The following is a 554775-nucleotide window of genomic DNA, read 5'->3' on the forward strand; positions in this document are numbered from 1 at the left end:
TGTACTATTTTTCCCCCATACATACATACCTATGATAGTTTAATTTATAGATTAGGTACAGTAAGGTATTAACAACAATAACTAAGAGCAAAATAGAACAATTGTCACAATGCACTGTAATAGAAGTTATATGAATGTGATCTTTCTCTCAAAATAGCTTACTACACTGAACTCACCTTCTCACTTAAAAGAAGCACCTTATAGCTCTTCTTTGGTACATCTGAATTGCCAATATCACTACTCTTGTGCTTTTTGGCGCCATTATTAAGAATTACTTGACACAAGCACTGTGATACCACCACAGTCGATCCAATAACCCAGATGGCTACCAAGTGACTAGCAGACAAGTATTGCATACAACGTGGGTTCTCTAGACAAAGGGATGACTCACATCCCACGCGCGATGAAGAAAGATGACACAAGATTTCATTAGGATTCTCAGAATGGCGTGCATTTAAAAAACATGTGAATTTTCATTTCTGAAATTGTCCATCTAACATTTTCAGACCATGATTGACCTTGGGTAACTGAAACTACGGAAAGTGAAGGCGCAGATAGGAGGAACTACCATACCATGTTGTAAACAACAGTGTAGGGACTACATGACAAGGAACTGAGGTTTTCCTCGACCTATAGCCACCAAGACAACAAGCACTTCAATACTACCACCACAAGGGATGAATTTTCCCACCAATCAGTGAGCTTGATGCTCCTGACTCTCAAGTAAGATCACAGCCCAGACCAACACCTTGATTTCATCCTGGTGAGACCCTGAACAGAGGACTCACCAAATCCATACCCAGACTCCAGGCACATGGAATCTGTAAGATAATTCATTTGTATTGTTCTAAGCTGCTAAGTTTGTGAAAATTTCTGTATAGCAACTGAAAACAAATCAATTACTGCTATACATCCCCTAAGCCTTCTTTTTTTTTTTTTTTTAAGGAAGCATGCATCGTATTTATCTAGTCCCTGTCCCACCATTCTGTGATGGGTTCCGGGAGTGGGGCATATTACTCACGGTTTTAGTATATACATCTCCGTATCAAGAGGAGTCACATCCAAGGAGAACCATCGTAGCCTGACATAGATCATAAAATTCTGCACTTTGTAAGCTGTTGCCATGTTTGGATGTGAATTTGGAGTCCCGAAAAGGCTTTAGTGTATTTTGCCTGTGGAAGGAACATAAATAATCAGGGCTAGTGTGCAGACTGTGGTAGATTGATTGCATCAATGGTCTCCGTGAATAGCCACCCCATATTCACAGTCAACCCTGTAATCTTATATTCTTCTACTGCTCAGATTTAGGGCTCAGCCAGGTTTGACCAGTGGGATATTAGCAAATGCATCACAAAGAGTGGCTTGAAAGAAGATGTGCATCTGCTGCTAATCCTTTGTATGATTGAGTTACTCTTGTCTGTGTTTCTGCCATGCTATGAGATCATCTCCATGCCAGCCCAATTAAATGCGATAAATTGGGAAGAATGCAATTTATCTCCCATCCTGGCTGAAGCCATCCCAGATGAGCCAGTAGTCAGTCAACTCAGGACATATGAGGAAATCCAACTTAGACTTGAAGAAACTTCCAATCAAACCTAGCCTAAATAGTTAACCCACAGTGACCTAAAAAAAAAAATGCTTATTATTTTGTTGGAGTGATTTGTTACCCAGCAGAATTGTAACAGTAAATGACACACCAAAAAATAATATACATAGCATAATCTAGTTGAAGGCTACATCTCCTGTCCCATTTTTTATTTTTAGGCCCTTGGCATTGCTCACAAAATTGACTTTGTAGGCTTGTGAGTCACTCTGATGCAGAGTTGGTGGACATGATAGCTCGAAACTCTTTTAAGATAGACCTTAAGCTTCTAATCCATGATTACCATCTATCAAAAAGTGGCATTAATGTACATTGCTGAGTATCACTAGGAATTCCATGGACAGTCAATACAGAATTCTTTTGTCTAAATGACTCTGACTACTTGGTTTGGCCTAGGACAGTGGTCGGCAAACTGCGACTTGCGAGCCACATGCGGCTCTTTGGCCCCTTGAGTGTGGCTCTTCCACAAAATACCAACTTCTGCGCATGGGCCACGAAGTTTCAATTGCACTGTATGTGTGAGCCCGCACGTGGTATTTTGTGGAAGAGCCACACTCAAGGGGCCAAAGAGCCGCATGTGGCTCGCAAGTCGCAGTTTGCTGACCACTGGCCTAGGAGCATATGATCTCACGTTCAGATCCCCAAACACGTTGAGCGAGTTTAAGTATTCATTTCAATTTTTCAATAATGTTCTCACAGGAGGAATCACCACAGATACATTAGGCCATTACCCCTACTATTTACTTTTGCAATGTGTTTGCTCTCCTTGAGGTTTGTCTAAGATAGCCCCTTGTTACACATTCACCTAAAACAAGACCCCTGGACTCCATTATCTTTAAACGTGACAGAACCTTTGAACACGTTGCACAGATATAGATATTACCAACCATTTGTATACATACCTAGTTAACGTTTTACTAAGACTATCTGTTGTAGCCAATTATATTTGTCTCAGAGACTTACCACAAACTTATATACACAAACATTTGGCAGATGGCATTGACATTTCTGAGATGGCACATCTACCTTGCTCTTCAGTCTAGTGGGAATGGGCCTTTTAACCAGAAAAAAAAAAATGTTCATAATGAAACTCTTGATTTTGTCCTTGATAATTATTCTTTACTCAGCCTTCTCAAGCTCAGAAAATGCATCAAAAATTCACCCAGGAACTAAGGCCATAACTCTGGAAGTCAGCTTTTTTCCTCCTTCCCCACATTTCTACTCTATCAGCAAATACTATTAATTCTATGTACAAAAAGGGTCCTCAAACACAAACACTTCTACCCGTTTTTTTATTTTCCATTCTCCTGGACGGTTACTTTTTCTTCCTCTACATTACCTTTTTGCCCTTTTAGCCATTCTTTATATTTTAGTTAGATGCTATTTCTAAGAACTTTTATTTTCAGATAATTTTATTTTGAGCTAATTTCAGAGTTGTAAAAAGTTACTGTTCCCCCGCCCCCATGTAATTGCCAAAATATATTGATAAAATAGGATCTCAGAGAGGTATTTGCACACCCATGCTCACTACACCATTATTTACAATAACCAAGATGTGGGAGCAACACGAATGCACATCAGCAGATGAATTGTAAAAAATATGTTATATAGATACGCAATGAAATATCAGCCACCTTTGAAAAGAAGGAACCTCTGTCACATGCTTCAGTATAGATGAAACTCAAGGACGTTACGCTAAGTGAAATAAAACCAGACAAATACTACATGATCTCACTTATATTTGGAATCTTAAAAAGTTGAACTTATAAAAGCACAGAGTAGGATGATGAGTGCCAAGGGGAACAATGTAAGGGGAGATGTTGAGACCATGTAAATATCCTACTATACTATGGACATAGAAGATGTGTGTATACATGTATACATCCATATATTTTCTATCTTTGTCCATTGGGAGTCTAGTGCCCAGATCTTGGTTTCCATATGATATATTTATGGTTCTGCTGTTAAACGGGTATTTCTATGGTGCTTACAAAAATCATGATTTTATAGTTCCATTATATCTTCCACATTAGTTGGCATAAGTAATGTGGAAGATAGAAGAAAGAATTCATTATTACTATAAGAAAGCATTCATTCATTCATTAATATCAGTATAGATTCAGGGACTCTTATAATGCACTATTTATAATACGGTACTACATTTATTTTGTTAACCAAATTGTCTCAGTTTTGGCCAGTGTGAGCCCCTTCTAGCCATCTCCTCAATTATTTTAGTAAACTTCCATTACTATTTGAGCTTTTTCTTATCTTTTTTGGCACAAGAAGATGTCCTGAGTTGCTGTAGTATTTTCCCTGCCCCAGCGCTGAAATCAGCCATTCCCTCAGAGCCCTGGCTCCCAGAAACCAAGATCTGGCTGCCAGGTGATGTGAGGCATTGCTGCTCTTGGGCTCTCTCAGTAGACCGAACTAGAAAATATGCAGTTGTATGTACACACACACACACACACACACACACACTTTCTATCGTCTGTTTATTAAAAAGAAGGGCTCATATCGATCCCTCTGATTCCATTCCCACACTAAAGAGTTCATTTGTGCCTTTCCCCTCTCCAGTTTGTAAGTCCCTTCTCCAAAGGTGACAAGCATAACTTCCATTATCCACAAAATCTTTCCTTATTTGCACCTAAAAGACAAACTGGTTTTCAGAACTGTGAACGATACCACAGTAAAAAACAAAACAAACAAGAAACCTAACTTACTGGCGTATACTATTTATTTATAGTTCCTGTTGTTTTTACCTTCAAACAGATAGTCAAAACACTAAATTCCAATTACATGAGTTCTACCTGCACCACTTGAGTATGTATTCATTTTGCACACAGCTGGATTCATTTTTTAAGTTCTTTTTAATTTTTCATTGCAGTTGACATTCAATATACAGGGTGTCCCCCAAAACATGCGTACACACTTTAACAGCTGATAGCTCAACTTTGAAAATAAAATTTAATTTAATAAACACTGTCTTTATAATTAATCAAAGTGTGTGTATACATTTTTGGGGTATTAGTTTATATACTCTATGTTGGTTTCAGGCATACAGCATAGTGGTTAGACATGAATATGGTTCTAAGAGTTAGAATCATACCAAAAATACTCAGAGCAGAATCACTTTTCTGCTCCCATCCCTCCTCCCAACTGTTATCCAGCACCTCAGACAGCTGGGAAGATCATAATTTGCCTCTAATTGTTTTCACCAAATGCCCCAGGTTTTTCTTACTGGGTGAGCTCTGAGTCAGGTACGCAAAGACAGCCTTGCAAGTGGTCATCCAGGGAACCACCAGGCAGGGAACATAATGACAGTTGCCCTGGAAAGAGATTTTGAAGGCACTCCAACCTCATTCTGTTTCTTTTGTTGGCTCTCAGACTGCGGGTTTTAACATTACTGTGGCTGTTTTCAAAGCTACCTTGGAGCAGGAGAGGGGAGGATGAGGTGAGTTTAAAATGCCAGGAAGCTTGCTGTTGTTACTAGACTCAGCTGTAGGTAAACTATCCCCAGGTGCTCTAGGCCTTTGGTTAACTATCAGAGTTTTGAAAATGTTACTTTTGGCCATTTTAGACAGTTTTCTCATTTATGGAGGAGATAATTTTCGGCTGTATTTACTTTACCATTTTTGCTGACCCTGAATGATTTAAAAAATATAAAAATAAAAATAGACACTGCCCAGGCAGCACAGTTGGTTAGAGCATTTTACCAATACGCCAAGGTTGCAGGTTTGATCCCTGATCAGGGTACATGCAAGAATCAACCAATGAATGCACAAATAAGTGGAACAACAAATCTTTGTCTCCAAAATCAATAAATAAAAAATAAAAGTGTAAAAATATATATATAAATGGGATCATGTTAGTTTTCTACTTCAAATGTTTAATTTCCAATGCTCTTAGAATAAAATCCAAACTCGTTGATAAAAGTCTGTAAGACTAAAAGGAATCTGTTTACATCTCCAGAATTATCTTTTCTTTTCTTTTTTTTAATATATTTTATTGATTTTTTACAGACAGGAAGGGAGAGAGAGATAGAGTTAGAAACATCGATGAGAGAGAAACATCGATCAGCTGCCTCCTGCACATCTCCCACTAGGGATGTGCCCGCAACCCAGGTACATGCCCTTGACCAGAATCGAACCTGGGACCTTTCAGTCCGCAGGCTGACGCTCTATCCACTGAGCCAAACCGGTTTCGGCAGAATTATCTTTTCTAAAACAATTTTTTAAAAACCTATTGGGGTTTTTTTTGCAATTTCAATACAACTTAATTTTTCTTAATTGCTATTTTTATTGAGGTATAATTGGCATTTAACGTTGTGGAAGTTTAAGGTGTACACTGTGTTGGTTTGATACATTTGTAGCTGAATTATCCTTAATCCTACTTCCCTCTCACTCAGAACGCTCCAGCTATGCAGAGCCCCTTCCCACTGTTGAGAGTTGAGTGTCAGAAAACATACCTCAACCGCCTACAGCACAAAAAAGAACTGGTTTCTGATCATTCTGTTGGATCCCTCTTTTGTGCTCTGTTGGCCTTGATTCAAGTACATCAGGAAAGAGCACATTCCTCTCTCTCAGCAGCCTTGGTAGCATTGACATATCTCACAGGCTCTCCTGAGTCAGAAGTCTGAACTTTGCAAGGGATTCGGTGTTCTGATTCGCCAGACCTGATCAGGTCTTGCGATGGGTATGCAGCCAATTCAAGTGGAAGCACCTGGATTGAGAGCACTGCAGGGAATGGTTGCCTAGGGAAACATGGAAGGTTGCCAGGAAAAAGACAAATAGAGGGGGGCAGAGGCTACAACCACTGTGTTCCTTTCCATTGCTTTTGGGTCCATCCACACTCTTGCTTTTTCATCTGACCAGATTGCTAAGCCTGACTGTCTCAGGATCATTCTCTCAATTTTATCTTAAATGTTTTCTCTTAAAATAGACCTATTTCAACCCTTTAATAAGTAGCTGCTTTCCCCACTCTCTATTACAACACTTCTTTAACCTTCCCAACCTTTAGTAACTGACATGAGATTGATTTTTCTCAGCAAATATTTATTTAGCACCAACTAGTGCTAGACAGTGCACTAAGCCTTGCTTATTCTTTCATAACATATTATTTCTCTTTTACTTCCTAAGCATAATTCAATGCCTAGAATATAAGTCCTAAATAATATTCAATGAATAAATGAATAAAATGACCTTGATACTTAATTCAATAAGGTTATTTTTATATGTTTTGGGGGAGGGAAAGAAAGAGAGATATATTATTTTGTTAGACAAGTTTATCTCAGTCTTTCCTCATTGTTTGACCACTTAATTTAGGCACACACACAGACTCAAAATTCGGTGATAAAAAGAAGCTTATCATATAAAATCTTATATAAATTAAACATAATATTTATAAAATTAGTAACAGAAGTCCACAATACATTACTGGAAACTCTAGGGACCAGGTATATTTCAGTATTCAATTGTGTTCAGATTTTATAAATGTAACTAATGTAAGTTACGTTCCTTACACTATATAACATATTCAAGTAGGGTAAGGAAAATATGTTAAAATTTCCATAGCGAAACATCACACCAAGAAGAATTAAGAAAGACAAAATAAGTATCTTCATTTTTGTTTAGGTCAGGTTCTACCATTAAGTGGATTTGTTATGAACTTATAAAAAAATTAAGATCTTTGGATTTGGGAATTGCAGATAAAGGATTGTGAACTTGTAATCACATATTTTTCTACAAGAAGTCAGTGCAATATTGTTCCAAAATTGGTTTCTGTACCTTGATTATTATATCTAGGCAGTTTCTTTGCTGTTGTTGCTTTTATTTCCACTGAATTAAAAGTTCTAACTTACAATTTAGGTCACTGGGGATAATAGAACTACTTATTCATGTAATTATGTTTTTCATTATTATATACAGGGTGGGGCAAAGGAGGTTTATACTTATGAATATACAAAACACAGAGTTTACTTATTAATTATTGTATTATTTTCTATATGAACAACTCTAAACCTACTTTTGCCCCACCCTGTACAGCTGTTAGTCCATAAGCACTTATCACACGTTTTGCCCAGTCCACATGGTCATGTTTATCACACTATTTCCTGAGTGCACAGGAAGATTACATTTCATAGTGTCAGTAGCAGTTATGTTTGGGGAACATGACTTTAAGTCAACGGAGTATGGACGAAAGTGATAGAAGCCATTTGAAGCCCAGCTCTTATAAACATTCAACATGACCCTTCTTTCAGCTCTCACTTGGTTTCCCATAGAAATCTTGGATATTATGTGTGTCAGATGTATAGCAAACACGATAGAAGAAGACTGACGTAATTGCTCAGGGCTATGAGTGACCAGTAAACTTTTACTGTGTTAAGCCACTATGAATTCAGGGGTATATTTGTCATATGCACACAGCTTACAAATAATTTTTCCCCAAACGAAAAATCAATCCTCTCCTGGTATAAGTTTTCAGTGATAGAGCAAAAAACTCATCAAGAGATTCTTCTTTAGTAATCTCATGTATATCACAAGTTGTCTTCATCCCATTGCAAAGTGAAATGACAACTAAGAAGTACTAGTAATATAGGGAACTGCCTTTTTAACATTGGCTGTCAATGATACTATGCAAAATCTATGAAGGGATCAAGACATTTTGCTAATAACTTCTTCAGTTTTCTTTCTGAGATTTTCAACTCAAGTTTCCACAGCACCTCCCAACTTCTCCAGAACACTGGATCTTGCTCAGCCCGCTCATAACCAAAGCCCCAAAGTGCAAGGGAATTCATGCTTCCTGGAGCAACTCTCAACTCTGGGATGGTGAGTCAGTGGATGAAAGTAATTCTCCTGTTACTTGGAAGGGAAATTCTGAGCTGCATTCTACACAATTAGAGGACCCCTAGTAGGACCGAGTTCTGCTTTCTAGAATAAGAGCCTGGTGAATGACATCCTTTTTGTTGGCTTTCCTTCAGAACCTCCTAACCTCCTCACTCTGTTTCCACACTCTGGCTTCCTGGGATCACCTCCCAAATGAACAACGTGAGTGTGTGTTTTGGGGGGACAACCAAACTAATTCCATATGTCCGTTGTATTGTGCATTTTGTGAATTTACCTATAAAAGCAATCAATTTCATTCCCAATTGGTTGTTAGAAAGCCCTAGCTGCTTTGCTCAGTGGATAGAGCATTGGCCTGCGGACCAAATGGTCCCTGGTTCAGTTCTGGTCAAGGGCACATATCTCGGTTGCAGGCTCCTCTACAGCCTGGCCCCTGGTCGGAGCTTGTGCAGGAGGCAATCAATCAATATGTTTCTCTCACATCAATATTTCTATCTTTCCCTCTCTCTTCCACTCTCTCTAAAAATCAATGGGAAAATATCCTCAGGTGATGATTTAAAAATCATACAAAAAAGACAACAGATTAGTTACTAGGGTGGCACTAAAAAAACAGATTTCTTGACCCAATACAACCTACTTTTAAGATGGCCACGTCTCTTTCACAGCTACATTCCCAATGTCTATAGCAATCTTTGGCATATCTAAGTGCTCCATAAGTAGTTTGAATTAGATATTGGAATTCTATTCAGCCATAAAGTAGGAAATTCTGCCATTTGCAACAATGTAGATGGACTGTTAGGGCATTATACTAAGTGAAATAAGTCAAACAGAGAAAGACAAATACTGTAAGATCTTACTTATATGTGGAATCTAAAAACATCAAACTCTTAGAAACAGATCAGATTTGTGGTTGGCAGATCCAAGGGATAGGGGGTGGAGGAAATGGGTGAAGGTTGTCAAAAGGTAGAAATTTCTAGTTATAAATCAGTTCTGGGATGTTAAATACAGCATGGTGACTATAGTTAACAATACTGTATTGTATATTTGAACATTGCTAAGAGAGTAGAGCTTAAATGTTCTCACCACAAGAAAAAAATCTGGTAACTATGTGAGGTGATGGATATTATCTAAATTTGTGATAATCCTACAATATATAAATATATCAAATCATTATTTTGTACATGTTAAACTTATACAATATTTTTTTTTAAAAAAACATATTTTATTGATTTTTTTACAGAGAGGGAGGGAGAAGGATAGAGAGCCAGAAACATTGATGAGAGAGAAACATCGATCAGCTGCCTCCTGCACACTCCCCACTGGGGATGTGCCCGCAACCAAGGTACATGCCCTTGACCGGAATCGAACCCGGGACTCCTCAGTCCACAGGCCGACGCTCTATCCACTGAGCCAAACCGGTTTGGCACTTATACAATATTATATGCAAATTATATATCAATGAAAGGGAAATATTTTTTAAAAGATCGGCACTTTTCTGTTTTGGCTTCTACTATGTAAAATCCTCACATAAAATCATGTATTCTAGTATCTTCTATCTCAATGGATTGCGCCATTTGACCACCCCCTCCCCATCAGAATTAGCCCCTTTCTTTACTTTAACAACATTTCTTTTTTAAAAACAATTTTTAAATATATTTTGTTTTTTTACAGAGAGGAAGGGAGGAGGATAGAGAGTGAGAAACATCGATGAGAGAGAAACATTGATCAGCTGCCTCCTGCTCACCCCCTACTGGGGATGTGCCCACAACCAAGGTACATGCCCTTGACCGGAATCGAACCTGGGACCCTTCAGTCCACAGGCCAACACTCTATCGACTGAGCCAAACTGGTTAGGGCACTTTAACAACATTTCTAAGTATGAGTGTACCAACTGTTTTTTTCTTTATCTCAGTAGTTGCTCTTGAATCTGTCCGTTCTCTCCCTCTCTTCCACCACCATTCTAATAAAAATTTATTATTTCTCCAAATTGTATACACCTTCCTTCTCCACACTCCAAGCATCCCCTCCCTCTAACTCATACTCTGGCTGCACTGGACTTTCTAAGAGAAACCTGTATTCACTAGGATTTCTTCTCCCAAAAGGACTCAAGATATGTTCTCTCTGCCTCAAACATTCTTCTTTACTTCACTTGATCTTATGAATTCATACTCATCCTTTTGATATCAGCACAAACTGTCTTAGGAAATCTCAGACCTTGCTGACTAGGTCAAATCCCATTGTGATCAGGTTTTATAGCACCAATCACAATTGCAATTGGACATTTATTTGTATGACCACTTGATTAACATCTGTCTTTCCCACTAGAATGTAAACTCCTTGAGGGCAGAGCCTGATTTTGTTTGGCTCACCACAGTATTCTCAGAACATGACCTGAGTCCTATTAACATACTGGGCATGCAATACATAAGCAGCTAGTAGGGTATTCCATGGGAAATTTCAAAATGCAAATTTGTGAAGCAGTTTCATCTTCAAATGGCTTGCTTGAAAGTTTTTATCCATCCCCTCAATTGGGTATGGTCAGGACATAGGAATAATAGCTCAAATCTTAGACCACTGATCCCAGAGATCAGACCCCATCTATTTGCTATATCTGTACTAGGAGGTTCTGACTTTGGCATTGTTTTCTACTTAATTATCTTTTAAGTATTCTCTTTGCCTCAAATTTAGCCTTAATGTTTTTATCTAATGCTGTTTTCTATAATCTCAGTGTGAACTTACAGACGTGAATGCCCCCAAAGAGAAGTCATAATTTATCGGGTGACTGTACCTTGGAGGAAGGAAAAGCCACAAGCTTTTCAGGGATATTTTGAATCTAGATCTGAGTTTCTTGAATTCCTGAAAGTGCAGAAAAGCACCACAGTTGGTTTTTTAGAGCAAAACCTTACTGTAGCCAATTGAAAAAAAAAGTATTCTAACTTAAGTTCACCACGGGGACCCCAAACTCACCATGCACTCATTTGCCCACTAGGAGGATGTTTCGTTGGGATAGAAATGCTCAGCGTGTGGCAGGGCCTCCACAATCTTTTTGACCCATAAAGTGAGGACCATTTGGGTAGCAACACCAAGTGAGAAACTATTTGGACTTGTCCTATCAAAATATAAAGTCAGAGGTAAGATAGCCTTTTCAGAGGAAATTGCAGAGATTAAGGCACTGATCAAAGATTTGTGAGATGCTGGCCAATGATTCTTCTTATCCCCATGTAATTCCTCAGTAGGGTCAGTGCAAAAACTGGTGCTATTTCCACATGCAGTTTCTAGTCCTACAGCGGCCTCTTTCCCAGTACAGGTGAAGAGACTTCCTGATCCCTGACCTGCAGTTCTTGACTTATGGATCATGCATTCTTTGCTCCTGCTCACTTGGACTACCAGAAACAGTTTGCGATCACTTGGCAGGAGCAACAGTTCACAAATTCTCTTCTGCTGTGCCAACATCTAGTCATCTATACTCATGGCGACCTCCCCTTCCTTCTAGGGCAGTGATGGCGAACCTTTTGAGCTCAGCGTGTCAGCATTTTGAAAAACCCTAACTTAACTCTGGTGCTGTATCACATATAGAAATTTTTTGATATTTGCAACCATAGTAAAACAAAGATTTATATTTTTGATATTTATTTTATATACTTAAATGCCATTTAACAAAGAAAAATCAACCAAAAAAAATGATTTCACGTGTCACCTCTGACACGCGTGTCATAGGTTCACCATCACTGTCTAGGACATGAACCTGACCCAATATATTTACAGCCTTAAGATGATCGGTCCTGAAGAACAGCAAGTAGCAGTGTCCTAGTTGTCTTGGAAAGGAATTAAGAATAGGAGATACAGTTTTTAAGAAATCAACATATATCCTCTGTTAAATCCCAGGAAGTGGAGTGTGGGCAGGGTTTCCAATGTCAAGGACATGATGGAGTATTCTTCCTAAGTGGAGGGCAAGTACCTGCATGCATTACTCACATGGAGTCTTTTCAGATTTTGGAATCAGATTTAGGTAGCATCTGGGTGTCCTCTGAGCAGTTAACAGGTAACACAGAAACCTCCCCAGAGCAGAGTAGGAGAGGTATTCTGACTGGCCCAGTCTGCTTACTGCAGCCCTGCGAGATGGCCTGCCGGCCACATTGACCCAATGTGCATGAAGTGGACTGACACAGTGTGAGGAACTCTGCTAAGCCTGGAAAGTACTGTTATCACAGGGGAGCCTGGGGGTTTGGAGCTAATTCATGTCACCATCAACAGGTAACTAGTCTCTTTGAGCAAGAGGCTAAAGATATACTTTATTTAGTATTTAGGATGTTAATTTACATAATGTTATTTAAAAAATTTTAACTCACTTATGTAGCCAGGTAAATAGTGGCTCTCAGCAGAATGATGGTCTTTCTCTCTTGATAGTAACTACCAGCAGAGCTGAGCTCCAGCCATATCACAGGGGACCCTGGGGTTTTGGAGCTAATTCATGTCACCATCAACAGGTAACTATTCTCTTTGAGCAACAGCTCCTCAGATTATCGAGTCAGGTAACTGTGTACCCTGGGCTGCCTTCCACGAACTGGGTGCCTTCAGGTCCACAACCCATAAAACCATGCCTACCCTATAAAACACTCCAAGAAATGATGTATAAGACAGCAGGCTTTATGGGCCACAAGGATAAGAGTGTTATTTAAATGGGTTGCTCACTTAGGACACAGAGTATGGACATTTTATATATGTACAGGAAATGCTTAATAAAATCTTGTTGAATGAAGAATGAACACATGAGCCTATTCCTTAGCAACAAAAGCTTCCTACTATATAGGAGGCAATCGACTACTTTCTGAAGTAAATTTCACCAGACGTTAGGTAGGCTTCATTAATAATATTTATTTTAAAGATCACTTTTTATTGTAACAAATATAAAGTCATTGATGTTTTACAAATTGTCAAAAATGCTTTAAGTACAAAAGAAATACATTAGTAAAATGAAAGCTATATTGAATTATTTGGTATATACTTAATACTGTCAACATGCATACCATATGCCAGAAAAGCTCATGCATTAAGGAAGAGAGAAGAAATAATCTATAACGGCTATATTGTCTGATTACAAATTCATTGCTTCGGTCAGTTTTCTTTCTTCAGGGATACCATTTACCTGCAATGTGTAAGAGTGGATATGGGCATGCGTTAGTCAGGGCATGGACACTCGTAGATTTTGAGCAAAATATATTATGGCAAGGAGTGATTTTCTATCCTCTTAACATAATTTAAAATAATTTCTCTGCATTTGGTTTAAAAAAATTTAAAGAGGAAAAATTCTAATTTAGTCCTCTCCTTCTTGGGCCAAAGCTATAATGTTCTGCGTTTGCCAAAAGGCACAAGCCTGAAAATTCCTCCCACAATGAACAAACAGAGTGCGGGTCCACTGTGGGGTGTGTGACTGTACCTTTTAATCATGGCTTTTTAGAAAATGTCAGGTGGGTTGGAAAGGCTGAGAAAATGAGAAACACGGGAAGGGCACCAATCCTAATGGCCTGGGCCTGGTTCAAAAGCAAGGGTTGTTTCCTGTTAGCTTCTAACTGCTCTATTATCCTAGCTAGCGCTTAAGTCTAGGATTATGCCACCACGGCTAGTTCATTTCTTCAACGTCCGATGGTCGTTTAAAAGAAAACAACTAAATAAAACAAACTTCAAAATATACTCTTCCCTCACAAATTCCATATAGGCAGTTACAAATAAAATTTCTTGGGATCCAAGAGACATTCTTTGAGCTTACATTACCTTCACCAAGAAAACTGTATACTGTTATTCACCACTGTCACCCCAATACATTTAATTAAAAAAAAAAAAAACCACAAGAAAAGAAAACCGACACATCACATAGTGCGATGAGGTGCTGGAGAAAAGCAGTGATTACTTCCTGATGCTCTTGCACAAACCTTGTTGCCTCTCTGTGGTACTATGATCACCAGGAGGAAGGAAGAGAAAAGGGGTTGCACCCATGAAAGTGCACTAACAGGACCGGACCCATGCACGTGCAGACAAAACAGAACAAACTTAGAAACTGAGTAACAAACTTTTTCATTCAAATGAACAGAATGGGAATAAAGAATATAACCTGCCCACTTAGCCCTTCTCTCCAGGAGACATGACTCTATTTGACTTCACATTTACCAGAGGCAGAAACACAACAATCTATCACAATTATCTTTTTAAAACTGCTAGGGTAGTCTCTCTCTCTCTCTTAGTATTGACACACTTTAGAGACTCACTGAAAACAAGATGAAGAAAGAAAACTACCATGAGAAAATAGTGCACTTTTGTCAATAATATGCTTGAAATTACAGAAAAATATAAGCAAACAAGAAGGCAACAGGCTATAGTATTAACTGGAAAGGGAATCAAAGCTTTCCTGATTCAAGCAAAATGTCTGCTCCCCAAAACCTGCTTTTGAAAAATAATTTTAAAAAAATAGATTGAACAACTAAAATCCCCCTAGGGAAATTCTTTGGCTCTTGTCACATTTACTGAGGCACAAATTGTTCTTGTATTTGGAAATGCTGCCTATTACTAAAACGAAACATGCTAACAGGTCTACTTGCTAGAAATCTATATAAATATGAAGTAAATCTTCCTAATATCATCTATTTAGGTTTCCTTATTTCCCCCAGTGGGGGAATAAGTAAAATGTGAATTTAAAAAATACTCAATATTTCTATTTTGCCAGAAATTATCTCCCTTCTATTCATTCTTTGCCTGAAATAATTAAGGATCAGAGTAAAGTCCATGAGGTGAAAGAAAAAGAAGTTTTAGCATTTCCATTGTAGAAGTATTCTTTAAAATTTTTCCTCTTTAAAAAAAAGCCATGTAATTAGATGTAGTGGAAATTCATTTATTTCTTTGCTCTTTAGATAACCTATTTATAACAAAGTTTGTTCCTTCATCAATCTCCTGAATGCTTACATCGATATATTGAACAGTCTTGTTGAAACATGTTAGCATTTAATTAAAACAAGTAACCAAAATTGTAGGGGGAAATTCTGATAAATGTTATCTCATAATTAGAATCTGATGAACAAACTGCATTATACTTGCCTCAAATCTTTGAAAAGTTGTCAAACGAAAATCTCCTTAAATTCCCGAAAGCAGTAATAGAGAAGATAATTTTTGAATGAAAATATCCAATACATTCCTATATGGGCCTAAAGTTTTCAAGAGACATACTTCATAGCTCCCCTAACCACAATACCACTATTCATACTCAGAATTCCACATCCAACTTACATTTTTAAAACTTCTCTTGGTTTTCCAAAAGAGCTAAAAAGGCATTACTGGTTGCCTGGCAATTAGAACTAGAGATTCAACCACTAATTAGAAGACAATCCTGAATAAGTTATCTACTCAGTACAGAGATGAAAGAAATAATTGGTTGTGGACATTTTTTTTAGGGACACTTGAAAGAAATAAAGGTAAAGAAAGCAAGTCTTAGGGACATAGAATAGTCCCAGAAGAATTGCCCGCCATCTTGTTGTCATGGGTCATGTTATCACAGCTTTAAAAAGTGTCATCAGAACAGGCCAGCCATTTCTCCTTTATCCCCCTGAAGCCTCAGTGATTAGTCAGGATGGTTTCCTTTTGTAAGAGTCAGTTTCAAGCTGCTCACTTACTGAGACAAAACCTGGATGCATCTAAGCTAAGAATCTTACACACCAAGGGGAAGAATAGGGTGCTTTGCTGGAGGAAGGGGGTTTCACTCAGTCTTCCTTAATTAGACCGGACCTCCATGGATGCTGTTGCTCTAAGATCACTGACTCTGTGTTTCTCACTCTGATGCCAATCTATGTAATAATCTAAGCTATTATTCTGAAGTTCTAACTCTGATTAAGGAAAGACACAATTATTTTGCCCTACTTGGTAAAGAAAGCTCAAGTTTTGTAAATTATATTATGTAGTATAATTATCTTTTAATCTATTAACTTCACCCATAAACATCAACTTATTAGCACATCCATTCATTTAGCACTCACCTGTAGTCTGCTGTTGGGGAATCTGAGTCTGGTGTGGCAAGTTCCTAGAAATGATGAACATTTTTTTAGTAAAACTGTTTGCTTACACACATGTAAACAAAGGGCAGACATTAGAATGAAAACCTTTATAGCAAGAAAGAAGAACCTCAGAAATAATCTAGTCCAGTATTCCCCCACCCCCTGGCCATGAGTTTATGGATGAGGAAACTGAGGTCTGAGGAAGATAAATAATAACAATACTAGGAATATTCATGGAGTTGCTACTGCATGCTACATTCAATCTCACAACAAACCTTAGAAGGTAGGTATTATTTTCCCATTTACAGATGAAAAAACAAAAACAAAAACAGGCTTAGAGGTCCAAGACTTCATAAGTAGGAAGTGGTGGGTGAAGATGTGCACACACAGGCTCCAGGGCTTATGTTTGTAACCTATACACTTTCAGATCCAGGTCTAGAACACTTTTAATTACACACTCATACTCTCACAGAGCAACATATGATAACCATCTTCATTCACTGTGCTAAACCTGTGCTCCTTGATCCCCACCTAGGAAGTGCTAGCTGCCATCCACCCACTGCACCAGTCAAAACGTTAAGTCACCCCTGACCTTTCCTTCTTCTTCAGTCCTCACAGCTTGTCGCTTGGGAACTCTTGATGATTCTCCTCGATTTTTTTGAACCCATCCCCTTCTTTCCCAGCTCCATTGCTACTTGGTTGAAGCTATCACCACTGCTCACTGGATCTTTGCAACTGATCTGATTTGTTTCCTCATGCCCACTGTTGCTCCCTTATAACCCACTGTGCACATTGCTGTCAGACGGTTTTCTAAGACACAAATCTGCGTATGTCATTCAAATCTCATACACTTCATTGTTTTCTTACGCCTACCTGCAAACTAAGTTTTGGGTTTTTTAGTGAGCCCTAGATGGCCACTAGTATATCTGGACCCTACATGGAGGCCTCTCTGACTGCCTGAAACAGAGCCATCAGCACCACGGCCCACTCCCATTTCTTGCACCCTTCCAGCTCATTTGTCCTTGCAAAGTCAACTCAAAATTTGTTAGAGTGAATACGTGTTACTCTTAGAATTTTAAAATATCCCACAGGAATGCTAACAAAATTTTAACTAATTCTTATTTTTAATTAAAAAAAATAGCCTCTCAATATTCCCTCCTCTATGCCTCCCCACTCTCTAAGCACCACCCCAAATAGGCTACCATTTCGCCTGCTTTACATGCTGACTGTCATTGTATTTCCCTCACATGTTTAATTGCCCCAAAGTGCTTTAATAGTAAGAACCACCCTGTTCTGTTTAGTATCCTCAGCAATAGCATGAAATAAATACAGTCTGAATGAATACATGCAAAAGTAAAGATACAGAGATTCACATAATATACATTTGTTTATTAACGCTCACAAATACCCATTTCAAATTTTGATATTAAAACACGTTTACAAAAATGTACAATTTAGATTTGGGGTGGAATAAATTCTAGGAGTTAGCCCTTTGCAACAGAGTCTTATCCAAGTTAGGGATTTTCAATGTATTTTTTTGTTTGTTTCTCTTCAGCAATGGAATTCCTTTCACTGAAATCCTAAGCAGAACTCTTGATGTACAAAAGAGAGAAACATGAGGTCGCCCCAGTTGAAACAAGGGAGCTGGGAATCCCTCCTGCTTCGTTTCCTATGCCCCACATGCTGGCCCCTCAGGCATTTCTAAGAAACCTCCAAGAAGCAAAGTTTGAAAACCATTGATCTAAAATCATTTCAGCCAGGCAGATATTATATTCCAAAAAACAGTACATGCTGGTTAAATAGTGTTCAAACTCTTAATCGATAGGAATGTTAATGACTCTGAGTGATTTAAAAAAAAAATCAGTTCCATTTTAATATATTGTTAAGGAAATAACAAAATCAATTCTAATTCAATTTGAGGAAGTTACTTAATAATGCATCTCAATAATTACATTCCTTTTTGCTATTACCTATCAGCCCTACTTATCCTTGTGTGGTCTCAGGGAGGTATTTTTTTCTTTTCTTTTGGTTTGTTTATTCTTTCCATTTCACACAATGTACTAGTGTTTATAGTGGTTTGGATGATGAAAGTAAGAAGATTAATTTATAAAGCACAAGAGGAAATAAGTTCTAGATTTAAGGTTGAGAAAACAAACATCTTTACTACAAAAGTAGAAATGCAATTTCATTGGCATTTGGCGGGGAGGGAAACATGAGTTTTGTTTTCACTTCTCAGGTAAAACTAATTTGGGCTTTTTCTACAATAGAAACTAACACAGCAATCCCTTTCTCCCCCCAACCCCCCCCCCCCCCCCGCAAACACATACACTCTTCCTCATTTCCTACCATCAGTAACTCTATCTAACCTATTCATTAAATCAATACATTTGGACAAAATAAAAATACCAAAGAAGATAGAGAAAGCCCTTCAGAATCTGTAGATCAAGAATACCAAAATTCAAAATCAATATTTAAATGAAGTCTTTGGAACCCATTCTCTCATTGGTCAGCCCAATTTACCCTTCTGTGGAAAGAACATCATTTGAAAAACACTGATCAAAATCAATCTAGACCCTGTCATTTCTTCTCTAGCCTCCATGTTTTCCTCTTGTTACACTACTAAACTTTCTGCATAGCAATGGACTTCGAGGTTTGAAGAGAAATGGTTGACTAAGAAAGTGCCATTCATACACAAACTAGCAAGAAATCTTGAGATGTATGAGAAAGCAACTGTGTGTATTACACTGGCTTGGGAATTTAAAAGTATCTGCAGTGTGAGTCCTATGTGGTTAAGTTTCAACAATGTACATGCACTCCTTGCAACTTCTACTGAAACTCAGATGAGTTATCTGAAAGTGCTTATGAGTGCAAGACGGTGCTCAACAAAAAATATGTGGGGATTCAACTTCCCCTGGGTATGCACACAAGAGCTCTGTTTTTGTGGTCACCCAACTTGAGACTACATGTGAACCTGTGAGTGTTAAGTGTTAATATATCTCTGATGGGCATATTTGAAGGCTGTATTCCATCTGAGACTTGAAGAGAGGTAAGAGCTCTGCTCCGGGAATACTGGGGAAATGCCTATGACAAACTCTGCTATAGTTAAGGAGCAGAGAACTCAGTAAGAAAATGGAACCATTTCCGTCTTTGGTGAAAGCAGGCTGCTGAAGGCAATTATACAGGAGAGTGGGGTTGGACTTCAAAGAGAATTCCTATAATCCTTCAAAGAAAGGACTTTTATTTTATAAAGGCATAAAACTATTTAAAGTAATTAAGTTATTAATGGGCTAACTGAACGATTATTATGTGTAAACTGCATTATGTAGAAAAACTTAAGGAAACTGTAATTCTCTAAATTACTACTATTAATTATTTTTTAATTTTGCTGCCATTAATTACATGCATTTAAATAGAAAATTATGTAAATTAGCCATTGCACATACTTCATTCTTTAAGAAGGTAAAGGTAGTAACTTGCAAATTAATAAATAAGTGATTTGGGGTAGTATGCAATTATTTGTTATTTGCACAACCGTTTTAAGGTAATTTGACATTCTTGGATATCCTGCAGAGTAATTCTATGAGTAAGGTTGATGATTATCAACCCATTATATTCCTATTTGCTTGAAGACTCAAAAGCAAAGAAAGGTTAGGTGATTTGTATAAAAGCCATATAATCTGTGCCAGAGTTGAAAGTAAATGATAATTTAGTTATGTAGGATACAAAACATTTCTCTTTTGAGTTAGCATGGAGTCATTTAACAATAAGACCTAGTAATATAGTTTTGAAATTTCCCAATTGTTTCAGCAAAATTGGCATTGCCCAAACCTTGCTGATTTGGACCCTATATATTTTACAAAGGGACCAGGCCATTATGTGGATTAAAAAAAGGACACAAGGAAATTGGAATCACCACAAAGGTTAACTTTCAAAACCTAATTTTAACTCAAATCAATGCATAAAGGAGAAAGGAGACATTCAATGATTTAATTTTCCCCCTACCTGTAGAAAGCCAAAAGTAAGAATACCGTAGCTTTAAAATGATGCAGTACAAACCTATAGAAGCAAAACCCATCAAAGAGATAATCCATTTATAGCTTTCAGTACTCATTGACTAAAAAAAAAAAAAAAAAATAGCTAATGGCTCCAAAATATCCTTGGCTGGTTAGCACTTCTTGTCAACAGGAAATCATTATTTTGGTGCCATGAAGATTCTCTTCAACTGATATTAACTTTTATTGAAACCTAATTTTTTATTTATGGAATTTCATCATAAAGTTAGCTTTTACTTTTACCCAAGGAAAGACAATGGAAAAAATATTCAGATAAAAGCTAAAATAATTTGTTTCAAAATATATTTAATTAGACTTAGTTCTACTTTTATACTTGTTAATTTGCAGAAGATTAAGCATAACCTACCTCCTGTTATGAGTGGGATCCAATTACCCTGGATTAGGTATGTTTTGTGTAATGAATAAGGAAAATTTTTGTATAGCCAATTAAAAATCTTCCTAGAAAATGTCGGGCAATTCCCCCTAGTGTGCATTGCATTCAATCCTGTGTAAAGATGCCTCCCACTCAGGAAAAATTGATGGACATTGATGTTGGTTTAAGAAAAGAATAATGAGGAGGCAGATTTATCCCCTGAAAGACAATGTAATAAAACATTACAACTATAAGAATAAGTTCTTTTTCAGAAAATTGATTATCTGGCATCCTCCAATCAATGCCTGCCATAAAATTGCAAAAGGAGTACAATTTCCCAGTGGTTTTCAGTTTTTCAAGGCTTAGCATTTCTCTGCCGCATTCAGGCATTGTTTTCTAATCAGCTCTCACCTCTCACCTCTCCACACCATTCTGCTCAGGCAGCTTAAGGAGGTGTGAAAAGTCTAGAGGCTGATTAGCACAAACCCACAAACAGCCCAGCACTCTAGATAAAGGTGCGGGACTGCCCCTTTCACACTTTTCTTTTGCACGTGCACCTCAGGAAGAATTAGGAGAAACTTATTCCTCTTTAAAAACTCCTCCTGGTGGAAGACCCCTTCCCCACCTCCACCCCCACCAGGAGCACCAATCTTAGCTTTCCGAATCCCAAAACCTAGGTCCTTGAAGTACTCAAATCAAGGATTTTCAACTGTTTTTCCTGCTCCATCATAACACATGTCCACAAGATTCCAAATCCCCACAAGGAGGGCCCTGAGCTAATAAGAGCTCCACATATGAATTTGACCTTCAACTTGGTTTGGGACAACCAGGCTAGACTATCTCTCATCATTCCTTGTAGGACTTGGAATCTGATTTTATTATTTTAAATCATTACAAAGCTTTATCTTTGAGGTTTGGCCGTCAAATCTATAATATATTTCTCATGTTGTTAAATCTTTGGTCAAAACCATAACCCTTAACCACAACAGTGATTTTTGGGGGGCAAAGCAAAATTTACTTTTTAAAGAATGACTTTATAATGTGACTTCCAGCAATGAATTGTAATAAGGGGACTACCTATAGAGGAAAAAAATTCTTTTTACTCCTAATGGTAACATTTATTCACTGAACTACAAAGATAACTGATGAAGCATAGATGCAGAAGCCCTGATTATACTAGGGGATGAGGGACATTCTACAGAATATGTGGCTAGTGCGCCTCAAGACTGTCATGATCAATGGAAACAAGGAAGGAGTAAGACATTCTCCAGGCCAGAGAAAACTAAGAACATGCCAATTATTGTGTCCTAGACAGAATCCTAGAACAGAAAAAGAACTTTAGAGAAAAAAACTAGTGAAATATGGGGGTGGAGGGGAGTATGTGGGGGAGGGAAAGGAAGGGGGAGTACACCAGTGTTGATTTCTTAGTTGTAACAAATACAATAAAATACTGTAAATGGGACATCTTTGCAACTTTTCTAGTACCTTGAAAACCATTCCAAAATAATGTTATTAAATAATAACTACATTAGCAAAGATCATATTAAATTTACCTTACATATTCTCTATTCTGTGATATTTTAACCAGCTGTTTGCCTCCTATAATCTGAGAAGGACAGGACCTCTGCACAAATAAGATCCCTCCTTTCTGAGCACATGTTCCATCTCCAGTTGCTTTCCACTGTCTGGTCAGTCACCTTGCCGGCAACCCGGATCAGAGAAAGTAACCTTCTGATCTTCTCAAGGACCACATATCTATCCCTGACTTGACCAAGATAGGTACATAATCCAATTTCAATGTCATCTGCAAATAATGAAACACTTGTCACTGTCTAATTTGTGGAGAAAGAAAGGAAAGGAAGGAAGGAAGGAAGGAAGGAAGGAAGGAAGGAAGGAAGGAAGGAAGGAAGGAAGGAAGGAAGGAAGGGGAAAGAAAGAAAGAAAGAGAGAGAGAGAGAGAGAGAGAGAGAGAGAGAGAGAGAGAGAGAGAGAGAGAGAAAGAATGAAAGAAAGAAAGAAAGGAAGAAAGAAAGAATCTACACACACCAAACAATAAAACATAACTGTATAATTGATAAGAAACTGTGTCAGCTCCACATTGCACACTATGATAGCGTTCTCTATACCTCATGGACTAACTTGTTTAAAAGACCCAAATAAGTTTTTATGCAGCATTTAAATGTTCTTGAGTCTTGCCTAGAAGTCACACCCTATGCTTGAATATTTCTGGTAGTGAGTCTGAAGAATAAACACAAAATCCAGCAGCTAGCCAACTTATTTATGAGGGATAGATACAGTTAATATGAATATGCAAAGATGAAATGCATGCTCTTTTAGGAAGGATTAATTTAATAAATACCAGGCAGCATAATCCACGCATATACTCAATTATCAAGTACTATAATTCCTTATCAAATATCTCACTTTAATGTTTAGAATTCAGTTAGATTCAAATGACTAAAATATTTATATATGCGTGTACTTGGTACCAAAACAGAACTTTAGAGACAGGGCTATGCTTTTAAGGCAAGGGGTAAAAGATGAATTTGCATAAAGGACAGCTGTGATGGACCTGATACAATAAATTTCTTATTATCTGGCTTGGTTGGAAAATGAGGTTAATCACATATTCTAGCTTATAGGGAGTTACCATAGAGACCATGCACATTTTATCCATTTCCAAGAATAAAAGAAAGATAATATACATTCAATACTGAAACTACACGGACTGTAATTTAATTTCCCTCTGATGAGTCAGATGCACTTGATGACCTCGCAGTGTCTCAGAGTAATCATTGTGAACATCATCAATTACCTATGTACCGTACTTATACAGAAGTACTAGTTAATGGAGTGCTGCCATTAACAGAACCCTGAATAATATGAATATTTTCTGGACTTAAAAATACATATAGGTTCAAATTGCTGCAAGTTCAATAAAATAACCTATTGCATTTACAGATAAAGAGATCTGATCAACATAATGACAGTCTTCATGGAGTTATAGAGAGACCAGGAAGATCCATTTAGTTGTAAACTAGATAGAAAATTTTATTTTGCTTGTATATAAGTAGAAACATTGCAAAATCCTAATTAAAAGAAATCAAAATCATTTTTAAGGAACTATTCTTATTCTCTGGTTAGAAAGGATATCTAAAAAAAAATAGTACAACCCTTCCCCTCCCTTAAATTTCACCAGCTTTTTACAAACATATTCAAGTTCCCCTATTCATCCCCAATAGTTCTCTATTCTAAAATTTGATAATATTGTTATATTGTCAATAGAAGCATCTCCCAAACTGTCTTCTTTAAAGAGTCCCATCTTCTGACCTTTCCCCATGGAGTCTTAAGCATATCAAGACATTAAAGGCTCTGAGAACTCTTCTGATTTAAGAAACTGAACACAAATCTCTCCCTCAGGTGTATTTGATCATTTCGGTTTTTAGAATATATATAAACAAACACTAGAGGCCCGTTGCACAAAAATTTGTGCACTCAGGGGGGTGGGGTCCCTCAGCCCAGCCTGTGCACTCTCGTAGTCTGGGACCCCTCAGGCTGCTGGCTTATCCATGGGAGGCATAGATGGCGGCGGGGCGGGTGGCGGCTCACACTGTCCCACCCCGCCTTCAGTATGCAAATTTAATGGCCATCTTTGTTGGGTTAATTTACATATTCTTCTGATTGGCTGATGGGCATAGTGAAGGTATAGTCAATTAGCATCTTTGTCTTTTATTAGTATAGATTTTACTAGCACTCTTGGGTAAAGAATATACGAAATGGTAGCCTTAAAGAATTCTTTTCATTTTGAAAATGAGTGATAAGGCTGTTCATAATTTTCACCTAAAAAAATGCAGGAGAGGTTGTTAAATTGTACACAATATTATTAAAATTTTCTCATTAGTATCTAATCCTAGTAAAGTGGGTTCTGTGATGACTCACCAACCTACAGAGAACACAGAAATCCATCCCCTCCATTCAGTACAACCCAACTTTGAAAGACTCTACTATTTACATTCCTGATAAAATATTAATGTTTCCAAAACTCAAACTTTTAAATCACACGATTTTCCCCACTGTTAACAGGACGTGAGTCAGCTGTTCATGCACACATGCAGATACACACCTTGGCCCATTCAACACTAAGTAAATGATCATAGAAGAATTCAGAAAAATACAATATTTTTAGATTTATAAAGTATTTTTGGACAAATGTATTCAGTCTGACTGTCTATACCATTCATAGTAATTACTATTTAATCGTCAAGTTATCCAATGCAGTTTATGTGGTTACAAAATAACCATCACAATGGGAAAATGTCTGCATGCAGCACCGTTCCCAGATAAATCTTTAAGTATTAAGAAGTTACTTTCATATCATATCCTAAGGTTTATGTATATGCATGGAAGGAGAACTTTTCTGTATATCCATTCTATTTACAAAAAAAAAAAAGAAGAAGAAGAAGAAGAAGAAGAAGAAGAAGACCTCAAAATCAAACTTGTTACTTCCTTGGGGAAATTGAATTTAACCCTTTTTAACATATGGTTAAAAAAAGAAAAAAAAAAGCCACGTTCTTAAAAATAAATGACAGTTTTACCTACAATTCACTTATATCAAAATTTATCTAGGCATGTCACACAGTGCTCTAAGAGCAACGGGGTAATTTCCTCACTCATTCTACGCCATACTCATCTGTCCAGGCTTTCTGACCATAGTTCCAACACAACAGAGAAGGTTTGCACTAATACGCTGTGTTTTTAGCCATTATTGGAACTACTTGTTCCGATATACAAGCAGATCACAAAAAAACAATTTAGATTAAATCAGTCTGTGACAATAACATTAAAGCAATAGGTTAACAGAACCAAATAATTCTAACAATAGCGCTAAAAAATAATTTGTCATGCTTTAGGATATGCCTCGCTTTTCACAATTAACTCATCTCTGAACAAACTTACGTTCGTTTATTAGCCGTGCCAATTTCTTAAATATTAAGGTAAATGTCACCTTGTTTGGATTATTCCTCTTGAAGAAAAAAGACAGCATTCCCTGAAAGTAATTCTATTAATTTGGGTCAGCACAGTGGGGCTGGGATCTACACTATGACCTTTGGTATTTTCTCTTTGTTACAAACAAACAAACGAACAAATGCTCCAATAATGAAAAGCTCTGGTCTTCACAGACATTAACTAGACACATTCATGCATATGAATAATCACTGTGCCAAGTGGATACTTACTGCTGTGTTTGCATCAATGGCATGTTAGTGCTCTCATAGCTGTCTGCGTGGAGAGGAGGTATGATTTCCCCTGTCACAGGGTGGAACACAGGAAGCGTTGACAGGGGCCAGGCTATCTCTCTATTCTTGGACATGTCACGAAGTTCTTTGGTAGATTTCTGAATAGCACTATGATGGACCAGTTGGATGCTAGGTCAAAAAGAAATAAAACAACATATATTTAACATCAGATATTATCTCAATGGGTCATCAATTTGAAAAAATTTTTTGAATTTTTTTTTTTTTTTTTTTACTTTTAAAAGAGGAGGACATTATTGCACTTTGGGCTTTCTACAAATTATCTCTAAAAAAGATACATTTCATATATTTTTAACATAGCAAAATTGAAAATTATATATTAATTTTTAATTAAATGTGTCTTTCATTAAACTAAGCTATAAAGCACTGTGTTAATGTTACAGCCCTAAGTAACAAGCTAGCAGTCTATTTAAGGTTAAACTATCTACAGTTAAGATTAAACTACTAGAGCTTTTATACTGCTGCTTCTGATGGGGCATTTATAAATACTCACAGAAATTTCATTTTATGGTAGGTTATTACTGTAGATTCAGGAAAACGTGTATGAAAGGTCTTTTCATCTGTTGTCTGCTTTATAGGAATGCAGATTGGGAAATCACATAATATCAATGGCAAGTTAATATTCTGAATCTGAAATATTTTAGGTTTAGTTTTTATCTAAATAATCTTAGTTTTCAAAACCTTTTTTAAAATTTTTAGTTTCTACCCCTCCTAAATATCTCTATTTAGAAAGCAGCTTTCACATTTATGAAATAAACTATGAAAGATGATGAATGGGGGAAGAAAGCATGACACACATGTAAGAAGCATGATGAGCAACTGAGAAGTGAAAAAAATGATACAGAAAATAACAGGAAAGAAGACACTTACTCTGGTGTTTGCATGTTTCTCTTTTCCCTAGAAACAAAACAAAATTTATGAATTAAATAATAGCATTGATATTTGGAACATTAAGACTATACGCTTATGGGATCTTGCATGACGTGGAAATGCTGACACTGTTACTATTAAATGCCACCAGGCAGCATTTGCCACCAGGGTCATGACGTTACTTGGATGAGTACACACACAAAGATGGAATACTGATGAGAAACATACAGAAACATGAAAAAAAAAAAGGAGATTAGAATCAAGCTCTTGGAAATAAATTGTATGACATGATGAAATCAGGCTACATGTGAAAATGGAAGTTTGTTACTTGCTGCTTTGTTAATGTTTCTGTCCTTGGCTTTGTTACCCTGACTTCCCAATAATCTTGGGAGATTATTTTAATTGGCACAGATGTTCTGAAACTACTAACTATTCATGAACTGAATACTCATTACTCAAATTATAGCCTTATTTTTCATTAATTTACTCTTTACTTTTATATATATATGGGTATACATATTTAAACATTTAGATTGTCACCCTGTTTAATAATAGAACAATTTCAAGAAGAATGTTGACCATCATTCCTGATCAAACTAAGACAATTTAGTTAAAGTGCAATTACCATGGCAATAGATTCCTAAGTCTCTGATTATACAAAGGTGGTTTCTATAACCAAAATATGCAGCCTCCATTATTGTTGGGACTGTTTTTGCCAGCATGAATTTACATCTAGCCTTAATAATTTGTGAATAAAGTAATTATATCCCCTAATTTGATTTATTGGACTCCAAACTATTTTAATTCATTTTTAAAGGGGTAAAGCACTAGAGTTTGACTTGAACATAACTTCAATTCATTTATAAAGTGTTTTATGAATTAAATGAAACTTGGCTTTTAATGGAATCTTATCTGTCGTTACCCTAGTGAGCTCTATAATTTTTTATTAGTCTTTAAAGTACTCACACGCCTTCCCGTCGGCAGCACATGATATACGCAAGTATTAGAAAAAGGACCAATGCTACTGCCGAGGGCACAGCCAATGTAATTAGGAAGTCCGTGTGGTAGTCTCTGCTTTTCAAGGAATCGGAAGGGGGTTTGTACTCTCCACCATCAGGTAAAATCCCCTCTCCGCGAATCACTTCCCGAAAGGTAGACACTTGCTTTGTTTTATCAACCTGATACAAAAGAAGACAATTACAAATCAAATTAATAACTGCGAACATTATGAGATTTTAAGATCTAGACATACCATTCTTTTGACAAATATCTACAAAGCAGCCTTTTGTAAGCGCATTATCACCTTGAACTTGCAATTTTTTAGGGGAGCTGGGAAGAAGTAATGAATAAAAGTAATACATTGAAGGCTTTATGTTGGCCTACTTTCCATGTCCTTCTCATTATCTATACATACATACATACATACATACATACATACATACATACATATGCGTGTATGTACTTGTGTCCTTCACACTACTATGTAATTTTCTAATTTCCTAATGACAAACCTCTAGTGCAGATGTTAACAAACCATAAGCTTGCTGATAACCAGGTATGTGGGTATGGTTTCCATGGTTAGCAAAAGAGAAAAGAAACAAAATGAGAGGCAGTTTCTCAATGATTACAACCTTGATCTTTCTGGCATCCAGTTGACAGAAGTAGCTTTTTGCAAAGGTAGTCTAAGGTACATGTGACCCACCCAACGCAATCGTTTTACTAAATTCTATCCCAGAATCAAAAAGTGCACATTGGTGCTCTGTTCATTTACCTCCACATTAATGGACCTGCTTTCACTGAGTCGCATTTAATTATGTCAAGGGCTTCTTTAAACCACTGCAAACTAGCCATGTGAAATTTGTTACTACATTTGCTCCCCGCCCTGCCACAAAAAGGTTGGGAAGAATTATTTGTGGCATTTTTCAATATCCTCTTCCAAAAAACTCCCCTTGAAGAATTTTGTTAACAATACAGTGCTTGTAAAAACTTTATTTCCTGCCAAGGAATTCATGCTTTGCCTCCTTTCAGAGTGAGAATTAAATAACATGAATTTCCTTTTTCAATCCTAGACAGTAGCAGGCTCGTTGTCAAACTTGACCTTAGGCTTACTTTTAAAACAAAAATGGGTTTTTTAATTGATTTTAGAGAGAGAGGAAGGGAGAGGGATAGAGAGATAGAAATATCTATGAGAAAGAGACATGGATCGACTGCCTCTTACACGCCCTTTACTGGAGGTCAACCCCGCAACCTGGGCATGTGCCCTTACCGGGAACGGAACCAGGGACCTCTTGGTTCATGGGTTGACACTCAACCATGCCAGACTGGCCGAGCGAGGCTTACTTTTTTGGGGGTAAAATTTAGGCTAATTTTTCATTTCTTTTACATTTCATTTATTCTGCTTATTCATTGATTCTTTCAATTAAACTCCCTGAAGTCTTCTGTGGTAAGATGTAACACAACCTTTGTATTTAAAAAGTCTTACCACAAACATTAAAAGCTTCAAAGCACGTCACTTTTAAACCTTTAGAAATTAATGTTCTTAAACATAAACATTTTGCAGCATAGCACAAGAATTATGGCCCTGTTAGAGCCCGCTTTTTGTCTACTGATTCTGATTGGAGGCATGTACTTAAATTATGAACGCAACCACTCCGTCTTCCGTACCCTTGTATGATGAGCACCATGATTGAAATACGGGGCTTTGTAAATTCAACACTTATCTATAACACACAAACCATACCATCTTAATAATTTTCCTTGATTTAAGCAGGCAGAGAAAGAACGTTACTTTCCTAAGACACAAGCGACATAAAAAGAAGAGGCCCTGGCCAAGGGCCACAGGTGTAAGTGCTACAACGTAAGCTGTTCTCCCCTCCTGGATCCAGGAAAGTTGCCTGTATTTGGTTCTCTAAGGCACGCAGTGACAGTTGTGTTTATGTGCCAATAACTTTGTTCAGATGTCAACTTCAAAGTCAGTCACCACTGAGCACCAAGAGTTGACAGAAGTTAAATCTAAAGGTCACTAAAGAAGCCAAACAACTTTTCCTTTTCCAAAGAAGCAGGATCAAAAAATACAAATTTTATATAAGACATTCTATATATGTATCTTACATTTATATGAAACCATACCCACATTTTCCTAACTCTTTTAGTGTGCTCACTTAAGTTGTTTAGAAAGAAATATTTTCTATTTCTGGGGCTGTGGGTAAAATTCTAACTTTCCTCACTTGGAATTGTTTTCCTTATCCCTTGAACTTCCCCTATAATGTGAGTTTCTAGGACACTGGATTAGAGCACAATATTGCTTTCTTTTTAGACTTATTCTTGTACTCTGATCTCTCCTTCCAGACGGGGGTCGTGGCGGCATAGTTGAGACTTTCTACACATGTCACACTGACTCCATAATTTATCCTGATGTAGCAGCCACCTGCATGTCCAGGGTGAGCATTTAGACCACCTGCCAAGCTAATCCAGCCCAGCAACTAATCAAGGGTAGACTGAGAACAAAAGTGGAGATACTTTCCGAAATGGATACGTTGTCAATGAGCTTGCCAACTACTTCAAGGCAGGAGAAGGCAATTTTGGTTAACAAAGTAAACCCAGGATTTGTTCCTAAAAGCAATTCAGGTTTTAGTCAAATGTTATCTTCCTGGCGAATCACTTCTAATTACATTTACAAAACCCAAAACAGCATTAAAACTCACCAGCGAAATTTTGCACCAGTCAATGTAAAATTGAGAACGAAATTTTTTATCACAGGTGATTACGGGCTCCATTTCTTGACTGCATCTCAATTGATTCTGTGGGTTTTCCACTTCTCGTAAACAAGAAGAGAACGGGACATCTGCACCAACCATGACATATACGCTGCAAAAATGTGAAACTCTCAGGTTATCCTTTAAGAAAATTGAAAACACTGGGGGGGGGGGGGGGAACAATCTACCCTGAAAGCAGGATTTACCCCTTTGAATTGAGGGATTATCGAGAGCCATCCCAAGGTAGGGACCTGGGTTTTAAAGGCAGTGATTCATTTAGGGGTTTCCTTTCATCCTTCTCTTTATTCAACCCATATTTACAGAGTACTTTGGTGCACCAGACACTCTTTCAATTCTATTTTAATTTCTTTAAAAGTTTTTCATCCTGCTTATTTTAATTCAAAATAATGATGTGTCCCTACTCTGGTTACTATGGTTAGTAGATTACTTACATTTAAAAACTATTCTTAAATAAATTGTTTAGAAAATAATGGAATTGCTAAAATAATAAATAATTATTAGTAATATATCTTCCCTTGAAGGATTTTAATAAGATTGTGAAATTACACCCCTGGAGGTAATGGAGTTTTAGGAAGTATTAGCTATTTACCCAAGAGTCCAGTCAGCCTTTCCACTTCATGGAGCCCTACTGTTAGATCTCTCATTACATGATCTCTCAAAGTTTTATCTAAGAGGGTAATATAAGATAAAACTATTGTTTGTTAAACACAAACTAGGCATGTGAAATTTATTTTCTTGCTGTGTATCTTGGCAATTAGGGAAAACAATTCTACTTAACTGACCAATAGGTGACTCACAATAAAAGAGATATTAACATTTAAATAATCCTAGAGCAGCTTGAGAACACAGAAATATCATCTAGGTCTTTCAAAAGAAAAGAGAAAAATAGGAAATTACTCTAAATTAAATATTAATTATTTTCCTAGTGACAATATTATAGGTACTTACGAAGTAAACCCAGTAAAATTCAGCTGACTTCCTTGCAGAAATTGACAACTGATCCTAAAATCCATACGGAAATTCAAGGGACCCAAAATAACCACCCACAGAAGAAAAATCTTGAAAGAAAAAGTTGAAAGACTCACAATTACCAATTTCAAAGCAACAATTATCAAGACCATGTGGTACTAGCATAGGATAGACATGTAGATCAATGGAACAGAATTAAAGTCCAGAAATAAATCTTACATTTAGTAAACTAAAATTTGTCACAGGTGCCATGACAATTCAATGGGGGAAATAATAGTCTTTACAACATATGATGCTGGGACAATCGGATTTCCACATGTAAAATAATGAAGTCGGACCCCTACCTCACACCATATAAAAAGTAACTCAAAATAGATTAAAGACATAAATGCAGGAACTAAAACTATTAAATTCTGGAAAGAAACAGGCATAATAAATTGTCATGACCTTGGATTAGGCAATGGTTTCTTACATATGACACTGAAAGTTCCAGCAATAATTGAAAAAATTGATAAATTGGACTTATCAAAATTAAAAACTTTGTGCTTCAAAGGACACATTTTAAGAAAATGAAAAGGAAACCCATGAAATGGGAGAAACAATTTGCAAATCATAGATCTAATAAGGGAACTTGCACTCCCAACACATAAAGGACTTACAACTCAAATCCAATTTAAAATGGCAAAGAATCTAAATAGAAATTTTCTCAAAGAAAATGTGCAAATGTCCAATAAGAGCATGAAAAGGTGCTCAACATCATTAGCCATTAGAAAAAGAAAAACCAAAACCACAGGGAGACTCCACTTCACACCCATTCTAATAAAAAAGACAGATAATACGAAGTGTTGGTGAAGATATAAAGAAACTGAACTCTCCTAGTCTGCTGATGGGAATGTAAAACAGTGCAACTGGTTTTGAAAACAGCCTAGCAATAACTCAAAAGTTTAAATACAGAGTTACTGTGTGACCAGCAATTCCACTCCTAAGTGAAATGAAAATATGTGTCTACACAAATTTGTACACGGGTGTTTACAGAGCATTGTTCCTAATAGTCAAAAACTGAAAACAATACAAATGCTCATCAACTGAATGGATAAAAGATAGAATATTTATACATTAGAATATTAGCCAAAAAGAAGAATGAAGTGCTGATACATGCTACATCGTGGATAAACCTTTAAAACAGTATGCTAAGCAAAAAAAAAAAAAAAAAAAAAAAAAAACCAGTCACAAATTCCATCCATATGAAATGTCCAGAATGTCCAGCATAGGGAAAATTAGAGAGATAGCAAGTGAGTAGTGGTTGCCTGGGGCTGGAGGGTGTGGTGGTAAGTGACTGCTAAATGGATGTGGGAGGGGGTTGTTGGAATGATGAAAATGTTCTAAAATGGACTCTGGTAATGATTGTACAACTTTGGAAATAAACTAAAAACGATTGAGTTATATACTTTAAATAGGTGAATTGTATGATATGTGAATTATATCTCAATAAAGCTTTTATTTTAAAAAATTAAAGCGCAGCACAAAAATTCAAAGCTATGTCAATGTAAGTATGAAGTCACACCCTGAGTTGATGACTGTGCCCAGAGTATGATTACATAAGCTCATTTGGTTGTTCTTATGTGAATTGTACATTTGAACTGAAAATTCTTTTAAAAGAACATTAAACAAAAACCATGATGCCTTTGGGAAGCAAATAGTATATACTATACAGAAACTGAAGATAAAATTAAAAACTGAGAATAAACGTAGATGTGAGAAACCATTGGTAAAGTATGTAGGTGATCAGTGAATCTTAACACAGCTCACAGAAGCATGGAACAGACTGTTGAATCTCAGAGGGAAGGCGGGGGCGAGTGGATGGGTGGGAAGAGATCAACCAAAGAACAGGTATACATACATGCATAACCCATGGACACAGACAATGGTTTGGGGAAGGCCTGGGGTGGGGGCTGGCCAGAAGGGGTCAATGGGGAAAAGAAGGGGACGTATGTAAGACTTTCACAATAAAGATTTAAACATAGTTCATTTAAAACAAATTACTTGTAAGCTCCCTTATTAACTGCCTAGCAAAGACCATATTTTCCCTTGATATTGTGAAATAGATTTGTACATACAGAACTAAAATGAATATTTCTTACAACGGTCCTCTTGCTTTAACATGACACTGATTTGCATTTATAATTAATAATTTTTAAATTAATTCACTTCAAGATAATATAAGTGGGCATAAACATATGTTTTTGGTGCTGTGAAAAGTTTATTTTTTTCTCAAATTAAAAAGCAACACAAAACATTGCATAAAACTTGGGATATAAGGACAGAATGAATATTACCAAGATAGCTATTTTCATTTTCCAACCTACTATGCAGCATATTTTTCAAAAGCATATATTTAACCTAATTACAATTGTCTCTAAAATATAATTTTGTATCTTTTTTCACTTAATGCCTCATAAACATTCTCCCTATTGTACAGTCTTTGTAATTACAGATGTAAGGCAATATAATTTTTAAGTGCACATGATTTATTCAGCAATTATTTCAGAGTTGGACATGTAAGTTGCTTCCAATTTTTTGATGTTATAAATAATATGGCAAAGACTATCTCTGTGCATACTCTTTAATGTTACTATCTTGGAAGAGATGCCTAGAAGTGGAAACACTTTTATGACAGTTGATACATACTGCCAAATTACTTTCATCTGTACTGGGATGATCCATAAGCTTCACAAACTTAATACGTTCCGAACTGAGCTCATCATCACCCCACCCCACCCCACCTCCACCTGTTCCTCCTTCTCTCTTCTTCTCTCTCAGTGATTGGCATGGCCAGATGCTCAAGCACCCTCATCTTTGAGTCCTGTCCTTCTTCCCACATATTCAACCCATCATCAGGCTCTGACATTCACCCTGAAAGAACTCTCATACACGCCTGTCCACTCTGTGCCTTCTCACTGCTACAGCTCTAGTTCTAGTCACCATCACTTCCTACAGGGGATGGAGCAACAGTCCCTTAATAGTTCTCCTTGAACCCAGACTTTTTCGCTGTCCTCAGGGAGCCTATTTGCAGAATAAATACCTGAATGAAAAGCATCTTGCCAGTTTAAAAACACAAGCAGTAGAATATTTGACAGTTGCTAAGAGAGTAAATCTTTAAAATTCTTATTGCAAGAAAAAAGTGTGTAGCTATGTGTGGTGATGGATAGTAACTAAACCTACTGTGGTGATCATTTCGCTTTATCAGTATATATACATAAAGTCATTATGTTGTACACCTTAACTTATACAACATGTTAATTATATCTCAATAAAGCTGGGAAATCAGTTAATAAATAAAATACAAATAGGCTATAAATAATATGTTCAAGAAAAGTAGATATTGGAATTGCCTTGTAGGTAAAAAATAATGTGTGTATATATGTGTGTGTGTGTGTGTGTATATATATTGTTTCTTTTGTAGAACCAGTAAGTTTCAACATGTTGGTTTTAAAAAGTAATGTTGCATGAGACTATGTATAACAATAACTCTATATTATGCATGCTAAAATTACATTTTCATAAGCTCTGGTTTTCCTTTCAGCTGGCTTTTCGATATATAGAAATTAAAATTTTTTATGAGGATGATTTTTACCTTTATGATTTTAGCAATCTATTTCCAAACATTCATATGTGTGTAAAGATATGACATTATCAAGGACAAGGCTCTCAAGCAGTGTTATCAAAACATGGTTCCTCAGATCTGATCTCAGGAATTGGTAAACACAAGATAGAACTTGTTCCTTATGAAGGTTTTTCTTCTTCCAATTTGAGCAACTCAATTTCCCTTGAGGGAAAACGCATTTGCTGAGGCATTTACACAGACAATGTGAAGAAATGAGAAACGGGTAAAAAATGTAAGTTAAAAGTCTGCCTTTTTCAGCAATAGCCAGATAAATGGGCCCAATGACTGTACTTTCTACCTAACTGTCCAAGGACTGAACGTATTTTATACTTTATTTTGTGTAGATGGGAGATAAGGACAGTTTAGAGTAGAATGTGTCTACATAAATAACGCATCGCCCGGGTACTCCTGAGCTCTTCCATGCGCCTCGATTCCTTCCTCTGTCCCCTACCCACTTCTTTGTTCTGCCCATATCTGCAATCAATCAATCACCATAAAACTAAATAAATGATCTAATACAGAAGAGAAACAAAACAAAGGACACTTCTAGAGTCTACTAGTCCCGCTGCTTGCTCAGTCCTCTCCCTGGAGAAGGAATGGATTCTCAGAAGAGGCAACGGGCACGCAGGCCCAGGCCTTTCTGGCTTCCTGGGCCTCCTGTTGGCAGAAAGGAGACATGTGGGTCTGCTCTGTTCTTTCATGTGGTAGGCTTAGCACGCCCACCTGCTAGAACGAAAACTTTAATATCAGCCATTTTCTGCAAAGGTCCCTAATGCTTCAGGATAAAAGCCGCACACCTTTTCCTGGTGCACAAGGCCTTAGGGGGCCTGGACTTGCCTCCTTGGTAACTATCACTTTTGGACCCCTACCCTCCATTTCCAAATCCACCACGCGTTCTTCTCCCTAAGGGCCCAAGCCGTTCCCTCGCCTAGAATCCCCCTTCCTCGTTTTTTGAGCAGGCTGATTTGTACTCACATTTTAAACTCGGGCCTGGCTCCAGTTCACCTCCTCTATGGACCCTTTTTAGGCATCCGCCCGACGTGGGAGGAGCACTCTTCGTTATGACAGCCTCAACGGTAGCATGGACCACACTTTGGTTTCATGTTCTGACTACTGTCTGCACCCTAATGGACTGTGAACATAGACTGTAATTTTAAAAAATGTTTTTATTTTTTATTTTTTTTGAAAGAGAGAGAGAGAGAGAGAGAGAGAGAGAGAGAGAGAGAGAGAGAGAGAGAGAAAGGGAGACGAAGAGAGAGAAAGAAACATCGGCTGCCTCCTCCATGCCCCCCACTGGAGACTGAGCCAGCAACCTGGGCATGTGCCCCGACTGGGAATTGAACCGATGCCTCTCGGTTCCTGGGTCAACGCTCAACTGCTGAGCTACACCAGTTGGGCCATAGACTGTAATTTTAAAGACACTGTACCCCCAGACTTACACACTATTCCCCCATAAAAAAACTCACAGAATACTAAACTATGAAAGAAAAGCATGAATGTATGCGTAGAACTTAGAAGACTAGTTATTAGACATCTAGCTGCATTGACTTCATTTATTTGTTTTTCAACTTACAAAAACAGATTCATATGGGTCTTCAATATTTTTTTATATTTAAACACTGCTTTTAAAAATTATTTCTGCTATCACCATCATTCCCTAAATGAAAGGATATCAAAGGCACATTATTTAAAAATAATGCACCCAAAATATTGAAGGTTCATTACTTAAGAATAAAGGACAATCTTGTAAATCACCAAACATGGGGACAATTCAGCAGAGCACCAGGGACTGGCCCAGGATCATGACCTTGCATCACAGCGGTATTTGGCAGCCACTGACTTACATTCTCTTCCTCAAGTGTTACTTCTCTCTGAGGCCTTGGTAGGGTGGAGGGCAAACCATTAATTAAAGGGAGTACTCTGCGAGATTGTCTAGGAGAATAAACCAGGATTCTCTGTTGCTGATTGGGGCTAGATCCACATGCTTTGGGAACCAGAGGAAATAGTGGTAGGTTTGACAATCTCTTATGAAAAGTGAGTATATTCTTTAATCCTCACACCCCATCATTCCCTTCATAGCCACCATTTACACCACATCACTCACCCCAGGTTGGCAGCTCTGCCATGCCTAGAATGAAATATGAACCTGCTCCTCTTGCCACCAGCTTTATCCCAGGCTAAATGCATCCACAGAGTCCTTAGCCTCTGGCTCCACGTCAGGAGCGAAAGCAGCACCAAGACCACACACTGGGAGAGAGCACAGTTGCCCTGGGGTTACAGGTCTGGTGAGTGAAAGGGAATCTTTCCAGGAGGCTCAGCGTTCCTTCGCAGGAGCTCACTCGCTTTGACATAAATCTTTATAATTGTTTTCTGTTAGATTGAGGAGAAGTTTGAAAGCTGTCAGTGAGTTCTGCAGGGATGAAAAATACACATCAAGAAGAAAGAGGAGCTGGGATGCTGTTCAATGGGTTCTTGATGATTGACATTTAGTGGTGCTTGGGCTGTGCAGGGACTGGCTGTAAGCTTACTCTGAGGGTCTACCATGTGAGTTTCTCTTCCTCATCGACCATATATAGCAAATATGGAAACATCTGCAATTAGTGGATTATGGCTGCCATGAGAAATAGAAAAATATTTCATGAATTTTTTTTTAAAAAAGATCAGAGATTGAGGCTTATACTACATATAAAGTAGAACACATTTAGGTACTTAATTAGTACTTCTGAAGTGTATATTTTTTAAACAAAATTTTATAAAAGGAAGGGATGGTTTGTTTGTTTTTTTGCTATCTCTGGCCCTATCTCTTGATCTTTTCACTATTTCATTTTTAAAAGGGATTTGAAGCCCATGTTATTTTCAAAAGAAAGTACAGAGGCAAAAAGTTTATTAAGTAAATTAGTAATTATGATATACACCATTAAAAAAGAAAGGAAGGCACAAGAGATGAGTTAAGCATTGGACTTATTTCTTAATTTAAGGCAACAGGGGTTTAAAAAAAAAATTTGTCACCACAACATTAGATAACAACTGAAGAAAATATGCAAAATCATTCCCAGGGACAAGTTTTCTTCTGGAATTATACTCAAGGAGGATTTTAATTAATTAATGCTTGTAGAGGGATATTGTAGTAATAGAGTTGGCTTTGGGTATAATTTATAGAAATGCTATTTTGAAAGACTTTTTGAATACTTTGTAAAGGTTATGGCTTAACATTAAATTAAAACTCGCGGAAAGCATTTCAAGTTGGGAAGGGATCTGAGACCAGGTCCAAATACATGCCATGGACTGACTCTCTCAAATGTCTGATAGCACATGCCACCCTCTAGCAGGTGTTGGGGGTCAGTCAGCTAATGACCGAATTCTCCAACAAGTACTTGAGGGACAAAAATTCCGTTCTTAATTTAGAGTCACATGCTCAGACCCAGCCCTAGACTCAAAGATTCAGAATCCCTAGGGGGAATCAGCGGTTGGAACCTAGCTGTATTTTTATTAAGGTGCCTACTGACAAGTCTCAGGCTAGACATAGCTGGGAAGCACTGTTTTAGGTCAGAGTTTGGTTCAGAGAGTTATTTAGTTCAATGTAGTTGAGTTGTTTCCAAAAGTGCCTCAGTGGGTGGGGCCTGCACTAGTGAGTGGAAAAGAGCTGCGCCCAGGTGGGAGCACCACTGTGGGAACCTCTACCAATGCCTGGCTTTCATGGTGCTCCCTCCAACATCTTCGCTCACTGTCTGGACAATCATCATAGAACACATGACTTTAACAAATGTTGAAAAGATTCCCCATTTGGAGAAGGTGTTCTGGGGAGATACCTCTGTTCATTTCTTCCCACAGTTCTCTCTTAATTACTCAGAGAATCAGGTTGTAACTCTGATGTAAACATTTGAATTCTAGAATTACGTTTTCACGGAAAAAGCCGCCCAAAAAACGAGATTAAAGCAACACTTCTAAGTGTGCTTGGCTGGCTTCAGAACACATTACTGTAACATAGCAGGTACAGTTTCATTCTGAAATTTGTGAGCTGGACTTGACAGCTCACTGCTCAGCCCTTACCCTGCTTCTGCCTACTCCCTCATACTTTAGTTACGTCTACTTGTGATATCTTCCCTTATTTCCAACAACGTCCTCCTTTATAGCTGTCCTTAAATTTAATACTTATTAATTCAGGCATTCTAGGTAATTCCAGATATCATCTGTGTAAAAATGTTATCAGGAATATAAATGAAGGAGTTGGAAAGGGAATATGCTACCCAAAATATAACTCATTCCATATCTCATGTGTTTATAGGATCTGCTTCAACCTACAGATTAAAAATTAAAGATCAAAGTCTAGCTGACACTGACTTTTCAGTTTGCCCAGGCATAGGAGTGCTTCTGAACCTCTGTAAGGCTTGGAAACAGATAAATCTCTTTCAAAAGCACTGTTGCACTTCACCATTGTGACAAACTAGAGGGAGAGTAAACTCCCCATGGGAGCAAATGAGGAGGTTGAGGCACAGAGGAATGCAGCATTTCGCCCAATGTCACCCAGCTTGAAAATGACAAGGCCGGGCTTTAGGAATAGGTCTCAAATCCGCTTCAGCCACCAGTCACTGACACATGGTGGAAAGAATGTTAAAGGCAAAGAAATAGTTTCCTAGAATAAAGTTACAGCATTCTGCATGTCCTGTCTCAGCTGATAACTGGGGCATCAATGTCCTTTGAAATTCCGGGTCCTAAATAATCAGTTTCTCTACAGAAGGTACAAAAGACTCAGCACTGTAATTTATGATTGCTGATCCTGATCTACAATTAGATTTCACAGGACCTGGAACATCAGATATAAAGAACCGTTAACATAACCTCTTTATCAATACAGAAAATTGCTAGTATTTTCATATATTTACAATACCCACATCTTATTTTTTTTTAAAAAAATGCAATAGACCATCTTCCATCTATAATAAGTATGATAAGATCACCACATTTAAAAATTCATATTGAAGGCAACAAGATAAAGGTCTGCTTACCCCTCCTTCATGTCATTGATAGGGAGCGGAACCCGGCCGCCCCTGTCCAGGGCCGACGTGATGTTTATGGCATTCAGACGCTCCGGCTGCCACACATTTTTCACCGCCCCAAGGAAGTCTCCGAGAACCTCGCTGGCCAGCATTTCTTCTACGTTCATATTTTTAATGAAGAATTCCGCTTGGTATGGTAACGGGAAATCTAATTTTGGTGGATAAGGGTATGCACAGCTTTAGTGAAGTGGTTTTTGGAAAGGGAAACAAAAGAACAATTCTGGACTTGTTTATTTCTGTCACAGTCCTGCCTTTGGAAAATGATATTAATCCTGACTTTAAAGGCTTTCTGTATAACAGGGATGTATCTAAAAATATACATTTGACACAGAATTTTATCTACCATGCATTACAATTCAAGGGCAGAGAATAATTATAGGATTTGGTAAAAAGAAAGAAGAAAAGGCCAAATCAGCCTCCAACTTGCCAATGACCTGCTGGCCTCCTTTCTTGCCTCACCCAGGCAGAAGGGGCACTTCCGGAACACAACATGGGCAGGAATAATATTTTTGTATTAATAGTGTTTTTAAATTAACAGATCTTTTTCAAATATATTGTCTCATTGAATCATTACAACCCTAAGTAGTGCTATTCCTTAGGCACAGAGCAACATTCTTTCCAAATAGAGAGAATATCATAAAATATCAGTACTTGCTTGTGGCTTACTGGTATATGATTTGAAATAACACATTTTTAATGTGCAGTATAGTCATGCATTGCTTAACAACAGGAATACACACTGCATTTCGCATTCTGATAAATGAGTTGTGCAAACATCCTAGAGTGCACTTACACAAACCTGGATGGTACAGCCTGCTTACACACCTAGGCTGAACGGGTGGCCCACTGCTCTTAGACTACAAGCTTGTACAGCAAGTCACTGCACTAGACACTGTAGGTAATTATAACACAATGGAAAGTATTTGTGTGTCAAAACATATAGTAAAACTATAGTATATTGTACCTGAGACTAGTATAAAATAATATTGAATGTAAAGCAAAGTTGACAAATAAAATAAAAAATTATGGTATACAAGATAAAAATTGTTGTACCTGCATAATACCCTTACCATGAACGGACCTGGCAGGACTGGAAGTTGCTCTGGGTGGATCAGTGAGAGGTGAGCGAATGTGAAGGCCTAGGATATTAACTGTCCACGACTGTAGTCTTTATACAACTTTACCCTTAGGCTACTCAATTTATTTAAAACAAGAGCTTAGCATTGTGCTACAATGTCACAATGGCTACAGTATTACTAGGTGATAGAAATTTTTCAGCTCCATTACAGTCTTATGGGACCATGTCCTCTCTGCAGTCCAAAATGTTGTTATGTGATGCATGGCTGTATTTTGGAGCATGCTAAAACATTACAGAGTACTTTTTACTAAAATAAATATTGATTATATTTTCAATAAAAATTCTGAAATTATAACAATATTACTATTTTGTTCACTCCGTAATTAAGTATTCTAGAAAAGTTATATTTTAAAGTTCTCATTAAATTCCTTATCTCATACAGATTTAGCTTTCCTCTTCCCTAATATCTCGTAAATATTTCTCTCCAAAGATTTCAAAATTAATATTTTAAAACAATCAAATGTCCAATTCATACTCTCAATAAAGAGTAAATATAATTTATTTCATTTTCTCAAATGTTATTCTTGAACTGTAAGTCATCATCTCCCTTGTTCTAATTGTTATATTAAGATAAAAATAGCTTTCTTTTTGCTTAATACTATTTCTGTAATAATAAAGGCTTCTTTTTTATTAATACTTACAAATTAATGGATTGAGGTGAATTGTCACATTTATTACTCATAACCTGAGCGTGAGTAGGTCTTTGTGTTGTTCTCCATTCTTTCAGAAGGGGAATCTGATCCTTGAGGTCCAGAAATTTACCATCATTTGAATTTATATGACTTTTATCTAAGCTAAGTGCTCCTCTTTAGCAATTACTATCATAATATAAACAGGTTGGTTATCTAAATTCTTCCTTTAAAAGGAAAATGTTTCTGGACTATACACAGAGTAATTTAATCTATGTATACACCCTCTGACTTATTTCATTAAAACTCATATCTATAAAGTATTCCACTCTTACTTAATAATAAAAACAAAAAATAAAAACTACACAATAAACAACTGAAACCGTGATGACCTCATTCCCTATGAAGCCACTTTAATATGAAAGGGTACATGCCTGTGGTGATGTCAGGGTAGACAGTCTGGCTTTAAAGTTTTCAAGAGAGTTTCTAGAGTGTGGCATCTCTTCCTAAAGAATGAGTTCTCCAAGGCCCTAAGCACAGAAGGTTCTTTACTCATTTCTGACACTGTCATTTATGCTGCTTATGGTTTTGTTAGATTTGCTTGATGTACAGGCCATCTGCAATCTTCTAAAATGTGAGATATATATTCTCTTTTATGTAGACAAGTTTCCTGTTTCATATAGAAACATTTCCTGTTTCTTACAGATAAACAGTAGCTTAATCATACTACATTTTCCCCCATACCAAGAAATGGTTGTGCAGAAACATGTCATGAAGAACAGTGTCTTGGCAATAAATGACATTTATAAATAATGCCAAAGACAGTTTGTGAGCATGCGAGAAGTCTACCCTCTATTAATTTCATTCAGTGTTTTTACATCCACTGTGCAAAACTTGTTTCTTATGACCCATGTTACTTTTTGGAGAACTGTTTCTTGGCTTTTCCTAATCCACGTGACCCCACTTTGTCGTTCCTTTATGAGACCGGCTGCCGCCACGCCTCTCAGCGGCTCCGGGCTGTGCAGCTGCCTGCTGTCTACCCGGCCAAGCGTGGCTGCCAGGACTCCCAGAGATGAGTCACTCAAGCTTTCTAACTTTGGGGAAATCCCAGGCCTGCTATATTTGGACATCACAGAGGCCAAGGGAGCAGCAGGCCAAGAGATTGGTGGCAGGCCTCCGAGGTACTGAACCCAATATAAAGAATCACTCTGTGTTCTCTCCTTCAATAGCTCCAGGCTGTGTGAGTCTCCAGGACTAATTTCCCATTAGGCCTCTCCAAGCAGGAGACAGCTGGGCAAGGAGTCAGGCGGAGCGTGATTATCCTGATAGGCAACTCTTATTTCTTTTCCTAACTTTCTCTGGAAGAAATGGCATATACGGAGGTCAGGCTCCAAGATGCACATCCGAGAGCCCATATCAACTCCATCTATATCAGCAAGGACAAATGCATGCCACTTGGTTCCCTGGTTTTCAGAGCTTGGGGCCCCAGAACCCTCTGTGAAAAGCAGTAGAGCAGCTCTGTCAGGAGTAAAAACCCAAAATCCATCTACTCTTCCTCCCTCGTCAACACATTTCAAAACCCCTATTTTTAGATAAATAGCCCCTAAAGCCACCTTTTAATTCTATAGCTGTGTAGCGGTTTTCCACTAGTGTCTGCTTAGACATGGGTCCCCACACACCAATAACACCTATTAGGATGCCTGTGGACTCTATATCCACAGGACCGAGAGAAGACTTGAGAAAGAAGAGGTTCAAACTACAGACTAATAGGGACTCCCATACCTGACAAAGGGCTTTGAGTCACTCTGAGAGCGTAAGGGTGAGGTGAGTGGCCCACGCTCGCTGTCAGGTAACTATATAACTAACTGTACTGTTGAAGTCCTTAGGAAAAGGAAACTTTGCAATTATTCTGTTCATTAAGGGCATTCTAATTCTACAGGGACCGATTCGACTGGATGCAAGCATCCACATACAACTGGAGTCAAGTACAAGTCTCACTGACCCCAAATGTCAATACCTACCAAAGCCCTCGGGAAGTGAAAACGTGGACAGGGAATTTTCTGTCCAAGCCTACAGAACCGGCACTGGGACTTGCTTTGCATATATGAAGGTCATTCACAATTTCAAACTAGCAGATTTGTTGTCTGCAACTGATATTGCTATAACCCCTGGGAAAAACTCATGTAAAGGTGTTCAAAGTCTTCAGGCAATATCCTCAATTTTTTTTTGAATTTCCTCAATTTTGGATTGCATTATCAAATCTATAGAAATTGTTTTCTTTTGTATAGTATAAAAGCAACTTTTAACCTAGCCTTTGCTGAATTATCACACAATCCAAATTAGTAGGTTCTGATAAAGTTTTTTGTGTTTGCTCATTTGTTTTTAATTGTACTGGTACATAGGAGAATCCCCCTACCCAGGGTACACACTGTTTTCCTGCTTTCAGGAGGGAAAATGCCATGTCCATTCTCCTCCTGTTACCCTCATTCATAAATAATATCTGGTACAGAGAGGAGTACCCCATGATATATACATTTTAACAGCAAAGTTTTTAGTTGGTATGTATTTTTCCCAATCAAGTGCCAAAATAGGGTCAAATATTTGAAAGTGTAATTCTTGGAGTAGTCCGTGGGTCCTTCCAAATCCTCGGGAATCACTTATAATTTGAGCATATGTAACTCTAAATTGCTGATGGACTCTGGCAATTACTGATGCATGATTAGCTATTAGGAAGTAGTGTGTGACCCAAATTACAGTTTACTTCTGTCCATCAATAACTCCTTATCTTCACAAAAAAAACTATGATAAGTTTTAAAGTAAAATAATGAAACTAGCTAATAATTACTGATTGTGTACTCTGTGCTCAGTCCTAAGTGAAGCACATTTCATGCCTAATTCATGGAATCTGCATCCCAGACTGATAAGAGCAATTTTATTCTTAGTTTTATTTTACAGATAAGGAAAACAAGGCCCGAAGAAATAAGTGTCAACCTAACACAGTGGTCGGCAAACTCATCAGTCAACAGAGCCAAATATCCACAGTACAACGATTGAAATTTCTTTTGAGAGCCAAATTTTTTAAACTTAAACTATATAGGTAGGTACATTGTTATTAATTTAATTAGGGTACTCCTAAGGCTTAGGAAGAGCCAGACTCAAGGGGCCAAAGAGCCGCATGTGGCTAGTGAGCCGCAGTTTGCCGACCACGTCCCTAACACATCATGGTATTTATAACAAATTAAATATTGCTTAGTTTTCTTTTCTACATTTTACTATTTCATTAGTTATATTAGATATCTGGTACTTTAAAATCTTTAACTATATTTTACACAGACATAAAATATAATGAAATATTCTTGTAAACAAAGAAGCAATCAGCAACACATTTTTTCATACCTACCTTCTGCTGACATTATATTAATTATCAAATTATGCCTTGCAGTCTCAAAGGTACGCCTATTGTAGGCAGTTATCTATCGGAAAATGAAAATCATATTAAAAAAGTGAAATGTTATTTGGAAAATAAAATTCATTAAGGACAAAATGAAAACATACTGTCCTTTCCATTTTCATGATTTGTTTATATACTTACAAAATATTCCTTCTCTGTGCAATAAGAACTCAGAGCTTTTAGCAATATTATGGGAAGAGAAATCATTAGTCAGGTCTATTTAACATGCCAAAACAAGTTAAAATCAGAGAGACTCTTTCACGGAAGACCGTTAAGTGCTCATCACAATGCAGAGGTACCATTAGTAAATGGATTAACCATTATGAATTACTTACCAGTGCCATTGTAAAATTTCAAAAACACCAAAACAACTTTTATTTTTGTACTTTTAAATGAAGCTTAAGGATTGTCCTGGAAAGGACACATTAAAACAAGCACATCTCTGTGTTGTTTGCACACCAACCAGTCAAAAAAAATGTCATGAATAACCCTTGGGAAATCACATCTCCACTTATGATGGGAGTAAAACAGTAAGGGTCATGGTCTATAAAGCTTATGGCACATGCTCAAAAACACAGATCAATCCCTTTGTACAGTCAAATATTAGTGAACATTTGAAGAGCCAATGACCTCACATCAAAGTCAACTCAGAAATAGCCACTGCAAACAGCAAACAAAGCGAAGGCCAAAACCAGAATAATAGTTCAAAAATCAAGGAATAATTAACTTTATGACAGATAGGAAATCGTTCAGACAGGTCTGCAGTACCTCAAAAACCCCAAAAACTAATAGATTGTGCAAAGTCTTAGCATCCCGGCACCAGCCTTCTGACAGTGATTACAGCTGTGGTTGACACTGAGAAAAAAAAGTAGAACAAACTGACTCATAAAAGAAATATCTTGCTCATTTAAAAATGAATACCAAAGAACTTGTATGCATATATGCATAACCCATGGACAGAGACAATAGTGCAGTGAAGGCCTGAGGAGGGGACGGGAGTGGGATGGAGAAGGTCAATGTGGGGGAAAGGGGGGACATCTGTAATACTTTCAACAATAAAGATAAATTTAAAAAAATAAAAACAATTATTAAAGATTTTCATAGCATCATAGAGCTTTAAATAAAATAAATTACACTCAGAAATATTTATGAATACAGTAAAAATCAAAATTTTGGAGTAATTCCAAACCTTTAATAATATTTAAAACTATATATTTTGAAAAGCAGACTATTACACAAAGTTAAAAGAACTCTCCCCACAATCTGTCGGATTTCTGTTGGATTTAATGACTTCCTACCTATATTTTTTGGACACATGATTAATTAGATTAACAATGAAATAAAGACTAAAGACTAGTCATTAAAATGAAGTAGGAACTCTGTTCACAAAGAAGCAAATGAAAATAATGTAATAAAGATTTCATTTAGGAATTTTCATGCTTTTAAAAGTTCACCCTGCAAAAAACTTAATCATTCTCACTGAGGAAAAAAGCATCAATCTTCTACTATTTGTTGTAATATCTCAAAGTTAAAGCTCAGAAAGAAATATTAGACATTTGCAAATGAACGGCAATATTTTTATGGGTAGCCTTTCCTAATTATCACAAATCTCAATATTGTAAATTTCATGAATTCTAATGTGATTGTTTTTAAAAATTCACAGCTACTAAAGGGAGTGAAAACCATTTCATGAATTAGGAAGAATAATTTTATTATCTGAATTTATATTTAATGTTTAATGCTAACAGTTATAACAGAATACAGTCCTCCTATCACTTCTAATGAGATATTTAAATACTGTAATAATCTCAATCAAATTTTACTGAGGTATATGTGTGTGCATGCTTTTGTGGGTTGTTGTTTTGTTTTGTTTTTTCGTGCCTGCTTTTTTGCTTCCCTATGTTTAGAAGAGTGGCTCATCTAATTTAGATGCTTAATAAATATCTACAGAATAAACTAAGCAGAGTTATATGACTATATATTAGTTTAAGGTATGTAAAACTTTTTTGACTATACTACTAATAGAATATTTTAAAATTGTAAATATGTTACTATATATGGATATAGAAATGAGTTTTTTACTACTTGTGCTAGATGAAAAATGTGCTATATTTTCATCATTATATTTCTGGCATATTATTTGATACATATTGATAACATTATCTCTTAGTTATAAGGTATAAGAACATAATGAACCCCTGTGAATCCTCGCACAACACATGTATTTCTCTATCTTAGCCCCTTGCCTCTCTCTAACCATAAATGCCATTTTGAATTTTGTATTTATCATCCCCTTCATTTTAAATATAGCTTTATTATAAATGCATGTATGCTTAAAATATTTAATTTGCTTGTTTTTTGAGCTTTGTAAAAAATGGTAAGCTGTATGTAATCTTCTGGGACTGGTGTTTTCTTATTCAACATTATGTTTAAAACATTTATCCATGAGACTGGGCAAGATTAAGTTCAGTGTTGCTATAAACATTCACTGTGTGACTAATTACTCCACAATTTAGTTATCTATTCTGTTGCTGATGAACTTTTGGGTCACCATTGCTTTGTGGGATATATATGTGTGTGTATATATATATACACATATATATATATCCTTCCTGTTTGTGTGTTGTCTTTTTTTAATGGCTTCTTTGGTGAACAGAAGTTCACAAGTTTAATATAGCAAAAATTTATCAACCTTTTATCTTAAATAAAAATGGTTAGTTATTATTTAAGAACTCCTTCCCTACCCCAAACTCAGAAAATTCTTTTACACTATCATATAATAGCTTAAAATTTTGCTTTTCACATTTAAATCCTCAATCTAGACTTGAGTTTTATATTTCCTATGAAGTAAGAATCTAATTTTATGCTTGCCATATGGCTAACCAATTGTCTGAGTCCCATTCAATAAATAGATATCCTTTTTCCAATGACCTGATGATATGTGGCACCATCTCTTCAGATATATACCATTGTTCCATACGAGACAGCTGTGGTTGTCAATACCTTCAATACTTTGATGCACTGTTTCTTCTGCCTAAGACAGCCTTCCTTCTATTTTGTGAAGTGAATTCCTATTTACCCTCTTACAACTCTTCATCAAACAGCACCTTTTTATTATAATAGTTATGTTGTGTTGGCTAAATAGGTGTTTCCACTTCAGTGCTCCAACTCCTGGACTCACCTGTTATTCATCCTTCTATATCACTAGCACCTATCCTAATGCTCAGTACATAAGAGAGGTTCATAAAATATCTGCATAATGACTGTATTTCAGTGAACATGAAATTTGAAATTAAAATAAGGAGCAGATAAGTTTGCACTTATTTTCTTAAATATAATTCATATTATAGTAATCTATTTCTTTTAAATATCTTAATTTTTTCCACTAATTTGGACTGCCCTTTTTTTATATAAAAGCTGAAAGAAAAAAACCGTGAAATGACACACACCAATGGAACCGGATTAAGAACTCCCAAACCACATGTGTATGGGCAAATAATTTTTGACAAAGGAGCCAAAAACATACCATGAAGAAAATAAAGCCTTTTCAATAAATGGTCCTGGGAAAATTGGAAAGCCAAATGCAAAAGAATGAAACTGGACTATAATCTGTTACCATGTACAAAAATTATTTCAAATATATTTAGGATCAAAGACCTAAATATAAAATCTGAAACAGTAAATTACATTGAAGAAACATTGGTACTAAACTTATGGACCTGGGTCTTAGAGAAGACTTTATTAATTTCACCCCAAAGACAAGGGAAGTAAAGGCAAAAATAAATGAATGAGACTATATCAAACTAAAACGCTTGTGCACATCCAAAGAAACCACCAACAAAACAAAACGGCAGGCAACCTAAAGGGAGAAGATACCTGTAAACAGCTCTGACAAGGGATTAATAACCAAAATATATAACAAACTCATACAATTCAACACCAAACATTCCCACTTAAAAATGAGCAGAGGACCTGAACAGACACTTCTCCCACAAAAATATACAAATGGCAAACAGATATATGAAAAGATGTTCAGCTTCACTAGCTATTAGGGAAATGCAAATCAAAACTATAATGAGATACCACCTCACACCTGTTAGAATTGCTATTATCAACAAGACAGGTAATAATAAGTGTTGAAGAGATTGAGAAGAAAAAGGAACCCTCATTCACTGTTGGTGGGAATGTAAACTGGTATAGCGACTATGGAAAACGAGTATGGAAGTTCCTTAAGAAAATTAAAAAGAGAGTTTTCATATGACCAAGCAATCCCTCTTCTCTGCACCCACTCCCAAAATTTGAAAACACTTATTCAAAAAGATATATGCACCCCTTTTGTTCAATGTAGCATTATTCCCGGTGGCCAAGACATGGAAACAACCAAAATGTCCTTTGATAGATGATTGAATAAAGAAGATGTAGTAGATATATACAATGGAATACTACTGAGTCATAAGAAAAGATGAAATACTGCCATCTGCAACAACACAGATGGACCTTGAAACTGTCATGCTAAGCAAAATAAGTCAGTCAAAAAAAGCTAAGAACCATATGATTTCACTCACATATGGGATATAAAACTGAAACTCATAGACACAGACAACAGAGGGAAGGGGTATTGGGGGCCAAATATATGGTGGGTACACAATGCAATATACTGATCCTGTATCACAGAAATATACACTTGAAACCAATCTAATCTTATTAACCAATGTCACCCCAATAAATTTAATATAAAAGACTTTGGAAATTCACAGAAAGGAATGGTACATTTCCAAATGCAATCTACAGTGTTTCCATGCATAAAATACTGGAAACTATTGCCTTGTAATTTTAATTCCAAAATTTGAAACTCAAATTACCAAAATATATATATATATACAATTTTGCTCATTCTAAGACATTACCTCAATGATTGTTGGTTTCCCCACATTTTCAGCTGTTGGAGACCCATACAGGACTCCATCACTATACGGTGTCCTTTGGATATATCGAAGCCATCCAGGTCGGTCTGGATAACCCATTAAATTTGTGTTAAATGTTATGGGATCATTACTAATCTCTCCTAGATAAGAAACACAGAATTAAAATACAAGTTAGTTATTTTCACACATGTTGCTTTGGTAGTTTCAATCAAAATATTTCTGTCTTAAAATTTTTTTTTTACATTTGTAGCAAACTAAATACACACACACAAAGCCAAATCCATCTGGGAATTCAGATTAGGGCCTCATGTAAAGAAAAAATCCTTTTGGTTGTTCCGTTTGTCTAGAAATCTAATGTAACAAAGAAAGCAAATTCATACAACTTCAGAGGAATTTTTCTTTTCTTTTTCTTTTTTCTTATTTTGGTCACTTAGGAGTGGGAAATTTTTACCAATAAGATAACTGTCTTTCAGAAAAATCTCCCAATCATGTTGAGGTGTTCATTTTCTTGTGAAGCCTTTCTTTCATGAAACTCTGGACACTATCAAACTAATCTTAAGGAATATCTCAAAATTATAAAAATATTATTTTAAAACAAAAATGATGTAATTTTAAAACAATGGAGGATGAGTTGAAAAAAAGTGTTACAAATCCAAAAGAATTGTAATAATGACAACATTTACTAATGATAAATAATAATAATGGCATCATTTATTAGCATGTACCTGGCCCTGTTACTGTACCTAGATTTTACAGGCACTACAGTATTTCATCTGATTTTGAAACATACCTATAAAAGTAGTACTATCATTAGCCCTAATCTTGTTGATGAAATCTGTAATTTTCCATGTTATGTAACTTCTCTGTGGTCATGTTATGTGGTAAAACTAGAATTTAATCTTAGCTGACTCCAGAAACTATGCTTTTAACTACATGTTTGCTTCTCAAATATTAGAGTTTGCTCAAAAGGTTTAGCTAAATAGTTTTGCAACATAGAATACCACATTAAAAAACATTTTTAAGTAACTGATAAAAATACTACCTTTTATTCTAGAATGCTGTTGATAACATGGTTAACTATATTTTATGACTGTTTTCAGGTATGCTTTTCATTATATAATATACAAAAATAATGTTCATACTAATTGTAATGCTCTAATTTTCAGAAAATTCATTTTTATTTGTTACTTAAGAATTATAATAATTTAACACATTTTTTCTTGCCAGTCTTTCTATGTCTTCATTGATTTCATAGCATTTGTCACAAAAATGTAAGCCAATAGTGAGTCAAATAAGACTTTGCAATTGGTATTACTTTAAAGGAAAAATTAATCTTTTATATAAAATTATTTCATATTATAAAAGCTTTTTTAAGAACTTTCTTAATACCATAGTTCATTTTCTTCTATAACATATGTATAGGTTTCTAAAAATCAATGTACTATGTAAGATTCGAAGTTTTAACATGAAAATCATAATTATATAACTATAATTATTTCTATGCAAATACAGGTACATCATTTGTCAGAAGCACAAAGCTCAAGATTGGGAAACCAAAAATATGCTTTCTTCAAAATCAAAAATGAATTATTTCCTTCTGCAATTAAATTTATAACCTTAGGATGGAAAATAGCCTTCAATGACCAATTTATCATGCACCCAAACCATTTCAAATGTCAACAATGTTTTATCATATGTCACCTAGATTATACATACTGAACAGAAAGGAAAATGTAGTAAATCAATCACTTTCCACCCCCCCCCCATTGAAGACATACCAGGTTTGGGGTAAGGTGGAAATTCTCCCTTAAAAGACTCTCTTTCCAAAACATGAACAAAGAGGACACCAGCAGATGGGTACACATCGCGATCAGAGTGCACCTTCGAGAAGATGGTGTACACTGAAAACGAAGAGGGAAGAAAGGAGATTGACAAATAATGAGATATGCTCTTGACAATTCACTTACCCTGTAAGGAAGGGAAAACTAAAGCAACATGCAACATATTGTTAAGAAATTTGTTTTAAAGGGAAGTGATTTTAGAACAAAACATCAAACAACTAACTCTTCCGACTTGACATGTTTAGAGACTTTTAAAATACCGTGTAAACAAAATTAGGCACATTTTAATGTTTTAAATTGTTATTAAATAGTGAAAACATTCATAACATCTTTTTGGTGATTTCATTGCAATTATTACCAGCAAAATGCATCATAAGAACTGACCGACTACATAATTGCTACAGTTTTTTTTTCCCAAAGCAAAATATGAAGTGTAAGTTTTAAATGGTCAGAATCTATGCTGTATTGTTTGCTAGACAAAGCACATCAGAGTGTATAATACCATCGATCTATGTAAGGCAACTTTCATATACACTGATTAAAAAATGCGTTGATACTTTTTCTATACGTGTTATTTCTCATCTCTCTCCTAGAAGTGATTTATTCCATTTTACCTGATCTTGACATTTTATAACTCACTCAATATAAACCTACATCCTAAATAAGTGGTATCAATTACATAATAAAATTCAGTGCCAATAATTGCTTTAAGTGAAATGGGGTAGATTTCCTGATTCACTGGTTACTTAAGATATATGATGGGAGTGCATTAAAATGGCCAAATTGGTTTGACTAGTTTTCCACCTATTGTTTTTCCTCCGATATCAGCATCTCCACCAACACATTACTGCCATTACCCTGTCACCTCTACAATCTCTTTTGGTTTTCTATCTTCCTGACTGGCTAGTGGCTGCAATTTTTAAACAGATAAACTCTATCAGGCCAGTTCTTTCTCTTACTCACTGATGGATTTGTAAATGGAGTAATTAACCTTAGGAACCCCAACGCTGCTTACTTCAGGCTCACAACTAACTAAAAGCCCTGGATAGCGAGATCGCTGACAGTAGATTTTTCAGCATCAAAATAGGAACTCCCACAAAAATGTTTCTTTATCTGTGAAAACTTGCCCCTGCGGTTCTGTGGATGGCTGCCAAAAATGTAAAACTAAACTAAAATATTTGGCTTGTAGCTTCACGTAGATCCATAGCTTTACTACGAAGCACACAACTTCAAAGGCCATGTCACCGAGGGAAGGAAGCAGCAGGCTGGGCTCAAACTAGGTCTTCAGGGAGACTCGTCCCTTCCTGCCTTGTTTGGTGTGAGTATTCATAACTAGTCTTCCCATGGCCTTCAGAATACCAAACTTCTCCCCAAGAACAACTTCCTCACCAGTGGAAATGGTCCCATTCTCAAAAAACGTTAGCGTAAGAGTCCTAGAACTGTGAGGATAGAATTTGAGGTTTTTCAGCAGCTGAATTCCACCACACCCCCTGGAATACAAGGTGCTATGGAGAATGCAACAATGAAGGAGACCTGGTCCCTGCCTTCCACTGGTTCACCATCTGGTTTGGGGGACCAATGTCTACCTAACTTGGTATGATCCAGAGGAGTATGCTGCTCTGGCAATACCTGGGAACATGATTACCAGCAACAAAGCCAGAAAGAATTGGAAAAGATTTATGGGAAAAGTAGAATTCAGTATGGCTTCTAAAGTACTAGCAAGGTTCTGAAACTCAGAGACGGGGAATTGGGGCACTGCAGCATCGAACACACATACACGATATAATTGCGGAGTTGCGTGGGGTTCTTTCAAGGAAGGGAATTAAACCAGGGGTGCTAGATCTTGGGGTATATTTACGGTAGGGGGAGAAAAACTGGGAAGACGGACAAATTATGCAGAGTTATGAACTCCTGCTGAGCAGTTATTTCATTCTATATGTAAAGAGGAGTTTATATCCAAAGCACAGACATATTTCGAATAATCTAAAGGGATCTCTTCAGAGCTAATCTAATTTATTCTTTCTAGAGATTAAAAACACCTTGAAGTTCAGCTCTGAATTTTATTTACCTTCATTATTTTCTCGGCACCTAGACGGTATCTGGCATATTTGAATAACGTTACCAGTGCCTAGTGAACAGATGAATATATTCTAATACAAAACACTGTTGAGGTAAACATAGGTCTCATGTTTATGGATTAAATATATATAATATTCCATTTAAATTTCAATGGTGTAACAAATTCTCATGGGTGTGTAGCAGCTTACATGTTACCCTCCTCCATTTACATTACTAATTACTAACCGTTTCCCTTAGTGTCGGCTGTCATAAGGTGGCAAAAGCAAGCTTACAAGCAAAAGGGAAGGTTATTAATTAAATAATACTGAAATGATTCTATTTTCTATATAGCTCTTGGCAGGTCCTGAAGTGGAACCATGAAAAGGTCCCTGCTACTGCAATAACGCCTCAGTTCAAGGACAAGTATAGCACATCTACCTCAGTCTGTTTCCATGAAAGGCATTTCTGCAATCTACAGAACCAAGCTACCATCTAGCATGGGCCTCCTGGGCTTTACGACGACACACGCTTTTCTTTATTCATGTGTCCTCTAATGCCTGTCTGCAATCTGCTGAACTGCTTGCTGGCCAGTTACCTTGGCAACTCCACAGTAAAGCCTCTTCACTTCAAACCTATAGTATGCCATTTACTTTGAGAAAAACATATACAGATGTGTGACACGTTCATCATTCAGAAGCGGAAAATGATTAAGCCAGTGTGTTTTGTTCGTGAAAGTAATACTTCCTTTCTGTAGCAACAGTTGAAATGATGAGCGCCCTCACAACATTTTAGAGAGGTACCCTGTCCCTTCCCCTTTCTGGTTTGTTAACTCGCAAAACAAACAGCTCTTCAGCAGCGGCTATTTGGGCAGTGGTTACACCTCACTTCCTTTTGAAAACAACAAGTGACAGAGAATTCGAAGTTATAGGCTCTTATTCTAAACACGAACGCCGTAGGGTCTGCACCAGCACCCACAAAAGCTGTTACTAACTGCTGCACCCTCATCAGTCCAGGTACTACTCACAAGCAGTAAGCTCAAAGCACACTGTTTTCCTTAAAAGCTAGTCTTGGAAATCAAATATAAACACTCAAAGAATCCACAGGCTAAAATGAAATAATCTCGGGGATAGATGTGTACAGGACCAAGTTAATCAAGCTGAGGTCGCAGGCCGTGGACTCTGTGTAGCACATGGCTTTGCAACGGTCTCAGCTGCAAATCCATTACCTTTGCAAACACATGCCACTGGATACAAATGGAACTGGAAACCACCGTGTGGCTAAATCCGTGCAAATCCATCACCATTAACGGGAAAAACAATTAAACCAAAATTCCAGCTCACAGGGGGTCCAAAACATCATCTTCAGACGGCAAGAGTAGCTAGGTTTGCCAAGATTAAAAACTGAACACGAAAGTCATAAATAACAGATTTTTTTTCCAAAGGAAAAATGATATATCTGAGTTGAGAAGAGCAAAAGGGTATTCGGGCATGGCCGGAGTAATTGTTTCACCCTCCAATGTAGCTCCAATGTCCCTTGCTACCATGCTAGCAACATCTTTTCACAAAACTGTTTTCACCATATTCATCCTAAGGTGCAGAAACTGTGGACCATATCAACAATATATATTACATTACAACAGAGAGCCAAGAACCAAATAACAGATGATAATGGCAATCACAATAAAGTGGGACTGCATCCTAGCTCAGTAGCATCCTGTCTTCTTTCATTAGTCCATTTGACATTTTTTTCCTTATGGGAGCAATATCCTAATGAAAATATGAAAGTGTGCTTATTTATAATGACTTAAAAACAAAAGCAAATGTGGATGTATTTAGTACACATTAACTTTTGAAGGGATTATGGTAGTTCATTGCTAAGGAATCTATACAGCACATAACTTCACAATTATTACATGATTACTTTTAATGGCATACAGGCATGTACAGAGTCCCTTCTCTACAAAGTCCATAGAACACTTGCCCCCTTTTTTTTTCTGTATCACAAGTACAAGTACACGGCTATAAAGATAAACAGACTGATGAGTATAAGACCCGACAAGCCCCAGTTAAATTTAAATCTGAAAGCCATCTCTCCTCTGAAATCTTTGGGAAGAAAGTCATAAAGTCATGTTCATATTCATGTGCAGGTGATCTTTATTAGTAACCTATTATGTGTATCTCTCATTGAGACTTTATCAACAAATTAATCACTTCAAAGGGTCCACTTATATAATCAATTACTAATTTGTGTGGTTTAAGAGAATATTTTACAATCTTAATTACCAGGAACTCCAGGAAAGAAACTTGTCAGAGGGCTGAGTTTTCTAACGCACTCAGCAGTCGATCCTCTTTCCTAGTGGGTGAAGATGGTCCTCTGGCACATCTATTATTGCACTCTGTTCTATGATACAGCGACGCCCTTATGGACTGTTTGGTTGCTTTGTCATTTACTGATCACACTAGCACTAGCGGGTCCCAGCCCAGCTAATGCTTTTGAAAGGCTGTGTGTTTTATAGATTTTCTGTTTTCTCATGTGAGGACACATTGTCAGCTGTCATTTCTCATTGCATCAGTATGTTTCCTATATCAGCTTCTCTAGCCCCTCTAATTTGCCACTATTTATCTGCTGCAGTTTAGAAAGCAGACTTCCAAATGAGATGGGCTTACGTGTTCAGGTAGGAATACATCGGCAACTGCCTCAGCACACGTTCTGCTAGATGTGAAAAACAGGAGCCTGCATTTGCAGCATTTATTGTGGCATATATCCCGGCTCTTAGTGGATGCAGTAGACTTCTGAATAGATGATCTTACTGCCATCGGGATATAGGCATTACTTGCGGAGATGGCAGCGTAAACTCCATGTATTAAATGCATTCAGAAGTAAGCATACCTAGAAAGTCTTAATTCAATCCATCTGTTCTGTAAACACGAACTGTCAAATCAGAGTGAATGAATTTAATGCATTGCATATGTAATAATTTCCTACATATTTGATGTGTGGGAAACATACTGCATAGCTGAAATAAAAGAGATCTATTGATTAAGTGATTTATTACCCTTAGCAATAGCTAAATCAGCCTGCAAATATTATCACATATTCTAATTAATAAGTAATGTATTAATAAGAAATTAAAGTCTGTTTATAAAAGCATTTCAATTGTGTTACTTTGTCTCTCATGTTCATAGAGTTTTAAGATATAAGCTAATCATTGGAAAACATGACAAGGGTGCTTTATGAGAACAAATTACTTACATAATATAGTGGAAATGTCCCAATTGTTTATAGTATTGCCTGAATAGGAAGTATTATACTTACTATTTGGGTAAGAAAAATGAAGAATATTTTTTAATATGTTTAAGATATAAGGATAATACTGAAAAGCCACTTACCTGATGAGGCGTTAAAAATTAACTTTTGCCTAAGCAACCAAGACATCTCAATTCCTCAAAATCCTTTTCACAGAAGAGCGCAAACGTTAAGAATCAGAATACTTCTTAAAAAGGAAGTTACACCTAAAATACAATTGCTAAACTTATTTAACTATACGATCATCTCTGATAATTAAAAATTGTAAGTACCGGCAGGAAAAATAAGGCTTGTCTTATATTTTATAGTTTTAACAGCGAAAAGCTCTGTATGAGTCCCCGAGCCCCTGTATCCACGAGCACTCCAAGAAGCTGCTAGCAATTCATCAGAATTGATTATAAGAGATGAATCCATTTGCTATCTCTGCATCAACAACTCATTTCAGGGTTTACAGAAGCTGATGTTTATGGTTTCCTCCCTAATTTATTTTTTAATGTGTAATTTCTATAGTCAAATTGAAATATAATTACTAAATCAAATAATTGCTGTAGAAAAGTATTTTGAGGCACATCAATACCCAGCCAGGTACACAACCTGTTTCGCTTTTTTTCTCTCTAAGATTTACCTTGTGTTTTATCATTCCAGCTTTAAATATCGTGGCTTTGAAAGAAGCTTTTCTCAGCAGTCTGCTTTTCACCTATGAGTTTACTCAACATTAGAGTGCTGCAGGCCACTCATTTGCAGGGGGGGGGGGGGTGTTCAGCTAATGTTTTCTTTTTTATTGTTGACACTATTACAGATGTCTCCCACTTCCCCCCTTTACTGACCTCCATCCAGCCCCCCTCCCTTAGTCACAGATAGCCCATGCCTCGGCTGTAAAATTAATCACAGGGAAGGCATTAAACTGCCTTTTTAAATTTCATTCTTCTAAGAGATATGGCCATTTTTCTTTACATGAGGCAGAAGAGAAACCACTACTTTTTCTACAAAAACCAGAGTGTTTCTTCATGACACACACACCCCCACTCTCACCTCTAACTGAAGCCACTTACTGAAACCATTTTTCTAAACTAGAGTTATATATCTTGATTTTTCACGTAATAACAACGTGTTTTGCTGGTGTTTTTTTTTTTCTTAAATGTCATTTGGAAAGTGGCTGCAAATCATTATGAGTTGGTGATCAATAAACTTAGTCTCATAGAACGCTGCAGTTGAAAAGGCTTTAGATGTCATCCTACCTGACTATGCTAACTACCTTCCCCTACAAAGAGACAGATCATAGCGTTACTTACTATTGGGATATGGCCGCAGCCTTCTACTTAACTGAGAACCCCTGACAGATACCACCAATTGGAGTTGGCATGACTTTTCTTAAAAAAATTTTTTTTAATATATATTTTATTGAGTTTTTACAGAGAGGAAGGGAGAAAGATAGGGAGTTAGAAACATCGATGAGAGAGAAACATCGATCAGCCGCCTCCTGCACATCTCCCACTAGGGATGTGCCCGCAACCCAGGTACATGCCCTTGACCGGAACCGAACCTGGGACCCTTCAGTCCGCAGGCCGACGCTCTATCCACTGAGCCAAACCGGTTTCGGCTGGAGTTGTCATGCCTTTGCTCTCCTGGAGAGTTCAGTCTTCCATTTTATACATAACAAAATTGAAGCCAGCAAGGCAAACAAATTCAAGGCTATTGAACTAGTAAGAGGAAGAGCCAGGACTTGATTCAAGGAATCAGGTATTTTGTTTGAAAACATAAAGTAATACATTTAGTGGCTGTATATTATATTATTAAATCTACCACAGTAGGCTAATTATGTTCCATAACACCTTAACTTTCTTAATTATCTCTCTTTTTTTTCTGACGAGTCAGAATTTGTCCAATCAAAGATCATTCTATTATTTCATGAAGTTATCATAATTACACTGCACCATTGGAAAAAGTGAGTTGACAATAACAATTTCATTATGCACCCCTATGTTCATAGCAGCACAATTCACCATAGCTAAGATCTGGAAACAGCCTAAGTGCCCATCTGTAGATGAATGGATTAGAAAACTGTGGTACATCTACATGATGGAATACTATGCTGCTCTAAAAAGGAAGGAACTCTTACCATTTGCAACAGCATGGATGGAACTGGAGAGCATTATGCTAAGTGAAATAAGCCAGTCAATGAAGGAAAAATACCACATGATCTCACTCATTTCTGGATAATAAAGACCATTATAAACTTATGAACAAAAATAGATACAGAGGCAGAGCTGCCTCGAACAGACTATCAAACTACAGCAGGAAGGCCGGGGAGGGTGGGAGGGCAGGAGGGGGTGGGTAAGAGATCAACCAAAGGACTTGTATGCATGCATATAAGCATAACCAATGGACATAAGACACTGGGGGGTAGGGGAGGCCAGGGGATTGTCAAGGGCGGGCGGGGGGGGGGGGGAGACATATGTAATACTCTTTGTAATACTTTAAGCTATAAAAAAAAAAATAATAACAATTTCAAGATACAAACCAGAAGTTTCTTTTGTTTAAAGAAAGAAAAAAGTTTGAGACATTTCAGCCCTCATAGCTAAGAGTCTTAGAAGGAGAAACTCACATCTCTGGCTGATGGTCTTTTGAAGTCCTAATGTGGTGATCCTTCCTCCTGGCTTTGCCACCTTTCTGAGGCAAAGAAGAATACATCTTAAGTCCTAAGAGCACTTCCTGCTCCTCTCCAATGAAAGAGGGGTAGAAGGTCACCCAGAGAGACTTTTCTGTCTTTGAGCCATGCATCCCTTGACTGTCAATAGCTAAGAAGGAGCCTCCTTTAAGATGGCAAAAGAGAATCCTACCCAATTATTCGACTCACATATTACTTCATTCCCATGAATGTCTAATTACAGTTTAACATTTAAGTTGAAAATAATTAGAAAATCAGCACAAGACCATTTTGGTTTTCTTTGTTTCTTAGGGAAGCAAGCAATAGAAGTTTATCAGTAAACCTAAGACTCACCCATTTTAGAACATGAGTTGCCAATTAAGAAAGTAGAATTTGAAAATGTTTATCTAAGTGAAGCATATAAATGAGTAATGCAAAGGCTTATTTCTTTTTATTTAAATTGTTCCAGGGGTAAATTTTAAGTTCCTCTACCCTCACCCCAGGAAAAAGAAAAAAAAACACCATATTTAGAGTGTTCATTCTGGTTTTTTCAACCACTTCATGTGTATCAAGGTAGAATGATGCCAAAAGTATTGGTTTGAGACATTTAAATTCCTCAAAATCCTATTTACTGATAAGGCACCACCCATTGCTAAAATTAAAAATTAGAACACTATTTAAAAAGAAAGTTATACAAAAAATATAATTGCTAAGCTTATTTCTCTATTTAAATTCTCTTGTAATCTTTTGTGCTCTCTTGAAATTGTAAAAAACATTTCACAGAACATTTGATAGATCTGAGATACCATTTAAAATACCCTTGCTATATAAGATACTACAAACAATTCTGTTCACATGGTTGATGAACCTTATTATTCTCTGTATAAGATATTTGATAATCAGAACCACAATAATAAAATTTAAATTGGACAAAGAGACCAGAAAGGAAGAAGAAGCTAAAGGATGAGTTCAAGAGAAAATGAAGAAATAAACATAATGTGGTAATCTGGACTGGTTACCTCAATAGTTCAAGATGTATTGCTCATTTCTATTTTGAAAAGTACAGTAATCTTTCAAGTCCCAAGGAGAAAATCAGTTTGAGGTCAAATGGCAGCATAAAGTTTGAAAGAGGAAGAGATAATACCTCTATTAAACGTCCTGGAATAGTTTATTTCCCCAAGAAGAGCACCATAGTAGACAACTCAACTGGGTTTAACAGCTGGTTAGAGAGTACCCTTTTGGCAAATGAAATAGGAAATGAAGGGACATGCTCAAAGAGGACGGAAATTCTAGGGATCAAAATTAAAGAGAAGAAACTGAAGAAAAAGGAAATGATAACTGCAATTAGGACAAAATAGTGTCAAGTCCAGGTGAAGAGTCTTTGGGAATCGTAAGTGGGTCACCAGAATCAGGCAAGTCCCAAGTCTTTGGGAGATGGCAGAGGAGAGCAGCACCTTGCAGATGGCAACATTGAGGGCCATCTGATGAGCAGGACTAGAAAATGTAGAAAACAGGAGGAGTGGATGTGCCAGAGAAGCTGAGGGCCCTCAGCTTTATTAAGGAACCAGCCAGATAAGGGTAGTCAGGGTTGATTTCCTTAAAGAAGCCAGGGAGAATTCCATGAGAATATCTAAGGAGGGTCTGGGGAACAGACTATGACATGATGGGCTTAGATCCTGGAACAAGTACATCGAGTGTTTTATAAAACAAATTTGTGTGATCTTTTCATGGAAAGTTCTTATAATAAAACTGTATTTTCTTATCGATATTAGCAATGGAAATTACTTAAAAATGCAAAAAAAATATACTTGTTGGTTTTGTTTCAAAGAAGCAGGGTAGGAGAACAATGGGATCTTTTGTCTTACTCTGAAATAAATCTTGGAATAGAAGATTCCAGCTGTGGAATAATTTGGTGCTAGCAGGAGAAAAGTTAGTCACCCCCAACTTGAAGGATGTATGAATAAAATGAGGTAAGCCAGGAATCGCTCCTACAAGGTACCCTGGTTTTATTTGGCAGTAAGGCCATTTGAGTGCATAAAATTGCTATTCTTTTCAAAATATTTTAAAATCGTTATTTTTATAGACACTTTAGTTGCCCCAAAGTTATGAAAACCAGGCTACTATTCTACTAATGTTCATGACCACATATAATCAAAGTTGTGTGTATGTGTATGTGTATGTGTATGTGTGGTGGTAGTGGTGAGGAATGAGGTGTAAGAGGGATCAGAAAGGTAAATAACCAGGAAATACAATATTAACTGAAAACTTATACTTGATATTTTGAAAACCACTAATATTTGGTTATTAATATTTTTCTCCATGATGAAATGCAGTATTTCAAAGGTCTTGGCATATTGCTAATGGACACATCCATATAAAAGAAAAAATGAGAAGGAACAATAAATCATTCAAGGGTCGGGTCATCTTTCAAAACAAAACAATTGGCATCAAATTATTTAATTGCAAAACATATCAATATGGTTTTGCACAAAAATCATTCAAAAAATCATCCACAATTAGCCAAAACATTTTATGACTATTTTTCTAAGGTTATATAAATACTGTCTTAAAGTGATTTATGTTAAATGTACTTCTTAATGTTTTTCAATGTTAATTGTTATAATAACCACACTGGGACAATTTTTATAAGTGGCAAGCCAGTGACTGGATAAGGGGCAACAATAGGTTAAAAACATAATTATTTTTAGTTTTTTTTAAAAAGCATAACTATCGCAAAGGAAAAACACTTGGGAAATAATGGATTAAGAACACAGAGAATCAGAAGTTTTAGAAGATTAGGAAAACAAATTTTAATTTTTTTTTCAGATTGACTTAAAAAAAATCCACACAAGACTAAAACGAGGAGAAGGGGTATTGGAAGCAGACATTTAACTGACTCCCCAAAAGGGATTCAGATTTACAACCTAAACTCACCATGTTTCTTCCCAGCAGCCATTTTTCTGCTGATAATAAAATTGTTGGCCTGTTTGGTCTTCCAGTTAACTGTTCCACTTATGCCATCAGCAGAGCTTAATAAAAAAGCTTTTCAGATAAAACAAATGCACAAAAAATGAAATTAATGTTAAATTAAAATGACTCTCATAGATTACCTACTATTCATTGGGATCAGAGTCCTTCCAGCCCAGCCAGTTGTTTAATTCCATTCAATGCACATTTGTTGCAAGTCAATGCAAGGAATATATGGTGGTAGCAGGTAAATAAGAGACAGTTCCTGCCCACCAGGGAGCTTACAATCTATAGGGATATATAATTCATGTATAGAAATATGTACATAACATGTAATATAGTATATATATGTAATAATCACACAAATACACAATGGTAGAAAGCATAAGTGCTCCCAAAACACTGAGGGGGAAGCAAGTATCTCTGGCTAGGAATGTCGAGATAAGTTTAAAGTGTCTTCTAGCCCAGCCGGTGTGACTCGGTGGTTGAGCATCAACTCAAGAACCAGGAGGTCACAGTTCCATTCCATGTCAGGGCACATGCCCAGGTTGCCACCTCCATCTCCAGTAGGGGGCATGCAGGAGGCAGCTGATTGATAATTATCTCTCATCATTGATGTTTCTATCTCTCTCTCCCTCTCTCTTCCTCTCTGAAATCAATAACAAATTTTTTTTAAGTGTCTTCTAAATTCATGGTTGAGTTTTGGAAACATTAGTCTGGCAGCAATGAAAAGAATAGGGGTAAGAGGATACTAAATAGGTGACTATCTCTGGAGTGTTGAGTAGCAGCCAGCCCCTAAATCAGCAGCTGAAACAAAAGGAAGTAAAGGTAGGGACAATTATAAGACATCATGGAGATAATTCTGATAATACTTTTCAAATAGCTAGATGTGGGCTACTTGAAAAAGGAGAGTCAAGGATGGCTATGGATTTTTATCCAGAATGACAGAACAGTGATATATTAGGAACCCCTCCCCCCAAAAAAGTTGGTTTCAGGATAAAGAAAATAAATTTAATTTGGAATGTTAAACTTGGGGTACCAGTTAAATATCCTGGGGAAACCATCTAAGACAGGGGTCCTCAAACTACGGCCCGCGGGCCACATGCAAATACAAATATTGTATTTGTTCCCGTTTTGTTTTTTTACTTCAAAATAAGATATGTGCAGTGTGCATAGGAATTTGTTCATAGTTGTTTTTTTTTAAAACTATAGTCCGGCCCTCCAACGGTCTGAGGGACAGTGAACTGGCCCCCTGTTTAAAAAGTTTAAGGACCCCTGATCTAAGAGGAAGATTGAAATACTAGTAGAACTCTGGTTCATAGGAGAATTTAATGCGGATTCAGATGCAGATTTGAGGTTCTCACCTGAGAAGTGATTGTTGAAGCCAAAGCCCCAGCAATTCCTTTAAGAGATCATGCTCCCAGGTAATATGCAGTGGGCTCTCAGGTACAAAGTGATTGGAGAAGATAGACATTCATGCTCTTGTCTCATCTGTCTATTTGCCATCATACAAACTACTACTCTTACTGCTTAATTTCCCATTTTTCATCCTTACCTTTCAGACTTAATATTTGGGCACCATTTCCTAACCACAACATTGGATCTCCCTTCCGGCATCTCAGATATGTTTCCTCCGGATTCAGTCTAAGAGTCCCTCAGGGTGTACCCCATAGTTTTGTCCTAGCTCCTGGAGCTAAAATCCAGCAAAAAGGAATGCACAAAAGTGGGAGGAACAGCAAAGGCAGAAGAACATGTTAACAAATACATTTACATAGCAAATACAGAGAACGATTCAGAAAAGAAGTAAGAGACAGGCAGTCACAGAGGTTGGACAACTGAGGCTGAAGTGTCATGTATGTCCATGGAAGAGCTGTCAAGAAGAAAAGTGTGATCCGCATCCTCAAATACTGCAAAAGGTCAGAGGATGAGAGCTTAGAAAAGACTGTTAGATGTGGGAGGTAGGAAGTTATTAGTGACTCCGTTAAAATGGAGTTCCAATAAAGTGGTAAGCATAGAAGCCAAACTGCTAAAGGTCAAGATGTAGAGGCAGCAAATAAAGTTAATCTTTCAAGAATTGGCCGGAATAGAGAAGCAAAGAGATAAAATGACATGGTAGGTTGAAGCACAGCAAGGTGGAGAGAAGGATTGGTTATTTTCATGTGGGGAAACAGATTTTGTGCATAAGCAGGGGAAAAGACAGAAAGAGAGGATAAAGAAAAGGAACATAACTGAAGAGAAACAATCTAAGAGACACTGGAATAGGTGGGACTAAGCATATACACAAATAAAATATACTTCATGAATCAAACAGTAAGGATGAGTGGAGACAGAAACATTTGCTGGGATAGAGGAAACTTAATGTTGAATCAGAGACGAAACATACATTTCCTTTTCAAACTGAGCTTCAAGTAAAATTCTGAACTTACACTAAATTATGAGAAATACCAAGTTACCTTCCAAAATGAAAAAGAAAATGCAATTCAAAACCTAAGCTGTTAAAAACAAACAAGCAAACAAAACCTCAGGTGATCATTTCAGCGATACCTGGGAGTAGAAATCAAAGGCCGTAGCACCCCAAGCAAATAAACGACTTGGTTAGTATTCAATTTTTAAAATATGTAAACCTAAGTGTGCCAATTTTACATCTGCTAAAAGGTCAGTCTTATGGTTTATTCGGCTAATAAGTGGTTGATTCACTTCATAACTGAAATTATGTCCTTTTAAACCTTCATAAAAATACAGCAGTTATTTCCTAAATAATTTATGCTAAATTAGGGTCATAAATGTTCAAAGACCCTGTGGCAAAATATATTACTCCCCAGGGTTATGCTGGTTACATAAGAATTACCTGGGCAGTTCTCTAAAAATACAAATTCGAACATACCCCCAAAAACACATAATAAAAAAACATTTAAACACACATAGTTATGACTTCGCCATGGAAAGTCTAGGTAGGCGGTTTACACAATTTCATCAGGTGATTCTCACATAGGAAATCTGAACTCTAGAAGACCAAGAGAAGACCTACAGATCCCAAGGGTAATGTAGGATATTCAACTGAGTCACGTCATATCCACCAAATGTAGGGCCTGACCTTAGAACTGAAAACCTCACCCACTCCTACCTCCAACTGGCCCATAGAGGCAGCCAATGAGCAAGAACGTGTAAGTCACTGCTAGGCAGTGGGAAGTCCCAACCTAGAAAAACAGGAGGCAGCTGGCCAAATTCTCCTCTATAACTTTCCAAAGAACAATGACAAGCAGCACTTCGATTTAAACCTATCACATCAACCTGGTCCTGAGCAAGGTGCTTTCATGCTTACTGTCTAACCTAATCCTTACATTACCAACCCAATCTATTAACATGTCTGAAGATTACAGAGGCTTGATCTCAAAGGAGAACGCGGTAAATCCTGCAGGCAAGCAGGATTCTTTTGCATTCTCCACTTTTCCATGGATGTAGGGAGCTACCACAGAGAAACAATAGTTTGAGTGTCTAGACAGCACCCCTTTTGTTCCTTCCTTTATTCTAGCCCAGTGGTTCTCAGACTACGTTGTGCATAAAAATTACGCTTCAGAGTTATATACACTAACCTGCACATATTGTAGTTTAAGGGCGATTTAAAGAAATTACTAGAATAACTCTATAGGATGTTTTGTTTTGCACCCTGGCTTTTAGAGCCTGACTAAGCCAGTACATGATTGAACACTACTCCGGGTCCCTGCCAGGTGAAGCTATCATTGCTTGTACTCTCCAGGTCCTACATAAGGGCGGTCCAGTTGCCTTATACAGGATTAAAAATACAAACCTGATTGGGGCCTCAATTGTTATCAAACAGAGGCAGGGTAAATAGTTTAAACACATCTCAGAGATACTGCTCTATTTGAAGGCCAGCACTGCTTTGAGCGTATTCATTTTTTTAAAGTTCATATTGATTCATCTAAATTTCTACTTTAACCACAGAAGGCCACAGCCCAATAAATCTCAATAAAAAGACAACTTTTTGTGGCTCTACTCACAAGACAATGTCACAAAAGGCAAGACAGATTGCCACAAATGGGATGTCTACTTAAATATTCAAGACTCACAGCTTGAGGGAAAAATCTCAATCACATGAAAATAACCATTTGTTTTTAATGGTGTGGATCCACTTGACTAACTTCTTGTATAAAAAAGTTACTGCAATCTGCACATTGACAAATGCAGATTACTCACTGAAAAAGGCTAGTACTTTAAAATTTGATTTTCATTAGAAAAGGCCCAACATTTTTTTTTTTCTGTGAGCACAAATTTCCTTACTTAAGATGGGAAAATATGACTTAATTTTTTAAATATTCCACATATAACTTTCAAGATTAATTCTAATGAGAGAGGGGAAAAAAAGCCAGCGCGTACAGATTGGTGGACTCTTTTCAAAGATAATTGACCATCCTCAGAAATATTGAAAGGAACTCCACTGTGCTCACGAGTTCAGGATAATATATGCTATAATTGTACCTGGATGTGTTTTTGCTCTAATTCAGAAACACAAAAGCAAAGAATTACATGCACACTGCGCTTACACAGCCCCAACTAAAAAGACATTCACAAAATTAGCTAGCATATCAAGTTATACAATTTATTCAATTCCTCAGCGCTCCCTCTGAAAAATCATCGGAGTCAGAATGAATCCAAAGGTGACTGGCATACCCTTATATTCCCTAGAAACCATAATACTTAAAGTTTGTCTTAAAATTCCATGATTCATTCGAGTCTTGTAGCAGCACGACTACATTTCATCTGGCCTGGAGCAAGCACTCTCTCAAGAGAGAGGACTCTTTCCCAAACGTGAATAATTTGCTGATGGGGGTGGGGAGTGGGGGGAGGAGTTGGCTACTTCATAAAAGCAATTGAAGAGTGAATAGTGACTGATTGCTGATGAGCTAATCAGAATGTCAAGAGATAGAAATAATAAAAAATAACTCACTCCAACATCACTGTCCAAGTAAACAGCAGGATATGCCAAGTGAAATTTAATCTGATGAACACACTCACCTTACAACCAAGGTGAGGCCACTGTTTCATCTCTATTCGTATTTTACTGGAAGGGGACACAGACTTTGTTTTCATGAATTGGATGTATAGCTTACATTCCCTACATTGCTTCCCTTCTCTCACCGTTCCCTATGTCACTGTGCTGCACCCTTACTCTCTACATTTTCTCTTCATTTCCTTTATGCAACTGTCCATACTACTTTTTAAATGGTCTCATATTGTTCTTACATTTTTCTCTCCCACAAAATGTTAGCTGACATTATTATTAGCTGCCATGTTTTGAATGCTAAGTGTGAGGCAGTCCTCTAAGGGACATATACATATTAACTAATGTAATCCTTAGGTTAACGGCTTTGTGAAGTACTTATTAGTTCCATTTTGCAATAAGAAATCTTAGGAAATTATGCAGCTTACCCCGGGTCATACCTTTAATGAGTGGCAGAGTTGGATTTTGAACTCATTTCTCGACTGACTCCAAAGTTCGTATCATCTTATTCATCAATACAACACCCCCCACCCCCACCCAGGTTAAATGCAAAAGCAAGTTAAAACTACATATTTTAATGTAATCTGAGATATGACTATTATTATTATTATTATTATTATTATTATTAGCAAGTCATCTTCAATTTATTTTTCTTTCCAGAAAAAACAAAGGCTTTACCTGACTGCTGGATTAGAAATAGCTAGCAAGGAGGCAATGGCCATGGAAATTAATCCCATGTTACACACACACACACACACACACACACACACACCTCTTTAAGAGATGGTTAAAATGTTATTAGGAACCTACGGAGAAAAAGATATTTGCTGATGAGAACTATCCACCCCAACCTCTGAAGGGAGTGAGGAAAAGATGCCCCTCAGAGAAGTGCAATAGCAAGAATGCCAGAGTAAGAAGCCTGCAAACTTTGTTAAAACAGAAGAGCGTGGCAAGGCATGACATAAGCAATTATTTAATAAAATTAAAAGTTATTAGATATTAATTGTAGCACAGGCTAGGTAAGACATTAAGCTTCAGAGTGAAATAAGATTGGAGTACAGAAAAGTAGTGTTTAATATCAGAGTCTCTGGAGACAGAGAGCCTGGGTTCAATCCCAATTTTTGTCCATTGGGCAAGTTATTCCATTTTTTCATCTGGTAGGAAGCTGGGGTACAGTGCCCCCTTCATAGAGGTGTTGTGAGTATTAAATGAGATAATGCATTTAAAACCCTCAGAAGAATGCTTAGCACATAACTCAAAAACTAAGTTATTATTACCTTTAATCTTCAACTAATATTAAGAATACTTTAGATTTCTTTATGTGATTTAAAAAAAATAGATGCTCAAATAAAAAATCTTATTGTTACTATAGCTGGTATTATAAAATATAACACTCTTTTTTTTTTCCTCATAGACATAAGGCACATGAAAAATGATTATATTTCTAAGGCAGCCTGGAATAAATGCTCCGAGCATTTACCTTCGCTCAGAGCAAAGCAACAGCCCATGGGCTCCAACCCTCCCAAACTCCACATGGCCTCTTGCAAGGCTAAGAAGATGGCATTTTAGCAAGTCTTAATTCAGCGCTGGCCAAGGCGTACCTGTTGAGAGCCGCAGTTTAACCCTTCTGAGGAAAGCCAGATGCAAAAAGAAGCGAGTTACATTCTGATATTCGTCCCCTCTGACTCTCATAAACTCAGGTTTATTCTGAGAAAATAATGCAACAAATCAAAACTGTATGAGCACAAGACTGAACTTTGCTTTACACATGAAAATTGAAGGGGGGAATTAGTCAATAAAAGAAGGGCTGGCTTAATAGAAGAGTTAATGGCAAGGGAAGGGTTATCCACTTCTTGGTAGTTTTACTCTTTTGCTCATGTAGCCCGACTCCGACCCGACCAAGGCATATACAGTATTATTGGGTTTCTGCTGCCCGGAAATAGAACTATCTGTATTTTATCTCAGAAACGTTAGATGAGTAAGGGGCACCAGTGGGACCCATAACGAAAGGGATACACAGTACATGCGGTCATTATATGAACCATTATTATTTAATATCCCTCTGCAAAATGTTGGACTGTTTTGAAATGAATAAAATTAGTGAAAGGCAGACTACAAAGCAGTATCTTAGACTATCTAATAGTGCAGTCTAGTGGAAGATTAAAAGGTAAAGTGTAAGAGCTACTGGGTTAGGGAAGTAAAACTGTAGGGGGAAAATCTCTTCAAAATAAAATATAATCACGCTTACAAGGTTTTCCAATTAAGAAAACCCTGAAAGAAAAACACTCATCTTAGCTATTTACTTGAAACTGTCATTAATTTTCTTTTTCTATAAAAGCCATACGTTCTCATTGTAATTCATTCATTTCAAATAGTACAACCAGGGGGTGGGGATATAAAATATGAAAGTTCCCTTTCATGTATCTATCGCCATCGCTCCAATGTCACTCACTCTTAATAGTCTTTGAACCGTTCCATATTCTGTGTAAACATGTTTGCATACATATAAATATAAACACGTGTACTTTTTTACATTATGTGAACCCACTTTTTCACTTAGCCTAACTCTTGAACATGTTTGCATGATATTACACTGTAAGGTTGCATAACTTTATGTTGCGTGGCTCAGTCATATTTTTTCAACCAGCACCTCAAATTCAGCCTCTCCAACGAGGACTCCTGATCGTTTCCTTACAGTCTGGTCCTCCGGCAATCCTCATCCTCACAAATAGGAACAGAAATCTAGAAATCAGCCTTGACATCTCTTCCTGCCCAAATTCAATCCATGACCCACTCCTGTTGCTATTTACTCTTCAAAATATCCCTCCTATCTTCATCACCCCCTCACCCCGGAGCCCAGGAGGCCAGCACTTGTAGCCTGGATTGCGAAAAGTAGCCTTGGAGCTGATCTGCTGCAATCTACTCTGACCCTTTCAACCCTCCCTGCACAAAGCAGCCGAAGCACTCTTTTTGAAATGTGCATCTGATCACGTCCTGTTTCAACCCTCCAAATATTTTCTATAGGTTTTAGGGGGAAGAGGTTACACTCTTTGAAGTGGTCCAACGGGTTCTGCAAAGTTTGCTCCCTCACCTCCTCTCGCCCCTCCTTTCTTGCTCCCCTTTCCCTCCGGCTCCAACCTCACTGGACTTCGTCCAGCACCTTCTATCTGCCACGCCAACTTGCCCCCGGGGCCTCCAGAGCCCTTTCTTTTATGTCAAATATACCTTTTCTCTTCATCTCAAAAACATGTACTCATCCTTGAGCTCTGAGTGCTTCCTCAGAGAAGCCTTCTTTAATCCCCCTGTCTGTCTAAATCCACGACTTAAAAATCCTAGTATGTTTGTAGCATGTATCACAGGTCTAAGGGCACATTTATATGGGTGATTATTTAATTAATCTTTGTCAACCCCAACAGTGTAAAAGTTCCATAATGGCTGGGAACGCGTATTCCCTGGGAACTCACCCGGGGTCGCAAAACCAGTCGACATCAAAAACATAAATGAATAAAAGGACAATCACTTAGTAAAGATGACCACTATTTTTCTAGTTTTTTCATTATTACTATCAATGCTACAATAAACATCCTTATACTTTTATCTTTGAGCACTTTCACAAATATATCCATGAGCTAAACGCTCAGAAGTAAACCGGCCAGAAAAAAATAACATACGTTTGGAATTTTGATGAGCACATGTAGCAACCTGCCGTTTCCACTTCTGCAGTACTGGTCTGCGATGAGAATCCACTCTATTAACTACAGAAAATGAAAGATGCTAAAGATGCTACTATAATGATGAACTATTTCATAGGGGAGAAAAGCCAATGTCATTTTACCGCTAAGTGAAAAACACCAATTTCTTGAGGGAAAAATAAAAAACAGCCTTGGGTTATTTTTTTTCTTTTCTTCCTCATTCTGAGGTAAAAGAGCAACTTCACTTCTATTGCCTAGTACCGAAGACATGGGGAACTAAAATTTAGCTACTATAGGAAAATTAACTGTGATCTTTTCTTTCAAATTTGCAGTGAACCCCAAATCTCCATAATAATCAAAAGGGTGACCAGATGAATGAGTGTAAAGCTAAAGAATAGGAAAGAATGTATACCAGCGCTGCCTAACTCCTAAACATTTTTGAAATGAGCGGCTTCGTCTGTCAGAAGAGAAAAAGTCTGCCTTCTATGTCACAACAGATGCCGTGGCGATTCCCGGGGTACAGAATGCCGAAGATCTATTCTAAAAGTCTGATTAGTCCGAGGCAATTAAGCAGAAAGTGAGACATGCTAAAGAATAGTGCTTTTTAAGTAGCAAAACACACTGAAACCTCCATTGCATCAATACTGCAGAAAAATCCTTAGATGAAGATACAAAAAAATTCTACCAAAGTGACTCAAGAAAAGAACACTTGATCTTTTTACTAACAGATTGTTTTTTCGAGAATGCAGCATTGATAATCATGCCAGCAACTCATGTTTTGAGGCTTCCTATTCGTTTCTGAAATAAGTTCTCTAAATTGCAGAATTTAAACATTGGGGCTCATACACTTCCCAAACCCAAGAGCAGGAGCAAACGGTGCATTCGAGGACCATCTCTGGCAGCCGCCTGCGGGGCAGGTGAGCCAGCGGTGCCAAGCCAGAAGCTCATCTTTGAGCCTTTCTCTCCCGGAAATAGGAGCTCAGCTCAGGACCGCCTGTGGCATCTTCCACAACCAGGAAGCCAGCCATCAGAAGTGGCCCTGTGCACTGTCGCAGTCCCACAAAAGCACACGGCTCTTTTATAAAAGATAAAATAAGGAGAGACTTGTTCAACATGAAAAAGACACTTCACACAGTGGCTGCGTTTCTGACCTAACAATCTGGGTAAAGGATGAAAGTTCTGGGTGTGGAGGGAAGAGGCAGGAGTAGAAAAGACAGGGAAAAGCAAGTTAAGTGAGATAACTGAAGAATGTTCTTGCTTCATATCTCTCACTGGCGGTCCTTTTAGTTTTCAGGGCTCTGGTGCCTCAAAATTGTTTCTGTGGGGCCAGATGCTTTACAGGTTATCACTCCTCCGAAGTGGAGTCCTGTGTGCATACCCCTCACATTTTCAAAGTTAGATATGGTAATCAAGACAAGCGATCAATAGGCAGATGGACAGAAGAGCCTGCCCCAAGATATGTTTGAGACACTAAGAATGTACCCCTGAGGCACTCAGAAACCAGGCTAAACTGAAAGAGAGACAAGTTCAAAGAGCACCGTGCCAGAAACTACTTTTGATGGAAAGGTTTTGTTTTCTACTGAAAATAAAGCAAACATGTTAAATATTGCAAGGAGGGGGGGTTGGGGGCTGCAGAAGAAAGAATTGCCCCACGTGTCCCCGGGGTAAGAGGCTCCAGCAGCCGAGGGCTGAACTGCCCTGGACCAGCAGCCAGCAGCAACCTGCTCCCCTTAACCCTGAGTGCCCCCAGCATCTGCGATCACACTGCCCAAGAAGTCTGCTCCCAGGGAGCTAGAAACCCGAGGGAAGGAGTAACTCTAGGAAGCAAGTAATGCTAGGACACTTTGGGGAGGGGAGGGAAGAAAAATTTAATTCTCTCATCAGGTTTTCATGTTTGAAATGGAATGAGAGTGGGGGAAGGAATGTATTCAATTGCCTTGTTGCAGCAATTTTCAAGTTATAAGAGATCAACTTGCAGCGCGGAGGACTATTCCTTTTAGACAGTTTATCGGAAAGAATAAAATGTTTCCATCACAAGTATCTTTGCTGTCCTACACTAAAATGTTATCATGGCCTTCAAACGGAATGTTCATTGCAAGAAAGGTGAATATTTCTGATATTTTAAAAGAATAGACGGAGTAAAGGTGTTAAGTTGATTCTCTTGCTGAGCTGCACTATTAGGAAGGTCTCAAGTGGAAATCCTGTCACCCACTGATACTAATTCAGCTTTCTGAAACAAACAGAAGAGTTTATGTCTACTTTTAGTCATCAAGCTAAACATTTCCAGACTCTTTGAAGATAGCTCCTATGACAGGATTGCCAGACCTCTCACCATCCCCACAGACTGCTCTGGAAGTTGTCTAATTTGTCAACATCTCTCTTTAAATGTGACAGCCAGAAATGGACACAATACTACAGATGTGGTTAATTAGAGCAGGGTACTATTAATTTTTGTGACATATGAGCACTATTCTATTATCAGAATTTAAATGTGATTTTTTTTTTTTTGCAGCCACATCATGCTGCTGGCTCATATTAACCTTTTTCCTCAAAAAATCACCACCATGTTAAGTCACCTCCTTCCTCACACTTAGTGAATTATGATGCATTTACTAGTATAAAATATCTTTTTGCAAAGCATTGCAACCTATTTAAACCATGTTAACTCTAAGTTCTGTTATCTAATTCTAACAGTGATCCCTCTGCAAGTCATCTATGGATTTTAAAGCAAGTGCCCTAGGTCTTCATCAAAGTCATTCATAAAAATTTTGAAGAAGAGAAGAACTGAGGCAAAGGCGTGTGATTCTTCAGCGGGGACCACTGCCGGACCCGCGCTCCGTAACCCACACACCTGGCAGGTGCTGGTTCAGCCGGAGTCACGCTTACAAAGCAATCCTGCTAGTAGTCTACACACCATGTCACACACAAGAGCATCCTAAAGCCCTGACAAAGGCTCTGTTGAAAGCAAAATTCACTTATCTTTCAAAACAAAGTGTAAAAAATCTACACATATTAAAACAACAGTCACGTAAAAATATATACGCACATGCATCTAACTAGAAAACCAGCAGCATCCATGCAAATGTTCTCATAGCAGACTGCAGGGGTTGTTTTCACTCAATCCTGTCTTTGCTATAGTTACAATGTTTTAAAAATTGAAGACCCCGGGAATTTTGCTTCCAGAGCCTTTGGCTTGGAGGCAGTTCATGTGAAACTGCTTTAAGAGCATTGAGGCTCCATCTGATCCTACCAACCTGAAAACCCCAGTCAGAAAAAAAATAGTCTTTGAAAAGACTTGTTGATCCTTAGAAACACCAATTTCTTCTTTTTTTATTTTTAATTTTGCATTGCTGCTTTTGGTTTAATATTTCTGGAAACCAGGGAGATAACAGCAGATCCTGAAGTTTAGAAAAAGACTGGATGTTTTTTGCATCTGTGTGTCTGTCATGCCTGTCTCTTTGTCTTTGCTCATTGGAAAGAATGGAAATAAAAACAAGATCACCATGTTACTATTTCTGTGAAGCCCCTGACTGAAACAGAGCTCCAGCCCAAGAATCTCTCACGGACACGTACACCCATATCATCTATTCACCGGGAGTCCCTTTTAACACTAAGAGTAGAATCAGCAATAGAATTTGCACTGGTATTTAGAATGGATGTAAGGGTGAGTTTCAAGAAAAGGGGGCTGATAGAGTAAGTGTGGTCAATTAATAAAAAAGAAAAAGGAACAAGATAACTAGTTGTTTTGGAGAAAATGTGATCTATAAATACGGCACAAATTATAATCCCACCCAATTTGAATATTTGATTGAGAAATTTTAAGATGTCAGGGTTTCTTCACTGTTGCGGCATTTTGGTTTGAACATGGTTTCCATCCATGGAAAGCCAGTGTTAGAGAAACTGGATACATATTATCTTTATCTCTTTGAGGTTGTCTCTTACCAGTATTTTTTCATTACAGTAAGTGAAAATTCCACTTTGTTTAGAAATACAATTTGTCAACCATACTAGATTAAAGCTAAATATATGAGGTAAATCAACAGCTTTTAAATTTATGGCAAACTCTTATAATAAATGGATAAAATTATCAAATACCAAGTCCAGTTAATATATGACCACTGAAAATTTTACTTTGCTTAGAAATAAATTTCCCCACCATACTAAAAGGTAAGCCAAATGTATATGGTAAATCAGCAGGTTCACAGATCCATAGCAAATTGTCATTTAAAAATAGATAAAATGTCCAACTAGAAAGTCCACTTATATTTTGACAAATGAAAATTCCACTTTGTTTTTGAAATACAATTTTCTCACCATCAGAGAAATTAAAGCTAAATACATGAAGTAAATCAATAGCTTCACAAATAAATGGCAAATTGTCATTAAATAGGTAAGATGTCCAAATAGAAGTCTAGTTATTATTTGACAAGTGAATATTCCACTTGGTTTTGAAATACAATTTCCCCACTAAACAAGCAGTTAAATGTTGGTGGTAAATCAACAGCTTCATAGATTCAGAGAAAATTTTCATTAAGATGGATTAAAATGTCCAAATACAATGCCCAGTTCTTATCTGGTAAAACAGATAATGCACATTAGCTATGAAATGTAATCTGGCATTACATTTTGCTTTACATGTAATCTTGTGCAAAATAGATAAGAAATAGTCAACATTAGGAACAAATACCTGAGAAAATCTAAAATTCACTTATGATTCTAAATGTCAAAAAGGTATTAAATTCTTTGTTAATTTTGGGGGGTAGTTTTTAATGTTGTTTTGTTGTTTTAGGTAACACAAAAATGTTATGTAAAGTATTGTCTATTAACCCTGTGTTTTGTTTTTATTTTTAACATTTTGCTGTTTTAGATAAGAAAGGTTAATCAAAACTAGTTATCTACCGATATTTTCTCTTGAAAAATTGTATTTCTAAGGCAAAGCAAAAATTATTTCATATGTAGAAGAATAAACAACATAAGGAAATACACCAAAATGGTCAGTATGTGTATGTTAGAATAGTGAAAATTCTCAGTTCTCTAGGTATAGATCTTTATGTACTAATGTTCATTTAAAATTCTAATTAGAAAAAGTAATTAACATTTCCTTTTTTAAAAAGTCTCTGAAAATGTAATGTTATTTGACAGTTAAGTATCCTTGAAAAGAATATAATGGAGAAAATTCATTTGATCACATTTTTAATTTTAGAAATTATATATAGACAACTCTCACCAAAATATGTATTAATTCGATTAAGTCTAAAAAAACAAATTCCATAATGCTTACCGGGGTTATCTAAGAAAGAAGAGGTTACAGGTGATCTTGATTGTCTTCATTTGTTTTTTTCAATTTTCTAAAATATTTTTCCCTTACTTTTTGTACAATGAATAGAAATTACTTTTTTGTGCAATGAATGGAAATTATGATAAATATAATACTAAAGCTTTTTTTAACAACAACAAAAATCCTGGTTAATATTTTGAAATAAAAAAAAAATCAATTGATTCAAACTTGTTCAAACTTTAAAAATCTTGGGATAATTTATAAACTTGAATTTCCTCTGCCATCTATACTGATTTTTAATCTGACTTTTTGGAAAAGAATATCTATTAGTTAACAATTAGATGAAGTAAATTTTCTGGATTAAAATAAAGCTAAGAATTTGACAGTTCCGTGGTCACCACAACAGTAAACTCTAGCAAACATAAGAAGTCCTGATATTATTCTCTCTTGCAGAAAAGGGTGCATATCCTAAAGATTAAAAGGCACTTCTAAAAAGAAAATTGTGTTCCCCCCAAGTTCCTAGATAAATATCTTTCATTGTTGGAAATCTGCACTTCATTCATTCATCTATCTAATGGTCAATATTTTATTTCTGATCAAAAAAAGTCAACTCTCAGCAAATATGCTACAATTTTGTTTATTTCTAAGCAGCCTCACTTTAAATAGGAGTCTGCCACCCGGCTATCTCTAATGGGTCAAATTCTTATTTATCCTCTCCGTATAAAACAATCTGTAGCAGTGTTACTAAACTATGCTGAATTTTAGCCTTCATATACAAATGTGTCTCATCTGTTTGAGGAAACTTATTCAGCTGTAGACAATTTGTTTTCCCATTTTAACTTAAACTTATTTTGCTCAGATTATCAACAGATTGTCCGTTTTCTTGGCGCCTAACACTTTGGGGCGCTTACATGGAAACCCGCGCTAAGGCTTTTTTGAAAAAAGCATCCTTCCTCATCATGGAATGAGTCTTGTAACTCACTGCAATTTCCCCTAACGTAAAACACATATGTTTATGTGTGGAGATGAATCTCGGCATCGCACTTGCAAGGATTAACATGAGGCTGCTGTGACTAAAGGCAGTCACTCTCCCTACAAGATTTACAAAAATGTAACGTTGCGGGGAGAAGAAATCTCAGCGAAAACCTCGTAATCGCCACAAAAAGGCCGCGGCTGCGAGCCTCTGAAGCCCGCCAAGCACATCGGAGGCATCCACAGCTGTTTTTAATTGTTCCTGCTTCCTTGAAATAGTGCGCTTGGTGGGGCAAATAGTGCTGTTCTCAGCGTCTCGAGCCCCCAGCCGGGGCGAACCCTGACCTGAATGCCGGCTTAGATCCAGTACTTCATGATTCTGCGTCCCTACTCAGGAAAGACGAAGAAAAAAACAAGAGATCCGCCGCCGCCGAGAAATGCGCTCAGGAAGAGGGGTAATCAGATGTTTCAAATGCACATTTTTTTTCTGTTCTCTCCCGATCAGATTCAAGAAAAGGAAAAAAATGTGTTTTTGTAGAGAAGGAAGCAGCTTGATACCCCTTTCCTATGACTCGCCTCTGGGACGCAGAACCCCATTTGTGGGGTAACGAGCCCCCCATAAAAATGGGCAACGACCCCCAGCCCTTTGTTGCAGGGATCAGAGAGGTCCACCACCAGGGTTGGAGATGGGGGGGGGGGGGTGGACAGCGTTGGGAATGAAAATTGGAGATAAAATTTCGGCGCTTTCTGGGCAGGGAGGGGCCCGTGGGGGTGCCAAGAAAAAGAGGCCAAGGGTCAAGCCTGGGAAACGACGCCCAAGCCCCGGAAGTGGGGTGGGGGGCGTCCTGGAAGAGGGGTGCAGTTGGGGACCCAGGGAACAAGAGGGGCTGACGCCCCAGAAAATGACCACGAGCACCCAAAACCTCGGTGGGGGGATGGGAGGGCGGAGGCCAGTTGGCCTTGGTACCTCCTGTCGCGCGCGGGTCACTAACCTGTCAGCAAGAAGGTGCCAGTGGTCCAGGGGCTCATCCTGCGTGTCCCCCGACCCTGTCCTGTCCAAGCACAAGGGTCTCCCAGCTCCCACCACGGGGGAAATTGCATTCTTGGCCTGCCTAGGCCGGCCGTCCTCGATCTCCCCTCCCCTCCCTTTCTTCTTTCTTCCCAGCTGGGCCCGTTCAGCATCAGCATCCTGCACCCCCTCCGTAATCTCCTACTCCCCCTAGCGGCGAGCCCGCGAAGCGGGGCCGCGCTCCCACCCCCATCCCGCCCGCCCCCGCACCCCTTCCGCCCCCCTCACTCGCGGAGCACGCTGGGAATTGGCGCCCCCTCCTCTGTTCAGCCTATAAAAGGCTGCCAGTCGGCGCTCCGGGTACACGCGCTTCAACTTCGGTTGGTGTGTGTCGAAGAAACCTGACTGCGACCTGGGAAGAACCGCGGAGAACATCGGAACATCGGAACATCGGAGAGGGTCCACCGAGCCTCGCGAAAGGTCCGCTGAGCGGGCTTCGCAACCGGAGCCACTCCGGGCTGCGGAGCACCCAGCGGATCCCACGCCTGGCACAGGTGTGGGACCCCGTCCTTCCTGTCTTCGCAGAGGAGTCCTCGCGTGGTGAGTATGCGGTGAGAACGTTTTTTGTTCTTTTTTTCTTTCTTTTTTTTTTTTAGATCCCATTCAATCTCCGTTCTTATCGGGAGATGGAGTAGCGCCTCGGAATATCTATCTCCACGCAAATCTTGTCACGCCTTCACTGGCTGAACCCCAAAACGGAGTGGAGAAACGAAGCCTTCAGGGCTTTGATTTCCAGAATCGATAAGTCCAGATATGGGCTGTAGACAGACATGAGCTGCGGACAGACATGAGCTGCAGACGGACATGAGCTACAGACCTATTTGGAATTTGCTCTTCAAATGCGCTACTAAGTGATACGCGCTACAAACTAATTGGCGCTTCATGCGCTGCAGAATGATAAGCGCTTCAATTGCGCTAAAGGCTGATAAGCGCTTCATTTGCGCTACAAGCCAGTAGGAATTGCAGCGATATATGAGCTGCAGATTGATTTGCGCTTTAAATGCGCTACAAAATCTGAGCTGCAGAAGATTAGCGCTACAAAAATGATGATTGCGCTACAACAGCGCTTCATCGAGCTACGAGCTACAAGCTACAATGCACAGGAACTGCAGAGGTACATGAGCTGCAGAACAATTTATGCCCTCAAATGCGCTACAAACTAATAACAGCTGCAGAGATATGCAAGCTGCATTGGCGCTACAAAGAAACCAGCTGTAGAGGGATATAAACTGCAGAGTAAAATTACTCTGGCTTCTTAGAGGGGGAAACCCCACCCTTTGTCTCTAACATACCTTTTGGAATGGTTCCCACTACGTTTTTCTGCAGGTCGGCTCTCTGCGTGCTGGTGGTGGTAGACAAAATGGAGCCCCAGGCAAAAAATTAACGTTTAACATTCTGCCACACCATTCCTGCTATATGGCAGTGGAGTGGAGGGGCCCTGACTTGAGTGTAAAGGGGAATATTTTGGTGGTGGCAGAGCGGGCTGCCTTGCCTAGTTGCGCTTGCTTGAAGCGGCGGTATAGTTGTAGTGATGGCGCGAATCCGCGTCCAGCAACAGTTTGTGGAAAGTGTTGGTTTGCTTAGTATTGGGGAGGGATTGGACCTGGAGGGGATTGCTCTTGTTGCATGAAATGAATCTGGCTGTTGGAGACGGGTGGGAGGGGTGTTGGGAGGGGGGGATCCTGGGAGAGGCTTGCAGCCAGTCTCAGACCTGCCCCGCCCATTCTAGCGCGCCTTCTCTGCAGTATCGGCTCTGAGCCGGCTTAGCGCCTCCTAGCGCCTACTGCGAGCGCGCCTCCTCTGCAACGCGCCTCCTCCGCAGCGCGCCTCTTCTGCAGCGCGCCTCTTCTGCAGCGCGCCTCTTCTGCAGCGCGCCTCCCTGGAGCGCGCCTCCCCGGGCGCGCCTCCCCTGAGCGCGCCTCCCAGAGCGCGCCTACCCCCCCCCCCCAACACCTCACTCTGAGCCCGCCTCCTCTGAGGCGGCTCACAAGACCCCGCCTCTCTCAGAGCCCCCCTCCTTTGAGGTGGCTCCCCCAAACCCCGCCTCTCTAAGCCCGCCTCCTCTGAGATGGCCCCCCCCTAACCCCGCCCAGGCCCTGCCTATCCAAAGCTCGGCCCCTCCTCTGAGTTGGCCTAGGGCCCCGCCTCCCCAGAGCCGCCTGCGCCTGCGCAGTGTGAGCTACCCCCCCCCAAATCAGGCCCATCTCTGCGCATGCGCGCTTTCACTACCTGAGCCTGGCTGCACAGCCCCGCCCTCCTGCGGTTTCTCTGCTGCGCCGGTTTTGCTTTTTATCTACAAGTGTCTAATAAATATGAGAATAATAAGGAACAGTTAATAATAATTATACCTGAAATTCATAAGCACTTTTTGTAAGTGCTTTGCATATTAAGTAACATAATCCCACAATTTAAATTCTTGATAGTGGGTTTTAAAGGATGCTTCTAGGCTCACATGGCTGGCGCCTCTAAAGGCAATCCAGCTAAATGTTATTACTACAAATAACAAATAAAATGTTTTAAATACGTCAACATTTAAGATTGTTGGGTTTGTTTTTTGTTTTTCTTTTTGCGACATTACTGGATTTTTGTGGCGGTACCTGCTGGAACCCCATGCCTTGGTGGATACAAAATAAGAAACAACTTGAACTGTTTCATAGGAGGTTAAAGTGGCTTATTGGTGTTTGGCCTCTGGGCGAGGATGAGGTGTTTATTTGTGTGCTCATGAAGCTGGATTTTTTTTTTTTTCTTGAAACTCTAGGGAATTAGCTCTGGCTAACTTGTCTACATATTTATTAATTATGCCTGGCATATGATAGGCACTCATTAAATATGTGTTAAGTGACCAAAGTAAATTGTTTTTTTCGGTGTTTTCCTTGGAATCTGCAGGATTTTTCTGGTGTCTTGCTCCTGGCTCTTTCCTGTGGTATATTGCTTGCCTTATCTCCCTTACATTTAACAGGGTCTTTAAAAAAGTATGCATCTTAAAACTCCAATGTAAGCTGTAATTATAATACAACACAAATAAATTAATTTAAAATACTCAAAATAATTAGCTATTTTTAAAGTAAAAAGCAAAAGCTAATTATTTAGATTCAGGGTGGATGGATTACTTAATGGTACATAATTGTCATTTAAAATTTAAAATTTGTGTCTTGTAACAGTGGTTACATTACAAAACATAGACTGAGGATTTTAACTGGCATTATTAAACAAACCATACTTTATTGCCAGTCAGATGTACCATGTTTATGTTTCTAACTAAAGGAAGAAATTTTAAAACCTGGTTCTCGATATTATAAACCATGAACCAGGACTTTGTCATGGGAGGGATTTGGGGGCTTTGGCGTCCCAAAATCTGTCACATCCCACCCACCCCCAACAAGTATACAAACATGTACTTATCATAATTACAGCTTTCAGTAAGTCCCCTTTTACCCACATTGGCACCCTGACCCGCCCCCCCTCATTGGAAACTTTGTATCTGCATTTTTAAAGAGGTTCAAAGCAGTGGTAAAAACATGTGCATATTAATGAACTTGCATTTCACAAAAGTACACATAGTACTCAAAAAGAAATTTGGACATTTGAAAATGTAAAGCAATTAAGAGTTGCTTAATGAAGTGTCATTTCCTAACAGAATGTTTAATGTACAGTGGTTTTTGGTGTGTTTGGGGAATAAACATTTTTAGAGGTCATCCTGAAGAGGCAAAGATTAAACAAACGTACGTATTTCTAAAAAGACTAACACGAAACTCTTTTTCGTATGTAAAAATGTCACCTGTCCCAGGTGGCTTGGCTTTATGCTGGGTGTCCTTTCAGGTTTTAGCAATGGGGCCTCTTGACCCCCGTCTCCCCCATCTGGCCCCCATATTAAGGGGGCATTTAAGGAGCTATCGATCTGTAATTCAAATCCAGTCACAATGCTCCTGTTCCCTTATTAATCTGTGCTCCAGTTGCTGTTAAAATGTTTTAAAACTTTCCTTACACTGAAAGTTAACCTACCTGCCCACTACCCTATCATCTTTTTTAAGACTTCGAGTCCCACTCCAAAATTACAGTTCCTGAGAGTGGGGGCTGAGGCCTGATATTAGTAAAGGTCAGGGGTCACAAGCTGGTGACCAAATAAGGCCCTGAATTTGTTTGACCAGCACTGGATTTAAATTTTTTTAAAGAATTGAAGGTATTTGGGAGGGGAGGCATGTATCCCCCAGTTACATAGCTGCAGCCCCTCCCTATTGTCTGAACTTCAGGTCTCTTCTCGCTTTTCTCTTATCTTCCTGTCTACTAAAAACATTTGAATTTTAAACCCTTATTGATCTTGTTTCCCTAAACAATTCAGTGATTATTTGCTAATTTCCTAATGTGTTATTTCTGACCTACCATTGTGTTTTGCAGATGTTAAAACCATCAGACCTGGGCCTCACTCAATAAAGCCAACTCACTCCAGTGACTGTGATTGACATGTAGGTTAACCTCTCTGACCTGGGTCAGTCTGCACCAGGCCTTTTCAGAAGTCTGTATTTTCACACTCTTAATATCTAGATGACAGAAATGGCACCTGTGTCACCTGACCTGTGCTTATTGGTTTTTTAATGGGACAATAAAGCTCTTTATTCCTTAAATTTAATAAACAAACATTACATTATTTGGTGACCTTATATTCTGAGTGTCACCAATACAATTGTCTTTAAGGTGTTGGAAATGAAACTAAATATCAAACTAAGGTGTGTTAATTGCATCTTCTACTTTTTTAAAACTTAAATATTTTATCTTGAAGGTCATTTATTCATTATTTTTATAGCCTAAGTTATTAAGGTAATTAAATAGAAAGTTAAAACTATTAAAATGGCACAGTAAATCTGTCCCTTAAGGACTCTGCTTGCTGTATAGCCACTCCTTGGAGAGGCCACACCCACAGCAAAGGGCACAGGGCATATAGGGTGGCAGTTTTCCAAAAATGAGAATTTAATGATCATTAAAAAAATAATTGAAAAGTTAAAATAATTTAATTACTCTACATACATTTACCCCTGTATTCAGGAAGAATATAGGCACTGTGTGATGATTTATTGTATGTGTGATTTATTGTCACTGTACACATAATTAGTACATTTAGTCTCTTCTCTCTCATACCCCTAGCCCCACACCAGTGAACTTGAGGAATTCAGCCCTATCCCACTCTCAATTACAAACTTTCGAGTAGGGCTGCACTGATAACTCATTTTTAAAAAGCAGGGGTTGCAAACTGGTGACCCGCAAATCAAATGAGATCCTGGATTTGTTTGACCAATACAATATTTTAAAAAATATTATCTTTAGGTGGGAAATGCATGCCCAGATCATCATAGTTGCAGACCCTCTCTGTTTTAAGTCCAACCTCTTTACATAGAAAGTAAACGTTTCTGCTTTATTAGTAACTTTATTAATATCAGCTAACAGTTATTGAAAACTCACTATGTGCTTTACCTGCATTATTTAATTCAATCATTATTCTAAGTTTGAGGTGTACTATTATTGGGCTATATGTATATATATATATGCCCCAGCTCCTCCTAGGAGGTAGCAACTGATATTTGTTAATTGCCTACATAATAAGGAGGAAAACTGATATACACATGTTGCTGCTCAGTGCCATTTCTGTCCCATACAAACTTCTCTTTGGGAAATCAAATTATGGCCAGAAAACTAATTTAGACAATCCTATGGGTTTTCTGGTGGGGTTTTTTGTTTGTTTATTTGCTATATTATCTGTAACTTCTTTAATAACTGTTTTAAAAACAGTTAATCATTTTGGCTTTCTTTTGTGTAATTTATTTGGTAGCCATCTTACCTTGAACGTTTCTTGCTCTGCTCTCTGGATTCAAAACAACTTGTTTGGAGTGTCTTGGCATTCTTTTTATAGTCATAAAGTTAAGCAGTGTACTGTTGATATAGTTATGCATTATTGAATCATAATGAATAGGTGATTTTTGAGGAGAAAAACATCACTTGAACATCAAAAAGGTGTTTTTCCCATTATCTATTGTTTCTTTGTAGGGGTTTTGTTTATTAACTATTAATGTAAGCAAGTAAAGAGATACTTTAAATACTCATGTATTTAAAGTACTTTAGTAGACACTTTAAATGCTAAATTCTTCTTTTTCTTGTGCTTCTTTGACTGTATGTGTTGAATTATGCTTTTATCCTCATTTACAGAAACAAAAAGCTTTTGAAAACAAGAAGAAGAAAGGGTGGACGAGGAGGCCAGGATCCAGGCCTTCATCCCCACAGAAGTGAAGCGACAGCTGGGAGGTCTCCTCCCACCCCAACCTTCACCCTGGGGCCCGCCGACTGCCCCCCACCACCTCCTCCTCCCCCTCCCAACGACCCCTCCTCCCCCTCCAACAACTGCCAAAGGGATCAGGGCAACCCCAACCAGGAACGCCGGCGGCGGGAGAACCTCTCCCAAGAGATCAACGACCTTAGAGAGAAGGTCATGAGGCAGTCCGAGGAGAACAACAAGCTGCAGGACCAGGTGCAGAGGCTCACCGAGGAGAACTCGAACCTTCGCGAGCAAGTGGAGCCTGCCCCCCAGGAAGAGGAAGAAGAGGAGGAGGAAGAGGACGAGCTGGAGCTCCGTGGCGCCGCAGCGGCTGCTGCCCCACCCCCTCCCGCCGAGGAGGAGGGCTCCGAAGACCTCCCCGAGAAGTTTGACGGCAACCCAGACATGCTGGTGCCTTTCATGTCCCAGTGCCAGATCTTCATGGAGAAGAGCACCCGCGATTTCTCCATCGATCGCGTCCGCGTCTGCTTCGTGACCAGCATGATGACCGGCCGCGCCGCCCGCTGGGCCTCCGCGAAGCTGGAGCGAGCCCACTACCTGATGCACAACTACCCAGCCTTCATGACCGAGATGAAGCACGTCTTCGAAGACCCCCAGCGGCGAGAGGCCGCCAAGCGCAAGATCAGACGCCTGCGCCAGGGCATGGGGTCCGTGGTCGACTACTCCAATGCGTTCCAGATGATCGCCCAGGACCTGGACTGGAACGAGCCCGCGCTCATTGACCAGTACCACGAGGGCCTCAGCGACCACATCCAGGCCGAGCTGGCGCACCTCGAGGTCGCCAGGTCGCTGCCCGCGCTCATCAGCCAGTGCATCCTCATCGAGCGCAGGCTGGCCCGGGCGGCCGCCGCCCGCAAGCCGCCGCCGCGCGTGCTGATCCTGGCGCGCAGCCACCACCAGGTGGACCCCACCGAGCCCGTGGGCGGGGCGCGCATGCGCCTGACCCAGGAAGAGAAAGAAAGACGCCGCAAGCTGAACCTGTGCCTCTACTGTGGGAATGGAGGCCACTACGCTGACAACTGTCCTGCCAAGGCCTCGAAGGCTTCGCCGGCGGGAAACTCCCCGGCCCCGCTGTAGAGGGACCTTCAGCGACCGGGCCGGAACTCATAAGGTCCCCACCAGATGATGCTTCATCTCACCTGCAAGTGATGCTCCAGATTCACATCCCGGGCAGACACACCCTGATCGTCCGAGCCATGATCGACTCTGGCGCCTCTGGCAACTTCATCGATCACGAGTACGTCGCGCGACATGCCATTCCTCTGAGGATCAAGGACTGGCCAATCCTTGTGGAAGCGATCGATGGACGCCCCATAGCATCGGGCCCCGTTGTCCATGAGACGCACGAGCTGATCGTCGACCTGGGGAATCACCGGGAAGTGCTGTCCCTGGATGTGACTCAGTCTCCGTTCTTCCCCATCGTCCTGGGGGTGCGCTGGCTGAGCACACACGACCCCAACATCACCTGGAGCACCCGATCGATCATCTTCGACTCCGAATACTGCCGATACCACTGCCGGGTGTACACCCCCATCCCAGCCTTCCTCCCACCAGCACAGCCGCCCTTCTTCTACGCGATCGAGGGATTCAGAGTTTACCAGCCTGTGAGGTACTACTACGTGCAGAACGTGTACACTCCAGTGGATGAGAACGTCTACCCGGATCACCGCCTGGTGGACCCCAACATCGAGATGATCCCTGGAGCTCACAGCATTCCCAGCGGGCACGTGTACTCGCTCTCCGAGTCCGAGATGGCCGCTCTGCGGGAGTTCATCGCCAGGCACGTGAAGGATGGCCTGATCACTCCGACCATCGCCCCCAACGGAGCCCAAGTCCTCCAGGTGAAAAGGGGATGGAAGCTGCAGGTCTCCTACGACTGCCGTGCTCCCAACAGTTTCACCATCCAGAATCAGTACCCTCAGCTCTCTGTTCCAAATTTGGATGACCAGGCGCACCTGGCCACCTACGCTGAGTACGTTCCTCAGATTCCTGGATACCCCACGTACCCGGCCTACGGCACCTACCCGACCTACCCAGTCGGATTCGCCTGGTACCCAGTAGGAAGAGATGGACATGGACGCCCGCTCTATGTCCCCGTGATGATCACTTGGAATCCTCACTGGTACCGCCAGCCTCCGGTACCCCAGTATCCGCCGCCGCAGCCGCCGCCGCCTCCGCCGCCGCCGCCGCCGCCGCCCTCCTACAGCAGCCTGTGAATCTGTCAGATCCTTCAGGATCTCTGCCCTCAACGTGTGTTCCTGGGCAGCTTCTCAGTCAGTGACTGTGTGCTCACCTGGGCCCCTGGATCTTCAGGCCAACCTGTCACCTCTGAAGAGCCACGGAAGGTCAGGGCCACCCTGGACTGGCGCACAGCCTGAAACCACCCAAAGATCTCTGGGAGCCACTGAATATTGACCAACAAATTATCTTCCTTAACTGCCAATTCTAAGTAAAATTCGTAAGCTGACCTCCCAGTACATCTCGGAAATATTTACGGAGAAGCTGATGCCAACACACGAAATGCTGTTTTCTCTACAGAGGGGGAGACAAAGAGGAGGATAGAACTTTTCTTGCAGTTCCGGTTCTCTCTTTACATTATGGGAGGACCGCCGCCTTATGAAGGAAGCCACAATGAACTGGTGCGGTATGAAACGGCTTCCGTGATCTTTCTGCTGCACCCTGAGACACTTCACCATCTTTGAACTTCTCTTTCGTGTTTCTGTGATTCTGTTAATTCTCAAGGAGCAGCAACTTGACCAGTTAATTCTCCCGGGAGCAGGACAAATCCCTGCAACAGGAGCACCTCGGGCTGGAGAAGGAAGTGCCCTTTCAGATGGACTCGTGCGTGTTGAGTGTGCCTTCACATGTGTACCCACACTCATGCCTGGGGGGAATGTCTTTGAGGAGGAGAAATTGGGGCACAGGAGACTGTCTTGGGGATATGGACTTCTGTAGTGAGCTTCAAATCCGGTTGCCAATGAATAAAAGGCCTCAGAAAACAAGTCAAATGACTCAAAGCAACAGACAACCCAAACGTTGTCTTCAGTCCAGTGACATCATCTGGGGTCTCCTGGGGACTGCCTGACTCCCTTTAGCCTGGTCCCTTGCTACTACTACCTTGAACTGTTTGTCTAACCTCTCTTTCTGTTTAATTCCTTACTACTGCCATTAACCCTGCTGCAGGATTTGTGTCATCCTTCCTGCCTGGTTGCTGAGGCTCCATTTTGCTGCCACGCGTGGAGAAGAAAGAAGCAGGATTCAAGGAGTGTGTTTCTACACAGTCTCCAATTGCCAAAACACCCCTTAAGCAGTAGAAAACAATGTGATATGTATATATTTCTAATTGCCTATCAGGAAGAGGAGTTTAATGGTGAAGTTTCATTGTTTCATCAACATCATCTTTCACTATTCATTATCATTCACCCTTATTCTTGCATGTTTAAATACTTAAATGTTTTAGCTGTAGATTAGTGGTATCCTTTTTAACAACTTTAGAGTGGGACTGCTCATATTATTTCCATTGAATTATAAAGTACTATCCAATTCTTACTATGTTAGAGTTAAGCTAATTAAAATCGAGTAAGTAATGTAATGTAAAATACTGTGAACTTCTCTTAACAAACACTGTGAATTAGAGGCTCCTCAGAACTGGAGTTTTGTATAATAGTTCATCTTGTTCATCTTCAACCTTTTATTTTAACATCATATGTAATTTTAGTTTTATCAATTAGGCCTCTAAAAAACGCACACACACAAATATGCAAATCCAAAGAAGATACCTAATTGGCTATTTACTCCAAAACAACTTTCTTTTTCTTTTTCAGTGGAATCAGACAACTTGTCAGTCACTCATGTGTTTTTAAAGTACGTCATTATTTTTTAAATGGTGCATTTGTGCTTCTGGACTATTTTGAAGCGTCACTCCGTTTACCTCAGATATCAATCCATCCTCCATATCTTTGAATTCAAGTTGTGTTGTGTCAAATTTACAGTTGTCAATTGATCTTCAAGCTGCAGGGGGGCCTAGAAATGGCTCATTGTCTGCAGCCCCAACATGTGCACACGGACATTTGCCATCACTGCAAGCAAAAGTTTGGAGACGTTGGCCTGTGACAACAACGGTCAGGGAGAGCACGGATGAAGTCCCTGACACACATATGGCTGTTTAGTAAAGCTTGTGAAAAACTTTCGGCAGTGTGCACTATGTTGTATTGCTATATATGCTGTCTGTAAATGTAGGTGTTAAAGATAAGTGATCTCAAATTTATTGTTAGCATCAGAATTGTAATAAGTTTCCTTTCAATCAATTGATTTAATTTGTTGCTGTTGATCAAACTTATGTTAATTGGATACTTTAAATTTTTGGGGCATTTTCCAACAGATGCCTTTATTCTTAAAGAAAAGAGCAAAGTAATTAAATTTCTAAAGAAATTAGGGAGCAAAATAAAAACAAAGTAGATAAATAAAGCAATATCAATTATTAAACAAAGCCAATAGTCGACCCTTTGAAACAAATTGGCAAAATTGATTGACTTTTGGCCCAAATTCAGAGAGTTAATTAAAAAATCAAGGAAGAAGAAGGTATGAGCTCCCATTTTTAGGCAAACTTGGAAAACTAGCTAAGGTCATCTTGCTAGAATATTGAAGAAGTTTACATACGTTTCTGAAGGGTCAATTCAGTTGGAGCAACGAGGTATTTGTAATAGATGCTGGAAAATGAAGAATTAGTTTGATTAAATCATGTGAGGTAGCACAGTGAACTAACAGGTGCACAATAAGGGCAGTCTGAATTTCTGTTTAAGTTTGCAGGTACCTCTTAGACTCCTGAATTGATCCAGTTGTCATCTGCCACAGACATCTAACATCAGATTGAATTTCAAGATTGGCAACAGAGAACACTGCTGGGAAAGACCTGAGCGGAAATGAAAGACCACCTGCATAGATGAAAAGCCAGTGGGAACCAAGCTACATTTTCATCTAAGGAAGAGCAAATCTTGTGGGAAAGTTCTTTGTTGTTTCAGATTGTAGAATGCTATCGAATTGGTCTGTGGAAAATTGCATTGTTACTATTTCTTTGTGTAATCACTTTAATGAATAGGGGGTATATATAATCATAAGTAATTTTAGGGTGGGAGGGATTAATAAGTAATCTTAAGTGGGTGGGATTAGTTAAACAGCATGATTATATATTAGATATCTCTATAAGTAGACATGTGTACTTGTGATCCTTTATCCTGTGATTGCTACCTTTAATAATTTCAAATAAACTCGGAGGGAACTGCAGGGAGATTAGCCTATTTAGGGTGACTGGAACATGGAAAAAAACCCTAGTGGGATAAAGTTCAAAGGTGATCAAATAGATCATTTAATAGAGGCTCTTTGCCTTGGGTATTAACTCCAGGGATTAAGATCATGAGCAAAGTCTTTAGTGAGCTACAGGGTGGATAGATACCCTTAGAGAAATTGTTGCTGAAATGACATTGATATGATGTATGGTGAATAGTCATGAAAGTTATACAAAAATGGTGCATAAGAAATGGAAGTGATGAGTAAGAAAAGTTGCTCCCATCAGTCGCCCTCCTCTTTACCTCTTCTCCCTACCCCTGTCCCACATCCCTATCCTCCCCCATTATTATTGCTGTATTCTCTTTACTCTATTTCTCTCAAATTACTAATGTTGATGTTATAATAAATTCAATTAATAAAGATTTAGTGGTTAAGTGCAAATTGTGTCCTGATCATTTCAGCGTCCAACACCATCAAGGGAACAGGGTAGGGAAGTGGAGGGGTGAGGGAGTGGACACGATGGGGGAAATGGGGGTGGAGAGTGTGAGGTGAGGGAGTGGATGGGGTGGGAAATTGGGTGGGGGAGAAATGAACAAGGTGGGGGAGTGGATGGGGTGGGAAATTGGGTGGGGGAGAAATGAACAAGGTGGGGGAGTGGAGGGGTGAGGGAGTAGACAGGATGGGAGAGTTGGAGGTGGAGAATGTGAGGTGAAGTAGGGAGTGGATGGGGTGGGAAATTGGGTGAGGGGATGGACAGGATAGGGGAAATGATCGGGGGGGGGGGGAGTGGACAGGGTTGGGAGTGGTGGGGGAAGGAAATGGAGGAATTAGGAGGGTGGGGCAGTAGGGTTGGGGGATCTGGGAAGAAGGGGTGTTGAGTTGAGGGTAAGTTTCCAAGTTGGGGAGGCTGGTGAGAAAGTGGGATAAAGAATCCATTGAGCCCAGCTGGCGTGGCTCAGTAGTTGAGCAGCTACCTATGAGCCAGGAGGTCAAGTTTCGATTCCCGGTTGGGGCACATACCCAGGCTGCGGGCTTGATCCCCAGTGAGGCATGCAGGAGGCAGCCAATCAATGATTCTCTCTAATCATTGATTCTATCTCTCCTCTCCCTCCCTCTCTGAAATCAATAAAAATATATATTAGGAAAGAAAAAAAAGAATACATTCATTAAGCAAACCAGTAGCAATTATCCACAATACTCCAGGGAATCAACTAAATTATTACACAGCTGCAAAACTTGTATAAAATTAAGTCACAATTAATAGCAACTATTGACATAATATAAAGAATTAAAGCTGCAAAGCTTTAACACATTAAAAAGCCACACAATATTCTATTGACAATATATAAAATTATTTTTAATATCAATTTTACATGGAATACTTGAGATTTATTAATTGAAAATTATAAAAACATAAGAGGACAAAAAGGAAGACATACCAAATGAAGTCAGGTAGTGATGTGCAGGAAATTAACACAAATTAACACATAATATTGTACAATTAGTACAATATTAGAGTGACTGTAAAAGTCATCTAAAGAAAAGTGACAAATGAGGTTTTTGAAGTATTTAGCCTATCAGATTTTCAAAACATAATGACATTACTCAAAGTTGTAGAATAAGTTGCACATAGAAACCTAAACTAATAGTAATCATTTCAATGCATATAAGTTGAACCACCATTATGCTGCACACCATAAACTTACACAGTCATGTATGTCAATTAGGTCTTAATAAAACTGGAAAAAGCACACACAATAGATTGCCATCTCATCCCACCCTCACCCCCATCAAAATAAAACAAACAAAAAACTGAAAAGGAGACTCTTAATGAGATATTGGTTTTGAAGAGTTGCTGGATTCATATGACATGGTGGTCACAAAAGCACGGGTTTATTGAGAAGGATACATGGAATACAGTAATTAAATGGGAAGATCTGGGGTAATATAAAAACATAACTAAAAACTCTCCTGGGAAGCAAGGTACCCTGAATAGTTGTCCATCTAGCCCAGAGTTCACAGACTTTCATGGAGTATAGTGTGGTGGACAGAAATGGAGAAATTGGGAGGGGCGCACAATCAAATGACTATCAAATGCCTGCCTGAGGGGTTATTTGTTTAAACTATATATATAAAAGCCTATATATAAAAGCCTAAGCGTCCATTATGACCAAATGACCTGAACGATCGGTCGACCAGTAACTATGACGTCACCAGGGGTCAGACGCACAATGCAAGAGCTGCCACTTGGTGGTCAGTGCCCTCCCACAGACAACCTCCTGCGGCCCCTCCCCCTCCTCATCGTGGCCCATCAGGGGGCCTGGACAGGTGGGGGTGGAGGGGCCACAGAAGGTTGGCTAGCTGGTGGGGGGGGGAGGAGCCACAGGAGTATGGCCAGTGGGGAGGAGGGCCCATGGGAAGTTGACTGGCTGAAGGGAGGGGCCACGGGAGTTTGGCCAGTGGTGGGGGGTGGGGAGAGCCAAAGGGCCATGGGAGGTTGGCCAGCCAGGGGGAGGGGCTGCAGGAGGTTGGCCAGCTGGTGGGGAGAGGGGCCATGGGAGTGTGGCCAGTAAGGAAGAGGGTCCGTGTGAGGTTGGCTGGCCGGGGCAGTGGGAAATTGGCTGACTGGCGGGGGGGAGGGGACACAGGAGTTTGGCTGACAGTGGTGAGAGACACAGGAGGTTGGCCAGCTGAGGGTAGGTGCTGCAGGAGGCTGGCCAGCTGTTGGGGGGAGGGGCCACAGAACTGTGGCCAGTGGGGAGGAGGGACCATGAGAGGTTGACTGGCCAAGGGGAGGGGCCACAGGAGGTTGGCCAGCTGGTGGGGGAGGAGAGGCCATGGGAAGTTGGCCCCTCCCCGCAGCCGACCCTCCCATCAGTCCCGATCAGGGGGAGGGGGCCAGCTGGCCAACCTCCCGTGGTCCCTCTCCCTGGCTGACTGGTCCCCCATAGACCTCAATAGCCAGCCAAGCCGAGGGACCCCACCTGTGCACAAATTCATGCACCAGGCCTCTAGTGTGGTATCAAATCACTCTGAAACAGTGGTTCTCAACCTGTGGGTCGCGACCCCTTTGGCGGTCAAACTACCCTTTCACAGGGGTCGCCTAAGACCATCCTGCATATCAGATATTTACATTACAATTCATAACAGTAGCAACATTACAGTTATGAAGTAGCAATGAAAATAATTTTATGGTTGGGTCACAACATGAGGAACTGTATTTAAAGGGCCAGAGGTTGAGAACCACTGCTCTGAAAGGAAACTGAAATGTCCTATTCATCCCTGTTTTTTTATACCTAGACTCCTCCCCATCCTGACCCCACCCCTCCCCATAAATCACATGATTAAACAAAACTTAAATGAAACAATAAAAGTTGCTGAGCCTCAAGATTGCATTACCTTTGATTATACAGCTGGATGACAAGGCTAGTCCAAAAAATTAAACTCACTGTACTCATCAATGGTAATATTTGTTGAAAGTCATGCCTGTTCTACCAAAAAAACAAAACACAAGTGGCTTCCCAAAGTGATATCAACAAATCTATTTATAGCTGCAGAAATTGCTTAAAGAAACCCTCTGATGCAGTGTAGTCTATGCCAGTTATTAATCAAAAACAATTGTTTAAAATGAGGACCACACTCTATAACGTAAAACATAAATTTACATTTATTGGTCAATCTTGATAGAGGCCTATTTCACTTTATTGGAGCTCTGAGTTACCATTCTTGAATAAATTATATCAGTAACACAAAATAAGTAACACTGGGAAAGTGCAGAACTCTAAAAAACGTATAAAGCAATTAAATATTAGTGTGGAGGAGAATCAGTTTTGATCCTTACCTCAAAAAATACACTAATGAATTCCAGATAAATCAGGAATTACAGAAAGAAAGATGTGCTTAATGGTGGAGGTGGTAAACAAATTATTTAGGGATTAATAATAACAATCACAATTTAGCCAAATGGTTTTGAATTCATAAAGAACATGCACAGCAAGAATGAGGAAATATTTGGTGCATATCTATAAAGTATGTGATAACTAACTTATTACCCAAACACCTAATGCTTTGCTTAGAGAAAGTAAATACCCAACTCCTACCCTTTACAAATTTTCTGGCTTCTTTGAATATATGTAGAGAGAAATCTGGATGGATAAATAATAATTAAATAAATAGGTGGATGAATAGATAAATGAATAAATGTAAGTGTTCAATAATTGGATTTTTTTTAATGTGCCGGAGATTAAGTAAATACCCAAACCCCTACCCTTTACTCTTTTTTTCTGGCTTCTCTGAGTACATGTAGTGAAAAATCTGGATGGATAATTAATTAAATGAATAAATGAGTAAATGGATAGATGGGTGGATGAATGGATCAGTAAATGAATAAGTGAATAAATGTGTTGAGTGATCAATAATTATTGATTTCTTTTAATGTGCCAGACACTGGGTTAGGTGTTGGGGGACACAATGCTAGGAACTGACCTTATACTGAGATACCTAATGCAGTTGAAGGATGAACACCTAATGATTCTCCAGGCAAGTACCCCAACTTTCTTAGGCACCATGGTTGCCCAAAACATTTGGGGACAGGCACTATTATATCATCATTTAGTGCAGACAAAGAATTTGTCTTTCCTAATTTTTGTCATTTGAGTTTTTTTTCTAGAATATACTCAATTTCTTAAATGTTTATTTTTATTAGTGTTTGAGAATTCAAAAAGAGGAAGAGAGACTAGATGGTTTTTTCCTCCCTAATTAACCTCCCAAAAAACCCTTTTAGCACAAAATAAAGCTCCCTAATTCTATTCCCAGATAATCCCTAGAGATAGTTGACACATTACATTAGGAATCTTGCTTCCTGGTAATTCAAAATAATTTGTAGAATGACATTTAACCCAAGACAAAACTTTTAAGAGAGAGAAAGTGATCCCCTGGAAGATCTTTAATTACTATTTTATATCTGGCTTTAGAGTCCTTACATAAGAAAACCCATTGAATTAAAATTTATTAACACACCTGGCCAGCGTGGCTCAGTGGTTGACCGTTGACCTATGAACCAGGAGGTCACAATTCGATTCCTAGTCAGGGCACATGCTCGGATTGCAGTGCAGGAGGCAGCCAATCAATGATTCTCTCTCATCACTGATGTTTCTATCTCTCTCTCCCTCTCCCTTCCTCTCTGAAATCAATAAAAGTATTTTTTAAAATAATAAAAAAATAAAAATAATTAATTATCACATACATAATTTGTATCATTGGCTAGTTCTTCTCAAGGAGTCCATGTCATAAACCAAGAAAGAAATAGGTAGATGCTGTATCCTGACACAGCCCCTCATGAAAATTTATTATAGATTTAAAAAATTAAATAATAAAAACATATTCTTTCTATTCTATTTCTAAGAGTTTTCATTATTTTTATATCTCATTTACATCAACCTGATGGTAGAATATGTCTAATAAAATACCACAGCATCCTATCTTCTAGCCCTAAATTGATTTCAAGATTATGTATTGCTCATTTTTATAACCTGAGTATCACACAGATTTTAACACTGACTGGAGTTCTTAAGAATAAAAGGTGATGGTACTTTACTAACATTAGGGCCACAAAATTGGCATATCAAATTATCCTGTCAGTCCAACACTGACATAATGCCTAGTTCTGAAAACTAGATGTAAACCTTGTTACTAGTGTTAAAATCCAATGTTCACTAATCACGTCCCTTTTGAACCTAGTTGAGAATGAACACAGGAAGTTAGTTGTGAATTAAAGTGTGTGTTCTTTCCTTTTTTAAAATTAGTTTTAATTGACATATAGCATTATATTAGTTTCAGGTATTCAGCATGATTCAATATATATAAATGATCACAATAAGTCTAGTGAACATCCATCATCATATCTACTTACAAATTATTTTCTTGTGATGACTACTGTTAATTTAGAAACTTTTAAATATAAAAGACAGTGCTATTATCTATAGATGCCATGCTATACATTATACCTGAAGGACTTATTTTATAACTGAAAGTCTGTAACTTTTGACCACATCCACCCATTTTGCCCAGTCCCCCATGCCTTCATTTCTAGTAACCACCAAAAATTAATAAATTTAATATGGCTGGATAATATTCCATTGCATATACAGGGTGTCCCAAAAAATGTATATACACTTTAACAGCTGATAGTTCAATTGATGTTTTTTTTCTTTTCAAATTTAACCCTTTGGAATTAGTAGATTATTCAAAGTGTATATCCATTTTTTGGGACACCCTGTATATACCACATTTTCTTTATTCATTCATCCATTAATGGGCACTTAGGTTGTTTCCATGTATTAGCTATTATAAATAATGCTACAATGAACATGGGGGTGCAGATATATTTTCCAATTAATGTTGCTGTTTCTTTTGGATAAATATCCAGAAGTGGAATTGCTGGATCATATGGTGATCCTACTTTTAGCTTTTGAGGAACCTTTATACTGTTTTCCATAATGACTGCACCAATTTATATCCTCACCAACAGTGTAAAGAGTTCCCTTTTCTCCACATCTTTGACAACATTTGTTATCTCTAAGTTATTTGATAGTAGCCATTCTCACAGGTATGAGGTAGTCACTCATCATGGTTCTGATTTGCATTTCCCTTGTGATTGTTGATGTTGAGCATCTTTTCATGTACTGTTGGCCATCTATCCGCATGTCTTCTGAGAAAAGAAGTCTTCAGATTCTCTGTGCATTTTAAAATCATATTGTTATTTACTATTGAATTGTATGAATCTTACATATTTTGGGTATTAACACCTTATCAGATATATGATTTGCAAATACTTTCTCCCATTTGGTAGCCTGCCTTTTTATATTGTTGATTGTTTCCTGAACTGTACAGAAGCATTTTAGTTTGATATAGTCTCACTTGTATATTTATGTCTTTGTTGCTTGTGCTTTTGATGTCATATCCAAAAATTCATTGCCATGACCATTGTCACAAAGCTTTCTCCCTATATTTTATTCTAGGCCTTTTATAGATAACCTTTATCAAGTTGACTTGAGCAAGTTCCCTTCTAATTCTAGGTTGCTGAAAGTTTTTGTTATAAACGCATGTTGGAGTATATTAATGCATTTTCTGTGACTATTGAAAAGATCATGTGATTTCTCTTTTTTAGTCTATTGCTGTGATGGATTTGGTTAATAGATTTTAAAATGTTGAACAAGCCTTGCATACCTGGGATATGATATTATGATGCATAATTCTTTTTATACCTTTTTGTTGACCAATATTCTAGCACATAGGCCTATATTACCTTATTACTGTAAAAAAAAAATTTTATTGATTTCAGAGAGAAGCGAGAGCCAGAGAGAGATTAAACATCAATGAGAAAGAATTATCAATCAGCTGCCTCCTGCACACCCCACACTGGGGAATCAGGCCCATAACCGGGGCATGTGACCTGACCAGGAATCAAACCCATGACCTCCTGGTGCATGGGACGACACAACCAACTGAGCCACACCAGCCGGGCTACTATATTATTTTTAAAATGCAAAGTGTTATTTGATGTTTGTACAATTCATTTCAGTACTTCTGAGAAATATTTTCTTAGTTATATGAAACATATATGTGTTCATTAACATAAAAACATGTTCACATACACATGTTTTTAATATGAAAATGAAAATATTTGTATGCCCATTCTGGAAGGTGAAATTTTGAGTGATAGTTTTGCTTTTGATTTTATTGTCTAGGTTTTCTACACTAACTGTGTGTAATTACAAAGGGGGCATTTTTCTTGGCTGGCGTCGCTCAGTGGTTGAGTGTAGACCTATGAACCAGGAGGTCACTGTTCGATTTCCAGTCAGGGCACATCCCTGGGGTTGTGAGCTTGATCCCCAGAGGCATCTGATCAATGATTCTCATCAGTGATGTTTCCAGCTCTCTCTCTCTCTCTCTCTCTCTCTCTCTCTCTCTCTCTCTCTCTCTCTTCCTCTCTGAAATCAATAAGAATATTTCTTTTGAAAAAGGGAGCGTTTTTTAAAAGTGTATTTAGTTGGTTTTCTTTTAGTATGCTATATAAATATTACACCATGGCCATAGTTCCATAGAGAAGTAATCATGTTTTTGAGCAGTAACTTCACAGTGTGGCAAATCTAAAAGCAAAAGCAGTCTTATGTTACTAGTTACATAGAGATTTTTTTGTGTGTAGTATGCACTTTAAAACTTCATGCATTACTTCTCTGCTTTTTCTTGCCAGCTGCTGACCTTCAAAAACAGCATATTATTGAGCTGACTCACAAGAATCAGTGTGAAACATAACGTGTTACTGCTGGAAGTTTTCCCTCCTCAGACTGCTTGGTTCTATTTGGCAGTATTGTATAAAGGAAGAACAAGTTATAAAAACCAAGATTAGAAATTAGTCCTGTCAGCACTCCTTAAAAGCACTATAATTTTGTTAGGAATGTGCAACAAAAGAATCAATGTTAATGATTCATTAAACAATAACATTTATTATGCAGAAGAAATAATGCATTACCAGCAGTATAAGATGAGATCTCTCCCTAAGGTCTAACATGGCAAATACAAAGCTTTGTCGGCTCCATTGTAAGTTGGCTAACAACAGTTCACGTCTCTCAAATTTCTCAATAAATTACATAAAATTATAGGCACAAAGATTATTTCATTAAAATGTTATAGCATTAGCATTTTTTAAATTTATTATTTGGGACTCATCTTATAAAAGTACTTAAGGAATAAGAGACAAAAGGTGGCCCTAAATATGAAAGCAATGTTAGGAGGCATTTTCAAAATCTGGGAAAAATAAAAGAGTTCGGTGTTAACATTTTTATTTGCTGTGAAAAAATAGGCAAAATTTGAAAGTGAGGGGAAAAGTTGGGTACCATGTTTCTGCAATATCGTATTGGGCGATAGCCACACAGGGATTATCTGGGAACATGGCTCTCAAAATTCGCTGTGCATTGGGATCACCTGAAGGACTTACTAACTCACGGGCTGAATGTAAATCCCATCCGGGGTTTCTGCTTCTCTGGACCTGAGAATTTTTATTTCTAACCAATTCCAGGACATGCAGATGCTCCTGATCCAGGGACTACAGGTTCAGAAGTGCCTACTTAGACCTACTGTACACTATCAATTAAAGTTTTCAGACGTTAATTTATAGACTGTTAAATTAATTAAACAAGGAGGCCATTAGACTGATGTGGCTCTAATCCCTGGCAGCCTATCCAAGCAAACCAAAATCTAAGCCTGCAAATGCTTCAAGGTTACAGAATCAAAACCTGAGGACAACCAATCACAAACACCCTACTAGGTTTAAACTCTAGCCAAGGAAATAATTTCCTTTCTTGGCTGCTGTTAGCTGAGTCCTACTAACCACTTCCTATTTGGTGCTTTCTGATATGAATATATATATATATTTGTTCAAATAAACTTTTAAAATTTCTCATATGCCTCGGTTTATCATTTTTTTATTTTAAAAATATATTATATTGATTTTGTACAGAGAGGAAGGGAGAGGAATAGAGAATTAGAAATATCGATTAGTTGCCTCCTGCACACTCCCCACTGGGTATGTGCCCGCAACCAAGGTACATGCCCTTGACCGGAATCGAACCTGGGGCCCTTGAATCCGAGGGCCGATGCTCCATCCACTGAGCCAAACTGGTTAGGGATCAGTTTGTCAAGAGTTTTGTTCAATATAAGTGGAAATAGTCTCTGTCCAGTGAGACAAATAACACTAATTATTATTGCCCTTCAAGACATTATCTTTTTTGTATCTTAGCTAAGCATCTTATCTAAATGCTCCTTGAATTGGTTTGAACAGCTTACTGGTTTCCTCATGAATGAGTTCAATAACATTTTGACACAGGTTAATATAGTTGTATGAAAATCATGATTTTAATTTTATAAAATTATACTTTAATACATACAAATGAGTCAATTGTAACTTAATTTTGTGCTTTTCTGGACTTTAGTATATAATTTTAACTAAGTACTATACATAAACCATTGAAGTAAAATGTTTAAATTAAAAATTACATTTTTTACATTAAATTATTTCAAAATTTCTTAATGTTATTTTCACAGGCTTCCTTTTCTTGCCTCAGATTCATGTGACTTTACATTTTCTTTTTTTAAATGTTTTTTTTTTAATTTATCTTTACTGTTGAAAGTTACACAGATTTGCCCTTTTTCTTCCCACTGACCTCTTCCAGCCCACTCCCACCACCCGACCCAGGCCTTCAAGAAACTATTATTGTCTGTGTCCATGGGTTATGCATATATGCATATAAATTCTTTGGTTAATCTCTTCCCACCCACCCACCCCCACCTTTCCTCTGAGATTGATCAGTGTTTTCCATGTTTTTGTCTCTGGATCTATTTTATTAAAGTTTATTTTGTTTTTTAGATCCCACATATTAGCAAGAACATGTGATACTTGTCTTTCTCTGACTGGGTTATTTTGCTTAGCATAGTACCCTCCAGGTCCCTCCATGCTGTCTCAAAGGGTAAGTGATCCTTCTTTTTTCATTGCTGCATAGTATTCCATGGTATAAACGGAATACTTTTTTATTCACTCATCTACTGATGGGCACTTGAGCTATTTATAGATCTTAGCTATGGTAAATTGTGCTGCTATTTTTAGTCTCTATGTCACTTATTTTTGCTCTGATCTTTATTATTTCATTCCTTTTACTTACTCTGGGCTTTTCTTGTTGTTCTCTTTCTAATTCTTTAAGTTGTAGGGTTTGATAGTTTATTAACAATTTTTCTTGTTTTTTGAGGTAGTGCAATAAACTTCCCTCTCAGGACTGCTTTCACTGTGTCCCATAGATTTTGGGTTGTTGTGTGTTCATTTTCATTTGTTTCCAGGAAGTTTTTTTGTTTCTTTCTTGATCTCATTGGTAGCCCATTCATTGTTTAATAGCATGTTGGTAAGCCTCCATGTATTTGAATGTTTTTGAGTGTTTTTACTGTAGTTGATTTCTAATTTCATGCCATTGTGATCTGAGAAGATACTTGATATGATTTCAATCTTCTTGAACTTATAGAGATTTGTTTTGTGTCCTAACATGTGGTCTATCTTTGAGAATGTCCCATGTGCACATGAGAAGAACGTATATTTTGCAACTTTGGGGTGAAATGCTCTGTAAATGTCAATTAAATCCATCTGATCCAATGTGTCATTTAGAATCACTGTTTCCTTATTGATTTTTTCTCTGGAAGAGCTATCCAGTGAAGTCAGTGGGATGTTAAAGTCCCCTACTATGACTGTATTGCTGTCAATCTCTCCCTAAAAGTCCTCTAGAATTTTTTTTTACATATTTAGGTGCTCCTATATTGGGTGCATATATGTTTACCAGAGTTATATCCTCTTGTTGGATCTATCCCTTTGGTATCATGTAGTGACCTTTACTGTTTTTTGTGATAGCCTTTATTTTGAAGTCTAGTTTATCAGATATGATTATTGTTACCTCTGCTTTTTTTAAATTCCTATTTGCATGGAAAAAAATTTTTCCATCCCTTTATTCTCATTTTGTGTGAGTCTTTTGTTCTGAGGTGGGGCTCTTGTAGACAACATATAATTGGGTCATGTTTTTTTATACATTCAGCTACCCTATGTCTTTTGAGTGGAGCATTTAACCCATTTACATTTAAGGTTATTATTGATAGGTACAGTATTTATTGCCATTTTAACTCTTTATGCCTATGTTTTTTTCTCTCTCTATTCTTATTATTACAGCAGTTCCTTTAGCATTTCTTGTAATGTTGGTTTGGTGGTGATAAACTCATTTACTTGTAGCATTTTTTGTGGGTTTTTTGTTTGTTTGTTTGTTTGCTTTTTGTCTGGGAAGATTTTTATTTCATCATCTATTTTGAATGATAGCCTTGCAGGATATAATAGTCTTGGTTTCAGATCCTTGCTTTTCATTACTTTAATACTTCATGCCATTCCCTTCTGGCCTGTAGAGTTTCTGATGAAAAATCAGTTGATAGTCTTAGAGGAGCTCTTTTGAAGGTAACAAATAGTTTTTTCTTTTACCTTTAAGATTCTCTCTTTGTCTTTAATTTTTGGCATTTTTCATTATGACGTGTCTGGGTATGGGCCTGTTTGGCTTCTTCTTGCTTGGGACTCTCTGTGTCTCTTGAACTTGTGTGACTTTGTCCTCCATCAGGTTACGTAGGTTTTCTGTCATTATTTCTTCAAACATGTTCTCTATCCCTTGCTCACTTTTTTCCCTTTCTGGTACTACTATAATGTGAATATTGTTATGTTTCATGTTGTCCCACAGCTCCTTAAGCTGTACTCCTGCCTTTTAATTGTTGGGGTTTTTTTGGTCTTTGATTGAATTATTTTTTCCACCTTGTCTTCTAATTCACTGATCCCAATCCTTGGCTTCCCCTAATCTGTTGTGTATTCCTGTCAATGTGTTCTTTATTCATGCTATGTCATTTTTAATTTCTGACTGGCCATTTTTCATAGTTTATATAATGTTTCTCATGCTGTTGAGCATACTTGAATTCATCATTCTGAACTCTATATGTGATACATTTCCAATCTCCATTCAATTCAGCTCCTCTTCTGGAGAATTCTTTTTCATTTGGAGCTTTTTTTTTGTCTCCCCATTTTGGCTGCCTGTTGGGGTAGATCTGCAACAATTCCCAGTTTCTGGTGCTGGACAATTTCATATGCTGTTTGTGACTGGCCCTGAGTACCCTTAGAAGCTATCAGCAATCCACAGCATGTGGCTCGCTCTGCTGAGGATGGGTGCCTTTGGAAAGGAACAAGATGTGCACCAAGGTCTGCTTTTCCTAGTTCTGGGTACAAAAGGATATCAGGCAAAGACTCAGAGCCTCCAGAAATCCTTCTCTGCCTGCAGTCTGTTATTCTCAGTCTTAATGAGCCTCAGGCTATAGCCCACTGCAAGGTGTATACTCTACAGGGTGGGGCAAGAGATTTTCCAAGAGGGTGGGGCACTTGCTCCCCGTCCCGTGGCAGAAGCTGCCTGGATGGTGGAGGTCTGCCTGAGAAAGATGTCCTTCCTCTACAGTGTGAGGGAATGACTCAGCACAGGAAACCAAGGGTGTCTGCCTTGAGATATCTAATTCCAGAGCCCCTAACCCTGGTTTCTGCTCACACAGCTCCAGTCCACTCTGCCCTCCCTCTGCTGGAGCCCAAGGTGAGTAGCTGCACATGAAATTTTGTGTGTTGGCCCCTTCAGAGGGTGCTTGCATTTCCAGCCATCTCTCCCTGGCAGACAACAACCCCACTGCTTTTCACAACCAGATGTTATGTGGGCACCTTTCTCCGGTGCCCTGGGCTGGGGAGCCCAGCTTGGCGTTTAGACCCCAGAGTTCTCAATGGGAAACCCACAGCTGAGATATCCTGCCAGAACTTCAGCTGCTGTCTGTGGGAGCCTGGCCACCCCTTTCCTGCCTCTGTACTTCCCACCAGTCTCTATGAGGTCTCCACTTTCTGTCCTTGGTTATCAAGGTTCTCTCTAGTTAGTCTTCAGTTGATTATTCAGGACTGTTTTTCTATATTTTAGTTGTAATTCCAGTTTAGTCCTGGGAGAATGTCAGTGTAGTTTCTACTTAATCTGCCACCATTTTGAAAAAGTCATTTTTACATTGTCTTAAAGCTATAGCAGAAATTTGTATTGAATAATGAGTATCAATCAGAAACCTTTTCCTTTCCATTTTTATGTAAGTAGCTTATAGTTTTAAAAATATTAACATGGCTCTATGTATGTTTTTCATAAAAAGTTGGTGGCATCCATATTAGATGGTAAAAAAATATATATTTTGGCATAGAAAAATAATAATAGAACATTGATGCCAGATGTTTATGTGTGCTTCTGGGAGTTAAGTAAATAGCTGGGAGCTTCATAACTATAAATTCAACTGCCAATTTATCATTAATTTCCTGTTAGTCATGGGAAATCACTAAGTTTTTAAAATTCTTTTGTGTAATTATTGGCCAAGTATTATAATGTTTGCAGGTATATGATATGGTAATTAATGAAGTTGTAGGCAATGTTTATAATGTGGATGGTCGAGTGCCAAAAAAAATTTGTATCCAAAAATATAAATCTTCAAAACCACCATAAGATAGTATTTCACATTCATTAAAATGGCTACTATTAAAAAAACACAACAAAAAATAACAAATGTTGACAAGGATGTGCAGAAATTGGAGGCCCTGTGCTCTGTTGGTGGAAATGCAAAACAGTGTACTTGCTATGGAAAACAGTATGGAGGTTCCCCAAAATATTAAACATAAAATTAACATATAGTCCAGCTATCCCAATGTTGGGCATATATGCAAAAGAATTAAAAGCAAGATGTTGTAGAGATATTTGCACACCCATGTTCATAGTAACATTATTCAAAATAGCCGGGAGATGGATGCAACCCAAATGTATATGGTATATACATACAATGGAAATCATGTCACATGCTATAACATGGATGAGCCTTGAGGACATTATGCTGAGTGAAATGAGCCCAAGCCAATCACAAAAGGACAAACACTGACCTGAGGTTATCTAAAGTAGTCAATTAATAGGATCATAGAAAAGTGATTGCCAGAGGCTATGGTAAAGGAGAAATGGGGAGTTGTTTAATGATTATAGAGTTTCAGTTTTGCAACATGCAAAGACTCTGAAGGTGGATTACACAACAATGTGAATATACTTAACCCTCCAGAACTGTACACTTTAAAAAGCTTAAAGTGGTAAACTTTATGTTTTTCTTTAAACCATATTTTCAAATAAATATAGAAAAAATTTAAATCTTTCTGGATTGAACTAACTTAATGGTTTTATAAGAAGGCAGTTTACAAGAGTGTAATATAAGGCTTACCAAAGGATTCTCTTTCCTCTAATCTGTCTTTATGTCTTAAATGTCATTCGTGGAGCATCATACTTTGTGGTTATGAGCACATTGCCTATTGTGAGTAAATACCTAACATAATGACCTATAGTCAGTATTCACATTGTAAGAACATTATGTCAGATTCTTAAGAGTAAGCTTTGATGGAATAAAGGAAGGAAAAGAGCAGCAGGGCAAGGGGTCCTTGGTGAAGGGAAAGTCAGAGCCTGGGGAAGCCTGATTGTTTACCCAGAAATTCACCTATTTAACCCCACCTCCCACCTGCAGAAATATTTTTCCTTCCTACTTCCTGTTGCCCTGGGGAAAGTTGCCGTTACCATAGAAAAGGGATTCTATGTGTGTAACTTATGCATTCCTTTCTAGGGGCAGACAAAAGAAACATTGTGAGGGAATTACTTTCACAGCTCCTCACCTCTAGTCCATTAAGTTAGCATGCTCAGTTTTAAGCAGTATTTTTCCTGATTTTGAAGTTAAATTACTTATTCATTGTTTCTTCTCCTTGTCACATATTCCTTAAGTTCAATTGAGGAACATTATTTTATGATGCTTACAAAGGAACCAAAAGTGTTGATCCATTTTAAGGTCAATTTAAACACAGACCACTTACCTCTCAGCCTTGTGCGATGGAACTTCTGGAAAAAACTCCATTTTTAATTTTGTGATTTTTATCAGTGTGGTAAAGGCCAGGGGTGAGGCGTAGGGGTTGGGTGGATGTGGGCAAAGCAGGGGATGGGGAGAATAGGGGACATCTGTAATAGTGTCAACAATAAAAAAAAGAAAAAGAAAAGAAAAGTGGTTACCATGGTCTCTGGGGAATAAGTGACTTGGTAACTTTAACAGAAGTGCATACTGCTATTGCCAAAGCTGGAATAACAATCGTGTGTTTACCACGAATACAGACAGACCTTTCTGTCATAAAGTTGGCTACAGTTTTTGCCAGGTGTTCCATAACTCTTCAGGTATATTCCCAATTAGAAACATTATTTTCTGTATTAAAGACAAAAAGAAAATTTTGACATAGCAGTATGGTGGTTAGTGAAAAATATTAAATGCAGACTTGATTTATATTACCTTATGTGTCTACATCTTTCCCTTCTGTCTGAGGATTTAAAAGAGCATTCATGAAGGTTTTGCAGGTTTGGGTTCTCTTTATTTTTAATTAAACATTGAAGTGATTCATTGTAAGAAATTTGGATAGCAGAGTAAAATGTAAAGAAGCTGAAAAAAAGCCATAAACTCATCATCCTGACTCAATTTTACTTAATAAGTTGATCTGCGTTCTTCCAGAATTTTTTCTTAAGCATATTTTTTAGCAAAGCTGACATTAAAGACTTTAATTGCAATTGTAAAAGGAATTGCAGACTCCTTGCTTAAGTGGCTGGAGTATATGTATAAAACTGCTTTGTTCAGTATTTCTTTACCTTTATTCTTCAGCAATAGGATTATCCAAGCCATCTATTATTCAGCATTTCTTAATAATGTGCACTCGATTTTGCTATAAATTTTTTTTCTACTTTGTGAGTGAGGTTTATGTAATTTTAAATTTTTATTTGGTTAAATAATTCTTATTTGATTGATAAATACTTGCTATAGGGAAGAAGAAACCAAGCAATACTTTTGCTGCCAGAGTGTCAAAGTCTGGATTTACCTGGAAAATACTCACTGCTGATAGGGAGTGTTTTGGGATTTATGATGCCAAAGGGCTTAAGCGATGATGAGAAGAGACCTCCATGGCTGATGTTGGCACTTCTATCGCTTAAGAAAATGCCCCGAGCTGTGTCTCATGGAGTTGGCTTTTGGGGTTGTTTCTTATGAGGTAATGGACCTGAGAACATGTGCAGTCGAAAATGGCAAGGAACTAGAAAATGCTATAATTTAAAGGGTTTTGGACTTTTATAGGCTTCCATGAAAATGTACTCTTTATAAGAAGACTAGCAATGGTAATAGCCTCTCTCTCAGAATACTGATAGAGAGCATGTACTGAGTGCTCACAATATGTTGGATACATACATTTATTACCTCATGAAATCCTCTCAACAGTCCTATAAATTAAATAGTATTATTTTCCCCATTCCAGCAATGAAGAAATTGAGCTATAGAGAAAGTAAATAACTTCCCAAAGTCAATAGCTAGTTGGTAATGAAGTCAGATTTTGAATGTTGGCCATCTAATTGAGAACTGACTTTGTTAACAGTGTTTTATTGAGCCCCATCTGAAATATTCAGATTTAAAAAAACCTTAAGACTCTATGAGCCTTGTTATCAGTCTTTCCTGAAAAAGTAACACCAATGGCCAAATGTCAAATATAGGGAGCTTTTGTCAATATCTATATTTAAATCTCGGACAAAATGTAAACTCAAAAATTTTTAAATTAAACTCATTACATTCTTTCTTTTAAAATGAACCAAAAAGATTACTGGATTATTTCAATAGAAGCACTCCATAACTGCTATCTGATTTTATAGGTTCTCTGTGCTTTTTTTTATGTTTTTGAACTATTTTATAATTCTTATAAATTGTAGATAACTGATAGCAATGCAGATGATCGCTGTCCAGAATCATGCAAATGGATTTTCTCTAGCATAAATGCAATTGATTTCTCTTTACCGCTCATAAGATAAGCCAGTTTTGCAACTATTTGTAAATTAATTTCAGCATACTTAATCTTCATATATGTGTGATTCTCTAACTCTCACTTTAATCAACTTTAACATCTATGACTCCTTCAATAATTAATGAGTTAAATAAAATCTTTGGCAGGTGTCCATTTTATGGTTGTATGGGAGTCATGAATATCTTTCCTTTTGAAACCTCAAACTTCCTTTTGTTCTTTTACTCCATTCAGTCTCCATATCCTATGCAGCCCACCTCAAATACGTTTTAAACCTGCCTTTTCTAATGAGTCAGCCCTATCTGGGCCATCATCATCTCATCAATACACTGTATTAGAAGTCTAATTGATATATAAATGTTTGTTGAATAAATGCAAGAGCGCCCAGGTTTGAGATTGGGAGTGTGTAGTCGTTCTTGTCAATAATGGGAACAGCTGGATTGCAAATAACAACATACCAGGACACTTTCAAAAACGTTTCTGAAGTATGGTTTCATTGATAGTTCTTTTTCTGATAAAACGTTCTGGTGCAATATTCACATTCCTTACTTCAGCAATCATATAATTGTTCTTGCACACAATATTCAACTGGCTTTGCAGTGGCTTGATGCTTGGTTACATTTCTTCTTCCCTCTCTTCCATATCTTCAGGCATTGCTGGGTGACACCAAATAGTTTGTTCATCACCATCCTAGAGCATATACTGTTGGGATATTCAAATTAACAGTAATTTATTCAGCCGTTTCTTTCTTTTTTATTTTGCTTTTAGGCTTGAACATTACCAACATATATAAATTTCCTTTGCTATTCAGAGTATTCAATGCTTTATGCTTCTCTTCCTCTAAGAATACTCCTCAAAATGTCCTTTGTCCAAAGTTTTTTGTTGTTGTTTTTCTTGTTGCTGTTTTCCAAGTATTTGCACTCGTAGGTGTCAACTTCAATGTTCATTCTTGTATATTCTTGTGGTAACATAAGCAGCATAAACCGGAGCCCAGAAGTCACACACGTAATATGAATATACAAATTAAGGAGTGAAAAAATATCCTATGTCACGCCTCAAGCCTCAGGATAACATCTAAAACCACTGTTTGGAATCTAGAAGTTACATGCAGGGGCAGGTAGATAAAGAGGTTTCCACAAATAAGTTCTGAAGCTTGAAGAATGCCCAACAATTTCCTGAGTTTTGTTGACTGCACACACAAATGATTAAAAATAATACTCTTTGAAAGGCTCAGAAGTCATCCCAGTACTTGCCTAAGTGTCATAAAGAAAAGGAGGCTTTAACATTCTTAAATGCCTCAGGTACATTGAATTTGCCATTAGCAGAATATTTGAGTTTATGAGGACTAGAGGCAGGAGAAAAGGAAAGGCGCTCATCCTGTCCCCATTTCAGTTGAAACTACAAATGCGGTATATGTGCCTGAATTATCTGTCACATTGTTATTATATAAACATTGTGAAGAGTGTTCATTTTATCTAGATGCCTTATAAAATGGATAAGATGTCAAAATACTCTTCTGAAACGAAGAATTTTAAAATTCAGTAAAAGTTTAAAATTGAGCTGCAATGTTTTCTAAAACATGGCACTTTCCACAGATATGGATCTTATGAATGTCAAGACAAAGTTATAATGGATGTATATATATCTATTAGGAAATGTTCCCTTTTTACTAAGAATTATTTTCTTATAAAATTATGGGTTATTTTTTCACTAATATAAACCTATTATTAATTTTAATTAATAACATTACTTATAAACTAGTATATAATTATACAACCCAACGTTTTCTTTTTTAAAAATAAACTTTTTATTGTTGACAGTATTATAGGTATCTCCCATTCCCCCCCACTCCCCCCACCCCTTTACCTTCATCCTCCCAGCCCCTACCCACCCCCTCATGTCTTCACTACTCTATTGCCTGTGTCCATGGGCTATGCCTATTAGTATATAAACTCTTTGTTTTATCTTTTCTCATCCCTCCAACCTCACATCGAGGTATGTCAGTCTGTTCCATGCCTCCATGCTTCTTAGTTGTTGGTCAATTCATTCTGATTATTAGATTCCACAAATAAGTGAGATCATGGGATATTTGCCTTTCTCAGATTGACTTATTTCACTTAGCATAATATTTTCCAGGTCCATCCATGCTGTCCCAAAGGGTAAGAGATCCGTCTTTTTTACAGCTGCATAGTATTCCATTGTGTAAATGTCCCACAGCTTTCTTATCTAATCATCTACTGATGGGCACTTGGGCTGTTTCCAAATCTTAGTTATTGTAAATAGTTCTAACTGTTCTAAATGTTTATTTATAATAATAAAAGGATAATATGCTAAGTAGACCAGGTATCCTTCCAGACGAAGCTGGGGCTGTGAGGGAAGCGCAGGTCCCGGGTGCCAGAGGGAAGCCGGTGCTGACAGCTGAGGGAAGGAAGACCTACTCTTGCATGAACTTCGTGCATCGGGCCTCTAGTATTAGACATAAAGAAATATTTAACAATATTAATCTAAGGATTCTACCATAGGAACCTACAAGCAAAAACTAAGTTCAAAGAAAGAAACAATAAAGATTAGAGGATAAATTAATAAAATTGAAAATGACCAACTAATAGAGAAAACTAACAAAGCAAAAATTTTTTCTTTGAAAATATTAATACAATTGATAAATCTTGGAATAGAAGACATGCTGTTTGTTTTTTTCTGGGACATGAGCACACTTACCAAAGAAATTTAGATATCTCTGTGTTCTAGATAATAGTATTTTTTTACGCTGAATAGAACTGAGACAACTACGGATATTAGTCTTTACTAAAAGCATTAGGTAAGATTTTGAAGTGTAAACAGTTCAGGGGAGGGAAGGACATTCTTGGTTATCCGTGCAAAGACATCAAATTATGAACAAGCATCTTATGGTCACAGTTTATGGAAAAATATCCAAAACTTGGAAATAAAGCCAAGAGAGTACAGTATATATTTTCAATGTGATACTGGATGATTATTTCAGACAAACCTCTGAGGATTACATAATTCTTTCAGAAAATTAAACTGGCATGTTTACCTGTGTTTTACTATTCTCTTCAGTATTTGATTAGAGCCCAGACACTGTGAAACTCATATTAGCTTCTGCGATAGCAAATGAACTCCTAGAATTATTATTATTATTATTATTTTTTATTGCTTAAAGTATTACAAAGAGTATTACACATGTCTCCTTCCCCGCCCCCCCCCCCCGCCCTTGACAATCCCCTGGCCTCCCCTACCCCCCAGTGTCTTATGTCCATTGGTTATGCTTATATGCATGCATACAAGTTAATTATGTTGGAGGATTTTGTTTGTTTTTTTACTGTAAAGTAACCAGTTTTGTATCTAATCTAACAATCTTATTCTAACATTATTTTCCTTAAGTGCCTGTAAACAGAGAGTTCCTCAAAATGGGTTTTTGCATTAGCTTTATCTTACTTGCTAACGTTAGGAGACTCTTTCCATGGATATTTCACATTTATGTGGGTCTTATGAACAAAGGTTCTAATTGCTTTTGTTCTGAATTATCTTGTCAGGAATGCTTGTGTAACAAACAGCCTTGGAGGATACAGTATTTGCTTCCATAGCAAAGTTCAGGTCTGCGAAGAGCCTTGGAGGATAAAGATGGGGCTCCCGCCTGAGGGTGGGAGGATGGTGGTCAGGCATGCTTAGACTATATTACCTAAGCTCAGTTCCTCTCCCAGAATACAACCCACTGCATGTGCAGGCGCCACCGCTCCTCCTTTACGGCAGTGTGTGCAAATTGTCGTATGGAGAACTGGCATGAAATGTGCTTGTGCTCTTGCTGCTTGCTGTGCCATGAGTGGTACGTTTCTTTTTGTCTCTGACCCAGGCATCTTATCTGCCAGCAACCATCAATCCATGGCAGGTAGCTTCTGAGCTTGCAAGTAGGGTAAAATCTTAAATCCTTCACAGTTCTTGACAGACACTTCATTATTTTTTTTTTAAAAAAATGGACAAAACGTTTCAGTTGTGTGAATATATATATATATATATATATATATATATATATATATATATATATATACTGTTTCAATTCTTTGAAAACTGCACTTTAACATGTTGATAGGTCATTCCCTGAGATACATGAGTGGACTTATCTGCTGTATTCAATAGAATAGCATTGTACAATAAGTGAAATTTAATGAGCTGTTGAGCTAAGCATGTCTTCTCTTGGTTCATGTAGTGATTTCCAATCAACCATGCTAAGTTACTTTTACTAATTGTTTCTCCAGTTTTCTCCCTTTTTTTTCCTCCCTCCTGATTTTTATTTTCTTTCTTGGTTCTTGGTCAAGTCTTTCAGTTGGTTTATGTTTTCTCTGAAGTGTTTGGACTAAGTCGCTTTCTACACCCAAAGTAGGGACAATGGTCTAGGAGGGTGGTCTTGACAGCATAATCAGTTGAGCACCTTGTGTGATTTGTGTGTGGCTAATTGATTGCAATAATGACTGGTAATCTGTTTGTATGGTCTTGCCATTTAGTAATCTCTGCAAGGGTGATGGGGATCTGTTCTTTATCAGATAAGACACAACAGAGAATCTGGATTGCTTTTCCTGTTTGACTATTTGTGAACACCTATCAATTAAGAAAATATTTGCCCATGGGAGAGGAGAATAGCCCTTTGATATCTGAACTGTGGAGTTTTGTGCTCCATGTTTACGTTTACTTGTGGCTGAGGTTGTAGAACTAAAGCTGCAAGCTCTCTGTGGTTTTCTGTGATTGAGAAAAGTTTTTAGCTCCTTTTGGGTGATTTCAAATATTTTCCGTCTCTAGAGAGTATTACTAAACTAGATTGTAAAGTCTTACAAAAGAAAAGAGTTCTGTTCTGATTGGTTTATGCAACTTAGATTATTACACAAACTAAAATTCCCAGAATTTCTAAAAATTAAAGAAATAAATTTGAACTAAGTTTTTAGAATCTTAGTTCAGAATCATTTTAATTCAAGAACCCAAATTCACATTATCAAGATGAAAATCTTGGACAAGTCAAACTGGAATCATAATTTTGGTTTAAAATGGGGTTTCGCTACTTTAACACTGTTGACTTTTTGGGCCAGAAAATAAGAATTTAAAAGATTAAACTTTTTCAAAAGTCATCTCTAATTCATTTTTATTTAAACACATTATTATTATTTTTTATTTTAAATTTTGGTGGAACAGAAATAACTTACTGGATCCATGGAACTAAGGTAGGATATCTTAAACATTTAAAATATAAAAATATTAAACTCATTTGTACTAACAAAGTTATTTTGCTAAAAATTTTTACATGTTAAAAAATTAGTAAAAAGACAGTGTTGATTTTAAGCTACAATTAAATTATTCTAGTTTGTCCAGAGTATTATCTATTTAAGAATAACATCTTTTCTTGATTTTCAAACATAAACAAATCTCTGTAATAAAATATCAAACATTTTAAAGACTTCGGAATTTTGCCCAAAGTTCTCAGTATTGAGATCTCCTTTCAAGTAGGAACCAAGTCCATTATTTAAACTCACAGTTAGCTTTGCTTCTTCCAAGTTTCACTCTTGGCAAGAGAAAAATAAACAAAAGAAGCAGGAACAATGTAATATTTCCTCTGTCCCTTTTTTATCTTTGAAATTATTGACATTATATATGCACTAGATACTCCTGGCATTTACACGTAACGACAGAGCAATGTTCATGAAGAAATTAATTTCCAAATTTCCAAAGAGAAGGAAACATAAAAGGAAAGGGGAAAGAGACAGCAAGAGGAAGCCAGCTTAACACAGATATAAAATTATCACTACAGCCAAAACTGGTTTGGCTCAGTGGATAGAGCGTCGGCCTGCGGACTGAAAGGTCCCAGGTTCGATTCCGGTCAAGGGCATGTACCTGGGTTGCGGGCATATCCCCAGTGGGAGATGTGCAGGAGGCAGCTGATCGATGTTTCTCTCTCATCAATGTTTCTAACTATCTCTCTCCTTTCCTCTCTGTAAAAAATCAATAAAATATATTAAAAAAAAATTATCACTGTAAAAGGCTACTTGCCTAGATCCTGAAGGAAGAGATGAGTTAGGTGAAAGAAACACTATTTTTACACGTATTCGTACACATACTGGAAGGAAAACATTACAGTTCATTTAAGCAATGTAGCAGGGGTGGGCAAACTTTTTGACTCGAGGGCCACAGTGGGTTCTTAAACTGGACCGGAGGGCCGGAACAAAAGCATGGATGGAGTGTTTGTGTGAACTAATATAAATTCAAAGTAAACATCATTACATAAAAGGGTACGGTCTTTTTTTTTCAATAGTTTTATTCATTTCAAACGGTTTGCCCACGGCTGGTATAGGGTCTTTAACATTTCTACCAAACCTTACGATTAAAAAATTAGTACTTTTTGGGTGTGGAGAGAGCAGAGCGCCTGAAGAATGGCTTCTCTGTGTATAACACATCCAACAGCGACTTGGGCTTACTCCTCATGGGTGGCAGAATACTATGGCCTTCCTGTGACATTACGCGCTATAAAAAAAAAAAAAATCAGTACTTAGTACTCACCAAAGTAAGAAAATTTGAGGGGTCAGCTCATGTTAAAAAGTAATCTCTCATTTGGAAACACAAGTCTGAGAATCTCCTCCCAAGGTTTTCTTCTCATTTGTTCTAATTTGTCCCTCAAATGATTCATCTTGTTCATTTCAGAAATAGCGCACAGTGGCCACCTTCATTCGAAATTCTCCTCGGTGAAATGAGGTCAGTTAGAGAAGTAGGTACATGAATGAAAGCATGAAGGCACACACGTGTGGCCCAGAGTGTCAGAGAAGACCCCGGGAGAACTGAAACACTTGGTAAAAATTGGCTCAATCAGCAAGTCTCACAGCCTCGAGACGTCCAGCTCCAAGCAAAAGAAAGTAAATGAAGCAACTATCAAAGAAACAAAGCAAGACTGAGGAAAGGTGTTACTAGGTTTGGATAGGGGGCTGAAGGCAGAATTCCTAAGATAAGGATGCTGGTCTGATGAGACCTAAATTTGTCAGTCCTTGCGGATGGACTGAGGAATAAACGATTGAACCTATGCTAATCCTTTCCCTCTGAATTTTCTCTCTTGGACTCACGACAAAAAAGTGATATTGTGTTATTAGTACCAAGCCAGGTTTCCTTCCAACTATAACAGTTTTCACATCTGACCAGATAACCAAAGGATTCCTAAGAGGATTCCTCATTCCCAATACGCAAAATAAACTCAGTTTCAAAGGACTTCACATGAGTCTATTGGACCTGAGCACCAGTGCAGGACCTATCTCCCTGCTGCAGTGGGAGAGACCCCTGAACATGAGGTTCTAGAAGCCTCGAGGGTATATGTGATTTCAAAGCTGAGGGCCTTGAGCCCTGTCAACCTGGGGGTCTCGATCAGATCTTATGGCCTATAGTATTGTCATTGTCAATTTACCAAAAAAATAAAAAATTTGTTGATTAAGCAAAGCTAAGTTTACTAGACTTACTCTGATAAGGGAGAGCATCAGCTCGAAAGTCTTAGTAGTGTCTTCAAAGGGAGATTTGAAGAATTCCTATATGCAGGGTTTGGAGGGCTGGGCTTATGAGGTTTAAAGCAAGCCTCTCATGGCAGGTAAATGATTGTGATAGGATTTATGGACACAGCCAAGTGTTTTGAAGAGTAAACTGTTGAAGGATAAGCAAGCTGTTTGCACAAGCCATCTATCTATTGTCCCAATAAGAGAGATGGTTATCCAAATGAGCAAAGTATTTGCCTGGAAAAAAATTGGTTTTCAGAAATTCCCTGAATAAATGGTAAAACTTACTGATTTATAGTCTCATCTTCTTAGGCCAAAATTCTCTGGAATAACCAGTTGTGTCAGGGCGGCATAGGTGGTCCAAGTTCTCAGAACCTTTCTATTCTATGACCTCTACCACAGCTTGTCTAGGGGTGTGCCAGGAAGGTATGGTTGTCTTAAGATAATGTCCCAGGTAAAAATCAGCTAATATTTTTTAGAGGAAAATTTTTCTTAGACTATAATATACTCTTTCTTTAGAGTGATATTATCCTTTTATTGATTTGGTGATATTTCTGTTTTTACTTTCTTGCAAATAATAAAGTTAAGAGAGGTTTTACCAGGGTTTGACTTGCAGATTCTTTTAGGCTTTTGGGTGCACTTCCTTAACTTGTTCCCACTCTTATCTAGCAAGACTTCATCAAACCTCTGAGGCTAATAGCAATCTCTTTTGACTTTAATAATTTACAGTTATTTCCATTTCGACCCTTTTGTAAAGCACACAGGATGGATATTTTCCTTCTTACATGACTGGTCAAATAAAAATAAGATTACTCATGACAAAATCACTTGATAATTTGAGCTATATCATTATTTTAGACTAGAGCAAAAATGTCCTTGTCAATGGTAATGCAACAAAGCAGTTGGAATAGAAGCCCGAAATGCATATTTTACAGTACACATTTATTGAAACAGAGAAACTAAAACCTAAATTTGACTCAGTAAATGTTAGAAACATTTCTATAACCAACCCCAAAGAGCTTTTTAATTTGGCAAGCTGGCTTAGGAGGCAGACTTACAGGCAATATAGATACATAAAGAAAATGATCATACTGTGTGTATAAGTGTCAACAGAAAGATCTTAAAAGTCAAGAGTGCAAAAACCAGACAAAGCCATGGGGATGCCTGGAACTTAATTAGGTATCTTCTAGTATCTATAAAAATTATAGTTCTAGAAGATAGAAAGAAAGAACATTAATCAAATGCAAGATATGGACAAGTCCAAAGACTTTTGAAGGTAGACAAAAAGATATTCAAATATCTTAGTAAACAAAGAAGTGAAAATCCAACGGAAATGACAGTGGAAGTGGCAATGATCCTGGTATGGGCTGCACACTTCTTTCAGAAGACAAAGGCAGGGATTTCCTGATTAATGTCAATAAACTGTTCCTGACATCAGCACTTACGCAAACAATTGTTAACAGAAGCCTGTGTCAATTATTTTAAGTGACAAAACTTTTAATAGTTAACCACTGTGGGGGCTAAAAAATGTGCTTTTACTCCCACTTCCTAAATTCTTCTAGCTGGGCTAATAATGGAATTAACAGAGAAAGATTAACAAGAGAGAAAAAAAGTCACATTTTAATATATGCCCATGGGGAATTTACATAAGCGCGAAAAGTTCCCAAGATGGTGAGGTAAAATTTGATGTATGTGTCATCTTGGACAAAGGAGAAAAGGGGGAAAGGGGTCTGAGACTTCAAAGGAAGTAGGCAATTTACAGGCTGTTGAGGAAGAGCGGAACATGAAGTTTTGCTGGGCAACCCATAAACCCATGAGACACAGGGGTAATGTGTAAACAGGCCTGCTCGACCCCCTCCCATCCACCATACTCAATTCAAAGACCAACATCCTAAGATTTCCTTTCTGGAGGAGGTCTTTCCTCTGAATCTCTTAGGCAGGAAAGGGGGGAGGATCAAAGATTCTTTCTGAGTGTTTTGTTTCTTAATAAACAGCTTAAAGTCAATACTCTGAAAGGCAGCTTTAGGGTGGCAAAACTTTGGTTCCCTTTGCCATCAATTCAATGCCTCCAACCAATTTCTTAAAATAGAGAAAACACTTGGATATGAGTAACAGACTTTAATGTTGGGATGTGACATTATTATAACTAAGTGTTGTATTGTTTGCAGTAATGCTGCATTGCCTCTCTGTACACTATGGACATCATAAAAGTCACATCTCTTTCTCAAAACAATATTTTTTTAATTCATTTTTGAGAGGAAGGGAGAGAGAGATAGGAACATCAATGATGAGACAGAATCATTGATTGGCTGCCTGCTGCACACCCCCTACTGAGGATGGAGTCTGCAACCCTGGCATGTGTCCTGACTGAAATCAAACTGTGACCTCCTGGTTCGTGGGTCGACATTCAACTACTGAGCCACACCAGCCAGGCCACATTTCTTTTATCGAAGTTATATTATACTTGCCAAGGCTTCTGCATTGATTCTGTCATTCTGTCAATTATATTTGGATCACAACTCAAGGAAATTACCTTTTCATCATTCTGGTAAAAAATATTGCATTGAGCTTTTGGGAAATAAATATACATTTCCTCCCATATAAACACCAACCTAAAATATTGTTTTGAGAAATAAATATGTTTTATGAAGTTAGGTGTATTAAAATCCAAGAGGCATCCTCGTGGGAAAATCTTAACTGAGGAGTGGATTGGCAGTTTATGCCCATATTAGAAAATGTGTAACTTATTTGTGACTTGAATTCATGAACGTGAACTATGTGAAACTCTTCTCCATTCCCTCTTTAAAAATATAGTGATTATAGCAATGACTTTGTTTGAGACCCTCACTGTTGTCGTTAAGAGTCATTCCAGAATCCTGTCTTTTTTTTTTTTTTTTTTTTTTTACACCAAGCAACTTACAGGGCTACTGCTTCTAGAATCCTGTCTTAATAAGGAACAAAATTCTGACACACTACAACATTAGGACATTATGCTTAGTGAAATAAACAACCACATAAAGACAAACCCTGTGTGATGCTACTTACACGAGGAATCTAGAGAAGTCAAATCCATGGAAGGAAAAAATAGATGGCTGTTGCCAAGACTTGATGGGGAGGGAAAAATAAGGGATTGTTATTTAACGAACATTAGAGTTTCAACTTTTTATGATGAAAAAGCTCTGGAGAGTAGCTGCACAGCCATATGACTGTGCTTCACACCACTAAAATGTTCTCTCAGAAATGGTTAAGTGGTAAATTTTATATGATGATTTTTTACTACAATGAAAAAGGACAAAGAGGGCAAAAATCTAGAACTTCACCTTACTCAGAAGGTGTTTTCAAAACAGGTTTTGGTATGACATAATTATTTCTTTAGTGATTAAGCATCTTTTCACCCAGAAAATATTAGGAGTATATGTAAAAACCTTAAGAAAATGAAGTACATAACGTTAATAGTTTGCATTAAGAAATCTTACGTATTTGCTACTATATTTTCTTATAATGCTTATTTGTCTCATTAGCCTTGCAGTTCCATTTTCTGAAGCATACTTGTGTGAATGCTTTAGGTTTGTGATGTTATATTCAAGTCTAACTAAATTTTTGTACATTCCTGAAAACTTTAAGATAATTTGAGATATTTATAAGTTTTGTTTCTAAGATTAGTAAGAGTACTCAGGAAGGCTAAGTTAGATAATTGTACTGCTGGAAAGAAAAGTAAATATTTTTAACATAAAATGTTAAATGGAACAGGAAATTTAATAAGCTGAGATTTTTGAGGGAATTTAATAAGGTTCTAAACTCCCCCTTAAAAGCAACTGTAAAAATTTGCTAGACTTTTTAAAAAGAATTCAAAAACTATAAGGTAAGTTAAAAGCTTAAGAAAGTATCAAATAAATAAAATTTTCATTTAAAAAGCAAGCTAGGTAAATCTCTAAATGTTCTTTCCTACACATAAAAGCTGTCCTTGAGGGAATCAAAAATTATTGCACACTGACAGTAATACTGAGTGTAAAGAAGAGAATCAGAGTTGGGTGGCAGCAAGCTCAAATGTTCTCTTAGAAATGGTTAAGTGGTAAATTTAGAGATGGTGTGAGCACGTCAGGTATCTGACAGAATAGAAACAGAACTAAATTCGAGGACTGTAGAGAACCACCGCTAAAAACACAGATGTGAGTTATTTGCCTTCCTATTTAAATGATCGAACCCTTCTTGGTAATTTTTAACCTGAGAGTCTTTCCTCAGTTCTTTTATTCATTAACTGCCTCACCAGCAGGCAATTTGTGAGTTCTAGGGTTGGTCTGAACCTGTGGGGCCAAGTCTACCAAGAGCCTTGGTAATGAGCAGCCTAATTCTCTCTTCCTCTCCGGGACAGAGTAACTTCTAATTCTGCTCAGGTGCAAAAGCAGTTTGAAACTGACGATGCCTCCAGTTCTCAAAGATTTTCCCCCCACAATCAAAAATATATTTTCTTCTCTTTATAAGTAATCGGCAAAGCACCCTGCTTGGTAACATGTACATTGAATAATTTGGGGGGAAGATAATAAGGATGACCTGTGTGATACCATTTTAATGAGCCAGGAAGCTCTGGGCTGCGTGAACCTAAGGTACATTTTAAATGAGTCAGAATCACTTATTGATCACCCTCTGTGTGTAAATGACTGTGTTAGAATTACTGACAAGTTAAAAGAATAACAAAAGGAAAAGCTTTGGACTTCAAAGTGTTTCTGACAGCCTTTTGGGAAAATGGAACTCTGGCAGGCAAGGCCACGGCAACCTGCTGCAGACATATGTCAGCTTCAGGGCACCGGGTCACACAGCAGGAGACCAGGAAAGGAAATGAAAACTAGAAGTAGGTTATAAAAATGAAATTGCCTCCAAAGAAATCCTCAGGCCCTGGTCCAATGGAACATGTCTAGCAGAGACTAGAGAAACCCATCCAAAATTATATGCCTTACTAACCAAAAGACTCGGTCCAACTATCAGTTCAATGAAGACTTTCAAATTTTTTTAAAAAATCACTGCTCTCCTAGAAAGATTGAAAATACAAACAAACAACACCAGAACATTTAGGATGATACACTCCAGTCTCACAACTTCTGCAGCCGCGAACCATCAGGACTTGGTCAATGATTGCCAGCTTCTTCTAATCTTTACCCCAGATTCGAGTTCAGGACTAACCAGAGAAAGGCGAACATCTATTAACTAGCCAATGTCCAGCCTCCCCATGCCAACAACCTCCAATCAGAAAATAGGAGAGACCTACCTCCAGACCCCCACCCCCACCCATGCTATAAGCTTCCATGGCAGTCTTGAAGTCTCTGCTAAAAGCAATTGATAGTGGCTGCCTTTGAAAACTCTCATTTGGGTGATATTCATTTATTTCCACAGTTTTACTGGAGGTCCTGCCTAGATATGGTCTGAGCTGCCTGTTGTCATGGACGCCAGGCTTCAACCAATTGCAGTAGCCGCGGAGGCCCTGTACCTAGCTAGCACTTGTGGCCTGTGGAGTGCTCTCCAATGAGGTAAGTCAGCCCTGGGTCTGCACTCTGCTGTCTGTATTGAGTTCCTCACCTCTTTATCTGCAGTTTGATAAGCAGAATTTGTTACTGATTCCCTTTGGGTTTGGCATTGGTGGAATCAGTTCATTCCCTTGATGGAAGCAGTTCATCCATTTTAACCTCTGTTGCTGAGTTTTGTGCTTCTGTTTTGGGTTGCACTGTCTGAAAGTGTTCTTTGTTATAAAGAGAATCACAGGTGAAGACCCTATAAGCCCGTTGTTTCAGCCAACCTCATACACTCCCAAATTTGTTGTTCTTACCAGAAAGGCAAACCATTTGGACAAACTCTACTGAGAGTCACCAAAAACCATATGAGTTTCTTCTTCTGTCTTGACTTTTTGTCTTGAGAGCTTGGCTTTGATCTAGAAAGAGTGTCTGCACTGGTTTTCTGCCTGCCAAGTAGGAATTTGGGGGGCAAGGGGACAGATTACTGGGTCTGTATTAAAATGTGAGGAACACAGTCATCATATTTCTACTGACCAGTGCCAGCTGTCATGGAATCATCTAAGCCTAAATACCCTCCTCCCTAGGAAAAGTTCCTTCTTATATATACTCTCATCACAATTCTAATTCTTGCACTTATCTTTCTAAATGGCATCACTTCACGAAGGATGATTTGGGCCGTCAGAGGCCACTCTGGGGAACAATTTACTTGACAAAAGTGTCCATTTGAGGGGCACCTCAGAAAAGAAAGGGAATAAGATTTTTTGGTCCTAATGAATAGCACATTTTGTTTAGTGTGCAGAGACCTCTAAATGAAATTCTGAATAAAATGTTGTTTTACTGAAAGAGTCTTCAACCAGCCCTGGTCCAGTGGCTCAGTTGGTTGGAGTGTAGGCCCATACACCAAAAGGTTGTAGGTTCAATTTGTACTCAGGACACATACCTAGGTTTCCAGTTCCATTCCCAGTCTGGGTGAGTATGAGAGGCAACTGATCAACGTTTCTCTCACATTGATGTCTGTCTCTCTCTCTCTCTCTCTCTCTCTCTCTCTCCCTTCTTCTCTAAAAAAAAAAAATCAATCAATAAAGACATTCTTGACTGAGGATTTTTTAAAAAAGTCTTCAACCAATAACAAACTGAAGCAAAAACAAACAAGGCTCATTTCTGTAGTAAGTCCTCCCCATCTTTTTCCTTCACTTGCCTCCTTATTTCTAGCTCCTTCTTCTTCCCTGATCCTCCAGTTTCACTCCTTCTGCACCTCTATGGACTCCTCCCTCTTCTTTCCCTGGTCCAGATACTCTTCCTTTTGCCAATGACCCTCCAAAGACCTGGAAATACCACTTTCCTTCAAAGATCCAGTCCTCTCATTAGTCAATTATGCATGCAACTGTAAAATTTAAACCTTTGTCTCTAGGTTAATTAAAAACTGTAATTAAGGATTTCCCTAAACACAGACAAGACCAGCAACTATTCATGGATGAACTTAGAATTCTTCTGGGTGCATATGACCCAGGGTTACTTGGCCTCTATCAACTTGTACACAGGTTGGTCAGAACCTCAGATGCTAAATCCTGGATGGCAACAGTTGATTGGATCAACTCAGGAAGAAACCTACAATATCCCCATGTTGACAGTAAATCTGGAAAAGGCTCAAAAAAGAGGTCAAAGTCTCCTAAAAGCCATGCTTGAAACATTTTCAATAAAAATTGATTGGACCATAATTGAATTAGAGAAACAGAGAAAAGATGAAACTATAGGAATAGGTCCTCAATCAAGATTTAAAACATCTAATTTCTCTTGTGATTCAGTTCTGATATAATATGTAGAGATTCCAGACTTTGTTCGGAGAACAAGGAAGTCTGTGGAAAAGATTACATTTATTTGTTCTCAGCCATAGCGAAAAGAGACATAAAGTTTCAAAAGATGTTACAATTTTGCCAAAATACCACCCATTATTCAGTGCATGACCTAATTAGGAAGAGAAAAACTCTTTCCTACTAGGCTAAGGACTATCCAAACTTATCCTATACCAGTGGCAAAATGACAATTGAGAGGATTCTTGAGTTTAACTGGATATTGCTGACATTTGATGCCAAGTCTTTATGAGCTTATGAATTATAAATTAAATTGAAAATCTTATAGTCATCTCTGCAGTTGACAGTAGAGATGACTGAACAATCCTCAATCACTGGAGATCTGGATCCCTAGCCTTCCCTGAATTGGTCAACCTCTCACAAGTGAGAGAATGACCGAAGGGGTGGAAGTGGGGGACAAGAGACTACATATATAAATTGTCAAGGGTCAGACCATATGTGTAATCCAACTCTGACATATAACCTCTACCCCAATTAGCCCAGAACTTGATCAATGACTGTGTTTCCATAATTTTTTTCCCTGGCTTCCAACTCAGGACGAACCAGAAAAAGTTGAGTAATCTCCCCCAAACCAATCACAGAGGATGCACTCTTTCTAGTTAGCCCTTTTCCCCCCACTGTAGAGCCTTTGCATTTCCTGTCTGCCTTTGAGTCTCTGCCAAAGGCTAGTGATGGAGGCTGACTGGCTTGCTATAGCAAACTCTGAATAAATGAGCCCTGTCTGGTCTCATTTAGGTTGTCTTTGTTTATTTCCACATCTTCCACTTAGCCTTTTCCCATTTGAAAATTTTTGATTTCTAGTTATAAGTTCCTGAGCACCATTAATCATACCCAGAGCCAGTGTAAAGGTTATGCTACTTAATCCTGAATTCCAGAGTCAACATTCCTGAGTAAAAGCACAATTTTATCTTATTCTAGAGAAATATATAGACATATCATTTATCTGTGCTCATAGCTGCATGGTAACTGTCTGTTTATCAAAAAAAGATGGTGGTCTCCATTCAAAGGTTGTTGGAGTCGAGCTGACTCATCCATGCTTGACTATCTCTTTAATAAAATCAGGTTATGGTCATCTTACTCCCCAAATCAACCTCTGAAAATTAACCCTATAACCATACATATGGATCCTGAGTAGTAAATTTCCAGTGACATCAGTCATCTCCACTCGCAGGGATTTGGAGGGCTACTGGTCAAAAGATAAGTTTGGGGAACACATTTTTTACTCATGTAGTTTTATAGAAGTGTCAAAATTATACTCAGTAAAATACCAGCCAGCCCTGCACAAAGCTAACATATTATCTCCACTGATGTGGTAGAAAAATTATCTGAAAATCAGAAATAGACAAAAGTGAGTACTCGGTATTCATTAAGCACAATTCTGGGCTTGGAGCTTTGATTAATCTTCTGTTGCCTGCATTGTTTTACAACTCTGTAGGGACAGAAGTCAATATGCAGATTTTTGTGAACCAGAGAGGCAAGTAACTTCTTTGTCCTGTGAGATATCAACCTGTTTAGTATCTACCCCCAGAAATCTAATACTAAGATTCTTTTATAAAATTACCTACAGATTCCTGGCTCTTCAAATGCTCTCTGGACTAGTTTGAACATTTTACTGATCATTAATGAGTTGAATAAAATCTTTGACACATGTTCACTTGAATTTTCATGAGAGACATGATTTTACCTTTTTGAAAATTATACTTTAACCATTAAAAATTTAATCTCTTATCCCAGCTGGTGTGGCCCAGTTGGTTGAGTGTCATCCCATGTACCAAGAGGTTGCTGGTTTGATTCCCAGTCAGGGCACAAGCCTGAGTTGCAACTAGATCGATGTTCTCTCTCATCGATGTTTCTCTCTCTCTAAAATCAGTTTAAAAAACATTAAAAAAATGGATGATGGTTTTCTTCTTAAATACTGTAATATGATAATACTTACTAATAGCTACCCTAATATTGAATCAGCCTTGCATTCCTGGGCTATGATATATATGATACTGTGGTACTATATTTGATTTGCTAATATTTGTATTTAGGATATTTGCATTTATAATTGCTATCAAATAATTGTCAGCAAAAGGGAGAATCATGCCATTTATATAAATATAAAAATAAACACGTTAAAGAATTTATTTTATCCCTATCATAAGAGGGAATCAAACAGATATTATAAACAGTTCACAGGAAAAGTTAAAACAGAGAAAATTATATGGAGTAAGGGAATGTTGTGAGGAATGCAAATGGGGACAAAACTGCTTTTTCCAAAGAGGGAAGGAAATCAGTTAAAATCATTACCAGACAAGACAGCATTTACATAGTCATCAGTTCCCTAAATATAAAAAGAGATGCAAAATAGCTCAAAGACAATGAACTGGACTAGAATCTGATACAGATGATACATAGTTTCTATTGAAGCACAAAGTTTGTTTTTGATGATATTGGTCTGCAATTCAAATTATTAATACAATCTTTATTGTATTTTGGTAAAGAATATATGACTCCAACCCTTCCATCAAAGAAGAATTTCAAGACACAGGAACATCAGTGGAAATGGTGGAGTATGAACATCCAGGGGCCTGCCTCTCCCAAGAAACATAAAAAACAATCAATCTTGCAAAAACTTTCAGAATTGACCTTATAGAAGGAAGTCTGGAAAACAGGCAAAGGTTTACAGCAGCCAGGAGAAAGGCCACCGATGGAGAGTAACAGAATTTTGACAGTTACCTTAGCCTTGCCCTCCCCTCTCCCCTGTACAACAGCAGACTTGAAGAGAGTAACCTGTGTTCCTTGGAATTGTGTTTTCTCTTTTGACCTGTCCATGGACTCCCTGAGGGACTGATGCAAGGGGCCTGCCTTTGTTTCTCCCAACTTGGAACTGTCTCAGGATGGAGAAGCAGCTACCTGGAGGATGTTCCCCCAAAACATCAAATGTCAAAAGGATGAACTTTTGCCAACTGGAGCAAAAATAACTGTTGGGACACAGGATACACACACAGAAAGCCGAGAATAAAAATTTGGAGAGTGAGAAATTTTAGAGAATAAGAGCTTTGAAAAGTTCCTGCCTACAATGGGGAACGTGGGAAGCCACGCATGCCCAGGGCATGACGCCTGCTCAGAAAAGACCCAAGAAGAGCATAACCTTTTACTTCTGGCTGATCTTTAGGTTCAATGAAAGCGGGAAGTAAAGGCTAAGTGAAAGTTGTGAAGAAACTGGCTAAGCAATAAAGGAGTGTCAATCTCTCTTTTCTTTCCTCTTCTTTTACTATTATTTTTTTTTTGGCGGGGGGAGTTGATGGAGGGGTGAGGCAGAAGGGGGTTCCAGGAGTTTAAGGAAATTTCTGTTAAGCATTTAACTAACAACTAAACTAAAGGAACAGAGAGCTCATAGACACACATGACAAAGAATATAGTCTTTACAAAAATAGTTTAGAAAAATCATTAAAACCACTACAACCCACAGCAAGCAAAAACAAAAAATCCCGGAGAGATGGGAGAATTTAAAATTATGAGTTACCACATCATAATTTTCAAAATGTACAGGTTTTTTATATTTTTTATATATTTTTATTAATTTCAGAGAAGAAGGGAGAGGGAGAGAGAGATAGAAACATCAGTGATGAGAGAGAACTAATGATCGACTGCTTCCTACATGCCCCACACTGGGGATCGAACCTGCAACCCAGGCATGTGTCCTGAACGGGAATCAAACCATGACCTCCTATTCATCTTGTTCATTTTTCTAATATTTTTGTATATATATGGTGATTTCTAAAATAAACACTGTTAAGTTTTATATATTATCTATAATAGTTTTCAAAGTTGAGTCTTTTGGGTTTTCTAGGTACAGATTCATGGTAACTATAATAATTTTCTAATTTTAATAATTGTGCTTATTCCTTGTACTTATTGTATTAGCTAGAATGTTTAAAAAAATGAATAATGGCAATGATATTCATGATCTTCCTGTTTTTTTTTTCCTCTGGTTTTGATGGCAATGCCTTTAGTGTTTTTCGATTTTGTATGACTTTTGTTTTTAGTGGTGTTTTCTTATAAAACCTTTTTTCATCTTTAGGGAATTTCTTTCCGTTCCTATATGCTTAGAGCTGTAATCAAGAAAGACTGGTGAATTTTACCAAAATCTCTAAAAGTTACCACTTGATATCATCACATAGTTTTGCTTTTTGTAATTATAAATATTACATTGATAGATCACCTAACTGTAATTGCCTTTCTAGTGTAAATCTTGCTGCTCTCTGAGCAGAATCCACACTTCCTCCCAGGCTCTGCAGGATCTGGTTCTTAGCTGCCTCCAACATCTTTTCAAACCAGTTTCCCTCTTGGCCCTTGCTTACTACTATTTCTCCCCACTGTCTTACCTTTTACTCCCCAAGTTCATTGAGCCTTTCCTTCTTACCTATTATCTTTGTCAGGAATGCTCTCTCCCTGGCTCCTCACATGTCAGACTAGAGACCTCTGTATCTCCTCAGACAAGCTCTCCCGGACCAGTCAGTCTAAAGATGATTCTCTTTCAGGTAGTCTCCTTCTCATAAATCAGTTTATTTTCTTCCATCAACTTTTAAAACTATAATTATTGTTATAACTTTATGGTATATTTCAAGGTCAATGAATCTTTCCCACAAAGAGCGAGGTAGTGTCTATTTTAGACTTCATGGTCCTTGTGATCTCTGTCACAACTACTCAATTCTGCCACAGTTGTGTAACAGCAGTTATAGACAATACATAAGTAGATGTGGTTGTGTCTCAAATGAATCTATGTTTCATTTTTAAATTCATATTTCTTCTTTGCACCATATTAAAGTGTTTTCAATTATGAAGCAACTAAGTTTATATTTTTTTGTTACTGATTTTAATTTTCCATATTTTCATGAAAGAATATTACTAACTCAATTTATATTTTTTCAAGTTTATTTGCCCAATTTCGGATTATTTTTTATAATTGTTCATGAGTGTAATAAAATAAGAAACACATATAGTGATAGAGGTAGATACAAAATATTGAACAGTTGGTGACTGTCCTATTCAAAATCTCTATATTCTTAGTTATTTGATAAGTAAATATTAGTGATTATCATCTCATTTTTATTGTATTTTTAATCATTATAAATATCCTTTTTTTGTTAAATTCTTTTAAATCCTACTATATCTGATATCAATAATATCAACCACTAATTTTTTGTGTTTGTATTTGAGTAATATATCTTTTCTCTATCCCTTTATTTTCATCCTTTATGTATATGGCTAGATTTTATTTTGTAAACCAATCTGAAAGTTTATCTTTTCATAGGGTAATTTAACCAAATCAATTATTCAGTTTAATTTTATTTTATTTGATATCTATTATATTTGCTCTTTAGTATATTTTGTTATAGTCTTGTTTTCTCTTCCCATATGTTGTTTGCATTGATCTTTTAAAAAAATCTTTTTCTTCTGTTAGTAATTTAATGTTACATAGCTCTATTTTAATCAATTGTATTTAAGACTCTAAGTTTCTCTACTGATATGCCCAAATGAAGTAATAATTATTGTATTGTTCTGCCCCAACTCTGCTGTCATTCTCTGCTTTTTCTGATTTGGCAGGATGGCTGGTCTCTGAGCTACAAAGCAAAGCTGTGGAGGCACAATATCCACTCAGATAATTCTCAAGGTCTCTTAGATATTCTAAATGACTGTAGAAAGAATGAGCTAATGAGGAGGGGAGTTCAGGGAGAAGAATTTCCTCCCTTAGAAAGTATCCGCAATGAGAAGGTGGTGTCCCCAGCCAATTTCCGTGTTGTTGACCCTCTTCCTGTCAGAGGGCTGGGCCCCTTCCCTGCTGCATTGTTCCAGGGCAAAAGGTCAAATGTTCATTGGCTATGATTTAGACTTCCTTAAACCTTAACATCTGCTTGTAATTAGTATGAATCCTTCCAAGATTGTGATATATGATGAACTCTAATCCTTTGTTTCCAGAGCCGTTGCACATGTTTTTCTAATGTGTGCTTTCATATAGATTACATGAAAATTTTAAGGATTTTTTGGTAGCTATTGCAAAAGTAACACATAGTCTTGCTTTACATTTGGAAGATGCAAAAAAGTTCCCGAAAAGAAAATACCCATAATCTATTTATATAGATATAATATGTTATCAGAATGTTTTATATATACTAATCCTGGTCTTGTATCTATTTTTCTAATGTAAGAGTCTATATACTTGCAAACTGTTTTATATTTGTATTTAGGTATCATGAATATTTTTTTTATTTCATGTAGTGTTCTTTAGCATTTTGTTGTTACTAAGTATTCCATCTATAGTTTCCAGAGAATTATTTTCAAATTTATTAGTAAAATTGTCTAGTATTTTCTTTTCACCTTTTAGTATCCTCTAGAAATTCTACATATATCCACTTTCTCATTCTTAAAGGTATTTATTTGTGTTTACCTGCTATTATTGTTATTAGATACTAGAGATGTTATTAAATTTATCTCTCTCCTCTTAAAAGCAACATTTTAAAAAATCTTTGCTAAAATTTTATTTTAATATTTTAATATTTCAATATTTTAAACTTGAATGAATAGGATAGGAAAGTCCCATATACCCATTATTTACATTTTGTCCATTTGCTGAATTATTTTATATGAATATGTATGTTTTATAACAAATGTATATCACATATGTATTTCTACTACTATTCTTCATTATACTATTTCTTCTGAACCCTTTGGGTATAAGTAGAAGACAGCCCTTTTCTCCCCTGAATACTTCCATATGTATTTCCTAAGAACAAGAATTTATTTTTTTAAGACTAAGATTATAATTGATGTTCAAATAGCTAGGTACTATAAGTGCAGAATTTTTCACATGAATTGTCAATATAATGGCGTCAATTCTTCTATTTTATTTTTTTAAATAATTCTTTTTTGTTGAAAGTATTACATATGCCCCCTTTTTTCTCCATTGATCCCTTCTAGCCTGCCCCTACCACCACCCTCCCCCCACCCCCCAGGCCTTCAGCACCCTATTGTCTGTGTCCATGGGTTATGCATATATGCATACAAGGTCTTTGGTTGATTACCTCCCACCCACCCTCCCTCACCTTCCCTCTAAGATTCCACAGTCTAGAATAAGGATTTTTCTTACTTAAGCACAGTATAGCTGCCAAAATTAGGAAATAAGATATTGATACACTGTTGTTGAATCCATACTCCATATGCAAATTTATCTATGACTCACTAATGTCCTTTATGGCATTGCCTTAGTTATCACATCTCTTTAGTTTTTCTTTAGTCTGGAAGAATCCCTCAGTCTGTATCTTTCCTGACCTTGATGTTTTGAAGCAGGTAGGGCAGTGATTTTGTAGAATGTTCTTCAATGTGACTTTTATATTTCTTCATAAGATTTAGGTTATACATTTTGGTGAAAACATCACAGAAGTGATGTTGTGTCATTCTCAGTGTATCATATGAGGAAAATATCATAAAAGTGATATTAGTTTTGGTCACTTAGTTACGGTGGTAACTCTCTACTTTAGAGTAATTATTTATCTTTGTCATTAAAGGAAAGGGTAGGTATGGGAGTGTAGAAATGGGTAAAGGCAGGGGACGACTCCTGCAATAATGTCAACACTAAAAATTTTTAATAAGAAAGTGAGATATGAGGAGATAATTTGAGGCTATGAAAATGTCCTGATATTTTTAACATCTAACTTTAACATCTCTTGATGATTTTAACTTAATCATTGCTTTTGTATTCATTGACATTCTACGGTAAGATTATTTAACCTCTCCTTTTTACTTATATCTGTATGGGTTTATGGATTCTTAGGTTATTAAATTTGTTATAATCCATTGCTATATTTATTTTGATTGACAACTAATCCTAAGGTTACCAGGTATATGAGTCCCTTGAACTTGTCTTCTTCATTCTTTTCTTTAACCTTCAAATTGCATTGCTTTTTCATTAACTCTATCAACTATTTCCATGTGTACTCATTAATTCATACATTGACTTGTGATGTGTAGGAGATGTAAGAAACTTCAGACTTCACACAAAGATCTCCAATCCTAAATAATCTTGACTTGGTAAGAGATTTCCTGAATTGGGTAAAACAGAACCTGTCATCAGATATCAAATACACTAACCTTCTCTCTTTTGTTTTATATCATTTTAGTTTTTCATATGGTAGCTCATGGAAAAGCATCTGTTGTTTTTGAGTGTGGATAACTGTCTTCTTGATATGACATGGTAGGAGGGCCTCATTGGATTTATTCGTGTTTTAATATAACTTGTTCAGTGTTTGGACCATGAATCTGTATAATCCATGATAAACTTTTGGTTTTCAGGAATCATTTTGCTCTCGCTAATTTTAAGTAAGAGCTTGTGGGTTTTCACTCTCAATGCATTCCAGGCTTTCATTTTTTAAATGTTAACAACATGTATAAATATGGTATAATTTCCTCTGAGATTTTCGACCTAGGTATATGAGAAAGGATAGAAATGAGTCCAGGCCTGCTTTTATAAATTTGTGGAGAGAAATCTCTGTTATTTATCATTCTCTTTGTCCTAAAGTTATAAACCCTCTTCGCATGCATATTAGAATTCTTTCTTCCTTGGCCTCTGGTCTTGACTTGTCATGGTGGGCTTTTTATTTTTGTTACTTAAATGTCATTCTCAATGAGGCTGTTGAAGATGCTAAAAGCCAGTAGGCATTTGTTAGAGACTTTGCTACCTATGGTGTCGTTCCTAGCCAATGCCCCTGCCTGTCCTCCTCTCTACTCAGCAGTAGGGCCCACTGGTTACAGTTCATGCTTCCACCAAGGCTCTTGTTTAATTTTCTGACATATCTCTATAAGTCTTTTTATATTTATTTAAAAATTTTAAGGACTTTTCAGTCAAGAATGGCATCTAGATAGTAAGACCTACATGCTCAAGTCTGATTATTACTACTAATGTGTCATTGACCCTGGTCTCTCTCAGCAAAGAGAACTAGGAAATATCTTTAACTGTCTATTCATATCCATACACTATGTCTACATTTTTTTCTATGCCTATGTTTTTATTTCTATATCTAAATAAAAACTATGAGTTTCATTTCCAATTCATTACCACAGGGCACACATTGGTTCTCCCCTTTCATATTTTTATTCCTGTTGCACTCTTCCTGAACTATTCACTGATCCATTGGAATCTGGATCCCATTATTCTCAACATTTTTTACTCATTTGCACAAGTCTGAACTACACAGAAGTTCATTCCAGAATTATCAACTCATACCACTGAGAAAAGTAAGCTTACTAATAAGAACTTTGTTTACAGATTTGATTTTAGGCAAAATTTATATACAGTTAGCCACACAAAGTCTAAGACTGCAATTGATGAGTCTTGAAAAGTGTATACATGTATATAAAATCCACATCTTATCAAAACAATTCTCTATCTAAAAATGTAGAACATTTGTATGCATTCAAAGGAAAGTTGTTATTAGTTTAAAATAGACTGTTATAAATATGTTTTATGCAAGTCTCACGGTAGTCATAAAGCAAAACCTATACTAAAAACATAAAAGGTAAAAAGAAACAAGTCAAAGCATGCCACTACAAAAAAAAGAAATCATCAAATCACAAGATGAGAGTAAAGAGAATCAAAGGAATAACAAAACAACCAGAAAAATAATGAAATGGCAATTGTGAATTCATACCTCTCAATAATTACTTTAAATGAAAAAGCATAAATTCTCTAATCAAAAAACATGGATTGGCTGAGTGGGTTAAAAAACAAGCAAACAGTCCAGCCTGCGTCCTGGCTCAGTGGTTGAGCGTCGACCTATGAACCAGGAGGTCACAGTTCAATTCCCGGTCAGGGCATGTGCCCGGGTTGCAGGCTCGATCCCCAGTGTGGGGTGTGTAGGGGGCAGCTGATCAATGATTCTCTTATCATTGATGTTTCTATCTCTCTTTCCCTCTCTGAAATCAATAAAAATATTTTTTAAAAGCAAACATAAAACCCAGACCCATCTATTGCTGCCTATAAGAAGCTAACTTCAGCTTTAAAAACACAAATAGACTGAAAGTGAAAGGATGGATACAGACATTCCATGCAAATGGAAACCAAAAGACAGTAGGGGTGGCTACACGTATGTCAGATAAAACAAATTTTGATCCAAAAACTGTAACAAGAGACAAAGGAAGTCATTAAACAATGAAAAAGGAGTCAAATACTCCAGAATAGATAACATTTGTAAATATGTATGCATTCCAAACAGGAGTACCTAAATATATAAAGCAAATACTAACTGATCTGAAGGAAGAAATAGACAACAATACAATAATGGTAGGAGATGTTAAAATTCCACCTTCGACGACGGATAGATCATCCAGACAGAAAATCAATAATGAAACATTAAGCTTAAAGTACATGTTAGATCAGATGAAACTAACAGACATTTACAGAACATTTCATCCATTTGCAACAGAATATACATTCTTCTCAAATGCACATGGAACATTCTCTAGGGTAGTTCCTATGTTCAGCTGTAAAACAATCTTTAAAAATTCAAGAAAATTGAAATCATATCAAGCATCCTTTCTGACCACAATGATATGGAACTAGAAATCAATTATAAAAATAAAACTGAAAAATTCACAAATATATGAAGATTATACAACATGCAATTAAATAACCAGTGTGTCAAAGAAGAAACCAATAGAGAAATCAAAAAATATCTTGAGACAAATGAACATGGAAACACAGCATAGCAAACTTATGGGATGCAGCAAAAGCAACTCTAGCAATTCTAAGAGGAATATTGATAACTCCTACATTAAGAAATAAGAAAGACTCCAAATAACCAACCTAAGTTTACATATATATAGACATACTAGTATATTCCCTAAAGGTGATACCAAAAAGCTGTTAGGATTAATAAATTAATTCAGTAAAGTTGCAGAATAGAAAATCACCATACAAAAGTCAGTTGTATTTCTATACACTAACAGCAAACTACCAAAAAGAGAAATTAAGGAAATAATCCCATTTACAATAGCATAAAAAAGAATAAAATGCTTAGGAATAAATTTAACTAAGGAGGTGAAAAATCTGTACGCAGAAAACTGATAAAAGAAATTGAAGAAGACACAAATACAAAGATTTTCCATATCTATCGATTGGAAAAATCAATATAGTTAAATATAGTTATCTTTTTTCATAATATATTTATTTGAATTAGAATTGTCATGCATTAATTTATTTAAAATATATTTATTTGAATTAGAATTAGATAGTAGAAGTACCTACTTTTACAAAATCTCAGATTCTCTAAGGTGAGCTCTTATCTAAGTCTAATGTTACTTTTCATCTGATACTTGAATCCCTTGAACCAAATCACTTATTGGTGATCTTCAATACTGGTAAAAATCCAGCCAAAAATATATATATATTGTAAATATGACCTATTCTAGTTTTGCATATTACTGATGTTCTCATTAACCATTGACTATGTGGTTTCTTTAGTTTGCTATGATTTTCCCCACATTTATTTTTAACTAACCCCTTCCTAAAATTTTAAATATCTCATTGAGAAAATGGCCTTTTCATCAGGTCAAATGGCCTCTTTGGAACTGCTCTTTCTCCTTAGCAATCAAACTAAAAGAAACAAGTTGATGATTGCATATAGATATTGCAACTAATAAAATTGTATACATAGAAAAATAAAAGTTTTCCAACTTGAATCAACCTAGTACATGTTTAAATTGTTCTATTTTAGTAATTTTGTTTAAAAAAAGCAAAACAAAGGATCATCTATATCAGCGGTTCTCAACCTGTGGGTCGCGACCCCTTGGGGGCCGAATGACCCTTTCACAGGGGTCGCCTAAGACATCGGAAAACACATATATAATTACATATTGTTTTTGTGATTAATCACTATACTTTAATTATGTTCAATTTGTAACAATGAAAATACATCCTGCATATTAGATATTTACATTACGATTCATAACAGTAGCAAAATTACAGTTATGAAGTAGCAACAAAAATAATTTTATGGTTGGGGTTACCACAACATGAGGAACTGTATTAAAGGGTCGTGGCATTAGGAAGGTTGAGAACCACTGACCTATACATACATAAAAGCCTAAGCGGCCATTACGACCAAACCAACAGAACAACAGGAATGACCAGTTGACCAGTCACTATGATTTACACTTACCACCAGGGGGCAGACACTCAATGCAGGAGCTGCCTCCTGGTAGTCAGTGCGCTTCCACAGGGGGAGCACGCTCAGCCAGAAGGTAGGCTCACGGCTGGCAAGTGCAGCTGCGGTGGCAGGAGCCTCTCCCAAGTCCGTGGCAGCGCTATGGAGCAGTGGTGGCAAGTACAGTGGGCTGGGATCGGGCTTCTCCCTGGCCGCCTGCCACTTGGTGCACTGCTACATACCCTGAGAGGTCCCAGATTGCCAGGTCACAGGCCAGGCTGAGCCCCCCCCCCCCACCCTCCTCCCCGCCACCACACACACACACACACACACACACACACACACACACACACACATACACACCATACATGAATCCATGCACCGGGCCTCTAGTATCAAAATAAACTCAAAATTATAACAAAGGGGGTTTGAATTAAGTAACTCTTTATGTGAAAAGTAAAATTTCTTTTCTTCACAAAAAATATATGTTGTGGCAATGGATTAAAGTTAAAAGATATCAGTATAAACTAATGTTTAGCTTAATTTAAATACAGATGGTTATATATGAAAATATTTATAATATATATTTATGAGTAATTAGTAAACACATATATATGTCCTTGCTCTATCCTATGAGAGTACTTGAAACAATGACACTCTAGGAGCAATGAGGATGCCTAATGCCTAGATCTTGGTTTCCAATATCATTCTCAAAAAATAAAATAAAAAAGGAAAAAGGGAACCAGGGTTTCATAAATAAATGACTTATTTCAAGCCTAGGGCAGGAAGTAGACAAGATTAGCCAGAAGTATAAACATGCAAAAAAGAGAAGAAAAAAACAAAACAAAACAAACAAAACATGGTGGGTGCATAACAAAGGAACACGTTAGCAAACTAAAAGATTTACCAGTGGCCCAAGATACAACAACTTGTGCAATTAAAAAAAAACAAAATAGTATTATGTTTTAACACAAAGTGTAAAACAAATATCCATGAGTCCATACTGATAGAACTAAATTATTGAATAAATAAATAAAGCCGAAGAGACAAATTTCCCATGCAGAGTTCCAAATAATTTGTGTACTTTGCTGTCATAAAATCAAGTAAGATTTTCCCCACTCTGTGCATCGCGACTTGCTTCCAAAGGATACAGTATGGGGAGGAGGGGAAGAAGTAATTTTACAATGGAGAAACCTGGCAAACTACCCCAACCAGTTGACCAAGGTTAACATCAATGGTGTAAGTCATATTAATAGTAGGTGCCCTTGATAGAAAGTGATGGAAATGCCACTTTACCCCTGCAGTCTTCCTTCCAAAAATTCATAACCCCAGTCTAATGATGAGAAAAATATCAGACAAATTCCAATAGAAGTAAACTTCTACGAAGTATTTGGGGAGTGCTCCTCAAAACTGACAAGATCATCAAAAACAAGGGAAGTCTGAGAAATTTGCACAGCAAAGAGGAGACATGATAATAAATGGAACATAGTATCCTGGATGAAATCCTGCAACAGGAAAAAGACATCAAGTTCAACCCAAGGAAATGTGAAATATATATATAGATTTTAGGTAATAAGAATGTATCAATATTAGTTCATTGTGACAAATGTCACAACTATAAAGCTCAAATACTGATATGAGATGTCGATAAGGGAAACTGGGTGTGTGGTATAAAGAAACTTCATATTATCATTTCAATTTTCTGTAAAATCTACAACTATTTTGAAAAATAAAATTCGTATTTTTTAAAGTATATATTGAAATATAAAAAGCCCACACAGTTTGAGATTGTATGTATAAACTCTTAGCTGTCTAAAGGTCAATTGAATCGGGTTATTATTTATTATTCTTTCCTTGGTTTGCAATGTTAACTGCATTCTTTTCATAAGATGATTCAAAGTTATTTACTTTCACTCCCTCAGGCAAAAACTTCCACAGATGCTATTCAATATGCTGTTCTGTAACCTCATATTGCAATACTTTTTTAATAAAAATTCTTTTCAGAAACAATACATTATGGAGCTGGGTTTTCAATTTTATTGAGTGAAGGACATTAGTTCTTTCTGTTATAAGTTCAAATAAACTTTGCATTCAAGATCCAGATTTCACATATATTACTTTTTCTTTGAAAAGGAAAATGTGCCTTGTGAGATAAACATAACACAGTGCAATCGTGGCACTCGAGGGCTGAAAGTGACCCTGAAACAAGGAACTCCAAGTACAGCATTGTACAAATTATTCCAACAATGACTAAGTGATGGCAGCCAGGGCAAAAAGTAAAGTGAATAAACAAAACCAACTATAAAGCTCAAAGCACATCATAAGTTGAAATAATTATAAATGTTAGAAACAATATTCATATAATAATGGTTATTTTTTCCCCAGGATTTCTCAGTGTGGCATAGGAATATATTTGGGTGTCTGTTTGCCATAGTTATATTAATATGCAGTCAATTCCTATGTTCCTATTTTTGGAATATTAAAATCAAAGATCCTTCCCTGATATTAAAATTCTGTACAACCCTGGGAAAATTCCAGAAGGAAAGTTATTTTTTCCTTTGTGCAAGAATGCATAATCTGCCCTGGCTGATTTGGCTCAATGGACAGAGTGTCGGCCTGAGGACTGAAGGGTCCCGGGTTTGATTCCCGTCAAGGGCACATGCCCAGGTTGCAGGCTCGGTCCCCTGTAGGGGGCATGCAGGAGGCAGCCAATCAATGATTCTCTCTCTCATCATTGATGTTTCTATCTCTCTCTTCTCCCTTCCTCTCTCTGAAATCAATAAAAATATTTTTTTTAAAAAGAATGCATAATCTATGATGCTAAAGGGGAGAATTCAGTTCAGAATAGGGGGCTTTCTCTAGGATCTGATAATGTTAAAACTACAGAAAGCAGCCTTTAGGTATTGGGGAAAGAAATTGGTACCACCAAAGAAAATTACACCAATTCAAAATAGGACAAAAGCATGACTGTATGTCCTTTTAATATCACAAGGAACATTGTCTAACACCGAAGGATTATCTGGTACTCTAGGGGTGTACCTTTATTTGACTTACTAGTTACCTTTGATTAAGGCCAAGGTTCTATGGATTACGTATCAATGGGATGGACTTTCTTTTTCTAGTAGAGGTACAAATGATTTCTCTCTGGTAGAAAAGATAACCCAAAGGGTTATAGTTTTATTGCCCTGTAAGATATTAATCAGTTTTGTCTCTCACTGAGTAAACTTATTTCAGCAAGTCTTTTATTTTTCCTGAGTGACAAAGTCAATTTTTGTGTGTGCATATGTTATGTGCGTACATATACATACAAGCATACATACACATACATACAAACATATATACATAATATATCAATGTGTAATATATATTATGTGTATATATGTATCTCAGATGTTCTTTGAGCCAGCTTAACCATTCTACTGTCACCCTTATTAATAAATCAAATACATCTTTGACATACATTAACTTTATTAAAGTCATGTTCTAATGAAATGATTCAAAGTGTTTACTTTTACTTCCCCAGGTGAGACCTTCCACATATGCTCTTTAACCTTCTAAAACAGGTCACTGAAGAAAAGGTTTACCTATAAATGTGTTGATTTAGAACCTCATTGCTACCCCTAGAATTTATCTCTTCCTTGCTGCTACATATGTTCCCATACATTTACAAATATGAGCTGCCTCATACAGCCTTTGTGAGCTATCATCAGTGGTGTTAGGATATGCAAAGTTGAACAGTTTGACCTTGTGATAGATGAACAACTTGATGTGCCATAAGCTCTCAGAGCTTTTAAGCAGATATCAATTGGAGAAAATGCTTTTAACATTTACACTTTAAAAGAAAACTACTTCATTAATGAAAATCAATATTTACTCATCTTTTATCAAATATTATCCTCAAGGGTATGAAGTGAAATAGATTTCAGTCTGTGGGTTATATGAGGGATGAGATAACATAATTAATTAACATTATTTATCAAGCAAGTAGTCAATTCTAAAAATTGTCTCTTTTGTAATACAATCACCACAGGATCAAAGTCCATTACATAAATAATTTAAATACATAAAGCAAGGGTAAAATAACTATTATGTAAAACTTCATGAAATAACCATGTAGAGAAATTAATGAACAACAAGTCATTTGGCAACTCTGTCAGCCTAGGAATAAAGTTCCACAAAATGACAGTCATCCTTCACAAGTTGCTCATCCATCACAAGGTCAAACTGTTCAACTTTGCATATCCTAACACCACTGATGATAGCTCACAAAGGCTGTATGAGGCAGCTCATATTTGTATGTAGCTTCTGGGACAAAATAAATGTTAGCAAAGGTATCTGTGTGGTGTGACCAGTATTAAAGATGAGAGGGACTTAAATATTAGACTTTTCCATAACACAGTCAGCATTTTACAAATAAATGGTCTGGAAGTACAAATTCTGTCCCAGGGAGAAACCCTTGCTTTTCCTGCTTATGTTCACTTGTTAGGGTTCTTACTGAATCTGTAATTTACAAGTCACCTTCAAGAAACAGCAAATAGCATGGCTGGGATTTGAATGCAAGACTTTTAACTGTTTTTCTAGTGCCTTCTCTGAAGGATGATAGTATCTATATGTTCTGAATATCTTGACTTTACATAATTTCAGATCATGGTTTATTAAAACCTTTTTTCATGCCCAGCCAGCGTGGCTTAGTGTTTGAGCATCAACCTACGAACCAGGGGGTCACGGTTCCATTCCTGGTCAGGGCACATGCCCGGGTTGTGGGCTCGATCCCCAGTGTGGGGCATGCAGGAAGCAGCCGATCAGTGATTCTCTCTCATCATTGATGTTTCTATTTCTCTCTCCCTCTCCTTCCTCTCTGAAATCAATAAAAAAATATTTAAAACACACACACACACACACACACACACACAACACTTTATTTCATGTTTCAGCAAGGGAAACAATATTTTCAAGGTTTTACCCCATCGAAATATGATATATGCATATACAGTAAATTTGTAATTACCTATGCCAGAAAAAATCTTTAGCTTAACAAATGAAAACACCATAACCAGCATACCACTTGAAATAAAGGTCCCAATTGCAAAGAAGTGAATGTTCCTTCAGATTTATATGTTACATGAAAAACACCATATAGTCAACTCCTAATTGTTTCCCACAGATTTTCAGTCCAAAATATTTGGTGCCACCCACATTGAGGTTTCCCAAAACACACAGACTCAGAAAACTTGGAGAGTTTAATCATTCTTTTACTGAAGTACTATCTTTATTACAGAGGCAAATTATACTTTTGACCAAGAGGTCAACAAATCTAGCAAGCCTTGGTTTTTTTCAACTACTTTAACAGACATACATTTGGACAGTCTTCAAACATAAAGGTGACTTATAAGTAAGTCGAGTGGAAAGGCCAACCACACTGAATTGGGGTCTAAGAACCTCGGGTTCCAATAGAGCTCACACTACAGTGGGAGTCACCTAGGACTGTTCTCCAGTGGAAAATCAGGGGCCCGGGCTAACTGCTAGAAAATGTCTAAGTTCTTTCTCTTCCACATCATAATTTATTGGCTTCTCTACATCTTTTTCATTAGGCAAAATAAATTCCAAATAAAATTCTTACGTTTTTGAAAGAATAAATAAGCATCTAAAATTTCAATAGATATTTCTAGTAGGGGAAAGAAAGAAAATAGTTGTTATAACTATATCTAACTTTTACACTTACTCAAAAAATACCTTTCTAATATAACTCTGAATTTTTGCTACTGAAAAATGTATAATTTGTTGTAATAAATCCTGTAACTTTACCAAATAAATCAAAATTGTGAATATCTCCTAAACTTGGACATCCTGCAGTATATTTGATATACTGATTAAAAATGTAACTAGCCCTGACCGGTGGCGCTCAGTTGGTTGGATGATGTTCCATGCACCAAAAGATTGCTAGCTGGATGCTTAGTCAGGTTACATGCCTGGGTTGCGGGCTCCATTCCTGGTAGGGGGTATGCAGAAGTTTGCCAATCCATGTTTCTCTCCCTCCTCTTCCTCTCTCTCTCTCAGAAATCAATTAAAAATATTTTTTAAATGTTTATTAAGTGCTAAGGATTATAAAATAACTTTTAAAAATAAGCATTTTACAGATTGTCACTTATTTATCACTTATTTACAAATTCTCTTGAATAATTATAACATTCCCTTTTCAATATTACTGATTAAATCAATAGGAAAGCCTACATAGCTGAAATGCCCAACTTTGAAGACAAAAAAAATTTGTAAGTGTGAATTCTGTTAGCTTTTGTTTTCTAACCCTCAAATTCTTCTTTCCCTATCAAAACTTCTTTTCTCTCATTTAAGTATTATCTTTAGAATCTTTAATAGCCAAGTCAATGTCGTCTTAACTGAATAATTTGACACCTTAGATATGGCCAAAAAATAAAAAATAAAACATGGAGTTTTCTATTAGTGTTGGAATTTAAGTTCTGTTCAGAGACCCTCTCAAATTTAGCTGGAGATAGTTTCCATGGTAACTGAAGAATGTGCTCTTATGAGTCTTACAACAGATAAATAAGAATGTTTGCTTCTTACAAGTGGGCAACAATTCAATTCCTTAATACTTTTTGAAAAATATTTTATTGATTTTTTACAGAGAGGAAGGGAGAGGGACAGTGAACTAGAAACATCAATGAAAGAGAAACACCAATCAGCTGCCTCCTGCACACCCCGCAATGGGGATGCGCCCGCAAGCAAGGTACATGCCCCTGACCAGAATTGAACCCGGGACCCTTCAGTCCGCAGGCCGACGCTCCAGCCACCAAACCCAACCAGTCAGGGCTCCTTAATTCTTAATGGAAGACATTTGAATCTACTTTGGTTTTAGACAAAAGTTGGAAAAAAGCCTGTTCTATCAAGTATACAAAGTCTGAAAGGTAGGTATTAGTAAAGTTGGGGTTAGTACAGAATATTGGTATACATCCCAGCTGTTTTAGCCTTTCCAAGATATATTTTCCTAAAAGATGAATGTATTATTTTCTGATATTAAATATCTTATACTAACATGAAGAACTTTAAAAACGAATTTTCTTAGTTCAAGCAAATCTATCACTTTCCATTGTCATCGTTGGTTTTTAATGAATTACTTTTTCTGGAATATATAATGCAGAGTTGTAACACTGCAAAAAAACAAAATGGTGTTTAATTTTTTTCATGGTTCCTTATGGGGTAGAGGAAAAGTTAGAATGGATTAGTGGGAATGTACAAGTCAGTACGTGAGGGAATGAAACACTTGCAAACTAATTGGAAAGCAGGTACAGCTTTTCAGTTTTAAACACACACACACACACACACACACACACACAAAACAATGAACATAAAAAACAAAATTGGTATTACTCAAGAATACATCATGACCCTACTTGAAAGTCTCTCTACATAACCTTGTATAGCAAAGATAATAAAGGATAAATCTATCCTTACCCAAAGACAAAATCAACAAAAAGACATTCAACTCCCTGGAGAGGAATCTGTGTTTCCCTTGGTTGTGACACTGGTTACCTAGGTAGTGATTATATTGAGAGGCCCCTGGCTAATAAATCCATTCTCTTGGAGACCTCAGGGGACTCTAAATCAAACAGCCCTTTATAATGGATTAACTTGTGCTCCCTCATGCTCAAACACCTGAAGCATAGCAAATGAAACCTCTTGTTGCAAAGCAAAGGCAAAAAATCAAAGCAATTAATGAAAAGTTTGTTTTATAACTGCTTTTACTTCAACTTCCTGAACAAAAAGTTAGGACATCTGGCAGCGTTTGGAAACCTGTGACCCAGGCATTTTGATTGACAGGATAGCTACTAGCCAACATGATGTCTTTGTGTGACTGAGAGGATGTGAGTGCTGGTGTTGGTTGGGGTCAGAGCAAGTAAAGCACAAGCTGGATTTCAGCTCCTTCATCCAGACATACTTGTGCAGTACGCAACCTGGTGGCTCTAGGACTGGGTCTTGCTATGCAGTGATAATAGAACAGTCTAGTAAATTTCAATATAGGACAATGACTCCTATCTGGTCATTAAAGGACTATTATGATTTAAGTAAATTTGATCAAAATTAATTGAGAACTTACTATGTGCCAGGAATACTGTGTAAGGACTACAGAGATGGAATCTAAGAGGTTCTAAGATAGCACCGTGGTTCCCCAGTCTCTGTGGAAGGATGTAATCCTAACTTCAATAACTACAACATAATTCTCAGCACGTTAGGACTCCTCCAAACTTCTGCACTTCTGGGCTGAGGCAGAGGCGGTTAGGGGCAATCAGGCAGGCAGGCGAGTGGTTAGGGGCGATCAGGCAGGCAGGCAAGCAGTTAGGAGCCAGCAGTCCTGGATTGCAAGAGGGATGAATGACTGCCAGTTTAGGCCTGATCCCACCCAGCAGTAGGACATCCCCCAAGGGGTTCTGGATTGTGAGAGGTTGCAGGTCAGGCTGAGGGACTCCCCCCCCCCCCATGCACGAATTTTGTGCACCGGGCCTCTAGTTTATGTATATATTTCCTAAGACCAATAAGTATCTTTCTCAAGGACCTGAAAGACATTCCTTCAAAATGTAAACTTTAAGGATAGAACCCCTGTCTCCCGGTTTCTATGGGAGGACATAATCCTAACTAATCATTGCTAACTAGCAGACACAGCTGGCCTACTTGCTTTTACACTGCTTGATCCTTTTACCCACTTTTTGTAACTTGTCACGCCCTGACGCTGCTGAGCACTCCCCTTTCTTCCTCCCTCATTCTGCCTATAAAACAGTCAGTCACCTCTGCACAAATTGGAATGGAGCTCAGTTCTTTCCCCTACTGTCAGCAGTTACTGAATAAAATCTGTTTTCACCACTTTAACTAAAGTTTGGCTTATTATCTTTGACAGATCTAAAGAAAATATGCTAGGGTGAAAATTTGTTTAAAAATGACCATAAAATACAGAATAACAATACTATGATAGTATATTTGATTACTTAAATTGAAAGTAGGTAATATAAGGTCTAAACATTGGTACAGATTATCTATATATAAAAGCCTAAGCGACTGGCCGACCGGCTGACCAGCAGTAGCTATGACACACACTGACCACCAGGGGGAGATGCTCAATGCAGGAGCTGCCGAGTGACAGCAACTTTGCAGAGTGCCCTCTCATTCTCCAGGACCCCTCAGGGGATGTCGAACTGCCCGATGCCCACAGGCCAGGCCAAAGGACCTCACTGGTGCATGAATCCATGCACTAGGCCTCTAGTAATATAATAATATCTAAGGAGAAGAGAAACATCCATTGGGCAGAAGAGGAAGGCATTTGGAAGGAATAGAACTTTGGGCTTTAAGAGTTTGCATTTAGCCAAAACCGGTTTGGCTCAGTGGATAGAGCGTCGGCCTGCGGACTGAAGGGTCCCAGGTTCGATTCCGGTCAAGGGCATGTACCTTGGTTGCGGGCACATCCCCAGTAGGAGATGTGCAGGAGGCAGCTGATCAATGTTTCTCTCTCATCGATGTTTCTGACTATCTATCTCTCTCCCTTCCTCTCTGTAAAAAATCAATAAAATATATTTAAAAAAAAGTTTGCATTTGAACAAGGGAAATGGTGAATTTAATTTAACATTGACATAGGTTCACATTATTCCAGAAGACATAAGAATTGTCATAACCATACCAATAAACTCTAAGACCAATAAGGGGAGAGATGTTTTCAAACATGTTTTCATGTCTATGTCATCAATGTGTAAAATATAAGAGTCTCAACAAAAATTTGCTAAGTTAACAAATAAATGAGGCATTATTTAAATTAAAAGTCTAAATATGTGAGTTAAAAAATCAGTTTATGTAAATTTTATCAGAAAAAAGGAGACATTACAATTGATGTCACAGTAATAAAAAGGGGTTATAAGAGACATGTCAATAAAGAGGAACCTAGGAGAAATGGATAAATTCCTAGAACAATTACAACCTATCAAGACTGAATCATAAGAAAAATAGAAACCTATAACTAGTATAGAGATGGAATCAATAATCAGAAATTTCCCAGCAAAGAAAAGTCCAGTACTAGATGGCTTTACTGGTAAATTCTACCAAACAGTTAAAGAAGAATTAATGCCAATCCTTACCAAATTCTCCTAAAAAATTTGATAGATAACTCTTCCAAACTCATTTTATGAGGCCAGCATTGGTCTGATACCAAAGCCAGACAAAGACACCACAAGGAATGAAAACTATAGATCAATATACCTTATGAATATAGTTGCCAAAAAGCTCAACCAAATGCTAACAAACCAAATCCCATAGCACATTAGAAAGGATCATATGCCAGTCAAATGGGATTTATTCCTGGGATGTAAAGGTGGCTCAACATGTGAAAATCAGTTAACATCATACACTACATTAACAAAATAAAGTGTAAAATCTCATCATCTCAATAAACACAAAAAAGTATTTGACAAAATTTTAGATCCTTTTATGATAAAAAGTAAAACACCTCTCAACAAACATGGAAAGTAAACCAACATAACAAAGGCATGCATGAAAACCTACAGCTGACATCATAATCAATGGTGAAAAGTGTAAAGCTCTCCCTCTAAGATTAGGAATAATGCAAGGGTACTCATTATTGCCATTTCTATTCAACATAGCAGAAGGCCTAATCAGAATAATAAGCAAAAACACTTGGTAATACATTTTCAGAGGAATCATAGATTCCTCTACTTGAACCTGAGGATCCTGGTTAATAAATAGAATGTGTCAGGAAAGATGCTAGGTGACTTCTGGGTCTTTGTTAGCAAGTCTGTGCTTTAAAAAAAAAGTGCCTCAATACTTCAGAATTATTATTATTGTGCTAAGTGAATATGTTCATTTGCATAATGTGTTAGTATATATGTTTTGGTCAGATCGACGAACCTGTATCCAAAAAAAACCAACCACCTACAATTGTGCTTACCTTTACATTTAAAACAATTCCGTTAACAAATTGAAAAATAGAAATAGACTCAGCTTTGCGTATAGCACTCAGCTTTCAAACCACATGAATCACAATCATTAAGAATAAAAAGAGCCCAGCTGGTGCAGCTCAGTTGGTTGAGCATCATTCCATGTACGAAGAGGCTGCTGGTTCTGTTCCTGGTCAGGGCATACATCCCGGGTTGCTGGCTTGATCCCCAGTAGGGAGTGTGTAGGAGGCAACCAACTGATGTTTCTCCCTCATCGATGTTTCTATCTCTCTCCCCCTCTCCCATTCTCTCTCTCTAAAAAATCAATAAAAACATATCTTTTAAAAAAGAATAAAAGAAAACAATTGTATAAGACCAATTTTTCCTGGTTATTCTACAAAGAAGTTGTGAGAGGCTGGCTAGTGGCTACACAGTTGGTATAAAGGCAAAGTTTTAGGAGTAAAGGAAATTAAGAAGTCCAAGTCCAGGTCAACGGACTAAGTTCACTAAATCAGAGTGCATAAGATAAAGTCAGTGTGGTACCATGGAACTGAAGTTGCCCTATCCTAGACCAAACTCCTTTCTCTTCACCGCCTTAAGTAAAAGCTGTGTAGAGGTCCTGAAATGCAGCTAATCCACTCACACTGAAAAGCTGAATTCACAGCACCACAGGTCAGCTGGCCAGAACATGTGTGAGAACAAATGAGAGGGGTGTTGCTAAATGGTGTTTGTATGTGTGCAGAATGAGGGCAGCTGCAAGCAGAGCATCCAAACCCAAATTCATGGAGAACACATAAACAAAGCTTGCAGTAAAACTGCTTAGCAACAGAATGTGGGTGGGCAGACGTTGACAACAGCAATTAAATTTGCAGGAATCAGATTAAATGGATTGTTGTGTGTGTTTTTCCAGCAGGACTAAGACATGCTGTCCACGACATGGAGATCATGGATGCACAAGGGTTGAGTGCAGAGACTATAGCTTCCCAGGAGAACAGCATGAACGTTCTACATCTGCCTGTTCCTCTAAAACAAAACATGAGACTATATTTACTGCCTGTTCTCTCCCTCTGTTGAAGTTCTTCTCTCAATTTGAAATAATTTATTTATTCCTGCTACCACTACAAAGACTTTCTCTACTTTCAGTCTGCAGGCCGACGCTCTATCCACTGAGCCAAACCAGTCAGGGCTGACTTTCTCTACTTTAATATCTGGCCCAAATCTCCTTGATGGACCTCTGCTTAATTTAATACATTTCTCATATGCTTCAACATTTTTCACCAATTTAATGTTGCTTTGTAAGTATGCCTGAGAGTTATTAAGTGGGTTCTATAATGTTGACTAGATTGTAAACTCCTAGAGGTAAGTTTCCAATTTTTCCCAGTTTTATTGAAATATAATTGACATAACGTTGTGTAAGTTTCAAGTGTACATGTGTTGACTTGATACACATATTGCGTTATGATTATTACTATAGCATTAGCTAATACCATCACTTCACATACTTACCATTTCTTTTCTTGTGTTGAGACAATTTCCGATCTACTTCCTTAGCAATTTTTTAACTATACAATACAGCACTGTCAACTATAACCACAATAATGTGTATTAGATTCCCCAGAACTTACTTCTAACTGGAAGTCTGTACTTTTTGACCAACATCCCCCTAATTCCTCCACCCCGCAGCCCCTGGCAACCACTTCTCTATTCTCTGTTTCTATGAGTTTGACTTTTTTAGATTTCACATGTAAGTGAGATGACACAGTACTTGTCTTTATCAGATTTACTTAAAATAACGCCCTCAAGTTGCATCCATGTTGTCACAAATGGCAGGATTTCCTTTTTTCTCATGGCTGAATAATATTACATTGTATATATACACCTTCTTCTTTAGTCATTCATTCATTCATTCATTCATTCATTCATTCATTGATGGGTGCTTAGGTTGTTACTGTCCTTTGGCTATTGTGAATAATGCTGCAAGAAACATAACAGTGCAGATATTATTTCGATATTCTGTTTTCATTTCCTTTGGATATATACCCGGAAGTAGAATTTCTGGATCATATGGTAGTTCTACTTTTAATTTTTTAACCTCTATACTGTTTCCATCATGGCTGCGTCAATTTACATTCTCACCAACAGGGCACCAAGGTTCTCTTTTCCCCACATCCTCGTCAACACTTATCTCTTGTATTTTTTATGCTAGCCATTGTAACAGTGTAACAACCACATTATCTCATTGTGGTTGTGATTTGCATTTACCTGATGACCAGTGATATTGAATATTTTTCATATAACTGTTGCCCATATCTAGGTCTTCTTTGGAAAAAAATTTAGCAAATCAAATTCAGTAGCACATTAAAAGGATCATACACCATAATCAAGTGGGATTTATCCTTGGGATAAAAGGATGATTCAACATACACAAAGTAATAAATGTGATACATTAGATTAATAGAATGAAAGATAAAAATCATATGAGCATCTCAATAGATGCAGAAAAAGTATTTGACAAGATACAACATTCTTTTATGATAATACCCTCAACAAATTGGGTGTAGAAGGAACATACCTCAACATAAAAAAAAAACACCACTTTATATTACAAGTCACAGCTAATATCATAGTCAATGGTAAAAACTGTAAGTTTCCCTCTAAGATCAGGAATAAGAGAAGGATCCCACTCTTACCATTCTTATTCAACAGAGTTCTGGAAGTCTTAGCTAGAGAAATCAGGTAAGATAAAAAATAATCATCCAAATTGAAAAGAAAAAAGTAAATTTGTCTTTATTTGCAGATGATCTGAATATATATATATCCTACAGACTTAACCGAAAACTATTAGAAATAATCAATGACTTCAATAAAGTTGCAGGATAGGAAATCAACACACAGAAATCAATTGGATTTCTAATACACTAACAATGACAAATCTGAAAAAGAAATAGAGAATTGAATGAAGAAGGACTCAAAAGTTTATTGTAAGTGTAAATGGGAACCAGATGGGCAAGAGAGGGAGAAGGAAAATGAGGCAGAAACAAGATTGGAAATGACACCCAGGAATTTTCCTAAACTAATGAAATATATAAATAGTTTCAAGAGCCTCAGGAAATTCCAAGCAGGATAAAGACAACCACACCTTAGGCCCATTACTACTGAAAACAAACAAGCAAAAAAAGAGAATCTCATAAAAGCAGCCACAGAAAAAGACCCACTACATTCCAGTACAGTAGTCCTTGAATAACATCATTTCATTCAACATCATTAGTTATAATGTTGATCAGAAAAAGGAAAATTGATTCCCAGCCAGGGTCACTCTGTGTAGAGTTTGCTGTTCTCTGTCTGCTTGGGTCTTGTCTGAGTGCTCTGGTTTCCTCCCACATCCCAAAGATGTGCGCATGAGGTGAACTGTCACATCTGAATTGTCCCAGCCTGAGAGTGTGTGTGTGTGTGTGTGTGTGTGTGTGTGTGTAAGTGACTCTGCGATGGAAAGCCTTCCTGCTGGGGTAGATCGTGCCTGGTGCCCTGAGCTGCCAGGACAAACTCCAGCCACCCGAGGCTGAATTGGAATAACTGGGTTGGAAAAGAATGATCTGCCTTGTTTTTATTATATGTGTGGCTCACATGTATTAGGAGTGTTCAGGTCTTTATTTAGAAGTTTGGTGATGTGTTTGTGACCAGAAATATGCCCTAGGAACTTAACTCTTGTTTATATCAATTAGCCTGTTGCAAAATTGGTTTTGTTATACGTCCTTTCACTTAAAGTCACAGTTTCCAAGAACCTATGGGGGATGATAAGTGAGCACTGATTGTAATAGAAATAAAACTGCCAGATGAACTTTTCAAAAGAAACAGTGGAAGCAGAACACAAGTGAATGACATCTTTAAAATGCTGAAAAAAATACCAGCAAAGCCCAGCATGCATATGCATGGCTCAGTGGTTGAGTGTCGACCTATGAACTTCCTGATTAGGAGGTCCAGGTTTGATTCCCCGTCAGGGCACATGCTGGGGTTGCGGGCTCAATCCCCAGTGCAGAAGGCAGCCAATCAATGATTCTCTCTCATCATTGTTTCTCTCTCTCTCTCTCTCTCTCTCTCTCTCTCTCTCTCTCTCTCTCCTTTCATCTCTGAAATTAATAAAAATATTTTTTTAAAAAATACCAGCATAACTGTATACTCAGCAAAAATATTCAAAATGAAAATGGAATAAAGATGCTTATAGACAGACAAAAGCTGAAATAATTGTCAGCACAGCCACAGTACAAAAAATACTAAAACAAATAATTTGAGCTGAAATAGACTGATGCCAGATAAAAGCATAGAACTGCAGGAAGGAAAGAAGAGTTTCTGAAAAGGTAAAGATGTAAGTACACAAAAAACATTACCTGTTTAAATCAGAATGACATCAATATCTTATTGAATTTATATGTAGAAGCAAAATATATATTGGTAATATCACTAAGGCAGGAGATTGGTAAATGTAGTAAAACTGTCAAAAGTTTTCTAAATTGCCGAAACCGGTTTGGCTCAGTGGGTAGAGCGTCGGCCTGCGGACTGAAGGGTCCCAGGTTCGATTCCGGTCAAGGGCATGTACCTGGGTTGCGGTCACATCCCCAGTGGGAAATGTGCAGGAGGCAGCTGATCGATGTTTCTCTCTCATCGATGTTTCTAACTCTCTCTCTCTCCCTTCCTCTCTGTAAAAAATCAATAAAATATATTTTAAAAAAAAGTTTTCTAAATTATTTATAAAATGGTAAAATTACTAATATGATGTAATCTGAAATAACCACTTAAAATTAATACAAAGGGTACATCTAAGAATTTAGAAGAGATAAAATGAAATAATTTTTAAAACACTTGTTTAATACAGCAAAAAACAGTGAAGAAAATTGGAGTAAAATAAAAAACAAATAAGATGGTAAACTTAGAGCCAAGTGTATCTTTATTACATTGAGTGTAATAGTAATAAAATACTAAAATTAAGAGATGATAGCGAGACACATTTTTAAAAATTGACCAAAGTATTCTATTCACAACAGGCAGACTTAAAAATAATGAAAAACTATACTATGCAACATTAACCAAGAGAAAGCTGATGTGGCTGTATCATTATAAGACAAAAATAAACTTTGATCCAAGTAGTATTACCTGAGTTAAAGATGGACATCTGATTATAAAAGATTCAGTTCACCAGAAAGCATAACATTATTAATTCTTTCCACCTAATTATAGTTACAAGATATATAAAGTTAGATGGAACTAAAAGATAGAAACAGATAAATCCATAATCACAGAAGAAGATATAAACACAAGTCTCTCAGCAAATATTGGAACAAGCTGACAAAACCAGCAGTAAGGATATAAAAGAAATGAATAATTCTATTAACCAATGCGGCCTCAATGCCATGTTTGGATCACTACTTATATAATTGCAGATACATCCTTTTAAGTGCCCAAGAAACTTTACCGAAAAATAGACCACACACTGCACCCCAAGGCATGTTCCAAAAAATTACAAAGGGTTGAAATAGTGGAGTCATACATTGAAAATCTACTGCAGATATAGAAGCAGAAAATCCCTCAAATGTGAGTATTAATACCTTTCTAAATATTTCACTAGGTAAGAAAAATAAATAAATGAAAATTAGAAAACACTTTGGATGGAATGTAATGTAAACATGACAAAATTTGAGAAATATAGTTAAATGCATAGAAATTGCTTGCTTTAAATTCATATACCAGAAAAAAAAATGTAAAAACAAAGTTTCCATCTCAAGTTAGTAGAAAAAGAATAAATTGAACAACAAAAAAAACAACCATAAAAAATAAGGAAATAATAAAAGGAAGAATGTAAAAAAAATTAAATAAAAAGTAGACATACTATAGAGATAAGTGATAGAGCATAAAGTTAATATTTTAAAGATTTATAATCCCTAGAAAAACTGATTCAGAAATTATTAAAAAATGAGAAAACTCAAATTACAATATCAAGAATGGAAAGGTAGGGAGATATTCTATACCCATTTTTAAAAATCAACATACATTGCAAATTTAATAGATTGGATAAAACATAAAACTTATTATAAATATAAAAACAAAACTAATACAAAACAAAATAGAAAATCAGAAAACCTTTTTTTCTGCTACTGTAATTGAAACCTTCCCACACTGAAAATTCCAGGCCAGGAGGACTTCAAAGGCATATTATTTCAAACATATAAGAAAGAAATAATATAAAGTTTATTGCCACAGTAGAGAAAAAGAAAAAACTCCCCAATCTGTTCTATAACTCTAGCATAACCCTGACACTAAATTACCAAATTCATATAAAACCATTGCAAGAAAATAATATTACAGACAATAAAATGTAAATTTTATAAAACCTGATCAAAATATTACCAAATAAATCTAGCAATAAAAATGCTATATATGAATACATGTAAATTATATTACATATATATTGTTGTCTTACATTAGAAACAACTTATGTTTATTTCAGGCATGCAAGATTAGTTTAATATTTGAAAAGTAAACAATGTAATTGGCCACTTTAACAAAACAAATTAAAATAACCACATGATCATTTCAATAGTTTTTTTTTAAAAGCAGCATTTAAAAAATTAAAATTCTATTTATGTTATGAAAATTATTATTTTCAGGGAACTAGAAATGGAATGGAATAGAATTTCTTTAATCTGGAAAATAAAATATTTAGAAAAACTCATTTCTACCATCATACTTAATAAGGATATATTGAATATTTTTCTCTTTAAAATTCAGAACGAGACAAACTGAATATAAGCGCAATTCTATCCAATATTGTGCTAGAAGTCTTAATCAATTCAGCAAGACCTACATAAATAAAAATAATATAAAGGATGAGAGAAGAAAGAAAAAAAGTTTTAACCATGTAATTTCATACATAGAAAGCCCCAAATAATCTCCAAAGAAACCATTAAATTAATAAATGAATTTAGCAAGATTGACAGGTTCAGGTTAAATATACAAAAATCACTTGGATTTCTATATACTAGCAACAAACTTTTAAATTTTTTTTTTAAATACTTTATTGATTTTTTTTTTTTACAGAGAGGAAGAGAGGAGATAGAGAGTCAGAAACATCAATGAGAGAGAAACATCGATCAGGGGCCTCCAGCACACCCCCTGCCGGGGATGTGCCCGCAACCAAGGTACATGCCCTTGACCGGAATCGAACCTGGGACCCCTCAGTCCGCAGGCCGACACTCTATCCACTGAGCCAAACCAGTCAGGGCAGTTTTAAATTTTTATTTACTCACAATAAATTACTGCAAGAAGAAATTTACCATTCATATTAGAATTTTTAAAATATCAAATACTCAGATATAATCTATTGAAGGTGTTAAATCTTCTTCACTAAAAAAGTATGAAATACGGATACATTTTTAGTATTTATATTTATTTGTATTGCCTGAAAGTGTTACGGATCAGAAGGATATTGTCTACCTGGCACTAGCAGAGCCAAACACTAAACACGGAGAATGGCAGTGGCTATTTTGTTACGAATGGAACCACCTAGAACAGGACGCTAATGCTCAAAAGTCAAAACTCCTGGATGGCGTGTAGGTTACAGATTACAAAGGGCAAAATCACAAGATCCTGTGGGTTAGAGGGTTTGAGGTGCTGGGAACTGATTGCTTGGATTTGAGATAAGTGAATGACTCATTTCTTCAGGTTTTGGAATAGTTCTGAGGTCAGTTCAGGTGGCCCTCTGCCTGGTTCATGGGAAAGTAGCCAGGGGGGTGTCCCACCTTGGGGCTCAGGAGTTGCACCACTACAGTGTGGTGATTGTGGGGGGGCAGCGGGGAAAGGGCATAATGGGGGGGATAAATGGCGATGGACGGAAACTTGACTAGGATTAGTGAACACACAATACAGTGTACAGATGATGTGTTGTGGAATTGTGCGCCTGAAACCTGTATAATTTTGTTAACCAGTGTCACCCTAATAAATTCAATAAAAATAAAAATAATAAAGAAAATCATACTACAAACAAAAGTGATTTTACTTTCTGTTACTTGTAATTTGTTTTATGTTTTTGAAGGTATGATGTCATTAGGTAAATGTAAGTTCATAAATTTTATCTTTTTAATGATTAGGTAGTGGGGTTTTTTTTTATTTGAAATACTGTTTGATGCCTATGTTGCCTGATTATAATACAAATAAACCATCTTTCTCTTAAAAAAAAAGATGTTATTTTAACCTGCCCAGTTTCAGACCTTGTGATCATTGGTCAGGTCCAGGCTACTGTTTGCAGCTGCCTCAGGATGGGGGTGCTTATAATTGGGGGAAAGGCTAGGACTTTGGGGGAGAAAAAGATGATTTCTAGAGCTAGGATTTAAAGCTACAATTAATCAAAGTCATAAGGACCCTTGGTGTCAAAAGTAGGCATGAATCTTCTAGAGCAGGTGCAATTTATGTACTTAAATCAATAACCATATCAATTCCCATTTGCCCCAATTCTTTTCTCTTCTGGGAATATATGAAAAGAGTCAAATTAGATATCACCCTACAAGTATGAGGGTCTGTACTGCAGGCTCGGAACTGTGACAGTGTGAGTCTGGAAGTTTAAGTAGGAGAGGGAGAGCTGTGCGCCTTTACCTTCTGGGAGGAGAAGACTTCGCTCCCTAATGTAAACATTCCTTGAGAAGATAAAGGGAATGACCCAGTTCTCTTACCTTTGAGAGTGTAAATAATGTCTTTAGGGAAGATAAGCAAAGCATCTTTGAGTTTTACAACTGAGGTTTTATCTCCATAGCTTTAGAACTTATCCCCTTGAAGTGAAAACTCCTTTATTGAGTAAGTTCTCACTGTCTATTTGGTTAACATTTAATTTCCAAGGCTTCAGCTTTCTTTGCTTTAGAAAGCCTTAGTCATGCAAAATCATTAAAAATAAAACCCTCTATGGCCCCATCAGTACTACGCAAATAATTTAAAATTATATCTTAATATATATCCATATATAATATTTTTAACATCTTTGTTGTTAGCAAAATTGTCTAGTCAATAGAATTCCAATCCAAATCTCAAAAGAAAATTTCCAAAGGAAGTTGGGAAGCTGATTTAAAAATGTATAGGAAACCACAAAGATCTGTAAGACTCAAGACAGTTCTGAAAAAGACAAAGATGTAGAGCAGACAGTACTAGATTTTAATACTAGAAAACTGTAAAAGTTAAGGCCCTATGGATATTAGTGCAAGGGATAGACAATCCAATAGAATATAAAAGTACACAGACAACGGGGGGGTGAGGGCATGAGCGGGGGGTAGGGAATAATGTGGGGATAAGGACACATATATATTATCTTAATCAATAAAAATATATTAAAAAAAGAAAAGTGTATGAAAATATAGGCCATTTATACATGACCAATCGATTTAAGATAAACAGATTAGTTTCATTTAAATTTCAAAAACAAATGGGTTGTTTTTTCAATATTAACAGTCCTGATCCTATGGGTTATCCATAGCCACGTCTATATTCGGAAAGCCATTAATTAAAAGGTAAAGCTTCTGGAATAAGAGAATACTTTTATGACATTGGAATAAGCAAAAGTGCTTAAACAGAACACAAAATCCAACAAATTAATTTAATTATTAAATATTAACTATTATTATCAGGCTGCAGGAAAGTGCAAATTAAAACCATAATGAGAGAGCATTTCATATTTATTGGAATGGCTAAAATAAAAATTTTAAAACTGTATAGCAAAATTGGTGAATATGGAGCAAGTAGAACTCTCATACATTGCTGATGGGAGGAAAACTAACCATTTAAGAAAACTGGCTAGATGAATGGATTAGAAAACTGTGGTACATCTACATGATGGAATACTATGCTGCTCTAAAAAGGAAGGAACTCTTACCATTTGCAACGTCATGGATGGAACTGGAGAGCATTATGCTAAGTGAAATAAGCCAGTCAATGAAGGAAACATACCACATGATCTCACTCATTCATGGATAATAGAGACCATTATAAACTTTTGAACAATAATAGATACAGAGGCAGAGCTGCCTCAAACAGATTGTCAAACTGCAGCGGGAAGGCCGGGGAGGGTTGGGGGGCAGGAGGTAGGGGGGTAAGAGATCAACTAAAGGACTTGTATGCATGCATATAAGCATAACCAATGGACATAAGACACTGGGGGATAGGGGAGGCTGGGGGACTGTTTAGGGCGGGGGGATAAAATGGACACATATGTAATACCCTTTGTAATACTTTAAGCAATAAAAAAAAAAAATAACTGCTAAATCTATAAAAAAAAAAAAAAAAAAAAAAAAAAACTGGCAATGCCTAGTTAAGCTAAACTTACATCTATTCTATAATGTAGGAAGATCCATCAGTTTCAACCCCAGATTTATATTCATGAAAAATAAGTTCATATGTTCACCAAAATACGTACACAAGAATGTTCAAAGCAATTTTGTTCATCATAACCTAAAACTAGAAGAAATCCAAATGTCTATCAACTGGGGAATGGATGAAGATATTTTGATATCTAGCCTCATAAAATGAATTGATACAAGTTTCTATTTTCTGAAAGAGATGTCTAATATTGAAATTATTTCATTCCTAAGTATTTATTAAATTTACCACTGAAGCCATCTGAGCCTGGAGTTTTCCTTATACCTAAAAGGGATATGATTTTCTATTTTTTCTCAAGTTAGATTTGACATGTTATGTCTTTTGAGGAACTTGTCCTTTTAATATAAGTAGTTGAATTTATTGGCATAAAGTTGTTCATAATATTCTTTTGAAAATTTCTGTAATCTGCAGGATATATAAGTGGCATTTCCTCTTTCATTCCTGATATTGGTAATTTTTATCTTATTTTTTTCAGAATACTATGAATAAAATTTTATAAATTGTACTGTTTTCAAAAAAAGCTTTAGGTTTTACATTTTCTGTTACATGTTCATCATTCTAAGATTTAGAATGAGGAAGAGATAGGAGGTGTTTGGAGTTACAGTGAACCCCGCCTCCAACCCAGGTTCTGAGCCCAGTGTTTTCAGATGGGGTTGGATTAAAAAACAAGGAGTTAGTACATGCACTGGCCTCTTTTCCCTTAGATTGTCAAATTTAAAAATATCACAACAGCCAACACAACAATAGCTGTCCGGTGGGAAGGAATCAAAATTATACCCTTTTTTTTTTTTGGTCAGATCAGCAAAACATATAATCTATTCATTGGTGTGCTGCAGAAGTTTTGTAATTAGTTTATGTTTGCCTTTAGATGGAAAAGGTTGAAAATTGCTGGTATGGGTCATGTCAGTTGACTACATTTGTGAAATTAAAGGAGAAACTAAGCAAATGCTGCAGGGGAGGTATTTAATCAATACAGTCACAAAAATCAACATTGTAATAAAACTGTACAAATATTTAGCTAAATTGCAAAACTGTTATGAGTGTTCGCAGCATGTAATTTGGCATTATAACAAATCACAAGACAAACCTTTCCTATTGCCTTTGTGCAATAGCAAACGTGAAATCAGTAGATGAGTAAAACTATACAAGTTGTTCGCTGGCTCTAAAACAATTGTTTACTTGAATTTTTTATGAAGGCTTTTAATTAAATATGCTTGATATCTTCGGTAGCATGTCATGTTCTATTTCTTAGTGCTGTGAATGTTTCATATTTGAGAGCTATGTATTACGTATTCTGAAAATAAAGCTGGGGAGATCATTTCGACGGTTTATAAATGATTACTTTTATTGTCAAGTGCTCTTTTACTATTTATCAAATATTCTTCTGTCCAGTCACCTCTATTCTTCTAACCCATTTTAAAGCAGGAAATGGAACCTCCATGAACTTTTTCAAATGAAGATTGCAAAAACCTGTTAATTGAATAATGTACCTTGAATATATAATACTACTTATATTGATACAGAGCTTAGAAGGATGGAGGGGGGGTTAAATTAGAATATATAGTTCTAATAGCAATATGATGATATTGAAAGTCAAGAAATAATTAGTTCTGCTGTCCATTTTTTTATTTTTTTTTAGCTTTTCCTTTACTGTAGGTAGCCACAGCAAACAGGAAGGAAATCTTCTACTCTCAATGTGATCAGTTCTTAATTTGGAACCCTGGATGCATCTCTCAGCATCTGTCCTTCTGAACCAAATTTTCCAGTCTTAATTTAAGTTCCCACTTTCTTTTATTTGTTCTCTCCACTTTTAATGAATATGTGCTTCATCACTGTAGGTGCTTATAAGTCTTTTGTTGTTATCCTTTACATCTTAAACTATTCTTCAAACATATAGACTTGCAGGTGTATGGAACATGTAAATCTTACTATTTCTCTCTTCCAGTTCCCTACCAGTCAATTCTAGTTCTACATTGTTAAGAATTGTCTAAAACTTACTGTGTAAAAAACCAATTTGGACATACTGGCTTTGCGCCAATTAATGTATTACATATCTATCAGGCATCCTCATTTTGCATCCCACAGGAAGCAAATGAGAGTGGTATTCTAAGACCTGGTTAGGGTGAGAGATTGCACACAGAAAAAGTCATTAATACTTATTAAATATATAGTGAAGGCCACATACAAAGGATATTGAATCACTCGTTGACAAATTGGTCAGAGAATATTTTATTTTTGAAATTCAGAGTAGTATCATTTTGATGGCCATATTTATAGAATCCAATAAATTTATGAAACATTTGCATAGTGTCTAGGTATAATTTTCAAAAAATTTAAAAGTGACTCTCATGCAAATATACAATGAATACTTGTCATAGAAGAGTTAAATTATTAATGAGGAATCAGTAAGATGGTAAAAGCTTGTTCAAGGACCATTTCAAGGCACTGGTTACTTAAAGGCATTTTGGGACTGGTGAGGGGAGAATGTTAAATACAAGTTAGTATCCTACAGAACAATTCAATTATAACCTTTGTAGTTTCCATTTCTAACAAATAGAAATCCATAAGTTAACGTCATTCGCAGTACTACTTGTACTGTAATCAAATAGAAAAATAGCAAAGTCAAGCATAGGCACATTCTCTTATAGAATGCAATAGTCCTGGGATAGGCCTTTTATACAATGGTCTATATTACACTGAAAAGTCATACTGCTCCACCTCCAACCCCTTTTTAAATTTTGGATAAATGTTTTCAACACTTATCCAAAATTGGTTGCTATAAATAAATTACATAATTTCTTGGCCTCATTTTTTCTTTGCTGATTGTTAAAAAAATTGATCAATTTTGTCCTGACAAGATTAACATATTCAATGTTAATAGGTCTTCTTTTTCATACTTTCTCATTTTCCATTTTTCTTTTTTATATTTACTCATATTTTCTCTGGGACACTAAAATAAAAAAGAAAAATTCAAGATTTATTTTTCTCACAGTGTGGTTAATAAGCTACTGTGCAAAGGGTCTTGAAAAGGTAACATACGTCATAGTTACTAATTATTAGTAATGCCCAACTCAATATTACTTTTTAAAAAATGTTTTTTATTGATTTCAGAGGGAGAGAGGAAGGGAGAGGAGATAGAGAGAAACATTCATCAGCTGCCTCCTGCATGCTCCCTACTGGGGATCGAATCTGCAACCCAGGCATGTAACCTAACCAGTAATTGAATCAGCGACATTTCTGTGCACACAGGATTATGCTCAACCAACTGAGCCACATGGGCCAGGGCTCCAATTCAATATTCTTTAAGAAACACATACATGAGATTCTAGTTTATCTTTTTTTAGGCATTTTTAGAGGTTAGGAACCTGTCTCTTTCCTTTCTGAATTTCAGGTTGCTCTCGTACATTTTCACTCATGGTAGACACCCAACAATGTTTGCTGAATGAATACCTAGTTTTTGTGGATTTCACTTTTTGTTAATAAGGGTTGCATGGTGTTCAAATACCCCTATCAATGACTTTATTTTTTATTATGGCCATTAATGCAATGGTTTTCCTCCTTAAGTAAGCACCGGGTTCTTTATTCCAACAGATCTTGGTTTTCTTTATAAAAATATTAACTTAGCCTGGAGAAGTATTTTCAATTTTGATGTCACTCTATTTATCTTTGACAGTGGAATGGGGGTGCTATTCTTTTTTATTAATAGCCTTTTGATATATTTTATTAGCCCAAAGTAAATAATTCATCCACTTATGTTTTTGTTAGCCTTTTAAAGCAACCAACATGGCAACACTTTTCATGACCAAGCATCAGATTGTTAATCTTTTCTTTTTTTATCTGTAAAATAAGGATGTCATATTTTACTATTTTTAAGAATCTTTCTAGTCTGTAATTCTCTATTGAAACATTGAAACAAATCTTTTTATCATTTATCCACTTGACTAAAAGCAACAACCTAATGGACCCTCATAGTTGTAGTTGTTCTTAATTCAAGTACCATAACAGCCATCTTTATTTGGCATAAATTTTGTAATATCTTCACTATTGTTAGAGACAGCATCATATAATGAAAAGGAAAAAGTGTTGAGCTGGGACTGAGTGTAAATTCTGGCTGTCCCCCTTGCCAGGTTTAAAAGATCACAGGTGATTAATTTTCAGGAATATGTTTGAATACCATAAAACTTAAAACGAGACAGGTACAGACAGGCCTTACAAATCCTAAATGCCAATATGTCTTATTTCTACAAAATATTTACATTCTCTCACTGATAAGAGATAGAAATAGGTATAACAAAAATTCATTTTATGATAATCATTTTATGGATACCAGACATAAGACTAAAGACAAAAACATGTCCTAGTTATAGCAAATCTCACAGAAGCAAGAACAAGGTGAGTGTCTTAGCTTGGACTGCTATAACATACCATAGACTGGGTGATTTAAACAACAGACATTTAGTTTTACAGTTCTGGAAGTTGGGAAATCTAAGATCACTCTGCCAGCATATTCGATTCTTGGTAAAGGCTATCTTCCTGACTTGCAGACAGCCACCTTCTTGCTGCATCTGCATGCATGGGGCAGAGAGAAAGCTCTGGTCTTTTCTTCTTCTGATAAGGGTGCCAATCCCATCATGGTGACTCTACCCTGATGACCTCATCTAAACCGAATTATCTACCAAAGGCCTCAGTTCCTAATACCATCACATTGGGGGGTATGGCTTCAAAATATAAATTCAGTGGGTGGCAAGGGGGGTGGGGAGGGGGGGAGGGAAGTCCCAAACATTCAATACACAACTGTGGATATTTAAACTAAATCCTCTGAATGTGGGGAAAAGATGGAAGAAGGCAAGACATGTGTATTCCTCTGTTGAGTCTTCCTTAATGTCTGTGAATAAAGAAGACATTGTATACCCTCCAGGTTAGTAAGTTGCTGTAACTCATCTTTATGAGATATTTTTTAAAAATAATTGATTTGATGATTGATTTTTTTTTAGAGAGAGAGAGAGAGAGAGAGAGAGAGAGACATTGATTTGTGGTTCCATTTATTTATGCATTCATTGGTTGGTTCTTGTATGAGCCCTGACCAAGAATTGAACCCACAACCTTAGCAAATTGAGACGACGTTCTAATAAGCTGAACTACCTGGCCAAAGCCTCTGTGAGAGCTTTTGATTTAGTATGTTTGGTGCAATTTCTGGGAATATGCATTTTTACTAATCATTCTAACTGATTTTGACTGTAGACTCTTACTAAACACTGGATTAGATGATCTGAGAGGTCATTTAAATATCTAAAATGCTGATTAGAAAAGACTAATTTATTAGAATTCCCTCTGAATTTTCTCTGTGCTAGTACAGATTGTAAAAGGAAAAAAAATACTACCTGTGAGTTATCATGATAATCACCTAAGGAAGATTAATACATCATCTTTGAGATTATTTTCTAAACTTAACTAAAAGAAATAATTAAGAGTTCTTTTTGTCCTCTGCTTGACATAATAAATTTTGCCCTGGTGAGATTAGATATTCAATGTTAATAGGTCTTCCTTTTCATTTTCTCACTTTCCATATTTCTTTTTTTATATTTATTCATATTTTCTCTGGGACAGTAAAAATGTAACTATGCATAATTTTAACATAACCGATATCATTGGTAAGTATTCATGTGTTCCTATACATACTAGTCATTATCTTCCCTTTCATTTTGTATTCACTTTTATGAAGAGTTCTAGGCCACAGTGTACTTTGTTTAGTTCAAATTGTTTCTAATTAGAATATCAGCCTCAATTGCTCTTTTATGATGCCCTTGAGCTATTCATTTCCATTAGTGTTTAAAAAAAGAGGTGGTGAGTAATATAGGGGAAGAAGTCAGAGCATCTGACTTCTATAATCTTGCACAGTCTGTAAACTACTTTGCTTCTCAAATAAGAACCTTTTCTGTGTGTGTGTTGTTTTCCATTTTCACGGTCATATGTGCCCATCATTAATAATTGAGAGGAGACATTAACTGGACCAAAAGAGCAATATGTTCTCAGCGATAGTCTTCCTTTTGCTCTGCCTCTTAATAGTACAAGAAATAAGGTTTCTTGGTGTAGTGGCCACCTCTATTGTCAAGAGCTTTTGGTCAATTTCCAGGGCAATGAAGCTTCTGAGAAGCCAAATAATTTAAATGCCCTGGAGTTAAATTAAGGAGCTCTATTCAAGTAGACATTAGCAAAGGTAATAATACTTCCACAATTCCATTAACAAATCATGAATTCGCAGCAAATGTTGATGAGTTCATTTAATCACTATGGTAAAAACAAATGGAGCTTAGATTCTGCTAGTTTTTCTTCTTCATCCACAAAACTTTAATTTGACTTTTTCTTTTTAATGAAAGATATTAAGGAGGAAAAATGCTTTGGAATTGTAGTAGGCTGCTTCATATTCTAGACCTACTCCTTATTAATAGTTTTAGGGAGATTATGTAATCCCTCTGAGTTTTAAAGAGGTTACATAATCTCCCAACAAAGTAGGAACATAACCTGCCTCATAGAGGTATTCAGGACTCTATATAAAAACCAACCTAACATGCTTCGTACAGTACCTAGCATATGTATTAGACTTAATAAATGGTAGCTATTTTTTAGCAAGAGGCCAATATTGATGTTCATGAATGTGCATGCCTTCTTTCCTCACTCTCTTCTAATCCTTTTATTTTCCCCCAAGCTACAAGAAATGCTTCCCTACCTGCTCAGCCTCCTACCCCCATGACTTCCATGTCCATCCCCCAGGTGTCTGATGGAGCCCAGTGTTTCCCACCCTGGCCTTGCTCTTCCTGTTGCTGTGCTGTTTTAAAGAATGTCCTGACTCTATTGTTATCAAAATATAACTTATCTTCTACATGGTTTCCATTCCTTTATTTCCATACCCCATATATTTTACAGGGAATGCACCAACCAAGTTAGTGGTGGATAATAGTGAAAATGACTTGCAACCAGGTAACATACTGGCATTTTCACTTATATTTGGAAAAAAGATCCCTTATCTTAGGAGTGATTCCTGAGTGGACATTATAATCACCATAGCCAATCCAGTAAATGAGGTATAAGTGGACAGGGGGATCCTCACACGTGAACCTTGTCAGGGAGGAAAACCTTTTTCTCTACTCTCTTAGGTTCAGTACTGGGGGCCTGTGACTTAAACAAATGGAAGACGGATTACCGGGAGAAAAGGCATACAATTTTTCTTAAGCTTTACATGCATGGGAGTTCACAGAAAAGATTTGAAACTCAAATCAAAAGTGGTTAGACTTGGGGTCTTATATACCATTTTAACAAAGGCAAGGGAGTTTGAGAGATGATAAACCATAGGGAAGTGACGAGGCAACATACTGGCTAATTTATGGAAGATAAGGGTTATTTTAGTAAGGTTCATTTATACAAACTCATCTAGGTGGTTGTAGATTCCCCTCGTAGGGGTAGGAAAGGGCAAGAAACACCTTCACAGACAGAAATGTATGCCTGCTTTCAGGCACATGATAGGGAGGGTATCTGTTGGTTGTCAACTGCCCTCAGCTCAAAATAATCCTCATGTCCAAGTGGCATATTTGGGATTGACAGATCCTGGTGTTCTTCGACTTCACACACCACCTTATAACAGTTAGATGACTACCCAACACTCACTTACTCAGACAGCTCTATCTTCATGATGTGCTCACCATAATCTCACAGATGCTGTCAGGATCAGCTGCGTGATTCCTTAAAAATGTGGATGAATAGCTCCTCTTTCCAACCTATCTCTGGAGATTCTGTTCTGCATTGTCAACAACCAGCCCAGGTGATTGTTCTACAATTTAAAATTTGAAAACTTCACTAGTGTATCCTTAAGTACATACCTATACTAACACAGCAATAATGTCCTTACAAATAGCATTCACCAGGTTTTCAGGAAGGCCTGAATAATGAATTGTAAGTTATGTCCTGCAAGTCAATGGAATCCTTTTCCCGAAAGTAAGAGACTGCCTGGCATCCTGCTGATTTGCTTTGACCAATCCTGGAAGTTGGGGTTATAAACAGAACCAAGCTGAGTTCTATTTTGAGACACATTAGCATCCCCTGGAGAGCTCTTAAAAATCCCAATGCCCAGGTCACACCCCAGAACAATGAAGTCAGGGCCTTTTGGGATGGGACCCATGCATTTTTTTTTAAAGCCCCTGAAGGCACTACAACACGTAGCCACCCTTAAGAATCAGTGTCCTTAGATTCATGATTCTCAACACTGACTGCAAATGAGAATAACCTAGGGAGGGCTTCCTGAAGACAGCTACTTGGAGATCCACTCCCAGAGGTGCTCATAATAACTGTTCTGCAGTTACCTAAGTTGTACAACGGATAGCCAGGTTGAGAGCAAGGACACTACAGCCACAATTCAAAGAGTGAGGGAGGGAAACTTACTTTTAGATTTGCAACAGAAAGAGGAAAGCGGGAAAGGGAGAATCAAGTTCAGAGTTTCACAGTAGGAAAAAGCCAGTTGACATCAAACGATCCGGCACAGGCACTGTAATATAAACGTGAGCTAATAGCCCTGACCGGTTTGGCTCCGTGGATAGAGCGTAGGCCTGCGGACTGAAGGGTCCCAGGTTCGATTCTGGTCAAGGGCATGTACCTTGGTTGTGGGCACATCCCCAGTAGGGAGTGTGCAGGAGGCAGCTGATCAATGTTTCTCTCTCATCGATGATTCTAACTCTCTATCCCTCTCCCTTCCTCTCTCTAAATATATAAAATCAATAATATATAAATCAATAATATATAAATTCAATATATAAAATCAATAAAATATAAAATCAATAAAATATATTTAAAAAATAAAAATAAAAGTGAGCTAATATTTCAGGCATCGTAATCCTGAATGCACAGTCCAGGGGTAAGCTGTTTCTATGTGGAAGACTAAGCAGTACCATGGGCTTTAGGGAGGCAGCTAGTCTCACTATCATCAACACCAGGTGTGTCTTGAACTAGCCTAACACGTTAGAGTTCTTTCATTGGTGTTCAAGATCTGTGATAACCTTTCATGAACAGGCTATCAGAATTTACTAAGGCTGATGGTCCTTTATACCCTTGATACTCAAAGTGTGGTCTAGACTAGCAAAGGGATTTTGTTAGAAATGTAGGGCCTCAGGCCCCACTCCAGATTTCTGAATCAGATTTGTGTTTTAACAAGATCTGCATTGAACAAGATTTGTGTGGACTTTAAAGTTGGGAATCCACTGAATGGCACCCTAGACTTAATATTTTGTACCAGCCCTGTATTCCACCATATAGCTTAAAAGTTGGTCCTATAATTACTGCTATGCTATTATATAGTATCCCACCAAAGAAACTTTTGTACAAGAAGCCTGCTAGAGGGCCTGGAAAAATAGAACAGAGAATTGGGCCTTCTTTGAACTTATGAAACAGCTTGTGTCTGCTTGCTAATAATAAGCGTGTGCATGTGTGGTGGAGTGTGGTCCAAAATTTCCTTCATTGTAATACATTTCAACTAGGAGTGAGGTTGTGCTAGCCTTTATCTCTAAATATTGGTGGCTACTCATAGCTACCCTAAAGAACCTAATTATAAATTTAAAAAATAGATTTAATTCAGTCACAAGGTTAGAACATTGGGGTCCAAGGAGGCTAGAGATTTACCCAGGTCCCATTGATTAATGAAAACTAGGACTAGAACTCAAAACTTCTGACTTTCAATTTAGTCTTTTTGTTTATACCACCCTATTTCTTTAGAAAACCACTAAGTCCCTTCTAATTTGCTTTGAAGTAGAGGAATGAAAATAAAGGTGAAGTCATGAAATTCAAGCTCATTAAGCTTAAAAAGAGAAACCTCAGTATTGCTTACTCAGGCATCTCTCTTATGATGCACAGGGAGACCAGAGGCCACTTACAAGAGATGCTTTCAGAGAAATCAAGGGCTTCCTGCCTAAAGCATAGTTTTATTAATATCACAGCTCAAGAATCATTTCAATTTATGTATGGCATTTTTTCGAATGCAAATTTCTAAAGTATACATATTTCTCACATATATGTATATATTTAAAAGTGCCATACATAAATTGAAATGAGGAAGGGAAAGGAAGAGAGAGAGATAGAAACGTCAATGATGAGAGAAAAGCATTGATTGGCTGCCTTCTGCACACTCCCCATTGGGGAGTCTGCAACCCAGGCATGTGCCCTGCCTGGGAATGGAACAGTGACCTTCTGGTTCAATCCCTGAGCCACACCAGCTGGTCTATGTATGGCAATTTTAAAATTCTGGTGGGAAATTGTTAGCAAGTTAACATATCATGAGTAATCATTTTAACTAGATTAAAAGATAATGCTCAGGAGAAAGTAAGATAATTATTCTAATATAGATCTTAACAATGACTCTCATATAGTGTTAAATATTTTATTTTACTGGTTAATCAATGAGATTAATTGGTTGAGGAATTTGGTAATCGCTAAACCCTGTTCATGCAGGGGCAGAGTCTTCCTAACCAACCACATGTCTTGAACACCAATGAAAGTTCTTTTAACATTTCTTATGCTGCTTCAAAACACACCTGGTGTTGATAATAGTTACAATAGTTGCCCCTCTAAAGCCTAGAAGAATATAGTGTTGCTTTTTCTTTCAAAGAGAAACCACCTATCCTTGGACTGTGCATTCAGGACTATGGTGCTTGAAATGAGGGAACCAGATAGATGTCAACACTGGCTCAAAAGAAAATTCAAAAAGCACACACTTATATAGAATAAAGGATCTGGGTCACAGAAAGAGGCAAACTTTTTTCTCCACAGGAGTTAGAGAAGTCAAAGAAAACTCTATTGGAAAACAGAGTTTTTAATATCCATCACTTACTAGATATATGCAGTTTAAAAAGAGGTGCAAAGTAGCTCAAAGACTATTTTAATAGAGTTATTACTATACAGCTTGGAAGGATGCTATAGACAATGCATAATTTTTCATGAAAGCACAAAATATTTATTAGTAACTGATTAAAGAACTCATTATTTCTTACTTTTCCTTAGCTATTACAATGTCTATGTGTTAATTTCCCTTAAACATAATTTAGAATAAAACACGATCACTACCTAATACTACGAAAAAGGCAGATTCCAAATAGATGAAAGACCTGATTGTGAAAAGAATACCTGTCATCTTAAAAAAAAAGATATTATAAGAAAATACCTTTGTGATACAGAGATAAGGGTTTCTTTTTTAAAAATATATTTTATTGATTTTTTACAGAGAGGAAGGGAGAGGGATAGAGAACTAGAAACATTGATGAGAGAGAAACATCGATCAGCTGCCTCCTGCACACTTCCTACTGGAGATGTGCCCACAACCAAGGTACATGCCCTTGACCAGAATCGAACCTGCGGACTGAGTCTGCAGGCCGATGCTCTATCCACTGAGCCAAACTGGTTAGGATGGAAGGGTTTCTTAAAGAAAATCTAAAAAGCAAAAATTACAGGGCAAAATAAAGAAGATGAATATGAGTACACCAAAATAAAGATCAACACAGGCAAAGTTAGAGACATGACAAATTGGGACATGTGATATTTGCAATGTCTAGAACCAAAAAGGGTCTAATATGAAATATATGGGGACCTCAACAAGGAACATGAACCCCAATAAAATAATGGACTGAGAAGTTTATCTAAGACTTTCTTTCATTGTAACATATTACTGGATCAGAAAGTCCAATCATTTGCCTTTAATTGGTAAGGCCTACTAATACTTTTTAAAAAGAATTCAATAATCGTTGAATGGCCAAATTCACTTAGCAACATCAGCCAAAAGTTTCTGTGATGGAAACACTAGACTGGAAAGTTTGGATGATGCACAAGAGGAAGTAAAGAACATGAAACACCGAATTGAGAGATTCTCCCGGAGAAAGGAAATGTTTGTGGCAGGAGAAAACAAGGTGACGGTCACCTTGGGAATTGAACAGCACTAACGGAACCAGTGAGATGTCTACAGAGATGAACGCAGGACACACTTTGCCATCTGGGCTGGTCTTTATTGCCTCTTACCCCTCTACTTACCACCCTGCAACCTGAGAAGCTGCTGTGCATACACATACAGTATATGTATTTATACAGCATGTCCCCCAAAAATACATATGCATTTTAACAGCTGATAGTTCAATTTTGAAAATGAAATATAATTTAATAAACACTGCTTGTATAATTATTCAAAGTGTGTATACACTTTTTGGGACACCCTATATTTGTGGATTTGATCATTTACTGAAGTTTAATACACTCTTAATGATATACTATGCTTTATGCAATCAGCATAAATCCTTAGTAGAGTTAAATTTAAATTTGTACTTTGATGAGTATCATTGTGTATATATATCTAAGAAATTATGTTACAAAGAACAGAGGAAGTATATAAATAAATACTTGCCTGGTGAGAAGAGAGAGAGAGAGAGAGAGAGAGAGAGAGAGAGAGAGAGAGAGAGAGAGAGAGACTATGAACTTCAAAATAGGAAACAAGGGTATAGTCCAATGACATGGGAATTCCAGAGTTCAAACAGGAATTGGAGTCTTCTCTGGCTCAAGTTCAGGGGATTAACTTCATGGCAGAAGTAGCAGAGAACTGAGAGAATCTAATTCATCAGAGCAAAGAAGAGCCCCAGTTAGGCTGGACCAGCTAAAATTATTCCTTGTCAGAGTGGAACATATCCCCACCTAATCCCAAAGGCGAGTCAGAATCAAAATGGCATCTGGATTAATGATGAAATAGTTTGAGTTTTTGTTCTGCATAAGTAAAATAAGAAGTCAGACCTGCAATTACAAATACAAAAGTCAAGGTTAAAAGAACTTTTACATCTATGTATACTTTCAAAGTATATGGCAATTAGATTTTATAATACAGCTAAGTAATAAAATGCCTAAAAAATAAGGAAGCAATTTTCATTCCTTTTGAGGCATTTGTAAAGCTAGAAATGTGAAACTTGGCAAAGCACACTTGTGTATGAATTATCTTCTCCTACCAATTAACCTTGATTTTGATAATTCTCCAGGAACTATTATACATGCAAAATTGTTTTTCTTTGTAATGTGAATTATTCCTGAGCTTATATAACTAGTACTTTAAGAGAACCATTCAGTGATAGACAACAGTGTTAGTCAATAAAATTAAGTTGATTTAAAATATCATACTAGACATGGTATGGGGCTGTAGGCTTCATTATAGATTAACCAAAGATATTTTTTACAGCTTTTTTGAGATATAATTCACATACCATACACATGACTCATTTAAACTGTACAATTCAGTGTGTTTTAGTATAATCACAGAGTTGTACAACCACCACCCAATCTAATTCTAGAACATTTTATAGTCCCTGAAAGAAACTCCATACCTCTTAGCGGCACTCCTCAGCATCAACCCCTATGGCCTAGCCTTAAGCAACAGTAATCTACTTCCAGGCTCTATAGATTTGCCCATTCTGGACATTTTGTGTAAAGGGAATCATACCATATGTGGCCTTTTGTGACTGACTTCTTTCGTGTCGCATGTTTTGTTTTTTACTGCCAACTATATTCCAATTTATAGCTACATTACATTTTATTTATTCATTCATGATTTGATGGACTTTTGTGTTGGTTCCCATTCTTTGGCCATTATTAATAATGCTGCTATGAACATTCCTATGTTATCCCAAGTGTTTGGAAATAAAGAAGGGAAACCTCATGGAGGGTCTGATGTCTGACATTATAAGGAAAATATTATGGTTCAATAGAAAACTATGCATTCTTCCAGGCATCTGATTTTAGTCTTTCTTTGTCTTTGGGTTGTTTTACAACTCTCTGCAAGTTCACTTGCCTTCTCCCCCTTGCTGGGGAAGAAGTTATTTTTGCTTTCATTTACACATTAATTTCAATATTTCTGATCTACAAATGTGTGTTTTAAATGATCTCCCTTGAACTGGTTGTAATATCTTGCCAGTTTTCTCATTAATGAATTACACAAAATCATAACATGTTTTCATTTTTAAATCTGTTTGCGAGTCATGATTTTACCTTTTTTGAAAATGATCTTTTAACAACATGCTCGATGTTTGGCTGCTTCCCAAATGCCTCCATTTTCTGGTGGAATTAGAATTTCAGTGGCTCTGAGAAGTACCCTCCAGCTGGTTGAAAAATGTCTGAAATCTCAATAAAGGTGGCTAAATATCACGGTACTCTCAAATTTAAATACATTCTAAGAGACTAACATTTTTCTGGGTAGTCTTGAAGTTAGAGGGAAGTTTTGAGCAGAGAGACTCAAAGAGACTTCTCAATTCTTGGAAATGTGAGTACCACATTTATAATTTTTTCTAGGATTAATGTAGAGAGCCAATCAGCCTGTAACTATAAAGCAATGGATGTCACTATCGTCTAAACCACCAAGCCAGGATTAGGCCCCCATCACAAAAAACATAGCAGGGAAGCAGGAGTGGCAGCATGATTTCTGATCTCTCCTATTCATGGTCCCAGAAGCTTTTTCACATAAATGACAACCCTACAACACAGGGTCTGCCAAATAGTGATTCAGAAGTGAGAACTTCAGGGATAAACTAGACATTATAAACTTACTAGATTCTAATATCAGTTACATCATCTAGCTGGTGTTTCCCAAATATCCATCTCAAGTCCAGCTGCACAACAGAATCCCCTTTGGAACATTTTGGAGTTTCCTAGACTCCACCCAGAGATTCTGACCCAGGAGGGCTGGCCTGGGACCCAGGAGTTGAAATCCGATCAGCTCTCCAGGTGACTCTGACTTTCACATGAGGTTTGGAGTCAGTGGATATGATACTACTAACATAGAGAAATATTTTCTAAATTTTGCAATATAATCTGTGTTTTCTTACATTTATTTCCAAGCATGCTTTACAAAGACAAGGATAGCTATTCTTCACCTTTTGTGTCTAGCACCATGCCAGGGAATTAAATCCAAATCACCAAACTTTCTATGAGCAAAGAATATCACAGAGTTTTATTAACTTATTCAATACAAATTCCATAGGCCATATAATTGATGTCTTGTGAACCTAATGTACAAGGAAGTTTACTTTTTAAAAAAAAATCTAAATTCTACCAAGAACTATACAAAATCAATGGCACATTTGATTTCTACAGGGTGAACCTACAAGATAGTAAGTTATTAGAAACATTTAGTGTGATTTTATTGATCCCTTGGTCAGTTCTGAATTGTGTGTTCCTTAATATTTATTAGGTTTTACATAACCAAACATATGGTTAGAATCTTGCAGAGAAGTCATATCTTCCATAGTTGGAGACAATTTTATTTCAAGCAAAATGAAAGTCATTATAGTATGCAATGACCTTGCAATTCGAAAATCCCACAGAAACTATCAGAATGGTGCTAATGAGGTGATGATGATGTACATTTTGGAAGCTATTCCTCTACATAAATATGTAAGTTTCTGGGTCAGCACTCATCCGAGAGCAGCTCAGTGTCAACTTGAAGCTTAGTGTTAGATTTTTGAAGGTGCATTTGCTTTTCAGAAAATAAAACTACATCACATAATAAATGACTATTTATTCGTGAATCTAAATGCCTTATTTGGCCTTGGCTCAACTTTCTGTGAGCATATGGTAGTCTATCATTTGATTGTTTGTGGCAGGCCTTGCTTAATTTCTGAGGCTCTTCGGGTGAGCTCAACTTACGAATTTGCAAAATATGTATACTTTGCACACGTTATACACATTATATTACGGTACAGTATATTCAAATACATGTAATTTATTATAATAAAATTATTCAGGCTTCAAAAAAAACCAGATTAGATTGTTAGATTCTCAATCAAAGCAAAAGTTAAAAAAAATTCAGCTTCCCTGCCCTTTAAAGTTACAACAGGTCAAATTTACATTCCCAGCGAAGATATCTTGTTTTTGAGACGATGCTATTTAACCACCTTCTAAAATTTTAATTAATATCAGCTCAATTTCATTTCACATTAATATGTTTGTTTCTATTCTCAGTATCATAAAATATGAATTTAATTTCTTTTGAGGACCCAGCTAGTTATTAAGCTGTTTTCAACTATTAACTGTGTTGCTTCTATTTTCACAAAATAAAATAGGTGTTTAGTTTATTGTTTATGTTTTTGTCTCAATTCGGTATGGAGAATAAATAGCTTATTTTCTATTTGTATAGATATATACTACCATGGTGCCCATGTTTTAAAAGTAAATTGATATAAGGGAACAAATACTTGGCATGTAGGTCAAATAATTTTAATGTAGAATTTAATAGTGTTTTGTTCAACTACACAAAATCAAGAGTGGAATTAAGACACAAGATTTGTAGACTAACTGGTCTTTTTATTTTAACTTATATAAATATGCTTTTAGAAAACTAAAATCTTATAATTTCAGTTGGAAAGTGTTTTTCTTCTAACAACAATACAAAAAAAGCCCAGAAAGTATGTGATTCATCAATATATTTAGAGTCTAATCAAAAATCCTAGTTGAGTAAAGAACTTTGTAGTGTCTTATTCAAGAAGAAACTAAGTCCAGCAACATTTCCAAATATAGTCACAGTGCTGGGTGACAAAACTAGGACCAGAGCAAGAGGGCTGGTTGCTCAGTCTCTGCCCACTGATTAGGACAAGCACTTGTGCATTATTTATTCAATTCAAAAATGTAATGGTGTAAAAACACTTAAGGCCTTATAATATATTTTTAAACTTTTTTTGAAACTGTGTTAAAATAGTGGTTATTAATAAGGATCTATTCTGGACATCAGGATTATGGCTAAGAACCTATGGAAAAGGTACTAACAACTTCATAGCAAATTTGTTATTATGTCTAGAAGCAGATAATTGCACCTACAAATTAAATACTAGAATTTTCTTAAAAGGCAGTTTGTTATAATTTGAATTTTATAATGGACCTCAAGGAGGTATTATTACTAGAACTAGACTGTAAGTGGAAATAAAACCACAGAACTCTCCTGTTTAACTGTAGGCAAATGGGGTGTTCATTTATTTACTTTAATAATTAATCCACCAAGGCTAATGCCATGGAATTGAGATGCTATTGAGAAACTTTTGTTATTCTTTGACTCTGTCTGCCATATTTTCACAAGGAAGAGTGTTTTGGACAACTATTTCCCCCAGCAGTTGTATGCTAAGAAGAGCTGTGCTATCATATAGCTCAAGAGCTAAGCTTAGCATCTCCAAGGTAAAAGGTACTGAATATGAATTCCAGGACAATGTTTTCAGTTTGAACCTCAATTTGACACTTTGCTAACTGCTCTCTTTGTGAAGGGTCACTGTGTCTCTCTCATTTATTTTTGTTTTGAGATAATAAATTATTCTAAAGCAGAATAGACAACAGGCCAATCCCAAGGATGCCAGAGTTCAGGTGCACCCTGTAGGTAGAGGACTGGCAGATAGAGTCCCACTGCTAGAATCCTTCAGCCAGAGGGCGAATCTGCTGAAAGTAAAACGGGATTCTATAAAAGCAAATAAACACCTCACACTTCTTTTTTATTTAAACGTGCAATTTACACCACTATAAAATGGAAAACTGAAAAGAATGGGTATAGCCGCTATTGTTTCAACCTTAGGTAGTGACAGTAATGAAAACATCATACCAATGTCTAGTCCAATAAAACTCTTGGTTTTCTGTATTTTGTGTGGGCAACCAAATAAACTAAAATAAGGGAACAAAGAGAAGATGAATAACTTCAGCCTAAACACTGTAAATCTATGTGGTTTATTTGTAAAGCTATTAATAATAACTGAAAAAAAGTGACCTTAAGAAACCCCAAGAAGTTCTGTAGTTTATTACTTGCAGAAAATAAAAGTAAATACTCAAACCTATCATGAGCCTCCTTTTAGGCTATAAAGCCAAGATGCTGGATGTGTTGCAGAACAAGAAAATAGACTAAGATGACTGTATACATTTTTAATGGCACGGCCAAGCTATGAATGCAGGTAGAAAGTCATGCTGGCTCATTATCAATTTATTTGGGCAGAAATGATACCTTCTAGATTACAAAATCCATTTATTGACTTAAGCTTAATTTTATAGCTGTATCACAAAACTAGGCTGATCTGAGGGCAACAAAGCTCTCTGATATTGACAAATGTAAAATAAGCAGTTATAACTAAACTTTTGGAGAAAATGCCTTATTACTATCAACAAGTTTTTCTTATTAATATTGGTAAAAATAAAAAAGTAGTATGAGTAAAATATACTTTCATGCTGAATTTTTGTGTAAAATTACCTGTAGGGATTGCTCTTTCATTGCTTTGCCTACTCCATAAAGAAATTATTCTAGAGTCCTTAAGTTTGTTTATTCTTTTTTTTAAAAAATGTAATTCTATTAATACAAAATCAGCCAGGTGCCTCCTGCTATAAATTTAGGAGTGGATAGGCAGTCTGCTGACTCAGCTTAATCAATTTCCCTTACTGTTAAAATTTGATTCAGGCTTGATTTAAGCTTTCACAGCTGCAGCCAATATTTCACTTACGCGCAAAAATTTAATTATTTGAATAGTTACTTAGAATACCGACTATGAAAAACTTAAAAAATATATTTAGAACCCCCCTAAAACAGAATAGGATACATTTTGCACGTTTTATCAAGTAATCTTATGGTCTATTCTTACGAATCATGATATTATTGGCTAGGAAGGAAATCAGAATAACAGTCCAAAATATTTTACATAATTTATGAAAGAAAATATATATAAACATCAACATCCTCCCCCAAGTACATTGCAGCTGGATGCCTTGCATGTCAGTACAAAACTTCACTTTACATGCCTTAACACTGCCCCACTCCTTTCCATTGGAACATGCAAAATGTCTGACCTTGAGTCTTACATACATTAATGACTTATCATAGAACTGATTTTTAACTCGTATTAAGTCACTATACCTTTTCTAATTTATAGAAGTGCAAATGCTGTCTAGGACAGTCCAATAGAAATATGTCTGTGATGGGAATATTCTGTATCCACAGTTCTAATAGGGTAGTAGCCATTAGCCACATGTAGCTAATGAGTCCTTCAAACATGGCTAATGGGAACTAGAAACTGTCTTTACTTGTATCTAAATTTAATTAATTTAAAGGTAAACAGTGTCACGTATTGGATTACTACTGGCCTAGAAGAGCTTTCAAACATTCAGATAAATGTTAGAAGTGGAAAGTAGATTTTTGCCAATCCATGAATTTTAATTATCGGCATTATATTTTTAAAACTCCATCATGGATTCCTTCAGTATGACTTTGTCTAGAAGGTTCGCATTTCAAAAAAAAAGAAACACAAAGCAGTCACATTCTTTAGTCTGCTTTTCTGTATGAATAATATTTTTTTTGCAAAGAGGTATAGGGCTGATTCTATTGCCAACTCTGCCCCCTCTCCTACTGACAGAATTCAGTGATTAGGTTCCTGCATTTATTTAGGTTATTTTTCCTAAAAACCATGGTTTCCATACTGCAAATAAATGACAAGAAGTTTTCCATTAAATTACCCAGACAGCACAAGTGTTCTTTCCAAAAGTGGAGGCTAGAACCACAGCCCCCTCACGCTGCCTGTTACATCTGTTTATACTTACAGAAGTCACATCTACTTTGTAGGCAGAGAATGCCAGTTTCTCAGGAAAGCACCCAGAATCTGGTGAGACTTGAAGAAAAAAAATTTCACTGTTCAAAATAAAGGATACGTAGATTAGCTACAAAGCCCCTTTTCAAATTAAGTATGGGAGAAACGATTTTGCTCCCAGAGTGTAGATGTGGCGTAGTTGATGGAGTTCCTAATCAGCCATAATCCCTTACTAGCCGATGAAGCTGTGGGTAAGTTACAAAACCTAACATCAGTTTTCCTACCTGAAACATACACTCAGAGAACAATTCTGTTGGGAAAACCTGTGTAAGACTTTGAAATGGGCAAAAGATTACTGGGTGTCCTTTCAATGGAATGCTGGATGGTATCTGCAGGAATGTAGGGATTGCGTGGTTTTTCAGTGGGCGTGCTCCTTCAACTGCCTTTGGCTGGGGCTAGGCTATAATCCATAAACTTCAGAAATTTATGGTCATGTAAACAGTTCTTATCTATAGATAAGGCGAATTCTTTTGTTCCTTAGAAACAGTTGATTACTGCCTGTGGAACAGATCATTCAAAACCTTACATTTTAGTATCTTAGACCATATTAACCGGTTTTGCCTTTTCCCTGATTGTCCATAAAGGCCTGTTCCTCCCATTCTCATTTGAATGTGTTGCAATATTTTTCTGGTTCCCTCCCTCATTAATGAGTCAAATAACATTTTTTGACACATCTTGATTTTCTATTTCTGTGAGTCATGCTTTTACTTGCTTGCAACATTATCTTTTAAGAACTTCTAGTGCATAAAGTTCTTCAGAAGATTGGTTTAAAGGTCTATGTTGATGGTCATGATCAGTTTTATAGTTTGCAGGAAGGCTCTAACACTTCCACTATTATTATTATTTTTTGGGTGGGGGATGGGGGGGTGATGTAGGAAGGAAGGGATACTGAGCTTTCATTATAAACGGGTGAAGACCTGAAAAACAATCTCCTGCCTAGTGTCAGAAGACCTCCTCCTCCTGGTCCCTAGCAGCGGAGGCTGAAGGTCAAGGTGGCCGTCGGTGGAGCGCGGTGGCCCAGGTGAGCCCAGCACCTGGCTGCGGCCAGGCCAGGTGGAGGCCTTCCAGCCAGCCCACGGCCTGGGGGTCCGGCCGCCCGGGGGTCACGAGTGAACTGCTGGGGCTCCAGCCGCGGGCAGCCCCGGACCCCCGTTCCCGCCGCACGGAGACCCGGGCGGGACAGGCCGTGCCCCCGGCCCGCGGGCCCTCGCCCACCGCCGGGGGTGGGGCGGCCGCGCGGCGGGCCGGGCTCGGCGCCCTCGGTCGGCCGCCAGAGGCTCCCTCTCGCTCCCTCTCCTGGGATTTGGCTGCCGGGCTCCCGCTCTCTGCGGCCCTGGAGTTAATCCCAGCGGCCGAGGTGAGGCACCTGTTACCCCAGGTCTCCCTCCGCCCCGCGGCCTCTGCCCGTGACCCCCCGACTCCCCCGCGGCCAAACGGCCGGCGCGGGGACGGCACGTGGGCGCAGCCCCCTCCCGGCGGGCCGCCCGGGCCCGGGGGTGCGAGCGCGTCGGGGCGGCCCCGCCATGGCGTTGGGCAGCGCCGCGCGCCGCCGGGGGTCGCCCGCCGCGGGCAGGGCGCGCGTGGGGGCCGCGGCGCGAGGGGAAGCGGCCGCCTCCGCCGCCCCCCGCGCGGCGCCGTGAGGAGCGGGTGGAGGGCACGGAGCGGGCGGCGCGGAGCCGAGCGGCGGCCACCGGGGGGCGGGGGCGCCGGGGAGGAGGGGGGAGCGCGGCCGCCCGACCCTCCCCGCCGGCGGCGGCTCCGGCTCGGGTAAGGGGGAGGCTGCTCGCGGGGCGAGGAGTTGGGGCGGGCGGAGAGGGCGAGGGACGGATCGGGGCGCACAAAGGCTGAGTTGCAGGCGGGGGGTGGGGTGGGCTGTGGCTGGGAGCGGTAGGTGGAGGAGCGGAGGCATGATCAGTGGGATCTATTGTTTCCTGGCACGTTGGGCGGAAAAACAAAGGGATTTGTGATCCTTACCCTGTCATTTTTTTTTTTTTTTGGTCCTTTCCCTTTTTAAATGTGGCTGGGGAGCCCGGCTCTCCCCGCGCCACGCCGGGAGCCGCCTGGCAGCCGCCGGGAGCCGCAGCCAGTGTGCTAGGACTCCAGGTGCTCCTTGGCACCGAGCGAGACTGCGACCTCCTCCCGTCGCGCTCGGCGTCACCTGCTCTCCCGGCCCTGCCCCGGGGCCGAGGGACGGCGTCCCGAACCTGGCAGGGGAATCGGCCGCCTCTCAAGTTGGTGTTATTTATGTTTGTCTTTGGTGAGGGCAGGTTTTGAATCCCCCGGCTGCCCCAGCTCCCCCGCCCCCGCCCCCTCGGGCCGGAGTAGGCGGGGGAGGGAGTGGGGGGAGGAGGAGCGGGGGAGGGGAGGGTGTGTGAGGCTGAAGCCGAGGTCCGGGTGGAAGGAGATGATGATCCGATGCCTTACCCCAAACCAGGCACCACACTCCCGAGCCTTTCTTGTTTGTCTGCATGGGCCGTGCATGCGTGCTGGGCCAGGAGCCGAGTTTGGCGACGATTTAAGTGAAAGTGTGCGTCTTCCTCAGCTGACGGTGCGTGGGGGCTGGTGGAGCTCGGCCTAATATGAAAATCCCAAACCAAAATCAAATGAAAAAAACCTTTAGAAGATCTTGGAAGTATTTATGGCCGCCCTGATGGGTATGAAATCCAGCTGTGGGCTCCAGGAGAGCAGCAAGCCTGCATTGCGTTGCATGTTGAGCTTGTAGTAAGTTAGAGGCAAGCAGGAATAAACACATCAGGGCTGTTAAAGAGAGGTTTCATGGTACATTTGCTTTCTGATCATCACATTCTCATGCTTTTATTCCCATGACATTCTACATCCCTTTCCGTAATTAACAATATCCACTCTGAGGAAACTTCCAAATATTTGCTGTAACTGGACTGAGAGGGAAACGTATTGCCATTTTAAGAACTTGGTTCTGCTTGTTTTGGTCTGATAGTGCACGAGTGTTGCTCTGGGGATGCTGTAAACGAGAACCCTGGACCAGAAGGAGGGAAGGAAACCTCCGTAGGCATGTTTTGGAGTTTGTAAACATAGTTCCCAAACTTTTAATTGTATTTAAACAGAAAGAAGAACTTTTGTCTGATGTGAAGAGTCCCAAATGAAATTCATGTTTCTGGGCAGTTTGAAGATTTCTTAAAGATGTACAAACTGCTGATTTCTTTTAAGGTGATTCACAAAAGCAATCAGAACTTGGGCTAAAGTATTGCTTCCAAGTGTGCTTGTATGACTTGTATGTGTGCATGTGTGTGATTTGGGTAGAGATCTCCAAATTGTGTTTGAAACATTTTGTTACCAGAGACCAGAGTTATAACTTTTAAAGTCTTGGCTTTTAAATTCCAGCTCTGATAGGTAATTTCCTCTGTTTGAAGCCACTTTGAAAGGAAAAGTGTATGTTAGTTGAGTAAACATAAATTCAAATAAGTAAATGAATTCAGAAATTCATTCTTTTCTATTACAGATGAACCTCTAGTCTTGCTTTGAAAAAGCCATTTTGTGTAACTCTTGACTGAATAATTTCCTAATACACCTGTTGCGTGGATCCCTGACACAGTATGCTATTTGAGAGGTACTTTTGCTTGATCAAATACTGGTGATTAGAGAAGAGAGGTATTTTTTTTTCCTGATCATTATGAACATTGGCTTTTCACCCTGAAATAAAAATGTTGAAAACCGAGTCTTCAGGCGAACGAACCACTCTCAGAAGTGCCTCTCCTCACAGGAATGCGTACAGAACTGAGTTCCAGGCACTGAAAAGTACCTTTGACAAACCCAAGTCAGATGGGGAACAAAAAACAAAAGAAGGTGAGGGCTCCCAGCAGAGCAGGGGGAGGAAATATGGCTCCAATGTCAACAGAATTAAAAACCTATTTATGCAGATGGGCATGGAACCCAATGAGAATGCTGCAGTCATTGCCAAAACAAGGGGGAAAGGTGGCCCGTCATCCCCTCAGAGAAGAATGAGGCCCAAAGAATTTCTGGAGAAAACAGATGGCTCAGTTGTTAAGTTGGAGTCCTCTGTTTCAGAGCGAATTAGTAGATTTGACACAATGCACGATGGCCCTTCATATTCTAAGTTCACAGAAACCCGGAAGTTGTTTGAGCGAAGTGTGCATGAATCAGGGCAAAACAACCGTTACTCCCCAAAGAAAGAGAAAGCTGGAGGGAATGAACCTCAGGATGAATGGGGTGGTTCGAAGTCCAACAGAGGCAGTACTGACTCCTTGGACAGCCTTAGCTCCCGGACAGAGGCTGTCTCCCCAACTGTGAGTCAACTGAGTGCAGTATTTGAGAACACCGATTCCCCCAATTCCATCATTTCTGAGAAGGCTGAAAATGAGTACTCAGTGACTGGACATTATCCCCTCAATTTACCAGCTGTGACTGTTACAAATCTCGACACCTTTAGTCGTCTTAAGGATTCTGACTCTTGCACTCCTCCAAGCAAACACGGTGATGATGCAGAGGATGCTCAGAAGAGCGACACATCCCCTGTACCAGAAGTGGCTTCGAAAAGTACCTCTCTCGCTTTGATACCTAGTGAAGAGGCAGAGCTGAGCAAGGAAGCTGAGGACTCCACATCTAACCAAGAGACTCCTGACAGAGTTGACAAAGACATTCCCGGAGAACCTTGTGCTGAGAACAAGGCAATGCCAGAGTCTGACATCCTCTCCCCCCAGAGTGAGCCTTTAGAAGATGCCAAAGCTAATTTGGTTGGGAATGAGGCAGCAATGACACAGAAGAAAGAGCTTGCAGGTGGTGATTTTATCTCTGCTGATGCTTCTGGATCCAGCTGTGGGAAGGAAGTACCTGAAGATTCAAGTAATATTGAGAGTCCCCATGTTTACATGCACAGTGACTATAATGTATATAGGGTAAGATCCAGGTATAATTCCGACTGGCGAGAGACAGGCACTGAACAGGATGAGCAGGAGGATAGTGATGAAAACAATTACTATCAACCTGACATGGAATACTCGGAAATCGTTGGATTGCCAGAAGAAGAAGAAATCCCCACAAATAGGAAAATTAAATTTAGTAGTGCTCCAATTAAGGTAAGTAGGTTTTCTCAGTTTGTTTTGCAAGTTTTTTCCCCCTAAGTTTTCTTAGTAGTATTTGGGCCTAACTGTATGCAGAACAGATTTTGACAACTAGAAGGAATTCAGGGTTGTTGATATACACATGTTGTTGGTGATTTTAAAAGTATGGGAGATATCCATCATGTTTCCTGATGTGCTTTAGAGTTGCATAAGCCAGTATTGAGTAATATTAAAGTTGGAGAAGTTTGGGGATTGTGAGATACTTTTCAGTGGACCAGAGTGTGAATATAATATTATGAACACTAAAAACCAGGGGTGTTAGTCTGAAATAGAGTGACTTCTATAACTAATTTTACCTAAAGTTACCCATAAATAATAACATTTTCTGAATCTAAACACTAGGATATCAAGTATAACACACCAAAGGGAGTCTTATGGTAAGCTTGAAATAATACTCTATTTCCTAGCTTCAAAAAATCTGAGTTATCCCTTCCTTAAGTGTAAGTGGATTGTGAGGAATGTTGGATTTTTTTTTTTTTTTTTTTTTTTTTTTTTTTTTTTGGTACTGCTACTTGGTAGTGAAAGCTTGATTCATGGAAATATATTAGCGGACTTAAATACTTTAATTGGAAAGCTATTACTGTAAATAGCTTTGCGTTCAGAATTTGATCTGTAGCTTTAAAGTGAAACTTTGTGAAAGGAAGTTAAGTTGATTTGCCACTCATGGATTTATTTTTACCCCTTGAAAACTGGATAAATGCCAGCTGAAGTCGGATGCTCTATTCTAACGACTTCACTTAGTTCACATTTGGTAGAGGAACAGCGCAGAGTACATCAGCAGCGGGTGGTGATGGTAATGGCAACAGGGTTAAGGAGCTGAGTGTCAGTCAGTATCTCCTGGAGTGCTGTTTCAGAGTGTCCTTGCCCCAGCCCCGTCCCAGGATCCTGGCATGCCCTCCTAGGGGAATCTGGAGGCAGCATGTGTAGTTTCAAACCACTTTCTAGGGGCTTCTATCTTACACACTGTATATATGATAGATTTGGAATTTGAAATGGTTTCTTACTAAATTTTCTCCTCAAAATCTCTAATCACTGTCTACTGTCATTTCCATCTTAGGAAACTCCGATATAAGGCTGTAAGATGTGTAGTTTACAAAGCAAAGAGAAATCTGACCTTGCTTTAATGATGCAATACTGTTTTGAAATAAAGTTATAACCTGTGAAGTTGCCTACAGGTGTTAGACGGGAAACTTTCATTTCACTAATGTAAGGCAGAAATTCTGGATCAGACTGGGCCAGGTCAAGGTCAACTGTGTGTAAACTAGAGATGTGAGTCTAGTTCCTGAGCAAGCTAAGTTTTCTTGCAGTGCTTTGCCCCCTTCCTTTGTTATTCTCCCCGATACCCCCCAAATCCAGGCACTGGCTTTAGTGAGCCTGTTCCGGCTTGTTCAATGAGCTCCTGAATTTGACAGTTCATGTCCCCTTTGCAAGTGCTCCCATTTGAACATCATTGTTCTACCCCTTAGGAAGAAAGCAATAAGATTAAATTGTTTCACATTGAACAAAGCAAGAATAACTGAAATGAACTCTTCAAGGAGTTTGTTAAAACCAGTGACTGACTCCCTTTTGGGCGGGGGGCGGGGGGGGGGGCGTTGCAGCTTATGAAAGTTGATCAAGTAGAATGCTACCCATTCAGCCAAATGGGGCACCTGCTATGTATCTGGGTTCTGTGCTGCCCAAAATATAACTGCATAGTAATAGATTTAATGAACTATAAAGGATTTATCATTGAAATATGGCTGTTCATATATGATCAAACCAGTTTTGGGATATGAAACTTCGAATATCAAGTGATTTTTTCCCCTAGTATTGCTTATATCAGTAAGCATTTTGCCTTTTAATTTTTATACAATAAAGATACTGTATATTTCATATAACAAAGAATGAAATAGATTACATATATTTAAGTTTAGCACATTTCACCAAGAACATAGATCAAGCAAAATATTTGTAAAGCAGAGAGATAAATGCCCTGTGTTTTATCAGGCAGGTAACAGTACTAGTTGGAGTGGATTAACTTTACAAACAGAAGATTTTCATTCTTTGCCCTTTGTAATGAATAAGACAATTACTCTTTCTTGTTGTTCCCATTGTTTAACATGTAAGTGTGGTTTCACTTGGAAATTTTGAGAGCTACTTTTCTACTGGGTGATGTTCGTGATGGTAATATCTAGATTAATTTGCAATTAAGACTTTGCCTTAGAGAGTAGTAACACTTACTAAATTCAGTGTGTATTTATTGAAGGCTTGTGTGTGTATTCTGATGCTGTTTGCTGCAGGAGAACAAAAACTTATTGGGTTATGTCTTTCCTCTGTAAGCTTGTAGAGTCAAGACTTAAACACAAGGTATTTAAACCCATGTAATAGTGTAAAAACTTGTTCCTAAGTGTCTAATGAGTACTGTAAATGTCCTTGGCTGTACTAGGTGCATGGAGTGATCAGGACCTGGTCAATCATTTGGAAGAGAATACACTCAGCTATTTCATATGTGTATTTCTTTATTCTTTTTATAAAGCATTATTTATAGAATGAGAAGTTATGATTTCCAACCAAAATCTTTTCCTTTGAAATTTAAACATATACCTTTTTTCAGAAGCAATGGGAAGCATATTCCTTACAGAAATGATCTTTAGAACTTTTACATACTTTTTCTGATACTCTCATCTTATTCTTCACAAGGGTAAGCATTCTCAACACCTTTAGCCTCTTGTTTTAGATCTTGTTTATGATCTCAGTGTATGTGATGGCCTCAGTTTCTATTTCAATTCTCCTATAGATATTTTAGATAGATACTTCCCTCGATCATAAATCTAATTTTCAGTCTGGACTTAGAAAGTCATTTGAATCATACCTGATCTTTCTTGTGTAGCCTATTCCTTATATATAATTGCTGGTGACTTTTAGAAATAGTTGGATTGTTTCTTAATGGATAGGTTAATGTGTTTCATAGTGTCCTGGAAAACTATAATGAGATTAATAATAGAAAACATAAAATCCAACTTCGAGATACGGAGTGAAGGAGTGTTATGAACCATGCTAATTTGAGACATGGAATTATGCCTTTATTCTCAGGAATTTCTCAAAACCAAGAGGTTGAATGAATTAAATTTGTCTTATATAAATCAAGATAGAAAGGGCGACACTTTTTCATTCTTTATGTTAATTCAAAACATTTACTGAGTCCTTACTATATGTTTAAGAACAATGCAAATGTGATAAATATATAAAATGATTGGAGCCTATCAAGTTAGAAACTGCTGGTAGGTGGGAAGTGTACAGCCCATTAGGGATGCCTCTAAGGCTATTTTCAATCCTCTGCTTGGATGATGTTTCTAAGGCCACTGAGACTTTATTAAGGAAGCCATACCCCGTTCTCTGTTTCTGGTAGCCTTATGCCTTTCGGATTGGTGCTCTTGAAACATAGTGTATCTGAAAAGGGATATTTTCTAATTCTCAGCAAGAAGGAGATTGCAGGGTTAATGCTGAGGTGCAGTGCACTATACTTTTCTGAGTGTTTCCTCAGACTGTATAGAGTTTTACAGACCTGGGTTCAAAGGAGAATCACCCAGGGCAGCTGTGTTGCTCTAAACCCTACATCAGTGATGGCGAACCTTTTGAGCTCGGCATGTCAGCATTTTGAAAAACCCTAACTTAACTCTGGTGCTGTGTCACATAAAGAAATGTTTTGATATTTACAACCATAGTAAGGATTTATATTTTTGATATTTATTTTATATATTTAAATGCCATTTAACAAAGAAAAATCAACCAAAAAAATGAGTTCGCGTGTCACCTCTGACATGTGTGTCATAGGTTCGTCATCACTGCCCTACATGCTAGTTGTTGAAAACAGTTTCATTAGCGTTTTCTTCTTCACTTGGGGCTCTGCATTGTCAGGGGGTACACAAGGCTTTTTGTTCAGGATAGTGCTCTGAGCATAGTTCTGAGATCCCAGTTTCTGTCTTTGTGGAGCTTTTTCTATCTAAAAGTCTCGCTCAGTGCTTCTTAAACTTAATATGCGTATGAATCAACCGGGGATCTTTTAAAATGTGGATTTGTGATTCAGTAGGTGTTTTGTGGGCAGTTACCTTGATGCGATGGTTAGCCTCCAAGTATGCTACCAGCTATCAGAGGTTATGGCATACAGGCTCAGCAGCCAAATTAAGATGCTGGAGTCACACGATTTATCAACTCGGTTTAAAACCCACAGCCGGAAGCAAGAGGAAAGCCATAGAGTAAGTTCATATACCTACAGTGCTAACGAGTTTGGAAGGGCCCACTGCCTGAGTCCTGGGTACACAGTATTCATATGTCCCATTCCTTTTTCACCTCAACCTTCCCCATTGATGGTGTGGTTATGAGGACTACAGTTGATGTGTGAGCAAGGACTCCACCGACTAATGATGCAGACTTGCTCCAGCACAGAGTGAGGACAGGTGCACTTAGATAGAGCGGTGGTGTTGCCAGTTTGCCTGCTGATGAGCCATGGGTTTTATTTGCATTTCTTGGGTAGAGCACCCAGGATAGGACCATGTTGAGTGTCCTAATGGGTGGCTGAAATGGAGAAGACATAGCTGTCAGTCCACATATGGCATGATGATAATTTGATCTTTCCATCCCTTTCTATTTGCAAGTAAACCTCTGTTTTTTTCCATCATGTTTTCTATTTTAGCATGTCTTACAGGTTACTAACTTACTTATTTAACACATATTATGAATTGTGCTCTCTTCTTACAAGCTTTTTTAAAAAATATATATATATTTTTATTGATTTCAGAGAGGAAGAGGGAGAGAGAGATAGAAACATCAGTGATGAGAAAGAATCACCGATCGGCTACCTCCTGCATGTCCCCCAATGGGGACTGAGCCCGCAACCCAGGCATATGCCCTTGACCCGAATCGAACCTGGAACCCTTCAGTCCCCAGGCCCATGTTCTATCCATTGAGTCAAACCAGCCAGGGCTCCTCTTACAAGCTTTTATCACCTATACTTAATCAAGCCTCTGAGTGTTGCCTCTTTCATAAGCTGCTAGCTTATGAAATAATCAAACATTATCACTTCTTATGAGTTTCTTTACCTTTATAACAGAATTTAATATTCTCAAGTAAATCAGCAAACTCAGAAAACTGGAGGTCTGGGGTGAGATTTTGCATTTCTAACAAGTGCTCAAGTTAGTGCTGGGCTTCTTTCTGGTCAAGAGACTCCTCTTTGGGATCTGATTTTGAATTACAGTCTCTTGTCTTCTGAAAGGGGCTAGTCCTAAAATACTGGGGAAGCTCATTTAACAAATCTGCTTTCCAGATGGGCCCGCTGTATGTAGCTGGTTGTGTGGAATAATATTCTTTGAAGATGAAACAGGTGTAAAGTTGTAAAGTGCATGAAGCACTCTGTCTCTGGATACCAAAGTGAATTATGACCCCTAAATTCATTAGGAGTTTGGATCATTAAAAATTCTGAACCCTTTGTGTGGTCGAAGTTTTTAAGTCTAAAAAGACAGGAGGAGGAAGTTCCCGATAGATTCAGAAATTCCATTTCTGTCATTATTTTGGACTCTAAATTAATATATTCCTAGAGAGAGTATAAGAATTGCCCTCTTAGTTAGTTTGCTGTTATTTGGATAACTTTGATGTCATGACATCTAAATTGGACATCCTTTGAAGTTTTGATGTTTTGTAGCTTATAGTTCATAACCAGGTAAACGTCAAATATTTGAATATGCTGCGTAAAGCCTAATACTGAATATTTATTGAATGAAACCCTTTTCTAATATTGAGTACATATACTAACACCTTCCCTCCCCCCCACCCTCACTGAACTTTGGTCATTTGACATGTAAAAAAGAATTATTCTATACAGCAAAATATTACAGATATTTGCTGTCATTTATTTATAATACAAAGATTTAAAATTTCTTGCTTTTTGTGTCATCCATTTATTTTATCTTCCTCTCAAAGGACACTAGGACTTTAAAGATAAGAGGCTGAATTTGGGGGAAAATAACTTTATTATATTATTCATCTACTGTTTTCTTTATTAACCCAGTTATATGCCCCTCAGCAGTAATTTGACTTAAATCTCGTCTGCATTAGCTTTTCTCTAACATCCTCTTCACCACTCAAAAAGAAAAAGATTTCAGAATTTCTGTAGAAATATACAGTTAGATATAGGATAACTTCTGTATAAACACAACAAACATTGCTGTATTAAACTCTGAATATTATTTCTTGGGTGCTCGCTTTACAACAATATACTGAATATTATTTCTCAGTTTTTGTTTTGTTATCCAACTTATTTAATACTTTTTCATAATTTTCTGTGCTCTTCCTTTTTGGCTCTATTTCAATTCTGTTCTTTTGCCTCCTTATAGTCTACAGTTTCTCATTTTGAATAGGAAGACAACATTTCAAATGCTGCTTTATACTTTTATTCCTAGTCACTTAAAAAAATTTCCCCTTGTTCTAATCTCTTCATTTTGGTTTGTGACACAGCAACTTAAAGATGAAAAGTACTTAAGTGTAATCTAGTGTAATTTCCCACTCACTTTAGTTAGCCCTTCAAGTAGCATATTGTTGACAGATGATCCTTCAGCTTCTGCTTGAATAATTCCGCTATGGGGAGTTTATTATTTTGCAAGGTCAAAGGAAAGTTATAAGAAGGGACATGCTGTGTGTGTGAGTGCTCACGCGCATGCACATATATGTGCTTATTTTCATTTACTCTTAACTTGCAATTTTCTATTGAGATAAAATTCAAATAATACAAAATTCCTATTTTAAAGCATACAATTTAGCAGTTGGCCGTATATTTACAGTGTTGTGCAGCCGTCACTGTTTTCTCATTCTAGAAAATTTCCACCACCCTAGAAAGAACCCCTGTGCCTGTTAGCAGTCACTCCCAATTTTCCTTCTTCCCGCATCCTCTGGCAAACACTAATCTACTTTCTGTCTCTATGGATTTGCCTCTTCTGGACATTTCTTATAAATGGAACCAGGAGCAGGCTTTTAAAAGGAATACAGGAGACACAAAGAGTATGACTTGGGATATGTTAAAGTTTAAGATTGCGGGAGGACATCAGACTACAGGAAAGTCAAAGAGCAAAGGCAAAATAATTTTCTGGACGGTGACATGGTCTAAAGATTAAGTGGCAAGATGTGGGAGCAACAAATTCTGTCTGCACTTTTATGCAATGTCTTGGAGAGGAAGAAGACAAGAAACTGAGGGGACAGCAGGATACAGGAAGGGATGAGGGTACGTATTTGTCAACCGAGGAAGACTAGTGTATGCAGCAAAGAGGATGGCTGCAACAGCTCCCTGGTTCGGGGCACTGCACCTCTGTTCATGTGCTCTGAAACTGCTGTTGATGAAGCGTAAGTCTCTGCTTCAGCAGAGCGTGTCTTTAAAGGCACAAATAGTGCTAGCGCCGATTTTCATCTTTACACTGGCCTTTTCTAGCACGTCGGGACCCTTACGCTTTTCTAATGATCTGATGCTTATTTGCCTCCTACCGCTCCTATGTTGTTGCTTTCATGATTCTTTTATGTTGACTGGAATTGTTCATGGACCAACTTCACTGTTTGTTTTAAAAATTTTTCTCATCTTTCATTATTTCAATATAGAGTTCAAATGCCATACTTAATATTCTCTGTAATATAACCATCTGTGAAGTGAGTAATTATGGGTGGGCGTTTATTTAGTTTATTGCACATTGTCTACTGAAGCGTCTTATATATATTACTATTAAGTATTATTAACTGGTAATGAAAGTAACCAAGAGTGACTTGATATTCTGTAAACTTGGGAAAATTTGCCTCTTAAGGTCTTCATTTTCTTATTTGTAATTGAGGCTATCTTACCTGTAATTTATCACTAAGACACCTTTATCAGCTTTAACATCTTGTGATTTTTCTGTAAAACGTATTTGTACAATACCATTATTATACCTAGTAAATATCTGCGCTATCATTTCAAAGGGAAAATTTCAGACATCTTTTGTTAAAATGTCAAAATGAAGAATTTATAGTTAAGTGCTCTTGCGAATGTTATTTATGCTATACATTATAAGTAAACATTTTTAAGTGATTAAAATATTAAATCTAAGAGAGTGCATTTTTATAGAGTGTACATCTAGAGTACATCTTCAGAACGGCTTGATTATTGAAATTAGTGTTGAACTATATGTTAATACACCCTGCTGGGAACCTAAGAATAAAGAGAGAAATGCTTTGTAATACAGCTGCTGACATATTAATTGCTTCACTCACTTTTGTTCTGGAAATAGCTTTACCGCATAGTTCAGCATAATTGAGATACTGGTAATTTTTTGCACAGTTCCTAAATTTTCAGCCTAATTTGCTTCTCTTTTTCACGCACTCATCTTTACAAAAAAGGACAATGAAATAGGCAGAGTATAAAAATATCTGAAAATACAATATTTTAGGAGAAAAGTTTTCTTCTTTGCTCACCTAATCTATTTCAAGAGGGATTTTTGAAAAGCATTTGTAAAGTTAAATCTGTTCCTTATATATTTATGTATGAAGAAAAGTGGTTTTATATGAGATGCTCATCTTGCAAATTATTTTCTACACACAGTGGGCTAGATTGGGACACAGAGTGATTGGTGCGGGTCAAACGGATAAACAGAGTCCTGACCGTGGAGGCTTCTTTCCAGGAGTGACCAGTTGAGTCAGTATTTGGTGTTGTCCCCTTGGTGCGTTTGGACCAGCGTGGCCTTGAGAAGCCGCGTGACTGTGCCCGAGTCTGCCACTCTGCAGTGAGGTGCGCCTTTCTCTGTCATCCACTTCACATCTCTCCTTCAAAAATTACTTTTACTCTTCATTTTCTTTCAAAAATTTATCAGGACAGAGTTTCACGGAGAGTACGTTTATCCTGGAAAATTTATCTAGAATACAGGGATTATAGAGTCCTAAACCAGGAGTGTCTGTTCAGGCTCCTGAACGGTTTTTCTTCCTCTGTAAGGGACCTCAGTGCACGAGAGAGCTGGACAGCTTTATTGGTCGGTGTTTGAGATCCACCTGTGAGTCAGTGCCGTGCTGATGGGTTCTTTTACTAAGCACTTGTTTCAGATAAAATAGATGTACCAAGTTGTTACATAAAGGAAGAAAAAGACAAATTCGCCTTTTTTGTTATTAATCAACTGGTGTAAGTCTTTTTTTTTTTTTTTTTAAGAAACCATTCCTCAAGGGGAGAGGCAAAACTTTGCTGAAGGGTGTTTGAATACTGTCTTGTGCACCATTGCATAAAACGTGTTTACTTTTAGAAGTTTATTCTGTAGGTAGAATAATAAAGGACAGTAATTTAAATGGTGCATCAGTTACTACGGACTGTACCCAGAGCACCGATTTCCTCTTAGAAATTTTAAGGTTGAGCATGGAACATTAAAATAAATACTTAAACAAAATAAAAGCTGATCCAGAAATGAAAAATCCATGGTAAAACAGGGAAAGTAGAATACAGTAATGATGATAATGTAGGTCTTCATTGACTTTTGGTATCTGTGCATAACACTAAATTAACAATGAAAGGGAATTAACCCTATATACAGTGTTTTGTTCAGCATCTACAGTTATTTAGATTATTTAGCTAGAAACCTAAAAGTAAAATTATTGGCTAAAATACGTGTAAGCCATTTATACATACTGCCTGAATTATTACAATTAGCACTCCATTGGAATGACTTTCTCACAATCCCTGCACGAGCACTGGTATTATTTATATGCTTTACAGTTTTCAGTTTGGTAGATGAAAAATGTCTTTCATAATTTATATGTATTATATTGATCTATTGGTGAGTTTGAATGATTTCATATATTTACAGGCCTTTTTAAGATATGAATTCTGAATGTTTATTGCCTTTTTTTGGTCAATGATTGTTAGTAAGGAGTTTATCAAAGTGTTATTTGTCTTGGTAGACAGCTAAAAGAACTCATGTATCCAATAATAGGGAAATGGTTAAATTAATTATGACATATATACATGGTGTAATAGGATAAAACTGTTTTAAATCATGTTTTCTAGAATTTTTAAAGATGAGAAATATTTTACAATATTGTGTAGGGTAAAAAGACTGGTAAAATATTTAATTGCATTTTCATCATTATTTTATTTTTAAAGTATATGTATTTACATCTAGAACAAAGATTGAAAGCTCACATATCAAAATGTTAATTCTCGTTATTTCTGGATGGAGAGAGTAAAGGTGATGTTTAAAAAAATTACTTTTATTTTTCTAAATTTACTAAATTTTGTATAATGAACATGTTATTGCTTTAATTATATAAATATAAAAAAGGTGATGGGGGTCACAATTGGAATGATCAGCAATAACAACTTAGGAAGTTGAAAACAAATTTTTAATACCTTCTAAGATTGTAGTAATATTTAATATAATTTTATTTGGCAGTCATTGTATCATAGGAAAAACATTTTGTTTGAGAAGTGTAAATTTATGGATTACTGAAGAAGGGTTTGGTGAACTTTTGACAGTTGAATTCATTAAGTGCATACTTTTTTACTTCTTGCTAAAATTGATCCCACATTTGTGGCAAGCTTCTAAGTATCATGGGGGGAAGACTTTTCAATGTATTTTAAATTATGGTGTAACATTTGTATATCTGTTAGATATTTTCCTTGAGTTGCTGTTGTGTTACTTAAAATATGCCTTAAAAACTGGGCATGTATTCTAGATTTGAAGTGAAAAATACTTGAAAAGGCAGTCTTACTAAAATTAATACATATTTGTTTAAAGAAAGCCTAACAATGGTCTCAGGTGAGATTATGTCTTTCTTTTTGATCTGTTAAATCATTAAGCCACAACAGGCTTTCTCTCTCCAAAGATGAGACAGTAGAGAAATCAAATTTAGTATCTGGTCTATATGTAATCCTATGAAAACACTCCGTTAAAAACAGGATTTTGAGTTCTAGACCTCCACAGTGTCCTTTTGAATATGTTTCCTGTTCCAAAACACCAACCAGTATGTAGTTTCCTGTTGTTCTCTTTAACAAAACTTTTAGCTGAAAAGAGAATCATTTGATGTAGGATTAGATTATATGGTAGTGTATAATATTTTTAGTTAGAGTCAAAGGGTCAGTTCCTCTCATACATTGGGTTGTGTTCTATCTTTGAAAAGCTTTTGTAGATAATGCTGGAGTTTATAAAGGAGAAAAATATTTTTGTTGGGTGGTAGAGTTTTCCGAAATTAGAAATTTAAAGTATTGCTTCTGGCCTAATTAGATCAACTGATAACTCATATCTTAACAGTTGCAAGCAGTTTGGCATTTTATAAGCTCTTGTGAAGTCCTAATTAAATTGCCTTATTATTTAATCTGATGCTACATTATAATTTTTCTTTATGTATAGTTAAAGCTTAATATGGCTAATAAATTCTATTTGTATTTCATTGAATACTGAGTTTATAGTGGTAATATTTAGATGGTTGTATATTATTATAGGGATTATTTAAAGAAAAAAGGCAACATTATTATGCATCCAACCAAGTTTGAGATGAGACTTGTGTTTTTCCATTGGAGACCATGATTCCTGTAGAATTGTTATGTTGCTCGTTTCTTTTTTGAATAATGAGGTCTGTGATTTATATGTTTAAGGAACTGGAGAGCTATCAGGAGGTTGCCCCATTTGCAGATATAGCAGTCGGAAGTTTTAGTTTAAAGTTACTTGGTTTTGATTCAGTGAATTTCTCACCCTTAATTAGAGAAGAACCATTGACTAAGTAGAATTGATCTATCTCACTCTATCTCACTGGAGGGTGATGGAAATAAACTCTAAATATTGATATGAAATAATTTTAATGTTTAGGCAATATATTAGGGTTCTATTTAATGTTTATGTAATATATTAGGATTCTCCAGAGAAACAGGACCAATAGTGTGTGTATGTGTGTGTGTGTGTGTGATACACATGCCTATGTATGTATGTATATGGAGAGAGAGATTTAAGGAATTAGTTATGGAGGCAGTGCTGCTAGGCTAGAGACCCAGGGAAGAACTGAGGTTGCAGTTCAAGTCCAAAAAGTGTCAATTAGAAGACCCAGGGCAGAACCCAGGTTAGGCACTCTGGGTTCAAGTCTGAAGGCTATCTACTTGAGAGTTCCTTCTTGCTCAGGGCGAAGTCAGTCCTTTGTGCTATTTAGGCCTTCTACTGATTGGATGAGGTCTTAATACCCAGACAGGTATTCACTCAAAGTTAACCAATTTAAATGTGAATCTTATTTAAAAAACAATCTCATAGAAGCATCCAGAATAATGTTTGACCAAGTGTCTGGATCCCATGACTCAGTGAAGATTACACAAAATTAACCAGGAGAGTCTGGGACTCTTATTTGGTTGTACCCCCTGAAGATGTTTCAGGGAATTAAAAACCTAAATTTTCCCACATATTTTCGTGGAGGAGTTGTTAGGAAATCTGCTAAAGGGGTTCTCCCTTTTGGGGCAGTATGTAGTAGGAGGAGGTAGTAGATCACATGGTTTGGAATATCAGACCTAGATTCAGATCCTACTGACGCATAATCTTTTTAAGAAAACATGTTTATGAGTTTGTGTGGGGGGGGGAGGTTGGGGGTTAATGGGGGGATGTGGACACATTTGTAATACCTTAACTAATAATAAAAAAAAAAGAAAAAAAAAAGAAAACATGTTTAAACTTTACAGGCAGGGACTTTGTGTCTGTGTTTGTTTTATGCTGTGTCTCTAGTCCTGTCACATGACTAGAGAGACACATAGTAGGCATACAATTAGTGTTGGTAACCTTTAATGTCTATCCCTCATATTCCTTCAATTTTCCTATGCCCTATTCCCACAAAGGTCCAAAGTGGGATGATGGAGATAATATTTGTACATGTATAATGATTGTATAATTTATTTATAGGTAAAATCCTTCAAGTTAGCAGTTATAAATGAAAACGGAGTGATCCCATTACAGATTGTCATCTTTTCTGGCTCCTGCTCTGGTTTGCTCTTTCATTTGGGGAATCTCAGTCTATCCCCCTGTAGTGACAGTTTATAAGTAACCAGAAGCAGTCATTTAAGTATGGCTGCATGAGATATGGCTGTGAGGGTAGAAGGGCGAGAGTATTCATTTTGCCGTAACTTTATTTCGGCTTTGAGTGATTGCCCAAGCTTGTAATTAGTTGCAAAGAATATAAAAATTGAGGCTCTATATGAAAGATGTAATGCTCCTTATTTGAAATTGCAATAATTTGCTACAACTTCGGTAGCTTGAATCTATGAGTCTATCTATATTCTTACATGAAAATTTAAAGAAGGCAATGAAATTATTTCTTACCATTTAGTCTTTTCTCACCTTTTATTTCCTGACCTGTTTATTAAAATGTGTTTTTGTTGTTCTCGTCAGCCATTAGAAAGGAATTACCCTTTTGGATAACTTCTGCCTCCGTTTTTCTCAGTGACTCAAAAGTTAGTAATAAACTTCATGGAAACAAATAATCTAAGGTCTTGAAATCATATTTTTGGTTTTTATGTTTCCTCCATAAATTACATTATCTGGAAGATGTCTGACAGTTGTTATTAGGCTGAAATATGAAATGGCTTTGCTTGTTCATGTAAGTTTGTTTATGTACATAATGTATATCATTTTCCCCTGGCAGAAATAGCTTTTAATGGCACTTTACGGAAGAAAATTGCTAAGCTGTTTTCTTTTTAAATAAAAACACAATAACTTTTCATGAGTTTATATACATTTCTGGAGACACAAAAAAAGTATTTCATAAAAATAAAAATAAAAATCACCTTTTAGTGCTAGTGATGTTGGGGAGAGCATATGATAATATGGAAGTTCATTGTGTTATTTGAATAAATTGAGCCAGTATGTTAAATGTTATGTTATTACTGCTGATATTTTTTGTTTTGAGATTAATATGATTATAACATTTTGTAATTACTGTGTGGGCAGTAGTCAAGAATGATAAATCACTTATTATTTGGGTGTTTATAAATAACTGGTTTGCTACAGCCACTTAGAGAAGCATTGTCTTCTGAATTGATAGCAGTCAACAAACATTATTAAATACTAGAGGCCTGGTGCATGAATTCATGCATGGGTGGGGTCCAGCTGGAGAAGGGGCCAGCCCCTGGTTGAACTCCCAGTTGAACTGCTGGTTGAGGGGACAATTTGCATATTTGCCTTTTATTATATAGGATATTTATGTGTTGAGCTTTCTGTCTGCTGTGTAGATATTAATATACATATGACAAGTCATTGCTCCTCAAGAAATTTATAGTCTTATGAAGGAGACAGGCAGAGAAGAAACATTTATAGGATACTGTGATAAGTGCTGTGATATAGGTATATGCAGAAGGTGACCATGTATAATTTATTGTCCAAACTGACTCGTTTCAGAAGAAAGGGTAAATAATAATTATACATATTTGAGAAGTTAGCTAGTCTGAGTCTGTGTTTGTTTGTTTATTTATTTATTAAATAAGAGAATAGACTGTTGCCTAGTTGTCTTTGTATCACTCAGTGTTAGGGTAACCATGTAGTTTATTGCCGAACTGGGACATTTTTGGAGATTGAGAGAAATGCTATAAATACTTCTGTTGGGACAATGGGCATAACCTAGGACTAACCCAGGGCAGCCAGTACACATGGTCACCTACATATAACAGAGGTGCTCCTGAGTAGGAATGTCTACCTTCAGTAGGAGGAGGGAAATCAGCAGGGAGGGCTTCCTCAGAGAGGTGGTACTGGAATCTTTAAAGATGAATAAGAATGAGGTAGATATGTGGGACATGCTAAGTTGAAGGAAAAGCATGTTTGAGGTACCTACAAATAAATCAGAACAGCTGGAGGAACAGGAGGTGTGTGTGTGTGTGTGTGTGTGTGTGTGTGTGGTGTGAGACTGTAGGCAGGTAGTATTTCAAGGAGGGATTGTATTCTAAGGGGTTGGAAATTAAATGCAAAGTCTGGGGAGTCATTGAAGAACTTTAAGGGCCAGATGAGCTTATCATTTTGCTGTAGTGCCTCCCTCCTGTATATTGGTGGTTATGGAAGGTTGGAGGAAATCCATTGGTTCTCGTTCATTTTCTCAGTCTTTCAGCAAACACTTATCTTAGAAGCTTTCAACCAACTTCTGTTTAATCAACTTGCTGGATTAACTGATGTTTTCCTTTTGCCAGAAAAGACTTACTGACTGATGCCCATCTGAATGATTTAGGCTTGCAGACTGTTCTTATGCCCTCACTACTCATCCTGCCAAGTTGAGTTGTAGGCTGTCTATGGGTTGGTTATTTATTTCTTTTAAACCTGTTTTTGCTCATGTTTCTTACCTAAGTGTGTATTTAATTGAATATTATGTAAATTGGTGAAATATGATTGTGAGAAGAAATACCCTTTCTATAAATATGTAAATTGAATTTTTGTAAAGCTCTGATAAAGAGGTCACTTAAAAATCTTGCTGTTGAATTAAGTGAGGGTGATATGGGTGAATAAAACTGTTTGAACAAATATCTAGGAAGATTATTTTGTGAGTATTTTTAAGTTTTTGCTCCACTTTAAGAAGGCCAAACTGGCCATCATAGCCAGTGCAAGAATGATAATTCCTATCATTAATGGCCCGATGATTGGTGAATGAATGTACCTTTAGGTGTCTTATATTATTATAGACCTAATAAAATATATATCAGTTTTTATGAATCCAAATTTTAACTGCCTCTTTCAATTAGCTGACACATTCTTAGTCTAAAATGCATTTGCTAAGATCACATCTTCTTGTAAAGAGTGTCTGTTTTAAACTAGGCACTATGCTACCTAAATAGCAGAACAATCCTCTCTCAAAGAGCCTACGTTCCAGTGGGATGGATGGACACATAGGTCAACAGTTATAATGTAGTGAGAGAAGCACTGTGGTAGAGGTGTGCACAGGACACTGTGAGTGCAGAAGACAAGGCACCTGGGTTCTGGAGGCAAGTTAGGGGAAGCCTCTGGGAGGAAATAAAACTCTAGCTGAGTTTTGAAGGTTTAGTGTTTGCAGAGAAAGGGGCAGGTGTGTAAGGTAGCCGGGAGGCACATAAGGGAGAAAAATCTGGAATCTTTTGCAGATCTTTTGGTGTGGCTCAGTGGTTTAGCATTGACCCATGAACCAAGAGGACACGGGTTAGACTCCAGGTCAGGCAGGGTACATGCCCCGGTTGCGGGCTTGATACCCAGTAGGGGGCGTGCTGGAGGCAGCTGATAGATGTGTCTCTCTCATCGATGTTTCTCTCTGTTCCTCTCCCTTCCTCTGTCTCTAAATTAATACAAAAAAAATTTTTTAAAGTAGTTTAATATTGTTGGGACATAGTAAGGCACAGACAGATCAGGAAGGTTTCATTGCAGATGTTCTGAAACTTACCAGTCATTGGAAGGGATATTGAAAAATGAAAGTCATGGTTGGATTTGTGTATGAGAAAGACCACTCTGATGGAGAGTGGAAGATGGACTGAAGGGATAGGGGTGGGGTGGGCGTCCAGGTGAAAAGGAAGGGATATGCCTGATGAATGTAAGAATGAGTATCAAGACAGGCAAAGGGCAAACTGGGGCAAGATGGATTAGGCAGAAGATGATGAGAGGTGCTGATTTTTTATAAAATTAACATTTCAGTGCAAAAATTATATGCAGCTGTTTCTTGCTCATCTATGTATTTCTCTTTCCCTGCAAAGGACCTTTTCTGGTGCTTATTTTATTACTGGTATATACCTCAGCAAATGAGAGATAGTGAAGGAATTAGCCAGATACAAAGAGGGAGTTTGTTGTCTTTGGTCCAATATTTGCAAAATAGGATGAACTAATGGGTTCCTTGGAGCGAAGGCTGTGGATCTGATAGTTGGATCCAGGTATCAATGCCATTTGGGTACTGTGAGAAGAGAAAAGACTGGACTAAGGGATTAAGACCTGATGAGAGTATGTGGAGACAGCATGGTGGTGCAGGCCTACATTTTGGAGGAGCAGACTTTGAGAGAAATACTCTTTGGAGAAAGTTTGAAAGAAAGATTTAATAAGTACAAAGGTTTAATGAAAGACCTTGCTGGTAGGTTGGTAGAAAAAGTAAAGAACTCTTAAACTGGCAGATTTGGAATCAGTTCAGGGCCTCAAAGAACCAGAGCTGTGCTTAGCTGTCAGAGCCTTACGTTTAAGACTGGATGGCTAAAGGGTCTACCCACAAAGTCAGCTGTGCAGATTGATGGTACCTTCTGTAGAATTACTCTGCATGATCAGCTAGAAGTTTTTCTTTTTTTCCGTTGAAGATGTTTTTCAGCTGTATTTTGCCCTCTGATATGATGGATCTGTAATGATTCTAAACAAAGTAACATACATGAATATTACTCTAAATCAGCAGTAGACCGAAACAGGATGCCTTTCTATCTTAATTTACTTTGAAAAACTAAGTACTCATCAGTCAGATACTGTGCCTGTTTTCTTTTCTGAAGGTACTGGGAGCTTCAGATGGTATTCTAGTTATTCCTTATTTATGACCCAGTTGATTTCAAGCAATAGCTGTTTGACAGGTCATTGTAAATTAAAATCATTTTCCTATTGGCTGAATGTCGTACAGTGAGATTTCATTCCTGGAAGTAGATGCCACCTTATAAAAAAATACTAAAATTAGTCATGAAAATAAAAGAAGAGAACATACAATGAAAGTTTATGCAAATATTAGGTATACTAACCAACACAGTAATAATGCTAATGTTCCTTTTAGGGTATTTTTTTGCATGAATTAGACTGACTGTGGCTTCTTAAAATACCACTTCTATGTGTAAGAATGTGTGCCGCTGAAAGTATTTGGCTGGGAGTGGCTGTTTCCATGGCTATTTCTTCTTCAGTGAATTTTTGCTGCTGAGTCTACGCTGACCTGCTTTTGGCACTTACTTCACTTGAGGTAGGTGTTGGCCTGGGCATTAGCCAGTTTTAAAGATAAGTTTAGTTTTATTTGCTGTTTATAAGATAAGCTGGCAAATACTTGGGCCTGAGCCTTTCTGTCTCAGGGGTGGAGAGAAATAGTATTGGCCCTCTTTAGAAAGAATGACTTATGATGGTTTTTATTTTAAAACAAATTCGTATTTTCTACCTGAAAGATGTGTTGGATTTTTTGCTATTACATTTTGCTTTATGATTTTGTAAATTGTGTCAAAAAGATTGAATTGCTACCAACTCCCTGCTTGAATTCCCTAAAATGAAGGTACTGGATTAGGTGATCTTCATATCTAGAAGTCCCTTGTAGATATAAAATTTTGAGCCTTTATTATATAAGTAGAGGCCCAGTACACAAAAATTTGTGCACTCGGGGGGAAGGGGGGGTCCCTCAGCCCAGCCTGTGCCCTCTCGCAGTCTGGGACCCCTCGGGAGATAACGACCTGCTGGCTTAGGCCTGCTCCCGGGTGGCAGAGGGCAGGCCCAATCCCTAGGTGCAGCCCCTGGTCGGGCTCAGAGCAGGGCCGATTGGGGAGTTGGGGCGCCACCCCCTGCCATGCACAGAGCAGGGCGGATTGGGAGGTTGTGATGCCACCCTCAGTCACGCTCAGGGTAGGGCCGATTGGGGGGTTGGGGCACTGCCCCCTGTCACACTCAAGGCAGGGTCCATGGGGAGGTTGCGGCACCACCCCCTGTCACGCACAGAGCAGGGCCAATCTGGGGGTTGGGGAGCTCCCCCCTGTCACGCACAGAGCAGGGCCCATCAGGGGGTTGGGGAGCTCCCCCCTGTCACTCACAGAGCAGGGCCCATCAGGGGGTTGAGGAGCTCCCCCCTGTCACTCACAGAGTAGGGCCGATAGGGGAGTTGGGGCACCGCCCCCTGTCACACACACACAGCAGGGCCGATCAGGGGGTTGGGGTGCCGCCCTCTATCACCCACAGAGCATGGCCGATCAAGGGGTTCGGGCACTGCCACTCTCACACTCAAGGCAGGGCCAATGGGGAGGTTATGGCTCTACCCCATCACACACAGAGCAGGGCCCGTGGGGGGGGGGGGGCGGGTGGGGGGGCGCCGCACCCCGTCACACACAGAGCAGGGCCCGTGGGGTGGGGGGGTTGGGGCGCCGCACCCTGTCACACACAGAGCCACAGGGCGATCAGGGGGTTGGGGCGCCGTCCCCTGTCAGGAACAGAGCAGGGCTGATAGGGAGGTTGGGGCCCCGCCCCCTGTCACACACAGAGCCACGGGGCGATCAGGGGGTTTGGGCGCTGCCCCCTGTCATGCTGATCCCAGTGCCTGGAGGCCTCCCGGCTCCGCTGATCCCGGTGCTGGGAGGCATATTACCCTTTTACTGTATAGAATAGAGTCCTGGTGCATGGGTGGGGGCTGGCTGGTTTGCCCTGAAGGGTGTCCTGGATCAGGGTGGGGGTCCCCACTGGGGTGCCTGGCCAGCTTGGATGAGGGGATGATGGCTGTTTGCAGTTGGTCACACACCCTTCAGGGTGGGGGTCCCCACTGGGGTGCCTGGCCAGCCTGGATGAGGGGATGATGGCTGTTTGCAGCTGGTCACACACCCTTCAGGGAGGGGGTCCCCCTGGGGTGCCTGGCCAGTCTGGGTGAGGGGCTGAGGTCTGCTTTCAGGCTGGGACTGAAGCTCCCAACTGCTCCTTTTTTTCTTTCTTTTTTTTTATTCTGGGCCAGCTTTAGCTCTGGCTCCAGCTCTGAGGCCTCTGCTGCTGAAAGCAGGTATCTGGTTTGTTTAGGTTCTATAATCGAAACAATGTATAACTCCAGCTCTGAGATCCCAGCTCGCTGAAAGCTGGTTTCTGGGGTTTTGTTTAGCTTCTATATTTGTTACAATGTTTCTTAAACTGCAGGCTCAGAGGCCAGCAAGGCAGGTGGGGGACGTTGCAGTCCTCCATCACTGAAGCAAGCAAGCCTCATGTTAGTTTCAAGCTGCCTGGCTGCCGGCCGCCATCTTGGCTGGCAGTTAATTTGCATATCTCTCTGATTAGCCAATGGGAAGGGTAGCGGTCGTATGCCAATTACCATGTTTCTCTTTTATTAGATAGGACTAGAGGCCTGGTGCACAAAAATTTGTGCACTGCGCCGGCGGGGGGGCTGGGAGGGGTGTCCCTCAGCCCCACTTGTGCCCTCTCACAGTCTGGGACCCCTCAGGAGATAACGACCTGCTGGCTTAGGCCCATTCTGGGTGGCAGAGGGCAGGCCCAAGCCCTAGGTGCCTGCCCCGCAGCCCCTGGTTGGGCTCAGAGCATGGCCGATTGGGGAATTGGGGCGACGCCCCCTGTCATGCACAGAGCAAGGAGGATCAGGAGGTTGCGATGCCACCCTCAGTCACGCTCAGGGTAGGGCCAATTGGGGGGTTGGGGCGCCGCCACCTGTCAGACTCAAGGCTTGGTCGATGGGGAGGTTGAGACACCGCCCCGTCACCCACAGAGCAGGGCCGATCAGGGGGTTGGGGCACTCCCCCCTGTCACACTCAGGGCAGGGCCGATGGGGAGGTTGCGGCTCCACCCTGTTACACACAGAGCAGGGCCCATGGGGGGGTTGGGGGGCCACACCCTGTCACACACACAGCAGGGCCCGTGGGGGGTGGGGGTTGGGGCACCGCACCCTGTCGCACACAGAGCAGGGTCGATCAGGGGATTGGGGCACCGCAGCCTGTCACACACAGAGCCGCAGGGCGATCAGTGGGTTGGGGAGCTCCCCCCTATCAGGCACAGAGCAAGGCCGTTCAGAGGGTTGGGGCGCCTTCCCCTGTCATGAACAGAGCAGGGTGGATAGGGAGGTAGTGGCCCCACCCCCTGTCACACACAGAGCCGCAGGGTGATCAGGGGATTTGGGTGCTGCCCTCTGTCACGCTGCTCCAGGGGCCAGGAGGCCTCGGGGCTCCGCTGATCCCGGTGCTGGGAGGCATATTACCCTTTTACTATATAGGATAGAGGCCTGGTACACGGGTGGAGGCCGGCTGGTTTGCCCTGAAGGGTGTCCTGGATCAGGGTGGGGGTTCCGCTTGGGTGCCTGGCCAGCCTGGATGAGGTGATGATGGCTGTTTGCATCTGGTCACACCCCCTTCAGGGTGGGGGTCCCCACTGGGGTGCCTGGCCAGTCTGGGCGAGGGCTGAGGGCCGTTTTCAGGCTGGCGGGTGACTGAAGCTCCCAACTGCTCCTTTTTTCCTTTTTTTTTTTTTTTTTAAATTCTTGGATTTATGGCTGTCACTGGAGCTGAGAGCCAGCTTTACCTCAGACCTCGGCTGCTGAAAGCAGGTTTATGGCTTTGTTTACTTTCTGTATTTGAAACTTTGTTGCGACTCCAGCTCTGAGATCCCGGCTGACTGAAAACAGGTTTCTGGGGTTTTGTTTAGCTTCTATATTTGTAACAATGTTTCTTAGCAGCTCAGAGCCCAGCAGTGGCAGGCGGGGAACGTTGGAGTCCTCCATCACTGAAGCAAGCAAGCCTCCTGTTCGTGTCAGTAGCCTGGCTGCCGGCCGCCATCTTGGCTGGTAGTTAATTTGCATATCGCCCTGATTAGCCAGTGGGAAGGGTAGTGGATGTACGGCTAATTACCATGTTTCTCTTTTATTAGATAGGATTCTTAATTCGCTACATGAATAGTTAGACCCCTGCCTTTTGTGAACGTTGCTTTGAAGTGTGAGTTTAGTGTTTGCTGAGTTTATTAGAACTGAAGCAAAGTTTCAGAGAACTAATTCTGGAAGTTATTTAAATTTGGGCCTATGTTAAAATGGGGAGAATATGTATTCACAGCATTTGACCTTGGAATTCTAAGCAGGAGTGGTTGAGAAGAAAAGGGGATGGTGGAACTCATTGTGACAGCTTGTGAATTAAATTAACCACCCACTCTGTCTATAATAATTATGATTCATTTTTTATACTGCTCTTCATTTACTAAGATGGAGACAGGGATTCCAGTCTACCTGGGCCTATGCTTTGTTTGTCAGGAAGGGTGATAGAGTTTTGATTCACTCTACTGTCTGATTTCCTGCGTGACTGGTATCGCATAACTATGAAACAGATGGTTGGGAGTGTAGCACACACCTATAGAACAGCACAGTGTGATAAAACATGTACCTATATGATTAAAAGTCAGGAAAGAATTGACTTTGACTATAACATTCACATATCATATGAATGTTATAGTCAAACCTTATAGTGGTTCTCACCCTTCCTAATGCCGCGACCCTTTAATACAATTCCTCATGTTGTAGTGACCCCCAACCATAAAATTATTTTCCTTGCTACTTCATAACTGTAATTTTGCTACTATTATGAATCATAATGTAAATATCTGATATGCAGGATGTATTTTCAGGGGTCGTGACAATTATTGCCTTTGGCTGTATATGTAGACCCACATCACTGTGTACATGTATGTATATAGCATATATAGTGTCCTGCTGTCATTTAGGAAAATTTCAGTGCTCTACTTATTAAGAACAGTTACATTATCAAACTACAAAGCTGAAAGAAATCCTCTGGGAACATAGTTTGCCGTGATTCCATTGGAAATGTGCACATTTACATGGCAATTAAGAGACAAATTTCCTCTCTGAAAAGTCAAATACAAGTTGAAGTTAAAATATTCCGAACTATTTGAATAAATGCCAGTGTAGCATGTGAAGTATTAAAATGCTTCTTAAGTAATCACTGAATTTAGATAGGCAGAGAGATCATAATAGAATTGAAGTGGGAGTCATTCTCCTCCCTTTTCTCAACTATATTGGAGACAGGTTTCAGTATGGTTAATGCTGTGTGCTTATATTTGAAAATCAGTGTGGTCAGATCTCCAACCTGTAGAACTATGAGCTGAAGAGTGGCATCATAGGGCAAAGCAGTGAGGTACAGTGAGATTAGGATATTTACAGTCCCCAGGTAAAGTCACCTGAGTAAATTTTAGTTTAATCACTTTGTCTCTATTTTGTAGCCACCTAGAATTTCTTTATAATAGAAGAAAGTTTTCTAACCACTTGAACACTTCACAATAATAGAATAACAAGAAACAGCTTTGATTTTGGAGGTAAAAAAATATGCATTACCAGTGTATCAGCAGTCAAGTGAGGTTTGAGTGCCTACTCATCCTAGCTGCTGCAGTCTTCAGGAAATTCATTTGCATTCCACCTCACAAACTTTTATTTTTTTTCAATATAAAAGTTTTTGGGGTGATATTTTGTATTCTTTTTCATTTTATTTTTATTTATTTAAGAAAAGGTTTAATTTATTGAGGTGATATTGGTTAATAAATTCTACAGGTTTCAGGTAAACAATTTTACAGTATATCATCTGTATAGTGTATTGTGTGTTCAACCCAAGTCAAGTCTCCTTCCATCACCTGACCATTCGTCTCCCCCTTTACAACTTCTTCTCCCTCCCCCAACCGCCCTTCCCTTTGGCAATCACCACACTGTCTTCAGTGTCCAGGAGTCCTTTTTTCTTTGTTTAAGTCCTAAAATAAACTTCTCTTTTAAAGATCCTTTTGTTATTCTGCTTCAGTCAAGTAATCTACATGACAGTGAGCTCCTTCTGGGAAAGGGAGCTCCATGACTTTGTAATTTTTATGTCCCCACTGCCTGTGGCACCAATTAAGTGCTCATTAATTAATTGTGAATGAATGCAACTTTGCAGCCATCTACCCATAATTTAGTTATATGAGCTCAGTCCTGATTTCCAGAGCTCTTAGGCATTAATTAGACTAACGAAGCCTATGAATTACAAGTCTGTGCCAATAAGTGGTTTGGTTCCATACAGGAACTATATGAATCTCATATAAACTGATTTAAGAGAAAAATTGGAGAAATAAAGAACATTTTTTCTATCTGAAATTAAAAAAAAAACCCACATTTTTATCTATCTGAAGAACCAGGTCATTGTATAGGTGGCCCTGATGATGGGTATTGGCCTTTTGTACAATAGAGCATTTTGGATAGGTTGCCAACAATCTCATTTTTTAGTTTAATTCAGAATAATAACTTTGACAATTTTTTTAAAATATATTTTATTGATTTTTTACAGAGAGGACTTAAGAGGGATAGAGAGTTAGAATCATCGATGAGAGAGAAACATTGATCAGCTGCCTCCTGCACACCCCCTACTGGGGATGTGCCTGCAACCAAGGTACATGCCCTTGACTGGAATCCAACCTGGGACCTTTCAGTCCACAGGCCGTCCACTTAGGTTTGTGATATTGTTCACGGAGGGATTTGTTATTCCCTTGCCATTATTCCAGAAAATATATGACATTTCTTATGGGAGGGGAGCTGATATTTGAGATGTTATTTATTTAAATGACATGCTTATCTCCTTTTGCCAGTGGAGGGAGGTGCTTTAGGAATTTCAAGCATCTTCTTACTATTACCCTTGTAGAAGTCTGGAGGTATACAGAAGTGGTGTTTGAATTTCTTATTTGTTTTTGGATTTTCTTTTTCATTTAAAATGCTATGAAATATATTTCTGAGGTTTTTTTTATATCATGATTACTTTATGTATAACTTTTATTGTTTACCCCTCATTGGTTTTCTGTTTTCAATGTTTTTCTTTTTATATGGTTTAACTTCTTCCCCTGTGAGAAAGTAATTGGATGGAGCCCTTGCTGCTGTCTTTGTCTTTTGTAGCTTGTTATACACAAACATCATATGGTTGGAGTTGATATGATAAAAAATTTATTTTTTAGGTAAAACTTATCTGTTTCAAAAACAGAAATTTAAATTGGGTTTTATTTCAGTTGTAATTTGTTTATTATTCCCATAAGGTCCAGAGTCCCTAGTTAAGTTGATATGTATAATTTTGTAACAAAATTGCCAGTTTAAAGGCTGCCATTTTCACCCATAAACATCTTCATAGAATTCCCCTCTTTGCCATCAACTTAATCAAATTTTTGTTCTCACTTTTAGAGTTTTCCCTTTATACTCTTTTTCTACTAACATTTCCTGCTGTTTTCCATTTCATTTTATTTTGCCTACATAAACATATTTTTTTCTCACTGGGAAAACTCAGTTTTAGAAGTGTTGGTTTTTCTTTTTGAAATTTTGCACAAGGCATTTCATGGAGAATTTCAAGTGATTTACATAAAAAACCCACAATAAAAAACAAAAATAAATAGAGAATCAGGATAAAGCAAAGAAGAGCCCAAAATGCAGACTGTAAATCAGCAGAATTAGTTACTCTGCTTGTGTTTCCCATGTGATCTTCAACATCCTTCAGACCAGAATGGAAAGGAGGTTCATTCAGTTTACTTGCTCCTAACACCAAAGGACAAGCAGCATTTTTAACCTCAGGAGCCACAAAACTTTATGATAATAAAAATAGCTAAAATTTACCCTGCTAGGCACTACTTAAACTTTAAGTCTTAAAGGGTTTCATTTGTGTTAATTCATTTAGTCTTTAGGATAGCCAGTCACTCTACAGCAGCAACATTCTAGAGAGAGCACTTGAACATGGAGCCCACAGTTTATGGGTGGACCCGAGCCTGTTGTAATACTCAGTCTCCTGACTAGGCCCTTCTATAGTTTTAGCCCATTTGGAAAATAGTTTTCCTATAAATACTTTTAACTGAGTTTAGAACTGGTTACCATTGTATAGCATGGCCAAATACATTTCAAATTCTCGATTTAAGACAAATAAAACTAACATTTTTAGTTTTCCTTTGTTAATGTTATTTTATTGACTAGTCTTTAAAAACTCCTATGAAATAGTTTGTATTTTAATAAATGGGGAACCAGAACCAGAGTGTTAAACCCAGAAGATCAGGGTAATTAGGAGATGGCCCAGGAGTAATTTGAAAGTAGTGTTCTGTTTGGGCAACATTTTGGCCTTTTACAGGATGTACTTTTTACATCCAGAGTATAGCATTGGACCATCGATCAGTTAATGTGTTTTTCCTGTATCAGACTCCCTGACAGCTCAGTGAGTATAATTGAGTTGCAACAGCACACCCTTTACAATTTAGACATCAAACACTTGCTTTGAACGTATTGTCCTTTGTTTAATCTTCTCTAATGTGACCTTTGAAAATCCCTAACATGTGGTATGAATTTGAGAGCTCAGTCTTAACTGCTAAGATTCATCCTGAGTTTTAGCATCCAAATATTACTCTTGTGTTTATAAATTAGTATTTTTTGTCACAAAGATCTGGCCTTTGAATTCAGAACAGATTCGTTGCAGAGTTGAGAAAATACTTCAAAGCAAATATAGTCAGCAATTCACAGTACCTGTTTAGTCTGTTATCTGAACCTTTGTGTTTTCTTTTGGCCCTTTTACTTTGTTTTGTAGGTTATCCCTTTAAAGTACATGTTTCTGGAGTATTGAATATAATGCTTTGATTAGCAACGATTCTAACAGAATATTATTTAATAAAGTATGAAGATAATAGAGGCAGACATTGGGCTTTAAGATATATAGATTGTTATACTTATTATATAGAGTGTATGCTCATAAATTGTGTACCTCGTGTTTTCATACATTATCTACGGAGAGGTAATTTTCACTGCCTGGAATTGATAACCTTCAGTTCTTTTCTCTCTGCCAAGGACAGAAAGGATGCTAGGAGCTGTTCTACTACCTAAACATTATTCCTTTCCATAGTCCTTCTTACAGCACCAATAAACAAGGGCTTTGTACAGTCTACTCTAGAGCAGTGATGGCGAACCTTTTGAGCTCGGCGTGTCAGCATTTTAACTTTGGTGCCGTGTCACATATAGAAATTTTTTGATATTTGCAACCATAGTAAAACACTTATATTTTCTATATTTATTTTATATATTTAAATGCCATTTAACAAAGAAAAATCAACCAAAAAAATGAGTTCACGTGTCACCTCTGACACGCGTGTCATAGGTTCGCCATCACTGGTCTAGAGCAAGCATGTTAAACTCGCGGCCCACAATGAATATTTTTGTGGCCCAGCCAATATAACGGTATGTAAGAAACATTTTAATAAAAATTTCATAACTTAATTTATACAATATCATGTTTTACATAATAATTAATAACGAACTACAACATTCGCTGATGACTGATTACTATAGTTGTGTTGCATTCATTTCCCTTACGCGCCCCTACGCGCCCCTACATGCAGGCGCACCATTTCTCTCCACTAATATGAGCAGTGAATATTTAGCAGCTGATTGCCACGTCATTAGTCTTAGACTGATTTGTTTGGTGTGTACAACAGGACATATTTCACTTTCGGAGAACAAGAGACATAGGTTTATTTGTGTTATGCTTATTAATTTGTGCAGTTATTCAGTGTCTGGAAAGTTAATGTTCAAGAAAAAAATATTAATTTTGATTAAAATGTTCTATTATTTTATGTTAACGATTACTCATTTATTACATCCCTTTGTGTTCAGCATGTCTCTATCTAAATATACCTACATTTCTATGAAAATTGAAGCTTTTGTTTTTTTGTGGCCCACATGAACTTAAACCTTGCTTATTTGTTCTGTGTTAGCCTTTAGGTTTGACATGCTTGGTCTAGACTCTAGAGTCAAATGACAAGATATGGTGGCATGTCCCAAAGATGTGTTTTACTGAATATTAGTTGTTTAAGAAGTACTGTGAAAAAATGATTCTGTGGTTAAATATGTTTGGGAAACGTTGTACCATAGCCCTTCTTAGAGAATCACAGGACAATTAGCCTTCTCATGGCTCAAGGAGACCACACTGGTACATTTCAAAAAATATTCTCTTCCTGCCTTACTCGTTTTCATTTAGCATTCCATGATGTTATGTAGCATTCCTTGCCTAATGGAACACACTTTGGGAAAAATTGTTGTACAGTTTTTAAAACTGAATTTTTCCCTTTAGATTACATTTCAAAAGTTCAGTTACTCTTATTGCCTTCTCCCTTCTGCCCTCACTGATTATGCCATAAAAATGAAATTTTAAAATGAATCTTGGGTTATGATAAAGTGATTTCAATTAATGAAAGTATTGCTATAATAAAATAGTTTCAACTTTCAGTAATGCTTGTTGATTGAATAAGTGGTCCATTTTTGCTGTTTCACTTTAGAAACCAGAGATTCTGCATTTTAAATTTTCTTTTAATCTGAATCAGCCTGGATTATAGCATACTATATTTTCTGTCTCTTGATAACCATATTGAAACAAAATCCAAGAACATTTAAAAAAAATATGTTTTCTTACTGTTTAATTGGTAAGAGTGAAGTAAATATTTTAGGCTATATTATGTTTGGAAAGGAGGTTTGAACAGTATTCTCACCTCTTAGAGGGAGATAGCCTGTTTGGATAATTAAGCCTAAATTAGTTTTCTTCAATCACTAGGTCTAAGTGTTGCTTTGTGGGTACCAGAGAAGGCATTGGCCTTGGAGTGAGGATTCTTTTAGACGTTCCTAGCTGTATTCGTCTATTGGTAATCATTAGCTATAAGTGATCCTTTTATAAAGGGCCTCAATTTCCTCTTCTGTAAAGTAAGAGTCCTATTAGATGATCTTTGTGGGATCTCTTCTAGCTCCTAAAGTCAGTTTTCCTTAATTCTATATGTTAAACAAAATTTTTAGTTTTATTTTGGCCTAGAAATGATTTTAACACCAAATCAGGCTTAGGCCAGTAGCATTGTTCTTTGATAATACTAGAGGTCCGGGAAAAGAGCTTCTCTGTTTCATCCTACTATTTTCTGTCTCATTTCTTGCATGGTCTTCTTTATTCTCTGGATTTGAGTAGAGCTGTCTTATTTGTGGAGGATCCATTTATTGTTGATGTTTAAATAGAGAAACCTGAGCAAACATCATATGAGAAAATCTTTTGAAAGTACTTTACCCTGAAATAATAAAGTTGCTTAAATCAAGATATTAATAAAATTTTCTATTAAGTTCAGGGAGAAGAAAACAATATGTACAGGGTGAACAAAAATAGGTTTACAATTATTCATATGGAAATAATACAATAAATAATAATACAAGAATAAACTCTGTGTTTCATGTAGAATTACTGAGGGGAACTAATACCAAATGGTAAAACATTAATTCTGTAATATATTCAGATTAATGAATGACCAGCCCATGGTCATTAATTGCTTCTTTGACTTTGAAAAAATTATTTCTCTAGTTCTCAGACTCCTCAGTGTGTGTGTGTGTGTGTGTATATTATATACCTGAAGACTTGGATGGACAGCGCCCACCTGGCCAGGCCGCGCTTGCAGGGACGGTGCGCGCCACCGTGCGCCACGCTGACCCCACGGGACGGGCGGCAGGCAGAAGCCCATCCTCCCAGCGCGGCCCTGACCCCCACCCGCGCCACCGTGCGCCACGCTGACCCCATGGGCAGGGCCGTGGCGAGTGGTCACCGTGGGGACGCCAGGGCTCCGGCCGGGAGAGAAAGCCTCGCCCGCTGGTGTTCGCTTTTGCTTCCGTGATGTTCATGCTGGGCAGCGCCGCAGCCGGGACAGCGAAAGCCGGTGACTTTGGCCGGGAAGTCACTGGACGCGGGGAGTCCGGCTCGGCCCGATCAGCGCCGGCCTCGCAGGCTGTGGGCCGGCTCCTGCCCCCTCCCTGACCACGGACTCCAGGAAAAGCTGGGGAAGGTGGTTGGTCACCAGCTGGGCTCCTAGTCAAGGTTCGCGTGTGTGGTTTTTTTTTTTTTTAAAGAAGCCGTATTATATACACACACACACACACACACACACACACACACACACACACATATACACACACACGCACTTAGAATTATCTAAATACATTTACATATATAAAAGTAAAAATAGGACCATGTTTTTTGTGGGGGGTTTTTTTCTTCATTATTCTTCCTTTTTTCAATTAATAGTATTGAAAACTGTTATATAGTCATTTCATGTCTCTGTATCATCATTTTTAATAGTTCCTTAGTATAGATATTATAATTTATTATTTATCTTTTTTCTATTGATAAATATTTGATTATTTCCAAAAATTTTTATGGTTTCAAGAAATGCTGCAGATAACATTTTGGTATATTTTGTGCATGCATGTGTGTTGTTGTGGGATAGATTCCTATTCAGAGTCTTCTCATGTAAACTGGGTTGCATCTCTGTCCTCTAAGCATCCAAAGCTTCCCGGGCATCCCTCTATCACAGAACCAAACCGTGTTTTATTGGAAGTCTGAGGCTGTCCCTTTCGCTGGATGTTCTTAGGGGATGCAGATTGTGATTCATTTATTGTTGTATCCCTAGCACCTAGCACATAGTCATTAAAAATAAATTTGGACTGAACTTGAAAATCATTATCCAACTTTTCCATTTTAATGTCTTGGCTTATATCTCACAGACTTCTTTAACACTCCAGTATTTTTCTCCAGTGCATTTGGATCATGACAATATAGATCTCCTCATGTCCATAGCCATCAACATATAGAGTAGCTCCTCTTCTTTGTAACTTGAGTTTCAGAAGCTTGGCATGACCCAGTTTCACAGATGTGGTTTCTTACAGAATGAAATGTTTTACAAGTCTCTTGAGATAATTCTCCTCATTAGAAATCAGGGGATGAGAACTTTTATGTAATCAGCCTGTGGTAGAGTGAAAAGGATACATACAGGTTTTGGAGTCAGATGTTTGAATGCACCTTCTCTGTGGTAACGAGAGTCATTTACACAGGGTAAGTTTATTGATCTCTGTGAGACCCAGTTTCCTCATCTGTGAAATGAAGATAGTATTATATATGAAGATGGGTTATTGGAAGGATTAAAGAAGGTCTTAAATGCGAAATGCCTAACGTGGGACTTAGTTCAAGGTAGGCACTTGGGAAATGTTAGTTCCCTTTCCCAGTTACCTTCAGAGTTTTCCAGCCTTAAGGGGAACTGGCCTGCCAACGCACCCGCTGTCATTTTCTATGGCACTGGGACTCTCTGGTAGAGTAGAGGGGTATTATACTTGACAGGCACTTCCAACATTTTAGAAATTTACTGTTCATTTTTTTTTTGTCATTCAGACATGTCTTCTGTCTCCAAAAATGTTTCTCCTTGGGATGAATATGTTGACTGTGACCAGGAGAAAAGTGCTCCTACTTTACCACTGTTAATGATTTCATATTTGTATTGCAAGTTCTTCTTTCTCTGTCATCCTCTTTAATGAGCTTTATTTGAAAAATTTCCTTGATTTGTCCTCTTTCAAAGTGAGGCAAATTATACTTGTCAGAAGGTCAGAAATGGTCCTAGTTCTCATCTGTCTTGATCAAACCCATTTTAAAACTAATCTGTAAATTTCATCAGACCAATTTGTGAACAAATAGAAAAACTACTTTCAAGAGCATGTACTGGCAGAGATAGAATTAGTTGGTTCTTTTCTAAGTAAGCTCGTTTTAGGGTACAAAACTGAAATATGTTAGCTTTGGGAATTGAGTGACTTGTGGCAATATTTTCTCATATAATCTTTGACAAGTATGATGTGGATATACTATTTCTGTGTATTTAAAGGAGAAATAGTGATTTTTCTTCCTCCAAACTGTGGGGGAAAAGCATATGGATTGTATAAGAAAATGTGTTATTATTTGTTTACTGGTATAGTTATGCTAAGCCAGGACTTCACTGATGTGTGATGTAGGTGAATCACTGTAGCAGGGGTCCTCAAACTTTTTAAACAGGGGGCCAGTTCACTGCCCCTCAGACCGTTGGAGGGCTGGACTATAGTTTAAAAAAAAAAAAACAACTAGTTGGCTGCTAAGCAACAGGCAGCGGCAGCAAAAACAGCAGGCGGGCCGGATAAAGGTTTTCGGCGGGCTGCATGTGACCCGTGGCCATAGTTTGAGGACCCCTGCAGAGGCTAGGTTTGGAGGGAGAAGATTCAGGTGTGGGACTCAGCTCCAGAGATTACTAGTCTTGTACTGGTGTGCATGCAGCTCTTACCAGTCTCAATTTCTTCATCTAGGAAAAGACATAAAATACTTCTCCACAATGTTGTTTTGGGAATTAAAGAAACGAGTATGTGAAACCAAACCAGTTGCTAAACTTGAAAGTGTTGCCTACGTGCTGTTACTATGCCAGCACATAGTGTAGTGCTGGTCAGTGGTAGGTAGACAATAAGTACTTGGTCAATAAATGGACCAGAGACTTAAGCTGAAACAATTTGCTTCTTAACAAACATTCAGGTTACCACTTTTTATTTTCTTCGTTCTGTGTGTTCCAAGTGAAGAAAAAATATTAATATTTAATACATAAATTTTTAGCAGAGACAAGATTTTGATAATAATGGATTGCTCAGTATTCAGTTGGACTGTTGAGCACTTCAGTCAACAAAAGACTAAGGATACAAATTATTTATACTGTTGAACAGTTTACATAATACATATTTGTTGAACATATACTACGTACTTAGTTTTTAATCAGTTAGGTAAACTTTGATTGGGAGCACACCATGTGTTCAAACCCAAGGGACTATATAGTGTTGTGCAAACTCACCCAACCCTGTAACCTGCCAAATATACTCTATCTCTTTGCTTCCTCCCTTACCTTGACCTGTCCTGATTGCTGATTGCAAGTTCCACAAGTGCAGGGTTATATCTCGCCCACTCCTGTACTACCAGCATTTGGTGTGGTGCCTAGGGCAAAATAATTGCTCAATAAATATTTGTCGAATCATGAATAGATAAAGGTCCTGATTAACAGTGTTTGTACAGAAAAGAACTTGAGCCATAACAATCATAATGGCTAACCTTAATCAAACTCTTACTACGAGTCATGTCCTATGCTAAGTGATTTACAGGCAATAACTCATATAATTATCTCATAATACCTTGAGTTGGCTACTGTTACTATTCACACTTTTACACAGGAAGGCTTGGCATCTCAGAGAGGTTAGGCAATTTGCCTGATGTCTTATCTCCCATTTCTTCTTTTCATCCATTCGGGGATCAAATATAGCATGAGCTCTACTTTTTGTTTTTCTTTTGCTAAAACTTAGTTAACTTGAGCCTAGTCTATTTCATCCAGATATACAACATCCTCCTTAATACTGTTTCCCTTCCCTCCCAACTCACTCCTAATTACTCTGAAGAATCTCTCTTCCCTTGATTTGTGAGCCGGAGATAATGCTTGCTAATCATAGTTCATTCATAAACATGACATCGGTATTATATTTGTAATAAAGGAGAAGAAAAGCTTCAAGCTTTAAAGTAAGATAAACCTCTAGAATCCTTGAAAATAATTAAAAGTCAGTTCTGGATCCCTGCATATGTTTATCTGAAACCTGCTCCACTGAAGTCTACTTTTCTTCAAGACCAGAATGTAAGATCAAAAAATAAAGTAACAGATATAATATGTTTTGGTAGATTCATTGAATTTGAAAATTGGAAACAAGCTTATTTTATTTTTTAAATTGTGAAGACTCTTTTATAAATTAGAAAACATCAAAAAATAAGTAAGGAAACTAGAATTCTTGGTGTTAACTCTGCCAAAAAGCACCTTGCCAAGCTCCCATCTTTGTGTAAGCCACAAAAGTCTTTCATAAGCAAGAAATAGACCTCTTCGAGCAACAGTAAAATCAAAGAAGATCTGAAGATTTCCATTATGCAAACTCTCATTGTGATTCTTCATTTTGCCACGAAGAATGAAAGATAAGTATCTTCTACTTGGGTTGATGTTATCTATCAAAGACCAACCTTTTTAAAAATTGAGAAATAGCGGGACAGAGTAGCATACAAGGACTGAGATAAAAAAAAAGTAGAGAGAAGAAAAGGTTTTTTAAAAAGTAGTGGAAGTTAGAAGCTTTCACAAGATCAGATGTAACAAATGGTAATAAAGACACAAAGGAGAGGTCAATTTTGCTATGAACAGGTGCTTGTGATGAGTTATGTAGGTGAGGAAATTGTGTGTAGTGTGTGTGTGTGTGTGTGTGTGTGTGTGTGCTTGTGACCTAAACACCAGTGAAGATATGGACATTGGAATTGTATCTTTAGCCTTCTTGACTGGCATCTGTACACTGGCATATGTGACAGTGGTTCATTGAGAATTTGTACCTCTTCCATGTGCTGTTTTTAAGAAGACATGAAAGTATGTTTGCATAGTTCACAAAGGAGTTTATCTAAAGGCTTCTAAAATACAAGTTTACACTAAAATGGTCAAGCCTCAATCGCTAACTTTTTTCCTTTTTTGCCCTCAGTTGACCCATTTCCCAAACATAAAAGCCACTCGTATTTGGGATCTGAGACGCTTCTGTGGGCTGGCAAGTGGGGAAACCTAGTTTCTATCTAAATCTTGATTTTTGTACAATTAACTTTTCATTTCTATATATCTTAAAAAATCTTTAAAAACTCATCTTGATGATAAAAGTTGGAGTGCTTTCTTTGTTTTTAAAGCAGTCAAGGAAATGAGGAAAAATGATTGAACTTTCAGTGAGGCAATATAGTTTATCGGAAAGAGCATGGACTCGGTTATGTAAGTTTCAGTTGTCACGTCCTTTATGTGACTTGGGGCAGAAGTGACTTTCTTTGACCCTGTTTCCTCACCTGAAAATGGGAGCTCTTGCCTTACAAGGTTTTGCAGGTTACATGAAATGTATTCAAACGGTTTAGTTTGTGTCTGATATGTAGACTCACACAATAAATATTATTTTCCCCACTGCTTTCTTATTCTAAGTCAGATAGAATATTTCTCTTTGATTCTTACCCTGGGACGAGCACTCAGAAGCCACAACAGCACTACAGTCATTTTCCCTAAGCTATCGAATTCACTAAGAGTTAAACATGAGCTTCAAATTAGCTCTCCTGTGTTCTGCAGCAGGAAACAGCCACTTCCTAGACTTGGATGGGGGTATAAAAAGAGTATGAATCCATCTAGGAATGAGTCGACCATCTCATTAAAAGGCTTTCACCATAATTGAGTAATTTAGAACAGAGGCAAACTATGACCCCTGGGGCAAATCTGGATCTCTGTTTTTGTGAATAAAGTTTTATAGAAGACAGTCATGCCTATTCTATTAAATGTTGTCTGTGGCCACTTTCAAACCCTATAGGCAAAGTGAGTAGCTGCAACAGAGATTATATGGTCAGCAGAATCTAAAATATTTATTGTCTTCCCTTTACAGAATAAGTTTGCCAACTTTATTTAGAAAGCTGTAATAGTATGTTAGGTGACTATTTCCTGACAAACTTTGGCTTAAATGTTCATGCTTGAAGAACTGTGTTAATTTTCTTTCTTAAAAATTCATCTTGCACCTTTTGAGAGTTTGCTACACTAAGTCTCGGTTAAAATGTGATCTGGAATTCATAGATCTCAATATTTTTCCATTTTGGGCTAATTAGGGGTTTTAGGTAGAAGATATAGTCGTTATTATTAATGTTTCATGTGTTTTACCAAAATTTCAGGAAACCTTTTACAAGGTTACTGAAACTTAGTGAACTGCAGATTAAATAATTTAAGTGCTTATATTATTTGACACCTGTTTTTAGAAGTAAAGCTTTTGTCTGCATCTGCTTTATCTGCTAATGCATTTTGAACTATCATGGTGCAGGGTGGTGTGTAGACCCTGGGAGATGGCAGTGGATGGAGACAATATTTATTGAGTGCGTTTCACATGTAGTGGTAGGCCCTTGTCCATATCAACATTTTAATAGACAGGCCTATAAATTATCAGTACTAGTATTTCTATGCATGGTACATAGTGATAGCTTATAAATAGATTGAAATGTGTTATGGATTCAGATCTCTTGCAGTTGGGTGTGATTATGAGAGAATCAGTGAAGGACCAGTTGTGGCCTCCATTTTAGCAAAACTGGAATATATATTCTTTTTAAAAACTTTTCAATGACAGTTTACTTTCAGGATTATTTTGTATTGGTTTCAGGTGTAGAACATAGATAAGCATAGAGTTTACAAAGTGTTACCCCTAGTCAGTACCCTATAGTCAGTAATATTGGAATACGTATTTCTTAAATGTTGTCAGTTTGCTCATTTCTGAATCTCCCCCCCTTTGTTTGTAAAATACTTCCCTCCATCCATCTATATGAGTTCCTGCCCTAATTCCAAATCTATTTCCAGTAACACCTCCTCCTTGCGCCTGTCCTCCCTTCCCAACAGGCATACCCCCTTTGATCACCTGCCCCTTTGGAACTATGATACTTAAATGAAATAATGTCGGATGTTATCACCAATAGGGTTCAGGATTGTGTCCTCTACACACTTATTAAACATTTAACATGTAACTAGTAAAGTAGTTTGTGACTATAGTAGAAATGTGCTTCACTTTTTAAAAAGAGGTCATTGCTACTGTTCCTTAGAGTTGACTCATGGTTCTTTAGATCAGCTAGCTTTTACTTAATGGGGAGAGGGCCCATTGTTTCCTAAATGTGCACTTAAAAGTTAAATTTGGCCCGGCCAGCGTGGCTCAGTGGTTGAGCGTCGACCTAAGAACCAGGAGTTTGGTTTGATTACAGATCAGTGATTCTCTTTCATCATTGATGTTTCTATCTCTCTCTCCCTCTCCTTTCTTTTCTGAAATTAAAAAAAAAAATATTTTTTTAAGTTAAACTTTGACTAAAAAGTATTTATGTTTTGACAGTCCTAATCCAATTTTAGAAGTCCTAATCCTTCTTCAGGGCAGTTTCTGTAGCCACTTTTGTATACTTTGTTGGACTCTCCAAATCTTTTTTTTTTTCAAAATAGTAGATTGCCTGGAGTTGTATTCCATTCACCTCAGGAGAGAGTTTTGAAAGGTACTGCAGAATTTTAATTGAATTCCATTATTTAAGGGCATTGGGGGGTAATGCTTTTCAGATGTGCATGGATAGCTAGATTCCAAGGATTCAAAGAAATTGAAATTCTTAATCAAATTTTCGATCCTAAGTCCATATTCTCCACACAGATCCAGTGGGTTTTGGGGTGTTGGCCTATGATGTCTGTGTTATCAAATTTGCATGAGAGAATATATTTTAAACTGCACGGTAGCTATGAGGCAGACATTTGTTTTTAAAGATCTGTTGATTGCCTTTCTTTTATATGTACTTTTACTTAATTTTCTTAAGATGTACATGTATATAAAAAAATCAGAGCAGGATAGTAAGAAACACCTTTACAACCACATGTAGGTTATTTAACCTCTGGTACTTTTCTTTCCTCTTACAAAATGAGAATGATTATACCTTCTTAAATGGAGATTGTGAAGCTTATTCTCATGACATATACAAAAAACAGGGATTCCTAAGGTCAAATGAACATAGCAGGGGTCATCCGGATAATTAAGGCTGATACCTTGAGAAAACCAATTTATGGGGTGGAGTGACATATTTTAGGGAGGGTATCTAAATAATTTAAATTGATTCATTATACTTGTCCCAGTTCACTGAAAAATGGCCAATCTTTTATTTTGTTTTGTATGAAATTGGCATAAAAGTGCCATCTTCATGATTTCATATCAAACATCCCCTTGCTGTTTAGTCACAGCAAGAAGACAATAACATCCTATTAAAGTGCATCAGTTGAATGGGATAAAATATTTATGAACATATGTTTTGAAACTTGGAAATGTTGTAGGAAAATAATCAATAAAGATGTAGTAAATTTGTTTTGTTAAAACAGATGAAATCTGTTAAATATTTTCTTAGTAATCTGTTTGACTTGCACAAAGCACTAGGAAGAAAAATAAAAGAACTTGTTAACAAAGACGTTTGCATAAATACAGAATTTACATTTTGGATTTGTTTCATTATTCTAGTAGTAATTTTAGTTTATTTTACTAGATCAGTGGCTCACATAGCATTAATTCTGGGAACTTAAAGTCATCAGAAAGCTAATATGATGCTAAGAATGTACAGAGGTTCATAATCAAGTTTAAAATTACACAGGGAAAAGAAGTATTAAGACTCTTCTAAAATTTAAGTGGCACTTGTTCGTCTTGCAGCAGAGATTCTGAAAGCTATATTCCCTCTAGAACTAGCATGTTAAAGCTCTCTGGCAATACCTTAGGTGACTTACACCTAATGCTCCTTAGAAAGCTCTGTCCTTAAGAGTGTGGTCCAACTAGAGTCCAGTGATTTTTGCTTTACTTCCTTAATAAGCACAGCTGAGATAGGTTAGCATTTTCATAGAGAAATTCTTCATTACTGAGGGAGAATGTGTGCCCATCATTTCCTGTGTTTTAGAAGATTTATATATATTGCTTTATTTAATTTGCAGCAGCATCATAGGAGTTGATTCCCCACTTTTATTGAGATATAATTGACATACATTGCTGTATTTGTTTGTGTTCAGCATAATGGTTTGACTTCATTTATATTGTGAAATGGTTATCACAGTATGTTTAACTAGCACCCATCATTTCATATAGATACAATAAAAAGCTAAGAAAGAAACAAATTTTTTTTTGTGATGAGCACTCTTAGATTTACCCTCTTAACAACTTTCATATATAGCTGATGTTTGAATAATGTGGTTAAGGATGCTGAGTCAAAAATCTGCATACAACTTTTGACTCCCCCAAAACTTAACTAGCAACCAGCTTATTGTTGACTGGAAGCCTTACTGATAACACAGAGTACACTAACACATATTTTGTATGTTGGTTGTATTATCTAGTATACTGTATTCTTACAGTATAAGTGAGCCTGCACAGTTCAAATGGGTGTTGATCAAGGGTAAACTATATATCATACAGCACTGTTAACTATAGATTCATTTTGTACATTACATCCCCAGTACTTATCTATATACTAGAGGCCCGTTGCATGAAGAGATTCGTGCAATAGGCCTTCCCTTCCCCTGGCTGCCGGCACCGGTTTTCCTCTGGCACCCAGGACCCAGGCCTTTGCTCTGGCTGAAGCCTTCAGTCTTTGCAGCTCCAATGGAGCAATCAGTCTTCGCGGCTCTGGACAGAGCCTTCAGTCTGTGCTCCTCCTCTTCGCCTCTTTGTATGCAAATTAACCATCATCTTTGTTGGACTAATTTGCATACTCTCCTGATTGGCTGGTGAGTGTAGCAGAAGGACGGTTAATTTACATGTTTGTCTGTTACTAGTTGGGAGGATATAAAAAGCCAGTGACTAGAACACTGTAACCACCAGAACAACTGGTTTCTATGACATCCTCTGCGGCCAGCGAACTGGCAGGATCTGGGGGTGGGGCCAGCTGGCAACCCCCTGTGGCCCCTCCCCCCAGCTGGCCCCACCCCCAATGGGCCCCCCACCACCCCGATCGGCCCGCAGCCCCTCCCCCAAGCTGGCCTCACCCCTGACCACCCTCCTACTATTAGGGGGGGGGGGCGCTGGCTGGCCAATCCCCTGCAGTCCCTCCCCCTGGCTGGTCCCGCCCCCGATGGGCCCCCACCACCCTGATCAGCCCACAGTCCCTCCCCCCAGTCAGCTCTGCCCCTGATCAGCCCCCCCACTCCAATCAGGGGCAGGGCTGGCCAGCCAACCACCCATGGCCCCTTCCCCAGACTGCTGGCCTCCGATCAGCCCCCCGCACCCCATTTGGGGGCGGGGCTGGCTGGCCCACTGCCTACAGCCCCTCCCCATGGCCAGCCCCACCCCCGGTCAGCCCCCACCACCCCGATTGACCCATGGCCCCTCCCCCCAGCCAGCTCTGCCCCTGATCGCCCCCCCCACAACAATTGGTGGGGCCCGCCAACCAACCTCCCACCATCTTCTCCTCCTGACAGGCCCGGCCCTGATCCTCCCCGATTGTGGCTGGGCCAGCCAGACCCCACCCGTGCACGAATTCGTGCACTGGGCCTCTAGTTTATCTTATAACTGGAAGTTTGTAGTTTCTGACCACTTTCCTCCTTTACCTTTCCCCTCCCCCCTTTCTCTGGTAACCACAAATGTGATCCCTTTTTCTATGAGTTTGGTTTTGAGTAGAGTGAGAGGAGCCAAGGTAAAGGAATTGTGTTATCCATACTACTGTATTCTTCCTGTGGCAGTGATAATCAAGAATAACCTCGCCCTGACCGGTTTGGCTCAGTGGATACAGCTTCAGCCTGCGGACTCAAGGGTCCCAGGTTTGATTCCAGTCAAGGGCATGTACCTTGGTTGCGGGCACATCCCCAGTAGGGGGTGTGCAGGAGGCAACTGAACAGTGTTTCTCTCTCATTGATGTTTCTAACTCTTGATTCCTCTCCCTTCCTCTCTGTAAAAAATCAATAAAATATATTTAAAAAAAAAGAAAAAAAGAATAACCTGTAGGAAGTTCAGAGTCTTTTTTTCCTATCACAAAATTGGCCCAAAATAGTTCTCCTATTTCTTTTGATTCCCACTGGATGGTACTTCCTTTCTTGCTCTAATTGCTGTCCTATAAAAATATCCAAACATGACTTGTGATAATTTTCTTTAGTTCCCTTAACTGTCTGGGCACTGAACTTCCTCCTTAACAGGGGAATAGCTATACTCAGTACATTCTCATTTGTTGTGCATTGGTTGCTTCTCATGGTTTTAAAATTCAGTGCTTATTTGAGGGAGCGATAGGACTTAGCATTTCTTTACTTGTATACGTATTCATTTGTAGTTTTGACATTGTAATAACCTGCATGACTAGGTGTCTCCAAATTCTACCAGTTTCCCATGAGTTTGTCCACTTTCTGAGTCAGTCCCAACATTGGCTTTTGGGCTAATATTGTTTGGAGTTGAGGAAATTAGTGTCCTATGTTCCTGTTGTGTAGGATGGGAGTCTCTGGCTTCCTGTGTGTGCCTATCTGTCTTCATGCACCTTGGCTGGGACCCCCCTCTCTGCTGCCAGGTGTGCCTGCCTACCTGCCAGCCTGTCCCGGTCGCAGTGTTGCTCAGTCTTTCCTGTTGCCTGAGGCTGTGCTCTGCAGTTACGACTGGCCCCCAGCTTGGTTGGAATCCTTCTATCAGGAATGCTGCTGGGTAAACGTGCGGGCCGGTCATCTCAGTAGGTCTGTCTGCTTTCCCAGGGCAGCCCATTCTGTTGGTAGCTGAACCCCTATTCTAAAGTACCTGCGGGCATTTCAAAAGGGGCAAAGTTGTTTGTTACACAAGCTTTCAAGAGGAAATTAGCTGCAAGTAAGACACCTTTCTTTATTAAAAATATATCAAGTATTAATATTCTTTGTTTGGTTATAGTTTATTGTAAACAAAAATATAACCACCAATTGTGTGCCTAAAGAGTAGAATTTTAAGTCATTTATTTGTGTATAAAAATGGATTTCTTAATTTTATTCATTTTGCGTTTCATATTATTTTGTCATATTTAATGTGACTGAGCAAATGGATTATTTTGTACAGGACTGAAACACTACCTCGTTAATGGCTTTCATTATTTTTAGTTCCTACCTGGTGATTAAGTTTTGGAACTCAGCAGTAGTTGCACTGTAGTATGACTAGCTAAAATTGAGCAGTAGGAAACTTTATAAATTGATGCAGCAGTGGTGAAAAATGTTTTCACAGTAGCATTTTTGTCTCTATCAGCTATACTTTCAAGTATAAAGGGAAATGAGAGCAGTAAATGCATTCAATTTCTCTTCTCAAATAGTTCTGCCATTACACTGGTATCTCCAAGTAGTTCTTCTTCCTTTTAAATTCCCATGCCTTCCGGCTTTTGTTAACTTTCTTGTGTGAATACTCACTTTTTACTTAAAGTAAAAAAAAGTAGCATGTATATGGATGGCTAGCCCTCTGAAGGCAAATCTTACCTTTTGTTATTCCGCGGTTCCTGGCGCAGTGATTGTCCACAGTGCCTAGTATGGCTTCAATTGATGTTTGAAGGGAAATAAAATCAGATGAACTAGCATTGACAGATTCAGAACTTCCATTTGTCAGAATTTGCAAATATGTAGTGTAGGTAATTTTAAGGTAACTACTTTCTTACAGTTGTTTATATCCAGATATCAGCATACACGATCATGTTTCCTTTTCACAAATAAAGTATTAAATATCAAAGTGGTTTCTATCATATTTAAATACATCTTTTGAAATGTAATGCTCATTATACATTTTATTTTTCTAGCATATATGAGACTTATAGGTCGCAGAGTTCTCAGGTTTTGTGTTTTTTTTTGTCTTTGGAATAGTAGGAACTTTGGTTCTTTATATCCTTTGTTTTAAAACTATACTGCAGTATGTTACCTGTTAGGAGGGAACTTTTTCTTGGCACTTCTTCGGGTGTTGAGGGGGAAGACAGTTTCTGCCTCAGTCATTCATAGCATAAAAGGTTAGGACAGTGCCAACTCCATGCTATTACTCAAATGTCATACCAGATAAGGGCTGAATCTCAGAGCTCCTTATCTCTTACACATTTTTGTGTTACTGAGTACAATCCTGTCAACATTTCTGAAAAAATTCTTGTAAGACTATGTCTTAGAGAAGGAGGAATTTTGAGAAGAAGTGATTCTGTTGGGTAGAAAAGGAGAAAAGAATGTTCTTGGGCGTCGCGGAGGCGGCAGGGAGAGGGGGGTTCTGCTGGAAGAGTGAAAGCCAGAAATTTAGGAAAAGAGGATGAAGGGGCAGATGGAAGCATAACTAACTGGTTATTGTCAAGTGTGGGTGGAGCTGGATCCGAAAAATTAGGTAAAGGGAAGGGGGATTGTTCTGTTCTGCTATGGATATTTATTTAGGCTTTACGTTTATTGTATTATTGTTGATATGCACCTCATTTTTAACTTTTTCCCCACATAAATTTGGTATATTAATAAAACTACATGTTTTTAATTCCTTTTCTGTATATTATATGTTACCTTTTAAATTAACTGTGTCAAATTTGGTAGCAAACTTGTATCTTTTAACAAATGGAGGAATATGGACTATTATTATTTCTGCTACTTTCCAAGGGACCGGTATATTTTCATCCAGTTAAAAACCAATACCTGAAATATCATACTTAGCCGTCTTTGCTGAAACCCCTCTTATCACACCTCTTTTTGTAGGAGCAACAGTAACAGTAGGAAATAAGCCATACCAAGTAAAGCAATTACAAGTTTTTCTTTCTACCTTTGGCAAAGTAGTTATGAGAAGGCACATGTAGATGTGATGGGCCTATCATCATGATTCCTGGGTAAACATTTTACAAGCAGCTAATATTCCCTTTTAGATTAGAATTTGGCTCAGTAGGTGAGGTATTGGTGTTAGACCCTTATTTTTTATTAATCATTAATCAGCCACAAGTGTGAATTTTAAGTGTTGCTCGAAGGCAAAACATAATGTGTATTTTGTATGTCAAAAAGCCCAAGATTCAACGCTTGCCTAAAACATGGTAGACACTTAAATTTTGTGAATAATGTGCTGAAAAAAAGTTGTAAATTTGCCTTCAGATTATCATAACCTTCATGCTTGAACTAGGCTCCTGTCTGGTCTGACCTCCCTGCCTCCAGATATTTGCGTGGTTGGTCTCTGATACCATGCTTCTGTGCCTACATGTCATCCCCTTAGAGGCCTTCCCTGTTCTCCAGTTTAAATTAGCCTCTCAGGCCCTATCATATCTCACTTTTTGTTTCCAGAATATAACTTATCCATATATGATCTTTCTTTCTTCGGTTATTTCTCTCCTATTAGAATTTTATGCTCCAGGAAGCAGAGACCTTGTCTCTCGAATGCACCTCTTTATCCCAGGGCCTACTGTCTGGCACAAGACACATGCTCAAAAATATTCATGAAAGGAATGCATATGTTTTCTCATTCAAACCCTTCCTTTGGTTTTTATTTGTTATGATGGTACTGTGGAAGTTCTCATGGAAATAAATGATAGTTGAACTCTAAAATATAACGAATGACCATATCAAATTAGGGCTCTGTGCTCAATACAGTTTCATTACATCGTCAGCAATGTTAAATTAAGCTTTACTATTGTTTTCGCTTTCTTGTTACATTGATTATACGTTTATTTACATTCATAAAATTGAAACCTGGTTGTAATTGAAAAATTAAAAAATGATGAAAAATATTGAAACTTGGCTAAAATCTCAGATTATATAAACAATTTCTTTTTTTAAATCGACTTGGACATTTTCTCTATTGCTGCTCAAATTTCCTTCAGGGCTTTTACAACAGTATGGCTTCAAATACCAATGACGGATATAGTTATATATTTTACAGATTACATTGTTGGGAAACTAGTTAATGAACAACTACTATAAAATTAATGAAAACAGTTAATGAACAACTACTAAAAAGTAGAATAAAAGTTTTAATTTATATCCAAACCAAATCTAGAGTGTGATGATCAAAGGACATTCTAGTTTAGGTTGAATATAAATGAAAAAGTACAAAGTGTGTTAAGATTAGAAAGTATTTCATTTTACCATTGGAAAGAGTCATTTAGTTATACCTTCAGTACTTAGTAACCACATATAGTTGAAGGGAAATTCGCATATTATGGAATTTTAATCCTGTCATTGTTTTTGAATTTGCTTAATATGATGTCTTTGGTACTCCTGTGCATACTGGTTGTGTGCAGAAAAAAGTATCCAGGAATTATATTGATTTTAAACATTATTATTTGAAGTAACAAAATCAAATTCCTTGTTTTACATTTGTATTATAAATTCAGTTTATATATCATATTATTCTTGTTATACATCTCTTAAATTTTAGTAGTTTAAAGGTTTTGAATCATATTTGTCACATTTACAAACTTAAAAACTTTAAGCCATTTAAAAATCTATATAAAATTTATTATATTTGATTGGAATATTTTTCTGAAAACCAACATAATGCTTGTACATCTCAAAATTAAACTTGCAAATATGGTGACTCTGAAGTTCCCAGTGTATGTTAACACTATGTGTACAGCTAGTGGGGTTTCTATTTATAATCATTGGCCTAAATCAGTTATTCTAGTTTGTATTTTATTTGGAATTACAAGGCTATCCTATCACTCTAATAGGTCAGATTCTCTTAAAAGTTTCAAATACTTAAAATATAATTGAACTTATTATCCTAAACTAGTATTAATATGAGTTTGTTTTACTAGTAAAATTAAATCTCCTCAGGCTTATATGCATTAGTTTTCTCAATTATTTGAGACTGCAAGGAATTTGAGTAGGATGCTTATCAGACTTTTTCTTTCATTGTTCAGATGTATTAACCTTTATTCATAGACTAGAGGCCCGGTGCACGAAATTTGTGCACGGGTAGGGCCCCTAGGCCTGCTGCTGATTGGGGCCTTCCTTTTCCTGGCTGCCAGCTGCTGGCTGGGGCCTGCCTTCATTCTGCACTGCCCCCTGGTTGTCAGCGCACTTTATAGCGAGTGGTTGAACTCCCGGTCGAACTCCCGGTTGGTCGAACTCCCAAGGGGACAATTTGCATATTAGCCTTTTATTAGATAGGATAACAGGGACATATTGTCAGTCCCTTCTTAACTATATATATAGCCCACATCCCTATTCTACTTATATGTAGAATATAGAATATTGTCTATAATACTTGCTTGGATTTTGTATTTCTTTGGCTCATAAGATAATTCAATACCTTTTCACCAAACTTTAAAGACCTTTGAAATTTTTCTTTCCATCTGGCTGGAGCATAGAAATCTTACTGATAGTAAATATATCTGATGAATGTTGGCATTGTGTCAAGACTTTAGTCACAACTTGCAAGGTCATTTTGCTGATATTAAGTATCAGTGAACTGTGTTAGTCTCTTGACCCCTTCTTCAAGGGTTTGTGTATGTTCTGTGTGGTAGGGGGAGAATAAGAAAGTGCTCGGAAAAGGTGCACTGATGCTAATTGTTTGACACTTTATATTATAATAAGCTCTGTCCTTTTGGTTTAGGTCAAAATAAAACGAGGAGAGAACTCTGAAATCCTTTTAGAAAGTAGGAGAGGGTGAAGGAAATAACACTAAACACTTTGCCAGGTGTTTTACACATATTATCCAATTTAAATTCATTTCATTCTTACCACATACCTGTCAGATAGTCTTGTAGTTTCTCATAAAATGTCTTGATTTATAGATAATGAGATAATGGTTCAATGGGGTTAATAACTTCCCAGAGGTCATAACACTGTTAAGTTATGAAGCCAGAATTTGAATCTAGATCTTCGGTGTCCAGATCTCTTTGCCTGTGTTGCCAGTAGATAAATGAAAATAAATGGAGATTGTGTTTATTTTAAAAATATGCTTCCTTATATTTGCTTTCCCCCCTGCTGGTGCATTTAGCAGAAAAGCAGTCAATGTATTTCTAAAATCACCCCTCGAGGCTTTGTAGACTCACCTTTTGGCAGGGGAGATGCAGGTTCCACAGAGATGACATTCACTTACAAGTTTCTATGGCCTTTTCTCTATGTAAATTGAGTAGATAAAAGGGGAGTTGAGTAATGTTATGAAGCTTCTAGTCGGGAAGAAAAACTCCTAAGTTCGATACCTTCCTGACTCTGGTTTATTCTCTTCTCTTTCCTCTGCTTCATACGAAGGAAACAAAGTTGACCAATAAAATGACAGATTTGCCCGTGAAGGGTGATTAGGATATGCTTCCTCAACACATGCCACTTTGGCATAAAGATTATTTTGAGCTGAAGGAAATTAAGCCAAAATAAGAAAATGAATAACCTGAGTCACATACCTCAGGTGAATTCAGAGTAGAAAATCTATAATCCTTTAAACAAGAGGAAGACTGTGAGGTTTTTAATAAATATGAAAATATATAGATTTAGGAGTTCTAGCTGGTTATTTTTATAGGGAGTTGGAGCACCTAAGGAATTAAGGTTAATTTTAGAAATGACTGGTGCCCCCTTTGCAAAAACTATTTTTGAAATATTTATGCCCACTGTGGTAGCAAATAGTGCCAAATGGCCCCTTAGGCAGCCAATTACTATATAAAGTTTGAGTTAAAGTATTTGGAAAATGTATGCCTTAGCGTTTTAACACACTCTTGTTTTACTGGTGATTTGAGCACATATCTTGGAGCAGATTTTTCCTGGTATAGCCAATGTGTCTGGGCAGCGCCTGAGGGTCGCTGTCAGAGGATGCTCACTTTCCTTAATTTATGAATATTGTTGATGGTAACAATATCCGAATGCTTCGTATGTGCCTAATATGTGTCTTTTGAGTGATACGTTGAATCTACTTTTTGAATCTTCAGTGGGCTTTAGAATGGAAACTTACTTTTCACTCAAGTGAATTTCCTGAGATTCACTGAAGATCAACTAACCTCCTAGTTTTTATTCAGATCTCATTCTTCTAGAATTAGGGGTTTTTTGTTTGTTTGTTTGTTTTTTTGAGGGAAAGGAGGGTACAATCCACCTGAGTTTCCATCCTTTACATAGAAATATTGGTTTATGTTCAATTCATTCTCAAATTACCTGCTGCTGTATTTCCATGTGGCTTACTGTTCCTAAAATTTGTAAATCACAAAAATGTACTATTGCTCAGATATCTGTTAATAACTTCACCAAGTATATACTATCAACTCTAATGGCTTAGCTGTTCTTAGTTTTTTTCTTTTCCAATCCTTACCCAAGGATGTGCTTCCATTGATTTTAGAGAGAGAAGGGGGAGAGAGAGCAGGACAGAAACATCAATGTAAGAAAGAAACATTGATTGGTTGCCTCCCATATGCTCCCCAACCAGGAATTGAACCTGCAATCTAGTTATGTGCCCTGACCAGGAATGGAACCAGCAACCTTTTTGGTGTAAGGGATGAAGCTTCAACCAATGGAGCCACCCAGCCAGGGCTGTTATTAGATTTTTAAAGAACTTCCTGATAAAGCAAGATTGTTAGGTATTATTATGTTGGGTTGTCAGTTGAAACTAGTGGGTTTAAAAAAATCTTCCACTTAATAGTTTAAAACTATTCAAAGGAGATTTTCCCCTTCTATGTTGAGGATATATGACATATGACCCTAAATTGGATCTTCCTCTAAGATAACCTCACTTTTCTGTTTAAGGAAACGTAGAACTTAGTCCTTCTGTGGAGAACATCTAAAGTTTTATTTGTACGCATATAGTATTCAGTTAGAAAACCCCCAAACCCTCATGTTGAAAATTCAGATACATAGCTAGGAAAATCACCTTACATTAAAAAATACATTGAAATGATACATGTGGGATCTAAAAAATAAATATAACTTAACAGCAATGAAAACCACCTTAATTTCAGACTTGTTCTTGGGAATCTGAGTGACTACAGCATCATCAATGTGAACATAAAAGGTCTAAGTATATCCCCGCTGGAGTTAAGCTAGCACATTAACACAGCTCCCTTTCAATTTCTCTATCTGTGGGTTTCAGTGTAGGCAGAAGACTTGCCACAGAATAGCAGGATAATACATAGAGCTCTTAGAGAAAGACATTTCTTTTTCTGGATTTGTTTCTTTTTCAGATATGCTTTATCAGTGAAATGGTTTACTTTTGAATATATAAATTCACAGCTTTTAACATTTCAAGTGGAAATCAGTTAAATGCAGCAAATAGCTTTCTATTCAAGATGCTTGAGAAATCAAGCATTTAGGTTTATAGAACCACATAGCCTTTTTACATGGACAACCAATTCTCAGAATATTAAAATAAAAAATATTTTTTAAAACATTTTTTAATGATTTTGGAGAGAGGGGGGGGGGAGAGAGAGAGAGAGAGAGAGAGAGAGAGAGAGAGAGAGAAGGAAGACAGAAAGAAAGGCAGACAGACAGACTGATGAGAGATAGAAACACTGATCAGCTGCCTCCTGCAAGCCCCCAACTGAGGATTGAGCCCACAACCTGGGTATGTGGCCCTGACTGGGAATTGAACCCGCAACTTCTTTTTTTTTTTTAAATATATATTTTATTGATTTTAGAGAGGAAAGGAGAGGGGGAGAGAGAAACATCAATGATGAGAGAGAATCATTGATTGGCTGCCTTCTGCACGCCCCACACTGGGGATCAAGCCCGCAACCCAGGCATGGGCCCTTGGCCAGAATCGAACCTGGGACCCTTCAGTCCGCAGGCTGATGCTCTATCCATCCAGCTAGGGCATGAACCCGCGACTTCTTTCTTGGTGCATGGGATAATGCTCAATCCACGAGCCACACCAGCAGGGCTAAAATAAAATAGTTTTAATGTCAAAACTTTTTGAATATAAGTATTGGTGTGGTTTTTTTTAATGATGTAAAAATGGCTTTTTAGACATTTGGAATGAATTTTGGGTTTACCAATTAAGCAGAACTTAACCTTTATTGGTGAAGCATGGGATGAAAGTTTGTGACTGATGATTTCCAAGTTCTAATATGCCAGATAAATCTAATTTCAACTAGAGTTACTAATTTTTATAACAGCTTTTTGAGATTAAATTCTCATACCCTAAAATTGTTTTTAGTATATTCACAGAGTTACACAACCATCACCACAATCAATTTTAGAAATTTTTATCACCCCTAAAAGGAACCCTATCCTATACCAAGCTACTCTTCTTGCCCCTCATACCCCAAATCTAGGCAAATGCTAACCTGCTTTCTGTGTCTTGCTCTTCATGTTCTGTACATTTTATATAAACGGACTCATACAATATATGGTCTTTTGTGTCTGGCTTCTTTCACTTAGCAAAATGTTGCAGTATGCAACAATACTTTCTGGCTTTTTATGGCCAAATAATCCATTACAGTGTGTGTTACATACCATATTTGTTTATCCATTTATCAGTTGATGGACATTTGGGATTCTTTCCCCTTCTTGGCTATTATGAATAATGCTGCTATGGACATTAATGTATAAGTTTTTGTAGGGACATAATTTTTGTTTTCTTTTGGCCATACACCTAGAAATGTATAGTGTGTATTTGAAAACATTAATTTTACATTGTTAAATAAATCATGTTCTGTATATAATAAAATAAAGTAAGGAAACATCTTTGAGTAGTGGAAATGTTTTTTTTTTTTTAAATCCTCACTCTAGTATTTAAACCATTTGTATCTCTAATTTCTTACATGGCAAGTGAGAGTGGAACTGGAAGATCTCTGTGGACCACTTAAACTCAAACCCTCTCTCTCTCTATCTACTCTGTGGCTGGTTTGTGCAAGGACTTTGGGATAGTGAGTTTTCAGAGTAGCTTGCAGGCTAGTAGGAAGGTGGAGAGTGGGAACTCATAAGTCAACAGTTAGAAACCAGTGTGTATGGTCAGAGGAGGGTGGCAGTCACCAAACACTAGTGGACCATTGAAGTGTGGTACCTCCCCCTTTGTGGGTCAGGGTATGGGTGGGGGAGGTCTGGGAAAATCTCTTGGTGGAAATGACACTTAAACAATCCTTAGGAGTCAGCCAAGTGAATTAAGGAGTTAATGGCATTTTATAGTAAAAGCTACTTGGTAATCTTTCATGCTGAAAATTTTGAGTAAATGAATCATTAAAGTTGACCAAGAAAGAAAAGACTGTAACATTTTTTTTATTTATTTAGTACTCATTGCCAGACTTCCTAGTCATTTTTTTTCTCATTGCAAAAGAATGTAAAACAAGCTGATTAAGCTTAAAATAACTTTTAACTCTACTTGACCTCTTACTTGAACTATTCTAGTCACCTTCAAAGCTTACTTGAACTCTTACATGCGCTTTTCTAGTCCCCTGCAAAACTATTTGGGATCAACATGAGAGAATTCAGCGTTTTGTTTTGTTTGTTTTTTCCAGGAAGAAATGAAACTTCATTTGTTTAATCATTTAATTTTTTAGTAGTTAAATATCTCCTCCCAAGGAAGTGCTTGGGAAATGGTCTTGGCTGAGTGTCTCTGGGTGAGAAAGCCTCAGAGTGGAGTTGTCTGGGCCTGGTGAGACGATGGTTGAGCCTGAGTTTTGATGACTGCAACATCTAATGTGTGCAGGGCCACTTTTCTCCATGAGACCTGTCAGGTAAAGCCCTTTTTGTTGTTGTTGTTATTTGTGAGGTTCTTGGGCCCGCCCTCCCTCCCTCCCTCCCTTCCTTCCTCCCTCCCTCCCTCCCTCCCTCCCTCCCTCCCTCCCTCCCTCCCTCCCTCCCTCTTTTCCTTTCTTCCTTTTTGAGATATAATTGACTTATAACATTGTGTAAGTTTAAGGTGTACAGACTGTTGATTTGATACACTTATATATTGCACTATGATGACCACTGTGGTGTTAGCTAACACTGCCATCACCCCATAATTATAATTTCTTTTCTGTTGTGAGAAATTTAATAAGTAGCCTCTTAGCAACTTTGAGGAATATAATACTGTATGGTTAACTGTAATCACAATGCTGTGCATTAGATCTCCAGAACTTATGCATCTTCTAACTGGAGGTTTGTACCCTTTGACCTCTCCCTTTTTGCCCCACTCCCAGGCCCCTGGTAACTACCATTCTGCTTCTTGTTTCTAGGAGTTCAACTTTTTTAGATTCCACATATACAGTTTTTATCTTTCTCTGATATATATATATATATATATATATATATATATATATATATACACAGTTTTTGTCTTTCTCTGTCTGATTATATATATACACATATATATGTACATTATATTTATCTATCATCTATCTATCTATCTATCAACTATCACCTTTAAAATAAAAGGCGATTATGATGACTGAGGTGCACAGAGAAGATGACTGCAGGACATGAATGACGACTCAATTTTAATTCATAAATGCAGTTTTCTGTAGGTTTTTTTTTCATATATCCTTGGTTTTGTACATATTATTTCAGAGTCTTGTTATTTTAATTAGGCAGTTTGTCTCTTCTGAGTGTTAGCTCCATGTCTATAAGTGGGTAAAATACTGACCTCAGCTTTCATGATTTGTTTCTTTGAGGCAAATCAAACATAGAACAGAGAGAAGGGAAACAAACTTTCTTAGATGAAGAAATACATTCTTAACTTACTCTGTTAAGATTTTTTTTTGTTGTTGCTACAAATGTGATGGGCTGCTCATTCTCAGGCAGTGACCTCTACCTTGGCCCTGACTGAGCTGGTATGATGGCTCTTTGTGCAAATATTTTCTCAACCTTCAATTTGTCACAAGTAGCTAAGCATTATCCCATGAATAATAGATTTATGATTTTTTGTAGCCTTAGCAGAACGGCTAGGATTCTAACTTGTTCCAGCTGTGTTTCCTGGATTTGGTTTTTCTTTCTGGAACTGGCCTTTCTGAGCAAGAAGAAAATGAATGGCCAGTTAAATAGATTTGCAATAGGTGTGTACTGTTGTGGCCCTGAGGAAGATTACTCTGAAGTTAGGTTTAGACTACCTGTAATACCTTAGGCTTTTGATAATCTGAATGTGAAGTGTCACTAAGTCTTGGGGTCAGGTAGCTACTAAAGGTAGATTGAATCTTAGAGAGACAGAGGGACTTCCCCCAAAGTGGTTTCATTCTTAATGTAATACTTTCTGACTCCCAAGTTCCCCATTCTTTCTATTCTATTCTAATAATAGAAAGACCAATGAAATGAATAGATTTTTAATGGTGAGCAAATAGCTACTTCCTGGACAGAGTAATAAAAAGCAAACAAACAACCAACCAGAAGTAGCAGTTATTTACTACATTTTCTGAATGTTTGTTATTTAAAATAATGGAGAGATTTTACTTCCTTCACTTTCTTGCCTTATGAAATTTTTGTCTCTTTTTATTAAATACTGTGAAAACAAGGAACTGTCACAAAACATAAAGTAAAAAAATCTAAGGTATTTTCTGCCTTAGATGATAAATTCCTACAGTTAAAAGGGCCAAACTATTTTTCAACCTAGTAATGCTGAGTCTTATACTGTTTATTGAAGGAATTATAGGATTTTTGTACTGGTAGAATGAAAAGAGATTCTTCTAGATAAGAGTACCTTAAATAAAATCTTGTTTTGGGGACAACTGGGATTAACTGATTTATTGGAATTGACGGGGCCTTATAACTGATTCCTGGGATTTGGACATAATTAAGGGGTAATAAAGAACAGCATTGGCTATTGTTGAGTAAGAGGGATTTTTTAAAAAAATGCTTCAGTAAGATTGTTGTGTAGGAGATATGGAGTGAACAGAAGGCTAAAAAGAATATCTGACAGCAATTGCAATAATGTGATGTGTTGAGAGCCAAGAAGGGGGTTGGGATTTAAGCTTTCCCATGAAGAAGACATAGACAAGAGAGGAGTGGACATTAGAGATTTGGGGGACTTGAGTTGGTGGTGGTGGAGTATGTCAGACTAAAATGAATAAAGTCATTTGATTGTATTTCGAATGAGGGTTTATGACTAGAGTAGAGGGTTCATGGGGACTAGAGAGAGATAACTTGAGATCGGGTAAAAGATTCTCAAAAATTAGAAAGCTGAGTTTTAATTATGGTGTGTAAGTCAAGAAAAGTTATAGGACATTGAAAATAAAAATGGTGTTTTAGAAATCTCAGTTTGAGAAATTGTTGACACCATTTAGAAAATGGTTGTGGTTTTAGGATCTTGGATTCTTGTAGCAACAGGATTTGAGAGAGGAAGTATATGATATTGGATGAACTGAGTGAGTCAAGTTTGAATATAAGGTAGAAGTTCTCAAACTTGAATGTGCATTAGAATCACCTGAGGAGCTTGTTAAAACTTCTAGATAGCACTCTTTGAGGTTCTGATTTTGGAAGGTTCTGATTTACTCACAGTTCTGATGTTAGCGATTAACCAAAATTCCCAGGCAAAGATACTGGGATAATCACAGATGAAAAAATGGAAATGAAGGGAGTAATTTTGTAAGGCACATTGTGAGTCTGATTTTGGACAAATTGAATGTGATCTTTATATGAGTTTGATGGCAGGACATCCAAGTGGAAAGAGGTATCTTGTAAAAATAGGTCTTTGCATTGGATAGAGTGCATCTGTCTGGCTGAGAGAGTGGATGACGTATCAAGAGGAAGGGTGTTGGAAAAAGAGCAAGAATATGACCTTTTCTTCTGATTAATTTACCTCAGAAACACCAGGGCACTGATGAATCTCTTTGGCTAGGTCAGCCCAACAGAGGTTCACTCTTGGTTTTTTTTTTCTAAAGAACATTGATATTTCTTGTTTTGTTTTCTCAGCTCCTGGGAAATATACATAAATATCTCTGGCAGAGTCAAGCTGGTCTTGACATAGCTAACAGTGTTTTTAACCACTGTAGACAGCTATTTGAGCTATTCAGTTGGGACACATTAAAATGATTCATAAATAAGTAAAGCACTGTTAATTATTATAGCACTAATCTGTGACAATATGTCAGTGACTTATTTGGGTCTATCTATGCCTTATATTCCTTACCTATTTCAATGTAGGCATTGAATTGTTATTATATTAATGGATCTGAAATATTCCCATATATATGTGACTCTCAATTCATATTTTTGGAAACCCCAGAAAATTTTTCTGATAATTTTAGCTCTTATTCTTAAATTCTCAAAAATTTATTCTAAGTTTTCTTAATTTGGAAAACAAATACTGTATTGTACTATTTAGAAGAGTTTGGGTATATAAATTGCTCTGTCTCTGAATCAAATAAGTAGTGACATTGTACTTCAACTTCCCAATTGATATGAATCACTGTGATAAAGGAAGTTTAGTGTGGTCCATTCACAGAGGAAAAAAAGTAGCTTGGTAGCTTGAAGCCCTTCTTTTAGCTTTGCTGTATATTTTATAAAATGGTAAGCGAGTTCATTCACCTCTGGACAAGCTGGAGTCTTTGAAACTGCGCCATCTGAGTGGAAGACGCCTAATACAAAGTGACTTATTCTTAAACATATTCAGAAATGCCGTGGGCCAAATGGAATCTCATGAAACCTAACCTATGTACAGATTGTTTCCAGCATACGAGCCAGTTGTGTTTCAGAAATGTATGTGTAAGGCAGCTGTTTGGAACTCAGACACATTTTTTCTCCATCTTACTGAAGTAGTATAAAAAAAATTGGCAACATTCCCAGGCCAGCTCACAAGTCTTTTCAACTCAAAATGTACCTTAAGTTTTAACAACAGTTCTACTTTATTAAGTGGATATTTTTGTTTCTATGGGAAAATACATTCCAAGTCAGTTTGAAAGAAATAGGTTATCTTTGATAGCTGGGTTAGGGTCTTCTCTGAAGATGTCGCTGGTCAAGCTTGGAACCAGTAATTTATTAACTATACATTCATAAACAGCTATCCTCTCCCCATAAAAAGGCATATTTTTAGGTCACTCATTCGCCCCAGGGATTACTGTTTTAGAAAGATGGCCTCAGTTTTTCACTCCTTTTCTATTTTTCCTTCAAATGTGGGTGCATGTTCATAAATCAGGGGTTGTCTATAACAGATTTTGCTATAAAATGTCTAGCTCTCCTCTATTTCATAACCAGCACTAATTAATAGGGTTGATCACTTTCTGTCTTAAATGAGGCTGGTGAGGGCTTATGATGTAAAGCTTGTTTGGGAAATTACCGATTACCTGGCAAGAATGTTGATTATTGGTGCTATCAGGGCAAAAAAGTGAAATACCTTCTAAATTATCAATGACATAAAATTATATGAACTATTATAGCATTGTTTGTTATATTGGAGTTGAATGCTGTGAAACTTGGTGAGCCATCCATAATAAATTATCTCTATTATAATTAGCACTAGAGGCCCGGTGTATGAAATTTGTGCACGGGGGGGGGGGGGGGAGGGGGGTAAGAGGTGTTTCCCTCAGCCCAGCCTGCACCCTCTCCAATCTGGGACCCCTAACTGCCCTCCCTGCTGCCCTGGTTCCCCCCAACTGCCCTCCCTTGCAGGCCTGGTCCCTCCCATCTGCCCTCCCCTGCTGGCCTGATTGCCCACAACTGCCCTCCCCTGCTGGCCATCTTGTGGTGGCCACCTTGTGTCCACATGGGGCGGCCATCATGTGTATTGGAGTGATGGTCAATTCGCATATTACCTCTTTATTATATAGGATGTTTTATTCTTAATCCATATTTTGTTTTGACTGGTCATGATTGGTGAGTATGTATTCATTAGATGAAAGGAGCTCTGTAAAAGAATGATTAAAGCTGTTTCAGGTTCAATCTTGAGGAATGTTTTACCTTCATGGGATTGCTATTGTTTTGAGTGGAATTGAGGATCTGGAACTTCTCATTCATTCATTTAATTTTTCTCTCCACATATATTTTTGAGGGTCTACTGTGTGTTGGGCTCTATTCTAGTTACTAGGGATACTGCAGTGACCAAAATAGATATGGCCCCTTCCCATATGTAGCTTATTATATTCTTGCTGGGATACAGAGAATAAACAATAACTGAATAAGTAAACATAAAGTGTGTCGATGTATTGTGAAGTTAGATCCCACTCTGCTAACAGATTAGCTGTGGTGTATAAGAGTCAAGGATATAGGCAGATTGTGGCCTAAGTAACTAGAAGCATGTTATTGCTTTTCCTTACCATGAGGAAGACAGTAGGAGATGGGGGCCTGGAAGCACTGGGGTAGATCAAGAATATAATTTTAGCATACTAAGTTTGAGCTACCTATTAGGCATTTAAATTGAGATATTCAATAGGCAATTCAGGGGGAAGTCTGGGTTGAAGATAGAAATTTGGCAGTTGTCACTAAAGAGTGGATATAAAAGTGCAGAGGTCTTTTGGAGTGTCCTGGAGCAATCCCAAATTGAGGAAATATGGAATCAACAAAGGAGGCGAGAATAGTCAGTGAACAAGAAGAACCAAGATAATTGGTGCCAACTTAAATGCTTCAAGAGAAAGGGAATGATCAGTTGTTAAAAGTTGCTTATAGTGCAACTAATATGAAAATTGACCATTGATTGAGCAACATTGAAGACATCAGTGACTTCTGACAAGTAATTTTCATGGGAAGTAGAGACAAAAGCCTGCATGGGGTGGGTTCAGGAGAGAATTTAAAGGGAATAAATGAAACATACCTACAGACAGTTGAAGGGGAGTGAGCTCCAGAGGGCATAATGGCATTGTTTCAGGCTCTGAGGAAGGATGGGAGATGGGACCAGATCAAGGAATAGAGAGAGCATTATGGGGATGAGAGAGCAGGTAGGTGGTGAAGTATGATTTGGGCTCCTTGAGCTTCTTGTGTTGGCTGATGTGATGTGGAACAAAGAACATAATGCATTTAGCCCCAATAGTTTGCAAAGTAGATTGTGATGCAAAGCTGATGAATGTGGAGCTACAGGAAAGTGTGGGTGTCTGGCCAACATCACCTAGAACACTAGGTTGTAGCCTTGATCTTGGCCAATAAAATGGTTTCTTTTAGAACATTTTGCTAAGGGATAGTCTAGGAAAATAAGTTGCTCCAGTTTATCTGAGATTAACTGTATCAAAAAAGCAAACTAGTAAAGACAGAGCCAGCATGTTTTTAATCAAGTTATAGTTATAAACTAGACTAAATTATAAATGGCTTTTGAAAGGATAAATGCTTGAAAGTATGAATAAATATTATAGGCTCATTCTCCTTTTAGTAATTTCTGAAGGCCTGATAAATAATTTTAGATGTGAACAATATTTTTCCTACATATTTATTCCTTTTCTCAGGTTGTGTAAAAATTCTGCATTGCCACTTCATTTCTCAATATTTTATCTGTCTTGGTCTTTTATTATGGGACTGCACTCATTTTCATTCAGCGAATTTTTGCTGAGTTCTTTTCTCCTAAATAAATGCCAGTCATATTTAGAATAAAGTCATAACCCAGTGTAAGTATTCTAAACACTGTTTCAACTTTTTAGTGTTCATACAAATTCTAGACTAATCCATTTTCATTATCCATTTGATTTGGGTGTTCAGAGTAATATTCCTTTCCAAAACATCAAAAATTTTAATGACAAAATTTGAGTTTTTAAAGAAAATTTATGGAGCTTTCTGGGCACATTTTGAAGGAAGAAATTATCTTTTACTATTAGAAATTACTTATTTAAACAAACACTTTAACTTAACTTTAACTTAAACATTTTTTAAGTTAAATCTGTCATATTTGTAACCCAGATCAAATGTTTAGTTCCTTAGCTATAAATTGCTTTAATTTCAGTTTAATAATGATTAGGCATATTCCATATGTCGCTGTTAGCAAGTCTTTGTAGGACAGTATAGTTGTTAATCAGTGCCATCTGTTAGATTGGTGTGAATTTTGTTGGAGGTCTCAATGGGATGTGTGGTGAGAGTGTATTACCCTTATATTTTTACAGAAGATAAGCGCCGATGTTAAATGCTATTTAGCAAATGTTTGCAAAGGGTTGGCAGTAATTTGAGGTTATGGCTAGATAATGTGAACTTAAATTCTTTTTAGAAAGACTTTTCAGTTGACTTGGCAGTTGCTTATAATTTGCCATTATTAAGGTCACCCCATGAAAAATCTCTGAATACTCATTGAGCCATGTACAGGTATCACCTCTTTATTTTCCACTGGCAAACTGTAAAGTGTCTGTGGTGGCTTAGGTGGGAGAGTAAGGCTCATTATCTAGTTTGTTTTGAATGGTAACTGTACAGTTCTCTTCTATAATCTATGGCCATTTAACACAGTGGAAGCCAAATTCTAGCTTGATGTTATATAGGTATAAATCATAATTACCTAATAAGAGGAAGATAAAAGTTGTATATAATTCATACTGGTTTACAAAGCAAAAAATTATCCTATCTAATAATAGACAAAGATTGAAATTGACCGTACCTTCGCTATGCCTCCCATTGGCTAATCAGCAAAATATGCAGATTAACTGCCAACAAAGATGGCGGTTAATTTGCATACGTAGGCACGAAGCGGCAGAGCGAAGACTGAAGGCGCCTCTGACCGCCAGAGCTGCGAGAGGCTTGAAGTTGCCTCCGGCCACTGGAGCCATGAGAGGCTTGAAGGCGCCTCCAGCCGCAGGAGCAGTGAGAGGCTTGGAGGCGCCTCCAGCCGCAGGAGCAGTGAGAGGCTTGGAGGCGGCTCCGACTGGAGCGAAGGCCTGGGCCCCAGGTGCCAGAGGAAAACTGGTAAGGGAAGGGAAGCCAAGGGAAGGGAAGGCCTATTGCACGAATCTTTTCGTGCAACAGGCCTCTAGTTATATATAATTGTTAGAGCAACACGTGTCATGTAAAATTGTTTAACACAAGTTTTTACCATTTATGTATGAGCCCATTTTTTAAATTCTCAAAAAAAAAATGCTTGCTTTCTTTTGACTTATTTGCTAACTTACTTTTATACCAATTGCTCCTTATCCCATACAGTGAACATCAAGGATAAACCCCAAAGTAAACTATGGACTTTGGGAGATTATTACGTGTCATCATAGGTTCATCCTTGGTAAAATTGTACTATTCTGGTGAGTGGTATTGATAATAGGGGAGGCCTTGAATGTGTAGGGATGGGAATATATGTGAAATCTCTGCACTTTCTTGATTTTGTTGAAACCTAAAACTCTCTTAAAAACAATAGCTTAAAGTCAACAGAAGACTAGAATCAACTAACAAGGGAGGATGTGCATTAGAGTCCTTTTAACTTTTTTCCATTGGAGAACTGCCGGGGTCCAACCCCAGCAGGTCCAGGGGTCCCCAAAGGTGTGGATGGAGTCGGCGAAGAAGGAATGACACGAAGACAGCGTTCAGTTGATCAGCAGCCTATCCAGGATCTCTAGCCAGGATCTCCAGCCAAGTTCTGGTCTGGATCTCCAGCGAAGTTCTGGTTTGGATCTCCAGGCAGGTTCTGTGTCCATGTTCTCTTGCTAGGTTCTCCAGGTTCTCCAGCCAGGTTCTGTAGCCATGTTCCCTCGCTAGGTTCTTCAGCCAGGTTCTGTCCAGGTTCTCCAGCCAGGTTCAGTCACCAGGTTCTAGTCAGGTTCTCTTGCCAATTTCTGTAGTCAGGTTCAGTCCAGGATCTTTTGCCATGTTCTCTCCAGCGAAGTTCTTCTGTCTGTAGGTCCTGTGTAGGTTCTGTCTTCTAAGTTCTGTGTGTAGGTTCTGTCTTCTAAGTTCTGTGTTGTTACATCTGTATTTATACCAGTTGATTCCAATCCTATCAATCTCTATTCCAAAGTTTAGGGCGTTTCTTATCTCCATTCCAGGGAGTAAAGATTATGTAGCTTAAGCATGATTGTTCGTAGTTAAAGTGATTAATTACCCGCCTGGCACTTAGTTAAGAGGTTTTATTCCCTCCCTAACTTCAGGGGAAAATCCCTACCTGGGGAAACAACCTTTCTCAGAGACCTTGGTTAAAACACATAGTGCCAAGAAGGTGAGCAAACATATTAACAACAGTATGCCATATATGCCAGGTCCCTTGAAACAGCAAGGATGGACTGGCTCCCGGCAGAGAACACGGTAATAGTTTTTCTCATTCTAAGGCCAAGTGGTGTAATTTAAAGAGCGCTGAATTTAGATCAGGCCTGGTCTGTTCCCCTTTTGTAGCAAGTATATTATAGAATTTGTCATTCACGGTGGTGGTGAGAAGACAAAGGAAAATGCAGTAAGGCTCTTGTGATGATGGAAGTTGCTTTTGGTATCTGTTTTCTCAAGTATAAAATCTGGATGATAGAGCCAAGTGAGATTCAAGGTCTTGTTAAGCATTAACATTAGATGATACTTTGTATTGCACAGTGGAAATCATTAAGTGTGTGCTAAATTGTAGTTGCTCACCATTTCTCTTTCTTCATTTTTCTCTTTGGTTTTCACAAGGGGAAAAAGTTATTCTTTTAAAAATAACTATTAAGGTACAGTCAACATCTAATAAACTGTACATGTTTAATGTATACTCTTTGGTAAGTTTGAACATAATGTATATACCTATCAGGTTATCACAGCAATGGAGATAATGAACATAGCATCAATCTAAAAGTTTCTTTGAACCCCTCTGTAACTTTCTCCCTTTCATTCCAGACAACACCTGAGGTGCCTTCTGCTATTCTAGACTATTTGTATTTTCTAGAATTTATATAAATGGAATTATAGGGCATGTACTCTATGTTGTCTGGCTTTTTTGAATAGCGTAATTATCTATCTTGTCATATTAATTCTTCATTCCTTTTTTATTGTTGAGTAGGATTCTATTTTATGTTATACCATAATTTTTTTTATACATTTACCTGATGACACTGTAGGGATTGTTACCAGTTTTGGGTATTACAAATAGGTTTGCTATGAAATGTGCATATACAAGTTTTTGTATAAGCATACACCTTTTTTGGAGGGTAAACACCTGGGAGTGGGTTGATTTGATCAGATGGTAGGTGTGTTTCAACTTTTTAAGAAACTTCCAAACTGTTCTGAAGTGGTTGTACCACTTTACGTCCCCACTTACAGTGCATGAGAATCTCAGTTCCTGTCGCTCTGCATCAACACTTGATATGGTCGGTCTTTTTAGTTTTGGTCATTCTAATAGGTGTGTAGTAGAATGTCATGGTTTTAAATTTGTTTTTAAAGGATATTTTTTCCATTTATTTTTTTATTTTTTTAGAGTGCAGGCGGGGGGGGGGGGGGGAAGAGGGAGAGAGAGAGAGAGAGAGAGAGAGAGAGAGAGAGAGAGAGAGAGAGAACATTTATGTGAGAGAGCCACATTAATTGGTTCCCACCCCTGCAACCCAGGTATATGCCCTTGACTGGGAATCTAACCCTTCAGTGCTCAGGGCCCATGCTCCAACCACTGAGGAACACTGGCCAGGACTGTTGTACTTTTACTTTGAGTTTCCCTAATGATGTATAATATTGAACATCTTTTGTTGTTGTTGTTGTTAATCCTCACCTGAGGATATTTTTCCATTGATTTTTAGAGAGAGTGAAAGGAAGGAGGACAGAGAGAGAAACCAATTGATAGGCCATCTGGTGCTCTATCCACTGATCCAAAACAGCTAGGGCAGTGGTCGGCAAACTCATTAGTCAACAGAGCCAAATATCAACAGTACAACGATTGTAATTTCTTTCGAGAGCCAAATTTTTTAAACTTAAACTATATAAGTAGGTACATTGTTATTAACTTAATTAGGGTACTCCTAAGGCTTAGGAAGAGCCACGCTCAAGGGGCCAAAGAGCCGAATGTGGCTCGCGAGCCACAGTTTGCGGACCACCGACTAGGGTAATATTGAGCATCTTTTAATGAGCCTTTTGTTTTTCATCTATATATCTCACTGTGTGAATGTCTGATGAAATATTTTCCAATTTTTAAAATTAAGTTGTTTTCTTATTGTTGAGTTTTAAAAGTTCTTTATGTACTCTGGATACAAGCCTTTATCAGATACATGCTTTTTCAAATACTTTTCCCCAGTCTAGCTTGTCTTTTTATTCTCTTAACAGTGTCTTTTGGATAGAAGAAGCTTTTTAATTTTGAAGTCCAGTTTATTAATTTTTTTCTTTTATGAATCATCTACTCAACTTTTTTGACCATATGGTACAGTTATAATGATGGTTTCATGTCCTTATCTACCATTTCTAAAATTTGTGTCAGTTCTAGGTTGGTTTCAAATGATTTTTTTCTCAGCATCATGGTTCAAATTTTCCTGCTTCTTTGCATTTCTTATCATCTTTGCTGGATGCCAGCCATTTGTGGGTGCTAGATATTTTTATATTTCTATAATATTTTTGAGCTTTTTCCCTAGGGTGAAATTAAATTACTTGAAAACAATCTGATATTTTTCGATCTTGCTTTTAAATATTTGTTGGGCAGGACAAGACAGCATTTAACTCTGTGACTCATTATTCTTCACTAGTGAGACAAGCCCCTTCTGAGTACGCTACACAATGCCCCATAAATTATAGTGTTTTCCAGTCTGGCTGGAACAACTGGATCTATCTTTGGGAAAAAATGTACCTTGACCTCTAGCTCATGATATATACAAATATTAATTTGTGATAAATCATAGGAGATCATAGTAAAATATTTTCCTGGCCTGAAGATAGAAAATGATTTATTATAGAAGGCATAGAAAGCATTAAACATACAAGAAAAATTGATAAGTTGGATTTGATAATTATTAAAATCTTACCATCAAAAGCACTGTTACAAATGAGTAGGAATACTAGAGAGTAGGAGGAAATATTTACCGTACATAAATCTGACAAAGACTCCTAGGTAAATAATTTAAAGGACTCCAAAAGCTGCTTTAATATTTTCTCTTTATCACTGGGTTTCAGTAATGTACTGTGGTGTGGTTTTCATTGTGCATTTCCCACTTGAGATTCGTCTATCTGCATGTATAAAAATCTGGAAAATTACTAGTCATTATTTCCTCAAATGCTTTTGCTGATCTTCACTTTTTCTCTTCTTGACTCTAATTTCACATATCAGACTGCTTAATATTGTCCCACAGGTTACTTAGGCTCTATTCATTTTTTGTAGTCCTTCCTTTTTCTCTTTTATTATTGTTAGTTTCTATTGCTATTTTTTTAAATGATCTTTTCATTTCAGATATTGTGTTTTTCATCTCCATAAGTTCCATCTTATGCCTTCCATTTTCCTTTTATCATATTTGTTTTAACTACTTGAATCTATTTAGATAAATTGTTTTAAAGTTTTCATATTTGATTTGTTTATTAATTTTTGCATTTTGGGGTCTGTTCTGTTCTTCTTTTTACTCATGCCAGAATTTTTTTGATTGCATGTCAGATATTACTGTTGGGCTGTTAGGTGACTAGATTTTATTGTGTTCCTTTAAATGTCTTGAAATTTGTTTCAAGGGGATGCTAAGTTACAGTGCTTTAACTTAAAGTTTTTGAGGCCTTTTTTGCAAAGCTCTGTTAGGATGGGTCTAGTGACATCTCCATGTAGGCTGGTTTAGCGCTGCTACTACAGTGTAACCTTTCTGGGGTATCTGCTTCAAGTCTGGGGTGTTCAACAAGTCTGTCTACTCACATCCATCAGAACTTGAAGGTCTCCCAGCCCAGTGAAATCACCTGGAATTATTTAGCTTACAGTAGTTCCGCCTCGGCGTTTTCTCCCAACATGTGGATAGTCTATGGCTTCATAGTCAGCCAGAGACTCAAGGGACCTCTGTGCAGATTCCTGGACCTGTTTCTCTGCCAAGCTCCCAGCTCCCCAGTATTCTGCCCCACAAACTCCAGTCTTTTTAGTGCCCCCCAGCTCTTCTGTCTCCTCAGCTAAGTGAGACTGTCATGATCCACTTTCAGGAGGTTCCCCTCCCTGCACTCAGCTATGGAAAGTGCCTCCTGGAAGAGAAGTTGCACTCATTGGTCTGGTGTTCCTCACTCGTGGATCACAGTCCTGGGCTTCCTATTGTCCCAGTGTCGGAAAAAATAATATTTTACATTCTTCTAGCTGTTTATGGTGAAAGGGTATGATCAGTTCTATTGTATTGTGGCGGAAGCGGAACCGTTTCTGTTTTTAATAGAAGTATTTATTATTGCAGTCCTGACTTTGAATGGAGGTGATCTGAGGTTATTTATTTGTGCTGTATTCTGAGTAATTCTTTTTAGCAACAGAGCTCTTCCCCCTGTTTTTCAAATGAAATTCCACACGGGACTGCACTATAGAAAGTAGTTAAAACCTCATCTGCTCTCATTTAAGTGAGGGTTGGAGCTGGCTTGGTTCCCACCTCACCCTGGAGCAGTCTGGGACTCCTGAAAATAAAATTGGAAGAACAGTGAACTATTTACCCCTCTCATTTTACATGTGAGGAAACTAACTTCTAAAAGGGTCAAATGTTTAGTCCTAAAGTAATGAATCTTAAGCTCTCTTGCTCATATGGGTTTTTCTAGCATTTGAAATAAAACCTCTTATATCCAAACCCAGTGTCTTATTCTCCTTAAGTCAGCTTGATTGGGGGGCGGGGGAGGAAAGGTCTCTTTGATTTTGAGCTGTTTCAGCATGAGATTCTTAGAGAACTCCGTTTCCCATTAACCTTTGTGTAGCGCATTGCACGTGCATGGTCTCTATTGTAGCTTTTACATGTTTAAACAATCTTAGAATAGTTTATTTTAAAACCAGCCCAGCACCTTAGTTTATTCTGCTTTCTCAGTACTCTCTATATTAGATTTCTGCTTACCCATTTTACGAGAAATCTGTATGATGATGGCAACATACAGTTGTTTTATTCCTCCCTCCTCTAGTTATTGTGGTTATGTTACTTAATCTAGAAACTACTTGGACTGCATTCTAAAGAATGTTGTACTTTGAACTCTAAATAGTAGATCATAGGTTGTGACTTTGAATTATTGGGGAAGTTTTTATGAAGGAAACAGAGTGTCAACAGCTTGCATTGTATTTCTTGGCAAAAATCTGCTCTGTGTACACCTGGGGCCCTCTGCAACCAGAATCTAAGAGCTTACACTTTCATTATTTCATCCTAAAAGGCATCCTGTGTTCCTCACTGCTTTATTAGTGTGTTTCAAAAGTGAGAAAAACACCATGGGTGGATGAGGGGTAGGCAGGCAGGGTGCATGTAACATTAGTTCGCACCTTCAGTAGGCTAGTTACAGCTAGACTTTAATATTGAAGAATTATGGTGCTGCTATTCTATTTTGTCTTCTTACTGAAAAGGGAAATGAAAACAACTAATTTAATTATGTATTATGTCCTTGTTATATATTCTTAAAATTAACATTTCCTTTGAGACACATCTGTGGTGACTATTAAGGGATCAAAGAATACTTATCCAGTGAACAAACGAACCAATCCCAATAAAACTAAGAAACATCCTAAAAGAAATTGTTGATGATGTAACTACCGAGTTGCATTACTTTATAGAACAAAAAGAATATGATCACTCTTTGGTAAAACCAGTTGAGTTACCTTGTTATTGTATTAAGGTTAATATTGCAGTATTGGTAGCGCTCTTCTTTGTGTGGTGTAGGAGGGATGACCTCTTACATATCTTTATGTCCTTAGCATTCAGCAAAGTGCTTTCACACCATGGGTTCTCTGAGAGTGTTTGTGGATTGAGACAGTAAATCTGTTCTATCACAGCCCAGTGTGCTCATGTACAGGCCTAGCAGATCTTACGAAAGCTATTTTTTTCTGGCTGTAATGATCGTATATGTGGATTTTTATGTGTGTACTTTACATACTTATACATTTACTCTCTAATTGTAAGTTAGTAGCCATTTCCTTTCCTAACATTCATTGACTAGAAATTTTTATTTTTAAAAAATCTTTTATTTTTAATGTAGTATTTGATACCTTTTTGTATACTCACCTATAGTCTAAATAACTTGAGTTTATTTTCCTTTTCCAGGTGAAAACTTCCCACTTATTGGTAATTTAATTTGTAAATTTTTTTATTGATTTTCCCTTATATATATTTATATAGTTATAAAAGATAGGAGTTTAGGAGGGGTTATCATGCCTATTGTTTGCTCTTTCAACTTCTTTGTCAGGTAGGTAGGCAGGTAAAGTAAGTGATGCAGATAGATTGTCTGTCGAAGAGTTACACAGCAAGTTAAGTTTCAGGGTTAGGATTCCAAAATCAGTATTATTTTTGCTGATCCTAAACTGTCTATGGATATTATGTATCAAGAAGTAACATAATCTATTTGCTTTAATTTTTATTAGAATGACTTGCAATTTTGAGTAAAGAGAATAATAAAGAAATGACACTGTACTTAGTGGAGGTAATATAATTTCAGGGGTTGATTCACATATATGCCATATATACATATATATTTAATATATATTTTAAATCTTAAAATTTTGATTTTCTTGTATTTTCATGTCTTAACATCCTCAACTCAACAATTTGTTTCTGATATAAGCAGATGGTCTGAAAAAATAATTCTGAGATTTGTTATTACTGTAGTACTAATTTGATCTTCTACAGCAGGGGTCCTCAAACTTTTTAGACAGGGGGCCAGTTCACTGTCCCTCAGACCATTGGAGGGCCAGACTATAGTTAAAAAAAAAACAAAAAACTATGGCTGAAACCGGTTTGGCTCAGTGGATGGAGCGTCAGCCTGCGGACTGAAGGGTCCCGGGTTTGATTCCGGTCAAGAGCATGTACCTGGGTTGCGGGCACATCCCCAGTCGGAGATGTGCAGGAGGCAGCTGATCGATGTTTCTCTCTCTCATCGATGTTTCTAACTCTCTATCTCTCTCCCTTCCTCTCTGTAAAAATCAATAAAATATATTAAAAAAACAAACAAAAAACCCCCAAAAAACTATGAACAAATTCCTATGCACACTGCACATATCTTATTTTGAAGTAAAAAACCAAAACGGGAACAAATACAATATTTGTATTTGCATGTGGCCCACGGGCCGTAGTTTGAGGACCCCTGTTCTATAGCATTTTGACTAAAGGGAGACTAGTCTGGAATTCATGTGTCAGGGGACCCATGTTGTTTAGATTTTGAAATGTACTTCACTAGAATTCAGGAAGATTGTTGTAAACAACGGCTTGGCCTGCATTATAATTAAAATTTGAATCTTTCTGTAGCTAGTTCTTTGAGCTATTAAAAGTAAAAGAAAAAAAGTTACCTTAATTTTGAGATAGAAAATTTGAAGCTTTTCAAAATCATCTTTTTTATCTCACATACAAAATAACCATTATAGTAGTAGGCATTCATCCTATATAACAAAAGCCTAATATGCAAATTGACCAAACAGTGGAACGACCGGTGGAACAACTGGTCACTATGATGCGCACTGACCACCAGGAGGCAGACGCTCAGTGCAGGAGCTGCTCCCAACCCACTGGCCCCAGGCCAGCCAAGGCAGGTGCCAACAGGCCTTCTCTCCCACACCCAATCGCCCCGTCAGTCATCCTGCAGAGGGAGGCGACCAGCGGCAGTGGGGCACAGGACTGGCCAGCAAGCAGGCAGTGCCAGGCCGACCAAGGCAAGTGCCAGTGGGGGCCCCCGGATCACCCTGCCAGTTGCCCCACAGATCAGCCCTGTTTGCTGGCCAGGCCTAGGGACCCTACCTGTGCATGAATTTCATGGACTGGACCTCTAGTTTGTATATAAAGGCAGAAAAATTGAAAGTCAGAGGTATAAATCTTTGCAATGAATAAAGAACCTTTATATGATATAATACATTGAAAAGAAGTAAGTTCTGAGATTCTTAACAGATCTCATTGCCATGTGACTCCTGCATGGACTCTTGTATGAGGAAAAGAAAATCCTTTAAGAGACTTTGGAACACAAATTTTAATATAATAATAATATTTGAAACACAAATATTATTTTGATTTGTTAGCCTATTTATTTACAATTATCTTTCTTTTTCCATATTACTTGTCTTTTTGATTAGTGTTTTTTGTTCATCAATTCAAGAGGAGTTATTTTTACTGCCTTCTGAAAGTTGAATCTATCTATTTTAGAAGTTTTCTAAATGTATTGAAGACAAAGAAATTCATTAAAATCTGATATTAAGCTCTTATTTTCCAGAGGCATATTTAAAAATAAAACAAAGGGAACTTTAATGTTCTTTCTAAGTGGCATTAATTCAGGTATGTCTACTCTAAAAGTTAATCATTGACAAACTAATTTGAAATGCTGTGGTGTTCATATGAATATTACCAGCCATGCTTTTTAGACAAGAGAACTTTGTAATGAGTGCCCTCTCTGTGGAGATTGAAAAGTAGCCTCATCTCTGGTAAACACTAGTGTTGATCCATCAACGGGGAAGCAGCTAGCCCTTCAGAATACTTTGTGGGAGTGAAAATTGCCTTTTATACCAAAGCTTGTTAACTCCTAGAGTGGTTAAGGGGAGGCTCCAAACTGTCCAAAACAATGTGGTTAGAAATACATGAGTGTGGCATTTTAAGTATATGAATTACTACAAAAATTATGATATTACAGATTAGGATCTCTTCATACATTGAAGTTCTAATATGTTGACATGAATAATCTTCCCTGTTATTTTTGAAGCAGAAGTCAGGATTATGAGCAATCTGGCAGTTTATCCAAGTCCTGTAAGTTCCAGCAAGAAAGGAAGAGTTAGAAGGCAGCTGGGTGGGTGTCCAGATAGGAGAAGTGGTGATGGGAGTGGGCTTGTGCTAGGGGCCTAAAGTAGAAGGAAAGTCTAGTTGGGGATTCCTGTCAGGCGAACCCATGGATCTTCACAGAAATGAACATTTACTCAGGTGAAAGCAAGTCAAATCCATGGATGGATTTGTGGGCTTGGAACCCAGAGTTAATAGAAAATATACAGAATTGAAAGCTATTATGTGGCCTAACATCAGAAATGGAATGATCTAACAGGAAAGGAAAGTTTAAAAGGAAATATAATTACCTAGGAAAAACAGAACAGTGTAGGGTCAGAAAGAAATGCTGGTATGTTTTTAACCTGAGCTTAGCTCATTGAATGGCTTTATGGGTGTTTAACTCTCCTATGTCTACTCTGTGCACTTCTGATGTCCTTACCCTATAATGAAAGTGTCTGTTTGAATTTACTCTGTATTTATATTCTATCAGTGAAAGCTATAATAGCTATGCCTACAAATGGCAGGGCCAGCCTCATAACTCTTGCAGTAGTAATCTAGTGAATATGTCTTTTGGGAACCTGCTCATGAAGCCTGCTGAATGGGGAGTTGCCAGTGTCATTGTAGCATATGAAAAGCCCTATCTATATATATAAAAGCCTAAGTGACTGTTATGACCTAACGATTGGAAAGACCGAAATGACCAGCTGCTATAACATGCACTGACCATCAATGGGCAGACGCTCAATGCAGGAGCTGCCCCCTGGTGGTGAGTGCACTCCCACAGCCAACCTCCCACGGCCAGCCAACCTCCCCAGTCCCCCCTCCCCCTCCCCCCCCCCCTCCCCCGCCTTCCTCCGACCCCTCCCTCTGTCTGGCAGGCCTTGTCTGGAACTCAGTGAGACAGCCCTGATAGGCCCTGATCACCGCCTAAGCCTAGGGACCCCACCCATGCACAAATTTCATGCACCAGGCCTCTAATCAGATACATAAAAAGGATGTGTGTTTTAAAAAGTGTGTAAATCAGCAGAAAATTGCCTTTTAAAAATAGTCATGTTTTCTCCTTAGGATTCATTACTACTTATATTAGTAAGGTGGTATTCTTTTTTTTTTTTTTAAATATATTTTATTGATTTTTTTACAGAGAGGAAGGGAGAGGGATAGAGAGTTAGAAACATCGATGAGAGAGAAACATCGATCAGCTGCCTCCTGCACACTCACTACTGGGTATGTGCACACAACCAAGGTACATGCCCTTGACCGGAATCAAACCTGGGACCCTTCAGTCCACAGGCCGACGCTCTATCCACTGAACCAAACCGGTTAGGGCAGTAAGGTGGTATTCTTAATGACTAAAGAAAACAATTGTTTTTGATAGAGTCAAGTCTCTTATGAAAAACTGATGAGTAATTATTTTTGTCTTAATATCAAGAATCATGTATACAATGTAGATCCATGCTTGTCTCTAAAATAAACAAGAAAATACAGTTTCCAGGTTCTATTAGTTGTTATGAAACATGGTTACTCAGCTGTTATTCTGTACTTGGGGGGTGGGGGGGGGGGGCGGAGGGGAAGTTTTCTTATTGTTTCCAAGTGGAATCATTTGGAAATTCTATCATGTGAGTGTAGAAACATGATATTTTTAAGGGAATATTCCTTCAATCTGAAAACTCTTTGATAAGGAAACAAAAATATAACAATTTTTGGTCTCTCAATATACAAATAAAAATCTTCTATTTTGATGAGAAACCCTGGTTTTAATCTTTATATAAATTTTTACAGACATGTTTTTGGCCTGTGCAGCTCTCAATCCCAAACACAGGCCAAATACCTTCTGATTTGTTCGACCTATGACATGGGTTCTCAACTTGGGGAGCTTCTTAAAATATCAGTGTGGTCTCATCCTCAGGGATTCTCATTTTTTATTGGTCTGGAGTGGGGCTTGGAATGGTTGGGTCCCATAGGTTATTCTAGTATATAGTCAGAATGAAGAACCCCTGCCTTGGAAACATTCCGTTAAACTTTATTTTGTCTTCATATGAAGTCAGTAGGGGAAGAGGAAGAAAAGAGTGACTGGTAGCATTAGCTACCATCTGTGCTTATTCTAGGGGATCAAGGTCAGGGAGCAGGCAAAGACCTGGATTTTTGCATCCTGTGCACAGGGCACGTGGCCTAGTATGCACTGTTGGATATGTTCTTGAATGTTGCAGTGTGGTCTCATTTCTTGCCAAAAGTGAATTGAATGCTAGATTATTTTTGCTTCTCCAGTTCTGCTGGTAAAAAGCTGACCATCTCATGCTCGTAGCATTTTAGGAAAAAAAATTATGGTACCAAGAGCATCAGGTAACATGTCAAAAAAATATATGAATGGAAGAGATGTGTGCATCACCTCAAACCAAAGTTTCAGAGCATTCCTTTCTGCTTTCTGGCTAAGCTGTGGGAGTGTAGCCACTGAGAATTTTGTAAAGAAGTTTATTTTTAAAACAGCATGAGAACCAAAAAAAAAAAAAAAAAGAAGCTTTGGAGGAAGAGGGAGAGAAAACACACCTGTGTTATATTGTGTCTCCTTTAAAACTCTTGAGAAGGGTTTAAGTCTTTAAAGAAAGCTCATTTTGTCATTATCCCATTTCTGCTACACTTTTTGTATAAACCTAATTGTACATCTCTAAATTAACTAATTTATGCATACATATTTATTGAATGGGTTCCTGTATATGGATGAAATTATTTGAGTCTCTGAAAAGAAGAACAGGGATCTGTCTGGTTAATAGCAATTTTGGACACTATATGCCTAAATCAATGTTTTGTCCCTCCAATCTGGAGTAGTACATAGTAAGACTGGTGTCCTGCTAAGTATTGCTCCCCTGTAGTTATTGGTTAAGGATGCATTTTATCCAACATTTGCTGCTGCACACTACCATGTTTAAGGGAAGGACACACTAGAAGTGATGATTCCTTCCCATTACCCTGTCAAAGATCTGATGGGTGTTTCCTGCAGAAAAAAAGGAATACATTTTCCCCCTCAATCATTTGGGTAAAGGTTTTTCAAAATATGTTTTATTGATTTCAGAGAGAGGAAGGGAGAGGGAGAGAGAGATATAAACTTCAACGAGGAGGGAGAGAATCACGGATTGGCTGCCTCCTGCACACACTTGATCCTAGTAGAGGGCGTGCAGGAGGCAGCCAATCTGTGATGCTCCCCTCCTACACGCCTTCTACTGGGATCAAACCTGCAACCCTGGCATGTGCCCTGACCAGGAATTGAACTAGCGACCTCCTGGTTCCTGGGTTGATGTTCACATGAGCCACACCGGCCGGACTAGGTAAAGATCTTTTATTATCCCAGAACAGAAGTGATGGAAGTAATTTTTATGGCCACAGACCCTCTTTTGTTAAAGGGGGTTTGCATTCTTTTGGGTTCCAGGCCACTAGACTCTAAGTTCCATCTGGGCAGGGATTTTGTCTGTTTTGCTCACTATTGTATCTTCAGTGAAAGTTGAACTGTTTTAAATTTTGATTATGTCATTTATGTACTTTTATCTTTTTCCTTCTTGTTATTTCATTTTATAATTATATAATCCATTTATAGTTTTCTCCACAGGGCTAAATATAGTAACATTTTACAATTTACTAAAGACAGTAAAACTAATGATTTGTGAATAATTTATGAATTAATTTAATAGAGAATAACAGTTTAAAAACTAATGACTTGAACGTTAGTGTTGAGCCTTTCTCTTATAATGAACTTTTTTAAAAAAGAGTTTAAATAAGATTTTAGAGTGTTCCAAGGCATGTAAAATTCTATTCAGAATCATACTGGTTTATTTACATTTTAAAACACTTAACTATGTAAAAAATTTTCTACAGGATGGTTTTAAATTACTAACCTAGTCATTTTAAACCTAATTTTATTTTCTAAAACTCAAATTTCAGATAATTCAGGACCATATATATTATAAACACTAGCATCTGGTTATAGTCAACATCTACCAGAAAAGTTAATGTAGAATTTCTTTAGGATGTCTGGTTCAGAAAAATGTCATGCTGTATTTATAGTAGTCTGTATAAATAAGTGCTGTAAACTTGAATTCTTTCCTCCCATGAACCAGTGCTAGTAGAAAAGGCAATTAGCTTTTTTTCTATATTTGGCATAAATTATTCTCACCTAAAGGTATGCAAAAAATGAATGATGTGCAGAATCATACAATTTTAGAGATGGAGCCCCTATAATCTAGACTTATTTTTAGAATCTTGATTATATTCTGTAAAAATGTGATTGTATTTTTATGGAGGGACATTATTATTAAGTTTTAGGTGCCTTACTATTCCTGCAGTAGCCTTATTTGTTAATTTTTGCCATGCATCCCACTGAGAGATCTAACTCCTTACTCCAATTTGCTACATAAGAATGAAAATAAATTGAGATCTTAAGAATATTTTTTGATGCATTTGATTTTTGAAAAGAAGGCTTTAAATAAGATGCACAACCTGTTACAACTAATATTTTTACAACATGAGAAATTCACTTTTCATTCAGTAGGCTAATGCCTTCTGGTAACATTTTGAGAAAAATATCAAACTGACTACATTTTAATTTTAAAGATTAGTTTGTCAACCCTCCTTTCTCAGTTCTGCTACGGTCTGCCTGAGGACAGACAGAGTTTGCTTCTGCAGCAATTCAGTTATCTTACCACTGTTCCTTTCTCCCATCCTTTGAGAAACACATTTCAAGGTGTGTATTTAAATACATGGTCAATCATTTGGGAGCAATCATTTTTCTTTGAATGGTTACTTTAACTTTTAGGTACTTAATTGGAGTATAGTTTTGCCCTGGGTTGTAAATTACTCTAGGGACAGGTTTCTCAACCTATGTTCTATGATTTTTAAAAGTCTTTGTTTTGGGGAGCTGTCTTGTGCATTGCAGGATGCTTAGCAGTGTTCTGGGCCTCTACCCACTAGATGCCAGTGGCACCTTCTCCCCCCATTTTTGACAACTAAAAATATCTCTGGACATTGCCAGATGTGCTCTGGGGGCCAAAATTCTAGTTGAGAACCACACACGTGTCTCTCCTAATTGAATATTATGTTAAAAAACACGCCACCCCAATAATTTTTTACTGAATTGAAATAGTAACTTTATTTCAAGGCCTTATTGTACGGTGTTGAAATGGTAACTTTTATTTTCCAGCTTTTGTGTATAACAAATACGTGAAGATATGAAGAGGACAGCTTGTGTAATCCAAGCATACCTAAGAGTTGGTTTTGTTTATCTATTAAATCAGTTTTTGATCCCATGCTTATTTTTCCATTTGTGTCTGTTACAGAGTTATAGGTCCTAAGTTTCAGTTCTTTTCTTCTGTAAAATGGAGATGATATCTATTTCATAGTTTTGTTGTGAGGATCAAATTTCTTGGTTAGTATATAATAGGCTAAGCCCAGCTGAAAATCACATGCCTTTGGTGGATTTACTTTGGTGGTACCCTTCCCACACTTGAACATTTGCTTTGGTGGCTTACCAGTGCTGCCAGCATCTAGCTCAGTGGTTCTCAACCTTCCTAATGCTGCAGCCCTTTAATACAGTTCCTCATGTTGTGGTGACCCCCAATTTCATTGTTACAAATTGAACATAATTAAAGCATAGTGATTAATCATAAAACTATATGTAATTATATATGTGTTTTCCAATGGTCTTAGGCGACCCCTGTGAAAGGGTCATTCGACCCCTAAAGGGGTCGCGACCCACAGGTTGAGAACTGCTGATCTAGGTATTAGGGAATTATGGGTTCCCCTTTGATTAGCACATTTTTAGACCCATCAGGGCTGCATCTGGATGACCTGTGATAGGAAGTAGAAATCAGGAGTAATCCATGGACTCTTGCAAGTGCTCTGATGGGCTCCTGACAATCAAGTAGATAGGGCTCAGAGTCATTGGCCAAGCAACTAGGAGTTTAGAATCATTAAGAGCCATTCGAAATGAGGGAAATAAATATATATATTCATGGCTAGTGAAGTTTGAAGAATCTGGTTAGATATAAGGTGGCTAGAAGAGTGTGCATGACATAGGGCTCCCTCCTTCAGTAGGCCATGTTGCCCAGCTAGCTAGAGGGGAGGATAGGAGGCAGAATGACTTAGCAGAAAAGCGGTGCTCCTAGCCACATAGGGCACATGGCCCTTCAGGTTTTATGGATACATCAGGCGGGTAGCAAATTATTTGATTATAAGACAAACAGAAGACCCTTATAATTAAATCACTCATTTAATGAATGATATATCCTATTAACCTTTGTATGCTAGAGACATCATATTTAGCATTTAGTTACTAAATGTACTATTCAGAGGGTACAAAATTTTAACAGTTCCACAAATGTTAATATCAAAGACTATTTTCAGATATTAAATTCCATACTTTCTTCTAAAGACAATCTAACTTCTAAAGTTACTCTGTTTTTCTTTGTAAGTTTGATAATTATCTCTACTTTTAAATGAAAGGTGTTTTTTCCTTTAATTTTACTTTCTTTTTTGTTTCTGTTGCTAAATTCCACTCATAATGAATATTTGTAGCAAGCAACAGGGGGTGAAGTTATATATCATTTAAGTTGAGTCTTCTGGTGTAGCTACTCAATATTGACGGTGTATTGTGAGCAACACTTACGAATATCTTCTGTACTTAGTAGGTCTTTGAAGTTGAAGTTTTTCTACTTGTCTTATCCATTGGTTTACCTTAAAATATATAATCATAGTACACAAGGTTTTTTTAAAATTCTATATGCTATTCTTTAAACGATTGTAACTATTTTAATCAGGAAGAAATTAATCAAACTCCAGAGTAATTATATTTTAAATAACTCATTGGTAGAAATAACACATGTTTCAGAGACTTTGGGGGAAATTAAAATAAATTATTCTGAGTTTCTGCCTTCTGTTGATATAACAGATAACATTTCAAAATTTGAAGATAAACAGTAATATTTGTTAAGAGAGCAATATTCTTGTATTGTTCTGAGTTTAGTTGTATGTAATGTTATTATTCATAAAAATACACAAGTTTCACTGATGTCGTCAGTGTTGCACGTAGCAGGTGGACAAAAATTGTGAATTGGTGAATTAGAAATGCAGCATGAGAAGAGAATTTTTCTTTTTGAACAGAACTCTCTTTACCCTTGGCCTGAATTTCTTTAAGATAACAATACTGCCTTTCAGAATTCAGCCTTTTTCTGACGACTAAATGCAAATTAAAATCATATCAGCATATTACATACCAAATACCTCATGCTAAATTTTATGTTAAATTTAAAATGGGAATCATCCATATGTTAATATCTGAATTAAGCACATCAAGACTAATTTTATACTTTTAAATGTGGGAATTACAATAGAGCATTCTTTTACAAGGTTAAGTTTTAGATTATCTTACAAGTCAAAGTATCTGAAAAATTTTGGCAAGTGTGGTCTTGTTCAGAGTGAGTATGAATTTCTTTTTATATGAAAGTCCTGACAGATTGTGGTCTGTCTGTGAACTACTGATTGTAGGGGGAAATACATATGGTATTTATTTATTTTATTTTCTTTAAACTGAGCAATCAAGTTAAATCCTATGGTAATGTTTCAGAAGTAATCACAATATATGTGTTTGTATCCTTACATCTTTATTTTCTATGTAACTAACAAGCTGATTATAACATTTATATGGAAGCTCAAAAAACCTAGGATAACCACAGCTGTTTTAATTACCTATTGCTTATGAACCCAAATAGTTGCTACTCTTTGTAAAACACAGTATTCTTCATTAAAACTTTAGAAGAAATATAGGATATATTCTGTGTCACAAAACTAGAACTTTAACTCTGCAACACAGCAGGTCATAAAAGAAAATATGGATTTTATAAAATTAATAAACTTTTTCTCTTAAAAAATCCATTAGGGAACACAAAGACAAGATTGGTGGAAAACATTTACAAAACATTTGTCAGACAAAGGACTTGTGTCCAGAACATATGTAGTAAATACTCTTTCAATTTAATAATAAGAAGACAACCCAATTAAAAAAGAAAGAGTAGACAACTGTTGGACACTTCACAAAAGAAAATAAATGAATGATTAGCACATAAAAATATTGCCAGCATAATTTGTTATCAGAGAAATGCAAATTAAAATCACATTTTCATTGTAGAATGGGGAGCATATGGAGCAACTGGAAATTGTATGCATTGCTGTACGGTATAACTACTTTGGTAGACATTTTGGCAATTGCTTAAAAAGTTAAACATACATGTACCCTATAAGCCAGCCACTGCATTCCTAGTTATTTATAGAAGAGAAATGATAACATATGGCCATACAACGAGTTGTACATGAATGTTTATACCTATTGAATTTGTATTAGTCAAATCTGGAAACAACCCAAATGTCAACAACAGGTGAAAGGATAAACAAACAGCGTCTACCCATATAGTGGACTTACTATTCAGCAGTGAAAAGGTGCCCACTGCTGATAAATGCAATGTTATGGGTGGGAGTCTTAAAATAATTACACTTAAAGCAACCAGACAAAGAGTACTTATTATATAATCCTATTTATATAGCGTTCCAGAAAGCCCAAATGAATCTGTAATGACAGAGGTAGATTAGTGTTAGCTTGGCAACAGTGGTAGATTGAGGGATGGATTAAAAAGAGTTGCAGCCTTAGCCAGTTTGGCTCAGTGGATAGAGCTTTGGCCTGCGGACTGAAGGGTCCCAGGATCGATTCCGGCCAAGGGCACATGCCTGGGTTGTGGGCTCGATCCCCAGTCGGGGGCGTACAGGAGGCAGCCAATCATTGTTTCTCTCTCATCATTGATGTTTCTATCTCTCTCCCTCTTTCTTCCTCTCTGAAATCAATAAAGAAATATTTTTTTTAAAAAAGAGTTGCAGGGTGGTTCTTGGGGTGGTAGAAATGTTTGTTATATTGATTGTAATAATGATTTCATGGGTGTATATAGGTCAGAACTCACCAAATTGTGCATTTTACATATATGTGGGTCAATTAAATCTCAATAAACTTGGAAAAGGAAGACAATTTTCAATTAAATACTTCATTATTTTTTAGGATATTCAATTTCTAAGTTTGACTTTATCATACAAAAAGCACTATTTTTATTTGCTTCATGTATTTATGATTGTAGCCTCAAGAATGATTTGCCTATATGTTTACTTTTAGGCCCATCTAGTCCCATATATTTAGATTTGGGGATAACATAAAAGTAATTTAATTTCAATTGGCCTCACTTCCCTCCACTATAAATTTAGGGTTGTATCAGATCACTAAAGATTCTTCTATTGAAATTCTATAATTGTGATTGTGAATAAATCAGTCTTTGGGATGCAGAATCACCTCATCAGAGAACACTGTAGAGAGATCAGGAACGACTAATCATAGAGGTCATGTTAATTTTTTCAGATAGTATTTGAATAATTTTAGACCAATCTGCTAACGCAGAGTTGAACAACCAAAAAACTGCCCAAAGCTAAAACCTAGTCTTTGTCTGGATGAGCTAGTACTTATAATCAGGAGTATAAATGAAATATAAGAAAAAATAATTGATTATATAAAAATGAATTCATATTGCTTACTATGTATTTGGAATGATTTAGAAGAGCAATCTCCTGGTTTGCTCAAGGAAATTTTGAAATTAATGCAGAAATTTTATGACTATACTAGAGGCCCAGCGCACGATTAAATCGTGCACAGTTAGGATCCCTAGGCCTAGCTGCCATCACGGCCACGTCCACCGCCCAGCGTCGCTCCTCCACCTCCATGGCCCCTGCCCCGTGAACCTCCACGCTCACAGCCCCTGCCCCGCCTCCACCGCCCCGCGACATCCACCCTTGCTGCCCCCGCCCCGCCACGTTCCTCCACCGCAGCCACCCCACAAAGCTCTCGGCTGACAGCCCCCAACCCACGAGGCTCCTCGGCCTCAAGCCCTGCAAAGCTCCATACTCACAGCCCGCCCCGCGCCGCTGCCTCACGCCCACCGCCCCTGCCCCGCGCGCCTCTGCTTCAGCCGCCCTGGAAGCTCCAGGCTCACAGCCCGCTGCCCCGCGAGGCTCCTCAGCCTCCGCAGGCCGCCGTGAGAGCCGGACCGGTCCGGTCCTTCGGTCATTTGGGCTCACAGCTCCCTCCTCCGCCGCCGCACCGTGGGTGGACGGGGCCCACAGCTCCCACTCCCTCAGCTCCCTAGCCTGCTGTTCGGTCGTCTGTCCGGTCGTGACGGCACCTGGCTTTTTATATATATTAGGATATTCAGTGTCATTGCACATCTCACTATGCAGTAATCTAGATAAGTTTTTCTTAGCATTCATGTGACGGGACAAGTACTAGATCACCGTAGAGATGGGGAAAGAAGAGAGTCCACCTGGCTAAGACTATGGAGCATGGGCGACGAGAATCAAGGAAAGGGGTCTTTTGCTAATGTTGAGAAAAATAATGCTTTCCACTGCCCTTAGAATAAGCTTATACGTTTTACTCTAATATACTTGTCACATAAAGAACATCCTGTTTAATACCTACAAATGCCATAGACAGACGTTCCCGGGACAGAAATGAAACACCTATAGAAGTCGTTTGTATCAGGCCTGCACTGATCTGACAGCCCTCTTTGAGCGGAGCCTGCAGCAGGAAGATGGCTTTACTGACCAAACGTTGTGGCTTCACTCTTGAGGCCGTGCTTGGACAAACAACCAGGTCAGTGTGAACAGTCTATTTGCGGGTTGGCCTCAGAAGAAATTCTCAGAGGTTATTTTTTAAAAAGCCAAGGAAAACAGAGCTCCTGTTTTTGGTGTGTGTGTCACAACTGAGCCTCTCTGTTTGAAGAGCTTCGTTTCATATTTTTGCCTCTTGGAGTGTAAGCTATAGACTATAACCTAGACACTGTAGCATTGATAAAATGTTAATGTACAGAGGCCCTGTGTGTTCTCTGCACCACAGACTTTCCTCGCTTACACTGCTTTGCCACACATCTTTTTCACAGGGTGAGGAAGTGTTTCACAGATGGCCAAGCCAGATTTTAAAAGACGGTGTGAAAACATCAGTTGAAATTTATTATTGTTATTATTATATTTGTTGTTAGTAACTCCTACATGAATGGAACTTTCTAGTATTCTGGAAATGTAAGCAGGTTTTGAGTCCATTGGAACTAGGCCAGATTTTGACTTAGAAAATATAAATCATGAAAAAAATTAGGAAAATTATGATTGAGATAATCGGTATCAGGCAATAGCTTATGTTAAAATTCTAAGCAATTTGATAGAATGCATACTAAAATGATAATCAACTGTTCAATTATCAGTGAATAAACGGAGCCCAAAGGCCTGTTTAGTCGTAAGAAATTACAGAAGTTATGTGTGTAAAGTGAAATAGGTTGTTTTCCTCTTAATAAGTTCAGTAAAGTACAATTAGGTATAGCAGACTTTTTAACACTCTACTGCTGAAATTATTATAATTAATTTTTAAGTGAGAGTTTTCTTAACAAGTCTCAGGGAAGAAAAACATATTTGGAAGCATGACATTTTTATCCTACTTATTAGTTATTTGCTTTTGGGAAAGTTATTTAGACATGTGTTTGATTTCTTATTTCTGGTGAATATTTTACTGAATCAGAGCTAACATAATTACCATAGTAGTTGTTTATTTGCTGTATTGTGATTGTTACATGTCCTATAATTTTTGTTACAGTTTTAAGGTGACAGTCGGCCTATCCTAAGCATCGTGGCTGGTATAGGAACTGGGGAGACTATGGTCATGATAGTGCAGGAGTGGCGTCACAGTCATATGTCCCTTCTCAGACTCTTCTTTATTTCCTATCTCTGACTCTGTCCTTTAGTTAGAATTTTAAGTTTCTTTAGGGAGCACTTTAGGTTTCTTCTATGCTGTACACAGTGTCTAGCCCTGTGCTGGAGCTCTTTTTCCAAGTGTCATGCTTTAGTGTTCAAATCCAACGGAGTATTGGGCAGATGTTTGAGAGCACCAATTTCCTCATCTGTGAAATAGAGATAATAGCATATGTCTCAAGACAAGTGGTCAGATCCAAGTGAGATAATATTTAGAAAATGTGTTTTCCAAATAAAAGCGTTATTCAGATGTTATTTACCTTAACTCAGTGTTGAGTCAGTAAATTGAATTGAACTGTTAACCTTTTTGCAACTAGTAGTACTCTAGATAGCCGGTAGGTGCTATTCCACTTAAGTTCCCCTACCGTAGTCGGAGGAAAAACTGTATATTTTAATATGTTTCATTGAAAACATTTGTTTTTAATTTCACAGATTGAGATTAGGGAATGAGGCTGGCATATACTTCTAGATACTCAATTTCCTAGAGGCAAATACTTTGTACTCAGACTAGCAGAGTTCTCTTGTCCAAGTGTCAGGTCTGAACTTCTTATTACTGTAATGACAACAAAAGAGAGAAGGTGGCAACCCAAAGGACAAAGAATAATTCTGGATGTCTACCTACGTTGTTGGCCGATCCAACAACGAAATAGTAAACTTTGGTAAGTCAGACCCACTTAAACTCTCGTCTTTCCTTTAGAATGTAAAAAATATGTGTTTTATTTACTTCCAGTTTATCCAGGAGTGGTTTTCCAGATATTTAACAATAAGTATGGCATAGGCACCAAATTGTTAGGGTTGGAACAGTGTACTGGGGGACACACTGTTCTACTAGCGATTTAGGTCTTTAGTTGTGGAATTGTGGGAATTTAGGGTAGGTTCAGGCCAAGGGGACTGGGCTTGTGTGGGAGGGTGGCAGCGCTGCTGGCCAAGTAGGACAGAAATCTGTATGTAACTATTGAATATTTTCCTGAATATGTATATCCAAACGGGATTCATTATACCTAATTTTAAATTCAATTGTACAGTACTTGTTCTTTTCTTCTTTAATCAGCTGTGGATGATAGTTGCAGGTATTACTTAATATGACATTAGTTGCCTTTTAAAGAAGGTATATGTAAAATGTTAGTTTTCTCAGAACTTATATTGTTATTTATTAAAGCTATTTAAAGAAACCTTATTTTGAATTCCTTCATAAAATGATTTTAATTTAACTTATATAATATTGAACTTTTATTTGTTACGTTGGTCATAAAAGCGGTTCTAAGAAAGCATAGATAATATAGTTTTAGAAGGTATAATTTACATGTATTCAAAGATTTGGGAAAAGAACCAGGATGGTCCAATTCATGTGTGGCCAGTCACCCAGCTGGTAAATGTCAGAGCCAGAACGTCTGATGCGTTTCCTGTTATTCTACTGTACCTTGTTTGTATTAGAAGCAGTGACACTCTCTCCTCTGTCTTCTTCAGATCAGTTTGGCAGCAATTATGATATATGGCCTTTCAGATATGTAGCATGAAAGATACTGTTTCCATTTGAAATATGGGGTAACTGAGGTCCAGTATTCCTCGGTTCCTGATCTGTTTAATTTCTCTGTTCACACTTGTCACTTTCCCTGCATAGCCAGCCAAAGGTATCCTCTATATTCTCTTGGTTGGTTAAAGTCACAGTGAGAGTTAATAGACGGCGCAGACCTATGGACTCCTCAAATATGCATGTTGTGGGCTGTATGACTAGGAAGAGAAAATTTGTTACTTGCATTTTTGCTAAGGCATACTCATTTTTGTTTGTTTTGTTGGTAATGGAATGAAAAAAAAAAAAAAGTGATTCAGGGACACAAGCTCACTCAGAAGATTTACTCCTCAAACTCACTTTAGGATTAGCAGAACAGCTTGAATCCCTTCCCCATTCTACCCATACCTAAATCTTATCCCTTAAGACACAAACCAAGTGATACCTCTTTCTCTTGAGAGTATATATGACCTAAAATGGGAAATTGGGCTGAAGAACAACAAAATGGGGAAAATCTGAACCTAGAAGTTCTGTTTTTAAGGAGAATCTTTATTTTTAAGTGTATAGCCTGCATTACCTGGAAAATTGTCATGATCTAATCAGACTGAGTTCTTTTAGTACTCTTAAGAAAAATCTGCTTTTATTGCAAAATATAGCATACACAAAAGTGTATAAAAATTGTGCATTATGTAAAATTATGAATAATTATAAAATTAACACCCATGTACCCACCTCCCACATGACTCAATCGAATATTTTCATTACCTCAGAAGTCGTTCTAGTTTTAGGTAACCACTGTCTCTGACTTTAATGGTAATAAGCACTTCATTGTTTTTCAAATGAAATTATTTTTTAACTTTTATATGTATTTCTAAAAGTTCACTTTACTCTTTACTTTTTTCCTATTTTTAAGTACATATTCAAGTCCTTTGTTTACTTTTTTATTCTGCGGGCTATATTTTTTTTATCAGTTTGTGGAATTTCTGCATAGCTTTTGACTGGAAACCTATTGTTACTTACATGGTTACAGTGCCTTGTTTCACTCTCTACCATGTCTTTTTTTTTTTTTTATTCCAAAGATTCATTCTTTATTTTGATACAAAAAAATAAACCCTTCAACCTCTAAAGAATGTCACTTTTTTTCATATTGTTATAGAGCAAACTTACAGAATATCTTCTAACAGCTCCAAGGATATCACATATGCTTTTGGAAAAAGTCATTACTATTTGGATTCAAACACACATCAGTGTGGAGGAAGGAATAATTATCTCCCTCTTCTGATTTTTCCATAATTTTTTCTAAATCATCACAGGAAAGCTAGTGGTTAGGATGTCACATAATTATGCCTGACTCTGCTAAGGGAGGTGAAACCAGACATCTGAATCCAGCTAAATATAAAAACGTGACCTTTTATTGCTCTTCTCTCCTGCTTCTGGAGTAGGAAGGTTCTACTTTATATCCCCATGGGCCAACAGTAGGCTTGAGTTATGTGTAGGTGCCTTTTGGTTATAGTTGCAAAAGAAGCTATTAAATTCTTGAGGGATTGACATCTCCTGGAAAGAAGTAAGCTAGAGGCAGACTGCTACTCTGGATTTGCTTAGATGGAAAACATTTACACTAGTAGTCCAGTGGATGTGCTGTAAACATTGAAATAACTAGGCCTGTACTAGTCAGCAAGCTCAGTCAGTGAATCAGGATACCATCCCCAGAACTTTAAGTGGCACATCTGAAGTTCTCACTGTAGAGTTGTGGCTTCTGCTCCATCAACTATGGTTGGCTTCTCTGATTTTATTGCCTATCAGTCTTTACCAGCTGTAGCAGCCACTGCTTGGTAAAACTTTGCCATGAAGTCTGGCTCACTGACCTCCAGCTGCCTGACAAATTCATTGCGCTCCTCCTCAGCCCAACCTCGAAACCACTGATCCCAAAGACGTAGTTGGCACTCAAAGATACAAGGTGGTCGGTTGGCTCCAGACACACTAAGCTGCTCCAGACCTTCTAGCAATGGCTGTAATTTTCCTGGCACTGCTTTAGTTACCAGGTCTTGTAGGAAACATTCACGCTGGGGACCTGGCCAACTGGCAAACCAGTGAAGAATACACTTCATTTCCTGGGAAGTGATGTGAGACATTGGGGGAAGGGAAGAGTTAATAGAATTGCCTGGCACTGAGGGTAAGAGAGAAGGGAAGGATAGCTGCATCGAAGATGATGATTCCAGTGGCATCCCCCCCTTTCCTCTCACAGGGCACCGAGAGACCATCAGAGTACTTAGGCTCCAACTATTGCCACCGCTTCCATGTTTCCTGAAAACCCTACGCAAGGCCCTCTACCATGTCTTTTCACTCTTTATTATGTTTTTGGTTGAACAACCATTTATTATTTTTAATTTAGTCATGTTTATCAATTATTTCCTTTATGGTTAAAGCTTTTAGCATACTGTTTTTTTAAAAAAATATTTGTATTGATTTCAGAGAGGAAGGGAGAAGGGGAGAGAGAGAGAAACATCAATGATGAGAGAGAATCATTGATCGGCTGCCTCCCTCATGCCCCACACTGGGGATTGAGCCCGCAACCCAGGCATGTGCCCTTGACCAGAATCGAACCCGGGACCTTTCAGTCCGCAGGTCAACGCTCTATCCACTGAGCCAAGCCGGCTAGGGCAGCATACTGTTTAAGAAATATTTTCCTCTCCCAAGATTATGGACCCATTCTCCTATATTTAAAAAGCTTTATAGTTTGTCTTTTACACTAAGGCCTGAAAATTTACTTGAAGTTTTTTTTTTAAGTTCTTTTTTTTGGGGGGGGGGTGGTATGAGGGAAGGATTCAATTTAATTGCCCCCCCCCATCCCTCATGGATATGTAATTGTCCCAACATTGTTTATTGAAAAGACTTTCCTTTCTGGACTTTCATGAAGTGCTACTTTTGTCCTAAATCAACTCTTTGTATATTATGGATCTGTTTCTAAGTTCTTTAGTGTGTCCTAGTTGTCTTTTGTGTTTGTGTTGTTGTACCAGTACTGTGCTATCTTTTATTTATTTTAATTTAGAGAGGGAGAGGGATGGGAAGGAATGGAGGGGGAGAGAGACATTGATTTGTTGTCTCACTTATTTATGCATTCATTGGTTGCTTTGTCTATGTGCCCTGACCGGGGATTGAACCTTCAACCTTGGTGTATCCAAACGATGCTCTAGCCAACTGAACTGCCCAGTTAATAATAATTCATATCCAATAGAATTTTTCATTTTATTCTTCTGCAAGATTGCCTTGTTTTTTCTTGTCCTTTTGCATTTTACATTTTACAATTAGCTAGTCAATTTCCACACAGACTGTTGTAATTTTAGGCTGTGATTACATTGACTTTATAGAACAATCTGAGGAAAAGTTGACCCTTTAATCCATATAAATGGTGTATCTCTTTACTTATCTGTCTTAAATGTCTCAATAAAATTTTATAAAACTTAGATGTTTATGTCTCTTCTTAGATGGATTTCTATTTAGCAATGTTTCTGATGTACAAAATTAAAATAAAAACTAGTATATATAGCAGCAACAAACAAAATAAATATTTAAAAGATAAAATTTACAAAAACATTTGTTCTAAATAGAGGCAGTCCTCGGATGACGTTGGACTCGACTTACGTTGTTTCGTGGTTACGTCGCCATCTCCCACTTATTTATAAAAAATCAAAAAGTTCCGCCATTTTGACGTATGTACATATGTGCTTTATGTTTTTTATTACTTATTTACCACAAGTAAAGGTCAGGAATTGTTATCTTTCTTTTAAATGTTTTTTACTGTTTCACTTCATTACCGCTGTGTATGTGCTCCATGTGAGTGACGTAGGTGCTTATGTAGGTGGGTTCCGACTTATGGTGATAATTGTGTTACGTCGCCGTAGGAACGGATCTCCCACGTAACCCGAGGACCTACTGTATATTTCAACTTAAGGTATAAATTTACCACCTTATTTTGTGCTTTCAACTCCTAAAGTTTGTGCTATTTGATTCTACCAAGATAGTAGTGTACCACTTACCCACCAGTTTTGTACAGTTGTATCAATTAATCAGAATTATGATATATTCTAACTTGAGAAGTAAGAGGTATTTTATTTTACAGTGTTAATGGCATTACTATATATTCTTACAAATAATCACTTACTCCTTCTAACAGTCTACAAGTGCAGCATTTTGGTTCCTGTTGTATAGCAGATGAAACTTAAATGTAGGGATGTTAATTAGTTTGCCCATTGTCACAGGGCTAGAGAGTTGTGAGCACCTTGATCTGAACCAGGTTGTGTCTAGCACCAATGTCCATGATGTTTTCACTTTTAAAAAATGTTTTTATTGATCTGAGAAAAAGAGGAAGGGAGAGAAAGATAGAAACACCCATGAGAGAGAAACATGTATGGGCTGCCTCCTGCACACAGCCCACTGGGGATTGCAACTGGGGCATGTGCCCTAACCGGGATTCAAACCAATGACGTCTTAGTGCGTAGGTTGGCACTCAACCATTGAGTCACACCGGCTGGGCGATGTTTTCACTTTTAACATTTTATCACATAGCAGTGACTCCAGAAGAGCACAGCATTTCAGAATAGGATGGTAATTGATTATGATAATTAGAAAGCTGAAGCATCAAAACACTAATTAATATTCATTTTATGTTGTTTCACTAAGCAAGAGAGAAGATAATGCATTTTGGGAAGATTTCCATTCAATACATTAACATAAAAGTTTAAATAAGCTTGTTGAGCTTTATGATTCAAATTAATTCAAATTTTTTTTTCCTGTAGAAGGTAAGACGTATAAAGCATAAATATAGTACTCATTAATGTTATCTGTTAATGTAGAAACATGTTTTATAGTTAAGAACTCCACTTTTTACATAAAGCTCAATTCTTTAGGATAGAAAAATGTGAAATGTTAGCTTATATTTATATATCTTTTCTCCTTCTGTCAGTGGCTGCCACCTTGCCAAATCCGTGGGAGTTTTATGATCTGTTATCCTCTGAGATCTGTGGATTCATTTAACATTTTGCTGTGATTTTATTGGTTTTGGAATGAAGAACTAAAATCTGACTATAGTTCACTATTCATATAACAAGATTTAAGGATGCTTAGTTTTTAAAAGTTCCTTTGGTCCCATTAGATTTATTTCTGTTTGACTAATGAGTAGATGGAGGGAAAACATTCAAACAGTGCATATGGTTTCTAGAGGTTGTTTTAATAAAATAAAAAAAAATCAGGTCTAGTCAATGAAAGCTTTCAGAAAATGATTTTATGAAAAACTCACATTCTTTTAAATCAAGAGCAGTTTCCCCTCTCCCCCCACCAAACCTAAAAGTCAGTCGGACCGCTTTTTTTCCCTTATTCTCTGTCTTCATTTTTGTCAGTTTCTTTAAAATATGTCTTAGCTGTGTGGAGACTTGCCTGAGAGCTGTTTCCTGCTGAGGTAGAGGTCAGTAAAATGATAGCTGGAAAAACTCCATATTGTCTACCATGAGGGCTAGGATAGAATAAAAGAAAATTTAGTAAATGCTGTTGTCATTTACAAGGGGTCACGATATAGATTTAAACCATTGCAATCAACTATTTATTTAATTATTAGAATAGTCTGGAAGTTTAAGTTTAAAAGTGTGTATAAACTTAAGGGAATTTTAAATGGAACAAGTAGAATAGAAAATTTAGTGTTTTGCATAATAAAACCAAGTATTAGCTCATGAAAATTTAGTATCGGTTCCACAGACACTTTGTTACGTCAAATAGTGTATATCAAGGTTAATTCAGGAAACAGAAACATTGTCTTAAGCTGGAAGATATTTAATGCAGGTAATATAGGTGCTTATAAAATGGATTGAAGATGTAAAAATGGGTTTTAGGCTGTTCCTTGTAGAATGACTTCCAGAGAAACTAGAACTGACCACCCCCTAAGAGCTGCTTACCCCTGAGGCTGTTGCTGGAGCTCTGAATTTACTAACACATTCCCGGGGCTGGTAACCCACTGATCAGCAAGCCAGAATTAAACTGCTGCTGCTGTGGTCACAATTGCCTCTTGACACCCAGAAAATTGGAAAGTGCCACTATAAGCACCGCTGTACAAAACCTCACATTTCTTTGTCTTGGTTTGCAGTTGAAACATCCAAAATTGCACAGGAAAATGGCCTTTGCTTGACTTTTGTTTTTATCATCTTAGATAAGTTGCTTCCATCTGCAGAACTAATTCTCACCCAGAATTTTAAGTATAAGAGAAATGTTCTTAGTTTATTGACCTGTCCAACTGTCTAGATGGAGGGAAGAAGGACAGATGAGAATCAGTGAAAATTCTCCAAGTCAGTTCACCCTTTCATTTCTCAGCACTCACACATACTCTCCCACTCATGCTCAGGTTTCCAAGCAACACTAGTGGCAGAACCATGCAGCTGTCACTCTTATACAGGAAATGAGCTCACTTCTCCCCCAGAGGGGTTAGAACAAAGTAACTTTACCCAGTGAATGGACTTTCTTATCCAGTAGAGATTCATACTGAAGTATTTGTGTGTTATATGGGGTTTGCTTTACAGTATTTGGGTGTGTGTGGGGGGGGGGGGGATTGGGAGGGAGAGAGATGAGGTAAAATTAGCAAAAATGTTGATAATTATTGAGACTAGATTATGGGTACATAGTGATCTATTACTTTTCTCTATTTTTGTATACGTTTGAAAATTCCAATAACTACAAAAATTAAGAATATATAGCCCTGGCCAGGTGGCTCAGTCAGATGGAGAATCATCCCGTACCCCCAAAGGTTGTGGGTAGTATAAATACCAAAACAATCTATCTATATAAAAGCCTAAGTGACTGTCGCAACAGAAACAACTGAACCGACGACCGAACAGGCTGCGTGGGGCGACCAGGCCAGCAGGGGGGTTAGTGTGGGGCGACCAAATGACTGAGCAGCAGGTTGTGTGGGGCAACCAGGCCGGCAGGGGAGGGCAGTTAGGGGTGATCAGGTCAGCAGGCAGAGGCAGTTAGGGGTGATCAGGCTGGCAGGAGGGCTAGTTAGGGGCGATCAGGCAGGCAGGCAGATGAGCAGTTAGGAGCCAGTGGTCCTGGATTGTGAGAAGAATGTCCAGCAGTCGGGCATCCCTGAGAGGTCCCAGATTGGAGAGGGTTCAGGCTGGGCTGAGGGGACCCCTCCCCATGCATGAATTTCATGCACTGGGCCTCTAGTCAAACATAAAACAAAGACATTACAACAATCCATGCCTAGGCACATCATATTCAAACTGCTAAAAACCAAAGGCAAAGAGAAAGTCTTGAAGTAAACCAGAGGGGAAAATTACCTTAGCAATGGAGGAATAATGGTTCCTTGGTGGATGTAGAAGCAAAGTTACATATATTTAATGACATGTGTTTAGCAATTTAACAAGGATGTTTTAAATGCTTGCTAAATGTAATGTGTTATAAAAGGTAATGCAGGCTAAAATAAGGTCTAATATCCTCTCTCTTCCCTAATCAAGTAGTTAAAATAGGAGAAAGTAAGAAAATAATAATAATAATACACATATTTTAAAGTTATCACAAGTGAGGTACCAAAGCAGTGTTACAGGGGACTTAGGGAAGGAAAACAGTGTGGCTGGGTGGGTCAGGACCCAATAGTTAATAGTCAACTTCCTTTTCTTTGCCCTTAGGAGTTGACCCCAAACTTGACCTTCAGACATTGCTTTAAATTTTCATTTGCCTTTCACTTCCATTTCACTGTGAAAATAGTGACAATAAGAACTTCGACCTCTAAGTTCATCCCCACCCTTCTCCTCATGCCACATCCAGTTTTCAGGAGGCACTTCTCATTTTCTGCGGAAAGTGTTAACATACGCTTCTCCTCTGTTTCTGTGGTTACCACCTCAACCCTGGCCTGTCTTGTATGACTTTTTTTCTCCCAATACTGTCTTTCCGGCGTCCTCCACATTCTCCATGAAACGGACTAGCCCTGTCTCTCCCATGCTTAAACCCTTCTGTGCTTCCCACATCGCCTACAGAATGAAATCTGCCTCTTTAGCCCATCCTTCCAGGGCCTGCACATTCTGCCCCACTCTGTACTTTGTGATTTCTGAGAGGAGGTACTCCATGAAATAGTTTCCAAACTTACTTGACAGAAATATCCATTGAGAGTCTCCTGGGCCTCTAATGTTTAGCAGAGTGCAGCTTGGGAAGTGCTGGGACTGCATGAAGAATGTGCACTTAGGGGGATGGGGACAGGAGGGAGAGCATGACTAAAGTCATCTCATAGTAACGAGCACGGAGCGGGGCCAGCTGTGCATGAGGTCATGACATGTATTCGTACACGATTCTCAAAAGGCGGATTTCTTCTCCAAGATTTTTAGGAGTGATCCTCTGTGTCTGTTTATAATCTGAAAGACTCTGTCATGCAGAAAAACTAGGAGGGAAAACCTTTCCGCTCTTACTCTCCAGGGAAAGGAGATTTTAGCCATGTTTTTGGAAACTTGCATCGGCAGGATTTAAAGCTTTCCAGAGAGCTCAGTTTTATTTCACCTGCAGTTATATTTCATTTTAACAATATGAGTGTAGGATTATTTGGCAAATTTGAGAAGAAGAGTGTGTTTTCATTTCTCAGAAATATTTGCGCTACTTTTTATAGCCTCTCTAAAACAGTATTTACACTTTTCCAGTTGTCATCCTAAAATATGTATGTGTAGTTGATGATGTTTCTATCACTAAAGCTGTGTTCATTGAGTATTCATTTATTGAAATTTCTTGTTACTGGAAATATTTTGCTTTACTGGAATAGGGGTAATTGAGTACTAATTGTCCTGTCCTTACAGATTAGTAATCACTCTGAAGTGACTTGTGACACATCAAAAATATCAATTACAGTTTATTATATAATATATTGTTTTAGTTATTATATATGGTGATTTAAAAGTTCATTGTTCCTTTAAACTGTTTTCAGGACCTGGGCTGGAGGGCCCGTTTGAGGGACTGACCATTGACACTGGGTTTTGCAAATGAAAATGTTAACTTTCCATAGGATCTGCATGTAGTTAGAAGGCAAAATGCATGGCAAGTCATGTGGTACATCCTTGGGAACAGAAGACTATTTGTAGGCGTCACCTATAGGTGGGGAGAGGGTCCTCATATCCTCATACCATTCTGTGCCCGACCTCATCTGGGTACTGGCCTGGGTGTGGCAGGGCTGGTGGGTAGGGTCCCCTGGGCTTGTAGGGAAGGCAGGTAGCCAGGAGCTCCTGGTCTAGTTGTACATGAAATATACCTATTTAAACTAAAGTTAAAGCATCTAACTTTAGTTTTATGCCATCTTAAGTATTGACTTTTCAGAAGAGGTAGAATTAGGAGTGGAGAAGGGGAAAAAAGTTTAGCAATGCCATGATACAAACACATCATGACAGTGAAAAAGGTCTCTTTATGAAAATTTGGCTTAAAACCCTGAAATTCCTGCTGTCCTACTGCTTTTTGAAACTGATATTTTTTATTAGAAGAGTCAAAAGGCATGTCTCTTTAGGTAGAGAACTTTGCTACATGAAATGAATTTAAGAATGCTATTTTATAGTCCATTTTTAGTCTCATCAAATGAAAATATCCAATGTTGTTACAGCCATGCTTTATTTATGGTGCCTTGAAAAATAAACCATTCACTGTGATTCACTTAAGTTTTAGATCATTGGCAGTGTGTCGTTTTATTATGTGATCTCTAAATATCTCTGCCTGTGCAACCTCCATATTTTTCACAAGTGTATAATAATGGGAACCTCATGATGTTCTGACATAAAGCAAAACTTCTTATTGATGTTGAATTTAGTCAGTAAATTGGCTAATGTTATTTTCATGATCATGACAGAGAGAAAGCTATCAAGCTACGAAAATAGAACGCTTCTAAAAGCATTATTCACATGTTGAAATAAATTCCAAGCAGTCCTAGACTTTTAGCTGACAACTCTCCATTTGGAATTATTATGTTTCTGATATATATATAAAAGTATATTTTTGCTGAAAAATATTCCATTAAGACAGATTTTAGATATTCTGTCTGCTATACAATTTCGCTAACTTAGAACCAATTTTTCAAATGTTCTCCCTTCAAAGCTGGAGACATGGGAATGTTGCTACTGTGCGGTCACAGGAACACGTTATAAAAAATGAGACTGCTAAATTAAATCTTCTTCACTTTTTAAAACTACATAATCATATTCCTATGTGATATTTCCATCACTTAAGGGAATGAGATTTCAAATTACATTCTAGGGAGACCTAAGTTCCCCTCGAGTTCTCCTTCACTGGAGGTGTGTGCATGCTATCAGGTAATTAATGCTGCCTCATTAGGATAATACAGGAAGAGCAGCAAGACTTACTTCTGCCTTCAGTAATTGCGCTGAGTAGAAACAGGCACGTTCCACGAAATAAATACCTTTGCTGTCTATATGGTTACAACACTTCGGACAGTAATAGATAACATACAGCACAAATGAGTGGGAAACTGGGAAGTGATGTACTCCTCTGATAATAAACTGTTCACACGTCATTTCCAGACGTGGGCTGCACTTTCTACATTCCACAGGCCGCCCCAGTCATTTGCTCTCTACTCCTAATTCTGCCTTTTGTCTTAATAACTCTCCCCAGTTCTGTCCTGAAATACTAAGCCTCCTAGTCACTAATTTGCAAAGGTTTTGAAGTAGATCAGAGGTAAGATTTAAGTGGATCATTCTTTAGCTTGACCGAGATATAAATTCCACTTATCTCAGAAGAAAAATAACACATTACATGAATTTGACCGGAAAGGAGAAACACCCAAAGAAGCCCTAGAGTTGAGTGAGGGAGAGGAAATGAGGCCATTACTGTTTTCTTAGTTGTTTGTAGTTAATTTCTGGTCACTGTCCCCCAGGGCCTGTTGTAAACTGCTTCCTCTCTCCTTAAATCCTGAAAGCCACACTTTATCCATCATTCTCACCTCCTGTTTACTGAAAAGATTGAGGCCACCTGAGTGACTTTCCTCTCCTTCCTTCTCTTCTACCTTAGCTGTCGCCCTTCATCAGCACTCCTGTTCTGTTTTATTGTCTTTCCTACTGAGTGAAAGCGAAGTTTAGAAGAAACTGTGTGAGCATTTTGCCCCTGCATTTTGAAAGATAAGGAATGCAATGCCCATTTTCTGTTTTTAACTTACAGGGTTTTAATGAGTCTAAAAGAGGAAAATGAATATGAGAGTGGCTTAAATTATACAGGGTGGTACAATAAGTAAGCTGTTGTTGTTAACAATCTTTTCCATTATTTGAGCTGGATATAGTTTGATTCAGTTTTTGTTAATGGCATAGATTTGGTTTAAAAGCCTGCAGCAAAACTTGAGTGGGTTCCGTAAAGAGCAAGAATGATAAAAAGAGAAAATTAGTTCTAAAGTAAAATTGAAAATGCTTGGGACTTTATTTTGTCCTTATAAAATTAGGTAAGTTGACTAACTCCTTAAACTATTATTACATTGACACATACTATACTTTCTCTTCAATAATTAAATGGAGAAAATGGTCTTAAATTGCAGCTACAGAGAATAGTTAATTACTAGTATAATTTCGGAATAAAAGTGTTATAAATTAACAGGCTACTAAAAGAAGCTGTAGAGTTCTTAGCATGGTGTATCATTAAGATTGGGTAACATTTCTATTAAATCTTTCAGATATGTTTTCTAAAAGCTGGTAACCTAATAACCTCTTGCCTCACCTGTAGCCATTTGTACTCTACTTTTTTATAACATCAGAGTTTGGAGCAGCATATGAAGCACTTTTTGTCCCTCTTTTGTTCTATTTAACATTTTTCCAACTACGCACGTTTTTCTAAAATCTAAGATGCCTCCACAGATGAGGATTCTCTGCTGTGGATTCCAGATTATGGGGACATCAGCTATTGTTTATTTGCGACTGACTTTTCACCTTCTTTTGCATACCAATTTGAAATGGCTTTTTTCTAAAGAATCTATCATCTTTGACTAAATTAGATAGAAATAAAAGACCAGGGATCCTCAAATTAAAAAAAAAAAGCAAACAAACATTCAGATCTGTTGACCCTGCAATTCCAAAATTATTTCTAAATGCTTATTACCAACTTGGTTGATCAAGTCTTCTTTCCTTCCTTCGCAGATAAACAGTGACCTGCAGCCATCTATGGCCGCTGAGCTAAATGTACTGTGATATTTGTAATGGAAAGCTTTGTGTCTACCTTGGTTTTAGTACGGCCTCTCTCCTGGAGTTGTTGATTTCAACAATGGAGTATTCAGGAGAGCAGAGCTGGACTAGTTAGAGCCCTCCAGGTGGTGTGTAACACACCATTGCTGGCAGCCACTGAGAGGTTTTCCACATTTACCTCTACTGGAGTTAGAGTCCTTCCAGCCTCAAGATTAAAGTCAGCCTGTCATCTTTGTGTATTATTTTTAATGGCCTTTCCCTTCTATAGTACAACTTATAGTAGGGACTATTAAGTCAATGTTTTGAACAAATGCTTTAAAGTACATTTTTTAGTTGTTGTATACCAAATCAGTCACAGAGAGCCATCAACATAGTTCCAGTCCTTAATGACACAATCTTTAACTCTCGTTTCCAACTCACTGTAAACCTTTCCTTTTTCAGAAATCCCCTTCTTGAGCCATAATCGCTTTAGTTCTCCAGGATCTTTTTGTGCCTGTTGTGAATGAGCTCATTGTTCTTTCACAGTAAAGAATGTTTCTGATACTGCTTTGTGGTAAATATAGTTGAGTGCCCTAGTGGACATTCTTGTTGAGCCCCAAAAGTCTATTCTGAGTACACTGTCTCTCAGACTCTACGTTTGCTGAAATGCAAGGAGGAGAGTTTGAAGAATTTACCCAACCTGACTAGGCTATTTTAGATGTCTTCAGTTTTCCTGTTGGATTTGCACTAACTGTTGCCAGCTATGGAAATCAGTTCATTGGGGAACACTTCATCTCTTTTGCATTGTATGAGGCATATATTTAAGGGGACAGACACATTGTTGAGGCAGTTTTATTCTTTTAGGCTTTGGCAGTTAGAAGTTATCCATATAGAAGATATTTGTAGGTTTTTTAAAAAAAATGTATGCTGAAGGCTAAACAGATGCAACAAAATATAAGTAGAAAGGCATGCTGGTTAATAATTATTTCCTATTTTTCCTTAGAATAGAGTTTTATTTTATGATCAAATTAAAATAAGACTTTAGTTATATTTTCCCAGATTTAATTTTTTTAAAAGGTACAGCTGTTAATAGAATAAGAAAGACTTCATTATGTTTTTAATTCCTCATTTAGCTTTACATAAAACAAAATGTATATTCAATCATAGTACAAAAAGTTTAACATAAAAACAGCTGTAGTGCAAATGTTGACCTTTGTTTTTCTTAGACCAAGATGATAAAAATTCAGGAGCATTTTCCTACTTAGTAGTTAGCATCCATTAGATCTGTCTTATGACTACTTGTATTATAACCCCTTCATTTATCAATTTTAAAGCACTCATTCAAATAAATTATGTGACTGGCAGGATTTTAAGATAAATAACTAACTTGAGAAACTTGGATGTGAAAGATTAAAAAAAATATTATGCAAGAAATACAATAATAGAAATTATTAGAGCAGTTTATTCTACATAATCGTTTCTCTACTTTTTAAAAAAAAAAAAAACCAAAACCTCTGGAACAAACTTTATCCATGATTTCCAACTTGTATGTGTGTGGTGGGTGAATGTAAGAGTTTTGCAAATCCCAGCCTTCACTATACGTTGAATTAATAATTGGTGACTTACATATGTACTGCTGTTTTCCATATGTATTTAGAAGAAATCCTATTCAATGAGATGTGAATTTATTTATATGGTTATCAAATTCATAGTAGCTCTTTGGTCATTCTATGCCTTTTTCAGTCAGTTGATGCTAAAATTGCATCTACTATCATGTGATGAATCTGTGAAAATGATTTTGAAAATGAATGACCAGACTCTTGCTGTTGTATCTCTGGCTTTAGAGGGCATATGTAGGCACTCGTGGGACTGTCATAGTTTGGTAGAGAATTTTGAGCCTTTGCTGAGAATGGCTCTTTGGTTTGGCCTCCTAACTGATGATCACACCTTTATTTGGGTGATATTGTCGACTTGTGTGCATAATGCTTTCATTTTGTGTTTCTATTAAGCTCCTCCTAGAAAACTGCTTATAGAGTTTATCCTGTCTGTTCTCACCTCATGATCAGATGTCACCTTTCCTAGAAGCCCTGAGCACTGACACTCCTTTCAGAACAAAAATTTTTCAAGCATTACTATAGTGACCCCTTGCTTTTAACATGGGCCCTGTTTGCCTTTTCATTTTCATCAATGAATTTTTGTTTTGCTCAGAGTAGTTTAAGTATATATCAGCCTATGTCATCTTACTGACTCTTAATTCTTTTTGCTTTTAGTATGTCTAATCCCTTGTGAATGATTGCAAATTAAACAAAGCAATAGCAGTTCAAAAAACTTTAACAAAACTTTTTTTTTCTAAAAATGGTGGTGTTTAATGTCTCTGAAAATTCTGCACTGAGCATTTTCTATAGGTATCAGCATTCAAAAAACTTTGCAGTAGGTTTTAATTTTCTTAATTGTTTTCCTGTACCTGAGTTGACATTTGGAGATTTAGCAGTACTCATTGGAAACATTTGTCAGAATACGTTATTTGGTGATGATGGGTAATTAGAGTATCCCCTTTTGATTAAAGTAACCTATTTGACTGCTGCACTGCTCTTTGTATAAATATGGTGAGCTTTTAGTTCTTTCTTTGCTTAAGACCATAGAAGATAGGTTTGTGGTTTTTTAAATTAAATTTATTGGGGTAACAATAGCTAATGACATGATATAAATTTCAGGTGTATAACCTTATAATACATCTGTGTACTCCATTGTGCGCTCACCACCCAAAGTCTAGTCTCCTTACATCACCATATTTTGAGCCTCTTTAGCGTCTTTGTTCTCCCCTCCTGCCCCCTTCCCCTCTGGCAGTCATTCTGTTTTCTGTGTCTATGAGTTTGCTTGTTTTGTTTGTTTCTTTCTGTTTTATATCCCACAGATGAGTGAAGTCATATGGTTCTTGTTCTTTTCCCTCTTACTTATTTCATTTAGCATGATACTCTATAGATCCATCCATAATGTCACAAATGGCATTATTTCATTTTTTTATGAATGAGTAGTATTCCATTGTATATGTATAACACATCTTCTTTATCCAGTAATTTGTTAAAGGACACATAGGTTGTTTCCATGTCTTGGCTATTGTGAATAGTACTGCAGTGAACATAGGGGTGCATATATCTTTATGAATAAGTCTTTTCAATCCCAGAGGAGGGATTGCTGGGTCATATAGTAGCTCTATTAATTTTTGTGTGGAACCTCTATCTGTTTTCCAGACTTAGTGGCTGTATTAATTTACATTCTCTCCAGCAGTGTATGAGGGTTCCTTTTTCTCTACAACCTCTTCAATACTAGTTATTTCTTGTCTTATTGATAATAACTATTCTGACAGATATGAGGTGATATCTCATTGAGGTTTTGATTTGTATTTCCCTTATAACTAGTGATTTTGAACAACTTTTCATATATCTGTTGATCATCTGTATATCTTCCTCAGGCCCTCTTGTCCATTTTTTAAAAACTGGATTATGTGTTTTTGTTGGTTGAATTGCTTGAGTTCTTTATATATTTTGGTTATTAGTCCGTTATTAGATGTATCATTTATAAATTCTTCTCTCATTCAGTTTGTTTTGTTGATGGTTCCTTTTGTTGTACAGTTAATTATTACAACTTAAATAATCCACTCCTAATGAAATATGTGTCACGGTGTTAAAACAAGTTATTTTTGGGAAAAGAACCTTGGTATAAGAGGCAGAAAATACTATTTCCTTGGATTACCTTAAGCTTACACTGATTGTCTTTCCCTCCCTGAACCTCAACTTTCAAATTTGATAAGAAGGATAACACTTTCATTGACCATCTCACATTAGTAGTATGAAACATGTTTGGGAAAGGACTATACAAACTCTCAGTAGAGTCCCAGCTGGAGTGGCTCAGTGGATGAGCGTGACCTCACGGTTTGATTCCTGGTTAGGGCATACTATATGTTTGGGTTGTGGCTCCATCCCTGGTAGACGGCGTGCAGGAGGCAGCCAATTAATTATTCTCTCCCTCTCCCCTCCTCACTGAAATCAATAATAATAATAAAAAGACCGCAAAAAAACTATCAGGGGGTTTATAATTAGAAGGTGTTATCATACCTTTTGCACTTCTCTCCCACTTAAAATATTGCTATTTTCCAACTTCCCCATTTCTATTAAGACCTCCAGGCTAAAACCTTAGGAAGCTTAACTCTACCCACTCTTTTGTACTTGACATGGAATTAAGTCTATAAGCTCTGTTAATTCTTCCTTTGAAACATCTCCAATATCGGTTTTTATGACCACTGTTTAACTCCCAACTCTACTGTCTCATCATTTTTTCCTAGATTACTCTGATAACATTTATCACATTTGCTTTCTCTTCCCCTCACCAAAGGCAGCTTATCCTATCTTAAAAGAGATGTTTGCCAACAACTGTCAGTGACCCCCACACAGCCTGTCTGAAAACATCCACATTTCTAGCCTGGTCAGTGGGATCTTCTGAAGTCATACTCTGCATGTTAATTTCTGCCTCACGTCCATCTCCTCAGTTTCTTATTAATACAACCATTTCTGCATTGCCCCCAGCCCCTACTTGTTTCTCATGGTAACCTAGAATGTTCTTCTACAGAATACCTTTCTTCCAGGAAGCCTTTTCTGACAGCACCTCTCATATTTAACTCAACTTACTTTAAAAACTTCTTCCACTTATTTTCTGTTACATAGATATTGTATACCTTTTCTAGCTTCCATCTATTGAGTACCAACCATAGGCCCAGAATAATATTCTAAATATTCTATTTAATAATTACAAAAGTCAATCTAAAGCATCCCAAGGAAGGCGTTAAAGCAATAATTTACTCACTTGTGTTATTATTTAACTGTTGTATATAAATGTGCTTTCAATCTAAAAAATGTAAAAGCTTTCAGAAGGCAAGACCTGTGTCTCACACTTTTCACTTGCACATGCTATTAGCAATATTAAGTTCTCACTTATACTTGTTAAAATTGCATATGCGTGATGTTTCTTATCATCCAGCACACTTAATACCTATGAATTTGTGTGTTAAAGAACTTTAATGGCACAAGAACTTCTTATCTAAACAATTAAATTGGACTGACAAAAGTTCAGTGAATTTGCTAAATGCCTTGTAATCATTCATTATCTAGGAACAATTTTATGACCATGGGATCTATGTGGTATTCACCCTTTCCCCCCAAGAAATCAACACACTGGTTTTATAGTCATAAGAAGATAATTTCAGTGTAACAGTGGAATACTTTGAGCAGCATAGCAGATTCTTTTCCCCTTTCTTTTAATACTGGTTACTTCAAACCCTGGAGCTCACAGCGGTTTGAGGTTAATGAAGTGTTGCATTCTTATTAGCCATGGTGAGTTTATGGTGTTACAGAATACCAGGTTTTTCTTGCCATTTGATTCCCCCCCTGCCATATCATTTTGCTGCATTTTTCAGTTTGCAAATTCTACATGCATTATGTTACCATATTCCCAGAAGTCACTTGGTGATAGCCAAGTTTGCCTGAGGTAATACCAATGGCATTTACAGCTGTATATAATATCAGTTCACATCATGAAGCTTATCACTGATCTATTTAAACCAGCTCTTAAGAAAAACTGAATTTAAAAAACTGAATTTATACACCACTGAATCTTAAAAAGGCCAAAATCTAAAATGAAATATTTATATTTGGACATTTGCTGTGTACTTCAGCCAGGACAATTCTAAAAATAATCAGACATATCAGCACTAAAATTTGTGAGACAACTTCAAGTTACATCTAAATGTTGATTGACTAAATTATCAATGCAATTTACTGCTTTTAAACATATTGTTGAATTTTTGTCTCTCTCTGTCCCTCCCCCTCTCTCTCTCTCTCTCTCCCCTTCCCCCCTGCTCCCTCTGTGACACATATATTGTTTGGAGACTTAGGGGAAAAAGGGGAATTTATGACTTCATCAGAAGCCTCATTAGGGAATATGTTTGGCTTTCATGCTGAGTTTCTCCTTTTTTCTGCTGCTGCTGTTCCCAAGAATTTCAGTCTTTGCACTCACATAATTCGGGGGATTTCAAATACGACATCGTTTAGCCACAGCTGTTTTAGATACGCCACAAATTGTAGTTGTATGAAATGGATTTTTTTTCCTGAATGTGGAGAAAAGCAAAGACTACAGAAAAGAAAACAAAACAGGGAAAACTTAAACTGTCTCCATAGTAATTGAATAATTCATGCAGCCAAAACGCTATAGTTGAGTAGTAACTACCTAGCTTTTAATACAATGTCAAATGCTAGTGGTTTCTTTCTCATTGAGTGCAGATGTGGTTTATTCTGCATCTCTAGGGTGGTTTATAAGAAATTATGGTCATGGAAGAGAGGTTTAATTTGGGTTCGCTCCATGAACTTGAGGCATTTTTCCCAACAAGGAACTGGCGGGTGAGTTTTATGTACATTAAAGAAAGAAATGCAGAAAGCTTGCACAACCTCTATAACTTGGAAAACCACCCCTGTATTTTATTTTTCTTTCTAATTCCCTCTGAATTCATTTGTTAATAACCCTCTTCTTTACTTACTCATTTTTATCCCTTCTACCTACCCAATTTTCTACTTGGAATAACTTTTTGTGTAACAGAATCAGATTCCTTCTTTCTATACCCTTTCAGTATACTAATGAAGAGAAATTAGTTATATTGAACAATTGTTCTTAAATTTGTCTCAATTACCTCCTCCCCAATCATCCATTTTTCTTCTCATCCATTAGTACATCAGGAATTGGAAAGACTTTTATTCTGAAAAACTGGAATAACCAATATTTGCCAATCAGAGAGTTACATAGAGCAAAGGTGAGAAACCTGAGTATTAGAAATGCATGGAGAACATTTGGAAACATATATTCAAGTGTGTACCTACAGGTTCTGACTTAGTACTCCTAAAGTGGCCCTGTGAATAAGGACTGGAATGAATAGATAACAGCATTATTCTTAGGTCACCTTCATTAATTTTCCAAGGCAGCGATTTTTAAAACAAGCAATACCTGACTATTTAGTCAGGGGCACTGATCTCTTTTCCCTTGGATTGTCCAATAAAAAAATGACAACAGTCAACATAACAATAGCCATTCGATGTCAATTCATCAAAATCATACCTCTTATTGTCTGGCGATTGTGGCTCAGTGGTTGAGCATCACTGACCTAGGAGGTCATGGTCTGATTCCCCTTCAAGACTCATGCCTGGTTTGTGACCTCGATCCCCAGTAGTAGAGGGTGTGCAGGAGGCAGCTGATCAATGATTCTTTCTCATTGATGTTTCTATCTCTCTCCCTCCTCCTCCTTCTCTCTGAAATCAATAAAAAAAGTTAAATCTATTTTTTTTGTCAGATCAGCAAAAAAATGTATTTTTTTGTGTGTACCACAGAATTTTAGTAATTTGTTTTTGTGTGCCATGAGATGAAAAAAATGTTAAAAATCACTGCAGTAAGGATTGGTTTAAAAAGGGAAAGAAAAACACTTTTGTTCTTTTATAGATTTACCTCTCAAAGTCCTATCATTAGCTAGACTGTTTTAGTTGGCTCATAAGTAAAAAAGGATGATTTGGGCTAACCTAAAATAACTAACTGGATTACTGATGGATCTACTAGTAGTATGAGATGTATTATTAGTAATGTTAGATGGGTACAGTGGAAAATAAAAAGAATTGTAAGATGCTTTTCCTGAAAAAAAGAAAAATATATCAGAAGGTATATGTGTTTGTGATAGAGACGGCGCCAACCTAGTAAATGAGAACATGGAGTTTGCAGGAATAGAGTCTTTAGTCTTGTGTTAAAGGGGAAATATCTAAAAGGGAGATTGTGAGGCAGTTACTAGAGAAGTGGGAAGAAGACAGGAAAGATGTGTCTAAATAGTCAGGGCAAAAGAATGTTTCAAGGAGGGACTAGTCAAATGTCTGAAGCTGCCATAGAAGTCAAGTAAAATGAGGTCTAGAAAGTTGGCTTTACCAAAGGAAGGGAGGGGGGAGGAAGATGGGTGGGGTGGAAGATTCTTGTATCAAAGACATATTTTTTAAACTTTAGTTATCCATATATTTTTTTCCATTTCTAATTATCATCCCATCTATTGTTCACTGGGTTTCTTCTTTACTTCTATAGGTGATATTGCATGGCTAAAAATAATCAAAATTTTATAAGAAGGTACATTTAAGATTTACTTCACAATCATTCCAGGCCTCTTCTACCCCCTTCACCTAGCTACTTATAAACAACCATTCTTATTGTCCTTTCATGTTTCTTTCCACAAAGTTCCAGAGAAATCTATCGCATAGCTTTTTGATACTTATGAAAATCACACTTTCTCTAAAGTACAAGTGAAAAGCAACATAGTAATGAGCTCTCAGCCCAGGACTCAGAAAGCCTTGAGCCAGTCTGCCATGTGACTGTGTGATTAAACTGCCCAAGCACATGTCCCCAAATAGGCTGTGGCCTGAGCACTAAAGGTAGACCTAAAGTTCATGTTCTGTTACTTCCTCTGTCTATGTCTGTTAACCCTGGAACCTAAGCAGTTGGCATTTTATGTGAGGTTGAATATGACAGAATTTATTTACATTAAGTGTAGGTTTTAAGGATAAAAGAGTCTCTGATGTATTAGCCCCTACACAATAAATGTGTACCATAATACTCCACAACCAGACTAGAATTTTAATTTTATTTAGTTTCCTCCATTCCCAATACACTAAGTCCTTCCAAGATTATGGAGACATTGGATCCCCATCCAGACCCCCCTTCAGCCCTTTTGTTTTGGTCTCCAAGAGTTGGAAGAATGCAGCAATGTCAAAGAGTTGCTAAAAAAATGTGTGACTGAGAGTTTTGCCTTTGATGGTGGGAGGGATTAAGGTGAAGGAGAAGCTAACAGTCTCAAGAGACCTAGCAGACAACTTGGAAATGGTCCTGGAAACGGAACAAACCCAAGAGGTAGACTAGTTCTCTAAGCCAGTCATCTACAGTGCCTTCTGACCCATCAGGGTTAAAGCCTTTATGTGTCCAGGCTTAAGAAACTGAAATCCTGTATTTGAGTTCTTGTCACACAGTAACATGAGGCTGACAAGTAAGTGTCTGAATAAGCCGGCATCCCACACTAGACACCTCTAGGAGTTCCAGGCAGACCATGCAGTTTGGCAAGGAGATGGGTCAGAGTTGAGGATTTACAGAAATTACTTTATGGAGCAGGGATTAAAGTACATGCCAGGAATTCAACTTGGACACTAACTAGTAAAGAGCAGACACATAAAAGAAAAGGTGAAAGACAAATACCACATTATTTCACTTATATGTGGAATCTTATGAACAAAATCAACTAACAAACACAATAGATTCACAGATACAGAGAACAGACTGACAGTTGTCAGAGGGGAGTGGTGTTGAGGGGCTGGGTGAAACAGGTGAGGGACTAAGCAAAAAAGCAAATAAACAAAAAACTCATGGACACCGACAACGGTATGGTGATTGCCAGAGGGAAAAGGGGGTGGGAAGGCTGAAAGAGTAAAAGGGGGGATACATGGTGACGGAAGGAGAACTGACTTTGGGTGGTGAACACAAGACATATATGATATATTACAGAATTGTACACTTGAAACCTATATAATTTTATCTACCAACTAGAGGCCCATTGCATGAAGAGATTTGTGCAATAGGCCTTCCCTTCCCCTCGCTGCTGGCACCAGCGCAATCCTATTTAAGAGTCCATATCGACAATTAGGGTTCCTCCGGCACCTGGGACCCAGGCCTTCACTCTGGCCACAGTGGAGAAGCCAAGCCTCTTCAGCCTTCAGTCTTCGCTCCACCAGAGCCTTCAGTCTTCGCTCCTCCCCTGGGTATGCAAATTAACCACCATCTTTATTGGGTTAATTTGCATACTCATCCGATTGGCTGGTGGGCATAGTGGCGTGACACCAATTTGCATGTTTCTCTTTTATTAGTGTAGATGTCACCCCAATAAATTAAATGTTTTTTAAAAAGAAAAAAGGAAGGTAAAGAGGTCATATCCTTTTCATCAGTGCCCATCAAGGTCTTTCTTAAGTAGTCCTGTAACGGATCAGGTGTTTACATAAATTAGATAAAGGAAACACAGAATTTTGGCTTGCTATACACTACAGTTAAAGAAATAAGGTCAGAAGCTCCCAAACTTTCCCCACAAGTTAAAATTAAATTTATGCACATCATCTAAATGTGGTTTTGCAACCTCATGGCTTAGACTCCACCCAATTTCACTGGGTCAGGTAGCCTGATTCGCTGTAGGAGATTCATATTCCAATTTAGATATGACTTTAACATAAGAATCTGGTAGCATGTAACAGCAAGCTCATTTATGTATCACTCAACTATACACTCTTCAAATGAGTGTATGTGAATGTGAATATTCCATTAATCACAGCGTAATTCCGACTATGAATGTACATAGACTAGGAGATATTCCTAGTTCATGGGGTAGATGACCCAGGAAATTGGGAGGCAATAGTAGTGGCTGGGATATGGAGTGATATGGTGTGCACACACAGAAACTACCTTCCACTTTAAATATGTATATTGAGATACAAATTTATTACAACAGAATCCTATAATAACGTGGGATTTTTAAAGTCATTTGCATTGTAAGGAGAGTCCTATGTTCAGACAATGAAAACACCTGGGTAAGAAAGACACCTGGACTTTCTGGCCTCCTGCCTTTCTAAGCTTGTGCTTGTGCTAGGCTCAATGCAATGCTACCAGTAGGAAAGTCTCTCTGGAAATCTATAGGAAGTTTTAAATATGTATGACCTAATATCTATAAAAATATTAAGTGAATAGGAAAAATTCTGTAGGTGATATTCTAATAAATGAAGTTTAGAATATTATCACTTAGTCATAAAGTAATTTTAAAAAGGTACAATAGGCCTTTTAAATGAGTTGCCATCATTCTTTTTGTGTCTTTGTCTCTGCTAGTAACATAATACAGAGTAATTCACTATTACACACGATACTATAAAACTTTATTAATACAGAACAGTGTACCTGAAAATGACTTGTAAATTAATGGTTTTAAAAATAAAAACAGTGACCTACTAGGCTAGTGAATAGAGAATTTGCTTAAAATACCTTCCTGATTTGAACAAACCTGGATTACCATGAAAAGATGCTAGCCTAAGGCTCAAATTCTTTTTAAATTAAACCACCAATGCAATTTAATTGAAAATAGTCCCATTAGCTTGTATCCTCTTGGTAATTGTTTTGGTTCTCATTTTCCCTTGACAGGGGCAATTGTGTATATCATGAAGATAGAAGAGTCTACTCCTTTGCAGGGCTGACGCGATGGGTGGAGTCGGGGGAATGAATTAGGTGACCTTTCAGGGTGAGCGGAGCATTCTGCCCAAGACTTCGTTATTGTGCAGATTGAGAAATCAGTGTTCAGGCTCAAACTTTCACCCTGGTTTTCATGAAAAGCACATGACAATTAACATTTGAGAGGGCTTAAGAAGGGAATTGCAAACACCAGCTTCCCAGTCCCGTATGTGCTGGTGTGCAAAAGAGAACCAAAGATGTGCTTTGCTGGTCCTTCTTGCTTCTTCAAATAATTCAGCTGATAGATGAGTGATGTGTTTTTCCCTTTTAGTTGTGATTGTTGTAGTATGATTATGAAATTATACATTTTTCTTTATATCACTCCTCCGCCCCCCCCCCCTTTTTTTTTTTTTGCTTCTAGGAGAGCCACTAAATGTTTTAAAGAAAGATATCCACAACAGGCTCTGCTGTCAGAGTCCTTGTGTTTCTCCTTTTATGAAAGGAGTGTTGCTTAGTAGCAGTAGGGCTGTGGGTGTTTGGTGGCAGATGGGGGACTGCAGGGCTGCAGCTACAGTCTTGCAAATATTGTTAAAATAAACTTCCATTGCAAATTGACTGGTCAAATAGGGTGTCATTGTGATGAAGCAGAGTCAAAAGTCTAATGTAAAAAAGAGTAAAAGCATTTATCTGATTCATGGAAACTTTTATGGTGAGCAGTGTTGATGAGATTTTTGGGCAGAAAATCGGTGGGCTGTGACCCTAAGAGGCCCCTAGGGAATGATTGGAAAAGTGTACTAATGGAGTGTTTTGATGAAAGAAAAAGCAATTACATTATTTATGCTCAGAAGTTTTCATTTCACAAACTAATCTTGCATAACCTTGCAGTATGGGTTCTTATATGTGCATACGATAAAGTTTGGATGTGGTAAGTTTGCATACTAACTAGCTGTTACTTGGCCTGTACTGGATGGCACGGAGTGTTGCAAGAATAGTCATTGCAGTTCACAGCTCAGTATCTGGAGCTCTACTGCCTGGGATTGAACCCCAATTTTAGCATTTACGGTTTGTGACTCCTGGGGCAATTATTAACATCTCAGTGTCTCAAACTTTCCTTATGTTTGAAATGGTGGGTAATATTAATATCTATCTCATAGGGTTGATGTGAACACTTAATAATTATGAAAAGGTACATAGAATAGTTCCTGACAACACAGTTATAGTATATAAACTGTTATTTTTTCAAGAATTTATTCTAGGAGGGGGGAAGATGGGGAACATCTGTAATACTGTCAGCAATAAAAATATTAAAAATAATTTTATAATTTCTAATATTTGTAAATTATGCCATTTTAATGTTACTATAATTTATTGATCTGTCCCCCATTATGGACTGTTTAGCTGTTTGCCCATTTCAGATTTAAACAATGCTGCAAAGATAGTCTTTGTTCTTATAATTTTGTACACTTATAGTATCTATAGGTACTATAGTAATAAGAGCATAATATGCTAATTAGACTGCACAGCCAAATGACCTTCTAGACGTCATTCTAGACGAAGCCGCCGGCGGTGGCTGAGGCCGAGGCAGAGGCGGTTAGGGGCGATCAGGCAGGCAGGCAGACTGGTTAGGGACAATCAGGAAGGAAGGCAGAGTGGTTAGGGGCAATCGAGTAGGCAGGCAGAGAGGTTAGGGGCGATCAGGCAGGCAGACAGGTGAGCAGTTAGGAGTCAGCAGTCCTGGATTGCGAGATGGATGGCCCGATTCCCTATACTGGCAGTCGGACATTCCCTGAGGGGTCCCGATTGCGAGGGGGTGCAGGCCAGGCTAAGGGAACCCCTTCCCGTACACAAATTTTGTGCACAAGGCCTCTAGTAAATATATAAAGTCCTTAAAGCATAATTCCTGTGTCAAAAACTACATATTTTAAATTTCCTTGGATGTTGCTAAATTGCACTACACAATGTGTGAGGCTACTTTTCTCCTCTGGCCTTCTTCAGTACCAAACATTACTGACTTTTCTGTTTTTGTTAATGTGAGTAGTGACTGATGATGATAATTTTTGTTTTAATTTACATTTAATTATAACTAGACTCAAATATGAATAATTTCAAAGTAGTAAAGATGGATTATTCAATAAATGACATTGATAAAACAATGCTAACCATTTTGTGATTTTGTGGCAGAAAGATAGATCCTAACTACTAGAGGCCCAGTGTATGAGATTCGTGCATGGAGGGGGGAAGGTGGGAGTCCCTCAGCCCGGCCTGCACCCTCTTGCAGTCCAGGACCCCTTGGGGGATGTCTGCCTGCCGGCTTAGGCCCAATCCCCAGGTTGGCAGATAGACATACCTCTCGCAGTCTGGGGCTCTCACAGTCCCAGACCCCTTGCCCCTTACCGCCTGCCTGCAGCAGAGGCGGGAGAGGCTCCTGCCACCGCTGCTGCGCTCGCCAGCTGTGAGCCCGGCTTCTGGCTGAGCGGCGCTCCCTCTGTGGGACTAAATTCCTGAGGTCATCATAAATGGGATATTTTCTTCCATAGATTTTTCTGTCATTCTTGTTTATATAAGAGAAAGCTTTCATTTTATATGTATACTAGTTTTATATATAAAATGAATTAATTATAATGTTGCCAATATTATCTATTTGATTTTTTGTTTTAGTTATATTACTTGCAAATTATAGCTCTGTTTCTTTTCTTCCAATATTTATGCCACTATTTCATAGGTATATGATACCTTTTATTTCGTTTTCTTCTGTAATTTCATTGGATGATTCTTTCAAACAAGTGTCATTTTTCAACTTTTTTGCTTTAGTCTAAAAGATCCTTTTGTTTAAATATAGGTGACTTTTAGTTTTTAATCTAGTCTGGAATTCTTTTTCATGCAAATAACTGACTGTTCAGTAAGCAATTATTATTTCAGCAAAATGTTTGTGATTTTACCAGCTGTGTTAAAGTTTTTGTTTCTACTGCATCCTTTGTTTTCCAGTTTGTGCTATTTGGCCCATATTTTTAAAAAAATATATTTTATTGATTTTTTACAGAGAGGAAGGGAGAGAGATAGAGAATTAGAAACATTGATGAGAGAGAAACATCGATCAGCTGCCTCCTGCACACTCCCTACTGGGGATGTGCCCACAACCAAGGCACATGCTCTTGACTGGAATCGAACCTGGGACCCTTGAGTCCCCAGGCCGACGCTCTATCCGCTGAGCCAAACCGGTCAGGCTCATATTTTTATTTACACTTAGTAGTGGATCCTTACAAATTCAAATGAGATAATCTGTGATTATTTTTAGCTAAGGGATTATCTACTACCTACCTACCTGTTAAGTGAATATAAGGATATTAGTGTACTTTGACGGGAACCAGAATATACCACCACAAATATGCCAGTTTGGCATAAGGATTATTTTGAACTGAAGGCGAATGAGAAACAGCAAATATAGGAGGAACTATATGCCTGCCCCCTTTCTTCCTAAAAGCAGGGAATACATTTTCCTTTGTAAAGGTGAAATAAAATTTTATTTGTAAAGGTGCCAAGAAGAGAAGAATGATTCTTATTACAGGAGGTGACTTTAGCCTGTATAGCAAACCTTGCTAAATAATCCTTCTCTATCATCCATTTCCTAGTCACCTTCCCACAATTTATCACCCCTTGGGGCCCAAATCCCCTTTTTCTTTCATTAATCACCTCTCCACAGTTTATTCCCCTTTGGTAAAATGGTTAACAAGCCCAGTCCCCAGGCCTGATCACCTTTTTGGGTTTTCACATTTTTTTCTGTGAAGCCCCCATGCATTTAAAGACATCAATAAAATTTGTATGCCTTTTCTCCTGTTAATACATCTTCTCTCCATTTAAATTGTAGTCCTCAATCACAGAACCTAAGAGGGTAGAGAAAAATATGTTCCTCTTCTACAACTTCTTTCATCTTCCTTGACTTCTTGCTCATGTTTTTGACTTTTATTTACTTTGGTAAAAGATAATTTTCAGAAAAAGTTGAAGTCATGTCTTTTATACAGATTTAATAATGAACATGCAGTAAATAATTTATTTAACTTACATAATGTGAGGGATCAAAGTAGATGTTGTAACAGGTTCAGAGAAAGTCAGAACAGCCCAGATTTATAAGAGGTAAAGAAATGTTGAGATGACTTACAAATGGAAGCAAAATTGGTTTTTCTGCAGAGGAAGTCAGTTAAAACACTAAAACATGCAGGTCAGCACGCATGTATCTACCAGCTAACTATTATTGACAAAGAGTTACAAAATACCGCAAATATAATAGTAGGACCAGAATTCGTAACCCAGAAGGATATGCTATGTTAAATGCATAGTTTCCATTGGAACACAAGTTATTTTTCTTTGATTTTATTTTTACATAGGAAATGTTTATACTGATTTTAAATATTATTATGTAATTAACAGAGTTGTTTAGACTTCATTCTCTATATTGGGGATTAGGAAATTTTTTTTCTTTAAAAGTCCAGATAGCAAATATTCTAGGTTTTGTGGAACACATATGGTTTTAGTCATATATCTTTTGTTTTATTATTTTTATTTTCTCCCTACAACTCTACAAATGTAAAAACTACTGTTAACATGTGAGCTGTACAAAACCAGGCTGTAGGCTCTATTTTGCTGACTCTGCTCTATGCAAATGATTTGAAGTTCAGCAACAATCTTTCGGTAAAATCAATTTCCAATTCTTGAGATCTTTGTTTTGGCAAATCACATATGCACAAACACAAACTCATTCTCCCGAGAAAGCTCATTAATGCAGTGTAGTTTTTTATTTGTCTCTGATGTTTCTCAGTGCTTTTCTGGGGATCAGTGACACATGAGGGACAGGGCAGTGAGAGTGATGAACCTTGAGTAGAGGCTATAACAGGTGTGCAGGGTGGAAGCTTTTCTTCTACCCTTCTAGGGTTTTTTGCTGTTGTTTTTGATGAGTCTAATAATTAAGTCAACATAATAGATTAACAGGAATAAAAGCAAATTTAATATTTACTGTACGGGACCCCCAAAGATATGAGACTTACGGGTAAGTTGGACAGCTGAGGCTTATATGCTGTCCGGAGCTAAGGAATGGGAGTACGGGCCTGAGGCTTCAGAGGGGATGAGGGTAAGTCATGGTTGATAAAAAGAACAGGTATTTGGTAATTAGATGTTTGCCCTGCCATGCAGATAGGTCTTTCAGATAAAAAGTTATTTCTGGCAACCGGCAGGCCCCGTATCTAAATTCTTTTAAGTAGTTAAGGGAGAGGTAAAAGTTTTTCTTGAGACAGCTGAGTCTTAATTGACTTTAGTCATAGTGGTGCATTTTGGGGTGGCATATTCAGCTTCCCTTCAGGTGCATTGCCTGCAGAAAAATTTAAACTACAATAAAGTTGAATACAAGTTGGTCTATCTAAGTTCATTTCAAGAGTAAATTCAACTTTTATTTCCACCCACCATGTGCTAACAAATAGTGAACTTACTGTCTTCCTTGAAACAGCAACAAAAATATGTACTGTGTGAAACAAAATAAAGACATTGGATACCAAGCAGTAAAGATCAGTAATCCATGAGAAATAGGAAAAAACAAGACAAGCCCTGCAATCACCCAGCTTCACCTGAAGGAAGTTACTGGAACAGGGTGCAGTTAAGTGGAACCCAGGCAGAGCTTGGCACTGAAACTGAGATGAACTGACAGAGCTGGGAGTCTGGGGAAGCCAAAACTGCTAGAGCACTCCTGGTAGAGTACTGATGAGGAGACAGCTGCTCAGAGAGAACTCTGGAGAACTCCAGAGGGTCCTCCTCAAGACTGAGTTGAATACTGATTGGTGCATGCATGTGAGAAAACCACCAAAGGCAGGAGAAAAACACCAGAAAGGATTTCAGGGATCCATGCCCAAATTTTACATCTGTTGTTGAATATTGCTAATCTTCAGCAGCTAGAGTGGAAAAACCTCATAATTCTGTAGGCATTGGTTAGAGCAGTGGTTCTCAACTTTCCTAATGCCACGACCCTTTAATACAGTTCCTCGTGTTGTGGTGACCCCCAACCATAAAATTATTTTCGTTGCTACTTCATAACTGTAATTTTGCTACTGTTATGAATCGTAATGTAAATACCTGATATGCAGGATGTATTTAGGCGACCCCTGTGAAAGGGTCGTTCGACCCCCAAAGGGGTCGCGACCCACAGGTTGAGAACCGCTGGGTTAGAGTATTCCAAGAAGGGTCTCACCTCTTTAGAGGATTAAAAATAAATAAATTTAAACCGAGGCTAAGTACCTCCGTTCCTTCTTCAGGATGCTTAAAATCGAGACTTGAATGTATCAGTTTCCAGGTAAATTGACCATATCCCAGAAAAAAATTCAACTCAAGATTATTTGTGACACTACAAAAATTTCTTAGCATCCAAGAACCGAAGATTGACAATACCTGGCATTCAATTAGAAATTTGCAAGCATTCAAAGAAGAGGGGAAACAAAAAGCATAGTTAGGTAGAAACATAAGTATGAGGTAGAGATGAAAGATTTAAAAAAAGAACCAAATTAAACTTCTAAAAATAAGCTACGGAATCTCTGAGATGAAAAATACAATGGTTGGGTAAAACTGCACATTAGACGGTCGGTAAAGTTTAGTGAAACTGAAGATAGAGCAATAGAAACTCTCCAGAATGAAACTGAGAGAAAAAAGACTGGGTGGAGGGGCCGGGGGCTGAAGGTGCATCAGTAAACAGAGAAAACTTCAGTGGCCAGACATACATGCAGTGACGTGAGTGGGAATTTTCTTCTCCTGAAAAGCAAGACTGGCAAAAATGGTCAGAATTTCCTTTTTCTGCAATGAATGAAAGGAAATTAAGAAAAGGCTTCCAGCAGTGATGAAGCCTTTATTCAGGGGTCCTCAAACTTTTAAAACAGGGGGCCAGTTCACTGTCCCTCAGACCGTTGGAGGGCCGGACAATAGTTAAAAAAACAAACAAACTATGAACAAATTCCTATGCACACTGCACATATCGTATTTTGAAGTAAAAAAACAAAACGGGAACAGATACAATATTTGTATTTGCATGTGGCCCGCGGGCCGTAGTTTGAGGACCTCTGCAGTTTATTCAAGGAAAACAACGGAATCTCAGTAAGAACAGCAGCTTTGTGTTTTCACTGGCCACCCTCCAGCTCCTTGGTAGCCTTGAAAACCACCCTTTGGCAAGCACTGGAGGGGCCATTTGGTGCTGGAGCTCTTTTGAAACCCTATTTCCATAGAATGGTCATTATTTGATCTGTCCAGTGATCCCCTGGAAGACCCTGCTCACAAAGCTTGTCTTTATTTGACCCGACCCAGAGTTATTCCAGTGCAAATAGTCCTTTATGGGAGAGTAGGTTTTTGCCACAATTGTCTAACATTCCTGCTGACTTAGGTAGTAGATATCATCGGAACAGACAATAGGCTAAGCAAAAGCTGAAAGGGAAAGCTGGGGAATAAGATGTTCATAGGGGGCTTTGTAGAAGCCCATAATTACCTATGAATGCAGTGCTTGATTGTTTTCCCCTGGTGTATGTAGCCAGGAAATCCTTGTGTAGGCAACACCCGTGAACATCTAGAGCTGAACTGAGGTTACTAGAAAGGATGGTAGAACTTGAGTGGAAGAAACTTCTAACTTTGTCATTTGAGAAGGGCTCATCAATATAGCTATGTCTACATGGGATCTTTTGGGCTTTTTTACTGTAAATGAATGTACTGAAGGGTAAACCATTTGTAAGATGGGTAAGAGGAACATGAAGGAGAATTCTGGCCCTTTTAAGTAGTTTGAGATCTTGAGATTGCTGGAGATACTGATTAAGAGTGTGTCAGGGAGAGGATGAGAAGAATGTTAAATGAGGGAATATTAAATTAAATCTTTCAAGATATGGTGTATTGTTGGAACTTTATCTGGTAGTTTACAAGTAGCCATTTGAGGTTTTAACAATTGAAGCATACAATTTTATTTTTATTTTTTGCTCTTTAAGCAAAGTCCTGATGAAATTAGTGCTTTTAGAAGAGCACTTCAGTGACAACGTGAGCTGGTTAGAGTGGTACCTGCGTAGTAGCTGGGGATCTCTGTATAATAATCAATGCAGTTTGTCAGCGAGAAGAACGTTTGCCACTGATGGGGAGAGGAAGGAAACTCAGGCTGTTTTAGGGGGAGGAATATACTGGACCCGATCCTCCGATTTCTACTTTAAGAGACTTAAATTGGATGGAGGTGCCCTGATGAAAGCCTCCATTTTTCTTTTTCTTTAAGAGCATGGTATTTTATATTACATGCTTTCTAACTTTAAATTAGAAAACACTGCAATTAGGGAACCTTAATAATAAAAGTAGATGAACTACGCCCATAATTACCTGTTTTCTTGAACAAAATGTGTGTTGTTTTTTTGAGCTTAAAGTTTGCCCGATATCCCTCCTCTCTGATAAATTTGGCACCACTTGGGAGATAATGTAATAAAAGGTATAACTGTAGAGATGAACGTATCCCCTCTGAGAGACCGAATATGAGGATGTAGTTTGGGTTTGTAGGAAGAGCTTCCTAAATTCTGAACTCCCAACTTAGACTTACCTACCCAGTCCCTGCTGGCACTGGAACACCACAGCCCAAATGAAAGCCCTAAAAAGCACAGCATCAAAGAGCAGACCAAAACATAGGCTCTTACAGACATCCTATTTTCAAAAGGGAAGGACAGGACAGAGGCCTAGTTTCTTACAGGTCAGGGTGGACTGGCCAGTTTGGTGTGAATGAGTGAGGGGCCTGGAGGCTTACAATAACTGCTGCCCCTTCCCATGGAAAATAAAGCCAGGGGAAAGGTGTTTTGCTCCCAGTCAGTGGCACTGATACAACTGGAAATCATTCATGGATGCTATGCTACTTTCAAATAGCAGGTCTATTGCAGGTATAGTTTTGGAATTTCAGAGCAGAAAGTAATCTTGGAGACCATTTAGTTCACTCCTCTCATTTTTACAAATGGGGAAAATGTGGGCCTAAAAAGGTCAACTTGCTTAAGATAACACAGTGGAAGAGCAGATCTCTGAGTCACCATGCCGACATCTATTTATAAGTAGGAATGCGAATGTATTGCTTTTTCTATAGAAAAGTAAGTGAATTTTCTCATTTCCATCTTTTTGTGCAGAAAACAAAAATGTGAAACTATTAAAGACAATGAAGCAAGTTCATAATTCAGCAACCTTAAAACAACTATTATCATTTTTATATATTTTCTTTCAAGTGCTTTTGAACACATAAACCTTATATGTGAAGTATAACTGATACCCGAATTGGAGTTGTTTTCTGAGAGGGGCTCAATTCGGTTCATGGGAAAGGACTTATTTTGCTACTTGTCTTTGTTATAGAGAACCATTCTGAAGGAATACGCTATACACTCAAACACATCTGGAAATTATTGTTCCAGCATCAGCTTTGATTAACTGTGCAATCTTGGATGGCCTCCCCTGAAACTAAAATTAGAGAATAGACCAGATACGGCAAATATGTTTGTTTTCTCCTTCCTCTAACTTGATCAATTAGCAGTGGCTGCATTGAAGATGCTGGGAAGATGCTAATCAATTAGCCAGCATGATTCACCTGGTTCTTCCACCACAAGGAAGGGAATGGCATGGGTGGTGATTATTTGCATCCCCGTTTGGGCAATTGCCAAGATCCCATCTGGTTGTAAAAGTCTGTAATTGTATACTTTTAGAAGCTCCCCCACGCCCTGAATTAAACTAATTTATCATTTTAGTGGGTATTAAATAAAATTATTCTTCAGACTAATCAGGATGGCATACTTATCTATAGATGTTACTCGGGGGACCAGTCTTCTATTTTCATATGATGGAAAAAATTATTCCATAGGAACACACAAAGCCATTGTTGAACTAAGCCCAGAAAACTTCAGCTGAAGCATATGTTAGTTCTTGCTCAGCATGAGCAGTGATTTTCCACTGAGCAGACCCTCAGCCAGATGTCTGAAAGAAGAGAATGTAAGTTGACTTCTCTATAGCATATTCTCAGAATTAAACCATAGTGTTCCTGTAACTAAGCTCCCTTGAGTAGGAAGTGGGATGTAGATCTTTGTTATCGAGGATCAAGGCTTTGGTAGTGTTTTAGTATTTGAGGTCAAAACTCACAAATGTTTTGTTTTGGGTTTTTATTTTGTCAGTGGTAACTGTAAAGAATAGTTTCTGAACTGCTTAGCACAGTTATGCTTATTACATTAAAATTACAATTTTATTTTACATTTACGTTTTATAAAACTCAAGGTCTTTTTGTTCCTTAGTCTCATCATTGTGAACATTAGTCATTGCTGTATAAGTTAATGCTGGAAGTGCTATTAAAATATATTTTAAATTAATATAAAACCAGACAAACTTGCTTTTATAATATGTGGAAAGACTTAAGCTATCGATCATTCAAGATTTGGTAATGAGTGCTTTAAAATAACATTTATTATTTTTTCATTTATTTACTAAAGCTCTATATTTTAGAAAATCCAGAAAAATATAAAGGAAATAAAATCATTTATAATCCTAGTATGCGGAAATTATTATAACTGTATGTATATACATAATTGGGACCATTCATATATGTATATACATACATACATGGTGTTACCATTTTTTCATATACCATATATTTGAACATTTTTTGTGTCATTAAATAATCTTAAAGAGTATGATTGCTATGCTACATCTGTAAGCATCAGTGTTACATCTTATGGATATGCCATTATTTAGTCACTATAGACCCAGTGCACGGATTTGTGCACCAGTGGGGTCACTCGGACTGCCTGCAGGGATCAGGCCAAAACCGGCTCTCTGACATACCCCAAGGGGTCCCAGATTCTGAGAAAGTGGCGCTCAGTACCCCAAAATCAGGCTCCCTCCTCTCTGTTTCCTGGTGCATCACCTGAGAACTGCAGCTGCCAAGTCACCGCAGCTCAGCAGCTCCTGCATTGAGCATCTGCCCCCTGGTGGTCATTGTGCATCATAGCTACTGGTCGGGCAGCCACTTAGGCTTTTTTATATGTACTAAGGGCCTGGTGCACAAAAATTCGTGCACGGGGTGGGGGGTCCCTCAGCCCGACCTTCACCCTCTCCAATCTGGGAGCCTTCAGGGGATGTCCTACTGACAGCTTAGGCCTGCTTCCCATGGTTCTCTGATCTCTGTGGACCTGCCTGCTTGATGCCACCACAGGCCCTGGTATCTGCTCTTTGTGGGGGACTGCTTGCCCCTTGCTGTCATGGCCAGGGGCAAGCAGGGCCCTGCTGTCTGCTTGCTTGCTGCAGTGGACATTCCCACGCACCCCCCCCCCCCCCGGCCACTTGCGCGTGCGCCAACTCAGAGCACCTGGGTCCCGGGGATGTACCCGCCCCACTCCTGGCCACTCAGCGCCTGTGCACGTAGGTCCGGAGTGTCCGGGGGTTGTTCTGGGACCCCGGCCATTCCGGGCCTACGCGCAGGCCTATAGGTTCAGAGCAGCCTTTCTCCCAAAGATGCCTGTCCCCAGACGCAGGCCGCTTGGCGCGCGCACAAGCAACCACCCCTCCCCCAGCTGCTTGGCGCCTGCCTATGCAAATTAACTCGCCATCTTTGTCAGGTTAGTTTGCATACTCACTCCTGATTGGCTGGTGGGTGTCGTGAAGTGATGGTCAATTTGCATCTTTCTTTTATTAGTGTAGATTCTTCCCTTTTTTGGACATTTAGATTTCTTTGAAATTTTTCCCTGTCATAAGCAACACTGTGATTAATGTCAGTATACATGAATATTTCTGTGTATCTATGACTTCATTAGATTAAATCCTTAGAATCCATTAGGTCCGCCGTGGTCAGCAAACCATGGCTCACAAGCCACATGCGGCTCTTTGGCCCCTTCAGTGTGGCCATGAAGTTTCAATCGCACTGTACTTGCGCACCCACACATGGTATTTTGTGGAAGAGCCACACTCAAGGGGCCGCAGTTTGACAACCACTGTATTAGGTCAATTGATACTAAAGTTTTAATATCTTTAACACATTGCCCTCTAGAAAGTGATGCCAGTATATTAGAGTGACTGCTCATTTATCCTTTTGCCTGGTTTTAAATCTTCGTAGTTGAAAAATGAAGTATGTAATCTGCATTTCTTTAGTTACTAGTAAGTTTGAATTCCCCCTATTTATTGGCCCTTTGCAGTTGGGGGAGGGGGGCGTGTGTGTTTGTGTGTTTATTCTATATAGGGGTAATTGTTTTATATTTTGGTGTTTTACTAATGCTTCCTCTTCTAAAGCCATATGGATGGGTTAAAGAACATGAACTTTTTGTTGTTGTTAATCCTCACCTGAGGATATTTTTCCCATTGATTTTTTTAAAAGAGAGAATGGAAGGGAGAGGGAGAAACAGAGACAGAGAGAGAAATATCCATGTGAGAGAGACACAGAGACAGAGAGAGAAATATCAATGTGAGAGAGACACATCAACTGGTTGCCTCCCACATGCTCCCTGACCAGGGTCTGGGATTGAGCCTGCAACCGAGGTAGGTACCCTTGGCTGGAATTGAACCCATGACCATTCAGTCTGCAGGCTGATGTTCTAAAACACTGAGAAAAACCAGTTAGGGCAAGAACATGAACTTTTAATTTAGCCAGACCTGGGCTTGGACTTCAGTTGTCCCTTAGATATTTTCCATATGTCATTGAGCAAACCTACCTGTCATCTGTGAGCCTGAAGTTCACTGATATGCAAAATAGGACCATTATGAGATTTAAATGAGACCCTTATCTCAGAAGAGTCACTAAATGGTAGCTTCAGTTATCCTCCTCTTTTTTTAATCTCCTCATTATCACCTCCCTTTCATTTCTCTGTTTAGATCTTTTTGAATGAAATTGAAGGAAAGGTTCATCCAAGTCTGATATTTGCTTGTATACTGAGTGGGAAGTGCTCCTTATGGTTCACCTAATGGTCACTGTTGGAACCTTTTTTTCACTACTTATTGATTTGGGCTGATTAATAATATACTATTTACATCAGATAGAGCGAGAAAGGAGTACAAAGAGCCAGCAATGGAACAGGCCCAACTACCAGAGAACCAGCCTTTTCTGTGTTGTGTCTAATACTACCTTTTGTTAAGGGCTGGCTCCCTGTGTTGTATTTTTTGTGCTTCCTGTATCAGCTGCCAGAATCTCGGTGCCCTAAATGCCAAAGCTTTAGTGGAAGCGAGTAGGGTAGACCAGATAGTGAGGAAGATTCCTTGCCAGCTTATCTAGAAAACTTGAACAACTGTCTAAGTGAATGAACGGAGCACCTGTTCAAGGGAGTTTAGTTACGGAATTTCCAAAAGAACTGTATTTATCAGACAGTCACCCTTGTAAGGCACTTCCATCAACAGGCATCTGTTGAGGAGGTACTCTGTGTCAAGCACAGTGCCAAGTGTTGGAGACGTAATGAGGAACAAGATGCTAGTCTTGTGTTGAGGATGCCAGATAGTGATAAGATTTAAACACATATTATTTACAAATAAAAGTCCAGATATACCATAAGTATTTGCTAGAAGACTCAGGGGTTTTGGAGAAGAAGGAAAGTGATCGAATATTGGAGATATTGTCATAATGAACCTCCAAAATATTGAAAAAATTGAGCCCTGTATTTTGAAACTTTTTTATTTCTTCCAAAATGAAAGGGTGAGGCAGAATTTTCCTTTGTAGTAAACTTTGCTTCTAGGTGCAAAGTTCGGCTCCATCAGGTGGAGCCCCAAGAGGCAAATGGGCATCTGAGAACATCACATTTAGGATCCTGGGCACACACATTTACCCTCCCCATGTCAGCATGGCAGGTGGAGATGACACAGGAACAGGTTGTGGTAGACTTGAGTTCCCACACCTGGATGGCTTGTCGGTTTTTTTGGCTTGAGAGCCACCATCAAATAAAGCTTCTCATGGATAGACCACCATGACCAGAATGCAAAACTGTAAAGCAAGCATGTTGAACTCAAAGGCTAATACTGGCCAGATAAACAAGATTTAAGTTTATGTGGGTCACAAAAAAACAAAAGCTTCAATTTTCATAGAAATGTAGGTTTATTTCGATAGAGACATGCTGAATACAAAGGGCTGAAATAAATGAGTAATCATTAACATAAAATGGTAGGACATTTTAATAAACATTAATATTTTTTCTTGAACATTAACTTACCAGACACTGAATAACTGCACAAATTAATAAACATAATGCAAATAAACCTATTTTTCTTGTTCTCCGAAAGCGAAATATTTCCTGTTGCGCACACCAAACAAGTCAGTCAAAAACTAATGACATGGCAATCGGCTGCTAAAATATTCGCTGCTGGTATTAGTGGAGAGAAATGGGGTGCCTGCGCATAAGGCGCGTAAGGGAAATGAATGCAACATGACTATAGTAATCAGTCATTGGTGAACATTGTAGTTAGTTATTAATTATGCATAACAGGATATTGTAAAAAATAAGTTATGAAATTTTTATTGAAAAGTTTCTTACATACTGTTATATTGTCTGGGCCCCAAAAATATGCATGTGGACTGCACGCAGCCCGTGGGCCGCGAGTTTGACATGCTTGCTGCAAAGTGACTGCAGAATTTTAATCAGCAAATCCGCCAGAGTTGTGGTACATTGGGTCTTTAACTGACCCCAAATTAATTACAGGCAGATGCTGGACTCAAGGCTACAAAGGGAGCCAACCACTCTTCTGTATTTGCACATGTAATTCAGTGTCTCGCCACAATTGAAATACTTTTAAATTCCTTCTGCCAACTCCTCATTTCAACCAGAAAAACCAATATTCGATATTATTATATCTCTCAAATGATAAATTTTCATAACCAATAAAGCTAATTGACCTCGACTGTCCTATTCCTATCAATACACTTTTTATATTAGTATTTCGAAATACATTAAAAAAATGATCAGTCCTACCAAAGTGTTTTCTCGTGTTAGTCATATTAAAGTGATCAAAAAGGGAGCATTATAAGATTTCTTGGTAGGCGCTAACAGGCCTTTAATAAAGGAAGTTGGTGGTCTTTTTTCATATTATCTACAATAGAATATAAAATTAATTTTAGTAAAATATTTATCCTTTGGCAATACTTGATTCCTGACATAAATAATTATTAAGACCATGTCTTAAGTCATCTCTTCTAAAATATAGCCTTGTAAAAGATTATGCTTAATGGGTATATAACAGGTTTATTTGGCTAATTGATGATCACTGAAGATGATCCCCAGCTTTGTATATGTGAAGACTTTTTGAAGTTGTAAGTTTTATTTTAAAGCTTTTCTGATTGGGGCTCCCTTTTGTCTTTTAAAGGTGCCTTTTCTTTTGTTCAAAAGCAGTTCTGATGTGAGATGCCATGCTTGTGTAGACCACTGATGATAATAAAAGACCCATTGCTTCTAAGACATTGTACTGTTAACAGCTGGTGATACTGAGTGCGGTAAACATTTCACAGTGTTACGTACATTAAAACATCATAATGCTAAATAATTGCATCATATTGTTAAGTAGATGCAATTTTTGTTAATTATACTTCAATAAAGCTAGGAAAAAACAAACAAACAAAAAACCAGTAGATGACAGAAAGATGAATAAGACTATCCCACACAAAGGAACTGACAGTTTATTTGAATAGAAAATGTGGTCACAGATAAATACAGTATGTAGCAGAATGTTATAAATTCTATGGGCAAGATGCAAAAAAGATGAAAGAAAGCTTTCTAAACATATAACAAAGCAGTAATAGTTTTCGCAAGATAGGGTGAGTGAAAGGAAGTAGTGTTAGGTAAAGGCTAGTGATATAGGCAGGGGTCAGGTCTTAGAGAGAATTGATGTCTTTCTCAACTATCTGAGCTTTATTTTCTAGGGAAAGGAGAATGTCAGGAGGCTTTTCAGAGTATCCTCTCCCATTAGAAAGTAATAGTCACTATACAAAATTACAACATACAGAAAAAGTGTGCAGAAGAAATGTAGTATTTCTAAATTCACTCTCATCTCCCAGTCTCATCTCCCAATTCAGTTCCTGAACCCCCAGTGCCAGGATTAGAGCCACACTGTGGGACTAGTACTCAGAGATGGTGTATAATAAATTGTAGGAGAGCAGAACACGGTGAATATGTCACAGGATAATTTAATTATTAGGGATCTGAGCAGTTAGGAAGGAATGAGAACAAGAATCATTTTAAAGATCAAATCAACAGATTTGGACTAATTTTAAGTGAATGTATCAGGGGAAATGAAGAGGAAGATTGGTTGTATGACCGACTGCATTTTCAAGCCCACATGACCAAAAAGGACCCAGTTGACATCAGATGGGAGAGACCCTGCCGGAGGCAGAGGATGGGAGACACACGTCAGGCACTAGGAGTTTGAGGTCCTTGTAAGAAGGCCTCAAACTGGCCCAGAGTGTGGACTGTCTCTATGGAATCAGGGATCCAGGCAGCAGTGACAGTTGCATCCTCTTCTCCGTGTGCAGCGCACTCACCTGCTGTTATCATATCACCACTAAGCTTTGCTGGCATCTTTTTTATAGACAGTTTCTGAGGTTGTGGAGACAACTGACTTAAGAAGCACAGCAGTTCACATGGTATTTACAAAGCCATCATTTCTTTTACAAGATTTATGTATGAGGTCAACGTTAGTGTGATGCAAGGGTCAGTGATCCCCAGATTTGACCATTAATCCTCTGGTAATGGAAGCGATGGCAGCTTTCACCTCAAACACACCAAGAGTAATGTGACAGCACTGTCCTCCATGTGTTTTGAAAAAGATTGCTGATTATTGTGTCTTCCTGTGAAGCACTCCTGCCCTTTAGGTTTTGCCTATAAATAAGGGGAGCCTGAGACAGATCCCATTTGTAGATTTCACATATGTTTACATTCTCAAGGATGACCAGGATCGGTCAATTACATTTGACTCTAGTTCTTGGAGGAGTCTAAATGGAAGGGACAGTTTGTTTATAAGAAAGCAGTCTTTCCTGCTTTGTAGAGCAGCATGATTGATTTAACACTGGATCACAGCTGGCCAGAGCAGCCCTGCGTCTAGTCTTGGGTTTCCAAGCTCAGCCTTGTACCATAGCATCAGTGTCCTCATGTGCATATGCATCCCCGAACAATTGGTTATTTGTGTTCCAGTTTTGTTTTTCAGTTTTCTCCACCATGTGATGTCTGGCCTCAGCCTTGCAGGGTTTAAAAATTAGGCATATTTCACTCATGACCTTTTACAAAAATTAAAATTTTTAGTTGACTAAGTAGGTCTCAGCTGGTGCTAGAAATGCTTGCTAAAACATTTTTTTTCCAAAGCTCTTTCAGCATCTGAGCCTGTTTGAGATTTTTAGAAAATTGTACGACTTTTGTTTTTATTATTTGACCCCTGGTAGATGGTGATAAACTTCTTGAATGGAGTATCTCTCTTCCAGAGACCAGCACAAAACTTAGGTGCAGGATTTCATGATTTCTATGTAATTTCACCCTAAAAACGTTACAGATACATTTTGGTTGCTGTTTTCACTCACATGCCTCTGTTGTCCTGGCTGACCTTGGAAGGGGAACTTGAGTTCTCCATACCTTGGTTTACTCATGTTCCTCTGAGATTGATGATGCTCGTGTTTTTGCCTCCCTGTCATTAGCAAGAGCAATGTGCTCATCTTCCTGCCTTCCTCCTGCTGTTGTGTGAACACCTGTGTGGACATACCACAAGGCACACTTTAGGGAAAGTCATTTAGAACCTTCAAGGGCCTACGTTTCCACTAAGTCCTCCAAAAAAGGTGAAGATAGAGGGTTCCCAGAGCTTCTAGCTCAGCTCTCTTCTTCCAGTCCTGGTCCCTTCTAATCTTCATAAACTCCCATTCTCTTTCCGTGTTTGAGCATGTGAATGTTGTTCACAGAACAGATCATGCATCATAAAGCTCTTCCTACATACTTTCCTCCCCATCTCCTGTCATTCACTCACCACTCCAATTTTGGCCATATTGAATTACTTCCTGTGCTATAATTCTGTTCTCTCTTATTCCTATTTTGTACATGATACTTTTTCTTCCAGTATGTCTTCCAGATACCTTCCCTTGCTCACTTATTATTTGCTGGTACTAACCATAGCTGGCTGAAGTCTGTGCTTTTAGGTCTCTCTGGGAATCCTTTCTTGCTTAACTCTCCTCCCCTCCTTCCCAGTTAGGATTACCTATCTCCACTGTATGGCCCATAGCATCACCCTCATCCCTGTATTACTGCTCCTTTGTTGGTTACAGTCACAGGCCTGAGATGAATTAAGTATTTCCAGTAGTGACCACAGTCTACCTACTGAGCTGGTGCTCAATAAGAATTTGAAGTAAGAATCAATGGCTCAAGAAACAGAGGAAATGTGAAGGGTAATTATTTTTGCATCTGCTGACATCATTAATAGGTTCTGTAGTTTAAGAAGTTTGCACTGTCTGTTTTAACTTTTAGAATAGAATGTAAATTAAGTGGAATTCTCTATGTGGATTAAATTTTTTAAAAGATTGTTTCTTATCTTTACTGTTTACATTGACACATGATACATACATGTGTGTGTTTACTTGAAACTGAAAGTTTTAAAGTATAATGCATACTCTAACTACTTATAGTAAACACTGATGTTTTCTATTCTGTTCTTTTCTATTTAACTTTTCTCACTGCTGTTCATGACCCATTAGATTAATTTCATAAATCCCTATAGGTCATAGCCAGCATTTCGGAAGCCACTGATCTAAATAACTGTGCTTTGTTCTGTGGTGAAGACTTGAAGTGCAGGTGTATCAATCAGAATTCAGCTAGAGAAACTAAACCAGTAGGAGATATATACTAAGAGATTCATTGCAAGGAATTGGCTTATGCACATATAAGGGTTGGGTATGCAAGTCTGCAATCTCTAGGGCAGACTATTTAGGTGTGGGGGGAAGGTGGGCCTCCCCAACAAACTGAAGCTCCTGTCCACAGGCAAAATTTCTTCTTCCTCCTGGAAGTCAACTCTGCTATTACGGCCTTTGAATCAGGCCCACCCAGATTATTTAGAGTAATCCCCATCCCCCCAAAATGGTGTCAATAGGTGTTAATTAGTTCAATTTTTTCTGTGCTGATGACACCTGTCCTGTGGGAACTGGACCAGGGCCACCTATTGATTTCAAGCTGGCCACCAGTTGTCAGTTTATAAAGCATATGTCTCCAATTTAAACCTAAAGTCTGGTTGAGCTGAAAGAGAACATTGCTAATTTTTCATGGGTATGTTTAATTGTTTATAATAATTTGAAAAATGCTGTGAACAATAAGAGCATCAGTGGAATTGTCCAGTTTTTTATTAAGCTGTCTTCTGGAAAAACTCACCCAATTTGGGCTTCACTGTCTTAGAATTTGTCCAAATTTATAATTAGCTAACTTTATATTTATTTATGATGGAATTTCTTCCTGGTTACTTCAGTGCCTGTAAACTGTCTTTGCAATTAGATATTAAACCCACTTTAAAAAAATTTAAATACTTTAACAACACATATTTGCAGAAAAATGATCTACACTAATAAAAGACAAACATGCAAATGAACCATACCTTTGCTACACCTTAAGCCACGCCTACCAGCCAATCAGTGTGACTATATGCAAATTAACCCAACCTAGATGGCAGCCGGCAGCCATGAAGCTGGAGCAAGCAGGAGGCTTGGTTGCCCCAATAATGGAGGAAGCCAAGCTTCCCGCCTGCCGCGGCCAGCTCTGAGCTCCACTCAAAGCAACAAAGTTTCAATTATAGAAGGTAAATAAACCCCAGATACCTGCTTTCACCCGGCCGTGGCCATTTAGCTAGAGCCTTGGGTTGCCCCTGGTGATGGAGGAAGCCAAGCTTCCCTCCTGCCTGCCCTGGACAGCTCTGAGCTCCACTCTAGGCTACAAAGTTTCAATTATATAAGGTAAATAAATCCCAGAATATAAAAAAAGAAGAAAAAAAGGAGAGGCTGGGAACTTCCATCGCCAGGGGGGCTTGGCCAGCCTGAAAATGGCCCTCAGCCCCTCATCCAGACTGGCCAGGCACCCCAGTGGGGACCCCCCCAGCCTAAAGGGGGTGTGGCCAGCCTGAAAACAGCCATCAGCCCCTCACCCAGGCTGGCCAAACCTCCATGGGGTGAGGGTCCCCACTCGGGGGGGGGCTTGACCAGCCTGAAAACAGCCCCCAGCCCCTCACCCAGGCTGACCAGGCACCCCAGTTGGGACCCCCACCCTGAAGGGGGTGTGATCAGCTGCAAACAGCCATCAGCCCCTCACCCAGGCTGACCAGCTACCCCAGTGGGGACCCTAACCCTGAAGGGGTTGTGACCAGCTGTAAACAGCCATCAGCCCCTCACCCAGGTTGGCCAGGCACCCCAGCGGGATGCCCACCCTGATCCAGGACACCCTTCAGGGCAAACCAGCCGGCCCCCACCCGTGCACCAGGCCTCTATCCTATATAATAAAAGGGTAATATGCAAACTGACCCTAACAGCAGAAAGACTGGTAATGACTGGTCACTATGACACACACTGACCACCAGGGGCCAGACGCTCAATGCAGGAGCTGCCCTCTGGTGGTCAGTGCGCTCCCACAGGGGGAGCTCTGCTCAGCCACAAGCCAGGCTGATGGCTGCCAGTACAGTGGTGGTGGTGGGAGCCTCTCCTGCCTCCTCAGCAGTGCTAAGGATGTCTGACTGCAGCTTAGGCCTGCTCCCCACTGTCAAGTGGACATCCCCCAAGGTCTCCCAGGCTACCAGAGGGATGTCTGACTGCCAGCTTAGGCCCAATACCCCGGGGAGCGGGCCTAAGCCAGCAGGTGGTCATCCCCTGAGGAGTCCCAGACTGCGAGACAGCACAGGCCGGGCTGAGGGGCACCCCCGAGTGCACAAATTTTTGTGCACCGGGCCTCTAGTACTAATTATAATTGAATTCAATTTTTTCAAAAGGAAGAGATATAGGACCTTCTAATCTTTTTGTTTCATTGATAATTTCTGTATATTTGACCTTAATAAAATTCCACTCATCTTGAAATACTCTTTTTTGAAATATTGTTTTATTAAATTTCTCTCTCTCTCTCTCTCTCTCTCTCTCTCTCTCTCTCTCTCTATATATATATATATATATATATGTGTGTGTGTGTGTGTGTGTGTGTGTGTGTGTGTGTGTGTATAACCTATCTTTCCACATAGTCAACCATAGTTATTCTAAATTTAAAGAATTACATCCTCCACTTGTTTTTTTATTACCTATATATATGAATTGGTTGGTACCAATGATAATATAAAAATGTATATTTTATCATGGGTTTTGTATACATTCTACAAATATATCTGTGGATATGGAAATTTATAACACTCCAAATGATATGAGGAAAACACTATCAAGGTATGATTATCTTTGTCAGGTGTCAAAAGATTAGTTTTTGGAACCAGAGAATATTTTATTTTAAGGGATTTGTGATGGATAATTTTATATGTCAACTTAGCTGGACCATGGTGCCCAGATACTTGGTCAAACATTATTTTAGATGTCTTTGTGAGGGTGTTTTTGAATAAGATTAACATTTAAGTTGGTGGATTTTGAGTATAGCAAATTGCCCTTTATCATGAAAGTGGGCCTCATGGAACCAATTGCAGACTTTAATAGAAAAAAGCTGTCTTCCCAGGAGGAGCAGGGAGCTCTGTCAGCAGACTGCCTTGGACTTGAACTGCAACATCAGCTTTTCTGGGTATCCAGCCTGCTGGCCTACCCTGCAGATTTTGGATTTGTCAGCCCCCCTCTATAACCTCATGAGCCAATTTCTTAAAATAAATCTAGTTTACTATAAATACAAGTATAGTACCATGTGTATAATTACAAATATATACATTCACATCCTGTTGATTCTGCTTTTCTGGAGAACCTTGATAAGTACGGATTCTTTGTATTGCCTTTTGAACTAATGGGCTGTGCTCTCAACTGCCCATTATGTAGAGTGTTTGTTTTTCACTTCCTGTTCTTTCGTTATCCATGAAAACACTAGGCTTACATTTAGTAAAATATACTTTTTTCCTTTATGGGCTTTGTCTTCATTAACTATCCTTATAACCACCATGTATATTGTTCTCTGAACTTCAAATTTCTTGTGTAAAAATATGAAAAGTGGGCAGATACTCTCTTACTTGTTTCTGCCTTACTTACTGGATCAGTTGGTACAAGAATTAATGATAATTTGTGTAAAGTTTTATATTGTCTGTAACTTCCAATTACTTTAGCATATATATCACAATATTTATGGTTTTAACTTTGTTTTATGAGTCTTCAGTTATCATTCCAAGAACACCAATCAGGTATCCTCACTCTAGAATTAGTTAATTTCTATTAGAATGACCCTAATTATAAGTCTACACTCCAGAGATAGGTACTTTAAATCTGCACAAGAAGGTTTATTAACATTAGGGTTGTTACAAATAATTGGTGAAATGCGCAATGTTGAAAATATATGGATTGGCCTTAGAAATATTTTATGTTAATGGACTTTGAGTCAGACAAGGCCAGCAAGCTAATAGCATTTGGAGTAACGCCTAACTCTAGTACTCATTTGGTACTGTTTTCTGATATGTAGGATTCTTTTATTTTAAATTTCTTTATTGATTAAGTTATTACATATGTGTCCTTATCCCCACATTACCCCCCATCCCACCCACTCATGCCCTCATACGTAGGATTTTGTTGAGTGATTCAATTAGAAGGTTAGACACATTCTACCATAGAATACTATCACAACTGCTTTAAGTACATCTTCAGGCAGGGTATTTGTCGGAATACCTTAAGGCAGCGGTTCTTAACCTGTGGGTCACAACCCCTTGGGGGGTCGAACGACCCTTTCACAGGGGTCACCTAAGACCATCGGAAAACACATATATAATTACATATTGTTTTGTGATTAATCACTATGCTTTAATTATGTTCAATTTGTAACAATGAAAATACATCCTGCATATCAGATATTTACATTACAATTCATAACAGTAGCAAAATTACAGTTATGAAGTAGCAACAAAAATAATTTTATGGTTGGGGGTCACCACAACATGAGGAATTGTATTAAAGGGTCGCGGCATTAAGAAGGTTGAGAACCACTGCCTTAAGGTTAGACATCTGGGACTTTACTGAGCTTACATGATAGAGCTGTGGGTTTGTTTTTTCATCTTTCTGCTCATTGATGTTTTTGTAGGCACCAGAAAGCCCTCACCTATTTAGAATCTTTGGAGACCTGCAATGTTTACCTGCAAATGCCTAATCATAGTGAATTCCAGTTTGGCTTACATAACTTTGCAACAAGAACCTAACATATTCCTTGGCACACAGTAGGCATTACAAAACCATCTCTCTTACTGTCATAAATCAGTGAACTGGCCTTGGTTCTGGGGAAAGAAAAAGAAGGCTGAAGTTATCATTCATGATTCTAAAGCTGCCAGGATCCTTCTTTCAAAGGATGGTTTATTGCCAATTTTTTTTTTTTTTTAACTTTAAGACGTGGACTATCTTGTCCATGCTCTCTTAATCTCAATTTAGAGTCTCTTTAGCAGAGCCACTAAAATCATGTGAAGGTGAGTTGGAATTCTACCAGGGAAGCTTATGGTAAGTGAGGTTTGTTTCTGGAAGCATGTGAACGCTTGGCTGGTCTCCAAGAGCACGGTGTGCCAAGCCATCATCTGAAACACAACATGCTAGGACCTGGGACATTGTCCATCTTTGATGTGTCAAGAAGATGAAGCGGAACCCAGATGACAGGCGGAACTGAGACTTTGTGGGAGCATTGTGGGAGGTTCCTTCCAGTCAGTATTTACAGAAAATTCTGAATTTATTTTGACCTGCATTGATTAAAGAAAATGTGTCATGGGAAGTAAAGGAAATATGTTTTTTTTCCTTATTTAAAAAAAATGTTGCTATTGTTTTGAAAGTGTTAAAGCACTAGCTACCAGAAGTGTAAAAAAAAGAATGATTCTAGTTGAAATCTTATAATAAGCTAATTTTAACTTTATTTGTTTTTCATAGCCTTGGATTACTGGGTGAGGAATGTCATTGCTAACTGTATTTGTAAACTTGTTACCCCTAAAAGTCTGCCTCTGCCACAAAGCAAGGGACAAGGTCTTGTTCTGTTTCTTTTGATAAAGGAACAGAATATAGCTTGCTGGCTTTCAAACAAGCAGTCTTAAATTTAAATATCCTTTTGTTTGCTTTTCTTAGTCAGATAACTGGTGTTGAATATGCGGGTCCAGGATGCTCTCGAGTCTTGCCCTTTAGAGTTTTTGCATTGCCTTAACATTATGAGAGGGCTCTGATTATTATCTGAGTAACTATACATAGTTTTGCAAAGCAGTTATAGTAAATTAATTAAAAATGGTAGAACAATTGCAAATATATTTAAAGAATGAAGACCTATTGATGAAACAGGCAGTTTTTATCAAGGTCAGCTTCCTGGCATCTCTGAGGTTCTTCCTGGTCAAGGCAAAACAAAGTGTGCAGTCGCTGAGCCACTGCACACTGACAGTGCACAGCTCTGAACACAGGTAGGGATTTGGCGACTGTGTGCATGACAGTGATTTAACTCAAGAAAATCTCACGGTAAAACCTATTTAATCTTGTATTAGTGCTGGTTAATGAAAATTGGTTTTTAAACACTTAAAATTCAATGTCCGTAGGAGATTGCCTGCAATTATTTGTAGGAATTAGTCAGTGTATCGGGGCACATTCAATAACAAATATTGCCTTGATATGCAATTTATAGAATCACAGTCTTTTGTAAAGCTTCAGTTATAACAGTCTTTAATTTTTTTACATGAAAGAAACATTGAGATAGTTCCTCTAACATGCTCTCTCAATGGAAGCTGTAGTCAAGAGGGGCATTAGGCCGTACCACCTCACTACTCTGGCAATGATTATAACAAAGCAGTTGTCACAGAAAAGGTAGGAAGTCTGAGTGTTGTGGTACATATTTTTATCCAATCTTATGAATAATATAGTTTAGGAAATAGCATTGCTTTCACTGTTTTTCTCTAAGATTCAGCTAATGCTTAATAAAATCTGGCATGGAAGTGGCCCATTGTTGTATGGAGAGATGGGGTTTTACCAGCTTATCTTGGTTTTGAAATTTTAACTTCTTACCTAAGATGGTATGAGACATTGACCACTACTTTCTTCTTGCCATAGACAAAAGGGAATCACTCCTTTGCCACCATAGGCAACACACCATACAATTGATGGGACTTAAAGTGGTGGCCCTGCATGCACATATCATGTATAGCAGTGATTCATGTCTTTAGTCATTTGCTTTAGTATTTCTAGAATCTGCGGGTTTGTAGGAAGGTCCTCTCTAGTCTGTTAAACATTGCCTCATATATTTTTTAGTACTCTTACAAATTTTTGTTCTTAATAATCTGGATTTAACTTTTGTTAATGATGTGAAATAGAAATATTTTCAGATGAATATCTCATTCTTTCCCATTTAGGAATGTGATGTAATGTTTATTATGGTAGAGAAATATCGTAGAGACCAAGCAAGAAGCATGAAGCTATGAAAACATTTTGAAAGTCGGGGAGAAAAACAATTAATTCTGGTACAGATCCTATAAATGACATGATTTTGAGACATATATACCATTAGGAACCACACTGCATCTGCTTCTATATATGCAGTGTGTATTCCTGGTTTAAAAGTTGCCATATACAGTATATAAGAGTTGCCAATTTTTCAATAACATGTGTAAAGCACACTTGGACTGCCAGAGCTGGCTTTGTAGGCAATGGACATGATTTCTCCTCTGACCTTCTGTTCTGCTTTCTACTTTTATTGTAGCTTTTTGTGTATATTTAAAAAAACCACACAACTCATTCCTAGCTTTTAGGATTTTGAGGGACATTACAGAATTTTTAAGGCACAGTTCATGTACTTAGTAATTATTGAATTTAATTGAAAAATGTCAGTTTTTATTATTTCTATTAATTGGACTTGATGAATAATAAGTTCCTTTTAAATATTCTTTAGTGTATTAAGCAAGGGATTGCATACTTATTATTTTCAGTTACTTTTCAAATAAAACAAATATTTCAGCAGAAACAGCTTTCATATTTCTTATTACTATGTCTAAAGACCACATTCACTAGTCTTTTGAATTGTTTAGGTAGGAAAGAACGAGCTATCAATCTCTTGAGCAAGGTTTTGATAGCCATTACAGGCAGTCCCTTGGGTTACGTTGGACTCTACATATGTTGTTTCGTGGTTACGTCGCCATCTCCCATTTATTTATAAAAAAAAAAAAAAAATTCCGGTCATTTCGACGTATGTACATGTGTGCTTTGTTTTTTACTTATTTACCACAAGTAAAGGTCAGGGATTGTTATCTTTCTTTCTTTTTTTTACTGTTTCACTTCATTACCGCTGTGTATGTGCTCCATGTGAGTGATGTAGGTGCTTATGTAGGTGGGTTCTGACTTACGGTGAAAATCGCATTATGTCGCCCCGTAGGATCGTATCTCTGATGTAACCCGAGGACCTACCTTACATGGAAAAGTTCAGTGAGAATTTAATTTAAATCTACATGCAAGTAAACTGAGAGATGACAAACAAGAGCTTAACATGCCTAATACAGTATAGAATAGAAATCAATTTCAGCGATTCTGTGATTGAAAAACAGTTCTGGTGCTGACACACTGCAGTGTTGGGGCTTGTTTAGGTCATACCATGAAATGGGTTCAGTGTGGGTGTTTGCTCAGTGGTTCTCAACCTTCCTAATGCCGCGACCCTTTAATACAGTTCCTCATGTTGTGGTGACCCCCAATTTCATTGTTACAAATTGAACACAATTAAAGCATAGTGATTAATCACAAAAACAATATGTAATTATATATGTGTATTTCCGATGGTCTTAGGCGACCCCTGTGAAAGGGTCGTTCGACCCCCCAAAGGGTCACAACCCACAGGTTGAGAACCGCTGGCTTAGATAGCTTCACAATGCTTTGCCTTAGTTGTATCAGGAACCAGCATGTAGCTAGTATGTATATTCTGATTCTATAAAAAGAAATTACTATTGCCATCCAGATAATGTATTCTGTGGCTCCTATTGTTTCCGAAATTGTTAAAAGTGTTAGAATGACTCATATATTTTTAAATTAGTAAGATATGTTTATTCTCATTCATTTTTTCCTCTTAACATCTCAATTGATTTTTAAAATAAAACAGTTATTTAGATGAAATTCATGACACAAAATTTTTAACTTATGTACTTTTAGATACTTAGATTTTTCTTTTTTTATAATTTAGAAAGCCATCCTTTTGGGATTATCATCTTTTTGTTGATCTTTTCTTACAGGTTTTCAGCACATACTCCAATGAAGACTATGACAGGAGAAATGATGAAGTTGACCCTGTGGCTGCTTCAGCTGAGTATGAACTTGAAAAGCGTGTAGAAAAGTTGGAACTTTTCCCAGTGGAACTGGAGAAAGGTATATGAACTCTACATCATTTGTAATATTATTATATTCCTATGTTAATAATACAGAAATGACTTTATTTTTCCCAAGTATAGCTTTTTTCTCCCCTAAGGATTGGATCAAATTTTAATTCTCATGCAGGAGTTTATTTATTAAATTTCAAAACTAGTTGATATAAATTCTCTATCGATGGTGGATTGAAAGATTCTCTCTACTGTCCACTCCCAACTGGAACTTATCTACTGTAGTTGGCTGGATGGTGGTTATGAGTAGGGAGGCATGAACAAGGCCTGATGCTTGGTCGGTACTCCCGCACAGGGCTGGCGAGGTGAGAGCCCGGAGAGAGCTGTTGGAGAGTGTGGGGCAAGTGGTGTTTTTTGTTTGGTTTTTGTTTTTTTGTTTTGTTTTTAAATATATATTTTATTGATTTTTTACAGAGAGGAAGGGAGAGAGACAGAGAGTCAGAAACATCGATGAGAGAGAATCATCGATCAGCTGCCTCCTGCACATCTCCCACTGGGGATATGCCCGCAACCCAGGTACATGCCCTTGACCGGAATCAAACCCGGGACCTCCCAGTCCGCAGGCCGACGCTCTATCCACCGAGCCAAACCGGCTTCGGCTGTTTTTGTTTTTTTGTGGAGGGAGAGTGGTCATGGTTAAACTCTGAATATGGTAGATATGAGGAGTACTGGGCTTTCAGAAAATTATGGATTTTTGGAACGAAGGCAAGGACTGCTCATCTCTGAGGAGAAAGGGCTAAAGGAGAGCAGTCAGACGGGAGCAGAGGGGCCTCCTGCTGAAATCTCTCCCTGGAATTACAGTCCGCCTGTTGCAGTAACTGGGGACCCACAGGACCAGAGGCCACCATGTTTATTGTCATGTAAGACAGGAAGCTGGGAACTAGACTCTGACCAATGAATAGAAGAATGTCACATCTCAAAGTTTTAGAAAAAAGCCCAACAGATGACAACTTGAATAACAAAAAGGAAGCAAAAAACAAAAAAAGCAAATAAAGATATTCAAGTATGGCTTTAAAAAGACATTCTTAATCAAATTAACAATAACACAAAAATATAATAATTTTTAATAAAAATGTCAGTAGAGGAATTGAAGAGGAAAAGATGATTATGTTGAGATCAAATTGGTGACAAAGAAGTTCAAGCATAAGAAGAGTCCCAAACTAATTCTCAAATGATAGAGCAAAAATCCAAGAAAAATTTTAGAGACTCAACATACAAAGAAAGGGAAATGGCAATAGAGGATGAGAGATATAGAGAAAAATTTCCTGAGCTCAAAAACAACTTGATCCTTGTATTTGAAAAGACTTAGCCAACTGATTGCAAGGACTTAATAAAAAATCCTCACTTAAGCATAGGCTGGAAAAACACATGATTTGTAAATGAATTCAAAACAATGTGTTTTTTGTAAGGATCTTTCATAGGGCCAATAAAATGGAAACAAAAGTGAATGCCTATCACTGGGAAAATGGTTGGCTATATTATCATTCTGTCTCACCATAAAATATTACACAATCATTAGAAGGGATTTAAAGCTATGTTAAGTTGATACTCATGACGTATATTGAATTAGAAAAGTAAGCTGAAGTGGAAAGTAGGTGTCATATGATCTTATTTGTGTAAAGCAAATAGGAAAGAAAAGCCAGCCATATGTACACTGTAGTTGTTGATATGATTCTATCCTTGATAGCAGGACAGAGAAAGTACTGAAAGACACATACCATCTTAATACGAATGGTGATCTGGGACAAGTAAAAACAACCCATATAACTAAAGGGGACATTGCAGAAATATTATGACCACATTTATTTAAAATAATATATATGGCTCAGCCAGGAAAAATTAAGCCAAAATGGTCCACATAGAGTTATATTAATGTAAAATTATTGAACCTCAAATAATTTTTTTTGTGAAAGGAGGACAACAAAAATTAAATAATTAATGGGAGTGAAATCAGGCAAGCCTCCGAGTGACTAAAAGACAATAGAGAAGGCTGAGGTGGGTGGGTGGGAAGAGATTAACCACAGAACTTGAATGCATGTATGTATAACCCATGGACACAGACAATAGTGTGGTGCAGGCCTGGGGAGGGGTTGAGTGCCGGCTAGGAGTCAGTGGGGGAAAATGGGGGCACATCTCTAATACAGTGGGGCCTTGACTTACAAGTGTCCCGACTAACGAGTTTTTTGAGATACCAGCTGTCTCTCGGCCGATTTTTTGCATTGAGTTGACAGAGTAATTTGAGTTAAGGAGCTCCTTAGCTAGCTCCTTAATGAGCTCGGTCTCGGAACGAATTAAACTCGTAAGTCAAGGCCCCACTGTACTTTCAACAATAAAGATAAATTTTTTAAAAAGGCAATAGAACATCCTTTTCTTAGGAAAAGAAAGTATGACTCAAGAATTTTATTACTCTGCCAATATAAACAAACAAAGCAAACAAATAAAAGAATATATAACTGTTTATGCTTTTGTGCTTAAAATATTAAATTATATTGTTTAGAGGGGCCATGTTTTAAGGCAGATTAATCACTCAATAATCAAATTATTACCTTTTTTTTGGATCACAGTAAATAGCTAACCGCAGTAGTAATAAACTAAACTCATGAGCCTTTTGGGGGTTCTTATTTGACACTCTTGCTCCCCAGCATAAGAAAAGAAATTCTCCAAGGCCAGCATATATCATATGAAGTATGGGATAATCCATAAAGATCAAAATTAAAAGGATCAAATAGGCCTCACCAGTTAATTGCAGAGTCGTGTAACAGATTGTTGTATCTTTACCCATTTTCATAGATGAGGATGGACTTGGCATAAGTATTATTGGAATGGGTGTTGGAGCCGATGCTGGACTTGAAAAGCTGGGAATATTTGTCAAGACAGTAACAGAAGGTGGTGCTGCTCAGCGGGATGGCAGGTAAGCTAGTCACTGCTTTTGACCATTAAAATCTAGGAAACTTTTCTGGGAATTTCTTTTTTTCAACTTTCTTCTTTTGATTTTTTAGGACAGAATGTCAGTGTGTCTCATATGTAGAAAATGTTAAAAACTTGAATTACTTTCTGATTTGTAGGCAGAATATCTATGAATGGATAGATCTATTATCTGTGTCTAACTTGGTATCTATCCATTTATCTATTTATATAGTAGGAAGTGAGCAGAAACATGGGTGTACTTAAAGAATATATTCTGTGGAGATCAGCACATACTTTCACCTCAGAAATATCAAAGCATCGATTGGCTGCCTCCTGCATGGCTCCTATTGGCGATTGAGGCTCAGAACTTGGGTGTGTACCCTGACCAGAAATTGAACCAGTGACCTCTCGGTGCACAGGACGGCACTCAACCAACTGACCCACACTGGCCAGAGCTAGATGTTCTTTATAGTTCCTTTTAACTTTAAAAGGATAAGAGTCTGTATTATATCTTTCTAGCTTGCCTCAGTTTCTAAATAACTTTTCCTTATTTGAAAAAACTCTTTTAATTTAATCTCAGATTTGGTCAGACTATCTTCAAGGGATGTTAAAAAATATATAGAAAATTCTTTTCTCCCTCCTTCCTACCCCAGCACAAGAAGCCTTTTTATTGTGATTGCTTTTATCCCTTACAAACATCTTGGACTCTTACCACATTTTAAGTACTTTTTAAAATTTGCCATGGATGTTTATCTCCTGTGCCATCCAGTATAGTTAAAAAGTTTTGAGTCCTTGTTCTTTGATATCATGTTCTAGTTTCTAAATTTTCTCTTGTCAAGCTTTTCATGTCTGTCTGTATCTTTTCAAATGATGCCTGGAACAGAGAGGGTGCTCAATAAATATTTGTTGAGTGAATGAACCCTTGTGCTTCAATCACTTTCAAAATGTTTGCTTGGGCCTAAATTTTTCTTTTTATATTTATTCTCTTCTTACCTTTCCTACTCCTTCTGCCCCTCTTCTCCCATCCCCTTCTTTTTTTTTCTTCTATCTTCCTCTCTCTTTCTTCCTTTCTGTGCAACCTTGCCTTTATATAGGATACCTTGTAATTTAGCTGAGTGACATGATAGCTATTTCCACCTTCTGTTTTTATTCTAATTTTATAGTAAAATAATATTAAATATATTAACCATTAGTTTTTGCTGCCATAAATTTTATGATTGTACACAAAACACTTTAACACACTATTTCTCCAGTCCTCTTTAATGAACTTATAAAGCAAAATGCATTTCATAATAACCCAATTGAAAATACTGGTGGAATAAAATACGTGGGTGATAACTGACAAAAGATAGTAACAATGCTGTGTTACAGAGGCAAATTAAAAATGTTCTTGTAATCTGCTTTGTTTTTTGTCTCTTCTGGTTGTTTCTCAACCTTTTGGATACCATCATTTTACAGTACTGTTCTTTCAGGATTGGGGAGGGGGAATATCGAAAGTGAAATGGAAGCACTTTGTAATTTATCATTATTCAAGTGTTGGGTTTTCAAATAATTTGAATTGTTTTTGACCATCTTTTCAGTAACACCAACATATAAAACAGGTGAAGAGTCTTATTCTTATGATTACCCTGCCACAATTTCGCCCTCCCGTAGGGCCCCTCTGTGCCCCGGAAGTATCCTCAAGCCTGCGAGATCCCTGAATGGAAACTGCCATTTTAATTGTGCCCATCCGCCATAATTCATTAGTCCATGGTTTCCTCTGTGCACACACTCCTGTGTCACTCTTCTAATCAAATATTTTCCTTGTTCCCCGCCCGCCCCCCGAGCAAGTTGGGGTATTACTGCTTTGATAGGGATGTATTCTCATACGCATTCAGAGCTTCACTGTCTAGCATTTTGGGGAAGACTCTGCTGCCCATTACTGTTGCTCCAGCTGGCCTTCCTTTCATTCACTGTTGGCTGCTTTGTTTGCTTAAGCCCAGTGAGGTAGAGTGTTTGTTTTTGTTTCCCCTTGCCCAATACATCATGTCGGTAAATACCCAGTAACATTAAACAAAGCCTAGAACAATCCAACTTATATATTTTATTAGCCTTACCCCCTTGGTACTGGTTTATAGATTCAGAATTGAGGGTTATCAGAAATGTCAGACTGCAGCTGAAGAGCAGTAGTGTTGCACACGTGTTGGTTAGCACATGGAAACCGTTGAGGAAATGGCCGGTACGAGATGCCTTTTATAGATTAGTCAGGTACATTCCCGTAAATTCCATTCCAGTGGTCACTGTTCCAAAGCAAATGGGCTATTTTCTCTGCTGTTGTGGAAAATTTTGGAAAATCCAGATTATACATATTCTTCATTGTGGGTTGGTCTGATGCAGAGAGTTGTCCATTTAATTTTTACTTCCAGGACTCATCCTTGGCTTTTTTGTGCTTCTAATTATGAGCCAAGACTTGAGAGGGCTTTTCAGTGTTACTATTCTGTGAGGTTGCATGAAAGGTTATTCTCTCTCAGGGAAAGAGATTCAAGCAAATAACCATCACTTCTTCAAACCGTCCTCAATTTAATATACACACTGAAGTTGTATGTATTTTCAGTATGTTCTTTCATATTCTATAACTGGTGGGTACTATCCTTTTTCTAGAAAAACAAAAATTCATTTCATTAGCTCATCTGCACAATTATTTTTTTTCTGTCACTATTGCTTCTGGGCATAGCTTCACTTATCCATATTAAATTGAACTTGTGGCCTACTTAACTAACTTCTTTTTAACCTGCACTGGCAGATAGGAACTTAATAATTGCCTGTCATATGCAAGCAATTTAGCAGACTAGCAAATATCATTTTCCATAGCCACACACACTATTTTTGCTTCTTAAAGTGAAAGGATGAATGCATTTTTTAATATAATGCAAAGTTATAGTAACTTTGAAACATTTTAGCATATGCATATGCAGAGTTGAATATAGTCATGTGCCACCTAACTACAGAGATATGTTCTGAGAAATGCATCAGTAAGTGATTTTGGCATTGTGTGAGCATCCTAGAGTACACTTACACAAATATAAATGGTATATACTACACTCATAGGCTGTATGATATATGTTTGATATAAAAAACTGGTTAATATTCCACAGAGATATAAACTATGGCCTATGAGATTATCTTTTCTAACAGAAGAAAAGTATTCAACTTTTTTTCAGGACAAACATCTACAAATTAACATGCAACTACAATATGTCTAGGACTTTTAGTCAATATTAAATAGTGGATCAATTAAAATACATTCCCCCAAATTATCCTTGGTTGGGCCTGTTAAGTAATGCACCTATATGACATTGAAAGGAAATGTTGCCCTTCTTTTATTCCTATTTCCAAGATTTAAATAACTTTTCTTAACACATGGCACAACATTTACCTAGGGTGATTGTAATAGCACTCAATTTTTATTGATGGGAAGAGTCAATATGATAAAGATACCAGTTTTCCATAAATTAATCTTAAAAAAATACCAATATAGAACTTGGCAAGTAAATCTAAGACTAGTTATGAAGAGATGCTCAAGAATAGCTCAGAAATTTTTGACGGCCATGAACTAGGTAAAGAAATTGCCCTAACAAGTGTCAAAACTAGTTATGAAGCAATATAGTATGCAGAGATAGATAAACAGACAAGTAGAAACTAATAGAGAACCAAAACATGTTGATGCACATTTGAAAACCATTACAAATCAGTGAAGTAAAAAGCAGACTTTTTATTAAATGTTAAGCCGATTGTTTATATCTTGAAAAAATAAAAAGATTGCTAACACATTATAATAAAAAATAATATCCAGGTGGATGGATATCTACCTAAATGCAAAAAAACAAAATGTTAAAACTTATAGAAGAAAATGTAGAATAATTTTATAATATTGAGGCAGAGAAAGATTTCTTAACAAAACAAAAAAACTACTTAATATAAAGTTAAAATTATAAATGTAATTATGTGTATATATCATTAAATTGTTTGCCTCAAAACCACTGTTTTCCAGAGAAATGTGAAAAGACAAGCTACAGATTGGGGCAAAAGTATTTGCTACATATCTAATTGAGACAGTGTTATTTTACAGGATATAGAAAAACATTATGTAAACCAATAAGAAAAGAAAAGACACAACCCAACATCAACAAAAAATGAGTAAAAGACATGATCTAACAGTGTGCAAAAGTGAACAGTTGACTTGTAAACATATGATAAAACATTCAGCCGCACAGGTAATCAGGGAAATGCAATTAAAATTACAATGTATATCTTTTTACATGGACAAGATCTGCAGTAGGTAAAGGGTCTGAATATACTAAGTGTTGGTGAGGGTGTGGAGAGTCAGAGCTTTTCATATAATGCTGCTGAGAATATGCATTGGTATAAGTATTTTGAACTGAACTTTATCAGTTTGTTCAAGTTGAAAAAGCCTCTGTTCTTTGACTCAGGAGTTCTCCTTCTAGGTATACATCCGAGAGAAACAAGTGTGTAAAGAGACATGTATGAAATTGATTATTACAGTAGTATTCATAATAGCTAAAACTTAAAATAATATACTTGTCCATCTGCACAAAGTGGATGGATATATTTTGGTATATTCATAAAAATAATACTATATGGTTGTTAAAATGAACTAGCTAAAATTGTATTTATAACCATGGATAAATCTCATATATAACGTTGAGTGAAGCAAACTAAATTGTAGAAAAAGAGATTTACGATGAAGTTTGAAACTGGAAATGTACACATATTATGCCTATTTGTGCATATGTGTTATTTGTATTTCAAAACATCAGTAGAAAGGCTAACCATCAAAATCAGTATGATGGTTACCTTACCTCTGTGGAAGCAGTGAAGGGAATAGAATGAGACAAATATTAAAGGGCTTCAGCTTTTCTGTAATAAATTTATTTAGAAAAAAACTGACTCAAATATTGCATAGTGCTAAGATCTGATAAAATTGGATATTGGTACATGAGTGTTTATTATCTAATTCCCTCTGTATTTCTCTATGATTGAAATACTTCATATTGAATAATTAAAAAATATATATAAAACATGTATGTAAATTTAAGAGCATTCTACATCAAACAACACTAATACTGTATATTGCTCCTAAACAAAATACACACAAACACACACACCTTTATGTGTGTACACATAAAATTTATATACGTGAAGGAGTCCCTGCAATTCTTGTTGTTCTTCCTTGGAGAGGAGAAGTGGGACAAGGTATGAAGCCCAAAGGGTATTTAAGCTGCATTTGTTATGTTTTAAGTAATTTTAAAGACAAAAAAAGATATAAATATGTCATACATTAACAGTTATCAACTCTTTGTGATAGGAATTTGGATGTTGGATAAAGTGAATCTCTTCATTTAGTATTGCCTATTTCTATTCTTCAAAATAATCTTTTAAAAACATTAAGCATTTGACTAAGATCTAGAGCTTACATATAAAAGACAAATTTTGTATCAATAGAGTATCTTGCAAATGGTAAGAGTTCCTTCATTTTTAGAGCAGCATAGTATTCCATCGTGTAGATGTACCACAGTTTTCTAATCCATTCATCTACTGATGGGCACTTAGGCTGTTTCCAGATCTTAGCTATGGTGAATTGTGCTGCTATGAACATAGGGGTGCATATATCCTTTCTGATTGGTGTTTCTGGTTTCTTGGGATATATTCCTAGAAGTGGGATCACAGGGTCAAATGGGAGTTCCATTTTTAGTTTTTTGAGGAAACTCCATACTGTCTTCCATAGTGGCTGCACCAGTCTGCATTCCCACCAGCAGTGCACAAGTGTTCCTTTTTCTCCACATCCTCTCCAGCACTTGTCGTTTGTGGTTTTGTTGATGATAGCCAGTCTGACAGGCGTGAGATGGTACCTCATTGTTGTTTTGATTTGCATCTCTCAGATGATTAGTGACTTTGAGCATGTTTTCATATGTCTCTTGGCTTTCTGAATGTCCTCTTTTGAAAGGTGTCTATTTAGGTCCTTTGCCCATTTTTTGATTGGATTGTTTATCTTCCTTTTGTTGAGTTGTATGAGTTCCCTATAAATTTTGGAGATTAGGCCCTTATCAGATATGACATTGGCAAATATGTTTTCCCACACAGTGGGTTTTCTCGTTGTTTTGTTGATGGTTTCTTTTGCTGTGCAGAAGCTTTTTATTTTGATGTAGTCCCATTTGTTCATTTTCTCTTTAGTTTCAAGTGTCCTAGGAGCTGTATCAGTGAAGAAATTGCTTCGGCATATGTCTGAGATTTTGTTGCCTTTGGATTCTTCTAGAATTTTTATGGTTTCCTGTCGTACATTTAAGTCCTTTATCCATTTGAGTTTATTTTTGTGTATGGTGTAAGTTAGTGGTCTAGTTTCATTTGCAACGGCATGGATAGAACTGGAGAGCATCATGCTAAGTGAAATAAGCCAGTCAATGAAGGAAAAATACCACATGATCTCACTCATTCATGGATAATAGAGACCATTATAAACTTTTGAACAATAATAGATACAGAGGCAGAGCTGCCTCAAACAGATTGTCAAACTGCAGTGGGAAGGCCGGGGAGGGTTGGGGGACAGGAGGTAGGGGGGTAAGAGATCAACCAAAGGACTTGTATGCATGCATATAAGCATAACCAATGGACATAAGACACTGGGGGATAGGGGAGGCTAGGGGACTGTCTAGGGCGGGGGGAAAAAATGGAAACATATGTAATACCCTCTGTATTACTTTAAGCAATAAAAAATAAATAAATAAATAAATAAATAAAAATAAATAAAATAAAAAAGTATCTTTAAAAGCAAGTATTTTGGCAACTAATTTGTTGTGATGGAAATATGTTATTGTAAAAATTAAATATGGCTAATTTTTTTCCTCTTCCCAAAGAATACAAGTCAATGACCAGATTGTAGAAGTGGATGGAATCAGCTTGGTGGGAGTCACACAGAATTTTGCTGCAACAGTTCTCAGAAACACCAAGGGCAACGTCAGGTAAACCTGTGGCTTCAGATATGTACAATTTCATTACTTGATGTTTTGTTTAAATTTTCTATGATTATACTTACAGATATATATAATTATAACAAGAAGTTTACTTAAATGCTAAAATTTTGCCTTTAGTTTTTTTATTTTTCTTTAATGTAATTAGTTCATGCAAATGTAATTTAAAACTAAAAATTATAGTATTCTAGAAAGACATGAAGATCAGGAGTGTACAGTATAAATCACTATGGTTAATTATTGAGCTTTTTTAGTGTGCCTTATTGCTAATACAATAAGAATTGCTATGAAGATAGAATTTCTCATTATGTCCTCAATAAATAAGACTTTTCGCCTCAAATTCTTTTAATAAAATCAGTTACATAGTAAATTGAAATGATTATACATATATTCAATGATACATGTTATTTAGATAAGCAGACTGAATGATTTGAGGTTAATAATGCTTTAAAAATATTTTTATTGTTTTAAAGAAACAGATAAAATTATACTTTGGTAAACTATTGCTTTTCCAACTTTAATAGGATAGAGGGTGCATTCTTTTGGACCTAAAAATTTATATCCAATCCTGGGGTTCTGAAAATTGTAGCTTGGAAAACAAATATACTGGAAAGTAGTCTTGAGCCAACTAAGGTCAAACTTTGAAATTTGTTTTATTTGGTCATAGGGTACTTATTTTTTAATATAATATTGCTTATGTCTTATACTTCTCCAAATATCCTGTGAATGGATACATAAGGGGACATTATTTAGTATGTGTAATTATGAGAGTGTTTCAGTGTTATCATCAAAATGAAATGTCCAAATATTCTGAAAATATTGATGAGTTAATTGAGCGAGATAAAATTATGATTTAATTACAGCATATTTTATGTTGCACAAGCGTGAACTTAAGAATTTAGACCTTTTTTTAGTTGGAAAGCACCCATTAATGCTTGAAGGGAATGTTTAAGAAATACAACCTCAGTAACTTTTATGTTTATCTTTCAAGAATACCCTAGTTCTGAGAAAGTATGTAAAACTAGAGGCCCATTGCATGAAGAGATTCATGCAATAGGCCTTCCTTCCCTTGGCTGCCGGCACTGGTTTTCCTCCGGCACCCGGGACCAGGCCTTCGCTCCAGCCGCAGCAGAGAAGCCAAGCGTGGAGGCTTCTCCGCTCTGGCCACAGCAGTGAAGCCAAGCCTCTTCAGTCTTTAGTTGTCTTCAGTCTTCAGTCTTCACTTGGGGGGGGAGCCTTCAATCTTTGCTCCATGCCTGCATATGCAAATTAACTGCTATCTTTGTTGGGTTAATTTGCATACTCATCCTGATTGGCTGGTGGGCATAGTGGAGTGATACCAATTTGCATGTTTCTCTTTTATTAGTGTAGATAATTGGCAAGAGTACATGTGATTATCTTTCTGGACTGTCATATATCAGTATAGAACTTGGTTTGAAGCTGCCCATTAGAATTTAAAGTGAATTTAAAAGTGAAATGAGATACACATTCAACTTATAAAAACATTTCTCAATTGGAAAAAAAGTTTGTGGTTACATGAAATCATAGTCATTCCTTTCTCTTCATAATTCTGTGCTATTATCATTTCAAGCCTTGTACAGATCACCAAAGACTTCTCAACTGGTCATCCTGATTTCAGTCTCTCCCTTTTTACAACTGTCCTCCTCATCCTTATCCCTAATGGACAAACACAATAGCAGTATTCACATATATGAAGGGCTATGGGAAAAGGCTATGACTCATTCTGTGTATCTCTAGTAGTACAACTAAAACCTGTGGGTAGAAATAGTGATTCTGCATCCATCATGTCCCTCTCTTCAGAAACCTCAGTGGCCCTCCACTCTGGGCAGAATCTAAGTTCTCTATCCTGGTATTAAAAATCTTTCATCACCGTATCTTATCACTCATCTTCCTATGTTCATGGTCTGGTTCAGTCAATACTAGTGTAGTCATTATCCTTCGAATATGACTTGTGAATTTTTTTGTGTGCCGTTCTCTCTGCCATCTTTTTCTGTTCAAAATACTGTTTAGAACCAACTTATCTTAAAGAACATATTTCAGATTCCTTCCTCTCCAAGAAGTACCCCTTCACCTCACTGTCCCCTAGTTATCTCTACTTCGTGGTACACTAACCTTTCATTCCACTTTTTTTTTACCTTGAGGTTATAGAACATTCTACTTTCCTCTTCTAAAGGCTTATATCTTATTTCCTAGTTCTCTTTGCAAAAATCTTGATATCAAAATGGGACCTCTAGGCTCCTTTGTTTACCCAAATTATTTAACCCTGAGTCTCAATTGAGTCTTTTCTCAATTTTAACTTACTAAAAATAATATTTGAATCCACTGGATATATTTTATGTAGTAGTTCTTCATAATAAGGTATTAATATAAAATCAGATCCAAAAATTAGACCTATAGTTTTAATGCACGGTTTTAAACTGAGAATTTAAAATAGGTATGGTTCTATATTTCTTATTCATTGATAATTTAGCTATCACATTCATTGGTTACTAAAATTTATTTTTTAAAGGGTATCTAAAAATTACTAAATGTAGTTAGTATTTTTCTAACTACAAAGCACAGATCTAGGAGGAATTTGTTTATTTATATACCTCTGTAAATAATATGCAGAACAATTCAATCCAGAATGGCTCTAGATGTACCATGCTACATCATATGTAGTACACAGCACATTTACTGTAGACTCCTTTGACTTTTGACTTTAAATTCCTACTATTCAGTATGTCTTTATTATATATGTCAATGTTACCTGGTGCAACCTAAAAAGAAACATTGTAACAATTATTTAAAAACTTATAATTGCCTAGCCCGCATGGCTCAGTGCTTGAGCATTGACCTATGAATCAGGAAGTCACTGTTCAGTTCTCAGTTAGGACACATGCCTGGGTTGCAGGCTCCATCCCCAGTGTGGGGCATACAGGAGGCAGCCAATCAATGATTCTCTCTCGACATTGATGTTTCTATCTCTCTCTCCCTCTCCCTTCCTCTCTGAAATCAATAAAAAATATTTTTTTAAAAAAATTCAATTTTAAAAAACCTATAATCTTTTTGGTGGTTGCTGGAATGTAAGTTACCAAATGTAATATAGTTAGACAGTTAGAGTAAAGTTTTGTTCTCATTGTCAGATCCTGCATTATATAAAAATAATTTAAATAGTTTAGATTCAGTTCATTTGAATCAGCAAATTTACCTATTCACAATTGACTTTTATATTAGAACATACTAAATGACGATTTACTTGGAAATCCTGAAAAGACCCTATTTGGCCCAACAAATTAAAAAAATTTTTTTTAACTCAAAATTATTAATCTATTAGAAAAAATAATAGGATATAGTTCAAAAGATAACAGTCACTGGTTGTATACCTATGGAAAGAAGACAGGAATCACCAGATGGTCATAGACTGATTTAAGATTGTACACAACTACCTTCTATTTATGCTCAGATATATAATTTAGCCTTCTGTGATAGCATTTTGCCAGCAATAGTCCAAATTTGGCTCAATATCTTGTGTTATATCTTTGTGGGTGAGAGAAACATGTGTTTTGAATTATGGTATAGGTAGCAGATAGGTAAAAGAATACATGTTAATTCTGTTACAATATCAAAATCAGAATGAGGCATTAAAAGAAAAATTATTACATACCAATACTCTTCATGAACTTAGATACAAAAATCCTTAACAGAATTTTAGCAGATTTAAGTCAGGAAGATATAAAAGTATGATAATTTATGGCCAAGTGACATCTTTGGAATGCATGGTTGATTTAATGTTTGAAATTCAACCTACGGAATTTCATAAGGGAAATTCCTCAGTGTGATAACTAGCAGCCCAAGTGAACTGACAGCTAATATTATATTTAATGATGAAAGACCAAACGCTTTCCCCTTATACTAGGACGATGCAAATATGCCCACTTTCTCCACTTCTATTCAAGTTGTACTGGAGGTCATAGCTTGTTCAGTGAAGCAAGAATAAGAAATGGAAAACACTTACATTTTAAAAGGAAGAAGTAAAACTTTGTTCACAGACAACATGGTCATCTATGTAGAAAATTCTATGGAATCTACAAAAGATGCCACTAGAACTGATAAGTGAGTCAAGCAATGTTACAGGAGATAGGCTGTTGTACAGAAATCAATTCTATTTCTAGATACCAGCAACAGCAAAGAATTGAAAGTTCAAATAATAACATTCATAATAACAGCAAAAACACTTGATAGTCTGGCATAATGTATTGAATATATCAGCAAAATTCTGAGAAAATAAACACAACCTAAATGAGTGAAGAAATAGACTCCCTGTTTATGGGTCAGAATACTCAATATTGTTAAGACTTCAGTTTCACCCCAAGTCTATAGATTAAGCACAATCTCAACAAAAATCTCAGCAGGCTCTTTTTCTTTGGTAGAAATAAACATTTTTTAAAAAGAACAAAGTAGGGGACTTTATTTTTTTATTATTTTTTAATATATTTTATTGATTTTTTACAGAGTGGAAGGAAGAGGGATAGAGAGTTAGAAACATCGATGAGAGAGTAACATCAATCAGTTGCCTCCTGCACACCCCCTTCTGGGGATGTGCCTGCAACCAAGGTACATACCCTTGACCGGAATCGAACCCGGGATCTTTCAGTCTGCAGGCCTACCTTCTATCCACTGAGCCAGACCGGTTAGGGCCAAAGTAGGGGACTTTAGCTACCTGACAGCTGCACTAATCACAGGAGTCTGGTTTAGGCATAAGGATAGGAATATAGATCAATGGAACGGAATAGGGAGTTTCAATATAGACCTGCATAGACATAAACAATTGGTTTTTGACTAATGCACCAAGGTAATTTAGTGGTGGAAATTATAATATTTTAAAAAATCATTGCTGGAAGAATTGGATAACTACATTAGAAAAAGCAAAAAAACAAAATTTGACCTTTCTTCCACAGTCTATACAAAAATTAACTCAAGATTGATCATAGCCTAAAGTGCAGCAGCTGAAACTATAAAATTTATAGAAAACAGGCAAAAATCTCAATGATCTTGGGTTAATCAAGGATCTTTTAAGACATAAAAGCAAGACATACAAAAGAACGAAATGGTAAACTCATCAAAAATATAAACACTTGTTTTGAAAATACTGTTAAGAAAGTGAAAAAGCAATTTAAATACTGAATATTTGCAAAACATTTATCTGATTAAAGACTGTTATTTAGAAGACATGAAGAATTCTTACAGTTCATTAAGAAGATATATAACCCTATTAAAAATGTGCAAATCAATTAAAGAGACACTTCACCGAGGAAGATATACAGTTAAGCACATGAAATGCTGCTCAATGTCATTAATCATTGGGGAAATGCAAATTCAGTTCCCAGTGAGGTACTACTACACACCCAGTAGAATGGCTGAAATTTAAAAGACTGATGATACTATGCATTGACAGGGATGTGGAGCAGCTCTAGCATTCCTTCACTGCCAGGGGGAATGCAAAATAGCACAGCCACTTTGTGGAACAGTTTGGCAGGTTCTTATAAATTACAACTAGAGGCCCAGTGCACGGATTCATGCATCGGTGGGGTCCCTCGGCTTGGTTTCTGGGAAACAGGCTGAAACCGGCTCTCCAACATCCCCCGAGGGGTCTTGGATTGGGAGACCCCTCTTGCAGGCCCAGCCCCCAGCACCTGGACACACACTGGCTCCCTCCTCCTCCTCTCTGGGTCCTGGGTATGGGTGAACCAGATTCGGGGCCAACAGTGCCCCAGCAGCAACCTAACCCATGGCCGATACCGCGAGGAACCAGGCTTCCTTCTCTATTGGTCAGAGCGTCTGCCCCTGGGTGACCATTGTGCATCATAGCTACTGGGTGAATGGTCAAATGGTTGGTCAGTTGCTTAGGCTTTTATATATATGGACTAGAGGCCCGATGCACAAAATTCATGCAAGAGTAGGCCTTCCTTCCGTTGGCTGCCAGCAGTGGCTTCCCTCTGGCACCCGGGACCCGGGCTTCCTTTCGGGCTGGCAGGTACCGGGACCCAGGCTTCCCTTGTAACCCCGGCTTCATCCAGAAGGATGTCCTGTCTAATTAGCCTATTATGCTTTTATTATTATAGATGTACACTTACCATACCAGCCAGCAGTTCTAGTCCTGGCTATCTACTAAAAAACAATAAAAACATCTATCAACCCAAGACTTATGTTTGCATATACATAGGAGCTTGTTCATAATAGCTGAAAACTGGAAAAAGTGAGTTCAGATGTCCTTAACTGATAAATTGTTATACACAATTTGTGTATCCCACAATTTATAGATGTGGGCAAACGTAAGTTTATCAACAATAAATAATACAATAGCTAAGACACAATAATATAAGAATAAACTCATGTTTTACGTACTCACAACTCTAAACCTTTTGTCCACCCTTGCAATTTATTTGTTCACTGTTACATATCTTATCTCAAGAAGAACTCTGAAAATTTTGAAAGTATTTAGAAAGGACTGACCAGGATGGTGAGAAGTCTAAACATTTTTCCTTCTACATATAAAAGTAAAAGGTTCTACAAGCCTTTTCCTAAGAAATAGAAAAAACTTTTAAAGACATGGTAGCAATTGTAAAGCACTTGAAAGTGTGAAATCTGGGAAAAGGATTAGCGATTCTTTTTAACTCTAGACAGCTGACCTAATACTGAAGGACAGCAGTTATGGAAAGTGATATTGTAGGGGAGAGATTGTGCTTCAGTCTGAGAAACGTCTAGAAAGCATATGTTTGCTCTTCAACACCATTCACATTTAAATTTACATGTTTTCTGGCTGGTACCTGCTACTTAGTGATCATTATGTATTCATAATGTTTTTATCCCCAGCAGACATATTTAACAACTTTTTGACATTGAGCCATACACACCACTACTGGAGGTCAGGATTTCATAGGAATTGTAGTTCCACACAATGGAAAACAAATTAATCTGAGGGCTTAAGTATCTCTCTGTCCTTTTTGGAAGATGTTATAATATTCAAAAGGAAATTGAAATGAATGCAAAGTGAATTTTTATAGATACACACATGTTTTTTTTGATTGATACCTACGCATGTAATTTCTAAATATAGAAGTTTTATAAATGTTTTCATTTAAAATCATTGGTGTATCAGAGATTTCGATTTAAAATGCATTAAATCTTGACATGTTTTCACTTTGTTTTCATCATTTTAGTAAGAGTTTTTGTTGCCATTACACACAAGGGGAAGTTGAGGTTTTCACTTTTTATCAAAGTGATTCTGTGGTTGTGCTTAATGGAGTGTTGTATCCAGTGGAGGCAGTGAAGGATTGCCATGTTCCGGAAATCATCGGTCCTGCGGGCTTTCTGTTTGCATCACTCATAAGACTATACCCTTGCCCACAGACAAGAGGAGCAGCCACTATAGATTTCAGACCAGGGGTGGTAGTACTTTTTAATCTTACATATATGAGAATGGTCAGCAGTCACTGTGATAAAAAGATTAAAAACATTGGAGATTTCCCAAAACTACTTTATAGAAGATTTTGGCTTAATGAGACATTTTCTGATGTCACTCTATACAGAATAACATTTTTAAAATTTCCTTTTAAGTGTTTATATGCATAAATATTTAAACCTGGCACAGCAATGCTAACTTTTAAGTAGAGAAATTTATACCTATTGCACAGTATGTAGTCCTTGAAGTAGCACATGGTAGACAATTTTAAAAAAATAATTCAGTTACAGTCATGTGTCCTTAACGGTAGGGATATATTCTAAGAAATGTGTGGTTAGGCGATTCTGTTGTCACGTGAACATCATAGAGTGCACTTGCTCAAGCCTGGATGGCATAGCCTACTACACACCTGGGCTACATGACATGGTATAGTCATCTGCTCCCAGAGTACAAGCCTATATAGCACATTATGGTACTAAATACTGGAGGCAACTGTAACACAGTGATACTTCTGTATCTAAACATAGGAAACATATAGTAAAAACATGGTATAAAATACTAAAAATGGTACACCTGTACCCTGAATGGGAGCTTGCAGGAATGGAAGTTGCTCTAGGTGAGTCAGTGAGTGAATGTGAAGGCATAGGACATTACTGGCCACTCTTGTAGACTTTATAAACACTGTACTCCAGCATCACCAAGAACATGCAAGAAATGCATTGTGCTACATTACAATGGCTATGACAGTGTTACCAGGCGATAGAAAGTTTTCAGCTTCATTGTGATTATGGCACCACCACTGTATATGCAGTCCACTGACCAAAACGTTATGGTGCAGCACATGACTGTGCTTTGTTTTTACATTGCAATATGGTATAGAAAAATGTTATGATAATCAGTATTGGTTAGATACAAAATTCCTTTCAAAGAATTAATGCTTATAAATGAGTTTAAATATTTTAAGTCTAGATAGTACAGGTCTAGCTTTTAAAAGCAACATTTTCCTCGATGGATTTTTTAAAATGTTAAATATATTATGTTATAGCTTACCAGATATCTAGCTAGAAAGAAAAAATATGTAAGAGTATGCAAGTACAGGAAAGAGGCAAGGGAGGAAAACCAAGATGGCGGCATAGGTAAACACCAGAGATTGCTGCCTCGCACAACCACTTCAAGAATACAACTAAAAGATGGAACGGACATCATCCAAAACCACAGGAAGGCTGGCTGAGTGGAAATTCTACAACTAGAAGGAAAGAGAAAAGCATACCAAGACTCAGAGGAGGTGCGGTGCAGAAGTACAGAGACATGTGAGCGGCGCACTCTTGTCCAGGGAGCATCAGCCCCGTGAGCACCCTGCCTCGAGCCTAAGAGCAGCAGCTTCATGTGGCCTGCCCCTGTCCAAGGAGCAGCAGCTGTGTGAGCAGCCCGCTTCCCCGTCCGAAGAGCAGCCACCAAACGAGCAGTCCAACCTGTCCGAGGAGCAGCAGCTGAACGAGCAGTCTTCCTACGTCTGAGGAGAGGCAGCCCTGCGCAGCCCGCCCCCATCCAAGGAGCAACAGCTGCGCACAGCCCGCACCCTGCTCTAGTTCGAGGAGCAGCAGCTGGACAAGCATCTTGCCCTCGCCCAAGAAGCAGCAGCCGCACGAGCAGCCTGCCCAATCTGAGGAACAGCAGCTGTGTGAGTAGCCCGCCCCCCATCTGAGGAGTAGCAGTTCTGCGAGCGGCCTGGCCCCATTCAAGGAGCAGCAGCAGCCCATCCCGGTCCAAGGAACAGCAACCACACGAGCAGACCGCCCACATCCAAGGAGTGGCAGCTCTACGCAGCACGCACTGGTCCGAGGAGCAAAGCCACAACAGCCTGCACCTGTCCGAGCAGCAGCCGGTCCTAGGAGCAGTAGCCCCACAAGCAGCCCACCACATCAGAGGAACAACAGCAGTGTGCAGCCAGCCCCCATTCAAGGATCAGCAGCCATGTGAGCAGTCCGCCACAGTTCAAGGAGTAGCAGCTGCGTGTGTAGCCCGCCCCATCCAAGGAACAGCAGTTTTGTGATCAGCACATCCTCCGTCAGAGGAACAGCAGCTGTGTGTGAAGCCTCCCCCCACTAGCCAGGGGAGCCACCACAACTGTGAACAGCACCCACCAGAGGAGCTGCTACCAACTGAGGAGCAGCTGCTACAACTACTGCCAGAGGAGCAACCACAGCCCGAGGATCCACTGCAACCCAAGGAGCAGCCCCTGAACAACTCAACATCTAGATATATCGGTGAGATCAAGCATGGGTAGACAAAGAAACCCACAAAGGAAAGAAAAGGAGGACACGCCAGAAAAGCAGCTAAGTGAAACCGAGGCATGCAGCATGACAGAAAAAGAATTCAGATTAAGAGTCCTAGAATGCATAAACCGGATGGAGGAAAAAATGAACAACTTATGCAAGAAGCAAGAAGAAACAGATGAAAAAATCAATAAATTATGTAAGAACCAAGAAGAAATGAAGAGTGATATAGCTGCAATAAAAAACACCATTGAAAGTTTCAACAGTAGACTAGGAGAAGCGGAGGACCGAATTAGCGAATTAGAAGACAGGGAAACAAAACACACCCAAACTGAAATGCAATTGGAGAAAAAAATTAAAAGACAGGAGGAGAGCCTAAGGGAGCTATGGGACAACATGAAACGAAACAATATACGAATAATAGGGGTGCCAGAACAACAGAAAGAGGAACAAGACTTAGAAAACCTATTTGAAGAAATAATATCAGAAAACTTCCCTGAGGTGGGTAAGAAAAAAGTCACACAAGCACAGACAGTCCGAAACAAGGTGAACCCGAAAAGACCCACACCAAGACCCATAATAATTACCATGGCAAATGTTCAGGACAAAGAGAGAATCTTAACAGGCTGCAAGAGAGAGACGGAAAGTTACATACAAGGGATCTCCCATTAGATTATCAAATGATTTCTCAACAGAAACACATCAGGCCAGAAAAGAATGGACAGAAATTTACAAAGTGATGCAAAGCAAAGGACTGAAACCAAGAATACTCTATCCAGCAAGGCTATCATTCAAAATTGAAGGGGAAATAAGAAGCTTCACAGACAAAGAAATAAAAGGCTAAGGGAGTTTATCACCACCAAGCCAGCAATGCAAGAAATACTAAAGGGACTGGTGTAAAAAAGAAGAAATAAAAAGCTCAGAAAGAAAACAGCCACAAAAAATAGGAATGGCTACAAACAAGTACCTTTCAATAATAACTTTAAATGTAAATGGACTAAATGCTCCAATCAAAAGACATCGAGTGGCTGAATGGATAAAAAAACATGACCCATACATTTGCTGTCTACAAGAGACCCACCTCAGAAGAAGGGACTCACACAGACTGAAAGTGAAGGGATGGAAAAATATCTTTCAGGCAAATGGAAATGAAAAAAAAAAAAAAGCTGGGGTAGCAATACTTATATTGGACAAAATAGACCTCAAAGTGAAGGCCATAACAAGAGATAAGGGAGGTCACTTCATAATACTAAAGGGATCAATACAACAAGAGGATATAACCCTGATAAACATATATGCACCCAATGCAGGAGCACCCAAATACATAACAAAACTCCTGGAAGATATAAAGGGAGAGATCGACAACAATACAATCATATTAGGGGACTTTAATACACCACTGACATCACTGGATAAATCCTCTAGACAAAAAAATCGGCAAAGAAACAGCAATCCTAAATGACTCTCTAGATCAGATGGACCTAATTGACATCTTCAGAACATTTCACCCCAAAGCCACAAACTATACGTTCTTCTCAAGTGCTCATGGGACAAATTCAAAAATATACCATATATTGGGTCACAAAGTCTCCCCAAATTCAAGAAGATTGAAATCATACCAAGCATCTTCTCAGACCACAAGGGCATAATATTAGAAATAAACTACAATAAAAACAACCCAAAATACTCAAACACTTGGAAGCTGAATAGCATGTTATTAAATATTGATTGGGTTATCAATGAGATCAAAGAAGAAATTAAAAACATCCTGGAAACTAATGACAATGAAAACACAACAATCCAAAACCTATGGGACACAATGAAAGCAATCCTGAGAGGGAAATTTATAGCTCTACAAGCCTATCTCAAAAACACAAGAAAAAATGGTAGGAAATCATCTAACTCTACATCTCAAAGAATTAGAAAGAGAGCAACAAGAAAACCCCAGAGTGAGCAGAAGGAAGGAGATAATAAAGATTAGAGCAGAAATAAATGACATAGAGACACACAAAAAAAAAAACAATACAGAAAATCAATGAAACAAAGAGCTGGTTCTTTGAAAGGATAAACAAGATTGACAAACCTCTAGCCAGACTCACCAAGAAGCAAAGAGAGAGGACCCAAATAAACAAAATCAGAAACGATAGAGGCGAAATAACAACAGACCCCACAGAAATACAAATGATTGTTAAAAAATACTATGGACAACTCTACTCCAACAAACTAGACAACCTGGAGAACATGGACATATTCCTAGAAAAAGACAACCTTCCAAAACTCAATCAGGAAGAATCTAAAAATCTCAACAGGCCAATAACTATGGAAGAAATTGAAGTAGTCATCAATAAGCTTCTAGCAAACAAAAGCCCAGGACCAGACAGCTTCACAGGGGAGTTTTACCAAACATTCAAGGAAGAACTAAAACCTATCCTCCTCAGACTACTACAAAAAAATTCAAGAGGAAGGAACACTTCTGAGACAGGGGGTTCCCCGGGGGTGAGGATGACGGAGCCCAACACGCTGGGGCGTCTGCATGCACAACTCCGGAGACCAGGTTCAGAGACACAGATCTAACTTTATTGAGGAAGTACAGCTGTATATAAAGGGGTAAGCAGCCAATGCAATAGTGTCACGCTTGCTATGTTATCCAATGGGCGTGAGGGTTGGGGTTAAGAGTAGGTGGCTCCTGGAGATATGTCAGGCGGGCGTTGCCACTTTCTTGGTGTGCCAAGGAAGCCTGTTCGCTGGAGTGTGCTCACAGCGTTGCTTCGGCCGCAGCACTGAGATAAATCTCTTGAGCTCTGCCCACAACTTCCAAGCTCATTCTCTGAAGCCAGCATCACCCTAATACCAAAACCAGGTAAAGACAACACAATGAAAGAGAATTACAGGCCAATATCCCTCATGAACATAGATGCCAAAATCCTCAACAAAATCTTAGCAAATCGGATCGAGCAGTACATCAGAAAGATCATACACCATGGCCAAGTAGGATTTATCCCAGGGATGCAAGGATGGTACAATATCTGCAAATCAATAAACGTGATACATCACATAAACAAATTGAAAGAATAAAACCACATAGTCATATCAATTGATGCAGAAAAAGTGTTTGACAAAATTCAACACCCATTTTTGTTAAAAACTCTCAGCAAGGTGAGAATAGAAGGATCATACCTCAACATAATAAAAGCCATCTATGACAAACCCACAGCCAACATCATACTCAATGGACAAAAACTAACACCATTTCCCCTAAGAACAGGAACAAGACAGGGATGCCCACTCTCACCACTCCTGTTCGACATAGTACTGGAAGTATTAGCCATTGCAATTAGACAAGAAGAAGAAATAAAAGGCATCCAAATTGGAAAAGAAGTAAAACTGTCCTTATTTGCAGATGACATGATATTAGACATAAAAAACCATAAAGACTCCATCAAAAAACTATGAGACTTAATAAATGAATTCGGCAATGTAGCAGGATACAAAATTAACGCCAAGAAATCTATGGCATTTCTACACACCAATAGTGAACTTACAGAAAGAGAGACTAAAAAAACAATCCCTTTCACCATCACACCAAAAAAATTAAGCTACCTAGGAATAAACTTAACTAAAGAGATAAAAGACCTCTACCCAGAAAACTACAGGACGTTGAAAAAAGAGATAGAGGAAGACATAAACAGATGGAAGAACATACCATGTTCTTGGATTGGTAGAATCAACATCATTAAAATGTCCATACTACCCAAAGCAATCTATAAATTCAATGCACTTCCCATTAAAATACCAACGGCATGTTTCACAGATCTAGAACGAACTCTCCAAAAAATCATGTGGAATAAAAAAAGACCCCGAATAGCTGCAGCGATCCTGAGAAAGAACAAAGTAGGTGGAATCTCAATACCAGATATCAAGCTGTATTACAAAGCCACTGTTCTCAAAACTGCCTGGTACTGGCACAAAAACAGACATATAGATCAATGGAATAGAATAGAGAACCCAGAAATTGGCCCCAACCAATATGCTCAATTAATATTTGACAAAGGAGACAAGAACATACAATGGAGTCAAGATAGTCTCTTCACTAAATGGTGTTGGGAAAATTGGACAGATACATGCAAGAAAATGAAACTAGACCACCAACTTACACCGTACACAAAAATAAACTCAAAATGGATAAAGGACTTAAATATATGATGGGAAACCATAAAAATTCTAGAAGAATCCAAAGGCAACAAAATCTCAGACATATGCTGAAGCAATTTCTTCACTGATACAGCTCCTAGGGCGCTTGAAACTAAAGAGAAAATGAACAAATGGGACTACATCAAAATAAAAAGCTTCTGCACAGCAAAAGAAACCATCAACAAAATAACAAGAAAGCTCACTGCATGGGAGAACATATTTGCCAATGTTATCACCAATAACGGTTTAATCTCCAACATTTATAGGGAACTCAGACAACTTAAAGGATGATAAACAATCCAATCAAAAATTGGGCAAAGGACCTAAATAGACACCTTTCAAAAGAGGACATTCAGAAAGCCAAGAGACATATGAAAACATGCTCAAAGTCACTAATCATCCGAGAGATGCAAATCAAAACAACAATGAGGTACCATCTCACACCTGTCAGAAAAACTATCATCAACAAAACCACAAACGACAAGTGCTGGAGAGGATGTGGAGAAAAAGGAACACTCGTGCACTGCTGGTGGGAATGCAGACTGGTGCAGCTACTATGTAGGACAGTATGGAGTTTCCTCAAAAAACTAAAAATGGAACTCCCATTTGACTCTGTGATCCCACTTCTAGGAATATATCCCAAGAAACTAGAAACACCAATCAGAAAGGATATATGCACCCGTATGTTCATAGCAACACAATTCACCATAGCTAAGATCTGGAAACAGCCTAAGTGCCCATCAGTAGATGAATGCATTAGAAAACTGTGGTACATCTACACGATGGGATACTATGCTGATGTAAAAAAGAAGGAACTCTTACCATTTGCAACGGCAAGGATGGAACTGGAGAGCATTATGCTAAGTGAAATAAGCCAGTCAGTGAAGGAAAAATACCGTATGATCTCACTCATTTATTGATAATAAAGACCATTATAAACTTATGAACAAAAATAGATACAGAGGCAGAGCTGCCTCGAACAAACTGTCAAACTACAACGGGAAGGCCGGGGAGAGTTGGGGGGCGGGAGGGGAAGGTAAGAGATGAACCAAAGGACTTGTGTGCATGCATATAAGCATAACCAATGAACATAAGACACTGGGGGGTAGGGAAGGCCAGGGGATTGTCAAGGGCGGGGAAAAATAGGAGACATATGTAATACTCTGTAATACTTTAAGCAATAAATCAATAAAAAAAGAATATAAATAAATAAGAAATAAAAAAATAAAAATAAAATTAAAAAAAAAGAAAGAGGCAAGCTTGGTTGCATAGAACTTTAGCAGCTAAGTTCTGTCAACATATTTTAGTGAATGGAGCTGTACATATATTTATCACCACTCAAGTAGAATTAAGTGAAATACTTAAAAAGTTACCAAGTTAATCCCGGCCAGTGTGGCTCAGTTGTTGAACATAGATCTATGAACCAGGAGATCATGGTTCGATTCCTCATCAGGGCACGTTCCTTGGTTGTGGGCTCGATCCCCAGTAGGAGGCGTGCAAGAGGCAGCCGATCAATGATTCTACCTCATCATTGATGTTTCTGTCTCTCTTCTTCTTTCTTACTCTCTGAAATCAATAAAAAATATATATTGTTAAAAAGTTACAAAGTTCAGAGTAAGAGCATAAAATGTGATCAAACAGGAAAAATGTGACACTTTTTACAGAAATGTTTAAAAGTACCAATGACCTTTGTGACCTAAAGCTCAAGTATTGTAAAAGGACAGTAGGTCTTGTACAGCGATTTTTCTTTTTGATATTTAAATATATATCATTCAGGTTTTTGATGTGCACACAATAAATATTTGTTTAAAGAATATATGAAGGAAAGAATTGATTATACAAAACCAACAACTAGATCCTGGTATAGCTTTTCCTTTTTTAAACCAGCTTAATTTCACATTGAGAACTTTTAAATTTTGACATCAAATGCCATTTTGATAGTGTATCACTTTTATTAGAATAACTTTTGTCTGTAAAGCAAGGCACTCATAAATCATGTTTCAACATAACCTCTCTCATCATTCACAGAAAACATGTAGATCTTTATGACTTCAATTCAGCAAATTGCAAGTCCAATCTTATAGTTGTTTGACAGCTCACCAGAGAATTCAATGAACAAATCAGATGAATCCCATATAATCTCATCATCTAAACTACCAAGGACAGTGTATGGGCATTACTTGCTCTGATAATAGATTTAAAAAGAAAAACAAAATCCAATTCATTTGACTTTGTCTATTGTATCTCAGCTTGAGGATGGCAGGGGGTAGTTCTTAGTGAAATAATTCACATTGAAACAGCATGATTTGTTTAACACTAGAAAAAAAGCGATGCTAAAAACATAAAGCTTAATTGTATATTTTAGTTTTGCCATTATATAGACAGTAGAGGCCTGGTGGGGTCCCTCGGCCTGTCCTATGGGATCGGGCCGAAAACAGCTCTCTGACACCCCCAAAGGGGTCCCAGGTTGTGAGAGGGTGCAGGCCAGGCCGAGGGACCCCACTAGTGTATGATTGGGGCTGGGGAGGGACCACAGGAGGGCTCCAGGGTGTGTCTGTCCCGTCTCGCTCAGTCACAATCGGCCAAACCCCAGCAGCGAGCTAACCTATGAGTCAGATCATAAGCCCCCTGGTGGTTAGTGCATGTCATAGTGACTGGTCAACTCGTCAACTGTCTGCCCCCTGGTGGTCAGTGCCCGTCATAGTGAGCAGTTGAGCTCCCTTAGCATATCATTAGCATATTATGCTTTGATTGGTTGAATGGACCACCAGACACTTAGCATATTAGGCTTTTATTATCTACACTAATAAAAGAGCAAGATGCAAATTGACCGTACCTTTGCAATGCCCACCAGACAATCAGGAGTGAGTATGCAAATTAGCAGGACAAAGATGGCAGTGGCCACAGAGCCAGCCAGAGCGAGTGGGAGGCTTGGGTTACCCTTGGCAATGGAGGAAGCCAAGCTTCCCGCCTGCTCAGGCCAGCTACTGAAGGAGGGGCCTGTGAGTGGAGGACACAGAGCTGGCCTGGGGGTGCGGGAGGCTTGGGTTGCCATCGCCTGGGCTGGCTGCCAAGGGAGGGGCCTGCAAACGGCCCTCAGCCCCTTACCCAGGCTGGCCATGCCCCCATGGGGTGAGGGTCCCCACTGGAGGCGTGGCCAACCTGCAAACCACCATCAGCCCCTCACCTAGCCTGGCCAGGCCCCCAGCGGGGACCCCCCACCCTGAAGGGGGTGTGGCCAGCCTGAAAACAACCCTCATCCTCTCACCCAGGCTGGCCACGCCCCCCCATAGAGGCATGGCTGGCCTGCAAACTGCCTCAGCCCCTTGCCCAGGCCAGCACCATGCCCAGTGGGGACCCCCATACCAATGGGGACGTGCCCAGCCTGCAAACTACCACAGGCTCCTTGCCCAGGCCTCCCCACTCCCCAAGGGAATCCCCACCCTAATCCAGGACACCCTTCAGGGCAAACCAGCTGGTCTTACCTGTGCACCAGGCCTCTATCTTCTATCTTCTATACTAATAAAAGGGTAATATGCTAATTAGACTGGGAGACCTTCTAGGTGACCTTCCAGACGTTCTTCTGGAGAAAGCCATGGTGGCGGGGCCGAGGTAGAGGCGGTTAGGGGCCAAGAGGGGAGGGCAATTGTGGGTGATCAAACCGGCGGGGGGGGGGGGGGGCAGTTGTGGGTGAGCAGGCTGGCGGGGGGAGGGGCAGTTGGGGGCAAGCATGCCAGCAGGCAGAGTAGTTAGGGGCAATCAGGTAGGCAGGCAGGTGAGTGGTTAGGAGCCAGCAGTCCCGGATTGTGAGAGGGAATCCAACTGCCAATTTAGACCCATCCCTGTGGCATTGGGCCTAAACTGGCAGTCGGACATCCCTAGAGGGGTCCCAAATTGGAGAGGGTGCAGGTTGGGCTGAGGGACCGCCCCCCCCCCCCACCCACCCAGTGCATGAATTTTGTGCACCAGGCCACTAGTATAGGATAACCTTAGAAAATACCTAATTTTTTATTTAAATATCCATTACAGTTTGGTGTCCGTTACCTCATTTTTATAGCTAGAAAAATAAATTGATCATGCCATTTCTTGTTGAAGCAAAGAAAAACGTTTAGAAAGTAACAAGAAAATATGTTTTTTTCTTAAAGGGTCTTGAAGTTTAGAAACAGGCTGATTTGACTAAACATATTTCATTTGGAGATAATGTCTATAATATATCACTAATTATATACAAATATCACATATTTAGAGGGACTGATTGTTGCAGACTATTATTATATTTTTGAAATTCAATTTAATGTGATCATGTGATCCATACTTTTATCTTTCAAGGGTGACTTATAATAACATGTTCAGAGCACACTAGTGCAAGTATTTTATTTTTTCCTGTGGTCATCCTTATCAGGATGAATTCTAATATTGCAAATATGTACTATAAATTATACAGTGGGGCCTTGACTTACGAGTGTCTCGAATAACGAGTTTTTTGAGATACCAGCTGTCTCTCGGCCGATTTTTTGCATTGAGTTGATAGAGTAATTTGAGTTAACGAGCTCCTTAACAAGCTCGGTCTTGGAACGAATTAAACTTGTAAGTCAAGGCCCCACTGTACTGGGTTACAGAACTTTAAAGATGTGTACAGCTAGGTGCTAATAATGCCTCCCAAAATACCTGCCTGAATGAAGAGATGTATACTTTAACACACACTTTTAGAAGTGAGTATATTTCATGAGAGGAATTGTCTATTTTATATGTAATTACAAATCACTTCTGTTTCATCAAACTGTAAAGTGATTTTGAATATGAACTAATATTGGGAAAATAGTAAAAAATGTTAAATTGTAGCAGTAAATTCAGAAAGAAAGCCAAGCTGTGATTTTGAGCAAGTAGGCCTTCATGTTTTAAAATGCTGCTTTTTTATGCAATATGGAACAATTCTTATTTCCTCTGAAACTTTGTTCATAAATAATTCTGGTTTGGAATTGTATTTTGAAGAAAGGAAGAAAGTTGTAACATCACATTGGAGTTTTGATTATTATATTGTATAATTACATAATTTCTTATTATATAATACTAGAAGCCCCATGCACAAAATTCATTCAAGGGTAGGCCCTCACAGCCCTGGCTGCCTTGGCCCTTGCAGCCCTGGCTTTGTCTGGAAGGTCAACTGAAAGGTCATCCGGACGGTCTTTCCGCTGTTCAGCTATCCAGTCTAATTAGCATATTATGCTTTTATTATTATAATTTAGATTTTAAAAAAGAATATTTTGCTTTAAAAATTTTCACGAGGTCTTTCTTAAGATTCCTTCTTTCATCTCTAAAATCAGCAATTAAAATCAGTTTCAACTATTTGGCAAGTGGACCACATCTTTTGTTTTTCTCTCCCTGAATTGTGTTTACATTAGCTTTAAACACTTGCCTTGCAGAGAAAATAAACTTTTACATTCTTAGGGAAAACTGTTAAACTAAAAGACCTGACAAAGTAATTCTCAAATGCATTTAAAGAACTTATGGCTTAAATGAATGTGAATTCTAATTTACTGACTTTGAGCTTGGCTGCTGTTTTTTATTAATTTGCATTTTGTACATTAATTGCTTCCCTCAATCACCTGTCAGATTTATAATAGGGAAGTTATACTCTCTTAAACCCCACTCTATTATTCATTTAAAGGGAGATAAAAGTTCAATATAGAAAGTTAAGAAGTACACTGCAGTTGGCAAAAGATAATAAATAGAATAAGCACATACACTTATATTATTTGTGTGTATATCTGTGTGTGTGTATGTATGTGCAATATACACATAGCTGAGGATATAGAACCATTGCAACTCAATAATAAAAAGTCAGACAACTGGAGTGTTTTAAAAAATGGGCAAAATATTTGAAAAGATATTTCACTGAGGAAGACATGTGCATGCTCAAAAAACGCATGAAAAGATACTTAAAATCGTTAGTCATCAGGGCATTGGAAATTAAAACCATTATAAAATACAACTAGATACCTAGTAGAGTGGCTAAAATTTTAAAATATAATACTAAATGTTGGTGAGGAGGTAAAGCAACTTCACCTTTCATGCATTGCTGGTTGGAATGTAAAATGGTACCACCACTTTGAAAAAAACAATTTGGCAAATATTTGAAAAGTTAAATATATACTTACTTAACACATGACATCAATTATTTGTCTTAAGGAAAATGAAAATTAATGTCCAAAACTTGCACTCCAATGTTTATAGTAATTTTGTTCATAACATCCAAATCCAACCCAAATATCTATCAATAGATGAATAGATACACTAAATATAGTACATCTGGAACAATGAAATATTATTCAGTTACAAAAAGGAACAGATTGCTGATATTTGCAATAACATGGGTGAATGTCCAAAACATGATAGTGAGCCAAAGAAGCCAGACACTCTATGATTCCATTTATATGAAACTTTAGAATAAAGATAAATCTAATATGGCCCTAGCTAGGGTGAAGTGATTTACTAGAAAGGAAATGGTATATTTTAGTTTGATGGAAATATTCTATATCTTTATTAATGTGCTGTTTATAGGTTTATTCATTTGTCAAACTTATTGACCTTTACATTTAAAATAGATACATTTGTGTGAATTATACCTAAATAAAGATGAAAATTTCAGTTTTTACAAATTTTATTTATACTTGATTCTTAAAGGAAAATAGCTCAATTGATTAAATGAACATGTAAACATAATATCAAAATTAAGTCCTGTTTAAAACTTCAAAATTTCTCCAAAGTAAATGAATTAATTCACCAACTCTCCTTATTTTAGTTTTTCTTTTTAAATCTAAAACTAACAAAACTACATTTTCCCCCCTTTTATTTCTTATCTCTAAAGTTTAGTAACTTACCAAAAAGTTAGTGCCTCTACTCTACATATATTTACCCACCTAAGGTATGCTGTATCTCAAAAAGTTTTCATGCAGTTTTTGTGTTATAAAGAGGACATTACTATGGAAATCTTAAGTTCAATGGTACAGGAAATTAGGAGTTTGCTGCCATATGTAGAGCATCAAAAGTGTGTATAGTATTGTAATACATCTGTTTTGTTTTTTCCCAAGGTAATAATTTTTTTTATGATCTTTTATTTTTTTTTCCTTTCTGTTCCTTTGGGCTGCAGCAGAAATAACTTTGATTGCTCAGCTAACCTCTCCTGCCACCCGCCTGCCATTTTAAGTACAGTGGAGCCATGACTTACGAGTGTCCCAACTAATGAGTTTTTCGAGATAAGAGCCGTCTCTCGGCTGATTTTTTGCTTTGAGTTGTGAGCTAAAATTCGGGTTACGAGCCAGCTTCAGATACCCCACCGCTAGTTGGCGCAGCGAACGTCACAGTGAACGCCACAACATCAGCCCAGCATCACATGTCTCACTCGTTCACTTTTTGATTTGACATACGAGTAATTTGAGTTACGAGCTCCGTCACGGAATGAGTTAAACTCGTAAGTCAAGGCCCCACTGTATAGAGGTGATTTTTTTTTTTTTGAGGCTTCATGGATCCTGATGAGATATCAATCTTGGTTACTTTGTTTCATGGATCCTGAAATATCAATCTTGGTCACTTAGCACTTCTTTTTTACTGAACAGTCTAATTATATTAGTCTTCTTTAACCTTTCTACAGGTTTGTCATTGGGCGAGAAAAACCAGGACAAGTGAGTGAGGTTGCGCAGTTGATAAGCCAGACACTGGAACAAGAAAGGCGCCAGAGAGAGATGCTTGAGCAGCATTACGCCCAGTATGACGCCGACGACGACGAGGTAGGCAACCCGAGCAGACATTCTTTTCCTGCATTTCTTCTCCCGAGGTTCCTACTGTATAAAACTCTCTTTACTTTATAACAGGATGGCAGGTTCTTCGCAGTTTCCCAAGGAGCGTGTGTGTATGTTCAATCTCACGGAAAAGAAATATTACTTGCTTTTATTATTCACTTATGAATCAAATATTGGTATTCCTTTGACAGTGTGAAGACTTTGGAATCAAATAAGTTATATTTTATCACACTATTTAAAGAAATTCACTGAAACAAAACAAAAAAGAGTAAAAACACCAAAATGCGAATGGTTGCTGTCTTTATGGTTTGAATTAGGTGTTTTTTTCCCCTCTGCTTTATGTTTTTGCAATTTTTATCAAATTTTCAGCCAGTATATAATGCTTTTTCAAAAAAAAATCAGTAAACATTTACATGAAAAAGCACACACATACAAACGCAGAAAAGCATTAAAAATCACTGAGGTTTTCAGGCTTTTCTTTTTGTCCAGGAAGAGAAAGTTCCTTGGATCTGCTCGCTATGATTTGTGCTAACACAATGCAGAACAAAGCTTTCCCACCAGCACATATTCCAGAGAGTAGATACATATTGGAATAATTTTGCATCCTGTTCTCTGTAGAAGATCAAGTAAATGAATAGAAGCTAACCCCCAAGTGAAAACGGCTGTCGGGAACCCTTGTGTGTTGTAATATAATACAGATGCTGGTCTATTTCTAATGTAAATGCCAAGCGTACATTGATATAATGGGACAACACGCTTTATTTTAAATGTGCATGTGTTTCATATTGGCATATCAAAAAATCCATCAGCAATTTAGTTGTAGTATTTCATACTTCATAAACATAGTAAATATTCAGGTAAAATAAATATTCTTTATCCCAACTGATACAAGGACAGTGCAACGTCATATGTTCAGCCTCTATTCATCTGAATTTATTCTATGTTCAGAACTTTTTACATTCCTGGCCAAAATGTAGTGAAGATTAATAAACATACATTCAAATATTTTAATGTATTTTTAATCTGGATGTTTTAACCCAAATGCATATTGATTTTTCATGTGCTTGTAGTATAATAAGGATGTACTCTCCATTTCTTAGAGTAGAAAATTTAAAATGGTGCATTAGTTAACTTTTGATCAAAGAGTACATGCTAGAAAGTCTTCATGTGAAAGTCTCTCATAATCCTATTTTGTTGATTTTATTTATTCACTTGCAGAATTCATTGGAAATGGCGAGTATTTTTTATTATATTGAGATATTATATATGAAAATGTTATCTTGGATTTAGAAACTAAAAAAGTGTTTTCCTCAGATACTTGAACGTTCATCTTACCTAGTCTTCCATTCTCTATGCTAGTGTTTTATGTTTTAGCAGACATACTAATTTGCTTTAGCTACAAGTCTATTTTAGGATGGTAGAATCATCTCTGCAGGTCTGGTTTTTACCTGCTCACTCTGCTAGAAAGAGTTTGGAGCTGAGTTGCAGGGAGTAGGGGTGACATCAGTGGTGGACTGAGGAGACCAAGCTTTCTGGTCTCTGTGGGCCTCCGTGTCTCTGGCTGTAGAGCACAGGGAATTGGATAAATCTCTGAATTTTTTCCAGCTTCTAATATTCCATGAGCCTATGAAATAAAGCATCTGGTGAAACAAGGAAAGAGTGAAAATAAAATAGTTTTTAAGGTTCGTCAAGTGAAATTTTTTAGATCACATACTACGTACTTCTTCCAGTACATAGGAATGAAATCACATTCATCTCCCAGAAGTTTTCAATTCAAACAGGTAAAGTGCTCGCTCGCTCTCTTTCTCTCTCTCCCTCCCTCTCTCTCTCTTTCTCCACATAGATATGAATATAGATATACACATATCTTTGTATATTATTTTCTAATGTAATAATTTTAGTAAATGCAAAAGGAATGTTTGTTACTCAACATTTACACTTAAAAAACATCATATAAATTTTTTTGCCAATTTTTGTAAGGAAAGCAGAGTTGATTGTCACTTAAGCAGATCTTTTCAGGGGGAACAGGGGTTAAGTAAGTATTCAGTGCCGGCCACCTTGCAAGGTGCCTTTCCCCACATAATTTCATGTACCTTTACAGCAAACAGAAGAGATTCTTTTTTTCTCTAGAAATGCAGCAACTGAAGCTTTTTCTGGTAGTTGGCAGAGTTCAGATGGGAAGAGGGATCTTCCTGGCTCCAAGGCCTGGACTCTGCACCACGCTGCTCTTTCCGAACAGAGAGGACTGAGGGTTCTGCCATGTTTAGGCACACACAGATAATTGGGTAACAAGAGATGCTTCAGGTGAGGGAGTATCTTATAAGAATTTCATTCTGTGACTCTGTCCTATATCTTATCTAATTAAGGGTAATATGCAATTGACCATCACTCCACACAAGATGGCTGCCCCCATGTGGACACAAGATGGCCGGCAGAGGAGGGCAGTTGTGGACGATCAGGCCAAAGGGGGAGGGCAGTTGGGGGCAATCAGGCCTACAGGGGAGGACAATTGTGGGGGATCAGGCCAGCAGGGGAGGGCAGTTGCGGGTGATCGGGAGCAGTTAGGCGTCAATAAGGCTGGCAGGGAGATGGTTAGGGGATGATCAGGCTGGCAGGCAGAAGCGGTTAGGGGCAATCAGGCAGGCAGGCAGGCGAGCTATTGGGAGCCAGCAATCCCGGATTGTGAGAGGGATCCCAGATTGGACAGGGTGTAGGCTGGGCTGAGGGACACATCCCCCCACTCCGCACGAATTTCGTGCACCAAGCCTCTAGTTTCTAATAATAAGGGAATCTAATTCTTGGAGGGTTTTTTACTCTAGGCAAATGCTTAATATAAGTATCCTATGAAGATAGGACTTAAAGAGTATACAAATATTTTACAAAATATTGTAGAAATAGAAATCAGGTGCTACTGTGTTACTCCAAGTAACCCTCACTTTACTGAAATGGTCACGGAGCCTTTTCCTCTGTCTCTCTCGCTCATGCTCCTCTCTGACTTATGTACTCCCTCTCTTGCTGTTCCACACCACCTCACCCAAGTGTGCCAAGCTGTTAATTTTCTGTGCATAGGAGAGATGAAAGCTGTACAAATGATTAAAAGTCACTCTTGTGTAAACACGTTATCTATGTGACTTAAATTCATTTCTTTTACTAATGCTACCAAATATTTTTAAATTAATTTGAGTGTTGTGTTCCTATCTTTTATTTACTCTCTTTCTCTGTTAATAAAAAGTAAAATGTCCAAAAATTGTAATGGAAATGAGATCAATCAATACTGGTTATCCAGTGGGTAAATGGCCCTTGAATAATTTAGTTAATTTGATATCTACTTGAGCAATTCATTGATTTACATATCTTCGTTAATCCTGAATTATATAATCAATCATTTGGTTTCTCAGGCTTCCTATTTATAGAATAATTCTGTGATTTCAAAGATAAAATCATTTTTATTTGACAGTATCCCCTGTGACATTCCCTGGGACAGCGAGGAAAACCTCTAATTAAATGTAGAACAACAAGTTCATCCAAGTAATTCCAGTGCCAGTATTTAGATCATCATTGTCTACAAAGGATAGATAGCTTCTGGTTTTGGTCAAATCATCCAAGGTTGATTCTAACTTGGAACTTGTCACATTGACAGAGAGGAGTTGCTTGCTTGAGTTGTCTACAGGGAAACCATTGTAATGTGATAAATATATCCAGAAATTGTAAAAGTACAGTAGAACCATAGTTGGGATTAAAACTACTTTATCATGTATTGTGTGTGCTTAGATATATCTGGTTTAATGCTTTAGGAAAGCATAAATGATACTCCAAAAGAATTAAAATATAGAGATAATTCCAAACTCTAAATTTCTGCATTTTTATAGGCTTATCTTCTCCAAGTGTTTAAACTAGAAGAGTTTATAATAAGCAAACAGCCAATTCAACATAATTTGCATTCCTATATCTTTTTACACTCAATGTTAAACATTCTGATTCTTTAAAAGCAAAGTGGCTTTTTAAAATGGCTCTACCTTAAGGCTAAAAGTGGCTTTTAAAAATGGCTTGTGAAAATGGTTTTACCTAAAGGCTAAAGAATAAAAGAGATCCTACAAAGAAGAGGAAGATAAATATCTGAAAAATTGAAAAATTTTAAATGTAGATCTGTGTTTAGTGTTTGCATTTCTGGATTTAATAGAATTCTTGTTCATTTCTCCTTCTTTCCTTTCTCTTTTTTTTTTTTAACAATCTGAAAAGTAACCATGGAGGATTTCAGTAAAAACCCTCAAACAGTTAACGCTGTCCCATAATATTCTGGGGTATGGTAAATTTTTCAACTAGATTTTAATTTTCAATAACAAGTTAAATCTCCCGTCATACTCCATAACAATGAATCTTTAGCATTTGAGTGGTGAGATGATATAATTCTGGCATGGTTTGTGTACTGTGGGTCTTCTATGCATATTTGGGGCATCTCTATCAGAGAGTATTTTGCAATGTGAAACGCTGTGGGCTCAGACTGGAAATGAAGTCTGAACTGGTACTGTACCACTTTTTTAAATTAGAAAATAAATATGGTCATTTACATTAAAATGAGCTAATTTACATGCACATTTAAAGTTATCTGATTATTTTGCTTTTGCCTCTTTCTATATCCTTTTAAACTATACTATTTATTACATTTTAAAGGCTTAGATTATTGATGGCATTTCAAAGTCTCTTTAGGCAGTAGTTCATAACTATGTTAATCATCACTCCAGTAATGGAGGCCCCATTTTTTTAAAACAGAACTTAATCTTTCTATAATTTCTTTCCATTACTGGAAATCAATATCATTATAACTATATTATAACAATATTAGTTAATTTTTTAGAATCTTTAAAAGTTCTGAATACAATTTGGAGCAGCTGCCTACATGTAGATGCATTTTCATTGCTTGTGTTAATGTAATAACTGAAGGCAAAAATATAATGGAAGCTGTGGTTTGCACAAGTGTCAAAAGATTTACAAGAATAGAATTTTTATGTGAAAAGCATTAAAGGGATAACATTATATTTGACTCATGCTGTTGGTTGTTCCTGGTTGGAAACAGCTTGTGTTGCGTGAACAAGAGATTGCAGTTATTATGGATGGCTTTTTAACAATGTGAACTGACTTTATTCTGTGTTTATAAGAGTGGGGGCATTCTCTTAGTTCTTGAAAGTGTGTGCTACAGCAGGCACTGGAGCGTCAGTGGTTTGTTTCTTATCCTTTACCATTAGGCTGCTCTCTTTAGTGGGGTAAATCCTTCTTTAATTTTTGTTGTCAACTATTTTAGAACACGGTGGCTGACTTGCAAGGAGTGTCTGGCAACTGCAATAACAATAACAACAATTTCCTTAAGGTTTGTTTTCTGGTGGGGAATAATGCTTATCTGTACCTTCCTGCTTCGTGTGTGAAATGAAATAGTCTCTGTCTTATTAACTAGCTTTATGCTCACAAGATCTTCTCTAGAGCTGTGTGTTGTGAATGTTGAATAATAGTTTGAGGATTATTGTTTGAAAAATAACATTTAATTCTGAAACTTGAGTCTACATATCTTAGTTGCAGAACTGGACTCACTTCCTAATATTTAACCATGGATGTTTTTAACACCTAATACTTTAAGTATTTTGTAATTCTTATTAAAGGGAAACAAAAGACATCTAAGAACAGAGCTGTATGATGTTGGTATAATACAACATACACAGTAACTTATATTGTCTCTAAATCCAGCAATTTTCTTTTAATACAACGTTCTTAATTTTTAAAAAAATGCATATATCTTTAAATTATCATAGTACTTATTTGCATGGTCTATATGGTGTACATGCCAAAATGTCTAAAAATGTGTTATACTATACCTAAAATAATTATCATTATCTTTAGCTGCCAGTAAGAGAGAGGAGGTTGAAAAGAGAAGTCAGGTGTTTTTTTTCTTTTTCTGAAACATATGAAAAGATGCCTAACCATATAAGCAATGAGGATGTGGAAATGAAAAACCAAAATGAAATATTTCATACCTACTGAATTGATTTAAATGGGATATTTTAGGTTTGGGCAAGAATGTGGGGTAAAAGGACCTGTTATTCTCTGTACATAGGAACATAAATTGGCCCAACAACTTTGAAAAACCTTTGGCAATTATCTAGTAAAGTGAATCAACAATTATATTTCTTACTAAACACCTGCACATGAGCTATAATAAATGTATAATATTGTTTTTAATATAGAAAAAAATGGGGTACAACTGATACCTTTATCAACAAGAGAAAAGGTAAATATATTGTAGTATAGTCATACAGTGGGGTAATATACAGAAGTTATTTCAACAAGCCACAACAACTGGTGGACTCTGAGGAGTGTACCATTAAAAACAAAAAGGCACAGAAGAATACAAACAATATGATTTCATTTATACAAAGTTTAAAATCTTGTAAAAAAAATAACACGTTGTTTAGTTATAATAAAAATATTTTAAAAACTAGAGAAAATTAAGAGTGATAAAAGCAGATTTGCTCTGCAGTGTAAGTGTTTGAAATAGATTCAAGGAGACACACACATATAGAGGACCATAATTAAAATGCAGTGGTTCTACTTCTGTTCTTGAACTAGGTTATTAGTTCATTGGTGGTGGTTACAACATTATTCGTTATATTTTCTATACATTACAAAGTACCCTGTATCAACTCAATATTTAATGAAAAAGGTTAAAATCTGCCATGTAGAATTGCTTTGATTTAGCAGTTATGTAGATATAAAATGAATAGTTCCTGCTCTTCAAGGACTTACAAAATGACTTAAGAACCTGTGTCTCAAACTTGCCTCAATGTGAGGATCTCGAGGTACTTCTTTAAAATGGTAGATTTGTACCTTGAGCCTCAGACCTACTGAAACAGAATATGCATGATAGACAATCTAGGCTTATGGGAGTTTGTGGGGAAGGGGTTAGCTGCAATCAGAGCTGGAATTGTCCAGTTTAAAGATGCCAGGAAAACGGATATAAAGTCCTGGTATTGCAGAGATTTGCAAAAAGGTATTGCTGCCAAGAACCACCAGATAGCCAAAAATGAGGAAAGGAGTTGAATTATTCTCCCTCCAAGGAATTTGTAAGATAGATTTATTTTTATTATCAATTGGTAGATAAACCATAGAAATACCATCAATGACATTTTTGTTGATTTTAGTTTATTGTTTAGTATATATTATATATATATATATATATATATATATATATATATATATATATATATATCTTCTGGTTCTGGTTCTATTTAATGACCTATTAGCATTTTTGTAATCATATGAGTCAGTTTTTATATGAACACACCATATTTTCCAAGATTTAATTAGTTGTATAATTATAGAATTATTAAAACAATGATAATATGTATCACTTTGGTCACTGTAGTTGTTCTCTTCTGCAGATAAAATTCAAGAAAATACAAATCTCTTAGTCTCTTCCCACAGTTCTTCTGTTGGCATTAGAACAAGTGCTTCATTGTTTCCTTGGAAAGAAAAATGAAACTCAAGGAAGGCTGCCAACTTGAAATTGCAGTGTGACATTTGAATTACAGAGGTCTACTTTGGTCTGTTGACTGTTCAGTTCTGGGTCTCAGTGGGAAAAATAGGGATCACTGGTTCCCTCCTCACATAGAATATATTTATCAGGGACTTAAAGACAATAACATTTATGTCTTAGTAAGTGGGTAACATTATTAAGAGGAATTGAACTGGGACTATTGAGTCATGGAAAAATATAATTTATGCTTCCAAGAAGCTTGCTATTTTGCTGTGGAAACAATAAGTATATATGGTAAGGAATTTAAATCATTTTCAAGGCAACCTGTCAAAAGACCAGATAACCATAGTGTAAAAGAATCATCACAACTAAAGACATACAAAGTAAAAGCGTGAATTTGAGATTCATGGTTTCAAATTTGATTGCAAGAAGTTTTTTTGTTATTTTTGTTTGTTTTCTATAATGGAGAAACCAGCTCAATATTGTATATATTCAAAGAAATAAAAAGGCCAGTTTACCTGCAGAGCAGAGTATATAGAAAGGAATAGTGGTTGGAAAGTCTTTGAAAAGGTAAATTGAATAATATTCTAGAAACTTGAAAAATCAGCTGAATTTCTAATTTTTTCCCCATTAAATAATAATTGGCAGAAATGCTCTTTGATCGGAACTATCTTTTCAAGTGTTTGTGTATGAACACAGCCTTGGAGATAGAGGTAATCTTTCCCTCTGGAGCAAAGGCAGTAATGCTGCCTGTTATAAAAGATGCAGGTTACCCATGCTCTGGGGTCCTCTCTTGTCATGTCTATGTGTATAGACATTATCTGGCCCTATTCTCATCACTCTTTGGAAAGTGTGGCTTGAGGTGTCAGCACAAAAATCATGATGGACTATATCAGCTAGTATGTAGAACAATTCTGGGTTAGAGGAAAGCGCTAACCTTGCTCAGTCAACACTTACGGAGAAACACACCCACACTGAGCATGAAGGGAGGGAATTTACAAACGCTATGGCAAGAAGCCTGGTTAATCTTTAGAACTCTGGCTGGTTCACTGAAGAGATAATGGGGCAAGGCATATAATGCTAGTTAAGGAGAAATAGCAAACAGTTGGGCTGCCTTTCAACTCAACCTCTATTGTAGTTTATTGTGCCAACTTTACATTAATTCAGACAGCAAAAGACCTCAGCTTTTTGTAGAGGGTCTTTGCTGCTCTAAGGGAATATTGGTCCTGTCAAGAAGATTTTCTTGAGATAGACAAACTCATGTGAGAAAAAACTGATGAGTATTTGGGTCCTAACTGGTTTATAATACTGGTGAAACTGTTCGAAATTAGAAAACTTCACCATCCCTTATGTTCAAACCAGATTCATAATTAGACTCCAGATTGAGATTTCCTCTATAACAGAGTCCCTGTTGTGAGAGTCAAGGCTATGGCTTCTGAGTCAGACTCCCCAAATCTAAATAGATTGTGTTCATAATGATGACTCACCTTATATACTGCTTCAGGTGGACATTGGAAGTTTGGTTAAAACATGAGTAATCACTGCACTGCTCAAAACTGAAAACTACTGTGCCTTATTACTGGCACAAAGCTGCTCTCTGCTCCCATGCCCCTTGATGCTTCCTCTCTCTATTTTGACTTTAAGGAGAAAGATGGCTACCGCTAGGGCTGAGATCTTTTTGTTCTCTGGAGAGACCAAATGCTACATGAACCCCTTGAATATGCTGGGGAACTTTGAGAGGGAGACACCCAAACTTTATGGTTCTGTGAATACTGGTCTTGTAGATGTGACCTTTGGGCAAATGCAAGGTAATGCTGTTAATGTTTCCACTGTTAGACATATAATGGAATTGATGTGTTATATGCCTGCACTTCTTTGTCCCATTAGTGCCAAAATGGAGATCTCCCATTCAGGGATTGGCACATGTAGAGCAGTAATAGTAGGACATATAGAGCACTGTCCCTGTTTTCTCCCATGTGGTCCAGAAACAATACAGAATCCCAGGAAGAGAAGGGGAAATCATAGCTTACTTAAATACTTAATAGCTGGCAGAACACCCGGCCTGATACAAAAAAACAAACAAACAAACAAAAAAACGACAACCTCCCCCCAAAACACACACACACACACACACACGCACACATGCACACACGAGGCGGCGGGGCAGCTATTAATCTTCTACTGAATTCTTATGGAAACTGAAATTGAAGCCTGATTCATGGGGTCATGTGACTCTCTTACCTGAATTATCTCAGTTTGAGATTCGTCAACTTGAACTCTCTGATCAGTAAGATTAGAAGGACCCGTGCTTATCACATGGACATGATAAGTTGCCATTCTGACCCACTCTAGCACCTTAGATTTACTTGAACAAGTATAGCTTCCAATTCAGGGAAACTTTACCTCTAGAAACAAGGCCTCTAGCTCAGTGAGGCCTTCAGTTCATAGAGGTTGCCTTAATGCATGGACTTGGCTCACTGATGGGTCAGCTAAGCTGCCTACTACTCTCCAGCCTCAGCACCAGCTATGCTCACCCAGAAATGGATTTGGTCACTTTGTTCAATCAGTTGCCAGAATTGAGGGGCATTCTCATAATTCTGGCCTGAACTCCCCATGATAAACCTTGTTATATCTTTACTGACTCATGAAATATTATCAATGACTCAGCTGGTCACTTGGAAAATTACAGACTGACAGGTGAAAGTCTGGGATGGCAAACCATGGAAACAAACTGTGGCAATTGATCAAATTCTTTGGGCTATTCATGTAACTGTGTTAGTCGTAAGAAGCCTTTCTGTTTTTAAAGAAACACCATCTTTAGATCATCTTCAGCTGATCCACAGATCCCTCTAAAAATGAGGCTATTCTTGGTTACCCTGGGTTGCTTTCCTGAGGAATAGTTAATATGCATCCTGCCACCCATTCTTAGGCTGGGACTCATTTAATTAGATAAAGTGGTACAAGTTTTGACTGACTTTAGATGATGTGATCAGTGACACCACTTCAATTTTAGAAGGCATTCAGGTAAACCTCAACTAGCTGGCCAAGGTTATTATGGATAACAGAATTGCCCTGAACCCTGGATTTCCTTCTTGTGGACCAATACCAAGTCTGCAATTACTGATACATCCTGCTATGTCTGAATTGATACTGTAGACAAGTGGAAAGGCCAGTGAAGAAACTTTAAGGAGAAAGCCAACTGGGTTTCTATGGTAGATCCTGATGGTTTATGGTATTTCTTTAGCCAGTAGGGTCTGGAGGTCTTGGGGAACATGGTTGATCTAAGAACTGCAGGTTAGATTCATTCTGCTGCTTAGAGATCTTTTAATAGTGCTCTTTATGCAGTGCGATACAGGATGGCTTTGGTCCTAGCCACTCTTGGTCACACTGATCAGTGCAGCTGAGAGAATATGATACTCATGGGAAAATTCACCAGAAGCCAAGACGGTGTAGAAACGAAGGTAGACATTGTTTGGAGACAGTCTCTCCCTGGGTCTCTCACTTCTCTGCATGCCTTGTGAGCAGAGACACTGATGGCCTTTGTTCCATATTATCTTTTCAATGATGTTTGTCTAGTGGACAGCCTTATTAAAAATGTTGGTTTCCTAAGCTCACGATTCTTAACAAAAGATTTTTTGCTTACACCTCTGCTTCATTTTTAGACCATGTTCTCCTGGCAGTGCCCTGGGTTTGAACTTAGTTTGGAATCCATTTCTTAATTTTAGAATCACTCAGGTCACTAGGGACATTTCCTACTTTCTTATAGAAGGTGAGAACGTTGCTAAGCTTTCTGCCACTACACAACAAGGATCCCCTCCCAAATTTCCATGTATAGTCTGTTCAAGGCAACTTAGGCTTGCTTAACATACCCTTCAAAATCCTCCCGGCCTTTATTCATTGCCTGGTTTCAAAGCTACTTTCCCATTTTTCTGTATTTACTATATCCCCTTCCTATTGCTCTATAACAAATTACCACCAAAACTTAGCAACTTAAAATAAATAATATTTACGTATTAAAGTATCTGTGGGTCAGTTTAGTTGGATGCCTCTGACTCAGGATCTCTCCCAAGGCTGTAAATAAGGTGTCAGCCAGAGCTGCAGTCATCTAAATGCTCAGCTGGGGAAAGATCCGCTCCCAGTCTCACACACAGCTGTTGGCAGAACACAGAGCATCCACTCCCAAGCTCCCTCGTGTGAACTGTTGGCAGGCTCCAGGCCCTTGCTGGCTGTTGGCCAGAAGCATCCGTTCCTTTTGATGTGGGCCTTTCCCACAATATGGCCACTTGTTTCTTCAGAGCAAGAAGACAAAAGAGATGCAAGTCACACCAGCCTTTCTGTAAACTATTCTGGTGGTTAGAAGTGAGTCTCTACGTCCAATCTGCATTCAAGGGGAAGGGCCTGTACAAGAGGATGATTACCCAGAAAGAGGGATCCTTAGGGGTCATTGCAGAGCCTGCCTGCCATGTTGGGAAATTAAGTCCCTCCATTTGAGGAGTATATTTTCTAAAAGGAAGAGAGGGGAGGACTAAAGGCTTCAAAATATTATAAAATCAAATGCTACTCCATGAATGGTCTATCACAATTAATTGAACATTTTAGGAAGGGAAAGATGAGTTTGAGTTGTTACGAAAGATTTTGTGGGTAAATTATAACTCTCTCTGGTCAGAAATTTTAGGAAGAATAATTTGTCAGCTGTATTATCAATGTCCTGAAGAGCTAAGCACCTGAAGGCAGGGAGTGCAGAAGGCCATCTTGGTGACTAGATACTGACCTTCAGATGTTTCTTGACTTGATGCCCAAACAGTAAAAATAGAGTGAAATATCAGAAAACATTCTGAGAATAGAGATTGAGAAGAACATATTGAGTGACAAGAACATTTTGAGTGACTTGATAAGTGAGAGGAGGAATGGGCCAGGGATCATTGGGATGTCTTACATGTTTTATTTCTTTGGATCCTATCAGGACCCCCACGAGATTGGTATCTTTTGCACCATTTTATAGAAGAGGAGAGCACAACAGCTACCAGCTAAAGAACTTGCCACCATCATGCAGCCATAATATTGTTCTTTCTGTTTGAGGGCCCTGATCTCTCCATCCGCAAAGCCCATGCTCTGTTTGGGTGTGCTGCTCTGTGGCCCTGTGTTGGAGAGGCCAGGGATGGGGAGCATAACAGAATCATAAAGCCGTCTACTCGTGTAGCATACTCCAGGCACTGTGATGAGTACTCTGAATTTATCACTACTGGAAATTCTCCCAACAGACGTAGGCAGAAGCTGCTGTTATTTCCACTTTAGAGATGAGCAGATGACGTTGAAAGAGACTAAGTGGCCTCACATGACAAAACTAGGGCACACAGAAGTCAACTGACAGCAAATGGAGAGGGAGGCCTTTGCAGAGAAGGGGGTACTGTGCTGAAAACCATCTGGATGGTTGGCACAGATTTAGGAATTTTAAACATTAAAGTGTTAGTTTGAGGTCTTTTCTTCTCTAGATAAAAAGCAACTGTCTCCTATTCATTCACAGAACTGAGTCTGAAAATATACATAACCAAATTCAAATCCAATAAACAAATGCCAACACAAACTGCATAATTAAGGCTATTTTTATGATTAGCACCATTTAGTTTCCCTGAATTTACCAGAGCAAACATTGCTACAGCAAAAATTACTGCTAATGGTTGAGCCTAACAACAAGAGAAAATCCCCCAAAGGGTCACTTGGGCCCCAGCTACAGCTGTGCTTCACTGTATTTCTTACTTGAAAGCTGAGAATTAGCAGGAAAATTAGGCTCTGCCATGCTATGCAGATGTAGCTATGACTATTAATTTATTCAGCAAACATTTCTTTAGTGCCTCCTATGTGCCAAGCAGTGTGCTAGCCACCCTGGCATTGCAGGAATAAACCCTACCCAGCATTCTCTAATAGCCAACTTTTATGAGTGATATAAGACATGTAGCAGAAACATAAAGGGTTGAATTAGAAGAGTCTTAAGGCTGCAGCTTCATAGGATGTGCCAAGTAGATGGATATTCACTTCTGATCACTGGGGTAGGAGGGGATCCAGTTACAGGACGAGAACAGAGGCCTGGATGTTTTCTGGGATAGAAGCTGGTATCTACTCCAAACCCGGGAATATAAGAGGATGAGCAAGTTTACGGGATAGAGACATTTACTTCAGAAATGACTGACCGATTTGCTTATAAAAGACTCTAGTGGCAAGGTCGTTTAGGACATTATATTAGCAGATGTCCGGATATGAGATAGATTGGAGAGCTTTAGCATGTTGCTGTTACAGTATTAGCACCAGCAGGAGCAACAAGCTGCAATTGCTCATTTTGAGCACCTACCATGTGCCGGACTTTCACAAACACTTCACAGGCGCCATCTGATTTAATCTTGTGACAGCCTTGTTATCACAGAGCCAGGATTTGAACATAGGCCTGGGAAACTTCAAAATCAAGATTCTTTCATTGGTCGCCATTTAACCACCTCACCAACATGACAGATCTGTCTGTTCCTCTGTACAACCCGGGCTGAGATCCTCAGCCTTCCTGGGTGTTAGGGCTCTAGTGCGTCCACTCGCTTCTGCCCCCACCAGTCAAAAGTTACATGTTTACTAAGAGGCAGAACAGCTCTACTTATTATTATAAATGTGTATTTTAATGAAATATCTAATTCTGTAAGTAATACGAGTGTAAAGGAAGTGTGTCTGTGAAAATGAGATAAAATGCTTAGGGAAGATTCAGTAAAGACTGGTAGCTCAAGAAAATTAGATGTGAGAAGGAAATGTAAGAGATATAAACCATAGACACCTAGCGGAATGTTACACTCATCCTGCCTTGCAAATAGGGTTTTTGTCCACTTTAAGACACTGCAGTAATTCTACAGACTGTACGCTATAGTTCTGGTTTACATAAGAAAGAGTGCGTGAAACATCAGTCAGCCGGTCCGTAAGCTAAATCTTTTGAAGGAGATTTCTATGCTCTTGCCCAGGGTGAGCATGTTATGAGAGAAAAGAAGAGGATAAGAACTTTGGAGCTCATCAGAGACACTCTTCAAATCTTCAAAGTGAATTGAATGATAATGTTCAAAGATGTGGAAGGGGAATCTCAACACAACAGGATTATACACTAGGGTTTTGGCTGGGGAAATATGAAAGGAATGTATTTCTGTTTTTTTATCTGCAGAGCTTTAGCTCATGTAGACTGCAGGCAGCATCGCATAGGAAAAAGAGCATGGGCTTTGGAATATGTTAGATGTAGCTTCAAGCACACAATTGAATGTCTAACCTTGGGTAAAGTCTCTGAGTCTCAGTTTCCTCAAATTAAGATGGCATAGTAATAACCTATATCATCCAGTTTTTAAGAAATGTGTCAGGCACACAGTAAGTTATAAAAATAATTGTTATTAATTTTTTGCCCCCCTTTTTTTTGGGGGGGGGCTATTAAAAAGTATAAGCTAATAAGCAAGAAGGCAAACAAGGAGATGAAAAGGAACATGTACTGTCCCTTCACTCCTTACATGAAGAACTATTCTTGCCTCATTTAAAGTGTACTTGCAAGCTGGGACAAAGAACTCTTCAAGAGTCTGTTTATGAAAGATGTTGAAACTGGCTAGAAATAAAGATAAGGAACTGGATGCCGATGGAATACTTTGTTGTAGCAGTTGCTTTTTTCTACATTATTGTCCATCATCCTTTGTAAACTTCAGATTCAGTTCAATCTAATTTTGAAGTTTATGGAATTCTGCTAACATATCATTCTATGTAATTTATTTCACTTGCAGATTTACCGTAAAAGTAATGCCCATTTTCAAAGTAAATAAAAAAATCAGATGCACACATTATTCTTAGTCTACTAGATGTAACTGTTAAACTCCTAGATGTTTGAGGTTCTGTAGTAAATGCCTCCTTTATTCTAAAGCTGGTTCGGGATGGGAACAGTAACTGATCGGTGAGGGAGAACAGCAACATGAGTTTTTAAACTCTCTATCCAGAGCCTCTAATAAGTAATTCATATAATCAAGACAGTAAAAGACATATCTGATCCTCAGCATGCTTATAAGACTAATTAGAAAGAGCCATGTTAGTAAATAAAAAGATGAAATGAAAAATAAAAAGTATTTTAGCAGAGTTGCAGGTAATTTAGATATTGAGACAGAAAATTGGCGAAGTCAAAAAATACAAGAATCAAGAGGAAGACTTCTTAATAACCTACATTTATGAAGATAATGTACATTTCAACTCTTATGTTTAAAATGTGCTACATCATTGTCAGACTTTAAATTTAGCTTAAGATTTTATTGAGTCACTCATGATATTCATCACATTGATGATATAGAAGTAAATTTATATACCTGGTTTAGGCCTTCATAATAAAAGTGTGGCTGTGCTGCTAGTTATAATTATAGGGTTAAAAACAAGCACAGCGTTTTATGTCTCTAAATCAAAACTCTCAGCAAGGTGTCTTGAGATTGTGCACGTACCAGCCCTGCTACATTCCTACTGATTAACATCAGTTGGATTTATAAAGTTTCTATTGGTTCTAAGTACATATAGAAATTGGAGGTGAATTAATTTACAGACTATCACAGAAAAAAAAACAACACCCCGTATCAAATCTGGAGTAAGAGTTCTGTTAAGATTTGTAGGATCTAATTATACCAACAAGTGGGAGCTCTCTGGAACCAACCAGCCCCACTCTTCAGCTACCTTTCCTGTCGGGGCCTAGGACACTGGGAATGGTAGTGATAGCTTGGACTTTTTAAACACTGGTTTCTGATGAGCCCTAGACTTCCAGGTACTTTTATACAAATGCCACCCCAGTCAAGGTCTTCATGATACCAACCTCTGTGTGGGAAGTAGAGTCTGAAGAATGCCAAGACAGTTTGTTCATTGTGAACAATGGCCCTCGGATTCCTTACTAGAAATTATGTCTACTTCTGGGCTTCGTGATTTAAGAGGAATGTGGAAAACTTAGAATCAGAACACAGGTTCAGAGATAATCACAGAGACGGAGACCCATGAGAATTCTGCAGTTGTTTTACCTCAAAAGGAGAAGTCGAAACGGCAGTTTAATAGTGATCTTCCAGACGTGAGGAATTATTACATTGAGGTTCATGATCATATTTACTTCATATGCAAACAGAGTGAAAGAAATGGAGTTTCAACTCTAGCAAAAGCATAGCACAGAACCAAAAGAAAAAAGCAATCAGATGCTAAAAGCCTATTTAACCAAAGGAATAGATCACTCACTACACTGTTTATGAAAGTTTTTTTAAAGGCAATATGACTTCTTATCTTTTTTATGTTTTAGATGGGACTACCTGAAGGAGCAAAGATGAATTAAATGAACTTTGTTTTTTGTTGAATCAGTGATTTATCTTTCAATTATATCATAAGCTATAGATCTCAAACAGTTATTTTGAATTAGCATTTCATAGCCCGATGTTGCCAGGAGCAGAGCTACCTTTTAATATTAAGGAAGTTAGTGGTGAGGAGGAACATTTATCCCAGGGTCATGAACTCAGATACCTTAGGGGCCTGCGGATATCATGAAGGAGGGAAGGTAAGAGCATGGAACAATATGGAGTTACAGAAGTTGTGGTGTATTAGAAAGTGTGTGACCCAGCCAAAAGGGGTAACTATTGCTGACTCTGGCTAATTGTTATCATGTTATAATGTGCTTTCTCAAGAAAAACTGGAAACCTAGAATATTATGTGAATTTTTTTTTTTTTTTAGCATTGACGAAATGCTAAGATTTATCATAGTACTCTGCAGGCAAAACAATACACTCATGTGGACTGTAAATTTAGAAACCTTGGGGTTATCCTTTAGGTCAGTAGTTAACCACAATAGCTAAATAAATGAGACAGAATGATTGCATTCTACAGCTTAGGTGAATTCATCTACTACACTTTTGTAGGATTTAATTAAGGTCCCTTTCAATTCTATGAATCTTTTGATTTCCCCTTCCTTTTTCCGCCCGCCTAGTATCGGGTGACTTATTCACATGGGTGATGAGAATTTAAAGGAGTTATTTTATTTAATAAAACCATCAAATACTTAGATTAAGAGCAATTCTTGTTGCTATACTAGAGATGCTGATGATGACAGTAGCTTTTCAGAAATGCACTTATACATGGCATAGACATGTCACTTTGAGTTTTTGAACTAACATTTGTTTATAACATCGGCTGCATGAGGCATGCTTGACTTAAAAGCCTACTTACACTTTTACCACTTTATTTCTCTTTTATAAAAACTATTTTCAAATCACCCATCTCTCCCTGGGGGAGGGCAGCTAGAGTTCTGAAACCCCCTTCCTTCCAGACAGGAGACTATGCCACCGATGAAGAGGAGGATGAGGAGGGGCCCACCCTTCCCGGCAGTGACATGGCCATTGAAGTCTTCGAGCTGCCTGAGAACGAGGACATGTTTTCTCCATCAGACCTGGACACCACCAAGCTCAGTCACAAGTTCAAAGAGGTAAGCTGCTGGTCCGCAAAGTACTTTTTATAGCTGTCCATTTCATTATTAAGTATGTATTTTTGTTTGAAAAATGTAGTAAGATTTATCAGTTTTCATAATAGAGCCTTTCATAAGGAATTATCTTGAATCACATTGAATTTCAAGGTAAAATTTAAGTGGCTCTTGCTCTACAATCATTAATTTAAACCCTTGTAATTTGTCATAGTGACAGCTTACAACTTGCCTATTCCATAATTTCAAGCTGTAGCTTAAATGTGCAGTTTTCATGATAAGTTCATGTTATATTTTTTCAGTTTTTTAAGAGTTTGGGGACCTTGTGATACGCTTTCCTCTAAGACAGTGGTTTTAAGAAGTTGGGTGGGTTTTTTTTTTCCTTTTCCTAAAATAGATAAGGTCCCAACAGCAGTCAGATGATATAACCAAATGGTTTAATTGAAGAAAGTAGTGAATGAACTTCAAACAAAGCTAGTGGAACTACCAAGGGAAGGTGAAACTGTTGCCATCTTTTGGCTTAATGGTAAAGAGGGAGATGACCTTTTTGGAAAGAGGGCCATTCAACATCTGCAGCTTTGTAAGATGCAGCCACTGCTAAAAACTACATCTTGGGGGCAAGGGTGATGTATACCCAGTCCCTTCTCTCTTTCTGCTGATACCTCCCATGAGTCTAAGACAGGCAGGGGAGTCTGAGAGATGCCTCTTGAAACCTGAGATCAGTGCTCTCAAGGCAGGAGCTGTCTGAACTACTCAGAACTCCAAGACCTAAAAGAGAAATAGTGGTGAATGTGTCCACAGGCAATTTATTCTTCATTGTTTTAGGGAGCATCCTCCATTGTGAAGACAAGTACAGTATGTTATTATTTACAGCCTCTCCAAATAATCATGAAGCACTGAGGCTCGAAAACCACTGTTCTGTGTTGTTTCAAGTCTGTTAGGGACTTGACCACTTCTGGGGGTGAGGGGGGGTGGGGGTAGGGGAATGTTGTCCTCTACTTGAAAAGTAAATTTGATAATTGCAGATTTGTGATTACTGATTTTATTTGTAGTTTCTAATTTTCATTTGGAATTTTTAATTTTGCTATATCATAAATAGGTGAAGTTTATACATTCTGATGTTATGCTTTATATACCTAAAATGTTGACTTACCTTTTTAATTCCTATGACAAAATTTACATCTTTGAGACCACTATCAAGGTGAATATACTTTTCAAGTATACGTTTTTATGTAAAAACAAACAAACCAACAAACTTAAGTTCATTTTAGAGTTTTGGAAAATACAAAATTACATAAATATAAAAAATCTCTCATAATCCCAATGTGGTGGTATTTGGGATTATATGATATAGAGTGTGTTGAATTCCTACTCTTTATATTTAAATTTGTAGTGTTAGGATTTTCCCACATCACCAAATGTTCTTCCATAACGAATGCTTCTTCACTATTTCATCTTACGGATTTTTCATGATTTATCTTTCTAATTCCTTTTTGGGGGAATATTTTCTTTACTTCCAGGTCTTCTTATGATTATTATTATTAAAAGTAAAATTGCAGTAAATACCTTTGCACTTGTCTTTAGGATAATTTCCACACTGGAATTATTAAATCAAAGAATATGAATATTTGGGGGGACTTGGGATATTTAATGTGAAATTGAACCAGAATGGCCTTTTTGGTTGATGCAGAAATGTACTTATGAGTTGAGAGTGCCCATTCCTTTCCACCCATTATTATTAGTCAGGTTGAACCATTTTCATTTATATAGACCACAGAGTCCTTGAGGCAAAATACAGGGATTTTTTCATATGATTTATAACTATTCCTAGTTCTAAATCAGGTGTGACTGTCTCAGTACAACAAAGTACACTATTCTGTAATGTTCACAAAACTCAGAATTCCCTTACATACAGCAGTGCCTATCTTAGGACCATTTCTCATAAGGGATTTCTAGATTAACTGACATCCTCAAACCAAATACCACATCATTTCACTTCTAATTTATTGATTTTCTTTTGTTTTATATTTAGCATTAACATATTTGGGAGATTGCCATTGAGTATCAACTACATGGCACTCTTCTATAGCATCTGTATCTCATACAGTGCCACTGTTAGTTTTAACTTTGGTTAGGTGATTACGATACAGGTCCAAATACTGTATAGCACCAGATATTTTTCATAAGATTATGCACAAAACCTGGGATGGAGGTGGGTAGTCATGCTTATTGGAATCTGTACAAAGTCTCACATTACAGAGGCTTCTCTTAATTACATTATTTCAAGTAAAAGTACATGTCATGCTATTTGGGCAAAGCACTTTACACTGACATCTCAATCAGTCCTGCTTTTGGCCTATTCTGTATCTTCCCTAGTAGACTCTAAGCTCCTCTGGCTTTGTTCACTGTTGTATCCTCAGCCTTTGCACAGTCCTGGGAAGATAGTGATTAAATATTTGGTGAATGAATGCTATTAAGCATATACTGGAAATTTTTGTGTACAACAGGACAAGTACCTTAGCTTAATTTTTTCAAATAGTAAACAAGATGGCTCACACTTTTCTTAAACACTGATTTACCCCTTTCCCTCTTGTTGGAGGTTCAGCATTATTAGCTACTGAATTTGTGTGTTTACACTCTGGACTGCTTTTGGCCTTCATATTCTGTTCCATTTTCTCATTCTTTGCTGAAGTATTATTAGAATATGTATTAAACATTGTTGGAATATTTCAGGTTATCTAACTTCAGATATTCCTTTACTTTTCAACTTATTCAAGAAAACATATGAATCACTTTATTAATTCCCTTGGGGGAAAAAACTTCTCTGTAATTTTGATTGTAATTACATTAACCTAGTAAATTAACTTGCAGAAAACTGGCATTTTTATCACTTTGACATTTTTAATCCCAGCTTATGGAATATAACTGTTTAATTCAAGTCTTTTTTTTTTCTGACCTCTAAAAATTTATAGTCCCCTTATTAGTTACATAAGTGCCCACCTGTAACAGAAAGTCTTCACTAGAGTGGATTAACCAAAAGCTGCCACAAAGGTTATATTCGCTTTGATATAAGTTAACAAGGTTTCTTTACTTTTCTATTTTCAGAAATGACTTTAATAAGAGACTTAATGACTTGCATAAGGTAGAAATTACTGTTCCCTGAAAGTTTGTCATTACTCAGCTATAAAACCATCTGTGCCTTCATGGAGGAAGATTTTAAGTACCTTTTATAATGGTTAATACTCTACCCAAGGTTTCAGATTTTTCTTGGGCCAATTTTTATATATTTGCATTTCTCAAAAATACATTTCAAATGTATTTCCCAGGCATTCATATTTCTTAACATATTTTATAATATAATTTTCCATATGTACTACTATTTGTAATACTTTAAACAATAAAATTAAATTAAAATAAAGTACTGAAATCTTTAATATCTATAATTAGTTACTCTTTTATTCGTTTTTTCTTTATTTGAATAGTTTCACTTTTTAGTTGTTTTTTTCTAGAATTTTATTTGTAATGTTATCTTTTATGTTTCTATTTTCTTTTTAAATTAAAAAATACTTTAAATTTTTTTTTAAATACTTATTTTATTACTTCCTACCAATATCTTTGTCATTTTGTCTCCTTTATTGGTATTAATCAATACCAATACATTTATTTTTGATAACTCCTGCATTCTGTAAGTATTTGTAAACATAATTTACATGTATAATTTTTTCTGAATATTGTTTTAGCTACATGTCAGAATTTTTTACATTTAGAATGCCATTGTCACTTTGATCTATTTTCTCTTGGGACTTCTTCTTTAACAAAAATTATTTAGTGGAATATTTTATTTTCTAGACATATGGAACTGTATTTTGCTATTCTTTGGTTATTGGGTTCTAACTCTGGTCAGAAAAGATATTCCAAATAATAGCTATTTAGAATTGTCAAGGCATTTGTAGCTTAATTCATAAACAGGTTTGTTTAAATATTCCTCATGGATGCAAAAAGCACTCATATTCTATTTTGGGTGTGAAAATTATATGTTTTTCATTTACATCAGAGTAATAATACAAACACATTTTTCTATAGCCCAGTTTGCATTTTGTCTTATCAACTAATTCTGAAAAGTATATGATAAATCAAAAGCTATAGTTTTTTTCTTATAATTCTGTCGATTATAGTTTTATATATTTTAAATTTTTGTTGCTATGTACATATATGTTCAGGATTGTTACAACTTCATGGTTTATTGCAACACCTCTCTTGTAGCTTATGATGCATTTTACCCCAAATTCTAATTTATCTGATTATAAAAATTCAACACTGCCTTTCTTTTGCTTCATATTTACTTCAAAGCATCTATTTTCTATATATTTTTTGTTTTTAGTCATTCTGTACCTTCTTATTCAAATCTGTTTTCAGTAGTCCACCTATTCCTAAATCTTACCTTTGTACTAACTTCCCTGGGAGTCTTTGTCAGCTAATTGGTGAGTTTACCTATTTATATTTACTTTAATCACTGTAATATTAGAACTCAAATCTGCTGAATTATTTCATATTTTACAATTTCCATCTTTTCTTCTTGTTTTTGTTTTATCCTTTTACCTATTTATCATTAGATACATAAAATTTTCATCTGCTGCCTAAAAGTTAAACATTTTATTCTTTTTTTCTAGAGGTTTTTTCTGAGTTACTTTCACTCAGCCTTTAGTTATTTTCTCCTAGCATTATAGAAAACAGATCAATAGCTCTGTCATTACCATTTAACAAAATAATAGCCATAGCATACTCTCATCCACTTCTCCTCTCTAGTTTTTCTGCATTTCAGGAGTTTCAGTTAATTATATTTATAGGTATGCCTTTTTACAGAATACGTAGTTCCTTCGTACCTGTACTCCTTCCCAACTTTAATAGGATTTCAGTACTGTCCTGATGTTAATTCACCATTGTTCTAGTGCTGCTCCTTTACCACATGGAACCACAGGTTAAGTTAGTGGCCAGGATATCTAAACTCCAGAGCAATGAAATAGATTGTCTTTGATTTACCTCTAGATGCAGGCTTACCTCTGGTTGCTGACATTTTCTTGCTTCAGATCTTCATTTTCCCCCCAAATGTCTAGAAACATCTGTGTCTTAGAGTGCCTCACAAGCTTTTTGTTAATTGATGAATGACAACCTGAAGCCTATTAGTATTCCTTCTTTTTTCTTGTGGCATCTCCAAAGTTAAATTCAGGGAAGACAATAAATAGCTTTTGTTACTTTGCTATGTTGTACTAAACTGGAAGTTTTCTTCTATATAATTTAGTCATTTCTACTTTTACTTATTTTTATTAGTTCCATCATTATTATACTTAGGAATGTTTAATTTCTTTTATTCTATTGTATTGCAATAAACAATTTATTGTAATACTTTATTGTTTAAACACAAAAGCACTTAAAACTATGTATCTCTCTCTGATTAGGCCTTTGACCACAGCTTTCATTTTAATTTAAATATGCGTTCTTCTTGTCATCATTTTTTGCAAATAAGTCTATATTTTTCATTTTTACTATTTTCATTTTGCTTTGACTTGAATAAATGAGGAAACAGTTTTTAATTGGTATTTTTTGCATTAATTTAATGCTTTCTTACATTGTGGTCAGATAATATTGTTTTTACATGTTTTTATTTTTTAAGATAATGTTTTTATTATAGACTAGAAGCCCAGTACACAAAAATTTGCGCACTTGGGGGGTAGTCCCTCAGCCTAGCCTGCGCCCATTCACAGTCCAGGACCCTTTGGGGGATGTCCACCTGTCAACTTAGGCCCACTCCCCAGGGGATCAGGCCTAAGCTTGCAGTCAGACATCCTTCTGGCAGCCAGGGAGCACTCGGGGGATGTCCAACTAAAGGCTTAGGCCCCCAAGGGATCGGGTCTAAACCGTTAGTTGGACATTCTTAGTACTACCATGGAGGTGGGAGAGGCTCCTGCCACCACCACTGCGCTGGCCAGCCATGAGCCAGCTTCTGGCTGAGTGGCACTCCCCATGTGGAAGTGCACTTACCACCAGGGGGCAGCTCCTGCATTGAGTGTCTGCCCCCTGGTGGCCAGTGTGCATCATAGCAACCGGTCATTCTGCTGTTCAATGTGCATATTAGCCTTTTATTATTATTATACTAGAGGCTTGATGCACGAAATTCGTGCAAGAGTAGGCCTTCCTTCCCCTGGCTTCTGGCACCGGCTTCCCTCTGGCCGCAGGCAGGCACCCAGAAGGACCTCCAGTCTACTTAGCATATTACGCTTTTATTATTATAGATAGGATGTCCCTATTTCCCCCCTTTTGCCCCCTTTACCCAGCTCTGTCCCCCACTTCTCTCTGGCCATCACCATACTGTTGTCTGTGTCCACAGGTTGTGCATATATTTTCTTTGGCTAATCCCTTCTTTAAATTCACTTCTTTAAGTTTTTATTTTCAGATAAGTGCTTATAACTGCACTATTATATATTTTGTATTACATCATTTAGAATTAAGATATTTTTTAATTGAACCCTTATAAATTTTAGCACAATTTAATAAATTATGCTAGAAGCAATTAGGAGATTTTTCATGTAATGCATACACATTTCAATTAATATTTTATTAATTTTTAATTTTTTAATATTTTAATTTGAAATAATCTCTCATACATGTCAAAAAAAACTATAAAATACTACAGCATATTATATGTGCCCTTCACCCAATTTCTTAGGTGTTAATAATTTAAACATAACCATTATACAACTAACAAAATTTGGAATATATTTTTCTTATAACATCTTTAATGTTACTTAATCTATTTACTTTGTTTTTGTTAATCTTCACCCAAGGATATTTTTCCATTAAATTTTAGAGAGAGTGAAGGGAAAGGGAGAGACACATTGATTGGTTGCCTCCTGCACATGCTTTGATAGGGGCTGGGGATCAAGCCAGAAACTGAGGTACATGCTCTTGACTGGAATCTAACCTGGGACCCTTCAGTCCACGGGCTAATGCTCTATCCACTGAGCAAAACAGGCTGCAGCTTAATTCATTTACTTTTAATCTATGTGTCTTTATATTTAAAGTGGGTGTTGTTTTTGATTCACCCTCATAATCTGTCTTTTAATTGGTGCATTTATGCCACTGACTTTCACAGTGCTTACTGATAGAGTTACTGCCATATCAGATGGCTCTGTGGCTTCTGGGGCAGGCCTGCCTTGCCGCTGGGGACCCGCCGATGGGGTCCCGGGGCAGCCGGCCAGCCCTAGATGGCGGCGCGCTGGCGGTTCTCGCTGTCCCCCCCTGCCTGCAGTATTCAAATTAGCCGCCATCTTTGTTGGCGGTTAACTTGCATATCACGCTGATTAGCCAATGGGAGGCGTAGCGAAGGTATGGTCACTTACCATGTTTGTCTATTATTAGATAGGATTAATATGGGTATTTGTGATAAAAGTGATGTGTTTTATACCTTCCATATCCTTATTAATTTTTCCCATTTAACTTACAGAGCCATTTAGTAAAATTACACCTCATTATAATGTATTGTGTTATCTATTTCAATGTTATGTTGAAAGCACATAAAATATGACTTAAAAGACTTTTTTAATCCTCACCCAAGGATATGTTTTTATTGATTTTAGAGAGAGAGGGAGAGACAGAGTTAGAAACATCAATGTGTTAGAGCTACATCGATCAGTTGCACCCCAACCAGAGATTGAACCCACAATGTAGGTTATGTGCCATGACCAGAAATCAAATTTGCAACCGTTTGGTATACAGGATGACACCCTAATCAACTGAGCCACCCGCCAGGGCTGACTTAAAAATTTTTCAGTATTATTTATCTAATGTTAATAATGTGCTACTTTTGTTTATAGTTCCTGGATAAACACACTAGTTTTAGCATAAATCTAATTGCAGCACTTTGTTTTATTGTAAATTTTATTTTTAATTTTTATTTACTTTTTAATTTTATTGGGGTGACATTGGTTGACATGATCATATAGGTTTCAGGTGTGGGTTTCTATCTTTATTGTAAAATTTAAAAATACTATCTAAGAAAATCTAGCAATTTAAATTGTTACAAATTTGTTGTTTAATTATTCAAGGCCTAATTGAGCTCATCTTGTTTTATGTTTTACATTTTTTTATGTTTGTTGATTTTTGCTAGGGTTTATCTTCAAGTTTTTAAAAAGTATTCTCTATTTCTACAATTTTTAATATTAAGAACAAAGCATTATCATTTGAATGTTCCATATAGAAGTTTTTGATACAGTCTTGGTTTCTAAGACAAGATTGTTGTTAAAACTTAATTGTCACATTTTTTAAAACTTATGTTTTCAGTTAACTTAATAAAATACATAGTACAACAAATAGTTTTACTCAGTTACCTCTTGGTCACTCTATACCAGAATTTCCTAATTAATTCCTAAGTTCTAGATCTTTTATTTCTCAGAATTCTCTTAATGTTTAAGTACTTGTGGAGGGTATAGTTTTCATGACTTTGCCATACTGAGAATGGGACCGTCTAATTATCATGACAGAAAGAATCATTAGCTGAGTTTAATATTTTTATTTCCTGAAATGTAGTAGGACAAGCTTCATTGTTTTAGGCTGACATTACATGGCGTAAAGTAGAAGTCTGATGCCAACCTGGCATGCAGATGCTTGAGCAGCACTTGGTAGTCAGTGTCAGGATACTTAGAGGCCAGCAGAGTAACCCATGGTTTCCAGTCAGAGAAATGCGTTCTCATCTGGAGGTGACAACCATGACATATGCTGCCGGGTTTTTTGTGAGGTTTAAATGAAAAAATGTATCCCAGAACTGGTTCAGATTAGGTGCACAGTCGGGGAACACAGTCGGGGGCATCAGACCTGGGATAATTTCCACTCCACCACGCATCTGGGGACTGGAAGAAGCCATGTAACTTCTGAGCCCCTTTCCCCATCTGAACAATGTGATTAATAGTGCCTGTCTTGCTTCCCTCAGTCTCATGGGCAATGCTGAAGGAAATGATAAAAAAGATAAAGGGTCCCCGTGGAAAAAACCATGGGCTGAAATTTATAAAACCTGGCTTTGATACTTGTTAGCTCTGCAACTTAAGCTACTAAAACACTCTTTCTTTCCCTATAAAATGAAAGAGTTCAATTAGTTTATTTTTTATGCTTTTCTTGTTAATAGTGATAAATTTGTAGAAATTCTTTTAATGTCCATACAGGATTAAAATAATTGCATATCTATAATTTTAGGCCTGTCAGTACTAAGAATACTTTGCACCAAAACTTTTGTCCATCTTCTGAATAATTACTTCATCCTGCTTTCTTGTATCTAAAGCCTTTGGCTGCACTTAGGAACACTCAAAGCTTTTATCAGGGTTGTGCTAATGAGTTCAGCTCTCTTCTGCCACCCGTTCCGGTGAGGTAGGAGGGGTAGGGTAACTGAGGACCAGCTTGCCTGGCGTCCTAAATTTATCCCACACATCGGTGCGTTCATCTGTCATGTACACTCATAGGAATGAAAATGCTGGTTGGACAGGAACTTAGACTCTGCATCCACGACAGCCATCTCCGGGCTCTCGATTTCATAAATGTCACACCTGTAGTACTTGCAAGGGCCTTGGCGTGCTTCCCGTCCAGCCCCTCATTTTTCAAATGGGAGGCTGGGGCCCAGAGAAGCAGCCTGCTAGAGGCCACAGTAATTGAGCAGAGAAAATCCAAAGTCTGGACACGTTGGGGTGCAGTGTGCCCAGTTCTCCTACAGCAGTGGTTCTCAACCGTGGCTGCACCATTAGAATCACCTGGGAATCTTTTTTAAATCCTGATTTCCGGGCCTCATCCTCCGGAATTTCTGTTTCTTTGTTATGGGGTGGGGCCACAACATTAGTAACAAAGAAACAGAATTTCCAGAGGACGAGGCCCGGAAATCAGGATTTTAAAAAGATTCCCAGGTGATTCTAATGTGCAGCCAAGGTTGAGAACCACTGTCCTACAGGGATTACCAGTGAGAACATAAAACCTGGCACTCACCCATAGTGGCAGTGCTCATTGTAAGATCTGCCCTTTTCACTTCTTGCCACTCTTCAGCTAGAAGCAGAGGTGTCTGTTATATTTCAGGTGTGACACTGTACAGCATTAACACTTTTTACTGACAAGTGGCATTGAGGTAATCATATTTGACCTCTTCTGTTCACTCTTTCTTAATCTTGGCTACCTTTATAGAGGACTGATTAATTGTTAACAACTGACCCAATAAGGAAGGGTGAGACCTATGAGGAACTTCATTTTACAGATGGGGGAAATGAAGGTAAGAGAGGTTAAATAACTTTCCAACATCATTACCTGACAGGCCTGAGGTGAATTCAATCAGTGTAACTTAACTACAGTAGGTCCTCATTTAGCGTCGTAGGTAGGTTCTTAGAACTGTGACTAATTGATAAAAATGAGTTAAGTTCGGTAGCTCATCAATATTATAGTGAAACAACCGTCCACAGTGAAATGGACATTGAGGACCTGCTGCCCTCTTCACACTTGGCACGTGGTAGAAAGAGCAAGGACTCGATCTTGTCAATAATAATTGCACATACTCCAGTTAGACACATGGATTTGCTGGGTGCCCAAGTGTGTGCACACTGAAGTGCAAGGTCTCCATGGGAAACGATTCCTTATAGCCATATATGTGTGTATGTGTGCGTGCATGAATATATTTATGTTTATGTATAATTAATGTATCATGTCTAACATCTAAGCACTTTTGCCATTTTTAGTTTATTCATATTGGTAGGGTAGATTAACAGTGGTATTTATTAGAAGGAGAAAGAGTTATTTTCACGTCACCTGGCACATAACAGCTCTTCAATAAATGCCTGTTGAATTAATCTCTAATGAAATGGCACTGGGTCAGGCACCAGAAGATCAAGGCTCCAAATCCTGGTTTTCACAGCAATTCACTGTGAGCATTGGGCCGGGTCAGTGTCTGGCCAGGAGCCTAGTTTTCCATCTCACGTGAGTGCAGAAGCATAAGGCTAGGCATTCTGCAGGGCTGTGTTCATCCGAGGGCCCACAGTTGGAGTGTCCACTTGGGCACTCGGGCGTGTGAGGCTGGTTTGCCTGGCATTGTCGGGTCCCAGGTGTTTCTTCCCGGGTAGCGTGCAGAGTCCCCTGGGAACCAGTGAGGGTGAAAAGCACAAGAGCCACGCGGGCGAGACCGCAGGAGCCGCCAGGCCCCCGAGCGGGAGAGTAAGATAAGTGATGTGCGTGGGGCAGAACCGAATGTGAACAGCTGTCAAGGTCACCCCTCAGGACGGAGGACCTGGCGGAGAGCAGTGAGCGCTGCAGCAGGGCAGACCCCAGGGCTTTCAACCGAGCAGGAGCCCGAGAGCGCCCAGGAGGGAGCCCTCTGCTAGGAGCTGGGGGCTCCCAGGGTCTGAGCTTTTATTCATTGGCGTTTACGGATATTAAGTCAACCTGTGCCTGATTCTGACTTCTTTCCCTCTTCATTCTGCCCATATGCCCGTAGTGGCCAGGTAAAAATCAAGAAAACGCAGGTTACAAACTAAAGAGAGAGCTGAGGTTGCTGAGGCGTCATCTGCAAAGGTTCGCGTTTCTGTCCTTCCATCTGGCTTTCTGATAAGAAAACCTTAAGCTTACTTGATTACAGTAATATTAGAAGTTTCCAGCCCCCTTTGTTCAATCCCAAATCCAATATGGTCTGAAAACAGATTTCTAAAATACTTCTGCTGCAAACTCATTTGGGGGTAAACATGACTCAAGCTGACAGGATATTATTTACAATTTCTCTTTCCCTCACTTAGTGGAAATAGTCTTACGCAAAAATATTCGTGGGTTTGATTACAGAGCGCCTCGACAGAACCTGCTGTGGGTAATAGCGACTTAGGGAAAAATGCTTCTTTCTGCCGTTCTGAAATTGGAAGAATTCTGAATTCCAAACGCATTTGGCCCCCGGGATCTGAGAGAGGAGATTGTCACCCCACATATTGTTTTCCGTAAATGTTGGTGTATTTATCCCTGGAGGAAATGAGTATGTTGTTTTCTTCCTTCACAGAGAAAAGAAAAAAAAAAGTGGGGGTGGAGGGCGGGGAGAAGCAAAACAAATGTGTAAATAGAGGGGCTCTCGTAACGGAAGCTTTTGAAGCCCTGGTTTTCAACAGAAGTAGATGTTTTGGAGGACAGAAATCTAGATCTGTACCTTTCCTGCAATTAAAAAATAAACACCGATCCCTCTGAGGAGCTGCATCATCCTCAGCTCTCCCTTTGCAGCAAAAGAGCCGCTCAGACTAGTGACTCGTGGTACCACAGCGCCACCTGTCCTCCAGGTTTGGGATAGCATCTTCATACAGCCACTGGCTGGCTTTCCTGCTTAGGCTTCTCAGTACCAGGACTGCAAGGAAACAATTGCGTGGTGTTCAAATCCTAAAGAGGAGCTGCAAAGGGTTAGCAAGCAAGTGTGTTTTCTTCTCTTTGGTCCCTGATCAATTAAATCGTAACTTAATCCTCTGTTAGGGAGTGTGGGCCATAGGCCCTGCGTATAATTAGTTTGCACCTAGTAAGTCATTTTTCCGCACTGGGCATTTTAATTTACAACCTGCTGCCTTGCAGCACTTTTCTAGGCCTTCTGCTGTGCAACGCGATATTCTTCTAGTTGCTGAGACCTGAAAAATATAGATAGACTTTCTTAGTTCCGATATTTCTTTCTTTTCAATTTTCAGCTGCAAATCAAACATGCAGTTACAGAAGCAGAGATTCAAAAATTGAAGACCAAGGTAAGCACACCAGTCAGTACATGGAGTTTGAATTGTACTGTTTAAACTTCGGAGGCTATGAATAAATTCAGCCCTGGGACTAAAGGATTTGTTCCTGCACCTGTGAAAGAATACAAATGTCACAGATTCATGTCCACTGTTAGATGCATGGATGAATCTGGCAGTGAGAGTTGCACCACGGGAGTGTGAGCACCACCGTATCCCCTTAGTGAGAATTGCACAATATTTTAAAAATACATATTTACATATTTACACATATGTAGTTTCCTAAGAGCTTTCCCCAAAAAGTAAATATTTTTAATGGTTCATGAATCTCAATTACATTTTGACCACTAATTCCTTATGCACGTTATTAGACGGCATCTCTTTCTTTCTATTTTATTATTTTTTTAAAATTTTAGGTAGGTTTATTTTAGATAGGTGTAATCATTTATTTTTCATTTATTCCTCAGAAACAATGTATTTTAACATAGCACATTAATTTTGTATAGAAAAAAATTCAATTTCTAATAAATATCATGAAATTTCATATACGAATAGTTGCTTATAGGTGCCAGATGCTTCTGGAAATTTTCAGTCCTTTAGTTCACATTATTTAAATTTGTGGGGAAAAACAGGTCATGATGGAAGGTTTTATGTATTTTTTAGTTTATTTATAAGACTCAAAAGGGCATTTTTTTAGTTGGTAAGTTATAAGGTACTTGTACATTCCTAGAATTGTGTCTAGTTTCATCAAATATGTAGTTTCAGAGATTTAAAAATATTTTTTGAATTACTTTAAAAACAATATTCTTTATTGTATTTATGGTATTTTTAAAATTAAGACATAATTCCTCCTCTACCACTAACAATCTGTTTTTCTGTTCACATTGAATGCTTGTTTTGGTTTTTCCATGTGTTTTAAATGGAGATTAATTAGCAAGGCTATTTTGGTTAAATGGTATTCCCAGCTAATAACTCTGTAGCTCTTTAGTCAAAACATGCCTATACATCATTCATGGTATCAGCCAAGCTCTGTGAATAATAATTTTTAAATTAGTGATGGTTAGTAAATAAACAACTCGAGTGCAAAACATTGCTTAATAAAAGATGCAGTCAAATCCCGGTCCTGTTTTAAGTTGCTATTGTTTCTTGGCACAGAATGGAAGAATAGAAGTGTTTCTTTAATTGTCGGTTACAATTAGGGAAAAGATTCCCCTGTGATTGTAAGTGCTTTAACAAAGCTTATGTTTTAGACTGTAAACATTGAATTTAGAAAATCCAATAAATTAGTGTTTTATTTTTCTCATTTATTATATTGGCATATAAGATGCACAGATTAGCTTACTTTATTATGACTCTTAATGTCTCTTGATAAAACAATGCCTAATTTTGAAATGTTATTTTTGCTACTTTTTACTTTGTAATCTGTTTTGCCAATATATTTATTTAAAATATATATATATATATATATAAACATTTTTAAATTTGCTGAATGCTGTATGATTTTGGGATGTCTTGGAATTTGAAAATAGTTTATATAATGATTCTGCATGCTTTTGAACTTTAAACGAGGTGTGTGAAATAGATGAAACCCTTGTTTAAAGGTCAGATAGTTATTGTGAATAAATGACCTTGGACCCCTCACCTAAAGGATCAGCCTTAGTTTCTGTAGAAATGAGGGGGTGGGACTACTATTATCTATTCCTAACAGTCCCCGAAAGCGGAAATAAGAAGCTGCCTTTCTGTTCCACTGGAGGGATTTAAATTAATTCAACAATTATTTATATTTTTACTTACATTATCTTTTATACTTTCCTGCAGATTGGGGTTTATAAAGCTCTGAACACTGCCAGCAGAATAATGAGCTAAAAACTGTGTTCATGTCAATTGAAATAAAGGATGTAATAATATCAACAAAAGGGATAAAAGCAAAATAAGAATAACTAAATTTATCAGATTATTATTATGCGCAAGAAGCTGTTCCAAGCATGCACTAGTTAGAGAACTTAAGTTATTTGCCCAAAATTTAAAGGCATTGTGATGGCTGTGCCTGGGGGCCAGGTGGCTGCCGGAAGCATGGGGGAGGGGAGCATTTGTAAAGCACTACTAACCACTTTGCTGTACTTCTGAAACTAAAACAGGATAATATTGAATGTAAACTGTAACTGAAAAAAATAATTAATTACAGCAAATAAATAAAATGGGGAAAAAGGCTGGTAGTGGCCCGGCTAGGACTCAAATCTAAATGTAATGACTCCAGAGCGCCCCCTTCCTGCCAACCGACAGGCCACACTGTGCTTCTGCCCCTTTCTTCTTTCCAGCTTGTCTCTCCTCTCTCTCTTTTTTACATATTATACATTTAAAAAAAAAAAATCTCTAAACTGTAATTGAGAAAAATTAATTTTTTAAAGGCTAATAGTGACAGCTGGGTTCAAATATAAACCACTCCAAAGCCCCCTCCCCGCCAACCAATAGGCCACACTGTGCTCTGTCACTTTCTCCTTTTCATTTAAATTTTAACATATTATACTTAAAAATATATATATCTAAAGGAAAACCTGCTGAAATTCATTGACTAGAATTAGATAAACCCTAAAACATTTTTTACTGCTCACTGAATTTCACACCACATTCAGTGATGGAAAGATAATGGGAATTGGAGTCAACCCCATGTTTTGTCATTTATCAGGTGTGCGGCCTTGGACAAAGCATTTCACTTTTCAAGGCTTCCATTTTATAATCTGTAAAATAATGAAAATAATGCTTTCGCTTCTCATCTCAAGGTGTTTGGTGATTGAGTATATCTAACAGTTGAATTTAATCAAAGCCATGCTATTAAAACGTGGGGGATTTTTGGTATAGATGTACCCAGATTATCTTTGTCTTGACTTTTTTTTTTTTTTTTTTTTATCCAGCTGCAGGCAGCAGAAAATGAGAAAGTGAGGTGGGAACTAGAAAAAACTCAACTCCAACAGAATATAGAAGAGAATAAAGAAAGAATGTTGAAGTTGGAGAGCTACTGGATCGAGGCTCAAACACTATGCCACACAGTCAACGAACACCTCAAAGAGACTCAAAGCCAGTATCAGGCCTTGGAAAAGAAATACAACAAGGCAAAGAAATTGATCAAGGATTTTCAACAAAAGTAAGCACTTCTAACGACTGAAAAATACTTGTATGCATATTGAAAAGGTTTGTCTCCAGTAATCTTGTCATCTCTAGTGGGATAGAAAAGATGACCTCAGACTTATCCCTCGAAGAAGCATAGTTAAAGCAAATACAGTGGGGCCTTGACTTACGAGTTTAATTCGTTCTGAGACTGAGCTCATTAAGGAGCTCGTTAACTCAAATTACTCTGTCAACTCAATGCAAAAAAATAGGCGGAGAGACAGCTGGTATCTCAAAAAACTCGTTACTCGGGACACTCATAAGTCAAGGCCCCACTGTATATATGTTAAGTTTTGGAAAACAGTTTTATCTTTTTTTTAGGAGATTATACTTTGTTTTATCATTTTTTTTTGGCAGCCAGTGACACCATGAAGTTGTTTCTTTGATTGTTAATCATTGCTAGTTACGGTTAAAACATTTGAAATCTCTGTTCTTCTTGAAACATCCCTGTAATTCAGAAGCAGGAAGCCTCGCTGAAGTTGGGCAGGGCTCTTGGCCGCAGTGCATGCAGAGCAGCAGTTGGGGCCTTGCTGAGGCTGTTTCTGCCTCCATTCTCAGACTCAGTACCTACAGGATTTCCCCACTACAGAGGGTATAAATATTGAAGAGCAAGACCCCCTGCCCTGCCACTTCCCTGCAATCAGAGACCAGCACCACAGTCGGCTCTTGAATTCAGCAGCTGATGCTGCTTTGCTTCCATCTGTTGGATCTCGGCGTAATTTCAGGGAGACTGACGGGGGAGATTCTACTGGACTTTCTCATCAGTTACTGCTAGCTAGCTAGAACAATCAAAAAGGAATGCCAGGCCCTCTTCTGGCCTTCCATGCCAAGCCTCAGAAGCGAAGCATACTACTATATGTCAGATTCACCATTTCTCAGTTACTTCCTATCATGGAAATAATGTTTTCAATATTTTAAAGAAAATGCTGTAAAACGTTTATTGGTTAAAAGGGGGGATTGCTCTTTGTAACAATGAATTCAGCACATCACTATTTTAACTTTTCTTGCCCAAAATATAACTGTCATATAATAATTTTGTAAGTTTTGATAAATTTGCATATTATAGTCCAGGCTCTCAAAATGAAGATAATTCTCCTTCTCCCCCTGTTATCCTCAGGATAATAAATGACAACTCTCCTGTTTTTATGACCCACCCAGCCCTTTTCCACGGTCATTCATAGGAATCTATCCTATTATAATTTTCTTTGACCATTCAGTTCCACCAGTTTGCTAGATATATTACTCTATAAATGTAATTTTTAAAAAGGCTAATAGTGACACCACCTGACCTGTAATTATTTCCACTAAATTACTCAAGGTGGATCATTGGTTTATTAGCTCTAAAAATGTATGGGAGCTCTAGAATCAGGAGCTGCAAATGAAAATCATAATAAGCAGAATCAAGGCATTTTTCTTCACTTTGTGCTACATTAAAATGTTTTACTTGCTTTCATTGCTATATACGTTTTCTCTAACTATGATTGAATTTTATTTATGTAAATAGCTGTCCAGTTATTTATCCCACTGTGTAGTTTATTGATTCCAATAACAACATTCACATGTTTCCTCATTTCTTGGGTGTTTGATGCAATCAGAGCTGTTATCTTCTTCTTCAGAGAACTTGATTTCATCAAGAGACAGGAAGCAGAAAGAAAGAAAATAGAAGATTTGGAAAAGGCTCATGTTGTGGAAGTTCAAGGCCTGCAAGTGCGGGTGAGTGATGTGCCAAAGCCATGAAAATAATAAGATAGTTTTGTCTAGTACTTGGAGAGGAGTGCTGGGTTCGAGTTTTAGAAATGGATTTTTTTTTTCTTTTTTCTCTCAGATTAGAGATTTGGAGGTTGAGGTGTTCAGGTTGCTGAAGCAAAATGGGACTCAAGTTAATAACAACAACAACATCTTTGAGAGAAGAACATCTCTTGGAGAAGTCTCTAAGGGAGACACCATGGAGAATGTGGATGTCAAGCAGATGTCTTGTCCAGATGGCCTGAGTCAAGGTTTGTCAAACCCTTGTTTAGACAAACATTGCTTTTAATGACTGTAAATTTGGCTTTACATTCTTTTTCTTATCCAGGGATTTAAATGTTGAAAACGCCTTTCTACCATGGGAAAGAAGAAAAGGTTTATCAAAATAGGAACTTATCATTTAGCACTCACTTGCCTTATCAAAAGTAAATGCTTTAATGTTAAGAAACAAAATTCCAACTTACGCAAGCCCAGATATTATTTTAAAACCATCATAACATTGATAGACTTAATAAATTGCTTTAAAGTGATAGTTCATTTAGAGTGAGCTACACTACTTATCTATTAATGAGTAAGGTTTGAAATTTTTAAATCACTAGAGTAAAGATCTTTTTTATAACTACTTCCAGCTCTTGGAATTCATTGAGTTAAGATGTTCTACGCAAGTTTTTTGCTTTTCTCTAGCTGTCCTATATATAATTCTCATTCTTTTATTCTGTTTAAGACCAAATAATGGGACCAAAATACTGGAAACATTTTCTATATAAATGGTTGTCTTCTTTCACACACCAACCATAAATAAATCACTGATTTTCTCACTCACATTCACACCTATACATAAATTGTGCGTGTATGAATGTGAAGGAATGTCTTAATATCTATAGTATATTTACAGATTAAAAAATTCATAAGAATTTATACTTATAAATACACAGGGGGATATAAAACTTTTGGTTAAAATAGCTCCCCAGTAGTCCCTGGGAGGGAAGGGGAATAAGAGAATATATAGCAACAATGTCATGAGAGAGCCGATGATCACAGGCAGGGATTGGACCCGCAGTAATGTTAACTTGTAGAACTAAACTCTTAGCCATTAAAATGAAAAGTATTGGAAATCTTCATTTAAAACTGAAGTGGTAGCTAGAGACTTGAGTCCATTCACTGAGCTTATATCCTTTTTCTGGGTTTTCCCTTAATAAGATATAATCTGTATATAATGCCTCATGGGCAGCTTAAATGTGAGTATTGGGCTCCAGCATTACCATTCACTGAAGAGCCATGTGACTTCCTTAAGGTCATTCAACTCAGTGGGGTGAGTTTTACTGTCTGTTATATATAAATAGTAACACTTCCTTCTTCCCCACCTAAAGAGTATTGTGAGGCTGTATGACTTAGTCAGTGAAGTGAAAGAAGGCAATTCTTTAGAGCTTTTAGAGAATTACAGTGTTTATGTCTGCGACTCTGTAAGATTGATTTCTAAAACAAAATGTCAGAAATCAACACGTTTTCATGTTTTGGAATATTGTAATTCCTAAGAGCAGTTGCACTTATAATAAACACATGTCCCGGTATAACCTGTGACCAGCAGCTCTCCAGACTCCGATTCACTTCTGGTCCTTTCTCTCAGTTCAGAAATCTGTATCTTGTCAAACATATAATTAATGGTATTTATTAAATTATATGACTGCAGAAGATCAACAAACTGTACTATTAACATCCTGATTTAGAGCAAAACCTCACATTTCTTCTGAACCCTTCTTCCCTTCTACACCCTCCATTTTGCCACATAATTATCAGTTTCCCTAGCAACAGTGTCAGTTCACAGTGAGATGCAGGGACTACTAATTCTTGCTGAAGCTCATCCCTGCTTGTGCAGCAGAGGTGGAATCTGTCATCTCCGATGTTAGTAGTGTACATATCAAGAGCTGCTCTTCCAGTGTCGCTGCTGAGGACAGTCAGTGATAAATCTCCTTGAATTTCAAACTAAATGGCTTGGTCAGGAACTAGATAGGAATGCTCTGGAAAGCACTTTCCTAAATTGATCCTTTGCTTCTGTTGCTAGGGAACGCTGAAGTCCTAGAGGTTTAGAAAAGGAAGTGAAATGTGGACCAAACACAGGCCATCCTGCATTTAAGGATCCCCCTTCAACAAACACATTTTTGCAACAGGAGGGGTCCAGTGGCTGCAGTCAGTTCCCCAGCTCCTGCCCCTCAGACTCAGTGCTCTGCCTCCTGGGGACTGTCCAGCTATGATTTGCTTTCTAAGCACTGGATGTTTTACTGATAGGATGAGTTGATTAGCATATTTTCAGGCCTCCAGGCGGCTCATTGAAGCAAAAGGATTATCAATTATAGGTCAATGAAAACGATGAAATAGGATGAAATAGTGAAAGGAGAAAGGAAGGGGAGAGTGAAGGAGTCAGAAAGGACAGAGGGAAGAAGAGCTGATAAGCAGCCATTTCTTCGCATTCACGCATATTCTTCTAGGACGGAGCTCCTCAGTTGCGATGGATTCATTATGTGGCTCTCAATATTGAATTATTGACAAAACTATTTTTCCAGCCATGCACAAGTTTACCTCATTAAAGTTATATCTGAACATCATTTGTTTGGTTCTCTATAAACTAAGCCACTCAAATATCTCATTAAATTTTTGATAGAACATATATTGCTCAATATACTTGAATGCTTTTTTCTTATAATATACTAGAGGCCCGGTGCACAAAAATTTGTGCACACGGCGGGGGGGTGGGTCCCTCAGCCCGGCTTGTGCCCTCTCCCAGTCTGGGACCCCTCGGGAGATAACGACCTGCTGGCTTAGGCCTGCTCCCGGGTGGAAGAGGGCAGGCCCAATCCCTTGATGCAGCCCCTGGTCGGGCTCAGAGCAGGGCCTACTGGGGAATTGGGGGGCCGTCCCCTGTCATGCACAGAGCAGGGCGGATCAGGAGGTTGCGATGCCACCCTCAGTCACGCTCAGGGTAGGGCCAATTGGGGGGTTGGGGCACCGCCCCCTGTCATACTCAAGGCAGGGCCGATGGGGAGGTTGTGCCGCCACCCCATGTCACACACAGAGCAGGGCCAATCAGGGGGTTGGGGCGCTCCCCCCTGTCACTCACAGAGTAGGGCCAATAGGGGAGTTGGGGCACTGCCCCCTGTCACACACAGAGCAGGGCGGATCAGGGGGTTGGGGCGCCGCCCTCTATCACCCACAGAGCAGGGCTGATCAGGGGGTTGGGGCGCCGCCACTGTCACACTCAGGGCAGGGCCGATGGGGAGGTTATGGCTCTACCCCATCACACACAGAGCAGGGCCCGTGGTGGTGGGGGGGGGGCTGGGGCGCCGCCCTCTATCACCCACAGAGCAGGACCGATCACGGGGTTGGGACACCGCCACTGTCACACTCAGGGCAGGGCCAATGGGGAGGTTATGGCTCTACCCCGTCACACACAGAGCAGGGCCTGGGGGGGGTGGGGGGGGGGGCACCGCACCCTGTCACACACAGAGCCGCAGGGCGATCAGGGGGTTGGGGAGCTCCCCCCTATCAGGAACAGAGCAGGGCTGATCAGGGGGTTGGGGCGCCTTCCCCTGTCATGAACAGAGCAGGGCAGATAGGGAGGTTGTGGCCCCGCCCCCTGTCACACACAGAGCCGCAGGGCGATCAGGGGGTTTGGGCGCTGCCCCCTGTCATGCTGATCCCGGTGCCAGGAGGCCTCGTAGCTCCGCTGATCCTGGTGCTGGGAGGCATATTACCCTTTTACTATATAGGATAGAGGCCTGGTGCATGGGTGGGGGCCGGCTGGTTTGCCCTGAAGGGTGTCCTGGATCAGGGTAGGGGTCCCCACTGGGGTGCCTGGCCAGCCTGGATGAGGGGATGATGGCTGTTTGCAGCTGGTCACACACCCTTCAGGGTGGGGTCCCCACTGGGGCGCCTGGCCAGCCTGGGTGAGGGGATGATGGCTGTTTGCAGCTGGTCACACACCCTTCAGGGTGGGGATCCCCACTGGGGTGCCTGGCCAGTCTGGGTGAGGGGCTGAGGGCTGTTTTCAGGCTGGCGGGTGACTGAAGCTCCCAACTGCTCCTTTTTTTCTTTTTCTTTTTTATTCTGGGCCAACTTTAGCTCTGACTCCAGCTCTGAGGCCTCTGCTGCTAAAAGCAGGTATCTGGTTTGTTTGTGTTCTATAATCAAAACACTGTATCAACTCCAGCTCTGAGATCCCGGCTGACTGAAAGCAGGTTTCTCGGGTTTTGTTTAGCTTCTATATTTATAACAATGTTTCAAACTGCAAGCTCAGAGGCCGGCAAGGCAGGCTGGGAACGTTGGTTTCCTCCGTCACTGAAGCAAGCAAGCCTCATGTTAGTTTCAAGCTGCCTGGCTGCCGGCCGCCATCTTGGCTGGCAGTTAATTTGCATATTGCCCTGATTAGCCAATGGGAAGGGTAGCGGATGTACACTAATTACCATGTTTCTCTTTTATTAGATAGGATAAAGCAAATATAGCAATTATTTTTCATCAAGATCCATAACAAACCCTAAATCCCTTCTAGTGTGTGGCCGTGTACTGGACAAATATAATTTTACACCTGTCCCAGGATTTAGAAAATAATTTTTCCCTACTGCCGTGTTTCACGTCCACAGATGACTCTGGTTGAGAGAGTTCTCGACATTGTATCCCAGTGCCCTGAAGTGGCCAGATATGCCCATGGCTGCCCTGCTAGTTAGGTCGGCATTAGACTAAACGCAGAGAACAGGCATGTAGAGAGATCTTGGTAGGAGAAACTGTTAGAGTCTTAGTTGGATTAGATTTCCTAGAAAAGTCACCTGAACAGCAGCTCTTCCTCAGTTTCTAAATATTCCAGGATCTTTATGCTAATACTGTTTTCAGCTTCAAGTATTTTAAAGGCTGTTTGTTAAAGAAAAAGTATGCATATTCCATAGAGATACTGAAAGAAAGACAAGGACTGATACTTCATGTAGTGGAAACTATATGAAGGCAGATTATGATTATTCTATCGTGAGGGGTCAGAAGTAAGAACAACACCTTTAAAAAGTTACTTTGAACGCTGAACGCCTGGTGGCACCCTGACTTGTAAGAGGAAGGGTGGCTACAAGGTAGAAAGAACAGTGTTTGGGCCTGTTAAGTGTGCGAAAAGATGTATGATTTGTAGGATGGCTGGGACCAAGGGTGAGGAAGATAAGAAAGGGTTTGATATAAGACAGATAAGATACATTTTAAGAAATGAGAGGGAGTGTGAAGAAAAGAGAAAAATGAATAAAAACGGAATAATATTTTCCTGATTTGTAGACTTTATGTTAAAGGTGGTACCTTATGTTAATGCTGTGTCATAGTGTATTCTTGGAGTAATGGTAGACTTTCAATGCCTGAAGAAGAGTTTACACTTAATTCTGTAAGCATTGTGACCCATTAATGGTATTGAGGCAAAATAGGAGCTGGGTCATGCGTTATCATTATAGACCAAGCATCTCTGATTTTTTTTTTTTTTACAAGATACCAATTATAATAGCAACAGGAAAGATATGGTAGGCAGTATGAATTTAATAAAATAACCTCAAGACCTATGGAAAGACATTCAAGAAGACCTGTATAAATCAGAAGAGGTAGGAAATTATAAAAAATTCCATTATGCCAAATTGATCTATATATTCCACATAGTTTTGATTAGAATTTAAATGGGGCCTTTATTATTATTATTATTATTTTAGAACTTGACAAGTTGTTTCTAAAACATATGGAACAATACTTGGCCCAGAGTAGTCAAGATACTCCTGAAGAAATACATGCAAGGGAACTTCTTTTTTTAAAATTTTTTTTCTTGATTGATTCAGGTTATTACATATGTGTCCTTATCGCCCCATTGCCTCCCCACCGCCCCCACTCTTGTCCTCAACCCCCTGTTGATGGTGTCCATTGGTTAGGCTTATATGCCTGCATACAAGTCCTTTGGTTGATCTCTCCCCATTACCCCCACCCTCCCCTACCTTCCCTCTGAGGTTTGATGGTCTGATCAATGCTTCTCTGTCTCTGAATCTGTTTTTGTTCATCAGTTTATGTTCTTCATTATATTCCATAAATGAGTGAGCTCATGTGATATTTATCTTTGTCTGACTGGCTTATTTCGCTTAGCATAATGCTCTCCAGGTCCATCCATGCTGTTACAAATGGTAAGGGTTCCTTCTTTTTTACCACAGCGTAGTATTCCATTGTGTAGATATACCACAGTTTTTTAATCCATTCATCTGCTGATGGGCACTTAGGCTGTTTCCAAATCTTAGCTATGGTAAATTGTGCCGCTATGAACATATGGGTGCATATATCCTTTCTGATTGGTGTTTCTAGTTTCTTGGGATATATTCCTAGAAGTGGGATCACTGGGTCGAATGAGAGTTCCATTTTTAGTTTTTTGAGGAAACTCCATAGTGTTTCTCCACAGTGGCTGCACCAGTCTGCATTCCCACCAGCTGTGCACGAGGGTTCCTTTTTCTCCGCATCCTCACCAGCACTTGTCATTTGTTGATTTTTTGATGATAGCCATTCTGACAGGTGTGACCACATTGTCGTTTTGTTCTTTCAGATACCAAGATTCACTGGAAAGGAATAATGATTGAGATGAGGTGTAGTGTCAGCAATTGAGAAGTAGACCAGTGCAACAGAGCAGAGTCCAGAAACAGACTGACCCATGTGTGCCAATTTGAGAACAATACAGAACTGACCCCGCAGATTAGTGGAGAAAGGGTGGACTAGCAAATGGTGCTAGGAAAAGTAACCATTCATATAGAGAAAAATGAAATTGGACCTGATCTCACAGCTTTCATGAAATAGATTCCAAATGGATTAAAGATTCAAATATGAAAGGCTATATTTAAACCTTTTAGAAGAAAATGTAGGAGAATGCTTATATGGTTTCTTAAGATGCAAAATTCCAAATCATATGAAGAGTTTGATAAATTTGACCACAGTAATATTAAGAAAATCTCATCTTCAAAAGACATTATAAAAAACTTAGAAAGAGAAGCCAAAAATTGAGAGAAGATATTTATAGCCCATATAACTAAGAGAAAAGGTTGTTATCCAGAATATACTTAAGAATTCAAATCAATCATAGAAAAGCACAACTAAATGGACATAAAGCATAAGTTGTCAGTTCACAAAAGAGGAAACTCAAAGGTTGGTGAACATAAATAAACATTCAATGTTATTAATAAAAATAAAGCGATTGGCAAAGGTAGTTTCATATAATTGCCAGCATGTAGGAAAAAAGGAAAACTCATACAACAATTTTTGTTAAAACAATTTGGTGTTGTCCAGTAGTATGGAAGAAGTGTAAATTCCATGGCCCAATAAGTTCACTTCTGTGTGTATGCTCTCTAGAAACACACCAGTGTGCACCAAAACATTGTTCATAATGGCTGCAGTAAAGTCAACCCTCGTCATACCTCTCAGCATAATGTTGAGCAATAACCAAAAAAAAAAAAAAAATGATTTGCAGAATATTGTGTACAGTTCATGACCATGTGTATAAAGTGAAAAAGCAAGTAAAATTAAATCATTATATTCTTTAGGGATATTTTTGTGGAAAAAAAACAGAGGTTACAACAAGAAATGGAACATAGAGGGCTTCAAAAATGCTAATTTTACTTTTTAGGCTTGATAGTAGGTACATAAGCATCCTTTTTTTAAAAAAAACCTTTTTCTATGACTTCCACATATGGTCTACAAATTTTACTACATAAAATACTTTTTAAACGCTTTATTGTTGAAAGTATTTACATATGTCCCCTTTTTCCCACCAGTGACCCCTGACTATATAAAATATTTTAAAATAGAAAAATGTAACGAGCATGATTGAAAGATAAGAATGAGGAAAACCACAAAAGGTGTTTTTTGTTGTTTTTTTTTTTTTGGCTTCAAATATTTAAGATTTAGTAAGAGCAACAACAAAAGAAGGCCAGCACTAGGCAGACATTGGCGTTGCTGAAGTTCCTGCGGTCATTGGGCTCCTCCAAGGAATCGTTTTCTGCCGAGGCCAGAACCAGGCCCTTGTCCTTTTGCTTTCCCTGAGCCCGTGGTGGCAGTGGTTCTCTTCAGATACCTGTGGCTATGAGGCCGGCCAGACACCTACCACTGCATCTGATTTATTTCCTGATGGAGTCATTTTTAGCATTGGAACCCAGCATTTTAAAATAAAGTTCAAGGCATGATTAAAGCCGGACTTCATTAAAGGCAAAGTCATTAAAAGGAAAGGGAGGACGCTTGCACTATAATATCAGGAGTGTCTTATACAACGAACAGCGTTAGATACAGAGCAATGAGGTGATTATTCCATGTTGTCCTATTGTTTAGTTCTAAATTGGGGTGGAGGAGAATTCTGGAATAGATCCAAACTCACTTTATTCTGAATTCAGATACAAGTTCTCAGTAAACTTGCACAATTTTCATTTTTTTTTCCAGAACAAATTATTTTCAATAGCTCTAAATTCCAGATAAATAATTTTGGCCATGAGATATTACTGAATTATACTAATTAATGGGTGAACACTCCCAGTAAATCACTATGGAAAATTTTAATGAACAAACCAAATGAATGAGAAATCAATATTTACTGATTGTTTTCTGGCAAACCATTAAAGCCAAATTCTGTCCTCAAAAAACAAACCACCTGAAGTGCCTGTCAAGTTTTGTGCAAGTTTTACATCTATCTTTGTATAAGCCATAAAGACTCTTGTCTGCAACTTGCTTTAGTCACTTAAGAATATCTTGCTAACCTTTTCATTGTCAGTAAATAAAGACATTTACGGAGTGGTTAATTATGTACCAGTCATTCTTCTAAGCATTTATATATCTTTTTATACCTTTAGTCCTCATAAAATGCAAGTATTATTGTGATATGTTATTATCATGCCAGTTTTGCAATTGAGGATTCTGAAGGACTGAGAGTTTAGGTCTATTACTCAATTGAGTGGCTGAGCCACTGTTCTGGGTTCTATGCAAGGAAGACTAACTCCAGGGCTACTCCCTAGGTAACTGTTTTGCACTGCCCCCATGCAATACATAAACCTGCCTCTGAATGCTGTGTGTATGAACCCAAAGCCCCATGGGCCCATCTTTTATGAATTTGCAGATAGCGTTCAAGTTTAAAAATGTCACCAAGTGTCTCATTATGCTCAGCATTTCTGTTGATAATAGCACAAGCCAGGCAGCGTGATGGTCTAAGGTCTGACTGTTTTTGAGGAGAATAATGCACATAAGAATGCGGAGCAGACCCTATTGTCATGCTGCTCCATTCCCCTACTTCCCCGCTGCCGTCTGTGTCTGATCCGTGGGCAGCATTCCATTTACGTCAAAAATAACGTCAATCTGGTGAAAAAAACTGAATGACTCAGAGCATTACTTTAGGAAGCAGATCTCTGTGAAATATGATATATAGCATCCTAATTTCACAGAACATTTTTCATAACAGTTGCTAAAATCCTATTCAAATGCATTAAATTACTCTGGAGGATCCAATTCAAAGCAATAAGAAGACTATTCTTAAGATGCAGGTATTTTGAAGCGGAGTCCAACCCACTCAAAACTGCTCTATCATCAGCTACTTCGTATCTTTTCTGTATCTGTCTCTCTATGTGTATTGATTCACTCGAGTCCGCTCTTCTTTTGTATTTTAGTTGAATTTGAGTCTGAAAAAGGCTATTTTAAAGACTGGAGGGTCTGAAAGAAAGAATAGAGAAGAAAGGGGAAAGAAAAATAAAAATTCCCTCTAATTTTTAGGGACAACAGAGCAAGGTGCCCTGGAGAGAAGCAGCAGAGGAGGAACCCAGAGCCTTGGCTTCCTAAGAGCAATGTGCTATTGATTACAATCTCTTTAGAGAATGAATGGCAGTGAGTGAGCATGGCCATCTGAGCCCTTACATTTAGTAGCACACAGCTTAAATCATTTCTCCTGCCACATCACCATCCACAAAATTTTGACAGATAGTTGTTGTTTTTCTTTAAGAATTTTATTTCTTGGATAAAGATAAAGCCAAATGAAATCCCTACTTTTTTTTTCTTCTGGCAGTATATACTTCTGGGAATTTGCAAAGTTAGCCCTGGACATGTATTTTTGTTTGAAACATAAAGTAAGACTTAAAAGAGGATTTGAAGAAGGCAGATTACCTGTGAAGTTTACTTTCAGACTTGAGAGAGACATTCTCGGAGGATAAGCTTCTGAAACTGAACTCTATGCAGTCTCTTCTACAGACTAACTGTACATTACAGTTAGTAGAGGAGTTACTAACCTTGGAGCCTTCGTTTTCCTGAGAAAGACGGGTGGGCTAGAATCTTTTGAATTATAATATTCTGATTCTTATATGACATGCTGGAAAAGATAGCTTATAGTGGTCGGAGAGATCACTTCCAGTTCCCAGAAGCATAAGTCCTATACACATTTCCTACTATTTCTCTCATCTCCTGTAATACTCCTAAGGGGGGTGAGGGTGGTTACTTGTGATGTCTCCTGGGCAACATTCCTTCCAAGTTCTTTCTGGTATAAGAGCTGTTGAAGTGAATGTTATCAGCTACATTCCATTTTTAGAGTTTTTGTACTTTAAAACTTTTTTTTTAATCAATTGGAACATAAATGACTGATTTGTAATCCATGAATCACTACTATAGAGTGGCCCCGAGTTCTTTGTTTTCAGACACTCAAAAATTGTTTATTGGGTACCATGCTTTTGGCCACTTGGATCATGGATTTAAGGCAGTGCTTTTCAGATTCCAGCTGACTTCATCTTTAAAAGCTGTAGTTCCATGTGTGACCTCCAGTGGGTTGAACCAAGTCAGTGCTAGCTGATACTAAAGCAGATGTACCAGATTGCCATTTGGCGATTGACTGACACCAGGACCTGGCAAATTACTGAATCGTAATGCAGTCAGAAGTCCCAGAATAAATTATCTGTAGTCTAAACCAGTGGTTCTCAACCTTCTGGCCCTTTAAATACAGTTCCTCATGTTGTGACCCAACCATAAAATTATTTTCGTTGCTACTTCATAACTGTAATGTTGCTACTGTTATGAATCGTAATGTAAATATCTGATATGCAGGATGGTCTTAGGCGACCCCTGTGAAAGGGTCATTCGACTGCCAAAGGGATCGCGACCCACAGGTTGAGAACCACTGGTCTAAATCCTGCTAATAAGTAGTTCTGTTCCCTCGCTCTATTGTTCAGTACCTAGTGATGGAGTTGAGTGCTATGCTGGGTCCACTGGGGCCAGGATTCTATTGCAAGAGGAGCCATATTTACAAAAGTGGAATGACCTTCCTCCTTAGGTCTTTTTGTCACCAAGTAGCCAAAGCTGTTACTAAACCAACCAAATCAGAAATTGTCTGAGAAATCATTTTTCCTACACTTTTCAATGTCTTTCCTTTTTAATGCTCTCTTAACACCTATGTGAAAGGTTAATGGTAATGTTTCTTACATAGCCTGTTGGAGAAGTTAATTTCCCAGAAGTGAATTTCCAGTCACACCAAATGTGATTTTACAATGGAAAATACTAGACTCTAATGCCATTAAAATCTTATTCTGTATCTTGTTCAACACTAACTAAATTGGAGAGTAGTAGCCTGGGAGTCCAAAAGCTAGAATGGTCATGGCAGCTCATCAGCTAGCTATGTAGATGACCGCAAGTTACTCAAGTTCTCTGAGCTCAGGGGAGGGAAAACATACTTGGCTGCTTTGTCTCTTGGAGCTGTTGTGAGGACACATGAGATGGTGTATGTGATAGGACTTCGTGTCAAAGAACATAAAATCCAAATATGAATCAGATAAGCATGTATGACAGTATATCTGGTTATATTATTGCTTTCATCTATTTGGTGTTTCCACGTTTTATATGTAAACAAGAGCTTGTAAGGTTGATTCTCCCCCAGTTATAAAAATTGATGAATTCTTAATGGGCAGCTGCAAGTTTAGATTTTATTGGAAGGAGGAAATGAAAGTAATAAAGGAGATTTCTTTCCTCCATTGACAAGTAAAAACATAAAGAGACGACTAACTATAAAATATTTAGCTGTCCTTTATATAGAACTGAATGGTCTGACTTTTCTGTATATTCACTTTTCTTTCAAAAATGGGAAATGAAAAGTCAAAATCTTCTTTAAATATTGTCATTCAATAGATGTATCCCCTAGGGAAAAATATGTTAAAATCATATGCCAGTTGCTATCTTCCATACATAAGAGAGGTACAACCTGAGGTGCTTACTTGTTTTGGTTTTGTAAAATAATATAATTCAGAGTACACCTTTATCTTTATTGTGATAAGGAATTTCCTGGGGTACTGCTACTGTAAGAAATTGTTTTATTCTATTAATATCAGTACTTATTTTTTGTGACTCCATTATTTGCTTTATTTTAATAATTTAAACCCAGAAGTACTTAATTATTAATTTCTTGAACAGCATGATTTCATTTAATGACTGCCACTCTGAAAAGGTAAAAGGAAAAAGATAAAAGCCTAAGTAAATTTTGCTAAAGAAATTTACACCGATGCTCATCTTTTATGACCTGTACTTGACGTGACACCTGACCTGCTTAGGTCTTTGTCCTTAGTTTCTAAGATCTCCCAACTTTCATAGACCTTCCCCCTTATATATTGTTCATCAAACACTCCAGCATGCAGACACATAAATAAGTAAATGCAAATCAGTGCTTCTTATAATTATGTTTTAGGAAGGTTTTATGCTTTTTGGATGTTAGATTTTTGTTGTTGCCTTGGTCACCTTTAGTGTTGGTTTTTCTCCCTAAGTCTTTGTACACTTCTCCTAGATCTCCCTTTTTTTAAATATATATTTTTTGTTACCTGTGGGATATTATACAGGCCATCATGGTTTCCTGCCTGGTGTTACTGATAACCGTAAAATTTTGTTATCAGTGTCTGTGGTCTCTTTATCAGTCCTCTCCAAAAGTTTCTCTCCCTGATTATTTTGCAATGGTCTTTTCTTAGACTTGAATGAAGCAGTCCCAGAGACAGAGCGCCTGGATTCGAAAGCCCTGAAAACCCGAGCCCAGCTGTCCGTGAAGAACCGACGCCAGAGGCCCTCTAGGACAAGGCTTTATGATAGTGTCAGTTCAACAGACGGGGAGGACAGCCTAGAGCGAAAGGTGAGCGCCCTTGACCGTTTCCTGATTACAGTGTTGGGCTCTATCCTTGTTCCTACAGTTTATTGATTTTTCTGCAACCAGATTCTATGGCCTCATTTGAAATAACTGGAAGAGTTCACTTTTTTTTTTTGGTCTCCAAAATCCTTATTCAACTCAATACATTGTTGTAATTCAAATTCTTTCTATACTCATTCAGTAAACTAACCAAGAGTATTATCCACATTGTCATATTTCATGATGGTGTTTTTGATATTCAGCAGTTGGTTCTACCTAGTAGGAAATAATGAATGTACAAATAATTGTTCCTATATGTCTTAGGTGTCTGTGTTAGTTACAATGGTAATATGGTGAGTCTTTGTGAACTTTGGAGTCTCATTTGTAAACCAACAAACAAAATTGGTTTTCATGGGGATTCACTAATAATAAGGTCGATCTGATTTCAAAGTAAGTATTACATGGAACCGATGCTCAGTGGCATAACCTCCTTTATAATCTCTTATATCGACAGCCTTCAAACAGTTTCTGTAACCACATGCATATTACCAAATCACTTCTGCCCAAGGGTTTGCGAACTTCTTCTCCAGAATCAGATTCTGGTGCTCCATCCCTCACTTCCGAGGCTGTCAGTGTGCCCTTCTCCAAGTCTGACCAGATAACTGAATCTCAAGGACCCCTGCACCCAGAAAGGGAGCCTTCCTCCTGTACTTGGGGAGACTCTTCACTCTCCTCTCCTTCAAAATCTGATCACGATATGGAAGAATCTCCTTGCCATCATCAAACCACCACCAGGAAAATAGCACAAGAAAAAGGTACTGTTAATTTTTTTTATTTCATTTTGTCTAATTAACACCTTGATTTCTATAATATAAAAATAACTTTTTTTCTCATAATCCTAAGTTCTTTGTCTTCTCACAGCTAATAATTAATATTGCTTTTTTATGTTATGGCATAAGAGAACATTCCTCTTCCATTTATTTATGTTTATCTTTTTCTAACTAGTTAGTATTTTTATTTCTTTAGTTATCCACAAGTTTACTAATGAAGGATGTTATTCAGGAGGCCTTCTAGAGATTTTGTGGAATAGCAGCCGAGTTTCAATAAACACTAACATAATCATATAGAAAAAAATATATATGTATATATATGTGTGTATACATATATATATATATATAAAGATAAAAGTGATATAACCTATTAGTTTGGTTTTTATTCAGAAGAAATTTTCACAATAATGATTTATATTGCAAATGTGGTAGAAAGCTCTGATAAAGGTAATGCAGGGAGATTAGAGAATTAATTTTTATAAGAGGCTTCTAGAATTAACACCAGAATTTCAAAATAGTGTCAGTACACTTTTGTCTTTTTAATAGTATGTTTTAATTTATAGAAGTAACGAATTCTTGTGTAAACAAGTTAAATGATGCATAGATAAAAAAAAAAAAAAGAATAGATTCATGCTCTTCCTACCACATCTGACATGTTCCTTTGAAGTAACCAAGTATATTGGGTTATATAGTAACCCTTGAATGATGTGAGACTAGGAGTGCTGACCCTCACACAGTTGAAAATCCACATATAACTTTTGACTTCTCAAAAACTTAACTACATTTGTCCCTTGCTATCCATGAAGATTGGTTCCAGGATTCCCCACAGATACTCTAAGTTGTGAATGCTCAAATCTCATATAAAATGGTATAGAATAAGGCATACAGTTGGCCTTCCATATCCATAGATTCCCAACTGCAGATCAAAAATACTGTTTTTAATCCATGGTTGGTTGAATCCACGGATGCAAAACCTGAAGATACAGAGGGCTGACTGTATATTTGTTGAAAAAAATCTGTGTATGGGAGGACCCATGCAGTTCAAACCCATGTTGTTCAAGAGTCAACTGTATTACCTTTCATATCTGAAAAAAAAAATGATATAAAATAAATATGTAAAATCAACACCTTGATAAGTATAAGGGTGAAGTGTCTGCAATTTACTTTGAAATGCAATTAAAAATTAATGGATTAAAAAATGAATGGATTAATAGATGATTAGAGGGGTGGTTATAGGATAAGGAAAATGTAGCAAAATGGAAGTTATAGAAACTAGGGGGTGGATATATGTTTGTTCACTGTAAAATTCTTTTGTCATTTAAAAAATTGAATAGCAAAAAAGAAATCTCATTTCTCTCCATACTTATCTGGAGATTCAGTACAACAGACATTTTGTAGAACTTGACAGGCTGATTCTAAATTTATAGAAAGAAAAAGAGGCCAAAAGTACCTGAAACTCTTGAAGAAGACTGAAGTGGAGGGCCTTGCTTACCTGATACCTGGAATTATTTAATTCTGCATTTTGTTTATATGGAGGTATCTAAATAAACAAACAAAATAAAGAGCTTAGAAGCAGGTTTCATATACACATACATTTTATGACAGTTGCATGTGTAGATGGGTAGAGAAAGAATCGTTTTTAATAAATTGTTCTTGGAAATTTGGTTATCCATATTTTTAAAAATTATAATATCCATATACCATGTAGAAGTTTCATTCAAGGATGATTCAATACTTAACTAGATAATGCAAAACTATAAAACTTTAAAAAGTATATGGGAGAACATTTTGTGACTTCAGGATAGGGAAGGTTTTCTTAAACAAGATGTAAAAAGCATACATCATAAGGAAAAGATGGGTAAAGTAAAACGAGAAAGTCCTATTCCTCAAAAGACACAATAAAGAATCCCTAAAACTTCAGAGAAGATATTTACTCCCCATGTAATTTACAAAGGATTAGTGTCCAGATTGTGTAAATAACTCCTATAAAGCCCTAAAAAAAAAAAAAAAAAAAGAGAGAAATAATCCAGGAGGAAATGTATAACGTCCTGAACAGGCACTTCATAGAAAATGAAAATCAAATGCCCATAATATTTATAAAAAGCTGTTCAACCCCATTAGTAATCAGAAAAGTATGAAATACACCAAATGAGATACTATTTTATACCTACCAGATTGCCAAAAATATTATAATCTGATATTACCAGATGCTGGTGAATCTGTGAGACAACCATAAATCAGATATTTGCTGGTGGAAGTGTAAATTGGTACAAGCTCTTTAGAAACCATTTGGCATTACCTAGTAAATTTGAAAATGTGCCTACCCAGCAAATCTTTACCTGTTTATATATCCAAAAGAAATCCTGCACTTGTCTGCTAAGAATCATGTACAGGAATATCCATAGCAGTCCTGTTATGTAATAGTAAAACCTGAGAACAACCAAAAACTGGTAATCACTAGAATAATCACTAGTAGAAAAAAGATAAGTGAGTTGTAGTATATCCCTATAATGAACTGTGCAGGAGGGAAAATGAACAAACCACACTGAAACATTACAACAGGGTGAATCTCTAGAAAAAGACATTGAAAAGCAAGTTACAAGTAAATACAGACTAATATATGTGATTCTTGATATAGAGTTAAACAAAACTAGCAGATTACTTAGAGGTACAAACACAATATTGAAGTTATGAATGGGTATGACAAAGCTAGTTACATGGGGAGAATGTCAGGGAGTAGAAATAAGGAAGTATATACAGGACTTCATATGTATAAACTGCAGTGGAAGTGGGATGACAAATGAAATGGAGGTTTGTTTTATTGTTTTTTCTTTAAACTCTGCAACTGTCATATAAATAGTCTTGATTTCAGTAGATAAAAAACATAAAAAGGACCACATATACAAAGTTAATCAATAGACTTTAATATACAAATAGCTTCAAGTAATTTTTCTTAAAGCCAAAAATATGCTAAGGAAATAAACTGTCCGTTCATTGAAGAGAAAATCTGCATTATGTATAAAATGTAAAAAGATGATGGAGAAATTGTCATTTAAATTAGATACCATCAAATTGCCAAAACCTTTCAAGAGTCCCACCAACCAGTGCCAGCAGTGATATGAGACACACTCCTATATTGCAGTTATGATTGCAAATCACTGCATTTTTAAAAAGTCCTTACTCATTTATCTGTATCAGATCCAAAATTTAATCTTTCTATAATTTGTGGTGAACATAGAAATACAGTTGATTGTGGGAGCTCACTCTGTTTTGTAACTGTTGGTAAGCATCATAGCTTTACTTCTGATATTTCTCCTGGTTTCCCTTCCTGAGCTTATCAGTTGCTGGAATTATCTTCCATAGACTGGTCCTAAGCACAGCTCTTCTAGAAGTTTTGAGATAAAAATTAAATACTCAGGGAGGACAAAATGCTAGTGGAGGCGAAATAAAATATGTCCAGCCCACTAATTCATCAAAAGTGGTTGTCAGGGTGTTGAAGGACTTGCAGTGTAATTTGGCCTGCTTCCACGAGGATGAAAACCTTCAAAAACTCTCATCAAGTCAGTGTTTTGAGAGCCAAGACTCTAGGCCTTAGTGGTCTAAGTCTGGAAACTCAATAATGCACCGAGATTTAATCACGTTCAGAGGCACTGATTCATACTGTTCAACTTAGAAAGAACCAGAATACTAATTGTTTTATTTACTTTATTTATTTACTTTTATTTACTTTACAACTGATATAATAACCAACATCATTCATGTGTTTTGTACTCTCCTGGTTGTTAGATTCATAAATCAGAATGAGCAAAAAATTAAAGTTACCTGGACGTGTGTACGGAATATTCTCATTAGACTGGCTGACTGATGAATGCTCGTTTCACTGCAGCATCGCCAATCCTACAGCTCTTTCATGTCCCTCAGGGACTCTCCCTACCTAGTTCCCAAGATGGACCTCAGTATCATTAAAACATTAGGGAAATTCCATGCTTCCAATTTTGTGACATTTCAAGCTCCAATACAATATAGATTCACAGAGTAGGATCTAGCTTTGTTGTTCTCAAAACCCAGTTTGGAGAATAGCACTGTGTAGAATCCTGGAGTTCCTTGCTCTGTGAGACTAATTCACTATGCAGACCTAGGCAGCACAGAGGTGAAATATGGTTAACTTGATTTCCCTCTGTGTGATTATATACGTGGTTCTTACAAGTCATTGGCTCATCACTAAATGAACTAGAATGAGGTTTAGCAGTACTCACAAGTACAAACTAGACTTCACGTTTACATTCTTACCTGCCATTCTAGGAAATTTCTAGCCCTTCTTCAGAGCCCAGCTTAAATCTCACCTCCTTTCATGGCTCCCTTTCCATTCCCAGACGGAGGGAATTATTCTCTCCTCTATGATCCCATAGAAATTTTCAGTTACTTCTGCTTCTATCCCTTTGTGTATGATAAGTGATCTAGTTGTCAAGTATGAGACAAAGTTTTCTCATTCATCATGTTCGTCTTTGTATTCTTAGTCCCCCAAAAAAGTAAGGCATATAATTGATGCATACTTAGTGTCTTGGATGAATTAAGTATGTCTCTGCAGAAAACCAATGCAGGTTTTCTAGAACAGAGGTCATCACACCAAATCCAGCCTCCACCTTCCCTTATAAAGTCTTCTGGGTACCACACTCAGTTTGGTGCTCTCTGCTTTCATGCACAAGAGCAGAGTTGAGTAGTTGTCACAAAGAGCCCACAAACCTAAATTTTTTTTGCAGAGAAAGCTTGCTGACTCCTGGTCTAGACATATATTACCTTCCACTGAACATTGTCAGATAAACTCTGAAAGTGTCTTAGTCATTGTTTACCCTTTATCTAGATTTTTAAAACAGTAATATACCACTGCTTTTGATCTGTCAGTTTACTATAAAGTTAGTGATTAAGTTATAGCTATATTGGATTGCTATCCTGAGGATAACTCACTGGTGTGATTGAACACCTAATTGAAGTGAAGGATTTCTAACTCAAGTTAATACTGCATTCACAAGTCATCATTTTGTTGTCATATTTGTGGGATCTTAGGGGAAACTAAGATTAAAAAAGCCCCATTGTAATTGGCTAAATGGTAAACGTTTAACCCCATTTGAGTCAAAATTAGAGAAGGTAAAAGACTATTTCTAGAGATTTATAAAACAAGTTATATAATAATAGGAGGCATGAATAGATTGTCCTCATGCCTATTCTTTGAGTAACCTAAAACTGAACTGCTGGTCTCTAGACTTTATAGCAATGGACCTTTATTCAGACAAGGTTAAGTAGAGTAAATTAAACACTATCAGTTTTCTACTGGTGATATCTAGAGATTACTATTCTAATTTTACATGTAACTATTAGCACAGTGCCTGATACAGGACATGCTTTCAGAAATATTTGTTGAATTAATGTCCTGGCAAGTAGATCAATTTTCAGGATTCATTTACTATTAATATATTGCATTAGGCCTTTTTATATAATTGCTCAGAAGAGGGCAAGATTATATCCAGCTGAGGTTGGCAAATAGGATGTTAAAAAAAACATAGAGTAACCACTGAAAAAGCAGAAAAGGCAGGTAAGGAAGGCAGGTCAAGCAGGGAGAGATGGCATTGCCAGAGACAGGCACAAGTAAGCTGAATTTAAAGGAATGGGGCTGCCCCAGGCTGCCTGAAGCAGTTTGTTTATGTGTGTTAAGAGTGGTTGCACATATAATTGCACAGTAGGTTGTTGAGTCTACATTTGTAGAATTTAAACACCTTAGGTACCTTGCCTTACTGGGAAACCATAAGATGTTTGAGCAGAGGAATAAGAATGAAAATACACTAGGTATGGGAAAGATGAGTTAGGAGAGACTCTGAGGGAATCTCCTCTAAGGAGGAGCAGTGAAGATGCAAGAACCTTTGACACAGACGTTGACTAGATAAAGGGCAGTGGTTCTCAACCTTCCTAATGCTGCAGCCCTTTAATACAGTTCCTCATGTTGTGGTGACCCTCAACCATAAAATTATTTTCGTTGCTACTTCATCACTGTAATTTTGCTACTGTTATGAATCGTAATGTAAATATCTGATGTGCAGGATGTATTTTCATTGTTAAAAATTGAACATAATTAAAGCATAGTGATTAATCACAAAAACAATATGTAATCATATATGTGTTTTCCAATGGTCTTAGGCGACCCCTGTGAAAGGGTCGTTTGACCCCCAAAGGGGTCTTGACCCACAGGTTGAGAACCACTAATATAGGGGGAAGGAAGTGAGGAGGTCAAAACTGATCATAGGTTTCTAGCCTCAGAAAATATGATCTTGTCTTTAATAGAAAATAGGAAATCAGAAATATTACGGGGGAAAGATGTTCAATTCATTTTATAATAGAGGAGGTTGTACACTCAGGAGAGGAGCCAGGCTTTGGAGGTAATCAAGAGGCTTTTGCCCTGAGATGGAGGAGAATGAAGTCCATAAAAGCCTTAGTATTTAGCTGTCAGGAGTTCTTTCAGTGCCTTTGGAAATGAGGACCAGGTCAGCAGTCTTCTAATTGCTCATGAAGGTAGTATTGGAGAGATTTCAAAAAGCCTAATAGAATTTTACATAAAGCTACATAAACAAACAAAAAATGTCACATTTCTATTTTTCCCCTGAAATCTAACGATCCAATGTTGGTTTTTATGTAGACTAGAAGTTCTGATGTCCATTAAAAGGTACTTGATTGATTTAAAATGGGAAAGTGCATTGTTACTTAATCTTGCCTCTTCAGTTTTTTGAAGGCATTCACATAAGTGTTCCTTGGAACACACTTTGGCAAATGTGTGAGATAATGATGTGAGGTTGCCTAGCAGCAGGCTCTGTGATGGGTACAATCAGGCTTTTAGTCCCAAGAGGTCCAATAACTGCAACTCTAATAGGTCACAGAGTGCATCCAAGTACATTGTCTCATCTGGTCCTCTCACCATCTCAGCTACCTCTAATTCAGAAAATAATAGGCAGTCTCCTTTTTAACTTTGCACAGTCCTAGCCATTAAGAGTTACTTTAAGATTGACCTGGAAGGATCCAACACTTTCTTTTCTCTGGCTTCTCTTAAGAGAATTGAAATCCTGCTTTTTTTTTTTTTTTTTAAATGTCCATTAGCAAAATCACCTCAGAAGGTATCTGTGCCATGCCCATGGATTTTCTTTATGTGTCTGTGTCACATCTGTGGCTGATTAATTCAGTTACCTAAAGAGTAACAATGTAAATACTCATGATATTTTAGATTAGAAGTGGGTTTGGATGTGGATATATTTCTGACTCTTGTATTTTATTATGTACATTTCAAGGAATTAATTGTAATCTGAGTGTCACTAACTAAGAATATGGAAAGCTCATTGAGAAGAACCCTTAGAGTGTTTGTTAATATCCTGTGCTTCTTTAGAGCTTTGAACATAGACTCCTAAATGAGAACTGTGTGTTTTGTAAGGATGCATGTTAAGAAATTTCTCCTGAAAGAAACAAAATAAACCTGCATGGTTAATTGGACACTTTCTTAGGAGGACAGTACTATTCTCTCTGCACTCCATGCCAGGAAGTTGCTGGAAATTATTTAATTTTAAAGAGATAGAGATAGACAGCAATAATTAGGGAGTAGTTTCACACTCTAATATGCATCAATATTAAAACACCCTTTGCTAATCATCTCAGATAACTGGATATGCTGAAAGATAATACCAAACAGCATCCTTTGCTAAATGGTTCCAGGTAGTGCCTTAGGAGTCTTCCACCTTGTCCAAAGTGGAATAAGTTGCACCAGTAGAATCTAACTCCATTCACAGAGTCTCTCCACTGATTGGTTTTTGGCATTATTTCAAGGGTGCCCATCCCCAGCAGCTGCTACCATTTGGAGTGCCAGCTTAACTCAAGGGCAAAGATCATTCAGCTCCAGACACTGAGGAGCATTTGGCATCTTCGCCATCACAGGAGGCCAACCAAGTTATGCTCCAACCCCACTTCAAAGAGAGACCTTTCAAAGATATCAGTGTCCTAGAGCTGAGTCCCTGCTCTAGAAAGCCTTCCCCATGTTCTGCCTTCCTCTGTCCCAGGACTGGCCACAGGCCATTAGCCCGGAAGGGAAAGCTCTGCCCATCACTTCCTCCCTAAATCTCTCTGACTCTCAGGGTGGCTTTCTGTGCTGACCTGAGAGATAAGAGGGCTGGAACAAAAGGAAAGTTATGTTGGTCCCTGCTGTTAATGTAAAAGGTGACTTGATAGTGCTGATTCCTCCTTATTTTATTCATTTCAATATTTTTGAAGCTAAAGCTCTTTTGTGATGAGTATCGGGCCTTGATCTGTCAGGACATCTTCTAGCTTTACTGAATGTTCCTCAGCGTAGCTAGGTTTCTTATATCTTTTTTAAAAAGGCATCCATTATTTTCTTTTATAGTTAGAAATTGAGTCAGATCTCTTAAAGAGATGCACTTACTTTTGACTCATAGCTTTAAAAATAATAATAACTAGTCTTTCTTTACAAATGTTTATATTCTAGATGGTGCCAAAGGTCCCAAATCACTAAGGGCATCCAGTTCGTTGGTGGTACAAGGAGGGAAAATTAAGCGGAAGTTTGTGGATCTGGGGTAAGCACTTCATGATGTGAAAGGCAAGCCCTCTGTAAAAGAAGGATTAAAGGAGAACATGTCAGCTTTCCCTTTCTGAATGTGTCTGCCTTTATAGGGCACCGTTGCGAAGGAACTCCAACAAGGGAAAGAAATGGAAAGAAAAAGAAAAAGAAGCCAATAGGTTTTCTCCGAGTAGCAGGTATGGGTGAGTGATTGAGGACACAGATTCATCTTTATAACTAAACTCCCTGGCCCCCTTCCCTTGTTCACCAAAATCAGTTGTCAGTGTCTTCAATATACCTATAGTGAGATGAAAGAAAAATTTCACAATTTATATGTCTTACTCCAATTAAAGCCTACACTGGGCCCTGGGAGAGCCATTGCCTTAATTGCAGAATTTTGATCTCATGAACAGTTTCACCAAATATTTATCTAAGCACAGCGTAATGATGCCTATGTGATATTAAGTACCTATTGGCTTTCAAGACTGTTCAATCCCCAAGCATGTAAGAATGATGACCGTCTCCTGCTGTACTCAGCTATTCGTTGGTAGCCCCTGTCAACTATGCGTACTGCTCCATAAAGACTTTCCTTTAGAGAAGTGGGCTTTATGCAGCATGTTTTCAAGTTTTCTTCTGAGATAACTTCATTTAAACTCCGCTTTGTAGAGAGAGATAGTAAAGCATAGAGCTCTGAAGTTTGACTGCCTGGGTTTGAATCAGAGCTCTCACCTTTTAAATATTGGACAAGTTATTTAGCCTATGTGTCTCCATTTTCCCATGTGTGAATGAGGGTAATAACAGTATCTACCTTATATAATTAGTGTAAGGGTTAAGAATTTATTCATCTGTATAAATTCCAGATGAAAACATTTAAAATGCTATCTGGCACATAGAAGGTATTATAAAAATAATAACAAAGATAACAATTTGCTGTTATTATTATTGTTTGCAAGTTACAGAGAAGGTTTACATTTATCATTTGGTCCTTACAATAGATCTGGAGGGCTGATAATAACACCATACTTTACTGATGAAGGCTTCACCTCTATATAATTGAATTGATTACCCCAGGACTATGCAATAGGCCAGTGATGGCGAACCTATGACACGCGAACTCATTTTTTTGGTTGATTTTTCTTTGTTAAATGGCATTTAAATATATAAAATAAATATCGAAAATATAAATCTTTGTTTTACTATGGTTTCAAATATCAAAAAATCTCTATATGCAACATGGCACCAGAGTTAAGTTAGGGTTTTTCAAAATGCTGGCACGCCGAGCTCAAAAGGTTCGCCATCACTGCAATAGACAATTGATGTCAATTAGCTGGGGCTTGTGTCTCCTGTCTAGATGTCTTTCCAATACTTCCTGTCATCTTCAAGTACTTACTCATCTAATGGTTGGTTTTTTAAAAATCGCAGTTTATATTCAATATTATTTTATATTAGTTTCAGGTATTACAGCTTAGTGGTTAGACAATCAGATACTTTCAAAGTGGTCCCCTCGCTGGCACCATACTTAGTTATTACAATATTGACTATGTTCCCTAAGCTGTGCGTTCACCCCCATGGCTATTCTGTAACTACCAATTTGTACTTCTCAATCCCTTCACCTTTTTCACCCGGCCCCACAAGTCTGACACCTGTCACTCTGTTCTGTGTCTATGAGTCTGTTTCTATTGTGTTTGTTCTTTGATTGTGCTTCTTAGATTCCACATATAAGTGAAATCATATCGTATTTGTCTTTCTCTGACTGACTTATATTTCCTTATGAAATTTGGGAATCATCTCAAAAGCATAGAGTAAGAAAGATACAGGCAAAATGCTAAGAATAAAGCACAATAAAATCATTTGGGGACCACTTACCCATTTCATAGGTTGTCCTCTGCTGTTTCCTTGTTTTCTTTTTCTTTTTACTGGTATACCATGTGGTGAGAAGTTGTACCTTCTCCCTGAGATTACAGAAGAATTGGGAGGGGGATGACAAGAGAGAGTGCCAAATTAATTATTTTTGTTAGTTGGTTGTCCTTTATGCTGTAAAATGGAGAAAGGGTAGAAAGTTTTGTGTGTATTGAGGACAGCGATCTCAGTTAAAAATAAGACCATAATGCAACTCAAAAGAGATTTAACTGTGTGATTTTGGAGTGAGAAATATAAAAGTCTACTTTGTGCCTTAAAGTTAAGAATAGAAAACTATCAAATATGCTTAGAGGAAATAAAAGAAACAAGTAATGAAACTGTTTAAGAGAGAGAAGCCCAGATACAGAATGGGAGAGAAGCTCAGACACCTCTGAGTTTCTCCCTTTCTTCTCTGGGCCTCTGAGGCAGTCACTCCCTCTCACTTTTGAGGCTAAAAGGGGCAGAACCACAGGCATTCAGCAGGCATGCAAAGGTTCTACTGAATGTGAAGGCAGTAGCCAGAGTATTACCACTTTGTAGAAATTCCAGATGAAAAGCAAGCACATCTGGATTCTGTTGGTGAGTGCTCACCTTACTCTAGGGCAGGCAAAACCTTGGGTGGCTGATGGCAGATTGTCATGTGCACACTGCCTCATCAGCTTTTGAACCAGCCAGACTTCCCCCTTGGCTTCCTGGCCAGCTCTACAACTTTAAAACACTAGCTCTGGTGTCTCTCCTTTAGTCACAGGTGGTTCTACGTGTACCAACGCTATAGAATAGCTTTAAATTAGGATCATCATTTTCAAATTATTTGTAATTATAGTAGAATTCTGACAACTGAAAGGAATTCATGTAATGGAAATAGTATAATAGGGAAGGAGAGAGACCTTTTCTATTTCAAAAAGGTAATTTTTTGAGCTATCACAGTAATTTGGTTAGCACTAATCAAATCCAATGACAGCCTTTGTTCTTCTATGTAGATTGATAATGGGTCCAGAACCTTACAAAACATACTCCAGAAAGGACAATTACTGCCAGGTGGGAGTTTAGTGCAGCTGAGCTAGGCTGGTTTCCCGGGTCCCTGGAGGTAGGTGGGTGATGAGGACCATTAGCCACAAGATCGCACAGCAGCTACAGGGAACTAGGAATAAATGCATCACCCCAGTGAGGCTTTCTCAGAAAGAACAGTCTAACGCATGGATTGAGTTTGTAATCTTATCTCCCGGGTGTTTCTTCCAGTTCTCATAAGGTCATTCTGAGGCCATTAGACATTATCTAAGTTATAATCTGAGGCTATTAGACATTAAAAAGTTAAGATACTTGCTAAAACCAATTTGGTCTTGGTTTTAGTTTTTTCCTTCCCTGAGAGTAAAAAATTCACTTTATTGTACTTCCTGTGGAGACTTAATGATTCAAACACATGGCCCACATGAAACAAATAGATGGGGTTAAAATAATCCTATATAATAAAAGGCTAACATGTAAACTGACCGGTCGCTATGACACGCACTAACCACCAGGGGGCAGACGCTCGATGCAGGAGCTGCCCCCTGGTGGTCAGTGCACTCCCACAGGGGGAACACGGCTGGTGAGTGCAATGGCAGTGGCGAGAGCCTCTCCCGCCTCCACGGCAGCACTAATGATGTCCAACTGCCGGCTTAGGCCTGCTCCCTAGGGGCCTAAGCTGTCAGTCGGACACCCCCCAAGGGCTCCCAGACTGTGAGAGGGCACAGGCCAGGCTGAGGGACACCCCCCTGAGTGCACAAATTTCATGCATCGTGCCTCTAGTAGTAAATAAACAGACAAACCCTACAAAGAAATATGGTTTGGTTTTATCCTTTTCAAATATGTGCTCAGTGAACATTCTGATTTAAAAACAGGTAACATAGCAGAGAAAAAAGCAGGAAACATTTAATTGTTAGAGCTTCCTCTTACCCTACAGCAGCAGTTGCCAACCTTTGGAGCTGGTGGGAGAACCTCTAAATTTAGTCCCTGAATGGAAAGCCCTGTGAGCAGATCTGTGTATCTCAGGACTAGGTTAGAGAGTGGCACATGGGAAAATGACAGGGAAGGGAGAGGGCACTTCTCTGGGGAAGTGAGTCTTCATTTACCTGAAGTGTGAACAATGGAAAAAAAAACACCACTGAGTATTCAAATATTCACCCGAGTATTCATCCTGACTCTGCCATAGGTAAGTCTCTGAATTCCTTGGACCTTGGTTTCCTACAAAAAATAAGTGAGGTGGACTAGAAGAACCTGGTCCCCAACCACCCATCCGTCTCCATCTGCATTACCCAGTATGGTAGCCTCTGGTCAGATGTGGCCATTGAGCACTTGAAATGTGGCTAGTCTATATTGAAATGTGTTATCAGAGAAAATGCATGCTAGATTTCAAAGACTTAGTATAAGAAAAAAGAATGTTAAATATCTTCTTAAAAATTTTATGCTAAGTAGATGTTGAAATAATACTTTGAATATTTTGGGTTAAATAACATTATAAAATAATTTTATCTTAAAAATTTTTTTTCATGTGGTTGCTAGAGAAAAATTCTTTAATCCTCATCCAAGGCTATGTTTTTATTGATTCTTTTTTTTAGAGAGAGAAAGGAAGAGAGAGAGAGAGAGAGAGAGAGAGAGAGAGAGAGATAGAGAGAGAGAGAGAGAAAGAGAAAGAGGAAGAGAGAGAGAAGCATGGTTCAGTTGCCTCCCATAAGCACCCTGGCCAGGGATTGTACCTACAACCTAGGTATGTGCCCTGATTTACCTTGTATTCAAAGTTAAAACCAACCCCCCAAAATCACCATGGAGTGTTTACCTTAGCAATTTATTTTTGGGGTCCTAGCCCCAGGATAATCTGTTTCCAAGATGTATATAAATGAGTTAATTGTTCTATGGAGCTGTAAACTATAAACCATTTAAATGCCATGAAACTTACTTCCCCACCTCATCGCCCACCCCCAAATGACATTTTAGCATTCCAGTTCCTAACAATAAAATAATCAGAAATATAGCTATGATTTGATTCAGTGACAGTGAGCCATTAGTGTACAAGCTGTGAAGGAAGTACAGAGCACATACCTAGAAATTCTTTTCAGATCCATTAAGAATTCATATCCACTGATCTTGATTTTTCATGGGGATTATGAAGGATGAATATAGAGTTAGTACTTAGCCCATAACCTGCCCTGAGGGTAAAAAATGTTAAGAAAGAAAAGAGGAAGGAAAGGAAAGGAGGGAAGGAAGAATTTTATCTTATTTGTAATACATTTCTCCACCAAGTGAAACAGGCTGTAAGAGTGATCAATAATAGAATAACTGTTACCAAAACTCCTGTGCTCCTTTTGTAGACTCAATAGTTCAATTTATCCGGAAGGAAATTGGCATTTATTTTAGAAAGCATATCTGGAAAGCTGATAGGTCTATGAGTTTAAAGTAGTGGAGAGTTTACTTTTTTAAATGAACATTCCCTACTCAAGATCCCAAGCAAATGGAAGCATGCCTGTTCAGCTCTTTGTGGATACTGGCAAACACACAGAGGTTACATCAGTGTATGGAGGGAGTTTTAGAATCGAGGATACACAAATAAACGAGGAGGGCAGGATACAGCCTCAGCGGGGCACAGCCAGACCTCCTGGAGAATTGGAAAATATTCTTCAGAATACCTCAGAACCGGTGGTTTACAGCTGTGAGGACGTGGCCATCTCCTTAGAAGTGGGCTTGCATTCTTTCTGTGTGACTTTTCCTCTTGCCTTCCATTATCTTCATTGTCTAAGAAAGCCTCTGGATATCACCAAGGCTGAGCTTCCCTCACCTCCTTCATCACACCCCCATTGTGGCCTCCAGGCCTGCCTTCAGCACTGGATGTCCAAGTGCACGTGGAATTATCAGTCTTGGATATTTTCCTGGCAGCGAGAATTTTATGGCAGCGTTTAGATGTGGTCTTCAGATTTTGTTTGAAATATTGCCTGGCCAGGGTTTGAACTACCAAAAGTCCTTTCCAAATAAGTCATTAGAATGACAAAAATTAGGTACCAATAATCTTATTTCTTGCAAAAAAAAAAAAAGTGGTAGTGGTTGTTCTAAAAGGGTTGTTACAAAGGCAGTCCACTTGGGAATAGGAAGATAGTTTAGCTGTCATTGATAATGGCCTATTTATAACTTAAAACAGTATCCATGTATCAAAGCACTACAATGCTTTATCTAAATTGTGGATGAACACCTAAAGAATTTCCCACGTCACTTTGATTGATTCAGAAATTTATAACCAAAGGAGAAAAATAAATCATCAGGTCCAGTTTATTTCAGATATGCCTACTTATAAGAGTGTGAGGCTACTGAGAAAATATTTTTATTTTAGAGCTTTCTCATCATTTTTTAATGGAATGTAGGGCCTGAGCTAAAAGATAAACCTCAGAAGTTAAATTATGGATAGATGGAGAGAGCCAGCTACCCAATGTGTGGTTCCATTTTTAAGGGGTGCGGATGGGAGAGGGGGCTGAGACCTCTCTGTGGAGACATTCCCAAGCTTGTAAAGCCTGAGATAACTTGTTTTATCTCCCCCAGGACTTATATTTCTTTCCAAAGGCTGAGAGAACCCAAGATCCTTCCCAAGTTGAATTTGTTTACATTGAGGAGATAGGATTTCTCTCCTCCTCTCAGGGCAAGGCAGGGACAGCTGGCCCTCTCCTATATAACTGTCCAGATTCATACTTTTTACATTTCTCACCTACAGTGTAGAGTAGACCAACTTTAAGACATCTGGTTCTCGTTATGGAGAGAGAAAATTATGGTATGGGGAACCAGTGCAATAATTTTATGTAAGTATGTAATAACCTATTCTGTTCCCAAAGCCTCATATTTGCATTCAGGATAATATTAATAAATACAGATATTAAAACTTTTAAGAGTCAGCTCAGATATGTGTTAAAGTAGATTCCAGATCAACTCCTCCCTTCTGTTCTCACAATTCCAATTCAGTAAGTTTGGGTGTCCAAGGATCTGCATTTGAACAGCTGCCCCAGTGATTCTTAGCAGACTGGTCCATGACCCAGGAGCAGAAAGCGCTTCCACAGAAGACCAATCTGCCTCTGCTCGCATGCGTCAAGTTCAGTTATTGTGCTCCTCTCCTCCATCGTTTCATAAGAAGTAGGTGGGTTTAAGGATACAACATTTTTTTTAAACTTTAAGATGAAATTGAAGGTTGGCCCCTCTCTAGTCAGTCTTTCTGTTATCCTTGCAGATTCCTTTGTGATTTTATTGTCGTTGTTGTTGTTGTTGTCATTTTAAGAAAAACACTATTTAGCCCTGGCCGTTGTTGCTCAGTTGGTTGGGCATCGTACCATGCACTGAAAGGTTGCCAGTTCAAGTCCTGGTCAGGGCACATTCCAGGTTTTGGTCTCCATCCCTGGTAGGGGGCATGCAGGAGGCATCCAGTCGATGTTTTGCTGTCATATCAATGTTTCTCTCTCCCTCTTTCCCTCCCACTCGCTCTAAAAATCAATACAACATAAAAATTGAATGGCTCCCATTCACTAAGAAAAAGAAAAGAAAAAGAAATACACCATTTAAATCATCCCCTTTTCTGGAATCTTTAGTGTGGCCAACGGTTTTTCACCCCCAACCTATGATGTCAGTATTCTTCCAAAACTTCACTGATTTTTCATTCTCTTTAATTATCATTCTTACAATCCCTTTACATTTATACATTGCTTTACAGTTTATAAGATGGTTTTACATTTATTGTCCCATTTGATTCTCACAATAATCTTTGGAAGTGAGCAGGAATTGTTAGGAGTTATACTATTCAGGTAAATTTGAAACATGTCATATTTCAAAATATTTGAAATGAGATGTGAGAAGATTGAAATTCAGTATCCATGTCAGACATTAGCTATCTAGCTAAGGTGTTGAGTCACTTTTAAATGAAAGAGAATCTCTTTGTTGTCATCACATCAACTGCTAACAAATTGTAGGCACTGCATCAAGTATCATTTGGACATTTTGAGGGTGACCTCTTCCAAGATGCAGATACTACTGCCCATTCCTGCCTCAGTTCCTAAGAATTATTTTTCTCTAATGCAAGATATTAAGAATAACATGTTTCAAACTGTGTTCTCAAATGCCTTTGAATGTTAAACAGTAAGCATAGACATTATAGTTTTCAAAGCACTTTTTACACATACTGTCTCATTTAATTCTTAACCACATGTGATACACATAAAACATCCCCCTTTTATAGATGAGGGAATAGAGGCTGAGCAAAGGCCCATGGTCCTGTGTTCAGAAGGTGGCAGACCCTGACCTCCAAGCAGAGTATTAAGACTTCAGGTCTGGTGCTCCTTCTATGAAAAGGCACTAAGATTATGATGAAAAACCAACCAAGTGTATGTTCTGCTTAAAGTATCCTGAGCCCTGAAATTTCCAAGTTATTTAAGTACATCATTTTCTAAAGTTGAGACCCTTGGGAATCTGAGTTGAGAGGAGGCCAGAAAAGAATGCTCATCAGTAGCTAGAGTCACCAGCAGTGAGGCACTGATGTGTGTCTCCAATTAGGGGATGCTGTGATGACTAACCTCAGAGCAGCTCCTGAACGACAATCTCCTCCCGGATGGTAATTCATCCACATACACAGGCATTGGCAAAAGTAAGTGTACGGTTGTGAGTACGTGAAGCACGGTTTATTCTTGCATTACTATGTATTAATTGTTGTGTTATTTTCCATACACATAACTGCAGACCTAACTTTTTGCCCATCCCTGAATTTATTATTAGGTATATTTCATAAAAATTTATCACGGACATAGCAGTACAAAACGTCTGTCATTACAGAATCCATTTAGACGCAAAAACAAAAACAAAACAAAACAAAAAACCCCAAAAAAACAACAACCCATAATGATTAGGATTAATGTTCCAGTCAAAAGTGAAAGAAAAAAAGCATCTGTTGTGTAGGACAGTTTCTCAAATTGTTACTTGGAACTGTGTTCGGAGCCCCTTCAGGGTTCGTTTCTGTCAGTTTCAAGTCTGCCCTTTCTTTGTCTAACACCCCCATTCTTTTCATGGAACAGGATCTTCAGAGGCAGGCTGGACCACTGGAAAGCGAAGCCCCCCTCCGCAGCGCCGGCCTCCCCTCGCTCACCTTGCGTGCCTTTCTCCTGGTTTCACGAAAGCCGGAAAGGATCCTATTCCTTCAGGAACCTGCCTTCACCTCCAAGTCCCCTCCAGCCTTCTCCTGAAACTCTAATTTCAGATAAAAAGGGGTCCAAGGTAGAAAACACTTGGATTAAAAAAGCAAACAAGAAAACCCCAAATCTCTTCCTCCTCTTCAATCTTTGGGAAGCATTCTCAACTTGTGTGTATGCTCTGGATCCAAGAAACCAATGTGATAACACTGCAATAAACAGTGCATGGTACTTCCCGTGCGGGGAACAGAGAGCCCCTTTAACCATCACCTTCTTTAATACTGGTCCCTGCTAGATTGTGCGTTAATCTTCGATTTGCCTGTCTTTTCACATATTGCTATTTAATCTCCGGTTGACAGTGAAACCATGCTGGGAAAGATGCATTTGAATCATGGCACAGTGTGATAGATCTGTTTACCAAGCATTCCAGTTTAAATTGCATTACCAAACTATTTTTGCTGCGCTCGTCAAGATTTACTGGAAAACAGATAAATTTGGGACTGGATATGTGTTCAATACATCTAAATGAAACTCTTTAAAACAAACCAATGCTGACATAGCACCCTTACTTATTTCTTCTCTTAAATCAAGCTTCCATGTCGAACAGCTGTTGTAATTCTATCACGAAAGTTCTTTAACTTTAGCAGAATTAGGAAGTATGTGCATGGACGCTGCTTGTTTTTAAATGCATGATGGTTATTTCCAGCATGACACTGCAAACCTTACCTAACATGTTATTGAAACACATGCGGTGGCTAACTTTCACATGTTGTGTGGTCTCCTTTTATCTGTGTTCACTTCTCTTTCTCAAACAGAAACATGTGGTTAAAGTTACTTGAATTTAATTCTTTTCTTGTGGTCAACAACTCACAGGGTTGTGATGGGCTTTGGGGTTGTATTTCCACTGACAGTACCAAATGGTAATGCGCTGTGTTGAATGCCTCCTGCTTAAACGCTCTACTAGCCCAGCTCCGTGCTCTGATTCAGTCTTCTCTGAACATTCCGCAAACCCTGCAGTCTGTTTGGTACTGAGCTCTCCAGCCTCTGGCATGGCATTTATTCTTGACAGCCAGCTCAGCCAGTACAAGAGAATCTAATGGAAAACTGACAGTCCAATTTCTAAGGCAGTGGAATAGGAAACAAGATGGGGTTGGCCAAGTTCTTGAGAGTCCCTGGGAAGCAATTAGAAAAGAAGTTTTGACAGCAGTAGACCACTTTGGCCTGGAAACATTTTCAGCATTGGATCTGATGTATCTCAATGTTGTTTGAATAATTCTACCATTATCTTACACTGGAGGGACTCCAGATTTGGTTTAAAATGTTTTCACCGAGGCAGCTCTGAAGTCATTGTGGACGTATTTGACTTTAATATCCACTGAACATTTAAATGAGGTTCTGGGGAAGTTTTCTTTCTACCCCCAGGCAACTGTTTGGGAGCATGTGTCTGCTCGTAGTGCAGCCTCTTTGGACTTTGCTGGCGCCACGTGAGCGTTGTCCTGGCGCAGGTAGTGCAGTCAGGTTGTGACCCCCCCCTGAACCACCATCTTTGAAGGTCACGCCCTGAAGAGGACCTGCCGTTCCTCACAGTGTTTATCGCAGCAGCAGCAGCGGGCCTTCTGGGGGTGCTCGGCTACCTTTCTAATACGGATTGCCATCTGTTCCTAATAGCTTGGGCTCTCCACACCACCTTGCATTTTTTCCTTACACTGTTGCTCATTACCATTAGGGTCAAAGAAGATGGGCTCATTAATATCACTCCTCTGAGCAGTTGCAGAGGATAATGAATGCTGCACCCTTGAAGAGAGACTGCAGAATCATTACTCCAAAACACCTATCCTTTCACCTGGCAGAGAAGCTCTCAGAATCCCCCATTCACCACAGGTGCAGTGTCCGACACTGCCTGGTCGAAGGTCATCACCAACCCCAAAGTGAACTAATGAGATGACTTCAAATTAACCTTTTTAGAACTTGCAAGCACACCTACCTTGGGTTCCTTCACGGTGCTCTTTTAACCCTGCGCTTCGTTTATTGTTACAGAATTTTACCTTCAACGATGACTTCAGTCCCAGTAGTACCAGCTCGGCAGACCTGAGCGGCCTAGGAGCGGAGCCCAGAACCCCGGGGCTCTCTCAATCCCTAGCGCTGTCATCAGATGAGGTATGCTCATGTCCATCATAGAACTGCTATCCCCGACATACGTTCTCCCCGTGCACTGTCACAGGGAAATGTGTCTAAGGTAGATTTTGCATGTGGGTAATTGGAGCCATGATCTTTGCTAGGAAATTGGTGTCCCCCTCTCTGTCGCAACATGAAAGCAAACTGTTGTTTCCGAGGCCCTTGGAGCCCTCCCTTACTATACACTATATCTCGGCCTTTCTCTGATTCCAGAGCTCCATGACTCTGAGCAAAGGTGTGGGGGCGGGAGGCTGGGCACTGGAGAGCAAAAGTAGGAAACATCTCAGAAATCTCACGGAGTTCACAAATTCACCATTGCTTTTCTCCCTCACCTTTCCCACCGTCACGCCCACCCGAAGAATCTGATATTTCTTCTGAGTTGGGTGTGGCTCCTGATTAAGATTCACTGCAGTGAAAAAGGGAGAGATACAATTCTGAGAAGGAAGGACAACTGTGTCAGACCACGAATTTAGATGCGAGGGTCAAAATAGCATTCCTAAGGATTCTCAGGAGATACATATATACAAGAGAGGCAGGAAGTTACACTAGTGACGGACTTAGTGCCCCAAGAGACAAGGAAAGAAATACCAGTATTGGAGTGGAAGGAAGGGAGGGAGGGAGGCATCGTAAGTAAAGATAGTTTTGCTCTAAATATGTGTTCTTAGTTATTTCTAACATGTTGTTTTGTTTTGTAAAACATTTTTTTCTCTTAAACTCTTTGCCCATATTCTTCAGGCTCGGTGTAACTTTAATTTTATAAGACTGTACTGTACATATTGTGTGTCCTGTTTCTGTAACACTTTTCTCTTTGATTCCTTTGTTGCTCCCTCACTCAGAGCCTGGATATGATAGATGACGAGGTGAGCTATCAATGGGCTGTGTGGTGGTTTTTGGTATTTTGTTTGAACCTTTTCTCTCTTTGCAGATGATTGAAAACTCAAACAATACAAGAGCGCTTCCTCTGCATTGGGGGTGTTCCTTGTGTTAACGTAGTTTCACTCTGCCCTTGTCTATGTCTCAGTTTAAAAGATATTCCTCGTTCAAGAGGACCTCCAGATCCCACCTCCAGAGTCCCGTGATGTGTCCCCATCACCATTACCTGACTGACCCAGTTCCCTCTGTTTCACCTCCTTTGCCTTCATCTCGGCTTACCCATCATCCCCTTTTCTGTTCTCACTGCCCGTCACTGAGGTAGCTTCTGTCTCTCCTCCCAGACCCATCATCGCCTCATCGCCTCTCAGCATAGTGGTTCTAGGAACCAACCTGCCCTTTGCACCATTAAAAGTAATATTGTGCATTGGACAGATCTGTAGATGTTCAGAACCTCAGTTTCTTCATTTATTAAAAGTAATTATGGATACCTCCTGCCCCACTGCCCTCATGGTTTGCTTGCTGCACAAGTGAAATAATGGCGGTGAAATTTCCCCCTAAAAATACCTGAGGGTTCATTGCTCTCCTCTTCTAAGTGAAAGATGCCACAATACTTTTAAATGTGTTTTTACGTATCTCTAATGTCTTAGCAGAGGAGAAATGCAGAGTGATGTCTTGTCTATAGGGATTAAATGGCATATTTGTTTTCTGCATCTGATAATCTTTCCAAAGTGTTTTCATGTAAAAGCTTGCAACAGTAGAGTGGATTTGTCAATATTAAACTTCCTACATTGAAAATGCTGTTTTATTTAGGGGAGTTCCTAGGTTTCCAAGCATCTAAAAACATGTAGGTAATAAACATGTATGTGTGTTACATACACAACTAGAACCATTAGCTTATCATTCTATGGTTTAAAAATAAATATGGCTCTAGTAGGCAAGAAATTCCTTTGGATAGCGCAATATGCCATGCTGAGCCATAGCACTTCAGCCCTTTAACAACACTGCGTGACATTCTACCTCAGATCCTTGATGACGGACAGTCTCCCAAGCACAGTCAGTGTCAGAATCGGGCCGTTCAGGAGTGGAGTGTGCAGCAGGTTTCTCACTGGCTCATGAGCCTAAATCTGGAGCAGTATGTATCTGAATTCAGTGCCCAAAACATCACTGGAGAGCAACTCCTGCAGTTGGATGGAAATAAACTGAAGGTAACGAATTATATATGTCTGTGTTAGGTTACCAAGCATAATTTGTATTGCTCATAGCACCTAAAATGTTTTCGTTTAAATAAGAGCATTCTCCATATGGGAGAGGTAATTCTCATCAACCCTCAGCATGAAGGACGGTGGATTGTTTGAGTAGTAAATGCAGGTTCAGAAAGTCATTAGGGGATCTAAAGAGTAGGCTGCCGAGTAGGAGAGGGAGGGACTCACTCCATTGCTTTCACCTAGCAACACATGGCCCATGTATTAACTCTACTTACTTCTATGTAGTATGAGTTTTAATAATGGCCAATGTGGACTCTTTCATCACATAAGAGTTAAAACCCAAATCCATGAACCTCCCCTTCTTTATTCATGTATCCTCTCCATCCCGACTCGTCCCTGCACACCAGGGACCACTCCAAAACTGGGATGATGTTTTCCCCAGAACTTCCTTCCCCAAATATGTGCGGCGGTGTCTTCCCTCCCCCTCCATTGCTCTCTCATGTTCACCTGTCCAGTCCATCTCTTTAGAGGCTGAGGTGGCGCCCATCCCTGCGGAGAAAGGGCAAAAGGAGCTTACAGCCAACTTGCCACCCCTGACCTCAGCCCCTGCTGGGAGGACGGGCAGATGAGTATCTTGTGACAATCTTGAAAAGGTTAGAGATCAATGAATAGCCTGTAAATATGAAAGTCCATTGACAAGGCTGTCCCCTTGGGGAGATGGATGCATCCCGCTGTTGATGCTGAAGGTCATGAAGCATTTAAAGTACTATGCAACCAACTCCCCATATTCTGAATTCCAAGCTAATTGAGCAACCCTCTTGTTATAATCAGGCTTCCTTTATAGGTCTGCCTACAGGGAGCAAATGGCTAGTCTGCTGACATGAGCATTCTGGTGCTAAATACACTTTGGGTCCTCACTGTCAATGAATACATTGGCAGAAAGGAAGCCATGTCGATTCTTCCTGCCCTTCCGGGAGCCCTCTGTGGCAGCAGGGGCCCACTCCTATCTTTTGCCTGTAAATGTCTACAACCTAAAGGTTGGAGAAGCAGAATTGTGACCTTTTTTCATTCATTCACCCATTAATTACCAATCTGGAAAGCATTCCTTAGCAAGGTTTGGGGCATACTGTGCTAGGGACTTCAAAGAAAAAAAGAGCAAATAAAGCTTATACATTTTTGGCAAATGTAATCAGCTCTTCTTTAGTTTTCACCTCAATTGTGTTTAAATTAATTTTTGAGTTAGAACATATTGCGATATCGGCCTCATCATAAGCAAAGAAGTCACTGGTTTTCAGATTCAGTTTGTTTATATTTCCTTCTTAAGGCTCTTGGAATGGCATCATCGCAGGACCGAGCAGTGGTCAAAAAAAAGCTCAAGGAAATGAAGGTGTCTCTAGAGAAGGCTCGGAAGGCTCAAGAGAAAATGGAAAAGCAGAGAGAAAAGCTGAGGAGGAAGGAACAAGAGCAGATGCAGAGGAAATCTAGAAAGACAGAAAAGATGGCAATAGAGGGTGCTGGGGAGCAGTAACACACTCTCTTCCAGGCGAAGAGGGTGCTCCAAGAGAGGGCCCGCCTCTTCCTGCCCCGCTCTCCTCCCCTCCGGGGGATGAAGAAGAAACTATGACCCGGGTAATGTGCTGTGGGCAGATTGGGGAACCTGGTGTTGAATACCTGCATTTTCTGTGATAATAGAATTCCTTTCATTTTAACCTACTTAAATAATCCCAAGCCGCCTTTAGTTTCTTAACAAGCCAAGGAGCTCATTTGTGAGAGCTGCAAATGTTTCCCTCTTCTCTGACTTACCAACATCTTGTGTTATGTTGGGTGGGTGCGTGTGTCACTTGAAAAACCAGCATGACAGTGCCCAATAAGAGCATGACCCACCCTGGTGTTGTGAAATGGAGTGCCATGGATGTCCAGCATGGGGTCCTGACCCTGGGTGTTTGTGTATGTCTGCATGGCTTGAGCGCCCTCCTGCCATGAGGTCTGGGCTGCAGGATCCACTCCAAAGTGTGAGAAAGGTCCCCCTTATTTCTGTGTCTGGACAGTGAGACAACCCCACTGTGGAAACGTGGGTGCTCTGCCCCAGAATCACTTCCCGTGGCAGAAGTTGAGCAAACTGTTCTGCTTGCTGGGCATCTGAAGGAGAGAAAAGAATTCTAGTATGTGTTCACCCCAGAAGGAAGCAAAAGCCTTAAGACTGTGGATGTGGTATTACCTTGGGATTCTGAGGATAACATTTATCTTCCAGATTTAGCCAAACAAAGGAAAAATCTGACATGAATGCAGCCATGGGATATTGGGATCTGTTGTTTACTTTGCTCCTGCAGCATCTCAGTTTGTCAGCAACACTGACACACACAACAAAATTTCTTTCCCCAACAAATTGAACAGGAAATTGGTTTTTAAGGAAACCAACGTTTTCAGGTTTCCTCTCCCGGGGAACATTCTGGCTCGTCTGCAGCCCGACGATGACACAGTCGGGAACTCGTCACATATTTTCAACTCAAGATTTCCCAAGTGGACTCGGCTAGTATTTTAACAAATGTACTTTTAAAAACAATAGAAATACCAGTTCGAGAAAACTTAGATTTGAGTAACATGCAACTAGAGAAGCAATTTGACTGAGCACACAGAATGTCCCCATAAAGGTGAGCTGTCAGTTATGTTTAGAGATGCTCTGAATGGTTTTTCTGAGCCATTCTCTCCCATTCTTTAGGGATCTTCATTTAAAGTTAAAGTTTATTTAAGATAGTACCCAGAATACAGTCTAGCAGTGAGCTCATATTTTAAAGCCAGTATTAAGGATTTCAACATTTCGTCAAACTAATTCAAATGCCAGGGACTAAGGCAGAAGGAGGAGAAACTATAACTCATCTTGAGAAATTTCAAATAATGAATCTTTTTGTTGATGTTGTTGTTTTGCTCCTTATGTTTATGTATCTGGTTCTGTTTGCTGCATTGGCCCTAAAACTGAGGTCACCCACTTTCCAAGGGACAGGTTCCAGAATAAGAGTTGAGGGCAGACAAATTCTTTGACAAGTATTTTACTTCCTTTTCTGCGTGGAGAGTCTCAGTCCATATGTTGCACTGGAAATGTTACATACACAAAGCTTGGGGGCACTTTTGGAGGTTACAGGTAACAGATCATGTAAAGGGCTCCAGCCCATGTAGCTCCATCTCTTATTTTGAACATTGTGTTTTGCTTTGTTTTTGTTATTTGCTTGTCTGAATATGGGAAATCTGGAATAATCTAAACTAGAAATTCACAATTCTGTTCTTTCCTGAAGGCCTGCCTCCTTGTTAGTGGCAGAGTATTGCCTGTTTGGCTTCAGTGCTTCTGTCACTAGGTATAGATCACTCGCTGTGTTTTACAGTTACCCGTCACTATGTATATTTTCTCTGTCTGTCTTCATTTTGGGGTATGATAATGAAGCTGCCATACTGGATATTCTATTAATATTTTGAGATGTGTGGTGCTTTGCTATTTATTAATACCATGAGAAACAAGGAACCACTATTACTGAACTACCAATTCCAGCAAACCTTTTCTAATACTAAAAGACTAAATTAGTCAAAATGTGGTAATACTAGTGCTTGCTATTGTACATTTTTGCCATCTTTGCATATCTTTGAAAAAAAAGTGATCTAGATCACACTGGAAATTTCACTGTATTCATTTTAAGAATGAAAATGGAAGGATGATTATCTTATGTTTACACTTTGGTAATATTTTGAAAATGGATGTAAATACTGGAAATGTCTGTAAGTGTCAGTCTCTGCACATAATTTATGATCTATTATATTGCGTTTTCTTAAAAGTCTTCAAATATTGTTCTTAGTTTTCAGTTTATCTGTATACTTCTGATGTTTAGATTAATGACCAGCTCACAATATTATTAATCACATTCTTTTTTTCAAATCATTTCATTTGTGTTATAACTATTTTGATTTTTTAACTTAAATTATAGTAATTTTAATCTGAATGAGTTATTTTTAACATTACTACTTAAAACTGCTGAAATTATAAGAGGCACTTGATTTGATTGTCCAGAAAAGGATAAAATGTAACTGACTGGTGAAAGGTCATGAAAACAGTGAAGGGCCTCAGGACTTGGGAGCATTTTGTTTTCCTACTTTTTTATTTTTTATCAACTCTAGTGCATGATGCCTAGGTGAGGTACCAGTGCCGTACACAATTCCTGCTCTAATGCTAGTGGTTTTCAGTGTCCATGCAATTTAACACAGAATTGTTGCTTCATGAACCTTTAAGACTTTGCAGTTTTTTCTTTATCAGAAAATGAGCAAAAAGGGAATATCTGGTTATATTCTCTAAACGACATCTCTATTTGACTCTGACAATAGCCAAAAGTGTTGGGGGGATAGGTAATGCTTTGGGGAGGGCAGGTGGTGTGTGGTGAGGAGTGTCTGGGTCAGGGTTTTCCATTGAAGGACTTTAGTTTTGTAACAGAATTACTTTCTTTAAGACTGTCCCCCTTAGAGTAACTCACAGTTCATGTAATAGTTTTCTCATTCTCATTCATATTCTCTCTCTCCCTCTCTTTCTTCCTAAATTAGAAGTTAACTTCAGAGTGATGTTAGGTCAGAAACCAACTTTTGCCCCTTCTAGCAGACTGATGAAGTCCACCTCTAGTTTTTTGACAATAAAGCTATTCTATGCTGTCTTTCTTTAGCTGGGGCTTGATGAATTTCCTACCCTTAACGTCACATAAGCATTTTTAACTCCAGCGCTAATGCCAACCTCAGCTTTTAAGAGGGAGACAATGGGAACACCTACCTGGTGCTCCTGTTATCAAAGTGGCAAGAGGAAGAGTGCGGAACCAAATTAACCCTTGCCACTGCCTGTTATTCTGCTGTCATCTCTAGTCTGAAATCTTAAAATGTCCAAGGCCCAAGCTTCAAATATAATCACAGATTGTTTGACTTTAATTAGCCCTATGGTTTTTGCTGAAGACAAATAATTCTCATCTAGGTTCTTTGTGCCATTGGATTAACATGTGCTTTTGAATACATTTTAAAAGGTAAATTTTGCATTTATATGGAGATTCTGATTTATTTATAAAGTGTTAAAGGTTATGTAGACCAAGCCTAAAGAGAGAAAACCATGCGTTTAACAATGGGATTTAAGAAGATTCTAAAGGGAGGTGTCTTAACAATTTTAAAGAAGCAACTACACTTTGAATGTGTGGTAGCCCCCTCGTTACACTGAGGTATTTAAGAATTACCAAAGCCCATCGGAGTAACTGAAGGTACTGTCCCAAGAGGTGCAGATGAGAGGCACTTCCCTTTGAGAGACAGCGGCACCAGGGTTCATGTCACCTACTTGAGTCCTGAGTGGCTTCTGAATGTTCAAATGTACTTTAATCAAGGATCTACCTGTAAACGATTCTGAAGCTAAGCCTTGAAGGATGAGGGAAGTAAAATGTCCATATTTTCTACTAGAATTGTTTTCATTATGATGATGGCCTGGAAAGTAAATTTCTAAAGAAAACAGGGTTGTAAGAAATATGAATGTGGTTGCTGCAATTCACTCCTGAAAAACAACCGTAGTCTGCAGGCAGATTTTATTTGTGTTTTTCTTAGTTATTTAAAGTCTCAGGAAACTGAATCTTGGTCCAAAACACTGGGGGGAAAAATAACACCAGTAGTACACCAGTCGCATTTGCATAACAGAAAAGTAGGAGTATAGAACAGACCCAACCAAGAAGTCAGAGGGCAAAGAAGAAGCCTAAAGGATCCATGTTCCCCTGGGAAACGAAAGCCTCAAGTTCTCCCCAAGGGTGAACAGAGGAGCCTTACACGGTGCGTTGAGGGAATGATTGTTACTTGAAGGCTCACGTACATACGTGTGTGGACCAAGTACAGCACGTGACCCACTTCCAAATCTACAGAGTGGGGAAGGCAAGAACATGCTGATTTCCCATCCTTGGCCCTACCCCAGTCTTTAGCGCTAAAGATTCAAGAATGAATAAGAGGCAAGGGATAAGGGAACAAGAGGCAACTTCTCAACTGTGCATGCCACTTGTGTCGCTATACAGACTACATACGTGTGAGTATCTCTCTCACCTTGCACACACATACCGCAATGACATGGCATTCAACAAACAGATACTGTCTTTGGAACGTGGTGTTGTCAGTGAGAACCCCCAGCAGTAATCATAGCCTTATTGCCACTGTTTGTGTTGTGTATACATTGAATGGCTCATAAGCTTTTAAAAGATTTTTTTAATGTATTTCTTCTACTAAATGCACTTAATCCTTCTATATGTCTATATATTTTGGTAAAATTGATTTATTAGAAACTTGGTATTTTAGTAAGATAAAGTTTCCTCAAATGTTTGGTTAATGCTTTGATGTCGAAATTGCACATCGCTGAGCTGAAACTCAGAAATTTATGCAGCTTCAGGCATTTTTCAACTGCGAACCGCAGTGTCCTCTGCTAAAAATCGCACTGTGTGTTCTTGTGCACTTGCTCATGCTCAAATATGACATTTTGGTCGCTGTGATGCATAAGCCACTAACTACTGGCTCTCTGATGGCAGCGTTGTCATCCCATGACCATTACTTCCTCTTTTGCTGAGTTATGGCCTGGTTGGGTCATTGCCAAATGGACATGAGTGTGAGCATGTTGTTGGAAGGTGTGTACTTCTAGTTCTCTGGCTATTTTAGGACACACCCAGATTCTCTGTTAAGGATTTCATCTTTCGTCTGTGAAAGAACAATTGGCCAAAGATAGTTAAATTACATTAAAAAGTGGGAATCAGGAAGCACTCCGGCTAGAAAACACCTCCCAACAACATCAGACTTCGTTAGTGCTTAGTGAAATCTCTTAAATATTTATGTGTATGTTTTCCTTAATATTATTTATGGTCATCACTACTGCTTTTGTATTTTTTAATGGTGTTACAATGGAACCACAAGTACACGTGCTGCATATGACTAACAAACTGGCCAGCTGAAAATAAAAGAGAGAGAATGAGTTCTGTCCCATTGTAAGAAGTTGGTTTATTTTAATCTTTCTTTATATAAAGGAAAAAAGTTGTTTGAAAGTCATTTTAAGTCCAATAAATATGGATAGCATGTTATCTGAACCTTGATTTGTACCTTTCGGTGTCCAATCATTTGCATGGAAGAGACAATAGTGCCACGTCCGAATTGTTCTCTGTGCTTGGTTAATATGTATTTCTCTAGATTGTTCCATTTCAAATGACATTTCTTACTCTTTGGTTTTCAGAGGCATTCGAAGCAAGATATCCTTTGTTTTCTGACCAATCTAAAAGTACGTGTGATTAAGTTTAATTTGTTAGTGTAAATAAATTTCTTGCCAATGAGTATTATTGTTGTTAGACAACGAATGCAATAAAAAGAGTAATACTGAGATCTGTTGACGTCATTGTTTTTCCTCTCCCATTTTCACCTTGACTGGATAAACCTGTATTAACTGTCAAAATGCATCTATCAATCAAGGGCAAAGTGCACATTTCCATGGAAATGAAGCTAAAAATACGTTTTAGCCCTGCTAAAGTGTAAATGGGCAGCAGGAATTATGTTGAAAGCACAATTATGGAACTGGGCATAAAGTTAAAGATCGAAGCTTCCACTAGAAGTTCCCTCACCCATCTCTTGGTTTCCATTGTGGCTTCAACCATCACAGTTTCTGATACCTGTCAGCCAGGAAAAGGTCGGTGACAAATCCGTAGCCAGTTGGCCTCACACAGTCACAGAGTGTGGTGTGGAGAGCTAAGAATCAGACCATCCCAGGGTATGGGGCTTCTTCCAACAATTTTACTTCTAAAGCTTTAAATGGTGAGAAGACGAATATATCAAATGAAGGGTATTAATTTCTCTCTGTCACACGTACATGCACTCCCTAATTTATCTGTGACTAAACCTTTGGCAGTGCAAAAAATTTAGATGAAAGCAACAGAGTAAGTGAATTCAACTGTTTACCCTGGAGCATCTTAAGAAATTCCAAACCAAGGGGAAGCTTGTGTCCCTTTTTGAATGATCTTTCATGTAAGCTATGTTCAATTGGTGGATAGCTTTCTCTTGGGTGAGGGGGCTAGCCAGGGGACAGAATTTGCTTATTTTGTTAGAAACAAAAGAGCACAGACTGTGGTCATTTTATTGATATCAAGTGATTCTCTTTAAAGGAAATATGTGGTTGCCCAGCCGGCATGGGTCAGTGGTTGAGCGCCGACCTGTGAACCAGGAAGTCAGTTTTGATTCCTGGTCAGGGCACATGCCCAGGTTGTGTGCTTGATCCCCAGTAGGGGGTGTGCAGGAGGCAGCCAATCAATGATTATCATCATTGATGTTTCTATCCCTTCCTCTCTGGAATCAATACAATTATTTTTTTAAATAAAGGAAATATGTAGCTTTTTTCAAACTAAGCACCGCAGCTATTGATCGTTTCCAAACAATATTCCAGCTTCGAGGGCTGTGAACAGCATCACAAACCAGCTCTCATAGGGCACATGGCGTCATGCCCATGGAAACGACTAAAAATAACTTTTATCCTGATGTGAGGAAAGTGTTTTTCGATCTAAACAAAATGTCCCTGTTTATTACTTTAAGCCAGTGGTCTTAAACCAGGAGCAGTTCTCAATTTATCAGCAAAACATCTCTCTCCAAATACCAGACCATCATCATGGCAAATGCCCTAGAGACACTTTCTAACATGACTGCCTTAAGGTTGCAAAGAAACAATTCATCCTGGAAGCCACACCTTAGAACAGACAAATAAAGGAGGACAGGTAACCTTTTCCTCGGCTTTCATAAGAAAATAATAGTCATCTTTTTTCTGAGTATGTCCCTCAGAAGATAGCCAGAGGTTGTTGATCATTTCTTCTTTTGTTTACTTTTCTATTATCTTCTTCTTAGCCTCTGTGGCAAGTTAGAGTAGAAAAAGAACCACCACCACCTTAATAACTGTTCTCTTGTGGGGACACTTAGCTTTACCGGAATCAGTTACGGGTTTCATTCTGTATCCAATCACTGATGTGAACAAACTTCTTCCTTTTACCAGGTGAAAGAAACTAAAACGTACAATGTGTGCTGAGATAACAGACATCAGGTAATTTTCAAGTGTGACAACACTCCCAAGAATTTTAAGATTTTCCTGCATGCCTTTTGCTAGAGGAGAACTGAGTAAGCAAGAGCAGAAGGAAAGTTGAGGCATTTGAGTTTACATTTACCGAGAAAGTCATACGTAGAGGGGGAAACGTAAGTCTGATGTGCCATATGTCTAATGGCTTTGCTTCAGGAGAAGTGCCTAGAGTTGAAGGGTCATTTTTAGTGCACATCCCGTTCCCGGCATGTGAACTGGAGTCCCTGGGTGGCTTCTGGATTCCTGATGACCCGTAAAGCCAGCCTGCTCTCCTGTTTTCTGAACAAGACTCAGCAAGGCAGCAATAAGTCACGTGCACTCAGAAAACCTATGTCGTAGGGAAGGTACCTGTTAGGTCACATACTGTTACATGACCAAAATTTTAGCCATTTTATTGGAAAGGATTTTTAATGGTAAACAAGTATCCCAAGACCAATTTGATTTTGTACTTTCAAAAAACCTTAAAATCATCTCTGTTCTCAGTAAAACAGCACTTTCATCCCTAACCGTGGCCTAATTTAGGGTCAACGTTCATTGTTTAATGAGATCGCTGTGGTCCCTTCGAGGTGGCACGCCGTTGAAATGACGGGCTCACAGTTCCCATGGCGTGGGTGCATTTCGGCCTGTTAGAGCTTGCAGTAAAGAGCTTTGTGGAACACAGTGCCAATCAGCAATTTCCCCTTGTACACAGAGGCCACTGTACTTCCTTGCAACACTGTACCATTTTCTGCGTAAACCACCGTGACTTTGGGTTCTTCTGTTAAAATGTTCTGGATTTGGATCACCTATCCAAGAAATAACAATTGGTTAATTTTGTTTAAAAGTCAATTAAAACATAACTTTAAACATGGGTCATTTCTCCAGAAGAAGCCTTTAGGTAAATCATATTTTGTTCCAAAATTACTCTCTATATAAGACGCCTGTTTCCTTATTGGCACAATAGCAGGTTCTGATCTTAAATAGAGATAGTGACACAGGCCTACAGGGATGAGGCAAGAAATGTAAATGAGTAGCACAGCTTGGGTGGGAAGCCTTAGGGAGCAGTAGTGACTGGTAAATTGTGGGGAGGGGCTGTTCGTAGTAGTAAAATTATTGCCATGCTGGCATTCAGGATAGTTTTTGTGTATTTTCAGATAAACTAGGAATCTGGATGTTTACACTTCATTCTTGGTTTTTAAAAATATATTTTATTGATTTTTTACAGAGAGGAAGGGAGAGAGATAGAGAGTTAGAAACATCGATGAGAGAGAAACATCGATCAGCTGCCTCCTGCACATCTCCTACTGGGGATATGCCCGCAACCCAGGTACATGCCCTTGACCGGAATCGAACCTGGGACCTTTCAGTCCGCAGGCCGACGCTCTATCCACTGAGCCAAACCGGTTACGGCATTCTTGGTTTTTAAATGCTGGCAATAAAAAAAAAAGAACGGCCCCAAAAGAACATATCTCTGTACCACACTTATCCATCCCTCTTAATTTAAGTTCCCAACTATAAGATCTTGTAAGTTCAGTTTCCTTCATTTAGTTGAGCAGGAATATGATGATATCATTAGCAACGATGTAGTAGCATGTTAGACTGCTACATGGCCAATATTTGACCATTTGGGCTGATAAATGACAATTTCAGACTATTCACCCTCCTATAAAGAACACATGGTGAGTGTGGAGCCCAGGGCTGTGTTTTGGATGTTCTAGTCACCATTGGTTTCTCATCTGTAGAATGAGATGGATGGGACTAGGTTAAGTTCCCTTTCAACTCTTTCTAGGGTAAAATACAATGACCTGAAGAAAGGATACCTACATGCAAAAACACCGAATATGGCAGACCAGGAACCCAGTGTCTAGATAGAAAAGGGTCAATGGAGCATTTAAAAGGACCTCTTTAAAACAACTGGCACCAAAAACAGATGTTTTAGAAAATTGCCGTAGTGTTGAAGTGTAGTAGTTACTGGGAGATAGTTTATGGTGCACCTAGGCTTAAGTAATTAAACCTCTTTTAATAAAACCAAATTACTCTTCCATAGGGCAGTGTATTAGATAGTGGACTGTTATGACTTTTTGCTATGTATGTTTGAACAGATCCATCATTAGAAAGGAAGTATTTTTTCCAGAACAGCAAACCAAGTCCATGCAATAGCAAATGACCCAAGTTCACCAAATGAGCTAACAAGCAAGAACAAATTAGAATCTAACATGCTGAGTTCCAGTGACCACACCACAGCATACATTTCTTCAAGTCTATTAAACATACCAGCCCTAGGTGTTTTGGCTCAATGGATAGAACATCAGCCTGGGGACTGAAGGGTTCCGGGTTCGATTCCAGTCAAGGGCGCATGCCTGGGTTGTGAGCTCGATCCCCAGTAGGGGGCGTGCAGGTGGCAACCGATCAATGATTCTCTCTCACCATTGATGTTTCTATCTCTCTCCCTCTCCCTTCCTCTCTGAAATCAATAAAGACATTTAATAAATAAATAAACATACCATAGGGCATCCTACTACCTAAGAATGAGCAAAAGGTACAAGGGATTGCATTTGAACACAATCACAATTATCCTATAAACCTAAAGATAAAAGGTATGAAGGGCCATAATGTAATTGGAAATACACATTTGGGTGTGTGTGTGTGTGTGTGTGTGTGTGTGTTTAATCCAAGACACAGGCTATAAAATATTTTTTTTCCTGGTGGGGTAGCTTTAAAAAGAATACAGAGCAGTAGACCAATTCAAAAATATAACCTATAGTTGATGTAAATAGCAAGTATAATTAATACATACTGAAAACTCACACTAGCAAGTCACAGTAAACATGAAAATGCCTGTGGCCAAATGAGTTTCACGTTCTTACATGACCAAATAGTTCACTGATTAAAGACCACGGACACAAATAAGGTTTTGGGGTAGTAAAGCTGAGGTGGAAGGAAAGTATTTTAGTCCAAAATAATTCTAGCTAGTGATATACATTCCCAACGGCAGGGAAGGTAGGCGTTGCTCATTGGTGTTTTAGGACTGGTCCCTGGTGTCAGCTTGGGCACATACCGAAGGGGGAGTTGAATAGGAAGGCAGGTAACAAATGATGAGGCCATGGCAATGTGACACTATATATATATATATATATATATATATATATATATATATATATATATATATATATATTACACCACTGTGAATTCTCAAGTTGGAGAAACTCACTATTAAAATTAAGATATGGATCCTAATCCAGCCCCCGGGTCCACTCTCTACTCTGCTCAGATGGACAAAGACTGACTTAGAGGGTTCTCTTGCCCTCCAACTCTCAGGATTGACCAAGGGGCTTTGGGGTATGGGAGGTCTGAGGCGGAGGCAAGGCACGTGTTCTCCAGGCTTTCTTCCTCCCTGTGCTGGTTGGCTGCATCCCTCAACCCGAGGCCAGGGTCCGCTCAGAAGACCTTCACACACAGCTCTCTCCTTGTCTGGCTTCTCTCAGCATTCCCTGCCCCCTAGCTAGCCCTGGGGTTCTGCATTATCCCCTGTTGATTTCCCTACACTCTGCCCATGGCTGTGTACATGGTGTCCTTATGCAATTCCCTCAGATTACCCAGTTTACGTGCACCATCTGTCTCCTGCCTAGACTCTGCCTAAAATGCCTCCCCAAGTCAAAGTCCTTTTTCTAGCTGATCATTTGGACCAGTTATCCGTGTCCTCCCTGCCCTTTTTATTTGCCCATATAATTGAGAATTACGTTTTCAACTAGAGAACATCTGGGAATAAAATCGCTGATGTAATTCACTTTTCAAACTAACCTCTGATCCGGGAATGTGCTCCGGGTCGTAGAAGAAGATTCTCATGCCATTGGGGTGGCACCCAATCCAGAGGTCCCCTGTCACAGGGTCCACGGATATGTTATCCACTAGTGTGTTAAGGGTCAGGGACTTCCAGATTAAAAACAAGGAGAAAAGGAGAGAAAAAACATTGAGAGATGATTGAGCAGTATGTCAGGGAAAGCTACTGTCTTGTCCTCGGTCACCACTGTTGGTTCCAGGGACACAGCAGTTCTGCCCCTTTCAATAGTGCCCAGGGAATTCCATCAGCTTCCAGGACAGATGAGGGAGCAGGGAATACAGAAAGCCAACAAAGGCTATGAAAAGTTAAATAAAATCATGTAGACTTAACATCTGCGCGTGACCCTAAAACTGAAGGGGAAAAAATGTTTGAAGTGCGGCATAGAAGAGTTCATTTCTGAAACAGCATGTACAGATGATACTTTGATAAGCATTCAGAAAACAACCAGGAAGTATAGGTTCCTCTCTGATGAGAATGTCAATGAAATGTAGGCTCTTCTTTAATGGCTAATTGTAGGCTGTGAAGCCAGAGGACAAATGATCACTCTGGGTCTAATTTTTGCGTTGGAATTGGGAAGAAGTTTCTTCTTTAGTCTCCTGGTATTATCCAACTCTCTGCTCTTCTGCTGTTTATTTTCTAAATATAAGTTGCAAGCATGTGATGACTGCACAGATTGCTGTCGAGGCTTTGCACCAGGATCATAAATAATACCAACGATTCTTAATTCCTCCATTCATCATCTTGGCTGCCTTCTACCGGGAAGAAATCACATCTATTTGTTTGCCTCTCACGCTCAGTTGGAGAAGCAATATCTACTGTGTACCTCCAACAGAGACTAGCATACCTCAGCGCCCAGAGACCCTGTAATAAGGGGCAGTAACACATTGCAAAGGCCAGAGCGTGGACAGGCAACTGCAGGGAGCCAACGCGGGCCTGTGCTTCCTCCTCAAAATGAGAGCCATCCCCACATGTCCCTGAAGGAACTAGAGGGCTTGAGCATCGGGGCAGAGTCTCCCTTTCACCTTCCTGCAAAACCGTCGCTCATTCATACCCTGGAAACAGGCCAGGCTGGCCAAAGGAGGTGGCTGAGTGAGCATGCGCTGGTCAAAATCAGCCACAGGCCTTCTCCACAGACCAAGCCCCATCTATCACAGAGCCATTCTACTCTGATCAGTTACTTTCTTTAAGTGAGGGAAATGTTTGTCTCAGGACTCCGCTATTATCTTTGGAAGGGGTAATAGCTAATTGGTGAATTCCATGGCAGATAAAAGCCTGTAGAATTGGGAGTCAGGGTGAGAGTGGGAGAAGGGCACTCAGAAGCCTGGGGTCTCATTCATTCAACACACAACTCCGGAGCTCCCGCCACGTGCCCTGCAAGGAGAGAGTGGAGTCAGCAGCAGACCTGGTTCCTGCAGAGGGAATGCTGAGGGGCCCGTGGGGAGCCTGTGCTGGGCTCCTGCCATGCAGTCTGTGATTCCTAGTGGTACTGACGCACCGCAATGCACGCACATGCCACTTTCCATGCCTTTCTAAAGCCAACTGGAAAATGTTACATTCCTGGGTCAAGGAAACTTAATGAACTATTCTTTTGGAGGGAAATTGTATCCTTTGTCAACAAATATCCCAATTTTTTGATAACTGCAACTCATTGAAGTGGGACTAATTCATTGGCTGTCTTGATTTTTGGGGAGAGGAGGGATTATTTCTATTATAGTCAAATATGCATAATGTGAAATTTGTCTTTTAACGCAGTGGCATTAAATGCATTCACAATGTCGTACAACCATCATCGCTATCCATTTCCGGAAACTTTCATCATCCCAAACAGAAATTGTGCCCAATAGCTCCCCATTTCTCCCTCTCCCAGCCTTTGGTAACCTCGATTCTACTTTCTGTCTGTGAATTTGCTGAATCTTGGTACCTTATACAAGTGGGATCCTGTGCTATTTTTCCTTTTGTGTCTAGCTTATTTCACTTAACATAATATCTTCAAGGCTCATCCATATTGTAGCATGCGTTAGTACTTCATTTATTTTTAAGACTGAATCATATTTCACTGTATGCATGTACCAAACTTTGGCAGGACATAAACCTATCCACATCTCATTGAAAATTCCGAGATCAGTCTCAGCTATCTTATCAAATTTATTGGCACTCCAGGTATTAATTAACTGGTTTAATTAATGTGGATCTACCAAAAGAAGAATAACATTTCAGTTGCAAGGGTAGTCTTAACTGAGTTATGTCAGGAAACAGGCATGATCTATTGCCCAATGTGGAAGCCAAACCTGAAATACGCCTTGCGCTCAATCTTGCCTTGGCAGCAGCCATGCCTTTATCATTGTGCATCGAATGTATATTCGGATTGGGATCTACTCTTAGGAAATCCTTTAACTTCCAGTTGACAGAAGTAGGTATCGCTATAACCACAGTTTGTTTTTATTCCCTCAGCGAATATGAGTGTGTGAAATTCCATTTTACTTCAGCTAATACCAAACTAGCCCGGCCAATGACTTCTAATGTCAGACATAATGTTACATTTGATGGTGCTTCGGGGTAATTTTCTCGGAGTGAAGCCTCTCATGACAGTTCCTCGGATGTGCTGATGGGAATGGTCACAGCGCCTGGTGACAGCGCTTCCTGCTGTGGGCAGTTATGGCGGGAGAGAGACGTCTTGCTTTTCAGGGGCAGGGATTACATGCATAATGTTCCCCTTTGCTCTTACTTTCTCTTTCCTCTCTCTTGTGTTTTTACTTCTTTTGACCCAAATCTCAAAACGGACCATGGTGGGGGTAGAAGATGGCCCCTGAAACCCAGCACCATCATACTAATTTAACAAGTGTTTGTTGAACGCCCAGTAGGTGGCGGGAACTCTTCCAGGAGCAAATGGGGGTGGGGGAATCTGTCCTTGTGGAGCTTATACCCTGGGGGAGAGGCAGCTAACAGAAGATAAATAAAATTTATTACTAATGCTAGAGGGAAAATAAAGTCTTCCGTGAGATAGGAAGTGTGTGTGTGTGTGTGTGTGTGTGTGTGTGTGTGTGTATGGTTTAGAGGGAGCAGAGTTGTACATTAGGCAGTTGGGGAGGCCTCACTGAGTGACATTCTGGTAAAATCGGAAATGCTATGAAGGAGAGAACCATGGAGGTTCTGGAGGAAGATCTCACGAGCAGAGGGGACAGTGCCCCATCCTGAGGCAGGGCCCTGCCAGGCGAGCTCCAGGAATATGAGGCAGGAGCAGAGGGACAAGGGTTGGCAACAAAGGCAGCAAGGTGATGGGCTGCTGGGGCACTGGATGGCCATTGCTAGTACTTGGGCTTTATAAATTTTGTGGAGATCTCTGTCATATTAAACACCAAGTTTAATTGCAGTGCTTCTCTTAGTTTGTCAACATAGGGGCGAACCCCAGCTTCTGCATGTCAGGGGGTAGTGGGTTCTCTCCAACAGGCTGCAGGAAGGCCCTTTGACAGTCAGCTCCTTGTTTTAGGCCAGAGAAAGTAATGGAGAAGACATGATGCTTGTCCTAGATCTGAGAGAAGTCTTAACATCTTGACTATTCCATCAACATAGAAAGAAAAAAAAAGGAAGGGCAGAGGAAAGAAGAAAGGAGAGGAAGAGGAGGGAGAGGGATAGATAGAAAAAGGGAGAGAGGAGGGAGAGAGAGAGAGAGAGAAAGAGAGAGAGAGAGAGAGAGAGAGAGAGAGAGAGAGAGAGAGAGAAGAGAGAGAGAGAAAGAAGAGAAGAGAAGAGAAGAGAAGAGAAGAGAAGAGAAGAGAAGAGAAGAGAAGAGAAGAGAAGAGAAAGGAAGGGAAGGGAAGGGAAGGGAGAGGGAGAAAGGGAGGGAAGGGAAGGGAAGGGAAGGGAGAGGGAGAAAGGGAGGGAGGGAGGGAAAAAGGAAGGAAGATAGGACTAGGAAGACAATGCCAAGCTTAAAATTCATTAGAGTAGAAAAAAAACAAAGTTTCATAGGTGAGATGTGTGGTTGGCTGCTTCCAGCTCCATTGCCAAGTAAAAGTGAACAACAAATACATAAGATGCTGATGGCTCTTAATAAAGGAGTAAAAAATTGGTTCTCACCCACTCCAATTAGACAATCCTTTTGTCCTCACTTAATTTCACAAATCAATTAGAATCTAATTATCACTCTTCAAACGTAGAGTGTTAATATATCTTACCTTCAATGATGTTAAAGTCCAATTAGCATGCTTTTCATACACATGGATCTTATGAGCCAGAAGTTCAGATATATAGACATACCTTCAAAGAAGAAAGAGCTACATCAAAGCACTCAAAGTGATGCAATCCAAAAGATGACAGTGAAGTTGTGATAACTCTTCCTCGAGAAGAACTTGGCTTAGAGACTGGAACATGGAACCCCTCTCAATGCTCATCAAATTCTGACAGCACTAATGAGTTTACAGTGCACACAGGAGTTTCAATCCTGTAAAGTTATTTCTAAGGGTAGAAACCCAGTTGACCCTTATCAGTAGGGAAGGAATTTAGCCCTACACACCAGCTCTTACATCTGGGAGACAGAGCATTGCAGTGCTTCTCTTAGTTTGTCAACATAGGGGCGAACCCCAGCTTCTGCATGTCAGAGGATAGTGGGTTCTCCCCAACAGACTGCAGGAGGCCCTTTGACAATCAGCTCCTGGTTTTAAGCCAGAGAAAGAAAGTATGAGAGAAGACAAGATGCTGGTCCTGGATCTGAGAGAAGTCTTCCTCCCCTCCTACCCTGAGACTGGTTGGACCCCATGGCTTTAGTATTTTGCACACAGTGCAACACCACACTCATCATATAGACCTGTGTTCAGTCTAAGCACAGTGATCTCGGGACAAAATAAGAAACGACTGCTTGATTATCTGCTATTTTTGGAAACCAGGAGACAATATGAATAATTGCAAAGCTGTTCATGTTGCTTTCTCTAAATATGTCACTGGCCTGGCCAATGTGGCTCGGTGGGTTAGAGCATCATCCCATACACTGAAAGGTTGGGGGTTCAATTCCCAGCCTGGGCACATACCTAGGTTGTGGGTTCAATTCCCAGCCCAGTAAGGGTGCATACAGGAGGCAACCAATTGATGTTTCTCTCACACATCCGTTTATCTCTCTTATGATCCCTCTGAAATTTGTGATGATACAAGATGAGGAAGGGAATAGATGGATAGAGACATCAGATATATATATTAGAGGCCCGGTGAATGAAATTCATGCATGGGTAGGGTCCCTAGGCCTGGCCAAGATCAGGGGCTTATTGGAGCCTTCTGGCTGCCAGCCAGGGCCTTCCTTCATTCCGTGTCTCCCCCTTATCGTCAGCCACATCATAGCAAGTGGTCGAACTCCTGGTTGGTTGAACTCCTGAGGGGAAAATTTGCATATTAGGCTTTTATTATATATATATATATCTCAGTGCTACCCAAAGTGTGGTCACTAGATTAATGCTGGTCTGTGCATTGTTTCAGGGCCACCACCAGATAATAATGTAAATCAGCTACATCACTAAGCCCACTGCTGAGTTGGCTTTTTCTTCCCATCGTAACACTTTTTTGATGAAGGAAGCAGTACCTTGATTTACATTTTGGTGCAAGCTCTTTAACTTGTTAGAAACCAGCACTACTGGTATATATATATATATATATATATATATATATATATATATATATACCTACGTACTGTTAATCTCATTATACACTAAAAAATCTTCCTTCAAAGCAAAGCTATTCAGTCATACTAAGTGATTATCACAGTATTATTTAGTAGTTCTAAATATTGCAGTATTTTTTAGCAATACTAAACAATAATCACAGTAATATTTACTAATACTAAATGCTTATTCACCCTTTTGAAATGTACTTCCCCTACAAAAAGATTTTTTTAAGTATGTCTTCACAAAATAGGAAATTTTGATTTGATAACTTTTACCTTCTGAAAATTTGCTATTTTACATTTTTCTTAATTTCCTCTTACTAAGATAACATGTTAAAATGTATCACATAATTTAGAAAAAGAATATCTTCAAAAGGTATCTAATGAGAATATGGAGAAATGCATGACATTTTTAAAAGATTCCGTACTTGCCGTCAGGTGAAATGTTGATTCCATTCGCAAAATCAAATCCATCCGCCACCACTTTAACTTCATTTGGACTATAGTAAACCACATATGACCATGATAAACCAAAATAGAGCTCCCAGGATCTCAAGAAGGGGTTAACAAAATAGTGATCATTTGTGGCATAAAAGTGCTCGGGTCCCACCGCAACAATATCATTCAAACTGCAATTCAAACACACACATAGGACATATACGGATGAAGGGATTGTACATTACAGGGTTATGCACAGGCATTCGTTAATGTCTATTCCTAAGTCAAGAGGTGAGATGGAGCCTTCACATGACCTGTTATGGAAGAGAATTAATATGAAATCAGCCCCACCTATACAATCCTCAAAGGCAACAATTACTCTAAGAAACCCTAAGAGGGCCCACGTTTTTTCTCAGTGGTTAGAGCGTCAACCTGCGGACTGATGGGTCTTTGGTTCCATTCCGGTCAAGGGCACGTACCTTGGTTGCAGGCTTGATCCCAACCTTGATTGGGGTATGTGTGGGAGGCAACCAATGGATGTGCCTCTCTCACATCCATGTTTCTCTCTGTCTCTACCCCACCCTTCTGCTCTCTCTAAAAAATGTCCTCAGGTGAACCCCCAAAAAAAAAAGAAAGAAAAGAAATGCTAAGAGGTGATTACAATGCAATATAAAAGTCCTATTTACTGTATCTTAATAGTGCTATGGGGTGTGTGTGTGTGTGTTTAGATACTAAAATCAGTAGACATTAAATTAGGCCAGGAATCATTATCAGGGCAAAACTTATTTATGCTCATATAGCACTTATTCTCAGAGAGAACATCCAAGGCATCCTCAAACAAGAGAAAAAACAGTGGCAACACTGTGACTTGCATTTTAGTTCAAGCTCTGCTACTCTTGCCGTGTGACTTCAGGAAAATCAATCATCTCACAAGTCAGGGCCTCCGTGTCCTTATCTGTAAAAGGAGGAAGAGATGGACTGATCTCTTTCTGCTTTACAGAGTCACTTCCAGCTTTAAGGTCTCATGATTCTAAACTGAGCAAAATGTCTGTGAACAAGGCTACTCAGAAATAGGATGCTATGGTGTGTTTCTTTCCCTTTCGGATTTTGATTCTCTCTATGTTACTGAAAATCTAAGATATATGAGTCTATTTCTCTGCTTTAATAGGTACAACAGCAAACACATAAGTGAGTCATTCTTTGCTGATTGAGGTGACAGAAGCTTCCTGGAGCTATTATCTGGGAGAGAATTATCTCTCCTCTATTGCGGAGGCCCTAATGGCCAGCACATCCGCGCTGACGTTGCTCTGGGCTCCTGGGCGAGTTAGATAAGTGCACAAAGGCTCAGTTTTCTCATCTGTAAAGAGAGGTTAAACGATTTTCCCAAAGTCATACAGCTCATTAGTATAAGACTAAGGGTCAGAATCTTAATTTGTGGAGTTGCCGTGGGAATTACAATGAACAATGCCTGGCGTGTGCTTTGCAAGGAGCCTGCCACTCACTAAACCCTCAATCAATGGCAGCCACTATCACTAAATGAGAAAAAAAGAGAAAGGTCTAGGAATTTAAGATTAGTCTGTACAGGCTTCAGGCATAAACCTGCAAGTTAGAGGCTTTCTCTCTCTCTCTCTTTTTTAAAAGGACATTTCCAAAATTAGTATGCTTTACAATCACTTGCTGATTTTCATACAAAGGAGCAGAGGAGAATGGTTTCGAGCAATAGTTTTAACACTGGATGGCGTCCATTTGAATCCTGACTTGCTTGCTATCATCTGTGGGGTCACAGCATGTCACCGAACTCTGAGCCTCAGGTTTCACTCTATACCTTCAAAAGCTGCAGTAAGAATAAATTGCAACAATGAATGCAAAGTCCTTGGCACCATGCCTAGTATACAATTAAATGACCAATAATGACCATTGTGTTCTTATTAATAATAACATGCTTAAATCAAAAATTAATGCTATAAACAATGACTAAATACAATGCGGAAAACATACAAGGGTAGTCCTTGGGTGGAGAGAGCAATGAATTGGGGCACTGGAGTTATTTTCAGTTTGGTTCTACATTGCCAAAGACCAATATTTTTTCAATTGGCCCAGAAAAAAAATCCTGGGAAATTAGACAAATCTGAATCTCCAAGATGAGATGGTGAAACAAATAGGTTTTCACTATTTCATCGTGGCCCAGATCACCAGCTCCAGAGTGAAGCTACCAGGATTAAAATCTCAGCTGTACCATTTACTGATGGCGGCATCTGGGGCAAGTTAAATACTCCAGGCTGCAAGTATTTAAAATCCAAACTGGTAAAAGAATGAAACCTAAACAAGAAGGCATTTGTAAAAAGTTAATAAAATAACCTGTTTAAATTGGTTTATTTCAGCACCTAACATAGTTAAAGCTCATTATGTTACTCCTACTATATATACTTTTCCCTAATTTAGATCTTGGTATTTGGCACATTCTCAGTGTCCTCATTCTCTTTCTAAAACATATTAATGGAACGATTGTATGAATAAACTCTCCCATAAAAGCTCTTCTCTGAATTTCCACTCATCCCTGGGAGGCAGAAGAAGACCTGGGCCACAGTTCCTCATCGGCCACTATGTGATTGATTGACCTTCATCCAGTGACTCAATTTCTCTCCAATCTGTTTCTTCACCTTCAACACCACCAGGTAAGAAAGGAGAGGAAAGGGCACTGGTAACACTGAGTGCAAATTATTTGCCAGGTGCTTGGCTAGGTACCTGCATGTAAGTAACAGGCGGTTTAGAAGAAATCTAGATTTACAAATACTGAGGTAGTTGAATACTGCATGTAAGTCATTCAAATAGAGTTTGGGCTTCTAGAAAACCATAATGATTGGAGGATAAAAATTGTTTGGGAAGCTAGTGTCAGATTATTATCCCAAATCCATCACTTGCCTCATGGATCAAATCCTAAGGTAAGCAAAGAAGTAGGGTTGATGGGGGTCCTTGCCTGTGTCCTTTTTCCATATGCTATGTGGTCCGGGAGCCCAGGATGGAGCTGAGTGTTACCACAGACCTGCAATTTCATCAATCATGTGCAACCTCACTGAAGTAGAGGCAGTGCAGGAAGGTCTTGGAGGCCTCTGCTTTCAGATCTGCTCTTAGGCATGTGTTTCTAATTCATATAAACATCTAAGATTCCATTTTTTAAAAAACATAAAAATAAATAACAAAAATAAATACATTCAAGATGCAAAATTCATCTACGAAACTGGGTTTGAAATACTAAGTCTGTTTTTGGCAAAGAGCAGAGGCCAGGGGTCATAAGCCAGTATCCAGCCTGCCTGGGAAAGGGGCCACAGGGAATGGATCTTCTCTGAGGGGCTTGGAGCCTCAAAAGTTTCTGCAGAACTGAACATTTGGAGGAGTGTGTGATAATTAGAAGGGAGGGGTGAAGAGCCATTATCCTCCTTATCCCCCAACCAAAAGGAAAAACTAAAAATGAATGAAAGGGAAATAGAAATAGATAGATTTCAGTACCTAGCTAGAAGTTCGTGTCTAATAGTTTTCAGATGCAAAAGTGATTTTTCTTCTTTTTGAAATTTAAACAGCTCAACGGTGGACTTAGCATCTGGATGGTTCACCACCAGCAGGTAGACGGTATTATCTGAAAAGAGATTAAAAACAAAAATCGAAACATTAACTGAGCTCTCCGCTGTCAGAACTATCTCCAAAAAGCAATTTCAACCCACCTCCAACTGGTACTTAGGGTGTCAGGCAGATGGACTATTTTCATCTCTTTGTAGAGAGAAGCATTTGCGATTGTTCCAAAGAGAAATGACTAAAGGAGGAACCAGTGACAGTCTCTGAAAACTCCAAACTCCACCAGGGGAAAAATAACCTTAAATTAAGAATGAGCAGTGCTTGATACTAAAACTCCAAAGAGCTTGTTAAACTTTCTCTTGCAGATGGTCTCAGTGAGATGCAGCGTTGAGATAAAAGAGGTGAGGAATACCAATATGAGAAGGTGTGTTCAGGTATAATTTAACAGTGAAAGATGATAAATTCCATAAAAAGAACACCTGCAAGATAGTGTCAAAGGGAAGCCACACTGTGAGTCCGTGTGACTTTGGGACATGAAAGACACCGGTTTAAGTGGCCAAGAACGTGGCAAGTGAAATTAGATTATAGTCTTTGCCTTAAGAACCAGTAAGTCTATGGAAACCTTTGACATGACCAAGTAGGTTTTTAAAGGAAAACAATGGAAAATTTAGTAGGTTGAACTGAACAGACTGGAGCAGAGAGGCCAGCTAGGGGGTTCTTCATTCCACAAACAAGTATTTATTTTAGTTGGTGTTAAGTGATACAAAGAAAATAAAATGGAATAAAGGGATGGAGTGTAATGAAGTTTTCTTCATGGGAGTGAAGGAAGTTCTCTCTGATGAGTAATATTAAAGCAGAGACCTAACTGAAATACAAGATGAAACCATGTGACTATCTGGTGAAAGAGTATTCCAGGCTGAGGGAAGAGAGTGTGCAAAGGGCCTGAGGCAGGAGCTTCCTTGGCACATTCGCTTAATGGTGAGGTTGTGCTTGTAGTACACTGACTGACAGAGTGAGTGGGAGGGCTGAAGCCATAGAGGTAGGGAGCCAAGGTTAGTCTGGCTAGATCTCAGGGTAAGGATCCAGGTTTTACGCATGGGGGATTTGAACCAAAGAGTAACATGACCTGAGGCTGCAGCAGCAATCCAGGCATGTGGAGAAAAGGGACTGGGCCAGGAGGAAAGGTAGGAAAGGATATGAGAGACATATGATTGGAAATATCAGAAGTCCTAGCAATGGGGAAGTCAGAAAGCAAACATAAGTAAGGATTAAAACCCAGATTAATATTTTGCATAGCAAACTCGGCCTTTAGAAATTTGTCCTAAGGAAATGTTCACAGAAGATAAATGCACAAGAATATTTATTTTAGCATTGTTTGCAATGAGCATAGAGTTAGATACAGACCAAATAGCCACAGCCATTGCAAAGTAGCTCTAAATCAGTGGTTCTCAACCTTGGCTGCACATTAGAATCACCTGGGAATCTTTTTAAAATCCTGATTTCTGGGCCTCATCCTCCGGAAATTCTGTTTCTTTGTTATGGGGTGGGGCCACAACATTAATAACAAAGAAACAGAATTTCCGGAGGATGAGGCCCAGAAATCAGGATTTTAAAAAGATTCCCAGGTGATTCTAATGTGCAGCCAAGGTTGAGAACCACTGCTCTAAATGCACTGTCATCGAAAGGAGCACAGTGTTTAATGCAAAAGTAACTTATAGAAGGGTTTGTGTAGTATTTCCCCATTCTATCTAATAAAAGAGAAACATGGTAATTAGCCGTACATCCGCTACCCTTCCCATTGGCTAATCAGGGCGATATGCAAATTAACTGCCAGCCAAGATGGCAGCTGGCAGCCAGGCAGCTTGAAACTAACATGAGGCTTGCTTGCTTCAGTGAAGGAGGAAACCAACGTTCCCCACCTGCCTTGCCGGCCTCTGAGCTTGCAGTTTGAAACATTGTTACAAATATAGAAGCTAAACAAAACCCCAGAAACCTGCTTTCAGCCAGCTGGGATCTCAGAGCTGGAGTTGATACAGTGTTTCGATTATAGAACCCAAACAAACCAGATACCTGCTTTCAGCAGCAGAGGCCTCAGAGCTGGAGCCAAAGCTAAACCTGGCCCAGAATAAAAAAAAAAAGGAAAGAAAAAAAGGAGTGGTTGGGAGCTTCAGTCACCCGCCAGCCTGAAAACAGCCCTCAGCCCCTCACCCAGACTGGCCAGACACCCCAGTGGGGACCCCCACCCTGAATGGTGTGTGACCAGCTGCAAACAACCATCATCCCCTCATCCAGGCTGGCCAGGCACCCCAGTGGGGACCTCCACCCTGAAGGGTATGTGACCAGCTGCAAACAGCCATCATCCCCTCATCCAGGCTGGCCAGGCACCCCAGTGGGGACCCCCACCCTGTTCCAGGACACCCTTCAGGGCAAACCAGCCGGCCCCCACCCGTGCACCAGGCCTCTATCCTATATAGTAAAAGGGTAATGTGCCTCCCGGCACCGGGATCAGCGTGACAGGGGGCAGTGCCCAAACCCCCTGATCGCCCTTCGGCTCTGTGTGTGATAGGGGTGGGGCCACAACCTCCCTATCCGCCCTACTCTGTTGGTGACAGGGGAAGGCGCCCCAACCCCCTGATCAGCCCTGCTCTGTGCCTGATAGGGGGGAGCTCCCCAACTCCCTGATTACCCTGCAGCTCTGTGTATGACAGGGTGCGGCGCCCCTACCCTCCCCCCCACACACAGGGGCCCTGCTCTGTGTGTGACAGGGTAGAGCCATAACCTCCCCATCGGCCCTGCCCTGAGTGTGAGAGTGGCGGTGCCCCAACCCCCTGATCGGCCCTGCTCTGTGGGTGATAGAGTGCGGCACCCCACACCCCCCCACACACACGGGCCCTGTTCTGTGTGTGACGGGGTAGAGCCATAACCTCCCCATCGGCCCTGCCCTGAGTGTAACAGTGGCATCGCCCCAACCCCCGGATCAGCCCTGCTCTGTGCGTGACAAGGGGGAGCTCCCCAACCCCCTGATGGGCCCTGCTCTGTGCGTGACAGGGTACGGAGCCCCAACCCCCCTGATGGGCCCTGCTCTGTGAGCGACAGGGGGCAGCGCCCCAACCCCCTGATTGGCCCTGCTCTGTTGGTGACAGGGGGTGGCGCCGCAACCGCCCCATCGACCCTGCCTTGAGTGTGACAGGGGGCGGTGCCCTAACCCCCCAATTGACCCTACCCTGAGCATGACTGAGGGTGGCATCGCAACCTCCTGATCCGCCCTGCTCTGTGCATGACAGGGGGAGGCACCCCAACTCCCCAATTGGCCCTGCTCTGAGCCCGACCAGGGGCTGCACCTAGGGATTGGGCCTGCCCTCTGCCACCCGGGAGCAGGCCTAAGCCAGCAGGTCGTTATCTCCCGAGGGGTCCCAGACTGCAAGAGGGCACAGGCCGGGCTGAGGGACTCCCCCGCCCACCCAAGTGCACAAATTTTTGTGCACCGGGCCTCTAGTCCTATATAATAAAAGGCTAATATGCAAATTAACCGAGCCATGGAATGACCAGTCAGTATGATGCACACTGACCACTAGGGGGGCAGATGATGCCCCCTTGATGGTCAATGCGCTCCCATAGGGGAGCGCTGCTCAGCCAGAAGCTGGGCTCACAGCAGTGGCGGGAGCCTCTCCTGCCTCCACGGCAGCTCTAAGGATGTCTCCTGAGGGCTCCCAGACTATGAGAGGGCGCAGGGCGGGCTGAGAGAGCCCCCCTCCCCTGAGTGTATAATTTTTGTACACTGGACCTCTAGTTTTTATTTAAAAGGATGAACACACAACCCTAGCTGGTTTGGCTCAATGGATAGAGTGTCATGCTGGGGACTGAAGGGTCCCAGGTTCAATTCTGGTCAAGTGCACATGTCCGGGTTGCAAGCTCAATCCTCAGTAAGGGACATGCAGGAAGCAGCCGATCAATAATTCTCTCTCATCATTGATGTTTCTATCTTTGTGTCCCTCTCCCTTCCTCTATGAAATCAATAAAAATATATTTTAAAAATAAAAATAAATGAGAATACACACACCAAATACTATATTTCTTTGCACTTAAAATATTTTTTAAAAAAATATACTGTTGATAAATACATAGAGAGACCATTGAAAGGGAAAATATATGAAGGGAAGTCATATGGGATAGAAGTGAAGAAGGGAAGGTCAGAAGATAGAAAATCATTTTGCAACATTTGAGTTTAAAGTGGCTACAGCAAAGTGGTTATACCAAATAGAAGTATCTAGTAAGGTGAAGGAATGGAACTGAAGAGCTGATTTTAAAAAAAAGAAAAAAAAAGAATAGCCCATTGGGGTGTTCTCCTAGAGAGAGGGCACAGTTTAGTTGTGACGTGGTTGAACTTTCTGACATGGAGAAAATAAAGAAGAGGCAAAGAGCAGTCTTTTGGAAAATGCTCAGAGATTTCTAAAACAATGAGCAGGAGAGAAAACCTGCAGAGAGAAGCAAGTTACTTAAAGAAGCAAGTGGTAAACAGCATAAAATAAGTTGGAGGGAGGGAGGGAGGAAGGGGGAAGGAAGGAAGGAGATAGGAAAGGAGTGGAAGGAAAGGAAGGGAAGGGAGGACATGAAGGAAGAAAGAGGGAAAGAGTTGAAAGGGAGAGAGGTTTGTTAGTAAGGACTGAAGACTTTCAAAGCAGTGATTTTAGCCACCCCCAATGGGTAAAGTCTGGAATAAGGACTAAAGAAGGGATTGTGTGATGAGGAGGTAGAGGCTGTGGGTGTAGACATGGCCCTCAGACCTAGCCTTACATTTTTATCACCAGGAGAACTTTTCAGAAGTACTGCCTCCCAGTCTCCCCTCAGACGGACTGAGTCAGAATATTAGGGGCTGGGGCCTGGGCATCAGGCTGTTTAAAACTTCACAGGTGCTTCCGTGTGCAATTTGGGGTTAAGAATTAACGTAGAGACCAAGGCAATGGCTACACACACACACACACACACACACAACACACAAACACACACAAACACACACACACACACAAAGGAAGAAATTGAATTGAAGATGTAAGGGATGGAGAGAGGGGTGGCAACATATTAAAATGTGGAGACACAGTATGAAGACAAAACAGTAACCAGTGGACAGGGAGCCAAAGCTGACCACGGTGAGTTTCTGTCAGTGGATCTACAGGCTGCAGGTGCCTTATGTTAGACAATCTATTCCTGTACATGCCTGTAAAATGGTTTAAAATGGAAAACCCATCCTATTAGGGCTGACTACAGTAATTATAGGGATGTGAATGTTGGTAGTAGTTTTAAAAATTAGGTGCTTTAGGAAACTTAAATATTTTAACATTCTCAGGTATTGAAGTAGTTACCATACATTTATTTAATGTAGGGGGTAAGTTTAAAATGCATAATGAAAACATTACCCATGATTATACTTTAGTTGGCTGAAAAGAAATACTCATGGGTTAACTTTTTAAAATCTGGTTTTATTTCTAACATTATATATTGTTACCTTCATCTGTGAATGTGCTGATCCCATGCGGGTTAAATGAAGACATATTGAATTTACTTCCAGAGATCCTCAATTCTAACACTTCTGGATCTTCCTCATTCAGGTCCATCAAAAGCATTTTTCCAGGCTTATCAGGGTCAAAGCTCTTTATTCCAGGGTATTTTAATCCCTTATAAATAATGAAGGAGAAAAACCAGGCCCATTACAAATGGTGATGGAGGTGGTAGATGGCCCGTGAGTTTACTCTGTCTGCTTCATGCAACAAAGTCACATGGGGAGCCCCTTGGGTGGTTTGTGCAATGGGCCCACGAGAGCTCTGCAGACCATATGCTCCATCAGGGAACCCCTCACCCACAGGCACAGACCCATGATGAGCAGCGAAGTCATATGTGTCTCATATCACAGCTACCAACCTCTGAGAAAGATAAAAGATGGAAGAGCAGGCCACAGAGGCATTTACTAAAGGCGTTTAACAATATCAACAAGGACTATGGAGATAGCATTGTTTATGGTTTTCAGACCATCCCCTGCAAGTTCTTGAAAGCATCTAGGCACAGAGGTGTAGGGGAAGTCTAGTGAGCCTTCCCTTCAGTGAGGACAATGCAGCTCTTGCTTGTTTAGACATTGGGGCCCTATATGAAATTTTGCTTAAAATCTGTATTCTAGTGCTTTGAAAAAGGTTTGCCAGAGACTGTTGTAGAGGCTGACAAGTCCTCCATCTTCTTAAGAGAAAACTAGACTGAATAAATTACAACTGGCGGCAAAGGGTCTTCAGCAGCTGGATGCCTTGTATACCGTATACTCTGAACTCCCTCATCCAAGCCTCGATGGTCAACCCCTTTTGTTTGAGCTGTATGACTACCACAGTGATCTGTACGCACGTTTCCACAAACATGGTGGACTCTCTCTTCAAAGTCAGGAAATGATGGAATAACCTATCAGCAATTTTAAATTAAAGAACTTACTCTGAAAAGTATAAAAAGCTAAAAGTCTAATTGGCATGTGAAGAGGTATAAAAGTACTCTAACTTAGCCAATATTTGAGGACACCATTTAAGTGCTTCGAGGGATAGACAGTTGAATGGGGAGCCACTGTTACTCGTTGGGCTCACAGATTGTTACAATGGAAGATAAGATAAGAGTTCAGTGTGCACACCAGGATACAAATGTGCATGGAACACGTGGTCATAATTATAACACCAGTGTGAATGCATATACAGTTTGCTTTGGGAGCCATGGGCTGCTCATTTGATTTGAAGTTAAGCATCGGTATAGAGAAGGCTTGAATGAAAGACTTAAGTACTGGTTCTAGAAAAGGGTCTATTGAAACACTTACAGAGCTAATCAAAGCCAGCCCATTAGGAAGGATCTCCAAGTCTTCAGAGCCCGTTTCTGCCAGGAAAGGGAATAGATAACATATTGTTTCACACTCTTGCAGGAAGCTCGTGGTCCTTTTTTTTTTTTATCACTCCTAACTTGAAAAGGGGGCAACATATTTAGCTCTCTTTCAGAGGGTCAAAATAAGTAATCCTTTCCTTTATTTGTCTAATTGACCAATGTGATTATATAAAAATTAAAAGACATTAATATAATTAAGTGTAATTAAAATTTGCACTTAATATATTTGTTTTAAATTGATAGACTAGAAGTTTTTCCTCAGAGTCTGAAATCTCATATAAAGTTCATGGAAATTCACAAAATGTGCAAAAGGTGCAATAATTTGAAAAATGCTTGTTGTTTATTTTAAAGACACAGAGTAAACTACCAATATATATTGATTCTTAAGAATTCCAAATCAAATAAACTCTTTGAAAAACACATTGGAAACATAAGCAAAATCTAATTGTGTCAGTTAAAATGGGAATATATTTTGTATGCAGAGTATACATTTACTATTAATTATAAATATCGCGCCCTAACCGGTTTGGCTCAGTGGATAGAGCGTCGGCCTGCGGACTGAAGGGTCCCAGGTTCAATTCCAGTCAAGGGCATGTACCTTGGTTGCGGGCATATTCCCAGTAGGGCGTGTGCTGGAGGCAGCTGATCGATGTCTCTCTCTCATCGATGTTTCTAACTCTCTATCCCTCTCCCTTCCTCTCTGTAAAAAATCAATAAAATATAAAAAAAATATATATCGGTAAAATATCACTAAGTCACACTTTAAATACGTGTACATTTTAAACATTTCAACCAGTCTAGAAACAAATGAGATCTTTTAGTTTTGTATTGATACTCTTAGTGGAGAGTTTGTTTTTCAAATATCTAGTAACATTTACTATCAATACTGTATTTGTTTTATAGAAAAAATTGCACTATGAGATATCTGACCAAGCTTTACATGCTAACTGAATAAGTCATTTGGTCTAGCCTTTCTAACCTTAGACAACTAATGTAAATAATTCTAAAAGGAAAAAGAGAACAAACAAAAAAAACAGAAAACAACCTAAGTATGGATCTCAAACAAGCCGTCCACGAATAACAAAGCTGGTTGCTTGAAACCAGATGGGAACTCAAGTCTTGTGACACTCCCTGTTGGTTGCCTACCAGCTGCTCTTCCCCTGCCCTTTTATGTTTGCTGACTGAGCCTGCCTCCTACAAAGGAGGCCTGATAATTACTGTTCCAGCTTCCTTTGCAGCTAGGGCACCAATCAGGTCGTTTAGCTCTGACTAATGAGATCCAAGGGGAAATCTGCTGAGAGCTTCTGGGGAAAATTTTCCTCCCTGATATTAAAGGAGAGAAGCAGGAGGAGAAGTCTTGTGGTAATTGCAAAGGTGTGGGAGGGTTTTCTAAAAATCGACCCTTGCCAATACCGGTTTGGCTCAGTGGATAGAGCGTCGGCCTGCGGACTGAGGGGTCCCGGGTTCGATTCCGGTCAAGGGCATGTACCTTGGTTTCGGGCACGTCCCCAGTGGGGAGTGTGCAGGAGGCAGCTGATCGATGTTTCTCTCTCATCGATGTTTCTAGCTCTCTATCTCTCTCCCTTCCTCTCCGTAAAAAATCAATAAAATATATTAAAAAAAAAAAAAAGCCGAAACCGGTTTGGCTCAGTGGATAGAGCGTCGGCTTGCGGACTGAAAGGTCCCAGGTTCGATTCCGGTCAAGGGCATGTACCTGGGTTGCGGGCACATCCCCAGTAGGAGATGTGCAGGAGGCAGCTGATCGATGTTTCTCTCTCATCGATGTTTCTAACTCTCTATCTCTCTCCCTTCCTCTCTGTAAAAAATCAATAAAATATATATAAAAAAAAAAATCGACCCTTTACTCACTGCTGTTTCTCCCTCTTCTATCTCTCCTCTGCCACTTCCCCAGGCTATATCATCATATAATCAAACATTCCACTGTTTTTGCTAAATGGACCAAACAAAAGCAAATGATCAAAACACCACAGTCCACGCCTTGGCAATGTGTTAGTGAAGGCCAACGGAATTTATTTTAAATTACCTGATTTAATAGTACTCTTCTGGTTCACAGTTTAATTTTTGAACAAACTTTAACAGGTGTCCTAATTACATAAATGGCAAGATCATACTGCAAGTTCAAATAAGATACTTCCTTCTCTCACACACTTACCTATTCCTTTCACTAAATTACAGTTCGGAAGGTCTACTGGTTCTACTTCTCGAAAAGCTGTAAGTCGTTTTCTGGAGCGGGGGGAGAAAAAAGGGAATAAAATATACATAAAACTATTCAGAAATTACACCTAAGTTGCAAAGGTAAGTAGCCAATAAATTTTTCCTTAACTGTACTTTGCCTTGGTTTCAACACCAGGGTTTTTGGTCCTCGGAACTTGAGCAATTCTATGAGGCAGGGCCAGAGCCAGACACGTGGGGTTTCTCTGCACAATATGTAATATTTGTTAGGCTGAGGTAAATAGATACACAAAGAAGATACACAATGAGTATCCTCTCGGGGCTCTGTGCACTCTGGTGGGAACAGGGACTATTTCATCAGCCCTGTAAGGAGGCCTATGTGGAAATTTGAATTAAATAAGCAACATGGTTCCAATTTATTTCATTGATGTTTTAGAGCTGCTGACAGATGGGCCTCCAGCCCGTCTGCCCAGTCTGACTCCAAAGTCGGGACTGGGCATCTGCTTTCAGGTGTGTGGCTTGAAAAATGCAGGGGTGCTTAAAAGGATTTATAACTTCAGAAAATCATACCCCAGGCCAGCATATAAAGAGGCATATCACACAAACATACCCAACGGCAGTGTATTAAATCTGAGTTCACAAGCATCAAGGGGGACATTGGAGTGAAGGACAAAGGGAAAAAGAACAGATGTGAGAAGGAAGTACCAGCAGGCTGCCTGAGTAGAGCAAAGCTATTGATGAGGCATTTGAAAGAAATGGACTAGAACATTAACATCGCCAAGATTTAAACAATAAACATTCTTTATAACTAATGATACAATATATTATCATAGCCATAGTGAGCAGCAACAATTACCTAAGAATCCTGGACATCTTATTTGGCTAAAGAAAGGACATCTTATTTGGCTAAAGAAATTATCAGTAATTACCTTACTGATAATTTAGTCTCACAGGAGGAGGAGGATGGGCTAGAGGGCAATGAACAATTTGGGTAAAATACCTACCAACCTGGTGCACAGTGATAGGGATTTGGGGGCAATTGATCTTTCATTATTCATTCAGAAAAAAAATGTAGCATGGCCCTACTACAATACCATTGGCTATCAATTTCACCTTCTAAGAGGGTCTGAGCTAAAAGGCTAGGAGTGAGGTCCAGTAACTGGCTTTGTTAAAGCACCAAGTTCGTCCTGATGTACAACCAGGGCAGAGAACCACCAGCCTGGCTGCCAGAGATCCAGAGAAGAGGAAGGCCGAGCCTGCAAGGAGCTGGTGGTTCCCTAAATGATGAACATAAACTTAGAAAACAGACTTTAGCCTCGGCCAGTGTGGCTCAGTTGGTTGGGCATCATCTCCATACACCAAAAGGTTGCTGGTTCCATCCCTGTCAGAACACATGCCTGGGTGGCAGGCTTGATCCCCAGTGTGGGGAGTACAGGAAGCAGCCATGATGTTTCTGCTGTTTCTCTCTTCTCCCTTCCCATCTCTCTAAAAATCAATAAACTATTCTTTAAGAAAAGAAAGAAAGAAAGAAAGAAAGAAAGAGAGGATGAGAGGAAGAAAGATGGAAAGAAAGAAAGAAAGAAAGAAAGAAAGAAAGAAAGAAAGAAAGAAGAAAGAAAGAAAGAAAGAAAGAAAGAAAGAAAGAAGAAAGAAAGAAAGAAAGAAAGAAAGAAAGAAAGAAAGAAAGAAAGAAAGAACTTTAAGGGAAGGTAGGCATCTGCCCCAGGACATGAGAAACTAAAAGGAATTTCAAAAATGGGAATCTGACAATCACAAAAATTCACAATAGAGAAATAAAAAGGGGAAATGAGGCAACAGTGGCTTGAAAATTTTTAGACTGAAATCCACATTAGGAAAAGCATTTTGCATAGTAGAAACACACATCACACACATCCACATACCACACCCATCTGAAATAGGTTCACACACGAATTCTTACCCTAATGCATGTGCTAGGTACATCCTTAACTTTTCTATTTAATTCTATTTCGTTTATTTGAAAATACTGGTCATAATCTGCTGCATGGATTTTGTGATCCACCATTTTTAAAAACACTGGGCTAGAGAAAGTTCAGTGGATATTCATACAATGCCCCAAGGAGCTCAAAGGACTGTTACAAGGTGTTAAGGGAGAAGATATAACCAAGGCCAGTACAAAGAGCGGCATGGAAGAAGAGGACCAAGGATGTGAAATTGCTGAATGGGCCGAGTCTGGTGAAAAATGTCCAGGAGAGCCAAGTTAGTTCTTCTTAGAGTCAAAACCCTACCAGAAGAGTGGGCATGCTGCCTGGCCCCTGTTCTAATTCTAGCTTCTCTTTCATGGAAAATCATCTCAAACCTGGAAAACAGAATGATCACATCAAAACGAGTCCAGGGTAGGTAAGGAGGCATTAACTCAGCACTAAGTGGCTTTGAGTTCAAATCTGTGGCCAAAACAAATCATATCTCAACAGGAAAATCATTGCTACTAGACTTCAAGCATGTATATTCCTTCATTTAATCCACAAACAACTTGCCAAGGTATTACTTTCCCTATTTTACAGGTGACTACGATTAAGTGGCTTTCCAAAGCCGCCAAGTGATGAAGTGACTGAACTGGGATTGGAGCTCAAGTATGAAAGCAAAGCTCACATTCAGCCCTCTACCCAAGCAAATTTTACAGAGAACAGTGCGTGAAAGCTGTAGGAAACACCGGAGGACAACTCTGCCTTGTGTTGCTATAATCCTTCTCATATTTTTCTCTTCCTCAATGATTAGAAAATATCTTGTCAAGAGCTTGATTAAGTCCAAATGTTCCAGGTCTAAGGGATAAAGTGCAATGGCTGAGATGTGTCCCTGATTCATACCCCTCTGAATTCTGGCTGGAAATCACATATCCCCTGCTGTGAATTATTCTTTGCAACCGTGCTTGCTCTTACAAGAGAAAGTGAGGATCTTTAACTATGGATTAAGAAATTCAATCTGGAACTTTCCTTGGGGCCAGACTCACCCTGATCAGTCTATTTTCTGCATACTCCTCACTCATTCATTCAATGATTCCCTATTGGGGCCTACTATGGGCCCACCGGCTACGCTACATCCCAAGGGCTCGCTAGGCTCACCGGGCTGGGCGTGGTTAAGTCCTGGGGGGTGATTGAGTACTCCCGGTGTGTGATTAATTAGCTGAGGAGGCTCTGGGAGCCGCCAGGTGAACCGCCCTCGGGGTGTTCACAGAACCAGCTGGGCCAGAGCCTCCGCTCCTGCCCAGGGATGACGCTGGCAGCCTGGGCTCCTCGCAGGCCCACCCACGGCCAGGACCCCCCCCCCCACCCCACCCCCCCTGCTGCCAGGCTGCTGTGGCTGCCATGACAGGGGCACAGCGACCGCCTGAGCTCAATCCCGGATGGCCGTGACGCCATTGCCCCATTTTGCTTCCATTAAAAATGTCTGTGTATTTCCAACCCTCAGCAACCGGCTTCCCAGCGGAGGCAGCCTGCGCCCTGGGCGAGGTCACCTCTGAGGAGACCAGGGGCTGCGACAAAGGTGATTGTGAGCACAGGGGCTGAGGTTGGGGCCACACGAAGGCTCCGGGGTCTTCACGGCCGGGCAGGCCCTCACGGGACCCGGCTCAGAGGAGAGGGATGCCGGCCTGGGCGGGGAGGGGCCCGGGTGCTGAGATGGCGCCCCTAGGATCGCCCTGGCTCAGCCCGACTAGCTCAGGCTGGCATCGGCCAAGCCCCCTGGGCCACCGCGCAGCCACCAAACAGGAGCAGCGGGTCTCCCGTGCTGTGCGCTTCCCCCTCCTCCAGAGGGAGCCACCGAGGCGGAGGGGAGGGGAGGGCGGTGCGCGGTGCGGTCTCACCAGGCGCCTCCCAAAGCCGGTGCTGGGTGTCCGGTGGATGTTGGACGAGAGGTCCGGATCGCTCTTCCAGGAACACACAGTCCAGGGGCTCTTTGTCGTGTCCAACAACAGGAATGCAGCTGAGACTGACACCCATTTCTTCCCCAGATGAGCACACCGTCCGCAGGCCGGAGGCACTGGGCTGGCTGGGAGCAGGTGCTGCACCCCGAGGTGGGTGTGGAAGCGGCAGCATCCGGGGGGGATCTGTCTTGTCCCCACAGGTAGGGAGACACAGGGACCTGGCCCGCAGCCCCAGCTCGGTAACTCGGTCACACCGGCCACCTGCACAGCGACCTACATATACCATGGCTCCCGGGGCAGAGCCCGCAGGGCAGAGGGTGGCAGGGCCTGGGTTATTGCGCCCGGGCTGCTGGGACACCAGGCAGCTCTGAACAAAAGCTAGAACGAGAGCGAGAGAGAGCTGCGTGCTGCTGTGAAGGTCTTCAGAGCATGAGGCCAAGTGAGAAGCAAAATACAGACCTGCAGGGGTGGGGGGAGGAATGTGTCAGCATGTGCTTTTATTACATAAACAAACAAAAAATGATACAGCTGATGAGGGAACTGGGTGTGGCAGACATCTTTAAGATCATGCTGAGCTTTGAACTTCAAGCTATCACCCGGCCGGCTGGTGTGGCTCAGTGGATTGAGCATCGATCTGTGAACCAAGAGGTCCCTTGTTTGATTCCCAGTCAGAGCACATGCCTGGGTTGTGGGCTCGATCCCCAGTAGGGGCGTGCAGGAGGCAGCCAATCAATGAGTCTCTCTCATCATTGCTGTTTCTAGCTCTGTCTCCCTCTCCCTGCCTCTCTGAAATCAATAAAATATATATATATGGCTATCATCCAGCTCATCAAAAAGTTAAAGCCTAGGTAATAGCTTGAGATTCAGGTCAGTGTTTGCTGAGGGTTGGAAATACACAGACATCTTTTTGTTTTTTTTGTTTTTGTTTGTTTTTAAAAAAATATATTTTTATTGACTTCAGAGAGGAAGGGAGAGGAAGAGATAGATAGAAACATCAATGATGAGAGAGAATCTTTGATTGGCTGCCTCCTGCATATCCCACACTGGGAATGGAGCCCACAGCCTGGGCATGTGCCCCAACTGGGAATCGAACTGTGACCTCCTGGTTCATAGGTCAATGCTCAACCACTTAGCCATGCTGGCTGGGCCTCATTGTAGTTTTGATTTGCAGTGCCTTAATGACCAGCGATATTGAGCATCTTTTCATGTGCGTATTGACTATTTATAAATCTTCTTTGGAGTGATGTCTATTTCGATCTTTTTCCCATTTAAAAATTGGGTTATTTATCCTTTTTTTTTGAGTTGTAAATTCTTTATGCATTCTGGATATAAGGCCTTATCAGATTACATAATCTGCTAATATTTTCTCCCATGTGGGTTGTGTTTTCACTTTCTTGATAATATCCTTTGAGGCACAAAAAAATAATTTTGATGAAGCCCAATTTACCCATTTTTTTTTCTTTTGTCACTAGTGCTTTTGGTATTATATCTAAGAAACCATTGTCTAATCTAAGGCCAGGAAGATTAACTCCTATGTTTTCTTCATATACTTTCATTTTTGCATTTAGGTCTTTGATAAGTTATTTAAAAAAATTTTTTTTCCTATTTATTTTTATAATGTTAATAGAAAATGAATGTCTTTTATTTTCTTAAATAAACCCAAAGATTTCTAAAGTGCCAGTTTATGGAAATCTTTTTCCTGGTGTTAGGGTAGCCTGTTGTAATTATTTGAATGCATCCTCTTTAACAGTAATATAACTAACTTCTTTTAGCATCCACTCAACTGAGCGCATGTGTGTTTTTTAGGATGTGGAAAAGGGATATTACAGTGACCGAGATGCTGCAGATGCTGTTAAACAAATCCTGGAGGCCGTTGCTGTAAGTATGAAGTGACAGCTGTAGTGCAACTCCCAGTAATATCTTCCTTCCTTTTCTAGAATATTTTTTATTTTATCTTATTTTTTTATCTTTAATTTCTTTATTGGTTAAGGTATTACAAATGTGTCCTCATCCCCCCACTAACCCCAACCTCCCCCCCCCCCCCCGCCACTCATGCTCTCATCCCCCTGTTGTCCATGTCCATTGGTTTGGAGATCTCCTCCCCTTACCTCCACCCTCCCGTACTTTCCCTCTGGGGATTGATAGTCTGATCACTGTTTCTCTGTCTTTGGATCTGTCCCTGTTCATCAGTCTATGTTGTTCTCTATATTCCACAAATGAGTGAGATCATGTGGTATTTATCTTTCTCTGACTGGCTTATTTCACTTAGCATAATGCTCTCCAGTTCCATCCATGCTGTTGCAAATGGCAAGAGTTCCTTCTTTTTTACCACATCATAGTATTCCATTGTGTAGATGTACCACAGTTTTCTAATCCATTCATCTGCTGATGGGCACTTAGGCTGTTTCCAAATCTTAGCTATGGTGAATTGAGCTGCTATGAACATAGGGGTGCATATATCCTTTCTGATTGGCGTTTCTGGCTTCTTGGGATATATTCCTAGGAGTGGGATCACAGGGTCAAATGGGAGTTCCATTTTTAGTTTTTTGAGGAAACTCCATACTGTTCTCCACAGTGGCTGCACCAGTCTGCATTCCCACCAGCAGTGCAGAGGGTTCCTTTTTCTCCACATCCTCTCCAGCACTTGTTGTTTGTTAATTTGTTGATGATAGCCATTCTGACAGGTGTGAGATGGTACCTCATTGTTGTTTTGATTTGCATGTCTCGTATAATTAGTGACTTTGAGCATGTTTTCATATGTCTTTCGGCCTTCAGTATGTCCTCTTTCAAAAAGTGTCTATTTAGGTCCGTTGCCCATTTTTTTGATTGGATTGTTTATCTTCCTTTTGTTGAGTTGTATGAGTTCCCTGTAAATGTTGGAGATTAAACCCTTATCGGTGATAACATTGGCAAATATGTTCTTCCATGCAGTGGGCTTTCTTGTTGTTTTGTTGATGGTTTCCTTTGCTGTGCAAAAGCTTTTTATTTTGATGTAGTCTCATTTGTTTATTTTCTCTTTAGTTTCCATTGCCCTAGGAGCATTATCAGAGAAGAAATTCCTTCGGCATATGTTTGCAATTTCGCTGCCTGTGGATTCCTCTAGTATTTTTATGGCTTCCCGTCTTACGTTTAAGTCTTTTATCCATTTTGAGTTTATTTTTGTGTATGGTGTCAGTTGGTGATCTAGTTTCATTTTCTTGCATATATCTGTCCAGTTTTCCCAACACCATTTATTGAAGAGACTATCTTGACTCCATTGTTTGTTCTTGCCTCCTTTGTCAAATATTAATTGAGCATATTGGTTCGGGCCAATTTCTGGGCTCTCTATTCTATTCCATTGATCTATATGTCTGTTCTTGTGCCAGTACCAGGCAGTTTTGAGAACAGTGGCTTTGTAATACAGCTTGATATCTGGTATTGAGATCTGACCTACTTTGTTCTTCTTTCTCAGGATTGCTGCAGCTATTTGAGGTCTTTTTTTATTCCAGATGAATTTTTGGAACGTTCGTTCTAGATCTGTGAAATATGCCATTAGTAATTTAATGGGGATTGCATTGAATCTATAGATTGCTTTGGGTAGTATGGACATTTTGATGATGTTGATTCTACCAATCCATGAACATGGTAAGTTCTTCCATCTGTTTATGTCTTCCTCTATCTCTTTTTTCAGTGTCCCGTAGTTTTTCGTATATAAGTCTTTTACCTCCTTAGTTAAGTTTATTCCTAGGTATCTTATTTTTTTTTGGTGTGATGGTAAATGGGATTGCTTTTTTAGTCTCACTTTCTGTAAGTTCACTATTGGTGTAAGGAAATACCATAGATTTCTTGGCATTAATTTTGTATCCTGCTACATTGCCGAATTCATTTATTAAATCTAATAATTTTTTTGATGGAGTCTTTAGTGTTTTCTATGTATAGTATCATGACATCTGCAAATAAGGACAGTTTTACTTCTTCTTTTCCAATTTGGATGCTTTTTATTTCTTCTTCTTGTCTGATCACAATGGCTAGTACTTCCAGTACTATGTTGAACAGAAGTGGTTAGAGGGGGCATCCCTATCTTGTTCCTGTTCTTAGAGGAAATGGTTTTAGTTTTTGCCCATTGATTATGATGTTGGCTGTGGGTTTGTCATATATGGCTTTTATTATGTTGAGGTATGATCCTTCTATTCCTACCTTGCTGAGAGTTTTTATCAAGAAAGAGTGTTAGATTTTGTCAAATGCTTTTTCTGTGTAATTGATATGACTATGTGATTTTTATCTCTCAATTTGTTTATGTGATGTATCACGTTTATTGATTTGCGGATACTGTACCATCCTTGCATGCCCGGGATAAATCCTACTTGGTCATGGTGTATGATGTTTCTGATGTATTGCTGGATCTGATTTGCTAGAATTTGTTGAGTATTTTGGCATCTATGTTCATGAGGGATATTGCAGACATTTTTAATGGAAGCAAAATGGGGCAACGGCATCACGGCCATCCGGATTGAGCTCAGGCGAGGCAGGGCGGGTGCTGTGCCAGTGTCATGGCAGCCACAGCAGCCTGGCGGCAGGGGGGTGGGGAGCCCTGGCCATGGGGGGGGCCTGCGAGAAGCCCAGGCTGCCAGCTTCATCCCTGGGCAGGAGTGGAGGCTCTGGCCCAGCTGGTTCTGCGAATACCCTGAGGACGGGCACCTGGCGGCTCCCAGAGCCTCCTCAAGGTAATTACTTAATCACACCCCTGCCAATGAGCCTTTGGGAGTGGCGGGTGAGCCTAAGCCGGGTCTGTACCCAAGCTTTTAATGCTGAAGCTAACCCCCTTTTATCTTGTTCTGTCAACAGTGGAGATAGAAGTAACTTTCCTAACTTAAATAACCATCCTGGAACATAGTTCTGAGGTTACTCTTTAGCTTTCTCATCTCCTCCCCCTCTCCTCCCCTCTCCTCCCCCTCTCCTCCCCCTCTCCTCTCTCTTTCCTCCCAGTGTACAATTTTTAAGCAGTGTACTTCTGACTTTGAGACATAAGCAACAATTCCTATGTTTTTAAGTTTTTATTTATTGATTTTAGATATAGAGAAAAAGGGGTAGATAGAGAGAGAGACTTTGATGCTCCACCTATCCATGCACTCATTGGTTGATTCTTGTTTGTGCCAAGACCAGGGAGCCAACCCACAACCCTGGTGCATCAGGACTATGCTCCAGCCACAATGGTCAGGGTCAGTAACAATTTCTTTATCACTCAGGAAGACAAACATATTTCTGCCCCTAGCAAAAAGTTGGTTAGATAAAATTCAAAGCTTATTTTGTGAATCAGGAAAAAAGAAGTCAAGATTTTTAAGTCTATTGAAAATAAACTTGAATTTTATTTTGAACTAGATCAATATAAACATACTGGAGGCCTAGTGCATGGATTCGTGTACCAGTGGGGTCCCTCGGCCTGGCCTGTGCCCTCTTGCAATCTAGGACCCCCATCGGGGGATGTCGGGTAGTCAGTTTCAGCCCAATTCCTGGAGGCCTATTCCAGAGAGGAGGGAACCCGATCCTGTGCGTTGAGCATCTGTCCCTTGGTGGTCAGTGCATGTCATAGTGACCGGTTGTTCGGTCGCTTAGGGTGTTATATATAGAGATAGATGGAAGAAAGGAAGGTAGGAAGAGTAGAAAGATGAGTATATTTCTTAAGACATGTGTGAATTATGTCATTAGTTTTTCCTTATTACCATGTCTATTATAAATATAAATTTATGAATTATATTACATTGATGTTTCTTAAACTTGCCTTGCTAACACCAAGGGTGATTATTTAAACATGTAAATTAATAGGTTCCTTTTCTGCTTCTGTTGCTTTGAAGATCACCCAAGAATTTGTGATTCTTATGATAGGCAGTAGAGGAAACATTTCTTAAGACATCAAAAACAAAACACAGATTTAAATTGCTTAATTTTCACATATTTTTTTCAGTTTAAATGTTAACAAAGGACTTACTATATGCCAACTTACACATTTGAGGGAAATGTGAATTTTATAAGTCAGTACCTACTTTCCAAATAGACTATTCTAGTTAAGGAGATAAGCTAAGTATCTCAAAAATAATTATATAAGAAAGGTAATATTTTCGATCTTGCATTTATTAAATCATTCACTTAGTAAATATATATTCACCAATTACAGAATAGGCATTGTGTCAAATTAGGGGGCTACACTGGTGAGCAAAAATAAGCAGAAGTCCTACCTTTTTGGAAATTCTAGTCTAAAAAGGAGAAAGTCGCCCTAACTGGTTTGGCTCAGTGGATAGAGCATCGGCCTGCGGACTTAAGGGTCCCAGGTTCTATTCCGGTCAAGGGCATATACCTTGGTTGCAGGCACATCCCCAGTGGGGAGTGTGCAGGAGGCAGCTGATGGATGTTTCTCTCTCATCGATGTTTCTAACTCTCTATCCCTCTCCCTTCCTCTCTGTAAAAAATCAATAAAATATATTTTTTTAAAAATAATTAAAAAATAAAATAAAAAGGAGAAAGTCATTACACAAATTTGTAACATAAAATGCGGTACACATTATGAAAGCAATGAATGATTCCATTAGTATGTACCACACAAACAGTGATTTAGTCACAGGTGCTGAGAAATTTTTTTCTGAGTAAATAAATTTGAGGTGAGGATAAGGAAACAATAACAAGATGAAGGAAGGAAGGCAACTATTCCAGGTTACAGGAAGTGCATGTGCAACATTCCTGGGAAATCATGGTGCACATAAAAGACTATGGTGCTTTAAGAGGAAGGGGACAAATAGAGTGGGGTGAGGTTGAAAAGATCAGATTACTCTCTTAAAGTACATCAGACCCTCTTGGAAGGGTCTCTTAAGATACATCATTCATTTTTTTATTTTTTATTAAGTCATTCATTTTTATCTTCATTTTTTAAAAAGTGTTCAGAAATGGGATGGCTTGTTAAGATTTGCATTTTGAAAAGATTATATTGGCTATGGTGTGGAAAAATGACTAAAGCAAGGAAGTCTACATTTGAAGAGGTGAGTGGGAAGCTTCAAGATGTTCCAAAGGGAGAGCTAAATAACCTGAACTAGGACAATCGAGATGGAGACTAAAACAGACAGACAATGTGTTTGGAAGCTAAAGCAACAGACCTGGATGGTTAATTAATTACCATCAGCTGTGGTAGGGGTTAGGGGGAGGAGGAGGACATTTCAGGGATGGCGGTGACTGACTGAGATAGGGAGTGGTAGCAGAGGAACAGGTTTGAGGAATAAAGAGGAAGTACATGAGGACAGTTTTGAACATGATAAATTTGAGATGCCTTGGAGATATCCCAGTAAAGCTGAGTAGGTGAGTAGAAATTCTGATCCAGAGATCAGAGACATCTGGAATGAAAATAGATCATTGTGAATCACCAAGAAATAGATAGTAATAGAAACTCTGGTGCAAATGAGATTGTCTAAGGATATAAAGAAGTAAAAAACAAAAAACACCCTGTGATACAGTTGGTAAAGAGGAGGAGATAGCAGAGACTGAAAAAGGAAAGAGAAGTGCGATTTGGAGCAGGGAGTATACAGGACAAAACAACATGGAAGAATTATTTAAAAATGGAAAAGAGCAATCAATAGTTTTACATATGAAAAAGGTCAATGAAGATGAGATCTGAAAAATAGCCATTGGATTTAGAGACAGGAATGTCACTGATGACATTTTGTCAAAGTGATAAGGCTGGAAGTCAGTTAGTCATGGATTAAGGGATGAGAGGTTAATGGTGACAGATTTCTAAAATAAAAAACTTCTTTTTTTCTTTTAGAAGACTGATTATAAAGATGAGAGGTAAGGCATGGCAGTGCTGATTTCAAATGCAAATCAACATCTCAAATACAAGATTTCCCAATAAAAACATGATCTTTACTTTATTACTCATTCTTTTAACTTCCTTTTACATTTCTCTCCTATTAATATACACCACATGCCTCTCTATTACTGAAGCTAGTAATCTTGCTCTAACATAATCCCTCTACCAAGCTTTCAGTAGTCCCATCCCTCCTTGCAACAGGTTGAATGGTCTCTAATACTGTGAACTCTCCTTCCCCTCTCCCCAAATGAACACAATCTCCAGAAGATCCACCATAGTTCTACCAGTTAGTTAACAACTTCAGTAAATAACTGTTTCTTAAACATAGTTTGCTCATCTAAAAGGAAAGAATTATGAATTTCCATGAAAGGTGAAAGAAATAGTGAATATGATCATTACATTTCCTGATCACTATAGATGTCAATAACTATCAGTTAAATTTATGCATGATGTCTCTTGTGACATATTAACAACAAGATAAGCACTGGCTAGGTGACTCAGTTTAAATTCTTGGTCAGGGAGCATAGCTAGGTTGCATGTTTGATCCTGTCGGGGCATGCACAGCAGGCAACTGATTAGTGTTTCGATGTTTCTCTCTCACATCGGTGTTTCTCTCTCTCTCTCTCTCTCTCTCTCTCTCTCTCTCTCTCTCTTTCTCTCTCTCTCTCTCAAATTAATAAAAGCATATCCTCGGATCAGGTTTACAAACAAATAAATTAAATTAATAAATAATAGGCCCCAAATAGAGTGACTTATGTTAAGCCCTTCAGGGGTCCTCAAACTACGGCCCTTGGGCCACATGCAAATACAAATATTGTATTTGTTCCCATTTTGTTTTTTACTTCAAAATAAGATATGTGCAGTGTGCACAGGAATTTGTTCATAGTTTTTTTTAAAACTATAGTCCGGCCCGCCAATGGTCTGAGGGACAGTGAACTGGCCCCCTGTTTAAAAAGTTTGAGGACCCCTGCATGTTATTAAACTGAGACAATTAAGGCTTCAGCTTCTTCTTCTTTTTTTTTTTTAAATATATTTTATTGATTTTTTTTACAGAGAGGAAGGGAGAGAGACAGAGAGTTAGAAACATTGATCAGCTGCCTCCTGCACATCTTCTACTGGAGATGTGCCCACAACCCAAGTACATGCCCTTGACCGGAATTGAACCTGGGACCTTTCAGTCCGCAGGCCGATGCTCTATCCACTGAGCCAAACCGGTTTCAGCAATGTTTGAGATTCTTAAACTAGTCCATCAGGAGTCTCCTAATAGACCCTCCACCATCCCCTAAGAGAAAGTAACCTTGCAATAATCAACCTGCTTTTCTGCTTACTATAATTTCCTTGTTTTTGCTCCCATCTACCTATAAAAGTCTTTCATTTTGTATTACTCCTTGGAGGTACATTCTAACTGCTAAGTTGGATGCTGCTAAACTCCTGAATCAATGAATAAATCCAATAATATCTTTAAAATTTACTTAGTTGATTTTTTTAACACCAGTTTCGATCCAGTTTCGATTCAGTAACTATGTGTAAAAATGAGTAAGAATGATACAAGATTCTGGTGAGAAAATTAACATATAATTAGAATTCAGATTAGCTTGGGGGGTATTTAATATATTTTTATATTAAAAAATAAAATAATAAAAAATCAATTAATTTTAAAAAAAACCTCGTCAGAATGTAAGCTTCTAATTAGCCCATAAGGTTATATAATTTTTTTAAAATCCAAAATGTTCAATTTGACTTTTAGTAATGTTTTACTTCAAAGTCAACAGCAAGGTAGGGATTAAATGATCTCTAGACTTTGAACCCCTGTAAAAAGTTACCACAAAACAACTGATACTTTCTTAAAACTATCCCCCTACCCTCAGTATCTAACAACATAAAAATTCTTCAAGGGAAGTTGCGCACTAACATTCATCCGGTAGTTGCTATGTCCCAGGCACAGTGTTAATTGCTTCCTATATGAGTGAAGCAGCATGTTAGGGATGTAAAGTGATTTGTCCAAGATCCCACAATGGAAGGGACAGAGTGAGAACCCAGGATTTCAAATGCCAGTGCCAGGGTTCTCCCCCTCCTTACCCCTTCTCCTCAGTCCCCACTGGAGGCGTGGGTCATGTTGGGGCCTCCTTTCCCTGGTTCACACAATATCAGGGCGCCCCCCAGTCTGGTTTTCTGTTTTGAAGGGAAATTGAGAAGTGACTCTGTAGCCAGGCACACAGGTCTTCATGAAAAATTAGTTCTTGTATGCCAACTTACCCCATCTCTCAGACCTTGAGCAAGGAAATGTTTTCAAGTGTCACACAAAAGTTGGACAATCATTTACAAAACCCCTGAGGGATGTCCATCCAGCACTTGCCTGCAGATTTTCTGTTAAGAGCCTGGACCCCACTTTGAGGGGAGGGTGGCAGGGTTGTCCTGGGCTGGTAGGGGGTGGGGTGGGGAGAACAGGTGCTGCAGCCCACACCACAACCCGACTTACTGGTAAGAAGATTGGTGATCCTTGAAGTGTGTCATCGCCAGTCCCAAGAGGGTGAGCACCATCAGCTTCGCCATGGCCTGGGGCAGACTAACAGTGGATGGACTGACTGACTGCGACACGACCGACCGACACTACCGACCAGCAAACCTGCCTGCCTGCAACCTTACACCATGGGAAATTGTCCCCCGCCCCCGCCCGGTCCCGCCCCTCCGGCCAGCCCTGGGGGCTGGGCACACAGAAGGTGGCGCTGGGGTTGGCTCAGCACTTGCCTGAGGCCGGGAGCTGCGGGCTCCCTGAGACTTTAAAAGGAGGAAACCGTGAACAGCTGCTGAGACCGGGAAAGGAGAGGAGAACCAGGAGGTCGGAGCTAAAGGAGAGCCAGGCTTTAAAGGGCGCTCACTTTGCGCAACCAGGTCCTAATCCTAGTGGTTCAGGCGGGCTTGGTAACTTGATGTCCCCGACTCAGCCAGAAAAGGCATAGGAGGAAGGGATGGCACAGAAGGTGACCACTGTGTGTCCCCTTCAAACATCTGGGTATCAAGCATCTCATTCTTCAACACCATTCCTGACCTTACAGCTCAACAAGGACATTGCTCCGGTGTGCATAATACACGTATTCTATGGAGAAGTATGAAGCAGTGGGGAGAGATAAGGAGCGCTGAGGTACCACTTAAGGAAGGGGGGGGTCATGGAAGGTCTCACTGATAAGGGGACTTCTGAGCAAAGCCAGCTAGGAGTTGCCTCTGCAAAACCATCTCTCCTGTCTAATGAATCAGGTGTTTCCTGCTCCACTTGTGGCCAGCCCCTCCCCTTCTCTGGGTCTCTTTTCTTCTTTCCTTCTTAAAGATTTTGGTCCCAGTTACACCTTCTCTGTCCTACAGCATGTATTCTTCCTCTTTTCTGGAATATGGCCATCAGACACCAACATGCTTTATTGTCACTCACAGTTTTCTAGGGAAATGCTCTTCGATCCCGCATCCTAATGACTGCCCTCTTTCTCTGCTTCTGTGAAAAAGTAAAATCTCTTCGAAAGACTTGTCCACAGTAGCTGCTTTCATCTTATTACTTCTTGTGACAGATTAATGATGGCCACCGATACTTTGACACTCCTCCCATTGAGAAGTGGGTAAAGAATCCTTCCCTTCAAGTTGGTGCTGATTCTGTGAATGCTTGGATTCATAAAATAGAGTGGTACTGTTTACTAGTAAGTGTAAAGGCACAGCCTTGGATACTAGCAGCTTCTACCTCCTGTCACTTGGAACACTTGCTCTTTAACCTTGAGCATCTGTGTAATAAATCTGACCACCCCACTGGACTGTCTTTGTGAAAGTCCCTGAAGACATGGAGAAGGAAAGTGGCCAGCGAAGGCCAGCCTTCTAGCTAGGTCTAAGGCAACAGACATATACATGAGTGAAGCCTTCTTGGACACTCCAGACTAGTCCAGCCACCAACTGAATACCACTGATGCACCTCAGTTGACACAATGTGGAGCAGAAGAATGGGCCTGCTGAGCCCTGCCAAAATTCTTTGCTCATTGTTTAGAAGCATCAGAAAATGATTGTTTGGTTTAGCAACTAACCTTAGGGAATAGCTCTAATCTCCCATTCTTTACTTAACCCATTCTAATATAGCTTGTGTTCCTTTCACTTATCTGTAGAATTTGCTCATACTAAATTGCCCATATATGCATCTATGTTATAAAATCCAGTGGTTTCTTCTCTGCTGTAATTGTATTTAACTTATAACCACTTTGGGAACACAGATCACCGCTCCCTTTAAAACAAAGCAAAACCGCCCTAGCTGGTTTGGCTCAGTGGATAGAGCATCAGCCTGCAGACTGAAGGGTCCCAGGTTCGATTCCAGTCAAGGACACATGCCCAGGTTGTGGGCTCAGTCCCCAGTGGGAGGCGTGCAGGAGGCAGCTGATCAATGATTCTCATCATTGATGTTTCTGTCTCTCTTGTCCTCTCCCTCTCTGAAATCAATAAAAATATTTTAAAAAACAACAAAAAATAAACACCTTTCCCCTCTGGTATTCTGTGATCCCATCCTCTCCCAGTGTTTCTCTTACCTTGTTGGTCTTCTTTGCAGGGTCCTCCTGACTCTGACCTTTAAACGATGAAGACCTAGGGCTGGTTCTGAGATGTTTTCTCTTTACACATTCTCCCTCAAGGAGATCTCATCAATTCCAGTGGCAATTTAAATGCCATCAGGATGCTGGAGTTCCTAAAATGTACACTTTTAGCTCAAGCCCCTTACTGTGTCTTTAACAAATCATCCTTCATCTCTCTAGCATGCCTCCCCCCCCAAACAACCTTTGACATTTTTCCATTGTTTTCATTACTTACTGTTTCAGAAATCATCTTGTTAATTTGTGATCTGTTGCTGACTAATGGAATAGAAATTGATTGAAGTTTGTCTTGTTTCACCCTATGACCCCAAGGCATAGAAAAGACCCTGACCAAGAGTGATCCCTTAAAGGCATTTAATGATGGTTGCCTGGTGAACACTCACTTTGTATTCATTGACTGGCTGCCTGGTTGACATTACCACTGGGGATGTCTCATAGTCTCTTAAAAATGTGTCCAAAGCAGAACTCTTGACGCCCCTGCCCCATCCCAAAAGGTTATATTTTCTAAACTCTCCACACTTCGGTAAATGGCACCACTACTATCCAGTTTCTCAAGTCCAAAATCTAGACATCTTCATCCATTCCTTTCTCTCAAATCTTCTTGCACCAAATAGATCAGTCAGTCCCATGGGCTCCACTTCTGTATTAATTATCTATTGCTGCACAACAATTAAGTCAAAACCTAGCTGTTAAAAACAGCAGACATGGTTATTTCATGGTTTCTGTGGATACTTCTGGCTCAAGGTTAAGGTCTCTCAGGAGCTGGCAGCCAGAGCGATGAGAGTTAATTTTATGTGTTAACTTGACTGGACTAAGGGATTTCTAGATAGCTGGTACATTACTTTTGGGAGTGTCTGTGAAAGTCTTTTCAGCCGGAACCGGTTTGGCTCAGTGGATAGAGCGTCAGCCTGCGGACTGAAGGGTCCCGGGTTCGATTCCGGTCGAGGGCATGTGCCTGGGTTGCGGGCGCATCCCCGGTGGGGGGTGTGCAGGAGGCAGCTGGTCGATGTTTCTCTCTCATTGATGTTTCTGGCTCTCTATCTCTCTCCCTTCCTCTCTGTAAAAAATCAATAAAATATAAATAAAATAAAAAATAAAGTCTTTTCAAAAGAATTAGCTTTGAATCAGCAGATTGACTAAAGATCAACCTTCATTAAAGTGGTTAGAATCATCCAATCCTTTGAGGGCCTGAAAGGAACAAGAAGGTGGAGGAAGGAGGAATTCCCTCTCTTTAGTTGAGCTGAGATATTCATCTTCTCTTGCACTTGGCCGTGGAAGCTTCTGGTTATTTGCACTTCGGGACTTAACATCAGCATATTTTATAATCTATGCAAAGATTTTTTAACAGGATGATAAATTGAATTTCATTACAGTTATAAATTTTCTGTTCATCAAAATAACATGATTGAGAAGGTGAAAAGACTCACCAAAAAGTAGAATATATTTTTAATACAGATATCCACAAAGGACTCATGCCAACAAATCATTAAGAAAAAGAATGTCAACCAAAATTTTTAAAAGGCCAAAAGTTGAACATTCACTGCACAAAAGAAGACTCCAAATGGCCAGTAAGCATAGGAAAAGGTGTTTAATTCCATTAGTCATCTGAGGGTTGCTAAATTTCACAATGAGATATTTCTACATACCCATAAGAATAGTTAATTTAAAAGAAAAAAGAAAAACTGATACTATTAATTGTTGGCCAGGAAGTAGAACAACTAGAACTCCCAAGCATTATGAGTGAGAGCACATGTTGGTCCAGCCATGTTGGAAAACTGCTTAACAGTACCTACTCAAGCTGCACATATGTATATCCCATTAGCCAGTAATTCTAATTCTGCATATATTTCCAACAGAAATGGTTATATATGTGCATTAAAATGCATAGTACAAGAAAGTTCATTAGCCCTGAGTTCATAATATTGAAAAAAATACAACAAATGTTCATCAATAGTAGAATAGAAATTGTGGTATATTCATACAAGGAAATGCTGTACAGAATAAATGAAAAAGAATGAACTACTGCAACATGCTAACTGGAGGCTTACAGCAATGGCTTATTTATTGCTCATGCTACTACATGTCCACTGAAGGTTGGCTGCAGCTCTGTTGCCTATCATCACCAGACCAGGATCCAGTCTGGCACACAGACTATACCTAGAATATTACCAGTTTGGGGGAAAAGAGAAACAGTGAAATACATACCAACTCTTAAATTTCTACCTGGAAATGGCATATATTACTTCCAATAACGTATCATTGGCTAAACTAAGGTCTATGGCCACTCTTAAGTTCAAGAGCATAGAGATGTATCCTCAGCCCACTGAGAGCAGCATGCCAAAGAGAGAACGAGGGTGTTTGGGCAATAGTTGTCCAACCTACCATAGAAGTTGAGAAAAGTGATTATCTGGCTTCTCTCCTAGGCAAATAGAAATCATGCTGAATGTCTGTGTCTAGTGTCTTAGAAGTAGATGCTGAGAGAATTTCAGAAGCACATAATTTAATGAGCGAGTGCCTATCAGAAAAAAATCCTGGAAAGAAGCAAGGGCAGCAAGATAAAGATAAGGAAAGGATGGCCATATTTAAATGTCTTAATGACAGAGCACATCTGACTTTATTATTTCCACTAATTATGTATGTATTGTGTGTTTGTGTGACTTTCCTATATAATAAAGAAGTTATATGAAAATTAACCTTCACATCATCACAAGATGGCTGCCTATGACCAGGCCAGCAGGTGGATTAGTGAGGGACGACCAAACGACTAAACAGCAGGCTGCATGGGGCAACCAGGCTGGCAGGGGGATTGTGAGGGGCGACCAGGCCAGCAAGGGGGGCAGTTGGAGGCAACCAGGCCGGCAGGTGGGGCAGTAAGGGGTGAACAGGCCGGCAGGGGGCAGCAGTTAGGAGCGACCAGGCAGGCAGGGAGGGAACAGTTGGGGGCATCCTGGCTGGCAGCACGGGGCAGTTAGGGGCAACCAGGCCAGCACACAGAGGCAGTGAGGGGCGATCAGGCTGGCGGGGGGGGGGGGGGGCAGTTAGGGGTTACCAGGCAGTCAGGCAGGTGAGCAATTAGGAGCCAGTGGTCCAGGATTGTGAGAGGGATCCTGGATTGGAGAGGGTGCAGGCTGGGCTGAGGGGAACGCCCCGCCCCCCCCCCCCGCCCCACATGAATTTCATGCATTGGGCCTCTAGTTAGTATATAATATGATTGCTTTGAATATCAGCGGGCTTCTCATAGAATTCATTCAAGAATAGCTTATTTTCCAAAAGATCTTCATTTACATTCTACCCACAATCTTCAGATTCATTGCAGAAACCACTATTTTTTTTTTCTAGAGTAGAAATTGCTAACAGTCCACAGAATGTTTCGTCTGTTCTTCATTTAGATTTTACTTCTTAATGGAATCAATGACATTCTGCAGGTTTATGTGATTCAGCTAAACTGTTTGAAACCACAGGATTCCTCTGCTGGGCAATGCCTAGAGATCGGTGAACACAATTTTGAGGTAAGTATTTATTTCACCCAATCCCAAGTCATCCCTGATGGACTGAGCTTTTTATGCTATGCCTGTTCTAGACAGTATCAAGCTGAGTGTTAAAAGTTCCCATTGCATTCTCTGCTCCTACTTAAGCACGTTCTTCTTGGTTTTCCTCAATTGGATAACTTGCCTTTGACTGTGCTAGTTATGGTCTTTCACATTTCCAGTAAATTGCTTTTCTGAATACCCTCATTGCATGGGAAAATAAATTGCAGCAAAAGGTAAGTGATGTGTTTTCTTGCTATAGACAAATGCCTGCAGTATTGTGACAATACGAACACAGTACATCAATAATAGCAAGGGTGCACCAGGTGTTCTACGATGGTGTGGTGGAGTCACTAAATCAGCACTTTCCACCTCTTTTCCAATATCCTTTGGGTGCAGTGTTTTAAAACACTGGCTACATATTAGAATGGTATAGGGAGATTTTATAAAATACCCATGCCTGAACCCAAACTGGGCTGGAGGTGGTGGGACTCCATTTTTCTAGTGCCTTCCTGCCCTAAGAGGGAGAAACTAGAACTTATATTTCCACAAATCTCTTGAAGCCACAATACAGCATGAAATTGTGTGTCTATAAATCAGAATGGCTTGAGCAGCACTAAAATTTGAAACTAATTGAGGGAAAAGGCAGTATTGCAAGTGTGATTTGCTAGTATGGACCTTGGTACAGACATGGCTCTGAACCCTATGGTGCTTATGATTCCTTGAGCTCTGGTCTTACCTCTCGTGGCTGCAACTATCTACGCTCTTACCAACCATGCCAAGGTTCCTTATATACCCCCCCCTCCCATTAACACTTGGTAATATCTAGCCCAGTGGTTCTCAACCTGTGGGTCGCGACCCCTTTGCCAGTCGAACCACCCTTTCACAGGGGTCACCTAAGACCATCCTGCATATCAGATATTTACATTATGATTCGTAACAGTAGCAACATTACAGTTATGAAGTAGCAACGAAAATAATTTTATGGTTGGGTCACAACATGAGGAACTGTATTTAAAGGGCCAGAAGGTTGAGAACCACTCATCTAGCCTTTTAATTTCTGCTAGTCAAATAGATTTAAAGTGATTTAAGAGTGCTGTTTTAATTGACACTTCTCTGATTACTAATGACTCTCAGCATATTTTTCTGTGCTTAATTCCCTCACTCCCTTCTGTAAAGTGTCTCTTATTCCTTGGGCTTACTATCTCAATTTTGTTATTCAATCCTCTTGAATTTGGATAGACTTTGCCTGTGTCCCAATATGTGGTCTATCTTTGGAAATGTCCCATGTACACTTGAGAGGAATGTATATTCTGTAGTTTTGGGGTGGAATGTTCTGAAGATGTTGATTAAGTCCATCTGATCTAGTGAGTCATTTAGGATTAAATTTTCTTTGCTAATTTTTTTGTATAGAGGATTTTTCCAGTGATGTTAATGGGTTATTAAAGTCTCCTACTATGATTGTATTGCTATCAATCTCTTTCCTGATATCTTCCAGAAGTTTTTTTATGTATTTGGGAGCTCCTGCTTTGGGCACATAAATGTTTACTAGAGTTATATCCTCTTGTTGTATTGATCCCTTTAGAATTATGAAGTAGCCTTCCTTGTCTCTAGTTATAGTCTTCCCTTTGAGGTCTATTTTGTCAGATATAAGTATTGCTACACCTGCTTTTTTTTTTTCATTTGCATTTACCTGATAGATATTTTTCTATCCCTTCACTTTCAGTCTGTGTGAGTCCCTTGTTCTGATATGGGTTTCCTGTAGACAGCAAATATATGGGTCATGTTTTCTTATCCATTCAGTCATTCAATGTCTTTTGATTGGAGCATTTCATGCATTTATGCTTAATGTTATTATTGATAGGTACTTGTTTGTAGCCATTTCTGTACTTTATGCCTGTGTTCCTTCCCCCCTTTCTATTTCTTCTTTTTACAGCATTCCCTTTAGCATTTCTTGCATCACTGGCTTGGTAGTGATAAACTCCCTTAGCCTGTTTTTGTCTGCGAAGCTCCTGATTTCCACTTCAATTTTGATTTATAGTCTTGCTGGTTAGAGTATTCTTGGATTCAGTCCCTTGCTTTGCATCACTTTGTATACTTCCTTCCATTCCCTTCTAGCTTGATGTATTTCTGATGAGAAATCATTTGATAATCTGATGGGGGGTCCTTTGTAGGTAACTCTCTGTCTCTCTCGTAGCCTTTAAGATTCTCTCTTTGTCGTTAATATTTGCCATCATTATTATGACGTGTCTTAGTGTGGGTCTTTTGAGATTCATCTTGCTTGGGATGCTCTATACTTGTGTACCTTTTTTCTTCCCCATATCAGGGAAGTTTTCTGTCATTATTTCTTCAAATAGATTCTCTAGTGCTTGCTGCTCTTCTTGTCCTTCTGGCACCCCTTTTTATACATATGTTACTTCATTTTGTGTTGTCCCAAAGCTCCCTTAAGCTCTTCTGCTTTTTAATTTTTTTCTCCAGTTGCTGTTCAGATTGGGCTTGTTTCTCTACCTTATCTTCTAACTCACTAATTTTGTTCTCTGCTTCTTCTAGTCTACTGTTGAAACCTTCCATCGTGTTTTTGATTGTAGCTATATCAATTTTTATTTCTTCCTGATTTTTGCATAGGTTGTTGATTTTCTTGTCCATCCAGTTTATGAACTGTACAACCATTACTCTGAATTCTTTTTCTGTCATGTTGCATGCCTCTGTTTCACTTATTTCCTTTCTTGGCAATTTCTCTTTTTCTTTCCTCTGGGACTTGTTTCATTGTTTCCCCATTCTAACTATCACCAAAAGGTCCAATCACCGAGTTGTGGGGGCCTGGGCCATGTGCAGTGGGAGCTTCGTGCCACCTAAGTGTCACTGAAGAGCTCTGACACCAAGACATGTGGCTGCCATGGGTCTGTGGGAGCCATGCTTGCCCAGAATCAGAGTCACTGGTGCTCAGTGCAGCCTCATGTATGCACCTAGAATCAGAAATCCCACCTGTGCCGTGCTGAGAAAAAGACCTCGCTGTTGTGTGCCAAAAATCAGAGTCCTCTAGCACACGCCAGGAGTCCCCCTGTGCCTGCGCTGAGAATTGAGTATTGGAGTCTCTGTCGCTGGGTGCAGCCTTGTGCCAAGAATCAGAGTCTCTGTGTGTGCATGCACTGAGAATTAGAATCACTGGCTCTTAGTGTGCGTGTACTTGGAATCAGGGATCCTGTGATCAGGTGATGAGAAAAAGAGTCAAGTCACTGGTGCTCAGTGCTGCCTCTTGCAAGGAGAATGACGGTCCCTGGTCTGCTTGGGGGACTGGGTTGCACAGCTGCCCTGTGTTGGTGGGAGGTCCACTCCTGTGCTATAAGAGACAGACTTCCATGTGCCCTCACCCAGAATCAAAGTGGGCCTGGGGTCTGGTCGTGTGAGTGTGCACTGCAAGGAACAGATTCCTTTTGTCTGCATGCCCAGGCTCAAATTCAGCGCAGCCTCCCTGTGTGGGTGTGGGGTCTGGTCACACAGGTGTGCACTGCAGGAAACAAATTCCCCGTGTCTATGCACCCAGTCTCAAATTCAGGTAGTGCCGCCACCTCTGTGTGTGGGCAGGAGGCCTGCTTGCGTGGAGAGGGTCTAGCAGTTCCTATGCTGCTGCTGCAGGCCAGTGGGGAGGGGGATGGCCTCTGTGACTCACAGAAATCTGCAGCCCGGATGCCTGGAGTCTTGGTGTTCATGGGTCTGCAGATATGGTCACAGGTCTTTTACCTGAGTGGCTGTAGGGTCCTGGTTTGCATCTGAGACCAGATTGGGTGGTGGTGAGGCGAGGATCCTAGTCTCAAACAGTTCTATTCTTCAAGATGGTGTGGTTTCTGTGCCGGTGGTGTCCTCCCCAGAGTGTTTGCGTTGGCAGTGGGATTTCGCCATCTAAGATTGCCCAGTTTGGCAGCCCCCTGGAAGACCTGCAGGATCTAACTGTCACTAGCTCACACACACACACACACACACACACACACACACACACACACACACCACACATGTCCACACACTCCTCTTTCGCTCCCTCACTCTCTCACATACTCTCCCCACCTTTCTTGCTGGTCGCCATCTTTTTCTTCCTTCCTAAACCATTTTTATTATTAGGCATATCCCTGCCCTTCATTTTATTTTTTGAAGATGACTTATCTTTTACATGTACATGAAAAATCTATTGTGAGATATATCATATATACCTTAAGGTTTATAAAATACATATGTGCAGTTATGGAGTCACTAGAGGCCCAGTGCATGGATTCATGCACTGGTGGGGTCCCTCAGCTTGGCCTGTGCCCTCTCACAATACAAGACCCCTCAGAGGATGTTGGATAGCCAGTTTTAGCCTGACCCCTGTATGCCCATTCCAGATAGGAGGGAGCCCGATCCTGTTCATTGAGCATCTGTCCCCTGGTGGTCAGTGTGCTTCACAGCGAGCGGTCAGCCAGTCATTTGGTCGTTCAGTCACTTAGGCTTTCATATATATAGACTAGAGGCCTAGTGCACAGGTTTGTGCACTGGTGAGGGTCCCTTGGCCTGGCCTGCGGGGATCAGTGGACCTCTGCACCACCACAGCCCAGCCTTAACTGCCAGCTCATCGGGCTCCAGCCTGCTGTCCACATTGATCCCGCACAGTACTAAGTAGCGCGCAAAGCAGCAGGCAGCTGAGGAGGAGCCTGAGCCTGGGCGGGGGCACCACACCACTCCCACTCATCCTGGCCCCACTACGCCTGCGGCCGCCACTGATCAACAGGCTCACTGCTGCTCCACTGCAATCTCCGTGCGCCCATCCTAGGGAGATACCAGCATGCCCATGACTGCACAGCTGCTACTCATCATCACACCCTAGCTCCTTGCGCAGGCTCACACCCAGTCAGTTCCAAACTGGGACTGGGTTCCGATCCTGGTCCCAGTTTGGATGGGGGAGGGGTGTGCAGAGGGAGTGTCTGCAGGAGAGGCTCACAAAGCCACAGCTGTGCTCACCAGCTGTGAGCCCGATGCCCGTTGGTCAGCTGAGCGGCACTCCTGCTGTGGGAGTGCACTGACCCTCAGGGGGCAGCTCCTGAGTTGAGTGTCTGCCTCCTGGTGGTCAGTGCACATCGTAGCTACTGGTCGGTTGTCCAGTCATCTGGTCACTTAGGCTTTTATATATATAGACCTGAGGCCTGTTGCACAAAAAGATGTGTGCAATAGGCTTTCCCTTCCCTGGCTGCTGGCACCGGTTTTCCTCCGGCACCCGGGACCCAGGCCTTCGCTCCGACCGGAGCCGCCTTCAAGCCTTCGCTGCCCCACCCGGCCGCCCCGGGTCAGGTCACACACGGGACAACCACAGCCCTGGGTCGCAGATAGCAGTCCCGGATGGTGGCAGGGCAGGCGGGATAGTGCTGTCCTGCCCCACCGCCCCAGGTGGCAAATAGTAGGCCCTGATGGCGGCGGGGCAGGTGGGATGGCGCTGTCCCACCCTGTCTGCAGTATGCAAATTATCCGCCATCTTTGTTGGTGGTTAATTTGCATATTGTGCTGATTAGCCAATGGGCGGCGTCGCAAAGGTACGGTCAATTACCATGTTTGTCTATTATTAGATAGGATTATAAAGGAAATATTGATGTAAGCCACAATCTACGTCAGCAAATGTAATATTGCTAGTATACCAGAAGTTTCCCATGTACCTTGCCTTGACCACAGTCACCATCTTCCCTAGAGGCAACCACTATCCTAACTTATGTGATAACTATTGCCTTCCTACTCTCTCTAACTTAACCACCTGACCATGTGTCCTCAAACAACACTGTCTAATTTTGCCTGTTTTGGATTTCTCCCCAAGTAAAATTATACACATATACTCATTTTTGTTTACTTTAGCTCATTATTATTTGTTAAATTTATACATGTCATTGCATGTAACTCTAACTGTGGTATACATTACTGTATAGTATTTCATTGTATGAATTAACTACAAGTTATTTATCCATTATAACTTTATCAACACCAGATTGTCTCTTGTTTTTAGTTTCTTTCAATGTGAACATTTTTAAATTACTAACTCCATTTCTTTAGTGGTCTTAGAATAATAATGATTTCCAAACTCTTCTTGAGTCATTTTAAGGAGCAATGGTTGTAGACACTAACTACTTACCCAAATCCCTCCTTTCTGGACACAAGGCTACTCAGATAAACTAAATTTCCCAGCCTCCCTTCTAATTAGGTATAGCCATATGACTATGCTTGTATTAATATAATATCAGTGGAAACAATGTTCTATATTCTTTAAGCCACTTTATTTGGGGTCACTTTGTTACAGTAGCTTAGTGTGACCTTAAAAATATAGTATTTGAACTTAGAAGTGGGATTCTAAAAACAACATCAAATAGGTGGTTAGATTAGAATTGAGGAAACAGATATCACAGGTTGCACAGTTTTTGTGAGCAAGATAGAAATGGCAAGTATTTTAATGTAACCTAGCCTCAGACATCACACATCGTTTCTACTGTATTCTATTATTTACACAGGACAGCCATACTTGATGTGGAAGGGAGCTATAGAAGGGAATGAGTACCAGGAAGTAAGAATCCTTGGGGCATCTTGGTGGTGTCTACGACATTGATTTTTGTTCTTATCTTTTCTATTCTTCACCTCCCTCCCCCTTTCAGCTCAACCACCCCTAATCATTACCCTAGTGTTCACGCACACATCTCTGATGATTTAAACAGAAAGATTGGAGAAGGGAAGACAATAAGTCATCAAAATGCAGCATTTATTGTGAGGGCAATCCCTGTCCTGCGCAAGCCAAGTGAGAAAAGAGGCTCAAGATAATCGCATAAAGATTGGAGTGTCTACATGAAGAGGAACCTCAGTGCCTTGTGACTTTTCTAGGCCCTTCCTGTGAAAGCCCACATTGGCCCCTCAGCAATCAGATCCCCCAAATCTCTCTGAGGGTTTTTTATCAGCTACTTGCTCTGGGGAGAAGGCAGGGCAGAGCCATTCTCAGGAACCCACTAGCATCTTCAATGCCCTTAGTTTTTTCATCTCTGACTCTTTGTTTTCCCTAATCTGGTAAACGCCCTCTAATATAGTGGGTGTAAAGGTTAGGGACAGAAAAAACAACAACAACACACAACTATTATATTTTTCAAAACTGTTATACATGCCCTTATTTATTATTTTTGTGTGTCCACTTGATGGTTATGCTTTAGGAACTTAAAACCTGAGAACTGATTTTATGACATCTGTTGAGTCATTCCTTCCCTGAAGCAATGGACACTATGATCTTACTATCTAAATCATAGTTACATGGGCTAAAAAGTAGAATATGACTTTGCTACAAAATGTTTCATCAAAACTTTCATCTAACTGAGCAAAATTCTCTGAAAAATAAAGAGTCCTCCCCAACTCCCCATTCCCATGAGAAAGGGGAAGAAAACCAACCAGTTCCCAGTGAAAGTCACAGACAGGGAAGGAGGTGGGGTGCTTGGGTATGCTGATTCCCTTTAATGATTGCTAAAGGCTGTCCCGATGTTTGACCAAGAAAGGAACAATTCTATTTATTCTAATCAAACTAAGGTTGATTTAGTCCTAGGACAGAACTTTAGGCCAGAACCATGTTATTTATTTTTGTTCCTTAAGGCCAACTCTATGGGATGTTATATAATAAGTGTTTATTAAGAGCAAGTTTAAAGAACTCCAAGGAAACATTGCTGAGGTTCTGTCTCATGGTCCAGAGCCAAGCTGATTACACTACTTCAGATTCAGATGTCATAAGAGTAGTTTCCCTTATCTGCGGGGAATATGTTCCAAGACCCCCAGTGGACAGTGGATGCCTGGAACTGTGGATAGTACTGAATCCTGTCTGTATGATGTTTGTCCTATACATACATCCCTGCAGGGCTGGGCAAAAGTAGGTTTACAGTTGTGAGTATGCGAAATAGTTTATTATTGTACTAGAGACCCGGTGTATGAATTCCTGCATGGGTGAGGTCCAACCGGCCCACCCAGATAAGAGTGGATGGGGCCGATCAGGGGTGGGGCTGGCTGGGGGAGGGGTCGTAGGCAGCCAAACTCCTGGTCAAGGGGACATTTTGCATATTAGTTTTTTATTATATAGGATTATTATTTATTAATTATCATATTATTTATTTGTATTATAATTGTAAACCTACTTTTTCCCACCCCTGTATAATAAAGTTTAGTTTATAAATTAGACGCAGTAAGAGATTGACAACAATAACAATTAATAAAAGAGAACGGTTATAACAATAGCCTATATAATGAAGCGGTGATATGCAAATTAACCCTCACGCCCTCACAAGATGGCTGCCTATGACCAGGCCAGCAGGGGGGTTAGTGAGGGACGACCAAACAACTGAACAAGCAGGCTGTGTGGGGCAACCAGGCCAGCAGGGAGGGCAGTTGGAGGCGACCAGGCCGGCGGGAGGGGGCAGTTAGGGGTGACCAGGGCAGCAGGTGGAAGGGCAGTTGGGGGTGGCCAGGCCAGCAAGGAGGGGCAGTTGGGAGCAACCAGGCCGGCAGGGAGGGGACAGTTGGAGGCAACCTGGCCGGCAGGGGAGGGGGGGGGGCAGTTAGGGGTGATCAGGCAGGCAGGTGAGTGATTAGCAGTCAGCGGTCCAGGTTTGTGAGAGGTATGTCCGACTGCCAGGACATCCCTCAATGGGTCCTGGATTGGAGAGGGTGCAGGCTGGGCTGAGGGGACCACTCCCCCCCGCCCCCCGCCCCCCCGTGCACAAATTTTGTGCACTGGGCCTCTAGTTCTATGATAAAATTTATGTGAATGGCCTTGGGGCCATTGTTAGGTAAAATGAGGGTTACTTGAACACAGGCACTGTGATTCCACATGACAGTCAATCTGATAACACAGAGGTTTACTAAGTGACGAAGGGGCAGGGAGCATATACAGCATGGAGACACTGGACAAAGGATGATTCACGTTCCGGGTGGCCAGGAATGGATGGCTCAAGCACACAATTTTAAACTTCTGTTTATTTCTGGAATTATTCCTTTAATATTTGTGGATTGTAGCTGACCACAGGTAACTGAAACCATGGAAAGTGAGACCATGGATTAGAGGGAGACTATTACAAATAAAGACCTAGTACAAAGGAAGAAACCAGCTCTGCTTGCAACTAAGTGAGGCCTCCCCAGTTAGAGTTTCAAGAACCTGATTTCCTGTGTCTGTATTGGGAAGAATGCAAGTTTGAGGAGGTCTCTGGAGAGAGTCTCATGATGCTAATTCTTGCTTTTATCCATGGGCTGGGCATTTGATAAGCAGTGTGTGCCTAGTGCAATTGGAGAAAGCAAAAGGGAGTTGTAAATATTTGAACATTAGGTTTTCTCCTGGGCTGGATTGCAGTAGGCTCAGAGCATGGCAGTTGTAGGAGGTGATTTTGACACACAGTTACCAAGGAGTCCTAGGTGGAAAGAATACTGGGAGTACTGGACAAAAACAGTTGAGAGATTTGGCTCATTGTTGGACTGTCACTATCTTGACTTGCAACTTGGTGAATATTATGGAATCTGCTTCTTTAATTCTATCCGTAAGGAAAGCCAGACACACTTTTGTTGGTGTTTGTGATTTACTTGCAGTCCCCTCATCCTAGAATTAGAGTTGTACTTTTACTAAACATGTAGACTCTTGGCTCACCTGGAGTCTAGAGCACACAGTACAGAGCTTTGTGAAATACGGTGCCTATGAGAAGTCTCCTGTTGTGCACAAAAGCCACCGAGCTGCCCTGAAGCACAGAGCCCGAGTTGGCATACTCCGTGCTTATCCTGGGCTTCTCAGACAGAACATCCTGGATGCGAAGTACCTGCCAAGAAGAGATTACCTGTTAGTGCACTATATGAGCAATCAGCTGCCAGTGATGTTCTCCTTCCCAAATATTCCAGGACTAATATATTTCTCACAAATCAATAAGCTAAAATTTGTATATCTTCGTTGTTTTTTTCTTTTGATGGTGAAAGTATTAATGTCCTAATGATATCTGTGCAGTCTGACAATTAGCCATATCCCTCAATAGAAACACAGGAAGAAATGAAAAAGGGACATCCAGTTAGCAACCCAACCCAACCTGGTAACTAGTAGGATGGTAGTTGTCACAGCTGGAATCCCTCGCATCAGAGAAGTGGCTAGGAAGCATACAGAATGCATACTTTGAAGAATTCAATCTGACACATCACTACTTCATACTGTTATTGATACCCAGAATTACCACACTTTAGGTTGCCAATCAGTAAGTATATAAGTGCTCAGGTTTCCAAATAGCCTGGGTGACGTTCACTCAAACAGGACATGATAGGAATTAAAGAAAAAAACAATTCGAAGTTCATGAGTCATGAGTCTATATTGACATCTCTTATTAAAATAGTTCAGTTGAGTTTTGGCTTTTTGTCTTAAGGAAACTCCTATAACTTCTCAAATTTCTTACAGGAAAATATTCAAGCTTAGAATTCATGTAGAAAATATTAGGTTCAACCAAAAGGAAAGGGTGTCAGTGACTGTGAAGAAAGAAGTCTTATCTAAAATAAACAAATGAACCCTGGCCGGTGTGGCTCAGTTGGTTGGGCTTGGTCCATTGCACTGAAAGGTTGCTGGTTCGACTCCCGGTCAAGCACATGCCTGGGTTGTGGGCTTGATCCCCAATATGGGGTATGCAGTACTGGAGGCATGTTGCTCTCTCTCTCCCTCTCCCTTCCTCTCTCTCCAAAAATCAATACAAAAATTAAAAAATCTTTAAAATAAACAAATGATTAAACTTGGAAATAGAGACATGAAAAAGATCCTAAACAATTATCAAATCATCTTATAGATTGTATTTTCATTCTTTTAATGCAGATATTGTTGGATTTTTGTAGAATAGTTATATTATCTCTTTTGGAGGCACATATCTGAGGCAAGGGTAACATGCTATTTACGGTACCAATCCTTCAGGCTTTAGGTTCAGGCTGGACTCTTTTTTTTTTTTTCAATCCTCACCCAAGGATATTTTCCCATTGATTTTTAGAGAGAGTGGAAGAAAGAAGGAAAGACAGAGAGAAACATTGATGTGAGAGAAACACATCGATTGGTTGCCTCCTGCACACGCCTGATCAGGGCCTGGGCAGGAGAGGAGCCTGCAACCGAGGTACATGCCCTTGACCAGAATCGAACTCTGGACCCTTTGGTCTGCAGGCTGATGCTCTACCCACTGAGCAAACCAGCTAGGGCAGGCTGGACTCTTGTTTCTTTTTACATTTCTTGCTATTTTTTTAAAAAAGCTGTGGCTAATATATTAATTAGAGAAACAATTATTTTTTTTAAAATAAACACTGAAGGATGGCAATTTTGGAAGCAGAAATAATTGTATGTTCTAATTTACCCCCTGGGCCAATTTCAAGGCTAGGGTTTGAATCTCAATTTCCCAACTCCCCAAACCTAGATTCAAATATTTTATCTTCTTTCAAACCTTACCATCTCAATGAGGCCTACTCTGATCTTTATATTTAATAGTAGGACTTGCCCTTCCCCCTATTCACAGTAATTTTAGTCCTTTTTACTCTATTACACTTTTCCCCATAGAACTTCCCATCTTCAAATTACTATATAACTTACTATTTCTTATGCTTAATGTTTATTGTCTGTACCCCCTCCCTAAGAGCAAGGATCTTTGTATATTTTGTTTACTAGTATATCCTAAGTATGAAAACAAAGTCTGGCATATTATAATTGCTCAATTAATTTTTGTGACTAAATAGCTCAGATTATGTCTGCCAAGAATTTATATCTATATTTAAATTCACTCAAGATTACTTTATTCTTAATCTCAATGCTATAGAAAACGTAATGTATTATTATGCTATTGCTTTTAATGTCATAGAAAATCCAATGGTATATACTGTTATTTCAGAAGAGATGTTAAATAATACAAATACCATCTTTAAAATAATACAAATACCATTCTTTAATACTATCATTTATATACTAGTATTAGAACTGGGTGGCAAAGTTCATTTTGTTTTGAGACTAGTCATTTAAACCCTTTCATTTGAGCTTCATGTTTGGTAGTGTGAAAGAAGGTGGTTCCGTATATGATTCTCCCTTTGCCTAACTTCAGGGCCTGTTCTGAGCTTATATCCTGATTGGAAATATGAATACCAATCGGGGTCATTGTGAATAATTAAGCTCATATTTTTCTAATTATTCCCAGTGGCAAGTATAGCCTTTGCTATGATGGGGCACGTTGTCTAGCACTGATGTTAAATTGGTACCTGGTAACCTGAAAAAGTTAATGGGCTATATTTCTTCATTCTAACAAAATCCTTACTCCTTCCATATGTACATTTGTTCAGTTCTGGAACATTGCATGTGACCCAGTCAATTCTTCCAGGTGGTCTCAACAGATGGTCGTACAGCCTTGCCTGTGAGCTCAGAGAAATGCAGGAACTTACTTCTGACCCTGGAGGATCCTTGGGGTTATAGACCAGCAACTTCATGGCATTAGGATGGCATCCTGCCAAAATATCTCCTGTGTCAGGATCGATAGTTAAGTTATCCACTAAGGTGTCCAACTGTATTACCTTTCAACAAAGAGGAAATAGTGAAGATGTTGTTTTGACTTTCTTCCTTACACCTCCCCCCTCGCACCAGCTTCTGGATCCTGAAATTAATATATATATATTTTGTTGATCCTCACCTAAGGTTATTTTTTTCTATTTTTAGAGAAAGTAGAAGGGAGGGAGGGAAGAGATAGGGAAACATCAATGTGAGAGAGACACATCAATTGGTTGCCCCCCACACTTGCCCTGACTAGGGTGGGGATCAAACCTTTAACGCAATTATGTATCCTTGACCTAGATGGAATCTGCAATGGTTCATTGCATGGGCTGACACTCTAACTATTGAGCAGCAATATCCAGGGCTAAAATTAGTATTTTTAATGGGCTTTGTTATTAGTGGTGCAAGAACACACTCTCACCATCTTTTTTTTTTTTTTTTTAAATTACTCATGTTTTCTTCATTCATGGAGCACATTCCCAGGTCAAGCGTGGGAGCTAATGTAAGAGGCCATGTTGTGTGGGCAAGCCAGGGTACTCTTACCTTCAGTCGAGTTAAATCCCAGTTATCGTGAATTTTCATTACATGAATGTTCTTAGCCATTACATCAGCTACATAGATATACCTTTGAAGTAAATCACATTTACATTGAAGCAAGTAGTATTAAGAGATGACACTAAATTTTATTGTGGAGAAGATGTATAAAAATTCACAATAGGCCCTGATCGGTTTGGCTCAGTGGATGGAGCGTCGGCCTGCGGACTCAAGGGTCCCGGGTTCGATCCCGGTCGGGGGCATGTGCCTTGGTTGTGGGCGCATCCCCAGTGGGGAGCGTGCGGGTGGCAGCTGATCCATGTTTCTCTCTCATCGATGTTTCTGGCTCTCTATCCCTCTCCCTTCCTCTCTGTAAAAAAATCAATACAAATATATTAAAAAAAAAAGAAGAAAATTCACAATAGTCAAAGTACCACTGCACTGCCATTTTAAACCACAGCAAAAATAAAAAATAAAAAAAGATAATGGAGTGGTATTTTTAATATTCTTGAAGTGCTTTATATAAGTTTTGAATATGAGATATGACTGTAAAGTAATGAAATTAGTGTTTCTAGATGACATATAGACTCAATCTCATTACTTGGGAATTTTTAAATTGAATGTCTTTAAACTGAATGGAGGTAAGTGGACCTTTAAATTGAATGGGGGTAAGTGGTTCTCTTATAAGACAAAAAGATACTTCCAAAAACTAGTCCTTGGCAAGAAGAATCAGATGACCATGAAGCTCAATCACCATCATTTTTAAAAGGAGGAAGAACATTTGGAGCTGTTTTCCACAGGGATCATCTCTACTTATTATCTCAAATTTACACTAGTATATCAATACTCATAGTACTTTGCTTTTTGAAGCACCTTCCATTTTAATACACTTTAAGAGTTTTCCATAAAACTGCATGCTTCATAAAAAATGTTTTTTCATAGAAAATTCTGCTGCAGAGAATCAGTAAGTCTGAAACTTATACAATTTAATGTCCAATCTAAGTTGGGCCACCCTCTCCAATAAGAACTTCAGGATAACGGAACTTAGTGTAAGTGGTTAAAGGCCTTCCAGCCTCATAAGAGGCAGAAGCTTATCATGCTTTTATTCTCCATGTTAGTGTGCTAGGGTCACATAAGAAAATTGGGACAAGGACTTTGAGTCCAAATGCCTCATTTCATTGCGGGATGGAGTCTAAAGTGCAGGAATGCAAATTGGTTTGGTTAAGACCACACATTTAGTATAAAGCCTGGCCATACCTGATCCCTCCACTCATATTTGACTATTTAAGGTAGGAAGTAACCTACCTCCTAAGGAAAGGAATCCACTAATATGTCAAGGCCAAAGGGTAGAAAAATTATAAATGAGCTTACTTACTTTTTGTCTGGTGAGACTGTGATCCCATTGGCAGAACTAAATCCTCCGGCCACCACTTTGACCTCCCTTGGACTATAGAAAAGAACATAAGTCCACTGAAGATCTATGAACATCTCTAATAGTGACAAGAAGTGACTGGTAAAATAGTGGTCTCTGGTGGCATAGAACTGTTCTGGTCCAAGAGCCACGATGTCATTCACACTAAAGTGGAGAGAGAGAAGAGAGAGAGAGAGAGAGAGAGAGAGAGAGAGAGAGAGAGAGAGAGAGAGAGAGAGAGAGTTTTAAAATAGTGATTGTTGTCAAAATCACCAAGTCTCTACAAAGACCAATATGTTGATCAACTTGAAAAAGTATACATGAACTAGTATGAATTTTAAAAATCCACAGAAAGTAAATGATTTTTCATTGCCCTGATTATTTTTTAGCCATTTGTTCTCATTCCTCTCTTTTGCAGAAGTCAGTAAAACCCAATAAATATACAAATAAGCCTCAAACTCCAAATCTTTGGACTTGTAAATGTTTATAATAGCTATCTGTGGCGGTCATAGTACAGTTGGCCAATAGTGCTGGTTCTTCTCTTTCTGCGATTAGGTTTCTCCAATGTCCTTGAAGTTAGGCATGGCCATGCAACTAGCTTTGGCCAATGAAATGAAGTGATTGTGTGTGGCTTTCAGTTGGAAGACTTTAAGAGCTGGTTCATGATCCACCATGCTTCTTCCCCCACTCTTCTATAGTAACCAGCAACTTTCTTGATGATGCATAGTGTGGTTCTCCAAGGGTCATACATGAGGAAAATATAAAACTGAGTCCCCATATCACCTGCATTAGAGGCATAGCATGAGTGAGAAAAGAAAACTTTGTGGAGAAGTTAGGGTTTTCTTTTCTGCTATTTTAGCATAACCCAATTCATCCTGTCCTTCATATTTTCTTTGAGTAGGTGAAATTGTAGTGCTATTCCTTCCATTTATGTTCTTTAATACCATTTCATTTTTTTTAAATGAAGTAAGTCTTACTCTTACAAGATAAAAAAATAAGTCATTTTCATTTTGGAAAAGTAAAAAAGAAGACAGTGACTTGAAAATGTAAAAAAAAAAGGTTAAATCTTTTTAAATTAAATTGGGAAAGAAAACTGGATGAATCAGGAAAATATTTTTAGGTTTTGATGTATAATGTCTTTTCCAAGGCCATCTTTCAGGTCTCAGCATAAGCATTCCTTCCTCTAAAAGGTATTGCCTGACCCCATAGGTTGAATTCTCTCAAGAATAGCACGTTGTTCTACCCCTTAAAATGCTTGGTCAATGTGGGTATCAGGGCACTCCTTAAGGTTCTCTTTAGATCCTCCTTAGAGCCGCACTTGCCCTGTGCCAGTTGGCACTCCTTCAACCAGCTCTTGAAGGGATCTGGCAGACTTTCCACAGTACGGCTTTCTGGTACTTTACCTCATGCCTGTGTGGCTCTCTTGCTCCCACTTTCAGGCTTCTGTGTTGACAACAAAACACAAGATATCACCAGGCCTGACTTGTGCAGGTACCAAGTGAATAGCCCCTGAGGTAAACCTTTGACTAATGGGGGATAAGGCTAGTAGATAAGCCCTTCTCCCTTTCTTAACCTTAGACAGGTAAGAAAGGGAGAAGGATAATGTATTTGCTATAGACTGTCCCCCATATGAGTTTCTAGAAATACTGCCATAACAAAGTGCCACAAACGAGGTGGCATAAAACAACAGAAATGTATTGTCTTGTAGTTCTGGAGGCTAGAAGTCTGAAATCAAGGTGTTGACAGGGCCATGCTCCCCCTGAAGTTTTCTGTGGTAGAATCCTTCCTTATCTCTTTTGGCTTCTAGTAGCCCCAGGCGATCCTTGGCTTGTAGATACATCACTTCAATCTCACACTCCATCTTTACCTAGCATTCTCCCTGTGTGTCTGCCTGTTTTCTTATAAGGACACCAGTTATATTAGATCAAGGGCCCACCAATATGGAGGGCATTAACTAATGGCATCTACCAATGATCCTATTTCTAAATCAGGTCATGTTCTGAAATATTGGGGTTAACATTGCAACATGTCTTTTTGAGGGAACACAATTCAACCCATATTACTCCCTCTTCCCTGCCTCAATCTGTTCTCTCACTTCTGTATCCTGGTATTGTACTCCTTAATCAATTCGTCATGTGTGGAGTTTTCCCTCAGGCTGTGATTTCTGAGGAACTCTTCCTGTGATGTCATATGTTATTGCATCTAAGCCTCACAATCACCAGTGTGGTGAGTTAGACCAATAAGAGAACCACCATTTTGCTCAGCAAATTGAAGCACAGGTTAAGTGATTTGTCCAGTTTCCAGTCACTCCACAGCAGTCCTGGTCCCCACTGTGCCTCAGAACCCAGCACAATTTGTTAAGAGAGGAGTTCAGCCTGGCTGTCATTGCTCAGTGGTTGAGCATTGACCTATGAACCAGGAAGTCATAGTTCGATTCCTGGTCAGGGCACATGCCTGGGTTGTGGGCTTGATTCTCAGTGTGGGGGGTGCAGGAGGCAGTCAGTCAATGATTCTCTCTCCCTTCCGCTCTGAAATCAATAAAAACACATTTTTTTAAAAAAGAGAAAGGAGTTCAGTAACTTCAACTAATCTCACTTTTTTTGCCCTCTGCTTTTATTGCTCCCAGATTCTATGGGAGAAGTCCATACATGATGTTGAGAAAGAGAACAAAGACAAGAAGGTGAACTTGCATTTATTTTCCCATTTTTCTGTCTCATGAAAAGATTAATCTCTGCTGTTCCAGTGTTGAGTCCATTTTATAAGACAAATTTTTCATTGTTTGTTACAGCCTTGAAATAGGCAACCTATCCACTAAAAAATGTACTATTGTTTTGCAACACAATGAGAAAGATGTTTAGCATTGTCATTGAGAGCACAGCTTTGAATTCAGACAGATCTAGGTTTACACTCTGGTTCTGCCACTTACAAATTATGTAACATGAGCAATTTTTTAATCTAAAACACTAAGTGTCAGCTTACTCATGCCTGTTACTGAAGGCTGTTGTGAGAATTAAATTAAGTATTTTTGTACAATGCCTGGCACATCATCGAAGCTTGATAAATGTGATTTTTATATGTGCCCACTGGCTTTTTTTTCAAATTCCACTTTAAAGCTCTCATTGAACAAAGAAATGGCCCATCTTGAGGTTGGTTGTAACACCTAGTGCGTACGGCTCTCAGACACAGCCTACCAGGATAACTAGAAATGGGTGTAGGTGTTTAAAGAGAGCCCCATAGTTAGTATTGCATTGTTGTGGAATTAGAGCTGGGAATCTAATTGAGCACTTTCATAGGATTAAAATGCTTTCAAGAAGTTGGGAAATATAAAGATATTCAATACTAATACAGCAATTTCTGGTGAGATGCTGGGCAGTGTCACCATGGGAACCTTTAGAAAGCTTCAGAAAACAATGCTACAGAACAATAGTTTGAGGAAGCCCGCTGAACCCAAGAAAACAGAGCACACAGCAGAGATGCAAAAATAAATAGAAGTGCAAAATGCTTTAAATCCATACCTTTGGAGAAGTTCGTGTTCTATAGTTTTCAGGTGAACCAGAGAACGTTGTTGTTTCTCAAATTTAAATATCTCCACAGTAGACTTCATGTGGGGATGATTCACAACATAAAGGTACACAGTATGGTCTAAGTGGGAAAAGGCATAATTTCCCATAAGTTTACTTCTATTGCAACTTTTATTAGACTTGGTGTGCAACTTGGTCACATCCAAGAGTTTTTCTCAGACATCTTGCATTGGATTCCCACAGTCCACTTGATAGGCAAGTCAGACAAGTGCCAGTATCACTATTTTATTGAAGAAATTGAGACTCAGAAGGGGAATGATTTGTCCGCAATTTTACCATCACCAAATGGCAGAGCCAAACCCTGATGTTTCCACGTAGTCACTTCATCCTCACCTGCATTCCCCTTTCTAACAGGAAGGCACAGAACTACAGTGGTGCGTGGACATGGATATGGTTTCCTCAGATGGCTCTTCAACAGGAGAAGTGGATGCAAGCAAACAAAACCTTGCTGAGAATTCTTTTCGGTGAATATTTCCTACATGGCGACACATGTTCCAAAAATGCCAAGGCTGTATGAATAGCTTAAACTAGCAATACTTCCCAGCTAGAGAATGAACTTCTGATGCAAGTCAACCACCTGAGGTTGCAATAACAATATTTAGTGAGCCTAGTGGACATGGAATGTAAATATGAACGCAAGAGGAAACAGAGTAGACAGTTGTGGGTATTGCCTCAAGAATGTTCAGCTATCTGCTTTCAAATTGGACTGTGAACGGCTGTGAACAGGATTGAGGGTAATAATCCGACTTCTCAAAGTATTGTTTCCTGACTTCCCAGGAGCTCCAGGTCAGATGAGCTCTGGATTTTTAAAAGGCCTGCCCCCATCCTCCTACTGGACTCTCCTCTATTCCCTCCCTTAATGGGGTTCCCAAGCCTATAATGGAGCAAACCCGGGCCCTGAGATGGCCCATGAAACACACTGATACCTTGACACAAATTAAGAAAAGGGGTTCCCTCACAGATGAGTCTTTCATTTGGTCTGACCCAGCTCTGGTCCAGGGCCAGGGGCGTGGCAAGCAGAACTGAGTTGTATTTTAGTCCTCACGTGGCTCTTCAGCCAGACACTCCTGCCAAACACAGCATGAACAATACGTGTGCTGCCCTGGGCCTACCCTTTGTTAGGCCTCCACAGGCCCCTCCTTCCATAAAGCAATGCTTGGTGAGAATAACGTTCTTTGCCTTCTCATTCCATTCCAATATATATGTGATGTTTTGGCCTTATGAATTAAATGCATAATTAAGGGAGGTGACTAATAAAATAAGATGCCAATCATAATATACTGAGCTTCTGAAATCCTGATTAAATGCCTAAGGGTTAATCTGTAAACTTTAAACTCGTCCCATTTGAGGGGAAAAAACAAATACCTCAAATCAAGGCTCACTCTCCCCTCCCCCCACCCTCCACCCCCCAAAAATATCTCCTCCTCCAACGCTATCCCATGAAATAAAATAGCTCCAGGTTAATCTGATTACTCATTACAACTTCTCCAGTGAAGCAATATGTTTAGTTTTGTGTCAGGCAAAAAAAGTGGTGACTTTGTACTATTCAAGTAGAGCCTGAAGCCCTAATTTTACCCAAATAAAGAACATAGGATTAGAAGTAAGACCCCCGGGGGTTCCAGTTCTGGAACTGCCATTTACTCCTGACAAAAGTGAAGCCACACGTCACTGCATTTCTCTAACCTCCATTTCTCCATCTATAAAATGGAGCATTAATATCTGAACTGCCTGTGCCATAGGGTTCATTCAGTTATTCATTTAACACATGTTCTAGAGCAGCAGATATGGTTCTAGACTCTGGGAATCCAGCAATGAACAAGTCACACATGCTTTTGTGGTGATTATATTCTAGATAGGAAAACGGAGGAAATGAATAGTAAATAAAAGAAATGTAAGTAGGAGATGCCTTCTTCATAGAGTGCAGCCACTTGAACAGTGACAGGTAAGTTTGGCTCCAAAGATTAGAAGGAGCTCACGATAGAGCAGTGGTTCTCAACCTTCCTAATGCCATGACCTTTTAATACAGTTCCTCATGTGGTGGTGACCCCCAACCATAAAAATTATTTTTGTTGCTACTTCATCACTGTAATTTTGCTACTGTTATGAATCGTAATGTAAATATCTGATATGCAGGATGTATTTTCATTGTTACAAATTGAACATAATTAAAGCATGGTGATTAATCACAAAAACAGTATGTAATTATATATTCAATATGTGTTTTCTGATGGTCTTCGGCGACTCCTGTGAAAGGGTCGTTCGACCCCCAAAGGGGTCGCGACCCACAGGTTGAGAACCGCTGCTATAGAGCAATAGTGGGAGAGGGGTAGAAGGTTGGTACCTTTTAACATTAATAAGAAAACATTAGTTGCTATTCTGATGAGTGCTAAAAGAAGTACATCAAGAAGAAATATAAAAAGGTTCATGCCCTGAAACAGGTTGGGGAAGGCTTCCCTAAGAAGGTGACACTTAAGCTGAGGCCTGACTGATGAGGATGAGTAATCCAGAAGTGGAAAGATATTCCAGGCATGGGGAACTGCAGATGCAAATGCCCTGAGGCAGGTAGCATTTTATAGGACTAAAAGAAATCCAGTGTGGCTGGTCTGGAGAGTCATGGGGAAGGTGGTATCTGGTGAGGCTGGAGGGAGCACCCAGATGCCAGAATGTGTAGGAGTAGCCCCTAGGAACCCAGGTTATTTTGAAGATTTGGGGTTGATCTTCAGAGTAATGGGAACAACATGGAGCATTTTAAGAAGAGAGTGACATGTTTAGATTCGCATAAAAATAACTCTTGATTATGGAAATGGATTGAGGTAGCATTAGAGGGAAGGTGCAGTCATGGGAAAGATGTTTGGCACTGGACTGGGATGGTGGCAGTGAGGATGGGAAGAGCTGGACAGATTAGAAAGATGGATAAGAGGGAAATTAGAGCATTGTAACTAGTTCACTGAATGGTGCAGGGAGAGGAGAAGTGTCAGGTTGGGACAGGGTTTTATTTTGAGGACTAAATAAATCACATATACATGAGAATGCTTTATAAACTATAAAGCAATACAAAATTGTTATGTGACTGGTTAGGTATAATTACCTTTGAAAGAAGGACTTGCTAAGCAAATAAACAGATATACAGGGGTGGGCAAACACACACACACACACACACACACACACACACACACACACACACACAAATACATGCACGCATGCACCTATGCACTCATGCACTTACATAACACTATTCTTGGCCCTTCACCCCTGGGGGAGTGAATCGAATCTTTAAGCTTTTCTTAGAATAATCCTTCTATGCCTAAATCTTACTGGAAAGCTGGCTCTCCTGCAGGCCAACACTGAAGCACATCAGAGAAGGTGCTCTGCCCTCTTACATTCTCCTTAAATCACCACACCTAGAGGAGAGAGCAGCATGCCCCAGCTACAATCTTCCAGACCTCATATCTGTTATCATCAATCAACAACTTGTTCCTAAGGAAGCCACACCCTTTGCTTGCTGCCTGCTCATCAAATTCCCTACCAACCCCCTTTGCTCTGGTCCATCTCTTACAGGCCTAGTCTAAATCAGGCAGAAAATCTTAGAAGGTTTACAGTTGTTTGCATGGAAAAAGACATGCAGGTTATGATTATTTCAATAGCTTTATTAACTCAAAAGAATGTCACAGTGGCACAGTAAACCTACTTTTCCCCACCCCTACATAAGATTTCAGGGGAATATTTAACCTACTTCATAAAACAGTATTCAAGCATTTTTAAAGATACCCATTTATGTAAACTTGAACAAGTCTGTTGGTGCAGACCAAACTTATTGGATAAGTGGATGGAAGTAATTATGAATCATTAAATCAGTCCAGCAAATTTATACTTAGCAATACATTGTAATTCCATTAGGTATTTGGAAGAATTAAAGCACCATTTCTTCAAACATTCTAAATTGCAACACTTCCATTTGGTCTTCCCTTTATGTAGTTACTATTAAGTTTCACTGTTCTTACTTTCTATGTGTTCTATGGGCCCACAGGTGCTTAAAAATTAAATTAATTTGGAATTAGGAACCATCAACAACTAAAAAATAATATTTGAAATTGTTTTAAAGCATAAACAATGTATTAATACATATGTTTTGTTTTTATAACAGCTTTTTTGAGATATAATTCCCTTGCCATTTCCTTCATTCTCCCCCTTATTCTTAAGCATTCAAGCTTTACCTTTGTCAATGAAAGTACTGATCCCATGTGGATTGAATGATGTTTTGTCAAAACCATCACTGATTGTCAGTGCCTGGGCCCTTGGGTTCTGCTCATTCAGATCCATCATGAAGATTTGTCCTGGCTCATCTGGTGCAAAGCTTGGCATGCCAGGATATTTTAATCCCTTTAAAAAACAGAGAATAAGTATGTACATATATACATATCAAAAAAATGTTTTCATAAGGAAATGAAAATCTCAAAGTCTAGCAAAGATATTAAAAACTCTAAACTTCTTTTAGATTTCTGGGACATTTTTATCTGTCAGCTGTTGCCATTATTTAATCTGAGGGATTAGCAATGTCATCTAAACCATTGGGAATGGGAAGAATCCAAAGTCAGTTTTTGATAAAGAAAGAAAGCGTTTAGACAAAGTACCATGCAAGAGATGAGAGGCTGTGTTACTTTGTGTGGGTCCCTTGCCTGTCTGTGCCTAAGGTTCCTCTTTTAGAAAATGAGGACGTTAAAATGTGTGACATCTAAGACTCTATCCAGTGCTGATATTCTATAACTAACCTTCCTCAAAGTGGAGAGATGGGGTGTGTAGTGTCATTGTATTGCTTCCATCCTGACATCCATTACATTTCATAGTAGAATTAGCCAAGAGTTAACTTTGGGGAACTAGTCTCAAAGAATTGACTATTTCTGACCTATTTTGTTCTTATAGATATGTTTGAAAATTCAAATGTGAATCTTTTTCTCTAAATAATGCAAAAAGTTCTTGGAGAGTGGCCCTGTTTATTGAAGGACCAGGTACTTATAAACCAATCATAGGCATCCTGAATGTCTTGGGCCTTTGCTGCATCCTTGATGGTCATTGTATCAAATCTTGGGGTTGACTTATTCTACAGAAGTTGCAACTTCCTCCCCACATTCCATCCCCCATCACTTTGATAATATCAACCTTAATATTAACAACCCTGTATCATTTCTTGTACCCTCATTTTCCATTTATACTCAATTTAAATTCTCTCTCTCTCTCTCTCTCTCTCTCTCTCTCTCTCTCTCTCTCCTTTTCCCCTCCTTTTCTTATAAACACACACACACACACACACACACACACACACACACACTCACATACTTACAATAACACTATTCTTGGCCCTCACCCCTGGGGGAGTGAATCGAATCTTCAAGCTTTTCTTAGAATAATCCTTCTATGCCTAAATCTTACTGGAAAGCTGGCTCTCCTGCAGGCCAACACTGAAGCACATCAGAGAAGGTGCTCTGCCCTCTTACATTCTCCTTAAGTCACCACACCTGGAGGAGAGAGCAGCATGCCCGAGCTACAATCTTCCAGAACTCATATCTGTTATCGTCAATCAACAACTTGTTCCTAAGGAAGCCACACCCTTTGCTTGCTGCCTCCTTATCAAATCCCCTACCAACTCCTTTTGCTCTGGTCCACCTCTTACAGGGCTAGTCTAAATCAGGAGAAAAAACTTAGATACAAAATTATCATCCCAACTTTAATCAGACATCCAATGATGTTTATCAGCTTTTTTTTTGTTCATCCTAATAGGCAATCTATTGCATTTCTCCAAATGTTTATCCTAAATTTATTTCTTTATCTTCCTCTTTATTCTCAACGAGTAATTTTACCTCCTATATCTCTGGTGGGAAAATCACAAACAAATATGCCATCCAACATCAATTTCCTCTGACTCCCTGCTTTCCGACTCAATAATTCTTCAATTTTATCAATTCTCTTCTTTTCTTCCTCTTTGACAGAGTTGAACTTTAATTTCCTCAAAATAATTTCCAGATGGTTAAGAATGTCTTTCTATGTATGGTATTTTCAGGAGCCCAATAAAAAGCCATCCATTTGCTTATGTGGTAATTTTTCAGCAACATGCCACATTCGTTTTAAATGTTCACTGCTGACATTAAAACTTTGATGTTCAAGACACCTGTATGGGGGCCAATAGCACACTCTTTATCAGCATGTCAGAAACTGTCACCAGGACCTGGCACCTGGGAGAGAGGGCTCTGAGGCATGCGTATGTAGCAATTCTGTGCTGTCATGTCCACTTTCCTTCTAAAAGGAGAGCACTAACCCAATGTCTGAAGATGTTCTCCTTTCTTCTTTCTGCAACTATAGAATGTAAGCAAGGAACTACTTCGGGGGAGAAGAAAGGAAGATGTTAAAGAGGGAAGTAAGGTAGAATGTCTTGATTCTCCTATCCATCTTCCTGGGAAGAGACCCAGACTGGAACTCAGAGGACCGACCGAAAGCTCATCCTCAAGCATGTCTCTTTGCTCAGTTAATGAATCCTCTGTACCTCAGTTTTGGTCAGCCATCCATTTCATATGTATGTATGTATGTATGTATGTATGTATGTATGTATTTACTTATTTACATAAGTAAATACAAATTGTTGACAGTATTATAGAAGTCCCCATTTTCCCCCTTTTTGCCCCCCTCCATCCAACCCCTGCCCCACCCCAGGCCTTTCCCGCACAATTATTTGTGTTCATGGGTTAAGCCATCATTAATTGCTTCGTCTCCTCTCCACCTCCCTTCCCTCTGAGATCTGTTATTCTGTTCCATGCCTATGGATCTATTTTGGTCATCAGTTTATTTTGTTCATTAGATTCCACATATAAGTGAGATCACATGATATTTGTCTTTCTCTGACTGGCTTATTTCACTTAGCACGATACTCTCCAGGTCCATCCATGCTGTCACAAATGGTAAGAGATCATTCTCTTTTACAGAAGAGTGTCTTCCATTGTGTAAATGTACCACACCTTTTTTATCTACTCATCTACTGACGGGCACTTAGGCTGTTTTCAAGTCTTACCTACTGTAAATAACGCTGCTATGAACATGGGGGTGCATATATTCTTTCTGATTGATATTTCTGGATTCTTAGGATATATTCCCAGAAGTGGGATTGCTGGATCAAATGGCAGTTCCATTTTTTATTTTTTGAGAACTGTCCATACTGTTTTCCATAGTGGCTGTACCAGTCTGCCTTCTTCTGTTAACTCCACCACCTGTTTATTTGATTTCTTGTTCTCTAGGCCCTGTCTTCAGAAAGTACATCCTCTCTCTCTTGCTTTAGCACTTATTTTTTTTTTACCAATGTCCCCTTCTTTTGCTTGAAAAATTGCTTGTTTTTCATTCCTTGAAACCAATGGACTCCTAACTTTACTACTTCTTCAAACATGCATTTATTTTGTCTTCTCATCACTGTCAAATTTCTTGAAAACGTAACTTGATCTTGTTACCAGATTTGATTTGTTCAAACTTTCAGAAATCAGTATTCTGTAGTTTATAGAAATGCCTCTATAAAGGTCATATGAATGGCCTCCAAAATATCCCATGTGAAAACCCCTCTACTTTTTCTTGCTTATATCTCTGTGGCATTTGACACTATTGTATATCCCTTTGTTTCTTGTCAAAGGAGAAGAAGAAGAAAAAGGAGAAGACGAAGAAGAGGAGGAAGAAGAAGAAGAAGAAGAAGAAGAAGAAGAAGAAGAAGAAGAAGAAGAAGAAGGAGAAGGAGAAAAAGAGGAGGAGGCAGAGGAGGAGGAGGAGAAGAATTTGCTGATATAAGTCCTGCTTCTCTTCTTGCCTCTTCCTCCTTCTGTCCTCATCCATCCTTCTTTCCTTCTTGCTCTATACTCCTTCCTTGCAGATCTTAGTCATAAGATTTCAGATATTTCTTCTATACCAATGATTTTCAAATCTACACATTTAACAAGAATCTCTCTCTGGAGTTCTAGCTTGCATTCCCAACTTCTTCCTAAGGGCAGCCCATAATCAAATTGTCAAAACCAATATCAACATTCTCTCCTCAAATCCTGCCTCTCATTCATATCTATTATTCTCCTTTGAAGGCATCACTATTCTCCCCAATATTAGGCCATAAAATCCAGTCTTTAAATCTACTCTTTCCCAAATAGTCAATTGGTCACCAAGTCCAGTAGCTTAGATAATGGCACCATTGAGGGGAAAAATGTCAGAAACATATCATCCTTCCCTTTTCACCTGGAGAAAATTAAGCCCAGGGAAGCCAATTTCCTAGATTACTCAGATTATTAATTATACAGCCTCATTACCACACCGTAAAGAAAGGTTTGGCAATAGAGAATATTGCCCAGGAAGGCAGGTCAGGGCAGAATATCACAGCATGTACCATGGTAGCTTGGGGAATGTGAGCGCATTGCCAACTAGTACAAAGATTTGCTGTTCTAGAGATGAAGGATGAAGAATTGCAAACAACTTGGCCTAGATTAAGTGTCATGGTGAATGAAACACCTCTGATAAAATGCCTTCTCATTCACTCGGTTTTCTGTTTAAGGCAATTGGGTAAGAATTTGTGGCAATTGACTACAAGCAATTGTTTTTATATCATTCACCACTGAAAATGGTGAAAACCACCTGGAGATGCAGGCATCTTATTTTCCCCAACATACTACAGGTATGTGTGGACAGGCATTGAAATCCTCCACTGGCCTCATTTATGAGCACATGCATTCAGTAAATAGTCAAGCACCTGTGTATGCCAGATAGTGTGTTAGGTGCTGAGCATGGTCATGAACACTCCAAAGTCCTGGCCTGGAGGAACTTGAAATCTAGAGAGACAGCACCAAGCAAGCCCATCAGCTGTGGTATTGAATGTAAGGGTCTAAGCACAGGGAATCCAAAGCACCAGAGAAGAGGATCTCACTCAGCAAGAGAGTGTTAGGAAAGAGTTTCCTCAGGAACTGAGGTGCCACTACAGTGAAACCTCACAAAGAACTAAAAGTTAGTGACATGTGTAAAGAGGTAGAGTAACCTTGCGGGCAAAGAGAAGCATGCCAAGAACCAAGGTAAGGAAGCAGGTAGACTAAAAACATCTACCGCACAGAATTACCCTTGAAATCAGCAGCTTCCAAACATGTTCTAGGATGGCAAGGAAGGGTGACAGGAAAAAATAAGAACAAGGAGTTGACTAATCTTTATTATAGTCATAAAGATTAAAAATAAGCAACAAACATCCTCCTTAGCCTATAAGGATGAGTTGTTTGTTAGTTTACAAAAAGACCTCCATTATTTAAAACTTTCAGGTTAATATTTCTCATGGCATTATTTGTGATGAAAATCTCTATTTTCTATATAGCAGCAATTCAGTACGTTCAGTTCCAATGAAAATAGAAAAAGGTATACTGTAAGAACTACAAATATTATTTCCTAACTGCAAAGAAATCTCCTAGCTATACAATCATCATTTCAAAAGATCTATTTGGCATAACATTGAAAATCTAAATTGGCAATAGAAAATTTAAGTCAACAAAGAAAAAGATTTTCTAGACAGCTTTGTTTTATCTTTGGTTTTGAAAGAAACCTAAAGAAATAAAATCCCTCCCACTTGCCCACCCCCATACATACCACCACCAGAAGTAGTTTAAAATAAAAATGAGACCTTAATGATACAGCGCATATTTAAGAATTTAGAAATTCAGACCAGGAATGATTATTATATGTGCCCACCTTTTTTGGCCAAAATGATATAGATCTAAAACTTCATTTTATTTGGTAGTATTTTCTTGGCTAAAATGGAACATTAGGACTTGCAATTCCAGAAATCAGAATTTACATTAAAAATGTAGTCAGTAAATCCCTTTCAACATACTCCATCTCATTTCAAATTGCAACTGATTTAACAAATTTATGACAATTTTCAGTATCTTCAGTTCCTTACAGTATCCTGATCATCCCAAACTGTGAAAGGTAATGGGAATAAAATGCAGGCTTTTCTCTACTTCTCTATAAAGTGCTGGAAAGAATGATAAGGAACCTACGACAGAAAGTGTTTAAGGTTTTGAATCGAGTAACATGGTCAACATTCAATCTACAAACATTTACTGAGCTCCAAACACAGGCAAGCATGGTGAAAGGAATAGTAGTTACTGAGAAGGTGACTACTAGAAGCTGAGGGACAGATCTGGAGATTAGTTTAGGAATTGAAACTGCCCACAGGGAGCAGGCCTGAGCATTCCTGTGGTGTCCTGATTAGCTCTCCAGAATCCTGTTTTGGCTTTTTTAGTTGACTGGTTTACCCGCAGGTGGGATGAGTGTGTAGGGGTCCATCTGTCAGCTTTAGTCAGCAACATTAATGTGCTGTCTATACAGTTATTGACATGAGTATCCGAGGGGTATGGAAGATACTCACACTGGAGATAAAAGCCAGCCCACTGGGAAGTATATCAATATCTTCAGAGCCATTTTCTGCAAAAGAAGTAGAGGATCAGAAAGATACATGTTTGAAAGCTTAAAAGATAAATCTCACAGTCAAAACTTTAAATTTCTTTTGGAAACTCCATTGACTTTTTGCAACTATTTACTTGGGAAACTATATTAACTGTCAAGAATCCCACAGGCAGGCTACTCTACAATGAAACCTGAGTCAGACTCCAATTTTTTTCTTAGAATTCCATCTCAGTAGAAAAAACAAATAACTATAAAATAAATTGATATCCTAGATTTACTCTTTAAATAATGGCATCTAGCTGGGAGATTCAGCTTTACTCCCCATAGAAAACTTGATCTACAGACCAAGTGATAACATTTGGAAAGTCATCATTTTGAAGGTCCCTTAAGGGCCTCTCTCCCAAGCATTTCTCTTCTTCCAACTTGTTGAGGCTTAAAAATTCTACTATTATCTAATCATATGGGAAATTTTTGAGTAATTTCTCTCTTTTACAAAGGCAATATGTCTTAAGATGGACTATTAAATGTAAATGAATGCAAAGAGTTTGGGCAGATCTCTTTCCATTGAGAGCTGGTCCTGAGTGTTTTTCTTTGGGAAAAAGCATATAATCAGTAACTTATGACTGAGACCAGGATTAAAAAGGGGCTTGCATGTGTCCTAGTAGAGAGATAGAACCACAGGTGATATGGTCCAAGCAGGCAGGGCTGAGAGTAAAGGCATTGGTTATCTAGTGTAGAGAAATGTATGTTACAAATATGGTAGAATCAATATGTATCAAGTCCACATGCTCTTTTTAAAAATGTGATGTTCATACTCTCCCATCAAGAGGTAAAGTCTATATTCTGTTCCCTTGAACCTGGGTAGACCTTTGTAACTGCTTTGACAAATAGAATGAAGTGGAAGTGATGCTACAGAACTGACATACAAGTTTAAAGTCACAGCCATAGCTTTTGCTAGTGTTCTCTCTCTCTCTCTCTCTCTCTCTCTCTCTCTCTCTCTCTCTCTCTCTCTCTCTCCTCTCTCTCTCTCTCTCTCTCCCTCTCCCCTTCCTCCCTCCCTCCATCAATCTTGGGAGCCCTGAACCTAAATGTAAGAAGTCTGGCTACTTTCAAGCTACTGAGGAGAAACTACAGAGAGGTCACACAAAGTAGAAAGAGGGTACCCTAAGGCACCCTTAGAAAGGGTTATGCCAAAGCATGACTACCAATTAATCCTATAATCGTGTCACATTTTTGGGACAACGGTTCTGACAGCCAGCTAAAAAAACAAATGGAACCTGCTATGGAGTAATAAGGCATTTTTCCCTTCTATCTCAGCCAACTTCCTTTAAATCATTCTCTTCAAAATATTTGGATAATCAGTATGTTGATTTATGTCTTACAACATTAGCTGTAGTTTCAACTTCTCAAATCTGTTTGAATTACATAATCTGAGCGTAGACCTAGATATCATTGAATTGAGCGATTTACTTTTCTTTTTTTGAGTATAGTTTCATTGATTTCAGAGAGGAAGAGAGAGGGAAAGAGGGATAGAAATATCAATGATGAGAGAGAATCATTGATTAGATGCCTCCTGCATGCCCCCTACTGGGGATCAAGCCCACAACCCGGCATGTGCCATGGACCCCTCAGACTGCAGTTCCAACACTCTAGCCACTGAGCCAATCTAGCTAGGGCTAATCCAGTGCTTTTTCAACCATTTTCATCTCCTGGCACATATAAACTAATTACTAAAATTCTGTGGCACACCCAAACATATATTAAATTTTTATCATTCTAACAACAAAAGTAGGTATCATTTTGATTTATTCATAGTGGACAGCTATTGTTGTGTTGACTCTTGTCATTTTTTCATTTGACAATCTAAGGGAAAAGAGGTCAGTGACCCTGACTAAATAGTCAAGTATTGTATGTTTTAAAAATTCTTGTGGCACACTGGTTAAAAATCACTGATTTAGACAATTCTGCCACTTCCATGACTTACATGGGCACCTGACTTTGGTTGAGGCTGGGAGACACAGCCTCTTAAAGATGCCTTGTTGCCATTCCTTCCCAGATCTTGCTTTTTCCCCAGGATACTGCCAGGCAGGGGGGCAAGGGTCCCTGTTATTTAAAAACCCCACATATTCTCATTCCTTCTCTATCAGAATCCCTTGCAGGAGCTCAGAGTTTGAAAATGAAAATCAGGAAGGAGTTGGTCTCCAGCTCTTTCTGCTTTCTAGCCGGCAGCCAAACCTCCTTTAAGACCAGGGTACACAAGGGCCAGGCAACTTTTTGTAGAAATTGAGGGGGGGGGGGCGTGCAGGGGAGAAAGAAAACCCAATTAAAAATCAGTATTCTTTCTGATTTTGTATATCTATGTTACAAACTCCTATCACAATAAACTATGCTGTCATCCTGTCACATATTGATAAATAAGGCAAAGTCCTTGACCCTGGGGAGTTTGCAATCTGATATTGAGAGAAAGAGAAAACACTGCTAGTTATAAAACAAAGCATGTGATAGGTGTCATAAGTGACCCAGACTTTCAGAGTGCTGTGAGAACTTAGAGGTAGGAGGGAAATTTGTGGCTGACTTCAGCAAGCAGAGATGAAGAAATCAGCAAAGGGATTGCATGAGCAAAGGTGAGAGGGTGAAAAACACTCGTTCCCAGAACAGTGAACAGAATCTAACTGAACTATTTTTTCGAGTAGAAGTGTTGGGAAATTGGAGGCTCGGAGCCCAAATAAGCAGTCTCAGCAGTCACTAGCAGGTGAGATGAGCCCTGTGTGGGGGACGCTGCTGCAAGCCTGTGTCAGGTGAACAATGAGGCACAAAGGAAAGCAATGCTTCCTGGATTGTGAACTGAGTCTCTTTGAGAGTGGGGGTGTCATGCAGGCAGGACTAAGGGTGGAAGTGTTATCTAGAAGGAGCTGGTTGTGGATGAGGGTTCAAGGGAAAAATGCCAGAAGTGTGAAGTAGAATCAAGTTGATTTCAGACTGGAAAAGAAGGCCTGCCATTTGAGAGGTTTGGGATCTAGCTATGGATTTTCAAGTACTTTATTTATTTATTATTTTTTAATCTTTATTGTTGAAAGTACTACATAGGTCCTCCTTTTCCCACCATTAACCTCTTCTAGCCCATTTTCACCCCACCCTCAACCCCCTAGGCCCTCACCACCCCATTCTTTATGTCCATGCGTGATGCATATATGCACACAAGTTCATTGGTTGATTTCTTCCCACAACCCTCCCCTGCCTTCCCTCTGAGGTTAAAGACATCTCAGTAGGCTGCGAGGTCCTTCAGGATAAGGGTTAAGGGATATTCTTCTTGGTACTTGCAGGTACATTTTGAAGGAAGTGACAATGAAGCCAGAAATATCAAGGAGAGGGAAGAAGAAAAAAGATAAGTAAGATGGGCAACAAAAGAAGACAGGGAGGGGAATGAAATATCACAGAAGGGACAGGAGGAGAGTTTGGCAAAGTATGGGCCAATGACATTCTTCAAATGATAGAGAGACATCAGTAAGAAAGAGAACTGAGAAAGAGCTGCTGGTTTTGACATTGAAGAGACCCCTTGAAAAGCTGGGATGAGGTAGCTTGGGTAAAGTGGAAGGTCTAAGGCAGTGATGGCGAACCTATGACACACGCGTCAGAGGTGACACACGAACTCATGTTTTTGGTTGATTTTTCTTTGTTAAATGGCATTTAAATATATAAAATAAATATCAAAAATATAAGTCTTTGTTTTACTATGGTTGCAAATATCAAAAAATTTCTATATGTGACACGGCACCAGAGTTAAGTTAGGGTTTTACAAAATGCTGACATGCCGAGCTCAAAAGGTTCGCCATCACTGGTCTAAGGAGTAGCAGGAGGTTAAATCAGTTGGCAGCCTCATTCAAGTGGAAGGTGACCAAGAAACTGTGCTGCCCTCTTGGTACTGTCACATACATACCAATTCCCTCAATGAGGTGGCAGTTAGGAGGTTCTACTGGCTCCAAGTCTCGAAATGCATTAATCCTCTCTCTGTGGAAGTTAAAAACATTGGAGGTCAATGTGCCACTTCCAAAATTGATGTCTAAACATGGTTTTTAATTACCTTTATAATCATGAACTCTCTTTCATCATTTATGGGTAATATAACAAGTAAGTAGGCAAGTCCTTTTATTTAAATTTATTTACATAACATGGACATTATGTGGGTAATATGCCTATGCCAGTTAACCTCACCCAATTATTGTTGAAAGACTAAAATGCAATTATACAGGGACAACACTTTGCTGCCCAAATAAATGATAATATTTAATAGTATGGGTAACTTGCACAGTATTATTAATTTAAATGTACAAGTTGTATTATTTAATTTGATAAGGCATTGTCCATTATAAATCTGCACTTTGGCTCCCCTTAATCCACTGTGTCTTTGCCTATTAACCCACCGCCCCCTCTCAAACTGATTTCCCCACATTCAAACCCCCCTAATAACTAAACCTTGTAGCCTTTGCTTTAACTTCATTATTTTAAAATTTTTATGCTGACTTACTTTGCAACTTATCCAACTGACCAAAATCTAAACAACTGGCCATATTATTTTTCAATACAGTTTTCAATACAGTTTTCAATACAGTTTTCTTGTTTCCACAGTGAAACTTTCTTTTAAATACCAGGGATAAGTTTAAATTTGTATTAAACAGTATTCAGGAAGACTCTACACACAGACTTATCTTACTGTTACTTTTTAAAAATACACCTTAGATATACTTTATAATAATAATTGTTTTTATGAGTCTCTCACTCAGGTGCACTGGGGGCAATGTTACAATGAACATACTCAAGCTGAACTAGAAAGTATTACCAAACGGCATCAGCCTCCTCAAGAGATTCCAGCTTCTACTTAGAGAAATAAATAAAAGCTCCCCTAAGACAACTGAAGACAAACGGAGCTTTTAGATCTGCTCAGAAATGTGTAGCAGCACCTAACATTTCTTCTTCCGAGCCCAGTACTGACTCTTCCTGAGATAGTGCTATCACCACTAGATCTTCCACTTCTAAAGGTCAGATACCTACAAAATGCCAGTTAACATATGCAAATTTCAGCTCCTTCCCCTTCAATCTGAATAGCTCTTAATCTGGGATGAGTTCAGCAACCCAGCCCTCCTCAACCTGTAACAGGCCATGTCAAAGTCTGCCTCAAACATCCATCTGGTAGCCTGTCCCTTCTCTCAAATCCAGCGCTTCCCACGGAGTTTTTATGTATTTTTATTTTTTCTTAATGTATTTTTATTCTTGATAGTATTCCAGATACCTCCCATTGAGATATCTCCCATTATCCTCCCTTCTCCCCCCTTCACTCCCTCCCCTCAGCCCCTACCCACCCGCTAGGTCTTCACTACCCCAATGCTGAGAGCGACTTGGAAGGAGGGCTTGGGCGGGTGACTTTCAGAAAACAAATGGGGGCATTCCTGACCTGATATCTTAGGAAAAGCAAGTACTTCGCTCACTTTCCACATCAGTTTGCTGGGTGGCATTGAAGAGTGAGGTCCCCAAAACGGTCCATTCCTATTCCTACTGGCTAGGAAGCCGGCACCAGGCAGCCCTGACCTACGTCACCTGAGGACTCAACTCACCTGAACGCCACAAACCTCTCCCCGACCAGGGCCAGGCCGACCCCCAGCAGGGTCAGCACCACCAGCTTCCCCATAGTCCCCGGTACCCAGTGCCGATTGCCGGAGCTGGGTCCTCCGGGAGGCGGGGCGGGCAGGCTCCCAACCCGCCCCGTGATCGCCGCCCGCCCCGCCCGCCCGCCCCACCTGGCAGGTGCGCTGCCTGGACGCCGGCTGGGCTGCGGTGGGTGTCTCGGCCACTCCCCGTCCCACTGCCCCAGGTAAGGCTATCTTTCCGTGGGGGTGCGGGAATCCCAGGCTGCCTTTACGCAGGAGATTCAAGGTCATCTTTATGCGTGAAGTTCAAGGAGAAACCTTGACTAGCGGGATTCTTCTTCTTCTTTTTTTTTTCAGGGCGCAAAGTACAGGGATTCTTTTCTCTTTTTCTTCAAGGCTCAAAGTACAGAGAGGGAGCCTGGAGCCGCAGGTAAAAGTCTGGTGTTCCTTCTCTTGGCAGCTTTGCCAAGAACACACCCACTGGTGGGTGGATAGAGGGAGTTTGCTGCTAAAAGCTGCGTAATTCAAGCTCAGCTCCTCAAATGAACTGCCGGGAGCTCCGGGAACGCCTTCTGAGCCCCAACTTCAGGTTTCTGGAAGGCAAGAAGTGAGTTGAGCTGGAGAATTGCTCTCAAGACAGTAGGAGAGCTGACAAATGCATATAACATAATCGAAGCGCAGAGCTTTAACACACCCTTCTCCAAGAGCCCTAGAACAAGGCCTTCGCGTCCTGCTTCCCAATCTGAATAGGGCAGACACCCAGGTCAATTTGTTGAATGGGTGGATTTGTGGCTCTCAGTAACCCTGCCACCAACACCATTGTTGATGGAATAATGAAAAATTGGGAAAAGTGTGTGTGTGTGGGGGGGAATAGACTAAGTTACAGAAAGTTGAGCAGAGTAGGTGGTGGTGGGGGGGGGGGGGAGGGGATAGCTTTGGGTGGAAGTTAGGCTATCAAAAGTCTCCTTGATCCTTCTTTCTTCTGGGTCTTCTGTTCCTGCCAGGTGAAGAATGCATGTCCCCTTCTCCCTAAAGACGACCAGGCTGGAGGGAGAGGGACTGAGGGTGGGGAAGGCTGTGGAGTCTGAGCAAAGCAACGTAGCATCTTCTGGCATGATCTGTTTTTATTTACAAACAGAAAGAAACAGTAGTTCTAATGCATTCAAACTGAGTAAATGTGTGTTGAGAGAACAGGATTCACTCAACCTGGAACTGAAAGAAATAGTAGCTCTAGTGAGTTCAACTGAGTAAACGTGTGTTGAGAGAACAGGATTGACCCGGCCTGGAGATAGTAAGAGAAAAGAAAAGGTGGCCCCTATCTATGGGGTAGGTAGGAAATGGGTTGGAGAGGGAAAATACTGGTACAGAGGTGCTCACTTGGAAAACTTTCGGATAAGAAGTAATCGAGGGCTCAACGCGGGGCTGGCAGCGGAGATAGGAGAACAGCTTTGAGCTCTCAGTTGGAGATAGAATCAGGTCAAGCTTCTGATGCTTAAGGACAAAGACAAAATCAAGGATGACTGCGAGGATATTAGTTTTGCAGTACAGACAGTCCCTGCCTTATAATAGTTTGACTCACGATTGACTTTATGAAAGTGATGCACATTCAGTAGAAACTGTACTTGGACTTGCGAATTTTTATCTTTTTCCGGGCTCGTGATATGCAGTAGCATAGTCCCTCATATGCTGGGCAGCGGTAGTGAGCTGCAGCTCCCTGTCCGCCATGCAGTCACCAGGGTAAACAGCTGCAATTCTACAGATGTGACTTTCAACTGGTGTGCCACAATTTTTAAAACAGGCAATAACTGACTATTGAGTCAGGGGCACTGGCCTCTTTTCCCTTAGAATGTCAAATAAAATAAATGACAGCAGCCAACACAATAGCTTTCCGATGTGAAAGGATCAAAATTATACCTATTTTTTTTTTTGTTGGATCAGCAAAAATATATGATTTTCAGTGTGCCGCAGAATTTTAATAATTGGTTTATGTGTGCCATGAGATTTTTAAAAAAGGTTGAAAATCACTGTTCTACAGTATACTGTGTTGATGATGTATTTCGGATATTGTGTTCTGCACATGGTTAACGTAGGCTAGCCTAAGCTATGATGTTCAGTAGGTTAGTTGTATTAAATGCTTTTTTTATGGTATCCCCAACTTGCTTTCAAATAACTCAGAAAAACAAAAGCCTCTATACTTGGAAAAACAAAGCAATGTTGCAAATTGATAGCTGGTGTTTGGTAGATATAGGTAAAGTGAATACAGGTAGTCATTGAACTGGCTTTTCAATTTTTCCCCACCTCTAAACTTTTCAAAGTTGGGGAGGATTGGTTTCTCTAAATTGTTCTCTAATCACATTTGCTTAGTTCCTTCTAATCACTCTATCTATGTATCTATCTAATCATCTATTTTCTCATTTGTTGAATCTCCCATTAGAATATAAGCAGTGTCTGGTTCACTATTGTATCCGAATGCCTAACTCAGGGATAGCTACAGAAAAGCTATTTAGTATACTAAAAATTTAAAGTGAATGGAAAGTTATTTTTTTGTAGATAAAAACTAGAGTAGGCTCTTTTATCTTCTTCTCTGCCTTCTTTTTATAGAATAAAAATCTCAAAAACCAGGAGCAGAAAGCTAAGAGAACTACTGTTCTTCTCCCAACCCTTCTCCTCTCACACATGGAAATCCTTTCATGGAAAGCCAAGTGAGTAATGAAAACTACAAGTAGCCAAAGAAAGGTGGAGGTGGTGGTGTGGTGGTGGGTGCTATTAGTTCTTCACTGCTTAGCCAAGTACACATTCCCCAGCCTAGGTAGGTTGTGACTCCAAGAAATAATTAAACTCAACAAATCAAACTCTAGAAAAAAGATCCACCTTAGATTATTTATTATTAACCAGTTACATAAGCAATACACAAAATGAGAAAAAAATGCTGTAATATATCTTATATTTTATTTTCCTTGTTCCCTGTATTCGATATTCATGTTTACATTTAGCTGTTGTAGAAGAATGGAGGTACTGTGAAAAAACAAAAGGATATTTATTGTCACTGAACCAGATCTCAGATTAAAAGGAATTAGCATGCAGACACACACACGCACACACACACACACACACACACACGTGCTCTCGACCTATATCCACCTGGTGGTGGCATAGCCCAATTGCAATTTCAGTCTTTTTGAATGACTTGATCTCTTAATAACCAACCAAATTGTTAAAACTCAGTACATGACCACAGTAAGAGCACCATAAATAAACACACAATATACTTATGATAAAATAGAACCCTTCATGGCCCAGAGGCCAAAGTTTAAAAACTATTTTTGTATTTCTAAGACAAGTAATACATGTGCTTATTAACTTATATTTACTTTTGTCCAAATAAAATTTCTAATAAGTACAATAAAAACAAGTGTATTTTGTACCTACTGTATTCTGGTACTTTTAACAAAAGTAGCTTTTTAGACAGTCATTGTTATAATCTAAAATTAAAATTTATGCTTCTCGGTTTTGGATCCCTAGTGAATAGTATTTAATCTTGCTTTGTTCATCCATGACTTAACATTTTCCTATGGATAATGGAAACAGCAAAACACTGTAATTATTTTAGCAAAAAATAGTTCCAAGATACGTTAGTAACTGAGTATTTTAAAATGTAAATAAAAACACAGGCCAAATGAACAGAGGCCAGGTTTAAGAAAACTTCTGTAATTTACATTAAAAAGCAATTAAATGACTCATCTAAAAGCAGAAATCCAACTAATATATAAAAAAATAAACTGTATATGAGATAAAAGAGTAAATAACAAGATACTCGTTAGTTCTGTGGTGGTAGCTTTCTGTAAAGTGGGAGCTGGTACAGCCTCTGGCATCAGAAATAGAGGACCACCCCTTACTGGATGTGTGAATGAACATCTGTGAAATGTTAACAGTGATATAATATCAATACCTACTCTCTCAGGGCTGTATTTAGGATTAAATGAGATAATGAATGGACCATTTTTCGTGCATTGTTTGGCACTTGGTAAGTAACACAAATATTTTGATGATAATGATGCTGAAGATGGGGAAAACCATGAGAAGTGAAGTAAAGTGCTTTTTGGTAAGTTACAATGGAAAGTCTCTCTCAAGGGCTTAAGGTGATTTTGTAGGAAGTACAGTCAGTGGAAAGAACTGTAGTAGGCCCTGGACAGCTGACTTCAATCTCTCCTGATGAAGTTCACAGTTGAGTTTGCTTGACCTTCCAGCCCCAACATTGATCTCTTCTTTGTAGGCAAAGTAGGAAGAGAGCTGATGGAACACTCCATACTAATGGAGAATTCGAGTTGCCCTATTTAGTTGATTGTTTTATTTTATTCAAATAAAGAGCTCATTTACATTCAGCTCTCAATGAGAAAGGAGAGAAATTAACATTGCCAAACATTGCCATGCCTGCTTGTCCCAAAGAAACTCCACTAGGAAACAGTCACTTTCCCATAGTCCCTGAGGACCTGCCTTGAGAATGAAACACAGACCAAATTATTATAGGATTTTAGTTAGTCTTTAATATAACTCCAACTCTTTAATAGTAAACAATGATGTAAGTACAAAATATCCACACATGTTACCTATCAGTAGTTCCGAACAGTCACAGGGGTCACACTGTTAGAGCAGGGGTCACTCACATTTTAAGGAAATGGGATCTACCCTGATTCAGTGGAATTCATGCTCTGGCAGTTGGAAGAAGGAGGTGAGGCTCATTTTGTGCAAAGTATATTCACTTTACCGAAAGCAGCTTTCTTCTCTCTCCTTTACTTGGCATTTAAAAAAACAACACCTGTTCATTTTCCTTTATGTTAAAAGTGCAACAAGGACTGAAGGGGCCTTTCATGCCTGAAATAAAATGAACTATACACGTCATACATCCTGGCTCAGCTTTACTAGTTAAATTCCCTCAGAACGAGCCATTCATTGAAAACTAATTGTTAAGAGAAGTGAGCACACTTGGATACCCAAAGTCCACGTTAGAGCTCACAATACAGGGCTCTGTGGTACAAAGTGCCTATGAGCAGCTTCCTATCGTATACGGAGGCCACAGAACTTCCCTGGAGAACAGACCCATTGTTGGCATAAACTATGGTCACTGTAGGCTTCTCTGAGAGAATATTCTGGATGCGGAGAACCTATTCAGAAGAGACAAAGGATTACTATAGAACCGCCATACATCCACATCTCTCCATCACCAATGATCCTTGTCTCCCACAATGAAACAATGATTAAGAGGACATGCTGTTGAAAAATAGCAGTTACCAACCTTTTTTAATGCTTAAATTAAAGTACTTTCTTAAACCTTCAAAGAAAGTACTTTCTTAAACTATCTAGTTATTTCCTGCCAACACAGGATTTAGTGTTATTATAGTAATTGAGCATTAATAGGAATACTTCCGCACTAATGTGCCTACTTTCACACAACTTTAGCTTGAACAAAAGCCATGTCATGTGGTGAGCTGACGATAAGCCAGGTATTTAAAAATTGCCAGGATACCACATAGGGAGGCCACATGTCTTTATAAAAATGCCTTTTGACTAGCTGCCACCACAATTTCATACATCAAAAGATTACCTTTCTAAAAGTATTTGAGCAATGTGAAATTCTGCCAATTATTGGCTTAAAGCAATTACAAAACCACTACATTAGTTTACTGTATTATTGGTTTAAAAGGACTACATCAACCATCCCCATGACAGTTTATTGTATTAGTAGTTCAAAAAGACTTGAATAATTAAGGTTGAAAAACGAAAACTATAAAAACCTGTGAGGAAGGAGGATTGTTCGGGTCATAAATGAAGAGCTTCTGGCCATTAGGATGACAGCCTACCAAGATGTCCCCCGAGGAAGGATCAATAGATAAATTATCCACCAGTGTATCCAACTTGAGTACCTTCCAAATTAAAAAATGTCAATAGTTAAATAACATGGGAAACTTGAATTAAATAATTCAGGGCTAACCTTTTCTGTCTTGGTGCATGGGGGGAGGGGCGGGGGGCCAAGGATTACACACACCTCCCTGCTGCCAGCCTTTTAACACCAATATTGGTTCAAATAAATTTAATCAACTGATTTAGAGCCACTTTTCATCTTCCCTGAAATTAAGAAAGTTAGGCTGATAACCAAACTCTAAAACATGAACTCCTTAAAAGATGCATAATGATCAGTGAGCTCAAAGAACTCATTCAAAGAAAAATAGGAAATTCTTAATCAATCTAAAATATGTGTTGTCAAGTAGGAAGAAAATAATAATGGTGTGGTACCCAATTTCTACCTTCATTTATTATTAAAAGAAATGATAGCATGCATAAATCTTCATTTCAGAATTTATCTATTAGTCTTTTCAGTTGGGAAAATTCTTATTGGAATGCATCAGGTGACATATCATTCCCAGCCCACCACTGCATGTAATGCCGGTCAGTCCTCATGACTGCTGGAATAGGAGACTTGGCCGGTTATACCACGGTGATATTTAAAAACCCAAAATAGCAACATTGGCATCCATAGTCTGTTCTAAGTGAGGTATTGCAAAAGCATAGTATAACTATGCAATTTCAAAGTATATTAGATTAATGTTGACTTTATATATAAAAAGAAATATTTTACCTTCACTTGAGTTAAATTCATATTATGCTGTTTTTCCAAAACATGAATTTCATGAGCCAATATATCAGCTACATAGATGTACCTTTGCAGAAAGGACACATTGGTTAGAGCTCCATGACAACATAAAGCTTCATTAATACAGTATGCAAGAATGAGTCTTAATAACCTGCCGAGAAGTTAATCAATGGTGGGCCCTCAAGCAATGCTTGATAAAGGTCAATTTTTATTTAAAAAGTAAGCTTTCAAAATCAATTCTGTGTTGCTACAACAATCACGAAATTGTTCAATTATTTTTCAAAAGGTTTGTAAGGAAAAGTAATATAGGATGTCATTATGAATATAAAGTCTGTGATATTTGCCACTGAAAGGACAATGAAATAGATGTTTGGCTTCAGAAAAAAAGGTTTTATATTTCACAATATAATTCAATACTTCTACATATCATTTACATGTTATGGTACAGAACAGTACACATTTTGCTACAATGTGTATTAACATATTTAATTACATATTGAAAATTTTAAGCATAAGAGTTAAGTATCTATTCAGAACAATCTGTCTAAAGGGTGAATTAATGGACTACTTTATGGTAATTTCCCTCACTGAATTGACTGTTCCATGGCAACTGTTCTATTGAGCAATTATCACGTGTAAAGCCATGAACTCAGTATTGTGACAGATAGAAACATGAAAAAGACACAGCCTTTTTCCTGAAAAGTTCATAGTATATTGGAATGATCGGACTGGTTTATACACATTAAACAATAATGCACCATGACTGCTACCATAAGAAATACTTCCGGTCTAGAGACTGAAGAAATATCTAATTCTTGAGAACACAGAAGGGCTCACAAAGGAAGGGGGATCTGCAGTGATATGGAATGAGAGACTGGAGTTGAGGATATGAGGACAAAACACCATCAAGACAGGCGAAAACATGTGAGCAAAGGCACAGGGGCAAGAATGAGAAAGGCATGTTTGCTAAATAATGAGTTCTTTGTCTAAAGCATGGGCTGTACCAAAACAGCAGAAAAGGGAGGTCTGAGATAGCCTATTAAAGAAATTCCAACCTTTAGCCTGCCTTGATTTAATAAGCAATTGGGTTCCGCTGAATTTTTAGAGTAACAATGAGGCATGATAACAAATAGTCATTCCATTCGACAATTACTGGGCATTTGCTTTGCACCTGGCAGTGCTCAGCATGAGTCCAAGATGAAGCAGACAGAACTCCCTCTTTTGGAGGCTCTTAAAGGCTAGTGAAATACAGAGAGAAAAATTGGCAGCGGTGGCAGAGAATGGAAGTGGACTGGAAACAAGTTGGAAGGATGTCTAACACTCCAGCCAGAGAGGATGAGAAACTAAGCCAGGCAGATGTCAGTGGAAAGGAAAAAGGGTGAGAGTAGCGGATAGACACAAAGGTAGAACCAACACAACTTGCTCTCTGATTAGCAGGGAATGGTGCAAGAGGAGGAGTTAAAGCTGAAGCCCCTTTTAGTATTATTTCTTAGCTTGAATGATTGCAAAGATTGACTCTCAGAAAGATGAGGGTTGGAAAGAAAAACAGATTTGGCTGGAGAAGTTGCACTGGGTCAGTTATAGACAATTTAAATTAAATGATTACTCATTCATTTTCTGTAGTCAACCAGAGAGAAGAAATTGTGTCATGAAAATAAAGACATTTGGTTGTCAAGGACTGCCAAATTTATTTCGTATTATATTTGTAGTAGTTTAAATTGTTCAGAGGGCTAAGGCAGTAAAAGGGAAAGTTAATAAAGAATATATCATCCTTTCTATAAGCTGTGGTTTTATATGTGGAACATATAAAAATAGTAAGATACTTATGGAGGGCAATTTGACAATATCTATTAAAGATGTTTAAGGGGCTCACTCTTCGAGCAAACAAGTGTATTTTAAGGGTTTGTCTGTGCAAATGTGTAAGAGGAGGGGCTCATTAGCACCACATTCAGCCAGCGCCCAGCTGGCATTTGAACCTTGGTCTGTATGACTCCCAAATCTGAAGATTTAGCCATTATACCATAAAGCTATCCTAGGGAGTTTTTCCTTTTAAAATATTTGGATAAGTTTAAGTGGTAAATGAGAAATATAAGATGGTATTTATACAGAAAAAATTAACAACTTACATATCCATCAACAGAGAATGGGTTAAATTAGTTTAGTAATATACAGCCAATATAACAATGACATATTCATTTAAAAGGGACCACCTACCTGATACTTTGATATGTATATGTAAATATGATCCCATCTTATTAAAAATTACATTTATAAAACTAGATTCTATAATGATATATACCAAAAATTAAATATTGTATGTAAACATATAATAAATTAACTAGAGGCCCAGTGCATGAAATTTGTGCACCCAGTGGGGGGTCCCTCAACCCAGCCTGCACCCCCTCGCAGTCTGGGAGCCCTTGGAGGATGTCCGACTGACGTCCTTAGTGCTGCCACGGAGGCGGGAGAGGCTCCTGCCACCATCACTGCGCTTGCCAGCTGTGAGCCCGGCCCAGGGCTTCTGGCTGAGTGGCACTCCCCCTGTGGAAGCACACTGACCACCAGGGGGCAGCTCCCTGGTGGTCAGTGCACGTCATTGCGACCGGACCGGTCGTTCTGCTGTTTGGTTGATTTGCATATTGGCCTTTTAATATATAGAATAGTACATATAATTACATAGTTAATATATATACATATTTAATCATGTATCACATAATAGACATATAATATTACATATTATATAAATATATGATTATAATAAATATTATGTTAATAATATAAAATACATACATATGATATTTATATAAAATAACCAAAAATATCAAGTAAGCTATATCTACACTGAAAAAAAAACAAAGTGAAGAATTTGGCCCATGACAGACTGAGAAGAAATGAAACGACTTTTATAAGGGATCATACTTTTTATCAGGTGAAATGTTGATTCCATTAGCTGAGTCAAATCCTTCTGCTACCAGTTTAACTTCATTTGGACTATAGTAAACAACATTTGTCCAGTGTAAGTTCAAGTATGTTTCCAAATACTTTAAGAAAGGATCAGAGAAATAGTGGTCATTGGTGGCATAGAAATGTGCAGGTCCAACAGCTATGATATCATTCACACTGAAAGAGAAAAATAACAAGTGAGAGAACATAAAAACCCAGTTGGTCTCCACTTTAAAAATTAGGAATCCAGAAGGTTTACACAATACATGCCTTAAGTTTTTGGTAAGAGGTTTCCCAAGAAAAGCTCAGCTAAAACCACATGGCTATTGTCATATACAATATACTATAAAATCATGTGCCAAAGAACAATTTTGTATGGTACTAGGTAATTGGAAGACATGCCACTTAGAAATTAAGGCAGAATTATTTTAAAAGATAAAAGGTCTTAGTGCCAACAGTATGTTTTTAAAAAATATATCTTTTTTGACTTCAGCGAGGAAGGGAGAGGGAGAGAGAGATAGAAACATCAATGATGAGAGAGAATCATTGATCGGCTGCCTCCTACATGCCCCACACTTGGGATCAAGCCTGCAAACCCGGGCATATGCCCTGACCAGGAATCGAACCCTGACCTCTTGGTTCACAGGTCAATGCTCACCAATGAGCCATGCCGCTGGGCAACAGTATGTTTTTTGACAGCAAGAAATGTAGGAACCCACCTATCCTTTATAGAGCTGGATGAGGAGCCTCCTTGGCTGGTGGGCTGGTTGGGAAGCCAATAACATTTGCCTGGCTTCCATTTACTAAGTTGCTGGATTTTCCCAAGTTTCTCTGCTTAGTTGTTAGTCAAACTCAGGTTGACTGTTCAATTTCTACCTGACTCACAAAGCCAACCAGCCGAGAATGAACAGGCACTCCATAAACACTTGCAGAGAGATGGATGATGAAATTGCCATAATCCAATGCTTCAGGTGAGAGATTTATATGCTAAAAACAATTACATTTTTAAAACCAGTTAGGCAAGAGTGTTATTAAATTTAAATTCCAATTACCCGATGCAAAATTGTCTGAAAGGGCTGCTTTCTCCTTTGTTAAATAAAAAATGGAGCTACAGGGTAGGTGGGTCCCCTCATTCTGAAAGAGCTCTATCATGCAGAGGCGGCCAGGGTGGTATTTATGCTCCTGTTTATTATGAATCATTCCGGAAGAATGATTGGAAGTTACATGCTTCCCTAGTTAGGAGAATAGAAATTAAAAATATCCATCAAGTTCAAACTTTAAAGAAGCAGTAGGTTAATGCAAACTGAGCTGTTGAGGAACACAATTCTCTTTCAGTCCCATTGTCAAGCAGTCGTGTGCTCTTGAAGTAGTAGCAACCCACTCCCAACCCAGATCTCTCCAGTTCTGTAGGGCCATTAGCCCACAGCTACCGCTAACCCTGTAAAAGCTCTTTGTGTTAGTCCCATGCACAACATGCAAACTCCATATGAAGCAGGCTACCGTTCCTCAATCGGGCAGGTATTATTGTTAGTTGGGTGATGTGTCATCTGAGATGGAAGGTGAAAGCAGGAGAAATGGTGAGGTTTGTCTAATATTCCCATGATGGCCCTGAAGAGCATCTCCCCTGTACCAAGCATTTCATCATTTCTCAAGAGAGTCCGCATTGAACGCTGATTACTATGATGAAGGACGTTGACTTTCCCTGCTCTACAAAGACAAACACACACACACACACACACACACACACACACACACACGCATAAGGGAGAGGACCACCGTAAGGCATATCTGAAAATGTTGGAGATAAATTGGAGAATGAGCAAAAGGACTAAGTACCTTGGAAGAAGCTCATGCTTGACTGTTTTTAGATGCAAAAGAGAATTATCTTCTTCTTGAAATTTAAAAATTTCCACTGTAGTCCTGAATTCTGGGTGGTTTACAACAAAGAGATAAACCGTGTCATCTGAAAAATTGAAAGAACAGAGTTAATTTACAAGACAGCCATAGTACCTTCTGGCAGACACTGACATTTAAATACCGCAGGCAAGGAAAGGTTAAATGTCTAAGCTGTTAGACGACCTAACACATCATTCTTCTTCCCTGTCTTCCTCATCACTGTTTGTCTGGTGTTATTTCTGATCATTGGTCCCCTGACCTTTAAGAGAGAGTGTTTTCCACTCCACACACAGAATTCATGAATAATCTGTTTATAGTTTAATTCAGAAATAAGGCTATTTTTAATGCCATGATTATAGGTATATAAAAAGGTCATGAAATCTAAGCATTCTTTAAGGTGCTGTTAGAAATTTCAAAATGCAGCATATCTTACAGTTAGTGGCAGAGGCAAATCAACTTATTTGTCTGAAGAATTCAGGAATAATTCATGAGTTAATTGTTCTCTTACTTCAGACATGATCCGAATCTATTTTCCACAGTCATTTACAAACCATTATAAGTTTCTTAATGTTGGTAGCTCATCAGCTCTTACCGCTGTCTATGAAAGTGCTGATACCATGTGGATTAAACGAAGCCAAATTAAACCCACGGCTAATTCTTAATTCCAATGCCCTCGGGTTTTCGTCTTTTAGATCCATCATTAGTATTCCTCCAGGCTTGTCTGGTGCAAAGCTGTGGAGTCCTGGATATTTTAGACCCTTTTCAAAACAGAGGGAAAGGTTAAATACAAAGGCTTAAGTATTTTTATGGACTAAAGTGGGAACTATGAATAAAAGATAAATAGAGACTTTGGTTAAAGGTGGTGGCATAAAGTTATAAACACAAAGAAAGCAGAGGGGAGACAATAGAAAAAATAATAATTGGGAGCTGAAAAGCTAAAAGATGAACAATAACTGACTTTTCTGAGTTGAGGCAAAAGACCAGAGGTTTAGTCTCTTCAGAGGGCAACCAGAAGGTTTGTGGGCTGGGAGACACCCGGTGGGGATACGTGAAAGTTTACATACTGACTGTGGACCCTGGAGCCCACAGCCTGCACTTTGCTTCTATGAAGCCAGAAGACTTGGTGAATGGAGTCAGTCAAGACTCCCCTCTTTGTCTCACATCCTGTTGACTCTACCTTGAAAATATGTCCTTTCCTAAGAATGTGAACATCTTTCACCACTTCCTCCATGACTGCCCCAGTCTAAACCACCACCACAATTACGCAGTAGCCTCCTAACTGGCCTTTCTGCTTCTGTCTTTAACTCTTTGCAGAAATCTAGTCTCACATCAACATCCAAATTTTGTCAGATGATGTCACACGTTGGATCAAAAACTCCCATCTTACTCAGATTAAAAGCGAAAATTCCTAGGATAGCCTAAAGGCCCTATATGATCTGCCCTGGTCACCCCCTTCACCCTACCCCACCCTAAACACTCTATCTCTGCGCCCTCACCTCCTACTACCCTGTCCTCACTCATGTTGCCTTGGCCATTGATGCTCTTCAAACAAACCAAGCACATTCTCACCTCAGGGCCTTTATACACCCTGTCCCTTTTGCCTTAGCAATCTGCACCCCCGCCCCTGCCAAACCCCACCAAGATTTAGGATTCCTTACCTCAATTTCTTTATATCATATCTGCACCAAATGTCACTTATTGCTATTTGACATATATACACATACATATACAAATATAAATGGCAGCCTGACTCCACCCTCAACTCAGCTACCACTCTCCAATGCCTCACCTTACTTTATATTTTGCTCAAATACTGCCACTATCTGACATATATTTGTTCTTTCCCCACTGGAACATGAGTCAGAACTTTGTCTCATTTGTTCACTGCTAGAACCCAGGAACTGGATCAGTGTATGGCACATAGTCTGTCCTTTTCCTATTGATTCCGAATATCACCTTTATCATGTACTACATTCCTGTTTACATATTGGTCGGTTTGGGGAATCATGCTTATTCACATGAATTACTGTATTATTATTAATTACTTATTAATTACTATAGCTTTATTTATAAGATGAGATATAGATAGATATGGCAAATATATATATATATATATATATATATATATATATATCCCCATATTGCACACTCATTGCTTGATCTTTACACAATAGTCTTAAATATTTCTGCTCATTTATGTTACTGTATAAATTCTGGAGATTAAGCTGGTGTGCCGATTAAAATATTATTATTATTATTATTATTATTATTATTATATTTTTTATTTGGTTTTTCTTAGTGTATGAGAAAGCCATTTAGTTTTATATGTTCATTTTGAGTCCAACCATTAGCGTATTTAAAAACCAGGTAACACACTATCTGAAAATAATAGCAGTTTTGTCTGTTTATCTACCTCATATTTCTTTTTCTTGGGTTATGAAGAACTCTAGTAGATTGCTAGTGGTTATAGTGTTTTTTTTTTGGGGGGGGGGGCGGCATTTTCTTCCTTCTCTAAACATTAATGGGAAGGCAGCTATTATTTAACCATTAAGAATTACGTTTGCTGTAGGTTTCTGGAAAGTTATCTTCTATTTCTAGTTTTCCTGGATCTTTTAATCAAGTTGAATTCTATTTAATGCTTTTCCGGCACTCACTGAAATAATCAAGGTCTTTCCTCTTTGAAATTTTTTCAGGCTTTTCTATGCAAATTTTTGAGTACTAAAGGAAGTCTCGTTTTATGCACAAAATTGGACATAAAAGAAATTCTCTCCAATTAAAAAGAAATTTATCAAAATGACATAACTTCACGGCTGGCAGGGCCAGCAAGTAGAATAAACTGGAACTTCTCTATTGCTACCTGGCAACACCACTTCAGGGGTTAATAATCTCTATTCTTAATCAACATCCCATAAAGAATAGCAGGGTTTCAACGCACAGGGGATGGTGATGACTATTCCTGGTTATTTTAATTCTCCCTAACATTTAAATCTGTTTTTCCTCTTTTTTAAAAAAATTATTTTATTTTTACTGACAGTAAAAGACACACAAACATAACATCTTCACCATATTAAGTGTACAGTTCAGTAGTGTTAAGCATATCCACACTGCCATATAAATCAGCTTTACAGTCGCTTCTATGTCATCCAACTCCTCATGAAGTGTGATGTTAGTTTTGAGGTGACCCTCAAATCCATAACCAATGAACAGAATGTGTTGGATGAACTAAATTGCTTGGAAGAGGAACAAACAACTGATGTGATGTAGGAGTTATTCATTTAGAAAGGAGCGTATTCTGGGAAATATTAGAAACAATGCTGAGTAAATTAAAGAAACAAAGTGGGCTCATTTCTAAATTTGAAAAAAAAGGAATAGAAAAGAAAGTTATATAACCAAGGAAGGATACACACACACAAAACAAAAACAAAACAAAACAAAAAAACACCAGAGGCAATTCTGTTGACAGTTATAAGATCATTGTGGCTATTAAAGCCCCTCGGCTGAAATTGCTCTAGATTTATGTACTGGGAGACTTCACTCCTCCAAATTCAGATTTATTCCTATGGGGAGAAAATCTTGAAATGGGTGTGTTCTGGGTTACACAAATCTCTGACAACACCTCCTTTTCAAAAAATTAAAAAAGCAACTGCCGTCTACTTTACTCAGGATTTTTGCATCTCTAATTATGTATAATTTTAACTATTAGTCCTACTGTTTTTTTCTTAAGCTGATAGTCATATATGCAAATAGACCCAGAGTCCTACAAGAAATATCATTTTACTAATTCTGTGTAGGTTATTAAATAACTTTTTTTTACAACTGTATTTTAAAAATGTAATATAAACATTGGTGTTTCTGCCAAAGCCCACGGCATTTCCTTTTTCCCTCGGTGCTAACAACCAGCCGCTCACTGTCTTTCCTATAAAAATCATCAGGAGCCTGGCGAGTGGTCTCGCCTCATTCTCATCTGAGCTGAGTTCTCTCACCTTCCCCCTAAGTCTGACAACTGTTTTATTAGTGTTGTGACTCTCTTCTAAAGCATCTTCAACTTTTCCACATCCTTCCAGAATCTCAGAGCCTGAAAATAAGGGATGCTGAGAGGAAACAGAGTAATTACAGGCTGCCTTCAAAGGTGTATCCTGCTTCCTCTAGCAAAACTGAACCCATAAAGATGCCCAGCACCCCCACTTCGGCCCCGGCCAGGGAAGAAAGGCGCTCAGAACGTCCCCATCAGCCCACGTAGACAGTTTTCCAATTGCAATGTACACTGATGCAGGCCAGCATCTCATAGGCCAATCAACTTTGAGGTCTTTCTAACGTATGACTGCAGAGGTTATTCATTTTTAGCTTATAAGAATGAAGGAACAGTAAAGAGGTTGAATAAACTCAGTGAATGACTTTCTATTTATGATAAGCTATTCAGCGGGAAAGAAAAGGGAAAACATTGGCCTTGTCTGGGAAAGTTGTATATTGTCTGAAAATAAATAACAGCAAGAATATTAGCTCAAAATTGAATATCGAATGGGGAAAAAAAGGTAGATGCTGTATTTGAAACAATATAATGTAGTATCAAATATTCACAATAATGCCCCAAATATTCTTTTTCATAACAAACTTTTAAGACACAGATTGCAATGGAATATTTAGTGCAATGGGATAGTTAGTGCAATGCATTGGGGACATAAAGAACAATAGATCAGTTACTAAAGACTTTTTCATCTCTGGATTCAGATAAGTGTGAGGAAGTTTTCCAAGATCCTGTTTGATTTGTCATTTTTGTTTTATTTTTCAAAACATTTTTAAAAGTGCGGAATTTAAAACGTAAGACACTGCTCTGCTGGCCTCATCAAACCCCCTTGCATCCCCTCCTCTTAGATTGGGGAAAAAGAAGGTACTCACCACACTAAGGAAAGCCAGACCATTGGGAAGGATGTCAATGTCTTCAGCGCCAGCTTCTGCAGGTTCAAGAAACACATAAATGTCATGTTCAAGTTCTGTTATTTGTTAAACAGAGCATAACTAGGACTTTGTTTACTCTATCAGTGTATCTTTAGGAATGGTTCTGATTTTTTTTCCAAGGAACTACTCTCTTCAATAAACGTCAGTCTAAATCCCTTCTTGCAGTGAACTTCTGACTTTAAATGTTAGATAGTTTATGTTTACTCCAATCAAAGTCAAGTAATCACCACATTTCCAAAGATAATACAGAAAAAGTTGACATCTGCACACTCTGATGATAAAATCCAGATGTCCGTACAAAAGTAATTGACATCAGGGGAATATTACTTTCAAAATGAAGGGCTCCTGGCCATTTAACCATGCAAATAGCCTTGTCCCTTTCTCTGCTCATTCAATCTGAAGCAATCACAGACATTTCTCTCATTAACAGAGATGAAACACCTGGGATTACATAGGCCCTCTTTAAAAACAATGCCTGCTTGTTCTCATGAGCAAAGAAAGCTTTCTGTTTAGTCTTTAAATTTAGGCTTTAAATTACAGGGGGGGGAGGGGGGGGACTAGCAAAAGAAAATTAATGAAAAATACCAGGCACCTAAGCCAGGTGAAGCTTCTAACGCTTGTTTCTGAGGCAGACTACAATTACTATTGATTGTTTATCGATTGTCTGCAGTACACTCCACACAGCACAGCAAATAATTAGACATAAGGCCTTCCCAGCAGTCTCACTGTGTAAATTCCGCCGACAGATAATAGACCCAAACACAAGAAAAGAGGAATAAAAATGGCTTAGATTAAGCCAAATCATGACACATTTTTTGAGTCCACAAAATCCAATCTTCCCTTTCAAGAACTTTCCATAGGATTCCACCAAGATTGTTGTCTAAAAAAAAAAACACACCAAACAGCATTTACCTGGCCATTTTTGTTTTGATTCATGAGTTTGCATTTGGCTGGTTGTTTCCAGTGTTGCTGGCTCTAACATAGTAGAGAAAAGTAAAAAAGAAAAATGCCAAGAACTTCACTTTGTAAAGATGATCCATCTGCCTGTTCCTTAGAAAGGAGATTTAGTGAAAGAACTTTTAACCTGGGGTCTGTGGATCCCTGAGGAGTCAAAATGAGTTGCAAAGAGTCTATGAATCTTTTGAAATTCTATGCAATGTAAAATGTTTTCTGTATGTGCAGATGTTTCTACGAAAAGAGTGTTGGGCCTTTAGCAGATTCAAAAAGGCATCTGGGATACCTCAGAAAGTTTAAGAACCACTAGGCTCTAGTCCCATGGTGGTTCTCAACTAGTAGTGAGCAAGGACCAGGGGGACTCTACAGCATACATACATGATGTCCCCCAAAAAATGTATACACACTTTAACAGCTGACAGCTCAGTTTTGGAAATGAAGTGTATTTTAATAAATACTTTATAATTATTCAAAGTGTGTGTATACATTTTTTGGGACACCCTACACACACACACACACACACACACACACACACACACACACACACACACAATTCTAGTCCAAGTTTTGCTTTCTGGATCCATTTAGTAGGAGCTCAATTAAAAGTTGTAGTTCCTAAAAATTAAGATTATTTTATTTCAATGTATACATCCTTACACACAGACAAAAAAATATATAGAAAAAATCAACAATGTTTCTTTGGATATTAGGATTATGAGTGATTTTCATTTTCTTCCTTATACTTTAATTAAAATTTTCTACAAATACTAGTATTATTTAAATAATCAAGAATGAAGAATGTTTTTAAAATGTATTTTTATTTCAACTGTAGTGTAACTTTTTTATGTTTAATCCACGGCCTAATTCCAAGGGGAGGGCAGGGGATGTCTTACCTATAGCTTTCTATAGAATATTTTCCAGATCTACTGCCTCATCTTCATTTCTATAGCCGTTACTATAATAGGTGTTTATTATCTCTTCTCACCTCTGTCACCTCTTAAGTGCAATTACTGAAAGGTAGTCAATGCTGGAGAAATTTTTTCTCCAACAATAATAGTAGTAAAGTAATGGTAGTAGCTATTCACATATATTGTTTACCAAGTATCAGGCTCCTTTTAAGTACTTTATATACATCTTTTCATATAACTTTCATAACCCTAAAAAGCAATGTCATTATCTCTTATTTTAGAGTACAAACTATGGAGACTTTGAAAGGTTAAGCAAATTATTCAAGATCACAGACTGGAAAGCTGGGACTTAAATCCTTTTGTTCTGACTTAAAAGCACATTGGGGGGAAAATACAACTTCAAATTTAATGAATTTTCTGTCAGAACCATCTCCTGGTTCCTCTCTGCAGACACTTCACTTTGTAAATTCAACTGTAGTCAATTCCATATGTTGGCTTTTGCCCAAAAATGCTTGCTTCCATGCCTCTCACCAAGATCTTCACCAGCTCATATCCTCTACTTTTCTTTAAAACTTTTCAAAACTTTTTCTCTAGATAGTCTTCTGGCTCAGCACATCTGATTTTGATCCCTCTTGTTCCATTAGCAATTACCTCTCTGTGTCAGAGATGGCCACCTGCTCCCCAGTATCCATATTCCCCCTTTTTGGCTACAGGCACATGGCAACAGAGCTTTGGCTATTTCCTGCTTTTTCCTGCTGGTCATTTGTCTATGTTTAGGTTAATGGGATCTGATAGTATAAGAAGTATGCAACTACTAGGTAAAATAAAGTAAAACTAATATCCATGTAAATTTTCATTCTTCCCCTTCCTGATGGGAAATGGCAACTAACCAGAGTTCTAGTCTTGGACCGAGATGGAAGCAATACGTAAACAAGAGTTGTGTTGCTTCACCAGCCTTTGTCCCAGGATGACCATGTCATGTAATCACTATGAGCACAGTCATGTAATCACTAAGCCATTTGCCTATCTTTGGACTATCATGTAAGAGGGAATAAGTTTCTCTCTTCTCTAAGTTCCTTATTGTAACTTTATAACAGCAAATCAGCCCTTGCCATACCCAATAGAGTGTCCAGTATGTAAGATAGCCTATTTTTTCTACTTTTAGTTTACCACTTAGGCATGTGTATTAATCACTTGGAGAGTGTGATACTAGAAAGAGAATTTGCAAAAGTTGCTCCATCTCTCTGAGCCTTGGGTCTTTATCTGTTATAAAGAGAAAAAAAATGTCTATATCTCATAGTAATGGGTTTTGCTGTTTTCCTATTCATAGGCATACTATAAAGTACTTAATGACAAAGGCTACAAATTTTAATGCTGTTTTTAAATCTCCCAAGCAGCAGTTGTAAAGGTCTTGATTGCCAAGTTAAATCACTTGAGAGAGACAATACATTCAAAATTTTGTTTTAGTCCGTGACTCTGAATGCCAGCATTTTCAAAAAACATTTAGAAAATTTTGTAAACTTTCAAGCCTCAAACAGAGTTAACTAGATCTTATTGTTATAATTTTTATTATTTAGATACTGATAGTATGCCAAATCTTGGGTGGTAAAATTTTAGTTTCTTTCTGTAAGATACACTGAGAAGGAATACAAAAAATGGAACAGTGAACTCATTCTCTGTTCCACAGGAGGTACATAACTTATATTTTATGTGGTAGGTGATTATTATTTATTAAAACAGAGTGTGTATGTATAAAGCACCCAAGAGTTCCAAAGAGTTGATTTCCAGCCATGGTAAATGTAGCATTGGTACGTGTGCTCTGGGGAGCTAGGGGGAGGGAATAAAGGGTAAGGGGGTGGTGGTCTTATCTCTTGGAGGAACCACTTGGCCTCAAGTGTAGGTTACTACTGTTTCCAAAGTAGAAACTAAAAATGAGAACCTCTCTATCCCTGCTGCATACCCTGAGAAGTGCTTTTGTGTACATGGGAAAGTATGCACAGTGCACTGCTATTCCTTGTAATCAAAGACCACCGAACAAGCAATTGTTGTTAAAAACATATAACGTGTGGTTACAAGCTATTATTAACCATTATGCATCGCTAACATAGCATTCGACAAATGTTCATATAGTGTGTGCTAACCACAGAGCATAAGCCAAAAGAAAGAAAGAAAAAAGGCTCCATTCTAATTAGATCTAAAAACGTATCCCAAAGGTGCTTCTCATCACTCATCGTCTTCGCTCTGTTGCCTTCTGAAGTGCCTCAGAGGCATTGAACACTTTGTGCGAGGGACCATAGGTGACATATTTCCCCGTTCTTTCCAATTCCAGACAGCAGCTCACACACATCACAGCATAAAGGTCAGCAACACAGACAGATGCTCGTTCAGAACACAAATGTTGTTGGGCTTGTTTTTCTCTGAGGAGCCGTCCTTCCCCGTGAGTTGTAACAGCAACCATTTGGCAGTTTGTCCTGGACTGTGTCTGGCTGTGGCCTCCTGTCTATTCTGGGACTTGAATTCACAGAAGGTGGGCTTCACAAGGCCAAGGGCCGCTTAATAATTGGACGATTATTAACTCAGCAGCAAAAGTAACCTTAAAGATCACCGACTCAACCTCCCAACCTCGTACAACATTCCTTCCAGATGCCATCTGGCTTTGGCTTAGTGACCAATTCTGAGGGGGCTCTTCGTGATGGCAGCCAGAAGGCAGGATGCCTTGCTGGGTTTCTTGGGATTCCAGGCAACTTAGTTCTAGAACTGTCTGTATTATTCGGCACAGATCTGGCCCATCTGGTCCTTGATACTGAGTGTGTATCCTCCAGTTAAGTGTTTGGGCAACTGCAACAAAGAGAAGCCCCCCGAGGAAGGAGTCCAGGGGAAGAGAGATGGGACCAGGAAGAGTAGAAAAGCAGCCACAGAAAAAAGGAGACAGAGCACATAGGAAACAGATGTGCAGAGGAGCGGCGAGGAACAGAACAAAAGAAACTTTGAAGTAGAAGAGGCTCTCTGCAAACGCAGAGGGTTCATGAGCGCGAAGCCTTCTTGGGTGTGATCAGGAAAGGTCACTACACGTTTATTTCTGCCAGAAGAACACTTTGAACGCTGGGTGGGGAGAATGTGGCCATAAATATGCCGTACTGAGTTTATATGTGTTGCCGATTCGGGGGCAATACAGCATTGGCTACCAAAACTTTAAACATACACTAAGCGAACAGTAATCCGCTATTGAGGCTTTATCCTACAGACAAATGCAAGCGCTGTACCTACAATGATGTTCACTGATTTGTTCGTCATTGCAAAAAATTGTAACCACGCAGATGTGCATTAAGAGGGAAATGGTTAAATGAGTCATGGTACATGTAAATATCAAAAGGAATGAAGAATGGGCTAGACCCGTCGTCTGCAAACTGCAGCTCGCGAGCCACATCCGGCTCTTTGGCCCCTTGAGTGTGACTCTTCCTAAGCCTTAGGAGTACCCTCATTAAGTTAATAACAATGTACCTGCCTATATAGTTTAAGTTTAAAAAATTTGGCCCTCAAAAGAAATTTCAATCGTCGTACTGTTGATATTTGGCTCTGTTGACTAATGAGTTTGCCAACCACTGGAGACCCACATGAGCTGATGTGGGAAGCTGCTCATACTGTTTGGAATAAAGCAAGTTGCAGAATATAATCTTATACTAAGATGCCTTTTATGAAAAAAGGTAGATATATATGTGCTTCTCTGATGTTGATTTTATTTTTAAAAAGTAAAACAAAGACCCTCCACTAGCAAAAAGACTGCAGCTCACTTTATTGCAATAGTCACTTTATTGTGATGGTCTGGCTCCAAACCAGCAATATCTCTGACGTTTGCATGTATTTGTTTGCATTTGCCTTGGAAATATCAGGAAGGATAAGAAAAAACCTTTACCCTCTGGGGTTATTTCTATGGGGAATAGAGATGTTTGTTGAGAGATTGTTATTTTCTATTTTATAACAACTTCTTTTCCTTCTGTCTTACCTCCACTAGCTGACTACTAGGCTAATGGAACACATATCTTCGTGGCCACATACAACAAAGAATACATACTTTACAAAAATAGTTCAGAAATGTCACTAAGCAAGCAAGAAAGCAAACAATAAATATAGGATTATATAAATAATAAATTACAATGAGAGTAAAAGAGAAAAATAAATACAAGGGGATGAGATCAAAAGAGGTTGGCTAAAGAGGTTTTGTTGCTCCAATGCGATTGTTCCTCTGAGAAACAGTAATTGGCATGCCAAAATACTGTTAATGAGTTTTTGAATGTTGGTGGCCAAACAATGGAAGGTATATCGCAAGCATTTTCTCATACTCACCGATGCCTTTAATCAGGTGGCAGTTTGGAAGGTCTACGGATTCTACTTCACTGGAGGCTTTAAGTCGATTCCTGTTTTTAAAAAAAATTCACCTGTTTATGTACATATTCCCTGCTTTGTTGCAGAAAGGGTTTAAGAGGCTTACAGCCATACAGAAAACACAGCACAAATCTAAAGCAGAGAAAAGAGAAGGTAGAAAGACAAGGGGAGGAATATAAAACATAGAATGAAATTAAAATAACAGTGCATATCACAAAGTTCTGTAGGTGAATGTGGGTTGTAAAAAAAAGTCAATACTCAACAAAAAAAACTTCTAATGCGAGTTTCTATGCAAATGTGCACCTGGCCGCTGGTCACATGTCTCACAGCTCTGGTGCTGTGGGAAGAGCTCCAGGGGTATAACCAGAAGCCCTGTCTTCTCTTGAGGACCCAGGGGAGCCCAGAAATGCTCAGACCCTCTGCAAGTGACAAAAGGGAGGCCAAGAGCGAAGAGCATTATTCAAAGCGTGGCACACCGAGGACACCCCACAAGCAGTTATTATGGAAGAAGTGGAGAAGGTCTCATCCAGGGACAATATCTATTAGAGTGAGAAGGCTAGAGAATACCACTTACTCTGGCAAAACTACTTGCTGCTGTTGTTTCAGGAAAACTAAAGTGCAGAAATAAGGAGAATAATGTTGAGCTCTAAGAAAGTATCTTCCCTCGCCCTTCCCACCCTAGAGCAGGCCACAGAGCAGTTTGGGCAAACACGTTTGGGATCTATTGTTTTGAAAGCCACGTACTGCAGGCTTTCCCCTCTCTTCTCTCACTGTCTCACCTTCCTGTTCTCTACAGTCATAAATAATGCCAATGCTGCAGAATAGTTTACATTTTTCAAAGTAGTTCACCCATCCACACTTTTAAGAGCCCAAAGGACAATTTGCCACTTGTCTCTCTCCTATTTATCTCCTTGACAGCATCTGACTTCTAGACATTGAATATAGGGGAGACTACTGGTTTCTCAACAGCAACAACAACAAAAAAACAAAAACAAAAAACTAGGCCTAGATAACCCAGAATTACCAACAGCTGGTGGCAACTACTATATATTTTGGCATATGTAAAGTTTCTAATTAAAGTGTTAGTCACTATGTATTTGGAATCATAGAACTCGAATAGTGTTAAATTTCTTGAAACAATATAGCAATAAAAAATAAATGAATAAAATAAGTTTATAAAATATATAGATATAATAAAAATGAAAAAATAAAATAAACATAAAAATAAAAATTATAATAACTCACGTTTGTGAGTTGCAGGAGCAATTTAAAGGGGATGACAACTACATGTAGCCTTATGTAGTAGCAGTGGTAGTAATACTAGTGATGAGGATGCTGTTGCTGATAATTATGGATGGTAAAAGGAAATCAATAACAAAAATAGCTAAGAGGTAATTGATTCTGCTACAATTCTATGTGATTTCCCTGAATAAATTCATTTAATTCTTAGCACAGCCCTAAGGTTCCATTATTCCTTTTCCCGAGATGAGAAAAATTGACTCAGAGGTGAAGCAACGCTCCTGAGATTTGGCACCCAGCTAGGAGGTACCACATAGAGACAGTACTCCCATCCACTCTTGCATTTTTCTCAGAAAGGAGTGAGATGCTGTGTTTCTGTCATAGCAGTAAGACTGCATGACCATCCACGAGTCAGTCCATCTCTATACGCCTCAGTCTGCTTTAGGTATGAAATAGAGATGAGATTAGGTGACCTCCCAGGTTCTGCTGACATCGTGTGATACAGGTGTAGCTATGTCAGTAGGTCACAGCTGCAGTGTTCATCAAGTTTCTGTATCGCTTGTTTAAGTGCCGATTTTATACAACTTACTATTACGCCCATTTGACTGTACAAAAACAGGGATAATGATGATTACATCTACCTTTTTTGGAGATAAACTATATGGATTAAATAAAATCCAGATGTGTCTGAACAGTTTAATATGGGGTATTTTTCAGAGTCAACTTAGTTTGCATAAATGACTGATGATTACACTTTGCTAATAGGGCAATCTTCATCAACTAGTTTAGTTATGCAATATTATCTATCTCTCGATATGCAGACTGCCTGCTATTAAAATTGAAGAGTTACACAAGGGCCATGCATAACTTCTAGTTAATCAAATCATATTTTCTTGTCTTTATGATAAAAGAGTGAATTCCACTTCCAGCCTTTGGGATCCATCAAGTTTCAAATTCTTTCAGTAGAGAACTGCTAGGCTTTTTGTTGGCAGGACTACCAGTTCCCTGTTCATTGGTCCAGTTCCCTGTTCATTGGTGGCCCTCTGTATTCCAGGGTGGCAGACCCTACTAGCTGACAAACCTAAAGTCATTCTAACCCGCTTTCTTTCTCAAACCTTTTTACTGCAGAGGCGGGTAAGCCAAATATTTGCTTTTCCAGCCCCCTTTGTATTTCAGGATAATCATATAAGCCAAGCGTTTGGCAAAGATAGTTTTTGTTCCTGATGGAAAAGGCAGACGCCAGAAGAGAGCTGACAGGCACCACTCTTTCTCCCTTCTTCACGATTTGACCACATACACAGTGCTTGGGACTATAGCGACCATTCAGCATCCTTCACATGACAAGTGTGAAGTCATAAAGCCATTAGTAAAGGATCTAAGAACAAAAATATAAGAACCTTGCTCCTTTATGTGATCAGTGACTCAGTGGACAAGCTCTAAAATGATTCACCTACCTTGTCCAGCAGGTGTGGTTCAGTGGTTGAGCATTGACCAATGAGCCAGGAGGTCACATTTGGATTACTGGTCAGGGTACATCCTGGATTTTAGGCTGAATCCCCAGTGGGGGACGTGCAGGAGGCAGCCAATCAGTGATTCTCTCTCATCATTGATCTCCCTTTCCCTTCCTTTCTGGAATCAATAAAAATATATTTTTTAAAAAATGATTCACCTACCAAGTTTTTATAATGTGAGAAAAATAAGCCTTATGTGTATAAGCTACCATTAATTTGATATATGTTCTTACAGTTGAAAGCACTCCTAACCGGTAATAGATTTAAGAAGTTTGGAGAATATACGAGAGCTATACAAACTTCTTTGTACTAGCAAATTAAAAGGCCTAAATGCATTTATACTAAAAACAAACAAACAAATAAACAAAAAGAAAAGAAAAAGATAAATGGTACAAACACAAATAAATGATATTTTTGCTATAGCTTATTGCTCCCTAACACTTTCTGTCCCTAGCATGCTTATCAATGGACTAGGTCAGATGGTATGGCTGTTTGTCATGTAGACATTGCTAATCAATCACATAACTCTTTCCTATAACCCAGAGCTAACCTCAGACACAATGTTCCAGGCAACCACTACCAGTCTATTAAAGTGGACATTGAAGATGAAAGTTATTTGCCTTCTCTGTTTTAGATTCCTTTTTTTTTCTCACTTTCATTTTCTTTTTTCATTAAAATGTGCTTATTTACCTTTTAGTTACAAGTATATGATAGGTGTAATATAGGAAAGAATATGTACTGCTTTCCTTCAACTGAATCAGCAATCATTCTCCAGATACGGCTACCAAAAACATGTACCTCGGGATTCTCAATCTGGGGTCAGTGACCTTCAAGGAGTCCATAGGTTAAAATTAAGAGATCCATGAACTTGGATGGAGCAAAAATACATCTTTATTTAAACCTCTAACTGAAATTGAGCATTTCCTTTGATGATGAGTATAGGCAACAAACCATAGAACTTTTTACCAGCAGTACCAGCAACTCTGTCACTAATAGAAATTACGGAATTGTTATATCACATGTCAGTTGTGGTAGACATCTCGAAATATCATTTATACTCACCACTACCTCAATATATCTACTGTTAGATATGCAATTACCTGTAGATCTTTTTAAGGCTTTAATAAAGAAAGCCATGTTGCCTGGCTGGCATGGCTCAACAGTTGAGTGTCGACCTATGAATCAAGAGGTTACAGTTTGATTCCCAGTCAAGGCACATGCCTGGGTTGCAGGCTTGATCCCCAGTGGGGGAGGGGGTCATGCAGGAGGCAGCCGATCAATGATTCTCTCTCATTGTTGATTGATTCTCTCTCCCTCTCCTTTCCTCTCTGAAATCAATTATATATATATATATATATATATATATATATATATATATATATATATATGGAGAGAGAGAGAGAGAGAGAGAGAGAGAGAGAGAGAGAGAGAGAGAATACGCCAGGTTACTATATCATTTATTAGATTTAAAAAATATTTTGGTAATAGTATTTAAGCATTTAAATGAATTACCTTAGATAGTGTTTAAGCTTGTCTTGTATTCCCATGTATTTCATTTTATGCATTTAGAAACATGATGCTGAGAGTCAAGGCTTCAGCAGACTGCTGAAGAGATCTACTGCTTCAGAAGTCTAAGAACCCTGCTTGCACATCCTTGTCATCACAGGTAATTTTCTGAACACTTACCACGTGTCTGGCATTGTTCTAGCACTTTACAAGAATGACCTCACTTATTTTTCTCTGCCCCACTATGGAACCAGTAAGATTATTATTCTCATCCTACAGGTTAGGACTCTGAGACACAGAAAGGTGAAATAAAAAGCTAAGTAAGGTCTCACATAAATAGTGGAGCTAGGAAAGGAGTTCAGGTTCTCTATCCACAAAGCATGAACCAACATCATTACTAGGAATTGATCAATATTTCTTTTATTCAAGAGAAATAGTATGACCCACCTGGAGTGGACTAAGACAGGGGCCGTTAGTTACTCTCTTGCCTCACTGGGCGGTAGCAGTCAGGGTGCACCAGGCTGTGGTATTAACATGTCTTGAGCAAACTGGAACACAGTCTTACTTCCAGGCATTACTTTGTTCCATATCTCACAGCCTGAATTTAGAAGCCACTGATAGGGCTTTATCTTTTAAGTACAGACTTAACTACGGACAAACAGGGGCTTTATCTGTTTTATACAGACTTGTAAAACCCTTTGGAATTTACCTCTCGCGCCCCTGTAATGCTTGCACTTAGTAACCTAGAATTTATGCTTAGGCACGCAGAGTTGGGGAAAATCTATTTCAATGGCAGAAAAGCTCGGAGGCTGTGGGGGAGCTGGTAAGCGGTATTTGGGTATTTAGAATCGGAAGACCTAGCTTAGTGTACAGGATCAGCACTAATTACCTGTTGAACTAACTGGTTAATGTCTCCCAGCCTCAGTTTTTACATGTATAATATAAAAAGGAAGGTATATATAAAGTCAGAAATGTAAAAGGGCTTACCTTTTGAAGGTCATAAAAAGTACTTTTTGGTTTAATATAAAGAACTTTGACACAGGGGCAAGCACACTGCAGTCACACAATAAATGATAAGGAGGGTGGGGGTTGAGAAAAGAGCCTGACCCTTCAGAAGTATTCAGATACTGGATAGCGTCCTGGGGGAGCTGTGATAAAAGGTGTCAGGAAAGAAGCAGAATGTTCAGACGCTTGTTTGGGGGTTCCTGCCCACACACAGGTCTCTGGTGTACTCAAGTCCCATGATTCATTCCAAGGTGTGTCCTTTGCATCAGGGAGCAACTGGCATGGGGATGTCTGTGTGTTTTTATTTTCCCTTTTTATTGTTCAACCAGGGAAGAGTAGAAAAGTTGGGTGTATTAGACCATCCTACCCTGGGAACCTTGGCCAGTTACAGTTCAGAAGGAAAGAGACAGCTTTGATTCCATTTATCCACCTGGGACATGCTTATGCTAAAAAAAAATTCAATGTTTATCTGAAATTCAAGTTGAAATTTAAGTGGGCACCCTGGGGGAGAAACATAACTTGAGTGCCAAAGTACCGTCTCTAAAAATAGAATAATGAAATAGCAGGTACCAGATTACAGCAAAAAACAAAACACCCCCCACACACGCTTTTTGAAGAACCTTTCCTTATGGAGAGGTAGGGATATGCTGATTTTCAAAATAGACTCTAAGGGTCTGAAAGGAGAAATGTTATGTATGCATTTGAACGCTCCATAACGCTATAAACAATAGTACTTGATATTCTACAATCATAGAGTGGCCAGCTAGAATATAAGATGCCTGGTTAAATTTGAATTTCATATAAATAATGAATGATATTTTAGTATAATTATGTACCAAGTATTATATAGGTTACACTTACACTAAAAAAAATGATTCGTTGTTTATCTGAAGTTCAAATTGAATTGGGCATCCTGCACTTTCATTTGTAAAATCTAGCTGCCCACCAGTTATCCCCACGTTCTCACATCAACCAATTTGGGACTTCAACTATCCAATGAAGTTACTACCCTATAAAGTCCTGCTCAATAAAGTGTATTATAAGTCAAATCTTTATTTAAAAGTGCATTAAATTATAAATGACCTATCAGGTACATTTTATGTACATAAGCTTTATTCACTTTTTCTTAGGTTTACAACAATGACATTTATCATTTAAAGGAACTTAAAGGTAAAACCTTAAGATCAATAAGAAGAAAACTTCAGCTGGTAGTAATACTGGTGGTTTGAAGTTTAGGGACAACTTACTGAGTTTGTGAAGTTTAGGGGACGTGCCTTGGGAACTGAGAGCTGGTCAGATCAGACAAAATCATCCAACTCAAGAATGTTCTGCAGAGCAGGATGGGCATTTACATAACATGAAAATTAAGGTCAATGTGTCCATTGTCCTGTCAGTAAGTGAGCCTACTCCAACTCTAACTACCAGCCCCGCCCAACACACACACACACACACACACACACACACACACACACACACACTCTCTCACTGTTCCTCCTACTTGCATCCCTTCATGTGCAGATGAAGCTACAGCTACCGGACAATAGAGCTGAAAACTCTGGTATCTATCACCTGTGACTGCTCCCATTTCTGGGGTTCCAGCATTTGGGCCCCTGATATTCTCTCCAAACTATTGCAAAACCTTAACTAGTTTCCCCATGTCTATTCACTCTCTATTCTAGTACTTCTCAACTCTAAACTGCACATAGAATGATCAGAAATTTATAAAAAAACACACGCCCGGGCTCTACCCAAACAAACTGACTCAGAATCTGTGGGGGTACAGCCCAGACATCAGCCCCCCAGGAGGTCCAAATGCACAGCCAGGACTGAGAACTACTGCCCTCCTCCAATCCATCCTTCCAAGTTCATCTCTACCTAACACAATCGGTTGTGCTTCGTGCAGTTTAACTGTTCCTGTTACAAACAAACAAACAAACAAACAAAACATACAACAAACATCAATAGTTCCCCTTTTCCTATCAAAGCAGCCCCAATTTTGTAACATATCTCAACATAGCTCATCTCAAATCTATCCTCCCCTCTCCCCCTACTATTCTCATTTGTGCCTCCTTCATCCCATATATGTTCCATTCATCCTTCAAGGCCAATGTCTCTGTCCCCTAAACTCTACCTTTGGGGGATATAATCTTTCCTCCTTAAGCCTGTAGGGGTAGGTTGTACCTGCCTTGGAGATATATATATATATATATATATATATATATATATATATATATATATATATATATACTTTTTCTCCTCCCCTGTAATAAAGTAAACTTCTTAAGGGTAAGACTTATTGCAGGAGCCTAGGAAAACGCACCATACACAGGAAGTGCTCAATATTTCTGGAATTCTTTTGCAAGCGGCTTATAAGGTTTGAGTTGGTAATTCAGGAACGCTGACGTCCACCCACCCATGTTTTTTCATTATCACTAAAGTGTGAGCTGGACTAGGCTTGTACTGTCTTGCATTCTGGCTTCGGGGTTCCCGGGTGAAGAGGTAAATAGGAAGTGATGTAAGACCAGAAGCTGAACATTGCAAGTATCTTTGACCGCCCCCTCGCCAGAGTTAGAGAGCTCCTCAAACTATGCAGCAGAGAGAGAGATGGAGAGCAGCTGTATGCAAGCGGAAGGCTGGTTCGGGCAACAAAGGGAAGCAGCACCAATGACCCGGAATGAACCTTTATAATTAAGTTTCAGTGCATGAGGAATCATGTTGTTTTCAAGCGAAAGCGCTCAGATTTGCCCCTGCTGGTACTTGCAAAGCACTTGCTTGCCCATCTAGGGAGGACAGAACTTTGCAAGCGGCAAAGAGTTATAAACTTTCAAGAAAGTCTCCAGATGCAGCCCAAACTGTGCTGGGTTTTGCTGGTAGCTGGGGGTGGACTCAGGGGTTCAATGATGGGGTGGGGAGGGGGGAGTGTGGTGGGGGGGGGGGGGGGGCGGGGGGGACACAGAGCAATCAAGAGAGCAATCACCAGGCCGGTCGCCGCACTAAGCTAAGCCCTCCGCGGCCTTCGCCCCTCCCGCAGCCGCGGCCCCGGAGTCCGGGGACACGCGGGCGGGGAGGCTCCGGGGCAGGGCGTCCCGGCAGCGCTTGGACGGCTGGATCCCAGGGGCCCCACTCACCTGAGCGCCAGGAGCCTCTCGCCCACCAGCCCCAGCGCGATCCCCAGCAAGCTCAGTCCCACCAGCCGCCCCATGGCGCGGAAGGAGCTGCCGCTCGGCCTGGCCGGGTAGCACTGTGGGCGGCGCCCGCGTCCGGCTCCAGGGCGCGGGCCGCGCTCCGCCCCGTCCCTGGCCGAGGCGGGTTCCTGACTCTGGGCCGTGGCGACTCCGCCCTCGCCGGCCCCGGGCCTTTGTCAACCCAAAGCCTACCTTCCCGGGGACTGGGACCCGCCCTCCCGTGCCCCAGTTTAGGCAAAGGGCGTGGAACTCTGAGTTCCTTCACCTCCTTTCCCAACAGGCAGGCGGCCCGTGGACCTTTCTCATTCCCCTACGCTTCAGAGACATTCCTTTCTCCACATTCCAGCACGAAGCTTGAGTGGAGCTTTAAAGAGTCTTTATTACAGGGAAGGATACAGGGCCCATGTCTTGTAAATGGTTCATGCTGGAATCACTACTTTTTAGAATAGGATGTGGGTGAAAGGTAAGAAACATCCTATTTTCAGTCATGCTTCATCTAGACTAGAAACCTAAGGACGAGGACACTTCTTTTTGATCTAAACTTAACGGAAATAAGGATAGTCTCTTTCTTTCTTTCTTTCTTTCTTTCTTTCTTTCTTTCTTTCTTTTCTTTCTTTCTTTCTTTCTTTCTTTCTTTCTTTCTTTCTTTCTTTCTTTCCTTCCTTCCCTTCCCTTCCCTTCCCTTCCCTTCCCTTCCCTTCCCTTCCCTTCCCTTCCCTTCCCTTCCCTTCCCTTCCCTTCCCTTCCCTTCCCTTCCCTTCCCTTCCCTTCCCTTCCCTTCCTCCTTTCCTTCCTTCCTTCCTTCCTTCCTTCCTTCCTTCCTTCCTTCCTTCCTTCCTTCCTTCCTTCCTCCCTTCCTCCCTTTTCTTTCTTTCACTTCAACAACCATAACACGAATAAAGAAAACAGTGTAGAAGAGAAACTTACCCACTAAGAAGAGTTATGAAGAGTGAGCATGCCTGAAATAAGCTCCTCACGGTGCCAGTGGTTAATCGCCATCTTGCAGTATGTAGGCAGAAAATGTCACAATTGCCCGTTTTCAGCAACTACCGGTTTTGTAAACCAGTAGTAAATAAATGCAGATGCCAGCGCTGGACGGGTGGCTCCGTTGGTTGGAGCATTGTCCTGTACATCAAAAGGTTGAGGGTTTGATTCCTGGTCAGGGCATATCCCCAGGTTTCGGGTTTGATGGGAGGCAAACGATCAATATTTCTCTCACATTGGTGTTTCTCTTGCTCTCTCTCCCTTCCTTTCTCTCTAAAATCAATAAAAACATACCCTCAGGTGAGGATTAAAAAGAAAAAAAAAAAGATGCCAGATCCCCTCCCCCCTCAGGAAAAAAACACAAACCCTTCTACTGATGTTGCATGCATCTCTGATTCAGTCCTGGGGGATATTAGTTTATATGGATGCTGGATACAGGACTAAATAGCTGTCCTTTGAAAGCCCAGGAGCCTTACCTTTCTTTGTGCCACCGGCCCCTCTGGCAGCAGTGAACTATAGACACCTTCTCAGAATCATACTTTTAAGTGCATACAATAAAACAGACAAGATTGCAAAGGAGAACAATTACATTCAGGTGCAATTATCAAAATATTCTTTTGACTATAGTAATATAGTCACGTAAAGTGTGCTACATTAACACAATAAGTAACAAGATGCAGCACCATTCTTTCAAATAGTGATAAGCACAAATGTTATTTCAAGATCCCTGCAACAGTGCAATGAAATAATAAAGTAACTATTTCCATTAACAACAAAGTCACAAGTACTACTAATGCTGTTGAGCCAAACCTGCTTTCTACTTTCCTCGAATTCTATTGAGGGACATGCCAAATTCCATTTGAAATCAAGATTTTTCTCTTTCCCAAGGTCATAAGCCATGGGAATTCTATCCATGGACTACTTTGGTTAAGAATGCTGACGTAAGTTACCTTAGGAACTGGTAGCCACTGACAGCTCTCAATTCAGGATGAAGCCTAGTCACCCTCATGGTGCCAGGCCACCAATCAGAACAATGCCCTGGAGTTTAGGATGAAGGCATTTGTTGTAAAGAACCAGGACTTTCAAGCCCAGCAAAACCTACCTAACTTCAATCTCAGAGAATCTGGGAGTCACCTCAGTTGAAAGTTATTAACATCAGCAGTAAGTTCCCTCAAATTTGACTGCCGAATTCCTTTATTATGCTCTGTGAAGATCACGACAGCTCCATTCTCTTTTTCTTTCTAAGTGAAACAACTTCTGCAGAAGCGGCCTCTTCCTTCCCCCTTTCCCCACCACCATGCTAGGGCTAGGAATCATCATTTCTCACAGACTAATGGGGAAGAGAGATATTTTCTGACTTGGAATTCAAAAAGCTTTCTTCTCCATTGTAAGAGGTTGGAGAAAAATGGTTATTAATTTTATAGTACATACCAGTAATTGAATTTTCTCTTTTTTATTGAATTTATTGGGGTGACATTGGTTAATAAAATATATAGGTTTTAGGGGTATAATTCTATAATACATCATCTGTATATTGTATTGTGCATTCACCACTCCAAGTCAAGTCTCCTACCATCACCATTTATTCCCCTTATAACCTTTCCTAACTCCCCACACCCTCTTTCTCCCTGGTAATCACCATGAATTTTATAGTATATAGCTTAGCAATCTTTTGAGATACCTGGGTTTATAGGCTACACCAAGAATATAACCCAGGGTTTATGTTATTTCATGTGCTTAAATCATCAAGTCACTGAATACAAACAAACTTGTTCTGGAACTTGTTTGTATCTGGCAACTCCCTACACTTGGCATGAAACAGTGTTTCTCAAATAATGACATGTAACTAATTTACAATTAGAAATTCAATGGGTCTCTGGCAAAATTTCTGAAACAATAATACCTTTTGTCAATGCTTCTTAAATGATGTGTAGTGAAGGACAGATTTTTCTTTGATTTTCAAAGTACAATGAAAATAAATTACCAGGAAATGAAATAAATGGAGTAAAACATCAGACATACAAAATACAAGCCCAAATCTTTTATTATTTGGTTCAACAGATGTAAAATTACTTTGTCAATTTTCTATAATAATCTCTAAATGCCTACTCTCAAATGCTCTTACTTATCTCACCATGGACCAGAAACAAAGAGTGCACTGACTAAAAATGCTCCTTGGAGCACACGTTCATGATTGTACTTTTAACTCTTTAAAGTTCTCTGCAGTATGTCATCATGTACAATGTTCCTGGTAACTCATGAAATAAGTGACTCATGATTATTGCCATTTTATATACTATGTGGCAGGGAGTTGGTCCCTCCAGATTCCTTTTATTTCCCTTCCTCTCCTTAACTCTGTTTTAAAAAGGGGGCAAATCTTTTAACCCAAAAATACTCTCAAGAGACGTTATAAAGGATCATTATTATCAGTAAAAGAAAGATTTGCTTTGTAAATCTTTCTGAGAATTCCAACATATTAAAAAGTGAAGATATGCAAAAACAGAAAAATGGTTGCATATGTTTTAAATATTTATAGTTAACAAATTAATATTCTTCAGTTATTAGTTTGAACAGTGTGAATTTGCTGTTTACAGAAAACACACAAATATAAAATACAATGGAGTATGCTAGCTACAAATAATTATGCAATTTATTTTAAAAAATACTTATTTCCGGTTTACTATAGGAGGAGTGGTCCAGTAACAGAACTCAAGTTTAAAATGAATGAGTTTTTCAGTTGTGTCAATGTATCTCTATGGCAGAATAATAATAAAAAATTCCGAGATAATGTTGAAAGTCAACCAGATGGCCCACCCGTCCCTGCTAGACCCAAACCTATTTCTACAGGGTGCTGTAGGATTGGTCTTCCAGGAGCAGTCAGACCCTGGAGGGAGAGGACAGAGGGGTAACAACACTGGGAGAGAGAAAAATCAGGGACATCCGGGACAAAAACTTTCACTCTCCTTCATAGGGTGACTATGAGATGGCCTGAACTCTAGAAAATACATGCATGTTTTCCAATGTAGCAATATAGCAATAATGTTTCTAGTTATTTTTTTGTAATGGACTGCACTTGCAACTCTTTCAGAAAAACCACCACAGCTATTATGTATTGAACATTTCCTATTCCATGCATTTTATATCTACTACATCATTTAATCCCCATTACAACCATGTGAATTAGGTACTATTATTATCTCAATTTATGAGTGATGAAACTGAGGCAAGAGCTTAAGGATTCTGTCCAGGTTTACATGCCTGGAAAACGATAGAGCCAGAATCCAACATAAGAAAATTTATATGAAGACCCCCATTTCCACCCTTGATCTATCTTTTGCTTATAACGTGCGGTTTATCTGGGGCTGTCTTCTTCCCGTGCCCGCACGAAGAAGGAGACTTAAACCGGTCCATGCAATCTAGGAGGCGCTATCGGGATTGAGAAATAAATGAAAGACAGACATAAAATAGATGAAAAGCCTTGCCTGAGTGTCATGCCCGCCCTCCTGGAGGGGCAGAGCACACACAGAGGGAGAGCCCCAGCTCCAAAAGCTGCTTTATTATATACTTGAGTTACAGGAAGTTACATCACATCTGGGTGGGCCTTGGACATCATGAGATCCATCCCCTTAACACTGGGCAGGAGAGTCAAACTGGGTGGTGCCCAATCTTTTGACTGGTCACGCCCCCAAGGGAGTGGCTTTGCTGGCTCCCTGAGTCCAGCTGACGTAAATTAAACCGAGTGTATTCTAATGGCCCTCAACATTTGCTAATTATCAAATTAAAAGATTGCTATTCATTTGCTATCCATGGTAAGAGCGAGATGAATGAGCAGGTGGTGAGAATTGTAGAAACCCATCTCCTGTCAACTCTTGTCACCGGTGAAGGGGTTCTTGTTCTCCCTCAAGATAGAAATCAGAAGAGGAGGCAAAACAGATTCAAAAAAGAGGTTTACTGAAAACAAGGTGGAAGGAAAGGGGAGAGGGAGCTTGAAGCATCAAGGGAACACACACTAATGAAAGCACGGCTCCTGGAACTGCTGGCGTCGGGCTTATGTAGAGCTGGGTTCTTCACACAGACATTTCCTTGCTTCCCAGGTTCCAGCACTGGTGTCCAGCAGTGCAGGTGCAGAGCGAAGCTCTTCAGGGAGTTGCCTAAAGAGAAACTTTAAACTTATTTAGGAGAGGTTTAAAAAAATAACTGCCGCCTGGATGGTGTGGCTCAATGGTTGAGCGTTGACCCAGGAATCAGCTGGATTCCTGGTCAGGACTCAATCCCCAGTAGGAGGCATGTAGGAGGCAGCTGATGGATGATGTTTCTCTCTCATCAATGTTTCTATCTCTCTATCCCTCTCCTTTCCTCTCTCTCTAAAAATCCATAAAAACATATTTTTAAAAAAATAAATGCAGAGTATTCCCTTCCATTTAAAAGAGGCCCAGCTGCCACAATCTTTTTCACCACAAGGGTTCAGAAATCTGGAGAAGGGGCTGCGATGTAAATGAATTGAGGTACTAGACAAGAAATATATATTTGGAAGGGCACGGGGGAAAGCCAGGCGGAAACTTAGCTCTAGTGACTAAGCTCCCTGCGTCTCCCGACCCACGGCTTTTTATTAACACATTTTGCCCTTTAGCAAAGCAGATATACATATCAAAGGTAAGGTTTGGTAAAAGATTATCAGGTTAGGAGAGTTGCCTTTGGCTGTTCCAGCAACAGGTAATAACATGCAGATTTTCAGCCCTGCTGAAGGAGTCCGTTCAACCTTTTGAGGACTTCTCGAATGTATTATGACCCGCTGGACTTAGCCTCCAGCACCCAGCCTGTCTCACTCTCATGAGAAAGAGTCTTTAAAACTACAGTTGCTTTTTATAAGTTTCCTCTGCCTGCTGGCATTGTGCCACTTAACATTTATTGAGCATATTCTGCATCTCCCAGCAGTAATTAGGAATTCAAAATAAAGGAGGCACATGTTCCTGCCTTGTGCGAGGTCATAGCCTAGTGAGAAAGAGAGGCGCCTGGACAAACATGTGTGTCAAAGGCTAAGAACTTCGATCTTTATCCTGTTTATCAAGGGAGAAACATCTGTGTTTGACAAAGGTCGCTTTGCTGGCTGTGGGGAGGTGAGCTGGAGTAGACTTCCCAAGCCTGCTAGAGAGAAGTTGCGGATCTGAACAAGGCAGAGGCCGTGGGGAGGGAGAAGAGGAGCAGACTGAAGGAATTTTAGAAGTTGAATGAGTAGAAATGGTGACTAACATGGTCTGGGGGAAAGGAGAAGGTGAAGATGACTTGGTTTGTTCAAATGGGCAAGTGGGTATACACTAACTGGGTTGGGGTGGCAGGGACAGGAAGGACTGAAGAGCACATCTGATGCACCGGAAGCCCAGGAAACAATTTCAGACAAGTTCTGGTTCTCAGGAATGAGGTCTTGTCTGGATATGGGGACTTAGGGCTCCTCAGCGGAGAGTGCAGCATGCAGAGTAGATGGCCTTCAGGGAGGTTCAAGGCTGTAGCCTGAAGTGAAATGGTACATGTGAAAGTCCTGAATGCTGTATGTGTGTGTGTATGTGTGTGTGTGTGTGTGTGTGTGTGTGTGTGTTAGTGGTGAGAGGGCAGGCTGAAAAGTGGGGAGTGAGGTGAAGAATTAGGAATTGAGTTGAGTTTAGGGATTGCCTTAAACTAGGGAGAGCAGACACTGGCATGGAGATGGCCACTTGCCTTTTCTCCTGAATCTGGATGGGGCCTTGAAGTTCTTCAGTGCACTTTAAAAACACTAGCCAGGAACTCGCTCCCTGTTCACGGAGAATGAAACCCATTTGCTCCCCCTCCATAGGCTCTGGAAACCATGTAGAAGATGAAGGTGGGGAAAATTGCAAAGAGATCTCCAGAGTGAGTTGTGCTTGACCTAAGACAGCCCTTCTCCTGGCCTTTACATCTCCACTGGCCGGAGTGACAAGAGAGCCCAGGACCATGCTTCTGGCAAGCATTCTCTCTTCTTTAGCACCACTGCCTCTCCTCCAATGTTTGTGTCACCTCATTAGAACCTTGATGAATATGTTATGTGATCACCATGGGACACCCAGGCTCCCTAGTTAACTGTCACCCTTCAGACTCTCTTTTCAGATGGCTGTGTCCTTTCTCCCATCTCTCTGTTCCCCACCCCAACTTCCCAAACTCTTTTGTTGTATCCTCTGGAACTCATCCTCAGTCATAACAAAATCGTCTATAAGCATGTTATCCTCAGCATCTTCTCTAAACATTATCTTCAGCTTTCTGTGTTATGTTCTGACCTCCAACCCTGGGACACTTTCCCTTCTGTCCTAGAAGGTTCTTGCTCTTGGCTCACAGTCAACCCCTTTTATACTACACTGTGAGTATTCTCGGTGATTTAAACATCCGCATGTATAACCTTTCCAGGCCCAACTCTTTTGTTCCATGGGCCTCTTTCTGCCAATGACTTGATCACTACCCTACTTTGCCACCTAGGCCTACGGTGATACTTTAAGATGTTGCTATTGCCAGTAATTACACCACCTCCAGAATCTCCATTTTTAGAGTATCATTTTACAATCACCACCTGTCATCTTTTTAGCCCCCTCCTTCTGGTACTCCTCTTTCACACTGTTTTGATGTCTGACTTCTTTTTCAAAACCACTGCTTTTCACTACATACATACTCCATTTAATTCCCCTTTGCATAGTGCCAGTTGTTTATAATGCGATGTTATATGGAATTAGCATAGGCATTTGTAAATACAGTGTAATATACTGCAACTATATATATTCTTCCTAAGTTCTGAGGGCATCCATATACTCTTGTACAGTAAGAGCTGGTGAAAAACTATTCTGGTATTTTCTTCAAGGAGGGGAGTTTTCTGAAAAACGTACAATTTCCTTCTTAAGTGCCCCTTCATGCCATTTGTTCTTTGTTCTGGTGGACAGCTTTGACTCATACAGCCGGACAAAAGGAATGCAGGAAGTAGAACTGGACCTGCCACAGGAAACAAAGGGAGGACCTCACGACGGATTTCAGTTTTAGACAGAAACTGAAAGCTCATTCAAGGAACTATCTGAGGAACAGAAGTAGAGTTTAGCCGGCTGACTGTCGGATTCTGAGGGTAGGCCTTGACATTGTCAGGGACATTGTGACCTGACTGCCGCCTGGTCAAGAGAACAGGCCAGTGTTTTAAAGAGTGGCAGCTGAAAGCAGCCATTGTTGGGGTCAGAGAAAGGACAGTGATGGCAGTGGGAGAGTCCCAGAGCTAGCTCTGGAGAGGGCAGTGTTATAAAGACCAGGACACTGCTCACTTGGTTAATGCTCCCATTTCCAGAAATAACCCCCCCCCCCCCCCGCTCACTTGGTTAATGCTCCCATTTCCAGAAATACCACCCCCCCCACCCCCCCCACCCCCCCCCCCCCCCCGCCGCTTTTCTCATGAACTATGTGTGCACAGCACAGATAGGCAGGAGGAATTTAGATTTTATTATGTATTCTTTTAGCAGAGTAGAACTTTAAGGAATTATTTTGGAGACCTATTTCCTTTTCTGCCTTTCATTTATTTTTTCTGCAAGCAGTGTTTTATTATTATTATCATTATTTCTTTTTCAGGCTGTACATTTTCTTTTATTATTTTATATTTCACAAAAACTATGGAACTTGAATTTGCCTGGATGCCGTAGGGGGAAGATGAGCTCACTTGTAGTGTGGAAATTCCAGGCTGGCCGGTTCCTTTTTTTTCAGACATGGATAGTGGTTGTCATACAGGTTGACTTAACACGCTATGATGTGAAAACATATTGGCTGTTTATGTGAAGTCTGATTAATTGCAGAGCTGGAGCAGGGATGCTAAATTAAGTCCTCAGTATTCTTTGAAACCTAAGATTCATGTCTGATAATTTCTTTTACATTCGTTGACACTGATGCGTATGTATAAACCTCTCTCTTTAAAGTCTTTGAAAACTTGTGCAAGCCCCGTCTCACATAATCTGTTCTAAAGATGCCTCAGCGTGGAGCTCGGGGATCACCCACGCTCAGTTATGTCACCCTTCTTTCCTGCTCACTTGGAGTTCTCCACCTCTGCTCTGTGTCTTATCTCTCTTCTCTCCACCCTGTGGTACGCAGCTCCCAAAGAACTAGCAAGATAACGAATGCCTGTGGCATTGAAGACTCAGGTAGGTGGGGATGGAGGAGAGTCACATCCCAGTTCAACCAAATACAAGTTATTAAGTATCCTTATCGGACCTGCTCTGGTTCCAGTTCTCACACATCTCCATCCCTGGACACCTCTCTCTGGTCTTAGTTCTTTCTTGTGCCCTGTCATCCCAATCCATTTCTCCAGCATCTCTCTCTCTCTCTCTCTCCTCTCTCTCTCTCTCTCTCTCTCTCTCTCTCTCTCTTTCTCTCTCAGGTTTCCAAGGGCAAAAACAAAATTCTCTGTGTTTCTTTTTTTTTTTTTATTGTCCCAGGAGAGCATTGAAGAATGTTTCTCTATAAATCCCAATTGGCCTTTCGTTGATTAATAGTACCTAACATCCTATGGGGAACAAAACTGGTCTTTATTGCCAGTATCCCTAGAAACTGCCCTCTGTGGTGGTGGTGGGGGGGGGGGGGGGGGGCGAGCCACTGGCCACCTAGGATTCCTGCAGAGTTCAGTTCTGCCCAGAAATTGGGTGTCTCACCTGGATAGCCTGGGACGCTAAGGCTTAACTTAAAGGAAAATTGGATCAAATATTTCAGCTCCTGGCTCTGGTTTCCAGGTCACAGTGGGGCTGTCTCCTGCTCCAGGCAAGTTTTTACAGACAATTTAAGCAAGGAGTTTTGTAATCCTATTAGGTATTACTAAAGCCTTAGCCAGGGAAGACAATATGTACTAGTGATGTTTTTCTTAAGGAAAAATAAAATAAAATAAAATTTTAAGTCCCATAATTTTACAACCTAATACAATTTTCTAAGCTCAAGATTTTAACAGATAATAGTAGTATTAAGTAAATGTCTCATCTTCCAGGGTCTTTTGTGTACCAGCTCCAGTGTTGCCTATTTGTTCTTTAAGAGAGGACCATAGATAACCATTTTAAAGGGACCTTGGTCCAAGGTAGTGGCTTCACTATTAGGACCCTCCCAGTTTTGCCCTAAAATGGAATCTTTATGCCAGGGATTTGAACCTGTCCTTTGTTCTGCCTCCTCTTCCAGATCACACCCTAAAGCCTACAATTTCACACCTAACCTGGCTGCAGGTTCTTTTGCTAGCAAACAAACGAAGAGTCTTAGCTCCTCCTTTAGCTCTTTGAAAATAACAAGTGTTTCCATCTTGGAAAATATGGCCTTGTGTGTCAATAGCTCACCACCTCAGAGCTTCTTTTCAAGCATGCTTTCCTACATCTTTCATTGATATTCCTTAAATTGTAGGATGTTCCCCCCCCCCCCGCCCCCTCACCATGGTAATATTGACAAGTATAACTAAACACTCAATGGTGGTATCAAAATTACATTCTGAGTCTTATTTGTATTTTTTAGTTTTACCCATTATATAAAGCCCCTCAACTGGAGAGGTGGTTGGAAACAGCTAGGAGAATGGCTTTGAGTTCATATGAAAGGAGTAAAGTTTACTCCCTCTCACACAGAGTTGGAAGTACATATGTTGACCCTGAATATTGAACCCAAATGGGTACACATAACTTGACAAAGGATTTTCTTTAATTTATTTTTACTTACACAAGCAACACAGGAATACTTTCCCATAGCAAAATATTTAAAAGTGACTGATAAAATTAAAATCTCCCTGACCTTTCTCTGAGGGAAAACACCATTCTTTGTTTTGTATATATTCTTTTCTTTGTCTATTATTTTCTTATATTTGTATCTATAGAAATGTAAGGTATTAATGTGTGTTTACTAAACAATATTGTCAACTCAATATTTTATGCCTTGAGGATGGCTTTCTGCTATAGAAAACACACTTCAAAGGTTATCTTTGGTTTTAAAAATTAGTAGTATATTAAAGTTTATAAAACCTAGATCTTAGGTTTAAGGTTGAGCTTACAAATCTATTTATTCTGTTCATAGAAAATTTTAATAATCACTTGTAAGAGGTCTTTGATTAATATTAAGACTAATTTATAAAATTAGTTAAACTTCTTTATTTCAAAGACCTTTTTTATTCATGAAAGTAATATATTATATATCTTGTTTATTTATTTCAATAAATTTATAACATATAGATCAGTAAATCACTTATACAACGTCATATTGATTAGAATATTTTTTCATTTTTTAAAATTAAAAAATGGAAATATGTTCTTATATATGTCTGTTGTGCACATGTCTGAGAGCTTATTTAAGGTGTATGCCTAAGAGTACAATTGCTGGGTCATGCAATACAGGTACCTTCTACTTTCTTAGGTATTTATAAATTGCATTTCAAATAGGTTATACCAGTTTACACTTTGGATATAAGAACATCAATTTTTCTTTATCCTCATTTGCCAGTTTGATGGATGATTTAAATACAGGGTGGGGGGGAAAGTAGGCTTACAGTTGTGAGTAGTTTTACAGCAATGTGAATACATTTTCCTCTAATATTTACGTATTAGTGACTGTTTTATTTCTTTGCCAGACTGTTGCATGAAAATAGGTATTTTATTTTCCTTTTTATTTGTGTTCTTCTGAATCTTTGAGAGGCCATGTATCTTTTTGGATATTCATTTGCCATTGTCATTTTTCTGCAACTTGGCTTTCATATATTTTTAAATTGATTTTTGAGAGAGAGAGGAAGGGAGAGGAAGAGAGAGAGAGATCTTTGTGAAAGAGTAACATCAATCTGTTGTCTCCTGTATACACCCCAACAGAGGATTGAACCCACAACCTATGTATGTGTCCTGACTGGGAATGGAACCTGTAACATTTTGGTGTATGAGATGATTCTCCAACCAACTGAACCACCTAGCCACGGCTTTCTTATATATTCATGGGTCTTTTCTGGAATCTTTATTTTTTATATTGATTTTTTATCATGCCAATAACACACTATTTAAATCAGGGGTCCTCAAACTACGGCCCGCGGGCCACATGCAAATACAAATATTGTATTTGTTCCCGTTTTGATTTTTTTACTTCAAAATAAGATATGTGCAGTGTGCATAAGAATTCGTTCATAGTTTTTTTTTAAACTATAGTCCGGCCCTCCAATGGTCTGAGGGACAGTGAACTGGCCCCCAGTTTAAAAAGTTTGAGGACCCCTGATTTAAATCATTATGGATTTATAATATGATTGCATATTAGGTTGAACAAGTTTTATTGCCCCAGACCAGTTATTTCTTTTTAAAACAAAAATATGTGGATTATTCTTTAAAATCTCATATAAATTTTATAGTTAGCACATAAAATTTATTAAACGTTCTATTGATCCTAGACATGGGATATACTACATTTATAGTTTGATTTTTGGAGAATTGACATAATTAAAGTGATGACTCTTATCATCCATGAATTTGGATTTAGCCAACAGATATTGAAGTCCCCAATTATAATTTTGAATTTCTCCATTTCTCCTTTCACTTTGTTTCATGTACTTTGTAACTCTCATATTCAGTGCATAATACTTAAGATTGTTATTATATAGCAACCCTATTGGCGAATTGATGCTTGTATCATTATATAATGTCTTGTTGTGTCCCTGGTAATTTTCTTTATTCTAAAGTCTACTTCATCTAATAGTAACATAGGCACTCAGACTTTCTTTTGTTTAGTGTTTGCATGCTCTATTTTCTATCCTTCTACCTTTAATCTACTTATATCATTACATTTGAAGTGAGTGTGGTATACACCAGATCATCAGTTGTGGTATATACCAATCTTTGCTTTTAATTGATGTGCTCAGGCCATTTGGATTTATGGTAATTATTGATATTTCAGAATTTGTCTGCTGTTTTATTATTTATTATTTGTTTTGTTGGCTCCCTCTGTTTTTTATTACTCAGTTTCCCCTTTCTTGTCTTTTTCTGGGCTACTTGACCATTTTTTATATTCTATTTTAATTTATCTGTAGTGTCATCTTTTCATATAAAGTCTTTCTTCACAGAGGTTTTTTAAAGTGGTTGTTCTAGAGGTTACATATATAGGTTATTGTAATTTACTATTATCACTATTTTTAAAATAAATCTTTGTTGTTCAGATTATTACAGTTGTACCTCTTCCCCCCACCCCCATAGCTCCCCTCTGCTCGATTCCCACCCCACGCCCTTACCCCCTCACTGTCCTCGTCTATAGGTGTAAGATTTTTGTTCAATCTCTTCCCGCACCCCTCACATTCCCTTCCCCCTGAGAATTGTCAGTCCACCAGTTTATTCTGTTCATCAGATTTTTTTTTAAATATATTTTATTGATTTTTTACAGAGAGGAAGGGAGAGAGAGATAGAGAGTTAGAAACATTGATGGGAGAGAAACATCGATCAGCCACCTCCTGCACATCTCCCACTGGGAATGTGTCCGCAACCCAGGTACGTGCCCTTGACCGGAATCGAACCTGGGACCTTTCAGTCCGCAGGCCGACGCTCTATCCACTGAGCCAAACCGGTTTTGGCATCAGATTTTTTATTCACTTGATTTTTAGATTCACTTGTTGATAGATATGTACAGTGGGGCCTTGACTTACAAGTGTCCCGTCTCTCGGCCGATTTTTTGCTTTGACTTGCAAGCTAAAATTCGGGTTATGAGCCAGCTTCAGATACCCAACCGCTAGTTGGAGCAGCGAACATCACAGTGAACACAACAACATCAGGCCAGCATCACGTGTCTCACTCGGTGAAAATTGATTTGACATATGAGTAATTTGAGTTACGAGCTCCGTCACGGAACGAATTAAACTCGTAAGTCAAGGCCCCACTGTATTTGTTGTCACTTTGTTGTTCATAATTTTTATCTTTACCTTTTTCTTCTTCCTCTTCTTAAAGAATACCCTTCAGCATTTCATATAATGCTGGTTTGGTGGTGATGAACTCCTTTAACTTTTCCTTATCTATGAAGCTCTTTATCTGACCTTCAATTCTAACTTATAGCTTTGCTGGTTAGAGTAATCTTGGTCGTAGTTTCTTGCTTTTCATCACTCTGAATATTTCTTGCCACTCCCTTCTGGCCTGCATAGTTTCTGTCGAGAAATCAGCTGACAGTTGTATGGGTACTCCCTTGTAGGTAACTAACGTTTTTCTCTTGCTGCTTTTAAGATTCTCTCTTTGTCTTATGCCCTTGGCATTTTAATTATGATGTGTCTTGGTGTGGTCCTCTTTGGATTCCTCTTGTTTGGGGTTCTCTGCACTTCCTGGACTTGTAAGTCTATTTGTTTCACCAGGCAGGGGAAGTTTTCTGTCATTATTCCTTCAAATAAGTTTTCAATATCTTGCTCTCTCTCTTCTTCTGGCACCCCTATAATTCGGATGTTGGTAAGCTTGAAGTTGTCCCAGAGGCTCCTTACACTATCTTCATATCTTTGGATTCTTTTTTCATTTTGCTTTTCTGGTTGGGTCTTTTTTGTTTCTTTGTATTTCAAATCTTTGACTTGATTCTTGGGATCCTCTAGTCTGCTGTTGGATCTCTGTATATTATTCTTTATTTCAGTTAGTGTATGCTTAATTTCTGATTGGTCCTTTTTCATATCCTTGAGGGTCTCACTAAATTTCTCAGAGGTTTCTAGAAGATTCTGGAGTAACCTTATAACTGTGGTTTTGAACTTTATATCCAGTAGTTTGCTTTCCTCCATTTCTTTCACTTGTGACAAGTTTCTTTGTCTCTGAATTTTGGCTGCTTCCCTGTGTTGATAGAGTGGTTTTCTGTGCTAGGTGTCCTATAGTGCCCAATGGCTCAGCCTCCCCAATTACCTGAGGTGGACGCTCTTGGTGCACCCCTTTGTGGGCTTTGTGCACAGTCTTGTTGTAGTTAAGCCTTGACTGCTGTTGGTATCACTGGGAGGAATTGACCTCCAGGCCAATTGGCTGTGAGGACCAGCTGTATCTACAATGGGAGAACTGCTGTGCTGGGACACCCTTATGGGGCAGGACTTGCTTCAGAGGGGCTTTGGTGCTCACTGAGTCTGCCCCCTGAGTGTGTCGCTTATGGATCTGAAGAGTTGTAATCTCTTATGGTCTCACACTGACCACTGGGTACACTGACTCTTGGATCTCCAAGGAGGTGCAAAGTCAGCCACTGCCTGAGGCCACCCAGCAGGAGCTACAGAGAGATCTACAGATTCCTCCACTTTGTTTGGGGTTTGGAAGTGCCCAGATGAGGCCTAGCTGTGAAGCAATGCAGGCTGCTGCTGCAGGGCCTTAGGTCTTCTTTTGGAAGCTTTGGAGCTCTCTGACCTAGCTGTAGTTTGTTAGGTTTTAGGTGTCAAAATGACAGGCCATTCATATGCAAAAGGCGCTGCTGCACAGCTTGGGTGGGGTTGTAAATTGGGTGGGGCAGGGTCTCAGGGAATCACCAGGGTGGAGCAAACAGCAATGGCTGTCAGTCAGCCCTGCCCCGGAGAGGTCCCCTGGTCTCTGTGTCTCTCAGCCCCATGCAGGAACAATGATCGTTGAGTGTACCTCTGAGAGAAAGCCACCCTTGCGTTCTGGACCAATGCCAGACAGTCCAGTTTCTCCCCGTGTGAGTCTGGGTCCCTAGAGTCTCACCCAGAACTGGAGTTCAGAGCAATCAGGAGCTTGTATTTCCCTCCCAATTGAAAAAAACAATATGGCACCCAGTTGCCAGCCCGTTTTGCGCACGCCTCTGTACCTCCACACTTTCGCACCTCCTCACCTTCTACCAGTCTCAATGCACTTTTTTCTTTCCTTCTAGTTGTAGAAATACCACTCAACCAGCTTTCCTGTGGTTCTGGATGATATTTGTTTTGTCTTTTAGTTGGAGTTTTGATGTGGTTGTGAGAGGCAGCAAGTACAGGTGTTTACCTATGCCACCATCTTGGTTGTTCCCACTATTATCAATATTTTATCACTTTAAGTGGGATGTGGCTAAATCACCATCATTCAGTTCATTTTACCCTCCCCTGTATGATGTAATAGTTGTCTAAAATATTACTTTTACATACATTGAGAACTGTATCAGACATTGTTATAATTTTTACTTTTAACTGTTAAACAAATTTTTAAAAATTGCAAGGAAAAAATAACCTATTGGACTTACCCATGTATTTACCCATTAAGTTGTTCTTTCTTCATTTCCAATGTTCTTAGTTTCCTTTTGGTATCATGTTCTTTCTGTATGAAGAATTCCTTTTGCTCTTCTTTAATTCTGCTGGTGATAAATTCTCTTAGCTTTTAGAAAAATCTTCAAATGTGTAATTCTTATTCCTGAAGTCTATTTTCACTGGATTTAGAATTTGGGGTCAAAAATTCTTTTTTTTTTTTTTTTAGCACTTGAAAAATTTTGTAATATGCCAGGGTCCTGCCCCAGCAGGTCCAGGGGTTCCCAGAGGCGTAGACGGAGTCGGCGAAGAAGGAAGAACACGGAGACAGCGTTCAGTTGATCAGCAGCCTAGCCAGGATCTCCAGCCAGGATCTCCAGCCAAGTTCTGGTCTGGATCTCCAGAGAGGTTCTGCTGTTTATTGTCTTGTTACATCCGTATTTATCCCAGTTGATTTTAATCCTGTCAATTTCTATTACAAAGGTTAGGGCGTTTCTTATCTCCATTCCAGGGAGTAAAGATTATGTAGCTTAAGCATGATTGTTTGTAGTGATTAACTACCCGCCTGGCACTTAGTTAAGGAGTTTCATCCCCTCCCTGACTTCAGGGAAAAATTCCTACCTGGGGAAACAACCTTTCTAGGAGAGGCATCCCCTCCCTGACTTCAGGGAAAAATTCCTACCTGGGGAAACAACCTTTCTAGGAGAGGCATCCCCTCCCTGACTTCAGGGAAAAATTCCTACCTGGGGAAACAACCTTTCTCGGAGAGGTGACCTTGGTTAAAACACACAGCGCTAAGGGGAGCAAACATATTAAGAACAGTATTCTATATACGCCAGGTCCCTTGAAACATATGCTGTGCAGATGTTTCTTTCCTGCAGCGACTGTGTCAAGCAGCAAGGATGGACCGGCTTCCGGCAGTAATATTTTCTCTGAACTCCATGATTTTTAATGAGTAATAAGCTATTATGTACTTGAATCATTGTTTCTCTGCAGGTAATACATTGGTTCTTTTTTAGGTACTTTCAAAAGTTTTTCTCTTAATTTTCAGAATTTTGACTATGATGTATTTAGATATGGATTGCTTTGTGGTTCACTCAGTGTCTTGAATTGTAGGTTTATATATTTAATCAAATTTGGGGAGTTTTTAGCCATTATTTCCTCAAATATTCATTCCTTTTTCTTTCTTTCTGGGACTTTAATGACATGAATGTTAGGTCTCTTATTAACACAGAGGATCGAGCCTGCAATCCAGGCATGTACCCTCGACCTGAATTGAACCTAGGGCCCTTCTGTCTGTAGGCTGACACTCTATACACTGAGCCAAACCAGCCAGGGCTCCAGTGAATTTATTTAGTTTATTGTATTTTCCAGTTCTAGAATTTCCATTTAGTTTTTCTTTACATCTTCTGTTTCTTTGCTGATATTTTCTGTTTTTTAAATTTGTTTCAAATTTGTTTTAAATTTGTTTTAAATTTGTGTTCATAGTTGCTTGTTAAAGCATACACAAATCCAATATTTGTTAGGTATTATCAACTGTTGATTGTCTTTTCTTATTTGAGTCTAGATTTTCCTGGTTTGGGGTACAACAAATCATTTTGTATTGTATTCTGAACATTTTGAGGATTGTATTATAAGACCTGCTTCCTATTAAATCTTGTTTATCAACTTGTTTAGGTTCAGAACGCATATCCTAATACTCTTTCTGTGTGTTATAGCTCAAATGTCAGTTCAGGTGATCAAGTCTGCCGTGTTATTCTGATCTTTTTTGCTTGTGTGTTGCCCCGATGACAGCACTGCATCCCACAGTCTCAGAACTGAATGGGTAGGTGTAGGGGTACCACCTCTTTATTGCATGGCAGGGTTTGGAAGACAAGGTTTCATTCTCTGACTCACATGGGGAGGGCCACCTCTCAGTAATTGAAGTGGGGCTTTATAAGTCAGAGTCCTGCAGTACAGGCTCTGTGGGCAAGGGGCACTTCCCTGTTACGGCAGGAGGAAAGTCAGAGTCAGGGTTCTGCCCAAAAACTCTGCAGGGAGGAGCACTGCCTGCTGCTACAAGGGGGCCTGGAGAAGTCAGAGTTCTGCCCACGGGGCACAATCCTCATTACCATAGATCAGTGATGGCGAACCCTTTGAGCTCGGCGTGTCAGCATTTTGAAAAACCCTAACTTAACTCTGGTGCCGTGTCACATATAAAAATTTTTTGGTATTTGCAACCATAGTAAAACAAAGACTTATATTTTTGATATTTATTTTATATATTTAAATGCCATTTAACAAAGAAAAATCAACAAAAAAAAATGAGTTCGCATGTCACCTCTGACACGCGTGTCATAGGTTCGCCATCACTGCCATAGAGGGAAAGAGTGGAGATAGAACTCTGCCCACTGGCTCTGCCACTGCAGTACCTATTGTGGTGAGGGCAGAGTGTGGTGTTTTTCCCCTGAGTGTTCACCCCAAGATCAGGCAGGAATGGTTAAAGTGTTTCTGTTCTGCTGGGCCGGTATTTTCCGAATGCTCTGGTTAAAGAAAGCAGTCTGTCATCTAGAACCAGGGTATAAAGAATGTTTATTTCTATAAATTTATTCTATGTAAAAGACATAAAATATAAGACTAAAACATTTAAAAGTCATTTAACAAGTCATGTTTATTGAGAATGAGAAAACCATATGCAAAGCAATATTAATTCCAGCAAAAAATATCAATTATTGAAGCATTTGAATATTTAAAACTGGGATATGTTTTACTTTGCATATATAAAGAAATACCACAGAGACAAACTGAGCTGCTTGTGAAAAATCCGACAGCTATTGATTTGGGAATCGTTACTATGGTTGACTCCATGGCAACAGTTAAGATGAAAAGTGAATGAGAAGGAGAAAGAGAAAGAATTTAGGTGACGGGGAAAAAGGAGGACCTATGTAATACTTTCAACAACGAAAATTAAAAAACAAAAAGAAAAATCAAAGGAAATGGCACAGTTCACTATGAAAGTTCTTCATTTAAACAATTTATCCTTCTTTTGTAGCAGAACTTGCTAAAATATCCCTAACTTAAGTTTATCATAAAATTGTTTGGTCAGAGAAAAAAAAAGAATTTAGGTGAGAATCCCAAGGGAAACCCAGAGAAAACAGAAAGAAGGAGGGTCACAGAGGCACTTCTAAAAAGATTTATCCAAGGTTTAAGAGGGGCCTGGAGGTTCAGTGAGTTCTCTATGACTAATGAAATAGGGAAAAAAGTACCATTTTGAAAAACAACCATGGGTTGATATAAGTTGTCTTTAACTTAATCATCCATTACAATAATTACTATTACCGTTTTACCACTAAAAGTAACATAACTTATAAAAGTAAATAATTATGACAGTTGTGGGCATGTAAGGATTTTTTTGTTGTTGTTAGTCCTCACCCAAGGATATTTTTTCCACTGATTTTTAGAGGGAGTGGAAGGAAGGGAGGGAGGGAGGAAGAGAAGAAGGGAGGGAGAGAGAAACATCCATATGAGAGAGACACATAGATTGGTTGCCTCCTGCACTTGCCCCAACCGATGCTGGGGATTGAACCTGCAATCCAGGTATGTGCCCTTGCCAGAAATTGAACCCAAGACCCTTTGGTGCATGGGCTCACACTCTAACCATTGAACATACTGGCCAGAGCCATATAAGTATTTTACTTAAAGAG

General features: G+C 38.7%; 7 protein-coding genes across 16 annotated transcripts; 2 read left to right on the plus strand and 5 right to left on the minus strand.

The window, feature by feature from the left end:
* Positions 1–942: 942 nt before the first annotated feature.
* SGCE (sarcoglycan epsilon) lies at positions 943–79650 on the minus strand. 7 transcript variants are annotated; one of them, XM_081102244.1, is made up of 13 exons: positions 79471–79594; positions 63484–63591; positions 52476–52598; positions 50680–50837; positions 45722–45794; positions 40504–40702; positions 30793–30955; positions 28055–28266; positions 27089–27115; positions 26141–26329; positions 16461–16504; positions 15529–15563; positions 13299–13588 (listed from the first exon to the last, which is right to left on the minus strand). In XM_081102244.1, exons 1-13 carry the CDS (start codon positions 79577–79579, stop codon positions 13538–13540), a joined length of 1491 nt encoding a protein of 496 aa, XP_080958370.1. In that variant the 5' UTR covers positions 79580–79594; the 3' UTR covers positions 13299–13537. The 7 variants fall into 7 exon arrangements, with proteins under 7 accessions (XP_080958368.1, XP_080958364.1, XP_080958365.1 ...); XM_081102238.1 differs by lacking the exon at positions 63484–63591 and having other exon boundaries at positions 13298–13588; positions 79471–79650; XM_081102243.1 differs by lacking the exon at positions 27089–27115.
* A 940-nt stretch (positions 79651–80590) lies between these two features.
* PEG10 (paternally expressed 10) lies at positions 80591–86946 on the plus strand (the record flags this gene model as incomplete). The annotated part of the gene is made up of 2 exons (XM_081101998.1): positions 80591–80661; positions 85743–86946. 2 exons carry the CDS (start codon positions 80591–80593, stop codon positions 86944–86946), a joined length of 1275 nt encoding a protein of 424 aa, XP_080958124.1.
* Positions 86947–178557: 91611 nt separating this feature from the next.
* PPP1R9A (protein phosphatase 1 regulatory subunit 9A) lies at positions 178558–420326 on the plus strand. The gene is made up of 21 exons (XM_081102246.1): positions 178558–179007; positions 180255–181848; positions 314675–314807; positions 317609–317729; positions 324637–324741; positions 346334–346469; positions 351781–351846; positions 364334–364489; positions 377203–377256; positions 380154–380383; positions 382023–382119; positions 382232–382403; positions 395151–395308; positions 395817–396117; positions 404663–404750; positions 404848–404931; positions 413701–413899; positions 415852–415971; positions 416826–416849; positions 417885–418067; positions 419392–420326. The coding sequence occupies exons 2-21, from the start codon at positions 180457–180459 to the stop codon at positions 419593–419595; spliced, it is 4023 nt and encodes a 1340-aa protein (XP_080958372.1). The 5' UTR covers positions 178558–179007; positions 180255–180456; the 3' UTR covers positions 419596–420326.
* LOC308526711 (uncharacterized protein C14orf119-like) lies at positions 265625–266086 on the minus strand (the record flags this gene model as incomplete). The annotated part of the gene is made up of 1 exon (XM_081101902.1): positions 265625–266086. The coding sequence occupies one exon, from the start codon at positions 266084–266086 to the stop codon at positions 265625–265627; it is 462 nt and encodes a 153-aa protein (XP_080958028.1).
* Positions 420327–427823: 7497 nt separating the features above from the next.
* PON1 (paraoxonase 1) lies at positions 427824–464047 on the minus strand (the record flags this gene model as incomplete). The annotated part of the gene is made up of 9 exons (XM_081102608.1): positions 427824–427982; positions 430978–431106; positions 435193–435274; positions 437093–437293; positions 440610–440736; positions 446176–446344; positions 447511–447566; positions 449746–449816; positions 463974–464047. The coding sequence occupies 9 exons, from the start codon at positions 464045–464047 to the stop codon at positions 427824–427826; spliced, it is 1068 nt and encodes a 355-aa protein (XP_080958734.1).
* A 14502-nt stretch (positions 464048–478549) lies between these two features.
* PON3 (paraoxonase 3) lies at positions 478550–504101 on the minus strand (the record flags this gene model as incomplete). Of its 4 annotated transcripts, XM_081101696.1 has the most annotated exons (10): positions 478550–478684; positions 479293–479458; positions 482076–482204; positions 482725–482806; positions 484091–484291; positions 487642–487768; positions 491922–492087; positions 498125–498180; positions 502100–502170; positions 503772–503845. In XM_081101696.1, 9 exons carry the CDS (start codon positions 503843–503845, stop codon positions 479300–479302), a joined length of 1065 nt encoding a protein of 354 aa, XP_080957822.1. In that variant the 3' UTR covers positions 478550–478684; positions 479293–479299. The 4 variants fall into 4 exon arrangements, with proteins under 4 accessions (XP_080957822.1, XP_080957824.1, XP_080957821.1 ...); XM_081101698.1 differs by lacking the exon at positions 503772–503845 and adding an exon at positions 503955–504101 and having other exon boundaries at positions 478550–479458; XM_081101695.1 differs by having other exon boundaries at positions 478550–479458; positions 503772–503880.
* Positions 504102–508327: 4226 nt separating this feature from the next.
* LOC308526577 (serum paraoxonase/arylesterase 2) lies at positions 508328–535034 on the minus strand. Its single transcript, XM_081101699.1, has 9 exons — positions 534883–535034; positions 526455–526525; positions 520189–520244; positions 515885–516050; positions 515233–515359; positions 513373–513573; positions 510439–510520; positions 509597–509725; positions 508328–508966 (listed from the first exon to the last, which is right to left on the minus strand). Exons 1-9 carry the CDS (start codon positions 534954–534956, stop codon positions 508808–508810), a joined length of 1065 nt encoding a protein of 354 aa, XP_080957825.1. The 5' UTR covers positions 534957–535034; the 3' UTR covers positions 508328–508807.
* Between the last annotated feature and the right edge of the window lie 19741 nt (positions 535035–554775).

The sequence above is a fragment of the Myotis nattereri genome (assembly GCF_964212035.1).
Source record: "Myotis nattereri genome assembly, chromosome: 11".
In the NCBI taxonomy this organism is placed as follows: Eukaryota; Metazoa; Chordata; class Mammalia; order Chiroptera; family Vespertilionidae; genus Myotis; species Myotis nattereri.

Bases quoted from the DNA above. Each gene is read 5' to 3' on its own strand.
- SGCE (XM_081102244.1), bottom strand. From the start codon at position 79,579: ATGCAATTTCCCCCGTGGTGGGAGCTGGGAGACCCTTGTGCTTGGACA. The intron at 16,505-26,140 runs GTAAGTATCCAC...CATCATTTCTAG, and splicing joins CCATTGATGCAAACACAGCA to GAACTTGCCACACCAGACTC. The intron at 15,564-16,460 runs GTGAGTGCTAAA...CGGGAATTTAAG, and splicing joins TCCCCAACAGCAGACTACAG to GAGATTTTCGTTTGACAACT.
- PPP1R9A (XM_081102246.1), top strand. From the start codon at position 180,457: ATGTTGAAAACCGAGTCTTCAGGCGAACGAACCACTCTCAGAAGTGCC. The intron at 314,808-317,608 runs GTATATGAACTC...CCATTTTCATAG, and splicing joins CCCAGTGGAACTGGAGAAAG to ATGAGGATGGACTTGGCATA. The intron at 404,751-404,847 runs GTAAGCACTTCA...CTGCCTTTATAG, and splicing joins CGGAAGTTTGTGGATCTGGG to GGCACCGTTGCGAAGGAACT.
- LOC308526577 (XM_081101699.1), bottom strand. From the start codon at position 534,956: ATGGGGCGGCTGGTGGGACTGAGCTTGCTGGGGATCGCGCTGGGGCTG. The intron at 509,726-510,438 runs GTAAAATATTTC...TTAATTTGGAAG, and splicing joins TGAATTTAACTCAAGTGAAG to GTACTCAAGTTGGATACACT. The intron at 508,967-509,596 runs GTTTTTATAGTT...TCTTCTGAATAG, and splicing joins ACAATCCTCCTTCCTCACAG to GTTCTCCGCATCCAGAATAT.